Here is a 533,308-nt window from a genome sequence, read left to right as displayed (position 1 = left end):
CATATCTTCTCACGCACATGAACACCCTCTCACAGAAATTATTACAAGTATAACTACCTGATTTATGAGCACTATCAGGCACTAAAATGTGCTTTAAAATATGCTTATAGTTATTGGTCTGTAAGTCCAAAATTCAGAAAAAAAGAGCTTTCTACAAAATAATAATTAAAAAAAAATCCCTGAAAACTGTGCTGATACAAAGAAAGGGTTTGTACCACAGTTTGCAGCCTTAACATGCTATGTAAGTTTTATGTTAAAATCTTTTTAGAAAGAATCGTTCGGTTCTGTCTGATCCTCAAATCTATATGTTGACCTATATGTCAAAGACACAGTGACACTTTACAGCAGTTGTAAGCCTGCTCTGCTGTGCTCCATTCTGGAAGGGAAGAGACTTACAAGTGAGCTACATGCTTGCTGTAAATTCAGGACAGAAATAGCTGGATTTTCTCTGAGTACTCCCTTCTCAGTGTCAGCAATGCCAGGCACTTAGTGTTTATGAGCTTAGCTTTAGAATGATGCCATTCAAAAAAATAATAAATGTGGAGTTCTTAAGTCTATAGGGTTGAGCAGTTAGTATTCAGGTTTTTCTGCTTTACAGCTGTAAGAGCCGGTAACTTTTTTTCAAACAGAAGTTGATAATACTGGCAACCAGAGATGATAATACTAGAGCTTTATTAACGAGAAGTTCATGAAAGACTGTGTGAGCTGATAACATTTTAACTGCATTATTTAAAAAAAAAAAAAAAAAAAGATAAATTTTGCATGCAGTGATTTTGTTCTGTTGCTGGGGATGTTAATGAGAATTTCACTGTTGGCTTTACTGAAAGCAGGATCACTTCAGAAATCTGTATGAACTCCTGTGAGGTCCATATAAAAGTTAAACAGCTATAACCATGGCTTCTAAGAGCCTCTGGATGTTTCCAGACCTCCCTGAGTTATTTATCCATCCGTATTTCTGCAAAGAGGAGCGTGTATGTTCAGGTATTCATGCTTGGTGGCTGAATGCAGATAGTTTCTTCCCAAAAAGACACATCACCATGATACTGCAAAATCAGTTGATATACCTTATTTTTCAGCAGGTCTTGTGAGCTTGGTCTCAGTGCTGGGTCAGCGCAGCCCTAGGCTGGAGCGTGATTGTATCTCATGGACAGGAAGGATAGAAAAAGAAAACCTGTGACTGCAAAGCCATCATGGGCCAGACCCAGCACTTCATATAAATCTTCCCTGGAATAAAATGAGGGCTGGGGCAGAATCTTCTGGCATGAGGCAGTTTGGGAGAGTGAGATGTACACCTGTTTCCTCCATTAATTTGTAGAAACAACTTCAGCAGTAATTTAAAGCTCTTAAAAGTATATGAAAGGTTCTAAAAATAATATATGGTTTGTTTGTCACCAAATACATTTTCAGAAGAAGTCATGCAGTATTTTACTGATTGATAATAAAGATATGGTTGTACAACGTTGTTTTTCTACTTTTCACAAGGTTACTCCTATGTAGTGGTGAAATTTGGCTAAGCAGATGTATACATTTTCCTCTCATTTGCATACAGGTAAGTGTAGAGCAGTTTCATGAAAGTGGAACTGTGGACCTTCACTAAAAAAGGTAAGTAACATCCAAAACCAATTACTCTTGGCCAGCTTGTAGAGATTCCCATATTAAACCATGTGATGATTTTTAGCAGTCTTGAATTTACCATAAATATATTTTTCTCTCCCCAGTTAGTAACTGGAGTAACTGTTCGATGCTCGTCACAGAAGATAAAGATAGGAGGAACCATTGATTTCTTCTCATGAGTCATAATTTCAGTGTCCAAGATCAAAAAATGTAATAGAAGAAGAAACATAGCAAGGCAGATTTTGTGGTTTGGGCTTTTTTTTTGGTTTTGGGGGTGTTTTGGGGGTTTGGTTTTTGGTTTTTTGTTTTTTTTATAGGTCCATTTGGGTATCTTGATTCTCTGAAGGATCACCAGAGCCCAGGAAAGGATACAACCTTAATTGTTGCAGCCAGGAGCTTTGTTGGATATTTTCCTTTTGCCTTGTCCAGGAGGAAAGGGGAGGGTTAAGTTCATGAAAGGAGATTTCTCCAGCAAAACACTCACAACTGTAGCTCTGAGACACACCAAGGAAGTGTGAAAACACTTGTAAATTCTGCTATGTTGACAGAAGAAGGAACATACCTTGCCAAATTTAATAAAATATTGGTAATGCTTGTATATTTGAGATTCTATTAATTTGTTTTAAAAAAACAAGTTACCCTTTTTCAACCATAAATTTATCTTAAACCGAAATGCGCTACTTGTTTACGAGAATTTGGACTGTGTTGTAATATGCATGTGAATTCCCCTTTGTCTCATACTTGTCCTGGTTCCATTCTACAATTCAATTCAGGGATTTTATTTTAAAACTAGAAACTCTCTGTTTTTATTGAGTTGCTTCAGTATGGACTACTGCTAGGTGCATTTAATTGTCTCTAATTCATTCACCATTTACTCAAAAAGTACATTTTCAGTTACGATTTAAAAAAAAAAAACAAACAACACACTATGTAATAAATGCAATTTTATTCTTCATGACCCCTCACATCATTATGGCTGTCTCACACAAATGCAAATATTTGAAATAATTTAAATCTCTGTTTTCTTAATTTATTTTTATCAGTCTTCTTGTTCTTTCTGATTGGAAATTTGCTTTATCTTGTTTTCCTTGTAGTAGCATATCCAGGGCTACTCACAGATGATGTATTTTTCTATGAAAATAGTGTCTGGGTACAGAACAGCTCTAGACACTAAACTCCTCTATTAATTTATGAACTCCCAGCCACAGAGGAATTGCTATTCAGGGTGGGAATGGAAATCCACCTACTCTAGTATCGCTAGTGTCTACTATGGCCAAGACCAGTTGCTTGTGGGTAGGTGCAATAATCCCTTCAGTCAATGATGATAGGCGTGTGCCAGGAAGTTCACAGCCACTGCTGAGTTATCCTCACACACATGCCAGATGGTAATTTTTCCCTTTGAAAGATGCTGAAGGTGCAATTTCACAGACAAAAGCCAACTTCCTAAGGCAAGCATGTGTCTCCAGAAATAAGCAGTGACTTGTAAACTCTGCTACTTGCTAGATTAAAAAGCTTAAAGAGGCTATGAATAGTTTCTAGCTCATGACCATACTTCAGACAAGTGTTGATGTGTTTTTCCTGGCTGTGCAGACACTAAGACCTTTGTGGGCTTTGTCATGGTGCCTGTAACTGTGCTACAGCTGTTCCGTGGAGCTGAGCTCTTGCTGACCCTGCTGCAGTAAACAGCAAAATTTCTATTGACTGCACCTGAGAAACATGAGCACCTTCCATAGCAGAAGGGAATCAATTACAGATGTGGAGCATCAAACCCAATTTTCTACTGTATTATAACTTGAAACAGCCCTTTTCCTCCTTTCTTACAGAGCAGTACCTTGATAGTTTGGATGTGACTATGCTGCTTTTGCTGTACGTTTCTGGCTGGATGTAGAAGGTTATCAGGCTGAAATTCTTCCTCTTTAAATTATTAAGTATTATGTGCCTAGTGTAAGGAAGCTGACAAGACCTTATCTGAAGTTAGTAGAAGGATGAATTTTAATATTGGATAAATCATAGTCTACTAGTATCTGGTTTCTCCTGTTGACTAAGAGGGAACCGAAGGTAGGTGAAAGAAAATGCTGTCCTTTCTGTTCTTCAGATACACTTAACTAAGTAGAAAGCCTGAAACCTTTTCATGAGATGAAGTATTTATTTACATATTATATATATATGCTATTGATAATTATTTTTCTTTTAGTTGCATAGATCAGAATGATAGCTTTTCAAACCTATTGTTTATCTTCTTGCCATAGTGCCTATGGCAAAGGAAATAAGACCAGCAGTGATAAGAATTAAATAGCAAAGACTCTGAGGAAGCATGAAGTAAAGAAAAATCCTCACGTTAAAAACTTTATAGTGTAGAAACTTTCCAATGTTAAGCATAGCTCGGATTGGAGGAGGTTGCATGTGGCTTCTATAGCACAGAATGTATTTCAGAATGAATTTGGCCTTGGTACGGCTAGATGGGCTGCAGAGTTTCTTCTTACAGCTTCCATCTCTCTAAATAGCTCCAAGATTCCTAACCAGTAAGGCACAGTTACGCAGTTTACATGAATTGCTACTTCCAAAACACTATTTTATTTCATGTGATATTACTTTGTGAGGGGGTAAATTTTTCTAGGAGTGAGCTAGCAAAGTGGAAATGCAGAACAGAGAAATGCCGCAGGGGAGAGAAAGCAGGGAAGGAGAGCTGGAAGAAAACAGATCAGCCTAGAGGAGTGAATTTTAGGGATGAAACCACTACCAAGCAGTCTGGCACACCAGCAGAAACAAAGGCTTCTTGTAGTGCTTAGTGAGACTGCTGTGTCTTGCCAGTTCGAGCTCCTTTGATCAAGTAGGCTGATTCTTCTCAGAAGTTAGTATGGGTTTAAGATGCATGTAACACACAATAGCTAAACTTAACAAAAAAGACTAGCTGCCTGTTCTGGTGCAGTGGAGTAATTTTTTTTTAATTTTTTTTCCTGTGGTCAGACATTCCTCTCTCACCTTCTAGTTTTGAGTGTGTTTGTGGGTTTCAAACCTTTGTCTTAGGACTATAAGAGATGGTAGAAACAGCCAGAGATCACGTGTGAAAAGGATAAGAGTTATTATTTGCAAAAACTGCCCAAAAGCAAAAGGAGTTTTATTAGTTGTAAGCAGCATAACAAATTTTTTCTGTCAACTTAGGAGCCTCTAGTTACAATGTCACAGTGAGCTATGCTGTTTTAACCTGTGTTGCGCATCAAGATGTACAATAGATGGTTCGATGTCAAGCACTTGACAAGTGAGTATTTTTAGATTTCTCTGTGGTCTCTGACATTGGACAAGCACTTAAGAACACAAGATTTATAAAAAACATGCTTTAGACAATACTTCATTTAAATAATTGTAAACTTTACTGGAGAACTGATTGTTGTCTTGTAAATCATTATTATTATTGAGAGAACTATGCAAAATGTGATCACTTATGTCGTAGAGAGGAGTTATATGCATGCCTTGGCTTCATTTGTTCAAATCTCTAAACCTCACGCTGGGTGTTGCAATCAGATCAGCTGAAAAACTAAAACCAAACAGAACAAACCTGATAAAACTGATAGCAATATTTGCCACACACTGAGGTCAGAGAGGTGTAAAAACTGACAGACATTGATGGCTTCATTGCCTATGAAACTACTACACATTATTCATTTAAAGGAGAGATCAATATGAAAAGCATCAGCTCACGGGAATTACCTGTGATGCAGTCACCAACAAGTGCATGTCCATCCTGCTCATCCATAAGGCTTTGGTAAAACTGGTTTCTCAGATCAGAGGGCAGAGCTAAAAAATTCTGAATCTTAGAGAACAGCTGTGAGCATTCATGAGACAAATTGACTCTAATATCTTCTAGGAACTCTTGCATTTATTTGAAGAAATTGCCAAGAAGTTGTCATCTAGTTAACCTAGATACCAGACACAGAAGAATTTGGTTTACAGTAGAACTGCTTGGATTAAGGGTTGGTATGATTACATATGGTTTATATCTGATTAGCAAAAAATAAACTTTTTTGATACTGTGGCTGTTACCTGTGTGTATCTAGCTTCAGACTGGCATTACATGAGACATTTTCTGAGGAGGAGAGGTAAGGAGCTTGTGCAGGATGCTTACCTGCATATGAGATTGATTTGGCTGTCACAAAGTTCATGAAGAGCATTTCCAGGAAACGGGAGATAACTTCTCTTTCATCCTTGAAGGAAATTTCCCTGCTGGTGTTCAGACATTTTCTGCAATTAGATTTGCATTAATATCTACTCTATTTTTTGCTCTTCATTCTTTTAGGTATATGCTACTGAAACAAGAAATCTTGAACGTTCTTGTTCAACTTATGAGTGTAAAAATGTCTTTGCCTTGTTGATGTTCATGACACACAACCCTAGGATGTTAATGAGACTGTTATGCTTATACACTTAAAGTTGGTCATTGCAAGCCAGACAGGAATACACAGCACTGCCCGAGCATTATGACAGTGTAAAACAATCATTCATCTTTAGACCATAAACTCTGCGGCCTCCACAGCTCCACCGGCTGCCCCAGCAGTGTGAAAGTCTCGCTGGAAAATCAAGAAAGGTTATCAAGAGGGAGCACTGGCACTGGCAAGCACCTCTTTCTGCAGGCTGGTAAGGATCAGTGGTTGTAGCCCAGCTGAGTCCATTGGGGGTCCTTCCAGATGGCATTTGCAGGCATCAGACTGAAATGCAGCAGTAGGGAGCAACCAAAGAGCTTATTTCAGGTTTTTATCACTGTCCTGACAGTAATGGTCCATGGTCTGTTGTGCTAAGGAAACAGAAAATTAAATCTTGGTGAAATCTCAATTCAAAAACAAGCAAACATTTTTTGAGCTTTAAATTTTAATCTGAACTATTGGCTTGCTCAGAGGTATTATAGCAGACCCGCTGTGTTTTTGCTGCACACTAGGTGAAAGTGGCTGGAGTATTCAGGTGTTTGTTTCCAAACTAAAGCATATCTGTAGGTACTTCTTCAGCCTCATTATTTCTGCGGTCTATGATCCGTCCATAATCCCTCAGGTAGGTGATGAGTTTATGTTTTTTGAATGTTCATCCTGGGTCTGTGTGCTGCGGTCAGAGCCTGGTCATGGGTAGAGAAAACTGATCATACTGTAAGGAGCTGAACTTGGAATTTTCAGACTGCAAGTCTGTGGTACCCTATATAGCAAACTACATAGGATAGGCTGCATTTCTCCCATAAAGTGAAATTATTTTTAAGGCAGGATCAACTAGAGATAGTTGCATAGAAGAAAGAAAAGTTTCATTAAAAGTCAAAGGAAATAAATGCTATAATAATTTCACCAGTCATTTGTTTCTTGGTGTAAAAAAAAAATATCAATTTTCATATTTCCTTTGGTCAAATTTATTAATACCTTTAATATATAGAAAGATAGCCTGTATTTTTCAAAATTGGTGCAAAATTATATTGCAGTTATTATTCTGAATGAACCATTTTTATTTCCTATGTCTTCAACAACAAAAAAGAAAGAAAGAATAGCAGTAAAACATCATGATCTGTAATCTCAGCACTGAGTCCTTACCACATGCAAGTTTGAGACGCATACCCACAAGATATATCCTCCAACATCTACAAGCTCATTCAGCTGCAACATGAACAAGTAGCAACCTTGGAGCTGTTTTGAATTAAACTGGCAGTCCTCTGAGGCATCATGTTCCAAGAGCTGGAGACTTTGCAACGTGCCGGTGCGTGTTAACTGGGCAGGGGTAGCAAGGGGACAGCAGTACCTGATCTTTTTCACCGCAATTCAGTGATTTATGGAAGATGGACAGGACCAGAATGGCACATTTTGTTACCACCAGCAACCCTCCTCCTCGAGTTCTTCACATGTGGCCGACCCCTCTTGTTGGCCTTGGGGAGATCTGTAACAGCATGAGCTTGTGCCCAATTAGACAAGAGTTAAAACCAGCAATTAAAAATACTAACATTTAATTTTAGAAAGTGTAGGCAGACTGGAATAATCCAGAGCAGACAGCAGGGTCAACAGCAGGCATGGTCTGTAAATTGACTCTGTCTGGTGTGAGCAAACTAGGTAACTGCTGATTAGGCAGGTCTTGTGATGTGCGTTTTGTGAAAACAAATTCAAGCCGCAGCCTTCCATACACAGTATAGCTGATGATGGCTTGTTGCTTAAAGGTCTAGGAAAGCAGCTTTCAGATCCAAAGCTTGTCAGAAAAACCAGCAGGAGGGGGCACAAATAATGAAAACAAATGTGCACGGAGAACTGGACGGGTAACACCGGTGCAGAAGTCAACAGTGTGATGTGCCCCGAAATGTATTGCAGAAACTGTGTAAAGTCAAAGCTGACCCCGGACACTGAAATAGCTTCTGTGTATTTATTACTTGCTGTGCTTGGGTCCTGATGGGGCAAACAGTATCAGTTATGCTTTTCTTCCCCTATGCAGGGTGTCACAGTTTTAAGATACTTCCTACCCTTGGAGAAAGAGACTGCAAAATTGCACTGACAGGTACAGCTGGTTGTAGGGGGAACAAAAAGCAGCATTGAGTGATGGTCATGCTGGGCGGGGGGGCTGAAGTTAATTGACAAGTGTCATCACCAGCTGGAACAGTGCTGATGTGCAAAGTGCAGGTCAGCATCAGAGGTGGCGGTGGGTGTTCAAGATATTCCTGTAAGCCCCAGTGACTACAAAACATTTTCCTTTTATTCAGTATGAAGATGGTTTTCAGACAGCACTTAATGAATCACTTCCCTTACAAATGAGTAGCAGAAAACATCCTCTAATCAACAGAACCCTCTCATTGCTGTCGATAACAGTTTTTTTTCACAGGTGTTTTAAAAAAAAAAAAGGTCTCATTTCCAGCTGTCGCATACACACAGTTCTCAAAATAGCTGAGAATTTGGAAGACATTTTATGGATTTTAAAGGACTTTCTGACTGGGAGATGGTACTGAATAGGAGAATGTAATAAGAGGGGGACACTAGACTGATTTATTTTTCTTGTGAGTGTGAGACCACACTCGCTAGCATTAGGAATACTTCTTATAGTTGTTATTTAATTCCTGGTAGTAGATGCTAATTTTACAAAAAACAAGAACTGTAGGAAAATCTACTATAATTATTGCTTGACCTATTCTGTGAAAGTCAGCTGCTATAATTTTACATGCAGTTCCAGCAGCAGCTGTTTATCTAATGAGCTTTGGAAGACCAGCTCTCCCAGACTGACAGCTCTGAGAAATACAGAAGCATGGCAAAAAGTGGCATTGATGTTTCAATAAATGACATTCTTTCCTCTGAGTCAGCATAAACAAAATGCCACGGAAGAGTGTTGGAGGTGCTGGGAGGCACCACCTTTAACTAATGCTTAAAGCCAGCACCCATCTTCTCATTAAGAATGAGAGTCTCCCCAGTCAACAGATGATGAATCTATGTATGTGGCCATAGACTTCAAAGAATCTATGAAAGGCAGAGACATTCTGGGGAAAGAGAGAGACATTTTATTCTTTGCAATATGTGTGAGCTTAATAAACGCTATTGGCTATTTCTGCATTGCATAAACCAGCTCTAAACAAAGTAATTCAGGTCTCTTAAACAGGAACTCTGTCATAGCACTGGACCTTCATTCAGAAGTTCTCTGCAGGTCCAGATGATGCTTCTGCTCCACCGTGGTGCAGTGTAAGGCCCACATCTTGATAGCATTGTGTCAGAAAGTCATGTTGTTTTCCCCTTTGTGGTTAATCCTCTAGAGAAGCTGTTGCTTCTGGTGGTCTCAGTGTCTTGCTGCCAACAGCTGAACCCTAGAAAAATGTTCATATTCAGGTTTAGACCAGGTGAATCATATGTTGGAATTAAAGCTGCATTTTCCATTTGGCTTAGTTCTGATCCACAATTGTTCTCACAGTAGAGTTAAAAATAAAATGACCTCTTTCTTTTTCTAGCTGCTGTCATAATTGTCATTCCCCACCAGATGCCCTAACTTCCCACTGCGCCCCGCTGGTTCTGCTGCCCCTGTTGTCTCTCAGTCCAAAGAGTTTCTGAACAAGAGACATGCTTTTATGGAGCCTGGCAAAGCTTCAGAAGGGAAAAGGAAAAATCAATACCGCTTCAAAGCAAAGTCTTTGCTTCAGTGAATATGACATTTGCCCTTTCTTCACTAGTGGGAAAAACAATGAGGACACTTACACTGGCAATGGAAATGGAATGAACAACAACAGAGAGACCTTCCAGGTTTGACTTGTAAAGGGAAATCACTTTCTAGTCATTGTCCCTGTTTGGTGACATCAAAAGCAGGTGTGGAGTGTTAGGCCATGCAGTCTGGGAATGAAGTGGAAAGTAACACAAAGTCAAAGAGAAGAGTTAAAGGAATTTGAAACAAGTGATAATGGACTCTGCTGAGGAAATGGGGAATGAAAGATACGACAGAAAGGTCAGGTCCATAGCTGCGCAATCGAATCAACTATAAAATGTCACCTGCAAAGTTGGGCATAATATTAAGAGGATCTTCCCGTAAGTTTTACACCATTTTGACAGCTTTGCAGCAACTGAAAATGGCGACAGAACCTCACAGTTCACTAAGGAACGGCTTCTCGGTAGGATCGAAGCAGGTCAGAAATCTTACAACAGAAATTGAAAATGCCGGTTAAGGAAATTTATGTGTCTGCAAAATCAAAACAACTTTGAAAGACTGTCATTGATGGTTTTGGAGGATTTACAAAAATGTAAACTAAATGTAAACCTTACAAGTCTGCTTCAATTATTTATCATACTCAAGTTTTCATTAATTTAATTTTGACTGATTTTTTTTTTGTTCCTTTTGTTTCAAAACTAGATGCTTGTTCCAAGTTCTTAATTTCATTCTGACTATGCCACTTCTTAGCTAGTTTTCCAAGTTGTTTTGTTTTGATGGTTCTACTTCTGTGTCATTCTTCACATGCAAATTTGTGGGCCTCTTTCTTTGGGAATAGCATGCCTTGTTTCAATAGGGTGTGGGTAACTGGCTTGAAGATAGTCTTTTGTAAAAAAAAAAAAACAAATAAATATTTTCCTTATGTGAAGCTGTGCCTTCAGCTGCAGCTGCCACTAGTTTTGTTGTAGTTTCTGGCCTGTGCAGTGGATAATTTGCAGCACCGAACTTCCCCTGCTGAGAGGGGATCCTGGGTCAGCTGCTGTTGTTGCAGCCGTGTAACGGAGCAGACTTCATCCTTGGTGAATCAAACAGCACGATTTCTGAGGAGCACACTCGTGGTGTAGCAGGACAGCCATGTACTCATACTCTGACCCCTGTACTTGTTCTGGGTGAGAGTTCTGCAGCTACAAGAATCAATAACAATGTATTGATTTCTCCACACCATCATAAACCTTGTCTGCTCTTATCTCCAGTTTGCAAGCTGAAAAAGGAGACTGTAACACTACAGTTGTCCTAGACTTTCTCTCCTTTTTACCTCCCCCATTCTATGCTTCTCACACAGGACACCAAGATCTGTTTCTGACAGAGCCACCTGGCCAGGGAGCTATAGCCTCACTTGCTGTATCACAGCATCCTACTCTTTTAACACTTAGGTTGTGAAAATAGCTGCTTTTGAAGCTTTCTAAGTAAGGAGAAGTGCAGAGGGGATTGCCTCAAAGGCTAAAGTTGAGTGACTTCTCTGGGGCTTAACTCATCCCTCTACATGCTAGCAATGGTAGTCAAGGAAATGTGAGTGAAAAGCTCAGTGCATCTCTGGATATTCCAGATTCACATAAAATTGCTTTTGCAGAGTTATTTCTGCTCCCTTTGCAACTGTTCAATGTTTTCTGTTCTAGGAAGAAGGTAGGTAGCCATCACTCATCTGAAGAACATGGGAATGTCCTCCCCTATTAAAAACTCTGGTAAAAATGAAGCAAGTGAAAGGTCAAGCAGTATTTTCAACAATGTTTAATTTCACAGAAACTGTCACCTAAAGCCATACCAGTCAAAAGGCAAGTGGGCAGATGTCTGCATCTTGTACTCACACAGACTACTTTGGAAGCTCAACTTCAAAATTCAGGGTGTGTGTGTGTGTGTGTGTGAATGCAGCTCTTTGTCAGCTGTGAAGTCAGTTAAATCCCAAAGTCCTGCTAAAACACATGGGATGCAGTCATAGAGCGATCAGATTGGAAAAGATTTACCCAGAAGACAAAAACGCAAGCCCTCTGCAAACTGCAAAATACACTTTGATGATTTCCATGATTTCATCAACTAGATCAGCAGCATCACTAACCAATGACGCTAGACTTACAGATCAGAAAGTGTGACCAGAACTATAGCATTTGTAGGCATCAGTCTTGGATACCTTTGTTTCTGTGGATCACAAGGGCTTTGACACAGCTGTTCCCACTGAAAAGACCCCCAGCTGCACCAATTTTGATAAAAATATATGCAGTATGGCAGGTAAAACTGTTATGGCTGGCAGATATGTGTGAGCACTGGTCAAATGACCAACTACATACCTGCCGTTATCTATATTTAAAATGTGTGTTACTTAAGGCAAGGTATTTGTTGCCTAAAATCTGAGTAACCATTGTTTTCTGCTGTACCCGCTGAAGGGTGAGGCAGCCCTGCTGACAAACAACAAGATGCCATGTGGTTTATCTGCCATACTACCATTGGTGATTTTCCCTGCCTTTGTGATTTCAAGCACATAATTCATAGCTTCACACTGTTGGGCCTGTTGCATGCAGGATGTCGAGACAGGCTCTCATGAACAGAGTCTAATTATGACTCTCATGCACAGGGTCTGCAGCTGAAAACACACAGAAGAAAAGGGAAAACTCCTCTGTGGGCAGCTGGGAAGAGCAGTGGTAGGGTCCCCATATGTGTCCTCTGGGGCCGCTATGCTGTTCAGCAGTGGTAAGGATAAAGAGGAAGATGATGGGTTTTGGCATGATTTTTGACTATTTATTACACACTTTTTTTCACTGGGATCAACTCAAACTCCCTCTTGGGTGCTCCTCTTTGTGGCATGATTACAGCTGAGTATGTAATTAGATAAAGTGTTGCACATTTGTTGTTAACCTTTTGTACACATATATTATTGGATAATATTTTAGTATTTAAATACTAATAGTGTTTAGTATACAAATACTGCTTTGTTGTGGGCCATGTTTTAGTTGTCTTTAACATAAACTAACATCTACAAAATGAGGTACAAAAAGGTTGGGGGAAAGGGCTGATTTTTCACACCAGTGATGCCTTCCCATGATAACCTGCTGTATAACGTTATTGGGGTTTGCAGGTGCAAGGCCATGGAAACAATAAATGAAGACGTGAGAACAACAGCAGGAAAACACTGCCTCAACAGCTGATGTGAAAGACTACAGAGCTGCAAACAGCAGCCCCTTCCTTGGCTGAGGCACTACGGTACCTAAGGCATGGAGCACCAGGCCAAATTCAGCTTCAGTGTAAGCAAATGTGATGTCATTAGTGCTCAGTGTCTCATCTTGGCCTCAGACTTGAGCCATAGTCTTGCAATAAAGTATAAGAACATAGCCTTTACATCAAGACATATATGTGAACCAATACATACTTCAGGTTTCATTCTAGACCTTTTTAATACGATGTTTATTCAAAGGAAAACGAACGTAATCCTTCCTAAATAAACTGACATCTCTTCCCGCCATGCCACGTGGAAATCAGAATTCTGTAGTGGACAGATCACAAAGTGAGTCATGCTGAAGTACAGAAAATATAGCCCAATCAAGCTGGTAAAACAACCCAGATTTCAGAGATGAAGGTCTCTTAATTTAGAGTGTTCTGCTGCTGACCCCCAGGCTGTTAAAGCTCATGACTGTTTGCTCCAGCACCACAGTTGCTATAGCAATTCATATAGACAAAAGCAGTAACCTTTCAGGATCCAAACAGGTAAAAAACTGGGACTTAAATTATACTCAGAAACAAACAGGAAGCTGATACAGATGCCAAAGAATCGATATACTGTATTCTCTGTGTCTAATACCATTTCCCAGGCAGGCAGCTGCATTCTGTATAAGCTGCACACTCCCAATGCCTTTGAACACTTGCACCGTCATAGAGCAGATTGTGGCAACACTGACTTGGAAAAAAAAAAATCAAAAATCTCTTGCAAAGAAACTGGGAAAAGGCAACAAATGTCTAACCAGATCCAGACAATGACTACTTGGATACTACTCTAAAAAAATATAATCAGATGGTGTCTTATTAGAAGACAGATGAGATATTTCTCAGACTCTTTCAAGTGATGCTAAGACAGAACCCAAGCACCTGCAAATGACAAATCTCTTTACCAGCAGGGAGACAAGCATGTGGAGATGATGGGATCTGTTGTATTTTAAAGATAGCAGGCTGGACCTTGTTTCCATTTAATTAGTGAATCCATCTTTTTCATGCTCCTAGGACTATAGCACCTTAAATTGCATTAAAATACACTTCTCAGTGGAAACAGATTTGGAAAAGACAACAGAACTGTCAGCAGCTACTTTTATACAATTGCATAATCTTAGTTTTGTCATGGCCAGTAATGAAGTCAGTAATATAAAGAAGAGATTTATCAGATGAAGACCACAGACTTAGCACACTGAAACTTTCTTACGTCCCTCGCGAATGTGCAAAATATCAACCCAAACAACAGATAAAACAGATATCTGAATCTGAACTTCTAAGAAGGATTTTCATTCCCTGACTTCTTTTTCCTCACCTGGAGGTGCAAATGACTCCAAATGGGTGACAGACAGGTACTCCCATCCTTCCCCCACAAGGCAGTCAGCAGAGCTTCCAGATGGGCCAAACCAGAAATGCTGTGACTCTGACATGACTGTGGCATGAGAAATCTTCCTGATGGGGCACTACCAAGCTAGAAACAGTCACCCACAGCAAAGTTGCAAGCATGAAAGTCTGTCAGCTTTCATCACATGTCAGAACGGGATCGTACCGAGAATTTGACCGAGCCAGTATTACTGTTATCACTGACAAGCATCACTGCAGGGAAAAAGTGACTGTATCTCCTGTCAGGTGCAGCTCCTCCTTGCAAAGCAATGAGCTGGCACAAGTCGGTACTGTAACATTTCATTCCTTGCCCTGGATGCACATCTTACTCCTCGGACAGCTGCAGATACACCAAGTAAATCAAAGGTATAAGAATTTATGAAACCCAAAGCAGCACTGGATTTTTGGAATGACAACATGATTGTATATGGGTACTAATAAAAGGCAAAGGTTCCCTGAAGCTGCAGGCTATAAAGTGTAGTAGAGCAATATGATTAAGACAGAGTTAAGCCATATTAAACTTTGAAGAAGGCGGCATTCCATAGTGACATATTAATAGATCCCTGGAAAGATTTGTTAATGGACTAAAAATTGAGAAGCTCTTTGTAGGCAGCATTAAGGAAACAGAAAACCACTATTTTTCTATAAGTGGGATTCACTTAAAAAAAAAGAAGCTGGACAAGGCAAGCACGCTGAGAAGACCCAGGGCTGCCTGGCTGGTGCTTGGAGGCAGGAACACGGGGCTGGTCCCAGTGTGCTTCCAGACCTGGTGCTGCACCGTGGGTTTGCACAGCCACACCTGGTTTAGGTCTTTCTTCACAGAATCGTCTTGGTTGGAAAAGACCTTGAAGCTCATCCAGTCCAACCACTGACCTAGCACTGACAGTTCCCAACTACACCAGATCCCTCAGTGCTCTGTTGACCCTACTCTTGAACACCTCCAGGGATGGGGACTCCACCACCTCCCTGGGCAGCCCATTCCAACGCCCAACAACCCCTTCTGTAAAGAAATGCTTCCTAATATTTAGTCTAATATCTAGTCTATATGACTGAAAAAAATCCTTGTGATTTGGATCTACAAAGGTGGTTTGGGATGTGGTGATTACCTGAAGACCTTCGTCCAGGTGTGAACCACAGGGTGTGTCACAAGGCATATCTAAATATTGACTATTTTTCAATGAAAAGATGCTGCAGTTCGGTGATAGCTAAAAATGAAATGAGGGGTCATCGAAGTCTGAACCTTGTAAAGACACTGAGTCCAGTAAAAAATTTAATCTGGCTGGTATGAGATACCAAAATTTACATCTGAAAGAAACTGTAATAAGGGGAAAAAAATGGCAGCAAAATATTTGTCTTGGTCTGATCTCACTTCTGTGATCTCCTTTCCAAGTTGACACATTGGAAGCAACAAAAGTGACAATATTTCTGAGCACACTCACCTCTGACAGGCTGAAAGCACCAGAACAAGTAATACTGTCCCCTCTCAATCATGAAAGGCTGATTTGTTCTTGCTGCATTATAATAAAAGGTATCATATATTATTCTGTAACATGCTGAAAGCAGTGGGGGACCTTTACATGGACCAGCTTGAATCTTTGGCTCAACTTTATTTTTTTAATTGGTATTTTTAGGTTTCCACAATATTAAACAAAACCAGCGCAAAGGTGAATGAATCATGCACCTTTCTTCAAATTAGTTCATAATCCCCCCTGCCAGTGGTCAGTTTTGCATTAGCTATCAAGCATTTTTAAAACCAACTTTTATCCCATGGCACTGAATTCCATGAATAAAATTTCTGTGATGATATTCCTATCTAAGAAATTAAAACCTCTTGGTTGACTTTTAGCTTCCATGTCCGCAGTCTTAACTCTAGACAATTTATTTTCTCCACTGCTTTCTCCATATGCCTCTAAGCTTCTCAGATTTCTGAACATAAATTCTAACCTGCTGCGTTTCACAGACAATGAGAAAGTGGCATCAGGAACTTTGGATGTGGCTTCAGAGGGGACTGGATGTTACCAGGGGTAATTTCACAGCTGCTGTTGTACCATCAAACAGAGCCCTTTTCTGAAAAAAAGGCTGTCCTACACATTTGATGAAGGCGAGCGGTGTGTATCAGTGGTGACAAGAATTACTAAAACAGCCGCCTAAACCCTGGTGCTGCTGTGACCCAGCCTTGCTGTGCTTCTGCTGGGATTTCCACAAATGGTTACTTGAATTTTTTCATCAGACCCACGGCTGTGAGGCACCATGGCCTGGCAGAATTCTCAGGGGTACAGCGCCTGGCTGCTGTTTCAGTCACCCCTTAGGCACTCAAGCCCTGACCCAGTCCCACAGTGGAGCTCCTCTCCTGCTCTCGTAGCCATGTGTTTTCCATTGGGAGCCCAAAGCCAGGCTGAGCCCAGGTGATGCAGGCTCCTACCAGGTAATTGCAGCCCGGTGTTTTGCATTTGGGAGCTCAGCTAGGGGCCCATGAGTTACATATGGGTGCCAAAGTGGGAGCAACTTGTTTTAGTCCCAAGAGCATTAGTGGTTACAGCCTGGACATGCCAGCACCCCAAGAGTCTCTGCTAGAAAGAAACTTCTAGAAAGAGAAGGTGAAACCAGAGATATGGGGTGAGAAGGGAAGAGGTGGGCAGATGGTGAAGGAGCAGCTGTAGCTCTGAAGCCCTGATTCTCTACAGCTGCAAAGGTTGGAGGAAAGGCTTAAAAGAGTGAGACCTGGAATATCTTCACTTGGAAAAGCAAATCCTTCCCCAGAGTGGATGTGGGTGTTGGACTCTCTCAAGGGGAAGGTAGGAAGCATTTCTATGGTTATTTTACAGATACTCCTGAATAGATGTGTCTTGAAGCGGGGATAACCCAGGGGAGTTATTAGAAGTGCAGCCAAGGAGCTGTACCTGCTCACTGTGCTTTGCAGGCAGCAAAGCAATATAATGAGTCCAAAGAAGGAATTCAGTACTGAGCAGAAGGGTCCTTTTCTAAAAAAAAAAATAAATCATACATCTCTCTAACAAAGGCTTACACAGTGGGAAAATGCCTAAGTGTTGACTTTCTTAGGATACTTATGATCTTAATTACTTTATTGATTCAAGACTTGGACTATATATATATTTTTTGTTCTATCTTTTTTTCACCTCTCACGTTTTCGCTACAGTAAACACTATGTGTTATCACTATGTGAGATGGAACTGTCTTAGGGCTTTTTGTTTGTTATATGTCACAGGAGGTTTTTTTAGATAATTTCCATATTAATAACTACCTAGCTTTTTCTTCTGGCTTTTGTTTTCCCTGGGGAAATAATACCCCTCTTTCTTTATGGAAGAGGGAGAGGGATATGTTTTTGGTTTTAATTCTTTTATCAGTGTATATTTCTTAAGTGAGAACAGTTCTCCTTTCTCAAATATTTCTTCTGGTAAGCACAGTAAATCATAAAATTATGTATTTATCATTCCTTTTTATTTTTTTAAAGCCATAATAGAGAGGAAAGCCATTTAGCAAATCAGATACAAAACTAAGATCTATGTTTTAAGAGCTGCAGGGGAGTTGGAAGAAAATTGGCTCTTGTGATAAAGCGTTATTCAGTCCATCACACATGTGAAGTCCAATTTTGCCCCTGAGGTGAAGAAACTAGTATTTTTTTCCCTTTCTATATAGCCTTGGAATTTGGATTTTCCTTGTGTGCATTACTGTACCACTTGGCAGTGCCTCTGACACATGTAATGATGTGGGATATTCTGAGAGTGGCAGGGTCAAATACGTGTCTGTTTGCAGAGCTAGGTAGGTGAGGGCAGTAGGAATGGGACAGGACTGTTGGTTGGTCCTACTTTCCCCATGCAGATGCTCTTTGCCATGGCAGAATGGGGATATTATAGTTTGTTTTTGTTCTGGACCTCTTTCAAACTTCACTGCTCTTGATAAAGAAATAATACGAACCAGTGGCATTTGAATTCATTTGTCTGTGTGCACAGGACCAGCCCAGAGGCCCTGAGCACTGTGCACGACCTAAAGTATTAGGGAGTCATCAGCACTTGTATATCACCCCAGCATTGCCTGTGCTTTAGGGCTCTGTCTGTGGTTAGGACTGCCTCGTGTTCCTCTAGCAGTGATTCGAAGGTAGGGTAGATCAGCCATGAAATTAAAAGTTGAGAGACTAAGCTGGCTCTAGTTATTTGAATGAGTGCATAATTCATCAATAAGTATATCCCAAGAGGCAGGAATGGGTGCATGGTGGGTCCCCACCTGGGCAGAGTTTCAGCAAGCAGTATTTTTGGTATCCTGGAAGCAGTGTGAAGTTTTGGAGGGCATGGAGAGCAAGAAGAAAGGGGGATGTGCTGCAACAACACCTCTTCAGTATTTCCCTTCTTTCACATACAGCTTATTACCTTCAGTGTCACCGTGATGCATGAGAGTGACTGTGAGTGATGTTGATTGTGTGCTGTGGGGAGGACGAAGCTTGAATTCTCCTCTTTGACTTTCCAGCACTACTTTCTGGTACAGAGTAAGATTATTTTCTTGCCTTTTCCTGTTCCTCTTCAGAGCACTCTAAGAATACTAACAGCGTTCTTGTTCCACTGTGCTTTGCTGAGCACCAGGCTGCAAAATCCAGCTGGCACTTGCACAGAGATTCATATGGAAAACTGTCCTGGCTTCCTCCTCTTAACCCTCTATAAGGCCAGCCAGTCTATGTTTCAAGATATAAATTTAAAAAAAAGACAAAAATATAATATAGTAACAGCTGGTGTGTACAGATTCACTGTTGAGATCAATGTGTTAAGACTGTAACTTGAAGACAGAGGGCAAATCCTGTGAAAATGTTAGTACTTTGCCCAGTAAAAGGGGGGGGTGGGGGGAAGGTTTGGATAGAAGGAAAAATAATTTGAACAATATTCTGAGCAAAAGTGCCAGAAGGAAGTTGTACATATTTCAGGGAGACAGATTGGGCAAAGAAGCCTGGCAAAGAAAATCCTCATAGCAAAGCTGTTAAAATGGCATTGTCTTAGAGCAGTGAAACAACTCCGCTTTCTCGCATTTCTCCGCGTGAGTTAACCTGACCCTAAGCCATTGTTTCCTATGGGAGTGCAATAACTTGATAGGCAGCGTGAGGCAAAATTATTTCAAGTCTTTCAGCATTGTTTCCTGTAACCAAAAAAGTAAACACGGACATCAGCATGTAGACAGGATGCTCAGCTGTAAATTAGAGCAAGATGTAGCTTGTTCTACATTCAGCTCTTCCAAAAATAATTCGGCTTTAGTAAATAAGACATTCTGTATGTGTATCCTACTTTAACACATTCCAGATTGCTGTCAACAAACTGTAGAATTTTAGTAGAAGGTGTTTGCTAAATAACAAGTAAGGCAAACTGGATTTACTAAATCAGACCTTCTCTGTTTTTGTTGCTAAACTTTTGTATGGAATATGCCTTTTCTGTATTTGGATAAATGCTACTAGGGATTTACTGTTCTATTTGTGAATGTGGCTGTTCTTATAGAGCAGTCTTATGGTTGAGATACTGGGATAAACAGGAGGCGGGTGTTCTAGTTCTAGAACTGCATTAATGTTCTTCTCCTTCTTTAAAAAAAAGGACATTTTGGTATGTAGGGTTGTTGTGGGGTTTTTTAACCAGATTCCCTCTTTTTTTTTTTTAATCTCCGTTTTCCTGCTGGAAAAAATGTGAGTGCTTTGGTTTCTAGATAAAACTGCTGCAGCTTCTGTTGGAAATCATAATTTGGACATAGAGAGCTGCATCTCAAAATAAACCATAGTTCCCACGATACGCTGCATTGACAGGGAAACTGTGATACTTGGCTCTATGGGGGACCTGACAGCAGCCTTCCTGTGCCTTTGAGGAGGTTACTGAGAAGACAGAGCCAGGCTCTTTATAGCAGTGCACGGCAGGATGCTGAGAGGCAAGGGGTGTAAACTGATATTACAGAGGTTTAGGTGGGATTTAAGGGAAAAACTTTCTCATTGTTAGGCGAGTCGAGCAGATTTTGGCCTGAGAGGTTGTGTAGTCTCCATCTGTGGAGAATTTTCAAACCCTGACTGGATAAAGCTCTAACATCTATGGCAGACAGCAGTTTCGGATCATAATATAAGTTGCTTTTTTTTTTTTTCTGTCAAACACCGATGCACTTCTATAAACTTCCTTTCAAGGTATCTGTGTATATTAGCAGGCAAAGCAAATTATAGCCCAGGAGCCTGGCAGATTTTTTCTCTTAACTTTCCAGTGAAGATGATGTTCTTAACATTAGATATATAGCAGGAATGCGGTAGGTACAGCAACACGGTGACTTCCTGACTCCTTAAATATCAGATGCAGTTTGTATAAACTACACTTGAGAGAATTTCCAAAATACTGTTCTCATTAGACAGTCGGAAGGTAAGTCAGATAACATATTCTTGACAATAAAGGTGAAGAGTAGGACAAATAAACCAGCTTTTTCCCTGTTAAGGTATGGCATATTTTATAACACGCACACAACTGCTGTAGAGGTATGGTGTCTGGTATCAGCAGAGAGTGATATTGTTTGGAGGGTGAATTTGAAGTGTGTATGTAAGTTGTAAATATAAGGGCAAGTGTTAATGAAAAAAGGGCTTGAACTCTCTCTCCCTCCATGCAGACACACATTGTATTATGCCACAGTGATAAACAAGTAGGTGTTTGTGTCTTGACTACGCTTTACCTTCATGTACAGAAGTGTGAGGAGGCAAAATCAATGGGCTATGAAGACTCGTTTGTTTCTTTCAGATGTGTGTGCATATGATTACTAATGCAATGTACCTAAGAGCTTGCAAACGGTCAGTCTCAGCATAGCTAGTTACAGTGAGACCAGATGAACAGGCTCTTTGATATTGATTTACCTTGGTTGGTATCTTGGTGCAATTTGCACCTTGTCTGCACCAATAAGTGCGGATACATCTGAGAAGCAGGTGCTTCTCACTGAGAAGTGAGTGCTGCACTTGCCCCTGTGGCAGAGATTTTGTGAATTCAAATAGCCGGATGGTGATACTTGGTGGAAGTCATAACTTAAAAGGTTTAGTTCATGCTGCAGTTGTTGATTTTGATGCTGGAGATAACTTTAGGAAGTGTTTCAAAATGCAAATGTTTGTCCAAGGCTATTTCTCTTTCAAGCCTGTGAATAAAAAGAGGAGGGAGACCCAAAGGAGCAGCTGCTAGCTGTTAATGGTGGTCTACTGATGTCAGTATTTTAAGTGACAGACCACTGAGAGCAATGATGATGCTTTCAGCTCAGAAGGTACTGTTTTGAGCAGTCTGTAGAATGGCTTTGGCCACATGCTATCTTCATCTAAGAATCATACTCCAGGCTGCTAAAGAGTATTACTCTATCAGCTAAAAACTATGCATGTCAAATGTCTCACTCTGGTGCTGAATTCTGTCCTCTGCATGCTATGGAAAACACTTATTTTTCTGGGTTTATTCTTAATGCAGTTCTGATTTGGCAAGAAATGGCAAGCAAACCCCCAAAACAAGTGGTATGAGACTGTCCAGTAATGGGCGAGGACCAGAAAACCCTTGGTTACCTTTACCCAGTTTATAAACGTTATGCACTTCTTCCTTTAAGCTTTATATTGCAAGAGCATTGCTCCTTAGCTGGGTGGGGCTCTGAGCATCTGTTTGCTGTGTGCTCCAAGATTATATTATGGACCCTTCAGTATGAAAATTGGCATGTAGCTTGCAGCTTAAAATAAAGGCAGTTTTTTTACTTTCCAGTTCCTGGTTCAGGGGTGCTCTGACCACTCAGCTTTTAATTAGAGGGAGAGTCTCCAGATAGCAGTGTAATGTTCAAGAATAGTGCTCCATTCTTTTTATCAGTAGTTTTTCCTTGGATTATAGAAAAAAAAAAATCAATGTTGAACTACAGGGGAAGCCAGTGTCATAGATGTAGGTGGCTACATGGGGGAAAAGGCTAAAGGACAGTATATAAAAACTCGAGCTAATTAATATTACTACTGTTTGCAACACTTAGCACTAATGCTTTGTTAGAGGATATCCCCACAAGCAACTAAGCTGCAAGGAGGATTGTTATCTGTGTCTCAAACTTTGCTGGTTACAGAGTTGCAGGAGCTCTGCATGAAAGGCAGGGAAGGTCAAACTCTATGAATTTTATTGTGTCATCTGAACTCTAGGTACTATTTGAAAAGGAATGAAGATATCTGGAACTAAAGAGTGTATGGCTCTAAAACGTTTAAAGTACAAAAGAATATGGGCTGTACTCTGCCATTCTTAAAACATGAGGTAAAAAATATGACGTATTTTTGTATTTTTATGGGCAACACAGTGCAATTCTTAGTCTGCTGCACTTTTGGCATACCACAAAATCAGACTAATTGTTAAAATCGTAAACATCCATAGCTTCAAGACGGTTGCTGAAGTTATCTTGCTAAATCTTTATAAAAATTTAAAAAAAAAAGCTTCCTCTTCCCAAATTCTCCTCTAATGTCACTGTTGTTCTAATAAAGTGATTAGATCTCCTTATCCCAGCTAGGGATGCTGCTAAACGAAGTTGAAATACCCATCTTGCTGGGATTATCCTTCAGGCACAATTTAAATGACCCACCAGCAAATATATTTGCTTTAACTTGACATTTGTTGTCCTTGCTGCTTTCTCCTACTAGTTCTGTAAGAGACTAATTTTTCCCTTGGAGTCATGAATAGCATTTTAAAAAAAAAAATCCGTCTTTATTCTTAGAAATGACATTCTTGTTGATGAGACTTCCACTTTCTTTCACTTATGAACTTTAAATTGTATGCTGCTTTGACAGCATTTTTATCCTTGGAAGTACCCAGCTACACCATCACACTTCAAAAAACCTGACTGTTCAGAGCCAAATTGTTGTCTTGCTCCATGCACTGGTGCTTGGTATGGAAGTGAACCAGACCAATGAAAAGCTATTTATTATATGATGGCATCTTCAGGCCCATGTTAGTTTGGAAAGGTCTTTTATTCTACTTAAGTTGCTACCTTAGCAGTCTGCATGCTACATTTTGCTTAAAAGGTAATTTAATCACCCTTAGTTTTAAAAGCTTTGGCCACGGGGAGTAAAACTGTTAATATCCCAGGACAATACCAACTGAAATGAGAATCAATGAAAACAGTGAACCCACCCCTCCTGCCATCTGATAAGAGGTACTGAAGCAGTGCTACCTCTCACGTGGTCTATTCTGCTTCCCTGCTGCTTCCCTGTACTTCAGCTCTTTTTCCTCATTTTACTCAGGTCAGCTTCTCTACTTACTGCTCAGTACTTCTCCCTTTGCCCACCATTAACAAAAAGCAAGATTTTTCCTATAAAATTGGCATGTATTTCTCTTCACCGGTTTCAGTTATGGATTTGTTTATCCTGATTAGAATTAAAGCCCATGCACTGCCAGAACTAGTGCGAACAGATCAAGTGGGATTCAGTCTCATGTGTTTTCATTTAAATTGCAGTCACAGAAGTGCATTTGAAATGAAAAGGTTTAATAACATAGTCTTTACAGTGGCCTGCATTAGGACAAGTAAATCGGGTACAGGGTGTGCTTTGAAGAAAACTGAAGCTCTGGACAAACAACCCCCCCAGTTGATCCACTGTAATGTGGGTTGGGTTTTTTATCAGCATGACTTTACTTTTGCTATAGGCAACAAATGGGTAGCACTGATAGAAACAGATAAAATGTTGGTGAAATTCTGGTGCCCTGGTAAATCTGTAATTATCTCTTGGAGTTTGTACCATTTGACTCGCTTTATTATAATCTGCATGAGTATGCATCTGGAAAACAATGAACCATTACAGCTAACGAATTACAGAGCAAACTACTGCATGGATTTTGTACCAGCTTATGTGAATGTTTTTCTCTGTTAAGCCATATTGTGACAGGTATTAACAGACATCCTTTGGTCCATGCCAATCAGCTGAAGCTGCCTTTGAAATCAGTTAGGCAGTTCACTGCTGTCTTCTATTCTTGTACCTTATGTAGTCTTTCATGTCAACGCAAAGGACATAAAAAAACGTTCAAACGCTGGGTTTCATCTTTTTTTTTAAGCTAACAGAAGGTTAGGTATAATCATGAGACTAGGTACAGATTTAAATAGAGGCTTCATGAATGCTCTTACATAGAGGGCTTCTGTGTAACCTGCTCCGCTGTGGGTATAGCGCCTGTGATGGGGCAGAAAATACTATGGAAACAGCAAAGAGGGTACAGCACTTGGGTGTTCACCAGGCTTTTTAGATACTTAGGTTGGAATTATGGCATGCACAGGCTTCCTGACAGCAACAGAATGAGGAATGTACAAACTATTGCAACTGTAACTCGGAGCAGGTGCAAGGAAACAATCTTGGTGCAGTATGAGGGGCTATCCCTGCTGTGGATACTGCTCTCTCTGACTCTCTAAAAGCTATGAGGTCCTGGAATGGAAATAAGTCTTGACCCGTTAATCTTCACCTGGCTCTATAGCTAAAGCAAACTATAGCAAGGATTTGTAATGCAAGCAGTAAGCTGGATTCCTCTGCCTGTGTTCAGCAGTGCTTTGACAGGTCCTGTTGTGTCAATAGGATGCAACTAATGACTTGAGTTGCAGCTTCCCAACAGGTACAGAGACCTGAGTCTAACTCTGTCACTACTCCTAGAGTACAGTTTTGCTATAATTATGATTTTTTTAAATTTATTTTTTTTCCTGCATCAGTCCCCTGGTGAGATAAAATTGAAATGTCCTTGATTCTGTTGATTTATGTGAAAACTGTAACACCATTTTGTCAGGCTCTAATTATCCTGCTTCAGGCAGAGGATTAACATAGCATGTATAGCCCCTATTTAAGTGTACCCAGTATTGTATAATAGGGGAGTTTGTTCCAAACAAATGGCCAGGCCCTGCCCAGAAGACCTTATGTTCTGGTGGTGCAAACAAAAATACACAATAAATACAAACACAGAACAGCATGTGGCTATCACAGTTGGCATTAAATAGAAATTCAGTTCTTCTGTTTCTGCATTTTTTTCTGCAAAGTGCCTCAGAATTATGATAACTTGCTATTGTTTCTTTGTATAAACTATCTCCTAATGCCCTCCCCTTCTAAACATGGCTCCTGTTCCAATATTCTGAGTATTCAGCATTACCTTCTTATAACTTTCACCTTCTTTCTGTGTTTCAGAATCTCTTGTGACAATTCCGTTTCCAATTTACAGTATCTCTCCACCACTGATGTTTCATAGGGTCACTTCATTGATCTAGTTAGATTCCTCTATAGGGAAGCACTTCCCTAGGCATATGCTTTAGTGACTCTGCTGATGGATCACTGTGAAACTATTTATTTAAATAGTTATGAAAAATAATCACAAATCGTTTCTTCTTGAAAACCTTAAAAAAGCAACTGTGAAGATGTGTCTAGAAGCTAGGCTTACATTTGATATAAAAAAACCCCTAAAAACAAAAAAATAGATTCCTTCCTATTTATAAGCAACAGTAAAAACATTTGGACAACACTCTGACAGTAAACTTGTTGCGATGAATCCTTTCCACAACATGTATGTGGGGTTTTTTTGGTGTCTTGTCAGAGATAAGGTGATTGTGCGGAAAAACAATGATGATAGGGATCTATAATTACTTGTGACTGATGAGCACATCTGACATTGTTTCCTGGTATCCACTGATACTTCTAGGAGGGAAGAGCAAACAAGACAATTTCCTCTGCTGGCATGGTATATATTTCATGTTCAAGATCCTGCTTGTGGTGAGGTTTTGGGCAGAATTGCTATACCACAGTGTGAAAATATTAGTAAAAACAATGTATGTCTGGGGACCAGTCTGTTAAATGTTTCTATCTTTCAGGTTGGTGCAGTATGAGTGAAGAGAAAAAGAGCCCTGTGAGACGGAGAGCTTTCAGATGTTGGTCCTCCAATTAACTTTGAGGGCAAATCAGAGCATCTTTCAGTAAGGGCCATCTATCTTTTCCCCCTAATATGAGTGGTGGCAATATAATTCTTTTGAGCGGTGAAAGAGCAAGATTCTCTCTTTTAGGGAGAAGTTGGTTGTCTTGATTCAGAAGTAGTGGTATATGCAAGATAAGAACTGGGCACTGTAGCAGGTTTAGTTATTAAGCTGAGCATTTAAAATATATATATGAGATTTTAAAGTTTCTGAGAAGTTTTAGAAATGTGAACTAGCCTAAATAAGGCTGAGGTCTTGGAGCATAAATAACTACAAACAAGCTTTCAAATCTGCCACTAACCCTCAAAACTATCTCTATCTGAATGGCTTAAATGAAATACTGTTCTCTGGAAGGGTAAGAGGATAATATTTAGTTTAACTGCACTTTATTTGGTACTTCATAAAATGATCAGTTGCAGGACAATCATTATAATCATAGGCTATAAGTTACTGTTCAAATAAATTATACATTGCGAGATATGTGGGTCTTTGTCTTTTATCACACCAAATCGAATGTGTCTAAGCTGCTGGGTTTTTTTAGGTGGTTCTGTATTTTGCTAGGCCTGCTGCTTTTAAATAAGATGCTTTGATTTAATAAAGAATAAAGACTCTTATGTTTGTGTTGGTTTTAAAATTGCTGTTTTTTTTAAGTACCTTTTCTTGATAACTACTGACTATAATGCAGCACCTGATAAAATCATCCAATTAAGTAATTAGGGATTGTCTCCTTCCTCTTCTCCCCACATTCTCCTTCATCTGTTACCTCTTTTGTTCAGAAAAACAACTGGAGGTCAGGTTACATGAAGAAACCCCACGATGAATTAAATGATCAAGACCCAGAAAAGCCTGGAGCACTAAAGTCTTTAGTGTTCCTCCTCCGTTTGGAACAAATTACCTATCCCAGCTTCAAACCTCAATGGGAGTGAATATAAATTGTTTTTTATTTAGTCTTAATGTTGTGTTTGCCACCCTACCTGTGCTCTGAGTATTTGCTCTAAGTGTTAACCCTGCAGGCTGCCAAATGACCACTTGCAATGCTCTATCTCCTGTTTCTGTTCTAGTTTTATTGTGTTAAGCATCCTAGATGAGAAGCTGAATACTGTGTTGAACATGAGGTGGAGAAAGCTGGAGGGTGGGTAGGGAAATTTTTCTGGAGAATAGCAATGCATGTATCTCATGGTAAAAAAAAAAGGCATGAGAAGGATCTGAAACTGCCAGGCTTTGGTGAAAAATTGAGTAGTTGAAAAAGGTTAGATTCTATAAGCAAGATTAAAGGAAATTAAATTGGAGGATTAAGACTCAGGTTCTGCACTCTCATTTTCTGTTTCAATTCACAAACACCTTCTAAAACCCACCACTGCAGTGATTATTCTTTAAATAATAAAAAAAGTAGAAGGCAGAGTTTCTTCACCATAATCTCTGGTTATAAGCTTTATCATAGGTATTGTTTCTCTTGTGAATCGACTTTGAGTGTTGTGAATGTTGATTATATTCACCATTTACATCTCTTTAATTGGTCCATGAAATCTTGAAATGTACACCCTGAACTGTTTATTAAAAATTACCCGTTAGGAACCCCAAATACTGATCAAGTCAGTTACAAAACAGCTTGTTTCTGGTAATGCATGAAAATGCCTATAACAGCATCAAGGACTTTAGGACCATCGATGGTACTTCCTATGTTTCTCAGTAGTTCTGAAATGGCAACATTTTGATTAACAGTAACATTATGGAGATTGTTTATTAGAAAACAATTACTTTTAAAGACAGTGTCATGGAGGAACTCTGGGCATGGGAGTGATTCTTCAGTAAATAAGCTTGTTCTCTTTCATATTATAATCTGAAAGGAGAATGGAGCAGGATGCTATTGGGGGGCAGAAGGAAAAAAATAAACTTGAAAATAAACAATTTTTGGTTTCGCTTATTGATTTGTAACTTTTCTTAATTGGAGTAATTTTTTTCTTTAGTAAAACCTTTCTACTAGAGGTATTTCCTTGTACTCATAACTGCTATCTATTGTAGGCAGCTATGAGAAGTCAAACTTCCAGAGTGGGTCGTCTGTAAAAAAAGTACAAGCTTTGAATAATAAAAAAAATATTTGAAGCAAACTATGCACAGACTTTGGGGAATTATGTTTTGCAGCTTAGGATACAGTTTTTCTGAGTAGGACGGAAAAGGCTGAGAGTCTACTACAGAAATGCATTGATAAGAAATGGACTTCCATTTCATTTCAATATGATAGATTTCAAAGTTAAGAGAAAATGTGATACTTCTATTAAGTAGGGAGTCATCTCCTTCACAGGAGAATCCTGCTCTAGTTTAAGCTCGGACAAAAATCAGAATTGCCTGCTTTTCCTCATTATTCTACTTTATAAGGCATGGATCAAGAAATAAAAAGAGACTTCAGGCTAACCGCAGAACCACACAACTTCATTTGCATCATTATGCGCTACTTAAAACAGTAGTTCAACATGAATTGGACATTCTTCCAATTGTGTAAAGCATGCATGCTTAAATGCCCTTTTTAGATAGTGTTTCGCTGCTTATGGGATAATGAATAATTAATGGCGTTGTCTAAACATGTTGCATTACTTGTTTAGTTACCCTTTTCTAAGTACTGGGGAAGCCATGTTAGCCTCCCAGGTCTAAGTTTGTAATCTTCTCGCTTTCATAATGCCGTACAGGTCTACACCACTCCTGGCCTCAGTGGATCAGAGTATTTCCTTGTATAGTGCTTAGAAACATATCCTGAGGAAAAGCAGAGTTATGTTGAGGGTGCGTTGAGGCAGGTATGTCCAACGCTCAGGATGCTTTGATACATAAAGAGCAGCTCTAGCAAGTTTATACGATCCATTTAATGACTCCATTCTTTAGAAGCTATTGCTGTTAGCAGACTTTATAGGTAGATAGCATTCATTTCTGTTGGTTTGTAGTGTAGTTTTCCAAATTCATTATTTAAAAGGTCATTTTCCAAGGTTGCTAGGTCTAAAATGACCACTCTTGGCAGCAGTTCCAACTGCCTGTTCATTTCATTAATTTTCCTGCTGAATCATGGATTAGTTCTGTAAAATTCATATATCCAATTAATTCTTCAGTATAAAAAGCAGAGACTGCTCATAAAAAGGAATTTTAGACCTTCAAACTACATTTGGCAGATGCTTTTAATGGGATTTAATTTCTTGTTTCCCCTGGTGGGGTTTCTGTTACTTAAATGTGTGGTGTCTTTAGCCTATGTAAGGAAGCAAGACTTGACATTCCAGGCATGCCTACAAGTCATCTTGGTCTCAGTAGCTTTCTTGATTAAATACCGTGGTAGTGGACGATAAGGGGCAGAACTGTAGGTCCCTTTTAGACCTTTAAAATGACAGTTTGAATACCCTTCTCCTGCAGTGGAATAAATAGTCCCGCTAACTAGTGATCCCTGTCCTCCAGCAAGGCCTGGAGAACATCCTCCTTCATAGTGTCAGTCCATAAACGTGACAACTAGGTAGGATTTTTCTTATTGCTCATGGGCTGACCTCTTTTAAAAATGAGATTTTTATATTAGTACCTCTAAAATGATCCAAAAAGGCAGCGTCTTAACCAGTGAGTACTAACACAGCCACGAGATGGCACTTTTGCTTCACGTAACAACTAAAGCTCAATCACTTAGCAGGCTGGTAAAAAAAAAAAAAACAAAACACAAACAAAAAACCCAAACCAACCCAACTTTAAGCTACAGAAGAAAAGCAAGCTTATTCTTGTGAACAGCAATTTAAAGTCGGTAGTTAAAAACATCAAACGGATTCCTTTCAACTTAGCCTTTTTGTAAAGCTGAAACTTTTTCTGTCTTCTCCAGTATCTGAGGACTGACTTAAGCTTCAAGAGACTTTACTGCTATTAACATTCAACTTTTCCATGTTTCTGTGAACACTTCCAAAACACCTGAGATACTTTTGATAAGGCAAGATGCATGTAAATACTCAAGTGTTCTATGGATGCACTATTTCCCTTCAGACAATTTTTATGGATGATTTAGGTTTATACTTGATTGTCTTCCATGTTCTTTTCTAGTGATGTCACATTAAATTCGAGCAAAAAGTAATTGCTTGGAGGGGTTTTTTTTTAAGAGTTTATAGTACTGGTCTATTTCAGTTTTCCTGAATGTTGGGGTATCACTTGCTTTTTTTTGTGACTCGCTTCTGGAGTGTTTAATCCTGATTCAGTATTTAAAAAAAAAAAAAACCACCTCAATTCCTTGCCAGTTGACTCAAACTTCTCCCTCTGGCTACACCTTTGTACTGTGGAAAGTGAATGCTTGCTGCTTCTACTGCCTGTAATGAGGCCAATCCCTGGCAAAAATGTTGAGGAAAGAGAGGAACTATTAGAATGGCAGCAGAAACGGGTTTGGGCAGCAAAGCTAACCTGGTTTCAGCAAAAGGGTAATGAAATTTTAGATTTGAGTTTTTTCTATTGCTCAGCATAATTAAGAGGCCTGTCCAGGAATTTTTGACTAATATGCAGCAGAGGCATGAGACTCCAGTCAGTTTTCTGGTTACCTAACGCATTTGGACCCTTGTGTGAAAGCATGTGGAGTCATGGCTGGCGCGCTGATTTGCTGTTAGAGACAATTTCTCTGTTGCGGTGTTCTCTCTCACTTGTGCCAAACTCTGGACTATCTAGAAGTGGTTCATAGCTGAAGAGAGAATGTGGAACGGTGGTGGTGGTAAATCTGTTTTGAACTTCAGTCTCAGCTTTTCACATGGAATGGGCACAACGTGGCACAAAACCCCTCAAGTCTGTACTTATGGCATGACTAACAAAAGCAGTATATAGCCATGACTTTAAACTATAGGTGGTCTAGAAAAAGAGAAGAATGTAGGAAGGAGCAGAGTTGTAACATACCCTTGCAGAAGAGAAAAATGTGTATAAAACCTGATTAATTATGCTTTGAGTAAATGTGTTTGTACACCTAAATGCTTGATAGATTTCTGTTTCTTTGGGCAAGAAAAGTATGGCTCCAGTTGCAGTTGTTTTGCTTCTGCTTAATATTGGGAAAAACTGCTTTATTAGTGAGGATCGTAGATTAGTTCACCTGCTCTTTAGTGATTGCATTGCTCTGTGCTTTCTGAAATTGCTTTTGGAGCTATAGCAGTCCAACCAAACTTTCCCATTAATACTTTATTAGCGGAATTTACTTGTGTTACAAATGCCTGAAATTTGCTTTTCTGTCTGCTAGTATGTGTACCATACGCATGGAAGACTTCAGAAAGAATTTTTCTGCCTTCTCTGCAGTAGCTGTTTAAATGCCTTTTAATAGTAGTTCTTAACATCCACTAGGGAAAACATCTTAATTGTTCCCTTTTTTCTTTTTTTTTTTCTTCCCATTCCATGGTGGGGGATATCTCATCATATCTGGGAAATGTTTCCTGACACATTTTCCCTTTTTAAAATGAACATTTCTATTGCTAGTTCTCTTAGGGTAAACAATACTAACCCTGACTTCAGACAGTGAAATTTAACAGGCTGTTCTTGCCTTTGTTGAAGACAGCTGAGCTCTGTAGCTTGCGTGGTAGCATCCTGGATTACAGGAGAAATTGTAGATTTAGGACAGAATGAACAGCAAAATGCTTCCAAGCAGAACTAAGTCATTAATCTGTATTGAGGAAATTCCTTTTTATAAGGAGACAGTATTGTAATGGGACTGCATTCAAGATCAAAGTTTACCTACGGACATTAAGAGGCTTTGTGAAAGCGATACAATTACAGCAGTTCAGACACCTACAAGACCGTGCACTCGTGTCTTTCAATCCTGCTGCTATTACCGTCAGACGTGTGCCCCTGGCGCTCAGGTGTTCGCTCCCACAGAGCTGGGGGAGGAAACCCGGGGGTCCCCCCTGGCTCCGGGTGGCTGCCGGCTCCCATCTCCCCCCCGGGTGGTGGGTCTGTGGGCACTGTTACCATGTAGGTGGTCTATGCGCTGAGCCCTGCATATCCCGCATTATCACCGGTGAAGTCCTGGAGCAAGGCTTGAACGCCACCGGACCCGTCAGATGCGACGGATCTAGATCGTGAGGCGGGGAACGTCCTCGCGTCCCGCAGGACCTGTCACAGGCTCCGCAGCTGGAACGCCGGCAGCCCCCTCACCCCGACCCGCACAGCCTGTTGTCACACCGTGTCAAAAGCTTTCCACAATTCTCCTCTCTCCACGTTCCCCGGGAGCGGGGTCCCGCTCGCCTCTTCTGCTGCGGGAAGCGAGGGGGGTGTGTGTGGGATTTTGGGGGTTCCTCGGGCAGGCCGGGCCCGGCCGGAGCAGCTCCCCGCGCAGGCAGGGCACCCCCGAGGTGGGCGAGCCCCGGTGCTCCGAAGATGGAGCCGCGGGCGGGCTCGGCGCTCGCAGGCCGCGGCCTGCCCCGCGGCGGGGGACAGCCCGGTGCCGCCGCCCGCCCGCCCGCCCCCAGGGCCGCTTCCTGGGGTGGCCCCTGCTCGGCCGGCGGCGCCGCGCGGGGAGAGCGCGCTCCCCGCTTTACGGCTGCTGAAAACCTCCCTCGGCGGGCGCGGGGCAGCCGTACGGCGCCGGGGCGGCCGGGGCGCGCAGGTAACGGCGCGGCGGCGCGGGGAGGAGGAGGAGGAGGAAGGAGGCGGCGGGCGGGCAGCGCGACGGCCGGGTCCCGCCGTGGGGCTCGGAGCCGGACCCCCTCCCGGTACCGGCATCCCCCGCCCCGGGCGAGCTGCGGGCTGCCGTGGAGCCCGGCTGTCAGCCGCGGCTCGCCCTCACGCCCGCGCCGCCGGCCGCGGGGGGAAAACTTTTTGTCAAAGCCAGGCGGTGGTGTGGGTGTTTTTCTGAAAGCAACTCTGAACTCGGTTTAAAAAAGAAAAAAAAGGCAAGCAGCTGCGAGCCACCCTGGCGGGTTCCCCGCGGTGAGGGGCGCAGGGACCCGCCTCCCCGCGCGCCGGCGCTAATTGCGCCGGTGATGAGCGGGGCCGGGCAGCGGCCGGGCAGCCCCGCGGTTTCCCTCTCCTGGCTGGGCAGTAGGTGCCGGTTCGGGGTTGGAAGAGGGAAATCTGCAGCGCAAATGTCCCGCGGGAGCGTGGTCAGCGCGTCCTCCGGCTCCTCTTCCCTCCGGGGTTACCGCCCTGATACCGGGGGTTTCATTACTTGCTTTCTGCTCATTTAACTACGTTGAGAAATTAAACACAAGCCTTGTCTCCGCTAGAGAGAATCGTGTTCACTCAATAAGCTTTTAAACGTGAAAAAGGAAACCCCGAAACGGAGTGTTATGGACATCTCGAAAACTTTGTGGAAGGCATCAAAACAATGAACTGGATGAAAACATACTTTACCCTCTTTCATTTTGTGTACGCTCAGGTTCTCTGAAATACAAATGAGTAATTTCACAGGTCTCCGTGTAGGATAACGCTGTAGTCCTGTGTGATCTGCAGAGTCTTGGTTTCCCCATCCCTGTGGAGCTCCCTAACTTCAGAAGGTTTCTGTACCGTAAGGCTCCCTTAGCTGAGATGGCCTCGAAATTGTAATTAAAATGTACTCTGTAAAGGCTCTGGAGTTGACACTTGCAAACAGTGCTGAGGCATCATGCTGACTTCAGCTGAAATTTGCAGCCTTATTGCTGAGTCATGTGGACAGAAATATTCAGGGAAGAAATAAAGAATTTCGATTTTACCCTAATATGAATGGCCCGTTTCATGTTGGTTTATTACTTGATATATATTTCTTGCATTTACAGGCAAATTTATTTGTTCAGTGGTTAGCATATGGAAAGCATTAGATCTGACAAACTGTAACGATGCCAGAGTCCTGTATATCAAGCAATGCTATATATATTTTTAGAATTTTAATCTGAAGAGCTCTCGTGTAAGTCCTAGTGCATCCGTACTGCAGCATTTATTTCCAGTATCGTCAAAGACTAAGGAGTACCTTCTGAATTTTGTTCTTGGATCATATTCCTAGTAGATGTCTTAACTGTATGATAATCAAGCATAAAGTTAATCACCTGAAACGAGCCAAGGAATCATCTTTTGTAGCAGACCTTTTGCGTTTTTTTTTTTTAGCTGGATTTTTAAAATTAAAAACTGTAGAGCTATACACACATTTTCTTAAAGAAAAAAAAAATTGTGCAGAAACCTGCTCTTCTCCAACTTTCATCAGGTTTTTCTTGTTTTAAGTGTGAATTTAAACTTTGCAAATTTTTTTCACATCCTTAAAGTGAAAACAGTTTTACATTGTTGAAGATGTTAGCCGAGACAAAATTAACAGGCCAGATTTCTTGATAGTGAAGCAATACTGCTGTTTGTGCTAATGGGAGGCAGTTTTGTTTGCTGTGGAAAGTTTAGTCCAGGTTGTTTATCTGAGGCAGAAAAGAGGATTGAGTGGTAAAAATGTCAGAATTGTCTAAGTCGATACAAGGATGCTTGTGGTTCATATGAGTGTCACAAGCTGCAGTTTTTTTGGTAGCAGCTCCCAGTAGTCATGCTGAATCATATGACTTCCCACTCTGTTAATCTTCATAGCTGAAGTCTTAGCTTGTCACATACCTGCATTATTTTTTCCCGGTTTTAAATAACCTCTGGGTATGAATACAAGTTAGACAAAAATAGACTTTTAAAGTGCTTTTGCTCCCCCTTAATAAACAGATTTATTTCAGAAGAGTCTTTCTGAGTGATGCACATGTACCCCTCCAGGGAATGCGTGCTGTAGATCTTGATTATGGTTAATCTGTCAAATAGACAACTTCTAGATCCTCAGACTTTTTCACTAGCTCTGGAGCTCCTACTCTAAATGTACTTTTGTTGGCTAAGATAGCATTCCTGCTGTACGATGCATTTCTCTAGTAGACTGGTGCTTGGGCTCTTGTGGTTTTGTTTGTTTTTTACTCACTGTGACACTTGCTTTGGTGTTTAAGCACATGCACCCGAAAATATATGTATATTCATAAATGAGCTTATTAGGAGCATGTGGTGAAATGTGAGGAGATCATTGATAGATGGCTCTGATTTAGTGATACAGCTAGGATCTTGTAAGTTGTCTTCCTGTGCAGATAACTCTTTGGTTTGCTGATTTGTAAAACAGAGGCCATAATGCTTTCCTGAAGGTAGCTGTAATTAATCTAACTATGAAATACAGGTGTTATCTCCAGCTGTGAGATACAGAACAGAAACGGAATGTCTTTTTTTTGAAGGGCAAAGTTGTTTCTTTTTTTTTTCCATGTGGAGATACAGTGGTGCCATTCTTGTTTTCAGTGGGGTTTTACTTTTGTTGCGTGTCTGATCTGTTGGAAGAAGCAGCTTTCTGGGACTATTTCTTCTTGATTCCTTGCCTGATGTGTCTCGGCATAAACTGGTAACTGGTGTCAGGAATGTCAGTCATATTTTTCTAATACTGTACCTTTTATTAGGTATCTGTGTACAGAGGGGACCAATTCTGTGATTGTATCTTCTCTACAGGCTGTTGGCAATCCAGCAACCACTGGGTCTGTGTGTGGCTGCCAACAGCAGGAATTGCAAGACTTTCGTGTTGGTGTAAGGACATGGACTTTTACAGATATAAAATTTTCCCTAGCACTTCCATGGAATGTGTGCCACAGCTTACTTGACAAGGCTGCTATGTTGGCTGGCAGTTTCTGCAGCAAAACTGCTTTGTTGGTATTTGTATTTTTGTTTGGACCTCCTGTATTACACATTTCTGAAATGTACATGTGTGTTCTTTTGATTGCAAACCAGACTTTTTTGAATCAATCTTTTAGGTGTAATGTCTGTCCTCTCCCTCCATCCACTTAGTATTTCTTTTCCAAAATCTTGGTTAAGATTGTTAGAGCAGTAGAGAAAGCCCTTGTTTTTGTTCCTGACTTTTGTTGGCTTGTGTCTTTTGTGTGTGGGGGTGTTTTTTTGATTTTGTGGGTTTTTTAAAGTCGGTTTTAGATTCAGAAGTTTTAGCTTTCCAGAGCATGTCAGCATAAAAACTCACATCAACACAGATACACTATTTAACAGTGGAAAAAAACCTGATTACTCCCACTGTGTACTTAAATCATAAAGTGAAGTGTGGAGAAGAAACATTTTCCTCTCTCCCGTTTCCCCCTCTAATTTTCTTTAAGATTTTCACATTCCTTAACTGCATTGCTGGAGTGGTTGAAAGTTGAAATTTGACATGGAAATTGCCTCCGTTGAGACGCAACTCAGTGTTCTGACTGAGTTATGATCAATTGAAAACAATGCACTCTATTCTTGGAGTCTTAGCAATACGTGCATTAAAGCACTTTGTTTCTCCTCAAATATGCATCCAATCGTTCTGTCAGTTGTGTATGCTTGGTTAACACTGCTGTGCAGGGAAGTAGGAAGGGTTGTTCATTCTACAGTAATGATATAGTTCCTATAAAGCAAAAATGAAGTACAGTTCTTACTGTCCAGGCTGAGTGTGGAAGAGCAATTATTTTCTATGAGCTATCTACTAGCCATGGGAGCTGTTGGTCAGCTAGAATCTAGCAAGGGAAAAGATGTTAGGACTTGAACATCTGAAAGTGTAGTTAAGAAGTAATCAAATAAAGGTTCATGGACACTGTTGTGTTTTCTTGTACTGTGTTTGCAGTTCTGTGTGAATGCCTGAGCGGCTCAAAATACATACAGGAGCTGAATAAAAGTGAAGATATGCTCTTTATGACTGATCCATTACTTGTGTTAAAGCTCGATAACCTCTTTATTGACACTGGTTATTGACCCCAGTAAGCCTTGACTTTTAACTCAGATGGTTTAACTCTAATGTCTCTATATGAGTAAGTGTAGCATTCCTTCTTTATGCAGAGCCATCATACAGTTCTGTGGTTTCTGCTTGAAAATCAGAGGGAAATGCCACCCAAGCATATGCATGTAGGGAGAGGGAAGTATGTAAGAGTCATCTGCGAGGTTGAATGGGTGGGATTGTTGAGTCTCTTTCTTTGCTTTCTCTTCACTGTTGTTTTTTGGCTTCGCAGTTACCTCTTTTCCATGTAAATAACAGATTATTTTGAGAGATTTTGAAGAAAAAGTTCAATATGATCTAATATATATGACTGAGCAGAAAATATACAGCATCTTTGTATTTGACATTGATTTGACATTAAGAATCCTCTGTCAAGTTCAGGTGTTCATACTTCAAGGAGGATGTTAAAGTAAAAGAGAATTCAGAGAAGAACTGTAAGAATGAATGAGAGTTGGAAATAGCTCCTGAGGGAGAAATTCCAAGAGCTTGATACGTTAAATATTATCAAAGAGAAAGGCAAGGAGGGACTTGATCACAGTGATTCAGTGTGTGCCTTGTGAACAGAAATTCTATGATGAAGCAGAAAATGGTAAGATCCATTGACTAAAAGGAGCCAGGCACATTTGCAGTAGAAATAAGACATGCATCTTCAGTGGTGAAGGTCATTTATTGCAGGTTATAGTAGGATATTCATAAAAAGAAAACTTTAAATGTGATAATTTTACTTTAAGATGTACCGATATAAAAATTGAGGGTCTCTGTCCATGCTCTACAGAAGTTAGAGTAGATCATATTATTCTTTCTATATCTAAATACGTGAATCTATGTCGAAAGAAAATAATGAAGTGGGGTTCTTTAACCCAGGATACTGTTGAAATTATACCAGAACTGATAGTGAACTTGACATTTAGAATATCTAAAATGCTTGGAAACAATGACTTTTTTTTAGAAGTTCTGTAGTGAAGATTGAAGATCAGAGTTGTGTTGGCAACAAAATTCTTCAGCAATGGAAAGATGTCACTACACTCAATTTCTGCGTTAGTAGGTCTTGGCCATTGTCTGTAAATAGTAGGTTAACATGCCGGTTGCTAAGATTCCTTACAAGTTTTCATTAAAGTACTGTGCAAATAAAGATGGTTGAAGTCCAGAATTTTAAAGAAAGGTGAAATTAAAAAAACCCCACCAACCCAAATCTGCTATCATTGAGTAACTCTTCTAGAAGAGATCACTTAGGCTGCTTTAGGAAACTGCTGAGTACAACAGGCTGGTTAACAGAAGAGCCTATTGTGTGTTTGTGGGGAGAATTACTGGAGGGTTTGGAAGGAAGGATTTGTAGATCCTGCAGAGATTTGGAGTAAACTGTGTTATAATGCATTATCTCCTGCAGTGAGGAGCCAGCAGGAAAGTTCTGAGGTTTTTAGTGTGCTCAGTTTTACATGCCTTTAGCAGGCAATGCTTTCAGGTCTTGGGCTTAGTGGAATTGTAGGCAGCATAAGGAGAAATGAAAGAATTGTAAATCACAGTAGTGAAACCTCCATTTGACGCTTAAATTTGACAGGAAGAGCAGAAATCAAGCTGAAGTGGAAGTCAGATAAGATATGACTGTCTTGTGTAAACTCTTCAGCTTTTTGGAGAAGATACCTGGAATCAGTCTTCAGTATGGTGAGAGGATCATCAAAATAAACAGGACCCTAGCAAACTCACATTGTTCAGTGAAACAAGACTTTTTGCTTAAATCCCTGAAGATACCGAAGCAATGACCAGAGGATTGATTTAAGTGTGGTTTGAACTGAATCATGTATGCAATGAGGACCAGCTGGTTGTAACACTGCAGTAAATTAGAGCAGGAGAAGTCTGCAGCTGGAAGGATTTTTGTGTGAAGATGATTGTGCTTCTTGTCTCAAGTGATAATGTGCAAGTATCCAGAAAGTTTTGTGATGCACGATGAAGAGAAAGCCATATATTTGTTGTAAGATTGATTAGTGTAAGAGTTGGGAGGTGTCTGCAAAAGTATGTTGTTTTTTTTTTTTAGGGCTCAGTCAACAAATTCTAGACACTTACTAGTGAGAAACTGTGATGAAAAGTATTTAATGGCTTAGAAACCAGTGATGATAGATGTATGAAGTACTGTTGAAAAAAATGAAAGGGATTCCAAATTCTGTAATTACAGAAAATCTGGCATGAGTGGCTGTGCAAGGCAGAGATATTTGATCATGTGTTTTTCTCCTTACTAATAGCAGAAGGTAATTCACAGGTGTGTACATATTTTTCTTCAGAACTGTTTTTATTTAAATTATTATTTCTGGTCTTGAGTTTATACTTATGCATTTTGTTTAATTTTCTAAGTGGCTCCACTCAGGTTCTAGCTTTTCTATTTTCTATTTACATTCATATTAGGGGTTGCCTAAATTTGTTTCTTTGTAATGGTGATAAAAATTTAACTTCTGTGAAAGAGGAATTTTTTTATGCCCTGCTTTAGGCTTAAGACTACTGTCCGTATGTGTGATACAAGGTGATATAGGCAGAGTTTGTTTGAAAAGATTAACTTTGGCAAAGCTGTAAGAAGAAGTATGAGTGATGGGTGAGAAATTCTTAAAAAAAATAATTATTTGCAGAAAACCATGTGTATACTGGCAATTTCCAAGTAGACTTGGGTGTATTTATCTACCCATTATAGTTCTTATTTTACGGATGAATATGCTAAGTGCTATTCAGAATTATTTGGCCATATGTTCCTGTTTTTATGGAACTTCATTTTGCAGGCTCTTTATATAAATAAAATTATTCTCTTCATGATGGCATGTAGTAAGAGGAAGAGAAGAAAAGAATGTTATTTCAAGTGTTATACCTTTTCAAAAGAGCAGATGGTGTTTGTATGTGTGGCTTCAAATAAGTTTTACACTTTGAAGCTACTGCTTTATTCCAGATTGTCTAAGTGAAATTAGGGTTTCTAGCTCTTCTGGAGCACACCACGTTATACTTGATGTCAGTGAGTTTTAAAGCCAGCAAAAGTGTGGAGTTATGCTGACCCTCTGTAGCTTTATCTCTCTGTATTTGTGATTGACTATATTATTGTGATGACTATATTACGGATTAGTGTCCATGTGCCCGCACGGCATGGCTTAAAATTCCTTGCGTGCTGTACTTTGGCAAGACAGGACTGAGGTGAGGCTGATGTTCCTGCATCCTCATTCGTGCCTTTCGACAGATGAGCCTAACACTTGACTCTCCCAGTCTTTATGACTTCTTTCTGTTGCCTCAACTTTGCAGAGCTGACAGCAGTTTTTTGTGACATTAGCCACCCCCTTCAACACCTTTGGATGCATCCCATCTAGTGTAACAGTTGGTTCTCTACAGTCAATTTGACACACTTCACAGGTGCTAATTTTGATACAACCCCCCCCCCCAGGAAAAAAATAATTGGCAGACGATAAATTTTCCTGTTTGTCTTGAAATTTGAAATCCACTGGTCATGCCAGTTGCGGGGGAAAAAAATGAATTTGGCGGTAAAGTCTCAGGAATTCGTAGGTGGGAACTGCAGGCTGCATTGAAACATTAAATTAAACATGCCGTTTTATAAATGTGTTCTAAGATTTACATCTGTGAATCACAAGCATCATGCCAGATGAGACTAAGGGCAGGGATTTACATTGTATTGCTGTCGAAATTAGTTAATTGCATTTCACTATTCCCTTGCTTAGTTTGTTGTTGTTGTTTTTTTTTTTTTAATTACAGTCTTTAGGCATGTAAAATCACCATAAGGAAAGTATGTTTGCTTCAAATAACTTTTCTAGATGTATTTTAGTAGGAACAAATCCATATAAACTCTGGCACAGAAATTACTTCTTGCTTGAATATTTGAAAATGTAATTAGAGAGCAGCAAAGAATATTGAACTCCTGTAGATACGCACCTTTTATTTACAACAAATAAAGGATTATGCTGGGGACTTAGGCAATTTTGTAATCTTCCTGTTGATACTGGCTATTGCTGTGTGAACCACTGCAGAGCATCTACAGTATGAAGGAACTACCTCTGAGGAGGAAACTGGAACCTTGGGGGTCACCTGTCTATAAAAGTGAAATGTGCTGTGTCTGAGGCCGAATTATGGAAGCCTATTAAAATATTAGTGGATTTACTCACTTAGAGGTCTCTGTGGAAGAACATAATTGACAAATCAAGCTGCTGCTTCTCTTAACTATTAAAGGAGAGAGCTGTGGTGCAATGCCCTCTTCTGCATTCTGTAAACGGGACTGTAACAGTCATTTGGACCATGCATCAAGGGCTTGGGGGTAGGAAAAAGTTCTCATTAAAAAAGGAAGATAGTTACATGGTGTCAGAAATGTGCCTCTGAAATTTTAATTTTAGTAGCGAGGCGCTACATTGCTTAATATTTTTACTGTATCAATTGAGAATAAAGCCTATACAATACTGTTTATGTAAGGGATTGCACAAGAGAGGCATATGTTGAAATACTTGGAGAAGCCTGGTCTTGTTTTTAGGCCAAAGTGTCGGCCCAGAGCTAATATGTGAGTGTATGTTCAGCGTGCTGAACTGCTGGTTATTCAATAGTCGTCTTTCTCAGTCACAGATAAGCATGCAAAAGTATCCAGTTTTCTTCTGGGATGGAATGAGAACAAATGCAAAGATATTCTTGAATCAGATTGAATTATTGTTTTCCTACCAGCTAATCACATGTATTAGATCCTTGATGAGTGTCTGCTATTTGAAAAACAGATACAACATGGGCAAGTAAGTCTGGCACAAGCCAGATGGTTTGGTTTTTGTCTTCCTGAAAATAGTAAAAAAATAAAAAAATACATATAGGGAACAAAGAGGCTGTGGAGAACATGGTGTTTCTGGGGAGGAGGGGGGTGTGTGGTGAAAAAGCATCTCTAGTTCTGATCACTTACCAGACTTCACAGTTTTAATACAGAGCTTTACTTGATTACTGAATCGTGGCTTATTTTCACTTGCTTCATCCACCTACATGTAACACTTTGAAAATGAGTATTTTGGGACATGCTTTCTCGCTTTCATCCTTAGTCAAAAAAGGTTTTTTTTCATGTTTTTTAACAGATGTTTTTCATAAGTGTGTGTGGAAAAATACTCATTTCCCATGTGGTCTAGCTGGCTTTTCTGCACTGTTAATACTCCACCATAACAAAAAGTGATTCTGCACAGGCACTTCATTCTTGGTGTATTTTGTATGCCAGTGCTTAAGTCTAGATTTTGAAGTTGAGTGGATAATTAACTTTAGTGAATTTAAATTTCCATCATTTCAAAGTCACATGTGTATTTTGCACGGGTTTCAGTTTTTTAAACTGGTTTGAAAGAATACTTGTTTTCTAGAGCAAATAAGCCTGCTCTGCAGGAAAAAAATAGAATATATTTCAAATGCATTTTTTTATTAACATGAATGTTCAAAGGTCCAGCACTTCAAAACCAGAACTTCCCAGGAGCAAAAATTTTTCTGGGATGTGTGTTCAAGGGTAGGATACTTCTGTGGCACAGGTGTGGGGTTCTGTTTTGTTTGGGTTTTTCTGGTGAAGTTATTTTGTTATTGTTCCTTTTCATTTTTACAAACATATTGCTGTTTTATTTTGTAGAGTAATGTACAGGTGGTTCTTGCACATAATTATCAGTGTTCATCTGAGTTCAGAGAACTGAAATGAAATATGTATTTTCATATAGGTAGAGGTTATATACAAAAGTATTTAAGCATACAAAAATTTATTTATGTATTTATGGGTAGTCTTGATCAGATAGGCTTGTGGCTTCTGAATTTAAAAATAGGTCCGGAAGAGTTGTAGAGAATATTTATGGGAATTTTTCTGAGTTCCTGTCCTAAGAGGAATATGAGATGTATTAAAGGAAATGTGCATCTTTATATAGTTTGAACAGTAATTGAATTATTACTTCAAATTATGTGAAACAGTAACCTGAGATGGTCTCCCTTTTGAAATAGGTATTAGTGTTTTTCTTATACACTGTATATATAATGCTAAGATTGAAATGTTTGTTGTCTAGTTGCTAATTGATCAGTTGCCTTTGTGTATTAATATCTGAGAGCAGATGTATTGACTGTCTTTGGAAGGGCAGGGTGAGCTGTAAGGAAGCTGTTCTCCAGTCTTCCTTCCAGTACAAGACTTGTGTTCCAATACATGAAAGGACCGGAAAAAAATATTAGTGAATATTAAATTATATCATAAGCAAAATACTTGCTCTTGATGCTGCTTCTTAATGCAGAATTGTTTTTTATTTGCTATATTATTCAAGCATAAATGAGAGATTTGAAAAAACTCGCTCTTGTTCCATCTGTTTCAAGATGAAGTGTATTTTTGAAAAATAATACTGATGTATAAGGACTACTTTCTGCTCTGTTTGGCTTATTTGTTTTTTTCTTTATAAAATAAAATGTCTTTCCAGTTTTATAATATGTTCTAAGTGGCAAAGCCTTAAGTAATTTATTCCTTTTTCTAGCAGATATTTTTTGTAATTCAGTTTTGAAGTCCAATTCTTTCTACATTTAGCAGACACTTTTTCTTTTTTGGGTTAAAAGAAGCTAATTAATGATACTTCATAGAAAGATGAGATAGAAGTGTTACCAAAAAAAGGGGGAAAATTTTTCTTGACCTTTAGTGCCTAATTATTTCCAGTACCAGTTCAAAAGTCTGAAAATCACTGATGTCCTGAGAAAGCATAAAAGTGCCAGTGTAAAAGATATATCAAAGTGATTCAGTTTTGCAGAATTGAAATAAATGTGATTTAAAGGGAAACTGTCAAGATACTTAAATCATAAACCACATTAGTAGAAATTTGGTTTTTATTCTGTTAGAAGGCTTGCAACTACTGGTTGCAGAATAAATTAACTGAAAAATGTAGAGAAACATTGGAGATTATTATTATGGTGCTCCCTAGGGAATATTAATCCACTTATTGTTTATCTCTTGCTTTGGAGGAATTCCATCTAGAAACTTTTATTCAGTTACCTCATGCAATGTGAAGTATTCCAACCTGCTGTGTGAATGTACCTCTATTTAAAGTGCAGATTGACAGCAAGTTTATGAAGAAAAGTGAAAAAGAACAGAATTTTATTGGAAACTATATAGAGGACATTGTCTTACAGTGACATGAGATGTGCCTCACAAACTGGCTTAAAATCCAGACTGACCCTCGTCTTGATTTGCTTGGAGTGGAAACTTGGGTAGATATTTTACAAACAGAAAGAACCCAGACAGATAAAATTTGAGTAATTCTGGATGGAAATCTAGACATAAGGATCTTTTTGTCTTGGTTAGCTAAAACTCTTCACAGGAATATTCTGTATGCACCAATATGTTCTGTAATTTACAGAAGAAATGTAAATATTACCTCAGTCTTTCCTGGTAATCTTTTTAAATCAGGGGTTTTCTTAAGACTTTATTTCTGATAGCGCTATAGGCACTGACTATACTGCAACATGCAGTAGTGTGTGTGTAGTTTGTTTGTTTAAAAACATTTTTTTTAATCCTCACTGTCATGGTATCCTAATCAGGGTTTTCAGAGGTCTGCACTGTATTTTGTTAGTTATTGCAGCAGGTTAAAATTCAAAGGAAGTGCCAATGAAAATTAATTTAATCAGGAGTACTTTCTGCAGACTCAGTAGTGAGGCTGGTTTATCAGGGCTTCATAATAAGAACAGTAATACAACATAAAGAGGGATTCACCATTTGTCTAAGATACTGTTAAGATGAGAGGTTTCTGGAGCTTTTGCAGGGTGCATTTTTGTAGTACTTGTGCTTTTTTTTTACGTACTTCCATGGCTCTGTCACATGGACTGAACAGCAGGTCAGACTTGAACAAAATAAATATACACAACCTAAAATTTGTAGGATTTTACAAGCAGATATAATGAAGTTAAACTGTTGGAAAGTGTTTTGGTCGTCCTTTAATGGGTTATAGATTAATATTGCAATTTTTGTTTTCCTCGTTTTAAAATAGCCTGCTATTAAAATACATGCCTTAATTTCTAAACTTTTAAATTATTTTCATTAGCAGCCTCATGTCTTTCCATTCTGATGCTAAAATCTGAACAATTTTTATTTCTTCTCGCAGTCATTAACCTTTGTTTCTCTTTAGACGACTTCTCACATTGTCTTAAACCCAAGTTTCTAAGGGGGGGATGTGTAGGTGTACTAAGCAAAATAAAAGACTTTACCTGGAGTATGTACCAATCCAAAATGAACCTGAGGTATCTGAGGTACAAGGCTTTTGTAGTGACTGCTTTAGTCGAACCAATTTGAGGGTAATGAAATTTAGATCTCTGGATTTACACATTGACCACGTAGTGCTTAAGTTAGGGTTCTGCTCTGCAAAGCATTTGTATTTGATATTACATGCTTCCCTCTGCTAATTCAACAAATTAATGACGAATGTTTGCAGAAATCTCACTGACTTCAGTTCTTTGTGAGGAGATAATTACTTGTTTCATGAATAAGATCTGCAGTCACTGGCAAACTCAGATGACTATAAATGCTTCATAAATGGCTAAACTAAAATATAGGATAGTCAGGGTTGCCCATCTAGTGCTCTGAATGCTTTAACAGGCTGGACTGACTTATCTTAGTTGAAGGTCAAGAGCCCATGGGAACACCCGCAGTTCTCACAAGTGCAGGGTCCCTTCCACTTCGTCTTGTTACACGGCGTAGAATATCATATACAGAATAAACTGTTGTAAAGTTTGGGCTACAATAATGGGTACCAGAAAAAAGTCTGAATTGTTGAAATACATAGCCATGGTGTGAAGCTAGGGTGGGTATCGCTTAAAAAAAACGGAATTCCAGCAGAGGAAGTTGGAACGTGTTTTTATTTCATTCTTTGCTTCAAGAGCAGCTTTCTGAATTGGATTCCTAGTGAGAATTTGAAAATTTTATGCATAAGTAACAAAGATTCATGAATAGTTTATTTCAATTTGATTTTTTTCTGATTCATGCATGAGTTCATTATCTTTATGCAGGCCTGTAAGGATTCAAACAGTTTTGTGTTGTTTTATTTCTAAAATTCAACTTGTAGCACTATCAAATTTTGTTTCCTTTTAACAAGCAGAGACCTTACTTAGCAGAGATGCTGGAGAGCTGCAGCTCCACACATCTGTAATTCATGCCTGTTCTCATCCAAGCATGTCTGTTGCTAAACTTCAATGGACTTGAGGTCAGACCTCCTGCAAATTTGGTAGTTTGAAGAGAATTAATTGGGAAAGAACTGTGTGAAAAGACTGTTTTGTACTGCTGTTTTGACTAATGCAGACTTGACTAATACAAGTTAGTTGTGTTATGTTTTTTGTCCCATTCGCCCTCCTCCCCCTTACATGACATGATATGCTTTGACTGAAACAAGTGGTCACTAATAGAGGTAAATTAATATTAATCAGCTTATAGAATGAGTCTGGTTTGAGAGATGAATGAAAAAATGTAAAACCCCAAACCCCAAAAAATGCTGTTTATAATTATATATTTATATATTACTGAAATATGTTTCTCCAACGTAGTTTTAAGTTAATTGAAAAAAATATTTTACTAGAATCAGAATTAAAATACGAAGAGCAGAGCTAATATTTCATCTGAGTAGAAGGTATATACTTCTACAGACTTTGTATGGTCAAACAAGCATTAACGTGAAGTAAAGCAGGATGGATGCTGTGTGGCTGTATTCCTTAGCTGTTGGAGCTACCCAGAAGGCTGCTTGATGTTCTGAGGCTGCAGGAGGTGTGGAGTTCCATGTGTGCTGATTTTGTGGTGTTTCTGCATGTGTTAATGGGACTGGGAGATGCTAAAAGCAGCTTTCCATGGGTTGTAAGCCAGGAAACAGAAAACTAGTAGCTCTGTCAAAGCTGGGGATAGGCTCTTGGGGAGCTCCTCAGCAGCCGTAATCTGTTGTACTCTAGACCACGTGGCTATTGGAAATGTAGCCATAAATTTTAAGAAAATTGTCTCAATGTTTTGCTGATTAATGATACCAATTAAACTCAAGACAACAGAGTGACATAAATAGGCATATTTTACAAAATAACTAAATGTAACAAAATAATACAGAAAACAGACAGTAAGAAAAAACAGAACAGTGCACTTAAACAAATAGGAAAATACAGGGTCATGCATCAAATCATTACTACCTGATACACACAATAGTGATTAAGAAAAGATCCATCACCACTTGCATACGTTACCACCATCCAGACCTGCAGGCGCTGGGCAGCCCCGGTTGCAGCGAAGATTTGAAGACCCTGTCCCTGCAAGTGGGAAATCCTACGCAGTGCGTCCACCCGTAGTCTTCCAAAGTCGCTGCAAACGGGTCCAGCCTTATATACCAAAAATCAGCCAGTCAGAGTAACTGGCACCTTTGTTTTGAGTGGAACATCTGGTTTCACTCTCAGATTAGATTCCCCCAGAGCCTGGCCAGGGCTCAAGGGAGAAGCTAGGAGTTTACCTACTTACCTAATTTATCTTCTTTTTAGAACAAGGCCACATGTCTGGTCCCAGGGCTGGACAGCTGGCTTCATGGCCTTATAACTTCCCTCTACGTAAAGAAGATAGATACATTCAGGATAGATATATTTTCATTATATTAATCATCAGTAACAAGTATATGCTATCTAAGCTACATCTTTCATTAATGAGCATACATATGTTGTTAATGATTACATGCTAAGTTTGGCTCGGGGCCTGTTGTTCAGGCTTCACTGCTACAACACCTTAGCACTTTTTACATCAGAATAGGTGGTTTGTTATAACTTAGTATAATACCTATTAGCACAATGGTTATCAGTTATAAAATATACTGGATTCATCTGTAGGTCAGTTCTGGCTTGGGCCTATTGTCCAAACCTTAGCACTTCACTCAACCCCTTCTTTTTAAGAACTGAAAGTCTTTTTTTTAAATAGATATATATATATATATACAAACAAACAAAATATATATATATATATACAACAAACCCCAACCAAATCTCAAACACTTAAGAAATCAGAAGTACTGTTCCAGAATGGATCACTGGGAGGAGATGTTTATTACAGCTTTTATGCATTAAATAAAAAGCAGATGAATGATGAGAGTGGGAAGGTGGTGTGGAGCTAAACATACTCTGTCATGAGTGCAGAATACTCTCCTTTAGCAGAAGGCGATTGACAGCTTTTAAGAAAAAAAGTAGTCATTTCAAGGGAGGGGACTAATTCACTAAAATTGTACAACTTTTATTGTATATTAACTGTAAAATGGAAGTGCACTTAGGCTTTATCATGTCTGATTGGAATGCAGTAAACAGGTACTAGTTGTACAACTGTCCATTCAGACACTGGAGAGCTCATGAGTTCCAGATAAGACAAGAACTGTTCCTATTGTTGGAGTGCTGAAAGGAACCTTTTTAACAGGAATCCTATTACACCTAGAAGGTATTCCACCTAATAAAGGCGATTTTGTATTTGTATCCTGATATGATAGAGTGAAAGGGCAAAAATTCTCTTTGTAAAAATTCTCCACCACTATCTCCATAATCTCTACTTGAGTGAGCATCAGCCAAGTGAGAAAATGAAAAATTATAACCTGCCAAGCATCAGTGGCAGACTGAAATGAAAAAATTGTGAGTTAATAACAGTGATGCCTTGGAAAAATTTGCTGGCCAATTTAACATTGCTTTATCCAAGGTCACATCTTGCAGCTGATTATTTTTAGTAATTTGCAGATGAGGACTTTCTACCTTTCTATGGCAAGTGAAGATCAGGGAGATGCCAGGTACAGTTTAAAACTCAAGGTTATCAATCTCTTCTGATCTGAAGTAAATCATGTTCCTTGCTTATTTTCTTAAGACTGGGCAAAGAATTTATTTCCACTGTAGTGAGGTGGGATGTCTGTGCCATCCATTATGTCAGCAGTAAAGTCAATGTAACATTGAGACATGGATTTGACAGATGGACCACTCGGTGTATAAGGAATTGGCTGGATGGTCGCATTCAGAGTTGTGGTCAAAGGCTTGATATCCAAGTGGAGAGCAGTGATGAGTGGCGTTCCTCAGGGGTGGGTGTTGGGACCAGTGCTGTTTAACATCTTTGTTGGTGACATGGGCAGTGGGATCGAGTGCACCCTCAGCAAGTTTGCCAATGATACCAAACTGTATGGTGCACTCAATATGCTGGAGGGAAGGGATGGGCCATCCAGAGAGACCTAGACAGGCTTGGGAGGTGGGCCAGTGTGAACCTCATGAGATCCAATAAGTGCAAGGTCCGGCATGTGTGTTGAGGCAATCCTATGCCCAAATATAGGCTGGGTTAAGACTGGATTGAGAGAAGCCCTGAGGAGAAGGACCCGGGGGCTGACTTGTTCTCGTTGCTTGATGAGAAGTTCAGCATGACTTGGCAATGTGCGCTCTCAGCCCAGAAAGCCAACTCTGTCCTGGGCTGCACCCAGAGCAGTGTGGCCAGCAGGGTGAGGGAGGGGATTCTCTCCATCTACTCCAGTCTCGTGAGACCCCCCTGCAGTGCTGTGTCCAGCTCTGGGGCTCCAACATCAGAAGGACACGGACCTGCTCGAGCAGGTCCAGAGGAGGCCACGAAGATGATCAGGGGGCTGGAGCACCCCCTGTGAGCACAGGCTGAGAGAGTTGGGGGTGTTCAGCTGGAGAAGAGAAGGCTCCGGGGAGACCTTAGAGCAGCCTCCCAGTACTTAAAGGGGCTACAGGAAAGGTGGGAAGGGAACCTTGATCAGGGTAGGGATAGATTGAGGGGTAATGGCTTTACACTGAATGAGGGCAGGTTTAGGTGAGATCTAAGGCAGAAATTCCTCCCTGTGAGGGGATTGAGGCCCTGGCACAGGTTGCCCAGAGAAGCTGTGGCTGCCCCCTCCCTGGAAGGGTTCAAGGCCAGGTTGGACGGGGCTTTGGGCAACTGGGCTAGTGGAAGGTGCGTCTGCGTATGCCGGGGGGTTGGACCTAGGTCGTCTTTAAGGTCCCTTCCAATCGAAACCATTCTAGGATTCTGTGAACATGAAAACTTAGAGGATGAATGGGTTGAAAGTAGGAGAAACTAAAACCCTGGCAGAGTTTCTTCTGGAGCAGGCTCTTGCTAATGGTCATGTGTTGATTTTTACGTCATAGTGTTAGAAGAGATTTTTTCATGTTTTCAAGGTTTCTTAAGGAATCTGAACCTACTAAAAGGTAATACATGAGACATACTGTAAGTGGTATCCTGTGAAATAACAAAAGCACTTTACTGGAATCCGGCGTGTGAAAATATTTAGTGAACTCTAGCAGCACTTAATTTCTTCCAGCACGATCTACGCAATCATCTTGACATTAGAGTGAACCTTGCTGCAATATTTGCAGCACACTACCACTTATTTAAGATAGACCCTTCTTCAACAAATGGAACATATCATTAGTCTGTAGAAGCTCCCGCTTTAGGCCTACAGTATGAATGAAGGGCTGTGCAAGGGCAAACCCTCCATGATGTTGTTTTAATGTGGTTATGTGGGCCTTGTAATGAAGGATATGCAACGTCCTGATGTGCTGAGTGTACACGGTGGTTCTCAGGAGATTTTTGTGGTCTGGTGGTTTAAAAATCTTGTCTGTGGGTAATTGTTGTTCAGCCGCTGAGTTGTTGCAGCATAGAAGAGAATGCAGCGCTTCTGTCTGACATGGGAAGTGAAGGGCACTTCTTACTGGAAGACTGATGGAGTACCGTGTTTGTAACTGCCCCGTTTTATAGCCATATAGGTCATCTTTGTCATAAAAATAATAAAAATACTTGAGCATCTCCATTCAGGGACTCTCCAAAAGCATTCATTTTTATTCCAGTATGCATGAGCTTTGTAAGGTAGGGCTGTTGTGTGTTGAGATGACTGAAAGTGTCACTGGAGTGCTTTTCAAGAACAAGAAGATTAACTTGCAAAAAGTGTTACTGGCAATCCTTAATGATCACTGTGGTCAGAAGCCTGGGTTGAAGTCTCAGTCCTTAGAACAAAGTCTGTTGGGCGTATGCTCAGTAGGAACGGGAGCTGAATTCCCAGCTTTCCATGGAACCCCCTATCGGATCACTCATGTCCTGTCTGGCTTCTGAGATCTGACAAGATTGCAGCTTGACCGGTTTAATTTTTTCTTCCTGTCATGCCATGCATCATATCGAGTTAGTTCAATGGCCCTAATCTAATGCTTACTGCAATGAAACTGTGAATGTATCAATCAATACTTATTTCAGTAAATGTAAAGCAAAATGAAAATTCTTTTGACAACTTCCGTCCATTTCATTATCTCTAATTTTAATCACAAAACTCTCTTAAAGTTTCCACACTTCCTTAAACTTTGTAGCCTGTCTTCTTTCATATAGATCAGGCTGATGCCAGCAGTGCTCTCTTTTCCCAGACAAGGTTCCATCTAATGCGTTAGGTTAATCTGCTGCACTCCTGCAGCAGAAGGAAGATGAATCTTTCCTGACATCCAGGCAGCTGTGGCAGGCAGACCTCTGGACCTAGAAGCAAAAATTTCAGGGAATGTGAGACTTCAAACTTGATGTTTTTTTGCCTTGTTATTTTTCTTCCTCAGAAGTAGTCTTGTTTTAGGATGTTTCCAATGCAAGAAAAGTAAAGGAAGCCGTAGTATTGCTGTTCTCTAGCATCGCTCAGTCTTACTATCTAGTGTTATGTGATGTCTAATACCCAGGTTCTGACAGGATACAGAGCAGCAGGTCTTGGGTTATGTTCATGTGCAAAGTGGGATCTCTTCACACTGAATTATGTGGTATTTTTGGCATTTATACTAAGGCTGCTTTTTGATTATGCAGGAAAGTGTGTACCTGTGTGTAATATTTCTAAGTATACATGCTCTCACATACACATCCTTTCCAGCATATTTATGGCAGTATAAAAGTCTTAGTGGCGATTAAATTCCCCTCCTTTTTCTGTAAAGCATACCTTTAGCAGAATTTCTAGCGTAGTAGTTTTCTTTTGATGTTGCAGATGTTAGGAGAGAAACATACAGGTGAGAAGAAGAAACAAAACAGAGAAAATAAATATCTGTACACAGCTACGCATGAGTTTTTCTTCCTGCTTTGCAGGACAGAACTGGACTAGGTGTCCCTTTCTTTTATTTATGGCAGCAGTGTTGTTACAGATGCTTTGTTCTGCATCCTTTCCATGGGAATGAAATGACAGGGCTCAACTTTCTTGTGCTTCCTTATATATGACCAGCTATATGGGTGCATAGTACTCGGTGGACAGAGGAGATAGCATCTGTAGTTTATGACTTGCAGTTGTAAATTTGCAGTTCTGTGCCAGCTAAAAGGGGGTGCAGCAGGCCGATCTCAAAATCAGGTCCTTTTTGCTTGCTGTTGTGAAAAGATAGAGCTTAAGTCTCCTTTTACCTGTTCAGGAAGCTTAATATGCTTTTGTGCTGTCTTCAGCCAAATGCTCATAATAGGCTCTATGAGGGAACTTTTGTGCAATGATTCATTTAGCAATGAAATTGCATGTAGCAAAAGTGACTTGACCAAGAAAAAAGTAAGGTTAAAGCATGTGTTGAGTGCTTTTTTTTAAAGCTAGTCAGAGTAGATTAAGGCCACTGAACACACATTGACACTTGAAAGTAGAATCACAAAGCTGCACTTCTGTCCTGCCAAAGTTTTCTAGAATGTTGTGCATCTATCAATGAACACTTCTTTTAAAGTCTCTCTTGTGGCAGGTATTTCTGTGTGGGGGTTCTTGCCTTGTAATTGTGCAAGAGATCAAATGGTTCATTTTAATTGATCCTTCTGCCCTTAAAATGAATGTAAATACTTGCAGACTGTTTTTTGTTTTCTTTTGAAAACATTTTTTTAAGGTAACTCACCCCGTGATCATACTTTTATAAGTTTGTTTGTTTTTTTTTTTTTTTTCTGGTAGAACTGTTACTTTCAGAGGCTGATAGTGAAATGATGGGAGAGATTTAAAATAGGTTTCCTTTTTGAAGCTTGTGTGCTGATTATTAAAGTCTGTGAAAGGAGTTCCCTGACCCATTACAGAATAATTCTTTGCCAACAGAAAACATAATGCATTCTGATGACACTTATAATTGCAGTACTTCCAGAACAATTACCCTGGTAGTTCATTTTCGTATTGTTGGAAGTCGAATTTGCATGTTGTATTTAATTGAGAACGGCACGCTTTACTCTATGCACATCTGGAAATACTCATTGGGTTTAACTTGAGAGCAAATGTGTATTTACTTCACAGGTAAGCAAACATTTAGCTATCCTGACAGGAGAATGCATTTTTATCACTTGCATGTGATACTACAGCCCTATACAGCTGTGTTTTATCAAGTTACAGCCAGTCCAGGTAGTGGTGGATACTGAATGCTTAGGTATTTATTCAGCATATCAGATTCCAGTGTTTTTGAAGTTCTGAATTATGCCGGAAACAAATTTATGGTCAGGCATTGGCCTCTGTATCCCCAGATTCATTTGCTGATGTTGCCTCTCTTCAGTTAAATTATACACTTGTATCAGGTTCTGGCTCAATACTTCCACAGAAAAAGGAAATAGATCTCTCAACTTTGGACAATTGCACTTTATTTAGCTTTAGTCACACTCTTCACCCTGAGTTATGATAGAACACACCCTTTCCTTTGGCAAAGAGGGAATTGAACTATCCATGTGTAACTGAAGACACCTGGTTAATGAAGTGCCAAAACCTGAATTAAGAACATTTCTGGAGATGATGAATAAAGATAATGGGGTGGTGCATGAATACAGAGTGAGAAGGCAGATTCATGAGTAAAAATAAAAAAACCAACAAAGATGTTATAACAGTGATGTCTGAGTGGGTGTGACTTGCCTGTATTAGTCAGGCTTGTAAGTTAAAATTAAAATAAAACCAGCTTTTCCTGTGATGGACTTGGTCATTCTAGAAAGTCTTCTGAATAAGGCTCATCTTGTATTTTGAAGTTAAATTACCAGGGTGAAAATAATTTCTTTGTGTACTTTCTGGATATGTAGTTTAATCACACTGTCTTGGAAAGAAGACTGGGGCTAATAAGGACACTTTCTTGATGTGATGTCTACACATTTTGTTTCACAAGAGGGGCTAGAAGGTCTGTGTTCATTCTCTTATTGGATGGGAAAGAGCTACCTAAATGATGTTGTCAACACTAGATTTTTCTGCATTTTCTTTACACTGGTAATGTTATTGAGGTTAATGATATTTTTTTAACTTAAATTCACTGCTGAAAATATTGTCCACAGTGTGGAACAATTGCTAAATTAGCAGTTATGAATATGTAGTGATTGTAAATTGGAATCAGGCTGGGTGTGGCAGAGTTCTTAGTGCATGGAAATCGGTGTTATGATCTGACTTCAGTTTTTTCCCATTATATTACCTTTTAAAAGCCTTCTACTTAGCAGCTTTGTATAATGATCTATATTTCACATAGCTCCAGGTATCTGAATAAGTACAGAATAAGTATTCTGTACACTTCGGAATCCTTCTGCTGTGCTTGTCATCAGACAAAATGCTGCCCTCTCCTAGCACTTCATGAGGCTGCCCTGGCTTAACTTGTGATACGGCTTGAACTGGCAACAGGAGTGAAGGTTTTGTTGTACGAGCTGAACTGGGGACTGGAGTGACACTCCGTTTTGTACATCCAGTGGGTAGTCACTGGATAGGAACTCATTTTCGTTGTTACCAAGCTGGGTGGTGGTCATTTAGGATGTAGAAGATATAGAACTAGCCAGTCATCCTGAGCTGTTAAAGTCCATGTTTTTAGGGACTAAATTTAAGGACTAAAAAGCAGTGTTTCTTCCAGCAACGCATACTGTGGTTTTTTGTGTGTTCAGGATAAAAATGTGTGTGACCTTGGTTTAAAAAAAAGTACAAGATTGTATTCCATTGCATGAAAGTACATCTGAAAAGTTAAATAAAAATCCTTTCCTACTAAGACTGCTGCCTTTCTCCTCCCTTTTAAACATTTAAACTCACTCTTTACATGATGCTTAAGCTTTAAAGTCAAAGTTACGAGGTGCTTTAGCCAGGCTTGAGTCTGAGAATGAGACCCAAACCAGGACAATAACAAAATGACACAAAGATTGACTTCACTGTGCTTGCTGGATGAAGTGAAAACTGCTGAAATATAAATCCTATATCCTGGGATTTCGCTGCCTGCTGGAACTAATCTCATTAACTTAAAACCACCTGAGGCTTAAAAGAGAGATACACTGCCGCGAGAAATTATATTTATCTCATCCTAGGGGGAAATCCTTTCCCTCCCCCAGCTTACCTTACTTTTGACTTTGTCGTTCTTGAAATACCGGGTCATTTCTCCCCCATGGGAAAGTCGTCGTAGCTCACAGCAATGCAGTTACTGTATCTGAAGTTCACTGCTGTATGAATGCTGAGTTCACTGTTCAAAGTTTTGCTTCTTAAATAACTTCCTAAAGAAAACAAAAGATTGAAAAAATAATATGTTAGCAGTTTACTTAAAGTTCCTCAAGAGTTCCAGGAAAAGATTCTGGAATTAAAGACACAGCATAAGGAAAACGGCTTAGTGAAAATATTTAGGTGTTTATTGCCATTGTAAACCAAACACTGAACTTTCTTTAATCAGTACAGTTTTAAGAGATAGGTTGCCTCTAACTGGTAATTGGATGCAGGAATTTTAAATGCGAGGTTGCAGTTTTAAATCCATTGAGTGTTTCCAGTGAGAGTTGTCTTGCTGATTGCTGCACTCCCTTTTGGATTGAGAGTAGATCCCAAATCTACATTCAATATTAAAGTCTAGCCAGTAGAAATATTCTCTGACAGGAAGGGATTTTGGGTGGGGCCTTGTCTGTTAGTCTTGTTGGACTAGGGTGAAATGACCTCCTTCAAGTGTCTTTTAATGTTTGTCTAATTATGAAAATATAAATAAATCAATTTTGAGTTATCCATTAAACAGCTCCAATATAGAAGGATATTAAGAAGAAAAGTAATATAAAGGCTAAGTTAGCTCTCGGAACTAAAAATCGAAGGCCTGATCTCTGAGCTGATGTATGCAGAAAGCCTTTAGCAGTGAAAACTTCATGGTGAGCCTGGCCCTTGGTGTGCTGCTTCCAAGAAGGGAGCCTGGAGTTATGGCTGTATTGTGGAGGTGGGAGTTACTTGCAGCAAAATGAAGGTGCTGGTTTCTTTAAGTGAAATGACCAATGATCAGAACTACACATGATTTCTACAGTTCAACTCAAAAGGTGGTTTGTGGATTTGGATGACAATGTTCAACGTTAATAGAGCCTTGTTAGTCTTAAATCACTGTTTTAATGACCAGCCATTAAAGATATCCTGTATTGATATCTTATGTATAGGGACAACAAACACAATTGCAGACTACTTAAAGTAATAAAAATGAGAATATAAGGCCCTGTTTAATCATCATGTATGAGTGGAGAGCAGGATAGGAAGTTGCTTTGCAATACTCTTGGCCATCAGTATAGAAGACATGATACAGAAAAGGCTTGTATTTTCAGAATGCCCTTCTTCCTTTACTACAAGAAAAAGTGGTGCGTGCTGCAGGCCATTTGCTTGGTATATCTGGTACGGTGTATCAGTGTTGGATCCTGTTTCTCCCATGAAACTCGGGGAGTTTGGACCACAATAGTCTCATTGCAGGGCACATGAGGATGTGCAGAGGATGTTTCCCTGCTCTTGAAAATAAGATGGGTTTGAACATTTCCAGCACCCAGAGAGGCCTGTTCACCCCCAAAGCCACCCTGTTGTTGCAGGGAGGTTGACTGGGGTATAGATTAGACTAAACTTGGCTGAGCCATTATGATGGTAAAATTTGGTTCTTAAAACACTCTTCCCTGTAGTGTTAGGCATGAATAATGATATGAGAATTTATGATAGGTCGAAGGTTGGGTTTGAGGGGACAGTGGGATGGTTAACTAGGGGTGTTTGGTTTGGGAGGGTGTTACTTCTATTTGCATGTTGTACCTACCATTCTTGATTAAGCAGTTTCTAGTAACAGATGGGTATGAACTATTATATACTTAATGTGTATAGCAGGGTTAGTAATAGCTCAGGTTGGTTTGTGGTGGACGGTCAGGAATGTAGTGCTTGTGTGTTGTGATTTGTTCAGAAGCCTGAGTTTTTTGATAAAGGGTACAGCAGTTTACTGTGTGAACTTAATATGCAAGGCAATAAATTCTTTGATGTTGAAGTTGAAAAACCAAGAACAAAATGTAGTGAGCGCTCCAGTGTTTTAATGGACTTTGTGGTTCCCTGATATTTAACAGTCTTTAAACGTTCAGGTGAGCTAGTCTGTTGATGTGAATGCCCCATTAGAAATATTTAAGGATGAAATCCATACAGGCAAATAGTTATGTGCATTCATGTGCCTGGATAAGTTGTCCATGGAACTTACCTGGCCTATATAGTACTAATTATGTATTGTTGTGATCATGTCTAGGTGTAAGTGAATTTGGCCAGGTGCTTTTGTTTAATTTTAATGACTAATGAATAAATCAGTGAAGGTATAAATGATTATGAATACTGTCGTGCTAAGAAGAGAGACTGTAGTGGTATATGCTTGCTGAACTTTAGTGTACATTCCTCTTCAGTCCTGCATAAATAAGTACAGTGTATTCTAGTTTATTTAGTGATGGACAGGCTGTTAATTCTTAAAATAGCTAAGGAGTAGGAACCCGACACCTTGAATGATTTATGTGTTTTCTTGGTAAGCTTGTTTCTGTTTTGTAACCTTTAAAATGTGGATTTTATGAGTGGTATCATTAAAATTTATACTCCCTCTAGTATGTGATGTTAGTCATTATTGCTCTGCTGTGCCTCTGGATCACCTGTCTGAATTATAAAGCAGCCTTCCTTGGAGCTAAATAGTAATTTTTTTTTTTCCTTTCTAGAGTAAATGCATGTTGACTTCATTATTTTTCATTGGCGCTCCCATACTGGAGCAGAGGTCAGAATCTGGCCTTTTCTGCTTTCCATCTAAATGTGAAAGGTTGCTAGGAGTAACTATGTGTTTCTAAGAATGAAATATGAAGGGTCTTTTAAGAGATTTGATAACAATCAGAAGAAACTGCCGGAGAATTTGTTTTGAAGTGTACTCTTTTTTTGTTAACTCAGATTGATATGTTAAGTTGGTGATTTCATGTTGTGTTAGGCTTTGTTACGCTAATTTTAAAATGCTCCAGTGAAGAGTGGATCTTAAGTAAGAAAAAATATAAGCTAATATTGAAAGTAAATCACAGTCCTTGTTTCTATCAATTGAGACTTTAAGAAGATCTTATATGCCAGGAAGGATTTTTCAGAAGACTTGAAAGTTACACCTCTAGTCTGCATTCTCAAATTGAAGGTGCCAAAAATCTTTCAGAAAGCTCTAGCATTCTCTAAAAGGTTGTGGGCTTTCTTGAAACAAATGAATCAAATAGAAAATGGAAGTTTTGCTTGATCTGTGCATTACTGCACTGGTTCTCTGAAGGTTGCCAAGAAAACTGCTTGTAACTCATGAGGGTGACCCATCTCTCTTGCTTTTTTTTTTTTTTTTCAAGAAATGAAAGATCTTTACCCACAGTTTATATAGACACATCGTATAGCAGATTGTGTGGTATAGATGGATTAATTGTAAAGTGCACAAACATGCCTTAGTCAGATTTTCTACACAGGTGATGTGGTACTGTTTTCTGAAGTACAGATGGAGCAGTATTATTGCAGATGCTTTTTTTTTTCAACTCAAACTTGTTTACCTCATGCAGAAGAGCTAGGATTCAAGCTCTTCTTAGCAATACCAAGATGAGTTTTGTTTTGTGTTTTTGTTGTTTTTTTTTTTTTTTTTACAAAATACTAACTGTTATAATAAATGTTTTACTGATGTTAACAGAGGATAAAATACTAATTTCAGTGCAGCCTGAGGCTACCATGATGTATTCAGTACTGTCATCTAGTTCCATTGAAAGATACATGAAATAGTACTAGAAAACAAGTTTGAACAACAAAAAAACCTGTTATTGTTGGAAAACTTGAGAATGAAATAGCTCAGATCTGGATGTAGGTCAGAGTAAGCACACTCAAGCATTAGATCATCCAGCCAGTGGCCTCTTCCTGAAATATTTGATATGCTGCACATTGTTACAGTTATTAAAATCCCCTGTCTGCTTCTGTTCACAGAATGAATATTCTCTCAATATTTGCAAGGCAAATTTCCTGTCATGCTACAAATTTCCTTATTTATTTTCACAATAAAGAACATGTGAGCATCAGAGGTTCCTGCACCAAACACTTCCAGTAGCATAATTCCTAGAGCTGGAAGGGATGCTCTGTGGGTTTGTGCCCTCGCCTAATATCAACTAAGGTCTGTTTTGAGCGTCTTGTCCTCCCCTCACCACACACACTACAACTAGACTGTGATTAAAGTAATACTATCAAATTGAAGTTGAATTTGTTTTATACTACTTATTTAAAATTGTGAGCAGGCTCCATACATAAACGTCAGTGAGGTAGTGAAGAAGGTAGAAAGAAGAGCTGTGATGCTGATTAGAGGAGGCTGAGTAGAGGTTTTTTTATAGGGTTAATGCTTTCCAAATTGGAGGATATAAGATTGAAAGTGAAGGGCATACTCCTTGTTGAGGGAAAGTGGTAGAGTGGTCCTAATGCAGAATCTCATTAAAGCAACTGTCAGGATTCCTCTATTTTACCATCACCTCCCCTATTCTATGAGAGTCAACTGTCGTTTTGAGTGAGCATACTGCCAAAGAGGCATTTACAAATAAATGAAAAACGTCACAATTGATTTTGCTCCTTTCAGAGTACTCTGTGTCAGCTTTGTCACAAACCCTTTGTTATTCTCTTTTTCAAATCTCTTGTTTGGACATTGGAAGTAACTTTGGATGGTTCTGGGCTTCTTTCTGTTAACCCAGGGTAAGATCCCTGGATTATGACTTTTTATTAACATTTGTGCAATGATTAAATAATACTGACTTTTGAGTGTTTATAAAGGAAGAAATGTGAGAGATTCTTACCAATAGCCTGATGAACATATATCAAAGCTACATAATACAATCCACACCTGCAAATGCTACAAACATGATGGATTTATTGCTTAGTTTCTTCTATAGAAGTATTTGTGAATTATGGTAATTACTGTGCAAATGTTGCATGTAGCAGTACTAGCCACATAAAATATATATAGCTATGTGTTTTTATTTGTTTCTAAAGAATATGTAATTCTAAGTTGATAGTGTTCTTTTCTTCAATATTTATAATTTCTCATTCTCTTTCAGCATATGTTATATGGTTATTATAGTGCATATTGCTGCTTGTAAACATATCAAAGTAAGCTGTTTTTCTTACGTATTTGCTGGTTGGGTAAGTGAACCTAATGGGTAATATCAGTAAAACCCTTTTAATGCAGAAGTGTTAGCATAAGAATGGATATATGTTGGAATTTCATTATAAGAAATACTTGAGATGGTTTATATACAGTGAAGTAGCTAAACTATTATTACTTCTAATAAAAAATGTCTTAGTTATTTTCTCCTTGAACTTCAGTTTTGTGATAGCAATCAAAAACGTATGAAGTGTTTTACTAAAACTGCTGTGAAAGAAACTTCATTAACATGTATAGAAATGACAGAATCCCCGAATGGTTTGGGTTGGAAGGGACCTTAAAGCCCATCCAGTCCCAACCCCCTGCCACGGGCAGGGCCACCTTCCACTAGCCCAGGTTGCCCAAAGCCCCGTCCAACCTGGCCTTGAACCCTTCCAGGGAGGGGGCAGCCACAGCTTCTCTGGGCAGCCTGTGCCAGGGCCTCACCACCCTCACAGGGAGGAATTTCTTCCTTACATCTAATATAAATATCCCCTCTCTGTTTAAAGCTGTTATCCCTCATCCTATCCCTACACCCCCTGATCAAGAGTCCCTCCCCCCTTTCCTGTAGCCCCTTTCAGCCCTGGGAGGCCGCTCTAAGTTCTCCCCGGAGCCTTCTCTTCTCCAGCTGAACCCCCCAACTCTCCCAGCCTGTCCTCACAGGGGGTGCTCCAGTCCCCTGAGCATCCTTGTGGCCTCCTCTGGACTCACTCCAGCAGGTCCGTGTCCTTCTGCTGTTGGAGCCCCAGAGCTGGACACAGCACTGCAGGGGGCTCTAATGACAGCAGAGCAGAGGGGGAGAATCCCGTCCCTCGCCCTGCTGCCCACACTGCTCTGGATGCAGCCCAGGGCAGGGTTGGCTTTCTGGGCTGTGAGTGCACATTTGCTGGCTCACGGTCAGTTTTTCACCTGCTAATACCCCCAAGTCCTTCTCCATAAGGCTGCTCTCAATCCACTTGTCCTTTAAACAGGAGCTGAAGGTTTTTAATGACAGACCTAGTACTACACTTCAAAGTAATTTTTGTCCTTTTTGCTTTTTTTCATGTTGTCCAAGAAGTGTAACATGCTAATAGTAATAGGACGAGTTTACCACTTGCCCCTAACTTTAAAAAGTAAATTCATACTGTATAGGAAGAATTGTTTTGTCACGTTGTGTATTTCTGAAGGGTTTTTTCAACAGTGCTTCAGATTTTTGCAGTCTGTAAAACAGCATAAACTCTCTATCTCAGTGCACATTACTTTTCATCATAGCTTATTTTAAAAACTTGCTGCATTTTATTGCTGTTGCTAATAACGGATTGTTTTAAAACCAGAACAACTGAAGAAAATCACATTGCTGTCACTTTTGTGCTCTGGGAACTCCTAGGAAATCCAGGAAGGAATTGGACTCTAAGGGAAAATAAGAACAGTTTAAGGTGTCACTTGCCCTATATACAGATTTCTATTTCTCTTTCATCTGAGGTTGTAATGTAGCCTGATTTAGCTCTGCTTCTAACACAGTAGAAATTTCTTTTCATTAGTATATGCGTATTTGTCAGCTGTTTTGAGCATTTTTAATGTATTACACTCCTAGCTAGCTTTTACAGTTCTGATATAACCTTGGCTTAATTAAAATGAAATTTGTTGAATCTGGTTTAAGACAAAATTTAAAATTAATGTCTGAAATAACTCTTCCCTGAAAGCTTTTAGAATTTTTATTTTTCTTTTAACTAGAAATCAGAACTTGTTCACTAAAACTACCACAGAACACCCTGAATTTGTACTTTGGACACTTTTTTGTTTACATTTTAGTACGAACTTTGGGACAAAGCTCTCTAAGGCAATCCCTAATACTGTGTTATCAGCAGTGGGCTGCCCAACTCTGCAGTTCTTCTATTTCTGTTAGAGGAAAAGGAGAGATGTGAATCTAGTACAAGGACAGAAAATGAGTTCTGGCAGTGTAAAGACTGATGTCATAATTTTGGTGAATAAACCAGACAGTTCAAGGCTGTTATATTTGTGTAATTAATTATTATTATTGTTACTGTAAACAGAGAAGGAAGGAAGGAAAACTTAGATGAAAATGAAGTAGAACTCAACACTGTCAGCCCTTGTTATCCCCCAAACTCCCTCCCCCCATTTGACTTCAGCAATACCATAATTATTTTGAGGTAAATCTAAATGGAAGTTTGTAGCATTTCAAATCTAAATGGGGCAAGCACTTAGGAGTAAAGTAATGCTGCAGAGGGAAATCTGGAACACTTCCCTAATGCCTTGAAACAATAGCAAGCTATGGGCTAAATGTGACTTGACAGATTTGCAGAGTTTAGACTTTTGATCACCAAATCTGTGCATATAAACGTGATATTTAGTTTCATAATGTTACTGATGTTGATTTGTCCCAGCTTCTTCTATAGAGCTGAAGGTATTCTGTTCCACAGTTATGCATATGGAAATCTGTCTGCTAGCTGACTGCGTATGTGAGAATTACTTCCATATATTAGTCTGAATAATAAGATTTCTCTCAACTGCTGGATGTCCCTGGAAGTGATGGATGAAAGGTACTGATTAGCAAAATAACCGTGAGTTATATTCTAACTTTAGTGGAAGACTGTCTAAGATCTCCATCCATCAAATAGCAAACACACATTAATATAAAAAATAGATAAACATAAACATCGCCACTGCTTCTTTAGTTAACTAAGGAACTTGCAAGTAGGGAATGACCCTGGGAAGAGCCGAAGGGATACAGAGAGCATTTGCCCTTCCTGGTAGGGGGCCAGAGGCAGTACTGTACTGCTAATACAGGTTTCCGGTAAATTTATTTTTAGCTGGGAACAAGGGAATAGGGAAGTGAAATGAGAGTTCTATGTTTCTCAGTCAGTTCCTGTTCTTTAAAATGTAAATGAAAATGTTAAAACTCTTAAAATTTCAGTTTAAGTGATCTGACTCCCATCCCCCCAGCCCAATTAGACTTCACTATTCATGATGACATTATTTGTTTGGCTCCTGAACCTAGAATATTCCTTCAACCATTTTTTTTTATACACAAATGTAGCTTTCCCTATTTAAATTAATAAAGGTGCCGTATTTCTGGGTCATGGGGACATGCTGGTCTCCTGTTTCAGCAAGATGAATCACAGACCCTTCCCAGTCCCCAACTACATGACTCTTAATGGCGTAAGATAGCTTTTCTATATGTGAAGAAAAAGTAGTTGAAGGGAGGGGAATAAGGGAGGATAACGTGGTCAAGTAGGGAAAGATAAGATTTAGAGGAGTTATCATTCATGAGTTTGTCAAGTTGTTACAATTTCACTTTTAAAAGATGTATTTTAAAATCCTGAAGAGCCTTGCTCATTAAAATCAGACCAGTTTCTAGCACATCTTTCGATTGGCACCATGTTATTCCTGAGTGTCTGTTACTCTGCTCACTTCAGGGAGATCACTCATGGAATAAAAAAAATTGTTCCTCTCATCTTTGAGGTTCTGCTCTGTGCTGCTGCTGCCTTTTAGCTGTTACAAAACATTATTATCCAACTGGTTTCCTCTGAACTGTTTTGTGTAGTTGCTTTATAAATAGCATTGCTTCAAGTGGTGTAATAGAATTCATAGCAGAAAGGACATGTGAAGAAGACATGCCCTCAAGACAATGCTAACAAACAATTTGCAGTTCCTCATTGCTATGGCTGAATGAGTTAGTTTTAGGTAATTTGCTATTCAAACAGGAATAATGAGGTACAATGCATTTTACTCATTTTTGTTGTGGCACGGTGGTCAAGCCTGAACCACCTAATTTTAGGGGGTTGGACAGGGCAAAGGAAATTGCTAATCATTTGCTTAATTGGTCATTCTCTCATGGGTTGCCTTTAGCTGTAATGTGTTAATGATGGTCAGAGAGATTAACCATCAGAAAATCGCCCAAACTGTACAGGAAAATACCATGAAGTAGCTTAATGGTGAAATAGTTTAATTGCTGCTTAATCATCAGAGCAAACGCGGGGAGGAAGCCCACATGCTGACCCCTAGGTTCCAAAGGAGTCTTTAGCCAAAACAGTGACTTGAAATGCGTGTCGTATGATCATCTATGCATAGTTTATTTGAGTGGAGGGAAGTGTCTTTGACTACATTTCCTCGAGTCATTATTTTAGCAAGAACATCTTGGGAATATTTTCTACGCTCAAAAGCGTCAGTAGGGCCTAATACATTTTAATTTTTTTTCCCCGTGAAATTGTAGTATTTATTTAAGCAAGAAATAATGATAATTACAGCTGGGTGTTTTTTTGCATTTACTAGAACAAAATTGTTTTGAAATTCCGCTCAGAATTGGTTCCCAAGCACATATGTCTGCATATAGATTTGAATTACTGTAAGAAAATCAGTGAATTGCCATTGAGTTAACAGTATTGGCTCGATTTGATAAGCATGTCCTTGGGCTCCTTTGAGAATTATGGCTATAGTTAATGATGACTGGACACAACTCCTATGACTTGCATAACCTGTTCCTAGAGCTACAGGAAAACTTTCTGCTGATTGTAGTGGTTCTTCAGTAGAGCCAAGATTTCGGTGTCGTCATCTAGAGGAAGCAAATACTGCTTTCCATCCCCCACCATCTGTTATTAGGGGCATCCCCTTATTTTCCACTGTTTTGAGGAAGAATTTGGCTCTATATTCTTGAATTTAGAGACATAATTAAGATTTTTAACATTTGTAAAAACTTGACTTGCATGCAGGAGGTAGATTGTGACAGCCTGCTATGCCATACTAAAATGACACATAAGTAGAGCAATGTTTTCATTTCAACAGAAATGTGTTGCTGTTTAAAGTTGATTTTCTCTACAGGGTGCCATAAAGTAATTAGAAAACTGTATCATAATTCTTCAGTATTGCATATTAATTCCTTAAAGGGATTAATAAATCTTTTTTGACTGCCATAGTGTATGACTGACCATGGAAATACTACAGAACTATAAAATGATCTCTAAAACAAAGTGTAGTTTTTCTAGATGAAAATATTTATTTTCAAAACCTCCTAACAGGCTCATATTTCTAGTGATTTTTGCTTGTAGCAAACTGGAAGTGAAAGTATTTGTCTTAAAATTAAAAATCGACATGGAATGCTGTGTACTTTGCCGTAAAGAAACTGCATGTAAAATTTGTTCTCTGTGGGGACTGAACACTATTAGAAAGTCTGTGCTAACACAAGACGAATCTTTCGTTAACAGACGATGGTGAGATTTTTCAACTAGTGTAAACTAGTACAGCGATAGCTACAGACTGTAAATTTAAAGAATAAGAGTTTTGAGCAGTTTTTTTTCCCCAGGAGTGGATGGAGAGCTGGATTTGTCTAGCTGTGAGAGTGTTACAAATTAGTCCTGATAGGCGTTTTCTTGGATTTGTATTTTTTTTGATGACCAATGCTCTAGGCATGAGTTTGTAATAGAAGACTGACTGGAAGGGGAGGGAAGCTGCCCATGTGCTGCTCTGATAGAGGAAGACTAGAAATACCGTTCAGTGAGTTTGATCAGAAAAAATTCTGTTTTCAAGCCCTTCTGAGCTGACGTGTTCCCCTGCTTATAGCAGAGATTCTAAAACCCATGAACACATAATTTCACTGTCTTTTTATTGTGCCTTTGTGGGACATCTTTCTGATCGTGCTCTGAAGTGTATCACACTTGAAGGGTTTTTTCCAGCTCACCAGACTTGTGTGTTTCTGCTGTCTTACAGTTTGTACTTAGCATTGTAATTAATTTGGGCGTTAACCTTCCTTTACTAATGTTTTCAGCAGCAGTGGTGGAAGTAAATTCTTAGCAAGGCCCTTGCCCATCATATACCAAAATAAGGCCCTTTTATTGAAGAATGAACTAGACCTTGAGGTCTAGTTTGCTATGGAAAGGCTTTGGGAATGTGCAACAAGAATTGAGAAGTCAAAGGAAACATTGAATTTAAGCTGAGCCTTGACTACCTTGCTGAGGTCAATACTTCCATGATCTGGATCTCATGGGAGGTTACATGTCTTGGAACAAAGGTGGTCATAAGTGGCTCCATACATGTAGTTTAGAACTAATGACTGTGTGACACTACAATCAGCCTTTGGTTTCGAGCAAGGTAGCATAATCACTGTTTGTGAACTGGTAAATATCTAGAGCAGCATGCAAAACGAATTTTCAGAACAACCAAGATATATGATCATTATTTCTCACATGAATATTGGAAAAATTAAAGAAAATATGGAAGCTTAAATAGATGCTTCTGACTCTGCTGTAGTTCAAGGAAGAGGTGTAATATTTAGCATCCTCATGTCATTCTCAGTATACTTAATTTTTTAAGACTATGCTGTCCTAAATAGAACACCTCTGATTTCAGAGGGGAGTGTTCCATATACCTTAAGACCTATAAAGGAAGTAATCTTGGGAAAGTTTTGACATTTGTTTTAATGGAAGCGGATCAAGCACAAATACAAGGTTATAATGACATTTAATTGATCAGCAATACCGATCAGTGATCAATAAATTGAGCTGTTCAAGCTGTTTCATTAAGAGACTCCTTTATGCACTGTATTGTCAAATCTGTGGACTTGTGCTTGTGGTTTTTTGTTTGGTTTTGTGTGTTTGTTTTTTTTTTTAAATTTAGAATATGGCTATACCCGTTTGAATGAAACCATCCTCATTCTGGTGATGTGGATGGCAAAGGTGATGGATTTCAGCAACATTATGAATCTGTGTGCTGGAGATTCAGGTTATATCTATAGCTACAGTACTGCTCAAAGCAGAGTGTTTCACAATCCTAATATGAACGCTTTTAGTGCTCTAAGGCATCCCAGTGTGTTACGGAAAAGAACTTATCTCTAGCAAGATAAATATTTTGCAATGGTTTTTCACAAAAGCAAAAGCCATAACTAAGAAATGATGACCCAATTTTTGATTAAAAAAACCCAAATCACCCAGCTCCCCTTGCCCAACAAAACACCTGCAAAGGAAATAAATAATGTTGTAATTAAAGTAATGGAGGTTTCAGCTTCAACAAGGAGGATATCCAATATGTGAGAACTGCAGAAAATGGAACTTAAAAGCCTGAGGTTTCAGTGCATTGTTTAGAGACAGGGTTGAGGGACTTGGAGGTAGGTAGGTCCAGCTTTTGGGGAAGCTTTTGTTTGAGTGTGAAGTATTCCTGTTCTGCCTCTGCTCCTCCAAGTCCACCTGTGTCTTCCATCAAAATCAGCTATGCCTACTGGGACTCACTGATTTAATTAATGCAGACCTTATGGTTTTGCTGCGAGTTCACCGAGTAACATTTATTACAAGCTTTATATTAGCAGTTACTTTTACAAAATACGACTTTTTCAGGTAAATAGAATCCTTTATCCTAGATAGTACTATCACTGTTCTACTCAACAGCTGTATGATGAATACAGAAAATGATAGATTGGATTCCGGAAATATAATTTCTTGAGCTCAATTTACCTCATCTGAAAGAAAATCTTATTGGTGCATCATTTTAGAACTTTTCCTTTAAAACAGTAAGATGATACTTCTCCATATTCACCCGTTTACATAGTGCTGGCCAAAAAAAAAAAAAAGTAAATGCATGCTTTCTTTATTTTTCCCTCTTCAATGTAAGTAATAAAGACCTTTTGTTCCTTTTTGGACATCCTAAAACTTGCTCAGTCCATTTTCTTTGCTTTTCTCTGTCCATGCTTGTGTCTTCATTTATCCATTAGTTATCTTCCTCTTAACAGACACAGAAAAATCTGCCTAGTAGGTACATGTTGCGACATGAGTAGAAATAAAAAGTGTGGGGGCAGAACTGAAGCATCTGTCAGAGACAGAGCAGGAGACAAGGGATGTGGCCCTTGGCATTTTAGTTCTGAAGAGTTTGGTGGTTCCGCAGTGTTTGTGAGGACATATTTGCAATAAGAAGTGAGAGTGCCTTGGTTTATAGTGATACTGGTTCTTTCAATCAAATGTGAGAAGTTTGCTTTATTTTTACTGGTGTTTTTCATTCATGTTTCCTGTACCTTAGGATCAGCTGAAGCTTGACAAATGCAGGTGTCCTTATGACTTGTCTTTAAGCTATACTTAAGCTTTTTCTTGCGCCTCCCTTTGCAATAAGAAATACCCGTTCAAATGTTTTTATAGTTTCTTTATGATATGCATTTCAGATACCTACTGCTGAATAAACAAAACTGCCTTCCTAGCTTAAGAAGCCCAAAATGTTTTTATGTTTATGTCTCAAAATCTGTTGCAGTACAGAATGTGGTTGGTTGTCATAGTAAAGAAGGTGGCCTGGCATTGAAATGAGGACATAATTAAAATTATTTTTACTTTTCTCAGGACTTGGAACAAACTGTTAGTTAAACCTTTTCTTAGAGGTATTACACCTAACAAGCTCTCTTGAGAGAGGTGGCAGCAAAGCAGCTAAGCTATCAACAAAAATACCAAATGGCTGCATTCCCTGGGGTTTACTTAAATTTGAAAGTAGATAGGAACTGTGAAGAAATATAATGCAATCTGGTAAAGAAGCTGCAACATAACTCTAGTGGCCTCAGACACAGTAATGTACCGTTATTAAAATCTCATATTAACCTGGACTGTAGGTAACATCGTAAACCACTCTCAAGTTGCTTAGCTTACATTCGTCCTTGATGCATGATCTTCAATGTCTTCTGATGTTGAGATCAGTTATGCCGTAAACTCTACGGAATGAAAACCAGGTCTTTTTACCTGCTGTGGAAAAGGCCCTGTGAGCCTTTTCTGGGCTGTCTGTGTGAGATTATGATGTGCTAAATGCAAAATGACCACTGAGCTGAAACAGCAGTCAAACGGTGTTATGTTCTTGGTCTTAATTTTATGGCAGGTTAAGGTTCACTAAGCCACTTGTGGTCTGAGGCTTTCTTTCCCTGCCTGCATGAAGTGTGTGCATGATGGAGTCATAATACTGGTCTTTGGGGATTTGAAGCAAGTGGAGGGGGAAACAGTAATTCTTGGGTGTTTCAGATGTTTCTTACACTTTCTTTTTTGCTTGCTAATCCATGCAATATTTGTTTTACTGTAATACTTCTTCAGAATTGGTGGATGCTGTCCAATGCAGGATCAGTAGTAATGGTTTTGCAGAGTCAATGGCTCTTTTCCTTTCTGCTTCTGAAATTTAGATTGAGATATAGCAATTCTTTTGTTTGTTGCGAGGAAGAGCTTGGTACAAGCTTCATGGTGAAAATCATGCTTGGATTTGAGGAAATAGATGTTTTCCAAAAAGTAGTGTTTTGTCTGATTACTTTTGCTGCCTTTCAGTGGATTCTGGAAGATGATACCCGAAGCAGATCATCTTCAGCAAGAAAGGATGCAGCTCTTCATCGAGTTATCCAGAGACCTCAGTCTGTATTATTATATTACATTCTCCAAAAAGAGCACGGTGATGTGGTGATTCATAGGTTTGGACAACAGCTTTTGAAGCAGCAGGGGACAAATCTGTTGATTACTGCTATGTGCAGCTGTATGTCTCTCTGATTTAGCAGTATGCAGTGCTCAAGTGCTCTGATAGGATGGCAGACCATCAGGGAGAGCTCACTCGGCGAGGCTCTGATAAACCCAGCCTTGCTGTTTTTCTGTTTCAGGATGGTGGGGGACAGCAAATTTGCTTTGGAAGTCATGCTGGCGTGAGTTTGTGGTTCTCTGCCTGAATAGTATGAGAAGACAGTCAGTTGCATGGGAATGGCATGAGCTGATATGGCTTTGGTTTACAGCTGCCTGGCTGAGATCGCAGCCTGGAGAGCAGGGTGCTTGCACATACCTGGGTTGTCTTGCCAGTAGTGAGCTAGAACATGGGTTACCATTGACTTTCAGTAAGAGCAAAGCTTCCAGGGACCTGAGTTGCAATGCTACCTAGGTGCACCTAGTAGCATTTTTCAAAATTGCTAATATGCCTAAATGTTAGACTTCAAGGCCCTTGGACAACCTGGTCCTTGTAGACCTTTGGAGCTAGGTAGCAGACAATTCTAAATGTTTTGGGGTGATCCCATTGACTATCTGGCTCCATTATTATACATTCATACACATCGGAAAATCTGGGATCAGGTTGCCTGTTGGACAGTTACGAGAATTGTAACTTGCAAGAATAGATCTACACTTTATATAGTGACCCTGAAGTCATGAAGCTTTACCTTTAGATTGAACTGCAGAATTCCTTCAGAAAACTTTTTTATTATTATTTAGGATTTAGTACAGATATTTTCTTGTATCGTCTAGACTTCTTGATGTTTTCATCGGAGCAGGGATGGTCTGTTGTAGAAGGGGTTAAAAAACATCCCCCACTGATGTGCTGAATGTATTGTTTCAGGTCATACACAGGTGTATACATACATGCAGCAGGGATCCTACTACAAACAATCCTGGCTTGTCAGGAAAGGTTTATTCCAACTTCGCTTGAAATGCCTCTGTGATTCAGGGTCCCATGCTGGTTAGCTATCTTCTCTGCTAGTCTGTATATGTGTACATGCAAGAATGGGATGCTGCGAGATTGCTATGTTAAATATTAAATTATCACACTTTTAAAAATAGTGTTATTGGGGTTGGCTCAAGAAATTAAAGCAAAGAGTTACAAAGCTGTCTTCATGGGCTCCATTGCATCCTTGAAAATAGCTTCATAATTACCTAATGCATGTGTGTGTACCTGTGTCCAGTTATTATAATGTTTGTATAATGTTTGTTTAAAAAAACCCAACAAAAATAACCTTAATGAAACAGTTTTAACATCCGAGACAAAACCAGAGAATTATGAGTACCAATGTAAAAGACGGTGTTGCATACAGATGCCAGTCAGTTTAAATTGTCTGGCTTTTGTAACTAATCAAAGCTGAAGACATGCTGAAGGCATTAAGGTGCCTCATTTTTAGACAAACATGTGAAAGAGTGAGTGTAACAAGGTGGTCAGACAACTTAAATTTTGAAATGTTGCCTCTTCTGGCAGTTGAGATGTGTATATTTAGAAGAAAGTCAGGAGCGGGCAGTGAGCAGGCATGCCTGTGTTTGCTTTCAGCTGCCTTCCTATCCAGAGCAATAATAATTCCCAGTTTACAGGGATGATTTTTCTTAAGGCTGTTGGTTATTCTTGTGTGGTATCTCCTGTTCAAGAAGTAGTAGACCAGGCTCAGTAGTATCATTAGGCTTTAAATGGGGCCAGACTGCTGAAAGAGTGCTCTATTATTTGGCAAGCCAGGTAGGCATCATTAGCTAGTAACTCCCAAGCTGCAGCCTAAATCTGCAGTTTCTGTATTTCACCACCCAAAATGTAGAGTCAATCCTAATGTGAAAGACAGGAAATGTGGATCAGATTTTATATGATGCCTCTTCGTTCATTTTCTGATAGAAAATCAGTGAAATGAATTTATTGTCTTGCTCTTTATACGGGAAGAATGGTGCCTGACTGGAGAAGAAACTATTAGCAACTCCTAGAAATATGGATGACTTTTTTAAGGTGACTGTAAATGTATACACAGGTGTATTTTTCATGTACCTACAGGTAATAAAATATTTTTTGTTTTGGTGAAGGTCAGTTTGAAATGATTAATTTGGAAAAGGAATGATCTAATTCTACTATTACATACCGAAACAATGAAGCTTTATAGTCCATTGGTTTTGTATATAAGACTCCTATGACAATATAACTTTAATGATTGTATTAAAATGTCATTAATGTGTTTAGTAACTACTCTTCTATGATCCATTAATTATAGTAGATGAAATTAGATATGAATGGAACTTTTATCTGAATTCTAAAAGACTAACTTTATTTGCAATAACTCTTAAGTGTGTAATCCTCAAGGTTCTGGTCTTAAACTCTCTTATTTGATAATGTAACAAAATTGGTGATCCAATGTCTTAAAAAATTAGTACAGATAAAATGCAATGCATGCTTAATTTTAAAGATTTCATTTTGTAACTCCTTTTGTTGGTGCTATATTGCATTAGTGTGCTGTTTTGCAACAATCAATATGAATTTCAATGAAATAATCTGCTGCATCCTGCAAGAGCAGGGAGTTATTGTGATACTAGTTTAAGTCTTTTCTTATTTACAGCATAGTTGGTCACCTCTAATGGGTACTGACTTAGATCAGTGTAACCAAAAGTAAAATCATGTTTGTAAGAAATAAATATGCGTGTTAATTTTGGTATCATTTCTGGTCAATCACGGCAGTCAAATGGCAGGATCTTTCATCGTCCACCATTAAACTTGTGTATGGGTGGGAGACAAACTGAGATCAACTCTTGCCTCCGTTTCAGAGAAGACAGTAAAGCAAAAGTAAATCAAGGGATGTGTATAGCTGCATGTGCCCTGGGGTTGTGATAGTGGCTCTAGTATTTTGATACTTCTATCGAAAGCAGTCTTAAAACTTTAAATTGATAACCTTTCCTATCTACATGTGAGTTTCTGAATTTTTGTTTGTAAGAGAACCAACAACCCTCATATGCTTAGTTGCCTCCTTGTTGGTTCTCTACATAACAAAAATTTTTAGTCCTATCGGTACTGTGGCACAACAGAAGATGGGAAGGAGCTAATTTACTCTTCACTCAACATCCCTTTTGTAGGGAGCTCCACATGAGCAGGCCTGTCACTTTCTCTTGCATTTCATTAATTTTAGGGGGATTAAACTCATGTTACAATTTGTGGTAATCTGCATTAGAATCAGATTGATTTATGATTCATTTCTAAGTTTTGGTTTGATTATTTTTTTGTTTTGTGGTTTGAGTGAAGCTTGAAAGAAGGCATCAAAACAGAAGGTGCATGGAACTACTAGCAGAAACAAAATTTGTGTAAAAGCTGTTGTGGCTTTAAAGTTCAGTAGAAGTGAATGGTAGAGGAAAACTGTTACTTACTGCTATCAGTTGTGTCTTAAACATTTCAAATAAAATGTAGGTTTGCATCTTTCCTAAAAATCCAGATAGTAAAAACTACTTGGGGTGTTATTACTGCTGTGAATGTTAATTAACTTACATTTATTCTAGTTTAATGGGAGTTGCACAGTTTATCTGAATAAATTTACTTAATATCGCTTCCCATGACCACCCAGTCCAATGACAAAACTCTTACTGATTTCTCCAGGAGATGCAGTTGGCCTGCGGTAAATCCAGTGAGTCTTATAGGTCCTGTGTTGTAGAAAGGTGACTTCATGTTCAGCGCACTGCATGATTGCATAAAATCAGTTTTCTGTAGGCATTGTAGATGTGCACACTCTATTCTGCCAACTGCATGTTTCTGTTTTTACTGCCAGTGTTGTTCTGGATCCTTTGCTGTAAAAGGTTTCTCTTTTTCTCACAATCAGCACATTCATATTTTTTTCCCCACTGCACTCTCATATCCCTTGTGTTTCTAATTAACATTTCAAAATCACTGCCTGTCCTCTGTTCTGAACAATCTGTGCTTGTTTGCATTCCAGTAGCACACTTCTATTGTGAATGCAACACCAATTAATATTATTTTCAGTAGTAAAAATGAATAGTTTCCATGTATGTGTTTATTCTCAAAAAGTAATATATTCACTAGTTTGTCAGACAGGACTTGAGTCCTAAGAGCTGGATTAAGCAAAAGTTTTAAACTCTGTTTCGACTGAGTAAGCAGATATCTTTGTCTCATCAGTTAACCATGGTGCACTTATTTATAGCTTTCTATAGGAGTAAAGAATTAATAAAGGCAAACTGTATGTAAATATTTCAAAAAATATCTATCGTTTGTTAAAATGTGCTTCACCTAGAAAAAGATTTTAATCTGCAGATTTCCTGTTTGCTTTGAGGTTACCAAATCGTATGTGAATATGAATTTCAAAGGCAAAGCTTAATCACTGAAAATATTTTGCTGCTTTTTGCGTGTAGTTTTACTGTACTGTTTTTTTCTCTTAAACTTGATCATCTAAAGTAATACCAGTAATGAAGTAAGGGATAAGGTAAGGGCGGACTATATAGCTAAATGTTTTGAAAAATAAGAGCTTTATGACTTAAAATTTGCATTCAAAATTTTTAGAGCCATCTAATTTCCTCAAGAAAATGTCTTTAGCGTACTCTCACCCTTAGTTAAAAAAACCCAAACTATTTATCTTTTCTGAGTAGCAGTAAGATGTGACTTAACCAAGAATGCATAGAAATTATCAAGATGCAAAGCAGAGATATTATATGTAAACATGTTTATGCTTCTAACATAATGAAAAAGAGGAAACTTTTTTTTGGGCAGAAGACATCAGGCTAACAGCAGCAAAATAAAGGACATTTTCAGGTGAATACTATTGTCTGTTTGTCACAGGCTTCCTTTGAATGTTAGCTTCGGTATTTCTGATCCAGAAAAGACTTTTGGTCATGTAGTTTAAGTATGATCTTAGTTTCTTGCTCTCATGCTTGATTAGATAGCTCTCACTGTGAGCAAGACTAGAACATCTGGAGTTATGTGGCAGCCTGTTTGAGTTTATGGCTCAGTAAACATCCAAAATGAGAGATGGCAGGGTGGTCCTCTTCATGAGAGCTGTGAAACAGATAATTGTCCAAAGCTACTGTACTTGCAAGTTAATGAACAGAACCATGTAAGTAATTCTCACTATATGAGGTCAGTGTCACCTTGGTCCCTCTTGCCAAGCACTGATAGATCTTGAAGCATAATACCTTTTCTTTCACAGCTGTGCAATTGTGTGACATAAATATGGTGTCTGTAGTTTTATTTCAGAACATGCAACTGTTTTTGTAATTTAAAAGCAAATTCCTGCACTTGGAATTTTACAAATGTATCAGTGGTGTTTCCTTTCTTAAGAAAAAAATAATGTATTTAAAGGTATACTAGATCTGACCCATGAAAAAGTACTTCAAGCCCGCCCTTCATGAAAACTGAGTCTTTTAAAATTGTATCTTCTTTGATAACTCTAAAGTTTGATGCATGAGATGTAATGTTAAACTTGTCAAGTTTAAACACAGAATTATTGATCTCTGAGCTGCAATAATGCTTGTGAGGAGGGGTCTCCCAGTGTATCTTTGGTAGTTAGTGTTATTCAACACTTACTGCTTTTGCTATACGTTATATTTTTGTGGATGTATTAGCCAGCTTTACAGGACTTGTTTGATAGCTGTAAGCATCTCAATCTTTTCTTTTGCATAGAAGAAAAATTTGGGTTTAATATCAATTTGGCCTCAGAACTGATGGGAAGGAATAATTGTCCTTTGAAATGGAGAGGATTTATCAAATGCTTGAACCTTAGGAACCAAGTTGGGAATTTGTTGGGAACTAGTCCTCTAGTTTTGTAAATCTGAGGCTCACAGCTATAGATAGAGAAATCCAAACCTCTAAATTAACCAAATCACGGTATTGCTCTCAGTTTAAGTATTTAGATCAAGGTTGTATATGTCATGCTAAAAGATGTGATCCGGCTCAGCTAGATGCATATGGGCTCAATGCAGAAATTACTGAGTTAAATTCTTCGGCCTGTGCCTTGTGGAAGGTCAGTCTGGGTGATCCCACTTGCCCTCTGTAAATGCTGCTTGTCAGAAATAGACATTCAGCTGAATGCATTTGAAGAAGCACGAAACAACATTTATTAAAATGGGATGTCAATAGATGACATGAGTGGGAATGAGCAGAGAATTGTGAAACTATGCAATTAGACTGGATGGATAAAATGAATGGCTTTAGGAAACTGATGAAAAAATTGCTGGTTTCATGTAGACTTGAAAGTAACATTGATTGATCTTTTTAAATTAAAAAAAATCTAAAACTTTAATGTATATATAGTTTACTGTTGCAATTATGAGCTTTGCAAAACCAGTAGACTGTCTCTTTCCGTAAATATTTAGTATACGAAAGAGGACTCCTTGCATGCAGTTCTTGTTTGAGCTCCAGTGTGCTTAAAGAATCTGGTTGCTGGGGGAAGAGGAAGAGGGAAGGGGTAGGAAAGGGAAGGTTAAGGAATCTGAAAACAGGCTCCCGAGCACATACCACAAAGTCTGAATGTGCCCATTCCTGTGTACACACTTGTGCTTAGTTTGTTTTAGGCGCTGTTGCACCGGAGTGGAGTCAAGTGGCAATAAAAGAAACCTTTATATTGGCTATTTGTTTTCCGAAGAGTTTCAGATACCTGTGAATTCAGAATTTGTGTGGTAATCTGTGGGTGTAGTTGAGGGAGCTAAGAAAAACTTACACTGCTCATGAAGAGCATGAATAAATCCGTAGTGATACCAGTGTTACACAAAAAATGCTGCAGTTAAGCAAAATGACAATGTCTCTATTGTCTTGATCATGAAAAAAGTAACTTTGAGTAAGTATATATGCAAATGTTTTAAAATCAAATGGCATTCTTTAATATGCAGGATATTTGTCTTGTTTTCTGGGTACTTTTGCTATTTCCCTTGGTGATATTTACAGTTAAAATGTACTGCTAGTCTGATAGGACGTGACTTCCTATCTTCTCCCTCAAAATATCCATAAACAGAACAGCGAGTGGCTTAGGAAGATGTCATTTTTGTGCACTGGTTAGTGACTGAATAATACGTTTTACATTTTAACCTGGGATAAGCTGGGAGTTTAGAATTTAATTAATGGCATAATTCTACTGTTTGACTTATTCTTATGAACTGCTGGTCTCTGTCCCGTTGCTTTCTGTGTAGCTCCATGTGGGAAGCTGCTAGCTGCTCAAACAAAAACGGGCTTACAGGAGTAGTGCCTTGATTTGTGTAGGAAATATACTGGGTTGCCTGTCATGAACCCTAATTGCCTTAAAATATGTCAGAATTTAGTAGTGATTTTTCCCATACCTGGAAATACTTAAACAGATGCCCATGGGAAGATTGCACAGAATAAAGCAAATTGAATTGGGTTTAAGGATTTGTGACCTTTCTGTCTTACATATCAAATTCGTTTTTCTCAAATGCTGTTCATATTGTGCTGCATATTAATTGCATATTGCGTGTTCTTTATTCATAATATACCACTGATAATAACATAAAATTACATTTTTAATTCCCAATGATACCTTAATTTAATGTTTCATTTACTTCTCTTCTTTAACTAATCTTCTGTTCTCTGAACAAATTTGATTAAAATCGTTGCATTTATTAAAAAGAAATGGGCTAAAATAGATCAGCTTGATCCCACAAGGAGCCGGTATTAAAAATTTTTTTCTGGGGTATGCCTTTAGTTGCATAGCAGATTTTAGGGGAGGAGATAGCTGATTAAAGCTCAGAAATGGCTAGGATATTGAAAAGTGTAAGAAATTATCTGCTTTAGTTACTACTTTCTCATTTTCCAGGAAAGCCATTCTACTTTACCCTTTCCCTTGTCCCCTGAAGCTCTAGTAATTCTGAATTGGTGAGATTTGGGATGGGATGTGGGAGAGTGAGGAGTGAGTTCAGGTGATCTATTCCGCTTACCTCTTTTTTTTTTTGCAGTGCCGTTTGCCAGGACACCATCCTTCAGTCTTCACCAGCTGTCAGGCAAGTGAAGAGAACTCACTCTGGGCTCACATCCCTTTTGTGTGTGTCAGGCTGTGCAGAGTCTGGGATGGGATCTTTAGGGTGGGATAACGCAGCCATGTAAATGGCCCTGCTGCTCCAATTTGATGTTATCTCCTGGTCCAAAGAGGCTTTCTCAGTTGTGACTCCAAAGCGATCAGAAAAGCCTTGTATATGTCCCTTCATAGGAAGAAGGCTCTTCGGGGCAAATGTTCCCCTTTCACTGTTTAAATGGAACCATGAAGCTATTTCACCGGCATGCAGCAAGTTTTCAATGTTTAGACCTTGTTTCTTCAGACGCTGAAGTGAAGATATATTGCAGTGCTCTCTGGATGAATTGCTACAATTGTGAATGTCAGTCTCGCCGTTTTTATGATGCAGTCAGTATGTCGCACTTCACTTGTGCCAGCATACATAGTTCTTGAAATCTTGCAGTGCAAGCTTACTAAGTGCCTCTGCATACATGCCTCAGAATCCTCACTTTGAAGCTTTTGGGGAAAAGGGAATACCAGAAAGTTCAGAAACGTGCGTTGATTCTTGGCGGAGGTTATTTGCTGATTGAGCGTGTCTTCTTTTGTCTTTAGTGTTTGTACAAGACAGAAATCTTAAAGTTTGTCTTTACTTTTAGAAGTTGAATTAATGTTTTGCAATTTGTAACTTTACACTTACTTTGCTACTTTGGCTTTGATTTAAATTATAAGTGGTTTAACCTTCTTAATTTTCTATTGAATTATGTGATTATCTTTGCTTGTGATATTCATTTCTGTGTAACTAGGATGTTGTAATCTTGTTTCTTGGTCTGTGAGATTGAGTTAATGATATCTTCATAGGAAGTATGATATAACATTGTTAACTGATTGGCTAAATTGGTAGGGAGGAGCCCACTTATTGGTGAGTAAAATTTAACCATAGTTCTTTTCCAAAACTAGCATTATGAAGAAACACTTTCTAAACGCTTTCATTTGTTTTTATGGATGTCCCTCTCTGTTCTCATTGTATGGCTGATTAACTGCATTCAAAAGCATTTGCTGCTCATGTAATGATAGAACTTTTTTGGAAGTCTGAGAAAGAGGAATTTAATGCTGTCTGCACTGGCTTTTTTAGGTCCTTTGAGCACACATTAAGTAGGTTAGCTGCTCACTTGTTAAGCACTTTCAACAGTGTGAATTAGCAAGCATCTACTTTACTGTATGTACCTATTTCTTATATCCATTCTAATTTTCATTCATGATTAGTTCTATCTCCTTCTGCCCCCTGTTCCTTGATTCTGCAAATTTTCAATATTAATTTTGTGATGCCATAACTTAGTACCGTATCCCCATAGCGTTAGGCTCTACCTCATCATCAAAACTACAGCTGTTTCTTCTTGGTCAGGACTGTAACAGGTTGTCTTCTGAAGCCCAGTGCACCTGTCAGTCCTTCAGTTGGAAAGGAGCTGATCATGTCAGAGCTATGGCAATCGATGGCTTAGCCCGGAGGCAAAACTAACTCTCTGGAATGGCTCTCAGCTCCAGTGAGGAGGCACTTTTTTCTTTCTTTTTCTAGGAAGATTCTTAGCCTGGTTTTGTAGATGTATGTGTATTTATGTGTAGTGTATGTATATTTCTGTGTAGTAATACATAGTAATGGTTTTGTCAGGTCTCACATCTGTAACATGTAGATTCCTCACTGTAGACAAAGTGAAAACTTTGTCTCCTACTGCATAGTCATTTTTCTCCCTGTGTGCAGGAAATAATCTAGAATATCTGTTGGCTGTTCGGAAGGGGGGGGGGGGAGGTCTTTGAGATGAGGTGACATATTTTTTAATTTTAGTTGAAACAATCAAACTCCTGAATTTAATAAATGTCAGGTAGAAGATTAGATGATGATGCTTTTAGCTGAATTTTATTCATTTGGGTTTTTTCTTTCTTGCTAATGTTTCAATAATTGTACCTTCTAGTGCTTTTGTGAGGAAGAATGTTTCAGGAAATACATATGTTCTTCCCTGAGAACTAGTGTGAGAAAAAAGTGCCTTTTGGGATACTGGGACTGTTTCATTGTCTAGGAAATAGTGTGGCAAAGTACTTGTCTCTCATCCAGTGATAACCTCATAGCATTTCTCAGACTGAAGGACTACACCTAAGAAGTGGCACTGCTTCATGCCATCTGACAGTTTAGTAGTGGACCCTAGATTTAAAGCAAGAGGTGGCAGGAGCAAGCAAATAAAACTGGCATTTGTGCAACATGGGTAGCCTTGCCTCTATCTGCTTATTTTTTTGTCACTTACACAGTTCTCTTCTCATCCTTGTCTGACAACCCTTTGTAACTTGACTCAGTCTGTATTATTACTTTTATTTCTTGCTATTTCTTCATTCTTCTGTAAGATTCTTTTCTTAAAACTTGGAGTAAGAAATCTGTCTGAAGGGAAATACAGGTTGTGTATTGACTAGAAGAAGGAGATTTTGGCACTTCAATCTTATGCTTTTATATTTCTTTTGCAGAGCTCTTCTGATCCAGTCTGTCAAATGGTTCTTTTGCAATTTGCATAGATCTTCAGTTTGCATATGTGCATGTGATAACAGTTGCCAGTGTTAATAACTTAAGAATGGGTTAAGAGAGTTGCTTTATTGGTGCTTATTTTCAGACTAGGCATCAACCCATTTGTGAATGACAAATTGGTTACTTCTTAATGTCACATGCAAAAAATCATGCATATATCAGTTTGACAATATCTGTTTTGAAATAATTTTACAAAACGTTAATGAAGAATTTTTTTCTTTTCAACCACTGATAGTGCTACTGCCTTAAGTCACTTCATCCCAAAAGGAGAACGGTTTAAGTGGTACTTATTTCCCCCCCATACTTAGTCATGGGTGAATCATCACGGACAATCTGCATGAATTAAAAATAGAGGTACAATAAAGAGGTTTTTATCACTGAAGTAGTTGCCCTCTAGGTTCACCAACTTAACTGTTGGTCCTGGATGAACTTTTTTGCTGAATACGAAATATTGTCTTGCAGGCATTTTTCTTGTGTTTTTATTGATCGTGAAGACTAGAACTCATAACCTTTGTTATACCAGTTTTGACAGTATATTTACAGACGCTTGAAATTTGATTTTGAGATAACATTTTTTGAGATAACAAGTGATACCAAGTAAAACTCTATTCTCAAACTTAGTAAGGAACCTTCAGTAAAGTTCAGATGGGTATAGCTTCCTAATTTTCACTTATACATTTAGTGTGTTAAAACAATTAAAAAGAAACATTCTAAACTAGTAACATTTCTAGGTATTTCACTGTCCTCTAGATGAGATAGTTAATTGATCTATAGCTTACTTACGAAAAACACTCCTTGACAATATGTTCTTTCTTAATAAAGGCTTAAATATTCGTAGGTATTACAGGAAAATCTAGAGTACATGGCTTTAGTCCAGTTTAGGCCATTATTTTTACAAGGTGTTATATAAACAGTAGAGAAATTCCATCATCCATACAGCTTATTTTCTAAGTACACTAGGCTGGAGAAGGGTATGATGAGAAGCATAGAGAATACAGACCCACCTACGTTTGGCAGGCCATTGAAAACCCCAGATTTTTGGATATGAATTAGTTGGTCAGTGATGCTGCTATAGGCATTATATTAACATCAGGAGGCATTTATTAAGGACCTGATCTCTACTGTGCTTTATTGCCAAGAATCATTCCATAAAATGACATTTGTCCAAAATAACTCACATATTGGATTCGATGAGCTGCAGCAGACTGATAGAAAAGAAAATGATATTATGAAGGCTATGGCAGTGCAATATAGTAATAGAGTTATAAATTAAATAAATTTATTTTCGGTTGCATAATAGATACTGGGACTACATCAACACCTGGGTATCAGATATAACTGCATGGCTTCTGTCCAAAGTAGTTTGTTTCATAGTTCTTGATGGATGATTTTGAACAACTTGTATTTGAGTTTCAGGCAATTGAAGAGTTTATAGGAGAATGTGCACCTCTCTGGTTACGGTTCTTCAGTATTAATATCAATGTGATTTTGCAGAGTAAAGGCTGATAAATGGAAAAACATTCTCTATTGTGAGGAATAGTAGAGTTTTAAGGCCACGTTTTTGTGTGTAAGAGAGTGGTACATATCCTAAAGTAGTAGACTGCGTACATCCAGTCCTCTGGATAATGAGAGCTTTGGTGTGTAGTCAGCAGCAGGGAAAGAATTAGCTTTTTGGAAGTCTTTGTTAATGAATACACATGTGCTGAATGATTATAAGTGGCAGACTTTTTGATGGGGTCAGAAGAAATATCCAGATGAAAGCTTTTATATTATAGAACAGATGCATCAGGTTAGTTCTTTAGCTGGTTTAATTTGACGTATTGATGACATGGATTGCCCTAGCTAATGACCTGGAGATTATTTAGGGGTTTGCGTGCTGTCTTTTTCAGAAAATATGAAGGGTAAGTCAGAGACCACTTAATTAGAAGACGTGAAACACTGAGCAAAAAGGAGGATAATGTAGTTAAAATATGAAGATGGAAGAATAACATTTTGACCATACTGCCTTGTAGTAAGATTACATTATACTGCCAGGGTATTGGAGGAAACCATATGCCAGCTGTCTGAGACAGCAGTGTGGAGATGTATGGGAATCTCACCATACACCACTCTACTGGTCTCTTATCTATTCTAGTGTGACAAATAATTCTACTCAGCTTGTCAGTGGTGACAGCTGAGACTTTTTGCTTAGATGCCTTGACAGTGCTTGTATTAAGCAGCCAGGGCCATACACTCCATTAAGTTTTTGTAAAATGAACTGTCTGCTACTTGCTGTCTCAGTGATACTGGCAGCATTTGTGAGCTATAATCCTCTCCAGCTGCAGGCTGCCCGAGTGAGTGCCTTCAGCCACCTGACAGGTAGTGAGTTGGGACGTTTTTAGTGGAGTCTTTGGGGCACAATATTTCCTTAGATAGACAAGATGGGATTCCACTGACAGCGGATGGTTTAAATGATGGTCAAAATATATTGTGGAAGACAAGCAACTTCTCTGAAATGAAAACAGACAACAAAGCATTGGTTTTTGATGCACAAGGAATGGCCATATGTAAATAACTGAAAGGGACCACTGTAGGGGGACATAAGATGCTGTCTGCGTATCACTTAAATCCTGTGATGCTATTACTCTGTATACCACTTACATTGCATTAGATATGTTTAAAAATACAGTGACATTTAGAGTTGGGAATTTATTTTTATGGAAGAGAAATACCAATAGAGTTGAGTTATATCTGTAACTGTAAATGTAGCCATTTATAGCCTGCTGATAAATAGCACTGAAGGTCTAGTTATTGAATTCTTCATTAAATATGTGGAATGAATTTCATAATGTGGTTCCCTTCCTTGATATCCCTGCTGTGCCAAGGTACTGTGTGGTGGTGTGGTTGAACTTCTGCCTGTAGCAGATGGTGTAACATTACAGATTCTCCAGTGATGCAGTTGCAATGCCTTGGTCTCTGGATATATGGGTTAGGTCACTAATGTCTCTTAGTGACACTGTTGGAAAAGTCTAATTTTTGTTCACTTCCCAAAGGTGAAATGTGAATAACATCTACTTCAAATTTTCTTTTGGAAAGTGTTTTTAAAAAAATAAAATTTTCACAAGTCTGTATTTAAAGGCATTTTCTGGATGTAGATTTGCCCTTGCACACACTTCTGTAAGCACACCAGTTATACTAAATAGTTCACTGAATATTATACTAAAATCAATAGATACTTCAGAAACTTGCTTTTGGTTTTGAAACAATTTCCCCATAGAATGTAAATAATAAAAACAGAAACAGGGTTTTGGAAATTTTAAGAATTCTACTTGGTGTTTGAGTTGAACATAACTTAAATCAGTGTTTCTTATTCACTGTATGATGTCTGTTCTGCTTTATTTGGGCACTGCAAGAGTTTGAAATTAGAGCAAAGTACTTGTTAACAGAAGAGCAGCAATATAGAGGTGAAATGAAGATGAGAGTCCAATTGGAAATTCAGAGTTATTTCCATTTCCTTATAAATCTCAGTTTATCTTCTATTTTGCTACATTCGTTCTTACATAACTATGTAGTATATATTGACGTTATATACATTAATGTAGGATGTGATTGATGCTACAGTGCATGGGGCTATTGTGAGCTGTGGTCCGCACAAACCAGCTATGAGGATTTCAAGATGGTCAGTATATGCTATTGCATCGAAGACATTTCAGTATCTCCATCAGGAATAAAGTTATTTTCAGAGCTTGGTAACTTAACTGTAAAAGTTTGTGCATCCTATTTTAAGCCTTGGCATGAAACTTCTCCCTGTAGGAGAACATACAAATTTTTTTACATCTAACGCTATTTCCCCTTCTGATTGCAAAATGGAACTTGGCAGACTTATGCTTTAATATGTGGGTTATAACATGCATTTTAGGCCACATATATGTGCTTGTATTTTTAAAATGTTAGGAGTGATGGAACCAATTTATTTAATGCGCTTCGTGTGGAAAAAGCACATACTGAATATTAAGAGAGCAAGTCTTGGGAAAGTCTGAAAGAATGGGGAGCCACAGGCCAATAACTGGCTTAACACAAGGAAATGTGCACTGAAAAGGATGGATTGAGCAATTGAAGATGGGATTATAATATGATGAGTTGCAGCTGGTTCAGGAGAAAGACTAGCACTAAAGCTAAGCTGATTCTTCAGAGCCTGCCAGAGGTTAGAAAAACGGGAACAAAACTTCTTGGCTGAAGTTACAAATGAGTTCTGTGGCAGCCTAGATGTGCAATCTAGATGCCCTGTGTTTGGGGGCAGGTTGTATTTTGTTTCTCATTCCAGTGTATATTCCTGCAGCTCGCAGAACAGATTTGTTTGAGTATAACTTCTTACATGAACGATATTATATTGACATGAGAGTTATTGCAACTACATGCATGTGCTACCGCAAGGCTGTGCTGCTCTGGCAGTACTTGGTATAATAATAATGTGCTGTTACCGTCTGAGACGGCGAAGGCTTTGCTTTGGGTAATGGTAATGTCAAGTGTAAGTTATAGCTATAATTCAGAACAGATGTAGGTCCTAGTCTGCACTGAAATCTGAGCAGTAGGAAACTCACTCCACCTACAGCCATTTAGTTTGGGACATGAGTCATGAAGATGGAGAGGGAACAAAGAGGGCTGTATCTGGATCCCTGTCTCCTCTCTGTCCCTCTGAGTATTAATTTGTAGTCAATTATCCTCTATGTGCTTGGTGCTCTTTTTCTTCCATTGACTTTAAAGGTGTCTATTTGTACGAGTGTTAGTGTGCAAGTTAAGTTTTGATCTCCTTCACTTTATACAGAAGTAACTCTTGATGCCAGGTTTCGTAAAATCTGTTTTTGTTCATGCTGAGATACTTGTATGCAGTATCCTTCTTGAAAGAATATTTTCATAGCAAGCGCTGATAATGGAAATACTGACATACCTGTACAAGGTATGGGGCCACATCAGTTTAATTAGAATTGGGACTAGGGAAAAAAAAATGCAAAAGATGCTTCTAAATTTAGAATTCAAGCCATGAAATGAAAAGACTTGAATTTCTTACTTTTGGCAAGGCGTGAATTTCAACAGTAGTATAATATTCAGAGCTTGATGACAGAGATGTTTAAAAAGTGCTTCGTTATAAATTGGAACAAGTGCTTTCCTATTGAGTGTATAATTGGACTATTTCAAAATATTTTTTTTCTATATTCTTAAATTGCCCTGTTCAGGCTTGCTTTCTTAATCTTTATGGAGTGACGTTTATTTTTTATTTTTCAAAGCAAGAATTGTATCACCTTTATATATAGACTCATGAAGTGTGATTATATTTTTCATCTTAAAAAAAAAAAAATATGCTGGCTATTGGAAGTCTCTGAATAAATTAAAATTAGCTTGTGCTTCTAAACATGTTGCTGAATTGCCCAGTAGTTTGTGGTGATGTTTTAAAAATTATTTCCCCCAATAATTTTATTATTTCATGTACATGTGCTTTTCTCGCCCACTACATATTAGAGGTGAAACAGAAAACAAAGACTACAAATGAAAGACTACAGCCCTGGTAATGAAGGCTGGGTGTCACTATGTGATCAAGGTCTTGGTGATCAAAGCAAGGAATCCAGTGCAGGTGACTAAGTCCTGCCCGCCTCACATATGTACTCAGAAATTACGTACCATATCCCAAAGAAATCCTTACGTTGCCTTAAGTTTTGGTATTTAAGGAGGAGGTCAGGTATATATTCCATGAGATACAATTTTCTGTGCTTCTTATTTACTTTTTCTGAAACTCCTAAGTCCATATTTTAAACTTTGCAAGCATGAAATCTGAGATGCGAAAATACCGTACAAAATCACACAATTCTGTGAAATAGAGTCTGAAGAAAAATGACCCGTTATTGTGACAAAATTAATGGAATATTGAAGAGTTGATGGCTCTTTTCCATTGGCATAACTTGTGTTTAAGAAAAGAAAAAAGAGGACAATTTATTTAACTGGAACACTCAGCAGACAAGTCTTAAACTAGAAACAATTGAGTCTCTCTGTAACCTTGTAGTCTCATAAATTAACAGTTCTTAAGTACTAATGACCTGGGAAAGGCAGATGTTGTATCCAGCTGTTAAATGTTGTTTTTAATGCTTCCTTTTTTATAGAGACAGTTAATTCCACGGTAAAGCCTAAAACCGTTTCAGGAGAAAAAATTCCTAATGTAGTCCTCAGATGAGTAATGAGCTATGATAGTATGCAAGAGAAGCGTGAACTAATTTTATAGCTAACTCTTAATACATTTTGGGGTGGAGGGAGACAATTGTCATCATTCCTTATGCCTTGGCAATCTGCAGTCTGGCTACAGGAATTGTAACGCTCCATTCCCCGTTGAGCCAAGCTCCAGCACAGCAGTGGCAGGAATTGTATGTGTGTGGGTGGGGAAGGAGGAAGGGCAGGTTAGGACTGCAGGAACCCATAGCTTTGCTTTCTTACATCCCCTGGCAGAAGTGAACATTGTGTGGTCCGTGACAGATAATGCTTGTAAGGTGACAGAATATCCTTTCGCTGGCCCTTAGGTGTGTGTCTTGTCCTCAGTATGTTCACAAGGTCCATGCTTTTCCTGATGCTCCAGAGCTGCAGATGAGGGCCAGATCATTGGCAGCCCAGCATGCGTGCTGCTGCTGGGTGTGCAGCTCAGGGATGTCTGCCAGGGTCTGAGCCGAGGCTCCTGCCCTGGCCGACAGGTTTGCCAGAGCATGTCCCAGCACAGCGTGTCCCCTCGCAGCCTGCGCTGGGTCAGTCCCTGCACTGGTGAGTTGGGTCATTGTCTTAATCAGAATGTTGGGAGCTAAAGTACTGGTCTGCCTTCCAGATCTGTGGGATTTTTGACACCCAGTTATGCCGCTTTCTTCCTCCATGTCAGAAGATATTTTTTTCCTATAATAATAAATCGTCACTTTAGAAGTTAAGACTGAGATAGTAGAATAAATCCATCGACAACAGAGTGGTCAAATGGTAGCAAGTCTGAGTTTGTGATACACTTGGCAGTCCAAGTCTTGTTTCTAGATCAGTGGTTCAAAACCACAATATGCTTCTTGGAGGTCTCTGGAAGTTGTGTAGCCAGCTGAGGTCTAAGTTGTCTCCTTTATAAACAAAAAGGGAGTTTAGAGGAAGAAAGGATGTGATTTTTTTCTTTTTTTTTCTTAAACAGATTTTGCTGATCAGAAGGAACTCCATTGCTTGTCTGCTTTCAAATAAGGAAGAACAGAATCAGTACAAAAAAAGGTGAGATCCCTTGTCAAGAGTTTAGAGATAGCACATGTAGTACAGCCTTTTGTTCTTATGATACAGAGTTTAATCTTTAAAATGAGATATATGTTAGTATTGGAACCATATTCTCATGCAGATCAATGAGGGTGAAACAGACTGTGGCCAGTGATCAATCGTAAGAATATTTGTATTTATTTGTGACTATTGTGGTAAGATCAGTGAGGTAGCTAACGATAAAACAATTGCTAAGCGCTTGGAGGAATAGTGTTTTGTCAGCTGTTGTGTGTTGGTGAGACTTGGTGATTCAGAGGTGTCTGTATCATCTTGGGGGGAGGGTCTCCTAAAAGTTTGCATTGCACTAAACTGAGTCTGCTTATTTCCTTCTACAAATTGAAAGCATGGAAGTGCATTATACTGAACCACAATAGAATTGTTTGCTAAAAAAAAATACGCTTTTTTCACTTTGTTTTTTGTATTCTTTGTATGTTACTAATAGACTGACAAAGGGGAAAAAACAAAGCTACATACAAATCTTTGGTCTTAAGTTTAGCCTGGGACAGACTACAGTTACAGCAGATTTTAAGTCTTAATTTCAGTACCTCTTAGTTTTGTAACTATCTTTAAGTACACTGTACAGACTTTGCCACTAATAAACACAAAGATATGTTTTTACACTGTATTCATCTCTTAGGGTCTTCTTCACATCCTACTGTCACATCATACGTTTGACCTATTTTTTTAATTCTCATGGCTTTTTTAGTTTGTGTTTTCTTTTATAATCCTCCTAACTGTGTCAGAAAGCAGACATAATGGTTTATTTTTAGTCTGTATGGAACTTCTTGGTACTTGGAAAGATTATATGAGGGGTTTAGTGCTGCCTTCATTAGCTCTGATCCTGTTCTTATTCAAATACGAGCTGGCAGAACCAGTAAAAAAATGTCAGATGTTTTTTATATTGTGTGTGAATTTGTGTAATTTGTTTTGTAATTACAATAAATACAAAAGCAAGGTAAAAAACCTTTGTCATTAATGCACAGGAAGATAAAAAATTTTATATTATGAGGAATGTTCGGAATGATGACATGTCAAATATTTATCCATCTTTTCCAGGCAAAATGTTGTGTGAGTTAAGAAAACACTGCTAGAACAGCAGAAAACAGTCTTATCGCATTATACATCTTACCATTCTTAAAGGGAGGAAAAAAAATGTGCACTGCATTGCTTGAGGGTGTTGGGAGTAGGATGGAGACTAGTTCTGTTATGGGAACAATCATTTTGCCTTTCCTGTAACAGGTCAGTGTTTTTGCAGCTGCTTTTTCCCCCTGAATATACTGCACATATGTGGCTGTCCCTAGAAGCTTGATGGTTACCAGCAATGCAGTTCTGTATTTGTCTCTCCTGAGACAAGGTAGAGGAGGGCTGAGCAGAGAGGTTTCCTCTGCTGAGAAAGGACCTCTAAAGGATCCTCATGGATGACAACGCTCCACCGTGGCTTTGACTGGAGAAGTCTGTGTCTATCCTGCTGAACAGAACAAACTGGATTGTTCAGTGTTTGGAAATAGAAAATAACTGAGGTTGGATAATCAGCGCCTTGATCATTAGGCCATGAAATTAATCCTTGTCTGTGCATTTACTAGTAGCATGATTGAAATCACAAGGCAACAGTTTCCTGTCACCAAATTCAGCATTGCTGCTGACATTACATGTTCCTGGTAGTCTGAGGAGAGGAGTCTAGAAATGTTTTGCACCTAGTGATCAAGTTATCTGAGCTCTGCAAGAGATTTCTTCAGCTTACGTACAGGTACTTGCACAGCTGGCGTGAACAGCTATGGTCTTCAGGTCAGAGTCCCCTGGACCGGCTTCATGGTCCTCCCATCGGGGTCAGTTGAAGTGTCTTGGCCTCTTCCTGAGCTGGAATTTTAGTCGGCAACTTGCTTCAAGAAATAAATGAAACAATACAAATGCAGCTGTGTGGAAACAAGAATGCAGCATGGTTCTCACAATAAATACGTTGGGTTGATTAATTTGTTTGACAGTTTCCTTGCACTTATGCCACTGACCAAAATAACATCGCTGTTATCTGCGTTGATTGTTTCATCAAGCTTATCTCGTGTCAGGCAGTTCGACTAACTTGCCTAAATAAAAATATTCTTGACGCATATGTTGCATTCAGAATTACTTTTGCAAACCATTTAGGAACAATGACCTGTTGACCAAGGAATAAGGTGAAAAATTCCTGTATGGTTCTACACCAAAAAAAAAAGAAAAAGCCTGATAAAATGAAGTGTACATTAATGAGTGATATCAAAAGCTTCAGGCAGACTTCTGAGCTACGCCTGCGCCATTTGCCAACTACTGTAAAAGATTCATGGATCTGCTTAAATGGGTGTTTTATTCAACAAGTGATTTGTTTGTGCAGTGGTACACTTAAGTTAGAAAAACAGGCTTCTAAAGTGGTGTTATACTAAACATTACTGAATCATAGGTCTATGTGAAATATTTGCTTTGTGAATTTTTTCCTCAGTGACATTAATCTGGTTTTAAGCATGTGAAACTCCTGTGAAATTGCAACAATTTTATTTAATATTGTTGAATAAAGTCTCGTATCAGGAGGGAACCAGGAGGCTGTGGATGCTTATTGGTCATGATATTAACTTGCATTTAGCTTCAATAAGAAAAAACTCTTAAGCAGTTATTAATTTCGAGCAAAAGAATCCTTGTGGTTGTCAGTGAAACTATTCTCCTGCTTTTTATGTTCAGTACACCTTGAGTGATGTTTGCAAAGGGTTGTGTAATACCCAATTCCGTACAGTTTTATGTATTTCCTTGTCACGTCATCTATAATTGGATATTAAAAATAGAATTTCTGATAGCAGGCTGGTAAACTTAGGCGAAGAAGTAATTGTCTAAGGACTGAGCGAACTGCTGTGAAAGTTAATGTTACAAGCCTGGAAGATTGGAAAGTTTTTTTCCTTTGACTTCCCAAAATCCTCTGTGTTTTGCTAAATCATGGTTCTCTCTTGATCCCAATAGTTTGTGTTAATTTCGTGGACCTTTTTCTCTCTGCATCTGCAAAATGCAAGGGTAATTGTTTGAACTCTGGGAATTGAACAAAAGCAAAAGGAAAAAAAGCTGTAAATATGCATTGCCTGCCCAGGTTTGTTTAGAAATAGGGAAGTGAGACCAGTGATTTTTCTGCATGGTGTTGGGATGGTAAACATTAGTTAGGAGGTTCTGTCTCAAAACCAAACTTAACCTGGGCCATTCTTTCAATTCATTGAAACTAAATTTGCCCATGTATTAAAAAGACTGTTTTGCTTGTTGATTCATCATGGTTTGGAGATTGAGGCGAGATACTGAACCGATACACAACTGTAAGGTTAGAAGTTGAATCACTACCCGAACAAGAACTGCCCCAGGTTCTGTCGCCAGTATCTGTTCTTCCATATGCCGTGAACATCCATGCCAGAATCTGTTGCTCTGCTTTCCTTAACATATGGCAATCCAGTCCTTGTCTTGCATAAGTAAAGTCTTGTTTCACCTCGTTGGGGCTATGGCTATGCTGCTTGGGCTGTCTGGTCCTCTCTTAGAGGTACTGTTAATGTAGTGCTTCTCTTTAAGCTGAAGGACAGCTGTATTTCACAGAATCATCTAGGTTGGAAAGGACCCTGGAGATCATCTAGTCCACCCGTTCTCCTAGCACAGTTCCCACCTACAGCAGATTCTTAAGCTCCAAACTGACCCTACTCTTGAACACCTCCAGGGATGGGGACTCCACCACCTCCCTGGGCAGCCCATTCCAACGCCCAACAGCCCCTTCTGTAAAGAAATGCTTCCTAATATCTAGTCTGAACTTTCCCTGGCGCGACTTGAGGCCATTCCCTCTTGTGCTGTCACTTTCTACTAGGCTAAAGAGGCTCAAACCCAGCTCTCTGCAGCTTCATTTCAGGGAGCTGTAGAGGGTGATGAGGTCTCCCCTCAGCCTCCTCTTCTCCAGACTAAACAATCCCAGTTCCCTCAGCCGCTCCTCACAGGATAACGTGTTCCAGACCCTTGGCCAGCTTTGTAGCCCTTCTCTAGACACGTTCGAGTAACTCTATGTCCTTTTTGTAGTGAGGGGCCCAAAACTGAACACAGGAATCAAGGTGCGGCCTCACCAGCACCAAGTACAGGGGCAAGATCCCTTCCCTGTCCCTGCTGGCCACACTAATCCTGATACAAGCTAGGATGCCATTGGCCTGCTTGGCCACCTGGGCACACTGCTGGCTCATGTTCATCTGGCTGTCAATCAATACCCCCAGGTCCCTCTATGACTGGCAAAATTTGTGACACTTGTGCTGCTTTTTGGTATTCAAACTCTGACTGTCACCATGACCGCCCTTTCCACAAAAGTTGCTCTGCTGTTGGCTCAAGAGCTGACAGGAAGAGTTGTGTCATGTTCTAGCAACAGACTCATAAATACTGTTATGAAAAGTAGTTTGAGCTGAAATCAACTAGATTTCAGCTAAATGAATGCTAAAATAAAAAGTAAAAAATCTCTGGTAATGTCAAATTCACAGCAACTCTCAGAGCTTAGATATTACCTGGTTGAGTGCTGCAAATGTACTAGTACATACAAAATGTGCATATAGAATGAGGTAAACATTTTTAATTGCCTTGTGTCAAAGGGAATTCAGAGAACTGACCTGTATGAAAGTACTTTGTCGAAAAGCCATTAATATGATAGAAATCTCTCTAAATATCCTCAAGATATACAAGAGTTTTTTGCTATGACTGTTTTCCTTAAGAATACTACTGCGTATTCATTGTGAAACTCTAAGAAAAAGATTTACTTTACCTGTTCCTGAGATTCTAAATTTTAGGCTACTTCAGTAGTAATTGAAAAAGAATAAAAAAAAATCCCTAAAACAAACTCCCTAAAAACCTGTTAATCTTCGATTTGAATAGAATGTTTCAGACAAACAGGGTACTGCTCAGCCATTCCTGGATACTGTATTTATCTGTCACAGAGGTTTTTTGCCAACATTAATTTCATGAAGCTTACAAAAATAACTTTGGCTGCAAATGAAAATATTTTTAAGAGGAAAATATTTTTAAGAGAAAAATATGTAAACTCAGTTCTGAGAAGGCTCGAAGGGTAGAACTGAGTATTCCTCAAGCAATGCCCATAAGCTTTGGCAGTGTTCAGTGTAGCATTGCTTCCAGATACAGTTTACCTTGACGGTAGTGTCTGGTTAAGTCTGTTTGCACCATCAAGGGAGATTTACTTGTGTTGTCGTGACAGCATTAAAGCCACTGTGCATCACTGCTGCTGTGCAGTTCTTTGGAGGAGAGCTACTTAAATTAAAGGCATAATATTCATTTTACTGAGGAACTGCATAAAAGATTTGAGAATGAAAGAGCTATCATGCTGATGAAGGGCTGTGTTGAAAGGCATCAGGCTGAATTTATGTTGGAGTAACTGTCAGTGAAAACAGTGATTAATCAAGACCCTTACACACCCTTTTTTCTTTTGGTCTCTATTAGAATCCTATGAATATGACAAAAGGTATATCCTTCTGATTAATGACTAGCCTGACCCAAAACATTTGTACAATTGATCCATTAGATTCAGTTACTGTTTATGATTGGCTTTCTGTCTGATGTAATAAAATACTGCTATTCATTTTCTATTCAAGGACCTAATATTTTCAGAACTTCTGAGATTTGAAGGGCTGTGAAGTAAATGATTTTGCTTGTCTTAAGGACCAGAAAACTATTTTAAAAAAGGACAACACCTCATGACTTTGTCCAGAAAAAGTTTATCATATACCTATGTATATTTATATACATATAAATATACAGCACGTGCATATTGATAATTCTATTACATATTTACATTTCTATACACAAAAAGAAAAGGCAGCACAGTCTTTTCAGAGCATTTTGCCACTGTTACGTGCATCACGGTATATAAAGGTTACCCCTGGTTTTGTAATTAGTTTATTATTGATTTGAAGTTGATAATTAAGCATCATAAAACATTTATATACTTTTCAGAATGCAGGATGAAATTACCGAGTGTGCAGTTTGCCTCTACCTATTCCTGTCTTTTACTTCAGAGCCTGTAATACTAATTTTTGAAATTTTTCCTTAAAGTTTCTAACTTGTTCAGCATTGGTCAATAAATGATGTAAGTCGTGTGTCAGGAGAAAAGATTCTTACTAACACCCTGGAGTGTTTAAGCTGATTGGACTCTGACAGTGATCATAATTGCAGTGGCAATGATAGGCACTACACTATCCCTCACTGGCTTCTATAAAAGGTTGGACATACCGTATAAAATTTTGTGTCCCATAATTATGTTTTCTTAGCGTTTATAAAGACGTTGCAGTCTTCTCATTTTTGAACATTTGTGAATGTCAGTCTGCTGCTATATTGTCCTTCAAAAATAAAAATAACACATAAATTATTAAAATATATTAAAATTAGGGTGCGAACACACAGCCAGATGAATGGTGCGAGTGTACTTGGCTTCCTCCTGCTCTCTGGAGCTCCTTATCTACCAGTCTGGGTGTTGCACTGCAAGCCAGGCTGCAGCGTGCTCATGGAAATTGTGCTGCTGACTCTAGTGAGAATAAAATTAGTGTTTATAGCCCTATGTGGCAAAGCTTTTTCTTTTAGTGCAGCTCGTGTTTGAATGAGCTTCTAACATTCCTGATTCTCAGCAGAGCATGAGACCAAAAGGTTGATTACTACTACCATAAACCACTTAATGTATCTGCTCTTTTTTTTTATTTGAGGTCTCCCCATCTCCTTTCAGAGGAAACAAATGGAATATAATCCAATACTACTACAACTTTTTTTCTGCCAGTTTTCTCTTTAAATTAGTTTTCTGTATTAATTTTCACATTAGCTGTCTCTTTGATGTAATAATTGAGTCTGCTTCAGAGTGAAAGGAAAAAAAATGAGGAATGTGTTTCAGAGATTTTAAAAAGAGGCCATTTGAAAAATTGCATTATTTAACAAAACTTGGATTTCTGGTGCCGATTTTTAGTCTTTTACATACTATTATACATAAAGATGGCTGCCTATGAGGTGATAATATCTAGAAGATTTTATAGTGTGAAGGGACAAAAACGTGGCAGATGTCCTTTATATGATAGAAGGACAGAGCTGTTCTAGCTGTAATACTCATCTTGTTGGAGTTCAGTAACTTATCTCCTGTTAGCATGAATGCAATTCATGTTAGCTAATGGCCTGCAATCAATCTGTACATAATTCTTAAGTGCCTGATTAGTAGAACATTAAACATAAAAGAACATGGCATTAAGCATCTTCTGCAGTGGGGCATAGGTGTCCGTAGATTTTTGGATGAGCTAGACTGATGATTTCAAAGCAGGATAAGGAAGTGCTATTGGTGAGCGATGTCATCTGTGCTTGTGCAAAATGTAATCAATCTTTGGTGGGGGTGGAGAGGAAGCAGATCAAAACAGTTCATACCTCCGGTAATTACGAAATAATTTGTTAACTTACATTTTGCAACCATTACAAGCTATAGCTGGTGACATCAGGGTGCCAAAAACCACCAGTGACTGGTCATGCTGTTTTCTAATTCTAATTTTCTATTATAAAATAATTTCAGACTTTCTTTTGTTGTTATGCTTCTTGGTTTGTATGTGTGTAAGCAAATCTATATATAAATAAACCAAACAAGAAGGCAGATTTTTTTTTTAAATAAGTAAATTCCTTTTTTCTTTCTTTAGACGTGGCTGTCCATATAATAACCTGTTGGGTTAAATAAAGTGTCATTGAGCCACAGATCCATACGTAGTAGCAACCATTATAACTGTTAGCCTAAGGAAGATGTGTTTAGCCTTATCTCATGAGTGTGTTATAAGACAACATTATTTAAGGTTGTCTGGAAAACCAGTATTGAAATACAGTTGCCCTGGTCATTAATATCACCACCAGAAGTAGAGCTTTTTGGTGGGTAGGATAAGGAGATCCGTGACAAAGGAAAACACCTGACTTGTGAAGAGAGTACTGTAGAGTACAGCGTGCCTCTCCTGAAAGGCTGAGCAATGGGGAAATGAAAAAAAAGAAACCAACCCTTTGAATAATTGAATGTGGTATCTGAGGATATGGGAATAGGGAAAGGGGAAATGAAGAACACATTTTGCAGTGACACTGTGACATTGATTTTCATAAATCGCCAGTTGTAGATTAATGAAATGTTTTATTTTACACACCGGGAGTGCTGCTCCGTGTGCTCTGACATCTCATTAGATGCTTATTGTCGTAGGTGGTAGGAGTGCTGAAAGCTCGGGATTTAGCAAGGGCAGTGTTTGGTACTACGTTCATGATACAATGTTGATTCTGGTGCTTGCTTCAAAGTTTTAGAGTAGCATCAATTTACTGTCTTGCTGGAGTGAATTTTGTCTGGTGTTAGACACGCTAACTAATGCAAATTTTAACTGCATGATAGATAGCTGGAACCAGAAATATCTCCCAAGTCTCCATTCTGCCACTTGAAAGCTTAAGGTGTAAAAATTTATGGCTGACTTGCCCAACTTGTGCCATCATGGGGCATTCAATTATGGATCTATGAGGCTAGCTTGATATTTTTCATTTTCTAAACTTCCATGTGGTTATGCATTTCAGGACAGATTCAAAGTGTAGTCTTCTGGAAATTGTGTCTCCCTTCTCTATTAAACACTGTTGAACTGCTGCTGAGAAGCCTCAAGGGGAATAAAAAAGTAACTGAGCTGAATCAGATCACTGAGACTGTTACATGCTGCCACCTGGTCACAGGGATGATGAGGACTTTGGGTAATGCCTGTTTATTTAATGACTAGGATTTTCTGTGGGGTATTTAATGACTCGGATTTTCTGTGGGGTCATTGAAACAACTGTTAATTTTTGAATTTGCGTAGTTCCATGTTTTTTGCATTCATTGAAGTTATTTTGTGATAATTTGTTGAAAGCTTCAACATGACAGTGTTGTTAGGCTTCTGGCCTGTAAGCGCTTCAACGACTGCTTGACTTGACTTTACTTCTTGCCCTGGAAATCCAGATGTGCATGGTTGGGCAGTAAGACAGGACTGGCACTGAGAGGAGATTTAGCCCAGGGGACGGTCAGATGTAGCTGCTGAGGTCAGCAGGACTGCATGCCCGTGCGTAGCTTTTCAAGTCTAAATAGGTTAGAGCTGTTGGTAGGTTGAGCGTTATGGCCTGCTTGAACAATGCACGTTGTTATTTGTGAATGTCTGTCAAGATCCTCTCTTTACATCATAACTAATGTATGGTATAAACACTCTCCTTTTCTTCCTGCTTGTGCTGCTGAAACTTTAACCATTTTTTTCCTACTATAGATAGGCTGCAGTGCTGGGCTTGGCCTTGTGAGAGTCTTGGAGAGGCCATGGCAGACACGCATTTTTTTCCCACAGAATTACTTAATAGTAGTTTGTCCATCACTAGTTACAGATGCATGAAAAACCTCAAGGGGCTTGGTAGCGAGGGTTGTAGCCTATGTACTCTAATAGAAGCATATTCTTTTCTAGCTAAAACTTAAAGTTTTTTTTTTTTCTTCAATAGTTATGGTATTAAGTAATACTAGTGTAAGGTAATGTAGATAGATGTAGCTCATATCACTCTAAATCTGTCTCTACTCTATATGCTTGTCAGTTGAAGAGTCGTAAGTACAGGATGCAAATGTGAAACATCAGGGATGTTGACACAGAATGCTAAGGTATGATTCACACCGAAATAATTTTATGTTGTGAATACATAGGTAAGTAATAGCACAATTCATGTGACTACCAGAATGTGTGAAAGCTGTGACAAAAATACTTGTGATGCACTTTTCATTAACTCTCAGGAAAAAAATTTGAGAAGACTCATGTATGCCCCTAAGGAATAAAATGCATAGACATCTCGGTAAATGTGTTTTGAAAGTTTGACCATGAAAGTAAATGGATGGAAACTCTCTGGTCTTGTTTGGGGAAGCATGTAAACATCTGATGTATTTTAGGAGTTTGATTAAGCCCAATTCAGTCTGATAGCAGTTAGAAGTTTTTCTCTGGCAGAGCTTGTTCTCTTCAGACAATTCTGTGCTTGTCTGCTAAGATGTGGCTGCTCAGACATCCCCAGAGGTCATAGCACCCAGCTGAATTGTAGTGCCTCTTCATTTCATACTGTGCTTATTCATTAAGGTAGGATTTTTAGTTGTGTTACATATTAAGAAAAGGCTTTCTAGTATGCACATCTGTTTGTTTTCATGCATTTGAAAGAATCATGCATTAGAAAATTTTTGTTTTCATGGATTAGACAATACTGATTTCCTAATTGTTTAATGGAGGCATGTCCTTCCTAGAGAAAAGGAGACCTTACAAATAAAAAGTAGTCACTGCTATACAGAATGTGCAAAAGCGAAGAAATAAAACCCATTAGAAATAGTTGAAGAAAAGGTTTGTGGATGATTGTTTCACTGAATGCTTTTTGTTTAAAATGATCTACATCTATTACTTCATTCTAGAAGAAGAAAGCTGACGGGCAAAATGAAGTATAGAAAGTTTTTTTTCAAAGGCTTTTCTTTTTTCTTGAAAGCAAAGCACTTGCCATTCTTCCCCTTAAGTAGGTTTTTGTTTAGTTATAACTGCTGTAGGTAAATAGTTAATGGCAGGGAAAACAATTCAAACCAGTTACTGGGGAAACAATCTATGGCTGCTTATTCTCCATTCCTACAAAATTAACAGGCTTAACTTCAGTCATGGCTTAATTAATATGCAGACTGTTTCCACTACTGCTAAAGCTGATGGGCATTCTGGAGACAGTCAGCTGTTATTTAATTTTTCTCTTTTTTAATCAGATTCCATGTTCCTACTTAATCTGTACTGCCTTGCATTCTTTTAAGAATACACTACATATGTAATACATCTATGTATAAATAAATGTAAATACATATCAAGTAACAGTGGTCAAATTTGTCACCTTACCTTGCTTGGAGTGGCACTTTAAGGTGCTTTATAGTGAATGCACAAAGCAATCGTGGCGATGCTTCCGTCAGCTTGAGTGGAGCTGTAGTGGAGTTGTGGCTTGCATCCCTTCAAAGTGATGTGGGCTGATTATTTCAATGTGTTATTTCCCAAATGGTAAAATAATGTTAGTACTGTTCCCAAATGCCAACATACTGTTGATAATTTCCCCAAAAAAGGGGAAAGTGACAAATTAGAGAGAGGGGAAAAGTCAAGTAGGACAGTATATGGTATGTCAAACAGCTATATAATTATAGGAGTGGGAAGGCAAAAATAAAGCTGAGGAATAAAAATATATCCCAAATCCTAAAATGGGAAGCTGATGAGAAGCTTCTCTTACTTTGTAAAAGAAGGACTGACTTGCATCAGCTGTCTCTATCTCCTGTGTTATTTTTCCCAGTGTTATCATTGCTGCTAATATTTCTTGTCGATGCTTTCTCAGCTCTCTTAAATCTTATGTTTTTTCCAGGCTTGCTTGAAGCTGAGAGGTAGACTAATATCCTTTTCCCAGAGGTATACTTCTGACTGTTTGCTTCTGCTGGAGGGTAGAGGTTAGAGATGGAGCCTGCTTAATGTATTTACTTAAAGCTTTTCTTTGAGATGATTAGTGCTAGAGTTTATTGAAAGTATGAATACAAAACTTACTTCAAAAAAATACAAGCCAGCAACTGGGAATAAGTAGTGGTTAACTAAAGGCTGGTTTTGTTCTGTAGTTGGTGGAAACCTGAAAGACTTGATGTTTATGACATGAATTTCCACTTTTTCTTTTACAGGTAAGCTTTCTATATAAGCAGCAGATTATGAAAACATACATTTTAAAAACGTGGTGAAATGGTTTTAAATGAGTCTTAAAGCATTTCTTTTTCAGGGATGAACTATCCTTATGTGCTTATCAAGTCTTTTTCAAGTTGAGAGGGATGCTTGATTCTTTGGGCTCTGTCTCTGTAAAATAGCTAAGCAAGCTTTTATTCAAATGAAAAGATTGCTATTGAAATCTATTTAAAGATAAATTGCCAAAGTTACTCTGACATGCTAGCTAAATTTTCTAGGACTGTTTGTCTCTTAAGCGTGTGCTACACACACACGCAGAGGAATAGTAGAAGAGGCTGGTAAAGGAAATGGGAATATAAACCTCCATGCATTCTTATTAGCTAAAACAGAAAAGTAAGTCCCAAATTTCATCCTTTTCCCCCTCAAAACAGAATTTCATCAGAAGAATTCAATCTGAGCATTGCAGCTGACAGGGGCAGCAGGTTGGGAAGTTAGTAGTGAAGCAAATAAACCCTCACCTATATCACATTTCTTTGTGCTTGCTACCCTTCAGAAAAATAATTAAAAAATTCTCTTTGTCTGAACCTCCATGTGATAATCTGTAGGGTAATAAAGGCACAAGTTCAGCTGTTTCTTTTTTTTTTTTTTCTGAGAGTGCTCAATACTTAAAAGCTTAGGCATTCAGCACAAGTTTTTGAAAGCAGTGTAAGTAGAAACAGAATTTTCAGGGAGTTTACAAGTGCACACACTTTTTGCTTTACAGATGGACAAAGAAGAATTTGATATATTGGCGAATGAGCCTTGAATTCCTGAGTTAGTTGTAAAAATGTGTATGGTGTGCCTTGGCCTAAAGATGTTCTAACAAGTTGGACTTTCTGGTGGGAATGTTTTTTGTGATAGCTTCAACTAAGTTCAGCATCTTTGCATTATTTATAGCCATCTGCTTCATGTGGTGAAGGCTCTGGCTCAATTAGATTACCTTTTAGCAGTAACAGCTCTCAGGAACAGTACAAACAGGCGTGCATCTGGCTGCTGCAGAATACATAAGAAAGTAAATAAAAGTCAGTGATGTCTTCTCACAAGTTTCTTTAACTGCTTTATTTGTGGAATAAAATGGATGTGTAATGAAAATACCCCAGACCCAACATCTGTGATGACCTTTGCCCTACACTGTGAAATTAAGGAGCTTTAAGGTATGGAAGTATCTATGTATTTACAAAGGATTAAACAAAAAAAAAACCTGACCCACAACCCAATGAGTTACAAACGCCTCTGAGCTGAGTTTTCATGTCTACATTTCAGTTTTGCAGGATGGAGTTATAAACTTAATGGGGAGGGGTGGTGGTGGTGGTAAGATGTGACATTCTAAACAAGATGTTTAGAAAGAGCAGCCAAGAATCATGGAAACCACAAGATACTGTAATTCTGTAGCCACAGGCAAGTCCTTCAGTCCATTTTCGGTCTCTAATGGCATCGCTGGGACAATATCATTCCTCTTCTGCATGATCTGGTTTGGAGAAAAATTATGTTCACAAATGAGTCATTTCACTGTGGAAATACGGAACGCATGAGGTAGATTGCAGTGACTCCCTCTTGATTGTGGGTGGAGAAAGGAAAAGAATATCTCTAATATTTTTAGAGAACTATAATTATAAACAAGAGTGAGTGGCTCCAGAATTTTTGTGTGCTGAATAATCAGATTGAGAGGCAAATGATCTTTGACCTTTACTGCTTTTCATAACAAGGGTTGGGAAGTGAAAAGATGACCAAGATTTTGTACTCTTGAAGTCAGCAGTGGTATAACATCAAGGAGAGCTCAAGTATGCATTCATTTATTTGTACTAAATAAAGCCATATAAGTAGATGCAAAATGGTGGATGTTTATTAAGAGATGTGAATTCTTAGGTAAGTGGAAGCTGGTTGTGTTGGTTTGGAAGAATTAATGTTGAGGAGTAGACTTAAGCTACTTAACTGTGTTCCTGCCAAAAATCTGATCTGGGTGTCATCAGCCATTCCTGAGAGCCAGCAGCTCAAAGGGGAAGCAAAAACTGTATTCTTAGTGGAAATACACAGGTCATTATAGTCCTAATTTTTAAATTTTATTTTTGTTGTTTGACTTTTATAACTGCCAAGAAAATAAATTATAATCTAAGACTCAGCGTTATTAACTAACACAATGGAGTAATTTCTGTAGTTGGGAGCTTTTTTGCATGTTGACTATTGTTCACAGAGGAAAAAAATTACGATGTGATGTAATGCCTCCACAGAGATGAACAGAAGCTGTCCACTCTAAGGGCCATGGCTAACTGGAGCGCACACAGTATCAGTAACATTCTTACTTGTAATTATGTAATTTGGGTTTTAGTATCTGCCTCTTTTAATTAAGTAAATTACAACTGATACAAATTATTATGACAATGACAGTAATTGCAGATTGATAAATTAGAGGAACAAAGATGCTGAAGCTAATTTGATCACTCCCCTAAACCATCTTGGGCTGCAGTTATACAGAAATGCTGCCCTTTCTTCATTTTGTGGAAGTTGTTTTTCACTTTAAAGCTGCTTCTCAATATTCTGAAATCAGCCTGTTATTATCTTAGCATGACATTTGGCCTGCAGTTCCCAGCTAGGAATGAAAAAGGCTATCATTGGTCTTCTCTGCACAAAATAGCTGGGCAGAACATTTTTGTATACAGGAACTGTTATTCTCACCTTTTGAAGAGTAATTTCTTTGATGACTTGGAGAATATTTGACCTTCAAAGTAAAAGCTGCAGGCAATACAATTTGCCTTTATAAGCAGTTATGTAGAGATTTTTTTTTTTGTATGTGTGTCTTGTTAGTTTTGAGAATAATATCTCTCACTTTTCTGTAAATTGTAATGATCCTTGTTGAACTGGTTAGTCCCATTCAGACTCAGAACCAAGTTATCAGTAGTGAACAGGATATATTTAAGAAAACATCCTTCTTTGAAAACCTTATATACTTCTTAAAAGCCTCTTCAGATCTATATAACGTAGAATCAAGTTTCTTTTCTTTCCTCTTTAAGATATACGGTAACTTTTTTTTTTTCCCCTGCAAAAAGCCCTCTATTGTTGCCTCTCAACTTGAAGCTAAAGGAAATCGTGTGTGATGTGCAGATGGAAAGCCTGTCAACAAGGTGGATGTACCCCTAAGAACTGCAGGACTTGCTTTCACTTCTGTTTAAACACACTTGCCAACTAGCAAAAGTATGTACCCTTTCATTAATCTGAGAAGGACTTGCGTGGCTGCTCAGTAGAGAGGTCAGTGCGGCAAACGGAGAGGTCGAAGCACCTCCTGGGCTATTTTAGAGTTGTTAGGATGCTTATTTATCTCCTGTCAGACAATCTGCAAGAATGACTTCAGGGGAATTTGGATATATAGTTCTTGGCAAATTGAATCCGGAATTTATGCTTCTAAATTCATGAATACGTTTAAAAACTCTTTTCACTAATTTTTAAAAACTTGAGTGTACTCTGGAATACTGACAAAAAAAAAAAATTGTCGACAATTAAAGGTATCACAGTTAGAAAAGAAAGAATTGTTTTTCTATTGGAAAGGTTTTTGCACTAACATTCAGAGATTTTAGAGAGAGGCTCAATATTTAAACTTTGCTCTGTCCACTGTTCTGTCAACTGTTGAGATTAGTGATGCCTTCTCTAATTTTGACGCAGAAAATTCAATACGTTGGGCCGACAGAATTAGTGTCACAGATACACAGCAAGGAGGGGTCCAATTATTGTATCAAGGTATAACTGTGTTATTTTGTAATACATAGAATTTTCTAAAAAAAGAGCTATTTCTATTGAGGATGAGATTATTGATTAGAAAAAGCTAGGGGAAAAGTACTAAATAGTGATTGGTTATTGTAGAGTGCTTGCCTGCATATCTACTGTATTGCAGTCATATTAATGTATTCAATTTAATACTTAAGGTTTCAATTCCAAATTGAAACAGAACAATACAATTCAGTTTAGGATTGTCTTTTCTATCTGAATACTGTGCATTAACAAACAGCATGCTTGTGGTTAGTGATTTAGCCAAAATCAGTGGAGTTTTTCTACATTTATATCAGAATACATAAACAGTTTTGCCCTCTGTTCTATTAGATTGGCCGCTTTCATCACATTATTCTAGGATTTCTTTACCTTCCCCTGGATAGCTTAACAACATCTCTTCTGCTGTACGGGACTGGCTTTGGGCTCTAAAGCTCTGAGCAGGTGTTTGAGTATTTAAGAAGTTTGTTCTTGTCTACGGTTTTGTACTGATTTTGAAATCCGGTCCTGTGAAGTCCAGATCTAGTTGCTTTGCTATTAGGACATCCGTTCTGAAGAAGACTATTATGGTATGTTTGTGTAAAGATGTTTTTGCTACTGTTTATCCTAACTTGATGTGTCTGTAGGAGGCTTGGGCAAGAGGCTAACAGCTGCATTTTATGGAATGTTTGTTCAACTTCACCTGACGTTTGGATACATCTCTGGACAATGAGCTGAACTTGTTCTGTGTTTGGGTTTCTGGTACTCACTCTGTGGAAACTAAGTGAATAATCTGTCCTCTGTTAATGCGGTGTGGGTTTTGATACACTGTTCTCCTTGTTAATACAGAAAACCCTTCAACTCTGCTTTTCATTGTGGGAATAAATGGATCAAGCTAATCAACAGGCTAGAAGAGCTGACTTTTGTAGCAGCTGGACAACAAATTCCTGAAAAGCATTTCTGGTTCTACTCGGTCCATTCTGAATCATTCTCATGACTTATTCCCAGTGAATTACATGTAACCAGAGGACAGCAAGCAATTGTTAAGAGTGCTAGGATCATTACCCTTTGCTCACGTATAGTCTTGATGAGAGCCTGATGCTTCAAAGAAGTGGATGTACTTTCCTTGTGGGGAGGAGGATGCTTATTATCCTTCTGTAAGATTAGGGACTGTAAGATCAAGTAGCCATGCACAGTTGTTTACTGCTAAATGAAAACCACATGTAAGTGATTCTCCAGTACAGAAAAATGCATTTTTGCATAGCCTCATCTTTGAAAAGAGCACTTTACAGAAGATTTGGACGGGTCTGTGTAGAGGAAATACTCCATACAGTAAACTCCACTTAAAACTATGAGAAATAGCAAGTGTCTTTCACAGGCACTAAGTTAGCAGGTAAATTTAAGACTGCCAATGAAGAGGAGAAAGAAGACCTGCTTCTGAGAAGAGAGAACCATTTATATATTTAGGACTATTCAAGCAGTTTAGTTAGAAGTAAGACCATTTACAAATAAGGATGGTGAAATTTCTTGAAGATTAGTTGCTTACAATAATTTTTAAGGCTTTTGTTCTGCCTTGTCTTTTTCTTCTGCCAAGACTTCATTTAATTTGTAAGGCACTGGGATGGTATTTATAGACCAAAAAATCTCTTAACCTGAAGTCTGGTGATGTATGGGTATTTAAAGCAGTGATAATGCTGTTAGCAAGAAGCTTTAATTGCGTGATTATAGACCAACAAAATTAGGCTCACTGACATGCAGTCATGATAACCTAGAGATATGCTAAACTGAATTTAAAGATAAGACTTCCTCTCTTGGCAGCCACATATTGTCAATATAATAAAAATGTTTCCAAAAGCACGTACATCAGAGGTTTAGGTGCTTGCCCCCGCATACTCATTTGCCAGCTAGTTTTGTGATAGGCTGTATGAATTTCAGCATGTTGATAATAAGGTTCTGCATCTCACAGATGATTATTAAAGTGATGCCCTTTAAAAAAATTCCTCTCTATGTGCATGTCTCCTACCCTCAAAATCGTTATCTTCGAGGATACTGTGTAAGTCCTTCAGGAGCCCAAGGTACACCAGGGTTATTGTGAATCCCAGCGGTATTTGCAAACTAGCTCCGTTCCTGAGCTGCAGTGGGAACACTCCAGCCATGGGTTTTGGTACCCGTGCTGAAGAAACACTATAGTGAAGCACTCAAACTGCCTGTTAACAGAAGATTGAAGTCAAGTCGGCTTGGTGTTTATTGTTCTATGTTTATGCTAATCCATACCTACTTGCTAGAAACTGAGAGCTTTTATGAAATTGTCCACACAAATTGGATATTGTTCTAGGTTATTTTGGTAGGGGATTTTTGGGATGTAACTTTTAGGAAGTGTGAGTTACCAACAGGTATAAGTGACAGGAGTGGTGATGAACATGGTAACTGTCCTTTTTCTTTCATAAAGCATTACGTGAAGTCCATGGCACTGTCTGCTCTAGAGCAATGTACTAGTTTTTTTGCATGGATGAAGCAGATACATGCTTCTTATTACTGAGTGGGCTCGGCAGCACAGTTGGGAATGATTAAATGCAGCTCACAGCAACATGTTGGCTCATGATACAGTGATTCAGCACTTCTTCATGTTTCTGAGCAAGGAACAGGGCTGCAGCCACCCTCTAATTGCTTTCAGCCTCCTATAGGAGTGTTTTGTGCTTGGGTCATGTGCTTTGCCCATCCTCTGCACTTGCAGTCTTTTAGTTAAACTATAGCGAGTTAACTTACATAGGTGTTATACCCTGGAGATAGCAGTTGAATAGCATCATTCATTAAAACAAAACAAAAAACCCCACATAGTCTCTGTTGCTTTTCATTTTGAAATAAGAAAATGATCTTGGCACAGAGCATTTCCTGGGGATTAATGACTGGCTGGGGTTAATGGCCCTTGGTTGAGCTGTGGGCCATCAACTCCTCCCTGCTGGTCATTAATCTGCAGGAAATGCCCTGTGCCAAGATCGTTATTGTTGTATTTGGGTTCTTTGAGAACTGAATTCAGGAACCCACACAGCTCTAATGTGTGAGAGCCTGCTGGGTTTTCTTACATTTAGGCCCTACACATTATTTTTTTTTTTTTCTGACCTTATCTGAAGTTTTCAAATGTTTCACTTAATGGAAAGTGACTGTAATGCTTCAGGTCCTTTAAAAATATTTCACTGAGCAGCAGCCAAGGTAATGCTAAACTTTGTGGTGAAAATAAAAAGTTCTGGGTAGCAAACAGTTCAGAAAGTGTATATAATTGGGGGTAGTCTGCGCCTTTCAGCGTAGCCTAGAGCAACAAGCGGTGCATCGTGCTTGGCATGGGAACTTGAAGACGGTCCTGACAGGCAGTGCGTGTGCTTTCTGCTGTAAGGTAGGATTGCAGGACTCACGGTCTGTGTAAGCTCTAAACTAGTTCTTCAAAGATGGTTCCCATTTTAAAGAGATTTTTGCTTTCTTGGAAACTTAAGAGCAAGAAGAGATGCGCTAACTTCCACCCCTACAACCTGCCCATTGTGGGAGAAGTGGAGTTTACGTTCCTTCTCCCCCTATGATTTTAAGTTCAGAACGCAGAACTTCTTTTTATAGGTTCTGCATTGTATGAAGCTTTATTGTTGTCTGCCCTGAAATCACTTTAGGATTGAATATAAAATTCCAGAGAGGAGGGGAAAAAAAAAAAATTCCTCCAAGTAGGACAGTTCATTATTGTGGCCTGGAAGTAGCAATTCATGACTACCATCATATTTCCTTAACTTCCCCCCTAATTGAACACCCCCACCCTATCCCAGCTACCAGTTTTCTACTTATTAAGAAACTATTTGTTCATACTAGATAGCATTAGAGGCAAGGTTATAAGGAAGTGGAGCTCATATGGCAAGTAGTAAATGCGGTGTTGAGGAAGTAAAATGGTGTTAACACCGGTACTGTGTGTACATCTGATGTTCCTGGATGACCACTTTTATGTCGGTGAATTCATTAAATCACTAAAGAGAATAAAATTCAATGTCCTGCCCTTATTTTTTTTTTTTTTCTTAAATGCTTTTTCCTTGCTCGTTTCTTTCTCTCTATGATTCTACAGCTCTTTCCTTCAGAAGCTTTGCAAGTAGGCAGCCTGTGCTGTCCTCTTCCCAAGTTCTCAGATGTACCATGCTGTGAAGCTGCTTTGGGTCAACAGGAAACCTTCATAATGTGCATTTCAGATCTTGAAAATGCCACAGTGTGCAAGAGATGTGAAGACAGCAGTAAGCATAGTAGACACTGTCAGATCTGTATAGACCTTTTGATGGAATTTAGTAGGATTTCAGCAAAGGGAGGGAGAGACGTTTCATGAGTAGACAACGTCCTGGATCAGGTCTACGTACAAACTTTTACAGACATTCAGATACAGTGTGGGGTTTGGATTTTTTTGGGGGGGTGGGAGTATATTCACAACCTGGTCCTTGTGTACAAGTCAAGGCTTATTCCTGTTATCACAGAGGGAACACTCTGAAGTCATTCCCAGTAGTACCGATTACTCTCAGTCTGAATTTTTAACCTAGAAAATGTGATATGACAAGAAATAAACTTACTAATACTGTATAAGTAAACACTACTATTATAGCTACTTAAGTTTTGTTGTTTTTTATTCCAGAAGGAATGATAATTCATACTCTTTCAGTAAGCCTGTAACAAGGAAAAGACAGACTACCATGTTACTAGTTTGCCATGTGCTTTTTAAAAATAGGTGTTTATGTTCTGCCACTTACTGGTGAACATCACTGAATATCTGAGACAATGTAGGTAAGTCAGAAGGTTGATATTGTTGTTGATGCACTTGAGAGACTCCATTTACAAAAGCAAAGAAAAATGCAGTGAATAGCAGGGGAGAAATAACAGGGCTGCCTTTTGTCTAATCTGGGAAGATATATAAAAGAAAGGGGAAAACTTTCGCTGTCAGGAAACCTTGCTCAAATTGTACAATATCTTTATTTTGCTTCTAATCTGGTAAAATCATCTTTTATTGCTCTCAGTCTATAAACTTTATGCAGAAGAATACCAAGTCTATGCTGCAGCATTTTAGGTTGGTAGGCATCAATTTTATTTGAAAACCTTTTGTTTTCTTCGAAATACTGTTTTTCTTCCTTTGGGGAGAAGGACACTAAGCCATGAGAAATGGATTTCCTGGCCTGTTCTTTCTTTGCACCCAACCTTGATAATGGCTGGTTAGAAAGGGTCCCTGGTACCAAGAGGTGGGGAATCCCCCTTGGCTATATTGACCTCGGTAGGCGGGAGGGTAGTGCATCTTTGTACCTGAAGCCTGGTATATGACAGTGTTTCACCCCAGAGTGACTCGTTTTTACCAGACTGCATCCTGCCTGTATCTGTAGGCTCTATGAAATCCCAGCAAACCCTCACCCCCCCTTACTCCATCTCTCATAGTCTAGTGCTGTGTTCTTGGTTAGAGAAGCCTTGAGCAAAAACGTTCGGTGCAGTGGAGAGATGTGTAGCCTCCAACCTTCTGCTGTTGTTGGTGCAGCTGCTTTTAACATTGCAAAGTAGTTGTAATGCATCAGCATTCTCAATGCTAATGACTTGTATAAGTGTAACTCATTTTCTAAAGTACATACAATGATAAACCAGGCTCTGTATCCTTATTTGTTGGGAGGTGTATTCATAAAAAACCCTGACAAGTCTTTTATTTTTGTCAAATACAACTTTCAAATACTGTTTGTGTTGTCAAATATGCCTAAATATTTGACTTCGTTACTCTCTGGTTGTGAAGACAAAGGTATTTGTTTCTTGTTGCTTGCATGCTCTTATGATCAGTGGGTTTGCACTTCGTCAACAAGCTGAGTTGTTTTGTAGTCAGCAGCATAAGCAAAGCTGAAGAGTTCAGGATGATATTTATCTAGGGGAGGGTTTGGTGCTGTCTTTACTGTGTGGTTAGAAAACCTGCCAGAAAGTGAGTAAATATTAATTAAAAAATGTTATGGACTGCAGATAACATTTCCATTGAAGTTAATCTTAAACAAAATTCTAAAGCTGTTTTGTTGGAACTAGAGTCATCAGGATCATAATGAATTAATTTTAAGATTTAGTTAAAATTTTAGCTGAGATAGTTTAAGGTCATGAGATGCATCTGTGTGTCCTAAGGTAGCTGGCAGATGAAGTGGCTAAACCACAATCCATCATATTTGAGAAGCTGTGGCAGTCAGTGAAGTTCCTGCTGACTGAAAAATGGGAAACGAGGAAGATCTGAGGAACTACAAGCTGGTTAGTCTTATCTCTGTGCCCGGTAAGATCATGGAGCAGATCCTCCTGGAAAATATCCTAGGGTACATGGAAAATAAGGAGGTGATTGGTGACATACAGCATGGCTTCACTAAGAGCAAATCATGCCTGACAAATTTGGTGGCCTTCTACAACGGGGTTACAGCACTAGTGGGTAAGGGAAGAGCAACTGATGTCATCTACCTGGACTTGTGCAAGGCATCTGACACTGTCCTGCATGACAACATCCTTGTTTCTAAATTGTAGAGATGTGGATTTGATGGATGGACCACCCAGTGGATAAGGAATTGGCTGGATGGTCACACTCAAAGAGTTGAGATCGATGGCTTGATGTCCAAGTGGAGAGCAGTGACGAGTGGCGTTCCTCAGGGGTGGGTGTTGGGGCCAGTGCTGTTTAACATCTTGTCGGTGACAGGGACAGTGGGATCGAGTGCACCCTCAGCAAGTTTGCTGACAACACCAAGCTGTGTGGTGCAGTTGACACGCTGGAGTGAAGGGATCCATCCTGAGAGACCTGGACAGGCTGGAGAGGTGGGGCCATGCAAACCTCATGGAGTTCAACAAGGCCAAGTGCGAGGTGGGTCACAGGGGTCAGGGCAATCCCATGCACACAGGCTGGGTGATGAGTGGATTGAGAGCAGCCTGTAGAGACTTGGGGGGGACTTGGGTGTTGGTTGACAAGAAGCTCAACATGACCCAGCAATGTGCACTTGCAGCCCAGGAAGCCAACCATATCCTGGTTTGTGTCAAAAGAAGTGTGACCAACAGGTTGAGGGATTCCCCCTTCCACTCTTGTGAGACCCCCCCTGCAGTGCTGTGTCCAGCTCTGGGGCTCCAACATCAGAAGGACACGGACCTGCTGGAGTGAGTCCAGGGGAGGCCACAAAGATGCTCAGGGGGCTGGAGCACCCCGGTGTCAGGACAGGATGAGAGAGTTGGGGGGTTCGGCTGGAGAAGAGAAGGCTCCGGGGAGACCTTAGAGCGGCCTCCCAGTACTTAAAGGGGTACAGGAAAGGTGGGAAGGGAACCTTGATCAGGGTAGGGATAGATCGAGGGGTAATGGCTTTACACTGAATGAGGGCAGATTTAGGTGAGATCTAAGGCAGAAATTCCTCCCTGTGAGTGGGGTGAGGCCCTGGCACAGGCTGCCCAGAGAAGCTGTGGCTGCCCCCTCCCTGGAAGGGTTCAAGGCCAGGTTGGACGGGGCTTTGGGCAACCTGGGCTGGTGGAAGGTGGCCCTGCCCATGGCAGGGGGGTTTGAACCAGATCGTCTTTTAAGGTCTTTTCCAACCCAACCCATTCTGTTTTCTAATGTGTGCAGCAGAATGCCAATATTGGGTTGTTGTAGTCCATACTTGTTTGACCTACTGTCGCTTCATCTATGTTTTCAGAAATTGTACAGGTTTTATCTTATTGTAATGTTTTGCTAACTGCCTTAGTGTGTACAGAGCTGTGGATGCACTCCAACTTTAAAGTCAGAGCATGGCAAACTGTGGAAGCAGGATGATGCCCATGTTTTATCTACTGCATGCAGTATTAATTCCAAGGAAAGGTTATTTCATTAGTTGTTCGTTTTGATTGTAAAAATTGCTAAGTAGCTCTGTATGTTTCTTTGCTAAATTTTAGCTAATATTTTCCTTTGCTTCTCATTTTCTACTGGCCAAACATTTGAATGTGTTATACCAATGAAGAGATGGAGGCTGTGATACTGGCTTATTAACTGTAGAAAAGTAAGTAACTGTCAGTAACATTTAAAAAACTTGTTAGCCAGGTACTTGTCTACATACATGTGTTGCTGAGTTTTGTTGGCTTCAGCAGAAATTTATCATTCTCTTTGAAATGTGGAATGTCTTAGAGGAAAGAAAGAAGGACTCCTAGCATTTGCATACCCCGTGATAGCAGGAGAACTCAGTTTGCAATCATAAAGAGAAGCAGTCATGCCCAAGAGACATCACTACTGGACTAAGAAAAATGTTTGCCAATCAGCTATATATAATGAATAATGAACAGTATTTGTCATCTCCCTGAATGTGGGGCACTGCACTGCAAATGGTACAGCTGTTATTCTTTAATTGCAGCTGGATTAATAAAACGTAATTGTTACAGTCCATTTGCAATATACCACTGGGGAATACATTTTATTACCATTTTGGGTGTCTTAGCTAATAAATTTGTGCCTTTTGAGCATAAGTGTTTGGCTTCAAATCCCAGATACAAGTTTATTAAAAATTGTAATAGTTCTTGGAGACTATAAAGTGAAGTGAAGTGCACAAAATGTCCATTTCCAGTGCTTGAGTTTAAAACCATTTTTTTACTTGACTAATTTCAATGTTTCCAACACTAGAAATTATTGAATTGAAATAATTATTTAATATTTAACCAGCCAGACATACAGCATTGTTTTCAAGAGGTGATTTATATTTGTTAGTAATTAAAGATTCAGAATGGCACTGAGAGGATGTGGTCATAATACATAATTTTTAAAACTTGCATAATGTTTATACAAAGCAGTGGCACTGCAGGGAAGCAGAACTAATATTTAGAGTCAGATACAAGAGCGAGACAGTAGTTAAATGATCTGATTTACAGAATAAGGCTGACCTGGTCAAAAGTAGTTGACAAGCCTCTTAAGAGTAAACCGAGTCTTAACTGCTGGTTGAATAGAATGTCCCATTAAACCTGAGGCTAGATCAGTTCTTGGCTGTTAGCTCATTTCCCTTATTGCAGGCAAGCTCTCTGTGCTACTGTCAGCGATGCAAAGCTACCCCTGGACAAAAACGCTTCCCTACAAACTCCATCAGACAACCAGGGTAATTTCTCAGTTAAACATGAGAAGCAGCACTGCTCAAGATGCTGCTCTCTGCATTCATGTGCTCAAATCTCTCTGCCATCTGTATTAAGCAGTTATTCGTCTTCAATTAATATGAACCATAATGAAACAAATCGCTTTCTTACTTTTGGGATGCAAGACCTTTGCTTCCACTTCCATCATTTTCAAGTTTTAAGATGATAGCATACGGAAGTGGAAAAGGTACCACATTGCAGATGTTGCTCGTTGATGCTGTAAACCAGGCAGTACCTTGCGTTTTCCCCTGCTTCTTTCTGCTGTTCTCTAGGCAATCCATCCAGATTGATGTCAGTTAATGTTGATATTTTGGGCTGATAAAAGTTGAAGATGTTCTCCTAGAACTGGGGACAAGGTTTGTTGACTAGTTGTTAAATAAGCATGGTACCTGGTGATTCCAGTCTTGTTCCTTTTATAGCATGGTATTATAACTCGGTTAAATTGAGCAAATATTGCTAGAATGAAACAAAACCAATCAGTTCTACTGCCACCATTTTAAGAAAACTTAGTAAAACCATGCTCACTGTCCTCTGTGTTAAACAAAAAAAATACATATTTTGGCAAAGAAGTTTGCAATGCTTAATCCAAACCCTGTCAGCTTCAGGGGCAAGGCTGAAGAGGAGAAGGCCTAGAGAAGACGATACACTGCGATGTTCAGAGAAACTTAATTTCAGCATTAGATTTTTGCCAAAAAATTGATTCTGCTCCTTGTTAGAGTAGTGCTCATGAACACAGGTGAGTTAAGTGTTTGTGGCAATCAGCCCCACTTTGAAAGGTGCACTGGGATCTTGCAGCCAGGTTATAGCACTTTAACATAATTACAAGCAACTAGCTCCACCTTGTAATAAGTGACAGTGTTTAACGTGATTATCTTAGCAGTGACATGGAAAAGCAGTTTTTCTCTGGAGTTTAGCCTTAATTTTACTGTAGTGGCTAGCCATATTTTAGATTGAATACATTCTTGTTATTCCTTCATCCTTTTAAGACTTTATTCTGCAAATTGTCTGTGCGAAGGGAATCATCTCCCACCTTTAGTTTATATCCAAAATAATGTCATAAACAGGATTAATACAGCCCTTTTATGGATGAATGTACAATTTAGAACAAGACTAAGGTGAGAAAAGAGAAATTTGGAGAGTTTGCTCTGTGCAAACACGAAATGTCATATGTCTTTGTTACCGTCTGATAAATCCTCTTGTCTACGAACATTGTGTGGAAGGGAGGAATAAAAGATAAACCTAGCCCTGACTTAAACAGAGATTTGCGTAGAACAGAGTAAAAGCGACTATGTTAAACTTGAACTGTGGTTACTGCATCTGTATTAGGGTTTGAAGGATCCTATACTGCACAAAGCTTCTATAGAAGAGTAGTCTAGCTATGGTCCTGCTTTTTTTTGTTCTTATTTTTCTTTGCTGCATGATGAGTGAACTTGACTGGATTACTTTACACATGAGGATTATACTTGTGTGAAAAGACAATTTAAATTCTTTTTTTTTCATTTTTAAGTCTTCAAGGATTTGAGTTTGAAAACTCAAAATGAGAAATAGATACAATCTTGCTGTACCACTTGCCACGCAAAGAACTTCCTCAGGATTTAAATCTGAAAGGGTCAGAGTTAAGCAAAGAACGATCTAACCTTGGGATGTTACCATGTGTCATGTGGCTGTCAGTAAAACAAGATCCGTCTTGTATGGGCACTCATTATTACACCTTGACCATGGAAATCATGGCTGAAGACAGGTTTTCTGTTAGACAGCTTGACATATGACTTGCTAGGTACTCCACAAAATATCTATAATATTTGATTTTTAATCAGATGCAGCAGTACAGACAGATGCATGCTGTTTGTGTTCAGTAACATGCCAGTGGAAATGTTGCTGATGGATCTCCTGTGAATTAATGTTTCCTGGTAATTAATTTTCTGAAAACTCGAGTGGGTATGTTAGGAGAAGTTCTTCATGAGTATTGCATCCCTGGAGGAGAAGGTTAAAATGTAGAAAGTCCGTTAAGCTGCTACTTCATATTTGTGCCTTCTGAAAATTCTCTCTTTTCCTGTCTCTCTATTTTCACAAACACATTAAGATTGGGGATACTGATTTAAAGCACAACAGTAATTTGGATTTGCTTGTGGGGTTAGCAGTCAGATTTGTATTTATTTATTATTTTGAGGCACTAAGGAAATTGGCTGTGGACACTTATATTAAGTATTGTTCTGTCTCTGCATTTTTCAGTGTGTTCACTGCTATGGCATTATACACCCTTTGTGAATACAAAGATGCTTATGAAATGTTAAGGCTGACAGTATTTAATTTTACATCAAGAAGGACTCCCTGCTATAGTCTTCAGCTGCGCCATTGTGAATAACCCTCAGTCAGGAACACTGGCATAAAGTGCTTTTTTTCTGTTTGTAATGTGAGTGTTTTTGTGGATTCGAGCCTCTGTTTTGGTGTATTTTAAAATGTAAAAACAACTGGGCTTTTCAGCAATTTTGGAACTGGCAGAGCAGTTTTGCTTTGCTGCTGTTTGGGCCTGCTAAAGCGGCATGTGAAAATCTTGGTTGTGTAATTCAGTTTTGGGGGTGGATATCTGTGGACTTAGAGTTTCATGATTTTTTTTAAATTTATATATACAGAAAATAAGTGTGTGTGTTTATAACAAATGCGTATGCCTGACTTCAGTCACTGAGCTGTCTTATTAATTTCTTGCGTCACTGCCAACATTGGACTATGTGAATGAGATATCCATAATATCCTTTTAATGTTAATAGCGTTTTGTAATAGTAAAGCCAGCAGGATGATAAAATTAAGGAAACAATTTGGCCGCAATTAAATGGGAGGCAAAAGTACAATTCTGATTAAATTGGATTATTTTTTAAAACACATAGGATAGAAGGATATGGCAGTCTTCAGGAAGCATAAAATACAGTTAACCAGCACCAGCACTTAGTCACTTGCTAATACTGTATGTGATTTCTAATTACTTCTGTAGTTTGTCATTGTTTAACACAATCAAATCTAATTGGCCAGAAAATTCTTGGATCGTCATAGTCTATGACTATGTTTTTACTGTTATTGTTCCAGCTTCTTTTTCATCACCTCAACCTTTGCTGCTTCATTAAGTCTTAAATTAGACTTTTGACAATCAGCCTATTTTATTAGAATTATCAAAAGAAAGAAATACACACGGCAAAGTCGAAGGGGAAGCTCCAGCATCATATTTTATTTCATGCTTAGCAATTCCTTGAGAGTTATCAACGGCAGGGATCCTTTATTTGTAATTAAATACTCCTCACTTTAAAAATCATGACTAATAAATGTCAAGTGCAAGAAGAGGCACTATTATTTAGTGAAACTCCTTGGATATGTTTTAGGGTGAAAATGTGTAGGCATGAAGGTTGTTAGCTTTTGAAATGTTGTAGGGTTGCTTTCATTACAAAATCCTAAAGTTAACCACTTCAGATAAAGCTCAAAAATCATTGAAACATTTGGGGAGCTCTTCTTACCCTACAGGAAACTCTTGACATTTATGGTAATTAAAAGTGAAGGTATCTATTAAATACTTAAGTTGTTCAAATAAACAACAAACTGCTGTGCAACTGTAAGGGTTGTATATATCTTAATTAGAGCTGGTCAAAACTGTTCAGGGCAACTGTTTTCTGGTTGTGGTTGGGGTTTTATTTTAGTCAGACCCAAAACCTTGTATAGGAGTGACCTGAAGTGAGGTTTACTCTTCGAAAATATTCCTGCAGTTGGCAGATCCAGGTCGGTTGATGCAAAGCAAGGATTTGCAGTCCCTCCTCCCTCCCTTGCTCATGTATATGTGTTTTGTAGTCTCTTTTGGGGTAGTTGCTTTATGCCCTATATGGGTTTTTTGTTTTTAATGAAGAAAAGGAAAAGAGATATCACTTTCATTCACTTTTCAAAACCTTACGTTTGAGTAGAACCTCACTTCTCCAGTAGATCCTGGCCCCAGTGTCCCAGCTGCTTTTCCTGATCCCGATTTATCAGCCTTAACTCAAGTATTGGGATTTCAGAGTATCTAGAGAATTGTGTTTAGGGCCAAATTTTGAAATGTTACTTTCTTATTGGGCACTATTAGCAAAATGTTAGTTCTTAGTACAGTTTTAAAAGCTGCAGGAATTAGGTCCAATATGTGGAGAAAAACATTACTATTACCACTTATTTGACTTTAAGTCTGTTTGAATAAGAGTTAGTGCCCCCCAAAACATGTTTCCTATTCTGTTTATTCTTGCCTATTACTATAACATTTGGGTGCTTTCCTGCCATACAGTGAGACAGTCTCTAGGTTGGCGCTTTTTAATGGGATTTTCGCTTTCTTTTTTCTCCTCTTGGAGGAAAAATAGTGTGTGGATTTTGATTTATGTGACAATTAAGGATGCATCAGAAATATGTTTGGATGAACTAACATTGAGCAGATGCTTTAACTATTGTGTTATATAATAATAGCACTGTAATTGAACCTCAGCAATAAAAATAGCATTGTAATTGGAAATGCATTTTCTTTCCAGTGATAAGACTCCCCTACAAATTGCTGAAGTTTCTTCCCAGTTTGTAGGTTTTTTTCACACTGCACAGTCCATTTGGTGGTGATGGAAACAACTAGAGTAAAGTAGTGGTTAGCAGAGGAAGATATGGCACTTCTGAAAAATAATTTAAAAATCACTTTTTGGGTACCATTTTAATTCATCTTAGAAAGTTACTTTAAAGACTGTTATGGAAACTTTTTCAATGCATTGCGTAAGAGGTTTTTGAGCAAGAGATTTTCAGATTTGATAAATACGGCACTCTCCCTCCTCCGTTTGTAAATGCAAGTCTTTTCAGTGTACTTTTCCATGCATTAACTTTTTTATACTTACTTTTCCACACGTGCCCTGGAGAAAAGCGTGCAATCCACTATTACTCAGAGGTAAACTGGATTTCAGTGCAGTCTGTTTCAAATTAAATGAAAATGTTTATTAGTTTTGCAGTTCTGGAGAGCAGAGGCACCCTTGGGTTTTTATTGAGCTGATGAGGGATCTGTTAGCCTATACATCCAGAGAGGACTGATACTAATTGGGCTTTTCACTTTGATAAAGTCCTTGGTTTCAATGATGATACTCAGGTCAGCTGCATCTTTTAATTAAAAAAAAAAGTCCCATGTTGGAATTACCTAACCGTTGAGCAGTTTATATATGCAAGTATGCTCTCTTGTGGTAAGCCATTTTATTGAATCCTCTACCAGTTCTAAATTTTGACAAATTTTACTTACAACTATAATTTTTCTAATCTATGCTTCTTTCATCCTGCCATGCATTTTAGCAGGGTTTCCAGTGTGATACAGTGGCAGAGCTCTGGCTGTGCTAAGTGCGACTGTGTATGTTGTGAAGTTCTGTTTGATACAGTGAGTGATATTCAGCACTCGAGCAGCACATGACTTTTCTGGTAGCATCCAGCTTGGTGTGAAATAAGGTGCTATTTGATAACAATGATTATCTGATTTCAGGGCAAGATACTTGTATAATCTCTAGACATCAGGTAGTGAGGGAAGAGGGGTTCTCGTTCAGAAGCATCTTTATCAAATTTTAGTAACTGCATGATTTGTGCTTGTTACAACAACTAAGATGCTGATTAATTCAGACTGAGTCTTGGAGGTTCAGTTGCTCTAGCCTTGTCCAGTAATCAAAGGGGGGAAAAAAAAGCAAAACAGCCCAGATATTGCACTGATATGGGTACTCCTGGGAGGCCTGAGCTGCAGAGGTGTGTTCCTTTGCTCAACATTGCAATAGTACTATCACAAGTATACGTATAAATTCAAGAAACATGAAACCAAGTACATCTCAGTTGCCTCCTCCTGAAAAACTCAGCAAGACTGTTTTAATGTTCATGATACATCCAGGAAGTATAATTTCATAAATAGCTAAGATACCTGTAATCCTTTAAATATTTCTCACATTGCAGCTGGGGTTTCAATGCAGATTCTATACTTACTGAGTAATTTACATATAAATTTCCTTACACTTTTGCCTGGAGGTGAGGATAGCCAAACATCAGTAAAAACATGAGGTTAGTTTCAAGTGATCTCAGTCATGCAAGTCCTTGTATATACTTCCCTTCAAGGGAAATAAGGTCCTAACCAAGAATTTCAGAGAATGATTCTGGAAGACCATGAAATTCTGGAGCCAACTTAAAATGACAAACCCTCAGTATACTTCGTGTAAATACAACTGCCATTAACTTTTGTGAAAGCTTTGGCAGCCTGGCGACTCAAAGATCACATTCCTGTGGTCGCAGAGATTATTTGACGTGTGCTGCTGTGCATGAACATTTAATGTCCAAACAATCAATTATTCAGCAGGTGTGGGCTATAGTAGAGTGATCTCATTTGGCACAGGAGTTCGATAATGTGTAGGAGAGTAGGAGATGGATGGGATAAGAGCATGCTGGAGTAATACCTTCCATTTGCTGGAGTTTAATTTATGAAAAGTGAAAAGCATTTTTAAAAACTTTTTGATGCATACATGTTACTACTTCTTTTATTCTTTAATTGCAGTTGTTTTCATTAAAGAGAACTGAAAAGTGCAACCATGTCTTTGAGTTTCCTTCCATTTTTATGTACCTGAGAGAAACGGCGAGTGTAAAAGGCTGAGCATGTGACATGTTGACTCAGCTCTTCGTGAGAGCTTAATATAGGACCTTGAGCAGAAACCTGTGCTAGAAGCTTAATATAAATATTTTATGGAGAAATTGAGTAATATTTTAAGGGACAGAAGTTGGTTAAACAGCATCAGCAGTTTCAAACTATAGAAGGCAGACAATAAATTGTGGTGTTTACAGTGATAACTTTGAAAGTGTCACATATGAATCTAGAGTTTTAGGATGGTGCTGTATTACTGTACCTTCATACACCACCATATGCTAGTGATGCTATTTTACTGCATCTTATTACACATAACATTCCTGTGCGGAGTGGGTTTTACCTGGAGCATGTGAGTGGTTCTCGTTGAAGATTTTTTCCATGGGACTGGTTGCTGTACTTGACGGTCATTGTCTCTCCTGTAGTGGATTTCAAGTTTTGCTTCCTGCTGTCCTTCACACTTCTTTCTCCTCCATGTCCTCACCCACACTCCTCTCCCCCCTCCAATATTTAAAAATCCCAAGATTTTCAAAACAAGGAAATGTTTTCGTTTGATGTTTCAGTTATGAGCTACTCAAGTCAGAAACAATCCATCTTTGATATTGATTCACTTTTCTGTAATATGTGTGTTAAATATAAGATGGTATACTTTTTTCTTCTGGTTCAATATACGCTCTTCAAGCTTTCATTCAACTGCTTTCCTCTTAGATCAGATTTTCTGTTGCTTTCTCGCCAGAGAGTACTGACAAGATAAATGCAAAAAAAAGGCAAAAGCAGCTTCCACTTTACCCCCAATGATGTCAGTTTAGGGCACAGAATGATGCGTAGATAAAATAATAAATATATGTTTGAAATTTGTAGTTGTTCAGTGCTTGACTTTGCATTATTAATGCATTTCTGTTACTGTTCAATTTTCTAGGCAGATCAAATGATTCTAACCAGCCATGTGATGCGGAATCATAGCAGTGCCCACAGAGTTGACAGCATCTAGCAGTGTGCCTGGAAGCTACAGATCTGTAAACAGACCCTTCTTGTTATCTTTGAAAAGACCACTAGTAGTTTGTCATGTCAACATTAGGTAAGGATGAGGGATGCACAGGTTGTTAGTGGGGTTCACATATGCTTCCAGATAAGCAGAAGAAATTTATGGAGTATGTTAGTCTCTCCAGTAAGATTTTTTTGGAGAACGTTGTTGACTGTGAGTCTCGCTGCCCTCTGTGGCCATACCTGCTCTCTTTGGCTTCTCCATGTTTCCTCTGCCTCTTCTTCCCCTTCTGGTCCCAGTCTGCTTTTGCCTTGCTATGAATTCTGTTTCCATAAAAGCAGGCATGCTCTGGTAGAATTTTGTTTGTTATTGGTGAATCGATGAAATCATGCTTCAGAAACCTGTAGAAACATCTGCTCTTGGATTGAGAAATTCAGAATTTTAACCCCCAGAATAAAAATCTGGCAGTTATAGGCATGAGGAACCAGATGCGATGCAGTGATAAGCTGGGCAATCCAATATACAGCCAGTACTATCTAATATGACTGCTAGCCATGTAAGCTATGTGAAAACAACTGCTACTTTTTTTTACTGTTTTCCATTCTGTCTTGTTGCCAGTTCATTTAGTGTCCATTGCTCAGAACCTGCATTTCTTTGTAGTTTTTATTATTTTTCTGGTATGATTATGAGCTTAACTGTTTAGAATGCACATTCTTCTATGTTTAGAAGCCCTAAGAGGAGGGAGGAGAAACTCCTTTCTGTAGTAGGTTAATGTATGAATTAATAGTAAGGATCACTTAACTTTGAGCAGAAGGAGAATCATACAGGAGTTGTATTGGTGTTGCAGTTATATAATGTATTAAGGCCTGATGACCTGTTTTAAATGAGTGATGTTTTATCTTTTCTCTACATACTTATTTTTACCTTTCAAGAGGTAGAAAGAATCAGATATCCTCCTTTTCCACAATGAATAAAGTTATCTCTGTGTTGGAAATAAACAGCCAATCACCAAAGCTGGAGATATTTTTTCTTCTAAGTGAGTGACTTTCAAATAATTTGGTCATATGCAGAATAGTTTTGTTTTTAAAAGTGTTCTGATTTATGTATGTCTGCTGGTGAGGTTTTCTGTATATGAACCTTGAAACAAATTTCAAAGCTATCAATTTTCATAGCTACGTTTATCACTTTGGCAGCAGTTCATTCTGAGCTTGATGCTAAACATGATTATTTTAAGTTATTAACTACGTTTACTGTAAATAACACAAATCTGCCCAGCTCTGCTAGCAAAGTGGTGTGAGGCTCACAGAGTGGTGCTGGTATGTATATTTATATGGCATATGCTGCTATTTGGAAATTAACTTTGTTTTCATGTTTTCAAGAAAAATAATACTATGTGGTGGAGAGGGGAATTTTGAGCAGTATTCCTACCTTGTTAAGAAAATTGAGCATTTGAAGTTCCTAATATTTTACTTTTAATCTTTCAAAAATGTACTGTTTCTGTTCTCTGATCCTTAAAATCAATCCCTCAGCTGAAAAATATTTAGAACTAACTGGTTACTCTTGGTATTTAATGTATAGAGGCTCCATCTGGAATCTGGCACTTTTTGTTTGGTCGCTTCCCACAAACAACCCCATCTCCCAACCCAACCCTGCCCTAAAGAGCTTAAAATGAAATTTAGTGACAGTGGGTTTAGCTGGAGGAGCATAACTTGACATGAGATAGCTATGCCTGGCACAGCGAGCAGCAGTCGCAGCTGCCTATCTGCTGTCAAGTGTTCACTGGGCACTAGAGCCAAAACAGAGACTTTTTGGGGCAAACTTCCATGCACTTGCATAAGGCTCCGTTCCCATAGATTAGCTTCTGGGAAGCGATGGGGTAAGGCAGAGGAATGTGCTGGCTGAAAAGTAGTGCATTAAAATCAACAAATTCACAGTGTATCTCTCTGGGGTGGGAAAACTGTGCAAATGTGTCAGCAGCAGAGTCATTCCTGCTGGATAGAGTTGAGAATGTGAGTACCATCCTAGAAGTCCCCTGAAAACAGGGAGCTGAGTGAAAAAGAGTTTGTGATCCCATTAGAAAAAGCCAAGGCTTGAACTTTTAGTAGACACAAAAAAAAAAATGCAACAGGGAGGGAGGAAGAAGGTGAGTTGGAGGAGAGATGCCATGTAAGTCCTACCTGAGGGGAAAAATCTTCAATTATGGCTCAAGGTGTGCTGTGCAGCAGAGACCCAGACTATGGGGCTGCTGGAAACCAGCTTTCATTGCTTGCTCGACCTGCCTGCAGGAGGTTAAATCACACGTGCGGTTGCATGTCGGTGGCCTCTGGAGGCTTCTATATTGATCTGTTTCTTAAGAATGCATAATAGGCAATCAGAGCTTTCTTGATCTTTTCACAGACATATCAGTGGGACTCTTAAATCACAGTGCTGCTAGTGGTTGTGTCTGACCTGCCCTTCACCAACATTAGAGCAGCTCCTATTTCCACTGGGACTAACGATTTACCTGGTGGAGAACCAACAGAGAATCAAGCTCTGTGTTTGGAACAATGGGTTGTCTTTCAGTGGGGCAAGATGATACATCTACATTTTGTTAAAAAATTTATTTCAAAGTTGGTACAGCTCCTAGTTTTTCTTTTTTTCTTTTTTCTTCCAACATGAACAAGTATGTTGGTTTTGCATTATTAGCCGAGTTGTGTATTCTACCCTGTTTCATCTTTGCTCTCATTTATGGGCTTCTTTTGTGGAATAGTTTAAGATGGGAATTTTGTGTTGGATGGTGAACTAAGCGAGACTTTCCAATTCTGCTGTCACCTCTGTTCCACCTCTTGGAACATGGATTTTTAGCACTGTATGCTTTTAAATCAATATGATCTTTATTGGTACTTGCTGGTGACATAGTTAAGTCTGACAGCAGCTAACTACAAAAATACATTGCAGTAATAGAATGGGTTTAATTAGAAACCAAGCAAATAGGATTTTAGAATTAGTTATTGCTGTTTGACACCATGTGCAATACTTGTCTCCTGGACTACAGGAATTCATAATCACTGCTGTAAGATAGGTATTTTATCCTTTGCCTTTGAGAGTATTTAATTGATAGAGTAGGCTAATGGAAATTTGTGTAATCGTGTTACTATCAGTATTATGCGTAAGTACTTACTGTGCAGACTGGTTATTAGTTATCTGATTTTGAATTTGACAACATCAGAAGTTAATTGGACTACCAAAATAATGCAACAGCAACAATAGCACAAAATTTGGCTTATAGCAATAATATAAGTTTGGCTGTCTATTATTTCCTGACTATTCCTTTTTTCTTCATTTTCTAGTAAAGGTGTAGTTAGTCATGGTTTTTCCTTGTGTTGGTTCTTTAATAACAAAAAAACCAAAAATCCATTGGAGAGAAAATTAATTTACATTTGCTCAGAAAGTAGGAGAATACAGGCTATTTTGGATATTTTGAGTACAATGTTTAATGTTTTATTTATATCTAGCATAATAAATATGCTGACCAGTAATAAGTCAGCAAAGTTCAATGTGGCTGAACTGTTCAAAATGAATCAGCTCCTATTTTCCCTCTAGTCTTGGACAGATGGTAGGCTGCTAGTGCTGTAGTTCACCAGGCAGATATCCCTGTGCCAGGGTTGTCCAAGGGAGATGAAAACCAGAAGATGCCAATGGACTGAAGCTGAGCAGTACAGAGCGCCTGTCTGAGCAGAGGGAAAAGTCGATCAGAGATGTGGGTCCCACATCCATGGCACCGAAACTGCAGGGCAGAATCAGGTGGGATTCGTACATCAGCTCTCCTGTTGAATCAGGTGCACGGAGTGCTCCTGATCCTCAGCAGTGAGGAAGAGGATGGTGACCCCCTGATGGGGCTGTCTCTCTGGAGGGGTGTGCTTCATCAGTTGTGATGAAAGCAGGGAAGAAGAGGAGGCTCTTCTCTTTACCCATCCAATTTGTGAAAACATGGGATAGCTTAAATGTGGTGTCTCCTGAAAGGTTAGATAAGGTAGCGCAATTTAGGGCTGGGCAGAAATACCTGACATAATTCAGGATAAGCTAGCTTGAGTGCAGTCTGGTTTCATTAGTGCTCTGAGTTACTGGAGTATATGTAATACGCTTGAATGAGCTCATCGATTACTACTTCGTGCGTCTCTACACCACAAAACATTTTGCTATATAAAAACATATCAAAAACTGTCTCCAAGCTTTCTGTCAGCACAGAGGCTGAATCACCTTTTTCTGGGCTCACGAGCCCTCTGTGGTTCCTTGGACACAGGAGATTTTAAACTTGCCGACTGCCCAAAATTGTCTTTGCCCATAGAGCACCCACAGCTGCTGTCGGAGCCCCTGAGCTGATGTGGGGCAGAACTAGAGGATCAAGACCGAAGGTTTAGTAGTGGTGAGCACATGTAAAACGGGCAGCTCAGCCTCTGCTGAAGAGTCAATAATTATTTTCATTTTTAAAATTTGGCTGGCTGTGTGCGGTGGCAAACGGAGAGGTATAGTCTATTTTTTTTTCTCCATACTTAAAAACAACCTGGGCCCCCACTGTGGTATGTTTCTGTTAAAATTACATATTTTTTATTTTTCTTGCCAATTTATGAACTCTGATTTAAGGAATTTAATAAAAATGCTGTCAGACGATTATCTATCATTGTGCTATTATAATCCCTGTTTTGGTGAGCTTTATAACTTAGCAATTGCAAAATACAACAAATTATTAGGTGAAAATAGTTGTAAAGTCTGGAAATTGACTTTTTGCTATTTTTTAATGATTTAATCTATAGAGACAGACATACCTTTTCACAACTGGAATGAATCTTGATAAGAATATAAGTAAAAATATAATCTATGTTATCTAATTAATTTTTTTGTCAAGGGAGAAAATACAAACCATTTTGAAGTGAACCTGTTGTCTTTGTTGTGTCATCGAGAAATCTGCCTTTCCTCTCATTTGCTTTATTTCTTGTGTCTAAATATCTTTAAAGGAGAGAAGCTTAAAGATAAAATATGGTGTGTGTGCCCACTAAACTGATAAACTGATACTACTTTCCTGATACAATTTCAGAGGGCATAAAGGACATATTCCAAAACCTGTTAAAATTGACAGAAGTTCTGCAAACTTCAGTGCTTATTAGACTAGGGTGGAAGTATCATTGAGTGTATTGTTACAAATGATTTTGTTCTCCTTCAGAATATTACCCTACCTTGGTCATCTTGTGTTAGGCGCTTGCTGCTTTGAAATACTGCGGTGGGCCTTATTCTCAGTTTGTGGTGGTCTAAACCAGCAAATATTTCTTTTATCTAGATATCAAAGACTAGACTGTGGCTTTAACATTGACAAGAAGCACTTGGAGACAGCGACTGACCTTTTGAAACTGGTAAAAAAGAGCCCCCAGGGAATCCCATTAGGAGCAGGGAAGGTAGATAACAGCTACTTCTACCCAAAAAGGATAACGGTGTTCTGCTGCTTGTTATTAGGGGACTTTGTGACTAAACCCAGTTTCTTTGGCCTTTTCTTTAAATTCAAAGCAGCCGTCTTTGTCCTTTAATTTATGTCATAGATATTAATTTTTGCTGAATATAGGCAAACTGTTGGAGCTCTTATCTCAAAACCAAAGCATAATGCCAACAGTTTCCCTGTTTGTCTCCATGTAGTGACTTGTACTGGCTCTTCCTTCTTCCAGTCCTTTGTTGAGGACCAAAGGTGCGGAGTGGATCCATCAGGTGCTACAAGGGTTGATGCTAGCACTGAAATTGCTTGTCGATTCCCGGCTGCAAGCTGGCACTAGCTAGAGCAGTGTATCCATCAAATGGCATGTGCTGCTGACATTTGAATTGCATGTATTGATTTTTCTCATGCGTATAACACAAATATATTCTGCTCAACCTGTAATATTAGAAGATGTAAGTAGTACTGTGACTAGGCGTGGGTTTTTTTAATTCTTTAGATGGAAGAAACTGGAAGGGGGAGGCAGGTTGGGTTGTTTTAATAGTGTTATTCCTCCATAGAAACACTTAATTGTAGCTTCCTCAGTGTTTGATTATTTTTTAATTGGCCAAATTTTCCTTACTGTGAGGTGTAGCGATGCTTGAAGACGCATCTTTTTCAGGCTTAAGCTATCATATCTTTAGGTCTTTGAACTTAACTTTGAAATGGTAAAATACAAAAATATATATTATCACCTCTAGGTACAAATGGGTCATTTTCAGTAGCAAGGCAGGAGATCTGTTTTATTTATTTTGCCTGACAGAAAAGGATGAATTTTGGGAGCGTTTATGAATATTAAAGTGCAATAATTTCTCTGTCATGCTGTGGTCTGAGAACTTGGTAGCGATGATAACGTCCTGTTGCTCTATTTGCTCAGGGTTTCTGATTTCAGAGCTTACAGATGTGGCAATTGTGAATCCAAAGTTGAAGTTTCATAGGAAATACTTAATCTACCCCTAACTTTCAGACTTCTAGTAAATAAACTAATGACAGCACAAAGGAAGGAGAACTTTTCAACATTTACTCTTTGGTCTGACTGCAAGTCCGAGATCTTGCCACACATCTTTAATAGAGCAGCAAGAATTAGTATAGCATGAAATACTGTTATTTAGATAACATTTTAATTGTTTCAAACTTTTTAATAAAAACTGAGTTTTGTAAGGTTGGAGAGTAATAACTTCAGATGATTGAACTGTAGTAGTCCGTAAAGTTGATACTTTTCTTCCTTCACATCTTGGTGAAGAAAGAAAAGTATCCTTTGTACAGTCATTTTGATTTCAGGTTCTGTGTTCAAATTTTGGTTTGAGAACACCAAATCTTTTTCAGAAGTTGAACAACATTGTGGGGAAATTATGCTTTTCTGTAAATTCTTTTATTCATCATCCAGTGGTATGGGTACATATTATTGCCTACACAGGATTGTGTAGAAGTTGGAAAGGTCTTTTTGAATGGAAGGTTTTTCTGAAATACTTTTCTTCATTTGAAATAGTGGGAGAAATCTATGGTAGTTATCAAAATTTACTGTAATCATGCTTCTGTCTTCTACACCTTTCAAAATCATGAGAGTAAATGAAAGAAGTCAAGAAGAATGTTTCAAAACTATTGAAAATCCATGCCCGCAGTGATGCCTAGACTATTGTTCTAATCTGCTTTAGTTCTATAGTAGGTCATAACAGTGGATGAGTAATTTAGATATGCAACAAAGCCATCCCATTACTACTTAGAAATAACAGAATATTGTGAGCTTTTATACTTAAAGACAATTTAATTGCAGTAAGTCCTCCTGTGGAACAGTAAAAAAGAAGTCAAAGTAGAAAATGTTGCTTCTGGAGCCTTAAAGTTGAAGGTAGTTCTGTGTTTCTTACCTACAACCAAGTGTGTAAATTGTTCTTTCAATGTAGATACTTAGAATGCTAATTATAATAGGAGGAAATACAAGCAGCAGTGCATACCTGCCCGATCGTTTTGATTTGTGAAACTGCTTTTACAAAAACTGGGATGGCTGCACAGCTGGCTTGGGTTCGTATTTTAGGCCACTGAAGGTGTTTTGTTGGCAGAGATGAGACTGCCAGAAATCACGTCTGTTGTTTTACTCCCACGAGGGTTTTCACATCACACACCGCCTGCCTGACCACATGGACGTGACTGTTCAGGGCAGTCTGACTGGGCAAAGAGCATATCAGAGAAGAAAGCAAGAAAGAGATAACTGATGGTGATGTGTTTGAAAAATGGCTGTCAGTGGTTGGAGCCTTTCTGATACTGGGAATGTAGGTTCCTGGAGAGCAGCTGAAGATGATGCCAGCTGCTGCCAACAAGTAGCTCTGACATTAGCAGGTGCCTTTAGACTTTGCCCTAAGCCTTTTGCTCCCAAACACTCTTGTGTGTGTGTAACACTTAACTGGCAGGGTAGACCCACTAGCTGAAATATTAAACGGTTTGAAATGCCAATGCAGGAAGTTAAAAAGTACAAAAAAAAGGAGGAAAAAAGCTAATTTATTTGCTCTGGTAATCTCAAGTATTCACTACTGCATTACTGTGACCGACGGGTCTTGTGCTGAGCCATGGGTTGCTCTCCTCCCTTCAAGGGCAGAGAAAGGAGAGACGTGCACTGCGGAGATGTAGGAACCGTCCCATATTTTGGTGACGTGCTAGTAGCACGGGTTTACTAGAGGAGAAATCTTCAGTCTTTGGACTACAAATAACGACATAGGTTTCAATTAGTACTTTGTGTGTAACACTGCGCACTGTGTCTTGGACTAATGCAATTTCTCTGCAGGAGGTAGCAGGGACTTTGCACTTGGAAGGCTTAGAGCTTGAATGTGTGACCATTTTCTGGCAATTCAGGGAGCTGAGTTTGTGAGTTGACCTTTCTAAAGAACCAAGAATAAAAGCCTGTAGCTGTGTTGCTTAACCCTAGTCCCTTATCTCTGGTGTCCTTGCTTGCTGCCCAGCCCACCGATGTACTCCAGACCCTACTGGCTTTGCAGCAGATGGTCTTTTCATGCCGCAGCAAGTTCTGCATCTCCAAGATTATACATAGAGGTCTCTTCCACATGTGGGAATACCTTGCTATCTCCTCTACAGTGGTAGGATTGAAACCAATCTAAGCCCTCTTCCTTTTCATCAGCCTTTCAAGGGAAACTCTTGGTTAGTGCTATTGTGTCCCCACATAGCTTGTCAGATGCCTGAAGTTTCTATACTAATACTGCAGAATAAGACCGTGTGAGTAAGTAAGTATAAGGTGGTGAGAACACAAGTAGTTTCTGTAAGTAGTCTTTAAGAACCAGCAGACCTACTGATACCTCAGGTACCATTAAGTCTCGATTGGGGCGTGCCAAGCTTGTCAGAGGAGCCATGTACTACTTTGTGTGTATTTATTTATTAGTAAGGTGAATCCCAACATCTCACATGGAAGAACTGTAAGGGGAATGACATTTTTTATTCAGCCTTCTGCAGAGCCTCTTACCGAGAAGGATGGTTTAGCTTTTATTGTTGATTACTTCTCCTGATACTCTGCATCATGATGTGTTTCTTTTTATATTGTGCTTGCTGGCTGTTTTCTGACTAATATATCTTGATATTTGCTACTTGAAGTGACATACAAAGAAGCTGTCAACACCAGCTGTGTAGAAGACATCTGAGAAAAAAAAACATCAATAAGTATTAAGAAGCAGGAAGAAAATGTCTCTGCTGCCCTATTGAATTTGTCTTTTAGTACTGGTTTTTGCCACCTTTCTCCCTTGGCTCAACATGCTTAAACAGTCTGAGAGAGAAACTGCCTGATTGCCTCTTGCATGATCTCCAGGTGCATAGGCCTGTGCCCAATTTCCTGCAATGCAGATTACATTTCTGTTGCCTTTCTGAAACCTGTAATCTGCAGGCTCTACTAAGATTTCAGTCATATCAGGATAGGTTACTTCTGCGTGTCTAAACGTTTTAGATTGAAAATAACTGTTCAGCCCCTATCAAGAATAATTTACTGTTCTGTTATGAAGGAAGAATAGGAAGTAAGCTATTACCACAGAAAATTTCACTGCAATTTTCTTTTGCGTAAGCTTAAATTCTGAGTAGAGAGGTTGTCAATTAGTGTGCAGATTTTTTTAATTGGCTATAATAAAAAGCTAATTGGTGTTTTGCTTAAAGAGTGAATTAAGAAAGAGTTGCTATAGAAACTTTGCATGTGTATAGTGCTGCTCTACATAACAGTGAATATAATAGTCTAATGACCTTTGAGCCAGCTGTATAGTCAAGGAAAAAGTGTTAAATTCAGGCTTGCTGAAGTGATCATTAAGGAGTTTGTGACTTCACCCATTTCATTGCCTGAAAGTGTCTCTGGCATTGTCTTGTTGAATGTTTCTCTTGACTCGTGTCAAACCATATAATAAATGCTGGTCTCAAAAGACCTGAACTTTTGTAGAATCCAAGCGCTTCAATTTTGAATGTGTAAACCGATCTGTAATCTGTCAAGCATAAAATGTTCTACTGGGAAAAATTCATTTTCATAATCTGAGAAAGTTTGATGATGGATTGTAAGTGACAGCATCTAATCCATTCATGGTTGTATTCCTCCCTTCTCTCTCTGCCCTCTCTACCCACTGAATTCTGAGCCTCATGTGAAACACAGGGATTATAATTTTAAGTCAAATGTGATTTCTGTTCCAATTTGTAACATTCTCTCCCAGCAATAATACTCCTCAAATGTAAACTTTGCTGAGGAGAGAAGAATTTCTTCAGGATTTGTGAACAGGATTTTTTTCCTTTGGCTAATGCTTGCCTACTTAAATTACTTCGGAGTCATTATCTGTACTTTTGCTGGCTGCTTAAAAGGTAAAGGTACAGATGACATGGACAAAAATTGAGAAGTATATTATAAACATTGTCATTTCTGCACAGGAAGGTGATCAGTAATGAAATAAGTGTCTCTATATAGTTAAGCAGAAAACTGAAACATGACCTTTAAGTTCCCTGATCTTGAATCTCATGTTATATAGTAAATGGTGAAATCATATCGTCCCCTTTATAACTGCATTTCTAGGAGATGCAGAGGTGTGAGATCCTGAAGTTGTTAGTCATAGTGCGAGAAAACCCTTAATGTTCTGCATGTTTTAAATAGCTCTCTGTCTCAATGCAAAAGATGTGACAAAAAAATATATCCTGTTGACTTCTCATGGACAGAGTTCACTGTGTTCTTTTTTCCTTCTGTTTTTCAATTAAAAAAAAAAAATCATTCTGTGTCTGCTAAATTTGCCCCTGCACTTGTTCTTCAAACGGGTAAAGCAGAAAAATCTTTGATTAGTTTGATTTAAGCCCCCCCCCTTTTTTTTTCTTTTCAGTAGATGCTTAGAAGAAATCAAAGATTCTTTTAAGTGGGTGAATTAAGAAGTTCTCCGAATTCTGTGGAATTGTAGTCGGCTTATTTCTGTACCTCTGGATCATGACTGAGTAATATCATAACTTAGCGGCTATTTTTCCCTCGATACACATATGTAAGCCCTATTAGTGTTAATGCCTTTTTGAAATGCTTCCCTCATATATTTAATATCTACTACTGATGTCCAAACCCTAAAGTCTTATGAGTTGCATGGCATGTGGCTATCTCTAGAGCTTAATAGAAAGGTGGATTAATCTCATAGTTCATCTTTTGAGCCGTAAAACTGTAAAATAGATGAAATGTTTTAATGGGAAGCCTTTATCTGAGACCTGTGAGCAAATAAGTCTTTTTCAGGTACAGGGAAAGGAGTGATTTTTAAAAAGTTTTTTTTTCTCCCCCTTTTATCTTGCCCAGTAAGACCATAACTGTAACGTGTGCTTACATGGGCTTGTATAGCTTAAAGGGGTTGTGTTGCAGAATAGTAGTACAATATTGTATTTATGACTGTCAAGAAAATGTGCTTTCTGGAACTCAGTAAGTCCATCCTTACTTTGTTTTAAAATTTTGCTGCTTTGCTGCAGTTCATTGTCAACTATCTTTGTGAAAAGGGGACCAGGTCTTTGAAGGGCAAAACATAAATCTAGTTCAGGGCTAGTATTGTCCTCTTAGTTTTACTTGAGCATACGAGGCTCTGAGCATCCTGATCTACTGTTGATGTTATTCCTATTTTAAATGGGGGTGGGTGTGTGTGGACCAGGTGACTACTTAAGCTTCTCCCAACCCAAATTATGTGTCTGACAGGTTCAAATCTGCAATGATAAAGGGACTATCTTCCTGGTGTTCTTCCATTTTGATGAACTCTGACTCTGCGGGTTACCTCGAAGGCAATTAAAACATCAACTGAAGTACAGATAGTTAAAGTACCATCAGTTATGGGGTTTTTTTTGGAAGATAATTTATCTCCGGATGATAAATTCCAGCACGTTTAAAATTTTCTTTTACAGATTTTATTCTCTTTGTTATCAAGAAGATAACTTTGGTCAGACCTTTGAATACATACCTAGGAAAAGATGTAAAATGTAAAAGCCAGTTCATCCTCTACCCAAAGCCCGTCCATCCCCCAACCAGTCTTTCCCACTTTCTTATCTGCACAAGGGGTGGCCTGATTCAACACGGCTGCTACAGCCGTTATGTTGGATCAGTAAAATTTATACGAAAACCTAGTGTCTGGGAGATGGAAACTGCGATCCTGCAAGTTCAGTGCATTATTTGTTTTACTGGATTGGTACTGGCTATGGTCCTCCAAAATGAAGTATTGAAGGAGCTCGGTGGGTTCTGCATTGTGGATGTTGATGGGATGCCTCGGAAAAGAAGCTGCAGCGCATTGTGTGGGTTTGGGTTTTGTTGAGCTTTTCGTGTTTGGATTTTTTTTTTCCAAGATTACTTCTTTGTGGCCCCGATACGGTTGTGTTTACAGAAAATTACAACAGCACAACTTGGTTACTATTGATCCTTTCTTTTCCTTTGTTTTATAATTCATGTGGTGCGGCAACACAGGGTTATTAGTGGAGTTATCTGTAGAATCTTTATAATAAGCTTTGATTAGTACTGAGCTGCAGCGATATAGGCAGAGACTGTTTAAATATGTACTGAGCTACCTTGTTTTGCTTGGGGAAGGAACACATTGACGCCTTTTGCATTTCATTAAAAGAATGAGGGAGATTTATGTGAGTGATAATGAGTTTGCTAGTGGGAAATAGGTGAAAAATTGAAATGATCGGGATATCAGGGTTTTTTTGTAATAAGAGCACTTCTACTTACTGATGGATAAACAAGGCAATTGTTTATTGTCCAGTGTTTTGTAGCAGAGCAGAAGAACCACCACAAGTTCTCTGCTGCTGCTTCATGAACCAGACTTTGCTGGATGCAAGGGCATTGTTTTTGACATTTTAGACGGTCACTGTTGTTTCTTTAAGTGAGAAAAATACTTCATTAGTACCAGCATGTTTAAGAATACATTTTACTTTGCTGCTGCGTCAGGAAAATGCGTCTTCTATTTATATTTACATCATTGCAAATGCTTAATTTTTTGTTTCGATGAGTAGTGTTGTAAAATGTGATGTGTTCCTTTTTTGCAGAGAATTAATGTAGAGGCCAGATTGAAAATATGCCTTCATGAGAAAGTCTCTACAAAACTGATCCCAGCTTGGCTTTAAGGTAAATAAAAAAAAGTGTCAAACACCTATTCAAACTTTTCTTCTCATCATAGTTGTTCTGTTTGAAAAAGAAATGTGAGGATATTACGAGCTCAGAACAAAGACAGCATTTTAAGGAGTTAAGTTGCAAAACTTAGTGTTTAGTCAAAATAAAGTGTAAGCACGAGCCAATAATTTTGGGTAAGCTTCAGTAATTAAACAAAATGACAGTCAGTGGCATGAATGCTTATGTGTCTTACTGCCTTGGCAAGTGTCTGTTTTTGTCTAAAAATTGAATATGCATATGAAGCAGAGATCACTATAATTGAATGGAAAATATGAAATTACGAAGGCAGCAAAGTATAAATAATTGAAAATCAGGTTGCAACTCTAGCTTCTTTATTTCATGAGCTCAGTTGCAAAAAAAATTGCTAGAATGGGAATTCACATTTTTGTTCCTCTTAATTTTATTTTCATGGTACCATACTCCTGGTATAGAAAGTAAGGCAGTGAAAATGATGAAGGAATAATTAAATATCTGTAGGAAATTAAGAGCCAAACCAGAGACTAATTTGCAGCACTCTACAGTTTTCATTATATATCTATATGCTTTGGTTTCTCATGTATATGGAAAATGTATCCTCTAACACTGCATATTTTTAGTCTTTCTACTCCAGAATTGTTTAACTTACTGTGTTCCATGGTGATGTGGCAAGCTTGTGTTGTGAAATTGTTGCAGAAAATAATTTTAACTTTATTGCTTGCAAGTATAGCTAAGTATTCTTAATCTCCACTGACTAGTCCTTTTATCATGGCCATAACTCATTCAACTCTTTACTGTGTCTGGTTTGTTCATTTGAAATCACTCAAAACAGGTAACTTTCAATGTTTGAAACTTTTTGGATCTACCTGCTCAGCTATGTCTGTGGATGAAGGGATCAGTGAGATTGCTATACTCAAAAAGCATTACTTTGAAGTGAAACTGTCTCTAAGTTTAGATGCAATGGAAACCACATGCTACTTCATGTCCGTAGTATTGGGAGTTGTGATACTGCCACTTGCCATAAAAGCAAGTTTCAGGCAGCACAATACATTTGAAAAAATCACTGTGAAAATACGTTCAGTTGTGTATTTGATTTAAAGGCCCAGGTTTTGCCCTTAAGTGTCAGGTATTTCTAGAACCAGATCAGATTCAGTAGTTTTGCTTGTAAAAGGAGATCAAAATAAAGCTGTCGGCAATTCTTTCAAAAGAAGTGCTGGACCTTCAGTGAGCCTGCCCATGGAGTAGGACAGCAACCCGTAGCTGGATAAGAGTTTTGTTTTATAAATTTGTTCTGCCTAATGACACTATTGGGGACTTGGTTGTATCTCATTTAGGGTGGGAATTGTCATTCTTCTCTAAGGACTTAATGAGAATTAGTTTTCTTTAAGGACTGTGGAGTTATTTAAATACTTTGCTACTAATAATTTTCTGATTTGAATAGTATTTAAATGCAGATGCTCCTATAGTAAGACTCCAGGTAAGTGTGTATTAAAACTTGATATTGGACATACTTGGGAAATTCCCAAGGACTCACAGATGGTCAGAATGTCTTAGTATTAGCAAATATTGAACTCTAAATTGCTATCATGATACTGATACAGTGTTAATGAACTGAAGCTTTAATGAGCTATGGATCAAGACAGAAGAACTTGCAATGATGAAGTTATCTGGCTCTAGAAATTACAACAATATGCTTATAGAATTTAGGCAGTCACAATAAATAAAAAAGCCAAATTGCATTTCCCAGTAGTTCAGAGAAGTATCTCTGTGTGGCCAGGATGGCTGTTACCATGCTATATTTGAAACACTTCCCACAAGCACAGTAAGTGGTTACCTTGGCTAACAGCTGGAGAGATGGGCTTGTGGAGACGCTGCTGTCCCTGAAGATGGGAACTCTCCCGACACCTCTGGGCCATGTGGTCACAGCAAGAATCGTTTCAGATTCTTGTGCTTTCTCTCTTTGCCCTGTTCGGTGCTACCAAACCACTTTGACAGTTTAGTTGTATCACAGTGGTTTCATGGTTTAAATGGTTTTCAAGTTTCTATTAGGCTCTGACATCAGAGAGAAATATTTAAGAAATCTGGTAGCGATCGGTATTGCGTTTGTCTAATTAGCAAATAGGCATGACTGTGCTTGTTATACTAAAGTAATTCTAAAATGGACAACACAAAATCCTTTTTCTCACGCGATCTACTTTGGGTGAAAATTACAGAAGTTTCATCTGGAAATGAAAAAGAATCTTCAGTGACCTGTGTGGACACAACCAGAAGAAAATTTTTTGAACCATGAGACCACAGGAATGCTTTTGTGCTCTAAGGAACAAACAGTAGTAGTCACAATGTTTCCTTCTGTCCTGTAGAACTGTCTCCATCATGTAGTTTTTGACACGACAGTTATTTCTGTGATGCTTTGCTAAATTTCATTCATTTTGATGTCTTGGTTCACGAAGTGTATAACAAAATCCCCGGGAGCCTTATAAAGGACTTGTGGGAGAGTAGGCGTTCTGGGTGATGGCACTGTTCCTTCTCTTACCAGTTCTTCATGTCAAATGTAAAAGTATTGTGGTGTGTTTTTTCTCCTCTGGCAGTTGCTATATACAGACCATGGAGTAATTCAAAGCTGGAGCAACCATTGTAGTTGTCCTGACTGGAGGCAATAGGCGTTCCTTGGGATAATTATTTCTGTACTTAAAACAAAGCAAAAGCCTCCAATCCTGAAGATTTTGGTGATGGAAAAGCTCTAATGGTTCTTGGAAACATGCCCAACAGATTACCCTGTTGGAAAACATTTGCCCTGTTCTGTTGTTGAATTTGTGTGAATCAGCTTGAAGCACTGAAAATAGCACTTTTTTTTTTTTTTCTGCTTACCTGCACAACCTCATGCTATTATATTTCTGATCCTGGCTTAGTTATTTAGACCGCTGGTTAATCACACCCAAACTTCCACTAAAATATCAGATTAAGCTCTTTTAGCCTTTCCTTGTAAGGATATTTTCCAGTCTTATTGATGGTCCCTGTCCGAATAATCTCTAATCAGTCTCCTTTTTCGGTGATGGTTGACAGACCTGAAAACATGTGCCCGTGGAGGTGTCAAAAATAAAAAAGATAGAGACACGATGTTGATGCTAAGAACAGTGGATCAGTAGTTCTAGTTGTGGAAGTGTTACTTTGTTTCCATGGAATAAATTAAAGAGAACACATTTCTACTTCTGAGATCAATTGATTCTTATTTTTCTAGACAGGGTTTAGAATAGCATTTCCGCATGTTGAATGCCATTCTTCTGGAGTTAAAAAGCTGTCATCTGTTATTTTATTTTTTACAAATTCAAAGGGCACTTTAGTACTGTCAGCATGAGATCATCACTGTCTAATAATAGGCATTTTAGAAGATTTCTATTAATGTCGACTTTTAACAGAGCCCTGTTACTAAAAGAACTGTACCTTATAATCATGGTGTATCTTTTCACTACAAAGCAATTATATGAATTGTCTGAATTGGCTAAAATCTATTAGCTGTTAAAACTCAAAATGTTACTTCTGATCAGGAAGAAAGTCATCTTGTTTAACTTCCCCCTCCCCTTCACAGATCTCAGAGTGGGAGCCTGTGTGAGGGAGAAAAGAAAGGGAGCCTGATGGTGGTTAATGGCTAATGAATACAGCTAAGGATACAGGAATGGTTGCCTGGCAACACAGGGAGGATGGGCTGAGGCCCCTTCTCAGTACATAGGAGTTGACAATTGGCTCATCTCTTGAGCTCCTAAAGACCGACTTCTGCTTTTTTGCATGCTTTAGTCTTCAATATGTGTCAGAGTTGGGTTAGATTTATATATTACATGTTTGGTTTCTATGTATTAATTATTTTAAAAAGAAACACAAGAAGAATGGAAGCAAATTAAGTGTTTTTCGTTAAAGGAACAAATCATGTTGTGAATTCTGTCCCATGCAGTTAATTTGCTTTCAAGGTGGGAGCCATGTTTACTAAGAGATTTGCCTAAAATTGCAAGCTCTTAGATCTCATTCCAGCTCAAGTTCTGTTTTCTTAGACTGAGAGCCCTCTGAAAATGACCATTGATACGCTCAATGCTGAAAGATGATGAGCTGAGGCTCATGTTATAATTGCAATCGAGACGATTGCCTTTTTCTGTGGTTGGAACACAGTTATGAAGTGACACATCTACTTTGTTTCCCTTCTTACAGTGAAATAGCATCAGGCTGAGAAAAGTGTGTACACTGAGGAGTATGGCAGACTTGTCCTTGTACAAGTTGTTCTTACAACAGTTCAGGTGAATTTTGAACGCGGGTGTCAGTATGAGCTGTAGATCTTTCTGCTGCAGTATAATTGTATGTAGGCAGTGCTTCATCAGGGAGATGAAGGGTGGCCTTTGTTAATTTGGTGTTCTCTAGAAGGCCTTTATGGAAAAGTAGATGGACATTACCATATGAATGTGTTTATCATTATGTGAATACTGAATTAGTAACTTTTTTCTTTTCCGTGAACTAAATTATTAAGGAAAAAGTTGCAAATGGCTTGCAGACCCAGCTTGTGTCATCTGGTAGGCTGTGTAGTTTTGATATTGCCAGAGGAAGTAATTTTCTTAGCCCTTTTGGCTCTCAAGAACAACTTTGGTGCCTAATGATAATGTGAAAGCTGTAGGACACAGATTGGATTCTTGTTTTGCATTGCTGGACAGAAGATCTACCTAGCCATTTTGTGCCAGATTCTTCCACCAGGCAAAAAGTGAGGTCAGTGTATATACATCTGCAGTTGTATTACCTTAGGAATTCTTAAAAGAAAAAAAAAAAACCAAAACCTCTTAAGAGCAGTTGTCACTTGCAGAGTGCTTGCTTCCATTTTTTTCTTGTTGGGTTCATTGTTTTTGTTAATAGCTGTTAAAGCTGAAACTTTTTAGAGCATTTGGCATGCTGTGAAACCTGACCAGCTGTCAAAATATAGTGTGTTGTTTGTATGGAAATGTTTTGATGGAAGCTACAAAGAAATCCATTATGTTTACTGGACACTTTGTAATTATCAGACTTTGAATAATTAAACAAAAATCAGTGTTTTCATTTCACTTTTTTTCCTGCACAATCTATTCTCTCTCTCTCTGTCCCCATGCAAATGCACAGAGGCAAGATAGCAGCAGCCAACTGTGTAGAATTACTGCCTTGTAACTGGAGAGCCTCAGAAAACCAGGTGAAAGGTTTGAAAAGTTTCAGTTTGTACAGCCAAAGCCTTAAGGCAGTTGTCGTTAGCAAAATGGTCTTTCTCCTTAATTCTTCATGTTGTAAACTGTGGCTTCTGACTTACTATTTATCTTTTTAATGGTTTAATACTTACGTTTCAAGCCCTGAGTTTGCCATAGGGTGTTGAGAAATGTTTTATGCCTTATGATGATTCATGGGAAAGTTTGGATAAACTGCTCTGGACTGTTATTTCGCGGTAACTTGTATTCTTTAAGGGCAGTTGTGGTCTGGAGGTAAGATTGCTCATTCTCCTCATCTGCGTGTTTAAGTGTCTGCTGATATAGTTGTATTAACTTAAACATAAAGACTATTATTGAAGCAACTGCATACTACACTGGTATTACAGAAACTTTGGATCCAAGTGTTTAAAATTGTGCTTTATCAATGAAAGAAAAGATTACAAATTTAAGGTTTATGAATCTGTGTTCATGTCGAAGATGTCCAAACTTTTGGCTATTTATTCCCATGTAATAGATTCTAAGACAGCAAAATACCATAAAAATTATTATAACTGAACCAAGAAAATAAGCAAGTGTCAATGAGATTTAAAAAAAAATAATTATAGCAATTTGTACAATGCAGTGCTGCTGAAAAAAGCCTGCCCAACTTCTGTAAGGTTAGCAGAAATGCTTTTTTATTTACAACCAAATTAAGTATTTTTAAACTTTAAATAATTGTTGCCTAACTTGTAAGGAATCCAAGTGGGATACATTAAATGCTTTCAGCATGCTGTCGGAATACCTCCTGGTGTTTTACAAAATTTCAGTGCTGCTAATTTGTTAACACGTTGGTTATACTGGAACATTGGTTAAGAAAACTTATATAGTTGAAGTTGTGTTTTAAAATGAAGCTTTAAATCAGCCAGTTTTGACACTTTCAATCTATTTTTGCAAGGGTTATCTTTAATTTTCTTCTACTGTCTCATGCTGTAGTGACTTCTATGGGGCTTTTGCTTTTCTTATGGGAGTCAAACATAGAAAGCCACAGAAAGATCAACCCAGAGACAGCACGAGTTAAAAGATATTTTTAAAAATTTTTTTGTGTACCATGAGCATAGAGTTTCTGATTCCTTTTCTTAATTATGGACACAGAATTAACTGATCTTCCTTTATTTGGCTTCTGTCCTGTTTTATTTGCCTTACGTAATACCCTGTTGAGATACAGAGACAATTTATTGATTAAAGCATATGAAACAAGTGCATGGTGTGTAAGCAGGGAGAAAGGGGCACAGGTAATGTATTTTAGATCTCATTTCCTATGTTGTTTCTGTATTAAAAAAAAAATAATCTATGTGAAAATATATTAAGCAATTCGATTCGATGACTGTATACTAGTAAATACGAAGCCAGCAGCTGTGTTTTCCAAGAATACACCACTGCAACTGGAATTGGGAAAAATAAAATTTTATTGCAGATTTGGGGAGAAATGGAAAACAATGCTAATCTATAAATGACTTTTTTTTCTCTCAATTAGGGAGAATAAGATTTTGCTGCCTTTACTCTCTGGAAAAATATAGCTCATTCTGGTTTTTAGGAGTATTGCATAGATAATTCAGAGATGCAAACAACAATGAAGATTTTTATTCCATCCTAGCAATGCTTTATATATGGAGTTACTTATAGTAAATAATTGAACTAACTAGTTTGGAAAAAAGGAAGAATTTATTCAGTCTGAAGCATATTTCAAATGTGATGCATGTGTCCTGCTGTCAAAGGAGGGTGTTCCGGGCCAGAATCTGAGCCTTGGTTTGTATAGTTCAAGTGCCGTGTCACGTACACATCTGGTTTTGCAGACTAGTTGTTAAAAACTAATGACATGTGCTTTACTACAGGCTAATGAGATGTGCTTTATCTGCAGAGGGTTGTAAGCAGATGTGATGTGAAAGTATCTCACTGGAGAGGAGGAGATGGTAAATTACGGCTGTGCTGAACTTAGTCTGCAGGTATACGTGTATACCTCGTGGTTGCAGCTGGATCAGAGAGGTTGAGCTCACCTAACAGCTTGTCAGCACCAAAAAAAGCTGTCTTGTTCCTATATGCCATACTCCTTCGTGGACTAACATTTTTGAAGTAGCAGAAAACTGAGAAGTGATCGGGGGAAAGTAGGTAGCTTTCTGCTGGCGAAACTGTGGGATCGGTGAACTGAATTAGTTTATAGCTTCAGAAGATGATCATACCTGGCACGAGGAGGCAGCACGTCTGCTGGCTATAAAAGCAATAAATGGCTGTAGGAATATCATTTTAGTGGCAACTTTTTGTCAGTATGCTCCCTCATTTGTCGGTAGGTGTGTATGTATCAAAATCATTTGTCAGACTTCCTATGCAGAGACTCACTGTTTAGCCTGGTTGATGATAGGACAAAGCTGAGTTTTGTTGCTTTGGTTGATTCAAGAGGGAACTGCTTTGCCAGCTTGTAGCACTCACTGGGATGTTCATATTGCAACTCATGGCGTTTCATGAAATGGCTGTCTTGCTGTATGTGGCAGTTCCACTAAGTGAGGTAATTTGTTAGCATAGTATTGCTTCTTCATAAGATATACATACAGATATACGTGTATCTTTATATATACACACACATATATATATATATATTTTACAGCTCTTCTGTTGGAACAGTCTTTAGTGACTGAAGATTCACACATAAAATTCTTCCTAACTCTTCTGTATTTGCTGGGGTAGAAGATACTTTGGTGTCCAAGTCTTCACTGTCTTGAAGATCCATCTCCATATTAAATCCCTGTATTTTATACAGTGTGTTTGTTTCAAAAGCTTACATAAGTGGCTGGAATGCAAGCTGACCTACTTAAACCACTACTCTTCCCAGCTGTGCTAGATGTATCTGGAGATGAGTGTTCATCTTGCCAAAATCTAAACACAAGATCGTTCTTTTTTGCGTTTTGAAGAAGTGCTTTCTCTAAAAGGGTAGAGTAAGGATAAAACGGTGATTTTTTTATTTTTTTTTTAACAGATTAGCTTTTCCATGTATCAGGTTGTTAGGCTTTGTGCTTCCTAATGTGATCTTAGAACAGTAAGATTTACTTCTTAGTTGTGCAAGATGAAGTTGAGTATTGGTTAGCATTTATAGCATTGGCTCTCAGTTGCCAACAAATACTAGAAAAACATTTTTCATTCCATCACTCTTTTGCTCTCTGTTTTTTAAGCTATTTACTTTTGTCATTCAATTTATCCTTTGCTTTCAATTATAACTATAAGATTTATCAGAAGTAAGGGTGGTAGAAATAAATCGTGCAGCGACTTTTAAATAAAACAGCCAGCATCTTTAAAAAGCACTCTTAATTCCACTGCTTTTGTAAATAATCAAGTGGAGTGAAGGGCAGTGATTGTTACCCTTTTTGCTAGATCTTATATACTCTGCACTACTAGCATTTGCAGGCCCAGATTATAAAGTGTCATCTTCCATGCATCAGATCTTTAGACTTATTTGCATAATTTGATTTTGTTTAATACCAAACAGACCAAATTAGAAGGAAAAAAGCTAATTCTTCTCTTTCCTATCTCCTACAAACCGAGTTTATACTAATGTCTTTGAAGCTTCAGCTTCTGTGCCCTCATCTTCTAGCTGCTGAAGTCAGCTTGAGTTGTTACTTATTTTCTACAGACTCATCTATATTTTCATTAAGTAGGAAGTCTAAAAACACTAGAAGTGGATCAGGAGGCCATTGCTGATTATGATTGCTAACACTTTTTTTTAGGTTTGGTTTCTAAAGCTGTGTGAATGAAAACTGAGCAGCAGGAACTGATTAGAAAAAGATATTTAAAGAAACTTAGAAACAACATTTCAACAAAGCACCTGTTTTCTGTGGAGGGAAAAATACCTTTGTTGAGGAAAACTGTCAAAGTGCTCTTGTTTCAGGTTTCCAAATCAGGACTTTCAAAGTAGAGAGACAGATGGTTTTTTTTTATGGTCATAAAGCTATCAAATGGGGTCACAAATTGAACTGTAGTCTTAGATCCCCCTCTGCTGTGTTCCATTTGTCAATCATGTCAGGACTGATAGATCTCAGCGAGACAGAACAATTATCCATAATTCAGGTATTGCAAAAAGTAATGTATGCTTTATTAACAAAACAACAAAAATTAATGAAAACTCTGTGGACGTTTTGGACCCTGTTTGCTTCTGCATACTAATAAATTCCCTTGGCATGTGATTTTTCTCACTCAGCAAGGGATCACGGGGAGCTGGATGTGCTTTTGAAAAAGGAGATTGCTCCTTTCTGCAACCGTCCTCCAACAAAGTGGCCAGTAGGGAAAAACACCTTCTGTTGGGTCTGGAAGCTCTCAATCTTCGTTCTCCTCAGTTCACATCAGTATGTTGCAGGTTAGAGTGGTGTTTTGGAGACTTTTGTGGTCTCTTGAAACAAAGAAAAAAGCCAACAAAAAAACAAAAGCATTATTTGAACCCAAGAAACTTTGTTAATAGAAGACTCATCATTAAAACTAGATATTTTCACCATAAAAATAGTTTCAACAAAGTGATATTTTTCTGATGGTAAGTAGTTTTCTGTCAAAAAGTCTGTGAGCTGTAATTAGTCCTTAGAAATAAATAAGAACAAATATACTTTATTTCCAGCTAAGCTCCAAAGTGGTGATGTTTGCATCTGTATGAAGTTTTATACCACAGCCTCCTCGGAACTGGCGAAAAATTGTTTACCACAACTAGACCGGGCAATAAAACTCAAGACAAGCTAGAGGAATGTGGGTTGAAAATCTCAGCCATGATGGAGTAAGTCTGTCTTGGGTTTTACTCGCTGCTCAGCTCTGTGCGCTGTCTGCCTGCTGGCACGCAGTTGCTCTTTTTTTTAGCGCATCATTTGCATGAACATTGAAAATGTATGTCACTGTGGTTTTTGAGACTGGTTATCCTTACTTTTCTATTAAATCCATTTTAATTGAGTAAGAAAATATTTTTCTCCCTCCCATCTCCTATTTTAATTGAGCTTGTGGGCTAAACAACTGCTTGTAATTTGGAGGCTAACCAGATAATACTGTTCCTTTTACTGTACCATTTTTCCACAGAACAAACAAATTGGCCATGTTGCTCTTAAAAACCAAACAATTAACCACCAACAAAAAAAACCCCTGCAAAGACCAACCATATAAAAACCTGAATGTCAGTACCTGTGCTCCTCTGGTTTTGTGAGGGAGACAGGATTGGCACCCTTTTCTCCTAGCACTCCTGCCATTGTTCAAAGTGAAATATTTGTAATTTTTTCCTGTGAAAAATGTCAGTCTGTGGTGCCAGACAGGTAGTCACTACAAGAAACTTTGTTGACTGCTCCTCTCCTGTGATACGCTTTAAAACATTTAAAAGCTTTCACAGAATCTGGATCACAGAGTTATCATAGTGATTTATGTAAAAGAACTCTGCATGTTCCTGGTGCTTACATTTCAGTTCCAGATATGACTTGTATTATCTGTGCAATTTCACATGTAATAAGTGTGCCTCATTATTCACATTTTTAAAACGTTGAAACTATATTCTTTCGGACAACACCCCACTCCCTTCCCCCTGCCCCAGTTTTTCTATTACGTTTATAGAGTATGTAGTGTAATACCTCTGGGAGTTTGAAACGCATTACTGATAAAGAATGGCACTGTGTTAGCTGTTGACGATATTATTTTGCTTGCATTAAAATACCTGGATAAAATATCTGTAAAATGTCTAGATTCTTGAGTAGAAATGAGAGTCCTGACAGCGATTTGGTCAGCGCTGACAGGACCCTTTGCTTTTCGAAGGCTTTCAGTTGTGAGGGCCTCTCTCTCTAGGTTTGCGACACTACTCTAGAAAACTTGTGACTCTATTCATATCCTCTGGCAAACCTCATCACTGTTGGTGGATAGTACTCTGTTTCTAATGACACGGAACTTAGGCTTGGAGTCACTGATGACGTTTGCAGTATGATGCAGTGATCTGTTTGGCATGGTGCTATGCACCGCATAAGGTCTAGCTTTTTTCTTTCGTAGCCCTGATTGTTATCATCTTCATTCTCCTTCAAATGCACTCCTTAGAATTAAGAAACATTGCAGTTGTTGTATGGCAAATATACGAAATAACTTTCTCTCTTCTTCAGGGAGCAGAACAAAACCACTGCATTTTCACATTTGGGTCTTTCTAAGGAGAGTGAATGAATTAAGAGCTCTTCCTTTAGAAAGCACTCCATTTAAATCATTGCACGCAAGTGGGCCCAACAGTTTTAGGAGAACATAAAACCAAGCTGGCCATTTCTCACCATCAGTCATTGTTGGAAGAGGGAGTGTGAAAAATCTTCAGCTTCAGTCCTTTTTGCGCTATTCTCACTTGTAGGTTCGTTTCAGAGGAAGACGTATTTTCAGTACTACCACTCTCATCTCTTGAATTCTTAAAACTATTTAAGAGTTAACAGAAAGTGATGTGATAAAATGCTGGAACTTAAACCATATAATACTTTTGTAGGTGCTAAAAGCCTAAAATCAGAATCCTAGGCTTTAAAGGAAGCATTGGTACTCAGCAGCTGAAAAGCATAGTTATTTTTGTTGCCTTACATTTCTGTTTTCTTTGGAATTAGTAGCCCTTTTTATATGAGGGATGACCTCACAGAATGCAGTATTGAAATTAAAAACTAATCATTATTTCTCCCATGTTTAGAAGCTACAATAACGTAGGGTATTTAAGGATTTCTGTCTTTCAAGAGATGGGTGGTTTGTGTTTGGAGAGGGCAGAAATGCCATAGATGTTTTTTCTTGTCAGTTAATTACCAAATATATTTTGCTTTGCACTGGAGAACTTAATTGATAAATAAACTTGCTGTTCTTGATTAAGTCTTTTAAATATAGAGCAGCTCAAGCTTTTTTGAACATTGAAACTCAACATTAAATCTTTGACTTCCCAAGTTTGATGGTTAAGGAGGAGTTTCTCTGTACAAGCTCCTCCCCTCTCCCCAGGAGGGGATATGTGCATCCTAGATCGTGGTTCCCCAGTCAAACTAATAGTAAATGGTGCACTTGCCATAGTGGCCTTGCTTGAGAGCTGAAATAAAGATCAGTGTGCAAATACTTTTCCTTCTTGTCTGAGGTGCCTTTTGTCAGCTTTGAGCTTCAGGAAGATGGTGCAGATACCTTTTCGTATTAGGGACATGTTTGAAAAGCAGGAATAGACATAGACCCTTTAATAAAGTCTCAATATTCTCTCTTGCATGCTCATTTCATTAACTGTACTACTGGATACTTTCAGGAGAGGCCACGTAGGTTTGTCACTCCGGAAGTAATCACAAAGCCAGTGAAATTCTTATTTATGCATTACTCTGAACACAAAAATAACAATTTAGTCTGTCCTGAATTAGAGGAAACCGCATTAGAACTGAGCTGAAAAAGACCTCCATCTACAAAACGTATGTCTCAGTTGAATGTTTCATGCGTACTTTCAAGTGGAAACTTAGTAAATTAATTCAAAATGATGTTCAGCATTGGAACTGGAAGTCGCTGGTGTCTGTTGTGCAGTGGGGAAGATTTTTCCCAGGTGTCTGCTGGAGTCTCACCTCCTGCACTGAGTCTAAACTGGCCGAGGGCAGGTTCAGCTCATTGACAGTAATTGGTATTCTAGGAGGGATGAGCCTGGTGAAATATGGGAACCACTGGCTGCAAATTTTGGGCCTTGAGCTGAGATTGAGGATTATGGGGGGAAAAAAGCCTAGCAAAAACTCAGCTAAACTAAAAGAAAATAATGAAGGGCTCATTTTTCAAGCATAAGTTCATTTTGCATTTCTCTTTGCTTTCTTGATAAAGAGCATTTTCTGACTGTGGAATGGTCGATTTAACCCTGCTAATTTCATAATCAGGCAAGAATAAAGCCTGAGCTTTTGCTTGTAAACTCTTCATTTTGTGAACCAAGTGAGAAGTTCTTTTGGAATTTAGTGCTCAGATGCTTCAGGTTTGGGGTGTTTGATTTACCTTTTCCAGCAAAACTTGGCTGTTTAAGCATGGTAAAAGCTAGTTGCATGTGTGGATGAGGAAGGTGCACAGAAAAACTTGACAGTGATTCATTAAAGGACATAAAGATTTTTTTTTTTTTTTTACTTCTGCCTATGTGATAAACTTGAGGAGTATTACACTCTGTGGGGATATTCTTACTCCTAAATAAGATTTTTGCTTGAATTAGCGTCGTTTATTTCAGAAATTCTACTTTAAAGGTAGATTTAGCTAGCCTGAAATATCTTGAGAAAGTATCTCCAGTTCCCTCCCCCCCCCCCCCCGGTGTTTGTTACAGTAAATAATTATTTCTGTACTTTAAAAAAGGGGAAGAAAAAGACAATACACTTCAATTTTAAAAATAGTCTTATTTTCTACTGGATTAAAAAAAAAATTCTAGCGGTATTGATTACACCACTTTGACTGTAATCCAGACACAGGTTAACATTGTGAGAGCTACTTGGCTCTTTTAATTTGCCAGTGTTTGTTCTTTTAAAATAGTGCTGTGGCTTCTCTTTGATTTTTGTCATTGGCAGTTGCAAATGTAAATGTTAAAATAAAACTAACTTCGTAGTCAGAGAGACGGGTGTACTTGTTCAACAAATTGATCACAAATGTATCACACACCTGTTATTTGATTTCCACAGTAGAAAAGAGCAAATATTTTCTTGGAACTTAACTTGAAATCTGGCTGGATAAGATTATCTTTAAAGTTTGTGTCCTTGTGCTGGAGAAGGAGGGGAAGAGAAGCAAAATAACCTTTTGTTTTGTTTAGAAGCCCTTAGTGTTACACAGGCAAAACAATCTCAAAATTACAGTGTACAAGGCAAGCATTTCCTTGGAGCCTAATCTTGAAAGACAGGGGAAGGGTAGTTTTGGTTTAGGTTTTGGGTTCTTTGCAAAGATTTTACCCAGGGGCAATTGCATCTGCGGGGATCGTTGTTCTCCGTGATGGAGAGCTGTGGCTGCAAAGTTCCCACCCCACCGAGGTTGGCTTGATAGTTATAATTTAGTTTTCATATGAGATGCAAATTTAGAGGATCTTTAAAATCAGAGTTTCTGGCATTTTGACTAAAACACCTGCCACGAAAGAGGAATATTCTTCAGATCACTGCTTGGGTGAAAGTGAAAGGAAAGGGTGGGGGAACAAATGAGCAGGAGAGTCCAAGAAGAGACAAAGCCGCCTTGCCTGAAGCACATGTTAATCAAAGGAGATCAAAGGATATGATGTCAGTTTATAGAGAAACAGGTCAGGCAAGCCCAGGTAGCTCAGGAAGCAGGATACTAATTATTCACAGAAGAAAGTCAGGTATACGGTTACCGTGCTACAGTTCAAAGTCAGGAGGTCAAAACTTGCACAGCAACCAAGTCAACTTGATAAAACGGCTTGGCTCCTTGCAGGGGAGTTTATCGTTTTCTAGAAATGGGAGAGAATGAATCTAGTGTAGCAAGTCTGTCCCAGCAAGGTAAGCACATGCAACCTGCGAAACGCTGGGCTGTTTGGAGGTTTGGGGCATTGCTTGTGTCTGCATACGGGAGTTTGTTTTGCTGTCGGCTGTTGCAGCATGTGCTGCATGTCCACACATGTGACATGGGATGTGTTTTTGCATGTGCATGTGTTTTGGGGAAGGGAGGAAATCCACATCCCTCATCTCTGCTATACCTTGTTTTTTAAAAAAAAACACTGCATGAGTTTAGGAGGGTAAGAGAAGGTCTGATAAGATTGTGTAAGCATTTGGCACTGTATTGTCAACAAAGGTTGCTTTAAACTTAAGGTGATCTGTGGAAGTTGAGGTTACTGTTCTGTAACGTGGTTCAGCCTGCTGCAAATACCTTTAGGATGGGTAATGCTTTGCACAACTGTTTTGCACAAATTGAGTACCTGTTGCATGTAAGCAGGGCATGACAGATGCATAAAGACAAAGGATATTCTTTCCAGTTTGCATTCTTGGCTTATTCCAGGTGGTTGTCATTTTTTTGTTTTTTCCTTCTGTGGGCTGTGCTAAGGTAATGCCAACACATGCATGCAAAATAGCTCTTGGAAGCGCTCTGTGACTAACTGTAAGAACAGAGCCTTCTGTCCTAGGTGGTTTAAATTTTCAGTAGAAGCCTGAACACAACAGTTCATAGATCTTGCTTAGTCCTTCTTTTGCAACATTAATGTCAAGTTCTTGCTTTGAGAAAGAATGTTTTCCCAGTAGCCCTTTTTTCTTCCAACAGGCAGTTTTAACGTCCCAGGAAATATTATCTTCCTGAGGAATTATTCCATCATTTTATTTTCTTAGCATTCAGTGGTGTGTTTGGTTTTTTTTTTTTTTTTTTCTCCTGACATTCAACCCGTGCTTTTCTTTTGCTTGACTTTACCAGTTTCAGTTTCTTCCTGGTCTCCTTCTCATGCATGACAGCGAGGGATAAAGCTTCTATCTATTTTGGGTTTTGCAAGAATCCTCAAGCTATTGTAAAATTTACAAATGGTTTTCTGAGAACTGAAATGGTAACCCTTCTAGTCAATGAGAAGCTATGTTACTATTTTTCACTTGAAGTTATTCTTTGTATGCACACAAGCATGTTGTGCTGAGATTCAGATGTCTCAGACCTGTTAATGCCAGAGCAGATTTTGTTCACAAAGAATTTATATTCCGCTGCTTTTTTTGTGTGTGTGTTAACAAGTATGTACATACTACACAGAAAACATACAGTAGCAAATTCAGTTTTGATCCAGATTGCAATTTTGAAAAAAGCAGCAGTAACATTCAGTAGATTACAGGTCTAAATTTCTGGCATGATAAGGAGAGAATTGTTTCTTTCTTTTCTTTCTTCATTCAGTATGACTTGAGGTTACAGGGCTGTGCTGTTCAGAAACAGATCCGGCCTAATTCTGACCTTAGTTTTCATGCTGTAAGTGAGGAACTATTTCACTGCTTCTAATAAAATCATATTGATAGAACTGATGTAAAATGTTTTCAGGCCTGTGGTATTTTATACAGGTCTTTTGGGAACCATGATTATGATTCTGAGTTAATTTGTGCCTTTTCTCCATTAGTGTAAGTGAGCTTAGTCAGATGGAATTCTGTTTGATTTGCATTAGTGGAAATGGGACAAGAATTAGGGCTGCACAGTTAATACCCTTTTTTAAATAGAAATGTTCTGTGTGTACACGCATGCAAACACACACATACACCACCAGTGTAAGGTTTTTTTTTTCAGTTGCCATCAATCCGATGTACTGGGGTTATTTCCATATGTGCTTGTTTTTAGAAACTGTCCAAAATAATTGGTAATTCAACTGGTATTTTTTAAGGAAAAAAAGATGGAAAAATTAACATTACTCAAGATACCTGTCAAAACCACTGCTAGTGAGAGAACTTGCATTTCTTTTCATGTTATTTATTTTTAGAGAACTTTGTGCTTGTATGAATTACTAAAGGTGCCAGATTGACAGCCCTGGAGGCTGGCTTCACTTATTCATTAGCAAAAGAGATACGGCCTGGGCAGCAGGTGCACAAACCTACTTGCTGTGCTATACCCATGTGTCTCAGTTCTGCAGCAAAAAAACCCTCTTCTTGAGGATCCAAGGGTTTCAGTCCTGTTCACTCCTTGCCTTTCCCTGCAGCGTTTTCTTCTAAGGGCACAACATAATGGTCTTGTGATGATTAGGTTTGTGAGCTAAAGACTACGCGGAGACCTTTATTTGATTTCACCCAACAGCCGTCAGATGGTGAAGGAAGGCTTGGGGCTTACATAAGTCAGTAATTCTCGCCATCTGGTCAATCAGTAAATATAAGGTCACTCTGCCGTCACAGCATTTTTGTTTTGCACCAAGTACAGTAAGCTCGGAGAATAAATTAGCTCTTGGCTCCATTCGGTTGTTATTCTGCTACTTCTAAATGCTTCAGACCTCCATTTCTGCGGAGGCTTGCAGTCTGGGTGTGACAACTGAAAAGAGCAAAGCCCAGAACAATAGGGCTTTGACTGCCAGCCATAAATTGATTCCTCGTTCAAGCGAGCACACCGAGAGCCCTTCAAAAATGCACTGCAGCTAACTGAGAATATCTTGTATTTTTGCGGTGGTTTGGATTTTTTTTTGCTTTTTTGTTGTTGGGTGTTTTGCTTTAGAATCAAGATCCATTCCTTCACAGGAGTTGTTTTCAGTCTTCCTGTGAATTAAGTACTGTTCACTGGAGAGTATGACAGTATTAGCCCCACAAGACGCAATTACTGTAAATTTTAATTTTATGATATTGTACATGAGTTGTAATTGATTTTACACTGTATTGTGTTGCTAGATGATCGTAGTAGTTCTGCTCGCTTGCTAAATATGTGTAATACATGCTTGCCTCTATGGCCCACAAAGGACAGAGTTAAATTGACAAGTTCAAGTTAAAGCAGTTTATTCTTTTAGTTCTCGGGAGGCACAGTAAGTGAGCAAGAATGAGAGGAGTCATATGAGCATTATTAACTACCATCCTAAAAAACTTGGGCTTCTTCAGGGCTCCCTTATGTGCTGTTTATTAACATATCTAAAGCATTTTTATAAATGGTTTCATTATATATATCCTTAATATAAACATATGATTAAATAAGTATAATATTTCTTAAAATAATTTCCAGCAAGTTCAGATTCCTTCCATAATTAATCTGGGCTTTGGTTTAGCTCCAAAGTCTGTGTTCCTTAGGGTTTGTTCTTGGGATTTGATGTTTTTTAGATCAGTATTATATGTAGTCTCCTGAAATGTTTACAGACCTAAAAGACACTTACAGGTCTAAAAGAAGCAACTACTACTTTTTGCTGAGAAAGGTGATAGGAAAAGATTAAGACTCTACATAAAGAATATGGCATGCTTGTATGGGGCAGTGGGAATTAAAAAGGGAATGTCCCAGAAAGTGAATTTTGGAAGAGCAGCTTTTCAGTCTCAAACTTGCCTTTCTAATGAGGGCTTCTTGGCCAGCAGGTCTACCCTGATTGCTAGGCAATAGGAATTTGTGCTTCAGGTTTGCTTTTTTGAGCAGGACTTGGAATAATGCTAATGAATGCTGTAATCTGCTGCAGTTATTAACTGTGGGATTCTCTAACAAAAGGTGGTAACTCTGAAGGTCCATTGTAAAAAATGCTTCCTCCTTCCTTTGCATTTGATGACCTCGGTCCTCAGAATTGAGTGCCTGTTTGTTCTCTGGACAGTTATTAGCAGAACATCAATGGGTCCCTTCTTGACTTTTTTTGAATAACAATAGTGAGGGTTTCCTGTGACAGCATTTCTTACACAGATTGGCTCTATTCCCCAACCAGGTACAGTAACAATGGGAAATTTAAAATAATTCATTTTATTTCTGCCTCCTGTAGATTTTTTGACTTTGTCATTTCAAAGTGGTGAATCTAGAGAGCTGGAGAAGTGTGTTCTGATCACTATCCTGGTGCTGTGAAAAATGAGATTCAAATAGTCCCGCAGAGCCATCAGCAGCTGGATCAGCACAGAGCACTCTTCTGACTTCAGCTGAAGTCATTCTAACATTTTCTGGGTGCTTTTAACTCTTTTATCACAGATACACGCTTTTTTTAGCTTTAATTTCCCAGTTTATATGTGCTCATGAATCAGGCTTAGGGATTTCAGTTCTACAGAAATATCTTCGCTAACATAAGCATATTAAAACTGAGAAAACTGCATAAATTGAAGCATGATAACAGTGAATCTCTCTCCAATGGTGAGAATCCACCGCAGAAATGGATATCAAACGTGAGAATTCAAGCTCCCAAACTGCTTCATATTATTTTTGTTTTGCTGTTATAATAATCCTTTCCAGTTCTTAGAGCTGTGTTGCAGATGATTGCATCCCAATATATATGCCTGAAAATGAAACAAGATAGCAACATCTTGCTGCAATAAATGGAACTGAAATTGAAAATGTAGTAGATGTATAGTAAAAGGATGATGCTTGCAAAGTGTCCGAAAACTTTTCCTCATAATCTTGATCATAAAACTACTTTGAAATTCTACCAAATGTAGAAGTAAGCTCTTGTTGGCAGTGGGGTCTATCGGATTCAGTGTTTGCCACTCAGGGAAGTGATTCAAGGGAAGTTGTTGGTTTTTTCCCCACAGCATCATTTTTCAGCGTGTGTGGTAAGCGTTACATTTATTGTGGCTACTCCCGTACCTCTTTTCTCTGAAAGTGTGTCACTGGAGAAAAGTAAAGAACTGAGGTTGATGCAGAGGGAATATCAATGTGATTTTTAGCAGTTCAGGGGGAAAAAAAAAAATCAAGGTTTATGTAAACTCCTTATGCAGCTATGACACTAATTAATAATTTGAAGAGTGCTCTGCATTCATAGCAGGTCCTGACAAGGTCTCTTTTTCCTCCTCCTTTTTTAATTACTGAAAGTTTTCTGGAAGAGGCTGGAAATTTCTCCACCTTTATACAGGAGTTTCATTCCATAGTCCTGGTGGAAAAGAGGTTGTTGGTGGTGAAGGGGGATATTTTATTTGTCTCTTTCCTTTGCTTGAAAAACAGCATCTCCACTGATCACCACCAGAAATGAGGTGATATAATTCTAGGATGGTATCCTAAACAGCATTCTGTCCTGCAGTAAGTTGTTGAGATGTGCTTTGTCAAGACAAGCAAGATTTTCTTCATTGTAATATCATTGTGATCAAGGTATTTAGAATTTTTTTCTGAAGGCATTGTTTTGATTTTTTTTTTTTTTTTTTTTTTTTGGTTTGGTCTCCCCTCAAGGTCTGGTCTCTTAATTAGTCCCTTCACGCTTATGATAGTCTTAATCTTCCATGAGATTTATGGACATTGCCTGACTGTAATATAGTATTGTTACATTGTAAGATAGTATGCTTTAAATAATAATGGAAAAGTAGGGTAAAATAGACTTTACTGGAAGAATTTCTACTTTCAGTGATCATATAGGTGTTTTTTGCCCTGGGGTTGTTTTTTCTGTAGCATTGTCACTGTTATTTAAGTTAGATTCAAGCCAATAGGAGAAACATCAGTTAATTAGGACATCTAGGCCACTTAAAAACTGGTACCGTACCAGTGCAATAATGCTATCCCATGTAGTATGTAGTGAATTTTTAAAATTTTGAAACCGGTCATTATAGATTTTGTCCAAATCTGAAGACTTGCTTTTCATAGTTCTGCTGCTATTCCTGGATGTTCAGGGTGACTCTATGCATTTCCAGATTGTCATAATATGTTACTATGTATTGTATATCCCGAGGTGTGTGTAGCAACTCTGTGTTAGCCGAAGGAAATTTTAATGAGAATTTGAGTAGTTTTCTGACGTGTGTCTAATTGTGAGACCAAGCAGGCTGTTCGGGGGAGAAGGCAGACTGCTTGAATTTACCCTTCTGAAACTATTTATGAACTGTTCAAAGAGCACACTGTGAGGACTGTCAAACACAACATGATAGACCCAGAAAGTGGTTTATGTCGTGTCATTTGCACATGAATTGAAAAGAGGTGAAGTGCACTGCATAAAGACTTCTGCTCTCTCTTAGTGATGCTGCTCCTGTCATAGGAATTTCAATAGTTATTGCAAGCATCTGTATTCACAACAAGTAGCTAAAATTTTGCGTGGGTAAAAAATTTGGGGTATTTTTGCTGGTTTAGCCTCATTTACTAAAGAAATGGGGCTTAATGTTAGTTCATTTGTCAGATGAACTTAATGTTCAAGCAAATTTGGGATATTTTGGATGTTCTTACAGAAGTGTATTTTTCCAAAAGATTTTATTGGAGATCAGTTGACTTATGCAGCAGTAAAGGTAGCTGAAGGTATGCCTTAGGTATAACGGGGGTTGGGGGAAGCAAACAAGTTTAATTACTATTCAGTGATTTCACATCTTCATATCTGAAGATTAATTTTTAATTATGCAGAAAGCTGTGCAAATCTGAGGAAGTGTGGACATGTCCATACTTACAGAGCAAAATCCTGCCTGCTTTGCTAAAGAAGGGTGCGTGTTTGTCAGAAATGCTGTGATTTCATTACCTGTTATGGTATTTTCTAGATCCCCCTTTTTTTTTTTTTGTGAAAAAAGAAAAACTATAAAGGTGCAGTTCAGCTGTATTTAATGTCTGTATCATAGTTGTTACAATTTTTAGAAATCTCATGGTTGTGGAATATGTAGAACTGGGAACAAAAACTGCAAAACTTCTGCATTTAGTCAGTAGTCAAAAAAGCAAGAAACATTTACTTGATCTACATTAGGAAAGAAGCTAGAAGCCACTGGAAACCAACAGTTAGCTTCAAGGAGACTTGTCATGTTCTTCTCCCTCAAGAAAGATGTGTGTGTTTCAAGTAGTAGTGCTGGAGCTTTTTGCTTTTAATTTCTGATTTTTTAAGAGTCCAATCTCCACTGTGATGTTCAGGACATTGTGGAGTCCAATCTCCACTATGATCCTCAGGACAGGATTTCAGCTGGGGCAGAGCCACGGGTTGCCTTTGGACCTGATACTAGGCTCTACTCTTGCAGAGTGATGCAGCAGCTGCTTCTGCCTTTTTCCAGTTTCATGTTTCTGGTTATATTTTGATCATATGCTGAAGCCCTTCTTAGCATTCAGGAGAATAAAAAGCATAACCTAAAGTTAGCTAAACCCATCCACCTAGAAAGCAGAGCTGAGATTTTTTAACCTGAATGTTACTGTGAGTCTATAGTGCTCAGCATAGTTTGATAGTAGCTGGCTTTGTCAATTTGTGTGTATGTGTATATATATATATATATTTTTTCAGCTTTTTCTTCAAATAGTGCTTGTATGCAACTGGCATTTCTGCTGCCTGTGTAAGCTCAGATTTTATGTGTCTTCGTAACACTATTAAGGTTATATTCCTGCTAGTGCTGCAAAGAGGGTCTGAGTCAGACTATATTTGTTCTTATGCTTCATCAGCAGAAATGTTTACCAACTTCCCATTTATATTTTATTTGTGAAAAGGCGATGAAAATAATGGGGTTGCACTGGTATCAGAGGGTTTAATTTGGCCTGTGTTGCTATTAGCATTGATTGAGACATAAGAGCAAGAAACAATCCAGTTAGACTTCCATTACCCAAGGCTGAGTTTTTAGGGCTGACAGGAAACAAATATACATCTTTCCACTTCGAAACTGAGTATTTTTGACCTGAAAATCTGAGAGTTACAGTAAGCCCAAATCATGGTAATGTTGGTTGTGCAGCAGAATCGTTTTTTCTCTCTCCTCATAGAGGTGATGTGTAGTTGTCCTCGATCAACTGCACTGTCTTCTTGTTTGCTCTCCTTTCTCTTTTTAAGTCTTTTCTCAGTTCGCCTTGAGTGGCAGAAAGCATGGGTGGATGGTTCAGGTTATAAAGCTTTTCCAATATGCCAGTAAATTAAATTAGAGATACCATATTACTCCAGCTCCTGGCAGAGTCGATGGCTCTGGTTCGTTGCATGCCATCCCTGGGATGCTGCCTCCCTCTAACAACAGGCTCTGTGAGCTCTTGGGGTCTGTAAATTCAATTCTCTGTTAATTCATGGGCATTCTGTCCATCCACCTGTCAGCTGTCGTGTAGCTGATGGTTATCTAGCAGATACTTATATACACCCATGTACTCTACACACCTAAACAACAAAATGTTTATAACTCTTGCTTTACTGATAGGGATTTTTTTCCTATTTACTGTTTCTATACTTACCAGATTACATGTAAAAAAACCATAAAATCCTTTATATTATCCATAAACACAATAAATGCTACACTACATAACTTAGACTTAGTCAATAATTCTAGGCTTAGCCTGAGGGGTTGAAAAGAAAATTATTCCTGTTACAAATTTTAATTATGCCATAAACTTTGGGAAATAGCTATTGATCTTCAGCATCTGGCATCAGAAATGTTGCCTGCTTTTTTTTTGGTTATTTAGTTTGTGAGTAGCATTGTCATATAGGATAAAAATAAAAAATGTCACAGGAGATGAAGATGTACCATATGCAAATGAGAATATTTTGGTTTGTTTATGTACTAAAAATATTTTATTGCTGAAGAGTTTTTTGTTTCTTAACATATTTTTTTAGCTATCTCCAGAGAAATTTGCATTTGAGATGCAAGAAAGCAAATTCTAATTCTATCAAAGACCCTTTCTCACCATGGGACTCTTTAATGTATACAGTATGTTTCTCGTCTTAGAGGTACATTTAAAATTGCAATTGGAATTCAATTGATTTTTGTCTGTTGAAAAACTACAATTCCATGGGCCAGATGAGACAAAAGCTAGAATCTCATTTCTGTACTTTTTATCTTAAAGCTGGATTGTTAGATGATGGGTGTTTAGTGTAAAAGTCTGTCTTAAAATACTAAAATTGCAATTCAGATCTGGTACGAAATCAGTGGCAGAGCTATCACTGCTCTTCAGCACGGTGTGCTCTTACTCAACTGTTGCAGAGCAGGAGGAAGAGCTCTTTAACGTGTTTGAATTTCAGAGCAGCAGGTAATGAGTGCAGCATTAGAAATGCAGACTACCTTTGTAATCATAGTAAGGCCAAGAGCTAAAGGTGGTGTTTCATGGCGTGTCTGCTTAGGGTTCATGAGGTTTGGCTGTAGGTAAAAGGAGAGGGAGAACTGAGGTGATCCCCAAAAATAGCTATTTTGGGTGGGTGGAAATACAGGCTATACTCTTATTAGTTCAAGGACCCTTGTAGGCAGAGTAGGATAAAGCTCCCTTTCTTTTCCCTTATCCGAAATGGTCTTAGAGGAGACACTGCTTGGTGCCCTCCTTTTGAGGTAAATGGAGGAAGATGGTCTTTCCTATCCAGGAGAACTGGAACTACATAGAGAAAAACGAGTTAGAGTGATTCAAAGAACTGGCCCTTGGAAGGACAACTGAGGACAACTCAGCACGATGGCAAAGAGTGATGGAGACCCTGACTCCTGCATAGGTGCCTGTGAGACCAAAATGTGCTTGCTTGCTCTCCGAATATCTACACTGTGTAAAGCAAGGAGGTAGTTTGTTTATGTGGTCCCTGAGAATTGTGCTAAATCAGGGCTATTTTAGTTGGCTCAATACAAAGATATAATAAGTCTAATCTTAATGCCAATACTACATTGATACATCTATATTAAAAGGAAGGATGTTAGTAAAGCTATAGCATGTGGGTAGGCTGCTCTGTAAAGGAAACTCCCAGAACACCCTTGAGAAATGTACTTTTCGCCCGTTTCAGCAAGGTGTGAACCACTATCCCGTTCTGCTTACATTCTCCTCTTTTTATCTTCATGCGCTCTGCGATGAGCACTGATACCAAACAACATCTGAAGTTTCTCAAACTTTGTGCACATTACAGTGATGCTGTGACCTCTTATTCAATAAGTAACCTAAGCAAAGTAGGACAAAGATGACTTCAGAGCAGCAGCTTGTAGTAGCTGTTGCCAACTCTTTGGCAGGAAATTGCTCCCCTCTAAGAGTATTTGCCAGTGGCGTATTGATGCTTGAACCCTTCTGGCTGACTTTACTCTTCCTAGCCTTGAAGAAAAGGGGTAGAAAGAATATCATTGAGGCTTGCAGGCATTTGAGGTGGCCAAACTGACAGGTTGCACTCCAGCAGGTAAACGGAAGCCTATTAAGAACACACAGAGACAAAATGTGTCTTATGAGCATCGAATATTTTGTTGAGGTGAACCTCAGTGAGGAAGACAGCTGTGGCTGTTTCAAGGACATGGAACAACAATGTGGTTTCTGAAGACTTTTTATAGCAAGTTCTAACTTAAATGTTTTCATATAAGACTAAATTCTAAATTGAAACATGCATCTGCATTCTCTGTGTGGAACACAACTAAGGTGATATCTCTGACTGCAGACCCCTCTCTGAAATTAAAAACACTGCACCACCCCCAATTTTGTCTTCTCTGAAGAACCCTAGTACTACTTGTATAATATTGTTTTGTCTGCTTTTGTTTTCTGAAAAAAACAAAAAAGTGAAATGTATGCATTTTTTCACAGGGGAAAAATCCATTGAAACACCCTGTTCTCTCTCTCAAAGCTTCCCACAGTTTGAGAACCCAGACCTGCCTTGATTTTTTTTTTTGTTTTTTTTTTTTTGCACATCTTCAGTTACACTTCAGCCATTCAATTTAGGCCTTGTACTCCAGAAAAGTTCTGCCATTCATGTGTCGAGCCACTTATTTTAGTGTCGAAGGGAAGCTCGATACCTTGAAGAATGTAAGCTCTGTTTTTTAATATACTCCCAATTTTTAATGTATTGTTTCTGGCTGGCAGGTCAGATTTGTACTGCTGCCATATGCAGCAACTTAAAATTCATGTTGCTGTGTTACTGCAGTTACTACACTCAAGCTTCCACAACAGAAAACTATTAACTTTCAGTTAACGATAACAGAAAATGTTGTATAATAAACTGTGAAATAACCTAATCATCTGCAAAAAGTGGAAAGATTTTATATTAAAATGCAATTAACTTTTGCTTTTTTGTTTGTTTCTTTTTAACAAATTAGTTATGTAAGACATGCAATTAATTGGCTTCCGCTTTGGAGGGAATTTGCTCTAACGTGGTGTCTACTCTAACAATAGATGACTGCCACTAAATTCTCTGATGTTTACGTTTAGGGAGATGGGCTCCTTTTTGGTAGGAAGAGAAAGAAGAAAGCGGTAGCTTGCACCAAGCTAGGTGCCAAGTTGTACTCTGAAGACTCAAAGCCATCGATGGTTTTAAGACAGAAGAGGACTTGTTTCAGTTTTTGGTTGAATAACAGAATTTCTGTATGGGCTTGTGTTACCCCCTTGTCTTCTGTGCAAATGACTTGCTTCACTTTTTACCTTAGACTGTCATTTGAGATAGACAGATAGGAACTGCCTGAGCTCTGCAGACATTGCGGGGTTAAAATGTGTCAATAATTCTCAAGTGCCTTTATCTTTGTGAAGGTAAATACCATAGCGGCAAGGACTACTTACAAGTACTTTTGTGGTTTTAATTGGCTCATTTCTAACAGTAGAAGAGAGTGTTCAAATGAAATGGAAAAAACCAAAGTCTCTTATACAAAGGAAGCTTTCCTAAGATGTGAGGTTACAACGTGCTGAGCTATTAAAAATCAAGAAGAAGAGTAAAGCTCTTACCACGAAGGATGGGAGCTGAAATGTTGGGAGAGAAAGAGGAACAAAATGTTGAACGCGATAACTTGTTCAGAAAACACTTCTGCTGCGGTCATGGTCAGTTATGAAGGCGGGTGGTACCACCCAACTGCCTTTGCACTGATAGAACCTAAAATCAGGGAGTAAGTTTGTACCTTCCTGAGGATGTTTCTTGTTTCAAGACAGACTTTTCAAACACCCATTTGGCTGTCCATCTGAAATGCTGTAGGCACTGTACTAATAACAGTGTTACATGACTGGTTTAAGTGCAAGTCTTGAGGTAATTATTTGAGTTTCCTCCTTCCTATGTCATGTAGAAGATTCAGGACAGGTTTCTGGGTGAAAGAGGAATTAGTTACTTCAATACCCTGTGTACTGGAGTTGAGAACACTATTCCTTTTATCTTGTGCTTTCAAGCTATATGTTAGACTAAGTACCTCTAAGCACTCTCCTCAGGTGATCTGGAAACAAAGGCTTCCCTGTATGTTTATTCAGTCTTGTTTTTTAATTTGCCTTATGACATTTTCAGCCCATTTTATAATGGCAGTTTCTATTTGCTACATAAAAGAATTCCCAAGACTTTTTTACTTTTTTAAAATAATTGTAAACAGAAATTTATCTAGCACAATAATTTGATTTTTTTTTTTGGTTGATTAATGAAAATGCTAAGTATTTTAAGATGTCAGACATCTGAGGGGGAAAAAATCTAGTCCTAAAATTACATTAGTCAAGTATTATCCCAAATACAGTCTTTTTAAATGTGAAAGCTCAGATTTGGTTTATAAATGCAGTGAATTGTTTTGTTTATTCTGACATCACTGCATTTTGTATTTTTAAGGGTAAACTGTATCCTCTGGTGTTGGCATGAATGACTTAAGAGTCACGAAACAGCAGGTACTGACATTCTGGCTCTGCTGAAGGTGGCTCTTCGCATCCTTGAGGGATATGTCAAGGGTCTATAAACAAGTCTTCCTCCTAGCATTGCGCACTCGTCAGCTGAAGATGAGAGATTACAGGTTTCATATCTGTAACTCATGTCCCAGCACTGCGTGCTTTTACAAGCACAGGAGTTAACTGATCAGTGACTTGAAAACTTATCATACTTGGAAGCTTTGTGGTGGGTGGGTATGTGTGTATACTCGTAACACAGCGATCTTGTTTTGCCTACAGCTTTTTTCATAAATCGCATGCAAAGCACATTGTCTGCCCACCTAGGATATGTAATTTTATTTTGTTAAATTCTGCCCTTCCCACAGAGCATGATGAAGACAAATGGGTACGGCAGTGAGAGAAGGTTGTATAACACCTTGTTGTACATGTTCTGTGGTTACACACAGAAGGGCAGTGGTTAAAGTTCACAATTGTTTACACACTTAGCTTATTACTGAATTCAGTTTTTAAAATTTCAAGATTAGGCTTCTTGCCTTTTCAATATGTCGTTTTACTCCTAACCTCAGAAGTCAGTGATACATTCACAGGTAATAACCATATTATTTCTTCAGTCATCTATCTTAGTCAAGAAACCTTTCTTGAACCGACTCCGTGAAGGTGGAAGAGGTACATCGTCTTCTTTACATCTACCCGAAAGCAAAAGAAAAATCAAGTTGATTCTAAAACAAAAAGGAGTCTTAGTGTGAAAATGTACGCAGCCTTAGGGTATTGTGTTCTCTGGTTTCTTTTATTTAAGTAATGAGGAGAGTCCATTGTAGCTTTATTTCTGTCTATTGCTTTGTCTTTAATGCAGACCAAAAGAAAACATTTTACTGAATTTAATATCAGTGTCCTAGTTCTGCAGCATATACGGTTACTGCTGTGCTCCCATTAAATGAGGATAAGGTCCAATAAAACCTGGTTTCTGTCTGTGAAGTCAATTGTTGTCTTTAAGAAACTTGTATTGTTCCTTTTTTTTTTTCCTTAGTTTGGTGTCAGCTGCAGCTATTTGAACTGGATTGAATCTTTTATTGCAATTACAGCAAAACCGAAAGATGCAGCAAGGAAAAATCACCTTCATATTTCTAAAGCGATTTTTTAAAAAAATAAAATAAAATGGCTTTTTTGTTGTCTCAGAAACAGATGTTTGTTTAAACCCAATCATGAACTCGTACTCAGATTTAATTTATTGTTTAATTTTGTACCAGTCTTTTGTAAATGAACTGCCTCAGGAGCAAGTGAATAGGAGTTTTCTATATACTGAAGACTTGGAATGGCGCTTCTTTCAGCGGAGTTAAGCATCCCAGGAGAAGAAAAAAAATTGCTGATGAAGCAGGCTCATGTATATAGATAGTTGTCAGGGTTTAAAAGATGCAGTAACTTCAATTTGCAGCACATCTCCAGTTAAATCTGAGTAATTGAGTTTGCTCCAAATCAAATCTCAGTCTTCAAAACTCAGACTTCTAAAAGTGATTTTTTGTGTTGGGTTTTTTTGGCTGTGGGAATCTGTGGCCTTGGCTGTGTTCAGTTGTTTCATATGCACTGTGTCTGAGTGGAGACAGGTCTTAAGTGGAGGCGATGAGATACAGCTGGTATCTTTAAATTATTTTTGACCAGATGTGAAATAGGCCCACTGACATTTCATGATGGTTGTCTTGTTTTCCTGTGTGGAAATTCTTACCTGATAAGCAAACACAAATGTTCGGGAATGAGGCTTGGAACCAAACCCGAGCTTTAAAACTTTTTCTGAATGGCATTCGTATACTTTCACAGATTATAGGCATTATAAACACAAGCATTTTTGCTAAATCTATTTATCCAGTTTGTCCTACCTATCATAGTTGGTTTGAATTCTTCCTCTTAAAGACTGCAGAAAAAGTATCTGCATTTCCTTTAATTCACTTTATCTTCTGTATAATTTTTATTCAGAATTGGAAGAGGGAGCACTCAGTCCGTCCAGTCCATGTCTGGCTTTTCAGGGAAACAAAAAAAGAAATAAGTAACATACTGACTATTTAAATTCCAAAATTAAATTAATAAAGACTAAATTGAGGTCTGGAAGATTAATTTGAAATAGGCACATTACAGCTGATTGTATATGAAAAAAAAAATTTATCCTGTTAGCATTTTCTGTTTGACAGACTAATTTTAGTAAACGTGGGGTGTTTTTGTTTTCGTTTTTTTATGGTATTTATGGGCTAAAAAATTATAATTGGCTACGTTTCTCATTTTCTGTTGGTTTTATTTTGGTATTTGTTTTGGGAAGTTAGCGTTTAGGTCTTTGAATATGCACATCTGTTGTAAAGATGGAAAACTGATAGACGCATGATTGCTTACTGTAATAGGAGAAAATTAAAATCCTATATTCCATGGAATAGAATAGGAGCAGAATGCTGAGATAGGACATTTGAAAAAAGCATTTTAAATGTTACTGGGTGGTTCAGTTATTTGTAAACCCCGTAACCATGAGGCATTTCAGCCATTTTAAATTACTAGTGTATAAATGTTTAAATTATGCCAAGTATAAAGATAAACATTTCTATTATGCTTCAAAATTTGAAGATCATCAGTAACTTCCTATTCTTCATAAAGTTCAATTTCATGCAAGAGTAACTGATGTTTTCAGATGCAGTCAGTAACGCTGTGGCTTCTGCAGAGCTTTTAGTTGGTAAGGGAGAAGAAATCAAAGAGAAATAATTTTGAATAGAGCATGGTTGATTTACTAAGGCCATTGTGATGGTGTATCCCATATCGTGTTATTAAACCCAGGCGTTATCATATCAGTTATTTTATGTATCGTCATAATTGTATAAATATTGTATTTTATATACCCATGTTTGTTCCCATTAGCTTTTAGTCTTAAATCATTAAAAGCGGGTTTTAAATTAGAATACATTTTTTTTCTTCATCAGGTCAGTCTTTGCAAAAATGTCCTGCAGATTTTTGACTTCACCCATTATTAAAGTTCTCCTTTCTCAAATCAAAACTCAGTATTTCTAAATAGTGGGTTTTTTATAATTAACTGAAATAAGGACATAGTGAAAATGTGTTTTTAACTATTTTAATAGCCCTATCCGAAATTATTTTTCTTCTTTCCTGTAATGAATCAAATATGCAATGATTCTTCCTGCTTACTAATTTGCATTGTTGTGTGACTGCCTTGCATTTAATCAGCAGGAGTAAACTTTTAATATATCACCAGGAATCTGTCAGGAGTATCTGAGTAGCACTGAGACTGCTGACAGGTTATGGAAATTCACTGGAAATGATGGGCTCAGTCCACTGGGGATTTCATCTCTTGTCAGAAACACAATGACTGGCATCTCAAAATCTTCAAGTAGAAGATTCAGTAACCCAGCTCTGGTATGGGGCATTGTGCTTATCTAGCAAACCACCTGCTTTCTGTCTGGATTACTATGCTGTTTTTATTTTGTTGCCTACCAGTAAGGGGCAGGAATATGTTTATTTTGGTAGTAAGCGTTTACAGAAATGTCTGGGTTTATGTTGTTGGTTTACATTTACTGTATTAACAGAAAGGGTATGTATGGGTTGAGTTGAATTACTTTACATGGTTAAGTGCAAAATGGAAGTTTTCAGCTAGTTCTGAAAAAAAAAACAAAACCAGAATGGCAATTGGACACTTCCTTTGGTAAGAACTTGCTACTTACAGAAATTGTACAGTTGCTTGGTGTTACATCGCAGGCAAAATATATCAATGGTGAAATTGTATACTCCTACCTTTCTTGCTTTGCTTATATTGTCAAAGATGCTTTAACATTAATAGTGGTTCATGCACTAAAAAAAAAATAAATATGAAGATAAAGAGCTGGGTTAAGATTTTTTTTTTTAAATAGAATCCCAGAGACTGTGCTGGAGTTAGAGGGATGTTCAGTCTTCATCTGATCACAGTAATTAAATCCAATTTTAAAACAACAATTAATCCTTAATCTTGGAAAAAAATAATTTAAAAGTTCTAAAAGAAACTAAAATAAAATTATTTTTCCAAGTGTAAGGATTCCCACCCTCTATGCATTTCTGATACAGGATAGAAAGCTTAATGAATGTGGAAAAGAGAATACATAAATCTTACTCATAATTCCTTGTTTGCTGCTTAAAATGATGGTAACCATGATCTCTGTGTGATTGCATGTAATGTGCTGTCCAGTTGGGCTCTTGCACCTGTGAATTATGTTAGATTATAAATATTTAGACTAGTCTGAAATTTCCAACTTGTGCAGTACTACAACAAGGAAGAATTTTTGAGAGTTACTAATCCTTGTTTGTTTGGGGCTTGTTTTGCTTTTAACTACTCCTAATCCCAAACTAAATCCTTACTTTTCAATTGGAAAATGGAGTACTTGGGCAAACAGGATTGCAGTGTATGAATGGTGTGATGAGCTCTGTCCCTTTTTGCCTGCACCCAGGTCTCTTTAGCTATCACAGCACCAGTGAAGAAAGAAATTTGAGTGGTTTCACCCATCTGGTTATACCCTTGTAACTAATACTTAAACAATGGTAGCATAGGAGGAAGAATAACTCCTTTGGTATTTCTGGTGTTGCACATATTCTGCAAATAGTAAAGCCGTAGCTTGTCATTATTTCTTACAGTTTAATTTTGCTGTTGGCAATATCAGGGCATAAAAGGTATGAAACTATATTGTAGTCTTTTTTTTTCTTCAATTGTTAGTTGCAGATCCTCAACACCATTTGAAGTTTGAAATATATTTATTTAATTTATGCAATAGGGGTGTTGCTGTCCCCTTTTTTCCTAACTTTTGAGCCAGGTTGACTGTGTGGTGTGTTGGAGGGAGGGAAGAGAGAGGGGGCTTTGTCAAGGAGGAGCCAGAAGCTTCATAACCTGATTATAAAAATGATTATTGCTCATTTCCTGCATTAGGAAAACATTAAACACTCATTAGGGCTCTGAAGTGTTAACCATTATGAACCCGGCTGCAGCTGACATACGTTTTTTTTACCTTGCGTCTTTTGGTTTGATGCAGTAATGTAAGTGTAAATTAGAAATGGAAAGATCCTAAGAGCAAAAATAACAAAGCGCCCGGTATTTTATAGTCTTTTGCCAGGGCAAAATTTTTTTTTTCTCTCTTCCTATTAAGAGACAAAGTTAATCCTACCCAAGACGCTTCAAGTGTTCATGGAAAAAAATTATGCAACCTGCAGATAGAGCTGAGAGTTAATGTGATACCATAGATTAAAGTGCTGAAGCTACACTGACTTGCAGCTGAGTGGTGTGTGTATGTAGGAAGGACAGGTACATGATCTAAAGGATTTTTTTTTTTTTCTAAACCTGGAACCTGAAGCGACATACCTAGATACCAGCTGGGATGTCAGTGATCTGTTGTCACATTAGTAATTACTCAGGGCATTAAGTCCCTGACACTGTGCTTGGGCAGGTCCATGCAGAATCCAGCATTTGTCTGCCTTCCAGGTTGTTGCACATTTGAAACTGTATTGAAAGCAGGCAAGTCTGTGAAAGTGAAAACCCTTTGAAACCCTTTGTTTTCACCTTTCTCCACTTTTTTTTTTTTTTTCTCCCTGACTTGTATTTTCACTCAGATTCAAGAATGTTACAGCTTCTGTAAGTATACTGGTAAACAGCGAACCATTCCTCATGACTTCAACAATGCAGTAATCTATTAAGATTCCTAAAGCAGTCGGTGCTGATGTACATGGTGCAGATGTAAAGTTACCTTGAACTCCAGCATCTCTAGTCTGTTCCTATTTGAATGTCTGCTCGGCTGTTCAAAGGTCATTATGGGTTGTTCCTCTTTTGGGAAATGCATTGTGTGCTGGGTACACAACATTACACAGAGTTTTATTCAGGAGGTGCTGGTAACAGACTTGATTTGCCAGTTTGTTTGATGCTAGATCATGTTTCCTGCTTTGCAGGCTGCTCAGTGTAGAAATTGTTCTAATTTACTTCAATTTAAATGTTAATGGTCCTCTTTTTCTTGAAGCAAAGGGAAACATGCACAATCACTCTGAAAATAAAGATTTATTCTTCTGACAAGCCTAATAATAACTTCATGTCTAAGAATCCCCTTTATATACTTGTTTTGCTATTTGGCATTATACTATTTCTTACATAGACAAATTTTTAAAAGCATTGATCAGAGAATAAAATTTCAGACTCAATCTGACAATGTATGCACTTATTTGAAACCAATAAAATGAATAAAAACTTTTTGCTTTTGCTGTTGTCAGTTTTTTTCCTGGTTCTGTAATAGTTTTGCTCTACAAATTCTGTACTTTAGTGCTTTGCAAATTCTGGGGGTGGAAATGTCAATATTTTATCAAATCATAGAATACTTTGGGTTGGAAGGGACCCTAAAGATCATACAGTTCCAACTCATCTGTCATGGGAAAGGGCCACCTTCCACTAGCCCAGGTTGCCCAAAGCCCCGTCCAACCTGGCCTTGAACCCTTCCAGGGAGGGGGCAGCCACAGCTTCTCTGGGCAACCTGTGCCAGGGCCTCACCACCCTCACAGAGAGGAATTTCTTCTTTATATCTGACCTAAATCTCTCCTCTTTCATTTTAAAACTGTTAACCCTCACCCTACCACTACATGCCCTGATAGAGTCCCTCCCCAGCTTTCCTGTAGCCCCCTTTAAGTACTGGAAGGCCACTATAAATGGGCACTGAAGTTTTATCATATGCTTTATTTTGAAAACTTTGGCCACCTATATTTATATAATAGCACACTTTAGAACCCTTACTTAAATTATGTGCCTAGTCTGCTTAAAAACGATGTGCTACAATAATAGGAAGCAATCCTTACCTTGGTGTGCTTCCTTTCTAAGTATTTATTTAGAATAGAGCAGAGTCAGCTATACATGCCTTATAATGAATATTTATTTAGAATAACGCAGAATCAGGTATATGTGATGTATAATAAATATTTATTTCGGATAAAGCACAATCAGGTATACATGGTACAAATGAACAGGTGGAGGTGAAGAAACCAGTAGGCGTGGTTGGAGGAGCAGGGGGGCTCTGGGTCCTGGGGCTCGTTCCTCAGCCGAGGGGGGTACAGGCTCGTGCATGGGGCTTTTGCAGCGAGGCTGTTTGGGAGCCTGGTGGGATTGACACGAATGTGAGTGTGCTGCCAGTGTGAAGCCATGTCAGGGGCCTGCGGATTACTATGTTTTGCCACCCTGTGAGCGAGGAAGATAGATTTTGGCTGTTTTTTTGAATTGTTGTGATTATCAGACTCTGTCTAGTCCATTATAACAAATTTCAGTGGAAAAGCTGGTGCTGGAGGAGAATGCTAATGAGCACCAGGGATGTTTTAAAATTTTGACAGAAGGCTAGATTTGCTCTCTCCATTAAAGGAGTTGATGAGAAATTAACGGTTCCATTTTTTTAAAACATTCACAAATTACTAATTTTATATTTCAAGTGGATGTTGGTGCCTCCTCCCTCCCTTCTTTTCCACCCAGCTCCCTGGATCAAAGGGTTCGGGTCAGCTTGCTGTCTTCAAGGCTGCATTCCCAGCATCTATCTCTGTTTTTCACATTCACATAATGGAGAACAGGAAAGACATACCCTACACATCCAGGTATCATGCTGGATAAATTTAGATGAATGTTAATGTGAATGGAAGTAACTCACCCTGTCAGGGTGTTCCTGTGCCTTTCCTTGTGCAATGAAGATGGAGAATCTGTTCACAATTTTTATGTTGCAATGTCATGGTTATTTTGCAAGGCAGAGGGGAGTTTTTCCCTCTATATTTATCAATCTGTTAAAGGGGTTTGTGAAGTTGCTATATCTAATTCTTCATTGAATGGGCACATGTTTACCATCTCACATACAGTAGTGTAAAGAAAGTTGCTTGCTCCAAATACAGTGTATGTGAATATTACAGAAGATGCTACGTGCATTCTGAACCTAAGGAAATACATCTGCTTTCTTTTAAAAAGATAATACCGTTTCTGTTTATAACAACATCTGGGGCTGCCATAAATTTTTATTTGGTTGTTCAAATATTCTTTATAGGCAAAGGTGTTAAAACGTTTATAATTACATCACGACATTTGCTGTTTGGAATATCATTTATTGGGTTTGGATTAGGTGTCTTAATTACTTGATTGCTGTGTTTTGGATTTGGTTAAATGTCTGTTCATTTTTGTCGTATTCCAAGTATGATTAATATCAGCAAAAACTACTGAAGTCATTAACCTTTTAGTGTTTGAAACTTTTCTATTTTTGTCAAGATGGAAGACTGTGTCAATAAGAAAACAATTTTCATTTCAAATGGGTGCTTATACATATGTAAAAATTAAAAAGCAATGAATTGTTTTTATGAATTTTAATGGATGGTATGGTGCAGCATTATGCAAAGGAAATGAGTGGCATAAATTACGCTAGTATATTAATTCATATAATTTTCCTGTAGCTCATTTCATATGTTAGTTGCATCTGTGTGCAACCTAGACGAGTCATTGTCACACACATTGTGAATCTTTTCCTACAACATGGAAACTCATCCGTTAATAAACTGGAATGTGATAGCATTTTTAATAGCGCTAATGAAAGCTGTAGTCCTGTTTTGGAGAGGTTGCGGAGGGGCGTTTTGCTTGGTGTGCTAGACAGTGCAAGAGAAAGGATGTAATATGTACTACTAATGCATTTAATGCTGTATTGACATTACTGTGGTTTCCTGCTACATTTTAATTACATTTTTTTAGTAAGTTAAAGAAATGTTAATGTGGAAAGTAACAAGTAACTGTATGTTTCATTCTTCATCTCCCTTATTGAAAGGGACCTAAGCAAAGAATTATTTGACAAAGTGGTATTATTGCTTTATATAGCTATTTATTTCACATCAGTGGTAGAGATAGAGCACTGTATGTGGTCACAGGGTGTATTAATGGATAATGATAGAAAGTGTATTACACAGTTTGGAATAGATACCAGCGGACAGGGATTTTGTTTCTTCCTCTAAAATCTATGATCAGAGCGAATTGTGGTGTTCAAGGACAGAATAGGACAGTAGGTATAGGCAGGCATGTATTTAAGATGGAAAGGTCACAGTCGTATCTGTTAAGAAAAAATTTATAAACCACCATTCAAGTGTAGCTGTGGTTTCAGAAATAGTCAGAAGGCTACAGAAAGACTTATGTGCTAAACTGTGCAGGTAATTATTACTGGTCAGCTTCAGTGACTTTCTTTAGCAGTATAGAAAAAACAGGTTCAAAGCAGAGTCATGCTGGGCTTCAGATAGGTAGCTGCTCACAGGGGGGATAGTAGAAATGAGGCAGTGACTTAAAGTGAGCAGAGGTGTTTTCAACCTGACGGCCTCAGACTCAAAGAGGCAGTGGACTCTTCTAAGGATCCATGAGGGTAAAGAAGGAAACCAAAACTTGTCATCTGGCCTAAATTTGCTGTAGAGGAATCTGAACTGGCCGGAGAAAACTTCACAGGTCAAGAAACTGGAAGAGCCCTGAGTTAGTACTTAAGTGGCCAGACCCATCCTCAGTTAAATTTGCTGGAAGATTAATTACTAATAACTGATTGGATACTAGATTACTTCCCTATCAACACTCTAACGAACTGCAATTAAAATTTTAAGTTGGGATTGTGCTTTGTACGGATGGCTTCTGACAAAGTTTTACTGCTTTTAAAAGATGTTATTTTTTGATTAAAAATTTAACTTTCTGTTAAAAAGAAAGACCAGAAGAATTGTCTGTCCAGCTGCTTTTTATTTTAGCCATCTTTAATGGGAAAATTAGCCTTTGAAAGGTATCTAACTTTCGTAAAAAGCTGAACCTAGATTCTCTAGTGTATTCAAATATGCACAAATGGGCACTGTAGAGCAGGTAGCTGAAAATCAAACATCATGTCACAGCTGTGAAGGGATATCACGCATATGTTGTACAAGACCTTTTCAGAAGTTATTTCTTTAAAGTATTAACCCAAGACAGTATTTAAGATCATTCCTTCTTTCAAAGGTAGTTAAAATAATTTATTGGAAATTGAGCCTAAGCACTGATATATGTATTTAAATCAGTAACTTGCTGAAATTAGAAGACTCAACAAGTTCACTAACTTTAGTCATACCTGAAAATAAACCTTTATAGTTATCACAGCTTTGAGAAAATACCAGTTTGTGATTTTTCTGTTGATCTAAGTAAAACAAAAATATGTCCCCAGATGTATTCTTTTTGATGCAAAAAACTATTAATTTCCCTCCCATCCACTCTGTGCAATGTGGTATTAGGTAGCAGCAACACATGAACGTTTCAAGAAGTGGAAGTCATGTCTAGATGTGAGGCCAGTTCATCTTGCAGCAGGCAGTGGGAAGATAACGAGGTTACTCAATGTTTGTTTACATGTCTCCACATCGTTTCACATTACGTGATGTCAACATGCCTTTCAAAACAGATTTATTTCAATGGAATACAAATTTACATAATGCAGAAAGCAGTGGTGCCTAGGAGCAGTGCTGGTACATAACCAACTGCAAGTGTTTTCCAAGTATAATTATTCTTTTTTCTAGATATGTTCATAGAGGAAGATAGCTTTCACTTCAGAAAAACTTCCAGTATTCTGTGGATTTGCCATTTATAAACAGATACGTTTTCATTCTAGATGTCTGTTGAGCAAGGACACTTTGAAGTCAGTGGCCTAAAGGTATTTGTTTCTTCTGCTGCAATTTCAGATCCTTGATTCCTGACTTTTTTTTTTTTTTTTGATGCACATTCTCTAATATATCTTCTACCCAGATTCCAGCTAGCTCTGTATATCAAAACTGGTCGTCTTCCTTCTCCTTCTAATTTCCTTCATGCATGCTGTAACCCATTGAAGAATAAGAACATAGAGAAGAGTCAAATAAAACAAATCTACAAAGAATATCTGTTCATAAATGGAGAACTTAAACAGACTTTAGAAAGGAGACTTATTTTCATTACACTTGTGCCTATTTTTACATTTCCTGAAATGGCTAGAACTAATATCAAAGGTTATATGCAGTATCAGTAGGCTTGTGGGGTTTGTTTTTAGAAAAGAGAAAGCTCTGCAACTTAGAGATAAAATGTAATGTAGTAGTTGCTAAGGTAACTGCATGTTTTTGTGAATAGTGGAACAAATTAGGTGAGCAAAACATCTGTAAATTGTCAATAGGTAGGTTAGAGCTGCTCTTAAGCTGCAGAAATTAACCTCTTCAGACCTGTCAGCCAAGCCAAGGAATGTGGAAGGGCATGTTGTGCCGAGCTCTCTGTACTTGTACTCCAGTGAATGCTGTCACCCCTCCCTGGGAAGCAGAGGTTGGCTGTGGTGGTGGTGGGTCTTCAAAGGGCCGGCAAGCAGGAATGAGGCCGGCTTGTGTGTGAGTATGGAAACCGGCTGCTTTTGTTCCCTCTGGAGCGATGGAATGGGTTGGTTTGCCTGCTGCATTCAGCGTGCTAGTCTTATCTTCTGCCTCTAGCGATGACTGGTCTGTGACTCCGTGGAGAGTTCTGGAGAAAGGTGACCTGAGGGGTCCTGCTCCAAAGGATGGGACCCCATGTCCTTGTCATACCTGGCCGCCTGAGGACTGGGGTGTGCCCGGAGCCCTGCCTCAGGGGTGGCCAGTTCTCATTTTCAGCTTATACTGGAGGTCGTTCTTGGTTGAGTGTGCTCCTAAAAAAGAAATAGAGACTTAGTCCCCTGGAGAGATAGCTGCAGAGGCTGAGTGTCTCCCACCCCATACATACTCCTCTGAGAACACACAGTAGCTGTGTATACAACTACCTTTGTTTAACCTTACACTTGGACAGCTTTAAGTAGGTGAAGCCTAGGTGTTACCGTCAGCTGTTTTTTGGACATGACCAGCTAGCTCTTTGCCAACTACTGGTGGCCAGTAGGACATGTTTGAAAAAAGTCTGAGATGTAAATTTTACAGGATGTAAGCCAGATGCTATTATGTGACTACTTTAAAGAGTGATGGCTTGGGACATCACCCAAAATCTGCACCAAACGCAGCTCCATGGCTTGTCAGGTGAAGCAACTTTTATGTGTGTGTTGCACTCAACTTCTTGGGAGCTTTCGCTGTTCCTGGCAGTGGGGCCTGTAGGTACCGGTAGAGCTGCACCTGTTTGGAGTTAGATTCAGCCCAGCTGGAACACACAATGTCTCTATTCAGTAGATCATCATTACGTGATGCAGCAAATGTTTTAGAGCTAATGGGTGAGATTCATAGTTAAAAAATAAATAAATATGGAGTAACTTAGTCCATGACAATACTTTCCAATAAGCCATGAGTAACCAGTTGTAGAATTTGGTTTGGTTTGTTATAGTTTTGAGTTGCAGCTGCGAGGAGAAATGCAGCTTTTAATTTTCTAGGGGTTTTTAGTTTTGGTTTTTGGGTTTTTTTGTGTGTGTTTTTTTCTTTCTTTTCTTTTTTTTCCCCCCCTAGGAAACTCCTGCAGTAGTTGTTACTGAATAATTTGAATGAGTAATGTGAAAATTTTGAATATTAGATTTTGTGTTTAATAGTGTAAATTGATCTTCAGTAATAAGACGGTGCTGTAAGATATTATTTGTTGAATCTACCTAATTAGGAATAGGAATAAATAAAAGTTAACTTTAAATTGAGAAATGAGTCATAGATGGAACTACGTGGGTTTGGGTTTGCTGGTCTGTACACAGGATCTAAAATATTCTGCAGATTGCATCTCCATAGACAGGAAGAAATAGATTTTAAAATTAGGCAGGTAGCATTTTATACTAATTATTTGGTCTTTAAGTATAGACTGTCCAGATGAAAGAAATCTATTTATCCCAGCTCAGAAATTTCCTCCATTTCATTCCTTCTAACTCAGAATCTCATTTGGAGACGCTTTAAATCCAACCACCTGTACTCGGAATTGGACCACAGATTTCTTAAAGATTTTTATAAAAGCGACAACTACATTGTTCTGATATTGCTTGCATCCATTCCATGGTATTTTCTACTTCATCTAACTAACTTTTTGTGTCTCTTCAAGCTAGTTGCAATCAGAATTGCTTTTTACGGTGAGATTTGAGACGATATAAGAAGGAATAAGTGATTAGTGTGGGGCCTTATGTAGCCCCATCATTTTTCATCCTTGCTTTCCCAAAAGTGAGGAGATGCTGAGAGCTGTCCCACAGAGGGCAGGGCTTTGGGCATTATATTAAAAATACAGGCAGATAAAGAAACAAAGCCCAGTTTCCTGCGGCTCTCATGGTTTGGTATTGTAGGTGGTAAATGCTTATTATGTACACTTCAAAACTGTACATCCCATATCTCTGTGCTTTGTAGTGTACACTTCCAAATAGCATTACCAGACCGGGGAGATAAACATATTCATAAAATATGGATATTTATAAATATATTATTGTTTGTTTTTCTCTTTTAAAACACATTTATCTGGAGAATTGACTTTCATGACATTCCTCTTCTTCCAGTGAGAACATTGAATTCCCCTCTGTAGACTGCCTTTAACAGAATGGTTTTCTTTCTCTGCAGTCCATACTTTGCTTACTCCAGTTGTGTTGCTTTTAAGAATTCCTCAGTTTCCTTCTAGAGATCTCTTAATTAAAAGCCATGAGCCTTTAATTATTCTACAATTCCAGCAAGGTCTCTTGAGAGGATAAATGCTGTCAGTTCATTGCAAATCTTGACACCTGCATAATTTCTACCACCTTTTGGATAAATGGTGATTATTTCTCAGAAGAACAATCTCAAAGATTTATTGGAAAACTGTTCTTGTTATTGCCCTCTAACAGGAAGATCCAGACTGTTAATAACTGTCAATCTGAAACATGTTTGGAGCCTATCCAGAAAAGATGCTTTTGGCCTGTTAAACAGAATGTATGATTTTACATATTAAAAAAACCCCTCTTTGTAGACAGCAAATTTTATTCAGAAGAGTTGGAACTAAAAGGTAAAACTAAACCGAGAATTTCCTTTTCAGCCGTGTAGTAAAGTCTGTTTATGATCTGTCAGGGGGAGAAGTGGAGGAGTTGACCATGAATTGGAGTTTAGACACGATAGCTAAAACCAATATTCTATTTTTCATCTTGTATCAGTATTTCAGTAGTTTACTGGATCAAAGAAAAGACAGGTGGAGCAAACCCACTGCCACTGAAAGTGTGGCAGAATGATCTTATACTGTGGTGATAAATATAAAATATGTGGGTGTGGGATGGATAGAAAGGGAAGGTGTTTCCTTGCCTGATGACAAGGGGCTGCGATAGCACAGAAAAGGAGGAGTGACAGAGATTTGTTTTTCCTTTGTAGAAGGTCAGAACTCCTGAACTACCTTGAGGTCCTTTGGATTGGGCAGATTTTTTTGCTTGTAGAGATTAGAAAAGAAAAGGAAAAACCCAATATCAGCCCAATAACCAGAGACATGATAATCATGGTGGCAAATGGAAAAGATATCAATAAGAGAATTTAGACAAGTAGTTATGGGTTTAAACCACAATGAGAATTGCGGCTGGTTTTGACAAATGGGAAAAATAAATTCAAGAGACAGTTTGTGTTGACAACAAATGGAACAAATTCTGGTGAAAAAAAAACCACATTACCTTTGTTTCTGAAACTCATAACTGATCATATTTATAAGGGTTTTTTTCTGCGGCAATAAATGTACAGTGGTTCTTTGTCCAGGGCATTCATCTGGTTGAATATTGCAAATGTCACTTAAATGTGCTTCTAAAGTGTCTTAGTTTGTTACAATGAGAGAGTAAGGTTTTCATCCTGTACAAATGTATAGAAAAGCAACATGGTATGTCGCGTGGTTTTTATAATTAAGAATGTAATACTCGAGGAACTGCTTTTTAATAGGGGAGGTGGACAGGATTTCAGAGGATTTAACACTAACTGTGTCATTTTATACTTAACTATAAAAGTAATATTTTTCTAGCAAAATTGCTATTTTAGGTGAAGGCATAGTGTTTTTGAAGCATTGAAGCATGGGGAAAATTGAATTTGTTTGACTGTAATGTACTGCAAAAGGGATGCTCTTGATGTTTGAACGGGCTGCTAGTTAGTTTTAGATTAAAGTGCATAAAGTCCTTTTTTCTCTTCATAAGGAGGTTCACAGGCATTAAAAACAAGGGCATGTTCTGTTTCTAGAGTGATATTAAAAAGTTCAATGCATTCCCTGGACTAATCAGAAAATGGGAATAATTTGTAGTACTGATTTATTTACAGGCTGGTATTCTCAGTCAGATAGATTGCTGAGATATGTTTAAAAATAACCAAATAACTTGTGCTGATAATAAGTGACATGACTGAAATCACTGTCCAGAAGATGTAGATGTTTGAACAGGGTTAGCTTTCTTGCTTAACATACCTTACAAATTTGAAACCAGGAATCTGAAGCTGGATTTGGATTAATGTGTGCTGTGAATGCAAGAGTCGAGTGTTTGAGAATAAGCTCTTGTAGACTGATTGTTATTGTGGGCATGTGCTGAATATTTGTGATGCAAATATGTGGAGTGCCATGCTGAGATTAGAATCAAACTGATTACTAAAAGGCCAAAAGCTGAGATAACGTAGATCCAAGGGTCACGAACCTACTGTCTTATGGAGCTTTTATTTGCATATAGTTCTGGGTTTTAAAAATTTTTCTCATACCTTTTGAGTTTCTAGCTGAAAACATAGAGCTAAATGTAGAGCAGAATAGGACTACAAGGCCTTTGGGGGGTTTGGATGACAGCTTCAAGATGTAACTGTGGTGCTGCTTGTTAATGTTGGTATATTGTTAATATTGAGGGGTATGTACCAAGATCGGAGAGGTTTTGGTTGATAAGAGGCCCAAGAAATGTGATGGACAGCGAGTACTAACTGTTAGGACATCTAGCGCATACACTTAATAAGCTATCAGCTATCGGTATGGTTGTACAAAGGGAATAGGTTTTTTTTAAAAAGAAAAATTACTATGGTTGATAATTTAAAGGAGAAAAAATTTATTATAAAAGGATATATCATCATTTAAAATGCCAAACTGCTTTATTAAATTCAGGATCTCCTCATCTAACTGCTGAAAATTCAGAGAAACCCTTTTGACCTTCCGCTGTTTAACAACCGTCAGTGGCTGAGCCATTATATTCATAAGCAGTTTTACAGTACATCTTACAGTACCTCACGTATTTATATTAATACCTTCATACCACAACCTGAAGCACAGCCCCTTTCTAATCAAACATTCAGTTACGGGTGGCCTACTGAAAAGATTAATGAAATACAGACTTGATTAGCCACAGTGGAACATGTAATTTGACTATTGAAGTTACAACATTTGCTCACCCAAACCCACACCTTTGACCATAGGAATTGAACGTGTTTGATATCTGAGAGTGCTTAAAGAGGCTGACTGGCTGATGCAGAGGGTGGGAGCATCATGAGTTAGGTGGCAGGTGAGAAGAGTACTTGCCTGGTGACCCACGTTTTTCCCTTTTTCTGCTGCATCCTTGGAGCAGGTTGCAGGTGAAAACTCTCGTCAAACAGCATCCATGTGTGCTCAGCAAACGTCCGCCTCGCAGCACACCACTACGTGCTAGTCAGGTGAACCCATGTGCTGCAAAAGAGAATGCAGAGGTCTTAGGGGAAAATCCAAGTCAGACTGGTTTATCTTTTCCCCTACAAATGTATATGAATAACCTGAATATGGCCTTCTGTCAGGAGCAGCTATTAATTGTTTAAATGCCTATTCAGGTAAGAAATAGCTGCATTGTAGCATGTGTTTAAATTATTTTTTTATTATTCTCGGGACAGTGGAGATCTCCTTCAAAGATGCACGTAAGCCTGTGTGGCAATCCTTGCTCATTTGTCATTTATACGTCTAGATTCTAGTGAAAACAGACTTAGGTAAATCAGCGTTTTGCTCCTGACTTGCTTTCAGATTTGTGCATTTGTGGTCCACTTAATAAAATGAATTTCTGTGGTGAGGCTGTCTGTAGGTGCATGTTTTTGTGTTCAGCATTAGTGATAGTGAACATGCAGTTTGTAAAGGAGAAGGAGCCCAACAGCAGGTGGAGCAGTGAACTGTTTACACTGCTGTATTCTGATAATGTATGTGCTTTTTTATTTTGTACTTGCTCCATCTCCTTTTCTTCAGGCTGTTGAGATCAGTTGTCAAACATCTGCCTGTCAAAAAAAAAAGGTTGCCTTTCTATTTGGAAGATTAATTGGGTTATTTCAGTCACAGGAAAGTTGCCAGCTCTTGTAAAAAGGGGAGGAGAAGGGACCCAAATTCTAACAGCTATTGATTAATGACAGATGTATATTCGGTGGGATGGAAGATAAACTGCTCTTCCCAGGGATTTGATAGATAGGGTGCTTGCTTCCCAGGTTCCTGGGGAGCACTGCAGGCACCTCTGTTAGGCTGCAGAGGGTGTTACCTAACGTATTTCCATTGATTACATGATAGCGAGCATTGATCAGGTCTCTGTTGCCAGTCAAGTCCTTGCTGCTGCTTCTGCCAACCTTCGTTCATTAGAAAATAAGTCTCCAAAGGCTGTTTTCCCCTGTTTCTTTTCTTTTCTGTTACTTCTTTGTGCTGTTAAGGACTGGCTTGAAAGGATGTACATTCCTAGAAAAAAATCAAATCCTAGAAAAATCAGCTCAAAGAGCACTCTCTCTTTATCAGTTACTTTGTTTAATGCATAAAGCATCCAGCAGAGTGTATAATCCAGTGTTTTGGTCAATTAGTAAATCAATATAATCCAAAGCAGATTTATAAACTGCACACAGACAACCTGGGGAACAGGATCTTTAAAGCCGATAGCATCAGCCAGCGTGTCTGAAGTTATAATGACAAAAGGACTGGTAAGAGAGTAACTAAAGGCTAGATTGCTTTGTAATGCCATTGTGAGTAAAAGGGACACTGCTTTTATACACAACATGAGGAAAAAGCATTGTTGGCCTACCGTAGTGCTTTTGTGATTTTGTGTGTGTTAGATATATGTAGATAGAGTAGAGGAAAAATATAAAGAAGCAAAGGAAGAGATTGATAGTAGAACTGTTAGGGAACTTCACAAAATGGTAATTCCTAATCCACTTGCAGTGGAATCCTGAAGTGTTTCAGATGCTCTCTGCACATCATACACCATAGAAGGTGTTTAGGTTTTTGTTCTCTTCTGTCATTGGTATTGGGCTTGTGTGTCTTGTACAATTAATTATTGAAATTTTTTTGTGCACATTTGAGCTGTGTTGTTCTTTGGATGAAATCTGGATTTATTTTTAAAGATTCCCTGTCACCTTTTATTCCTGCAAGTGTCCTGGTACTTCTCTTGGATCTCACACTAGGGCTCATATATGGCTAAATTTTAGTACTCCTGCAGACACTCGTTATGCAGCCACATCACTTGCACATCATTGAACTATCAAGAACTGTATAGGATTGACTAGTTGGATATTAACTTTTTGGTGGGTTGACAGGCATTTTTCTGGTTGTTAGCAATAGAGGCCAAACTAACATGCAAGTCTCCTCCTGTCCACAGAAGGTATTGTGCTTTTCTTGGTTTGGTCTTCTATTGTACTGAGCATCACCAGCAAGATCCAGTGGCCCACCATTTTAATTTGAAAAAATTTATAAAGGACGAATGTAATCCAGATGACAAGTAGTTATTTGAAATCCAGGTCTTGACTGTTTGGTGCGGGTTGTGTGTGGCATTTTTTGTTCATCCCTTTGGGCTTTTTTTGCCGTTACGTGCATGGAAACTAGGAAGGTTGACTCTGTTGCTGGGTCACTGCTTCCCAGAAGGCAGACATTAAAAAGAGCATCTGTTCAACCTCTGATTCAGTTTTTGACCACAATCCCATCAGCATCACTTCTGACAACTGTGCTTCGCCAGTTATTACTGCAGCAGCTCTGAGTAGGGAGGCTGAGTTGCAACACTCCTTAACTGAAGGGTGCTTGGATGAAGGGAAGGGAAAAGACCGCATGACTATGTGAAAGTAAATCTGTCGTATGATAGATTATACTTTTTTCTTTCATCGCATCAGTCAAATTAAAATTGCATAAGCATTGCTATGTTTCTAAATTTCAGTGACTGTACAGCTGAAAGAAATGCCTGCAAGCAGAGAGAAGTTAATTTAATGAAATATTTAAAAATTCTACTTAACATCTAGGTGTTGCCCCTTAGATGTGTGCACTGCACACTTGTTGCTGGGGACGGACTGCGCTTCTGCCAGTGAAAAGTTGGCTGGGGTATCCAGAACCATCAAATTCCTGAGAATTTCCTCTTAGTGAAAGACAAGAATTTGTCCTTAAATGTGAAAATGATATATGGAAGTACATGCAATAATTTGTTTTAATTTATGACACATCACAACGTGTATGGGATTTTCTTTCTGAGCATGACACTACTTGAAAGAATTTCCTTTGTAACTAGAAGCTGAGGAAATAACAATGGTTGTCAGAGTTCTGTCACAAAGATAAATATTAATGAAATACTTCATATAAGCTATGGTAAAGCCTCCTTGGAAATTCAGTCAGATCATTTCCCTCATTAGTGGAGCGCTTGTTTGTCATTCATGTGGTACCTCATGCTTCTGGAGGAATGTAGCTATGTTGAACAACGAAAATTTCAAAAAGTCTCTGGGTCGTGTGTCATGTGGTCTTCTCTAACTCATTTTATAATAACTCTTTCAGTCAAATCCCAAAATCTAAAATTACTCTAAAATATACGTATTGGTCACAAGCGTTCATAATGTTTTAGAAAACACTTCAGACAGCATAAAACTTACAGGTATTTTCCAGGCATGTACAGAGAAGCAGCATTATTCATGTGAGAAAATGATTTGTTTAATCACCTTGTGTTTTGGAGCTTAACTGTCTTTGAACGCCTCCTGAGAGCTTTTCTGTAATAGCATCCTCCCAGCCGGCGACTCCAGCCTCTTCCATATCTGCTCTCAGTTGTGGAGGGTTCTCTGCAGTGTTTTTCCTCCTCAGCACAGGCATACCTGTACTTTGAAGTTACATCATGTTAACTCAAGACATTGTCTTGTGACCTCTTACAAAGAAATAATAATGAAGATACAAAGGTCTTCCTGATTCCAGCTCCTTGGGCAAAACCACCTGCTAGCTGCGATTACCTGAGGCTTTCCGTCACTGGTATTTTCCCATACTACCAAACTTCAAAGGAAATATGTTAAACGTTACTCTGTATTAATGATTAATTGTAATGTTGTATAATGCAGTTTCTGGCTTTTCTCGTCTTGCTTAGCGATTCAAGTAACTTTGCTTGTTAATTCATTTGTAAGTTTTGATTTGATTTGGGCTTTTCAGAAAACGCCTAGGTAACAAAGGCCAAATAAGTGTTTTCATCTGGCTTGATCAAAAATTTGAGGGTTTTCTAAAGCGAGTAATTTTTTACTTTTTTATCCTGTGACATTTCTTGTGTACGTAATAAATAATGTGTAATATTTCTTCTGGTTTTTGGACTGTTTAAGCAGAATTGATTTGCTCACAGTTGAAATCCTCCTTCAGTGTGCTCAACCAAAATCCCCTTTCTTTGTGGGCTGATTCTGGCTGCATCCTTGACTCCTTCCTTTTCTCTTTTTTTGATTTGACTTTTTTTTTTTCCTCATTCCCTTCTCTTCCCCTCTTCCTTGAGCACACATCCCTCAAATACAGCCTTTGACACAGTTAATGTTACTGACAATGTGTGTTTGGGATAGAGATGTCTCCCCTGTACTTGGGGAGTGCTGTCATTTCAGTATCTCTGTCCAACAAAGGACTAAATGCTGCCTTACACGCAATAAAGTATGGTGGTTAAAACTCTCACCCGTTTAGCTCCAGTTGAATTTCATGCAAAATAGAACAGTGTTCTTGGTTGTTTTATTCACATATGGTAAGAGACAAGCACTAGGCTTAGATAAGTCAGGGGGTTTATTTTTCACTTTGGATCATCTGTACTAACATTAATGGAAGGAATAAAACTATAGGATTTGATCAGTACAGGTAAACATGAAATAAAATAGGGAAAAAAAAAAAAGGCGACTTAACAATATAGAGGGGAAGCAGCAGAAAGATTACAGATTCATAAAAACCTATCAGTGTTATCAAGTAAAATCCCACCTCAGAAACTTTGCGTTATTTTTACATATATCTCATTCTAAGACACCTAAGTAGACATAAGATCAGGTGTACTATAACTGGACGCAGGCCTGAATCCGATTTACAGCACTGGCATCTTTCTTTCACTCATCACCAAGAAATTGGTCCAACTTCCACATAGCTGCAGCAAATTCAGGTTGTAGAGATTATTTTTCTGCCATTCGAGAGACAAGAATGACTAGTGAAATGCAACAGGAACTTTAGGCTTAGATTCTAGCTTGCCTTGCCACTAAATGTCATAAATATTTGGACAAATGATAAATATCCAGTTTTTATAAATTTGCCATGGAGCTTTATCTCAAAAAATAAACCTAGAAGCTGAATAGCAGAGAACTGAAAAGTATTTTTCTGGTATTCATATTTTCATTTTAATTCTTCTTTTAAAAGAATTCCTCAACTAAATTTTTCAATTCTTACGATGGAAGCTTTTTTCATTTAATAGATACTTTTGTTATTCAACATTTCTAAGTAATTTGTAAACATCTTAGTCATATTTTGGAAAGTTTGACTTTTTAAAAAAAGTGATTCAGGATGTCTTTTGTAGCTCTGAAGTAGTGGGGTTTTTTTTGGTTTAGTTTTTTTTGTTTGGTTGGTTTGGGGGTTTTTTGTCGGAATTTTTTGTTTAAGTTAAAATAAGTTAAATTTAAAAAACCTAACATAAGAAACCTGAAGGCAGAACTTTTTTCTAACAGTGATATATACATGTTTTTCATTTCCCTTTATATTTTAGCACTGACTTTTGAGAGCAGGAAACTAAACCCAAATATTTCTCCTAATGTATTGAATTCATTTAAACCAAAAGGCTGCCTGTCAGAATTTTTCAGCATTATGACATTTAGTTCTACCACTGACCAATATATGAGCATTTTACAGCACACAAGGCTTTTACTATAAATAATACTCATGTGAAGTATAGCATTTTGGGATGCTGTGTAGAGCTCTGTGCTTTCCAATATTGATGTTCTGCTTTAGTTTCCCATCTTTAGCCATTATGATAGTGGTTATCATCTTTATGCAGATGACGGTAAGGCTTATGTTACATATTTTTCTGTAGCAGTCGCAACTTTTAAGAGGATAGCTTACTTCTAGAAGGTTGGTTTTGTTGTATTTATGAGAAATTCTTGTGTGTATATATTTAAATAATCTTCTCCAGGGTTGGACCTGATGCTTTAAAATCCACGTCATTTCTCTTAGAAATAGTTTACAGTGTTACAGCTTGGCACGGTTGTTTTGGATTTATCCAGTGTTCTAGAGGAGCCGCTTATAAGCAATACACCACAAACCAGATAGTAATTATGTCAGATTAGCAATTTCTTTCCAACCTGGTGATATGTAGGAGCTTTAAAATATTGCAAGAGTGAATCTGAGCTGATCATTCACTGAGCATTTTCTCATTGTTGGGATTTTTGTATGAACTTTTTGTACGTAGTCTGTGACTTGACAAGCTTTTGCTTTTCCTTCTGTTTTTGTCAGTGTAGGGCCTTTCATATTTGAGTATGTTCATTATTTTCTTTGTGACAAATTAAATAAATAATTTTTGCTAAGGCCAGGCTTCTAATGGTGTCTAAAAATAATTTCAAGACCAAAAGCATAATGTCTTTTAGTAATTGTTAAATAAGCAACAGGCCATTTAAAGCTCTCTTTGAGGATAGTGGTGCTTGTAATTAGAGATGCTCAGGAAATGTTTTTCTCTCACTGCATGCCACTCCCCACCTTTTTTCTCCCGTAGGATGATGGAAAGTGAAGAGAACGAGCACCCACCCGAAGAGCTAGATGTTTGAGTGTTATAGTGCTCACATGGGAAACTTCAGCAGTTTCCCTGGAGTATGAAACCTCATAGTGAGGCTTTTTAAAATGTGGCGTTTCTGTGAAACTTCTTGATTTTTATTTTTTTTTTTCAAAAAAGAGTGCTTTTGGAGGCAAAACGGGCTTTCTTGGAAAAGATCAATAATCCACTATTTGTGGTGGTGGATGTTAGGTGCCCTATTCAGCGTTTTGAAAGCCTGTTATTAGAAGGTGTGGCCATAGCGGTGCAGCAGGACTTGTACTCTATCAGCAGTCTGTGGAAGCCTTACTTGAAAAATAAGTGATTTACTTCTTCCAATCAAATTTTATTCCTCATTTACTAGATGAGAAATTACATGATGAACCACATTTTTGGTTGTACCATAATCTTGCCCTGCAGCTCAAGGGGAAACACACAATCTAATCTCAAATCACGAGACTACTTTTGTAAACAGAGAACCTGCAGCTCAAGGGGGAACACACAATCTAATCTCAAATCACAAGACTACTTCTGTAAACAGAGAACCTGGAGAGAGCTGTGTGTGGGGATGGGGAGATGCTCGCAAGGAGGGAAATCTTGTGTCTATGTAAACCTCAGTTTGTCAGTGTTTTCTAATAGGTAAAAACCTCTTAGATGTCATAAGATAGTTTTAAAAAAAATATTTCTTATTCTATTAAAATATATTACGTTATAATCTCAGGAGAGCAGTCTTATTTGAGGGAGGCTTAAAATAAATGTGTCTACAAAATGGCTCCCTTCATACAAGGAATGGCATACAAAACTGTTATGAGCACCAACCTGAAGATGGTATTTCTATTTCTTTACTAGGCCTTTTAATGCTGCGCTCCTTGCATCCTTCATCCAACTGATTTCTATCTTAAGGATTGTAATTTTTGTAGTAGCATCTCTGCATGGAGAATTGGAAACCTTGTCCATTTGTGAAAGACCTTTGGGTTTGGTTTTGTTGTTACTTCCTTTTGTCCTGATTTAGGGATACCTACATTTCAGTAAAGTGGATGTTCTAAAACTGTAAGACTCAGTATGTTGTTGAAGGTAAGACATAGTATGAGAAGACTGACTTTTCAAAAATAAATTCATGTTTGTGAAGTGATGAAGCTTGCAGAAGCACTGAACGTTTGTCAGTTGTCATTGTTCAGCAGTGGGCACAAGGTACAGATGTACAATGTAAATTTAGCAGTATAGTTTTTTTAAAAAGAAATTTTACACTGACTTTTCTCAGTATGAACAGGTTCCAAAGTCTTCAAGGTTTTGTTGCTCCTAGATTTTATATGTCACAGCAGTTTCTAGTGTCTTGAATGTGGCTTAATTGGCTCCCAGATGTGAGAACAAAATGGACCCTTTTTTCAGTGATCTATAGCAAATAAGGACATATGCAATTACATTGTTTGAGTGTATTGGCTGGGAACCCTATAGACTATCTCTCTTTTTTTTATGTCAGGGCTTCCTTTTACAGTCAATGAGAATTTGATATGGAAGGTTTTGGGAATCCAGTGCGGGTGTGTTTTTCCTATTCACACAGAGGTCTGAAACCCAGCAGGACTTTGTCTTTGCAGTAAGTCGTATTTTCCCTGAACTCTTTGCATTGCAGACTGAGGAGTCAGATCAAAAACTAGTGCTAACAGCATCAATGCCTGTATGATCTATCGTTGTCTGTTGATAATATATTTTTAACATGGAACCTACATAAGGACAACCTCTTACAAAAGATTGCAGAATAAAAAGAGGGGGGTGCTGGTGTTACTAAATAATAATTCCAAAGTGTATTCATCTAAATGAGTTACTCAGATCTTGTATTTTTTTTAAAAAAAAACCCTCCTATTCCAAATCCCCTTAATTTATTAATGTGGAATTTAGCTCTTGGGACATTTTTTAGCAGCCACCACTATCAAGAATGTAGTTCCAAAAGTGGTATGTGATATTACTATGTTTTCACCGTGTTGTTAGTAGAGTAGTCTTAATGGGGTAAACGTACTTCTAACTCAAGGCCACCTTTATCCAGTCAGCCACTACTAAAACTCTCTTTACGTGTTTAAACCTTCTTCCTTTAATGAAAATTCATGGTAACAGAAGAGAGGTGAGTGGTGGTGATATAAAATATATACCATCAGGCACAAATATGTTTTATGAACTTGTGTCACATGAAGCCTTGGGAAATCTTGTACACATGAATGCTTTCACAAATTATGTTTATCTTGTACGTGCACAGGAGCAAATTACTTTTTTTTTTTTAGTCTTCAGAGTATCTGTGGGTGGGTCTATTCTTGCCGATTCAGTCTGAGGTAAGAAATATATCAGTAAGGCTGTAGACTGTGCAAGGTCACTTCAGACAGAGTTGTATGAAATTTCTTGTTGAGGCTTGAAAGCAGATGAAATTCAGGTGGTTTTACTCTTCGGTATGATGTGAATTTCTTACTAGTTCAGGAACAGTAAGTAAAAGGACTAGTTAAAGTGTCACAGAAGCGAGTAAAGTGTTCGTCCAGGTTCCGCTGTTACAGAAAAGGAAGGAAACCATAGTTTTGGAAAGAGGAAAGTAAGCCCAATTACCTTGAGTAGAAGTGGCAGTTTCCTTTTTACCTCTTTCCCCACAGAAAGTTAGACTCATGTTCTATAGAATGAATTGGTTAAAAATTACCTCAATTATATGAGGCTTAATTACAGCATTATATATTGGATGCTTTCCAGCATTAGCAGAAATATCCCCCGTGCCCCCCTCCCACTGCCGTAGCTTAGGAACCTGTAAAACACAGTATCATGTCCTTTTTCACTGTAGTTATATCTTCTAGTTATGGAGACAGTGCAATTCTTTCACTTAAACGAGGATTTTTTCACTTTTTCACATTTCATCACACAGAGGGATGGTCACAGTGCAGTAGTGTCTGGCATGCATTTGGTTTTTCAATTATCAGAAGTATTTCTGAGATTTTTCAGGTTAGTTGCAAGCTCTGGCATTTCAAGCAACGACAACAGAAGCAAAACCACACAGCTATGAGTAATTTGCCATTTCCCAATAACATTCCAAATAAGAGTTGAGTGGGTTTTGCATAGCTTTCACAATTGCTTTGAAGAGCATTCAAATGTACCTCTCATGTTGAAACAATCTTGTACTTAGGTTTCCCACACGCCAGCCGGTAGTGTGTCCTAGTAGTCCTCTGCAGGGCATTCCCAGACTGATGTGTGAGAATTCAGTGGTTGAACCACTCCTGTTTCTTCCATACAGCTGCCAAACCAGTTGTTTTAGCTATTGACTTTTCCTTTTAATCTTTACTGTCTTGGTTATTCACATGTACTAAAGAATGAATGTTATTAACTCGGATGATGACAGAAGTACTGAACACAAACTTGTTTAAACTGGGTATGTAATCTGAAATTTATAAAGGGAAGTTTCAAGTGGAAGCAAGTTCACCACCAATAGTGGTGTAGGTTCTGTTACCTTTTCAATACATATTTGAAAATAAGACTTTTATGTTTTCTTTTCAACCTGTGTCAGAGAGAGGCATCTTTGAATTAATACAAAGACCGTTGCATTTGACTTACTACAAATAGGGAAACAGGACCTGCAGGGACCATGAAATACATGCCATCTACCGTGGGACGATGATACGGAGTAACGCAGTAGGTGACTTGTCCAGGAGGATCTGCTGAGTACTGCATATGACCCCATGTATCATAGCCCACAAAAAGCTCCCAATAGAAATATGAAATCTATAGTAGAAGACCAAATGTCACAACTTTATTGTACATTATAATGCTGTAAGAAAAGAGCAAGAGAAATAAAAGCCACAGCCATCATGCTTGTTATTTGCAATAGAAGCATGTTGTTAAATAACAGTCAAGCAGCCCTAGGAATGGGCCATGATGGGGAAGGACAAAACAGAAATGTCCCTGGTCTTTGCCACTCTCGAGACAGATACTTCTCTGTAGCATTGACCATATCAGTACAGTTTGAAATCTCATTCTTAATGAGAAATCCCTTAGGCTCCCTGCAGCTGTGGGAAAGTTTGTCATTATGTTCTGCAGGGCTTAATTGTCCATGCAGGGCTGTTGATGTTCTTAGTTCAAGGGGAAAAAAATAAAAGCATTACTGATGGGAGATGCTGGAGGAAAAAAAAGACTGCTGGTGAAGATACACTGAGCAAGAGCTATCAGTCCTTGTTTAGAAGAGTAGACAATAAAGTTTCAGTGTCTTAGATGGCAAAGAAAACTGCCATTCATTTGAATGTCTTTGAAGGGCTTACTTTCCTTTTAACCCACGTCACTGTGTCTTGATGCTTGGGGACCATATTGTCTTCCTCTTTGGAAATCAGTCTAGGAGCTGTGAACCTTACTATATGTCTTGCATTCAAGGGGTGGGAGAAGGTTTTTTTTAGAGCTTGAGGATGGTAAGGATGATTGAAGATCTTATTTTCAACTTCTTTGCTCTAATCATGTTTGTAAGTTGGCTTTGGCTCAGACCTTGTAACTCTTCAGTGGTTGTTGGGTAAAACTGCCAATCTAGAAACCCAAATCTAGATGTATTAGAACTGAAAATATTTGATACTTTGTGGTTTTGATAAGAATCTTCTAGTCTCTCACTCGTAAACTATAGAATTAACTTGGGTTGCGTGATCAGCTTGCTTAAATAGTCTTTAAAAATCACCGTAAAATAGCAGACATTGGAGTAGTAATCACAGAAGTAATGTAGAACTGTAATTCCTGTAAGTATTTTAGCTGTTATATTTTTTAATTTGTCAATAAATTTTTGAAGTGTTAGGACTTTGTTTTACAAACTTCAGGTATTAAATGGAGAACTTGTTCATTAAAATGAGTATTGGTGACTAGTAGGAGTAGTAATAAAAAAAGATATAGTACACACTCTAGAATCAATGAGAAAAACAATAAGGCGAAGGTAGTCAGCTCTTGAAGATCCATTTCTTCAGTATTAAAATAAGTATGAGACTAAGTTGTAGTGCAATTTAAAAATAATTAATCTCAAATAAATACATAGTGGCAGCATAATCGATGCAAATCTATGTAAATAGGTAGTTATGGTGAATTAGAATGTAGTATTACTGAATGGACTGCTCAAGATTTCATTAACTAAAAACAGTGAAGACCCTGTTTACCAGGAAAAATATTCTTTATTCTATACCAGTTGCTTTAGATTGTTAATTTGAGAAGTTGATCGTTTTGGACCATTAATCATAATAATTAGAGACAGATTTAGTGAGCTTTAGTGCAGTTCTCAACTAGACTAATGGTTGTGTAATCCAGTGTTTATTAATATAAATGAAGTAAATTAGAAACATGACATTATAAAGAGGAGGAAGAAACTTCAGGAACTTTCCTGGATCCTCCCAAAACTCCATTAATTTTACAATGACATGTTCTTCTTCAGTAGTTTGTTTTGTTTTGTTTCAGTCTTTTTTTTTTTTTTTTTTTTTTTCCTTCTGCACTAATAGTGCTGCAATTCAGCCTGGATAAGCAGCCTAGGAGAAGAATGTGTGCAATGATCTCTAGCCATCTTTACATCTATACTTCATATCTATAGACTTGGGTGGAGAAGGGAGTAGGGAATTTACCAGGCATGGGACATCGTACATTTTTATTTTATACATGATTTTATCAGTAAAATCATGTTCTTCATTCATCTGGAGGCTCTGAGCCAGGATTGCCAGCACTTGTAAGATTTTTTGTATATGGACACTCCCACCCTAGTGTGGTGCAGCAGTTTATCTATGAACCCTGTTGGGCAGAAATCTAAATAATACATATCGTGTACAGTGATGTCTTCTTGCTGCTTCTCACAGGTAGGGAGGAGTGAATTTTCAGTCTGCTAAAGATGTGACAACTGTATCTATCTGTAGCTTTGCTTCAGAGAGGAGATGGCACATGATGGAGGGTAGTGTAAAGAGGAGAGGTTTTCCCCAGCTCTGAAGTTGTTGTATCTTTCCTTTCCTGAGGCCAGTTGCCTTTGGGAGTCTGGATTTTCCTACTCTGGGGGGGGTTTGCATGGCAGATTAACACTTGCTTTTGTAGCAAAGTGCCCCAGTGTCTTTACTTGTGCTGCCCTTTCTTTCCCTGGGGTTCTGACATGAGGTCTGTGTGGGCCCTTGAGCATGGGAAATGGAGATTTCCAGGGGCTGTTACTGAATTTGAGGGATGAAGCACCTTCTTTTTGAGCAGTGAGTGTAGTAAAGGGGAAGACCTCTGGTTTGATTAGGATTAGCATCATAAATCTAATGTTTCAGCACTTCCAGAAATGTAAGGTTCACCTGATGGCCTGTATGAGCCGTGTGGATTCCAATTCTAGCTTTTTCTCTTTCTTAAAAATTAGGAAGAAAATAGTGCAAGTTTCACAAGTTTAAAAGACTCTTGATCCCTGATGAGTCAAAATGTCTATCAATTAAAAAAATCTTCATGTACGTTGAGCAGCTGGAGGAGATCTGCATGCGTGTGCATGTCTCTTCCTACTTCCTCCACCAAAACCCACTAACCAAACTGGTCCACAGATCCCTAAGAGCCTTCAGCAATTTCTTCCTTGGAGAAGAATTTTTTTTCCTTTTAAAAGTAACCCCCTCTTCCCCTTTGAAATGAAAGGCTTGGTTTTTAACAGGGTGGTTCTTGACCTCCTTTCACCTTTCTGTTTTGAATACACAGGCTTAGCTCTGTACTGAAAGTCACATTGCAAATCTAAATACTAACAGAGAACTTCAGAGCTCGCTTCAGAAAAAGGTGCAAGGAAGGCAGCAATTGCCATATTCATGTCTCTTGAACAGTAATTTCTTCTGATGCAAAATAGTGGATGGCAGTTGTAAAGAAGATAATTTCATATCCAATCCAGGCTTTTGCTTACAAATCACCTGACAAAAATATCATTAAGAAGTAGTTGTGTGACATGTGCTTGTCCGTCACGCCGGTTATTCCACAGCAGCTTTCCAGCGAGCAGGTTGGGAAATAAGACCGGCTTTCCAGTGGAAGCTCCTTAGGGTAGGTGGTTTCAATTTTGCCTCCCTTGATTTGAGTAAGACGGGCCTGTTTGCAGTTGTGAATTCTTTCGGAGCGTGCCTTCACATGCAACTTTTCATACTTTTTTGGATCGCCTTAAAAGAAATCCATACCTGTAGCTGACCTACTTAATCTATGCAATTATTCCACTTTGCTAGGGTGTATGCACATCTTGTTCCCATCTCTCTACTTTTTTTTTTTTTTTTTTTTCCAATTTGGTAGTTATTTCATTCCTTGTTAAAAATACCATATGGTTGGTAATGGGAACTTGGGTTTAGTGTTTCTATTGTTACAATTACTGGCCAGAAGAATGGAGGCAGAAATCAGACTACGGCTTTGCAAAATCACAGCTCATTCATTGCCTTCTCAGAAATCCTGCTGGATTAATTTAGATGTTTTTAATAGTGATGAGTAAGGCAAACGGAGTCCTGCTGAAAGCAAGTGAAATGTCAGGAATTGTTGGTTCTAATTAAAAATGCACCCGTTTCTCACCAGAGCTTGATGCTGCAGCATCTCTATATCTAGGAATCTACTAAGAGACTTCCAAGAGCTGATGGGTATCTTGTGCCTAATTGTTATCTTTTGTGTAAAGCCAAATTTACTCATATGTTTCTTCCTTCCTGGCTGTAAAACTACAATATTCTTTAAAGCTCCAGAGTCTGCAATCTGCATAAATTGAGTGTTTCTGGATCAAATTGCATCTGAGTGGGGTGTATGTGGAGAAGATTCAGCCCTGTGAAACGCTTGATGCTTTGTCATCCAGCAGAACTTAATAACCTGAACTGAAGGATATTTTCTTGAAGACACTGGGTCATTTGATGTTTGTTACTGGCTTAATACTGCTACTCTTAACATACTGTATTATCTGTCCCTGAATTAATGTAATAAGAAATCTCTTCAACTGCTGAATATATGACTTATTTTGGTTAAAATTTACTCTTTTCAGTTGTGGTTAAATGCTTACTAGTATTGGAAACAATGACACTGGTTTTGTCTCTTGTTACCAAGTATATATAAGTTACTGTGTATCTTTATAGAACACGGGGAACAGATTATAGATAAAATTAAATATAAAAGATTTTCACCTAGATATAGTAAATTCTTGGCAGTATTAACATATGCAGAGGGAGGACCAATAACTCCTAACTTAGTTATGCAGATTACTATATGGCATCTAATACTTTCTAGTGATTTGGTTATAGCACTTTTGACCCTAATGTTTTGCTTCACATTTTTCTTGTAAATGTTGCTTTTGTAAAGTTGCCCTAATAAATTCTTTCCTCTGTTTTCCAAAGTGTCGCTTTGCCCCTTGGCTATCATAGGGAAACAGCTGTGATTTAAGACATCAGCTTTGCTATTAACATCAAGTGACTGCATAACAACTATGAATCATCTTTATGAATTTGTTCTGACTAAATCACTGGACTCATTAGGTGTGGATGGATGGATATTTGAGAAAGTGATATAGGTAATAGGCTGTCTTCTAAGATAATAAAAAAGTTTTCACCTTCACTTTTCTTTATATGCTTGCCTTGGAAGTAGTGGCTTTCTAATACAAATACTTGCAAACGTGCCCCTGAAAATGAGTCTATCACTGTAAATCCAGTTACATGCAGAAGACTGATTCGTGTGATTGAATGGTAATTATTCACAACTGGGACTCCTGTAGCAGAGTATTTTATCAGACAAGAGCAAATTAAGTTGCTTTTTATTTCAAGTTGGAAGTTCTCTGGCCTCTGATGGTCAAGCAAGCATTGTACCTGCTGTTCTCTGAGGAAGGCAGGGAAATTTTTGTAATGAATCACATAGGAATGTGCAGAAAACAAATTTCCTGAATTTCTGTTTTGCCAAAACAGCCACTTAATGTATCGTGTATTCCTTCTACTCACGGTCTGTGTGGGAGAGTATTTAATATTTTCTCTATAATATATTTATTTCAAGGAAAATATTTTATTCTTCTTTGGAAGAATCCAAATATATAAGTAAATTGCCTCTTGGCCAAGGCATATCTCTTAACTCAGCAAATACAATTCACCCCCAAATGAGCCAGGTTAATCTGCTCTTCTTGATAATTTTTTCCCATAATCAGATTTTTCGTAGTTGCTCTCTAAACACTAATTTTAGTTTGATAAAGCTTTCAATTTATTTGCTGCAAAGAATGGTTATTTAACAACAAAAAAACACAAAAAAATCAGTCTGAACATTAACTGCCTCAAGACACAAACTCATTAGAAGCACATACTCAGATTGATTGGGCTGATACTGGTGGTGATGGTATTAATAATTGCATTACAGTAGTGCCTTAGGATCATAGCTGTAAATGAGGTTCTCATTCTTATAGGTACAGAACTAAGATCTGCTCCATCCTGAAAAGCTTCAAAACCAGAAATGAAATGAGAAACAATGAGAGCTTGAATACAAATTGTCTGTTCCTTTTTTTTTTTTTTTTTTTTGTAAAGAAAAAGAGGGGACTTATTTGGAGCCTGACCAGATATGCCAAATTCTTTTCTTCACCTTCAAACAAAGCAAAATATATGTCAAGATGATAAAACATTTAAAATAATTTAAGCAGAGCACTCATATGAAACACTGTCATGCAAGAATATGGCAAATTCTGCTCTTCGATTTGTGGTAAGCAGTTAATAAAGAAACAAAATAATGAGTGATGCAGGTTTCAACTGTAGTAATGCACATAGTGCTAGTAATAAGCAGGGAGTACATATGCCTGTTTGAAGGATGAATTGAGGTTTATACCGAGCTATTGCTTTTACAGCCAAGCAGATGTCAGTGGGCTTGCTTTACAGGATATTATGATATATGAAACTGAAGGCTTTTGAGTAGTAAAAATTACTCCTGTCAGTTCGTCTTTGTGTATGGTACTTCAATATATCATTCACAGCTTAATTATATTGTTGTAGTTGGGAGATTAAAACAAAAGTCAGGTTGACTCTTGCTTAAACCTCTCTCTGAAATAGTGCTGGTAGATGAAGGGGGAAGAAATCCATAAGGTCTGTATAAAATTCCATTATAATGTATTGTGCCATTAATAACAGGTTCCTTCCATGAATGCTGTTTCACATAGTGCAGTTAAGGGGATATTCATCAGCCATCGCTCACTATGCAGAAGCACAAACAACTAATACCAGATGTATCGGGGGGGGGGGGGAAGTGAGAGTGGGAATTGTCCTTTGTACAAGCCTTGGAGGGTGTGGGGTGTGCCAAAACCCACTGGAATTAGGGCAGCTGAACAAAGACACGAATCTGTCGTTGAAGGTTTATGGGCCTGACTGTAAAAAGTGTTTGATAACCCTGTTGGGGAAGTCTTTGTTGACCTTTGCTGACATGGAGATGGCTACCTGTCTCCAGGTGACCGTTGGGTGGTGGGAGCTGGAGCCCCTTCAGCACTGTCCCTGGGCAGAGGGGACAGGAGGGACTCTCTGTCCCACCCAGAGCTTTATGGATATTGAGCTGGGCTCAATTTGTTACCAAGGAGATGTGTGATTTTGTGTTTGCCTATTAAATGGTGAGCTACAAATGAAAAAAAAACAACTCTGTAATCAAAGTAAATTGCAGTATGTCATTTAGGCATGGAGGTTTTGAAGCTTAATTATTATCAACTACATTGATTAAAGCAAAACCAATCAAAACCCAAAGGAGAATTTTCTGTTTTCTCAGACTTTCTATTACTCTTCGCGCTTGGGTGTTTTATCTGAATAAAATAAGTTGCTCTTCTGTGAAGCTGTTTATTGAAGTGAATTGCATACGGTACCTAAGAAAGGTTCATGTGGCATCCAGAGTATCTGTGCAGTTAAATTAATGTTGAAATGTTTTCAAGATGTCGTATTTGCCATATTACTCCTGCACCTTGTGTTTTTGGATGATACTGTAATGTATATAAAAATTAAATATAATATTAATGATTACTGCCAGGTGCTGCAAAAAATATAAGTTAAACGCCAGACAAATGAACGTAACTCAGGGTAAAGCTGTTAATATGGGTCACTGTATTATTTATTGCATATGTTTTATATAAATTGATTCCAATGATGGGTTCAGGCATGCATATCATTTATTTAATAACTTCCTGCTGTAGCTGTGATTTGGCTCATGAGTGGCTTTCAGAGTGACAGCTCTGACGGCAGAGAAGTGTTGTTTATCTTTGAAATTCAGGATGAGAAGGTAAAGGTGTGGACAGGCAGAGGTGCTGGCAATGATGCCAAGAGGTGTATGCCTGGTAACAAGGGCTACTGAGGAATTTCTTTCGTGGAAAAAGATCACATTCAAACACTGCATCCACAGAAACAGTTCCACAAAGGTGGAGTTGCTCCATATGCGCCTGCCTGGGGGTGTGGCACACGCTGACAGTACACTTTACATATATGCATGCAAGTAGATTAATGAAACACAGGTAAAAAGTTCAGACATACAGTCTACTTGCTTTACCTCTAGAAGGTTACATTGGCTGTCATAAATGATTAAGCTGAGCCTTCTAACTGTACCAAGCCTCTGCCTTTCTTTTCTGTCGCTTAGTTTAATGAAATTGTTATTGCTTCCATCCCATATTAAAGAATTTATGTAATAAAATAAAGAAACAAAACCTTACATGAGTCCATAGCTACCTGAATGTCATGAAGTGGGTTTGAATTGAACGTTTTCAGATAATTGCTTTGCTAAAACAAATTCTTACCATGTATGCAAAGTACCTGTACAATTCAGGTAAATACCTTTTTACACTGTTTGCATGTTTGGGAAAAAAAATTAATCATTTCATATACTGTAGTTTTGGAAGAATGCTGTAATGAACTGATAGATTGCCACAAAGTGCTTGTAGAGTGCATGGCATATGTACAGGTGAGAAAATTTCAGGGAAGCCTCTGATTGAAGTCAGAAAACAAATCTCGGCATTCAAAAAAAAAAATAAAATTCAGCATTCTAGGAAAATGAAGATTTTATTTTTTTCTCATGCTGAGACCCCAGTTTGAATGAAGGTAGACCCATGATTTGATACTTAATATATAATTTTAGGACCTTGTCCTGGGCAGAAATCTCATTGTCTTCCTTTAGAAGTAGCCTGCTGCCCGTGAAGGCACAGTGTAAATTCATGTAAAATGTATTTAGTAATGAGATTTGGGTGCATTAAATTAAGAGTTTGAATTTTTTTCCATTACATTTAAAGACTTGTTGAGAATAGCTGTCTTTCTGGAGAGCTTTTCACATCTGTTCTTGTCTCTACTATTTTGTCTAGTGCTCTGTCTGTGTGCAGAGATTCCTTTTTTTTTTTTTTCCTGTTATAAATTGATGTAAGATACTGCTGAATACTGTTGATAATGTGGAACGGCCTGTCTTGACTTGGTGATACTAATGCCTTTTGGGTAAGCTTTGTCCATCTGATTGAGACATAAAATCAGTAAATGTTTCTTTTTCAGTGGATGGGTAATTTGCTTTTTAGCAAAGGAAGAGGTGGAGTCCAATGTTTTGTAGTGATGGTTGGCATAGTAATATTTTTCTTCCTTTAGAAGAACATTCGCTGGGCAGGAGACCAGAAGCAACAGTTTGCCTACTATTAATCTCTCAGTGGAATATTTAATCTTACGGTTTTGGAGAGATTTGCTAATAGAGTGGTTTGCCTGAGTAATCAATGTCTTCTGAAGGAAAAATAAACAGATTTGTTTATCTATAGCAGGTGGTTGAGATTTTTCACTTTCTCTCGCTGTATGTATTCATTATATTTTGTATGCAATATATTATTATTGATGTCTTAGAGAATATTTTTGACAGATAAATGTTTCTAATGTACTTCAAGTCTTCTGTGTCCATTTTTTGGCCAGATATTTTTGTTTAGCAGTTATCCTCATGTTTTCCTTCTGAATCCTAAGCATATGTTGTAGACACATGCAGTTAAATAATTTTTGCAAGAGGGTACAGATATATATTCCAACATATTGTATTCTTAAAGCAACACAGGCAACCTGGAACTTTCAAAGATGATCAGAACGCAAGTGTAGCTCTTGCAGGTACCACTGAGTTAATGCTCCAGAGATTTACTGTGTCAAAGTCCAACAGACAGCTAATCTGCAAGAAGGGGGGTTTCTTCAAGGTATTGATTTTGGTACTTGGTCCTTTGTTTTTTTAATTTGTGTAAGCCGGCAAATGCTAATACTGCCTGCCACCTTGAAGCATAGTTCCTATCACTCCGTTGGCCAGCTTTGCAGGTCCCCCTCGTGTGCCTGTTTGGGAGGTGAGGAGGTTGTGCACGGATGGATCTGCTGGGCCCTTGTCTCAGCTGTTTCCAGGGTTGAATGGTAGAAGATTGGAAGGGTTTGGGGTTGGCGGGGCACTTTAAATTCAGGTGTTGCATTAGGCACAGATGAAGGAAGTTTGGGACTGATATGTCAGGGAATAGATGATCTAATCTGTGTGTTTCTCTTGTGCCACATTGACTTCTGTGGGTTTGGCTAGTTGTGTGAAAATAATATGAAATATCTTTACGTCTGTAAGTTGCTAATAAAATAATTACTTGAAGTGTTTCCATTCTGATACTATGTCCGCGTGGATTTGAAGATTTTTACTTGTCTTTTAATTTTGCTGTTTACTTGTACTATTTAAATGATAGCATTTAGTTACCTATTGAAAATCTTATGTGATTTTCTTAAAGTTCATATTAGTTCTAACTCTTTGTGTTATAATCTTTTTTGGTGGTAGGAGTTCCTTGCTCTGTAGCCCCTGAGTTTTCTTTTTTAGGTAAGCTGGGTAACTTCTTCAGTAATGACTTCATGTGTTAAAGGTAATGTATTGGGTTTATTTTGATGATAAATATTTTTTTATTGTACATTACTTCAGCAGAAAATTTTAGAACTGAACTAAAGTATAAACCAGTACCATAAAACATTTATATGGAGATATTGCCAGTTCTTGATTTGCTGGTTTATTTGATAGGGAATCTGGGCTAATTCCTGGGTTTGCCCCAAAAGTTTTCTGTGATCCAATAGTCTCTCCTAACTTACCTGTTGTAGGGGAAATAGAAGTAATAATCTTCTTTTGGATCAAACCTGATCTTTAGCAATATTTTCAGATATTGAGAAGAAAAATAGATTTTTGTTGCCTGCATACACTTGTAAATTACTGTGCTTGTAAATTACTGCAGAATTGCAATAGTAAATTACTGCACTGTAAAGTACTGCTTCTCAGTTGTTTGTGAAGATTTTTTTATGTACATGCCTCACTTAAAAGATACTGTAACATTAATCAGATTTATTTGAAAGGTATTATTAGATTTTGTGTACTCTGTACTGAATAGTAGCGTATCCTTAGCAATGATTACTCATAAATCCTGCAATTATTCAAAGAATAGCCTCATGATTAGTAGCATTGACTGTGTTATCCTGTGTTATTACAACAGTATGGAAGCATTTTCATAATAACAAGGGATTTAATTGGTACGAAGACTTATTTGCAGCATACTAAATACATTGGTAAGCAAGGCATTTGAATTGTGCATTACAGGCACCCAGACTATTATCAGCTAATTAGGTACTGGAAGGGCATATGTAGTGTTAGCGAAGGCTGTTCAACTTCTGAACACAGTTGTTTTTCAGTATTAAAATGGCTGGAACAATGATTATAAGTAGTTTTATGTGACTTTAAGTATGTTTTCTTACCTTCTGTGAACAATTTCTAAAACATACTTTTAAGCAGTTTAAGCAGGGAGCAGTGCATGATTAAGTTTTGCAATGAAAGTACTGATCTATATGTAGAAAATTGTGTAGGAGAAGTGTTTACATCAGTAATAGAATGGCATAAATATTTAATCTGTTTCTAGGAAAAGCTGATTTTTTTACTAGCAGATGTATTTTGTCAGGTGGTGGGAAAGTAGGAATGTAGGTTGATAGGCCCAGGTAAAGGAGGAGATGTATTAATGGGAGTCTGATACCCCGGGGAGTTCTTGATTATTAACCTGCCAGTTTTAAATTCCATCTGTAACATACTAATCAAATGCTTGTGACAGTTTAAGCTTTATTGTCACCCTTAAACATCTACAGAAGGAGGATTTCCTCTGAAATCTGGTCTGTTTCTTGCTAGGCATAATTAACATCTGTGCGATACGTCTTGGTGGTTTTTCCTTCCTTCCTTCCAGGCCAGTGTCATCTGCAGACTTCTTTTGCTTTAAGTCTGTGATATTTTATCCTCTTTCCATGCTGTTTCTCACTTTTCATTGTACTTCTTGGCAGAAACAGTAGCCCACACAAGTATTTTATCTTTTGTTCAAACCCTTGATTGTTTATGACCAGTCAGCTGTCAAAACCCTACATCTGCTGGTATGCTACAGAAGTTATCCTCGCTAGAGGCAGTTTATTTTTCTAAGGCATTAAACATTTTATCATATAGGCGTGGTGTTGAAAGTAGATAAAAATAGATTATTAATGCTTTGCAGAGGAGGAAAACTGTTGCTAAGCAGGACAAGGTGGATTGTAATTTTGTGGATAAATGCCTCTTCCTTTGCAAGTGTTTCTGCAAGGTGCAGAGGTGACTCCTTGCCCTGGGCAGCACAGGGCACCACGGAGTCCCTGTGCTCATCCTTTCAGGGGTGCACTGGCTGGAGAGACGTGTTCCTCTCTCCTTCCTGCTCGGGACTTGACTGGATGGAGCCAGCTACCAAAAATCAGGGCAAGCTGAGGAACCGGCTGCACAAAAGCTGTGCTGTGTCCTAAGGGGGAGGTTGTTAAGGAGGTGGCAGCAGAGGAGTCACGGTAAGAGAGGGGAGAGCTCATCCCTTTTGCTTCCTTCGCAAACCAAATTTAGCTGGGCCTGATGTGGGGCGGTGCTGGGAGGAGGGAGGATCCCCAAAAGCTGTCAATGCCTGAAAGGCTGCGGAACTGCATCAGGGCTGATAGCTGGGGTCCAAATCCTGTAATGGCTTGTGTTTGCCAGAAAGAGCTGCTTCTGACAGAACTTGTGCAATAGTAGTGCCTCAGTACCTATGGTGGTGATTGAGCCTTGTCATCTCATTAAAATGCTGATGCTTACACTGTGCTCTTACTCTAAATTAAGTAGATATATTAATGTAACAGACCACTTTTGTCATCCAGTATGTCTGTTATACCTGTACAACAAAATGGATCGTCTCAAAATGGCAGAGTTCACTCTTTGCTGTGCTGCTGGCGAGTTATTTACTCGTTTGCTTGAAAGCGGTGTCAGGAACCCCTTAATTCCCCCTGACCCACCCGGAAAAGTCTTTTAGACCGAGTTGTAATGCATAAAGTGCTTATGGGGGGATATATTTCACGAGTACAGCTGAAGGTAAATGACTGACAAAGTGTTATGTTGTGAAATCATGCTGCTGGCAGAGAAAGGATCTCACGGATTTAATGGTTTTATGGTCTTTCAGCAGTTGGTGTGCCAGCCTTTCAGGGCATCATGATACAATTTACTTATCTAATATCTGTAATTAATGTGTGAGTGCAGTATCATTTTAAAGATAGAAGATGATGAATGGCAATAAGGAATTTTATTTCTGTTATATATAGTACTCTTCAGTCAGATTATTGTTAAACCCAGATGTTTTATGACTTTTTGATAATAGAGCAGGGTGTTTTATTCTTGGTATTAATTGGAGTTACATTTTATAAAGTAGAAATTCATTCCGTCTTTCATTAAATAAGTTAAAAATGCATTATTTGTCAGTTTATGGTTCTAACTGCTCTTTCTTTTTAAAGAGTTGTATAGAGGAAAATTCAAATTTATGTCCTATATCTCCCTAGTATGATACCGGCAGAATTAGAGGGGAGAAACACTGCACACTCACAGCTCAGCACAGAACTAGAAAATAAGTCCAAGACCAGTGTATTTCTAGTGTTTTGGTTGAAGCTATTAACTGGTAGTACATGAGAGAGTTTTAAAATAAATTGATTTGCTTACTAACAATGTTTTCTTGCCTGAATAAGAGTTAAATCATATTGGTGGGAAACAAAATTGATGAACCTTTAGCATCAGATGGTACAGAAATAGTGATTAGAAACCATTTGCCTACAGTTTAAAAGACAGAAATTTAGATTAAGCACAACTGAAACATTAATTTAATCTAATTCTGTTGAAGTCATGGGGAAAATCTGCTGCTCTAAAATTAATCTTACTCTTCCTTTGCAGTTACGAGAAGGGTAAAATAATGTCAGAATAATTCTAGTGTCAGTCATCAATACACTTTTCTCTCTGTATCTGATGCAAGCATGCTTCTCACTTACGAAATGTCCTCCTCCTCCTGTCACATTGCTTGCTTTCTGCCATTCCCTATCAACAAAACAGTCTAGATTTAGCTTTCCAAAGCCAAGGAAGTGAGATCCCAGCAGTCAAAAAACTGCTTGGAACAGAAGCAGGTTTGTTTTTTTTTTTTTTCACAAAAAACCCCCCCAAGTCCCTCTCCCAGCTGGTCTATAGGCTTGAGAAGGAAAGACAGAGCAGTCATGGTCTTGGAGCTGTTTCCTGAAAGAAATGCAAAAAACAAAAGCAAGTCGTGTATGGTCATTTTCCTCTCCTACCAGGATGCTGCTCTGGGCATTCAAATTGTTCAGACTTGAACTCAGATTGTCTTTTCCCCTTGTTGCTCTCCCAGTGATTTCCCTAAACCATGGCTAAAGGAATCACTTGGGGAGTCTGTCTCTTCTGTTGATGCTCTTGTGTGTTGTCCAACTACTTCAGTATTCTTTGCACTGTTAAAAGTAGTAGTTTTGGGGTTTTGTTTTGTTGTTTGAGAGACTTTCTTGCCCATTGAGTCAAGCAGTTACTTGATAGGAGGGGCACTCTAGTAAGGAATTAATTTCTGATTCATAAAAAAATGTTTCTTGCTGCCAAAACCAGCAACAAATGAATTAGCTCAGTTTCTGAACTAGAAATCTTACTGCCTCCTTCACTGTGAAAAACCAAAATGGGAACTGTTAGCTCACAGATTTCAACACCATCCTTCCCAAACCTCTGCCAGTGGGTCTGTCAGAGAAACCCTAACAGTCCAGCCAGAATTTATAGTGACCTTTTCTAGCAGAAGTCCCAGGAGACATGTGGTGTTTGCTAAAGCTCATAAAACTGAATTTGTATTTCCTATTACCAACAAGATCAAATGTTGCCTCATGTAATCTTTGTACTTCATGTACTTTTTCTCTTCTCCTTTTGTCAGGACTGGGGCATCAGGCTAGTTGGTTGCTCCCTTTTTTTGGATTATAATTAGCGAGCAATAAACTCTTTCCATTTAGGCCAGATTCACTGAGGTAGGCAGGTTTTTCACTTCTGTTTAAACTCCCTGCTCCCAGTCCCAATTCAGCAGCTATGTGCTTGTGTGCATCTGGGCTGAGCTTCCTGCCGTTGTAACGAGAATTGCTGATTTGCTGAGAAAAACAGCATTTACTGGGGTGTGAGAAGCTTTGTCATCTAAATACAGTGGTATGTCATCCTTCCGACACCTGATTTATATTCAGTTACGAGCCTGTTCTGGGGTGTTTTGTGTAGGCTGAAGGATTGCCATGAAGGCTTAAAATTGAAGAGGTCCAGTATTGTGATATTTTTACAAGAGAGATGGTGAGAGGTGGAGTGTCACTGCTAAGTTATCTACTAGGCAGATAAGTCTTGATGTAGTCTCTTAAAGGACTGGCCAAGGTCTATCCAAGATGCTTCTGGTACCGTAGGAAGAAGGTACTGACTGTGCGATTCACCCCTTATTTACTTTAGGGTATGTGTGGAGCAGTTCCTGGGATGGCAGCAGTGTATCTAACAGGTTATAACATGATCAGCATACCAGGACCTATTTGGTTCCTGTGGGCTAGCAGGGATGCAGTAACTGGCCATGTTTGCACAAATGCAAACTTCTTTGACTTGGCTTAACCTGAAGTGAAAGAGGGCTTTGCAAACGTGTGCTACCTTGCATTTTATGAGCTAAGACGAGGTGACTGGCTCAGTTGATGTGGGCAATATTTTAGTCTGTGACAACTTTATCATGTGTCTGAGGTCTAACTTCACTGTCTGTCTTCATTAATGGTCACAGTAGACTGTACATACTTGCATACTAATGTGTGATTTCTGAAGGTCACAGTGAAAGAATATTATTTCTATGTACAGAGATACTAGTACAAGTAAAAGCTAAGGAGCATGAGCAGTTTTAACATTGCTGGTTTTTTTACAAACTAAATACTTCTGTGTTCATGTGGAAGTTGCATTACAGTAGAAATTGTGCACAGGCAATAATCCTGAACTGGGATGTTCTAGTTTACTAATGCCAAGGCTTTCTGTTGATGACATCTGTCATGCTGTTAAATAGGGGATCTTTATTATGTATCTGGTTGGGTTATTTAAAATCCATGAAGGACTTGCTGTCTAAAAAAACTGCCTTACATAATGCTTTCAGATAACTTGCCCAAATGGATGGGTTTGTTTTGCATTTAAAAACGTATCTCTGTGGTATATTGCTATGATAATGCAGTACAGTTATTCATCTGTGGATTGCATTTATTACAGAATTCCTTTAAAGGGAAACAAATAATTTCATTGTTCTCATCTACCAAAACCCATCAATTAGCGTGTCATATTAACTAATCTTATAAAATCTAACAATCAAATACAGCACACTTCCTCCCATAGGAGCACACAGTACTTCTAAAGGTCACCATTTAGCTGTGTACCTCCTTTTATTACACTTTCTCAAAAAACAAAAAAAAGATGAAGAAAAAGGAGTGGTTGAGTGATGAGAACTCAGAGCTCTCTAATGCTTAATAAACTTAACCTTTTCCGTGGTATTGAACTTGATGATCCTGCATGAAAGAGGAGTACATGCTGCTTTAGAGGTGTTTGTGCTGGCTGTTAATCATTTTTATTTGCTTTATGGATACCACATGGAATATTTATTAAAATTCTTCAGAGCATAGTAAATATGAAGAGAAATTAAGGCAGCGGAGTAGGAAGTATAGCTCCTCTGCAAGGAGGATGTGTGTGGATACAAGCAACCATAGAGGATGCATGTTGAATCCAAAAAGATTTCTTCATGAGCAGTCACGCTGATGTCTGATTCTGGACATACTTAAATTCTTAAGGTTTAGGTGATTGATACAATATTTTTATCCAGGGTTTTTCACTGTAAATAAATGGTGAAAATTTGACATAACTGAAAAGAATACTGAACTTTCTCTGCTTGTATGGTCATATTAGAAACTCTGTGGAAAAACAATCATTTTTAAAAGAAAAAAAAAGTATAAAATATAATATTTTACATAGGGGTATTCTCAAAGCCCATCAAACTCAAAGCTTTCAGATTTCATCTCTGATCAGGCATTTTTTATTGCTGCATTGTAAGGAGTTAAGTATCTTTCCTCAAGTAGACTATAACTCTTCATCATATATGGTATGCTAAGTTGCTTTAGCAGGTAACTAGAGAATGAATTTTTTTTATTACTGATCCCGGAGTAGTGCCCAGAAACTCATAGGTTCCATAAGCATTTCTAACGATCCATTAAAATCATGCTAACCATGATAGATTGTAGGATGCTATGTTTTACGTCATGATCCTTATCTGTACTAAAATTAAGTTCTTGTTTCCTAAATTGAGTATTAAATTTATTCTGTTGGTGACTAGATCCTTAGCAAATATAAATCTGACTTTTATTTGCAGCAGGTGCTAATCTTGCCCAAAATATGCATCCTTACTATGGCTCTTTTCCCAAGAAATTCAAGTTTGCTACACTGTGCTGACTGTACAAAATGGGCTCTACCTCTAGATTGAACTGAAAAGTCATGTGGAAAACCTGAATTCCTACTAGCAGGTTAGCTGTGGAACCATGCTATCTGTGCCACATTAGGGATTAGGGTTCTACAGATGACTTCCTAAACAATGTTGGACCATCCCTCAGAGTTGAGACGAATGTGAAAGGTATCAAATAATTTTTCCTCATTTCTTGTTTTTTTTTGTTTTCCCCTGAGAAGACAAAGCCAAGCGTTGCTGAGAAAATTGAGAAAAGGCACTGAAAATGACAAGTATGCATTTACCAGGCAGTAATGGAAATAGGGCACAAAAAAGATAACGAGTCCCCTACAACTTGTTGCTTTCTCTGTTCTGCCTCTGGTTTCTTATCAATTTTTAATTTTTCCAAACTTGTTTTTCTTTTCCATAATACTGGTATATGTAGCAAGCAATGTCTCAGATCAAGAAAGTCTGTTCACTACCTCAGGGATCCCAGCATAACTATTTTTGGTGTCTTTGGGCTGAGAAGCAAGAGCAGGGCAGGGCTGGTGACAGCAGTGAAGAAGACTGGGCAAAGAAAGAGCTGTCCTTTCAACCTCATGCAGAAAAACCAGTCACTGCAGCTACTGTTAAAAAAAAAAAAAAAAAAAAATAAATCCTACCAGCAGTGCCATATGAGAAAAGGCTGAGAGAACTGGGTTTCAGTTGGGAAGAAAAGGCTTAGGGAACACCTCATTGCCATGTTCCAGTGGCTACAAAAGAGATGTGACTCCCTTTTTACAAGGAGTCACATGATAAAAATAAGGGCTAATGGGTACCAGTTACACCTGGGCAGATATCAATTGGACACAAGAAGAAAATTTTTCAAAATTAAAACAATCAGCCACTGGAATAATCTCCCAGGGAAGTGATGGATTCCCCAGAATTGAATACTTTTAAGATTCAGCTGGACTCAATGCTGCGCCATCTTGTCTAGACCGCGCTTCTGCTGAAAACAGTTGGACCAGATGATCCTTGAGGTCCCTTCCAACCTGGTATTCTATGATTCAGTGGCAGCGGTTGCTCTTTGACACTCCAGCTCTGTATTTGTTTTAGGAATGCCAGTCATTTGTTGTATTTGACTTGCTTGTCAGTCAGTACCAGGGTTCCCAGGTGTGTGAATAGGGACTGGAAAGGCTCCTTCACGTTAAAGCCTCTTTTGTCACTGTCAGGTTTGGTACAGAAAACATCCATCAGCATCACTAGTGGATGTTGTGCTGTCTCTGTCAAAATCTAGTGCTCCCGGTTAGTGGGTATTTGTTGTTGTATTCTTAAAATCCTCCAGGAAACTCGCAGGATCACTTGTCTGACACTCTGTTGGCTTCCAGGGACATAATGTGTAGCTTCCTCCAAAAGCTGTAAAGCCTGATGTTTCCTCTTTGTGAACAGTAAGTGTCTTCAGAAGTCAGAAAGCTGCTTTCTGGCTAAGTTTATTTCCCTGAGAAATATGTGTACAAAACTTTTTGCTACCTTGTATGCCTTTATAGATGAAGTAAAATGTGCTGGCAATTGCTGCTTTAATTTTTGTGTGGGCAGCTGTTTCATTTATGTAAGTATTGCTCCTTCTGAGAAATTGCTAGGAGATATAAAAGTTCAAGTTCTCTGCTGGAACATAATTCTGGTGTTCATAAAAGACTCGTATCTCTGAGCCCCTGTCAGCGTGCTATGCCTGTCACATGCTTGAACATGTCTTGCTGCTCTTCTTACAGATCTAATTCTTCTGCAGGCACCAGTTGACAGCAAGGAATCAATTATAACAAAATAAATTAAAAAATAAAAAATAAAAAATGCAAAGCTTCCACCAGTCAAGCCTTTTCCTAGAAACCAGGGAGAATAAATTTTAATGGCTGTGTCCTCAGTGAGGTCATCTGTCAAATCCAAACAACTAGTTAGACTTACTGGCAAGAGGAATAAAAGGAAACATGGTAATATCTCAGTTTGGGGTGTTTGAATGCGCTGGAGTCCCCATCCCTGGAGGTGTTTAAGAGTAGGGCCGACAGAGTGCTGGGGGATCTGGTGTGGTTGGGAACTGTCAGTGTTAACGGTTCGACTGGATATCTTCAAGGTCCTTTCCAACCTAGCTGATTCTGAGCAAGACCGCCAGCCCCGAAGAGTGCACTGTGGCTTTGAAGCACTGCTTCAGCTAGCTACCAACTCTCCTTCTCTATAGAAAACTTCATTTTTTGTAGTTTGGAGACTCTAAATGGCTAAAACATGCCTGTTGGTGTGGCCCATCCCACCCCGTGCAGGCACTGGGAGGGGGCTTCTCCACAAACACGGCTCAGGGCTGCTGCCCTGCACAGCAGGTCGTGGCTCCCGTAGGCAGTTCTGCTGGGAGCTGCTCCAGTTCACACCAAGCTGCTGGTTGTGCCCCCAGTTGGTGTTCTGCTGTCTGTTCCTCGGTGTTCCTGCCCTCTGTTCCATCAGCTGTGCCTGCTGCAGCTCCCGCCCTGCGCCTCGGTCTGCCGCTGCCTTGCTCTGGGGCCCGAGGCCTGACTTCTGGAGGACCTGAAACGTGCTCCTCGGGCCTCAGCGCTGTTGTCACAAAGGAATAATTTAGTGAATATTTCTGTTGCCTTTCTTTTTTTTTTAAAAAACCCCAACCAACCAATCCCCAAACAAACAAACAATCAAAAACGAGGAAACCCACCATATTACAACCAAACCCACCATATTACAACCAAGCCAACGGAAGTCATCTACAGAATCCCATTTTCCACCATTTCTTTATATGCTGAAGAGACAGATTTTAAGGACATGTCCATCTCCTTTTCTCACTCCTGTTTCCTGCACAACACTACAATAGCATGGGCCGCCTTCCTTGGCTGTTTTGGGCATTTTCCAGATAATTTACTAAGTGTAAATGCAAATAAACCCATTTGGGCCTGATCTAACTGTATAAATTTCTGTCCTCTGGCATTCTCAAGGAAGGATTACTGTCTTCTGCACAGGTCAGACCACAGGATTTATGCAAACTATGTTTCCTTGTTAGTGACAAAAAGCAACTTCGTTCAAACTTTCTGAACATCAGAAGTATGTGACTTCTTGCGGGCATGTTAAGTGTGAAACGCTCTGTACTAAAAGCAGATTTAGAGGCATATTATTTTTGAGGTTGCCTTCATTGACTAAAAAGGGGATGTTATTGCATTTGTAAATGAGTTAAACTGATAATTGTGATGCTTGAAATGCTTTTTACCTATTAGATATTTGGATATTCAGTTGAGTGGTTGTATAGTAAATATTTAAGGGATGTTGTTCAGTTAACCAGTGTCCAGGCTTTCTGTAGAAGAACTCATTTTTTTGGCTGAATAAGGGACACATTTATCAGAGAGAAAACTGTAAAATATGGAAGATTTGTGACTTCGTAATAAGGAAAGGTGAAGCTGTTTGCATGCAGGGTATCTTTTTTTCATCTGCTGCAAGTATTTTATACAACTCTGGCTGTAAGGTACCAACAATACTTTTCCATGGCTTACTACTTAGGTGAATAATCAGCTCTTTTGCAGTGGGTTTGATTTCATAAAATTTGGTACTGGAATAGTATTACAGCTTGCAAATATTTCAGAGTCAGCTTTAATATCAATTTTTATACTATGCTAGAATGAAGCCACAGTCTGAAATAATTTTACATTATAAGTGGTTCTAAATGAAAGTACTTGCAGATTATTTCCATCACATTTGTGGAGGAAAGAATCTCTTTCCACCTAAATAATATTAAAGTCCATTACCTTATGAGAAAACAGTCATTTCAAGTTTTAGCACCTGAGTGGTGCTGAACTTTAGTGATAGTAGTAGGCAGGTAAAAGTGCTGAAGAATAAAAATCTCAGACTTCTTAGGAGAAACCTCTCTCAAAACAAACTTTCAGAGTCCCACTAATAGGTCTTGGATAGGTAGAGTCCAGTTCACTGAAGCCTGATGATATATCATCTTGGCTTAACTAACTTTTGGAATAGTATATAAAAGTCTTTGTGGTAGTGTTGTGGGTTGTTTTTTTTTTTGTTTGTTTGTTTTTTTTTTTTTTTTTTTAATATATGTGTGTGTATATATATATATACACTTGTGTATATTTCTGATATATATTTATAAAACTTATACACATGTAAAGTCCATTCTTACAGAGGTGACCACACTGTCTTTGTGCTTCTGAAATCAAAACCCAAATCACTGCCTTGGAGGAATCAGAAATCTGGGAGCTGCCTTTCTCCACCCATTGCTCTTGCAGAGGGAGATGGCTTGGTTTGGAATAGCTTTCCTATGCATCGTCTTGCAGATGTGATGCGCTTTGTTTTCAGAGCTCAGACAATTCATGGAGGAAAGTAGGGCTGGGCAGATATCAATCTGTTAAATATCATGGGACATTGACTGTGCACCTGCCAATCCTTAGAATTGTGATTGTAGTCATGGGAAAAATGACCAAACAATGCAGCCCCAGTTATAAATTTTATTATGTAAGTTCACGTGGACATGTCTGAGTTGAGGTGAGAGAACATATTTGTGTGTGCACTTAACTGCTCATTGCTGTAGCATTAAATGAGGTTATTGGCCTCAGGATCTCAGATTCACATTGAACCACGTTTGAGACTGGGTTTTTGCTTGAGTAGTTCCAGGAAAATAAAAATCTGTTTACATTTATAAATTTTAAAATGTCATTTGATTTATGTAACAATTAGGAGGAGAAAAACAATACTTGTTTCTTAGGGTTGTTTGTTTTATTTTATGTAAACTGAATAAATACATCAACTGATACTGAAAAGTATGTCTGTAGCTATCTGTAATGCAAATAATGAGGGTAGAGAGGGAACTAACAAATTTCTGCAGTGAGCAAGGCCTTCTCTTGCTGATCTTCAGGCATGGTGGGGACTGAGCCTTTGTTGTTTCCTTTGAGGCACGTGTTCTTTATCCTTCTTGTGAGATCTCACCTTTAGATTTTATAAATGATATAAATATGTATGTGCTCTCCTGTATTTTCTATTGAGGGCCAGGCTGTTCTGAATGGTGTCTGTGTCTTGTTAGGATGTTTCTGAAGCATCATAGTGTTCAAGATTCTTTTTGTTCCTTTACAGTGTAGATGTAACTGCAGTGTATGTTGGAACAGGGCTTTGTGTTAATACCACCCACCCCCACCCCCCAAGTATTAAAGAGTTAGATTTACAGTTAAGCAGAGTTTTAAGCCATCTCATTAATTTTTATTTTCATTCAACCAGAATACAAAAGCAATAGTGAGTAATAAGAACATTTTAATTCAGGTAAGGAAAGTCATCATTCTGCATATGAAAAGAGAAACAAAAAACCAAAAGCCATCTCAGATACTCCTCTGAACTTTAAAATCTTGACTGTCTCAAGAAATGAAAGTATGCATGGAAAATAGGTGATTTCTTTCTTGCTTTCTGCAGTTTTGTTTTGTAATATCTGCCAACAGATTGTCTAGGCTGACAAAATTATATATATGACAGTACAAAGTACAGGCTTTTGGTTGTCGGAGCAACCTATATATTTTAGAGCAGTGAGTAGTTGGGTGGATCCAGAGAGATTTCTAAGTGATATACAACAATGAGAGATGAGAATCAGGCCTATATTGCCACCCACACTAGACATACAAATGGATTTTATGGAGTGGTTTTTTAATGTATTTACTAAGGTATGAGAAAAGAGAGGAAAGTGAGGTTGTCTAACGACATGCGTTATCTTTTAAAATGATAGAGCTGTAAGAGTTTTTAAAAGCAGCGTTTCAAAAATTGCTACAGGACTTTTTTTTTTTTAGCTTGCTTTCTCCTTTAGCCAGTAATGGTGATTGTGTATAATTCCCTGTATTTGAAAACCTTCTTCTTTTAAAAGGAAAAAAAAAAAAAAAAAAGCATAAAGCATTAAGAATATTCCAGTGGCCAGGCTCTCTCAACATCTTTCAACATCTACTCTTGGCTTCTGCAGAAACATTTCATGCATGTTATAGAAAGTTGCCTTTAAACTTGCTGTACCAATAATAGCCCTGAAAGGATTTAGTGTCGTGCAGACCTGCTGGGCAGGTTGGGCTGCTGACCCTCAACTGCAGCATGAGAGAAATGCATCAGTCTGTCCAAGGCTTCTCTTCAGCAGGGTTGTTATTAGTACACGAACTGAACAAGTCTTAAATCGCATCACGTGTGGGGAAACATTAGGGAATACAGTTTTGATTTGAGAGTTGGTTCTGGAAATGAAGCTTTTTATTAGTTTCAAGAAAGTTTCTGTTTTCTTAAATCTTTAGGCCAGGTCTCCAGACGGTAATCTAGGTTTTGTCTCTGTCAAATGTTTCTGAAGTGGTAAATCATCTGCGTGGGGAACGCTAAGAAATGCTGAGTCAGTAATGGCAGATTTAGCAAATCTTTGGTGGTGCATATACTGTTCAGGTTGTGTGAGCACGACTGTCTCCACCTTTCTATATCCAGCCTCTTATAATCCTTATTTTACAGACTAAAATCTTGCTAATTGCTCTGGGTCTGTCTGTGTTGTGTAAAACAGCATTATCTACCTCGGTGTTCTGGCTCAGCTACGTAGTAGCACCGTCGATGGCCATTTACAGTATGATTTAGCATTGTGCTACGGGCTTCTAAAGCCGTAACCTTGATGCTGTAGCTCCTCACTGAGCCCTAGGTACCGCTCTTCAGAAAACACTGAGCTGCTTTTCAGAGTTTGCCATGAAGTTCGGTGCTTTCATTTCACCAGAGCTGTTATATATATCTGAACTATTTGTATTTTAAAAATCAAGGCTGAAGATGAACCTACATCTTTTATGTTGTTAAGTTTCCTTACGGTACCTAAAACAAACCATGGTTTCTGTGGGAGGCATTGTGCAGTACTGCAGTGGGAACAAAGTGAAACACCTTTTTTTTTTCCCCATACTGATTCTTGGACTCTGGCTGCCTTAAATTCAGTCTATTAAACGTCATTCTCCTGAAAACACATTAGAAAAATAGTATGATTAATAGGGTCAGGATTAGAAATTTTAGTGTACGCTGAAAAAAATAGTTTTCACTCATAAACTGAAACACCTACATTTGCATACAGGAAAAGAAAAAAAAAAACCAAAACAACCCATGCAAGGGTCTGCCACCATGTAAAATTACCTGTTGTAGTAACACATGCATTTTGTTGAGATATAGTAGTAGGCGCACATGAAATTTGTCAATAAACTTGTGCTATTTAGGATGGTCAACTTTACAGTCCCTCTCTAGAGGTGGATATGTAGTAGTTTCAGATGCGTAATATAATATGTATTTGGTAATATAAAAGTATGAAAGTCATTAAACTATCAAAAATGTGTTTTTAAAACATGTGATACTTTTGTTCTTCACCAAAGTTCATGGGAATTTTTGGACTCCCATTAATGACTTCAGTACTTTGCTGTGTTTTTTAAATTAGATTTTAAGTGAGAAGAGATGCTTATTTGAATTCCCCTAAGCCAAAATAACCTTTAATTTCTCAGAACTTGTTAGAGTGGTATTACCTACTCAGCTTCCATATTAAAATAATAAACGCAAGGAAAACAACAACAACAAAAAAGCAGCTACTGACTTAAACATGGCCTGGCTTATTCAAAAGCTAGAAGATAGAGGGAAAATATTCTTTCTCATGTTTCATGTTTCTCTTCACAGCATAGCTATCTTTTTAAGATAAAATGCGAGATGTAAACAACTCTGTAGTGCTACTGTACATCTAAATTTATTTGAGGAGACGTCTTCTCGATTCATGCCAGATCAACATAAAAGAGTTAACAAAATGGCAGATGGAAAAGATATATTGATTTTTTATTTTTTTTTTTTGTCTGAGATCATTTTGTCTAACTCATTTTTGTGAGTTACTTGGAACGTTTTTCAGAAAAAGGTAAGGTTGGGAGGAAACTGTTGATGTGTTGGTATGTTTAGGTAGAGGCATAAACAGTTCTGTTCCTCAATGTCAGTGGTAAAGGCAGAGCAGATTATTAATACCTGTTTGTACATTTTGACTTCAGAAGCCAGTGTTGTTCATAGAAAACATTTTCAGAATTTTTATGTGCTGAATAAAAGTGTTGAAACAAGGATTGAGTAGTCAGACATTAAATAATCTCAGAACTCTCAGGAGTCTGTGGGAATACGGAATGTTACTAGTTTGAGCGTGTTGTTTCATTCCTCGTGAAATCTCAGACCCTTGAATTTCTTCTTGGACTAGTGACAGATGACAGTGGGCTTTGAGGGGGAGGATGTTTTTATTTTGTGGGGTTGTTTGTTTGGGTTTTGATTTTTTTTAATTTTTTTTTTTTAACAAGGGCATAGTGCTTTATGAAATCTATCTGCTGGATCAGCAAAAATTTCAGTCTCTGGATCTGTAGACATGTTACCAAAAATTGCTACCCTTGTTGCTGAAATATTCCCTTTCATAAAAGTGGGTGGATGTTTATTACTCCAACAACTCTTTTGAAGAGAATCAGTCAGATCGATTGGAAAATGTCCTTATCTGTATAGAGTGGGATAGGCATTTGCAGGTGTGGAAATCTCATGTTTTGGTGTGCTTTCTTTAACCCTTCCACTCTCAATTAATAAAGTGGGGGACTGATGAGCTTTTTTGTGATTTTTAGTACAACAGCATATTCTGATTGCTAGTTCAGTGTTAACATGGGCGATAATAGGCATCGTTCTAAAGGAATGCTTGGATCATGAGATGCAGGAAAGTAATAGCTTTCCTCCCAAAGCTGTGCAGAAATCACTGTGTGAACATCCTAGCTATGAACATTCTGCTGTAGACGGTAGGACTAGCTTGTAGGGCTTACATAGTATAGTCACAATTCTTATTTACATCACTTACAAATGGGCTTGCTGTACTCCTACTACACACCTATTAAAAGTTTTTCTTCAGTGTAAGAAGGGAAGCTAGGGGAGATCTATTACTCTGTTAATCTGACCATTTGAAAAAGTAATTGCTAAAATGTCAAATGCTACCTAGGCATGTTCTGTAGGAATCCAGCATTTTGGGATGTTTGTGTTACTGCACTGTAAATGTTAACAAAAATAATAATAAAACATTGAAACTGCTTGTACACGATTAAAAAAAATTAAGAATAATACAAATAACTGAAAGACCTCTAAAATTTTTTAAATGTTATGTTTAAATTTAGCAGTTTTTTTATATTTCAAACAAGTGTCCTTTTACAATGCATAATGCCCCTTTAAATTCAGAGCCTCTGCTAGTGTAATGCTCCTTCTCCTTCCAAGCATGGTGTCTGCCTACATCGTGCTTAATCTCAGCGTGCCACCTCTGACCATTAATGCAAATTGGAGGCCAGATAAGAGTTGCTCTGGATTTAAATTGGTGCAACTCACAGCAGAATCTGTCTCCAGTTCATATTAATGACTGCGAGTGGGAGAAGCTGCCTGAACAGATAGAAAGCTCTAATGAGACCATGTTCCTTCACCCAGAGCCATATCTGTGCCACCTAATCTCTCTTCTATACTGATGAATCAAGTTCTTTTAATTGTATTTTCAGTTAAATTCAGCAAAGAGCGAATATGATAATAAACTAAAAAATCATGCTTTCATGTTCAAATGTGTTTCCTTTAAATTCAGTGCTTATTTTTTTCTTGGTAATTGCACGTAAATTGCTCCATGGCATGCATGACTGCTCTTGGGGGACTGGTGGAAGGCACTCTTGTCTTCTTAGTCTTGCTTCTTGCAGCACCTGAAGCATTGCCATAGTCCGTGCCTGCTCAGGCCTTTTTCTTTAGAGGAAGTTCAAATAAACACCAAGAGAATATTTGCTCAGCCATATTGCAGTTAATAGCAGAGTGAGATTTCTGTGCAAAGGCACTGTCTGTCAGCAAAGCAAATATAGTATATTGTGATTTTTGTATGCCTGACTAAGGGCAATATTTATTTCATCATTCGAGAGCTTGCGTGAAGGATGTTATTCCCACCGTGAATGTCAAAAAGGATCTTCAGCGTTTTGCAGCAGATACCCTAAACTCCCTTCTTTGATAAAGTACCTTTTGTCAGCAAGTGTGTATGTTGAAAATTAGCAGTTCCTTCAGCACGAAAACCTTGACATTGAATATAATTGAGGAGGTTAGTGTCGGCATGTTCGTAAGTATTACCTGTCATTTGAAATATGACAGTGCTATAACTGCAGGACCTTGGGGACTTCAGTGCGTTGGCACTGCCATCTGACTGCCTTGGAGTCTGCGAGACAGCCTTCCAAGTGGCTTCGACCCTGAGATAATTAACATGGCCCTGGAGGCTTCTGCCTTTTGCTTTTCTGCACTTGTTGTTTAATAAGATGTTTGTTGCTCTGCTTGTCTCTGATGCAGTGGTGAGCCTTTAGGGATGCAGGGTCCTTCCTATTCAGTCACAGTTAGTAGGTTTAGGTAATGCTATCTATATATCCATGTCTTTCATTTCCAGCAAATTAAAATATTATCGTCAATTAGCCAGCTCTACTTGGTGGATTGCTTCATTTCTGAGAGCATGCGCATACTTATGTGGTATGAAAACAAGGCGAGAGAGGGGAGAATGTTTGAAACCTGACTTTTCTTCTGGCAATTGAATCAGATAATAATGTTGAATGGTGAAATGACATCATAGGATGCAGTAATGAAAGGCAGCATATGATGGTTGGGGGGGATGATGAGGGCTGTGGTTGTTTCTGTCTGTGAGGTGCAGCCTTGGGGTAGAAGGTTATCAGCTGGCCATGGTCAGAGAGACGGTTTCTTTAGTCGCTCGCATTGGTTGGGATCACCGTGGTTTAGTCCGTAAAGTCTTTTTGGTGAGTTACTGACAGCAAAATGTGCTTTTAATGAGAGGGAAAAAAAGAGATGAGAAGTTTGAAGCATCTATGTGAAGACAAGCTGAACACGCTGGTTTTACTTTTCCACTCTGTGAAATGGTGTTTTAAAGGGTTTTGAAAAATTCATCCATGTTCCTCCAAAGAGACTTATGCTATTATGCTGACTCACATGGCTGAACTTCTTTTTGAATATTGTAAGAACTCAAAGCAACACTAAATCTAAATATTAAACTACAGTTGATGGCATTGTTGAGCAGGGGTGCTTTTACAAAGGTACAATTTTAGCCACAACAAAAGCTTCACAAAGTCATCTTGTCCCTAGGGAGTTGTCTGTTTCAAGGAAGCAAACCTTAAAATACTTTCTTTCAGGTTTTTTAGCAGTTGACTTTTTTTTAAAAAATGTGTTTATTTTTGAAGGAGAAGGCAAATACAACGAGCGTAACCTGGCATGTGCAACCTCAGAGACCTGTGGTTACGGCTTTTAACTTTCATTTCATTATATAAGAACAAATAAAACTAGAAAGATGTCTCATTACACCCATTTAGTTTGAAATACTTTTAATCTGTCTTGCTTGTGGGGAGTATCATTCATAATTAGAACTGGGAATCAATGCAAGATTATATTGAACAGTGAGTTTAGCTGTTTTAGAGAAATGCTTTTACTGGAGAAGCTTGGAAAATGCTATCAAATAGAGTTGCAAATATTGAAAAGATTAACATATAAACCACAATCCACCCGTAAGGACTCACAGTGTAGTAACATATTTCAAGTTCCTTAGTGTATTATTTTCTCTGTCATGCTAATGCAGAATGAAAGAGGGAAATACAGCTGTTTCCTTCTAATAATCCAGTGCTAGCTCAGGAGTTAAAGCCAAGATGACTGAAAGCTACAATATACTAAAGACTCATTCTCCAGTTCTTTTACATTATGAATACAAATATATTTTCAGTTATAGACATTAGGCTTTCATTGTATAGCCCAGCATTAGGAATAAAACATATGAGAAAGCTGGCTCCATTAGGCTATTGAACTTGTACTGATTTACAGCTCTTCTGTACCCTCACTTTGCAAATACTAAGGGAAAAGTAAAGGGAAAGGATATTGAGGATTTTACATAAATACATTCATCTTTGACTTTCATTTAGGAGTGCTATGTATTTGGCTGACATGGACTTTTTTTTGTTTGTTCTAAAGTGTGACTCCAACATTTGTTGTTTAGTTGTAACCTGACTGTCTAAAAAAGTAGTAGTGTGATACATCATTCTTCTCTAATATAATGCCTTTACGAATAGAGTTGTAGATTTTAATATACATCTTAGAGCATTTGGCTCGCTTGGGAGGGGAAAGCACTAAACGTAAACCCAAACGCAGCAGAATTCACACTTACTAGGCTTACATTTAAAATAACTAGTTGACTGCAAAAATCACATGAGTATTCAAATAATTCTAAGTTGATCTTTTTCTCACTTAAAAACTTCTATTGGAGGAGAAGAATCATTTTCTCAGTGAAGATAATTAAGTGCTGCAAGATGTGGATCAACTGTGGCTAACATTTAGTTAATTATCGCTTGGATTTCAATCAGCAGAGACAGAAGACTTAAGTAAGAGCATATACAACCTCAAGATCTACCAGATGTGATCCAAAAACTCATTGGAGTGGGTGGGAGTGTCCTTGGGGCACAGACATTTAGGAGTCTCGGATTGTCTTGCTGCTGCTTTCATTCTGCCTTGGCCTCTGCTCTGAGGCTGCAGGATTTTTAATGGGAATTACTGGAACAGATAAAGAATATCGTATGATGTCAGAGGGCTTCCAGTGGTAGACAGAAACTTACTGTATGGATAGATGTCCTTTATCATAAAGCTATGTAACTTTTATTTATCAGAAAATGATGAAGTTCTGTCTGTTTTCCCACTAAGTGGTAGAAAATAGCCAGAATTAAGTGAGTAAAATTAACAGTAATAAAGTTAGGGAAGCATGAAATTAAAGAAGCGATTGCAGTAATAAGGTGTAAAAGTTTTTTCAGAAAGAAATAATACCCTTTTGATTTGGTGAAAAACAATGTTAGTCCTACTTATTAAAGAGCAATACATTTATATTATCAGTATCTCATCTGTTGAGGTCTACATACTTTCTGGATTTACCTACTCCATTCTATTTGATTATCTCATATTAATGTACTTTACAACTGCTAATCAATTTGTGCTCTTCATTTTAATGATAGCTAAGTATTACTAGCTTAGTTTAGGAAAAGAAAAAAAATAATCCTGAAGCTGAGGGTTATAAATAGTCAGAATCCATTAAAAAAGGCTTTAGTTTTAGGTGCTCAAAGTTGTCTAGCTCAACAAAAGGTGTGTAGAGCTACGTGTTTGTGATACCTCAAGTAGCATTTAGGTATTTCACTATACAGTTTTATACAGTGAGAACTCAATGCAAAGTATGTATGCAGCCCTTGAAACAGCAGCTCATCCCTCCAAGGGAGAGCATACTTCTAAGGATGCAGCAAAATACTTATTTTTGCTTTTTTCCCCTTTTGCACCCCAAATACTTGTGTGCTCTGCACAAAGCTGAATGACTGTAACAAGGAGGTAGAAGAGGAGTGAGTGTAAAGGAATATGCGTGAGCAGCAAGTTTGAGGTTACAAGTTGCTTTATAGTAGTTCATTGTTATTCTGAGAGATGAGTTTGGATTTGAATCAGCTCAGGAACTGTGGCTCCATAGAAATCACTGAACTTTATGGGCTTGGGCTTAGGTCAAAAGAGAAGTGGAAGGAGTGAGGAAGATCAGTTTCTCAACCACTTCTAGTGTTCTTCCATACAACATCTGGCACAGCCCAGTCTTCTCTTCAGATCTTGAATGTGAATCCTGCCCCGTCAGATTTATTTATTTTCTCCCCCTCCACCAATTTTCATACTTGACAAGTGAAAGTATCAGTGTTGCCCAGTAAAATTTTGTTCTAAGACTGAACAGCAGAACATCAAGAAGATGGTGGTTTGTGTTATACAAACACCGTGTTGTGGCAGTGTTAGTTTTAGTGAACAGATGTGTAATACCATTTCACCAAAATAATATTTCCGAATAACTGTTGAGATTCTTTTTCCCAAAGATCTTTATTAAAATGCATATAGAAATATCCCAATAAACTTAGAGAAGAGATATTCAAGTGAGTGTTTATTTTAATAAACCATTTTCATGAAAGTAAGATTTCCTAGCAAATTAGTAATCTAGTTCCCTTGAGATGCTCTGCTTTCACAGTTCTTCAGTCAGCTGGTTTGTTTGGTGTTAAACAGCTCTAACGGATCCGGAGAAGCTGAAAAGCTTGATAAGGTCAGAATAGTGAATGATTGCTGAAGATGCATCTTATTCACAAAAAAAAGCATCTAGTTCTTTGAATGCATTTCTATTCATCGTTTTTATCTGCATGTTAGTGTCACATCTTACATAGAAATGCCAGCACTTTTTTTTTTTGAACAGTGAGCTTAGCAGGCCTGATCTTTATTATTTTCTTGATTCTTGCCCTTTTAATAACCTTTAAATTTAAATCCACTTCTTACTAGGAGACCAACCACTTTGTCGTGAGGGTTTGAAAAGGGTCTCCTGTAGAAAGAATAGCGTGTTCCAGACAGTGTTAAATTTTCCTGTGTGGTGATATCTGAGTCGCATCAGCTCAGTGGCACATTAAGTAATAGACTGTTGCGGTCTGTTGTTTCGGAACAGTTCCCATGAACTAGCACTGGATGTATCTTATGTAACAAGCATATCTTTAGGCCAACGTAGAGGATTTCATAGTCCGAGACAAGCAGGGACATAGTGCTGTTTATTTCTACCGTTATATCCCCTTTTTTTAATGCACACAACATAAGCAGCACTTGGAAAGTGAATGCCATTGCTTTTGGTGCCTGCTAAAAGGAGATAGCATGTCTTCAAATAGACGTGTTCTGGAAAAAAAATAACAGATGCCAGATCTGTAACTGAAATGCCATAGTCTGCTGCCCTGCAAGAGATCAAGAATTTGTCCTGTAGCAGAAAAAAGTGCAGTCTGGGGAGAGGTTGTTTCAGTTTTGGTGGCATTTTTAAGACTCGCTTCAGGGCCCAGATGAGATGTTTCTTAGATACCTATTGCCATTGGCGAATGCCTCATTTTAAATAACACACTTGCTGGGTGACCTTTGAAGAAAATCACTAATTTCTTTGTTTAGAGTGCAGAGGGCATGGATCTCATAGAACAGTTTCTGGTAAATGCAGTATATTACTCTTATATCAGTGTCACACTGTCAGAAAGTGGCACTTTGTTAAGATAATGTGACCTTTAGAATAATCATCTTTCAGTCCTTTATTCTGTCTGTGGTACTGTGAATCTCTACTTTAATTCTTAATGCTTTTTGATGAAGTAGAAATAACATAAAATTGAAGTATTCCTTTCAGCTATCTAAGGTGTTTTTTTTCATAAATGGCACAGGTGTCATTTTGTCCATGAAAAACTTCTGTTTTCTGACTGTAAAACGTATATCTGTTCTAAAATGTAGATTTGGTATGCGTTTACTCATATTCATTTATTTCCTTTATAAAATGTGTATCAACTGCTTTCCAATGGCTTTTATGGAGAAAAAAGTGGATAAAAATTGCCCTGTGAGCTTTGTGCAAGGTTGTCCATCACAGAAAATAAAGCCACTGTGCTAGAGCAACAGTTATTAAAGAGGAGAATATAAGACCAGGTCTGGGTTAGATATATGGATTAGATTTGAATACTAGCAATACTATCTGCTGGTACTTTTTTTGTATAAAATTCCCAACATATTTTCTGAAGAGATGCCTTAGCTTGAAAATTTTTGTTCATTCAGCTAGTCCTTCTTAAGCACCCACTGAATCAGAGGTCACTGGTCTCTTTCCCATCTTCTCTCTTGGAGCTGCTCCATTTAACGAGTCAAAACAATATGCTTTGAGTCAAACAGACTTCTTTGCTTCCATAAATATGTTTCAGTTTTAGAAATGAAGTTTGGTGTTGGTTTTTGTTTTAACTACCAAAAGATTTAGCTGAAAGCTTTCTATCTGTTGGGTTATTAACCTGATAGGAGTGTTGCTTTTCAGCAATTGCTCTTTTTGCTTTCATGCCATTAGGCCTATACTCATAGAAAAAGGTCCTACTACTTGGAAGGTGAACCAGAGGTATGCTTGATTACTTTTCAACCTCACTGTTGTAAGTCCAAATGGAGTAGAAATATAATAGCGAAATACATCTCAGTAGCTTCATTGTATATTTTTTTTTTAAAGAAAATTTAAGAAGTGTTGACATTTCACTGGAAGCAAAAGCATTTTCAGTGTTCGAAAAACATTTTTATGGAGCAATGTTACAGTGAAATTTTGTTGCAATTTTACAAAAGTCATAAACTTTAAATACTTGTAAATATTTCTAAGTATATGTTTAGATACCATTCTGAGTTATCCCTGAATCCCCATGTAAAATCTTATCATTGTTACCATACTTGGGTAACTGAATAAAAAATTGTGCTGAAACTTTAAAAATATATATTAGCATTTCTGAGACAAGGAAGGAAATTTTTTTTTTTGGTTATGCTTAAAAATTTGCAAGTTGGATCCTGTGTTTAATAGCAGCTGTTTCAGTCTTGTGTTACTCGGAAGTGAAAAGAAAATGTTAGTGGCAATATTTGGTAGGAATTCTGAGAGAAAGGAATTTACTTTTTAAGCCCTCTCTAAAATCTGAAACTGAAAATTTACAAAGATGTCAGTCTTATGGTGATTACTTTTGATACAGTTTTTGGTACTGATTACTTTCAATTTCTGAAATCAGAAACCTTGATTAGTTTTGTGGGTTTTTTTTAAAAGAAGTTTCATCATATAATCCAATTGGAATAAAAACCTTAATTTGTTTCTAATAATTTTATATGACTATTTCTAATGGCAAACTTTCAGGCTTCCAAAATTCTACAATAAAAATCTGTTAGCTGCAAATGTTTCCTACCATGGGTGTATTCCAGGATCTTAAAAAGTGCTGGAGAAGAAATAAGCACAAATAATGAGATCTTATTCACATAAACCTTTTAATAATATTTTAAACAGATACTAGACACGTTGTAGGTATGTCAAGTTTGTTAAAGCTAATACTTAAGCTCAGGGAACCCATTTGACACTTCAAGTGAATCTCCCAGATGGAATAATATCATTAAAAATTAATTGTATAACTACTGGACCTGCCTTTAAAGACTTTTGAACTGCTGAGGCTTTCTGATCGTATATTGTTGCTCTAGTTCACCAGTGAAGCGAATCCAATGACTTTTTCGGCGTATGGCCTACTTCTGTTAATGAAAGTACAATTTATTCACTTCAACATATAGATTGTAAAACTAATCTCCTAGTTGACACATTATGCTCTTCTGCATGTTTAACTTCTCTTCACTGAGCCAAAAAAGTATATAGTAAATGAGAAGAGACGCATCGATCAACCTGGCATCATTTAAAATCCAATTAGAGTTTGGGATTGTAGTTGCTGCAGGTGTCAAATGCTGAGCCAGGCTCTTCTCTGGCAGGGCTTAGCTGAGCAAAGGGAAGTTGTGTCAGGCCTGGGTCTGGCCCCTTATGCTTTTAACATTCAAGGGAGCTTTAAAAAAAAATAAAAAAATAAAAAAAATATTTTTTCAAGAAGCTTGGTTAGTGTTTTAATCTTTCACAAGTTTTTTTTCCTTAAATGATGGTATTTTATTTTAAGACAAAGCAGATATTACCTGCCCCAAACAGTAAAAACGTTCTAGTCCTCTCTGACATGGCTTTCCATTGTAATCTTGGCATCTCTCATTATTTTACCGTGAGAAAGAGTCATGGCCCCTAAGTGCTTTATCAAAATAGTTTTTGAAGCCTTGGCAATGCTATTTCATTGGGTATGTGGAATCTGAGGGCCACAGTAGAATCTGCCACCTCAGTTACTCCAGTTAAACACAGCTGGTTTTTGCTTGCAATGTTCACTCAGCATTGGTAACCCCAGAGTGGGAATGAGGTGATTACCGTGCTGTTACACTATCTGCTCCTTCGACTTTCTGGTCACTGCCATCTCCCTGTCCCATGGAATGATGGACGCTGCGGTGATGGGCTCAGTCAGGACATGTCAGATATCTCGTTTGTCAGGATATTGGCCCATCAGATTATTGCAGCTAGGGAGAGGAGACCAGGAAGCTGAAGGAAAGTGTTTGTCATATAACAGCGGTGTATGGGTGCATTATAGAGAAGAACTTTAGACACTGGGGTAATGGGATTACCTTTTTTTTTTTAAAAAAAAAAAAAAAATTGTCTAGGGGTAACATTACCGCTTCATTACCATCTTAATCATGGGTGGAGTTGTACTTCTGGGTTTTCTTGTTCCTGCTTACCACTGGTCACTGTCACGAGGTAACTTTTTGATGGTAAAATTAGTCAGAAAACATCAGTGGCTGAAACTAGCGCTTTCATTTGTATTAGATCTGTTGCTATTGAAGGTGGACAAAATAGACGAGCTGGCTCTTGGTTTACTTTCTGCTCCCTTTCTGAGGCAAGGTAACTCATTTTGGCCTCCAGCCTGGGGCGGGGGCCTTGAGTCTGTGGTGACAGCCAAGTTCACAAGGATGCTGGGAGCTCCTGCTGCCGCTCGTGCTCAGACCGCCGAGATGGCTGTGTCCTACTAGGTATCTGCACCTAACACAACTGTCTTTACATTCATATAAATACAGACATCTCCTTTTACGTAGCTTTCCTGTACTTGAGGTTTTTTCTGGAGGGCAGAAGCAGGTGGTTTCTCAGGTGGCTCTGTTGGTTTTACGCTAGCAAGTGCTTCCCTTCCCTGGCTCCTCAGCTGCCCAGCCACAGCAGCTTTAAGGCTGCTTAGGGTCATTTTATTGGGCATAAGCCTAGTACTCTGGCACTAAATATTTAAAACTGACAGTTATTACTGTCACTTTTATGGTCGAATAAGGTATTTGTTGCCACAAAAATAGTTCAGCAGTAGTGTAGTTCTGTAAGTAAACACCATATAATAATGTGCATTTATTCTGTATATAGCTATAGGAAATGCATGCACGCATGTAGTTGTGTGTATATATATTCGTGTATACTTATGTGAATAATTTATGTACAAAATACCAGCCATTCCTAAAAAAAAACCCAAAACCAAATCACCCAAAGAACAACAGCATAGATGCAGTAGGACATGCAGAGGATTCTAATTAGACTCTGACTTCAGAGTCTGTCTTTTCACAACACTCATAGGCAGAATGAAAGGTAAGTTAAAGGTTCATTAAACAGCATTCAATTAAAAAAACCTACTAATTGTCTTATGTGGTAAATGCACCATTACACTCTGAACTAGTATGTCATATTTATTAAAATTTGATTTGCACTTCCTTTTCAAGTGACAAGCACAGCACAGCGCATGGTATTTATATATTGTTTTCATTATGAGGTTTATTTTAACGTATTTTTCTTGGTTTATCTAGCATTTCAAGCTACAAATCGTAAACTTGCTTGGAATAATGCTGGGGATTTTGATGTTTCTATATCAAAGTGACCTTTCATGATGTTTCTGTTCCATTTTGTTAACTTATAGGGAAATAAATTGTGAGAATCAAAAAATAAAATTAAAGGAAGTGGTTGTAAATACTTCACCTCACTTCTTTTATGCCACTGATTTACCCAATAAAAAGTAGGAAAAAATAAGTATATTACAAAGACAAGGTGACACTCCAATCAGCTGTGCTGCTGTTTTTCTTCTGTGCATTCAGAGAAGCTGATCTCAAGTTGGAATTGATTTGGTGTACAATTTGGAGAGAGGTTATCTTCTTTGTGAAATTTAACATTAAATAATAAATGTTTCATATGTTATTTTATAGTATCATAAAATCCAGAACTTGGGTTCCATAATCCATTGCTGTATTTGAGTTTGCTGAGAAATGGAACTAATCAAAAAAGAATGCAGTGAAAGTTTGCGTTATGAGCTGCTTAAATCGTAAGACTAGGTTTTTTTTACTTCAAATTAAGCAACCAATTATAGCATTTGTAGTCAGAAGTAAAATAACCCAATAGATTCAAGTACTGATTTTTATGTTTTTTTTTTTTTTTTTTTTTTTATATAGGTCTATGTGCATATATATAAAAATTGCTTCTTAAACTTTGTGACTCAGATATAGTGACCCTTGAAGCTATTTGACCTTTACATAAGGACAAAATATACTGTTCTATGACAAAATTGAAATATTATGTGTACACTTGTTTTATTGTGGGATAAACATTTCATGACCTTTAATTCTACCCTACACCCACCCACCCCTTTTTTTGTCTGCATCTTAATGTCTCTCTAGAAGACATACCATAAAGCCAGCAGTGAGTGGAACATACTGAGTCTCACAGTGACAGTTTGCCAATTATTTCAATTCATTTGCATTTACTGCTTTACACATTTATGATACAATTTCTGCACCTAATGCAAAGGGTGATGCATCTCTGATGTAATTCCAGATTCTTTAGATGGCTCCCACTGACTTAGCAGACTGCCAATCAAACCTTACATACTTTAGTATTTATCTCAGCATCTTCGGCTTCTTTGGAGGTAGCAGTTCCTTTTCTAAAACAGTCAGGTTGCTATAATAGCAGTCAGGAGAAATGCTTTTCTCTCCTTCAGCCTCCATTGGCATATGTGGCACGTTAAGTAGACCGTAGACCAACACAGTCTTTTATTTCTTTTTTTTTTTAATTCTCTAATTTTCATTAAAATGGCAGGTTTCGGTTTACCTCTGGTATCACGTCTGTATCATGCTTTCCACTTCCATGCGATTCTGCATAAAATGAAGTATTACTGAGACTAATGTTTCTTTACTGCTTTCACACTTCAGCGGTATCAGTGTTATGTGCTGATGCAAGAGCAGATGTTGTGTGTGCATCTTTCTGACCACTTTGTACCTGCAAAACTAATGAGAAATTGGCTTGTTCAGTGTTACATAATTATAGTTATTTTCTTATCTTTGCCAACTTGTAGTTTATGTTGCTGGTTTGTTTTTTGGGGATTTTTTTTGGGTTTTGTGTTTTGGGGTGTTTTTTTTTTTTTTATATCTTAAATGTTGCAGGAGGAATAAAACACAGTATAGAACTTCTTATTACTGTTTCTAACTGCCGAATAGATGGGTGGAAAATAATTGCCAATTCAACAAAAGCTATTAGACTGCAATTAAAAGATCAGACTGGACATGGTTTATTTCCTTCCTCTTTCTTTTTTTTTTAGAAACATATTCTAGGAGTTATGTAATTAAATTATTACCTGCTGTATCACCATCTGCTCACATGGTTTTGAAACGTTTCTAACCTCTATGTGTGTGCGTACATATCATGACTTCAAGGAAGCACCAAAAAAGCCATGAATGTATTCAGCAGATGGACTGAGCAACTCGCAACCTCTAAGCAGTCAGTCTTGATTGTTCTGGGTATAATTAAACATATTTTCTCTAAATCTAATTACTTCATTTCAAAATGTGGCAGGGATATGTTTATAGTTGTAATAATAAAATATTCCTTCTGGGTTGAAGACCTACTCAAGATCATGTCTATGGATAAACATTGTGTATTTTCTTAGTAAGGTCATACACTGTTATATTTAGCTAAATAGTTGTATCGTTATCTTTTAAGTAAAAATTATTTCAGCTCAGTCCTTGCACTACAGTGTGCCATAGGTAAGTCTGAAAAATGAATAAATAGATCTGAATGCTCATAGTCAGCCTGCCAAAACGTGGAATTTAGGTTTCAGTTCTTAAAGCTTCAGGTATGTGTTTGTTTTCAAACATTATGGTATCTTATTCCAAATGATAGACTATTCAGAGGCTTAGAGTTTGAGCATGTTGTCCAACAAAAAGCAGTGTATAACTTCCATCTAGAGGAGAAACTACAGATATGATATCTGCGTGGAAGAGGGACAGTAAAATCTGGCTCCAGTAAAATAAGAGGAGAGTATCCTCCTCAGCCTCAGTAAAGGCAGGGGCTGTTTGAGTGTGTGTCTTTGTAGATAACAGGTCATGAAGATCTTTGAAAGCATCCATTGGTTCCAGATCTGATACTGAGGGAATTATGGTTTATTGGGATAATGCTCTAATACCAGCTTACGCTGTAAGGAAACTGGATCCCTGTTAATTGAATGAGTTGTACTGCTCACTGCTTACAAAGAGCTTGTTGCCAACAAACTAGCTTTGATCTTAAGTTACATCTCATCCCAGTCCAGTGTTGGTTTTTGTCTTTTATTAAAACAGTGAAAGTAAATAGTGAGAAGTGTTGGTGATCGTTGGCTTATTAGTTTAAACAAAGAAACAAACCCAAAACCAACCATAATTATTAGATAATAATATAAGTTGTGATGTGTGATGGAAAACTATTGCTGGCTCAATTCTGCTGGATTTTGTGTATAGTTAGGAGAAGCTGAGCAAACTGATTTCCTTTAATACTGGCAAGACTTAAGGAGCCTCAGCAGTCTGCAGGAGTTCATTATGTGTTGGAAAGAAGTGATCCTCTCAGACACATGTAGGCTAGGATTTTCATAGGCTGTTGTGCAGTCATGAATAATCTTAGATCTTAGTCACAAACCAGAAGTCTTAACAGGTTAATTAAATGAGAGTTCATTCTGGTTTTATTCAGCTGTGTGAAGTCTAAGCTGTATAGGGCTGTAATAAGTTATTGCTCACTACCAACGTTATGTAACTTTTCTTATTTCTTACACATTTTGCTGTCATTTTGATCTTGGTAAAATAGATTCAAACTATCTTCAAAGATATTTAAGTACCTTTTTTCAGGACTGTCTTAAAAAACTCTGAAGTTAATGCCCTCTCTATATTTCATACCCTATATATTTATTTTTGTGATTCTCATTAATTTAATTAGATTTCAGTCCTTTGAGCTTTACTGAGAGATCGCTCTGCAGGACAAATACATTTGAACTTTGATGCCTAATGCTAGATCTGCATACTCATAGGGATCTCCTAAAATAAAAGTGCCCAAAGTAAAGTATTTTCCTTTCCCTGCATACAAAGTTCCCAAAACAGTCAGTAAAATTGCTAGGAGTTTTGGATAATCTACATCTCTAATGAGAAAGTCATCTCTTTACTTCAATGATACCTACTTCAATGATACATAAAAGTGCTTTAGAACAGAGGTCAACATCTTTTATCCCAATTTTATTTTTGAGATCACCCAGCAGCTTAACAACCAGCTTGGATATAAAATTCAGATCTCCAGCTCTTTGTAGTAGTCTGCACTAGGTAGCAAAGTTTATGGGTATTTAGCCAACTGTCCCTTGAAGTGTTGCATCCACCTGTTTTGACATTAATCCATAAAAATAAATTCCATATGTAGCCCAAATACTGGTCTTTGTGGTTCCCAAATTACAATAGCAATAATTAAAATGTTTACTTTCATGTCCCAGATGGTAACTGTGGTAGGTAATTGTCTTCACTGCAATTATTTTGGGCTAAATTTAGCAGTGAAACATAAAAATCCAGTATGGTTTTGTAACGGCAAATGATATTTAATTGTTTTAACTGTAGATTTATTTCCAGGATCTAAAAGTAAAGGAAAAATAGAAACAGATTACAGGTCCACACAGATTTATGGGGAGTTTACCTGTTACAGAGATGTGACAAAATGGTGACTTTGGGGGTTTTGCCTTTAGATTCAACGTGGTAGGTTTTACGCATGGCTTTGTCATGGTTATATTGGGGATTTTTTGGCAAAGTACTGAAAATGGTTAATGGAACTGATTACTTCTGATCACACGTATTCAAACCGTACCCTTTGTAATACACAGGAGTGCAGCTAAAGCCTTGGTATCCGTATGAAGCAGAGTCATAGCTTTAAACTTTTTAAAAAAGAATGAAAAATTGAGTATTTAAGTAATATGATGATTGCACATGAAATGTAATGCAGTTGTAATGATTTTATTTGTGTTGTTATAACAGCCTACTTGTTTTGGGCTGTAATTTGGTAGTATAAATATTTTGTGATAAAGCAGTGTTTTATGACTTACTGAATATTACATTTTTATGCCATTTACCTGACATTTGGTCTCAAAACAGCATTACTTTTAGGTGCCATTGAAGATAATTTATTTTTAATAATGTCTCTCTTCATAAATAAATTATAAAAGCTATGAGATGTACTTAAGAGAGTTCACTGTGTTTCTAAGGACCTTTAATCCATACAGGTATTATAGGTTTGCATGTGTGTCTGTAATACAGGGAATTCTGTGTGTTCACTGTTGGGGGAAAAAAAAAGCGCACATTCAAATTTCAGTCTTGAATTTCTGTTAATGTGCAAACTGTTTTCTAATGTCATTTCTTGATTCATCATAATTATGAATTTAGTCACTCTAAATTTTTCATGAGCTTGGGTAACTTTTCACTAGAGACTGATTTGCCCGTCTTTCCTATCTGTAAATCATGAAAAACTTTGCATTGTGAAGCTCAATGGAAGACATTCACTGTAAAAAGCAGCAGAGATGAAGAAAGCACTTGTCAAATCTCATGGCCTGATCCTCTTCCTGCGGAAGCTCGTGGGCATCTTTTGACTTTTTTTTTTTTTTTTTTCTGAGCTTGAAATTAGGTCATGTATAAATAAAGCTGATTAAGTTGTTTTGTGAGGGAAATATTCCCACTAAAAAACTAAATTCAATCAAAATGCACATTTTTAGTGAGGAAATGTTTATTTCAAAGAGGAATAATTAACATGTACAATAAAGCAGAGGATGTTCATTTTTGAATGACGTTTCTGGGGAAAGTTTCTGGAGAAACTGTGAAAAATTAGTTTTCCGTTTTTGAAGTTGAAGAAAATATGCATAAAGCTGGGAATCTGTATCCCTATTTCTATACTTTTTGTTCATTTTGTATATCAAAAGGGAAAGAAACACAGGAGAGATCAGGGACATACTGATAGTCACTACTGCAATCTACACCATTTCCCAGAGGCCTGCAGAGAGACAGAAGCAGCACGTGAATGATGATCAGTTAGACATTTGTTTATTTTATTGTCTTTTCTTCTTTGTTCAAGGAGACACCTAAGTATTGTGGTAAAAAAGAAGGCAGGCAATGGGACATAATTCATATTCTGATCAAAAGTACAATGTTGAAAATACTCATATAGGAATTTTCAGAATTTAATAGTTGAGTGTGTTATTCAGAGTCACTGAAAGTGTGTTTCTTGGAGTCCTTTTCAGAGTCAGTTAAGGATATTTTCATGAATACTGTGAATTTGTGTCATTGGAAATTAGCTTATTGATTCTCTTCATTTTATAGGTTACTTTTTGAGAACATTTGTTACTTAATGATTCCTAGCTCTGCACAAACAGTGAGAACTGTTGACTGAGATTAGAATTAGTTTGAGAATAAAGTCAATAAAAAGCTTTACGTTTTAAGAACTCTGAAATTTCCATGGAACTCCCAAATATTTTTAAAACAAAGTTGTCTTGAGTAGCGAGAGTTTCCATCTGTTTCTGTCACGGTGAAAATGCAGCTGATAAAGCATGAGCTAAAAAGCAAATGGATTGGTGTTAGATAAATGAAGGAAAGCCTAAATCCTGATTATTTTCCTCATCCAGACTGAAGGGTTCGTTTAATAGGACCTCTTAGGAAACGTTTGCTCTATCAAGTCTAGATCCTGTTGTCTTGTTAGGTTTTACAAGAAAACAGCATGTTCTTCATATCCGAACCTGCAGAGCTTCTGCAGTGAGTCCTGGTGAGAACGCTTGTGTTTTCATCTCGCGCCAACTCCACTGAAGGTACTGTTTTTTTTCGAGATGTCAGATAGCAATAGCAAGACATTGTACAAGAAGTATGTGTGACCAAGTCTGAACTGATACAGCCCTTGTTTGTTTGTTTGCTCTGGACTTCCTTATATAAAGATGCCAGTGAGAAGGATATTTTGTACACATTTTGGTAATGTGCAAATTGCATCAAAGGCTGCACCAAATATGAGCCATGTAAATGAGATGCTTCATTTATCAGTGATTCAGGAAATCTGCATCTGCATCATTCTTGTGCTTCAAGGGTTACAAGTCAAGCAGTTTTTAGCAAGCTACTAATCTGCTATGCTTGCTATATAGTTATAGTTGCTTCCTATCCCAGGAGTTTCTGGCAAATGCTCATACAATCTGATTAACATGGTTCACACACAAAGGGCGCTGGCCTGGGGACTACCACGTCTCATTAATGGAAATGAATTTTTCATGCCATGGTTGCTATGTCTGTGTGTTAAGACTTTAATTTCTTTTTCCATTTATGTCTTTTTTTCTATGTGTGTTTTTGGGGGTTTTTTAAGCAGAAATGTCTGCATGTGAATTTTAACAACTTACCGGTTTGAGTTTTTTTTTATTTTTTGCGTACTGATGTTATTTTTACTAAAGAGACAGATGTATCAGCAGCAGGAAAAAAAAAAAAAAAAAGAGAGATGGCATACATTTGTGTTCATATTGAACCCTTTAGCTCTGATTGAATGCTTGATGAGTTCAGCTTAAGGACGAGGAGACTTGATCTGTTCTTGGCAGCGGTCCCGCTTTAAGTGGGAGGTTGGAGCAGGTGACCCCTGGAGGTCCCTGCCAGCCAACATTTCTGTGGTTCTGTGAATTGTCAACTTTTCAGTATAACTTTCCAGAATTGAGAATTACTCTAATTGATGTATCATCCCATCTTTTTAAGAAGCTGTAACAACATCTACTGTGACATGAATACTATTCTGTTTTATAGCTTGAAAGCAGGGAAGGGAGGGCTTTGTCTTCTCTCAAAGCTGTTGCTTGGAGTATTTTGGGATTAATGTTGCTTTTTAAAGAAAACTGGAGAGAGGAAGTAACAGTACATGTTATAGCTGGTATGCAAAGTATGATCAGTGACTGGTCAGCCACAGCTGCTGTTCTGAGGCATTTGCTATTTAAGGGTTTTGGTGTCAGCAGATTGTCATTTTCAGATTAATATTACTTTATTGAAAAGGTTCTCAAATATCACTAGATGTCTTTTACAAGAATGTGTTACCTGGACACGGATATCCAGCATCTTACAAGATTATCAACACGCATTTAGCTGATGGTATAAAGCTTGAATTAGCAGAAACCATCAGTCCTTCTGTTCACGCACAATTCCTGCTTTAGACGGGAAGTGGTGAAATACCTCTAAGCATCAGTAACATAGTTTATAGCCTACTTTAACTCAGTATACTAAGCTATATGTTTCTTGAATATGTCCTCTTTGTTCTCATCATAACGCATGTTTTGCTTATCTTCAATTGCTAATGACTCTAAATCAAAAAGTACTACAACGTAAACAATTTAAGATCTAACAGCTAGGCACAAACCCTGGCCTAGTCTAAAAGAACAAGAAGGTTTATTAAAAGTCTTTCCTCTAAAGCAGCTGATCGTTTTATTTTAGATTGCAGAGTATGTATCATGCTCCTAATGCTGCTCTATTCATGCTCAAGAAGGATTATGTTTACTTTTTAAGAAATTATAGCTTAAGAAATTACTACAGGCTTAACAGTATGAATAAGAATTGCTCAGATTTCAGCCTAATAGCAGTCTGTGATAAATTCTGCATATATGAAAGTTTAACCGTCAGCCTGTAGGTGTCAAAAGCAACTCTAGCAGGCTGAGATGGACAATTGAGGTAGTCCATCGGATAATGGACTTCTCTAGTTTATTTAATGTAATACCCCCATTTTTATACATCTCAGCAAGGCTGAGAGATTCCGTAACTAATGATTGGGTGTCCCTGAAAGAGATGCTGAAGGTGAAACCATAGGCTAAGCAGCTGTGTCTCTTCTCCCAAGGCTGTGGTCACAGTTGAGTAGGAGTTGGCTGAAACCAGCATCAGGTCTAGTTGCTTTCTGTGACGCTAATTGTGGAAGGGCTGATATCAAAGTGTAAACTTAACCTGGAAAGCTGCTGAAATCATATATATTGCTGATATACAGAGCTTTACATATAGATTTATTTCATCACAGATCTTAAATATGTTTGCGGGGTGAGTGATACTCAACTAAAGGAACAAGTCGTTAATTTAAGATGCTTCCACAGTGAACTCAGTGCTGGCTGGTGTGGAAAGTCTGTGTCAAGAGTGACAGGACTGCCTAATAGGTAGGTATGCAGATGAAGCAGCAAAAAGAAGGCTTTTCTCCTTCGATTTTTATCCCTAGAAATCCACTGAGGATTTCTCTGTTGACCTGAGCTAACACACCTTGGATTTTCTTTTGAAGAGAAATCATAAACTTATTCCAGCATGTAGATATTGGCGAATGCAGGATGCTGAATGTCACACCATGTTGACTGTGTGTGAAATAACATGTTGTGATAAATTCACAGGAATTGTACACCATGCAAAGTAACACCTCCGGGCAGACTCAAATGACCAAACTCTTGACATTTCTCAAACTTGACAGCTTATTTTGGTAGAGATTTAGAAAAAAAAGGTCAAAGAACACCAAACGTATTACTACTGCACTCTTCGCCTATAGCTATAGCAACACTAAATCTTCTAATATTACATCTTATGGCAATTTAAGGTTTCCTCGTTTAGATCCTAGAAACGGGAGTAATGGCTTGAAGGCTTCGTGACCACAATACGCAGAAACAACCTTGCATTGTGTATATCATACGGGGGGTTGCTGCAGCTTAACGGCTTCAGCACGTGTCCCCTTGCCTTGCCAGGAGCTGAATCAGGACTCATGATGTGTCGGTAGCTCGATTGCCTTCTGACAAGAGTCTGGAGCATCGGTGTGCCTCGGCATGTGTATATGGGTATATAAATGTGCTTTCATAAACATGTTCCTACCTTGGGTTGCAGTAGCAGTTGCCATGGCAACATCACTCTGTGTACTTGAGCTTTAACATTTGAGAGTTCACCCAGAAAATAAATTTGGTGTGATTATGAAGTAAAGTTGCTTGTTTTCTGAATTCTTTGGATGCAGATGGTTGAAAAAAGCAGGAAATTATGTTACTGCCTTATTCTTTTTTCTGCTGTAAACCATGCACAGAATCATTAAAGCTGTCATCTATCAAAATATAGTAAAATTCCAATAAAGCTAAATTGTAAATGTTACCATCTTAAGCTCCATAATATATTATTTTTAAGGGTTCCATGTCATTGTTGAAATTGATAAAACTCAATAAAACTCCACTGAGCCAGAAATGAAAAAAAATTTCTCTAAAACATACTCTGAAATAAAGAATTTTTTTTATAAGTACTGACCTATTTTTCTACAGTGAGTTAGAAGACCACTGGAGGGTGACAACAGAAACACTTTATTTGTGTATCAGTATTTTAAATATTACATTTAAAATAATTTTATCAAAAAAAATGACTCTTAACATAAGGCATTAAGGCTTTGCGTGTCATGTGTATCTCTGATTTCCATGTGGGATCTTAATAATAGAAAGATTTGTCTTCTGTACCCAGATAAGTTTGCGAAATTCATCCTAAACTCTGAAAACCAGTTTAGGTCATCTGATTTTGCAAATGACTGGGAGGAGCAGGGAGTTTGCAGATTAAGTCCATTCTGCTCTTCTGCTGCTGCTGTCAGCAGAAGCTGTAGAAACAGGGGTTTGAGAGTACTTGCCATCTCCAGCTGGAGCCCTAGGCCTTCTGTGGGAAAAGAAATTGTGCACAGGTCAGTTATTCATGCAGGTTTTATAGGGGAAGCCTTTAGTTTGTAAGTATATTGTTTTTAAAAGGAGATTTGAAATATTGTAATTTTTTTTCCCCTATGTATAGTCATTTTTATATCTGAGATCATTCTGCTTGGAGATGACATGGTCTAAGTCCCTTCAGAGCTGGTTTTCTTTTAGAGGAGACATGAGTGCAACTTACTGCCTACAATCTACGCTTTTACTGAAGCTCTCTCTGAGGTCTTGAGCATGTCTTACACTTGTAGGTCTGCTGCATGCTGTGTCCTTTTGTCAGGGGGCTGATGCCTTCAGGGATAGACTGAAATTGCAGGGCTGACTCATGTCTGTCTCTTCTCTTTGGACTAGATTTAAGGCTAGGTAATTTTGTAGCTCAACTGCTACGGAGCCATCAGTATGTTTTTGGTTTGGTTTTTTTTGTGCCACATTTGCTCCCCACCCCCTGACAGAATGTGTTAATATTTTCATAGCTAGATTTTGGCAATGACTGTTAAAAACCAGGGATGGAGTCTGTGTTCATGATGAGGCCAGATTCCTGTTGTAGCTCAACAGTAAAAGTGACCTTTTTGCGTGGGCTTTTTTGTTATCCTTTTTTTTTTTTTTTTTAAAGACACAGGTTGAAATAACATAATATTCTGAAATATTCATTTGCACATTTTGAAGTATAGTAGACTCCCATTAGCACAGTTTCTTAGAGTGTAGTAGCTTGCAAGTGTACAGTTTCCAAATTTTTAAAGTTAAAATTGCTTAATTTTTTTTACAAACATTTAGATTTGATTGACTGTAATTAATGAGAAAAAAAGAGATTGAAAAAAAAAAAATCTAAGTGAAATGTGCCCAAACCAAAGACTGGCAACGTAAAAATTTCTAAAGCAGAAATGAGTCATATAAAATTAACTTTCTGAAGAACTGCTAGGGCCTGTTATTGCAGCTATCGCTGTCAGCATTTTCAAGTTAAACACCATTTACAATAACTTTATTTCACATCAAATTCAACTATAATCTTAAACTCAAATGCCCAAATAATAGTTTTTGTCTTGGTAAAGCTTTATGTTTTATTTCTTTCAGGTACAATTATAATGTCTGGGGAAATGTAAAGCAAAATATATTATTGATGAAACCTTGAATGTGGAAGAAATATATGTGGGCAAACTTAATATTAGGTTAGTATATAGGTAGTTGGTGTGAGGAGAAATGGGAAAAGGGAAAGATTAAGTTGTTCAAAGAACCGTTTTGAGTGGGTTGATTGCTCTGCGAGAAGCGGTGGTTGCTGCTAAGCATCCCAGGTCCCACTGGGCGTGAGGAGGCAGAGGAGTTCAACACCTGCATTCACCCAGCGTCTGGCGATGTTGCTGTTTAAACCAAACTATGTCAAGGAATGGCTGAAACACATGGCTAAAATTTCTTCTTATGCGGGAGACACGTTCTTGCCTTTTACAACTGTATCCCTTCTGACTGTGTTCTGTTTGTTGTAATTGTATAATGTCTCCAGGTCACTGAAACCTGAAACAGGGATAAGAACTCCAGCACCTGTTTTTATGAGGAACCTCAGTGTCAGATGGGCTTTCCCACCCCCTCGGCTGGTGCGATTCCCCAGGAAGCCAAGGAAGGACGGGATGGAGCCAAGGAAGGAGGGGATGGAGCCGAGCAGGGTGGCAGCTCCAGTGGCAGGAAGGGGGGAGCGTGGGGCTTTGGGACAGAGGTGGGGAGGGAAAGGGTTGCTCTGAAGGAGCAGGGTCCAGCGTGCTGGGGACGGGGAAGGACAGGAGCTTAGGCAGAGGTGTGGGAAGGTCAGTGGTGGGGAGGTGGTTGGGTCAGGAGAGGTTGGGTGTCTAATGCAAATGAACAAAGATATGGGACATCATTTCTTCCCTTTGTTTCTAGAACATCGTGTAAGCACACATGCAGAACACGTCCTTCCTAGTGCTGGGAGTCCTGTTTCCATCCACTTTTTTGCTTTTTAGAAGCACTGCAATCCTCTCCAGTGCCCTTCCCAGTGGGCACTGTTGAGCCCCAAGGAAGACAGTGGGATCTGTTGAACCCAAAGGAAAGAGGAGTGAATAATTCATGGACTAAGGAACCAGTGTGCGTGTGGGAGGGGGCTTCTGCTTTCTTGTTTGAGACCAGTGTTCTGATGTTTGGAAATGAGTGTGGCGAACAGTGAGCTGCTAGAAGACTGAGCTGTTACCTGACTGGACTAGAAGGAAAAGCTGTTCTGAAAATGGAAGCAAAGCAAAGGCAGCAGCACAGCGTGTACCACAAGAAAAGAACAGTCCTCATAAGACAGGCATTTAAACTGATCTGATTATGCTGCAGTTTTAATAAACCTCCTAAGTTGGCTATGCATATATCATGGATGCTGTTAGCTTCTGTAACTTCAGTAAATATTTCTGAGTTTTGTTTCAGGGAAATAGGTATTTGCAAACTAAAGCACGTCTGAGGATGGAAAAGATCTATGTTAGTAATACATGCCCAGCGTATTAGAGACCAGCTGAGTCTGCCTCATCTTTATATATTTATCTGCTGGGAGAGAGTTGCTACCTTGCAGTTTTCCTGCTCTGAACCCCAGGACTTCAAAGGTTCTGAAAAGGCAACAGGAAAATACACACGTGTGTACCTATGCACACCTGGATGGCCCAGGATATTATAGCTTAGGTGGCTGACACATTTGATCACTGCTTTGACAGGCAAGTTTAACTCTTGCTTCCAGCTAGACATGGTTGTGCTCTGCTTTTATCAGTCAATGTGCATTACAGACCCTGTTCTTGTCATGTAGTCATCCTTTGTGTATTAATAGTATCCTGGTCCACACAGGTGTTCATGATATAATAACATTGGTGAGAGATTTTGAAGAAGTTAAATATTCTGCATCACTCACATATGCCAAAAAGTACTTATGTGAGGGGAGAACTTGGACTCAGCTGTGTTCTACAGTCCTTCTTTCTCAAGTCTGATCTCTCTGTCTTCTACCGCAACACTGCATGTTCTGTCATATTGTATTTGCCTTCAGTCAGCTAGTGAAATGTGAACGACTGGTAAGTTTTGTCATTTGTTTTTATATGGTAGTTGTGCAGAGTGACAAGGAACTTAATTGTCCTACCGTAACTGAACTGGTTGCCAAGCCCGTATCCCAAATGTGAGGGAAGGGAGAAATCATTACTGCAGAAAATTAAGGAAGCGATGATGGAAATATCACATTATTTTTTGAATTACAGTGTAGCGTAATGTTGCTGTTAACAAGGGCATCATAATCTCCTCTGCAAACAACTTTTGTCAGGGATTTATAGCTCTGAAGAAATTTGTCTAGGCCTGAAACTTGGCATCATCTCATTTAACAAAGAACTAAATTGTTGTTATATACACTTTAAAGACTTGTATGTGCTGTGGGTGTCGATTTTCATGATAAGTACAGCTCTTTGCCCTTCAAACAGGTGACATTATATCTGCTTTGGGGTTTGCCTAGGCACAAAGAGATTACAAGGACTTAAAGCAAAAGCACTCTGTATAGTAAATATCAAGAAGAAAATAAAAATGAAAGAACCTTTACAAATTCTATCGGCCAGCAGCCCTGGATTTCCAGTTTTATGACTATACTAAGAGGCCACAATGCCTTCAGTGCAATTTGTGGGCAAAACTTGCCTTTTCAGTAACGAATGCTAAATGGCCCAAGAAGGCGTTTGTTGTGGGCAGCCTGTTGACACTTGCCACTCTGCTTGCTGTGAATGAGCCTGCTAACTGTCTCAGTTATTTATGAACTGGATTTAACAACTGAAGCACCAGTCACAAATAATTTCCGTAATATATTCATATTGGCCATTCCTTGTTGGTTTCATAAAATGTATAAACGGACCTTTCTGTTGCGGAGGTATTAGAGCGTGGCAGTGAGACAGATGCAACAGCTTTCATTTAGTCCTTATATAGTTTTCAAAGACTTTGTTGATAAGGGATTCAAGCAGTAAAGCTATCACAAAAAAAAAAAGTTTTTGGTTGTATCATAGCAAGATGTACCTATCAGACAGGATGGAAACGCAGGGGCTTGTTAAGGCAGTAATCTGATAAAGCTGACTCCTGATTTCTTGTGGATAGTTAATTGAAAGGATATTTAGCACTGATTTGTTACCTCTTCATAAACATTCTCCTCACAAATAAGTGAAAATGTAGAAATGTACATCAACTTTATTGGTCATCAGTTTGGCTCTGTCCAGTATCCCAGAGTTTATGATTGCCTTTGCTGTCCCTATGGAATGGCTTTAAAGCTCACTCCGTGCACATTCAGACTTCTGGCATTTTGCAGTTGCTCTTTTATCTTTATAATAAAACATGTATTTAACAACAATTAAATGTTGAAACAGCTTGCTGGCAGATGGGATGGATTTTCTATCTCCTGAAGTTTTCAAAAGTGTCTTTTAAAAATATGTTCATTTTATGGTCTGTGTGATGGTAAAGACTGAACTAGAGTATTGTAGTGTTTTTTCTTGACTTTGTAGTTTATCCATCTTTGTGTTGTCTATTTTTTTTGTTATTCCCTGTCTAGTGTTTTCCATATCCTTCTAATTCCTACCTAAAATTAAATTTAAAATATAATCTTTGTCCCATCTACTTCTTTATCCAACCAGATACTAAATAGAACTGGTAATATAGATTACATGGTCCAAATGAGTTGTACCTTGAGAACCAGGAGACCCCTTTCTAAAAACACTGTTGGTGTGGTTAAACACATTGTGGGCACTAATCTCAGATACTTCTTGCTAAATTGTGCTGTGTCCTTACACTCAAATAATTGACTTAGCAATGTTAGTAGAAAAAGGAAAGATGTTAATTTGGGCTACTCTTGCATTCTTTGCACTCTTTAACTGAAGGAAATGCATTGCTAAGAAGATACCATACTTAAATATAAAACTGAATTGAATATCGATTTTTATTTTAGTTCATTTAGAGGCTTGGGTTTGGGTTTTTTTCTGGACTGAGGTAGCTGATTTTGGTGCTTTGTATGAAAATTGTTAAGATACTAAGCTTAAGGAATGTATAAATCTGCATAAATGACCATTTAAAGAAATTTCATCGGAATTTTTATTATGTGCTTACGTGTAGATTTAAATAACCTTTATTAATACACTCCACTGAACAATAACATACATTTAAAAATATCATAAATACAGAAAAAACCTAACTACCTTGGATATACAATGGTCAACACTTATAAGCGCAGCAAGATTAATATTTGCCATGCAGTTGCCTCTGAAAACCTGTCTTCATTGAGTTCTATGAGTAATACTTTAGTAACCTCTTAAGGGCTTCTTTATTTGGCTAAAGCAGTTTGTTAAATGTCTAGTAATTGAGTCAAAATCATGTGTTTATGGGATACAGTAATGATCTGGTTTGCTTTTAAAGGACAAAACTCTTGCCTTTAATTTCTACTAAAGAGCAGTATGAAATGAAATTGGAAAGATGAGGTTGTTGGGCAGTTGTTATTATCTAGTAGTGACCTCCGTCATTGATGGCTTGCAAATTAATCCTTCCACCAACAAAACAGGAGGAGACAGAGTGAAAAGACAGATAAACAGTTTGAAAATTGGTGAGCACAGTTTTCCAGAGAATATTAAAAAAAGATCACTTGATGTCCAGTTGGTGCTTGGTAAGAAGCTTAGTGCACCAGGGATCAATTCTGGGTCTGACGTTATTAAATATCTTCCTTAACAACCTGGATGAGGAGAAAACGTGCTCCCTTTAGAAATCTCGAGGTGATGCACAACTGTGGGGGAAGAGGTTGACCTGCTGGATTGCAGCATTACAGTTCAGAGGGACCTTCAGAAACCTGAGGGCTGGGCTAACAGAAAGTTCGTAAAGTTCAGCCAGAACAGCTGTTAATCGTTAGTTAAATAAATAATGCCGATTTTCACATTAATTTAAGATGCTTTAGTTCAGGTCACTCTAAACTCTGTTGCTTCCACTGCATATAGAAGAATTCAGGTTGCAGGTAGAGAATTGATTTGCAAAGTGTATACAGTAGCTACACTTGAAATGTATACCTCAAGTATAGGCTCTCTTGACTGTTCCTAGACTCCCTGACAGTTATAGGCAAGGGATATTTATATGGCTGTACGAGGAAATAGGATCTGTAAATTGGAATTATATAGAGCAAGATAGTCTTTCAGTGGACAATGGGCTGTTTCATTTTATCAGTGCTTTCTAATGGTTTGCTTTCTTCAGAGAGCTTCAAAAAGCTAAATTCTATTTTGCCATTAGAGTAGGTTCATCTATTATGAGGCCTCAATAATGTTATCTTGAGGTAAGTCTTAGAGAAAGAAAATGCTTTAAAATATAAAAATGGAGGGATAATATAGTGCTGTAGGTGTCAGTCCAATATCCATCACTGAGAGGTTTAATATCTTCATCTTCATTTTATTCTAATTGATGAGTGAATCTGATGTTTGAAAAGCCTTAAATTACAGATGCTTATGTGATGGAATAGCTATTGTCAAAGTATGCAGGAGAACGGAGCCCTATTGTTGCAGTCTGTTAAAAATGATTTGTTGAAAATTGACTTTGAATGTTTGTACTGGAGGTCAGAGTTCTCTTTAGAGGGCTCGTACCTCCCTAGATGTAGAAGTGCCACAGATCTGCCTTGCTATTCAGGGAATGATTTTGATATAAATACTTACCTGGCAGTGCTTTTGATTCACTAAAATGGGAAAAATAAGTGGAGCAAAACAGCTGGGACAATTTCTAAGTAAATTCATCAGTCATTCAGGATCTATGCATTTAAAATACCTATAAATAATAGAATGCTCCATCTAAATGGAAGCCTTTTATTGATGTGTAAGTACAGTGTCACCCTGAAATTTCTTTTTTAACTTATTGTTTCCTTGTGTTTAGAATCAGATCAGGCAAGTTATATTATTTCTACTTTTTCAACTTTATTTTAAACAGCATTATTTTGTATGGTGTGTGAAATGATATTGATACACATAGTTTTTATGCTTTGAAATTACTTTCAGGTAATAAATAATTGTTTTGAAAACTCTATGCCTTCACTCAACTTTTTCATGTTATCTTGGGGACTGACAAAATAATAGGATAACTTCTGTGTTTTGCAATTGACACTTGTAAATTCCCTTTATTCGTATTCCTACAATATATATTATATTCCCTTAAATATATTCTTTCCCCTCTGACAATGTTCATGGGACTGCTAATCCTAGAAAAGAGCAGGAAGAAGGAAACAGGGAAAAAGAAATACTGGGAACCCAGTTTTTGCTTTTTGTGTATGTTGAGTTCTTCCAGGTTTACAAACAATACATAAATTGTTTATGCATACACAAGGAAACAAACATTTAGGGATTTTATAAATTTTGTTTTAATAGATAAAAATATGGCCTATCACAAGGTGAATGCAGACCAGAGAGCACAGGGGCACTCTCCGTACCTTGACAACGATGAGCTTCAAGCCACAGCGCTGGAACTGGAATGGGACATGGAAAAAGAGCTGGAGGAGCCTGGCTTTGACCATTTCCGACTAGATGGTGCAGTCCAGCATCACCTGGGAAACTCGCAGAGCCCTGACCTTGATCTCGAGCCCATCCAGCCTTCATCTTCTCCAAAGGGAAGATTCCAGCGGCTTCAGGAAGACCCTGACTACGTCTCACACTATACGAGACAGGCACCAAAGAGCAGCCGCTGCAGTTTTTTTCAGATACTGAAAGTATTTTGCACTGCTTTGATTTTATTTATTTTTGGAATTGTGATAGGATATTATGCACGCAAGAAATGCCCTTCTCGCCCAACATCTCAAGAACCAAATAACCCTCATATCTACCATGAAATTCTCAAGGAAATCAAAGCTGAAAATATTAAACAGATTTACAGGTATGTACCTTGACATGTTTTTGTCTAAATGCAATCACATGCCAATGATAAGACGTTTTGTGATTTGTTTTACATAGAATCTTATTTACAAACCTTGACTTCTCTTCATGTTCAGTTTTCTCATGATGCTTGGGAAGCTTTCACAAACATATATGAAACTAGAATAATTTTTAAGAATGTGGATTTGTGTTAGTTGTTAGAGTTTTTGCTTTAATAATATTCTGTTGCTAAATATATTAATATTGGCTTTACTGTTCATGAATTTAAAAACATAGATAATTCAAAGTGAACAGAAATATAGACAATAGATCAGCTGTCCTAGATCCAGTCGACTGTCAAATAACATTATCAAAAAGCAAGATTTTAGGTGATGTTTTGTAATACTTGGTGCTTTAGGAAATCCTTATCTAATCTCTGGTAAATAAGTGAATACTGGCTTCTGTTTTTAAATCTATATGGTGACATAAAACTTTAGTCTGCATGGGTTTAGGGTGGAAAAATTGACCTCTGAACTCTGAAAGACTGTGATTTTTTGTTTTTCTTTAGTACCTGTTTTATAACTATAAGATGTTGTAAAATATCTACTGCTAGGGTTTTTTTTTTTTTTTCCCCCATGTGGAATCTTTTCACTGTTTTAAAAGTTTATATAACACATTTGTATCGGAGTATAATTACTTTTCTGTAGCAGTGAATGTGGAAGAAACTAGGTTTTCCTGCCAACTTTTGGAAGTTATTTCTATATGAGGGGGGAGATGAGCTTATTTGTGGCTTCTGGAACTGCAAGTTCCTTTTTCATGATAAAAGAAATGCGTTGCAGACTCCTTGCTCAGTACCAGTTGAGAAGCAGCAGTAGTTACATACCTGCGGTTAGGAAGGGTTGTTGTCATGGACATGCAAACAGTTGTTCTTGAGTAGATCAGAAATACACTGAAAGTAAACATAAAAGTCTTCTAACATAATTTGTCTTTTATTATATTTGCTAAACCAAGCCTAAAATCCTGAAGCAGTTATTACCATGTTTTGAGCCAATACTGTTACTGAATTCAAGGGGAAAATAGATGTGAAGTATTCAATTTCAGTTTTCATTGCCTGAACTGACTACTTTTATACAAATCTAATTATTTTCATAATGGGAAAATATTCAGATAATGAAAAATGTTGATTCCGAATGGTAAAAAATTAACCTCCTTGTTTTCTCAGAGAGTTAATTGAGCTGAATTCTGTCATTAGGCTCAGTCATGAACAAAGTATTGGAATAAGCTAAGCCCTAGTGATTGGGTATTACACATATTACAACAAATTGCAGAGAAGCCTGTCAGTCTCAGGTTAATACACCGATGCTTCTTATTTGTAGACTGGGAATCGCTTGCGTTTCACTATTCCAAAGGGTGGTTTAAAAACATCCCTTTTCAAAATATTTCAGCTAGCTATTAGGATATTAGTGAGAATCTGGTCTTTAGGTAACATGAATTATATGGATCCTTTGGAACTTAAAAAACTTGTTTCTATCCTTTAATTAATATCATTCTCAGAATTTGTTATTTTTATTCTGCATAATAGTGTGATTTCAACAAATTTAGTCCAGTATTAATTCAGCTACCTATCAGTTCTGTATGGAAATATATAATCAATGCTTTTAGTATACCACATTACCCACAGGATACTTCTTAACCCACCATTTTGATCTGAGATATGTTGTGCTTTTCTCATGTTGTGTTAAGTTGCTTTCCCTCAACATCTGGCAAGAGTCAGAGCTGCTGCAATAAAACCTGCGTATATGTCGCCCTACAAATATAGAACACACAACATATGTTGCTTGGGGGAAAAAAAAAAATCGCAAACCTGACAAAATCAATATATGTTATTGTAGGACTTTCAATATAATGTACTTTGAGTTACTAGGAATAAGTGGCAGCTGCTTAGCTTGCAATTTCTAAATGTTACTGAGAATGACGTTAATTTAATTTTCTTAGCTTACTAGTTAGATCTGACTCAATAATGGTAAGAGATTTTGCTAACAGTCCTGATAAAAGACTTAGGAGAAAAAAAATGTAGAAAAGGTATAGCAGTGCCAATCATACCACTCAAGCAGACATCACCTTAATGTTCTTGGAGGTCTGGACTGGGAACTTCCTGTCAGGATGAAGTCAGCTGCAGTCAGATGAATCTTTGAGGATTGGGACCCTCTGGGCTTCGAAACAGGTTGCAGATGCACACCAGGGGACTTGTGTTGATTTTTTGGGGATTAGGACTGAATTCTGTGTGAGTTGAATGAAGCCTCTCTACCAGTTGGTGTTAGGAATGGAGGATCACAGCATCACAGAATGGTTTGGGTTGGAAGGGAGCTTAAAGATCATCTAGTTCCAAGCCCCTTGCCATGGGCAGGGACACTTCCAGCACTGGTCCCAACATCGACCCCAAAGGAATGCCACTCGTCACTGCTCTCCACTGGGACATGGAACCATTGACCATAATTCTTTGAGTGTGACCATCCAGACAGTTCCTTATCCACCGAGGGGCCCATCCATCAAATGCATGTCTTTCCAATTTAGAGATTAGGATGTTGTAGGATCATGTAGGGTAACAGCAGTTTGTCTGCATGGGTGAAATGCTGGGGTTTCAACCCCAAACCCCAAATTAAGGTTGACATATGGGTGATTCCCACAGCCCTTCAGAAAGGGGGTGTCAGTTTGCCTTTAGGCTTCCCTCCAGGGTGTTCCGGCCTTGCAGACCAAGCCATTGGGTAAAGGAGCCCCAGGTGTCTGCATTAAGTAACCCAAGGTCAGGTGTCCCACTGAGGGACAAAAGCTGGGACCATTGCAGGAAGGGCAGTGTCTGTGTGTGAGGGGGATGCCCTGTGCAGAGTTCCCTGTTGGGGAAGGACCTCCCGCCTCCCTGGGACTGGGCTCCAGTCAGGTCTGGATCTTGTAAACGTGGGCTCCGTAGGGATTCAGTATGTGGCTTCTTTGGTCTTATGTATTTGGCTTGTTGACCCTGTTGTCTCCCGTCCCTTCTATGGGAGACTGCATTTCAGCATTTATTCCCCCCACTGTTGGTCGTGTGGTGTCATTGTTGGGGTCAGTGGGATTGATGTTGATATGTATAATCTGACTTGTTTGTACCCCCAGCGCTCACCCCTGTACTGACCCTTTTGTGTCAAATACAATTTGGTTATTGGTTCATCTTTATGCTGGCTGTGTCCTTTATGCTAGGCCTGATAATTGGCAAAACAGTGGGTCACTGAAATGGGAGATGTGGGTGTTGCTGTCCAGCTTCTCCATCAGAGGCGAGAGCTCGTGTGCTGCTCTTCTGTCATTCCCATACTGGCCATCTATATCAGCCACATCCGTGTTAAGCATTTTTTGCAGCAGACATACTAGAAATTGTTAGGAAAGAAAAGTCACTGTGTTGGCTTTTGTTTCTTTAACTTTGCATGTTGCTTCTTGTGAACTGTCTACAGAAATCAGTGCAATTTAGCATGTTCGTAATTACTGGCCCTGGCCACGTTGCCTAATTAATGATACAGCCTAAGTAAAGATTATCTCTGTAAGCCTTTTTGAAGGCCTTCTCCCACCCCCAGTAGGAAAGTGCTTACAGTGTTGAAGATAAAAAGTAGAAATCAGTTTACACCTGAGGACTTAAGTTGTCAGAGGTTCTCAAAGAGGGAAAGGAATGACCACTAAAAGTTGAATAATTGTTCTTAGCCTGCCCATTGCGTTTTACATGCTGACAAAAATTAGGACAAATATTGTTAATAGTATTGAGTCAGTAAATCTAGCGTTTTAGGAGTGTGAATGATAAATTTCCTCAGATAAATATTTATAAGAGAAACAACCTGCTCCATAGTATGGGCAGAGTCAGAACTGGTAAAAACAGACATAATTCTGCAGACATCACTGAGCTGATAGGAATCCAGTAGTACTATATCTGTTTGTGCCATGAATATGACTTGTCTTCAGTTTTCTTTTGGAAGATGTATGAAAAGGTTTTAGTTCAAGTTGGGTGTAACTTAGTTCCCACAAGCCTTCAGGGTAAATATAAAAGAGCATAAATCCCACATCCAAAGGAGACCAGGTAGAATTCGAGATACAGAATACCTCAGGCGCTGTTTGAAATTATATCCGTAACCGGCAGAACGTACCAGGGCAAAGCTGGTAAAATTTATAGGCTGAAAGTAGGCTATCTCCTGGGACAGCTAGGTTGAGACTCCACAGCAAGATTGAGTTATCGGAGCCCTTTTAGAGAGAGTATGTCAAGAGGGCATAGCTGGAGAGTAGTCATCTGTGCTCTGAGTCCGCAGTCTTGCTCCCTGAGGAATGTGTCTGCATCTCTGAAATGAATCGTTAGAACAGGAAAAGTCCTGTTTTCAAAAAGTGATGAATGCCTTTAGATATGGAAGTCTCTAAAGTTTGTAATAAATGCTTAAGGTTGTACGAGACAGACTTTCAAAAATACTGACACACCCAACAATTTTGCTAAGCACAGTGAATGCTTAAAAGGAAATGAGCCCAGTTTTCAATGAAAACTGATATTTTTAAGCTGCTACTGAAAATAGGATTTGGTTCTCTAATATCACTTAAGTGCTGCTAAAAATTAAGGTGTTTTTTCCTTCTCGCTGTGTATAAAAAGGGGTATGCTAAAGAAGTGTAGCTTTAGCCTGTTTCTGTGCATCTGCCACGTGCAGGTTAGCTGTCCAATGGTCATTACCACATAACTGAATTACTCAGCTGATTAATGTTCATAATGAGTGGATTGATTGTTTTCTTTTTTTTTTTTATTTTCTGCCATTCCCAAATTCAATATGAGTGTGCCGTTTGTGCTGCGTAGTGTCCCCTCTGCCTCGTAGGTGATTTTTTTTCTTCAGGAAGAAGACAAGGGATAAAATACGAGACACCCTTGTCTGGAGTTAGAGGGAGCGTTGTTGCTGACTTCGAGGTTATTGTTACCAGCTGCAGGGTTTTGGTCATCACATATGTTGCTGAGTTTTTATATTTCAGAATGGGAAACATTTGAGTTTTGTGCAAACTGAACTTCGGTGAGTGTTTTCAGTTAAGGTTTGAGTTGACTGTCATTAACAAAATCTAAAGGGACAAGCCAATGAAAGAACAAAAAGTAGCAGAAATATAGTCTCACCAAAGATGTCTAAGATTTATGATGACTACTGCTATTTAATCTTTTTATTAAAGAAAATACATTGTGTTGCATGTTTAACAGTGCTGAGCATTTCAACAGGGGAAATCTGAAAGGTGGTATTTTTTTTTTACATTAAATTATTGTAATTTCGTTGCTCCAAAACCAGATAAAAATGAAACAATCCACAATTTGTTTGGAGAATGTGGGGCTATCATAATTTTTGTAGGAAGTTGTAATTTCGGGGTTGACTTCTCTAAATTAAACCAATAAACAAAGATCCATGTTGAATAGTAAAAGTAAAGAAAAATGGAGAGTTGTGTTGATGTTGATGATAACTCTAGCTGTACCTTGTCAAATCACTTAATGCTTTCAATTGTTATTTAAAAAATTCTTATAGCCTTATTCTGCTTTAATTCCTTTCAGCAATCATATGTCTCAGTTACTACCACATTCACAGTCCTCTTGAATACATTTTTCCATGTTTAAGACTGGGGAGGCCACAAATGGAGAAGTCTTTGCTTTTCAACCAGTCAATAGAGCAGCTCCTACATTTCAACTCTGCTGTTCATCCTGTATATTCTCACTGAAATGCTTTCTTTACTATCAGTTTTTCCCCCCCTTGAGCAATAGGCAGGTTTAAATCCCTTCATAATATATCTCATTGTAACTAACTGTCCTTTGGAGACATATCTGTTCCTTCTTCCATCTGGTAATATCACCTGCAGAATCTCCCAAATCCATCTCTGGCAGAAATTGATTTGTCGCTTCTGCCTGGTGCCATCCATAACTTAAGCTTAATTCTTCAAAGGATTTTGGGAGAGTTGGCAGCAGCAGCTCTCCTGTGTGGTCATGGCCAAAGAAACAAAAGTGCCTGTGCAGTGAGAAAAAGAGTTTACTTTTTTTTTTTTTTTTTTCTGAAGTGAGAAACTTCCATAGCCAAGTGTTTCTTGTCCCTGATCAGTACTGTTAAAACCTTGGACCTTCAAACCTTTCTATCAGGTAAAGCCTGTGAAACACAGACCTGAGAAGCAAAGACAGCCTAGAATTTATCAAAAGCTTTCAGTTCTGGAGATCTGGACTGAATTAAATTTACAGGCTGCTTCTTGGTAAAATTGTCTTTGCTGTCCCAGGAATGAGAAATCTTGGCAGGAGCAGAGTCTCTCCTTCTAAAGGAAGGGTGTGAGGAGAGGAAGGAGGGCTCTGGTGACTGCTTCCCTTAGGAAAGACCCGTTTGTCTCTACTCCTGTTAACAGCCACTGTTAATTAATAGCTACGTACTGACATCTGCGCGGTGGATGGTAGCAGTTTGCTGGCCTAGACCACTGCGCACCTGTGATCTGAGCGGTTGTCTTGGTGGTCCCTGTACACAAGCAAATTCTGTTTTTTGTCATGCCAACAGTTGAAAAACGCATTGCAAAAAGCATTCCTCAGGAGGAACTCATCCTATTCCCCCTGTAGATCGGTCTCCGATATTTGTTGTATTGCCATACAAAAATGCAAGTATTTCGTTTAGTTAGACTGAATCTGAAGTCCCGCCTGCTGTATCTTTAGGAATGGATGTTGACATGTTCCTGCATAACCAGGAGCTCAGCAAACACTCTAGAATTATTTCATTCGCACACTCTGTGTAATCACTTGGGATTCTCTTTATTCACATGACAATTTTGGATGTATATTTTGAAGTACAAAGGCCCTTTTAAAAAGAGATAAGAGTAATGTCAAACAAGTGAAAGTTCCCTGTTATCCTCCTGCTACCTCCCTGGCAAAGAATAGTTCTGAGAACATGGGGAGGTGTCTTTTGTGGAAGAAAGATGCCCCATGTGACCCAAGAGATATCTGTGGAACAGCGACTTGATAAATTCAGGCTCCAGAATACCCGCTTATGTCAAATACGATTTTTTTAAAAACCAAAAAATAGGTTATATCTGTACTTCAGAATTGTTAAGAGAAAGGCTTGTCTATTTTATAGTTTTCTTTGGTTTCATTCAATTTGCTTCTTTTTTTTTTTTTTTTTTTTTAATTTGCCAAACATAGCACTCTTCATTTGTTTTTATGTAGATGAAAGAAGGAAGCATTATAATGATATAATGCTTGACAAGGAGGTGTAAGTTTGTTCCTGTTAGGGTCAGTTACAGCATATGCTTATAAAATTCCTCTTTCTTTTGAAGAAATGATTTAGCTTACGGTTTACTTCACATTGAAAGGACGTGTTTCATCTTTCAAGTCCACCATGTCGTTCACTAAGAACAATTCTTCCTCTTGGTTGATTTATGCTTTTAATGGTAACCATAAAAATATATTGATTTTTTAGATGTTTGATTTGGGAAATCATTTACAGTTAAGTCTGATTTTTGTATTATAACTCTGTCCTTTATAAATGAAGTACACTGTGTTGCCTTAAAATATTTTTTCTAAGCAATACACCAGTGTGATATAGTAATGAATTAGATCTAATAAGCTTTATTATTCCACATTGGTATAATAAGTAATGAGTCCCTTGATAAAGTTCCTTATCTGTCACAGCCCACCTGAATGGCCTCTGTCTCACTGCTCCTTTCTCACGAACAACATACAGTTCTGTGTTAGGGAAAATAGAAAGAAAATCATAATTGTGCCAACTTACCAGTTAAGAAACTCTTTGCAGACAAAACCAGTATTTTAGCTTGTCTTTGAAATGTAAGAAAATAAGAGATTGCCAGACCTCTGAGACCTTTTCTCAAAAGAAGTAGGAGGATTTGTGTCTGCTATGTGATGTCCTAGATGAACATCCCATGTCATCAGTGTGAAAAGTGAGAATGAGGCTTTTGAGTATTTACTTATATCATTCCAGGAAATATATTTTGTGGAATAGCCAAATGTATAGATAAGCCAATGGGGAATTTTTGAAGATTTTTTGTTTGTTTGTTTTTAATTTGCCTTTTTTTTTTTTGTGGTAGAGTGTCTGTTTCAATGCAGCATTCACAGGCTCAGGGTGGAAATTTTAGAGGGGAAGATGGGGGACAGCTCAGTACTGCTGTGAGAGGGGATGTGGGGGACTGAGGGTCACAGTCCTGTTCTGCATTAGGTGGGACAGGACCTGACAGCTGAACTACTCCCGTTGGAGTGCTTCCCTACATAACATCTTTGTGTTGGTACAGAGCCTCACATTTTCTAAGAAAAAGTAATGCTAGGCTATAGAGTATAAGTGAATTTTGCTCTGATCACTTATTTTTGGGTTGCATAATCTTACTTATTTTAAAATTAAAGATTACCTTGCTGAAATTGCCTAAAACTCATCACAGCACAAGTATGGTTAGAGTTTAGAGAGAACCAATTTCCATGGCCATTAGCTATCTACCTCTTTACCCGGACTGCTGAAAAGTGTGGGGCAATTTAGTCCCAATTAGAACAGCAATTCTGAACGGTGACAAGTACTACTTTTCCTAATAGATGATGAAATGAGCTCTGCCAGCATGGGTGAGGGAGTAATTTGCTTTTTAAAGGCCTAGAATACCTCGCTCCTGCCTGCTTGGGCTGATGGAGGGATCAGGGAGGGACTGATGATACACTGAATCTTCCTGTTGCTGGGCTGCCCCCAGGGCATCTCGCTCTCCCCTTTGCCTGTAGATATCTGCTGTCATTTGGAAAGCTCAGATTTTTAGGGGATTGTTTCGGTTTCAGCATGACAAAGTGGAACAGATGGCGAAACATCTAATCTATACCTTTTAAAAAACTTTTAGTGAGTGGTAGGCTCTGTACTTGACTTTACCTGAAAAAGATAAATACTTGACTGGACATTTCTGAGCGATCTTGACACTAATGCTGGCTAAAATGAAGTATTTAGAGGCAAAAGACTTATTTACGTTGCCATCCATCAGTTTTATAGATGTAACCCAACCGTATTTCTTCTCACAGAAAGAATCTGAAGGAAAAAAAGCACGCGACCTACTGAGATGACGACGAGTTTTTATTTTAGGGTAATTGCTTTCAGTGGGCAAATACCAGAGAATACAGAAATTGGACAAAGTTGTCCTTCACTGTCCAATCCTTGCAACTCAGTACAAGGAGAATCAGCAATTTTTGTCTGGTGGTCCCAGGGACATACTTATAATGAAACCGAGAAACAAAGCTTCCAGAACAAAACCCCTTAACAATTTAATTAGTGACACCAGGTACACAGACTATCTACTAATTGCTTGAACAACTGCAAGAGTTTGCTCCTGCTGAGTTAACTGTATTTGCTCTCAACTTCTCGGGGATACAATGTGCTCAGAGAATGGCTTTTTCCTCCGAGGAGATGGTGGCACAGGGCATTGCAGAGCTCTCTTGTAAAATTTCTTAAGCACCAAACACTCTCAGATTCCTGTTTAGGATGCATCTCTCATCAGCAGAGTGTAAAACCGAAGTCTATTGGTACTCTTGAGATACGGCGTTTGAGTGGAGTGCTGCGATTCCGTGGTACGTACTGCAACAAATAGCAATTAGTTTCCTGCCTGTATACATAAATCAAATTAACAAAGCCTCGAGGGGAAGGAGGTTTTTTCAACCCTCTTTGGTGGTGCTTTGACATCCAGTTCCCTCCAGTCAGCACCTATGACAGCTATTTACTCAAAGCCTGCTAATAAGTCAGACCGTTACCAAATTTATTGGGAGCAGCAGGACTGCAATTTGTTGTGCAGTATTAAGTTACTGTTCATGCTGCAATTGTAACTGAAGGCTACTAAGGAGCATTGCTAGGAATCGATCAGGGATAATGAAATTGATATTGTCTGAATAATAATCAATATTAATAATAGTCTTCTACAGTAGTCTTGCATTAAGGGGCTTCTATTCTCAGTTCAATTCTCTTTGAAAGCTGATGAGTTTCTAAAGTAGTAGCTGACACACTGAAACAAATATGAAATGTATTGGACAGTTGGGGCTTTTCCCAGTAATACTGGAACTTGCAGTGTTAGACTTTTCCAAATTAAACGAGTTGGTTGGCTTTTTTTGATTTCTAGAGTGCTGTTTATGGTCAAGAAGTTAAATAATTCAGGAAGTGTTGTATGTATGTATGATTTTTCTCAGTCTTAATAAATGGGTGATCTTTAAACATGTGAAAAGTCTCATTCTTCATAGAAGCTCATGTTTTCCTTGGAGATGTATAATTGACACAAATTCACATACATGTGATTTCCTGATGAACTAGCTCCTGTCCAAGTTAAAATACTTCGCTTACTTTATGAGTATTTTTTCAAGTGGGAAAAGGTTGAAATATTCCAGTTAGATGGAATTTTCTCTCTCTTTTTTTTTTTTTGCTTTTAATAAGATATAAAAATTGAAAACCAAATTGAAATGTCACTGTAAAAACAAAGTGTTCAAATGGATCAGAAGTAAAATTGTTTGGAAATCTTGTTTCTTGGAAACATCAGGACTTTTATTCCTAGTTGGGGAATTTTGTGTGTGTTGATCTTTCCTGCCAAAGCAATGTCTGGTCTTCAACCAACTTAATGTCTTTGTTTATCTTTTGTGAAAGTTGGTTATTTAACAGAATGGAGAACATAACATTAACAGAAGTGAGCAGATGACGTTTGAGGGTTTTGTTCATTTTACCTTTTTTAATGGGTGCTCAAACTTCCATTAGCCCGCAGGCTAATTAAGTGGGTTGTGTGAGGCTTAAGGGAAAATGTTGTTGCTGCTGTGGGGGTTAGGACCCATCAAAGATTAACTTCTCTCCAGCAAATTTCAGGAAGCTCTTCAGAGAGGAGTACGTATGCACTGTAGTATTTTTTCTGAGATTTTGTCTAGAGAAAGGAAGTAATTTTAAATGTCTGTCTTCTGGAAGTTAGGCTGAAGAGTGATGTAGTAATCCTCCTATGTAATATAGAATTGACCAAATGACCAAAGTTTTAAAGTATGCTACCTGGACTCAACCTGTCCAATACTTGTGTTATGTTCTAGACAATCATGCATTTTGCTTCTGCTCAAGTAGCAAACTGGAGCCTACAAACTGGAGAAGCCCAGGAATTCTCCCAAACATGAAGAGAAGAGACAGTGGGAAGAAGGATTGATAGTTAAAAACAGATAAGGAGTCCATGAAAATGTCAGTACGCCTTTGATGGAAATTGTTTTCTTTGTTCCAGACAGACAGCTGAGATTTAACAGAGAGCTCGCATATTTACGGTTATGATTGTGGCCGAGGCAGGAACATGTTCCCAGCGGTTCTGGAATCTGTTTCCTGTCGAAGGCTACGGGAGCCAAGGCTGATGCAGTGCAGATTGAGAGCATTTAATTATTTAGATAGCTGGCTGAGTGCTCTTTGCATGCAAAAGGTGGGAGCTCTAGGAAGTTGCTTGTTTCATGGCCATTTGTTAGTAAGTTATTGAATGCTTTTATTTTTAATAAATACCAGCATAGGTGATTGGCCCTGTGATGTGCATCATTAAAGAAATAGACAAGCTTAGAAAAAGGCCATACGGGCATGAATAAAGTTTCTGTTCCCTGTCAACTATTTAGGGAACAAAGCAAGAAACTGAATTATTCATGATATGCTTAGTGCAAGGCAAATGGAACCTGACGCTGTGTTGCTAGCAGTGCAAAAAGAGACTTAAAAAATACAAATTGTTTTCTTCCATATTATCATGCTTGTTTTTCTTCAGTAATATTTCTAGAAATTATTTAAAAAAATTAAACCCTATGACAAAAAAGAGTTAAGTCTGCATAGTTCCTCAAAACACTAGCACAGACTCTGTGGGGAATTTAGGCTAAATAATTTAAAAACAATGTGCTAAAAAGATAGATAAGACATTGTGTTTTGGAAGTTAATACAGGTATTCCTTCTGTTCTCATGGAAAACTTTTTTTTAAAATTGAAATGAATTTTGTAAAGACTGTGTCCTATAGACAGAAATATATATATTTATATAGTTGTCTTTTCACTTATATATGGGCTTTTGTGCATATGTGAATACATAGATCTAATTGTGCATAAGAGCTGAACTTTCATCATTTACACAATATCTCTCAAAAGTATCTTACATTCTAGTGCTCAGTACCACATCTCCCTGTGGTCGTGACTGAAACCTCACTGACGTTCTAATCCCAGAGCCAAAAGTATTTCTTGTATTTGTAGCTCCTTTGAGACTTGAAGAATTCAAAATACTATGATGACTGTATTGTAAATGCTCAGAGAGTTATTAAGGACAAAGTTCTGCACTGGAAGATGGGCCTCAACTCCTCATAAAGTTAATTGTTTAATATTTGATGAGAAATAAATATAGGTTGGGGGGCTTATATTGAAATAAGTATTATACAAAATACAAGATTTACTTAACTACAGTGCAGAAATATTCCCACATGAAAATAGATAACTAGGATTCTTAGTCTGGTGTGGGAAAAAAATGAAACAAGAACCAATGGCTGAAAGATCAAGCATTAAATGAAAAACAAAAGTATACAGGACAGATAAGGTGATGAATGGAATAAATTTCATTATGACTTTGTTTTGTTGCTGGATATTTTTTAGGCAAAGTGTCATTATAGTGTTCAACACAAGGCAATATATATGTCTGTGGCATAGAAAAGGTGAGGTGAGATGATTTAGTGGTTTCCTTCTAATGTTTTTCCAATCTCTGTTTCATCAGTCTTTTCAATGATTTTATTGAAGCATACTGAGATCAATCAAATTTGTTATGGGTACAGAAAAGATCTTGAAGTGCAAGTTTAAAAAACAATAATACTTTGGATGGGGAATGAGTTCCTCAAAAGGTAGTGCTATTTTTTTCTTTTTTCTAACCATAGTGCAAGGACAATATGAAAAATTTTCCTGCTTTCAGATACAAACACAGAATATGGATCCTCTCTTTTGAATTCCTCAAAGGAATAGAAATTTTTTTGAAATAGGAGAGGTTTTTTAAAAACCAAGGAAGTTAATTATGAGGTTTTGAGCACATTTTAAAATGACAGTTGGTATCTATGAAGCGAGAGTTGGTGTATAGCCCACGTGTTTTGGTGTCTGTACCTCCTGAGTACCCAGAGCAGGAGACAACAGCCGGAGGAACACCAGAGGTCATTCCTACGTCTGCTCTGCAACACTTTTAAAAACTCTTTAAAATGAATGATGGCACTAGTGCAGCATATGCCCAGTCTTGTTACATTATGGGTCAAGTAAGCTAACAAGTAAAGTAAGAAAATTCCTCAAAGCGGATTGAGCAGATTGCACTCTAATCAATTTTCCTGGTGACAGTGTGGCCCTATTCTGCTAACCATGGCACTGCCTTCACGTGAGTTTCTGGCAGAGAAGGAAGCAGTTCTTAAAATACCCTTCAGAGGCTCAGACCTGCACCGATGGCCTCTGCCTCCTGTCAGCTATGGTCAGATGAGATCAGATTCTGCAGTTCTTCATTGATTAGCTTCTAAAACAAGGTGATGATAATTTCATCTCCTAGAGGATGCTAGCATTAAACTCCCAGATTTTTGCAGTTACCGCGCTTCTTTTCTTTTATTATTGAGCTGTTTTAGCTAGGATGCCCGAGAGGGTTTGATACTGATATTCCGTTTTGATTAATAAACCAAACCAGAACAGATGATTTGGGCTGTGGTGGTCGCAGGACTCAAGGCAGAGCTGGGTGCTGTCACGGGGCCGTTGGAAGGCACGTGAAGCTGTTTATAGCACTGTGAGGCGGTCAGGCTTTATCTGGGATTTGCAGCTCTCCAGCAGCATAACTTTTTTTTTTAAACAGACTCTGTTAAAACAAGAATAATTTGGTATTATTTTAGAAATGCAAAGCTAAATAAATTAAATCCTGCTTTAGTCTTATGGATTTGGAAATTGGTTTTACATGTTTTTGTCACATCCTGGTTGGATTAATCTAACTCTCTTTTTGCAGTTTTGCCAGCGTTGCTGCTGCAGGAATTGTGTACAGATTGCAGCGGCAGCAATGATCAGTGGTCCCCAAGGAAGAGCAAGGCTCGCAGAGGTTTAGGACTCTTTTCCGTGTCTCTCATTTTCTCCTGACTTAGTATGTCTTGAAGTTAAAAAGGTCTCACTGTTTGGGAAGCAGTTAATTGGATCAGGATGAGTCATGCCCAGATTAAATGCTGGCGGTACAATTGGATGCTTTCCCCTTAGTTAAAGTAATTAAGACTGACATTAAAGATCAAATTACCCCTTACCAAATTAGGGCCTCAGGTAAGTGAGAAACTACAGGGACATTCCTGCCTAGTGCTGTCCCTTCCTCGCTAAGGAGGCTGCGGGAGTGCCCCAGAGAAGCCCTGTGGTGCCGTGAGGGGCAGGGCTGTCCTCTTCTGAGGTCCAGACTTCAAACTCCTGCTGCCCCGGTGCTCTCCTCTGGGATGGAGGCGTGCTGCCTGCAAGCATCCCCTCTGCACACCAGGCTCAGGTCCCAGGCACTGGGATACAGATGGCAGGAGGATTACGGGGTTGTCTTGTGAATGCCTGAAAAGCTGTCCTGGTGGCCTGGTGAGATATGGATAAAGGTATTGGCTAAATACGAAGCGTAACAGGCCTAGTTGGTATGTATGTGCTGCTGCTTTGGCTGCAGTTCAGAGCTCTGGAGCAGAGCTCCCACGTTTGGTTTGTGTCGGGCTGCTCCCTGCCCCAGCTGGGCAGGATGCCTCCCTGGCGTCTTCGAAACCGGTCATTTTCCAGATTATTTTGGTGGGGTGTCAAAACTTTTCTCACAGGACTGCAGAATTGTATGTACTGAATCCAAACGTCTTGCTGCTTGGCTGCCTCTCCTCGGTTGCTGTGCCCAAACCACCTCAGGGAAATCCCTGAGTCCTTCCAGGGTCTCCCAGCTGAGGCGGGTGTGTTCCTCCCGGCAAAGGGCGTGATGCCATCAGTGGCTTCTGATTTCTGAGGGGGTTGACAGGCTGGAGAAGTGGGCCATGCAAACCTCATGAAGTTCAACAAGGCCAAGTGCAAGGTCCTGCACAGGGGTCAGGGCAATCCCATGAACAAATACAGGATGGGGGTAGATTGAGAGCAGCCCTGAGGAGAAGGAGTTGAGGGTGTTAGTGGATGGAAAACTGACTATGAGCCAGCAATGTGCACTCACAGCCCAGAAAGCCAACCCTGCCCTGGGCTGCATCCAGAGCAGTGTGGGCAGCAGGGCGAGGGAGGGGATTCTCCCCTTCTACTCCTCCCTCATGAGACCTTACTTGGAGTGTTGTGTCCAGCTCTGGGACCCCCAACATCAGAAACACAGAGATGAGAGCCACAAGGATGCTCAGGGAGCTGGAGCACCCCCTGTGAGGACAGGCTGAGAGAGTTGGGGGGTTCAGCTGGAGAAGAGAAGGCTCCAGGGAGACTTTAAAGCAGCCTCCCAGGACTGAAAGGGGGTACAGGAAAGCTGGGGAGGGACTCTGGATCAGGGGGTGTAGGGATAGGACAAGGGGTAACAGTTTTAAAGAGGGGATATATAGATTAGATCTAAGGAAGAAATTCTTCCCTGTGAGGGGGGTGAGGCCCTGGCACAGGTTGCCCAGAGAAGCTGTGGCTGCCCCCTCCCTGGAAGGGTTCCAGGCCAGGTTGGACGGGGCTTTGGGCAACCTGGGCTAGTGGAAGGTGGGTTGGGATTAGATGATCTTTTAAGAGGTCTTCCAACCCAAACCACTCCAACTTCATCTGAGCCTTCTTTGCTCCCATGTGTTTGGTTCCTCTGAAACAGCTGACTCTCTGAGATCTGGTGGTGTTTGCTTCATCTCAGATAAAAGCAGCTGGTATTTCTGTAGAACCTTTTATCATAGGATGATAAATTTCTTCAAACACTTAGTCAGAAATTATTTTATCCCCCGAAGATTTCAGAATGTTTTCATTGGAAACACAATACTGAATAATCCAGTCCACCCAAAAAGAATTAACTTTAAGATTAGATCATATACTGGATCTCTTGGTGCATAAAGACATTTTAACACTTTTTATTTATTGTATGTTAAGCACTGGTTGCTGGCCGCATTATATTATGTGTCTCTTAGTTCAGCAGAGATAGAAAACAGATGTATCTAAGGATGAGTCTTAAGTATTTGTTATGTGCTCTCGTGCCACTCATGAAGAGTGACTTTGGGATGAGAATGGTGATATTCCACTAGGAATTCAAGATATAGTACCCCAAAGGAAAAGTTGTTACTTCTTCTAGAATGAGGGGAAAGTAATTTTACAGAGGATGGTAATTGTCAGAAGGCTTTCTATAGTTGTACACAAATGGTTTCCTAGTTTCTTATGCCAGACTATGATAGAATATGTAAATAATGCCTCATAAAAACAGTAAAAAGATAACTTCAAAGCGAAAGTGTGACCTTAGTGAGAATGACAGGGCAGCTATTCCAGAAGCTACAAAAGCATGTCATAGTACTGTCTGTTTGTATAATCCTTTAAATACATGACTTGATAGTAATGGAAAATTAGTGTTCTTTTCTAAATTCACCTCTAGCTAGAAGATGCATCTGTATGCTTTTTTGTATTTCAAACAACGTTATTAGCTTCTCTTTCAATTGTGGATGCTATTAAAGTTTGCCAGAAAAGCTCTTCTTTTTCTTTGCCCCCACTGATGTTTCAAATCATGGAAATATTAGAATATGTTCAAGGTTTGTTTATTAATATTATAGCTGAGAGGAAGATGATCAATCTCTGTTAGCATATTTTTGAGACAGTATTTAAACTGCCCTGGGAATATTTGAGAATAAATGATTTTTACTTACAGTATTATCTGAGCACTAACTTTGAGAGAGACCATATTTGACTAGATATGGAAAATTTGCTTACATCTAATTATATGGCTCTGATTGTATGTAAGGGAGGAAAGCTCCGTGGAGAAGTTCTTATTTGATCTTGAAGGCAATGTAATAGTTTTCAGTTGCTTTTCCCTGTTTAGCAGAAGAATTTCACACCTACTGGAAATACTATATCTTATCTGCCTTGAATACATGGAAATGTTAAAGTACAGCTTCACAAAATAGTTATCTCTGTAGCTGAAAGTTTGAATTTTCAGAGGAGCCTTAATTGTTTAGGGAAAATGAAGACTGGATGAAGACAAGAAAGGCTCCTTGATGGTATTCTACTTGCATTCCTTTCAGAATGTTTATTCCATGGTAATGTTTTGATTTCATCAGATTAATTACCTTTATTTTATTTGTCCTTAAAAAAAAATCAACCAAACCTGAACAAAAGACAGGCATGAATTGGCACGTGAGCATTACTATGCACTGTGAATGAGGGAAGTGTGAGTTCATGCCATTTGCACCCTTCTTTAAAGAAATAATCAAATATTTTAAATTCCTTTTCCCCTGAATATTATGCAGAATTTTTCTCATCTTGTATCATCAGATTTGAGCAGAAGGGAGTAGTTGACTAAATATGGATTCAACTGTGGCTAGGTTTTAAATTACTATGGTTCCAGCTACAGATAGAAAGACTTTAAAAAACATAATAAAGATTAGTTATGAATTGCAATGAATTATAGCTAGCATTTAAAGCAATATACTGAAGAACATTAAAATGGAGCTGTGGTTCTGAGAGAAGTAGAAAGCCATGTGATGAACCTAAGGCAAATGATACTGCTTTTAAATGTTCCTGAACTGTTTTCTGTTGGTTTTCTCACTGAACGGTATCCTCTCTAGTTTGCAGGTACCTTTGAGATGGTTAAAATAAGTAAGTAGAATGAATTTGACTTAGTACTCTTTCAAAGTAGATTTAAACATTTGTTCTCATTTCCAGTTTCACGTTTCCTTGTATGCATTTCTTTTCCTGAATTTCCCAGAGTTTGTTCTGAGTTTACTGTTGTGTGACTGAGTTCAGAGCCTTTTATTTAAATTTTAATTATTTATGGTTAACAGCGTGACAGTCTTTTCTTGCTGTTAGGTGAGATGTCTAGTGTGTCTTGGCACACCTGAGCATTATGGAGTAACACATTGGGATTTTTTTTTTTTTTTTTTTACTTAAAAATCAGCCATGGCTATACATAATTTTGAGGTGGGTCTCAGGAAGATTAATTAGGTTGCTTATAACATTGATATGCACTTGTTGTCTGAAATATTTTAAAAGAAATAACTAAGACAATGAAAGTATGGATTTTTAAAATCTGGTTTGTCATGTATGTAGGCTGGAAGATCTTTGGGGTGGTGAATACTTTTATTAGCTGTATACACAGTGGCCAGTGTTTTGGAGTCTCGAACTCAAATTCCTCTGTTTTGAGTCACTAAAATGCCAATAACAAGCAGTAAAACTCCCTTTGTTTTTCTGAAATGAATGCCTGCATATGTAGCTTATGCTACTTAAATTTTGGATGCACGCTTAGCCATAATTGCATAAAATGAGAAAATTGTAAGCACAGAATTGGAGGGAGGGTGAAACTACTGCTGCTAATGAAACCTTAATTGTTGAAGTTCAAGTTAAAGGCTGAGTGTTCAGAATTGTGTCAGAGACTGCTAACCCCCTAACACTTACTACTTATGCCATTTAAAAATGATTGGGCACTTCAGTTTAATTTGCTTGAAGATGAAGAGCTTATAAGACATATTTGAACCTAGAAATAATTCTTCACAGCTAATTTCTACATGCATGGAAAAGAAGGTTTATAGTAGAAACCTTGACTTTTAATGTTGTATAGCTAGAGCCCTGCTGTCATAAAGGCCCTAATGATTTCTGTTTTAATTACGTATCTGAACATTTAGGCTGATACACATTCAGTACCCTTCAGAGATTCATGTCTAAGTACCAAATACTGGATGCACTCTTTGGCTACAAGACCTACTCTAATTTACCTCTCCGGCTGCACAGCTTTGCTAAGATCTAGGAGTTGGATTCTCTTCTTGGTAGTATTTCACACTGAAGTTAAGCCTCCCACACACCCCTCCTTGATTTATAAATAAATGGTATAAGCACATCAGACCTCGTTTGCTGATTGTGTAAAATTCTTTGGGATAACTCTTAGGAAAAGCCCTTCTGTATGCGTAGCAATATCCTTCGATGCGCTCATCTGTGTCTTAGCCGAGTGGTTCCCAAAATGCTTTTGCACCCCTGGGGTTCCACAGTGTGTTACTGAGGAGGAAGAGAGGAGCTGGATCTTTCAACCAGGAGGTATCACCCTCTTACATGGCAGGAGAGCAGTGCTGGGACCAGAGAGACGCTGCAGCAGCCAGGGTTCACTCCCAAATGTTACGTGTCTCTTCTGGGAAAGGGATGTCCCAAGCTGACTGGGAAAGAAAGGAAAGTGTTGCCAAATAGGACAGGGCAGGCTCATCTCTGGCTGGTTGGGGAATCAAAATGGTCAAGTAGTCGTTAGTGAAGACACATTTCTTCTGTTTGGTTCTGTCTTAAACCTGTTGGCTTAATAGTTAAGGGGTGTGACACCAAAATGCTTCTGCATCAGAAGTGCTTCAGGCCCATTTTTAAGATTGTTACCCTTTGGCTACAGTTAATTCCATTTTAAATATGTTTATTTTCACTTAGAAAGTTCGGCTAGAATTTGGATTGCTTCCCTGTTGAAGATAATTTGATTTCAGATTGCAGCAGTTTAGAAGTATATAGATAGAAGAAAAATTCTTCCATAAACCTGCACTGTATTTAAATCATTCTCTTCAGGAAAGGAGTTTGGTGCTAAGTTACAGGTTATGTCTTAAGAGCGAATGATTTGTGATTTTGATAAAATATTTTAAAATTCTGTTGCACATACCAGTTTTTTAATAGCTCGTGTGTCATCCAGCTGGCACATATTATGTCTATGTACGAAAGTGAATGTTGAAGTTAAAACAACTTAATGGAAATGGATTTTCAGAAACATGTTGTGACATTACTATTTTTTGTGTCAGACTTGCTAAAACTGATCTGAGCTCTCAGTAGGTTGGCAGAAATGTCAGTCTCGGACTACGTTGAACCTGTTTGGGTATGATGCATTATTTGCTGATGCTGTTTTCTTGTTTACATAAGTGGATTTGCATGGCTTGGTGCTCCAAATATTGGACTCCTGAAAACCACCTCCATCTGCTGAGGTATTGAGACAAAAACGTTGGAGCCTGGCCAGGTTTCTGCAGTGCTTTTGCTTACGTGGTTGACAGTAACATCTGGTAAGACAGATGCTGAATTCTAGAGAGCCATAATTATTTTGAGAGTAGGGAGAAGTTGTCACACGTAGTTATTATCATGCTACTATCACAGGTATTAGAATCAAAGAGATCATTTTGTTCTTTGCTGACAGCATATGTTTTCTCAGCTTTGGAGATATTCTACTTTGATGCCACGCAATATGCAGATTAAAAATTATCTTTCTTTTTTTTTTTTTTTTTTTTTTTTAGCAGCTTGAAGGTTAAAGTAAAATAAAGAGACTAAATGCAAAATGTTTGGTTATTTTTTTTTTTCCTTGGAGTATCAGTTCCATCGCAATTGTGATTGATGTCAAAATATGCTTCACACTGTGCCCGGGAAAGTTTTGATTGTGTTGGATTTCGTACTAGTGGAAGGGAAGTGCCTTGGCTCTGTTCATCTTGGGTGTTAGGGTTTTGGTTTTGCTTTGCTTTGTTTTTTCTTTGTTGTTTTTTTTTCTTGGGTGGGCTCTTTGTGTTTTAAAGTTTCTGAATCATTTTCAGGCACAGTATTATTGGAAGAAATGATAGCTGGGATGTTAGGAATGTATGTATTTACAGAGGTATTATAGAACAAATGTTTCAGTCTCTACTAGTAGAGATTTAAACTCTATAAATAGAATAATTTTTGAAATTTTAATTCAATTGGACGACCTGATATGAGGAATTAACATCCTCTTTTAAAAAAACCACCTGTCACGGAAACAGGAAATAAAAATGTTATTTTTTGATTTGTTTACAGTAAATACCCACTTTTCATCTTAAAGCTTTCTATTTGGACATCTGCACAAGTGGAAATGAGCATCTTGTGAAATTTCTCAAGTCTAGTCTGATGTTTTAATATTTTTTTTGAAGCTTATGTTTGTAGTAATAACATTAAAAAATTTCTTAGACAACACAAATTCTTAATGTGATTAGGAACAAAATGCAGGCACCAGTGAAATCTCCCTTCTCCCTAGGTCTGTAGATGACCAATCAAATGTACTTAAAAATATTTGCACTAAGACAAGCTTTTTTTTTTTTTTAATCTTACACCTGCATGTGATAGATGTGAAGAGAATTTGAGTAAGTGGGACCAAGTATGGATCAGAGTCCCATGCTAAGAATATCAGTATCATAAAGTTCTCCTTATGTCTTATTCTCCACAGTCTAAATCTAAAATTACTAGTAAGAATAATTTTACAATAATCTGTATTTATTTAGTATTAGAAATTGCTTTTTTTTTTTCTTTAAAACACAGAATTAATTATATCTTACTAAAAATGAGTGTTCTTCATTGATAAGTGTGAATCCTTTGTCTGAAGTTACTTAAAAGTACTTCTGGGGTGATAATTTTATTTAGTTAAGAGTGCTTCTTACCTGTGTTACTACCTAACCAGTGCTCCAAGCCCCCTGTGGTTTCTTGCTTCTCCACTGTAGTCCCTACACGTTGTTTTACTTTCTAGTGGCTTTGCATTCTTCCTGTAATCGTTTTCTCCTCTGCACACCACCGGTGCCCAAGTTTCCCAGGGTGAGTCATTATGTGGGTTCAACTTTGATGCAAGCGCTTTATTATTTTGCGATGTGTTGCATAGGAATGGTTACCATGAGACACATATTTTGTAACTTTCTGATATGGTTTGTTGATGAAACAGGCTTAAGTGATTTAACATCGTTTTCTGCCCTCTAGTTTTACTGCTGCTGCTGCATGAAAAGGTCTGTTTGGTTTTATTCTCCTTTTTTATTTGCTGAGCACCTTGTCTTTGAACTGTATTTATGCAGTGGACTATTACACGGGTCGAGTTTTAGTTTCAGATGCTTCTCAATTGCCCTTGTATGACTGTATCGGTTAACCCTGGACAAAATCTTGGGTCATTTTTACATCTTCCATGGAACATTTTTCCTTGATTGTATAACTATGTGTAACCAGGTGAATTCCCATGCCATCTTGCTAGCTGACATGTCAACACCTTCCTGTGACAATTTTCCAGCCCCAGTCCACTCCTAGTATCCTCCACTAGCTTTTTCTCCTCGTAAGTGTGGTGGCCCATTCTTACTCCCTTCCATAATAAAATCAACATTTATTAAGCTTCTACATTGACGCTCTACAGATAATTCCTATTCTAACTTATTTGAAAGTATTGCACTATTTCAGATGTACCTGAAATGACTTGCATGTTTATACATAATGACACATCCATATTGTAATAAGAGTAGATAAATTACGCTTTAAACATGGATGATCTCAAAATGTTCATAATGTGGTCCTGTGAATTGCAGTCCATCTGATGACACTGGAAACTTGCTTGTGGCAGAACGATTCAGATAGGTATCTCACCATTTCCTCTTTGCTTTTGTCTTAAATTTGGCTTTCATTTCTGACTTTGTTTGGATTGTTTTTTTCTGTGGTGAAGAAGGCATCAGAACAGAGCAATTTGCACAGCTCTGGGCTGTAATTCCTATTTTCCTGGACAGACAACTGAGTATATGGATCTGAAGCAGTTGGTCCGTGAGGCCATTCCTTCAGTTTACTTGTTTGGTTGTTTTGATCTTTTCTTCTTCACTGTAGCCAAGATAATAAAGTCTTGGAGTATCATCAGATAGACTTTATGAACTTGAGACTTCATGTGAATATATTTTATCATTACTTGTGATCCTGACTTTCCTGCTGGGCATCTACATATCCGTAATAACGAGCTGGGCAACTGGGAAAATCTGATTTAGAAAAGAACCAGAACTGGGCAGGATGGCACTTACCGTTTTACTAACATTTTTCAAAATGAAGTAGGAGTTGCTTCTTTACAAACTTTTTCATGTATGCCAGAGACTATTTGAGAGCTGTTTTTAAAGACTAGATTTTGCTGGCCTTGCTGCACTGGGTCTGTGAATTTATCAGTTAGCTTCCCTCAGGGGTATAATTGCCAGATGCTCTCTGATGCTTATTAAACTAGAATCAACACCCTTATAAAATCTATAAAGATGGACTGTAATACTGCTACTTCAAATAAGGAAAAAACACCTATTGTCAGCAGTAAGAACTGCAGTGGCTATAACATGTCACAGCAGACATCTTGATTGCAGTGGTCTTCTATGAAAAAAATAAGGACTGGTGAAGAGAAATGAAGTATTCCAAATGCTAACAATATTTTTGCCTACTTAAAACACTTCATACTTACATCACACTGATGATGCAAAATATTTCGTTTCAGAAAATGTGAACTTACATTTGCAACAGCAGCAATATATTGGGTAACATGGTAAATTCTACCCAATGAATATTAATCTTGGTATTATATCAAAGAGAAATATAAGAGTATTACTTATTATACCTGCAATTTCTATCTCAATTATGGAATTATGGGTTCTGAGAGTGAGATAGCAGAGAAAGCTCTCCTGAAGCTAATTTTTAAATTGTTTCTCACTTAAGGAATATTCTGATTTCAGACAAAGATTTGGTAAGAAACTTAGCCTTGTACTGTATTTTAAGCTTTAAATGATGTCAATATCAAACACTTTTAAAATATTGTACTTTTTTACATGAGAAATGAATACAGAATCAGTGATAGGATTTGAAACATGTATTTCACAATTTAACTGTGCCTAATAATACAAAAAGGTGTGGGCTCCAGTTTAGCAACCCATAACACTGTTAATTAAAAAAGAACACCAACAAAAAGGGAAGAAGATAAACAGTAGACATTTTCAGCATCATCTTGACTTTCACAGCTAAGACTGTGCAAGTTAGTGCCTCACTTCTGAAGATCAATAAACTTCACAGAGCAAGCATGTAATTGAATTAGTTTACTCCTTCCTGTTCCATGCCAACGCCAAATGCATCAGAGCATACTGTAAGAATTCACAGTCAGTAATTATGGCTCAGTTAATGGTTATATTATGCCTTGAGGGTAAAGCATTTCTGACTCTTTTGCAAAAAAATCTTATTTTTTGGAAGGCAAATGCATATTTTCATTAACCATCTAAAGGCATCATTCCTTCCTAAATGCCTCCTAGCTGCTCTTCACAATATTTTTATTCAAGAAAAAAAAATAAAGAAGATTTCATCTAACATTTTTTGTGATAATTCTGCATAAAAAATTGGGTGGAGATGGGAGAAAGCATGCAGCTGCTTCTGGTGGCACATGTAACGTCTCTTGGGCGAGCAGCAACTTGGAGTGGCCTTTGCTCCATTTGTAGTAGCACGTAACCACGTTACAGGAAGCCTTGGAGATGCTTCCTTCAGAGAAAACTTTAGGCCTCCTGTCATAAGGAAGTTTTGCCACTCGTATAATCCAATTCATATTTTTTTTTTCAATCACCAAGCCTTTTTATTTTTGTCAAACTTTTTGGAGACAAAGTCAAACTTACCTGCAGTCTGGATGTTGTTGGAAGCAGTAAGAGTTGAGCTGCGTCTACAATGACGGTGAGAAATTATTTTAACATCACTCTAAAACCAAAGCGTATTTAATGTGCACAGTTAAACCTTTGAAGAAGGTGAAATACGTGGCCAATAAGACTATTGATCGCTCAGAGGAAATATAAGCGGTTGCTTTCCCGTGCAGGGCTGTTGGTGTTGGGGCTCCCTGCAGAGACTCCCGCTTCAGCCATTGCTGCAGGTGAAGCAGCAAGTTCTTCCTGGAGCACCCTAATGCTAGTGATGGGGTTCTTTAAAGATCTCATCCAAATAGCTCTCGGAAGTATTTCCTTCCAGAGCTGAGTTATTTCAGGATTTTTTAATGATATTAGTGTAGCCATTTCTCTCTACTTCTCCAAATGAAGCTTGAATTGCAGATCATGTAGAATCATAATTTAATAAAGAACATTATTTAATAAAACGAACTTTTCTATTGATGACCTGTACTGTGCTATTCCTTTAATAAGTAGCTGTTCCCTTTTAAATTTGTAGTGATTCGTTTATTACTGCTGATTCTAAAAAACCCCCAACAAATATGTCTTCATATTCTTTTTAAATATGGCTACAGCTTAAATTCAAACAGATTACTTAAAAAGAAGATGAGAGGTTATTTATTGCATATTCTGCTCATGCAGTAGAGCACTGGGGAGCTTTGCCTGCTTTTGAGTTAGTGCTTGCTAGGGAGATCAGCGGTAGAAGTCCTATTCATTCTGTCTGAAACTGAAAACGTTATCAAAATGTGTGTGATGGCAAGCGGTGCATAAAAGCACAAAATTTTTATTGAAAAACAGAGAATGTTTGGTGTATAACAGCACCTGTATTTAGGGCAAAAGTGATTTTTTTCAAGTGTTTTCTTGCACACACAAAGTTCAAGAGACTGCTTGTTTTGTCAGAAACAACCTGAATACATTATTCTGAAATTTAAACTATTTAAGCATATTTACTTTTATCAATATACATTGGATTTTTATGGATTTCAGAGGGATTTGATTTTATTTTGTAGCTGATAATGTAATTGCTAAACTGCATTTGGTGATCAATAAATCTGAAAAACAGAAATCTTTTCTCTCCTTTTCCTGCCTTTAGTAATATTGACTTTATTAATTAAAAAAAACCCAACAATAACCAAACAAAAACAACCAATCAAAAACCATACTTGGTTTAATGAATCAACTGTGTTCAGGTGAATAACCTGGAAAATTATCAGCAAAACATATAAATAATTATCAGTTTATATGCTGTGATTTTAATATGGAAATTTTAAGTTAACATGGTAATGATAAACCTGGGTATGTTGTTGTATGCCCTCTTCCAATTTTGATCATAACCTCTTTGTGTATATAAGATTATTATTTTCTTCTGGTAATAGTTTTAAAAAATTATTTGTTTGTAGTACACTTATTTAAAGCTTTATTTTCATTTTGTTTTTCAATATCTAATCAGTGATATTGAACGTATCAGATTGGCAGCCCTAGAAAATTACAGCCTCTCTGAAAATTCTCTGAAATTGTTTATTTCCAGTAATGTGTCTTGCTTTTCTCTGCAATGAATTTTAGTCCCCAGGATGGTCTTGGTAGTTTGTTTTCTTTCTCCTACTTCTTGATTGACTTGTGTCTGGCTGATGGCTTTGTGAATTTCATGGGCAATGAAAGTAATTTTTCACGGAATTAAGACAGCCATGCTTTTTATAACTTTTTGGTTACATACTGATACCCTAAATTCTTAGATCACTCTTTGGTTACTCTGGAATAATTATTAACATTACTGACTGAACTATTCAGTTATTGACTGAAGACTTTTGCCCATCTCTCAGATCTGTACTGACTCACTAGCATCTTCTGACTATAAGATTTGCTAGATCAATAACTAATATCCAGAGGAAAGGTCACAATGGAAATCTTTGTGTGAAAGTAAAAAACTGTTTCTGGTTATAGAGTCTTAAGCGTGTTCAGATGCAGTTGTATGTATCTGTGGTTGAGACGTGTTGTCAGCACAGGTGTCAAAAAAACTGATGCCAAACCTGTCAGACACACGCATCGAGGATATATCTGCTTTTGAAACTGTCAGTCTGGAGGAGACTGATAAGACAACCAAAAGTAATCTTGAGTTGAGAAAAGAGAGAGAATAGCAGGATTTAAGATGATAAGGGAGAGGTGAAGTAAACAAGAAAGACAGGCTTGAGGATGACAGGTTTGTACTTTTAGTGTTAATAAATAACATCCCACCTAACGCAGCAGAGTGTATGGCTGGTAATCCTGTAGTGACATCCTGGGAGCCCGGCCTGTGCCTGTGTGGCTTTGTTACTGTTGGTGGATTTCTGTTCTCCTGCTACCTCACTCCCCAGGGAAGGGCGACCAGGGTTTTCTCAAGGGGTGGGCCTTTTGGTCATCCCTATTGCCCGTCACGCTGTTTCTGCCAGACATCCCTGCTGCTCTGCTGCTTACCCTTGAGTGTAGAGTCTTATTGTGGCTCTGTTTCCTTTTCAAAAGCTAGAGACACCCAAGCAGAAGACATGCTGATCGTATCCTTAGCAGGCACTATCGTATCATGGTGGTTAGGAACAAAACCATCATCATCCACTCCTGTGATCCTGACTTGCTTCAGACTGTGACACCAGCCCTGGAGCAAGTCTGATGGTGTGAGCTCTGAGGCAGAGCTGTGTGGGACAGTGATATATGTGACACCTGTACTCCAGGTATTGATGTGAATTTATGGTGCAGATGAGGGGACCTCGCGGGTCCCAGGTGGCTGTTCATCTCCCGCTCTGTTATCAGGAGCAGATCCTAAACTTATTGAGTGGTTCTGATGTGTGATGCTCACCTAAGGACTGTTTGGGATTTGGGGGGAGGTCAGGTGGTTTTGTTTTACTAATTGATTTCTGTTTTTCTCCATACCCTTTACTAGTACTTAAAGTATTTATCTTATGTTTACATTTATTAAGTGACTAGTGGTGAGCCACTGCCTTGTGCTGTCCTATCAAACCTGTTAAAAAATTACACCTGTTTCTTGTAGATAAGGCAAGAAACAAATTACTCTGGGGTGCCTTTCTCTGACGTTTCATTTGTCTTCCAGATTGTGCGAGGGTAGTTACCTTCGTGCCAAAATTAATTATGGACAACTCTGGAATTGCTTAATCTGTCAGAAGCAACAGGAGAAGAAAACATCTGTATTTGATGCTGAAGGGCTGGGTGAATAAGGAAAAGACAGGAGGTTTTCAGAACTAAATAGAAGTTTTCTCACTCCTATGTTCAGCTGATTTTCAGAATTCCTGCTGAAATTGATGTAATTTCTTCTTTCATCAAAATTGTTTGACTGTGTCTTAAATTAGCAGGGTCACGCTACAGCAGATGGTTGAGGAGTTAAACTGTTTTCCCTTTTTTCTATAGTAAATTTATTCAGTGTATACAATGCCTACAACAAAACTATACCCTCCTTGGGTTACTCTCTGTTTCAAGAAGGAAATGCTGTTTAAAAGAATAAATCCTGTATCAGCTGGATATCATTTTATAATCTAAAGAATGTGATGGGTAACTTCATAAATTACTATTATATTCTCAGCACAGTTTCAAATGAATGATTTTATTCCTCTTAAAACCATTACTGTATGTCTTTTTCACCAGTAACAGGGTGTGAGGGACCGCTCACTGTTTCCTTACGCTTTTATACCAAATACTGCTTCAGTTTAAGCGCAGATAGTAACTTTAAGCTATATTTGTTTGGAATGCGTCGAAATCTATACATGGGGTTGTGGCTTTCTGTGTTCTTTCCCCTGCGAGTGCCACACGATGTGCCCTCCATCTGGTGGCAGGATTACAGCGGAAAAGGAAAGGATTAGGAACATATTTACAGGAAAAAGTAAAAACCTTTCACTGACTGTTGACTTAACAATGTAATATCTCTGCAGTCAGAAATTAAATTGTTAGCCTGGGGTTTTCCAGAATAGGCTTCTTGTTTAGAATAGTTTTCTTTATATTATAGCGAGCGAGTGGGGTTTACACGTATCTTATGTCCTTCTAATCAGTATAAATAGAAGTGGGGTTTGGCTTAGCGTTTGCAGTACTCCAGACCCTGTTCTCCATCTCTTTACAGAAACATAGGTCTTATAACGTGGCATGCAACAGCTATCCAGTGAGCACGAGGTGGAGGGTGTTTCTATTCCGTACACTTCTTTTATTTATTTCAACTGTGACCAGATGCCTGGACTAGAGGAGTATCGCCATTCCTAGCAGTGTCCAAAACCCTGCCGTGTATTGAGTATATTCTAGTGGGTCTGTGCTTGCTGAACCCTCTGAGCTGCCACCAGGCTCCCCAAGGAGAAGGAACCCCAAAGGCAGCAGAGCTGGCCACCAGCAAGTGATATTTCTGTCCTGGCCCTGCAGTGGTGACCCCAAACCTGCCCTTCACTGGCAGCGCAGGGAGGGTTGGGTCAGGTCATGCCGCTGCAGCTTGCCAAGTGCGAGACCATTGTCCCTCTCTGTGACTGTCTATCTTAATTTTTTTTTAATACCACATAAAGCAGAATTGCCAACACCATCGGCAAAATGATTCATCTTCTCTCTATTGTTACTTGATCAAGCAATGAAAGTAATTATATTAAATAAGAATACTTTCTTAATTTGTTATCTGGCTGCTGAGTGTTCTTGGGTCACTGCTGTCACATTCTCTTTTGTAATTCTAAGAGCTAAAGTATCTTTTAATAAAAGCTGAAAATCTGACATCATCGGGGCATTCCAGAAGCTAAGACTTGAGAGAAACGCAAAATTGATTTACATTGCTAGAAACATTTTGTTTGTTGCTGTAGGCATTTCTATAGGAATTTGAGAATAAAGCTGGGAGAAAGAGCTCCACTGTGAACCATGCATGACATTTCAAGTACTATTTGCTTGTCTCAGTAATAGCAATTTTATTCTGTAAAAATCTTGCCGATAGTTTGTCACATGACACTGATGTGCCTAAAATGAGAGTTGTTAATAGACAATGGTATCTTGGCAGCTTGTTGTGTCTTGCGCTTTTGCTCCTCCGCTCCAGCTTGTGTTTATAAAATTGCTTTAAGCCATATTTTATATGTCTGAAGCACTGACTCTGACTGGACCTTTTTGGGGATGTGCCAAACTTATTCTGGGTATTGTGAGTAATAATAGCATTGATACAGTCAAAAATGCCAAAACCCCTCTGAATTTTTCAGTTACCGCTTCTTCCCAAGTATGCCTGTTTTAGGAGATTGACAAAATTGCAATATTAAAATTCATGTGTTATTGGTAGTTTTTCACTCTCAAAAAACCCTCATTACATACTGTCTCCTTATGACCATATGTATGATGCTGTATTTATTATGCGTTCATCAGCTGACAACTAAAACCATTGATTTTAATAATGTTTCTAATGCTATGCTTAGCGGGAATTATTTGATAATCTGAGCTGTAATAACTGGAAATACTTGCTTGGAGGTGGGTAATCAGATTAAGTTTGTCTGTTTCAGGCTTTTTAAAGCTTTTTATGTAAGTGACTCCTGTGATTTTGGGTGTATCATTTTTTATGTTTTCACTAGATAGGGAAGATGTGTAAAAAATCAGAAGAAACTATTTTGTACATCATTGGTCCACCTGTTTTTGGAGGGTGGGCAAAATACTGCTTTGATTACTCAGAAGAATTTCATACAATAATGGTTCACAAATGTATTTTCTGGTAGAAACGGGTGTCTCTGAATTAAGCATTTCCTGGGAGTAGTGCAGGAGAGAATTACAGTTGGGTTTGGTATTGGAAGATTTTTGCAGCATACTGCAAATAATGCTTTCTGTAAGTGCCAACATTCGATAGAATTTTGTAATGTGAGCATCTTTGTCACATTGTGGAACTGATGAATACGAAGGTAGTATGCAGAAAAGCTTTGACTAAATTAAACTTTACCCTTTCGTGTGGTACCGTAGCTTTCTGGGCTGGAATATAGGGGTATGGTTTTGCTCTGTAACTAACCCAAACAGACAGAGTTCAGTGTATGTGAGGTGATCCTGTAATTTTATTTTCGAAGCTTACATTAAATTTTTGACCTTGTTGGATAGTGTGGGTTTGTCTGTGGTTCTGAGAATGCTCCTGTAATCGTTTTATTTCCAAAACATACTAAGGAGCCATAAACTACCATCAGTAGGCTTGGTAGTTTCTCTGTGTCTTGGAAAATACAGGTCTTCAGTGTGTTAAAATCCAAATACTCAGGGAAGGCTAATCTTTGCAAGTGTGAAAAACAGATGTTGCTTTTGTTTACTTAAACGTAACAAAATGTCTATTTTTTCTCCCTTTCAATCTTCTTGTGTTTTTAGCAGTGGTGACCCTGCAGAGTTAAAGGGGCATTTTACAAAGAAAGCCGGAGAAACAGGTGAATATGTTTACCCAGCAGGACAGCCCTAATGTGTGTTTTTTTCCTATTTTCCCTCTTTAAAATGGGAACTAACAGCAGCTGAAAGCTGTTGTGTGGCTTTCTCCCAGGCTTTAGTGACTGACACTGCCTGGTGGAAGGAGCAAGCCTGTTGTAGCTGTTGTCTCCAGGGGTTCATGCGTCATCTGGCAGGAGACAAGTTGAACTGTAGCTAGAAGTGTCCAAGGGTAGAGAAAGCAGGTTGTGTTCCAAACATCTTGTTTGCTTGCTGTCATCAGGAGCTGCACTGAAATTGTCTGGTGTTTCTGCAATCAGCCTTAAATTGGAAAATAACAGCTGCAGATTAAGCAGTTGTCAGGCTTCTTCCAGTCACAGCAGCTTATGCTGCCTGTGCATGCATGCAGACACACACACACATGCACGACTTACCCATTATTTTTACGTATATTCTATATATCTCTCTCACTTTTGAACAAAGAGAATGCAATTATTAAAAATTTGCTTTAAAATTACATGTTTATGTAAGAGAATTGCACTCTTATAGAAGGAAGAGCAGGTATTTTTCTCTTATAGTTATTCTCTGGTTTGGGGTTTATCCTTAATTTGGCAGCATGTGGAAACCTGTATATTAACAATCATTATTTCATGCATCATTGTTCTGGAAATATGAACAGATAGAAACAATGTGCCTTTGAATGCCTTTAACAATGCTTTTTTCTATTCATTCACCAGTGCAGATGTCTCTTGGTATTGTAAAAGCTTATGTCAGCTAGTGAAAGCTGCTTTAGTTGTAGGAGATAGACCAAGTGATCTCTACTTTATTAAGTAGACTCATTTCATGTCATGTCCTGGCTACTTACTGAAGTTTTTAACCTGGTTGCTGGAGTCCTGCAGTTTATTTTATCTTATTAATAGCACACCTTTGAAAAGGTCAGGCCCATTCATCTAGAAGATTTTGATGGTGATTTCATTTCAGGAAACAGAATAGCCACTGCCTGTGGGTGCTAGAGAAATGCTGCAAGTGGACTTGTGTTGGATGGTGGCTTGTTAAAAGATTATAGTCTTAGAGAGAGGACTCGCTGCAGAAAATTATTTTGGTAGCTAGTGATTTAACAAATCTATCCTGTTTAAAATGTGTAAATAAACTCAGTCTGTTGTAATTGAGGTGAGTTCATCGTTCTATCAACAGAGCTGAATAAATGTTAATTTTCAGATGGAGGGCAAAGGGGTAGGGGAGGCCTGGGACAATAATCCCTGGAGCAGAAACAGCTGCAGCTGGAGATGCATGAGTTATAGGGTGAATTTCCAGTATGGATAAGCTAGCAGAATATTTGAAGCTTTTGGTGTATCTCTTGAGACTTAGGGCTGAGGCCTGAGCAGGTAGGTGAGGATAAACCGTTTGGGTACTGAGTGGGACGACACGTGTCACCCTTAGAAATGCACAAAGCTGCGGACTTGACAGTATTCCATGGGAAAAATTTATAATTGTGGAGGAAATAGTCTTCTAAACCATCTACTTAACTCCTTAAGAAAACTACATATGTGGCCTAATTTTCAGTGCTCATAATTTTTAATTCAAGATTTTTATTTACTTATATGTCTAAGTATGGATCTGGGATTCAAATGTTAACCATTCTTTAAAAAAAAAAAAACCAACAACAAACAACCTTGCCTGTGGGTAATTCGATTAATTCAGTTTTTCCAGTTGCTTATAGTTATACTAAATATGTAGCTAGAGTAATTTTGTTGATGATTTAAGAAATGCATCCTAGCAACGTACTATACAGTAAGCTATAAAGCTAATGTTGTCTTCATATAAATGTATCATTAAACTGCATATCTTAATATAGTGGCCAAGGTGAACAGAAGATAAGATAATGCTGAGCAAGATTATTCTCGTCTCCCATTTCTCAACTCTGTAAATGTTCACATCTGCCTCTGGATAACGGAGTTATACAAAAATCTTCTCATAATGATTTTTCCCCCCCCCTCAAAACAAGTCTTAAATAGGCTTCTCTTTTGTTCCTCCAAAAGAGAGGTGGCATATTAGTCATGAAGTGTATGAGTAATACTGTCAAATAAAATTTAGAACTTAATTATCAATGTGGAAAAACATTTCACCCATTTTTATAAGAATTTGTCCTTTTGTTAGCCCAGAGAGCATACTTGTGGACACAGACTGCCAAGTTATCCTAGCTGACATCACTTTTAACTAAAATTTTAAAACCTGAGTAGAAGGTGGCAAAACACTTCCAGCAGCTCGGCCATTTATCTCCCCACTCACCATCTGGATGTTGTAAGTAAATTATTTTTATAAGCCCACGGTTCTGGAGTATTTCCTCTAAGTGCTTTCTTTCATGATGTGCAGGACGAAGGGCTGGGGGAGGCCCAGCTCCCCTATCAGGTTGATTTCTTCCTTTCTTTCTCAAATACTCAAGATGTATTTGCTACATCAGTCATTTATTCAGTCCCAAGGCTCAGATACATTATATTATTTGTTTGCTGATCCCTATCAGTTTAGTATGTAGCGTAACACGATGTAGAGGACTGGGTTGACGAGGAATGTTTCAGGGGTGAAATGTGCTAAAGGAAGAGAACAGATGTGAGGCCATCAAAGACTGAGGTTACCAAAGGACAGTTTGTAGTGGGAAGAGGAGGGTGGTGAGGAGAGGTGGTAGAAAAACTCCAAGAAAAAATGGTAAAAAGAGTATGTGACATGAGGTGACCTACCCACCCCGACACAACCCAAAACCAAAGCAAAGAGTCACGATTTGACAGTTTGAGAGTATAGAGTTCACCGAGAAAGTTAAAGCACAAGAGTTTTCTCTTTAAAATAAAAATTTTTAAGGACTTTATCTTAAATTCACAGTGACTGGCACATAATTAGGGGACTGTAGCCTTTTTTCTTTCTATATATGTATTCCAAGACTCTGCATTTATATGGGGTTACTGCTATTAGCTAAGGGAATTTGCTATTTGAAACAGTATGTAGAAAAGATGCTCCCACATGCAATTCAAAATAGAAGCTTAAGTCTTTTTGCTTTCCTAAGTCCTGTAGGCACTTTGGAAGATATTGCTTACATAAATATCACAGCTAATACTGTATTTTGTTGACAAAACTATTAACTTGACTGAAAATACGCTCAGCATCTTCCCTTGTGTTCTGTGTTACAATGATTTCAGATAAAGTGAATTTCTAAGCTTAACCACATGTGATATTTATTTTAATTGGCAATCAGTTTGAATAAAATCCACAATTTGTCTTACTCCAATATTGTATGCATTTCTGGATCATTATTTTCTTCAGTAGCAAGGCTCACAGTAATGTAGTTTTCCTACACCTTTTTGCCTTCTAACATGCCCTGAATTGCTCAGGTCTCTTAGTAATTGTTCCTTGTACTTAAAGTGAAGTTTTTATTAAAAGTAACTTCATTAAGCATCTAACCAAAAATCAGAAGTCAATAAATGCAATCCTAATTGTCTTTGTGTCTGCCCTGGAAGAAACTGAAGGAATTGATCTAAATTTAGGTGAATATATTTTGCTTTAAAAGGAGCTTACTTAGGCACAGTTTTAATTGGGGTTGGTGGGGAGCTTGGAGTTTGCACAGGCGTGATGTGTTACTGCTTTGTGGCAGTGGAGTTAGAAACCGCTTCTGGGTTCAGCCAGCAGAAAATGCAGAGAAGTAAAAGCCCCTGATGGATTTCACATTAAGCGGAGCAACTACGTTAATATCTACATGTGGATTTGCACTTGTATAATTTAAATCAGTTTATTAAAATAGATGCGTGCAAAATCCGTAACTTGCTATTATGATGCGTTGCTCCGAGGAATAAATGCACGTGAATTGTTGAGTCTTTCGCTGTCGTGTGTTTTCTCTTTTTTGGCAGAATTCTGTTTGCAGCGACAGCGTCAGTGAGTACGCAGCAATATGGGCCGTTAATCTGAACCATTTGTGGGTGGGTGGAGGAAGAAGTTGAAGAATGGGCACAATACACATTAGACTGCAGTGAAACTCTTGCTGTGTTCCCATATTTACCCAGTAAGGTAGATTTGTTTTCTGAAGATTTTCAGTAAAACTCAATTCAGTTTATCTTTAATTTCTCAAAAGCACAGACTTTACAGATCCCTGTATTTTAGTGACTATTGCTTCAGGTATAGTTACAATTGTCAATTTTCACTTTTTTGTCTGTTTATACGTTTTTGACTATAGCTACACTGCTAAAGCTGGGGTTTTACTTTTTTCTTTCCCCCCTGATTAAAATACGTGAAGCTGCTCTCTATGGTTCATCTTGATTAGATATATTTAGACTTCCAACCCTGTATTAGTTTCTCCATTTCGGTGTTTATCCTTTTTAGGTGTCAGTGAATGTGCCGTATGTGTCAATGTCACAGATTTTTAAGAAACTTGAGATGAAATGTTGTGTCTGCATAATCCATACAGGTCGTTTGTTACCAAGAGTGTACGAGTATTCACGTCGTGCTTATAACAAATAGATCATCTGCCTCCCAGAATTCCTCCAGCTAGTAGATAGTTTAATAGATGACTTTGTAGTAGATGTAAGAAGCAGTGTAGGATGACCGTGCCAATATTTTTATTTTCTGCAGTGTAGATAACATGACCATGTGCTGTACGTGCATACACAGTGAAAACCTGCTCTGCTACTGAATTTCTGAATCCTGTTTTGTGTCCCCATGTCTGTCTAGCTTCTTTAACACTACATTAAAACCAAACTCAGAGTTGTATCTTTACAGGAAGAGAGATAAGAAAGTGTACCAAAATTTACCATTGATATGTAATGATTCTGCCTTCCCCCCCCCCCCCCAAGATTTAATTGATACTGCAGCTTCAGAATAGAGCACTTTCCTCTTTATTGCCTAGCAACAGCTACCCCCCTCTGGCCTTCAGGTTGAAACATCACTGTACTACAATAGCCCATTTGTACTTGCAGTAAGCAATTCAGGTGATTGCACATTAAAGTATGTTGAATACTAGGGGGCATTTTTCAGCCTTGATTCCATTTCCTGAACATCTGCATATTGCTGTTGGTTTTGTCTTTTATTTGTGCTTTATTCGCTTAAAAATGGGCTTTGAAATTTTAGTGAGATCGTAAGAGACGCTGAAAATGAATTAGAATGTTTAAGTATTACTCCATGAAACCACCACCTACTGTTCCTGGGACACTTTGTGTAGTTTGTTTTATCTTAAGATAAAGAAGGGCCAGAAGTCCAAGGGAACTCTAGAACAGGCAAGAAAATATGGGTAAACAGATTGCTTTTGGGGGAGCAAGTTGTGCTTTTGCGCTTGCAAGGTTAAAGGAGGGAATGTTGTATGCCAAAAAGTGTAAAAGGAGAAGGTGGAGGAGGAGTGGGAAGGTCTCTTTTGTGTGACTTTTCCAGAAGACTGTGGGCTGCGACACCATCGTGTTGCCCTGTACCCACTAGGTGTTGTAATGTGCCCCTTGAGGATGCACTTCACTGGAGATGTGTGGACTTTATAGAGCAACTGGTTTGGATTTTGTGTCACAGAGACTGCTGAGAGCAGAATGAAGTGGGTAGATTGGCCTTAGAAGTCACAGTAATAGGGACTTTCTCGTATGGACCTAAACTGTGCAGGTGGTTGCAACAGAAAGTGAGTGAGTGACTGCAAATCTGCTGGACTAAAACTGCCAGGATTCCCACTGCAAACACAGCGATGACTTTGAAAGCCAAATCTCAAAGCAGCTCCAGACTGGAGATCGGTAGAGGCTCAGAACTGTGTAAGCAAATACTTTGAACTTTGCCTACTTCAAAAAGTTTATCATTCTAGTTTAAATCCTTGTAAAATTTAGGTTTTGAGTCAGAGCCCACCTGATGTTTTGGCAGGACTCACTTCAGTGAAAATACACAGCTCTGGCCGGGCCAGGTTTCTGTCTGCTAACGCTGGTGTGTGATGAAGTCTGCTGTGAGGCAGATTGCACAGCAACTCTGGAAGTCTTGCACTTAAGCTTACTTATGTAGGAGCTGTTTGGTTTGTTTATGTGGGGTTTTTTTGTTGTTGTTTTTTTTTTTTTTTTTTGGGGGGTGGGGACACCCCATTCTTAACAGTGGATTCTCAGCACTTGGAAAATCTGACCTGTTTTTTTCAGTACATAAAGGTGTGTTCAAGACAATTCCTTCTTGCAGCAACTGAGTGATGAAATGAGGAGGCTTCTTTGAGGTCAATAGAGCTAAAGGGCTCGGTGAACTTACTGGAGAGGTACAGAGGTGAAATCAGAGTAAAGGACAGCAGTGGAATAATAATTGACTTTTTATGGAGGCAAATGATAGTTGTATACTAATCATTCATTTTCAGTGCAAGTGGCATATTCACAGTGTTCATTTGTTGGGACTCAGTTTCAGGAGGAGTGGGGACGTGCTGACAGAGGGCCAGAAAAGATCAGGGAGGGCAATCGGAGATTGCAGGAGCTCTGAGGAAACGGATGGCAAGACTGCGGACATTTGGCTTAAGACAAGAGCAGATGAGGGAGAGCCATAAGAGCAATCCTTAAATATGGGAAAAAAAACTGTTGCGAAGAGAAAAGGGTTAGTCTGTTCTCAACATCAGTGGTGGAAAGAAGAAAATAAAGTATGCTCAAATGCAGCAGTATGTAGGGTGATTATTTAACATGGACAAGGAGCTTCTATATTTGGAACAGGGCAGGCAAACATTTGCCTGGAGTGCAGTCGGGTGAGCTGAGCCTGCCTTGAACCAATGATCTCCTGTGGTCTCTTTCCAAGTCTTGCTTTATAAGATTTTATGCTTGGTCCTTTGGAGAGGGCTTTTTGTATATCCACAAGCAATGTGATTTGCAGTACAGCATAAATAACTTCAGGACAATGTTTTGGTTATCAGCGTTGATTTCCTCAGTCGTATATTAGAACTGAAGGGTCAGTTCAAAGATGTCAGTATTTTCAGATAACAACAAATTCAATTGAAATGCAGTTCAGCTGGTGAGATGGAGATTGTCTGAACTAAGCCATATGATATGACATTCATGAAAACATTTTCCTTGCATAAATATGTAGAAATGGTATTGTATCCTTTCTCTCTTTTTTTCCTGCATTTTTCATTTTATCTAATAAACCTGACAGAACTTCTAAATATTTTCATAAAACATCTAAGCTGATATATCAACTAGAAAAATCTCCAGTTCCATTAGAATTGCACTGTTAAATGAACATATACCGATAAAAAAATGAGGCTAGTAACAGAAAGGGTACATGGCATCATCTTGTGGCTATCTTAGGCTTCCCTGTATATGGGGTTAACTACTTCAGATTCATGAGATAAAATGGTTTTACCTTCTTTTTATTTTTACAAATTAAACATTTATTTGGGGATTTATCTAATTCCGAATAATCCTGAATCTTCAAATAATATGTAGCTTTACTAAGCATTGCTCAGTTTTTTCTAGGATTTTGGGTTAGCGTGGCCTCTTAATTCCTCATTGTCCTTTGGGAACTGGGATATTATTCAAAAGTTAAATCATACAGTTCAAATAAAGATGTCCAGTGCTGTCAGGATAGCACCCAGCTTTCAATCTCATTGCTTTTCAGTTCGCAGTGTAACCTAATGATTGGCAATTGAAAGGAATAAAATACTGCTGGTTGGGCAGTATTGAGATTTTTTTTTTTTTTTTGATCAGCATATTTTCTCTATAAAAAGCAAGGTTTCAAGTTATTTTTGATCAATAGGCTTTCGGTATAGAAAAGTGTTAGTGAAACATCCACTGCTATTCACATACATACAGGAATGGTCTCTTGCTGTAAGTAAATGTAATTGTCTCCGACAGTAAAAGGTACCACTTGGACCTGATTATGCAGCTGGTCACATTTTATTGAGACACTGACATATTCCCTGTGGTCTGCGAAGAAAAGAAGATTCTATCATTGTGAAGTTTTGCTGGGTCAGTGTTCTGCCTGTGAATGCAGGGTTATATGCAAACACTTTCAAGGTGGGGAATTGTCTTTTTACTGTCCTCCTTCAGCTGCAGCATGCATTGCCCTTGGCATCGTGACCTGTTGGAAAATGCAGGGCACAGCTGTTTGGAGCTTGCGACTTTTTTTTTTTTTCTTTTTTTTTTTTTTTCTTTTTTTACATTAAGAGAAAAGAGTAGTGAAAAAATAGTTGTTCAATAAATAGACATATAAACTTTGAAGAAAATTACATTCCCTTTGCTGTATTTTAAAACAGAGGCTAAGATAACCTTGTATGTCCAAAATAAAGGTTTAGGTTAGTTTATAGAGTGCTATTATGTCTTTGGATATAGTACAAGTTTGCTTAAAATACTTCAGATGGAATTGTGCAAAGGTAAAGATGTTGATGTTATACACACACACAATCCTGTATACCACAGAGGAAAACCTGTCTCTTGTGACTGATGCTTATCAGCTATAGAAGTTATGAAGTAAAAAAATAGTGGTGGTGGTCTTACTGATTTTGAAAGAAAATGGCATTAGTTTGAGAGATCCTCTTGCTAGCAAGGTACTCTTTAATGGAAAAAAAAAAAACCAAAAAACCAGAGAGGTTTCTTGCATAGAAATCTACATTCTGCATGTATTTTTAAAGAAAACTTTACAGGTGGTTCATCTCTTGAAAACAGTTTACTGTATTAAAACCAATAAATGCATGAGGGAGAGTAGATCTGTCCTATTTGCGGTAAGTAGTTGAAGACTGAGAGCTCAGTGCTAGGAAGAAACAAGATTTGCTTCCTTTCCTAAAAGGAGAGCCTTTCACCTCAACCCTCTTGTAACCAAAAGGAACAATGAATCATGGCAATGACTTCTTTTGCACTGAATTAAACAGTGTAAAAGGTATCTCCTCTCTCCTCACCTGGAATTAGCAGTCTTAGGGATTTTGAAAAATAGCCCACTTCAGAGTCTGGAGCTGTCCTTCTCCATATTAAGGTTTCTCTGGTTCATTAACTATTCTGAAAACGGTTAGTGATTACCATCCTTTTTTTAATGTGTGTCCAGAATGATGGGGGAGAAGTGCTAAATGACATTCTCATCTGTCTCTACACTGGATAATGAAGCAAGGTGTATGTCATGGAAAAGTGAGTGCTTAAAAAAAAAAAAAAAAAAAAAAAAGGATTAATGATGATTTTAAATAAAGTGTTAGATGCTTTGATAACTGAAACGCACGAGTGTTAATCATGCAATCTGGTTTCTGTTCCTATCTCTGTCATTGCCTACCTGTCTGCCCTTGAGTGATTTGCTTATACTAAACATTTTCAAAAACTTCCACAGTTTTGTGGTTTTCATTTCTTGGGTGTCTGGTTTAATACCAAAGTCAACTGCTTTTCAGGTTTTGCCCACATGATTGTAAGTGATTATAAAGCAGTAATGTAACAAGTTATTGCATGACAGCAGAACATCAGCTGATTACACATGCTCATAGTCCATTGCAAATTAACATGTTTAAACAATCTTCACTTTGGCCAATGCATTTTACTGTACTTTTGTGCTCTGTTGATAAACTAATTCATTTGTAAAGTACTGTGGCAACACTGATCTTTTGCCATCCATTTTTCATACTGCAAATAAAAATTGTATTAAGGTCTTTATTTTGGAAAATCGGATGTATTCAAAGCAGTTTCTATCAAATTTACAACACAGATAACATATTTTGCATATGTTCAAAGTCTTTTTGGCTGACTTACATAGGATCTGAATTAACTAAACTCTTCCATTGTTTGCCCAGCAATTTCTGGACTCAAATGCTGGTGCACATATGCCACATTTTTTGGACCTTAGATGGGGATTTTTATGACTGGCACTTGCAGATGCTGCTGATTCATGAAATACTGAGAGTATTCACTGTTTTGCTTTAGAAGAGCATACACAGAAGAAAGGAAGAACCACCTTCCTTGTGCTGGGATGCAGCAATTTATATCTACAGTTGCTTCTGAAATTGTGATTTATAATACCAGGAATTACTGAAAATCAGAATAAAAGGATTCCGAACAGATACAAACTTGCATAATTTCTACGTGGTGAACATAAACTGAACTTCTTTTTGAATGTAATATATATGCAGACAGCTTGCTTGTTGACAGATATTTACCTTTCAAAACATGGATGCTTTGGATTCATTGAGACAATCTCTACAGATGCCAGCTGATGATTTGGTGGTGGATTTGGCCAAATACTCTGTGTTGTGACAGTTTAATTGGTTAGATTTAACTCATCAGTCATATGACTGCTTCAGTTGCTGCACTTACATCATGCAATAAGTTTTCAACAACTTTCCTTCTCCATCAATAATAAGGTGTAATCAATAGTTTTCCATTAATAGATGTTAAAATGTGATGGGCTCTTGAACTTTGAGTGAACATATAGAGCATACTGTTTCATTAACACTATTTAAAAATATTATGATGTTGTTTCTGTATCTGATGCTAGAGTAGGCAAGGCATCAGGTTTTAGCATGGGTGTTTGTTTCCACAGTAAAAGGTTGGGTAGCTGGAAGAATTGTTGTTTATTACACAAATAGATCTGAAAGAGCCTTTTTCAATTTAGAATGACATGTTATTTCTGAAAAGTAATACTCTGTAAGAAGTCACAGATATTCAGTGCTATAGATTTTTAAAAAAAAATTTTCTAAGCTTAAAATGGACTAGAAGAGTAGTTGAGGGATTTTGCGTGTGCTTGCCTTATTTTTACCCTCTTCTGGGCAATCATTTGATAGACCCTTGTTGGAACTCATTGGCATTCTGATGTTCTAAATCATTTGGAAGATGTGGATGCTGGCTAGATGTCAGTATAACTGACATCCAAATCTTTTAGAAAGCTTTGCAAAGCTCACCTATGGCCAGTTTATGACTTTGCAATGTTTAGTGTAGAGGAACAATGATTGGCTTGTTTTCCAGTAAATTGTGGAATCATAGAGCGAGAGAATCAGTCATTTTTCAATGCCTTCCACCATCTGCCTTGAATACAAGTTTGGCTTGTATCCTGATGTTGTCAAGTGAGATTTGAACTATCCCCATTAGTTTTATTTTAAAAATATAAAAGGCTTTTTAATGTCTGATGCAGTGGGTAGTAGCAATATGCTTGGTGTAGTCCTGCAGTGGAGAAAAAAAATTACAAAAAAGCTAAGCTTGGAAGCCAGCATGGGCTGAGATCTGAAGATGTTCTTCAATCCTATGACAAAGAACTTCTCAAAAGAATGAGATGTTTGGCCTGAAGCTGTTGTGCATGTAATTATACTATGACAGGATGGGGTACATATGGTCAAGCACCCTTATGAAAATGTAATACCTGGGTGGACCTAAACATAGTACAAAAATGCTACAAAGTTTTGATTAAAAGTGCTTTTGTGCCTGCTCATGGTCTAATTTTCTAAATAGATAACTTAAGCCCCTTTTTATCAAAAATACCCCAAAGCCATAGTGCACATAATGTTAAAAAAAAAAAAAAAAAAAAAAAAGTTCAAAAGCATTTTTCTGCTAAACTGTGCAACCAAATCTTCTTTTATCTGACATTAAGTATTTTTTATGGTTTCATGAATTACATTTATTTTGTGTCTGTGAAAAGTAAAAGCTGTCATAAATCATACTCCTTAATGTTAATACCATGATGTCTATATTTTAGGCACTATGAAGCATTCGTAGAGATACATGGGTGCAGACCTGTAAATGCTCCCTTTGCTGGCAAAGCGGTATGTTACGCAAGATTGAATGGGGTTTTAGCTTTCCTGTCATTAGGACAGACCATGCATTCGTCACTGTGCTCTGATGAGCCACGTATAAATTTTTCTCTCGGGCAGAACTGGATGACAGTGTAGCACTGGCAGAAATCCCTGCGTCCCATGAGAGGTCCATCTGCCATGGAGAGGCTGCTGTGGGTGATGAGGCTGACTGGTCAAAAACCAGGCAAAACGAAGAAGCATCATCGTGTCACATAGCAGTTGACCCATAGCTAGCGTCTAAATGTCATGCTTAACCAGAGCTTTCCATTGCTTTCATGCTGTAGGCCAGTACTATTTTGTTTGTTTATGTTTTAGGAAGTATATCTGAATAGACTTACCTGTTAGTTTTGGTTATTACTATGGTCATCGTGTAACAAGAATTAACACAGTACTAGATTTCTTGTGACCCAGGACTGCCACAAAATGAATATTAATATTGGTGCTCGAAATATGCCTAGAATATCCAGAATGTATAGAGAGTGATGGCAGATGTGACAAAAGACATGTCACGGACCTTAAGTGTTTCTGGATCCTATCCTGCACTAAGCTGCGTGTAGTCAACTGTTTACAGCATAAGAATGTTTCTCTTACATATTCTAGTGACCTGATAAATATTTATTCTCTCTCGGACTTGGCTGTTGTGTTTGGGGGGGTTTTGGGTTGTTTTTTTTTCCTTTTTTTTTTTTTTGAATCAACAGATTTGTGGCAGTCAGTTCAGACCACAGGAAATCCGATGGGCAGGTTGGAGACCAGCCAGTCGAGCACCCTAATTAACAGGAACATGTAATTAAAATTTAAGCAGATGTGGCTTGGGCAGGTGGTATTTCCTGAACGCATTTAGTTTGCTTTGTGTACACGCTCTCTGTGATGGATACAGATAAATACGCTATCTGCAACTGTGAAAAATACTCGTGCATATGCTGAGCAGTTGGTGTGTGCAAGTGCTGTGCACTCGCCCAGCACTGCTGAAACTGCCACATCTCAGCTCTTAATGGACTGAAACGAGTTCTGAAATCCTGAACATATGTAAACGTTTTTAAAACTCTGCCTGGACAAAGTTTGCGGGTAGGAAAAAAGACATATGCATGGAAGTCTATAAATATAATAATCCCATATGATGCGTTTTTCGCATTCTTTTTTGATTATCTGTTACCAGCCACTGTTGGAAAGAGCGTATTAGGCGAGATGACATTTTGATCTGATGTAGCTTTACAAAAAATGTTTTTTGGTGAATTCATGGTGGCTCCCAAAATGTGAAAACGACGACTCAGCTGAAAAATCAGCCCATAAAAATTCGAAAATTGTATTTGTTCCTAGTTTTTACCTAGAATTCCAGTAATTGCTTTATCAACAGTTTAAGTGAACTGGGGGAACATAAGGAGTGAAAATTTACAATCAGAATTTGGGAGTAAGAAAATGAGATAAACATCTAACTCTGCCAAACTGGAATTCAGATCATTTTTTTTTAATATGCCATAAAATATGGGCCGTTTTCCACCCTCACTGCAATATAGACATTAAATCTTTAAAGAAAAAAAAAATCCAAACAAACCACACTTTAACTACTTCATATTTGAAGGAAAATTCTGTCCCTGTAGGTTTTTGAGAAGTAGTCTGTAGAATCCTACTGCAGTTTTAGAATTGCTTTGTTGGGGGTGGGGTTGGGGGGGGATGTAGCAGTTACATAGGATTGTCTGATAATTTTGTCATACAGTTAAATTATTCCATCTTTTGATTGTTAGAGTGACTTCTTGTAATTTTTTGGTATAATTTGAGTGGTGTTTTGCGGTGTCTCAGTGTATCACCAGCAATGAGCAGCTGGCTTGTTTGCAATACCTTGTTCTTTCCTTTAGCAAGCTAAGTCAAAAAAAGTGCTGTTGCAGCAGATGACTTTCCATTAAGCTGCTGCAGCTCCATGTTCCCCATGGTTACCAATTTGAAAATTTAATTTCTGTATTTTGTGTGTGTGTGCATGTTCATTTATCTTTTATAATCCTTTGTTAAAGATTGGTCTTATGAAGCTGCGGAGGCTGCAGAAAGCCTTGCTTTATTACGGATGTATCTTTGTCTTATTTCAAATTATTTTCTTAGCTTTAGAACTTTGAACCTTCAGCAGTCATGGTCTGCTGTTCTTTGCTGGCCAGGGGATCCAGCTGATCAAGCAGAAGCATACATCTTAAGACTTCTTGTATACACAGGAAATCTAAGAATGTGTCTTCATAAACGTTTTCTTAATTTTGTTATCTCAAAGTGGGAAAACTACCTTGTTCAAGTGAAGCAGGGTATGTTTTCTGAGTTTGAAGTGCAGTTTTGTCTGTTTTTTTTCCAGTTTAGCAACCAAACGTCTTTGAGATGCCGCAGAATACTCATGAAACAAGTTTATGTCCTGTTCTGCGTACGTTAGTTCAATATCTGATCTATATTAGAAAGTAAAGGCAAGCAACTTGTGGAAATCACTTTGAGAGCATCCGATAAAGGCACAGTATTATTCAGACTGTTATTGTTATATTTATTAACATTGGTTCTAACCTGAGACCAAATCTTAAGCCTTTGGTGGCTCCACTTCAATAAATTGTGCAGATTTACAGCAACTGAGATGTGCCCGTTAACTTTGTGGTTATTCCCATTGACTGAGCCTGAACAAGTAGCTGAATAAAGTATCTTTTTAATGTAAGGGAATCAAAATTTGGCTGACATTATTCAAGGCACTATTGTAAACGGGAAATGGCAATCGCGTTGCTATTGATTCCCACTGAGTATGCAGCCGCTTGTGAAAGTGAGAAACATAATCATCCCCAGAGCCTGTTTCTTTCCACTGCTTAAATCTTACTACTGTGAATCTCAGTGCCCTGGAAGTTTTAGGAAGCAAGTTAATTGACAATTTGTAGAAAAGGATCATGAAGTGCACATGAAGTGTTGGGGTTTTTCCAGGCTGAACTGCCAAACTTTAAATTTTTCTGAATTTGGTCAGGTTTAAGAAATACTATATTTGTATGTTATACTTGTTATCCAACTAGTATGTTATAGAACTGATGGATTAAATTACCTCGGACTTTAAGTCCGTGCAGTCAGCAGAATTATATCAGAAAGAAGTGTAATTCAGTGATTATAAGAAATCAGGGGAAAAAAAAATAATCTTGCTGGTGATGTTCATAAGATTTAGCCAAGTATTCTAATGTGTGACAATTTATTATTATATAATGTGTGCCCATAATTTGTAATTTAATTTTAACATGCTGTAAAGACATTATGGAGTAAATAGTGAGTCTTCTCATTTCTGTAACTTAATCAGATATGTTGTCACAAAAGTTTCAAAGACATGCTTATTTAATTATGAAGTGGAAAGTAACGTTACTTCTATTACTAAGGGAGCAATTTGCTTATTGTATCTTCTTTTAATGCTTAACTCCTTTTATTGAAACTGAATTACTCCTTGTTGCAATGTGCCATAACCTTATGGGCCTGAGATAAGTTTCTTCAATTATTTATTCTATTAATGTTTCTACCACCTGAGGGAAATGCAGATATTCTGTTAATGATTGTGTTAATCAAACAACTTTCTGTATTTCTTCACTGCCCAAGTTTATGTCATTACATTAGCAGGCACAGGAGATGAAATTGGAAACTTGTAATATACTACAGATTGGATTAACTAGTCTGTTTTGTATAGACTGCTTGAAGACTTATTTTGGATAATTTGAAAAGATTAAATCTGCAAGAGAGTTATTCCTCCTGACGGGATCTCTGAGATCTTCAAAATAAGTCCAGTGTTCTTGTGGAGATTTTAAACTTTGTATGTGAATAACCTTGCTGTTGCCAATGAAGTCTGAGATACAACATATTTCTTTAAACAGACAATTTTGATATGTTTTTAAAAATACTTTAGATGCTGAAATAATTATTTCACCCATCTAAAGTGATGATTGGCATTAAACATTTGAATGTACTATACCATTCTTGAGCTATTTCTAACATATAATAGGTGTTGTAACTTCACTTTTTGCCTTTTTATGGATTTCACGTTATCTAGGCAGTAAACATCCTTTTTTTAAAGGTTTGTTGAACCACAAGATAGTTTTGCTGGGGTGGAGAAGGGAGTCTTTGTGCTTGTTTTCTGTCGTGAGCTTTCCTTGGTGAAATCCCCCCTGGGGTTAGTGCAGACCCTGATGGAAGCAGCGCGGGTTCCCTCAGCTGGGAGCAGCCAGCCCGCAGCCTCGCAGCTGGGCGCCAGATAGCGTGGAGGTGCCTACTCAGCACTTCTCAAACATCTATCAGTTGTGATAATGGTTTTTAAAAGGCTATGCATTATTCAGCCATTGCTTTTGATTTGTGCGAGACAGCCAGGGTATTTTTTGAGGTTCTGTTAAAGACCCTAAAGCATCTAAATATACTTGGCCTTTTTTTTGTGAAGAGAAGGTGTGAACAAGAGTTTCAGGCAGTGTCAGTATCTCTGTGCTTGGAAATCAATACCTCTGTGATCCTTAGTCTTGTTTCTCGCTCCCGAGAGCTTCAGAGATGAAAAAAAAATACCCACAACCCCACCAAATTAAAAAAAAAAAAAATCCTCACAGTATTCAGCAAAAATTCCATAAGGTTTTTGTACTCTATTTGGATAGTGCTATTTATTTGAATAACGGTGCTTTTTATTTCTGCCCTGTTTTGCCTTCATAAGTGCTTGCTTAGGTAGGTTGGGGAAGCCTTTAGTTGTCCTTTCAGGATGTCTGTCCTCTGATGTTATCTTTAAAATACTCTGTAAGTCTAGTATCTTTTGGCATTGGCTGGGGAGGCGGGTTGTCCTTCAGTGCCATCACCATTTTTGTCCTATGGCCCATCCGGAAGCAGGTGTTGAGTGGTGATACAAACCCAGTGATACCAGCCCAGACTAACCCGTCTGAACTCTCAGCTGGCCCATCTGGTGCATCCTGACAAATACTTTCCAGGCTCGTGTCACATGTTGGCCAAGCTGTTGGCTCAGGTAATACTTCAGTGCAGGTAGAAAATCTTAGGAAAACTTTCTAACACAGTATTTGGGGAACAGTTCCATTCTGTTTAGCAAATTTGCTTTACTTGGTGAATTTAAGCCAAATGTATAATTACAACTAATTTTCAGCATCATGCACCCCCTGAAGTCCCTGAAATGTACTTCAGATTATGTTCTTCATATTCATGGTTGGTTAAATTGATGCCTATATCAGAAACTTGATCAGCACCAGAGAGATGAATTTTGAAACAATTAGTGTGATAATTTCTGTAGGATTCTTTGTTTCAGTGGGATATGTTTCCTATAAGTACTGGTTTTTCTTATTTTTATTTCCCAAAAAGCAGTTGCTTTTGTATTGTAATTGATAAGAAAGTATTTGTAAAAAAGTGAAGGGTGATTGTTATTCTTTTTTGCATGTTTGATGATACATTATGAATAAAACCATGGACTGATGCATACTAAGGTACAAGTGTCTCACTGGAAAATAAACTAAAACTGTGTTTACTTGTGTGTTTTTTCCAGAGATTTGTTGCAGTTCCCTAGAGAAAATGATGTAGACATTGCAATGAAAATCCTGGTTCAGTGGAGTTCCCAAGGCCTTGAAGATGTCCGGCTAGTAAATTATTCTGTTTTGCTTGACCTACCGGGCTCTTCTTCGAACACAGTAACTCTGAAAAACAGCGGTGAATGCTTTTATCCTAGTGGACAACAGTGCGACAGAGAGACCAAAACGCTTCATAGCCAAGACCTCCTGTACTCGTATGCAGCTTACTCTGCCAAAGGGACTCTTGAGGTAATATGACCATTTGTCTCTGTCATTTATGGTGAAATAGAGTTAGAAAACATCAGCTTTTGTTGAAGTTGGCTGGCAAAGTACACGTGGTGACATGCCCAGCCTTAGAATAAACATATTTAGGCAAAATATGATGTGTGCCATCTCAATTCCAACTTAAAAATTAGTCAGACCTGAACGCTTTGTATGGTTTTTTTTTTACAAAAAAAGTATCTGAGTTTATGAATTGACATCTTTTGGGTGTAAAAATCTGAAAGCTGTGTCTAGAGCTATATTTTATCCTGTTGATGTATAAGTGCTACTGGTTTGAGGGATGCCTGTAGGAAGGGTAAGATGCTGTCTTCTGTGGTGAGACTGGTGAGAGCGTTGGGCTAATACCTGGAGCTCCTGAATTATGGTTGTGGATCTCACATACGTTCTTCTATGGCAACTCAGTTGACACATCTCCTGTTTTCTCTTCAAATCCCCGATTTGTAGTTTTATCTTACTGTAGCTTTTGGGAAGAAGTTTTGTCAGTGAAAAGATCCTGCCTATTGGGATTTGTTACTTGCCAAGTGAAATAAGATCTTGGATTATCTTGTTTTATCCTCTTTTACTGTCTTTACTGGCTGCCTTCCTATATTTGCTTTCCAGATATATTGGGGGTGTACAAAGGGGTCATCATTTCTGTTTACTTCCCTAGCTGAGATAGTATAAATTTCAATGAATATTTCTGAAATACAAAAATAGCCGTTTCACTGCTAACTGCACTACTGTTGTCTTTCTCCTTTTTCAAATATTGTATGTTATTTCAATGATGCAGGGGTTTTTCCATCTTGGTTTCTTTACTGCTTAAAATATATGTTTGTTTTCATGACAGAACAGTAATAGACTACATTGGAACAGATTGTGAATTGCTTTGGGTTTGGAGGATACCTCTTCCAACTACCTTTATACTTTCTGATTATCGTAATATTTATAGCGTATCAGTTACTGAATATTTAACAGTAAAATTTGGCTGTTGTGTATTTTCCCTTTGTTTATGACAGTGTTTGCCCAGAATGTGTATCAATAACATGTAATGCAATGCAGAAATCTTGCAAGTCAAAAAGGGGAAAGTTCCATGATGCTAACTAACCCATTTTATGCAGTGTTAATATAATTTTGAGTTTTGGACTGTAGGAAATATGAGGGCTGGTAGAAGGTCAGTTCCTTAAGTTTCTCATCCTGAAGTTCACAAGTTACAGCTTCTCTTTCTTAAAAGCACTGAAGCTTTTTAGCCCAAGGAATTTATTCCAGAGAGGAGAAGGAATAGAGTTCTTGTTCTCTTTTGGGAGAGAGACTCCTGTTTTTGTGTACTTTACATGCCTGCTTTCCATATTGAGTCTCATGGTCGTTATCTGCATACAGCCTCTGTTCTGGGGCTCTATCAACCCAACAACTTTAACTTGAAGTTTGTTGTTAAGAAATAAAATGAAGTAGGCAAGGGTAGGTCCTAACCTGCATGATGCGTGCTTTAACTTTTCCATGGGCAAGTAAAAAGTACTAATGAATGGGTTTGGCTTCTCTCATTTATCACTTAGAAACTCAATATGTAATATTATTTTCTCATTGTAACTTAATAAGAGTAACTGTAATGAGATAAAAGTACAGTTGTGGCCTTTGAGATTTTATTTAATGAAAATCAATGTGTTGCTAACACATTCATCAGAATAAGGGAAATCCAATGTTCCAGGAAAAATCATTGATTTTATAAGCAATAACACATGTACCACTTTCAGTTTTATTTCAGGGCAGTTTTCTCTGAGTTCTGTAGAAATGAGGACCACACATAATGCGTTGTACTCATCACTGGTGTTGGACCTTGTCTTTGGCAAAACTTGAAGCTTGTACTTGAGCCAAAGAATGACTCTCTGTGCACAATTTTAGAGTCAGTTCTTTGAGATGCCTACCACCCTCACAGAACTTCAGACGTTTTCTTTTATTCTTCAAAAAGTCTACCTGAAGTAACGTTAGATCTAGAGTTTTGCCTCAAAGGGAAATTCCCCTATTTGCTTAGGATACAGGTAAGTTAGTAGCAATCTAACCTTCCTGACTTTCAATCCTACACAGTAATCTCTACTATTTAAACTAATGGCAGTAGAAAAACTTTAAATGAGGAGTAGCAGGTGGTGGCTGTTGCTGGGTTCAGCCATCAGAGGGTGACTTGATTGCTTGCAGTGGAACAACAAGTTGCATATTTTGAATATCTTGTTGTGATTGCAAAATCATGAGGGTTTTCCTGTGAAAAGGTATTCTTGTAACAGCTACTCATAATCTGAATAATCTTCTTTCAAATGTGACACATCCTTAGTAGAAAACTTATATTGTGTGTCACATAATCAGGTTGAATTGCTAATACTGCTTTGATGCTGCTGCATCGTTGTATCTCATTTGTCTATTTGGTTTGCTAGAGGTTTGAGCAAATAAAACCATTAAGTTATTGCAGTCTGGCTACCAGCAGAGCTACAGCTCTACTTTCATGTTGACAAGGTTATTTGTAGAATAGCAAGACTCATTTTCTTTGACCACCTGTCATGTTCATTCATCATATGGCCGCTGTTTATGAGCCATCCAATTTGTGCTTTCTGGTAACAGTCTAAACAGCGTTTGTGAGTAAAACTGTGAGCATTTGTGATCGGAAATCTACTTCAAAAACCTACTTAGTGCCATTGTGATGGATGGTGCACTTTAGTACTTCTCTATATTTCATCGGGCCCTGAAAAGGTGTCACTGTTTACCCATCACGGTGACAGGCAGGACAGCCTACAGTCCTGGAGAGGGCTGTCTAGTTGGTTTTGAAATAGATATTACGACAGTTATGTAAATAATCTATTGTAGACTAGGTCAGTTCAAGGAAAGAATGACATCTGAAATATATTTTTATTAAAACTTAAATATCAGCCACCTTTTATAGAGTTTAAACCTTTTGTCTGCTTGATGAAAACAGGAAAGCCACTCTCACCAACAGAGCACATATATAAAGGGAAATTACATTGCATCAGATTTATGCATTAAAAGAAGATGCGTTGTCAGGCAGTCTCTGAGTGAGTGTAGTGTGGTGAATCTGAATGTGCTGCTCCCTGCCTTGATGGTGCTCGGCGACCGGAGAGCTGCAGCTGTGTGTGCTGTCACCCGAGGAGAGGTGGAAGAGTGACCTGGACGAGAGGTGGAGGGGGGGGACCTGAGGAACCATCGGCAAGAGCTGAGGCGTGTGTTAACCCCCAGAGATCCAGCGTCCTCCTTCCAGTACCACGTTGGTAGGTAGTATCAGTGTAGGTGCATATTGGAGCCCATCTGCTCAGACACACGGAGGTGATCCCTCGAGTGCAGTGAGGTGTAAGTAAGGAAACGTCTTGTCTGGCAGCGCAGCAGAAGGCCGGGTGGCACTCGGCTCATCTGGGTGGTTGGGTTTAAACAAGCCCGCAGAGCACAGCGAACTTCAGGAAGAAACAGGTGTTCAGTTCTAGTGGCAGTGTTCCTCTGCTCTGTTCACTGTTTCTTTAGCAGCTGTAAAGAGAAAATCTTAGCAGATGTAACGCTTGGCATGTTGGGACACACTCAAGGACAGACTAATTGAGGCAAAATGATGATTGTATTTGCTTTATGTTCCCTGATTTTTTGAAAATATATTTGTGTGACCTGAAGTTTTCCTCACCTTTCTTTCACCTTAAATTTATTCACTCTTTGCTTTATGGAAGTGTTAAGAACTTCTGGCAATCCTAACTCTCCTTTAAACAGAGATACTTAGTGTCCTCTGTTCCATGGCGTTGTCTCATGCTACACTATGCTTCTCTGCCTCTTCAGGAATATCTGACTGAACCAAATCCCTGTCGGTTCCTTTGCTGGTCCTCTGTCCTTTCTTTTTTTCATCACAGACGCTCTCAGCAAGCCCAGCAAAACATCACTGTTCTTTTCTGGACCTTGTACACTGAAAGAACTGTGTTGGTTCAGGAACTGTCAGAGGATGCAAGAAAACTAGAAGTAACTGGCATGTTTTTGAAATGGGAATGCATATGCAGGCAGGGGCTTGCTGGTTTGATGGACAGAAGTGAATCACGCCTGTCTCCAAGGCAGTTTTCCCAACCCCTGACTATGTCTCCTTTGTACTGAGTGCTTGGACTCCTCCGCTATGTCACCTCACTTCCCTGCCATCGTCCACGTTCCCTGACTGATTCTACCCATTTCTCCTTTTGAAGTGTCTGCTGATTTTAGGCATGTATACTCCCAGCTTAGCCAGTGATATGTTTGATTGGTTTTGGAGAAACTTCAGGGAACAGACAAGTGAGAATGCTGACTGCCTCTATCTACAATATGCAGAAGAGATTCTCTACATCTGCTGGTAGCGTATCAGCCTGCTCTGGTTCATTTGTTTTGGTGACATTTTCTCAGCTAAATGAGAACCCACCGTAGAGATTAATGCAACCTGAAGCAATACAAGAAGTACAAACCCATCTGTTAAGCTCACTCAGTGTTCTTCCCACCATTCTTTAATCTTGGCAAGATGGGAATAAGGGAAGCAGGACTGATTGCTGTGAGATCTTCTTTCACAAGGTGGGGGGGGCTTGATCACTTCTTATCAGACATCCCATTTTCTCATGGGTGTGCTCAACTTTCCTCTCCCCATCCATCCCCTCCTTTCCCAGGTCCTTCACTCTGCAGGAAGATGGGAGTTGTCTTCTCCTCTACTGCCTGTGCCTCTAATCTTTCCCACTCGTTGCATGCTCCCCACTTGTGTGCCCTGCAGCCCCCCTCCCCTCTCTGCTCGGTCTGTACAGTACTGCAGCACTGTTACCTTGCAGTACTCGCAGCTCTCTCTGTTTCTAGCGCTGCACCAAGAGGTTACAAGTTCCTCTGGAGGGACAATGCATCAGGAAGTCCTTGACCCAACAGATTGCTTTCATCTGGTTCAGTTTCATTGTGCTGAAAATGTGATTAGTGCACCCTTATTGTAATTTATCTTCCCTCTAGCTAATCAGTGGTAATTTCCTTAACAATATTTCTGAATTAAGATTGGTGTCAGCGGGTTGGTTTTAGAAAATTTTAAAATCTTCCCAGGTTATTTTTACCCCCAGGCAAAATTTCCAAATGAGCCTTCTGCAGTGTGCCCACTTGCACATCTTGAATTCCAAAGGCAGAGAGCGCGTCTAATTTAGATTAAATAATCACAGCATCTCGCCCTAAGTCTTTCAGTCATTTTTGATGGCACATTGGTGCAAAATATCAAGCTAGAGGGAATCTTGATACATGTGTGCATTTAATTCTTTTAGGCATGCCGATTCAGTTCATTATTATCTTTATTAACGTTTTCTAAAATTTCTTCTCTGAAGAGACATGTACTAGCTAAAATGAATCCCTAGCAACTGAAATCAGTTTGCAGATGGTTAGGGCTATAGGTTGAATAACACATACACACAAATGAGAAGAATCATGCGATTTTTGTAACATTTAGATGTTTTAGAGGAGCTTTATTTATCTTCTATTTATAGAAGAGTTTCTCAGAAACCTCTTCCACAAATAATCATAATTTAGACCACTGCTCTGCATACCAAGTAGGCACAGCAAATTTTCAAGACGATCTCACTAAGAATATGGATTTTAGAATAGACTTGACCTTTAAACAGAAAACAACATTCAACAATAACTACAGCATAGCTGCCACTCCATTATAATTACATATAGAAAGCTGTGAAATGCAGTGTGAAGGTTATATAATTTAAAATTGCAGTCAAGGACTACAAAAACAGTCATTGAAGAGATGTCCTGCAGAACATACTGTCAGTTTTCTGGCATATATCACATAACCATTCATAAAGTTGTACAGTTCCCTAAAAATAATAGGAGTACATCATGCCCAAAAGCCTGCTTAATATTGCTGCAAGATTTTTGTGTCACTGAAGGGCTGGGTTTTGAAGATGCAAATGGCTACTGGTGCAAAACCTTTTGCTGTTTTATAATTGCGAGTCAATACCGTACTAATGTATTATTAATAAAATAATAGTTATGGCATTTTAGTAATAAAGTCATTAATAATAAATGTGGCAGAAGGTGAGGTATCTTGATATCTGCAGATCACTGAGCACTTCCATGCCACTGCACATAATCAGCTAAAGGCATTTTTCAGTAAGGCCTCCATACAGTATTTGACAGGGAGTGATGTTCTACCATAAACATTATATATATATATATTCCAATTGCACTGTAGAAACTAGAGAGTACAAACAATGATGACTTGGGAAATGGATTTGGTACTTTATTCAGACTTTAGTGCAAGTAAAATTCCTATTGAAATCTATGAGAATTTACATCATTTTTAACCAGACTTGGGTTTGGTCTGTTAGTAGTCACTGTGAGAGAATACAAGTGGAAGTAACTTCTGTAAATGCTTGGATCTCCAGGAAATACTTTTCTCTTTAAATATTTTATTGTGTATTTTAGATCCAGCAAGTCGCAACCACCTGTGCAGTTCAGTAGATGCCGGGGTTGATACCTACCCAGTTACCCTTCTTTTAAGCCCACTTTTTGTTAACGGTGTTTGATGCAAACCTGAATACAAAGGTACTCCACATCAAGTGGAAATCTTTCTGCCAAATCACAAGGCACATTTTGTTTAGGTAGTGCTATCTTACGGGCTCCCTGTAATTTCTTCTACATCTTCTTAGTAAATATGAACCTACCAACAACATATCTGTGTTCTGTTTAAGTTTGGAAAGACAATATCCTCCTTAGAGGAGGAATTCCAAGTAAAAAGCTGCTTCTGCTGTGAGCTGTTTCGTTTGGGGTTTAGGGATTTTTTTCTTTCAATTTCTCCAGTATTTTAAATGTTTAAAAATACCTCGAGGGGATCTTGCTTACAATGAAAACAAAAGCAAAAATTTCCTCCAACAGAGACAATAAAGCAAGTATTATCAACTTTAAAAAAAATTGCCAGGATGAGAAAAATGACATAAGAAACAACTACAACTGATATGAGAACAATAACAAAGCATTTTTGTATTTATATAATGCTCAATTCTTGTCCCTAAAACTACTTATATAACTTAATTGTTTTTTTTTTTTAAAAAAAAGTAGTTTCATGCATAAAGAATAAAGAACTGATTAAAATGCTGCTCAGCTTTGTGGTAGTTGAGTGACTGTAAAATACAATATTGATGAAACTATTGCTTGTTCTCATTTTTTTATTTTATTTTTGAGGAGGAGAAGCAAGTCCTAAAACCTTTGGAGGACCATTAGCAATACTAAAGCACATGTAGTTGGAGGCATATTATATTTTACCATGCCTCTACATCCTGTACCTGGGAGCATAGACATAAGATTCTGACCTTGACAGTCTCAGTCATCAGGTAGTCATACATAAGAATATGGGTTAGAATTACTGTAATGATTTTTTTTTTTTTAAAAAAAAGAACAAATAATTTTTCTGACATACTGCACTTCATTATTTTTTAAAAATAGAGAAAAAAAATCTAAATAATTGTGGTGTTAGGAAGTGGTAATACGAAGTCCAAATATAGTCGTCCAAGGTGACCACTTTAAAAGAGTGGAAAAAAGTTCTAAAAAACCCCAAATATACATGACAAGTTTTTGATGTAATCTAATCTAGTTGAGGATAAAGCTGCCATTAATTGCATAATTTGTTGAGGACAGATTTTAGTGGCTTGTCTGACTTCTTTGTTGAAGAATTTTGGTATAAAAGAGCAAAGGATGTTCCTCTCTAGAGACTGCTTTGAGGAATGCTATAAGCCTGGACACAGAGCCTTAATAGTGAAAAAGACCAAAAAGCAACGAAGACCTATCTCTGAGAAAACCCTTTGAAGCAAATGTCTTTTGAAACCCTTCAGAGCAGGATGAAAAAATGTGCAGCTGTGATACAGCTGGTTGAAAAAATATAGAACAACCGAGTTCTTGAAAAAAGAATTAAAAAAACCCCTAAACCACGAACCCCAAACTGTTACTAACCATGGGCAAGTCTAAGTGTGGTATCCAGGTGCAGTTGGCAGAAGTGCATGGGGTGTGTATGTGAACGGTCACAATGCCAGAGCCTGTTCACCGCCTGGACTAAAATGTCCTGACAAAATGTTTTTGTTCAGAATTTAACTTTTAAACTGGTTGGAAATACAGTATTTCTGACTGTGCCCACCAGTTGCAATCTCAGGAGAGAAGTCCCTGCTTATAAGTAATAAAAAAAAAATCTCTTCAAGCTAGACAAAGCTCATAATACATTGGTCTTCCCTTTTTCGAGAATTAGGCATTCCTAGTTTTTTCTGTCTGATGTGCCATCTCTTCCACTAAATACAAATAAATCTCATGTAATGAATATTAGTTACTGTGTTTATCTCATTCATTAAGAGGCCCTTAACATGAATTAATTGTGAGATAGATCAGTTTGATTCTCATAATTATTTCTGATGTTCCTGCGCTCTGCAGTTCAAAGAGAAGGTGACTAATCAATCACCACCTTGTGACTGACCCAAGAGTAGGTGTATGGGAGAAGGAAGATGCTTCAAGGAATTTATCTTCCTTCCACTGAATTATGTTATCATATAGAGTTAGTCTTGTCTCCTGTAAGAATTCACTGCTTCACAGTGATGTCTTTGAGAGGCTGACAGGAGGGGTGAATAAGGATAGTAGAGGTCTGGCAATGGCTTCAACTACTAGAGAGCAAAGCTGCTTAAATATGCAAGAAACCTCGTGCTGCATTGTCATCCAGGAGAGATGTTCCTCCTACTGCAGGTCAGTGTTTTCTAGGCAGGATTCGTACTCGGGGAGTATTTTAGAGGACGAAATAGTATGAGAAGCAGTAAATTGTATTACTGCATCGTTCTTCTAAGCAAAATCTTTATTCCAAAAAATTTTCTCATGTCTTTGTTCCACGTTGTCCTATTACATATAAAACTTTTGTATCTTAAAGCTAAAAGAAAACATTATGAACGTGCAATGATGCGAACTAAAAATCTAGAATGAAAAATGTTATTAGTATGGACAGTGTTAGGTTCAGGATGTGATGGGTAAGACTAACTTTCAGTTCACATCTTTCCCTGATGATCTTGCTGTTGCCGTAATGCCTATAGAGTTGCTCTGCCTGAAATAAACTTCCACAATTTTTTAGTTTTCTCTGCAGACAATGAAGAATAACTCCTTCACGATGTATAGTGTTTGTAAAGTGGGTATCAAAAATGAAAAGACACCAAAAAATTGCAGAGGGAACCTCTTCAGTAGATGGTACAACTAGTGAATATTTTTAATGATGACCATTGTGCATTCTTTGTCTACTGAATTTAGTCTCTTGTATTTGTTAAAATTCAGGAAAGGGACCACGTGAAGTTGGAAGATGGACCGTTAGGGAAATTTGCGGTTGAGTCAGAATTTATGAGAGCATATACTGAGCTCCCTGTTTCTAGTTTCTTTTTGTTGATAGTTCAACATCCTGGGCAGAAGGGATCATAACAGGTGAAGAGGAAGAATTGAGTACAGATTTCTATAGTAACCGATAGTTCTGTAATAATGTCCCTAACTGCTTTTATTGAAAACACTGCCATAAAGTACTACTGCTACAATAACACTGAGTACTTCTCTAGTGCTATAAAAGAGGCTCACCCAGATCCCAGGCTGTGAGGAACATGAGGGAAGCTCTGTTCATATCCAGCTCCAGAGCTCCAGGCGGGCTGCAGTGATGGCAAAGCTTTTGCTTTAACCAGTGAAATTGGTTATAGGATGTCAGGTCAGCTTAGTCCTTCCTCCAGATTCCAGAATCTCTTCAGACTTTTTGATATGTTTTGGATAACGTGAAAGTTTTTCCAGCTTTTCTTTTGAGATGCAGTTTAATGGCATGCCACTGTACAAGGTGAAGTTTTACTGGGCCCTTTTCTAAACGAGCCGTTTCTGTCCTTTGCATGAATTTTCCTCTTTTTCTCCAGGATTTTCCATCCCTGCTGAGAGCATGGGAACCAAGCTCACAAATTCTCCATGGTGTTTCTGCCAATACTTAGCAGAGATGAATGCTCAAAATGTCTGTGTAAAAATTGGGTACAGTTTGGTAAAACCTTCATCGTAACTTGTGGAAAGACTTAGGATAAAGGTGAGCTGTTAATTATGCTATAGCAAGGATACCTGGCAGGGACCTATCCTGAACTCCCATTTAATCCTTACTGTCATTAATAAAGACAAAAATTTTAAAAATTAGCTATTTCTGAACAAAAAGATAAATGTTGCTGCCATATAAAAACCTTTGGATGACTAAGCAATGCAGAATACAGTATCCCATTTAAGGACCAAACGTCAATTCCAACATATCGAGTGCATTTTTAAAACAAAATTGGAAAGCCTGAGACAACAAAGAACTGGGTTTTCTTCCTGGTACAATTTTGTTATGTGTGATACCTGAATCACAGGCTACATAACTCTTGCAAGATAAGTCTGCTTTCCAAAATATTAGGTGATTGAAAAATGGAAATATATACTTGTTTAATCACACAGAGCTACACTGTTCTCACATACAACCGTCTTTATATTTGTCTTGGTCAGTCATTAGGGCAACTTGAATTTTTCACTCAAATATATTCCCTGTCATCTGAATGTGTTTGTAATTTTAGAATGTATTTTTCCCCAGTCTTTTTTCTATGGATGTAATTTAGAGACTATACATCTGTGTAATGACTCAAAACAACAGAATTCGTATGAGATAGGAAAGATGTCATTTTCCTTTTCCTAACTGCATGTTTGCTTCTCTGGGTTTGATAAAATGATGCTTTAATGCTCAGATTTGTGTTTACAGCACTATGTGGCTGGGCATCTCCCTGATTATGTTCAAGTGCATGATGTTTGGCCAAGCGAGGGCTATAAGTACTCTTTGAAAGAGCATTTATTATACTCTGAAAAACAGAGTTCTCACTGACACTTCTGAAAGTTCGAGTGTTCTCTTGATGCAGTGGATGACCTCCTCTTGTACATATGCGTGATTATCTGCATCCTTGAGGTGGTAGCTGTCTATTTTATTTTTATGTGTCTATGTATTTGTAGTAGCAACATATGTCTTATGTGTTTGTATAGCAAATGTGCATAGAAATACAGATTGCCTATGTATTTCAGTACGCTATGCATGAACTAGTATGAGAGTTGTTTGAGAAACAGACTTTTCATCCTATGAATATAGTGCCATTTCAAAATGTGTTCTGAATCATGGCGAAAATTGGAAACCTGAAAATTGTAAGGCTGTTTGCTAGATACTTTTGCTTTGACACAGCCAGAGTAACTCTAAAAAATGAAACAATTGAACAAAGTTGAAACAATACTCTAGGAAATTAAAATATCAAATCTATTATAAAATATTTAAATTTTACTTAAATTCAAAAGCAATTCCGTGTAACATTTCATTGCAGTTGACAAACGTTTTGTCTTTGATAGAAAGTGTTTGCATTCACAGGACATGTTTCTTATGACCTGTCATTTCTGACAGGAGATTACTTTCCTTCTCTGGATGTGTAGGTGCAAACTCACGTTTCACTGTTTTTGACGTTAAGCCTACAAGCAGACGAAGGGGAGGGTGCCCAGTGCCATTTGGTAGCCTATCCTGCCCAGTTGAGTTGGATCCTTCCCTACAATAGCTCCCTAGCTTGCAGTTTCTGCTTCAGCCTGCAGAATCTATTTATATATAAAGTGCTTCTAGGCACCATCTGTAAGGTGCAAGCATCTTCTCTAAAGACTCAATGGTTGTAGCTACTATAGGAGGAAATGCCTGGGTTTTATTTGATATATGATAAAAAGGCCACTGGAGGAGGACAGTCTGCAGCCTCTGGATGGTTTGCTTTCATTCTTCATGTTTGAGAGTAGCCAATAAAAACTCCACCTCATTGCAATCTGTCCTTGAGAATTTGTTGACTTCTGACATAATGGGACTGGATTCAGACATAAAGCCATTTCACCAAAAATTTTAAAGCCACATTTAAATCACATCATTACAATTTACTCTGTAGATATGTAGCTCATGATTTATTTTTTAAGATGTCACATCACAGCTGAACAATTCTGTTTAGTTTATCCTTAGTTTGTGTAATTTGTAAATGTATATTTGCATGAATAATTACTCCTGCATAAACTAAACCAAGTAGGCTGGCAAATACAGATTACTGTTTCTTCTTAGGAAAGTATGATCAATGTGACTCTGTGCTTTATGGACTAATGATACTAAGTATCTTTGCAGTTAATTCTTATAAAGAGGGGGATATAAATAAGAAAGAATCATTAGAATTTAAAATTTTGTCACTAGTAAGGTGAAAAATAATCAGCGCTGCATAATGAAAGTTTGAAATTATAAAATCTCTGAGAGGGCTTTAGGTGTCAAATGATATTGTGTCCTCCAGTGTTTTATAACCAAAGCAGTGTTCTTGGAGATTTTAAAATAACAAAGTATCAATTTAATATGACTAAAAATAAGAATGTTTCATTTCAGAATACTTGAAAAACTAGATTTGCATTTAAATCTAATGAGAAAAGATTAAAAAAAAATGTTTGGATAATTTGCTGGATATCACGGATTAAAAAGTTATATTCAAGTATTAGTTTTGGCTTCTGCTAAAGGGAAACTTGAAGAGTGTGATTTGGGACAGAGGGCGGAGGGAAGGAATGAGTGAATTAAAAGAAGGAAAAATAAAGTTGAAAATATATATAGAGGGAGGAGTCTACAGGATGAGCATTATCAACAGGGAACTGAGCTATGTCAGCTCAGATTTATCTGGGGCTCTGTAACTATAAAACAGGGAAGAGGTTCTTTCTGTAGGCTATAAAAAGGCTTCGATCTTAATTCAGTCGTCCTGGGAGTTGGTAGGAAAAAAAAAAAGAAAAAAAAAAAAAAAACCTGCTGTAAAAAGCAAACAAGTTAAACCTTAGTGTCTTTCTAAAAATGATACCAGAGCAGCAAAAGCAACCTGTAGGAGAAGCTTCAGTAGATCTCTGCCTGGAATGGAGCTGTGTTAGCTGGACAGATAGGATGAGGAGGGAGAGAGAGCGTGTAAAATATGTCTGTGACTGAATTCAGTCTGCAAGGCCAAACTTTATCGAACTGAGGTTAAGGGATGTCTTTTTTCTTCCTGTTTTGATACAAATTACAGTTTCAGCTGTCACTGTAAGGTAGTGTGCAATTTTATGTAATAAAAACTAGACACAAAGAATCTTCTTTGACTGTAAGCTGACACTGTGAGTCATATTGAATTACTCTGGAATTTTATTATTTGAGTAGGAATATTGAAGTAAAAAAATAAAACTTCTAGGGTAAGGTCCTAACAACCATGAAGAAAAGATGTCATGAGTCTGTTCGAAGAGGACTGACTGTAGGTAAAACCCACTAGTTACTTAATGGCCACCGAGTTAGTTAATGACCACACACACAGGTATCTTGCTATGTGGAACAATACTGGAGTTCTGTGATTTAAATCTGCCCAGACACTGTTGGTTAGGTGCATCTCTTAGTATTGTAATGGAGCAAAATGACCTTCAGTTAATCCAGATACGTAATGATTTGGGTTTTGAGCTCAGCGTGTTCAAATTCAGATGGCACAGATCATCTCTTTTTGACTTGCCTCACACAGTTGTTTATAAATACATTATGTTATTATTTTTCATGGCATAAGATTATTTTCCTCATTCCATTTTTTTAAGACATAAAAAGAAGCTCAAGGATAGGAAATCCTGTGCTGCTGGAAAGAGAGTCGGGATATAAGTAGTGTCCAAATTTGGGCGATAAGGTAGGAGAATTTACTATTGAATATACAGTTTAGTCATTCACATATCACAGAGGCATATCTGTGTAATTACCCCAAATTTATCACAAGGTTTCCCAGGCAGTTTGGGAATGGCCAAGTGTCATAGGACACAGAAACCATTGTAAGTTATATTTGCTACCAGAAGACAGCATGCTTGGATTTTGAGGCCCTATACCAAATTTTTCATAAAGAAAATAGAGTGAAACTCACCAGGGGATTTCAAAGATAGTGTCATTTTGAAATTACTGTAAACAATGGAGTATAGAAAACTCAGAAAACTGAGTTCTAAATAAAGGAAGTTTTGTTTTATAGCAAAAGCAACTCTATAACAAATTATTATTTCTTATGAAAAAACCAACTAAGAACACATAAAAATCTCTCTCAAATTCTGCATCGAATTGTTTCCTGATTTGTTTTTGTCTTGTGTCTGACTTGTCTTTATTTCACTGAATGCTGACTTACACCTTTGGTCATGCTTTCTCAGATCTTTTCCTTCTCTGGTAATGCTGAACCTAGTAACATAAGAGAAGATAAAGCTTACTGCCCTTGCACTGGCCTTCAGTGAGTCCTAACCACAAAGGAACAGACTGACTGTATCTACTCACACCAAGTGCCAGCACTGTAAAAGAAATCAATAGTTAGGCACATAACTTTCTTAGTTCGACCTTCAGCCCTTCAGTTGACCTAGAGACAGTCATCAGATGCATGCCACAAATCCTACAAACACAGAAGGTCTCTCACTCTCCCTCTTTTTCCTAGAACCAAGTGAAGGACAAATTTTGAAGTATATCTTTGAATATTAACATGTCTAGAAATACAATAAGGATACAAAAGATGGGTACGGCTGTTTGTTTCAGGCTTACTATTTTGGACAATGAAGAAGGCTTGGGTGGTAGCAATCACAGGGAGACAGCTGTGGTTCCCTGATTATCAGAGGGATGCTTTTGGCTGAAATGGGAGCAGCAGCTTCTGTCAGAAAACATAACAGAGTTTAGAGCAACAAATTATTTAGCATACTTGGGCACAGCGCTGTTATCTCCCCTTTCCTTTCTTCCTTCTCTCTAATTTTAGAGAAGAGGTAGTTTTATGTTTTCAGCTTTCTTTGCGTTTCTTGATGTCCAGCTTTGATCTACAGCCAGCTTGAGTTTACTTTTATGCTCTGCTGAATGCTGCCTTCAGCCCCAATTTCAGAGCTGTGCAAATAACATCATGAAGTGTTTAATTAAAGCTAGCCTCGTGTCCTGATTGCAGACTCAGGTCTTCTCAGATACTATTTGCAAATATATTTCGGTGTTTTTACTTTAGACAGGATGACTAGTTGAAGGTTATTTACTTGTGATTGATCATGCATTGGAGGTTTCTGTTACCTTTATGTTGAGAATGACCTGAAAATAGTAGTTGAATGTTGATGGACAAATAAAGGGCATTGACTTGAATGAAAAAGGGGGATGTAGTGGGCCCGTACAGTCCCAGAGCTGAGGTGTTTATACTCCTAGAATTACATATGTGCCTTTTGAAGAAATTGTGTTAATTCTGAGGAAAAACAGTCCTAAATATATTTTATACATAGCATTTAAGATTATGTTTTCTAAAGTACTTGGAAGTTTCTTTAGGTCATCCATTTGTAACACTCTCTTGGTGGGTAGGTCAGAACTTGCAGGAATAGGAACTTGACTGTGATACTGAATATCAGTCATTCTCACAGCTGCAGCTTCTATGGTCCTGTCCTCCCAAATATGTGTGTAGAAGCTGTTTATTAATATGAGTTAACATATTCGTGTTTGATAAAACATTTATAATTTGAGGTTACTGAACTGTGTCACTATGTAACGTTAAGAAGAGATTTTTTTTCACCACAGCCATTCTATATGCTACTTCTGGTTTTGTTTTCTGCAGAAGTTTACACCTTTCAGATAAGATTTCTCTGAGATTGCTTGGTACTGACCTTAATGTATTCTCTTAAGAAACAATAGTAAAACTATTTGCTTAGGTGTGGGGCTTTTCTACCTTGAGATTCACAGCCTTGATAGCTAGACCAGATTCGTTTGAGACCTACCTTCCTATCTGCATGGACTCCATCTGCATTTTGGTGGTTCTCTTCCTGGGTATACTGGCTTTGATTTTTTTTTTTTTTTTCCTGTGGGTTTTTCCCTTAATCTTTTTCCTGTCTTGCGTGTCCCTGGCAAATTAGCCACAATCTTCCTCTTAGGCAGTGTTTTGGATACAGATGTATAATGCTGTTATTCACTTCCTTTCCTCATTCAAGTGGACGGAATGATAACGATGTGATATGACAAACACATTTCCATTATTATTTTTGACCTATTTAACTTATCCTTTTTTAATTGCCTCAGCATTTGCAAAGAAAGCAAAGTTTTAAAATAGTTTCCAGCATCTTCAAGACCCCAGCTGCCACATGCTTCATAGAGTTAATCATACTTTTCCTTTCCAAGACCTGTCTTACTCTTTTGCATCCATTACTGGATGAAGTATGCTGTTTTATTCTCTTTCATTTTGGAGATAAGTAGAAGAAATTGGGAAAGGATCCTTGACTGTCTTGATTGTGGCATTTTCAGAGTACTTGTCTTTTCTGTTTTGGAGGGATTTTATCATAGTTTTTAAGACAGAAAGCTTACAACTCGTTGAGCATCATCTTGGGACTTAGAAACTAATAATAAGTCTAACATAAAATAATTACTTTTTCTAAAAATGTTTGGTTTATTACCTACCCCTACTTCATTTCATGCATGGGGGAATACTACTGAACTCCATACTGCACACTGCAATTTGTTCCTAAATAGTCATGTCTTTCAAACAGCATAGCATGAAACAATTCCAAGAGTAAGTACCTAATTCAAATGGATAAAACAATTCATTCTTCAACAGTTTCCCAGTTTTTAGGGTAAGAGGATTTACCCTTGCATATCTAAACCAAGTACACAAGTGCTGTGTTTCAGCACCCAATAAAAGGATGAGCTCCCTTTTGTTTTTGAACAGACTTATCCTACCAAAGGAAAGCACTTTAACAAATATGGGTAATTGAGGGTGGGGCATTTTGCATTTTTAAAATCTGGAAGGTACAAAATGAGGATTATGTCATGCTGTGAGCATTTCTTAAAAAAACTCAAACCACAGAATAGAAAATTTAATCGTTATTCATTTTTTGGGGTGTCAGGAATGTTGTGAATAAAATGAGACTTCATGTAACACAAATGGACTGTTAATTTCTCAGTGGATTATTGAGAGGGTAGCACTCTTTGGATTCAATTGGATTTTTTAACATTATTTTAAAGGTGTATTTTTCAATATTTTATTTTATACTAGGAATAAAGGATCCAATTAGTTAAGCCCCAATGTATTAAATAAAAACAGAACACTCTGAGCTAGTATTACTCTACTGTATTTGATGAGATGTTTTTATTAAGTAGTGCAAAATATTTTGCATTTTATTACAAATTTCACTGAAGCATTGAAGTGCAGAAGAAAGGAAGGGGTAGGAATAATTTTTAAAATTATCGTTATAGTTTAATGTTTACCTATTCGTTTCTGGACTGTACTACCAAAACGTTATGACCTTTTTCTAAACGGCTGTTAACGTCATTTGGGAGGGAAGGAGCCAGGTGTAGTTATACTAAGAGATTTTATTCCTTTTTTTTTTTTTTTTGTCAATTTAACTGAAGTTGGATCTGAGATTAGCTGTGCAAACCTCCAGCTGCTAGGCTATATGTGATGTTACCAGGATGTGATAACTTACTTTGGTAGACCTGTGCAATATTTTTACCCATGGTTCCCAAAAAGGTAAAATTAAGGGTCAAAGATTTGTGATGAGAAGAGAACCACTTTGAAATTTACAATGAAATATAAGTGTGCAAGTACCCCTAAAGTTGGACAGTAAAAGAGGCTTAGGTCATACTTATTTTCAGGCAAGTGCAAAAGAAAGAGTTCTAATATATTGAGCTTTGACATCTCCTTCATGTGTAAGATGTGTAATGAAAGCACATGTAACTCTTTGTTATATTATACCCAGCTGCTTTTTCATTATGTAATGACTTCTTACATGTACTCTCAATGTATAAATGTATTTAATAGCTTTGGCATTGGGGCTTACTTTTCACTTTTGGAGCAAAGAACATGGTTTGCATAGTGTTTGGGGCAGCAGGGAGTCAAGTTCTGGTTCTCACATAATTAAAAAATGAGCTGTGCTTTTGTAGGGCCTTTTATTCAGCCTGTTCTTGTTGAGCTCATATGTTGCCTGGGAAAGACCGGTGAGCAGCTCTTGAAGATGCAGTTTGCATCCATAAATTAACTAAGAACATCCAAGGGTAGTTGCTAAATGCATTAATAATTGTGCAAACATGTAGTTTTGTTGTTTACAGAGCAATGGATAGCACCCTGGAGGAGCAGCTAACAAAAATAATGTGAAGAGAAGCAGCACATGAATGTAGATGGGCAGGGACCTCATTTTCACAGGCATACTGTACAAGCAAATGGTTTGATACTTCATTATGTGACATCTTTGTGTATTGATTTTGCCTCAGGAAAATTCAGTGTACTTTCTCTCATAGAAATGATGAAAGTTCTGATTTTCAATTTGCTTGAGGATAAGTGGGAAAGGCAACGGGTCCAAAGGAACTGGATTAGAGGTCTCCCCAGAAATCAACCTAGATATAACCTCTCAAGCCATAAGACTTTTGAGACTCTAATAATTACTGCACTAAAGTATCTATTTGACACATCTGTAGGTACAAATTAAAATAAAGCCGAGATCTACAGATGAGGTAAAACTTGTTTGAACTTCAATGAAGTACACTCATTAATATCCTTCCTGAATTTGAGAACTTTTTATAACCAGAGGCATCAGTCTAGGTAAAATATAAAACAGCTTCCACTAGTATAAGAAGTTCTTCACTTCATTTTATCGTACTTTTCAAATGTGATGATCAAACAGGAAAAAATTTATACTGGATTTCAGCCTGTAGTCACCATTTGGATTTTCTTAGGAAATAGATTTCAAGTTCTTTAAGAAGTGTAAGATTTTCTGTTCCTACATTTCAGTAGTTGGTGTTAAATCTGATGTTTGCCTGTTACGGAAGTGTTTTATAACTTCAGCTGACCTTTCTAAATACTTGGTTTATATAGCACTGATGACATGTTATAGACTTAGGATCTTGTTGACTTGACAATTTAAGAAGACAGGAACCTTGGCAATATTTTTTGTATGAATTAAATGCTGACATGCAAACTGAGGCAGAATATTCAGATACAGTTGTAGAAGGGTAAATACTTTCCTAAAATACCATTTTCAGGAACCTAGTAAAATTTCACACATCCTACATATCCAGAACAGCTGTTGTTAGAATTTAAACAGTTTTTGTAGAGATGCCCAAAATCAGAACTGTTGCCTTTCGCAGTGAATCCATACTTAAGTTACCAAAACTGAACTGAAAGAGAAACTTTTCCATCTTGTACCGCTCCTTTTATTTTAATTTTTAACCACTCATGTAATATACTTGTGTCATCTTGTATTTGTGTTTTATATGAACACTGTCTAGGTGTTTAGAGGTTCCAGAATGTCCTCAGTGGTGTCCTAAGAGCTTCATAATATTCTATAATAATAATACACAACAATGATTTTCCTCATACTTGGTCTTCACCAGAATTTATTGCTGTAAATGTGTGAGAAAAATGTCCTTGGTCATTCTTAAATTATGTATATTTTTTAAAAAAAAATATATCCTTAAAAATATGCATCAAAGTATTTTTCTATCACTGCCAATGCTTTTAATTTAATAATAACAACGTAGACCTTTATTACATGTTCTTGCAGTGTCTTAACTGAAACGCTGAAGATCTTCATGTCTAAATACTTCTAATTTAGTTGGAAGTGACTCTAAACAATTTAATAGTATGTATTAATAGAAATGTTTATGCATCAGAGTGATGTAGTCTGTTATCACTATAGTTATCTGAGTATAATGCTGGATTATAAGAAAATATTTGAATAGTTGAGGTAAGGCTGCTGAGTATAATAATGGATTATAATAAAATACTTGAATAGTTAAGGTAAAGCTGCTCAGGAATCATGTGAGACCGCATAATAAAACTGTGTATCAGTAGAATATGTATTATCTGTATATTTTCATAAGTGACTGGTATAATCATTCACTCAATTTCTGAAAGGCTTCACAAATCCTGATTCCTTTTAAGAGAATTAACAGAGGTAATTTAGTGTCCCTTACACATTTTTAAATACATTCCTGTATCTAACAAATGGAAATTCTCATCAGAATCCATACCACTTAGTATAAACATTGGTAAAAAACCACTGGATTTTTATCACAGCTGATGAACTGTGAATGTAAACTGCAAAGATGTGCATTTATCTCTCAGATTGAATTCTCAAGCTCTTTGTTATGACAGGTATTCCTGATTAGGAAGTGTGGGTAAGGTCATTGCACGACTCTGCTCAGGTGCTGGATGCAAACAGGTTTGTTTCTGTGGAAGGAGCACCCTCAGTGATGCGTGGTTATAGGTACAGTGTGACTTGTGTCTTCTCTTTGCAGGCAGAACTTGTTGATATACAGTATGGGACTGTGGAAGACTTGATCCGGATTCAAGCCATTACAAACGTGACCAAAAAAATTGCACTTTTGAAGCTAGGACAATCACCTTTGCTTTATAAGGTTAGTCAAATGCTTGTGGCACTTCAGTTGAATTGTTTTTTTTCAGTTTCAAAATACCAAGACGAGGACTTTTCTATCCCAGTAAGTTAGGATTTACTGGCATTCAGATTCTTCCTTAATACTATCCACTTTGATCTGTAGTGTCTTTTATGTGTTACAGTTATTTATTTTGCTGCATATCTTGCAGTGCCCCAGTAGTATACCATATTTTCTTTGGGTGTACTGTAAGCCTTTTGACAAATAAAGAAATCCCTAAAAGAAATAGTAAAGCATGAAGGGGAGGGGGAAACGGCAGCTGAGATCAGGAATAGTTGGATCTGTGTCTGCTAAAAATGTATGTATGACACTGCACTGAAATCTTTTGTTTCTGTGTGGTGGTTGGCCTGCCGGCTGTAGTTTGAGCCTGCTGTAAGAGGAGGCAGAGCACGGTATGTGCACTGAGATTGCGAGGTTGTAACCAGTAGCGGACACTGTAGGAGAACTAACATCATTGTTTATGGTTTTTGTAAGAAATGACATCGTAACCTGTTTTCATCATGATGTAACATAGCCTTGCACTGCGGAGAGGGTGCATTTGCCACCTCGGTTCTTTCTGCTGTCCTTACCACCCTAGCGGGAAGAAAGGGACTGTGAGTTGGAAAACAGCATTTACTTCATGGTAGAATGTGTAGAATGTGGTAGAATGGTAGAAGCAGACTACCCTGAGGTACACAGATAGGCATTTATTCCCTCTGCCATTAACAGTCAGTAACACCTGTAAAATCACCAGGATTTGCTGGTCTATGGATGGATTACCACCAGTTCAGAATAAGAACCATGGTTTTGTTCCACTCCCTCCTTCCTCCTTTGGTTGCAGCGATGTGTGGGAAGGAGTACACATGGGTATGTGTGTGTTTGATCTTCCTCCTCCAACTCCAGTTCTGGCAGAAAGCGCAGAGACAGGGCTCACTCATCCACTTGTATATTAGACATAATAGACTCAATATATAAACCACATCTAAATTTTAAATGTCAAGTAACTGCCTTCTATTGCAAATATTTTATAAACAAAAATGTTGGTTTGCCTTTCAGAAAATACACTAGCCCAATAAATATTTAAGCATTTCATTCCCAATTCACAAAAGCAATTATAAAAGAACAGTAACTCCAGATATTATAATTAAGAGAATCAGGGTCTGCTCTGTCAGCCACAGAAAGCACAATCGAGACCACAACACAGGTTCAGAAAATAACCACTTAATATTTTTTTCTATAGGAATAATATTTGTCTCAATAAAAATGCCATTTTCAACTGAGTAGCTTTAGCTGCTTATTTGAATTATTTAGATGCAATCTAATTAGGCCTGTGAAAGGTCAGTTATCATTGTTGGAACTTGGCTGTTGTGCATCATTTCTACCAATAGATCTTACACTGCATTTCACCGCTCACTGACAAAACCAATGAAGTACCAGCTGGGGCTCATAAAGTAGGAATTTGATAAAGATGCCAAGTTTGCTTTAATAGCACTGTCTAAAGTTTCTATTGGATGCACTTTTTACCAGTTTAATTTGTGTTCCCGTAAGCACTTAGCAAGTAGTGGCAGCCTGAAGGAGTGGGGCAGAACGATTGGTGTTGAGGACAGGGAACAACTCAGGAACTTTTAGTTTGGGTTGGCTGTAGTCTGGTCCCAAGAAGTAAGTGTGAACTGGTGGCTGAGGTGTATTAGCCACACTTGTGGAACAATTCATTTTGCGCGTTCAGAGTCTGTTACGAAACATGAGCCAAAGTGTGGTATGATCACGAGATGAATTTCAAATGCATGCTCGGGATCTGAGCTAAAAATACAGCCACCCAAACCTACTTTTTGTGTTCTGCTCATGCAGTTGGGAAGTTTGGCCTTTATTTGTTATTTCTTCTTTTTGAGGTGGTAAACTACCTTTATCTTTAGAACATTTAGAACGCATTAGTGCGTCTCTGGCTGGGAAATAATTGTAAGCTATTAAAAGTATCAGAAAATATAGAGGAAGATACCAGATGTAGATTCCTCTTTCATAAGGAATATTTGAAGTGAAAGAGAAAGATTGCCTTCAACAGCAAATCCTGCTGGTTTAAATGGGCCCAGTATCTCACTACTGAATCCACTTTTTGTATCTTCTTTTTTCCCGCTAATGTTTATGTTTCTGTACTTAACTGAGTCTCACATTTCTGTTTCCACAGATACTTCCTTCTGCCTATTTTTCCCTTATCTCTGTCTTCCACGTGCTTGGTTTTACATCACATTAAAACAGAACATTAGTTCATAACAGAGCTGTCGCTATATATATATATATATATATATATATATATATACTTACTGCTTTTCTTCATAACTTCTGTGTTTAACTCGTGTTTTTAACATTTTAATGTTCTTTAATTGCCCATTATTATTACTTTATATTATACAAATATCTCACTCTGGATTTGGGTCTTATTTTTATAGAGCCTGCACCAAGGTTTCATCTTCATAATAGAGTTTCTAATCATGCATCTGTTTTTCAGCTCTGTGTTCTCCCTTGCATGGGTGTGCTTTTTGCCTCTCTCTCTTTTACTGCCATCATCAACTGCTGTTTTTCATGTGTTTTTCCTTTTTTCCCCCTTTTGTGTTTCTAATTTGCCTTTTTTTTTTTTTAAAAACTCGACTGTTCTTTCTCTCCATATTGAGTCCATTGGAAAAAGCCTGAAAGTAATAATAAACTGATGCTGGCAGAAAACTCACCATGAAAACTGAACATTTCTTTAGTCAGAAGAAAAGTAGTAAGAAATAAGCCCAAGTGATGGGAATTTGAATATTTGGAAAAATAATTGTGTTACTGACAGTATTTTTGCTGTAGAGGTTTAGTTTGTTGTTTCCTGGAGATTGGATAGGGCACAAAATTTGGGGGAGGATGAAGGTTGAAAATAATTTGAAGCTTCTACTTTTAGTCTTTCCAATTAGGCCCATTTCTCCTATCTTCAGACACACTTGAAATAAGACAAGGTTTAAAGCTTGGAGTAACTTGGAATTGGAATGTACCGGCAATCTGTAGTACGCAAAAAAGCCTGAAGTTAATATGCTGTTAGAGTATGTAGTTGGATCCTTAACATGAGTAATTCTGATTAAATTTGGTAAGGTTCATAAATTGAAGCTGCTTTGTGAGAGTGAGGTTTGTAGAAATCTGATCTTACGTTATTTTTGTAATTGAATATGATTTTCAGATTTTTATCATGAGTGTGTTCCACTGAAACAGAACATAATATCTGATCAGGGCAAGAAGGGCAGCAGCTGTGGCAGTAGGCACATTTCCTAGAGTACTGCCAGAGCCACACAGAAACATCTCGATCCCTTAATCTGGACCTTTTCAGATAAAGAATATGTTGCTACAGCTGTGTGGTAAGTTATACATATAAAAATCAAGGACACGGACCCTACCTTTATAGCAGGACGAGGTATCAGAGTGTTCACTCTGGGGGCAGAAAAAAAAAACAGGTGTGATAAAACTGATAGATAAAAAAAGGGATACATATTAACGTATATATAAATCAGAGTGGAGTGGAGATTTAGAAAGGGGTTTTACTATTGATACGACAGTATTAAGATCAGTAAGGGAGCAAGACTCTAGTCTATTAATGTTAAAAGTGGGAGAAAATAGTGGTAGACATGCTTCAAGGGCTCCAGCAAGTTGTAGTATGGCAAAGGCAGAGTCATTTCCAAATGCAGCTGAAAGGTTGAGGAATTTACTGCTCCTAGCACCTGGAGAGACAATATCCTTCAGCAACACTAAGGCAGTGGACTGAGTAGTGGAGCATACAGGGAGTACTCACATGATGCATTAACCTGGCATAGCCATGATGCCAGTAATTTCTGTCTCTAGCCAGAATAATTTACAGTGCTGAATAACTGACAGAAGAATTTTAAACTACTGTGTCTGCTCCTAAAGGGATTTTGTGACTAGTTTGAGAAACTTGTAAAAGCTGGATTGTTTCTAAATAAAGAGGGGACTGGATTAAGGAAGAAAAAAAAAAACAAAAACAAAACCTTAAGGAAAAAATGGGAAAGAAGTGAGACTAATATAAGACAGAAGCACAACTACTGGAATTAACTACCAGAAAAAAAGTAGAATATTTGCTTCCTCATGCCTTCATATTGAAAGTGTCTGCCTCCTGGTGTTCTGGCTCGAAGGAAGATTTGTGTTTTGGTGGAACTCAGGTTATTGGGATCACTCCTGAGCTTCAGTAGCCACTTCCATACAGGAGGTCAGAGCAGACTCCCTGGTGTCCTTGTATCAGGAGGATCTATAAATGCAAGGAAAGATTATCAAGTTTGTAATTAGCGATTAAGCAAATCACTTTTGTGATGTAGAACACCTTCTTGAGAAGGAGCAGCTTGAGTTGCCTGCTGTGTTTGTAGACAGAAAACATCTTCTAGTAGTATAAAACGTGTGGTGACAGAAAGATTGATGAAACCACCTCACTAGCACCCAGATCCTCTGCCCTAAAAGCTTGCCTGAGTATATGTCACCACTGTGAGCACATAAAAGAAGACGGAGGAAGCTTATTTTCAGGGAGGACTGCACCATAGTTTCAGTATCCAGTGTCTGGAAATACCATCTCCAGATACGTTTTTTGAAAAATGTTGTAAATTTTGAGCATGATTTAATCTTTTGGGGCTGGGATTCAAGAAAAAGCCATAATTTCTGTCCTAAATTAACTTTTAATAGAGTAACAAAAGCCCTGAAGGCCAAAGCACTTCATCTTTAAAATGTTCACATATTAACATTTTTTCCTCATCCATTAAATGAAGATGTTGTTCTACTGTGTAAATATCTATATTTATTTTAATAATTTACTGCCTTCATAAATATTCATAAAATTGCTTTTTAACTATCATAAAGTTTAGAAATGTGGATGCTTGCATGTTGATGCGGAGGTTATTGACAGGCACTTACAGATAAGGATTTACTAAATGGAAAATATTAAAGATTCCCAGAATAAAGGCAATTTGCCAAAAGGCTTCTATTTAATAACTGCATTAGTTCTAAGTAAGTTTACTTTGGAAAAAAGTTATTTTTCTTTTCTACTGTCTACATTGTTTATTTCTTTCCCTCTGGTATTTTTTATGGCTAGCACTGTGAAGATTACATTTTAAATCTCCATTTAACTAGGGCTCTCTCTCCTTCCCTCCCTCCCTCCCTATATATACACATGTATATCTGTGTGTATATAAGTATGAATATATATATATACACAGTGTGCACATACAAATATATATATAAACTATATTAAACAAAATGGTTTTTAGGGAATTTTAACACCTTATATACGTTTCATTACTAAGGACACTGAGGGTTGATTTGTTTGGGTTTTTTTTTGTAGGATGGAATTTTTTCCAAGGCACTTAAAATCTTTATATACCCATTTCCCATGTGAGTGCTATGGGATTTTTAATATTATATCCCCTCCCAAAGCCCTCCTTGAAAATTTGAGCCATAGGTATAAGTAGTATGGATTGAAGTTGTAGAAGCATATACAACTAGACCTGGAGATGAGGATCAGAAAGGTCCATCCAGTAACATGCACTCGAATAGCATCCTGTTTCTCAGGTTTTCTCTAATTTATCATACTTTTAAAATCTCATCTCTGTTCCCAGAATCCTGAGAGTTTCTCTTGAATAATCCAAGCTGAGTTCAGGTTGATTCATAATGATCGGATCTGTTGATGCAGAGTTTACTATTTGGCCAAATTATATTCCTTACAACGTATGCTTGTTCTTCTTTTCAAGGAACTACTAGTTGCTTTGTGGTCCTTTTTCCTTAGCCTTTGTCTCCCCTGAGTTTATAAGGAGATTCCCTCCTTAAAGTCATTTGCTATTCTTTATCCTTCCCCCCCCCCCCCCCCCCCCCAAGTTATGATTTAGCATACTCATGTTCTTAACCTTGCCCCTCCTCAGATTCTTTAATCTATTAGATATAATCCAGTGTAAAGCAGGCTCCCTTTTAATTTCTTTCTCTACTTCCTATGTAAAAAAAAATTCTGTATCCAGGCCTTCAAAGCTTACGGGACAGTAGTCTATACCGAAAAGCTGTTCATGTAACTGAGGTTTCACAATGTTATCAATCCTGTGTTTTGAATGATTCTTTTATTCACTATTTAACTCTTCCTGATTTCATGATTCATGGAGTGATGCACAAGCTGTTTTGCTCTTAGTGATTACTGGGAAAATTTGTGTGTGTTTTGAAGAAAGATGATGGCTCTTCCTTCATCTGAATGTGTGTCAAATTTGAGAGTGGTAGACATAGTTCTCCATTATATTCCTCCTGCTTACTTGCCCCTTTGAACAGAAGGATCAAGCCATAATAGCTAATTAGAGAAGCCTGATGACATCCTGCCTTAACATCATAAATCTGTTCTGTGTTGGGGTGGCTAAGAAATCAACCCCCAGCCCATTGAATATACATACCTGAGTTAAAAAACCAAGTCTGTCTGCACAGATTTATTACTTAATACTTCATCTCAAAGTCATATTTTAAGCTTTTATTGGTAAACTAAGTTTAAAACAGCTTAGGGAAAAAAAAAAAAAAAGTACCAACTGTGAAACATTTTTTCCCTCAGTGTGAGGTATTATGGGAAAGAAAATTGAGAATTGATGCTAATTTGGGAAATCCATAGTTGATGACTGGAAAAAAAAAAAAAGCCAAAAGAGCAGTTTTGTATTGCTGATTGGAACCAAATCATGCTGAGCTCTATTGTTCAGTTCCTAGAAGGCTGTTACAACCCAGAATAATTTAAACTGAGTATGTCAGTTTATCTCATACTTAATCCAGCATTTGAAGGATGGTGTGCTGTGACCTGTACCACCTAAAAGTGAAGCAATGCCAGTGCACTTATAAATCCAATCTGTACCTGTCCAGATGAATATGAAATAGTTGACAAAACTTTGCTCTCATATCCCTTTAGTTAAGTGCACTGCGGTAAATATCAGTAAAGAATTCCTTCTTTATACAGTATAAATGGAAGAAAGTAATTTGCTCTTGTAAGCAATAAGAGTATGTAAGGGGTGGTGTAGGAGGAAAGCAATTGATGCCTAGAAGGAAGCATAATTGTAGCACAACTTGTCAATATTGTCAAGTAATTAACATTTTGGTTGCATCAGTAAAAGGACTTTTACTTATTACTCATTTCCTTTTCGATTACAACCCTCCAGATTTGTTTGAATGTAAGGAGAAATGTGCTATTAGCAGGGTAAATGAGGGGACATATAAGTTAATGAGCAAAAGTAGATATTGATTATTCTGCATTTCTGATGCCATAGAATTTTCCCTGAATGTTTTGAGAAGTCGCTGCCATTTCGCAGACATATTCCCAGCTGTAGTTCCTATTCTGTTTTCCTCTTCTGGATAAATACAGCGGTTCCTGGAGTTCTCCTGCTGAATCAAACTCTGAATTCTTAGTTATTCAACTGGGTATATAGTCCATATCTTCATGTCTACATATCTTCAATAACACTGAACGCTAATTTTCTCTTGGGAAAATAATTCTAAATAGTCATATACTCAATTGGGTGTTTAATTGCACATTCACTACATATATTAAAGGCATCCTTTGAAAAATTAGTCCAGCTTCCATTCTGAATTGCTGTTTCCTGAGGGAAAGGGCTGACCATTTCATAGCAGGTCTCCTTTTAGTACAATAGGCTTAAATTGAGTGAGACATTAAGTGGCTCCCATTCTAAAATGGAGGATGGCTGACTCATAAAAATTTCATTCCAGGGTCTTCTGAAGCTCTTGTCAGGTTTTAGAGGTGTGAAACCCAAGCATAATTTTCTATTTTATCAAGCCTTTTAAAAGTGAGTAGTAAATGCAATCATCCAATTTACTGTCTGAGTGCTATGTCCTGATAAATGGTGCAAAGTCAAGTGAAATGGCTTTGCTGTGAGGCAATTGTTCTGAAGCGGAGCTGAGCAAAGAAATCCATTGCCTCAATTTGTACCTCGGAGCCCTAAATTCACACAGCTGATCAGCTACTCATGTGCAGGGCAATAGGAAAGACTTAAGCACTTTGTCTTTCCATCATAAAACCTAAACCTTTTAAATTTTCTCTTTCTGCAGATACACTAGTCATACTTCTTGCAAGGGATCTTGGCGCTTTTTCTGCGGCTTCTATAGGGAATTATAGGCATTTTTTTCCTGCCGAAGCTTCTAATTGAGCTGGACCTTCAGATTAGTTGAGCTTGGATTTCACAAAAGAGCCATTGACAGACAAATTATTTGGGCCTTTTTTCATCTCATGTGTTTCCAGCACATGCTGTTTGATTTTAACAACAGCTGAGAAAGAGAAAAGAAAATGGAAGATACAGGAGCTTTGAGTAGAGATGTGGAGTGAATATATAAAATCTCATCCTGCCAGAACAGGTCTATCAGCCTTTTAGTTTTCTGAAAGCACCAGCCACTGGACTAGGTGGAGCAATGTAACCTGTGCTGTTAGTCTGCAGAACTGCCCACTTGAACAACTCTGCAAAGGATAATTACAGACCAGGACTGTACATGCTGGTTATTTTATATTTTCTGGACTAGTGACCAGAGGAAAAAGTCTTCCTTCTTCAGGCAACAAATGTTTTATAAGTACTCCCCTCATTCTGTAGTGGGTTTGAATTTCATGACATGTTCTGTAGTAGTAACCGTTTTATTATTTTATTAAAAAAACCTTATGATTAGTCTGTGGCGTTTTTATGCTCTTGTAGGTCTCTTTTTCTTGTTTCACAGTAATTACTTCTTAATAAACAGTTTATTTACATGTCTGAACTGAGTAGAAAGATATCAAAAATCATTATTGTGGAACAAAATTTTTATGTAAAACTTTATTTAAAAGATTACAGAAGTAAATAGTTCTGCTTCATGAATCATTTTATTTGATAAACCAAGATGTCACAAATTAAGGATGTTTTGAATGTTTTTTTGTGCCTTGTGGCTCTTTTTTTTTCTTTTTTTTTCTTTTTTTTAATCTGTCCTTTAAAATGCAGCTAAATTAACACAATTAAGAAAATAAACAATTCAGTAACGCAGTGGGTTCTCTGAATAGAAATAGCTGCAAATCTGGTCCTACAGTTTAGGCAGTATAACCAGATTCAGACCTTGATTTGATTTACATTTGTTCTGCATGGCTTTAGAGACTCATCTGTAACAACTGGTTCAGAAAATCAGCACTTGTGATTTATGTATGAAAATCTGAATTCTGCCCTTTCATATACACCTGTAGTTCGCATTGTGATCAGGACGTTGAGTAGAAACGTGGTCTTCCTGAATATCCAACATTTTCACTGGTGTCAGTGGAACTAGGTTTTTATACTTTGCATTCTGTAGCCTATGAAGTTTTTTACTATTTTCTCTAGGTTTATTTGGTGCACTCTTTTCAGGTCTTCTATAGCAGGATTTTGTGGAACATAGCTGGATAAAATTTATTACTGCTCGTCCTCAGGATTTTGCAGGGTTTTTTTGGGGGGTGGGGGGGAATGGTGGCTTTTAGCATTATATTTTTTCATTTTCTCTTTCTTTACATAATGCTAAAGAAGCCGTAGAAAGCTAAAGTCAAAATTCCACTCTTAGCTTTTTTGGGCCTCTCGATGCCCGTGCATGAATTTGAAAAGAAAAACACCCAGTCCATCACGGCAAATATAATTGGCACCCACTTTGCAAATACAGCAATACCACTTGGAATATTTTGTTTTGATTGGGAAGACATTAAACTAACCTTCTGTGCAGAAGGCAAGTCTTCCACAGCAAACATATTTCCACTTAACAGGAAAAGATTGTGCATTTCAATATGTAAACTCAGGTATTTTAATCGTGTTTTTAGGTCTGGGTGAATAATTCACAGACAACAACATGCACAACGGAGTTAGATTTACGTTGTTTCCTCTAGACCCAGCTCTAAGTAAATGACAACTTGCTTTAAGTTATGTCTTATCCTACTATATTCTCATGATTTTAAGTGGATTTGGGTTTTCTGTGTGGGATTTGTTTTTTGGTTTTTTTAGTGTTAAATTCGTTTTAAGCAATTTTCTGAGAGCAATTAATTTTCCATATTTGAAGTTGGAGTTGTGATCATTCATGGTGATTGATTTTTTTTCCTTTTTTAAAACCATTGCTTTTGATGCTTTTTTGATACAAATGGCCAATCAAGGATGTTGCATATGAAAAGATTCCTGAGCTTCATGATGGGAGAGAAAATAAAAGTTGTCTGATCACAGTCACCAGAACCTTAAGTTAAAATTGGTGAAGCTACTTTCTTAAATTGGCTTAGGATGCCATATAATAACTAGTAACATTAGTAAATAGTAACATTTTTCATTAATAGTTCAAAATTTCACATCACTTGTACACTTCAAATTGCTCTAAAAATCAGATTATAAAAACTCCAACCAACCAAACCGAAAACCTCACATTGTTGCTGCTGATAGCCTTGTGATTGTAAATAATCATAGCATGTGCCTTGGCTGTGATTTGTCAGCACAGTGCACAGTTATGTCTAGATACAGGTAATAATTTAGACAGAGGACAGAGTTATTTGCATTTTGTGAAGGCTGGAGGAGTGCCTGCACTGACAGTCGAACATGTTATTTATGTTTTTCCACTGTAAGTTATTATGCAGGCATCATAGGAACTCTTACCACAGAGCCTCAGCACTGACCTTGAGGTGACCTAGAGATACCACCCTTTCAATAAGGAGGAAGTATATTTTTCACTTCTAAGTCAGTCTTGGTTTTCCCTAGAGTGAGAATTGACTGTATTGCCTTTTATATCAGTGTTCGGTTATATGTGATGGTTTTATGATATAAAATGTCCATTGGGGAACTGACCTGGCAACTCATTTCAGTCAGGCCTCCTACCATGATCTCAGAGGAAATTAGATAACATTTAATCCACTTAACCACCTGACCGTGTCCCATTCCTGTTTATCATATTACAGAGTATAAGAAAAAAAGACAAATCCAAATCTGCTAGTTCAGGCCATTCTTAGATTCCAGGTTTAAAAAAATATTTATGGCAGATTAGAAATTAATTAGTCCTGTGCATCTGACTGCTGTAGAAATTCCTTTTTCTCAATAACCATGTATGGCATCTCAGTTTTGAATTCCCTCATAGCAATGCAGTTGATCACACAAATGCGTGACACGTTGGATTTGCCATTTCCAATATCAGATAAATGTGGAGGCTTACACAGGCTTTATGGGCTCTTGCAGTGCCGGGCAATGTAAGTTGTCTCTATGGTGAGGTGCTGTACATGTACCTCCAAAAATGAGATACAAGGAAGATATTTGGAATGCATTAGGGGAATTGTGACTTGGCCTCCTTTTTCTGCCTAAGAACTGTATGTAGCAACAACCCCATTCAAACCGTGTGTGTATGTCTGTCTTGTTTCGAAAGATTTAAGCATGAGTATCCTGTTTGCACAGTGCTTCACGCTTGTCACTAAGGGGAGCAACTTTGAAAGATGGCTTTTGCCCTAGCCAACAAAACGGGGTTGGAAGGGTGATACAGAATGGGATAAAAGTACAGAAATTTTCACAGCAGAGTATTTAATTTACATTTTGTTCCTTTTCACTGTAATGCAATTCATCAAAAAATGGCTAATTACAAAAGGTGCATTTTAAAACAGTGCACGTGAGGCTGTCATACCCAGAAATGTTTTTTGTTGTAAGGTTGTATAATACATAGAATATAATCTGTTTGCAAATGCCTGTAGTGTTTTATTTTCATCTGTGCATTTTTGCATGTACTTTTCTTCTGGAAAACTTGTGCTCTTTACACAGTGTAAAATGGGTTGCACAAATATTTTTAAATGAGATTTTTATTTAAAGATAATTTATTAATTTACTTTGTTTGTAAGGTTACCTGGCTGGAATGAATTTTGATGTGAGTGCCGTACATGTTCACTGAACGTTGCAGTGCAAAATCTGATGTTGCCACTCAATGTTCTTTATTTTCTTGGAAGATGAAGCCATTTCAGGGCATACAGAAAATAAGGTTTGCTTCTGACCTACCCAAAGTGCAGAATTGTTCAATGCTTTGGTGATAGCAGTGGTAATATGGGAACAATAGCTCTAAATGCCCTATTCCTCTCTTTTTCAGTTCAGTAAGCACACAGAATAAAACCTGAATAACATTATTTAATTTTGAAAATACCTATATTTTAATGTCGAATTAGCTTGATTATTAGTATGACAAATTTTATTTCTTAGTAAAGAGATAAACTCGGTACAGTGAAGTTTCTATTATTCTGCTCTTGATCTAAAAGAATGTAGAAAAGCAGCCTTATCTTTAAGCACATTAGAACTCACTTTACTATGAAGAACATATTTAAGTCCCTTAGTATGTTTTACAGGAACAGATCCCCTTTAGCGAAAGAAGTCATGTCTGGTGTTTATTCAGGTAAAACTCTCATATGATGATAAGGTCATGGCCATCACATAGTACTGTTATTGTTGAAATATTGTTACCATAAACTGTCATGGTAAAATGCACAGACAATTGCTCATCCAGAAGGATCGGCTGTTTAGTGTTCTGTCAGGAAGTTCTTTTTGACCAGAAAAAAACCTCCATCTTTTACTATGAGAACATAATATAAGTAAAGTACTCTGTCAGCCTGATATTCTTACCTGACATGGCTCATGCTTGGGGGAAGAGTGTGAGTTACAAAGCAAGTACAAAGTAATGTGGTTTGTGGTGTTTGGTTGGGGTTTTTTTTGGTATACCTTTCTCAAAAATGACAATCATTGGTGTTGTGACCTCCTGAAGTGAAAAAGTGTCTGGGCTGACTTAATTATTGACATGAATATTCCATGAATTGATATATTCCAGTTCTGAGCCAGTTCATACTTACTTCTATCACCACTACAGTTATCTTGTGGTGGATAAATTCCACTATGTAGATACTTAGGATTTCTTGATATAGAATTGCACATTTGGAAAAGCATGTATTTAAAACTCCAGTAATGTTTTCTGACTTAATGCAAAACAAAAATGGATATAGCAACCTCCCCACAAAATATTCCAGCTTCAGTCTGTGTATGGATGGGCCAGTGTAAACGATACAATTCTGAGGGTACCAGCTGCATGCTAAACACTAGTCTTTGCCCTTTAAGGATCTTAGGAAGAGATAAGCTTTGATAAACTTTTTCGCTTGGCCTCAAGATTAATAAGCAGTGTAAAAAGAGCTAGTGCTTCAGAAGTCTGTGCACCTTAAAGAACACCAAAGCAGATTTTAAGCAATTTTTTCTGAAATTAAGCTAGTTGGTATCTCGTGGTCAAGGTGTGTTACATGATGATTTGGTTTGCCTCTGAAGATGTTTAGAAATACTAGGAAAAGAGACATCTTTAATATATATAAATAAAAAACATATAAAAATAAATTTTTAAAAAGCAAATAAAAACATCTCTCAAAAAAATCCCTCAAAAAACAAACCAAACATATTTAAAGGCAGATGTGTGTCTTGTCCTTAAAAAGGAAGCATCACTTCCTTTTGTACCTTCTGGTGTTGACTTAAGTCTTTGGAGTGGTACCATGTTAATGTTTCAGTCAGTTTGATTAGAAATGGTAATTCCTTCATTTTGGAAATCAGTTTACTAATAATTATTTTTGGACAAACCTATATATCTTGTATCTTTAAATCAATGTACATCAGTTTCCTAGCTTAAACCATCTGGGACTTTTATGCTGATGGACAGTACATAATGTTTATTGCTTTCTGAAATCTAGAGGAAGAAGGATGATGTGAAGTGATAATGTCAGTAATACAAGTGTGATATGGCTTCAAATTCTACTAGTGTCTGAATAAAACTCTTGTACTTATTAGTAAATTTATGTATTATAAATGAAGTTGAACGACACAAGTTACATGTAGACTTAGAAAGCATATGGCTATGGGAATTAATCACTGAATAAATAAGCAATATGCCATAATTTCAACAAGATTAAACAATAGAAATGCATGGAGGAAATGTCATATGCAAAACATTTTTTTAAGTAAAAAACCAGGTATGTTCTTTGAATTCTTCTCTATTAATATGTACTTCATCTGGTATTTCTAGAGGCAAATAAAGCAGCAGTTATCCTAATATTAAAGACAGATTTGTATGTTGTTCCAAGTATCTGCTTATTAGTATCATATCAGCATCAGTACAGTCCAGATCCGCCTTCTACACAGTTACCTGTGTGACCCTAGAGAGGTTCACATCTTCTTTTTTCATCTATCTCAAACGTGGGGCTGAGTGAGAGCATTTGGACAGAACTACATCCATCACAGATTTGTAAATTCAGAATTGTGAGTGTAATTGAGCAAATGGCTTGAGAGGATTTCTCAGACTTTGTTTTGTCACCTGATCTCTGATCTCAAGTGTGTACCTCTGCTGCCTTCCTGTTGCTAGGAGATCAGCAGTTCAAAAATACCTTTCTCAAAACATTGTGTTTCAGGATCAAAACATTTCAAAGAAGCATACAAAATTTAAATGCCTTTTTGTCTCTAAAAAAAATATCATCCCCCCACCAATTGATGTTGTGTATAACTGAGAAATAAAAATCATTTGATTGACTATTTTGTTATCGAAGGTTAATCCAAGAAGATTGATCATTAGTTAACAGTGCCATCTGGAAAATTACAGCTGTTTTGTTCCCTATCAAAATTGCTCAGGTCCTCAGAATAAAACACAATGGTAAGTGTTTTAAAAGATGCTGAGACTAAAGAATAGAAAATTTCTGGTTTATTGTTGGAAAACAGACCTTTTCACTGCTGCTTCTCAAGGCTTTGTGCCCTCATTTTGAAGTCAGCCATAAAACTTTTTTCTCCAGCCAGGGAAACATAAACAGTTCATTCTAATAGGTTGTGCTTCTCCCCTTTTCTAGAAACCAGTAAGAACCTCTTGGCTTATCACCCTGTTTTACAGTGTCCATCGCCGACTTGTTGCTATGGTGTCTGAATGAAGGGTTATATAGGGTGGGGATACTTCCAAGTAGTTACACAAATGCTTGTACTTCAAATCCAGAGATCTTAGATGGTAAATCTGGAACTTATCACTGGTGACTGTGAGCTGAAATTAATATAAGTGTTTCTAAAGCAGAGTTCAAAGTCTTCAGTTATTTTATAATAATCAAGGATTATTTTATGTGGTGCAAAGATCTGTGTTAGAGAAGGTTTTTACTGTCAGCTGCCTTCTAAACTCAGTATCTTCATGGAATGTTTCTTCACAAATCTTACTGAAAAGATAGCTTAGTAGATGCTGGCAAAAGCTCCAAAAGCTAAATTAGACTTTAAAATGCCTGTCATCCCGGTTTAAGTATCTTCACAGAACTACTAAGCTATTCAGTGTCTCCTTGTGGGCATATAGGCTCTTGTGGAAAGATGGGCATTAGTTAATTTGTTTCTCTAAGTTGTCTCTACTTCTGCAATTACCTATTCTTTATATACTTTGTCTGTTTTAGGATTAATCTTTAGCATTTACTATGAAAAGAATCATAATGTTTATTAAACATTTTTCCATCTCCTGAGAGAATTAGGTTCACTATACATAGAATCATAGAATCATTTACGTTGGAAAAGACCTTCGAGATCATCAGGTCCAACCATAAACCTGACACTGATAAGTCCACCACTAAACCATGTCCCTACGCGCCACATCTACACGTCTTCTAAATACCTCAAGAGATGGTGACTCAGCCACTTCCCTGGGCAGCCTCTTCACCAGCACTTTTGGTGAAGAAATATTTCCTCATTTCCAATCTAAACCTCCCCTGGCACAACTTGAGGCCATTTCCTCTCATCCTATCCCTTGTTACTTGGGAGAAGACACCAACACATAAAAGGTTACAAATCCTGACTTCTAGTTTCTTACCACTTTAAGTTTATTGAGACTGAGTGTGTTATGTTGGTTGGTGTAAAGCTGGTGCATTTAAATGCAGACTTAGACATAATTTCAGTAACTATTAATATTCTAAATATAATGGATGTAATTGCATTTTATATGCGATATTTACATTTCTATGTGATATATATAATAAGAGATGCAAAAGTAAGCTTGCCATGTAACCCTGAACTTCATTTCACCTTTTTGACCGGTTGCAAGCAATAAGTACAAAGATTAGTCATCACTGGCAATCTGTCACCAGAGAAGAGGAATTAACAGGCAAGAACAGGAATTTCTATTTATTCTGTTTTCACTCCTTGTCTCATTTGCAAAGATGATGCATGAGAAGATGCTTGTTTGAACTTGGAACCGTTCCCTGGTTTTCTATAGATTTCTATACTGTGTTGAACAGCAGAGATATGAATGTCTTAATTTATGTGTCAGATCATAACACAATGTTATGTGGCAGCGTAACACTGTGTTGTGCTTGAGCTTTTATTTGGGGTTGCGGCCGGGGGTGGTGTTGTGGGATTTTGGTTTGGTTTGGTTTTTTCCCCAGAGTAAAGTTGTGTATGCTTTAAAAACTTCTACTGGAATTTCCATCTCAAAACAGTAGTGTAACAGAAATTGATTGATCATGAGTTGCATTGTGTGTTCCTTTTCATTCATATTCTAACTAGAATATTCTGTGTTTCTGTCATTTAGAATTAAGTTTAGTGGAATTCTAGGAGCTGCAAGTGGTGCTAAATCCTTTCAGTGTGCCAATTAGAGGGAACTATATTTGGTTTTAACATAGAAGGTTTCAAATGATCTTTTCTTTTAGTCTTTTCTTGCCTTCCCCAAGAAATTTTCAGAGAAAGACAAAAATGACTTTACTGTGGCTGCTGTCCATGACCTAGTTGCGAAGAATGACAGGGAGCAAAACTGTTTCTAGCTCATCTTTCTTAACCATCCTTTGTGTGACCTTCTTTTGGTATTGGGGTCTTCCGATTCTAATCACTGCATAAAAAATCTTTATGACAGCAAACCAGACATATTTTTCAAATTTCATCTTTTTCACTCCACTTTTTATGAGAAGGCAAGGGCATATTTTTGGATTGATGTTCTGGGACTAATTGTATACTTCTTACTGAAGAAGAGCTGCGGGTTTTTGGTTTTGGTTTTGTTTTTTTTTTAACTGATGGTGAATGAATGACTTTGTAGTGCTTTGTGACTGCCAAGCTAATACAACTGCCATTCCTGTTTTCATCAACTACTACAACCTTGGACCTCCTTCATGTAGCTCTTTCTACTATTTCATTTTGGTGAAATGGGCTATCTAGTAGGTCACAGGAGGAGCCAAAGCTCTTTTTTACTGGTATTTTGAGTGGAAAGCAGTGAAAAAGAAAGCGTCTAGGAAAAAAAAAAAGCTGCAAATATTGACTTTTTCAGCTGTTATGTCTTTTGTGCAGATTTCCTGTAGCTTTCCTGTACCCAAGTTATACATAAAGTGGTACTTTGCTTTATTACATATTCTGCTGTAGACCCTGATGTTCAGTATGAAAGATATGCTCATGATATGTTCTGGTAGCACAGTTCATGAATCAAGTCTTGTGAAAAAAATTCTACTTGCTAAAATGTCAGTCATGACAAAAAATGGAAACGAGCCAGATTTTTAATTTTTGGATTTCTAGGGGAGCCTTTGAGTGGAAATTAGTACTGATAATTTATAAAGAACTTTTATTGCAAAGGTTTTTAATAACTTCTTTAATATTTATAGTTTTTGAAATAACTTTATACACTGGGGCACATTCTTTATGATCATTTCTTTTACCATTCCTGGTTTGTGACTGTTTTTTTAATAAGGAAGATAAATAAGTTCATTCTGAGTATTGATTTACTTAAAGGCATGCTAACCAAGTAGTTAAACACTGCTCTTTTCCATAAATGAAAGTAAAATATTCATCAACCAATTAATAATACGCATTTTTCCTAGTTGATATATAGATATGCCTGAGGCTTACATATAGCATACCCTATATCATTATATGTTCCACTTGGAAACATAAAATTAAACCAAATGTAAATTTAAAAATGCATAATAATACACAACAAAAACCCAGTATCTAAAGAGACTGCTATATTACGTTCAAGGTGTTATTTTAAAAGCATGAAACTGGATACAGTGTAATACCCCAGAAAACAGTTGAGCAGAGAACATGTTTTGTCCTTTAAAAGAAATGGAAGATTCTGTGAAATGCTACTCTCTAATTGCGAGAATAATAAAATAAGTGAAAAGGATTTTTTTTTCTCACAGGTCTAATGAAGGCAGTTGTATTTTAACAGACGTCCTAAAATGCAATTATACTTGAGGCAGCAAATGTGCCTTAATTAAAAATCTATGACTGATTGTTATGGGGGTTGTGAGAACATCTGCTAATATCCTGATAGATACCCTATAACATCTACACTCATGGAGCTAGTAGAGTCATAATCCTAGTTTGATCTCGGAGGTGGTAGGATCACTTGGGCTGTTGGTGTTTCAATGGTACTAACTTTCAGTGTCAGTACTGGAAAATATATACTCAGGGTACCCCGAGATCATACCAAATGCAGGCTACATGTAAGTTGAGAAAAGATTGTTGAGAGAATCAAAGATTACAAGTTTATATTGTAAATGAGGCACAATGTGGGGGGTTTATGCTAGTAGGTATTTCCCTTTCTCTCTGATTATTTACTTCCTTAAGTCTTGCTGGTTATTTAACTGGTAATTTTAGAAACAACATAAGGTTGTTTTCCACATTGTTGTCTCCATTTTTTGTCCAACCTCTCCCTCTTTAGCAGCATTGAGTTAGTGCCGTTATTGCTACGGTTAGCAGAAAACAAGGAGAGAAAAAACCACCACAGGCTAGATCTGTTTCCTGCACCAAGAGTAATGGCGACCCTTGCCTGAGGGGGACGCCGCAGCCCCTGGCCCAGGCCGGCGGGAGCCCTGAGGGGGTTTGTGTGCACCAATCAGACAACGTTCCACCCCCAGAACGAGCGGGATTGGCCGAGCCTTGCCCCACGCGCTGCCCCGGGTAATCTGCCTGGCAACGCAGAGGCTCCCAGAAGCGAGGCGGGGGGGGTATGGTGGGGAGCGTTTGGCGGGAACCGCTGCCGGCAGCGGGTCGCCTCATGGCAAATCCCGCAGGGTGAGTGCTGCTCCTTCGGGGCGAAGGAAGCCGTGTTTGCCACAGCGAGGTGCCACGGCACTCTCTGGAGGTGGCAGTGGGAAGGGTCTGGTTTCTGAACACGTTTGCCTTCATTATGGAAGCCCCGTGCGTCAAAGCACAAAGGAAGCAATGGTTTTCCGCACGTCCTACCCCGGGTGCGGGCCGTTAGATGGCTCAGCAGTACCTGCAAGAGACCCAGAGTGAGGGCAGGTACTGGTGTATGCAACCAAGCAAGTAGAAAGTGGGTCTGCCCTAAAGTGTTTCACATTGGGGTGCCTGTTGGCTGGGAACTTGCTGCTGGCTTCAGGGGTGGTGAGGAGAAACAGACTGAGACCTCCATGAAGTTGGGACTAGGTGCCCTGGAGGAGTGCAGCGAACAGTAAGGCTCCTGGGACAGTAAAACTGCATCCCCCTCGCCAGAGAAAACCTGTGGGTTTGTGTGCTGCGTGAGGTGCAGAAGGGTGGTGTAGACCTGACGCCATGGCTTTCTGTGTGAGAAGTGCAGTGTGCTGGGAACAGTGTGTGTAGATGGCATCTGCTGGCTTTACCTCTTCTTTCTAGTGGTAGTACAACAAGTGAATAATTAAAAAAATAAATAAATAAGATGAAGTTGGCAGATTTGACTCAGGCCTGTGAATATACTGACCGGTGGATTTTGGATTAAAAGTTTGGTACAATGCATAAAATACAACTAAGGGTCTAATCAGTTTATTCATGATGATTTACCAAGATTATAATTATACCTTTGTGTAATTGTTTTTTGTGTGATGAATCTTCAGCTCTATTCTCTCTATAATAGAGTCTAAACATTGGCTGAAATAACAATAAACATAATAAAAAACAACAGTTTCAGCATGAACAAGGAAACGCTATTGGCTTTTTGGAGGTTGCTCATCTGGACATTCATCCAGTCTGTTTGTTTCTTTATAATGTTTACTGAATATTTAATGATACTTATTATACACACAGTCCTCCTCCACATGCTTATTTAAAAGTGAGTAGTATTTCCTGAAGATGTAAGAATGCAATAGCAGTATGAAAGGCTTTATATTACATACTCATCAAATAATGAAGCATTTTTTCTGGACTATAAGCAATTCAATTATTTTGTTTCTGAAATAAATTAAGTAAAGCTTATTGAGTCCAATCAGCCCTTGTTTCTAGGGAATTGTAGTTCAATTTCATTTTTAATTAGATTGAACGTTGTGAATTTCTTAGCAGTGGTAAGCAAGATCTGGCAATAAAATATGCACTCAATTTGTATTAAAAGTTCCTAAATCTAGTGCAGGGAACTGGCAGTATATCTGGCTTATGTTTAATTGTCCTATTGTGAAAAATTCCATTTTTAAAAACTGCTGATGTGTAACAAATTACTTTTCTTTGATAAAACTGTATAGAAGATGAGCAGACAGCAAACAGGGAAAAGTATGGGACAAAACATTGAGTTCATTATAAGCTTAATACCACATTCAGGACCATGACATTAAAAATTTTGCTGTGCAAGGATTACAGGATTAAACCAAAGAGCTTTTTGGTTTAGAGATGGTGGGGGGGAAAAAGTCTCAAGAGGTTTTTTTCTCAAATACTGTGGCTGACAGAGGCTAGTGCCTAGATTTCCAGTCAGACTAGTAGACAACAAGCTGAATTGTGATTCAGCGTTACACGTGAACGCTTGGGAAATCTTGATCCTGTTTGAGTGGTGCCAATTTATGGCAGCTGTAATTTATTCAGCACTTTACTCATTTTGCTGTTGTGAGGTTCTCTCGGCTTTGCACCATAGAAGCTGCTGCTCTGTGCATGTGTACTGTGATTCGCGGTGCTGATTGCCTGGCTTGCATTTTCTTTGCTTTCCTTTTTGTTTTGTTTGATGGCTCTATACTGTGTTATCCATGTTCAGACAACGCTGCTGGGCCTCTTTACAAAATGCAGGTGCGCTAGACAAGGTGGCCATTCTGCAGCTTTTGAATACAGCATAACTTATAGGAAATTTAAATGTGGCTTTGTCACAGACAACATCCCTGTCTATGGGGAATAATTTCCATCGGGGATCAGGCCAACATCAGTAGAACATGTGGGACATGTTAGAACATGTTCTTGTGTTTGGGGGTTTTTGGTTGTTTTGTTGTGGTTTTTTTGCCTCAGAGAATGAAAGGGTCAACTCTGCATATGGTAATGCTTAACTGGTATATGAGAGATGTCTGTGGGAAGGCTGGGTATGTACATTTTGTTACATGACAGTTTAGTTGCTCCTCCTTCTACAAGAGCACTTCTGTGTGACTGAAGGCTTCCAAGGACTTCTCATGGCTACATCTAGCACAAAAAGGGATTGAACTAGTATGGAGACTTAATATTGCTCCACATCGATGGGCTAGGAGCATTGAAGCCTAACTTCCCTCCAGTAGTTTCTTTTTAAGATAGATGCACTAAGGAAAAACCTTATTCTTTTACTTCTAAAAGCTGATATTCATGAACCTTCACAAATCAGTTTTCTTGTGGTTAATCCCAATTTAAAAGTTTGCTGCCCTTGAATAGCATTTCTCTGACAGAAGAATGTAGTTAAAAATACAACTGATGGTAAATTTATGTGCAAAGTAGCTCTTACTGCCATACAGCTCCATATGCATATTTTTATGATTAACGGACTAAGGTTTCTTACCGTTCCCCCCTGCTTTTTATTCCCATTCTGTAGAACATACAGGAAATACAAAAGGGAAATCTCCTCTCCTTAGAAGTAATTTTTAAATATGAAAAGGACAACATTCTGAAAACTGAAAATTGTGAATATTGTGAATAACAATTTCAGTTTGGAAAGTGATTAATAAAAATATCTTGATACAATCTTAGGTATGCACGTTACACTCTTTCCACAAATAAATGCACTTTGTATTATCATTTCTGTGATAAGTCCATCAAAGTTTTAAGGTCTTGCCATGATGCAGAACAAGTATTTGCTTTTGTATTGTTCATATATATATGGCACTGTATGTCAGGAATAGTTTGTTTAATTCCAGTGCAGTATGTTTTCCACCTTGTAAGACCTTTATGGGAATAGCCTGTCATTTATGAGATCACTGTTGTCTGCATTTCTAGCTTTTTGAAGTTTTATGCAGCTTAATCCTTTTCCCAGTCCTGTTTGTTTGATATAGCAATTGTGTCATTCCTTAGACAAGGACAGTATTTGAGCTGAATAGGAAAGATATATTTCTTTTCATCATACCCATGTTGTCAGCCATTAAACTGGCTATGTCCTCCATCTCTTTTTACTGTCTTAATGCATCACCTTGAGGATTGACCAGCACAAGCCAAAACCTCTTCAGATAGAGTTTTGCCATGGAATTCTTTTGAACGCTGTCCCTAGGTCTCTGTGATGGGAATTATAGAAGCATGATTAAACATTAAGTGCAGTATTAAAAAATTAAGCTGAAGCCAAAATGAACCTTTTCCACCTTACTTGTCAAAAATATGCAACTTGGAAGAGTGGTATAAAAATGAAGATACACATATCTAGGTGGTTCTTTTCTGCCTCGAGTCCTGTTTGTGTTACCACTGCACCTTCCAGATACTCTGTATTATGGTAAGTAATTGAGAGCACAGTGGCATCTCATTAGATCTGCAGTATGCAAAGTCTTATTTTTCTACTCAAGCAATCTGTTTCAGAAATAAAAAGATGTTATGTCACTGAGGTCTTCCAACAGTTTAAATGGCACTTTCCCCTTGCTTGTTAGTTTTACGTGCTGCCAATTAGTAAAATGAGATGGGAGTTCCTTTCAGAGCATCATGATTTTAATTGGAACTTCAGTAGAAAAGAGTAATTAATACCTTGTAGCCTGTCCAGCTAGTAAAGCTGTGTCTCAGTTTAACGAACCATGTCTTTTGCACATTGCAATACGAATTGAAAAATGCAGTGGTTAAAAACTGGTTGCTGTTACTTGTCTAATTAATGCTGATCATTGCAGTGCAGTGTAATGACAATAGGAGATACAGCTTCTAAAGTTTTTTATGAATGTTTGGTGTTAAACCGTAATATTTAATAGATGTATGTATTTTTTAATATATCTGTAATATTGTATATTGGGTTTTTTACTAAAATGTGTTTTTTTTACTTTAAAATGGTTTTTTGTTGCAATACTCTGTATGTATTTTGACTTTGAATATAAAATTCTGCGTGCATTTTTGTGTGGATTACCTAGAAGAGGCAGAGAAAAGGGGATGATAATTATATACAGGCAATCAGCACATAAGCAGGTATATTCATTAAGTTTTTATTTTATGAATGCATTATGTCCAGATTTTACTGTGTTAGCACCTGAATGCACTCATAATAAACAGTACAATTGTGAATCTGGCTTTAGGAAGATGAAGACTTTTGCCCTGAAGTTATATGGGAGAGGTCGTATGCTAGAATAATAGCATGGTCCAGTATGAATTTTGCTCTACTGTCAGTAACTGACACTTAAAGACCTTTATTATCTAATGAGCAGTGATTTGATTTACATGAACACACATATTGGGTAAAATATAATTTTTGTGATTTTTTGAGGAGATTTAAGAAGATTTAAGGAATTAAACTGCCCTATTAAGCTTAAAATCCCACACTTAAGCATTCTCTAAGTGTCTGTAGCAAAAGTATGTTTAATCTCTTTTATTTAGAGTTATGTTACTTTGCCAGACATATTTTGGTATACTTTTTTTTTTTTTTTACAATAAAACTGGTGATAAGAGTTAAGCAAAAAGATAAATGCTTGCTTAATGCACCACTTAAAGCTTTGGTGCCTTGGTATACTAAAGGCACCCCTCTATAGAGTGTCTTAGTTCCTTTTCAATTCTTGTGACTGAAATTTCCAGGTTTTCATATAAATAAATTCAAAAAGGTTGGTTATATGGTCTTCATGGTACTGACAGCAGTATGTCAGTATGGCATAATTGCTTAGATTGTGATTTACACAAGAGCCTCTTTCTGCCTTGTTGTGGTGATACAGTAGAAAGGCTTTCAAAACCACATGAGTAGGTTCAATGAACAGCCTAACTATCTATTACTGTAAGTTATCTGTGTACAGGAGTGAGGATCCAGCTGAGATACACACTTCCAATAACGTGAAATACATGCACGTGAATGCCTTCTGAAGAGAACTTCATTTTGAGGCACTTTTGTCTGAAGACAACATCATCTGCTAAAGGTCTTTTTGAAATATAGGCTTTTAAATAGTATTAGCATAGTATTGAAAATACATGATAATGAGCTAAAGGAGAAATGTTAAATATCATTGTGCAGCTAGTTTATATTGTTTTATTTATTGATACATTTTAACCATTACATAATAATTGAAAGTCTGAAGGCTTATGTGCTGTAGTTGAAAGCAGAATTGGATCTAATAAAAAAATGTCGCTGGATTTTTATTGAACCTTGTATTGAGAAGTAAAATGTAGCAGAAGGGAACCTATAGTAAAATGATCTGGTTCGGTTTTTTCCCAGCACTAGAGTTTGATTTATCACATGCTGAAAAACTCTCATCAGCGTATATACAAATAGTGAAATGCATTTCAAAGTTGCTGTATTTTAAATTAACTTTTCCAGACACAGTGTTACTGCTACTTGTTTTGAGTAAGGATAGAATCTTCCATGATGACAATCTCTTATTATATATAGAATTGTAAGCCAGCATGTCCTGTGCTGAACTGCGTTATCTTACATAATGTATCGTTCCATAAAAGAACAGGTTTGTTCCATTGGTTAGTGAACAGGTTTTTCACAGCTTTGTTTCTTGAGGTTGGATTTTGTGGTGTCTCATTTGTGATCCAAGTTTCTGTATTCTTTTCCATCTGTCACACTCTCTTGTGATTTCTTATATGGTTTTCCCCCCTTCCATTAAGGAGTAAGCCCTCCAGTTTTTATTAATGTCTTCTCAGTGTGGTACATTAGCAGGATCTGCCTCTCGTCTACTCAGTATCCCATTTTCATTAAAGTTGCAGGAATACACTGAGATATTCTGTCCTGTGAAATAAGTCTTCTGTGCCAGCTAATCAGTGGTTCAGTCATTACTGTGGATCAAGGCACATAAACAGACAAACATATAAAGCAGACTAAAAAAGTCTTACAGAGGCAGTATTTGTCAGCAATGGGGCTGGTGTCATACCTTATAAAGCATAACATTTAGGGGAGAATTAAAGGGGAGAGAGAAGAAATAACCTTCACCAGAAGAAAGACAAACCGCAAACCTGCAGCTGTCTGTGCCTTTAATACCATGACTGATGGCAAAGGAGTTTCACAAAGATGCAGAAATGTCTAGACAGTGACACAGCAAAAAATTTGCAGAAAGTTTGGCTGTGTGTTGGGACCACTTCCAAATATAGCAGGAAGAACTGCTAATAATGAGAAACAATTTTAATATGTAATTAGTAGGTGGTTCTAATCCACAGTTACCTGTGTCATCTTTTTTTTTCTGATGCATTCATAATCATTAACATTATTGCGTTTAGGAATATACCATGTGATGTATCTCATCAGTTGATCACGCATTACTACTTTATAAATAATCTGTAAACAGAACTATCACTAGGAATCAACTAAAGGGAGAGCAAAGATGGCATGATCATTTCCTTGTCTTTAAGCCATTAGGGTGTTTCTGGATCAGAAAAAATAAGGTGTTCGGAGCACTGAGCGAACAGTTTAAGAAGCTCTTTCTTAGCTATATCTGCACTCTAACTTGGTGTAATACAGATGACACCAAAGTGTGATATACTTTTCTGCTCCCTGCCCAAGAAATGACAGTTGAAACTCAACTCCAAGATGTGGCTCCCATGAACAGAACACCAGAGTAGTGCTGATGCAATCAGGCGTTATTTTCGGCTGGAAAGTGAGAGCCCTTCTCAAACAGCTACATGGTTCAATGTGCATGATTTTAATCTTTCTGAGGCTCCGTGGTTAAGCAGGTAACCAGTCCAATGTACTCTCTGGACAAGAATGAAGCCTGGTTACCTGATTGTTCATGTGTGGTTTGATGCTTGGGAGGTGCAAGGAGAGACTGAGCTGAGGAGACCAGGGGAAAAGATTTTCAGCGAGGCAGGCTTTGCTCTCAGCTGAAAGATAACAAATACAGCTTGAGGCCACTACCTGCTGCATTGCTTAGCTGGTTATAACTAGTCATTTAAGAACAGCTCTTACTACATTACACTGGAGTTGCATATAGAGAGGTGATGGTCACTCTCTTTGTTCCTGCATTCAGATGACTAAGGTAACCCCCCGATGAAGCATTCATTCAGGCGCACACTAGCCCCAGGTGAGATAAAACACGAGTCAGCTGTGACAGGTAGTGGCCCCTGCTTCTTGTTGCTTCTTTATTCCAGTGAAAAGTTGTGCTCAACTTACTTTTGACCTACTGCCTATCTGCCAGGAGGTTTGCGGCCAAAGCCCAACCGTAAAGCTTGGCTCAAATGTGGAGTACAGACCTAGTCTCTGTTACCTATGTGCCAATACAAAAGAATAATGTTTTCTCTGCAACATTCAGAGATGGTGCAGTTAAAATGGAGAAGTAGCTTTGAGTTTTCCTGTTAGAGCAAAACCCAAGTTCTTCAGACTATTGTAATTTGCCTGTATAAAGAATTGGGTTTGTTTACTCTTGCAGATCAGTTATCTTGCTCTCCTGACCAGAAACTTGAATGTGTTATCAGGGTGCCCATTTAGTATATCTAAAGCTAGTGATGTTATAGTCATTGCACTTTACATTCAAGCAATACCTTATTATATAAGAAGCTCTCTGAGTAAAATAAAGGCGTGTCTTTTCACTGCTTCAGCCACATCATCTTCAAAAGGCAATTTAATGGTGCCTTATGGTGCATAGAGTTTACAAGGCTAATCTGTCCCCAGTTACACAACAGGGCCTTTGATAGAGCAGCAAGTGTCTTACATTAGATTAAACTGAGCCCAGAATGTTTTATGGGGTGATTTAATATACTGGATTGAAAGAGTTACTTTTTTTTTTTTTAAGTGACTCTAAAACCTGAGGATTTAAGCAGCCATAATTAATGAAAGGGTTAACAGCAGGCAACAGTGTCTGTTTTCTTGTCAAGTGTTCTGCTGTTTCTGTTTTTTTTCTGAGATGTTTGTGACTTTGGGAGGTGGAGGAGGCATACACCCAAAACCACAAGGAGCAAATTCTGCTGTTAGTTGGTTCTACAATCTAAAATAATCCATTGATTTGAATAGATCTGTCCCAGTTTACTTGAAGGGCTTAATCTACAATCTTTAGCCATGTAAAAAAGCATTCAGTACCTTCCTCAGATTGTTTGTGCTAGGGCGCTTTAAGTCTGTAAAGGTATTGACTTATTTATGATTAAAATGGAAGCAACAATACTCGTTTATTGTTGTCATAGTTGTGATGTTACTCTAGGAAAGTTAAAGAGCAGCAATTATAGCTGAAATCTGAAAGCTGTTTTATAATTTCACATGTACAGCACAACTCCTTACTAGAGATTGTAGCCATGGCAGCAGTGGTTGCTGTGCTTTGTGAATAACAACTGTGTATTTACCTTCTTTTGGTGAAACAGAGGAATTTAGTAGTGATTTTTGCTACTTTAAAAGTTTTTAAAACTCTCTTCAAGGTGGAGATTGCATCTCTGTTTCCTATCTTCTATTCTGTTCGGTGAGACTAGAGTAGAATAAAAACATACTGGTTATGGATGCAGGAAAAGAAAAGAGAATTGTCATTTTAAATCCTGGTTGTTACATTATTTAACTGTCATGTGTCCTGCTTCTCATATAGTAGCCCCACCCCTTTTATTGTGCAATCAAATCCTGGCTGAACATGAATTGAAAAGAGAACCATACAATAATGAACAAACCTAACATTTTGAAAATTTTTATTCCTGCATTACATTTAGGGTCTGTAATACATTTTAACCTTTTACATTTTTAAACATCTGTGCTAGTCACATTCTTTATTCTGCACACTCATACTCATCTGAATAGAGTTCTCTCAGACAGACTTTCCCTTTTCATCTAGGGATTGCTTGTTTGAATAAAATACATAAGATTACACAAGTGATTCAACAGGTTCACTTGCATCTGTTTATCTGAATTTGGACTTTTGTGTCAAAATCTTGGCAAATCACAATATTAGGTATGTTTACTTATAAAATGGCAAATTGTAGGCTGCTATTTTTATACTTTTTTTTCTGTCTTTCAAGAAAAGCAGAACTAAACATCAAATGCTTTTGAGGCTTAAACTGGATGTTGTATATTCATGTAATTTACATACTTGTAAAGTCACAAAGCACTATGCATAAACATTCCTTAAAATCAACAGCTAGGAGATAAATTGGAAACATTATATACACAGAAAAAAATGAGGTGTCTAAAAACAGAAAGAGAAGAACAATTGAACTCACAGACAGAGATACAGTAACAAGTTCTCGTCTTCCTACAGAATCAGAGTTGTGTAGGCCACAAACATCATATACATGCAGACATTCCTCAGATCATTTGGAGCCATTTGGAAAGTCATCAGTAGAGCATAGTGAATAGTAAAATAATTGTTAAATACCAGAATTACTTATGTCTGAAAAATTAATATAGTTTAGTGTCACTGTAGTCTTCAGTCAATTCCAAATATGCAGAGCGTTACACAGAAGGGTCATCGTATTTCATTGGAGTATTTCCTACGTTACAATTTCATTTCATCTTTTTCAGAATGAAATCCCCTTATTTTTCAGTTCTCTATAAAAGGGAAAACCTGAGATTTTTCAGTCAAAATTGATCTATGCAATGGTGCTTGGATGCTTTTGTCCTTGACTTTGGGGAAGTTTGCCTGATTTTGCTGCACCAAATCTATAGATTTTTGTAAAGCTAATTACCATTACCAACTCAAGCTGTGATGTTCTGATGAGAGAGAGTAAAAGCTATCTGTCTGACGGAAGACAGACTCCAAGGTTTGAGTAAGCTAGACTGCCTTTTTTTTTTTTTTTTCCCCAAATCCTGTAAACACCTTTTGCTTTCTCTCTTAACTGAAGAATAATGGTGTCCAGAAGTTCTGTGGAAGACTGGTGATAGTGTATGCAAACATCTAGTATGTGCTGTAAACACTTATGCATGTCCTTGAAGAGGTAAACTAAGCAGGAATGTCATATTGTTAATAGTATGGAAAATATGGAAGATGTGCTCAAGATGCTTTAATAAGATTAGTTTCAAAACTAAGGCATTTTCAAGATGGTATTTATATCGCATGAAGACATGTTGGGGTTGTAATTCTAGCAAGTGTCCAATGAGTAGGGAGACAGGTGGCTCCGCTTGTATCTCTTTGTGTATGTTTCTGAATAATGGCCAGTACCTCACCTGAATATAATCTCCGACACACCAGCTTTGACTATCACAACAAAAGAGCTAAACATTGAACAGTTTCAAATCTCAAATGCAGTTGTAGCGAGTGTTTCCTCAGCATGCTACATATCATTTAAAAGTCAGAAATCTTCTTCTTGTTAGGCTTTGAAAGTAGCTTTTTACATGATTTGGGTAACATGAGTTTTAATTAGTATTTTTGGGGGGTTGATTTTGTCTTTCCAAAGAATAGCTGCTGGTTTTATATTACAAATAGTTTAGAACTGCAGGTGTCTTTGTACAGAGCATAGTATGGTGAGAGCCTGATGCATGATAATGCCTCTATCTCAATAGTAATTAAAATAAATAATGTTTTCTGATATCGTGTTTGCTAATAGTCACCTATGTTGTTTGTTCCTTTAGCTTTCTCTGTTAGAAGATGCAGGGTTTGGTGGTGTTCTTCTTTACGTTGATCCTTGTGACTTACCAAAGACTACAGATCTGGCCGATAAAGCTTTTATGGTTTCCTTGAACAGCGGAGGAGATCCATCGACACCTGGTTATGCCAGTATTGGTAAGTACTGTTCAAGGCATATTCAGTTAATGCACATTTTAATTCTCCGTTAGATTGTACGTGTGGGAGTTAAAACACTAAACCAAATCCTGTCTGAAATAGAAACTCTGAGTAAGGGAATGCTGTGTAATGCAGCATGGCTCAAAGGGTGGAATTCAGTCTCAGAAGTGCTTTACTCTAAACTCTTGGCACTCTAAATAATTTATTTGGGGTTTTTTTGTATTTGTGTATTCACACACTGAACCTTTATTTCTTCCTCTTATCCCCTGGGAAAAGAAAGCTGTGAAGTACTAGTCCAGTGGTTTCTGAACAGGTTCCACAGGATCTGTCCCTACTGAAAGAAATATTCCTTCCTTTCATTCTTTTTTCCGCTTTCATGGTACTGGTGATGGAAACTTATGGTCAATAGGTGTAAGTGAAATGTAATCAGAAATTTAAATGTGAAAGGATGTAAGAAAAAATAATTTTTATAGTGTCTTATCCTATTAAAGTGATAATTGTGCTATGTTCATTTAGCCTTGCCTCAGTTCTGCCAGGATAGACTTGGTTATCAGTTATGCTTTTCTAAATATATGTATCTTCAAAATGTGGGAGGTAAAGAATTTATTTTAAGGAACTACATAGTCTTTTATAAGTTTAAGGTGTTTTGGTTTTTTTTTAAAGCAATGTTAACAATAAATAGAAGCAGCAGCATATTTGAATTGTACGTACCGCTTAAATCTCCATTCTTGGCAGTTCAGTGAATGTGTGTTCTGCTTCTCTGCTGCCTTTTCAGCTTTACAACCTTTTTTACTATCTAACTATTTGGAAATGTATTAAGCAGCAGTCTGTGAGTTTGTGGCAAGGCTTCATCAAGAATATTTGGTCCAGTTACTAGCTCAGACATCTAAAGTATGACTTGAATTGGCACTAAATCAACTGAGGCAACGCTGAGATACTTCATGACTAGAATGGCAGAAAATAGAAATATTTGCCTTGTTGTCAAAGAAGGGTGTTAGCTATTCACAGCATGGATGCCTTGACAGCTCAGTGGGAAAGAAATTGCACATTTTCTCAGTGTACCTGACCCAGTGTTCTTAAAAGTGCCCTGGGAGCTACAGAGGTAAATATAACACTCTTTAAGCTTTATTCTTGCTCATTTCATGGAGCTATTCGAAAAAAACAGTTTGTCGCTTATCTGTCTGGCTGACTCCTTAATGTTTTATTTACCCTACATGAAAAGTGGAGCTAATTAAAACAGATACACCAACATGAAGATGCCATTTCAGTGTCTAAACTTTATGTGTTGGTTTTCTGTCAGTAAATGATCTCATCGGCAGTGTGCATTCCAGTCTTCAGTTTGAGAAAAAGAAGCTTAATTGTATGGAAAATTGAGATATAAATATATTGATGGTTTCTACTAGAACCCTTAGTGTGGCTTGTCTGTGGTTTTAAATCTCTGAGCAGCGTTCATAAGCAGGGAGAGGCTATCATGTTCCTATAATCATTTATATTTTGATCATTGAATGCAATGATGATCTGGAGAGTGCTCAAAGGAACACTTGAGGAAACTCTTTTTCATGGTTCTGTCACTGGAAGGTAGATCAGAATGAAGCAATTTCTGTGTTTCTGGTGATGATGTTTTTCTCCAGAGGCTATGAATCAATTTGGTTAGGGGTAACTTATACCTGAGATAAATACAAATATGTCTGGAGTGTGGACTTTTGCCTGAGGGATGTGCTTGCATATAAGGTAGTTAAACTGACTACATGTAGAATAAAAGTGCCAGATACCCAGGGTTGCCCCTATCACTTTGATTCACAGAGTATAACGTGCACTACAAGAGATTTTATTGGAAGCTCTTGCTTAAGTTATTGGCGTATCTTTGACACCATCTGCACTCCACACGTTGCCAAAAGAACTGTTACTATTACAGTCTCAGGGACTGCTCCTACTACCGTTCCCCCTTTTACTGGGAAATTCCTAGTAAAATGAGTGATCCAAACTTAGTCTCGTACTAGGTGAGTAAAAGGTAGGAATCTTGTATCTTCATGCTGCTGCCTATGTTTTTCACGCTCTTTTAGTCTGAAATCAAATTTTTCTGTGGAGTTAGAGTATTGGACTGGTTCGTGGTTTTGCCTAGGAAAAAAACTTAGGGAAATTATACCATTTACAGATCTCTTCTCAAAGTTGACAACATTTTCAAATGGGGTTTATGTAATGGTTCAGAGAGAACTTTGGAGTTCTCCTGAGGTTTTAGCTCAAATTTTCTGTTTCATGAAGATTAAATGCTGCACTTCTGCATATGAATTATTTTAGAATGTACAGAAATAGCTTGAGGATGGGTTTGAGATCCCTACTACCTATGAGTGGAATGATTTTTGTTTGATCTTTCTTTATTAAAGGGAAAAAAGTAATGATGTGGAAAGGGAAGTGAACAGCACTTATGTAAAAGTTTCTGCAGCTTTGGTTTGATAATATAATTCTTCTGTTCTTAAGACTCCCCATCCTATGTCACATCAGCGCTGAAACAATCATATGAGCCTTTGTGGGCATCAGTTCTGTCTTCCTGATTCTGATTGCCAAAGACTGGTATCCTCCATTTTTAGAAATCTTCCTTCGATCCTCCTGCTTTTGAAATTAAACAGATCCAGTGCGTGGGAATCAAGGAATTAAACATATGGGATTAAGAAGCTTGAGAGGGAGATGAGACACTTATGTAGCAAAAACTATCCTGAAAATAAAGTTTAGAAGAATAGCATAAAACTTGAGTGACTTCCCCAATCTACTTTTTTTTTCTATTCTGACTTTTTGAATGATGTACTTACTTCCTTTCACCTACCTTTGTATGGCAGACTTACATATTATTCCTCCATTGCTAGACTTCAGAGCCATTTTAAATCAAATTTGTTTCCACACAGGAAATGGATCAGTAAAGAAAAATATGGATAGAACCTATTTGCCAATCCTAGTATGTAAATAGAAAAGTGACATTGCGATAAGCATTAAGAACTCTGCCTCTGAGATAAGGTACCTCATAATAGAATCTCTATCTCTGCAGTGGTGGAATAGAAATTATTTCATGAAAGAATTCAGGCAGCATCACAGAAAATTCGGTGAGCTTAAAAATGCTGAAATGTAACAGCTTCAAAATACTATCTTATGCTATCAGCTGGAGTTTCAAGTGTAATGTTGTTTTAGAGCATTGTTATATAGTTACAACAGTAAGGCAAAGCGGTATTATTTGTAAGTAGTCCATGCTTCAGGTCATTGTTAGCAGCTAGACATGTGAGCCGTATTACAGGGATTTGGGTGAAAAGTCAGTAACACGGGGGAAATTCAGTGTCCCTAGAACTGTGAATAGTGAACATTATTCAGGCAGAGGAATTGACATGAGCATTCCTCTGATATTGCTAATAGGATCTGATTTCAGAGGAAGGGACAGGGAAGACGAGGAATTGGCGAGATGTTGATGCACTGCAGGCCTCAGCTCAGCCCATCAGTGAAGGTACCTCCGAAAACATATTTAAGAAAGGACAAGAATGCTGGACAGGCAGGGGAGTGAAACTGAGCCTGGAAAAAGGCATGGTGAAGGTCCTGTTTTAATTTTTTTTTGTTTTTTTTCTCACTATCCAAATCTGTTTTAATGGACAATAGCTGACATTGTTTTGCCCGTGATAGTAGTTGGTAAGTGATCTCCCTGTCTTTTTCTTGAGCAATGAGCTTTTCCATCTTATTTTCCTCCCCTATCCTGTTGAGTAGGGGGAGAGGGAGCATGACTTGGTAGGTGTCTGGAAGCTGGCCGAAGTTAATCCACCACACTGTTCTCCATGTTTTGATAAATTACAGTAAAAGTTAAAGAACACCAAATATGCATCATAAAAAGCCCATGGCATTTACCTCTTTAGTCATGTGTTAGTCTTCAATTGAGCATAGCTAGTTCTTCTGCAGTGAACACAGGAAACTACTGCTACTACTTGGAATATGCGTAAATAAGAACATACTGTGATGAAAATGTATGCCTACTTTTTTTTTTTTGTCAGCCCTGCGATTCTGTATGTTTATGGGCTTCCTGCCTCATACCTGAGTTTGTCCTTACTGTCCTTTACTTCATGATATTTTACTCCTCTGAACCAGCTGAGAATAAGTCAACAAGAAAATAGAATATTGTGTAACAGTTTTAACCATGCATATGCAACATATGTTCTAAAATGTTTTGTTATAAATCATCATGACTCTTTACAAGATGTCCTCAGCCTTGGTTTGTCTGTTCTTTTAAAGAACAAAACACAGTTACAAGGATAGTTTTCTATGCTTGTCTTTACAGGTGTGGAAATGATCTTGGGATTTATTTATTTTTCTTTGAAATTTTTGTTTACTTTCCACTAATAACATCAGATAAATGAAATACGAAGATAACTTGGTGTAAAATGACTGTCTACATTCAGACTTCTGGGTTGTTTTATTTTGTTTCATTTTCCTTAACGGCAGACTGAAGCTGGGGAGAAAGAAAAGCTTACAGTGTCACATTTTAATTTAGAAGGGGGTGTGTGTGTATATTTACATATACTCTTGATCACTTTATTTTTTACACTCATGACATAATTTTAGTGGTTGCCATAAAAAAAAAAAAAAACACACTTTATCATTGCCAACTACACTGTTCTATCTGATATACTGTGTTATTTTCTGTAAGGAAAAAAAATAAATCTCTGCTAATACAATAGAGAGGTAAATCTTTGGAAAATACTGGCTTTTGAATAGGGAGCACAGTAAGTAATAATTTCAGCAGATTTTCAATAATACCTCTAGCACTAAGAGTTGAAAAGGTATGTGAATCCATAATCTGCCTCTTCAGATTTCACAGTATACAATAAAGCACCTAAATTTGTATTTAAGTACCAAATTACAGGCTCTGAGTTTTTTGGGTTTTGTTTTATTTTTTCCTCCTGTCTGTCTTTCAACTGGTGTTGCATGTATTTAAAACTGAGAAAATCAGTTAGATATTTTAGGCTCACAGGTTTGGATGTGTGGACCTTTGTATTGTATATCAGGTAACATCTATTAAGCTGTTTATAATTTCACCTTGGGAGGAAGAAATAAATTTGAATAAAAATGCAATGATTTTATCAATTAGTGTTAGAAGAGCAAGTGAGAAATTACTGCCAGTGGTACTGCAATAGCTTGCTAGCAACATTTATATCATTTGACACTTAACAACTGCCGTATTCAAACATATGGTCAAAACTTTTCTTCATTTCAAAAAGAAAATTATAAAGCAATCTGAATTTAAAACGGTGGACTGTACAAGTGATAAATTATTTGAAAAACAACAGGTTGACACTTCTTATGCTGCAGAATTAGTTCAGTGGAAAACATAGTGCCTAAATACTTCCTGACACCTTAGAAGCTGAAGAGGACTCCTCAGTATTTTTGACATTTCAGACAGTTTTGAACTACTAAACAGCCTTGACTCCCTACAAAATGTTTTCCAGTGAAGCTGCTTTGTTTCATCCAGCAAAAATTAGCATTTTAAATGGTGTCCACATGAAATTTTTGAAGCTACTCAACTGGTAAGTGAGTTTAGCATATTTAAATATGCTAAACCCCCAGCAGCGCTACAGGCTTGGGGAGGGGTGGCTGGAGAGCTGCCAGTCAGAGAGGGACCTGGGGGGGATTGATAGTGAGCCAGCCGTGTGCCCAGGTGGCCAAGCAGGCCAATGGCATCCTGGCTTGTGTCAGGATTAGTGTGGCCAGCAGGGACAGGGAAGGGATCTTGCCCCTGTACTTGGTGCTGGTGAGGCCGCACCTTGATTCCTGTGTTCAGTTTTGGGCTGAAACTACAAAAAGGACATAGAGTTACTTGAACATGTCCAGAGAAGGGCTACAAAGCTGGCCAAGGGTCTGGAACACATTATCCTGTGAGGAGCGGCTGAGGGAGCTGGGATTGTTTAGTCTGGAGAAGAGGAGGCTGAGGGGAGACCCCATCACCCTCTACAGCTCCCTGAAATGAAGCTGCAGAGAGCTGGGTTTGAGCCTCTTTAGCCTAGTAGAAAGCGACAGGACAAGAGGGAATGGCCTCAAGTTGCGCCAGGGAAAGTTCAGACTAGGTATTAGGAAGCATTTCTTTACAGAAGGGGCTGTTGGGCGTTGGAATGGGCTGCCCAGGGAGGTGGTGGAGTCCCCATCCCTGGAGGTGTTCAAGAGTAGGGTCGATTTGGAGCTTAAGGATCTGCTGTAGGTGGGAACTGTGCTAGGAGAACGGGTGGACTAGATGATCTCCAGGGTCCTTTCCAACCTAGATGATTCTGTAATCTTTTGCATGATCATGATTGAAAATAATCTTGCCATAGCTTTACTGACATGATATTTCAGCTGAATGTAATATGTGCAAGTGAGCTAATTTATTATGTGCTCATGAAACAGCAGTCACTGTATGGCTGTAAGTCAGGCTGGTGTGTTGGAATCTGCTACTCTAAAAGCCGGGGTGCCTGCAGAGTCTCGTTGAAATCAATTGTCTTTGTATGGGCTGAGAATCCGGGATGGGGGGCTGCTTTTATAGCATCAGGAAGTTCTCCGAGGACTCCCTTGCACTCCGTAATGTGGTGTTAAGAAGCAGATGAGACCCAAGACAGGCTGTTGAGGAAATATTTTACTAGATTTATGTGTATGGATGAGGAGAGGAATTACTTTTGTTTGCAAAGGTAGAGGGATGAATAGTTGTGCCTTTGCTCACGTAGCAATATATAATGACCCATTTTAAGAAGCTGCAAAGCTCTGAACTGACTGTCAGCTAGAGGACAATTTTATGGACCACTTGTCCTGTTGCCAGTCATTTGCTACTTAACGCCCTTCTCTGCACATTACTGTGCTTTCTTCTAATGCTGTATCTTTGATAGCCTTTTCCAGTGGATTCATTGTGTTTCAGGTGGGGGTTTTCATTGAGAACCCAATTAAGCTAATGTTACTTGAGATTTTTTCAACCAGCAGTGTCTAGGAGATAGGCAGGAAAGTTTAGCAGTATCTGTGCTTGAAATCTGAGTTTATAGCAAAAACATGCATAGAAATAGCAAACCAATACAGTCACTTCCAGGTTTTTTCTAACTGCAGCCTCTACACACATTTCTTTGCTGCAACTGAAACACCTGCATAGACTGATGCCAGATTAGTGATGACAGCTCCCCACTGCCGGCAAGCAACAGTGGTATGGCTGGTGTTGGGAGATCCAGAAAGGGCTTAGAACCGTAGGTAGTTACCTTTTGAGTGGACTTCTTTTTGAAGGCTCCAAAACTCTAGTTGTAGTATATTACTTGTCAAAATTAAAAAGATTCTCTCTTAATAGGACTGTTCAGGCATCTTAGATTTAAAACTGGCTGTTGATTTTTCAATGAAGAGCTAAATTAATTTAAAAGAATTGCTGGGAGGCAGAATATGTTTGTGAATTTAGGCTGAATTTAGTGTTTAGTTTTGTATTCAGAAAAGGGATTTTAAGAAGCCAACAATTTTCTCTTTAAATTTAAAGAAATTGAACTTTTCCCTTCTATTAAAACTTGATGAAATATAGAGAAGAGATGAAAGGGTTAAGTGATTGAACATTTTGAACGTAATAGGCCCAATTCACTATTAGTTGTGCCTTTTTCCTAATTTATTTTGTATGTACAAAGCAAATACCTGTTTTGGAGCTGACAGTGTTTTACTCAAGCATACTGCTAAAATTGACACCTCAGAGTAAAAGGGGGGCATTTCTGGTAGGCGGTACTAGTTATTAATGCTGCTGTAATTGCCAGAAATACAGCTGTCTCAAGGTAGAAATTCTGGTCAGGTTCAGTCAATAATTTTGGCCATATAGAAGCTAAAGGGAAAAATGTCAGAACCAGGATGACTCTAAAGCGGTTTTGGTACCCCTCACAGTGAGATAAAGCAGATAGTAGCTGTACACCTATTAATAAAGGAATTATATTTGCTAATAAAAAGTTAGGTTAACTTTCCCATATGTTTGTGCATGTCTGTAATACAATGGAGTTTTATCCTCCTGGAACTCCTGTGCACAAGTTGGGATATGACAGTGTAACTCTTACATATTGCAGACTTAACACCTTCAAGTGCACCTGCACAGTATCAAGAGCACCATAAAGTCAGCTGGCTGATTGTTTAAGCAATTAAAGATGTAATTAGTTTCATAATTGAATTTTTTCTAGTGCAGTTCGACTACTGCAAGCCAGAATAAACCAAAGCATCTTTAATTCGACTTGATCTCTGTTCCATCCCACTGCTTTACCATATTGAACAGCTGCATAAAAAAGATAATAGTACCTCTTCCTACATTCAGACAGGTAGAAACTCCCCCAGAAGAAAACCTAATCATCCTAAAATGGAGATGTGGAAAATACTTTTTTGTTACATAAATGTGTACTATCATATTATATAATACTGTTCTGTGGAACACTAAAACACATAAGTAATTCATCACAGTTAGGGTTTGGCCAATTTTTAGAAGCATTTTGCTTGTACTTTCCAGAGGGTTTTTTTAGACATGTACTACTTTCCTTCAGAGACAGAAGAATGCTCTACCCAGGGGGACTGAGAAGTGGGGATAGAAGGAAAAAGAAAGGGGAAACTGTTGTGATGGTTTAGTTGATTGGCTAAGGACAATACGTGTCATGAAGGAAGCTTATGAGACCACAGGGTAACATCAAATATCGTCGAAACTGTCTGCACATATTGGGGGTGTGATTTCGGTGAGAGCACGCTCCAGAGCATGGCGTATCATGGAGTGATTGGGATGTCTCTGGTACTGACATCAGTAAAGGGATCACAGCTCTTAGCACAGGGGAAAGGAATCACAGTCTAGTTGAGTTGGGAAGGAGCCTGTGGAGATAGTGGAAGGACAAGCCACCTGCTCGAAGCAGAGTCAACTAGAGCAGATTGTCCAGGACATTGTCCAGTTTGGTTTTGAGCATATACCACAGTCTCTTTGGGCAACCTCTTCCAGTGCTTGACCACCCTCACCTAAAAATAGCTTTCCTTATGCTTAAGAGGAATTTTTTTAATTTCAATTTTCTCCTCCATTCCCTGAATACCACCGGAGAAGAAGCTGGCTCCACCTACTTCCACTTCCCATAAAGTATTTACACATGTTGATAAGATCTCCACAAGTCTTCTCTGCTCGAGAGTCAACAACCCCACATCTCTCAGCCTCTTCTCCCATGTCAGATGCTCCAATCCCTTAGTCATGTTCATGGCCCTTCACTTCACTTGCTCTACTATGTCCTCTTCTCTTCTGTGTGAAGGAGCTCAGAACTGGACCTAGCACTCAGGGTGTCCTTTCACCAGTGCTGAGTGGAGGGGAAGAATCACCTCCCTTTACTTGCTGACAGCGCTTTTCCTAATGCAGCCCAGGATGCTGTTGGCCACCTTTACTGCCAGGGCACATTGCTGGCTCATGCTTGATTTGCTGTTCACAAGGACCTCCAAGTCCTTTTCTCCCTGGCTGCATTCCAGCCAGTCATCACCCAGTGGGTACTGGTGCATGGGCTTATTCCTTCTTCATGCAGGATGTTGCCTTTCCTTTTGTTGAACTTCATGAGATTCTGGCAGCCTGTTCCTCCAGGTTATTGAGGACCCTCTGAATGACAGCACATTCATGTGTTCTATCAGCCACTCCTCACAGTTTTGTATCTATTTCAAACTTGCCAGTCATTTCTGCTTTCTATACCCATTCATGCCACTCCCACTGACCTTCTTGTCCTTCATACTTTTCAAAATTATTTCCAAGATTATTTTCTTCATTACTTTCCCAAGGACAAATGCATGGCTGATCCCAGATCCTCCTTCTTGAAGGTGATAGGAGTGATACTTGCTTCTGTCATATCCTCATGAACCTTTTCCCATCACCACGAACTTTCTGAGATTTTTACGGCCTCGCAGTAACATCCGTGAGGTCCCTCATCACTCAGGGTTCCCAGCCCATCAGGGCTTGCCCTGATGGGTGATATTACATCTTGCTCTGACTAGTGCTCTCTTAAGCTATTTGTTTCCTTGTCACGATTCTCAGTAGCACAAGCTATACTTGTTATGCAGTTTGGATGCGGAAGGATTGTGGTAGATGATGTTTCTTAGGTATGGCAGAATTTAGCTTTACAGAATGCTTTTGGAGCAGGGAAGACAGGAGGCATCATGTCCAGTGGTGTTCCATGGATAAGAGGAGCTTCCTCTGCTTGGTTAACCTCCACTGGATGATCTTCAGGTGGGATGTTATGAACCACTGTAGACATCTTGCTTAAGTGCACTTTATGTGACTTTAGACATCATGACTCCTTTCTATTAAAGGACATTAGATTGATGTACTGTTGCTGGTACAGAGTTGCAAGATGCCTTTCTGTAAGAGACTGCATCAGTTTTTTTCCAAAGCTGTTCTCTGCTTTCCTCTACTAAAACAATTTAAGATGCACTGATGTTTGGTCTATGAAAGCATGGAACTTCATTCTGGGAATGAGATAGTACTGGAAAACATACCTGGGGGTAGAGATGGCCAGGGGCCAGCTGTGCAGTACAAAAGAATTTCATAAATGTGGGAGAATTTCTGTAACAAGGAGGCAGTCACATCTTACAAAGCTTCTTTCTTCAGTGCTTTTGGAGTAGCCCTGTACACAGTGATGCCAGTCAATATTTGCTGTGTGATGGGCACAATGCCAGAATGAGAAACAGTCAGTTTGTTGCCAGATGCTTTTGTTATCTGACATGTTTTTCTTGTGCAAAACTAGGGTATGAGAATGATTTGAATAAAGCTTTGAAACTTTGATAACAGTTACAGTTTCAATTAGGACAAGAATATGCACAAAATGTGTGTAACATCCACCACCTCTTATATGCTAATTTTGCATAGTTGACAGGTGGGACTATTGAGTTAGTGGAAAAAAAAAAAAAAAAAGAGTGAAGCCTCTTGGGTTATTTAAAACCTTGTCAAAGTCATAGATCTTTTAGAATAGTGATATAATGATTTGCATATTTATTTAAAATACTGTGCTATAGGGACCACCTTTTACAAAATACGTAATGAACAACTGCTTGTGCTCCCTACTTGGGAGGTAAATTTTTTTCTTGTAGCAGATGTCAGCTAAAGCTGACACGTGGTGACAATCTATTCCTTTCTGGTATAATGCTCATAACAAGGAGACTAATTTTAGAACAGCTGGCCTACTCATGTTTTAAAATGCCTTTTAAAAAATTTTTTTTCTGAATTTCCAAGCATCAGCAGTCTTTCAACTAGTCCACTGTGTGATTTCTGCCAAGGCTAGTTTAATCCAGGACTGCAGGGGATTTTCAGAAATATTTTGTGTGCTCTGAGAGAACTGAACCACACATTGCCAAGCCTTCAGCAGTTAAAACTTGGGCAGCAGTAAATTTTGTATAGTATAAAATCCATTTTGCTTTTTGCAGTAGTAAATGAAGGTGAGGTAAAATTAAGAATTAATTTCCTTGTTAGTTATCTCTGCCCCCTCCTAGAATCACTGTATTAGATATGACTTTGATTTTTGCTGGTAAGAGGCAAAATATTTCTCTGGGCAATAGTATTATGTGCTGTTAATCCACTGAAAAAATGGATGCATCACCTGGCACGGACTACTTTGAGGAATGTTTTAAAAGTTCCCTATAAAGAGAGAATCTAGGCTTTGTGAGAAGATAGTATGAGTGGAATATTTCTTAAGTTAAAATTAGGTGACTCAGGTGTTTAGGAGACTTGTATATAAAAGTTGTATATAAAAGTTTGGTGTGGGGTTGTTTGGTTTTTTTAGAGAACAAGGCAAGGGGGGATCAAGACATTCAGTAATACCAAAATGGTTAATTTTACTTTGTAGTCATGTTAGGTTTGTCAGCTTTAGGTCCCTTGATGGTCTTACGACTTTTTTTAATATTAGCATTCTATTTTTAAAGTGAAAGCATTACCTTGTGAGCTTCAGGATACTGGAGGAAACCCAGAAGTGCAGCTTGACTGCTGTCTAATAAAAAAAGTAATCCTAAAACAGAATGCAAATGAGGAAGACATCCTTGGATTTTAAGTAGGTTTCATAACTGTTAGGAATTACTCATGCTTTTTAAATAATTTTTGTTTGTTAGTACAACATACCAAAGCATAGAAAAGAAGCATGCTTGAAACACTTAGACGGGAGTAGTAGTCCTAATCTAGTCAACAATGTTTTCTAGGAGTTACAGCTTCAGTTTTTATTTTTTGAATTTCTGGCAATTTCGTCTTGTTATACAAAACACATCTGTGTTTCTAGAATCTGGTTTTATCCTCTGATTTTTTACAATGGACCCGTAATTCTGAACTTTGAAGCCCTGATTTTAGGTGTCAGTGCTTTAAGATAGGATTTAGTTACATCTCTCATTTGTTTTGTAAGATGAAAAGTTGAATTGCAAATCCTATAATAGATTTACAAATCGTAAAGCATATGTAGATATACTGCAAGAGATTTACAAGCTGTAACATAAATCTTAATAATTTTTAGCTATACAAATCTATACTAATTTCTAAGTTAAAATCTCTGTGATCCTAGCAGAGATGATTCTTGAATTTTAATGACTGTTTTGTTTTGGGTCAGGTTCTTTATGATTTTTGACTTATGTTTATTAAAATACTTTTCTTTGTCTTAGTTTCTTCTTCAACTTCCTAGAATAAAAAAAATCAAAAACCATTATCCTCTGAACAGCCAGAGGTGTTCCCATTCACAGAAGCTGTTACAAAACCTGTTCCCTGATGGTTATATTATATCACAAATGGGCAACTGAAACTTGAATAAAACCCCTGTGATTTGGTAAGATGTCTCCTAGTAGGCACACCTTGCTATGGAGCAGTTTTTGAAAAGACATTTTAATATCTTGTCTTGCCTTAAGATGAGAAAAATCCTATCTTTAATTTTTTATTGTCTTTTTTTGGATTTATTGTGTTTTGAGTATATGAGTACTGTAAATACTATACTGTTTGGGGGGCCAGACACTGAAACAGATTGCCCAGAGGGATTGTTGCCCAGAGAAGATATCCAAAATGCAGCTGCTCGTGGTCCCAAGCAACTTGATCAAACTGATGCTGCTTTGAGCAGGGAGATTGGACTGGATGATCTCCAGAGGTCCTTTCCAACTTGAACTATTCTATGATTCTGTGAGCAGGTAACAAATTTTAGAATAAATTCAGCCTGATAGCTAGTTTTTTATTATCACTGATATGAATAAAAAAATATAATATAAATGAACTGGAACAGCATATCCTAAAAGAACCTGGGACCTGTGACATGAAGACAGAAAGCCACAGAGTACAGCTTGTAATGTTCTCCCTTATAGTCCAGGTAATAAGAACAGTCTCTCTTGTAACGCTTAGGGAAAGCATGTCTGTATGATAGGAAGGGAAACAAAACACTGGTCTAAATATAAGTCATCAGGCCTGAACAGTTTCTGCATAGTCTTTTCCATTCCCATGTTTATATTATGACCCAAAACATGAATCAAAAAAATAAGATGTGAGAATAGAATGTGATTTTGGCAGAAATATAATTTGGTTTTCCATTTTAACTAGAACTCGGCTTTTTTTTGAATCAACTGTTACAGAATTATTATTTGAATCAACTATCATTATCAACAATGTCATGCATTTCATTTCTTGGTCTTCACTCTTGATCAGTAGTTTAAAGGATTCAGTCTTTCTGATGTTAAAGAACAAGGTCCCGTGTGTGTGCGGCCTTTTAAATTGATCTTGATCTGGTATTAAAAACTTCTGTGACACCTGTTGTAATTGGCAGACAAAGGAAGAAGTTACTGATTCAACTGACTCAACGTGACCATCTAATGCAGTTTCAACACAATGGCAGGTATTCATTCATGACCGAATCTAAAGAATAAAAATAGCAGTATTTGTCTGAATTGGAAGAATCAGTGAATGTTTTCTGAGAGCTATAAGTTTAAAGAGAGAATTCGATGGATGAATGTGGGTACTTACATTATTATAGCCTGTAGATTGCAGACATTAAAGAAGATTTTTCACAGTACTGGGTGCTGTACAGTGAGGTATATGACAGCATGAAATATATTTTAAAATTTTTATTAAGGAATTTTTGACACGTGGTGAGAAATGCATTAGTTATATGACATACCCTGTAAGACTTCATCACATTATTTTTTTCTCTGACTGTAAGGAATGGTCTTGGTAGTTCATAGACAGTTTTTGAGGGTGCTAAAGGAATTATACCTTCTGAATAGCAGATATATCCAGTGGTTCTGAGAAGCAATGCTAAAGAGAAAACGATAAAAGAAACCTGAAGGCCCAACAGTGTTTATATTAGCTGCTGCAACATCACAATAGTCTTCATGATTCTTTTGTGGAGGAGGATTCATGAAAAACTACATGGAGTTTTTCTGGAAGGTCAATTACAGTGACCATCATACTATTCTGGTAGGTGCTACAGTTACTGCATGGTTTTCAAAGCTAATTTTTCAGCATGAAATTGAGTTGTCCCTCCTGGAACGAATGCTTGCATTGTTAATTTCGTTGCCCAAGATTTTGGGCACAGGAAATCTATTCAAAGCCTCAGAAATTTCTGCTTTCCCCTATATTGCTTTGGCTAAGACAAAATCATGTGGATAAAGTAATTCTCTGACAGTCAGATTCATCAGTTTGGTTTTCTGAAATATGGGATTTCTTCTGTAGCATTATGTATCAGTTGTACTATCTCTGTTTCAAAATCTGTAGATACACATATGTTTACAGCTGCTTTTCTTAAGCTATGTCTGATAGCCCAGTAAAGCTGAACTGAATTATAGTAGCTGTGCTAATGCACTGGTATCCCTACAATAATTGGTTATGATAAGAAGGTAGGTATCCTCACCTGAACTGGATTTTACTTTGTAGACGTGACTTTGCAATACCCAGATTCCATATCTTCTGGTACGGCTACAGACACCTACTGCTTAATGGAGAGAAAACAAATTAATTGGAAAAATGTCAAAAGACTTTGACATTGTTTAAATAAAGACCTTATCTGCTTCTCCCTCCTGGTCATTCCTTCTAAAATTGGTTGCAGTTTTGGGGACTTGGAATATCGAGCAACATAGAGATCAGGTCCTATTGGGGTGGCAACAAAAGAATTGCTAAGGGCTCTAATTTTTAAGAAAAGCAATTCCTGCATGCAGCCTATTAGTAGTATTGTGTGGAACTAGTCTCCCTTCAAAAGGATGTTACTATATCTTTTCTTCAACTTTTAAATACACATAATTGTAATGTTTTATACTTTTTACATTAAATTTGAATCACTGAGGTGATTGTTGAAAGGATATAGGAGACAATACAGTAATTAAAGTTAGGCTGGTAATTATAATTTCAGAATATACCAACATTAAAAAAATAATTTAGTGATGGAAAATACTTCTCAAAATGCTTACAGGAAATCAAAAGAGACTTTCATCTAGACAGTAATCCATAGTCTTGTAGCCCAGGAAATTGCACAGAAAATGTTTTTTGGAAAATGAGTTATTTAACCCATGAACAATTTGCTCTTCTGGAGAGTTATTTGTTTACCTTTCTTGTGTTTCAATTACTCTGTGATTTTTTTACTAAGACACATTTTGACAAAAGTTTCCAAGGAGCTTTAATAGTGATATTTACAATTATACGAAGATTTACGCCTTTTTGAGGTATTTCAGGCTGGTGTTAGGTTCAGTATTTCTTTTCTTTTTTTTTTTCTTCCTGACTTCAAGTGATGGAAACCTTTTTATATATTCTAATAATTCTTTATTCCACATGCTTTATTTTTAATATCTGTAATTTATCTGTATGTAATCTGTTTACTTTTCTGAAGAGAGACTATGTGGTCTCAAAACAGTGGTCACAACAATCAGCTGAAAGAAAACAAGTGTTCCTTTTTTTATAATATGATGGCTACTCAGGTGGTCTGATTCTTTCATTCATTACATATGAGAACAATACACTGTTTTGCCAGACTCATACTGCAGGACAATATTCTGCAAAATTACTTCTCCACTTTTTCTGTAGATCATAACCAGAATACAGGACAAAAATAAATCCCAATAAACCTTTTTATTTTGGCTACTACTTCATAAGGCAGGAACACAAATGCATTAATACCAGAGAATCCTATCTGCAGAGGAAGGAGGTTAAATCCAGCTAGAAATATCTTAAAAGCACATCTGGAAACATTCAGAATAGCTCTCTTTGCTTGAGAGAAGATCTCCAGAAGGGTTCCAGCATCCTCTCAACTTCTTTGCTATCTTAGTCATTAATACTTTGAAAGTTTTACCTTTGGCATTTGCATTTCTTTACTGAGTAATACTGTAAACGTAGGTTTTTTATTCTTGTTTATACAGCGATAATTTCATTATTCTCTGAGGTTTTGCATGATGTGTTTCAGTGTGTTGTTAATCAACAATGACTAAAAGGAAGCATTGTGATATTAAGTAGTTACAGAGATGAATAAATATTGATTGTGGAAGACTGCTGATTATTGCAATATTCTGATTTACATGTTAGGAATCAGAACAATTAACATATTGAAAGTCAAATATATTAAAGAATTATCACTGAATAATTAGATTGCTATTTTTTATTAGTTTCTTTTAAAAAAATTAAATGGCTGACAGACAATCAATAGAAAATTGATGTGTATTACATACACGGTTTATCTAGGAAGTCTTGCTAATAAAAAATCCCCCCAAAAAAACCCAAAACCACCACTATTTTGGACAATTTTTGGACAATTGTTGACTTTTTAATATCATTGTTCTGACAAGTTAATATCATTGTTCTGACAAGTTAGAACAATACCTAGTTATTTCCTGTCATGTTTAAAGAACAAATACTGAGATTTGGTATTCCTGGACAGAAGAAGGGGATTTTACTGTTTATGTTTTATGAGTTGTGCAGAGAAATGCACAGATAAAGTGATTGGTAAAGAAAATTGATACACCAGTTTAATCTAGATTTTTCCTTTTTTATTTTTGTAAAGTAAACCCTATACTAGAACATAATAATAACAGACGTTTTGTGCTCAAATGTAATTTAGAAATTTTAATTCCAGTAAAGCTACTGTCTCCAATATCTTAAAATCGTCAAACATTTGAAGTCTAGAAAGAAAAATAATTTAAATGACAATGGAGTTTAGTTAAACTTTATCATGTTACGCTCCAGGGGTACAGAGTGACATTAATATTAGGGTAACACAGGAGTGATAGGAGATATTCAGGATACAACATGAAGTCAACTAACAGGTGAATTTCTCAAAACCTTTTCTTGCTGTGAATGTCTTGTTCTGAGAAGATGTGAGTGAGGTATCACTTGGATACCACCATCTATCAAGGAAAGAGGTGATCTTTAATCCATTTGCCACTTATCCATTGTTTGACCTGATTATTCGGGTTTGATGATCGGTCATGCCCTAGTACGTTAATTTTCCACTATTTTCTCACATTGTCTGCTGTGTCATGTCCTGAATTTGATGCTGGATATCAAGTACTCTCCAAATAAATTTTTAATTTAGTATACAGGTAACATAGAAGGAAGGACAGTTCAGAGGACTGAAAACCTGCTCTGGTTTTCACTCTGCAGGACGAAAACGTGTTGTTTTGTTAAGTCCTTTGAGGGAATACATGTTAAAAATAATTGAATCCCCAGGAAACCCTTTAGAAATGCTTTATGAAATCCTCTGGGACTAAACTAATTCATTCCTCCTGCAGCCTGAGTTATTTGAAGAATAAAATTATGGTAGGTGGTCTAGGGCTAAAGAACCCCCAATACGTTGTCTCAAGGTACCTGATGTTGTTCAGATGGAATTCTTTGTAGACTGGGAACATTCCTGTGGATGATAGAAATGCCCCATCTCCTATTTAGGTTGGCTTCAGTAGATTTACGGGGAGACATCTTTTGTATTCATTGGTCCTTAGACTGTGCAAATTCAGTTACTAGGAGACTTTTAAAAAAATGTACAATTAAAGGCCAGTTTTTTCATTGCTCTGTCCTTTGACAGGATGAACCAAGCATTTCCCTGAAGGTGAAATCAGTAAGATGAGGGGGAGAAAGACACACTGAAGCTGGGTATAGCATGTACCCATCAAAAATGGAATTCATGTTGGTGTTTGATGACTGGTTGACAAGACAGAGCTTAGGAGCACATTCAGAATGTTCAAAATGGTACTTGATCTGGGATTCAGAGGCTCTTCAAGCTTTCTAGAAACTCTTCAAAAGACTTTCCAAGATGAAGGCAAACTGCTTTTCTGAAATGTTGTCTTCTGGCCTGGCTCCTTCCCTTAAAGGCAGAATCATTCCTACAAAAATGTTTATTCCTTTTGCAATCTTTTTCATATCTTTTCCTCTGCCAAGCTTTTCATAAATGATACCAAAACTTCCCCTTTCTTGTGAGTGACATCAGTTGTTCATCATTTATGAATTTTTGAACCTTGTTTTACGTTGCTGAAAATATGTGCTTATACCAACAGTACACCAATATTATAGTATGTAATTTGTTTTAGGACTTGAAATGCCCATGTGTTATGGCCAGATAACCTTTTGTTGCCATCTGATGAAAATAAAGTTTATGCAAAAAAAGCCTTTATTAATTTGTGAACGATGCAGTGTCCAAAACACAGATAAACTCTTGATGAGTATTGTTCAGAACATGTTGGTTTAAAAAGCAATTTGTCCATTTATAAGTTATTTTAAAAAGCTAGTGGAAGAAATTTATATATTTGCATCTATATTTATAAATATATATATATGTATTTTCATGTACTATCCCGTTGAATTTTTGATGCATTAAAATTATTTATGGCATAATTAAATTCTAATGCCATACTCATTTTTTTGGTCCTGGTAAGAATATCATACTTGCTTCCTGGAGAAAAATCTAAACATTACCATGCCGTAGATGTTTTTGTACTTAATAATGTAGGTTTGATTATATGGATAATCTGGATGCATATTTTATTAGCCTGTTTCTTACCTGTCATGGAAAATGGGATTAGCAGAATTCATAATAATGATATTTATGTTTTTAATATTGTCAAGATGTGCTGCTCAACACCATAGTCTGGTACTGCTGTACCAGATTGTTACTGAATCAGATGATCTGTGATTGTCCCAAAACAAAGTTACTGTATTCTTTCTTCAGTCATGCTTAATCTTCTCTTCATTCTGTTTCCTTACGTTAAAGGGGATTTGGGGTTTTTTTTGTAATTTTTTTACTTAGTTCAAGAATGGGTCTATTTTTTATTTATCTATTTCTTACACCAATTACATTTCATGGAAGTTCCAGTATGATAAGGAATGATGAGATATATAGTAGTATAGCTGTCTCTTAGTGATGCTTATGCACCAAGCAATCACAAATACAGGATTTCTACATGGTCTTTGATGTTTGGGATGTTTTACTTTCAATATAAATTTCCCTTTTAGTACAGATTATAATAATGGTTTATCTGGTTAATTAGAATAAGTTAAAGAATTACATCGTTTATCTTACAATATGGATTTGAGCACCTAATAGCCAAGGTAAACAGTGGCTGAAAAATGTCCTCATGACACAGATACCATTACAAGGTTGCTGGTTTTAGCTTACTGAAAATATTTATAGTTTCAAAACTGGAGTGGTTTAATATTTTAGTAATTATTATAATAGAAATTGTCTCAAACTCAGGCATGTGTTGTACCTGTCATTAGTGGGGCTTCATTTAATCCCACGTTGAATTCTTAGCCTGGAAAGAAAAGGAATAGAATAAAGCAGAGGAAAAAAAAAAAAAAAGAAAATGAAAGTTTAAGTAAATATCTGTAGAGCATCTGCATACAAACCTAAGGCACTAATTTGTACTGGACTAGATTTTGGTGTGAGCTTGTTTCTGATCCAAATATGACAAACAGGGATTTCTCTTTAGCTAGAACCTTATGGATTTTTTTAATATCTCCAGTCTTAAAGAAGATAGAAGAAAGAGTCTATGGTGTTAAATTTCAGTGAAGGATTGGGTATGTCGAGCTTCTACTGAAGTGCATTAGTAGGATTTACCAAGCAATATCCAGTATGGTTTAAGGCTTGAAGGAGCTCTTTGCAGCTAAATTACCTTTCTTCTTGTAACTGTAATTGTGCCCATACATTGTATCGGTGACTGGATGTGGGTGCTAATTTGAGTAGTTGTGCCTCTGGTGATTTGACTGTGAGACCAATTAGATGGTTTGAAGCACAAATGGGTAATTAGAGCTCAGATCTATATAGTGTATAGCAAACTCCTACTTCTGTTTTAGGTTCTACTTTCTTTGTTACTGTGCTCTGTATCAGAATCTGTAGGAGAAGTCACTTCTAAAAGGACTGTGTTGAAGGCGATATATATATTGCAGCTTCTAATAATACCTTTCAACATTATATTCCAAATCATCATAATGATGCTCTAATTGTTATGGAGTACTTCCTGAAAAATGCTGATGACTCTTCAGTCCATTGATCTGATTGAGGTTGGTGGCTGTTCAACATCTTGCATGTGTAATTTGCAAAAACTAAGCTTTATTCAGTAAATTGTTCTCAACTAGAGACTGTAACATTCTAATTGCAGACAGAGACTGACTGCACTCATCCGGAAAAGGAGTTCAATTCACAGGGCTTACTTGGACTAAAGTGAGGAAGGAAATGCCTGACACCTGTGGAAGGAAAGCTTCACTTGTTTCAGGCAAAATGTCAGGGCTGAGAATATCAGGCCAGTGATTTCTATGTTCCACTGATGGTATGGTTTTCTTATGATTCCATCAGTATTATTCTTTAAAGTATCATCTGGTTTCTTTTATCTTCGTGTTGGTAAAGAAAACTTTAATGTTCCCACAGTTAAATGCTTGCTATAGATTACATCCTCCTCACCTTTTTCAATTCCTTTGTTATGTTTTATGCAACTACTGGATTTTTTTAGTGTGAGAGCTAACAATTAGAACAATGCTCCAGCTGAGACTTTGTGTGCTTGAATAACTGAGCTGTGAATGTACCTCACGGAGGTGATTCATACTGCATAGTTACTTTCAGGATAAAAACTTATTTGTGTATAAGGGTTTTTTTTGTACAGCTGCAAATTCTGTTTAGAAAACAGAGGGTTTATGTATACTTGGATACTTCTTTTACATTCATTAGTGCTATTTAAGAGATGCCCTTCAAAACCATGTCTACAATTTTTTGTTTCTGCTTAGATTTAATATAAGAGTAGAGCTAGGAGATGTACTAGTTCTTCAGGATATTACCTTCAGGTTGTTAGTACCTGATAGTACTGGAAGTCTTGGCTTAGTTTACTGTACTAGAAAACTTAATAATTAATATGTGCTTTTAATGTATTTACAATTCAGTCATGACAATGATGAAAGATAGTTAGGGTTAAGATGATTTTGATTAAATTTATGATTTTAAGTCTGGAGAACTCATTTCAGAATCAGCTGTAAAATTTTAATGGCAGCAAGTACCTGAGTTTCAGTTCATAATTAGAATAATTAAAACTATTTAAAATTAGAAGAAACTCCATCAATTCTGACAAATTTATTTTAAAGTTTGGATTTTTAGGTATTATTTTTCAATTCCAGATTTCTGCTTAGCCAGTTTCAATAGTTAAATTACCCCATGACCAACTTTGCATGTTTCTTATCACATCAATGTGGAGATGGCCTGTGGTATTTAATTTCCGTCTGGTTTATCCCCTTGGCTGTTCTTTGCTTTATCTGCGTCATCATCCTGGGCAACAATTCCTTCTTCTGTACTGGCTTACAGATCCTTTAAAGACTTACTTCCTTCATTCTACACAGAAGAAATAAAATAAAGCATTAAAAGCAGTTCTCTTGTGGCTTTCCTCTACTATTTTATCCAGAGTTAATCTTCCAAGACAAAAACAAACATCAAAAGCTATTTTTACTACCATGGCACAACATACTTTTTTTTTTTTTTCAAGTATGTGTTTTAACAGTCCTAAAATGACAAAACCATAAATCCTATCTGTTACTTAAAATATTTTTACTGTACTTCATTATATATTTTGAAATTTGTTCCTTAAAACTCTTTGTATGTACAATTCAAAATAAATGTTGCTTGAAGTTTCTATTTAACAGCAATTTTCAGCAGGTTTCTTAGTGTGTCCAAGATGGTTCTCACAAAGGCAGTGTTCCTCGCACTTCGGTATTTCAAGTTGAAATAATAAAAGAAAAAAATTCTAATGGGAAAATTGCAATTTGACAAAGCTTCTTAAAGCAAGCCCTGAAGTATTTGTGGATACACACTGAAACTCTCAGTATACAATAGTACTGATAAAGCTGTTCATGTTCCATCTTGTAGGCTTTCACCCGTATTGTAACACCTACTGTACTCTAAAGAGGTTGTTTTTCTTTCCAGGGAAAGCAGCTGAATTATGAATTATGTTTTGGTGAAGTTGAAATCTGAAGTCATGTACCTGGCTCATTAAATGAAATCCCTCTCTAAGCTTTTGGCTTTGCCCTTACATGGTTTAAAAATAATTTTAAAATAAATAATTACAGTTATGATTGCATAATGTCAACAGCTTTTTGTTGATGGTGGATATTGCTGTGCTGTTAACTCCCATCTATTAGCCCATGTTCCTATAATCTTAGAAAGGTATTATAAGTGTCTAAAATAATCTGTAAAAGTATTATCAGTGCCTGAGATATGCATCTCTCTAATTCTGCTGTGGTCAATTTTGGATTATACAATAGGACTGTCCTTCCCTCATGTAGAAAAGGTGCTTTTAATAAGTTGAAAGTGCATTGAAATATCTGTAACTGCAGAAAATACATATAACCATTTTATGGGAATACCTAATAATTCTAGGTACTCAAAATGAAATATATACACGTAAATGGCAAGTGGAGAAAAACAATTGAAAAGTTTCAGTTATACAAATTTCAAGTTAAAAATGTAGACTCCATGATCATGTACTTTTTTGCAGTATTCAATTCTGTAATCTTTATAGCAGATAGTTAATGAGTAATATTATTTTCAGTTAATTTATGGATATAATATTGTTTCTCAAAATGAACTGAAAGCAAAGATGTACTGCCAGAGTTCTGCATGTATTTGAAATATTCCTTTTCCAATTACAGTGGACTTAAAAAAGAAATCAGTGTATTATTTCCCTTTCAACTGTATGGTGATAAACTTTAAGTGGAAATTGTGGGTATTTCTTTGATTAAGGCTTTAGTGGCACAAGGAGTAAATATAGATCTTCATAAATAGATGTTCAAGTGTCTTTGAAAGAAAGGTGCTACTTTGACTCAGATTTTCTTCTGAGAGGTGTGTTTTCTTTTTCTCATGGTCTCGAAGTGTGCCCTGGGAATCTCTTAATTGCCTGTGACATAACAGAACAACAGGTATAGAAATCCTGCCTCCTATACCCTTCAGCGGTGTAGCATCAGGCCCATTCTTCACAGCTGCAAGGATTAAGTGCTTGCTTTGTTTTGCACTGATTGGTAAATGTATTCTTACTCTAAGAGCAGGGCAGCACTTCCTTTTAATAACCTACCTACCTCCCTCTCTCTTTAGTTCTCAGTAGCTTATTATGTATTCTTAGAAGCTTAAAAATACTTTATTTTATGTTTTGACCTTTCCCATCTGCCAGTTGTTGTTTATGAAGAAAATTTTGCTTTGAAAATTAAAAAAGGCCTTTTTTTTTTTTTTTGAGGACAAAATAATATCTCTTAGTTGTATACTATGAAGATTACTCAACAGAGTTCTTTACCGTATCAACGTCAACACCTTTATATGTGCTGTTTGAACTGAATGGATAATTAGACAGACTTTGAATTAGACACATTAGGAAGCATCTAGGCAACAATAAAATTTATCTCTTCATTGTCAAAGTATTTATCTTTTAATTACCTAAAATAGATTCAGTGCTATCTGGTTGCCTGTATTGATTGAGATAAATGTTATAGCATGTCAGTAGCATGTGGCTTTCCATATATTTGTACCACCGTAGTATTGACAACTTAGAGTTCTTTTGTTCCACACTGTAATCATTGATGTTCATTTCTACTTTGCTCAAAACATAACAGAACTGACTCCTCCAAATCTCTACAAATTCTATCCTAGAAGCTACATCAAAAGTATTAATTTTATACACTTATTTTTCTTACCTTCTGTTAAACATTGTTTAAGCAAAGATTTCTACTTTAGAGGGGGTGAGGTGTTTACCAGAAGTCCTTTTAATTTGCCGGATACACTGATTTCCTTAGGTTCTCACTGGAAGACTTTCTTGTGTTTTATAATAGCCAAAATACATACTGAAGAGTGAAGTTGTCTATACTAAATAGATATAAGACTATATGATCCTCCTTCCAAATTATGGCTGGAAAAATGTGTGTTACATAAAAATAGTATTTGCAAAGATTATGTCATTGTATTTAATGAAAAATGAAAATACTTTGATTTCTTCATCAGCAGAGTTTAATCTGTGAAATAAACATTTCAGTAAACACCTGTCAGTCCTTTATATAGGATAAAAATAATGGAGAGGTGCTTAGGACTGGAGACGCAGTGTAAAGTTTGGGCCATTTTAAAGTTTTTAGGAGTTTTCAGTCGACTTTGGGGTCAGAATTCAGTCAGAATTTTCCGCCTCAGAGTTACTGCAAGGTCAAGTTAATGGAGATAAAAAATGTCACATCTGTATCGCTAGTGCAAACAGCATTTCAGAAAATGTTTTGAAGTTGGGTGTTTGGGAATTAATTCAATTTACCAATGCATGTCCACACATCCTTCACTGCTGTCATTACCTCTACTTAATTTTTTTCTCTATTATCATGCAGAGCCTGTCTTCCCTTTGGATTAGATACTATTTCCTATTTTCATACTAACTGTTAAGATTTAGTAAAATCCCACTGAAATACAGAGGGAACTCAGTCTTTCCCCTTTGAAAAGATTTTTGATAAATACAACTGTTGCAATATTTATGGTATTATTTTTTACTCTAATACTCAAAGACTGTTTTGTCTGTAGTTGACTTATGTTTGATGCACGCATAATTCGCTGCTAGTAGTGTAAATATTTCACACTATATTTATCCATCCATGCACTCCTTGGTGGGCTCTACAGTCTTATTTCAGGAAGGAATAGGAATCTGTAACACCTGGCTAAATTCCTTTGGTCTTGTTAATAGCAAAACTGCTGTCTAAATTAGTCTCTGCTCAAGTAGGCAAAATTTCAACTGAATTGTGCCCTTCCTTATACTGCCTGCTTGTTTGTGTTTAAAACTTTTCCAGTAGGCATTTGGAAGACATTAGCAAAGAAAGGCTCATTAAAGTTTGTCATTATGAATGACATTTTGCTATTTATTGTCCAGTACTTGTTATTTGTTGCAGACTAAGCCCCACAGTTATTTGAAAGAGGATCTTCTGTTGTCAATAGTATTCTCTGTAGAACTAGCAAGTGTTCCCTGCTACGCCTGCTACTTTAATTGACTTTTCTACTTTCATAGACTTTAATTGATTTTTATACTCAATGAGTATTATTCCTGTTTTGAAGAGTTAATAACATTCTAGAAGTGTTTTCCAAATGCATATATTTATTTTGCATTTAAAAAAAAATATTTAATGTTTTTCTAACGCAAGAGCAGTAAGTTTTTGTTAATCTTCATGTAACTTGTGTTTTATACTTCTGATTTCTTTATTAAATGCAGAAAATGTCTGTCAATTGGATTTTAATATATTGCATGCTTTAATTCTGAAATTATGAAGTTAATGTAGCAAAGGGAATCACCTCTGGCTTTTGAGGTAAATGTAACCAGGAATACCATTGCCAAGGCAGGGTTATATTACAGCTGGTAGTGGTGCTATGCTGGTGGAACTGTAAATAAATAAATAATAAACTGTATCCCTTGCTTTAGGAAGGAGCAGCTGTGGAGATTAACATTGTTGGGTCATTTTGGGATATATTTGAACGCATGACATTTCTGTGTTCCCATTTAGCCATTCCAACTGTTTGTTATCTGTAAACTATTCATTAGGTAACCTCCCCTTTTTATGAAAAATGTATCATACCTCTTGACCACAAAAGGATCAGTGAGGATATTAGTAGGTAATAATTTTGGTATCTGAGAAACATTAGTTCATTTCTCTTAGAAACAAAAAAAAATAGTTTCAATATCAGCAGCATTTGGTATTTTCTATTAATAAATAAGTCCATAATGGATGCTTCAGCTTCTTCTGAGTGTTTAAACTTCAGAACACATTGTTCTGTGAAGATCTTTAAGAAACACTGAACACAAAATGATGTAACTAAGATGTAACTAACACTGACAACCACATGTAGATATTTAACTCAAGGTTTTGAAATGCTATTAACGATTCAAAATAATTTTCGAACTTTCATTTTCAATTACAAGATCGGATTTCATGGCTTTTGAAAATGAGCATTCCTCAAAAAGTTTTAGGCTAAGCACATACTTCCAGCTTCATTTTCAGAATCTTGACCTGAGAATGTTAACATGAATATTTGTTCAATAGGTCATAAGCAGGTATAAATTGACTGCAGTATAAATGTGGTCGTTTATACTAGTAAATTATTTGATCCTGTGACTGTGAACATATATTGAGATTATATAGCTCTTGTACACAACATTGTACAATATTACCTGGAAAAGAAAGATTACCTCTGTTAATGGATAACAGTATGTTTATGTTTGGGGCCAGATGGTCAGTAATAGGTATCTTTTAAATGTACATACTATTGAGCCCTTCTGAAGAAAACAAGAGGCTATGGTTTATTGGGAGACTTTGGGTTGAAACTCTGAGGACTTGACAGCCTCCTGCTATGAAAGGGAGGAATAGGGAAAGAAATCTTACTATGAGGTAATTCAGGAATGCATTTCTTAAGTGACATGTAGGAAACCTTAGAAAATCCAGGGAAGCTACATAATATAAGTGATCTTTGGTTTTTACTTATTTACTTCAAGAAAAGTTCCTTCTGAATTGAAAACATTGCAAAGAGGAAGATAACTATTACACAATTTAAAGTAGGTCTGGGTGATTTGTCTTTGAAGTGAAATGAATTGAAAGCCGGCACTGCTTCTGAAATCTTGAATTCTGTTCCTACAGAATGTTTACCATTGTAAAAGCTTTGACAACAATTTCCACCCTCTTTACTTGAGTAAAATGCTTTTAAGAGAGCTTTTAGATTAGACTTTGAACTGGAAAAGGCATAAATACATAGAAAAGTCTCCATTGTCAGTATGGTTTTTATTAGCCAGTCTGTCAACTAAGCTTGACTCAACTCTGGATCTTACTTATGAACTCATGAATGTAGAGTGTGACAATCCATTTATGTTAATACAGATTCTAGCTAAAGATGCATGGAGGTACTGAACTCCCTCTTCCCACAGTGCCTTTCTAATCCTTATTCACTAAATGTGACAGCTTACCTGACGTATCCGATTTCTTTATCTAAGTGTCCTAAGTACAGCTACAGACAACTTCTAGAATTTATTTTACAAATATAGATGACCTCTATACTAATCCTTAGTATTAGATTCTAAATGCAGAGTTCAATTGAAGTCTGAGCTCCCTAGTTGCTGTAATATTCTTGATTAAAACAGTGACAGAATACATTTGGGATTCTCTTTCCACTTACGTAGCTCTGTGATATTGCCATGGCAGGAACAGAGCACACATGAATTGGGTTAAGTGCCAAGTTCCATCTTCGCCTTCTGATGATATTGATCCATGGATACATTCTTAACATTCTTTTTGAAGTTCAGGCCTTGTTATGGGTCAATCTGCAAATAAGGATTTGGGGCTTTTGTGGTTTGGTTGTGTTTTTTTTGTTTTGTTTTGTTTTTTTCTGGTGGTATGGCTTTTTTTGGCTTTTGGATTTTTTTTTTCACCATTTCATTTTCAAGAACAAGGTTAATATTGCTATAGAATATGTGAGAACTCACTTTTTTTTCCCCTGGGGACATTCCAATTGTCAGGTACTACAAAAGCCCACACTGTGATCTGAGATCAAGATTTGATGTTAATATGCACATATTTGACCATTAGTGAGGCAACATTTTTTGTCTACATAAATCTCCTTTCTGACCACATTACAGAGAAATAATTCTTGGCCAATCTGATTTCCCCTGCACTTTAAATTATATTGGCATCAGCCTTTCTATTCTCTTTTGATGACACTTGGTGTGTTCTTTAATGCATATGGTGTAATTCATTGACGAACCAAGTGAATTTACTGTGTGTCCTTTGTTGGTTTGGTTACTTCAGAAGTTAGAATGTGCTGTTTCACTTTACAAGATAGAAGTGTTGGATTGATGGCTACCAGAATTCCTGTCTTGTTCTGGATATGTCTGTTCATATGCAAAAGATTTTCAGAACGCTTTTGATGAAAAAATCTTACTGTGTGTAAACACTTAAATGTACAGGATTTTTTAAGAGTTTGTGAACATTATGTTGTGTTTTCCTTTGGAAGCTCTCAAAGTTCTTGATAGTAATGAAAGTGTATAATTAGCAATAGTAAGTAATGAACAATGAAAGAAATATTAAACTCCTTTGACATAGGATCTAAAGAAAATCAGAGGTTGAAGTCTGATTCTGCATGAAAGCACTTGCTGAGGGTAGCCATTAATTTCACAACTGCTGAATTAATCCCAAACAGAAAAATATTCAGATTGAGCATTTTTCTGGATTTTAGTCTGAATCCTGCACATTTCTTACAGTTTTTAATAATATCCCTTGCATGTAAGGAACATGAGCAGAGCAGTAAATATATATATATTGCTATATTGCTTTTTGTTGAATTGGGGATTTGCAAGGTTGCTTTACTGAATTCTCTTGTGTATTTTCAGGAAAATTAAAAACTTTGCAGTTTTGTTTTTTTCTTTTATCAATTCAAGGTCAAGTCTAATTCAAGTTGGCATAGCTTTACTCTAAGCACACATAGATCATTGTTGGTAGTTGTCAGAAACGTTATTGTCATCATATTGCTTTAATCATATTGCTTTGAAACTTATGATTTGTATACTGAGTTGTTAATAATTATTAAATTGAGGTAATTAGAGTAATTTTATCAACCTGTGATTTGACAAGAAACTTCAGAACTTGTTTAATGCCAATTACTTATCCCAGAAAAAACATCTGTACTTTTCACAAAGCCAAAATGTGACTTCACTCTTTAATGTTGTGTAGTATCCTATTTAAAAAAAAAAAAAAACAACCTGCGTTTTTAAAGAATTGCCAGAGCCGTTTGAAGTCTAATGTCACAGTAACTGATCCATACTTTAGTTGTAGTTTAAGTTCCTCTTGCCATTGTACAAGATACATGTACACTGTTTATCAGAAATATTTCTGTGAAATTTTAGGGCAGAAGAATCCAACTGTAATTGCAAGACTGACTTTGTACACAATCCAAACCAAATAATTGTGCCATCAAGCTCAATTAATTTTAGTGTATGTATTGGAAGTGCCATTAGGACTTGATTATTGTTATAATAGTACTTCTGCAGTGCTTCTGAATGAGGAGTTCTACTATTTTGCATTTTAAACAAATACCTTCAGGTTATTAATTGCAGGTGTGTTCCATATAGAATGGCTGCGTCTACCAACCTGAAGCAAACTTCTGATATAGTTTTCACTCTTCTTCTTAAATTGTTTAGAGACAGGAAGCACCACAGATGAAAGTATCCTTGGTGTAGAAATTCACGTAACACTAAAGCTAATGAGGGCTTTATATTTATAGAAGTTTCTCTGAAGAGGCACTCACACTTTTGGAAATGAGTCTGAATTATTTCAGTCTCTTGATTAGTCAGTGGACTATTTACTTTTCTGATCTGAGGAAATTTTCAACTGTAGGCTGCTAGCTCTAATTCAGGTAGTTGGCCGTTTTTGAAAGTGCAAAGTTATCTGACCATAATAAAATTTGAGTTTCTCCCGTAGGGAAAATTCAGATTTGCAGCAGCATGTGCAAAAGCTACATATGTGTATGTCATTGTTTTTATGGTTAAGAAATGGGTTAAGGAAGATTCAGTATAGACTTTGTCCTTTCCATGCAGTATTTCTTTCACATCAGTCATGTCCTTAAGGAGGTGCTCTGAGTATAGAGTTGAATAAGAGTGTGCAACAGATGCAATTTCATTGCCTTCTTTGGCCTGATGAAGTCTCATTGAAAATACCTTGGAAAACACAGACTTCTGGGTACTCAGGTACCTAATGCAAATTCCACACACACAGAATGTGTCCCAAACTTCTCTAAAAAACCCTTTTTTTCCAAACCTTTGAGAGACAGTGCAATGATGATTTTAAGAAGCTTTTGATCTATATGGAATGACTTTAAAATATCAACCCTGGACATGAGACATCTATTCTTAAGAAAACCCATTTTTAGTTACACCTTGAAAAATACAATTACATGCAGAGTCCAAAGAGCACATCAGTATGAAGGACTTAGTTAGGTGAAGGATGGAAAAAAAATACAGTAGTAATTGAATTCATATTTGTGGTTGGTTGTAGAGGTTTGTATTATGTTAACTAAGACTTTCTAGGAACAGAAGAAAATGGTTTCATTTTAAAATTCAGCATCCAGAGTATAGGGAACAACACTAACACGCACAATTCCATCTGGTAGTAGAAAAATACAACATTTTTCATTAGATTTTAAATAGATTTGCTTCTGGCTTGCTTTCTTGGGGACTTAAGCTAGAGGTTAACAAACAGAATTTGAAATATTTACTTACTTACAGTAGGAGACAGAAAATTATTAAACAGATTTTAAAGGAAGTATAATTAGCCCAGTTAATCTAAGGCAATACTTTATTCTGCTCAATGAGCTCTGATGGGAAAATTATTATTTAAACAAGTTTGCATACTTAACTCAAAATCTAATTTTGTGATTAAGTTATACAGGTTTGTAGATACTTGAAGTTTCATCAATACAGGTCCTGTACTATCTAATTATATGTACAAGAGAATTCTGTAAGGAAGATAGATAATAGCCTGTAGCAAATTCATATTAATATATTAAATACGTTGGGTGATAGATATTTTTTTTTTTCAGGTTTCCTTTTCCTGTGTTTCCTCTTAGCCCTTTAACGTTTCTCAAGAGTCAGTGCCACTAACTGCCACTTATAAGTAAGATTGGATTTTTGTGGGAACTGAATCAAGGGACCAGATTTTTTAAGGACACTTATTTCCTTCATTCTGTGTATTCTATCAAATCAGTGCAAGCAGAATGCACAGTCTGGCATATATATATCTCTACTTAATTAAAATGCATTTAACATCTTATCAGCAGCTAGCTTTGTGACTCAGCACTGATGTCTGAGATGATTGTGACTGTCAAGAAAGTAATGGAACATCTTTCAAATGCCCATTCCTTGCTTAGTCCTGGGCTATATTTTAACTTAATTTTTAGAGGTTAGCAGGAATTAAAATTCTTAACCAGATTAAACCAAAACTGAATAAAATTTAAGTTTAGTTAAAATAGAGTTATAACAAAGGCAATAGTTTGTGCTTTTTCATATAGTAAATTTTTGCTTGTTCCACAGCATTTAATATCTTTTCCATATAATTATTTTATTGATGTTTGTGCAAATGCCACACATGAACTAAAAGCACAATGAAAAAACTCAGCTCTATCTACAGACTAAAGTAATATTTTTGCTGTCTGATCTGTTATTACTTAAATATTAGACTTGTTTACTGCAATTGAACTGCAGGCAGTAAAATGGAATTATGAATTGGTAACCTGAAATCATGTTAAGGAATACTTGAATTTTGGCCTTATAATGAACAGTGATGGACAGCTATACTCTTCAGTCAGTTCTGTCTCACTGACTTAAGTGCTCTCCTATAGCATACCATGTTCGAGAATAAAATGTTGTCTGCAGTGAGTGCATGGGAAAATAATATTTGATCTTTGAGTGGCTATAAATATTTTTTTCTGAGTAGCAAACAGATACTTGAGGACAAATTGCAACTTCCTTACAACACTATTGGCAGGAAATAGGTTATTATAAAACTGCAAATGCTTGTTTCCACACTTGCATGAAATACAGTACCTGTGACAATAAAGACTGATGTTACATATTGTAGAGGCAATCACGTAATACATCAAGTGTCACTTTAATGGAACAGTGCCAATGGAATTTACAAATGTGGCATCTATTTATTTCTAGCAGTACTGAGAAGGAGATGAAATAACATGGAAGTGATGATTACTTGTGACACGTTCCTTTTATGAAAATAACTGCTTTAACCCATGTTGTTATAGCAGTCCTTGTGTTCTTTTTATTTGTATTTCTTAGTTTCTTTCAATGAACTATATTTCTGTATATTTGTTTGTGCTTTTGCCTATCAATATGATGGAGTCAAGAGCATCTATTATCTACTGTAAAGTTGTGTTGATAGCTTACCAGCCTTGTGCAACTTCAGGCAAAAAATCCATGGAACTGAATTGTGACAGTAAAGTAGTAGAATCAGAATAGAGGTAACATTGAGGGCTAGGTTATCAAACTTACTTTGAAAGGAGTGCTGAGTTAATTTTACAGTAATGATTAAGTGATGTAGGAGAGTAACACTATGTCCTTCCCATTGGAAGAATCCTGGCTGAGGCTTATGTTAGTACAACAGCACGTTAGAGCTTGTTAACTCTACTAATGGGTAAGATTTATTTGCCGAGACTGTGCTCTCCAGAAACATGACTGTGCTGCTTCTAGTTCTGGAGCAGTCAGTGGCAGCTGGAGGGTTCTCTGTTTCATGTGACATGAGGTGTGGGTGGGTGAGTTTGCACACACATGAATGTATTTGTAGGCCATAGTAACGTCTTACTTAGGTAGCTGTGCCATCACACTGTCTTAGATATTGAACCAGAAGCCTGTATGAGGGGATTTTACTGTAGGATCTGGGTGCAGGTACATGAGGTCTGAGTCCTAAGTACTTTTAGGTTTCATGTGTGTTTCTCTATATCTGGCTTCAGACACTTCAAGAGTCTTCTTGATAGATGTGGATGCTGTGGATCTTTGAAACCTTGAGGTCTCATCTTCGGAGCCAAGGATAGTCCTTGGAGATAGCACAGGAGAGTAAATTTCAACAGTAAGCCATTGAAAGGCAGAATGTTTATTAGCACTGCCCACATTTATGTAGTTTTCAAGATACCACCATTGCAAATATCCGTAACGGTGAAGAAAAAAAATGAAATAAGGGTTGTTGTGATTGCTACTGACCTGTAGCATAAACAACTGCTCTTCTTGGTACAGTTTTCACAGATAGTTTGATTAATGTTTCTTCCATGGACCTGTGTGTTTTTAAAGAGAAAGACGGTCTGGTCCATTGAAATTTCAGCTTGTGAAAACAGTTTACTTGCTGCAAGCTGTTTGCAAGTACTTACGGGAAGGTAGTGGTGAATCTGGAGCATCTTCCCTAGTATATTATTATATTTTCTTCCAGTACCACTCTTTTTATAAAAACAAAAAAATAGGAGAGTTGCCTTGTGTTCAATGGTTTAGTTGAGGTGCCACTGCTCTGAAGAGTAAGATTTGCATGGGCATTTCTGTCAGTCTGTATATATTCTACATGCTTCTAGGTATCATTTAAAATTCATTAAACTTCAGGGTAACAGTCAAAATGGAACTAGATATGTATTGATTTCTTCTCCTCCATTGCTCTTTTGGGATTCTTCTAACCTATGTTCTTTGCTGTAAAAATAGAAGAAAAAGAAGAATGGATTTCCTGATTTGCCTATGACCTGAGCAAGCTCTCCAAATTTAACGCTATAGAAAGGAACAAAGGACAGTTCAGTGCTGCAGTGTCCTTCTAATCTTGCAGTAAGAAATGAGCTAGGAAGTGTATGTTCTTTGAGGAAACTGTAGAGTCTTGCGTTTTTATTTCTCTTAAAAGGAGAAAGGACTAAAAATGAATAAGGATAACGTCTATATGTTAGTTATAAAAAATGCCTAAGAGAATAGGAAAATGTATAGAACATCGCTGCTTCTATTTTACTTCTAAAATGTAGTGTTTCAACAAAATAGCATGTGTATGCGCAGAAAATTTAGTACACAGTGAAAGCTAAATTCAAACAAGTTTTTAAATCCTTTGAAGGAAAGATAATGGGGGTTTCATTGTTATATTTAATCAAGTGAACAAAAGTATGTGGTACCAGTATTAGCTTTTGGGGGCAGAGTCATTGATGTGCCTAGTCCACTATATAACTCCAATGGTGTGCCACACTGATTGCTTAGAAGGGAGGAATAAAGGGATAATATAGTTACACATTGAGATTCTGAGGGGAAAATGGACCACTAAAAGCTACTTTAGGATAATGCAGTTACACTGATGCCTTTCAAAGATCAAAGCAACTGAGATTGATACCTTTTGCGTTCACCATTTTAGTAGTTTCATTTTGCATCAAAGTAGGTGAAATATTTAATTTTAAAATAATCCCTAAAGAATTTAAAATATTTTAACTGTAAGGAAATTTTAGAAATTGTTTTTGAAGTTCACCAATTTTAATATTTAAACATATCACTAAAAAATAATGCCACCTAATTTTAGAAAGGTAACTCTGGGAGCAGGGTAGAATGTGTAATGATAGTTGTATGTGGATTATTGACTTAATTCTCATGGAGGTTTGAAGGGCCATTAGAAGAACTTTTCTTAGTTAATGAGACAGATACCTCTTTTTAAATATTTTAGTTTTGTTCTGTGAAGTTTCTATTGTTTATCACATTCATTTTTTGTTGTTCTAGCACTGTATTTTCTTTTTGTCTTTCCAAGTTGTTTTATTGTCTTACAATGTTTGGTCTTTTTCAGATCATTCTTAAGAACCTGAGGTCACAAACCTCCACTAACAGGTTACTGCCAGTCAATACATTAGTTTATATGTTAATGTAAACTAGCCAAAAAAAATTTAAAACAAACAGACAAAACAAAAAATCCCACTAGAAAGTAGTGACTGCATGATAACTTTTGGAGCAAAAAAGTTTATTTCAAAACAAACTAAAATCCTTTTTTCTGCAGAGCAAAGGTACAATGCAGTAATATACAGCTGTGGAAACATAAGCTGTAACTGGAAGTAAAATGGTATGGGAGATTTGGGTACACGTTATTTTCTATCTGTGAAGGCGTCTTTGAATTGAGTAGGAAATTTATTCTACAGAGAAATGTAATATTCATCAATAGGGATTTACTGTCATTCAGAAAAGTCAAATATCAAAGTATTTCTGGCATTTGAGATAAATTTCAAGACATTATATGATTGAAAAGGACACTTTCCATTTAAATTAGTTTTAAGTAATAATTCAGATTATAATATTCTTATTTTCTACAGAATTTTAATAGCTATATTTGGAAATAATCTCCATTATATTTGTGGAACTGTTGTTCCTAAGTGTTTACTTTGAAAAATAATCAGAAGTGGCATTTTTTCAGAAATATATGTATGAATTTTTTTATCGCTGACTTAAAATTTAAAACATGACCCTAAATATAATATTCTGAAACAATGCTGCTACTCTACCCTTCTTTAAAAAGAAGTTATTTTCTAAGTATTGCCTCATTGGTTTTTTGTTTTAAATTTTCTTTACTTCAGATCTTCCTAACTCAAATTGTCTATGAATTCCAGGGGGTTTATCCTAAACCTTAACGAGCTCCTCAACTCTGTTATTTCACCCAAATGCTTTATTTTTCATGCTCATCTCAGGTAACACAATCTCAGTTGTGTAGGTTACCTCAATGAGGTGAGGTTGCAAAGTTTCTTACACCAGGTGGTTCAGGAATCAGTTAGGGCCAAGGACCCCGTTCACTTTTGAAGGAATGTTCACATACAGTGTATTCTTGCGCACAAAATGAAATCCTGTTCTCACGGGTGTTTGTAATAACCTTCTGAAGCTGAATATAGTAGTTACAGCAGTCAGCACAAACATAATAAAATATTGCAAATATATAAGCAAGTTATTAAGTAAATTAAATACCAGTGTTTACATCTCTGAGGAGTGCTGCAAATGGATTATAGTTTATTTGTATCTTTTCTGACATCCAGAAAAGAACCAATATGTGTCACAAGAATTTCCATAGCTTCAGAATTTTAGGATTTTCAGAGCATAGCTTTTTCTCCACTCTGTACTATAAACAGGATTAAAGATCTTGAGAATACCTATAGCTTCATTCTATCATATGTCATTTGAGCTTGACTTGACAGGATTTTTTTTTTTCTTCAGTAATTGTAATCAAATTATTACTACTGGTACATGACCAACCATATCTACTGTATCTAATTTTTCAGGTGAAAGATTAATACACTAAACTCAGAACTTGGAATACTTTCTTTGCAATCTGACTTCTTAAAAGACACTGATTCTTTTTCTCTGTATTTAAGCATACTTTTGAATTGAATGCAAGTCCTTTGGAACAATATGCAATCAAATAGAGATTTAAAGAAAAAAAAAAAAAAAGAAAGAAAAAGGCTTTGATACATATAGTCAGAATTTAACTTGAAAATGAATATCAAATTTCCAATGTCATGCTCCACTAAAACAAAGTTAAATGGTATTAATATATTTTGAGCTAATAGACATGCATTATTAGCAGACTTTTCTTCTTTTAGAAAATTCTTGACGTTAAGATCATAGTAGTAAAATTAATACTGCGACTTCCTTATTATTTTGATGTTACAATTAACCCTGCTAAACAGAAGATACATATTAATTTTGTATCATTTTCAGACAGAATGTTAGAGGCTTTCTTATTTTTAAACTGTTTTCTTGAATTATTCTGTAATGCCTAAAAAACCCTGAAATAGTGTTTTTATTCTCCAGTGGTATTCAGGGAATCGAGGAGAAAACTGAAACACAGGGAATTCCCCATAAGCATAAGGAAAGCTATTCTTTGGTGGTCAAGCACTGGAAGAGGTTGCCCAGAGAGGTTGCCGTGTGTGTGCTTGGAGATGCTCAAAACCAAACTGGACAGTGTCCTGGACAGCCTGCTCTAGTTGACTCTGAGCAGGCACATTGTCCTTCAACAATCTCCAGAGGTCCATTCCAAGCTCAAGTAGTCTGTAGTTCTGACATTGTCCAGAGTGCTCTGTTTGTTTAGGGGCAGTAAGCAGCCTTCATATACTATCCAGACAGTGCCCTCTGTTTATGTTTCTGTCTTCCCTGGTAATTTCATGTAAGACTATCTTTTCCAATGGGGATTATTTTCATAAGTTTTGCAGATGATGGAATATTTGCAGTTCAGAGATCCAATATGGATACTTGTTAATTTCTCTGAGGAGAAGCTTAACAGATGGCAGTCAAAAGAGAAAGTAAGGGATCCTTTTTTTTTTTTTTTTTAATGAGTGAAATGCTAATATCTACAGTTATAAACGAAGAACTTCAGAAGTGTTTTGCTGGTAAGAAAACAAATGTGACAAGGGGGAGCTACAGAGCTATGCAGAATGAGAATAGAAAGCAATCTACGCCCTCCTGATTTGACATTTATTAGCACAGTATAGAGACAAAAAAGGAGAGAAAAAAAAAAATAACCCAATTGTGTACCTTAATACCAGAATGCAATGTGTAGAATTGTTAGTTTAAATCAGAGAATTTGTACAGAATAAAGGCAAGTACCTCATACACTACTCCAGAAATGTTACGAAATATCAATGGAACAGCAATCATTATTGAGGTCTGAGTCAACAGAGCAGGTCTAAACCAGCATTTTTTACATATGGACAGACAATGAAGCTATACCATTGGCTTACTACAACTCTTGCAGGAAGGAACCAAACATGTATTGAGAAAGCTGATTCAATGTATATGCTGTAATTCAGTATTTAAAATAGCCCTTGGTCTGGCTGACAAGCTTGTTGCTTTTGATTCCAGTTTACACAGTTGTGCGTATGCAGGCATCTGTCCATTAGGATGTAACCTGGGATTAAAGTTTCGGTTCTGATCTGTCATTACTCAACTACTGCATGATTATGATAGATTTACCAGTTAGTTCTATAAACCAGAGCCTGAAACATTCACTTTTTTTTTTTTTTTCTATGTGAGGATTATATCATCAGGGTCTGATTTTTAAAATTTAAGGTGAGGTGATTACAATTAAAAAAACCAAGTTGTTTTTTTTTTTAAATAAAAACCCTAGAGAAGATGAAAACAATTATTATTTCTTTTTATTATTTTTAAAGTTGTAAGTAGCTTTTGAATTGATGTGCATATTTAAATGTCATTCTGTGCCAAGAAGGAGTCACTTTCTGTCCTAGAGGACAAGAGTATTCTCTGTAATTGTGGTTTGACAATACAGATCTTTGGGAGGAATTGAAGGAATTCCTGCCAACCCATCTACCTCCTTGTCCTAGCTTACATCCTACTCTGCTGATTTAGCTGTTAAGAGCACTGCTGTTGGGGAACTGATGGAGCTTTGAAGAACCTCGATGAAGTTTGCTGATCTGGTTCATAGTATGGCTGCTGAAACAATCAAGCTGTTTCAGTTAATGGCACCGCAGTGTGGGGAGAGGAATAAGTAACAAGCTGTGGGAAAAGGGGGAGTCTTCAAACCCTTGGATCACCCCATATGTCATCTAACTGAAGCCAAAATGGAAATTTCCATGATTTCAAGCAAATATGGAATAATAAATCATATATATATAGTTGTAAGAAAAGCATAGTCTACCACAGATAACGTATGCAATTTTATTTCATTTTGTCTACCAAATATATACAGACAACACGTGATTCTGAGTCATTGCAGTGTTCGCTACATACTATAAACAAAATAATTGGTATCCTAAACCTGTCACTTTCAGTGTTTTCTTAGAGATTTTCTATTTCTATTCCATTCCTTGTAGACTGTTATAGGGCTTTTATTATTTTTAATAACAATAAATCTCATTATTGTGGGTAAACAGGACTCCATGCTTGTTCATAACCAGAACAGTGATGGGATATGTAACCTGATGTATAATCTGGCTGCTGCAAACATATTTCACCTAAAGCAAGACAGTTATTTTGCTCTTTGTAGTCTTAATCATGACTGAAGGGAAGGAAATCTGTATCAGTGTCTCATTTCAGTGTTTGTTGTTTGTTTTGTCTATAGTGGCCATCACCAGTGTAGAAAACTGAGGTATTTTTCATGAGGGAACAAACCATAAGGCCAGCTCTTTAATGCTTGAAATGTGCCAAAAGTTGCTTATTTCTTGAAGTGGTTAATAGGAAACATAACTGATACAGGATGTGCCTTCTGCCTTATCTGCTACTGTGACTTAATGATCTGTTGTTATTATCTATTATTATTATCACACTATTGAGTAGGATGCCCATGCTTGGTGACTACCTGGATCCTTTTTGCAGGAGGGACAGAAATTTTTGGTTCTGCTGGGCAAACATAAAGTAAACTGACTGATGCCAGTTATTGCCTGTTCTCATCCTTTCATCTTTTTCAAAAAACTTGAGCGAGATAATAGCTAGCTGATTACTGTAACTAGCCATAACAAAAGGAAAGCTGCTTGCCCACTCAGAATACAAGAGCTGTTGCAATTATCATCATTGCTCTTTTTCTCCCTGTGGGCTGCTACCAGGCAGGAAAAGGAAACTGGTCTCAGAATACGTAAGGTCTCACTGGAATATGGCACTGCAGAATGGAAAAGGCAGTTATAAAATCTGAGTATTTCAACCTTCTTTTTAAAAAGAAATGTCATTTACTTACCCTGAAGGTAAAAAGCATTATGGAAGCAAATGTAAATTGCTTATGTACAAGACTAAATGTGTGTCTGTGAACTATATTATAAAATATGAAGTATGGAATAGGTTTCGTGTCACCTTATATCTTGATCATATAATTTGCTGTTTTCAAAGTTCTTACTTTCAAAAAATATTTAAGGGAGTGATTCAGCCTTGCAGTAGCAGAATCTGGGATCTGAGGATGTTCTCTGCGTCCATTTCAACAGAGCAGGCCAAATTCATTCGTAGCACAACCACAGTCAAGGATTTGAGCTAAGGCTGTACTTGACCCAGGATACATAGGCATATAGGGCAGACCCAGATAGCTCTCAGACCGAAGTATATTTTTTCCATGAAATTGGTAATGAATTCCATAATGTGTTTGGCACTTGAATTCAAAATGTTCTATAATATTTCAGTTTTAAAAGCCACCTCTGTGCAGTTTAGTATGATATGTGTTCCCTCATGCACACACATGTACATACACACTTCCCTCCAGATTGCAGTTCAAGAAAATCGTATAGTTAATAGTCTGCAAAATATATTTTGTGGGAGCAACAAATAAATCCATTTTAAACATAGACTTGCAGATACAGGATTCATGAAGTAGTTTAAGAGAAAAGGTACAAAAAAAAGGTCCAAGTGTATGTCTGATACTTAATATCTTGGATCATGCAGTAATTCTGAACATTAGACCAATCACTTCAAGCAGTCTTACTGAATTCTGATTTTTGTTTGATTAATACTTCTGCATATTTTAGGAAAATACAAAATACCACTTAACAGTAATTTTTTGTAGAATTATTTTTTATTATGTTTGAATCACTAATTTGGTGCAAAGTTTTAAATTTTAAGTAAGAATTGCAATATTTATTTTTGTAGTCCTTAAAGATACTTCTTATACAATTTAAGACTTTGATGACATGGTTGCAGCAGTTTGTGGCTAGTTTTTTGTGTGGCTGATGTTTTTGAGTGTTTCCAATATTTTTAGCACTGATTGTTTCCCCCCACACACCCTTACAGTGTGAAGTACCCTATGTTCTTAAATTTAATTAAGGTAGAATATACTAAGCAGACGTTTTGATATCAAGAATACCTCAGATAGTATCCAAAATGAAATACTGAAGTTTTGAAGATGCTCCTTTGAATTCAGCATGCATGCAAAGAACAAATTGTGCAGAAAGTTAAATTTATGATTATTGAATTTTAAAAATAAGCTTATTTTTAAAATACTGAGGGCTCTTTATTTTTGTTATGTAACCCATACAACTTCTGTCAATCCTTGTGAGTACTTATCATCACTGTCAAAAGGATGTATAGTAGTTTGTATCTCACATGGCCCAACCTGCTGTCTGTCAGTGGAGAGTTGCTTTCAGTTCAGTAGTGAGACAAGCATTTGCTAACACAGGAGGAACTGAAAATTACCTTGTTCTTTCTCCCCTGTTACATTCCATTGTTACTAGGACGTAAGAATATGCTTTAACTGTTTGTATTATGTGGAAGAATTGCCCTTTCCTTTTTATGACTTAAGTGGTTACATAATTGTAGGGTATGTAAAAATGAAAAATCTTACTTCCGTGTCAATTGGTGTGGAAGTGTTATATAATTTTGCTCTATTTTGGCCACTTCTGTGTCACTTTAATGATTAGTCACTATAACAAGCTAAGTGGAAATGGGGATTCAAAATAGTGAGAGTATTGTAAAAAGTTGGATTTGTTGGGTTTTTTTTTTCTTTAATTCTTGCCATTTTATTAAATATTTTTTTATAAGGGAACACGGGAATTAATGAGGTGTTTTAGCATCAGTGTGTCAAATCAGTTTTGCTTTTACAAAATAAATGTGTTACTTTTTATTCCATTTATATTTAAAAGAAACGAGACTGACAGCATTTTTAAAGTACCTTAAGTAGGCATTAAGACAAGAGTAATTTACACCTAGAATCAGGGGAGTGACATTTTTTTCTGTTTCGTATTGGTCAAGCACATTTCCTTGAGAGGGAGGGAAAAAGGTGACAGTGGGTTGTAGAGGTACATTTTCTTTCCATATCAGCTATAGAATTTCTAGTTTTATTTTTAAGGGCAGTAGAAATCTGTTTAAAGAGACAGTCTTGAATAATACATAACTAGATTTGCATCCACTCCATTGATAAAATGTGATTTAAACAGAATACAGTGAATATACTTGTAAAGCAAAACAATATCACTTTACTGTTATGTGGTTTTGTATGCATCGATGAATGTGTGGTCTTGTTAACTCTTGGGAGTTTATCACAGGTGGTGTGATACCTTTATTTTTCTTCTAAACTCTTTTCATTAACTCTTGATGCCATGAGAATGTGGAATATTTTAAAAGTGTTTTTAAGGAATTCTCTTCATCACCAATGTGAAGAAAAATTTGAAGGTGTTTTTCAGGTACTTTGAGTACTATCAGTCTCTTTCTACATGATCCTCACTGCCTTTAAGTTCTCTCTTTTCTGTAAATGTACCTACACCTTTTATAGGCACAGCTATGTTTCTCACCCATATCTCAAATCAGTACATGGTTCTAAGCATCCCATGTCCATTGGAGTCATGCATCCCAAAATGCAAGCTGCCACGGTGCTGTTGTAATTGGGAGAACAGTTTATCATCTCATGGTTTGTTGCTGTAAAGCTGCTTTTAAACATCCTTAGTTGGGGCTGCTGTTAAAATACCTGGTTGCAGAATTTTAAAGTTCTTCTACAAAAGAGAAGCAAATGCTTTTCTCTTCCTCCATGTTGCTACCAATGGCCAGTGAAGCAAAGTACTTTATAACTGATTGTATGTTCCACACTGGAATTCTAGTGGATAATTCATAGAGAACTGAATAAAGACATAGCAGGAAACTGCTTGTTACTACTTCCATTCCGTGGGCATCTGCTTCAGGATCGGCTTTACTTGACTAATGTTTTTCTATACCGGTTATTTTTCTTACCCTTGATGATATTTTTAGCTTATACCTCTCAAGATACTTTTTGGTGTGAAGCTGTGGTCTTCTTCCCATTAATAAAATCCATTCTGACTTCCATTTTAAGCACCATAGGGCAATTAGCATCACTTTCTTTGCTTTAAAGAGATGAAGAAAGAGCTCTCCATTTGACTTCATGTGCAGAAAAACATGTATCTGACTTTCAAAGTCCAAATACTGAGCAGATGTGGGGCTTTCCCAGAATTTACTGTTCATAAGTGCTTGGAAAATGACATGAGTTTTTCCAGATCATCATTCTCACTGTATCCCTTTACAGCAAGAAGTGACAGCCAGAATCAGTTTATTTTTTCTTCCTGTATTCAAAGAGAGAATTTAGGAGGGAAAATAAATGTGTCATTGACTTTGTGAGATGTGGCAGATGGGTATATTTTATATCAGAGTTTACATGGGATCTGTATAGGTTAGGATCTATATAGATTAGGTTAATGGTTGGACTAGATGATCTTCAAGGTCTTTTCCAACCTAGATGATTCTGTGATTCTGTGTATTCTAAGAATCTGCTCAAACCAAATCCTTCAATTTCATGAATACAATTTTATACTAATAGTGCCATTGGAAAGTATGCAGGAAGTCACTAAGATTTGTCTTAGGAAATGATGGTACTTTATGGAACTGTTCATTGGAAGAGCAGTGTGAATAAAGAGCAGCAACAACAACAAAAAATCAAATCTTGGTGTATAATGCATGAATGTGACGATGCAAGCCTTGTCTAGCAGTATTAATTGATAGTGAAGGCTTATTTGAAGGCTGCTTTTTGAGTAGGAAGATTCATGTCTGTCTTAATAATGTCCATGAGCAGCATTTTTGTAAGCAGCTGTAGCTGAATATGTGAATATGAACATAGTTGCTTCACAGCAGAAGTATTATGATTAATGGTAGTGATGTGGTTTTAGTACCTAGAGCCACCAATAAGGTGGTGGAGTCTCCCTGTAGTTAGGCACCACACAGTCCCTTTCAGTCTAGGCGTGTGGTTAGATGTAAGCCAAGAAAACCACAGATAAACTGATTTTGCAGGGAAGTATAAAGAAAACATTGTGGCTAGCTTCATGAGTACCAGTGGAAGCCTAACAGCTGTTGAACGTATCAGCAAAGCTGGGGGGTAAGCTGTACACAAGTTCAAAGTGCAAATAATGTAAATGTCTGTGATGTGCCAGTTTATACATCTTTGTTTTTGTCATGGTTAATACGAGATCAAGTGTTGACTAAGGGCAGTGCAGAAGGTAGGCTGGGAATGTGTAAATGGAAGAGTATCTCTTCTACAGAAATGCACTGAACTAACTGTTCACTTCAGGCAGTTGAATGACAGCACCATCTTATTTGACCAAATGCACTTAATTCTTCTCTTATGCTCTAATTTATTCTCATCATGTGCTGTGAAGTCCTACTTGGAGGGTCTATTCTCAGCATAAAACTGTTTGTCAAATTTCTATTAAGCTTAAGGTGAAAAATTAATGAGCCATTCACTTCAGATATTTCAAAACTAATACTGCTCTATTATTAATGCAGCAGAAAGTCACAGATACGAGTATGTACAGTTACGGTTCACTGTTCAGGCTACTTTTTTTCTGTATTTCGGGGGAGACATCATTAAAACAGTGTTTCGGGTCATAGAAGGAATTATTTTAATGAATTTTATCAGTAAACTTTTTATACATTTATTAACGTTTTGTTTTATCACATCCTAGCAGAGGGTGACTTTAATAAACAGATCATGACAAAATACAATATTCTGTCTAATCTTTCTCCAAATTTCAGATTTAAATAAAAATGAACAGAAAGTTGATTCCTATAGCAAACTTTCTAGAGAAAAATAAATAAAAGCCTAATTGCATTATACTGAATAAGCTGTGGGTAGAGCAGTATTCTTCTGACTAGGAAGTATGACATTGAAACTAACTCTTCTGTTTCATGTGCTCTGATTTTTCAGCCTTGACAAAAGCTATGGAAACAATGGTAAAACTGAACTTTAACCTAGAATTGAGTTGCATATGGTACATAAATACCGTTGTTAAATTCTCCCAGCAAAACCCTTTCAGAAATCTCAGAATATGTTACCAATACCAGTAAGTTAAGCACACTATGAAACACTAGGTTACGAGTGTCCATCCCAGACTGAACAGTATGGAAACTGATGCTCAAGGTTTGTGTTTGCATTGAAAAAGAAAACACAAAACACAATGACTACAAAAGTAGAAATGTAGTTCTTACTTTCTATGCAGAAACTTTTGCCTCTTGGTGTGCTTCTAAAATGAATAATTGATATTTTTCTTCTTGCATTCTGGTATGTCCTCTAGAGTGTCTTAAATGAATAGCAGTTTTAGGCCTGACGAAGGAATTCTATTTCTTGGAAGATTTTCATCCTGTCAAACTAAATTTCATTACAAGCAAAATCTTAAATTTAACTTATTCTCAAAGCATTTTCTGTCCTCACAGATCCTGAAAAAGCAGTATGTGCTCCAAGGTGTTTGGCACCCAGCAGGAAAAGAGCAAGCAAGAATCTCACAAAGTTCCTTCAGTACATTGGTTTCTTTATGAAGTTGCACTGCACTGGTTTGCAGCTGATACAGCACCAAGCCCATGAGTATTTAAAAACTTAACAATTGTGCTTTAACTAGTAGCCCTGGAAATCTCCAGAATTCTCAATGTGCATTGTGTTTTACTGGGGAGATTGGTCTTGAATCTTTCACTTTTGACTCCTGGTCATGATGCAGATAGCTTCCCTCAGTCTCCTAAACAAAGTGCTCTCATGGCAACTAAAAAATTGCTGGCAGAGGGAAAGGAACTTTTACTTTTTTCTTAAATCATTTTTTAATATTAATTCCTATACTGATTTTTTGTAAGTGTTTCAGGAAGTTGAGTTGCTAGAGCATCATATAGAAATCGGGCCTGGAAAAGATATTAAGAAGTCAACTAATCTATCACCTTCCCTCAGGGAGGGGATCAACTATTATCTGTGTCATTGCTGACAGATGTTTGTTCAATCTTTTCATTAAAAATATTTCAGTTGTAGAGATTTTACCACCTGCCTAGGCAAGTCTTTATGAATTCCTCCTATTAGAAAGTTTTTCTTCCAGGATAACTTAAATCTCCCCTTCTGTATTTTCAATGTTTTATTTTACTTTTTTTTTCTTTTGTCCCATACTTCAAACTCTGTCTTTTATTGTGAAAGGATTCATTTATAAACATGGGAGGTTTTCTCCTTGTAAGTTGTTCTCAAAAGTGTATCTTTCACAGTTTATTCAGGTGTGAATCTAAAGTTGTAGGTAAATGGAGAAAGGGGAGATGCTTTTCATCTGCAGTATTTTGAGCTTCATTGCTCCTGTAATATAGTCCTCAGATTGACCAACAATAGACAGAAAATAATGTCTCAGTTACACCTCTCTGATGGACACTTTGGGAATCTTTTTGATTCCAGAAACAGACTCTCAAAGCTTGAGCAAACTGATCTTACCATCAATTTACTGAAGTAATAACTTTGAGCAATTTTCAACCCTGCCCAACTTTGATAAGACAAAACTTTCTCTAAATTATCATGTTTTGAGCCAGTTTCACCTTTTCACTTAAAAATTTCTCTGATTCTTTCAAAGTGAATACTGTTAACATTTCCACTGTGTATTAAAGCTGAACAGCACTTTTTTTTCCTCCCCATAGTTAAATGTTATAGCCTTGGTTGATTTTTGCATTCTGATTAAGGGCATACTGTAAGAATTCTCAGGAGCTTCTAACACAAAAATAAAGGGGAGGATATGCATGAATTTTTCTATATTATGGTTCAGTAATAACATTCCTGATCGTAATTTTATATAAATATATTAGAATGTGTACTGCTGATTTCTAATAGCTTCTTCCCTTGTGATCGTAGTCACACAGAATGTGAAGGATGACTTTTGGTTGTAAAGAACTCCATGTCAACAGAAAATGTGCTGTTTGTTTCAAGGAGGTCTCAGGGAGAGAGGCCTTGTGTTCTGAATCTGTAGTTGGAAGTCTGGAAATGATTCAGTGTGGGCAGATACACTGGAAGGCTTTTAGAGTTTTGCAGGTTGTTCTAGATCTGTTTTCCATCCTACGCTATGAACGTCCTCTCCTTTCCTGTGGTGTACTTTTCATCTGCAGGAGTATTCTTGCTTTCCATGGGAAGAGATGATGCCTTTATTAGGCCAGCTGAAATAATTGACAAAAACAGATGAGTGTTTTGTCCTGAAGTGCTTCAGAGCATTTCCATGTGCTGAGTTTGCCTTTTATTCCAGTTCCGTCAGTTGGTCTCCCAAAATATCTCATTATCTCATCAGAAACCTTCCCATGCTTAAATGTTGGACAGTCATGTGTGTGGAAACTCACATTTTTTTCAGTTAAAGGGAGTTTTCAAAATATTCATCATTCTGCTGATATTGTGAGGTTTGTGTGGTGGCTTTTTAAGATCTTAAAGCTTTATGATGAAGTATTCTGATGCTTTCTGATCTGCACCTTCCTGCACTTGACATGTCTGTTTAGTATGCTTGTATTTCAGGCCTCCTTCACCTGAGCCTTCAACCTTCCATCACAGAAACACCCCTGCATTTATAAAATAGTCACCTTAGCTGCATTGAACCCACTCTGAATCAATGAGATGATCAGATTCTATTCTTTAGAAGAGGAAGGTGTATATTAACATTTTCAGGCTTTATGGTATATGAAGGTTGCCATTATATTATCAACGTGCATCCTCTGTGGTGTTTCTTATCGAAGCTCTCACAGAAGCTTGTTTGTGTGATAACTCCCCCTTAAACAGTTTTTAGTGCTAAGTAGCATCGTTCAGTGCAAACAGATACTTATGTATGATTTCAGGCTGTTTAAATGTCTGCTCTTCCCTGTAGGGCTGTGTTCAGTTCTTAATTGAATTTGAAAGTTATCGCTGATCAGTAATTCTGTTTTTCACCAATTCCTTTAGCTACACAACAATTTAATTGGTTGTGTTTAAATCACATGCAATCTAGTATCTGCTTGGACTCTTTGACAGTTTGGGGAACAATTCCACAAGAAAGAAACTGTCAATATGCAAGTGTATTTTTGTGACATATGTTCTTGAAGGAATTTTTTTTTTTTTGGGGGGGGGGGGGGGGGGAGGGAGGGGTCAAGGTAAGTACAAAGTAACGCCTGCTTATCTAAATCAGTTGTTTTAAGCTGTATTGTAGATATTTGCGCTTTTTTGTTCAGTTTATGAAGAGGAGAAATCTTCTACTTTTCATTTACTAAGTTGCTGGTCTCTTTGTTTTTTAAGATGGAAGCTACAGACAATATCGACCAAACCTCACCACACTGTTAGTACAACCTATTTCTGCAGAGCTTGCCAAAAAACTCATCTCTTTACCTGAGGACACTGTCCAAAAAGATAGGTGCATACATCTCCAACTGCCAGCTACAGGTAATGCTTTTTAAGTAATGCTTTCTTCTAACTGTGAAATGTTCCTCAAGGCTTGATGTGGAGGAAAAAATTGCGAACACATTTTTCCAGCAAAGATATTGCAGTGTTTCAATGAAGGAAGGAACAGGTTCCAGATAATGTCCTAGACAATATACATTTTTAAACAGTAATTCTGTATCGATTTTTATTTTTTATTAGTCTGTCATTCACCAGACAAAAAAAAAAATGCAGAAAAATAGTATACTTTATTTTAATGCCTGTTTAAATTAATTGTTTTGAAGCAGTTGTTTTGAAAGGGGAAGACAAATCAAATTAGCCACTGTATCCTGTTCTAAATGCAGTGATGATAACAGTAAAAGCAAATTTTGAGGGCAACCGTTGTACTGTCGCATATGTGCCGTATTACTTATTTATTTCGTTTGGAAAGTTATCGTGGAAAAGGAATACAATACAGCAAGTCATAAAAAAGGTTGATTAATTTTATGACTTGTGTTAATATTTGTAGTTACACATACTAAAAAGAAAGGCAGAAAGACCGCATGCTTCAGTGGCTTAAGCTGTTGTGGTTAGGCAGGACTATTGCTCTCCATGCATGCCTGACTAGATATTTTAAAGATGAACTGATCTTCCCCACAAGCAGGCAAATACTACATAAAGAGGAAAGAAGGGGTCATTTTGGAAGGAACAAGTGCTTAACCATTCCAGGTAGGATGTGTGAAGCTTGATAGTATTGTAGGAAATTTCAACAGCTGAAGTGCCTGAAGGAAAGCATGAATTTGGACTAGCAAATGACATTCATTTTAGAAAAACAAAAGACTGCACTGTTTCTGTTTCTCAGAAGGCTTTGTGTGGAGTCTGTGGGGCAGAATCACCTAAAGGGAAGCTTATTCTACTTTTTTTTTTTTTGTGACAGGTGTGGCATGTCTATTTTATTTCCCTGAGAAGGCAGGGATTCTGTGTGGTGGAAAATTTCTGGAAAGAAAGAATATTCCAAGCTAGCAGACTAGTAAGAGCCAATCCATGTTCAGCTTACTCTGGGTGAACACAACAGCTTATGTCTGATTTCATGTAAAGCTTCTGAACCACAGTAATCTATGCGGGGTTCTTTTCTAAATTCTTATTTTATTGAGCAAGTAGGGCCTATAATAAGAAGCCTTGCATAATTCTGTAATGCATTATGATATCTTTTGCCTTGAAATAATGGTGAAACTATAGATGTGCCAGAGCATATAGTGTGCTGAAGTGTTCAGTAGCAGCCTTAATGGAAGAGATAAAAGACTGGTCTCATCATAAGAAACCTTGTACAACTATTTAAAAATAATAATAGCTAAAGAGAAAATGCTGAACAGAGCAATGCATATGAGAATAGTGAAGGCTGAATTTGCAGTCTTCCTGTTGATTTCAAGAAGCTTAAGGGAGAGATTTCGCTTGACGTAGAACTCATCACTTATCTGTCAAAAGAGGTGAATGAGCAATTCAGATGATTGGTTGGCTTAAAATTTGTTAGAATAAAATGATCATCATTCTCTCATCAGTATGTTTCAAAAAGCTGAACAGCAGATTCATCAGTAATGATTAAACATTTATATATAGTTTTCTCACATTGCCTTTTTTTTTCCTTAGCCTTGCAGTTTTCAAGAGACATAATGTGACAGAGGGAGTGGGAGGATATGAAGAGAAACATCTGAGATATATTGGATGCTTAGAACCTACAAAGCGAATAGTGGGAATTGAAGCTAGTTATTAGTTTTGTGTTAGTTGAAGTTAGTAATTAGATTTGCTTTTTGTTTAGTATGGTGCATCGTTGTTAATCCTCATTAATCTGAAATTCTGTGCTCATGAACTTATTCCCAGAAATGGGCAATTAGAAGGAATTTAATAGTGAAGTATTATAGAGAAGGGGTACACTTCTGAAGCTTTCTCTTTTTACAGAACATTACTAGGATATTTGCTAGAACATTGTGAAGTTTACCATAAAACTGTAAGCATAAATTAAGAAAGTCCTGCTGTGCTGCAGTAAACTTCCTTTGTTGTTTGTTATGTTACCTGCCAGTTGGTAGATTTTAGTCAGGTGCAAATCATCCCTTTTCAATAAATCTCCTGAGTATTTAAAGTAAATCTGTCTTGTGGAATTTAAATTACAAAGTGTTTTTCATCACTAATAACCGTATACTTTGGTGTTAAATGATAGCCTGGAAGTCTGGTAGTTAAAAAACACTAGAGATATATGTGTAATCTTTCTCTTTGGCTTTAAGTGTCAGTTTTCATACTTACATGATTTGCATCTGAGAAGACAGATGATGAGAAAGATCTGGGATTTCACTAGTGATCAGTCTCCAGCTGTCTGTGGCAGAAGGGCAGACCTGAGGATTTCACAGATCAACCTGCATGATTAAATAGCTTTCATTGTCATATGGTATATAAGGAAAAAGGTGCCATATTTTTCAGAGGATGAATAGAACCCTGAGGAATTTGAGTTGCCAGACTTCTAAATAGGAAGATCAAGGGAATGTTGTCTGAAAGGTTCTCAACTGAGATCCTCTCTAGAACTTAGGAAAAGTAAGATAACAATGTATATGAGGAAAAGTGTTCACACAACTAAGTAGCTGCTTAAAATTACAGGAAACAATAAATAAAATCAAAATAATTTTTAACAATGAAGAGATGGAGATAGCCCCCAACAGAGATAAGGATTTGTGATGGGAGGTGTTCAAGTTACTCATAAATGGCTATTTATAGAGATCCCTTTCCCTTCTTCCTCTTCAGCCACAGGATATTGTGTATGCTAAAAATTTACGTGAGTGAAAAAAGGCTACTTAAACATTCACTGAGGAAAAAAAAAAAAAATTAAAATAGTTTAAACACACATCCCCCACACCTCACTTGGCTAAATAACTTTCAAGTCACAGGAGGGCACAATAATGACTTAGGAAAGAATCACTGTACGTTCACCATGTTCTTATGTTCTTGGAGATAAGGGCTAGATGGCCAATTGGTCTGACCTAGTATGCCTGAGCAGTCTAACTCAAATTACATGAAGTGCAAGAATTCATGCACTAATCTCACTTAAAGGCTTCTAAGTTCCTTCAACTAACTGATGTTTAAACCCTGCCCTATTTCTCTCTTCATCTTCATGGATTCATGGATTGACCAAAATCATTGAGGGTGTATTATTTCAGAAAATATCATATCAGTAGAGTTAACATACACAGAATAAGATCCCATTTCTTATGAGCTCTTAATGCCTTTTGCTGTGAAATAGGTGTATTATTTTTATATTTTAACTTATAGTAAAATCAAAGCATGAATAGTTTAAGTAACTTGAATGATATCAAACACTGTGTGAATAATAGAGCCAAGTATACAAAGACTCACAGCATTCTATAGCTAGTAAAATGTTTCAGATCAAAATGCTTTTTAGGTAGCATCATTTGATCTTTTGTAACTTTTTTTAGCCTACAAAATACAGTCATTGATCAATACTGAAGCACCTTAATGACTGCAATGCAAAACTTCATTGTAGGCTGTAAACAAATCCATATCCTCTACCAAAAAGGTGAGAGTGGAACAGATAACCAGAAGTGACTGTTACAGAACAGGTTTGTAGCATAACGTAAAGAATAACTTTTTGTAAGACTTTGAACATCAATTTCATACAGTTCCACATGTCAGTTGGTCATTATACTGAGTTTTATAGTCAACTCTCATCGTGTGAAATTTGAATCATTAATTATACGAAAGGAATAATTGGAAGAGTCCTTTAGTTTCCATAATATACTATCATTGTCCAAGACAAACTTCTCTGCCAAGTGCTGGACTAGTGCAAATATAGCCTGTCTTCTTTTCAGTTAGAGGAAGGGCATGAGAAGATGAAGGGTATATATTCTCCTAGTAGGCTACAGCCTTGTGATGTTGTTATATGTGTTTCTCCTTCGTAGCTTGCTACCTGTCAGAGAAAAGAAAGAGTACCATATTTAATAAACTCTGGCTGTGCCATCGTACACTATACTATCAATATGCAAACAGTCCCATAATTTCTAGGTATTTGCACCATGCTAAATGTAAATCTAAGAAAACAGATGGAGAAAGATACCGACATACTGTGTGGCAGTGCATGTTACTGTATCTACCAAATTTGAATTCATTGTACGTAACAGTAAAAATATAATGATGTTCTGCAGGTATTGCTTACTGCCATTTGAAAGAAGTACATGTTAGATGGGGAAGTCAGATGTAATACAGACATACTATATATGAAATCTTACAAACATTTATACTAATACTGTCGGATTTTCTTTCTGCGATTGATTAAATTCTGTTCTCTTTTTAAATAGAAGTGCATGAAAAGGATTAAGCATAAACAATGTGAAGCATTTTTTAATATATTTTCTCTCTCCTCCTACCTGAAGCCTCAAGACTTTTTGTACCAGAATTGTAGCTGATCAAGATCTATTTTTAGAATTCTGTTCTGTGCCATTATTTTTGTGTCTGATGCTTTGGTTTTGATTGCTGTAAAGCTGGTAAAGAATCAAAATAGTGTGAGATTATGAAATTCAACTATACAGTATGAAGCATTCTCAAAATTCATAGCTAACTATCTTTGATACTGTGACACATTTATTCTGTATCTCATTAGGCCATCTCAGTATAGAGCCTCCTTAACGGACTTTGTTCTCGACATCACTTATTTTCAAAAGCTTTTTGTCTGAATAGATTTATTGTTAAATTCCTTATTGTAGGTCAGAAAGTATGATCAAATAGCAAAAAGTTTATTCATTAAGCTCTTCGGACCAAGATTGGGCTTGAGGACTTGGGGCCTATGAATATCCATTTTTAAAGGAGAATATAGTTAGTAGGCGAGACAGTTGGTTAATCAAATAAAAATCTAGTAGGGAAAAAAAAATTAGGGGTACTAGATTTTGAAGAGATTGAATCTAGATGGTATATTGCTTATATTAAAAAAACAGTAAAGGCTTTTTGTTATAGGGACATCTGTCTAGGAGTTTAGACATGTTCCTGCACAAATAATTTTATAATTCAACAATGCTGTATGTTGTCATAGATTCAGTATTGATTTTTGCATGTGCAGTTTGATAGTGTCGTACAATATTTTCTCAGAGATAATATATAAATTAAGTATATACTATTTTAAAAGTATTTGCTTTTGCAAGTATGTAGTTAAGTTGCATATATTATCTTATATTGTTATAGAAATGCTTATGATCATTACAGTTCTTTGTTTAACAAAGTCCTATGTGTGAACTGATTGAAAACTGATGTGAAATAAGGTATAAATAAGGTGTTACACTCAAATTGACATGATGAAATACTGCAAACTAACTAAAATATATTTTTCACAGTCCAGGAGGATTTTAAAAGGCCATTAAGTAGGCAGTCTAATATGGTAGTAGTAGTAGTTTGGAATTTTACTCAGTTATTCTAGAAAATTTCTAATGAAAAGAAAACATTTGTTTCATATGACAGCAAAATCTGCTGTTATTTATGTTTTAATGTATATTTATCATATCGGCGTATTTAATGGTATCCTAGTTACTACATATCAGTCCATATTATTCCATACAGTATCACCAATAGAAGAAATTTGATTATTCGTTATATGTAAATAGCTTGTGGTGTTTTGACATTGAGAGCAGACAGTTCTTAGTGTATCATCATGGCTGTGGCATTTGATATTATTTTAAAGCCTTTAAAATTGGGCTCAAGTTTATATTCCTCTATGTTGGCAGGAACTTGGGATATATTTAAAATCAAAAAAAGGAATAAAACATACCACATTTACAGGCTACAAGTAAGAGTTTTGCTCATCTGAATTTCTAAAATTGTCAGTCAAATGACTGCGAAATAACTATGCATTTCTCAAAAAACCTGTGTCATTGTGAGAGAAGGTAGTCATTTGGTATGAGAATTTACAGATTTCAATAACTAAATAAGAAATATTTACGATAAATATTGTCTTGCTCTTCTATTTAAGAAGTAGCTTTTGACTTACATAAACTTAAAGTGTATCCCAAATAATATTAAGCTAAAGTCTCCTCATAGTTTTCCAGAGACTAGACAAAAAAAGATTGTTGTCAAGATCTTTAAAATATAGCATTAGTAAGAGAGGTTTGTTGTCAGAACTGTTTAAGAGGGATTAAATTTCGTTTCTGCTGTATATTCCAAAGAGCACTTTCAGCCTTTTCATCTGCTGTACTAAGCCTTTAAGCCCAAATCACTTTAAGCTGACTACTGTGTTACATGACTATTAACTCGAATATCTGATTCCAGAATATGTGTATTACCAGAAGTTAATATTCTATTTCTTTATTGTCAGTTGAAGGCTGGATAGCTGATGTCGATTAAAGAAAAACAGTTAAGTCAGTTGTCTTCAGAAGAATTTATCTTCTTTAGTCTGAAAGGGGGCCTAAAGAAACATATATCTAAAGTGTTGTAGGGTTAGAAAAGGAAAGGAAATCAGTTTAGCCTTAAAATTTTAAGCAGAGTAAACTGATCCTAGAATGCTTGTAGGTGAGAAACAGCAGAAAGAAGTAACTTTTATAGTCGCGTTTAAACTGATTAATCAACATGGATGCCATGATCTGTTTTCACATTGTTTTAAAAGACCAAAATAAGAATGTAGGTTACAGTACAGTGGAACCCTTTGGATTAATATATATTTTTAAAATTATTTTTTAATATTTTTTTTTACATTTTAGAATAATATCTATAGATTTATAGAACAAACACAATTCATCATCACATGGTGTTAATAAACTTTATAGGAGCTTACAGCAGGGCAAAGTTAATTACGACTTGAACCCCAACACATGCATGACAGATCAAAATATTAACTTACAGTGACTGATTATAGCAAAATAGTGTGGTGTGGGTTATTTTTAATTAACTGTGGTTGACTTGCATTGCCTTTACGATTGCTTTCCAGCAACAGCAGAGCTGTCACGTAGAGGACATACATCTGTTGATAATGCAGCTTTTGACTAACTAAGAAGTAGAATAAATATTACTAGTACGTTTTTTTAAAAAAAACAACGAAGCATCCTAGCAGTTGGTTTGCTTTTTTCAAGTATCAATGAAGACTAGTGAATGAAAATATATTGGATTTTATTTTAAGAGCATTTTAAAGTAAATTTACCAGATGAAGTACCAGCAAATGAACCTTGAAGAACAGTGTCATAGAGATCTATTGTTTTTATTTTACATGTTGCAGTAAACTCCCCACTTGCAAATTCCGGACATCTCGGAAAACAAAGCCAGGAAACAAACTGTTAGAAATACATCTGTGGGAGGATAATAGCCTGGGAGATAGAGAGCAAAATGATCCGTGGAATATTTTAATTTTGGTCTGTGACAGTTGGGATATGGACACTGAAGAATTCTGGCTCAAAGACGCCTTTAAAGGCAGGTCTGTCATGGGAGTGATGCAGCACTCGGGATGTCAGAGAGCCTCCCTGAAGCTCCAGGATGACACAGTGGTGGTTGTCAGACAATTGCTAGCATTTAATTTAGAGCGGTTTAAAACATTTTCACTTTTCTCAGATAGAAGTTATGACCTTTCAGATGAGATGAATGTTAATACAGTCTATTATAATCCTAACAAAACATTTTTAAAGGTATCAGCAGCTCCCTGTAGTTGGTTGTTTTGTTTCCATTGCCGCAAACCGCAGGAGTTTGTATGGTTAGTGTGTCCCACCTGGGGGACAGAGGGAATGACAGTAATTCTCAGCAAAGGACAGTTAATTTTTTTGAAGCTAATTTAACTCAGACGTTTACTTTTCTCTGGCTTTATTCTGTGCTAAAATCTCAACTGGCATAGCAATACTGGCAAATCCCTTACATTTTAGCAGGTTTTGGAATTTTTCTGCCTTTGTATTTACACCATTTCCTCGGCTGATACCAGCTAAGCCAACAAAAGCTGTCTTCTGTTGGCATGAGTTCACAAGTATATCACCAAAGGCTATGCTGGCAAAGTGATTAGTAATGCGGAGGTCTAAATTTTCCCATCTGATGTAGTGTAGGGGCTTTTCTCCACAAGAATAGTGTAATATAAACCAGGTATAAATTTGTGAATGTTACTGAACAATTGACTTGGGCGAAGAATTAGGTGAGAAAAACCTATAAAGATTAAGACAAATTTCCTTATCACAGAATTATGTAGATCTTAGTCTTTTAATTTTATTTTTTTTTTCTGTTGTATTCTGGCCGCATTTATTGGGTGAATTGAATGATATTTTAACTCAAGGAGTAGAGATCTCTCTTGAGATTCTAGCTTTGAACCCCATTGCTAAAATGGGACTAAGAAAATAATGTAATATTTCATGTTTAAATCTCTGGCTCCTCTTCAGTATCTATTTTTTTCTTCATTTTAACTTTTTTTTCTTTTTAATGTGTAAGGAATTTATATCTGTGGCCTGTAGATTTCTTGGCTGCATAAACAATTTTAACATTTTCTTTTTTTATTTTTCTTATCTTTTAACAGTCAAAAAAGTAATCAGTCTGAATATTCAGTCAGTCACAACTTACAAGACAATTTCTAATGTTATTGGATATTTAAAAGGAACTGTATTTCCTGGTAAGTAGTCCTTCATCATTTGTATCGATTATTTGTTTCATGATGGCTGGGAGTCATAGCTGGGATCAGTATTCTATTTTACCAGATAATGCACTAATACAGAGGAAGGAGAGAGCCTTTGTTGTTGTCATTTTGTGATAAGATTTACGACAAAACAGAACATAAGGGTTAAAAAGTGAATGAGCTCCAGAGGATATTATCGTTAAAATAACCGTATTTTTACACAACAAGCAGGAATTTACATGTAGACCATAGAGAATATTAGTATTTTATACCAAGTAACTATGTTGGTCATTCTAATTTTAGGGAGTACTGTATTGCATGATTTGAATTAATAAGCAAGCTGTCTATACAACTTTAGAAAAGGTTTTTATTTTTTTCACGTTGACAGAATTTTGAGAGAAATAAAACTCTGTGCTTCAAGTCCAGAACATCCCTACATAATTCAAGTGTCTCACTGAAACCAAGATGTAGGGCAGCATGATCTCTGGCTTAGTGAAGAATCTAATATCAAACGTGATTATAGTGTACAAAAATCTGTGACTGAGTTATTAATCACACTTGCTGCAGCCTTACTTTGTGTTACAATCATGCCTTAAGCTAGTTTTCTACAAGTCTATGAATAGTAATTACTGTTCTGTATGTCTAAGACCTAAACAATAAGGTTCTGTGTGTAACTGTGACGTAAATCACAAAGCCCATCCCTTCTTCAACGCTGTACATAGATAATACGATAATCGGGACATCATACGAATGATCATTTTGAGTTTATTCTGTCTGCAGGTGAATTTGCTTGAAAGTTGGAGGGTTTCTGCAGCTTGAATGAACGCTATTGCTGGTTACTTACATAGTGCAAAATGTTGTAGAGCCAGTCCAATTTCTAATGTATAGATGGCATCTTCATCAAAACATTATCACATTTGCCTTGATTAATAATCTTTTATTAGGTTCAAAAGAAAGGCTGCAGATTTATCTACAGTCCCTTAGGAACTGGGCTAGTCATGTCATATTTTAAGTGATGGACTGAAGAAGGTAGAGAAGATTTAAGTTTACAACTGTTGGTGAAAAGACAACTCAGTTTTGTGTGTACAGAATGCTGTACTTTTCACCAGAACAATTTATTTATTTATTTATTTAACACAACATATTAGCACAGTGAATTTAATTTCAGTAAAGGATTAAATTTCCTTCAAGAATTTGAAGTTACTGGTCTGTTGTTGCTAGTGTTTTGCAAATAGCTGTCAAGGAATTTGAAAGGTAGAAATTGCCATGTTTAGACATACTGTCTACTGAATTGTGAAACAGAAACAAGACAAATTATAAAAAGCATTCATCAGTTTCTGTTTAATAAACTCTTTACCTTCTCTATACCTGAATCTTTCATCTTATTATTGTATTCTTGCTTAGAAGCTACATTTTATAGATATGTCAGTATATGCTTATCTTCAAGAATTTAAGGATATATAATCAAGTGAAGTCAACAGCACTACCAAGGTGCCAAGAGTTTGTCCTGTAAATGTCTTGCTGAACAAGGCCATAACAACTGGCTTCTAATGTAGGCAAGTGCAACATGGATAGCATTTTGTACAGAGACAATGTTAAATCTTTATTTGTTTTCTCTGCTCTTCCTGGTTGATAGTATAGCCATGCTCTCTCAACTGATTTAAATACTTGATGTTTTCATGGAATTGATTCTCTGTCATTTTGATGGGGTTTTGATAGTTTCATACACTTGAAACATTCACTTTTATGTTCCCAGAAATGCAGAAAGAGAGCAAAATTGATCTTTAGCTCTTAATGAAAGACTGCAGAGCATCACCAAGGGTGCTTTTTTTTTTTTTTCTTTTGGTTTTTTTTTTTTTTTTGGCTTAAAGGCCTGCTAACACACACACAACAACACATCTATGTCATGGTGATTTTATTTGACATGTGATATGTGGAGTAACAATGAGCATCTGAAATCCAACCAAGATATTAAAGGATTTAGGAGCAGAGGAAGTGTGATAGTTGGTAGCTTTTTAAAACCTGAAAAATATAACACTGATTTTGTAGCTCTATTGGACATGGTTGAAAATGGGATATATAACAAGAGAAGACAGTATGAAGACACCTTTTTTAATGATAAATCCCTGTCACTATCTGAACTACCCTGAACATTATCCCATCTGATCACTTTCAAAAGTATCGAATGGATATTTTTTTCTCTATCTCTGGTCCTTTCTTTCTCTTTTTTCTTATCATGTGATCTCTTTCTCTACATGCTTCAGCAAATGGTTATGAGAAAGGACAGCTGCTGCCTCTGTAAGCATGACCATCCGTTCTCCTATGCTTTTCCTATAGTCATTTGCTTCAGGGTATTGCCTCTGTTCAAGAGGGAGAGATGTGCAAAGATGAAGAATTTCAAAGGAGGCACCAGCTGTTATGTTTTACCCCTGTTCATTCAGCTGGCATCTCCTACAGTAAGTTGCTGCTTGCAGCTTTCTTCTCTATCAAAGTGTCCTATACCATTTTACATAAGGTCTTTTTACACTCCCCTTCACATATGCTGTTCACAGACTGAACAGAGGTTATAGTATGAGGCAAGCATTGATCCTGTCTGATCACCCTGTGTTAGTGGCACTTCCTCTAATGACCTAGAAGTCTATAAGCCATTTATTTCTGTTCCCAGTTCCTAACATTAAGTGACTTCAAGATGCTATGATTTTTCACTGTCAGTGCAACCTATAATTAAATGTCTCATGATGCAACACATAAGTTGCAAAATTATGTGATTTAAATTCTATTTTGTTACATTAAATTGTTATGTACACTTAGATTTACATTTTTCATATCTCCATTTAGAAGGAAATTTTCATTTACATACCTATACAAACCCCAAGCAGTTGATTGAAAATGTTGTTTTGTAGGTACATAACAGATCCCCCGTTTGAAAAGCATTTTTGATTCCTTATGAAGCAACATTGCCATGTATTTTGTTGAATAAAACTGATAAAAGTCCAGTTTGGTAGAGAATGGTTTTATAATGAAAGCACCTTGGTGTTCAGTTAAAGTTGTTTTTAGGCAGCAGTGACTGCAAAAAATGCTGAGGAGCAGATATTTAATTTTATAAGCTACTATGAAATGTGGACATTTTACCACTTATGTGTTGCTACATTCCAGTGTACTGACAACAGTGAAGAATGATTCCCCCTGGATAAAGAAAGAAAACCAAAACTTGTTGAACTTTTTGGAACCCAAATGACAGCCCGAGACTTTTACGGATCTGTCATCACTATCAATTCTTTTGTTATCAATTCTTCTGTCTACTACCAGTAACCTGAAATATGGAAAGAACACCTCTAAAAAACTAGATATGGACCAGAAAAAGACTTTACTAAATATCAGAACACAACCAGTAAGCAGTCCTTCAAACAGGCTTTGGTTGTGAATTCATCTCACGCAGAAGGTCTAATAGTTTAATGAGTCATTCAGCATAACTCTGTTTAGACTTCTTGACACGAGTCAGTCACACTAGGCACTCATGTTGTCTCATACCACATCAGCCTTTTGGAACAAAATAAGGTCTTTTACACTTGTGAGTTAGCAGTTGGATTATATATTATGCCTTGAGAGATGAAGATTTCATTTAATTTCTCTGAAAAAAAATGTGTTTTTTTTTTTTCCAGATAACCATAGGCATGTTCTTTATTTCAGGTTGAAACTTCTTGCTTTTCATTTTATAAGATACTTTCTTTCATTATCATCAAAGTTGCTAGGTCTGACTTACCGTTTCTGTATCATTCATTATCTCTATTCCTCTGTCATGTCTCCTCTCTAAACCTGCAGTCCAGGTCTTTTCAGTGTCTCCTTACATGGAAGTCTAAGTCCTGATATATAACCGTTCTGGTTACCAGCTTCTCAACTGCTGTTTCTGCAATGTCTTATTTGAGATAGGGTGGTGAGCACTGAACACAGTCTTCCAGGTGAGGGAGTACTAATACTTTGTGTATTTTTTCTATGTTTCTCATTGTACTACCACACCTTTTGTTTTCTTTTTTGGACACTAGTATTTATTGAAGGTAGAGTTTCCTGCTTATTTATTTGTGTTTTTTCATAACACTCTAATGTGAGCACAGTTTTATTAGATTATCTATATGATGAAATCCTGGCTGTAAAAATGGTATATATCAGATTTGTAGGAATGGAGATTAATAAGCAAACAATGAAGACAAGGGCACAGGGATTAAATTAGGAAAGTACGTACATACCATTATTTACTAGTTTATTTTTAAGTAGTATTCACAGTTTTATGTATTTATATTGTGTAACTGTTTTGCACATGATTGTATGAATTTTTGTTGACAGCATTGTGTTGTATAAATGACATTGCAGACTACTAATTCAGTTCATCTTTTAGGTTTTTTAAGTTCTTTTAAAGCTAGTATCCAGAAGAAATAAGATTCTCTTGTCTGTCTTTTTTTTTTTTTTTTTTTTCACATTTCAGACAGATACGTCATCGTTGGTAGTCATCACAATGGATTGAACACTTATGGTGGACAAGAATGGGCCAGTAGCACAGCTATCATCACGGCATTTATACAAGCCTTGATGTTGAAGGTTGGGAGAGGCTGGAGACCTGACCGGACCATTGTTTTCTGCTCATGGGGAGGAACATCTTTTGGGAACATTGGTTCCTATGAATGGGCGGAGGTAAAATAATGTTAGAAGGACTCATTGCAATAGTGATTGCTTTTGCTGAAAGCACGAAAATGTTATGCAATCACCACATAGAAATAATGGTTCATTAACTGGTCTGTGTTGTCTGTCTGTGTACATTCATGTACTCCATAGGAAATGCAATGAGAACATCTATACGGGCTGTTCCTGTGAAACACAGAGCATGTGTGATAATGAGGTGGCAAGTTGTTTCCATAGTTGTAAAGGTCGTGTGTACACCACCTTTGTGAGCGGATTCCCCTCCCTAATTCAGCAGAGGACTGTAAAAGAGGGCTTTGCCAGAATTTGGTGGAGGGGGAAGAACCTCAAGAAAGACCTAGGCCCAAGAATAGCTTTTACTCCTTCTTGAGGGTTCAACAATTACTGATTTAGAATTGATAGGCTTTACTGTGGGGAGAATGGAATGAAGCGCACACTGAATGAACGGTACTTTGGTTTACATAAACATTTCAGAGTCTCCGTAGCTAGTGCTGATTCACTTTACACGTACTTGTGGTAAGGAGTTAGATACAATCTGACACAGACAATTTCTGGGCCTCTTACTTTCAAGAGAATAGGACTCAGCTTATTGAAGGAAGATACCCCATCAGATTACTGTTGGTCATATATGATTACAGTGGACTTCAGTTGCTAAATTAAAGGAATAACTAGCAGAAAGGTTCATGGCTACTGAATCAAAACAGTACACAAAATGAAGAGATTATGAAGAATTAATTGATTTTTATCCTACGTGAGAAGCAACTAGCTCTTGTTGAAGTTTCATACTGCCAACATAATTATTCTTCAGAAACAAGAGGGGGTGAAAAAATCAAATTGAATAGATCCAAGCTGGAAGCAAAATTTGTTTAGTTCCACTTCAAGTCAGCTTTACATCAGATGTAATTGCGTTACACCCCTTCTGTTCAATATAAAGAGCCACTTCACGCAAAGAATAACTCACTACTTAGAAGGCAAAAGGAATCTTTTTTAAAAAGAGATAATAATTGGAACAGTTTGTACATACTGGTTTTGTAATCTAAAAAATAATAAAATGAAAATGCTGGAAAACTTAATGCGATTCAAATCTGAATTTGATCTTTAAAAATCTGAGTACCTTTAACTGTTGATAACGATTGCTTTTGAGTTTTGTTTTCTGTTAAGCATAAGTTTAAAAGGCCGTCACATTTTTTCACAGTATGTTTTCATTGTTTCATTTTTGGCCTTGTAAGTGTCACTTCTTATTCCTTCCAGGCCTGTTTGCATTTTGTTGAGATGATGTGTAAAATGAAATTATGACTTCTGCTATATAAAAAAATAATACTAAGATACCTTTCAAAGTTCTTTACAGCATATTGTAAAAAGTAGCAGTTAAGTAATACTTAGGGAATCACAGTGGACAAAAACATAGGGTGCAGTTTTTCCCTAGAAGGAACCACAAGAACAAAACAAGTCTTAATTATAATCATGCGTAGTAATAATCATTGCTTTGCTTGTGTTGTAGGATCTCGAGAGAGTTCTTCAAAGAAATGTTGTGGCTTACATTAGCCTCCATAATCCGGTCAAAGGCAACTCAACTTTACACCCTGTTGCATCCCCTTCTCTTCAGCAACTGGCAGCAGAGGTTAGAAATAAAATAATTTCTTTCACAAGTGGTTTATGAGGTTACATGATTAACTCTCTTGATGGCGGTTGGTTTTAGGTAACTCTAGGCGGAGGTTGTTTTGTTTAAGTATTTTAACCTCAGAAATACACATGAACTGTTTTTGCTGAGTAAGCAGGTTAAATTTTATTTTAAAAAATTACAAGGTGTATTAAAAGTCTGGAAAGAATAACTTGTTTCAAAAGTTCATTATACCAAGCATCACCGTACTTGCATACCCTGCAGCTTTTTCATCCTTTGGCGGCTTTAAAGTAACATATTTTTTATTCTTTAACGCAAAGCACATTTTCTCTTCCTAATATGATCTTTCCAGACTGTTTCTCAATTTGCATTTAGACCTGTATATTTACCAGATGTAACGTGACACACAGGGAGAGTATTACTCTCACTATAATAAATACTGTCTAAAGTAAGTATGTCAGGTTCAGTGCTAGCTACACCTTTGTAACTAGTGTACAATCGGAGTATTCTGTAGTTATGCTGGTGTAAGTGCACACTGGCTTTAAACTAATGACCTTACTGCCATTTCTGAGGTTGCTGAATTTGTTAATATTTACAATGAATTGAAAATAATATAAGCTGCATACTAAATGATAAAAACACTTTAAAGTGGTGTGCATAAAATGGAGATCAATTTGACTTCCATAAAGTATGCTTTTTAGATGTTTTTTCCATAAATTTGCCAAGCTAATACCCATCAGGTTATTCTGATGTTTCTTTGACTTGCCTCTGAAACATTTGGTACTAAAGACTGCTCAGAGTAGCATCTTGATTTAAGTGGAGTTTAAGACTGATCTTACTTGGCAACTGTTGTCCAATTAAGTTAGTAAAGTTGTATCAGTCAAACTGCTTCTTAGCATGTTTCAACCACTTCTGTCCAGTGATCAGGTGGTAATTTCCTCATGGAAAGGGTCTGGTTTATTCTGTGTAGTTATTGTGAGAAATGCAAAGCAAAATAATTTATTTTCAGGGAAAAAGGCTTTTATTTCTGGAAAACTATTTATAATGTTATATATATGAGTCTACATGTGTTATGGATTTGTCAGTTAAAATTTTACTATGTTTTAGCTACTATATTTCCTAAAAATACTATTGTGATAGGTTGCTAGCCTTTGCTAACCTATTGGTGTTTGCAGTCCTATCTCCATGAAAACAGGTATTTGCCATTTAAAGGACTAAATTTATTACATTCTGTCCTTGAGCTATTTGTTTTTTCTCATTTTGTTTCTCTGACTTTACACTGTGATCTATGGCAGCGACCTGAACACTGTAAACTGTCGGGAGCTGTGTAGCAGACACTTTCTTTATTATTTATCTCTTTCTTAAGATTTAATTAATTTATTCTAATGAATGCCATATTAGTAAGAGTGTTAAAATCATGCCCTCTATTTTGGAGTGAAAACAAAGGAAATCTCTTTCTCACTTCCACTTTATTTCCATGATGTATTTGGATGTGATGTTTTAATATTTGGTAATTCTTGTTGTAATAGCAATTGTATCCTATCCAGTAGTATGGACACAGCCTCCCTTAGCAGTCCTGCCATGATCCAGTTAATTAGTTAGCAGTCAGTAAAACATGACTAGAACTTCATTTTTTTTCATTCAGTAGACACCCTCTGTCTTACCTCTAATTCTTCAGTGGCTAAGGCTTCATTACTGAGCTTGTATCCATTTTGCATGTTTACCCTGAAACCCCTTTTAAAAAGGACAGGACAGAATGCATGTGAGGTAATCTCTATAGTTGGTTTTTTTTCTGAGAATATTATTGGTAATTAATGCAACTGTCATACAGCTTGTGACATTAAAAAGATTTGTAGGAATTATTGCTTCCAAGTGCTGGCTCGATTTCTGAATTCACGTCAAATATATTGACAGTGATGGAAGAGCCCAGCACAGATCTTCATTTGTTCCCATGGGTACTCACAATTTGTCATGTGTCTAGGAGATTTTCTCTGGAAGACTGGTGGTCTTATAAGGAATATTGATATTACTTCCAGCACTCTCCAAGCAGACAATCTAATTACAGATTACCTCAAAATTATGATAGTGCAAATGGCCTAAGATGTGACTTTTTAGACCTCATCTCATCTTGAAGAAATTGTGAGTCCATTCATATGAGATTCTTGTTAGCAAGTGGAGGTTACAAAGTAGTGCTTAAAAAGTCCAGTGAGAGACAAGGATCATTTTAATTTGTAAGAGTAATTATCTGAAAGTAGGTTTGTTATAACAGAAAAGAAGGTGAAACAGGAATTTAAACCTAATAATATCAATCATTTAAAATGAAATGAGAAAATAGCCCGTCTGATTTAGTAAGATAGAAACTTTCCATACTTTATGGATACATGGAAGATACCGCACTGTCCCTTTGGATTCAATGGTAGAACTCATACTTCCATTTTTAGACCACAGCAAAAGAGACCAGCTTGCATTATTTTTTCCTTTTCCTAAACGGTGTTGCAACAGTGTTTTGAGCAGGGGTAGATGAAGGTCTGCTCACCATTTGCAATAAGGACAGAGTTGGGTTTTGTTCTGCGATCACTATTGTGCTAAAATTGTGGGCATTCCGTCTCAGTAAAACAGAGGAAGAATGTTTTCTAGGGTCAATTAATGCTTGTTACAAATGCCTATAAGGGTTGTGTTAGGATTCTAGGGAAAACAATGAAAAACTGTAGTTTGTCCTGTGAAAGAAAACTCGAGTGAAAATTGCACTAAATGAAGAGCACTTCTTGAGTGCTACAAGGCAAGGACCATAGCTTACAGAGAACTGTGGGGAAATGACAAAGTGAAACAGGCAAATGCATACAACAGTGTTTACATCCTGTGCTGTAAATATGTGGCTTTTCTAAAATAAAATTTTGGATACTTGCTGATCACTGAAGCTTCCAAAACACACTTGTTTTTCCTTAATTTCTGGAAACTGGGGGAAAAGCAGGGAAGAAATTTTAGCTGAGATGTGGTTTGTACGAATATTCTAGACGTACCAATAAAAAGAACAATCACAAACCTGTTGAGTTGTCTACTGTGTGAGATCTGGTGGTCAGGTAGAGAATAGGATAAGTACTTGGCTAGTTGACAGAGACCATGACTTCTCTAAAGATGTTTTATGTAAGGGATTACATCTTTATTTTAGTTGCAGGTTTCAAAAGGGAGCTACATAAGCAGTCTGCAAATAATAATTTTATGTACTTATCAGTGGATTCAGTGGGATTCCAGTTGAAACACCAAATTACACGAAGAAGTTAATTCAAATATTTGGATTAATTAAGTTAAAGAGGAAGTCAAACAATTCAGAGACCTTTGCATATTTAATTCAAATATTTTTTTATATAACTACGCTAATTAGTGTCCACAAAAACAAGAGGGAAATACTGCCAAGTTATGTTTTTGCCTACTATTATATTGTAAGGAAAATGATTGTTAATTCACTTGCTCAGTTAGTGAATCACAATTTGTTGGCAGAGAGTCATTGGTAAATTGGTTTTGTTTGATACTGGCATTCATTCTCTGTAAATAAGGCCATTAATGATTTTTTTCTATAATTAACATTTCACAAGTAAAAAAGTTGATGTAAACCAAAAATTAATTACTGTTTTCTTTTAACTGATTGTATGACCACTGCTGATCAGACTCCAGGTCTGCTGTTATTGCTGAACCCAAGAAAACTTATTGCTCTTTTCTCCCAAGGAAAAGAGCCATTTAAAGCTACCAGAGAATGAGCTGAACATTAAAAATGACTGTACCAAGTACTGTTCTAGGCTATTTATCAGTATTTGTTTCTATTAGTGGAATAAAAGACATAAACCATCTTTACATTTAAAGGTGGTGTTATTGACAAAAAACTATTTTTCTTTTTCAAGTAGAACCAAAGATAAACTTCTGTATAGATGCTTGCTACTATTATTTCTTGATTTTTATTTTTTTTTTTAGGAAAAGTCTTAAATTAATGTCAGCATTGATTATTTTCTTCCAACTTCTATGGGTTCATCATTTATTTTGTTTTACCTTCAGCATTTAATCATGGATCCCCAAGCCTCATATATCAGTAGGTTGTAAAGAAAAAAAAAAAAAAACAACACATTAAAATATTTGAATTGCTTGTTGTACGATGTATTACAGAAGATTCTAGCTTCCCCATGAATTTTCAATCTTTACTTGTTTATAGTGTTATAACTGATTGCTAGTGTTACTTTTTATGTTTGTGTTGAAAACAAAAAAAATATTTTGAGAATCAGAAGTTTATGCTGGCAGCTCCTGTCTCAGGAATTCATAAGTATATTCAAAGGATGCTGTTAATACAGACTTCATTGCCAGCTCTATTAAACTCATTAGATGCTACTTCTCCAGTGTGAAAAGCAAAGTTTCATTTAATGATGTGTTTGATCTTGGAGTTGAAGCAGGTACTTTGCATCTGTGAATAATGCTTTTATTTTCATAAAATGTTGCTTTGTCCACTCTTGAATATTTTTTCGCTCTTTCTCCAAATTAAACAATTTTAATAGATAAATTCTTATTCAAACAGTGGATAATCATTTAAACCTACTTATACATATTGGTGTTCTGAAAAGACTATTGCTGTTAACCATGGGGAAAAAAAGTTTATTATCATGGAAGAATACAAATGAACTAGTTCTTACACTGTGATCTTATTGAGGATCTGCCAATAGTCCTTTTTTCCTAACAAATCAATCTTTCTGCTTTCATGTCCTTTCCTATCTTTAGGACATTAAGTTCTGCTAGAAGCATAAAAGATGTGTATTTTCATCATGGTTTTTTTTGTTTTGAAATATACGTGTCAACTTTGATAGCCATTGTAGATAAAATTGAAGAAATCTGGCCATTTTATTATCTTTAAATGTAGTGCTGGAGCATGGGACATTTCAGCAATTCTTTATCTGCTGTAAAATGGATTTTGGTTCTAGGCTTCTAATGTCCAATCTAATTAAAACTGTCTAATGTAATAAGCTGTACTACATACTGGCATTGTATTTTTCCTTCTGGAGACTTTTTCCAGACTACAATATTAGAAAAGTTGACCTCAGTTCTGTCTAGATATTCCTTTACTTAATTTAATCTTATTGTTCCTGGTTATTTACCTTCAGAACTGACTTTTTCATGATATTGAAGACATTTTCTTAGTGATCAAAAACCTTTCATGTAGAGAGTTTTAAATATTTTAAATTTTCTACATAAACACAAATCACTGAAAAGTTTCTCTCACTGTTTTTTCTAACCATTATTAACTGTGGTGTTAAATAAAATTACAAGTTATACACCACCAATAGCACACAGGAAAACGAGGCATGTGCAAAAATGAAGTGCATAGTAAAATAACCATCAAAAAATATATCTTTAAATCAAAATAAAATTAAATGAGAATTAAGACTACATTATGTCATTTGACTCATAACAGTTACAGCCACATGTTCCTTACTTTTGCATGTGACAGAAAAAGTATCAAAATTTTGTGCAGCACAGCACACTTTCTAGTTTGCAGATCAATGTGGGAAAAAAATGCATCTGAATAATGAAAAGCAGATAATTTATTTGTCACATAATAAAAAGAATGAAATATTTTAAGTAATGTGATAGATATTTAACCTGGCTGAATATTAAATACCTATTTTTTTTGGTAGTAAGATACAGCCTAAATGTGCTAACCTCATATTCTGAGAATGGGAAGCTCTAAAGTGCTCTGAAACACCATTACTTCCTCATCTCAATATATCTTCTAGCTGTGGTTATTCTTTAGACAAGCATGAAGATGTTTATGTTATGAAGCGCTATATCTTTAACTGCTTTCCCAGTATTTTCTATCATAAAATTGTATTCTATTTCATATGGTCCTAACCAGGTCACATATTGAGAAGTCAGAGGAATAGGAAGAACAATAGATTTGTAGAAACCTGGGAAGGTTGGTGAGGTGTTTTTGTTATGCTGTTTCTCCCTGGAAGAGTAAAATTGTATCTGTAGAATACTAAACCATGAACTGACATGAAAGCATTGACCTGAGCCCCGCTGGGAAATGAGCATATTAAACAGTACGGAATTCCTGCTCATGCTGAGAGATTTTGAGCTTGGAAGTTCTCTTCCAACTTGGGCCCTTCTCATGCATGCACAGAGGACTCTTCTGTGGTTTTTAGTGTTCAGATTCACCAGCAGATCCGGCAGGGTCTGTTAGGCACGCTCAGTGAATATAGTTGCACTCTGTGTGTCAGTTTAGTGGCCATGACTTTCTGAACTGATAATAAGCTGGCTTTGTGTAGTGCTTGATCATTCACAAATTTATTAGGTGGAATTATATTTGAAATAGACTTAAGTAACAAGTTTATAGCTTGAATGGTTAAAATGATGGTGATTGTTATGTTTTGGTTATATGCTCATCTTCTAGTACCCAGGGGTCTTAACCTCATAAATTTGTCACCCAAAGTGTCCCTATAATTTCAGTGTTGGTGCAGTTACATTTCTTATATGTCAAAACAAAACCCTGATTCTTCTAAGGCTGTTAACTGAATTTCTGTGTCTATTCTATAGACATAAATATATAATAAATACCCACATTTGGGAAGAAAAAAAAGAAAAAAACAAATAAAAACAAAAAACCACACACACAAAAAAAACCAAACAAACAAAACAAAACCAAAAAAAAAAAAAAAAAAAAAAAACCAAAACCAAACAAAACCAAAACACCTGACTGGTTCAGTGTTAGCCATCCAAAAGAAGGAAAAAAAAAAAAAAAAGAAAAAAAGAAAAATAATCTTTAAATTTAAGTTTAGGCATCTGTGTTGACAAGAACTTAGTAAAAGCTTGCCATGAATTCTTCAGATCCAGAAGTTCGTGGTGGCTAAACTATGCATGCCAAATAAAAAGGACATGATATATAGTGTTTCAAAATTATTCAAGAAGTGAGGTAAAACATTCCATATCTATTTAAAGCTGTCATAGCTTGAATAATGACAAGCATCAACTTGAGCTATTCTAGGGGTTCCCTGTTCATTCATATTTCATGCCCTATTCATCTGTTCACCAGAATATTCTGGTGGTGGTGTCTTGTTCAGTGTGAAAAACTACTAAAAAGGGCTAGAATGGAGGTTATCGGGACACTTCATAAACTGGAAATTTGGATTACCAGGAAATTTCAAAAGTAATTTCAAGCCAATGAAATATATGTAAAAAATCGCTGTATTTTCTGAATTATTCATGAGGTTTTAATCAGTAATGTAACCGAGTTGCATTTTTGTTTAATGAGTCAAAGCATAATTCCCATAGTATTACTACTCCTGTCTGTAAGTGCACACAGAATGTGACTTCACTGAATATAATTTTACAGCTGATAATCTATGATGTCAGGAAAAGAAAAAAATGCAGGAAATAGTTTTCTTGAAGTTTCTGCAAGAGCTTTCTTTTGGTAGGTAAAAGGTCATACAGTGATAACCTTTGTCTCTTGAGGGAGCCTTGAAAGTGATTTCAAAACCTGTTTAGTAGCAATCTATTTTAAGACCAGTGCTTAGGCTCTCTCTCATGAAGAGCCTTCTAACATTTAGGAGAGATGCTAAATTCTCAACTTTGTATCATGTCTCACTCTTCTTGATTAGATACGTTCTTGTGTAATTACTTGAAGAAGGCTGAATGTTCTACCTTCAGCAGGAAATGTGGCATTAGAAGAGGGGAGTTCTCTAAAAACAAACACAAAAAAAAAATCAAGTTGGAAACTAGCTTCCTCTCAGCTTTAATGTTCATTTTTTTTCTCTAACATGAGAATGATCAAATGTAATTTTAGGCGTAAAGATTTTAAAAAAGCTGCAGATCAAGTTGTAATTTACCGCTATAGATTTTTTTTTCCATAGATTTTTCAGCACTCATAGAAAATTGTTCTGTTCTGTGTCTGAATGGAAAATAGAAATAGTATTTATTAGTAAGATTAATAAAAAACTCATGAGTTTGTGTGAACGGAGATTTAGATCGTCTTCCTGCTGTTTCATACATTACCAGTGTCTGTGATGGTCAAGGAATGGATTTACTACATTCTGGCTCACTAGAATTTTCAAGATCAGCTACTAATTTTGGTTAATGCAATCTGGATTTCAAAAATATGTCTAAACATTTGTGGAAAGTTATCCACATTTTCTACCACTGCTAGTTATTTAATAAGTATCTGTTGTCAAATCTCAGTAATGCTCAAATAGCTTTTAAAGTTTTTGTCATGAAATGGACAAGTGTCATGTATATTTTTTAAAATCCTGTAAGTTTAGCACATTTTTATTTCATATGTTTGTCAGAAAATTAAAGAGATTGCAATTCAGTAGAAAAGTAGTAATTTAGGCTACTAGGCAACGTACAAAATTAATATAAAAATACTTAAAGTTATTTTTTCTAGTTGACACTTCAATGAGAGGAAAATTGGTTTAAGGTCATTTTAACTCTGAAATGATAAAGCTGTAGTTTACCAAGTAATAACTTTTTAACAAAAGGGAAAATAATGTTACATAGAATAGGTTGACGTGGTAGCTAGTGTGCATGAACTCCATAGTAGTGTCATGTTTTTAAATTCCTACCTTTCATGCTAATTACAAAACATCTTATTTGATCTTCGATTCATTATCTTTAAAAAACTTGTCTTGTATGGTGTATTTTATTGTTTGCATTTTGTTTGCTGCCTCTAGTCTGCTTATCAAGTTTTGTGTAATGATTAGATTTTTATTTAAAACATGTAGCAGTAGTTATTTGCAGTTGTCACTCAAAATATTTAATTAACTCCAAACATCACAAAAGTATCATAAATCTTATTTACAAAATATTATCAGCTAAGCCTGTAAAACAGTTGCCTGCACAGCTAAAATGGAAGTGGATGTTCAGATTCGAGGGTGCTTTGGAACCAATTATAATGCAGTAGATACTACTTTGGGGCTCTGGGGAATTGGCGGGGGGGGGGGGCAGAATCACATAAAATGTTTTTCTCCCTGTAAATTAATGGATCATTGTAAATGCAACACAAAGATGTAGTTTTCTTGGTTTGTTGTTTTTTGTTTGTTTTTTTTTTCTGTAAAGGAGAAGAGACAGATTCCAAACATAAGGTGTGATTACATAAAATGTACATACAAATGAATATGTAAAGCACCTTTGATGATTCAATGGACTTCAAGCAGTCACTTGATCCAGCTCCTCATCCTCCTACAAAAGTAAATTTCTCTGATGTGTTTCAGCTTCCAGTCTACAAGATTCTACCACTTTCTCAGATGATCTGTGCTTGTCTTCTATCACAGTACTATTTAGAAATTGTTTTTCCTCTATTGAAGTCATTAGAATTGAAGATTAAATCATCTTTTCCCTTTCTTCCACTCCTGACCTTTATTATTTTTTGCAAAAGCCCTTTTACATATTTAACAAAAGTTACCATTATACACAAAATAAAATTATATACTTAATACACTGAATATCACTTTCAGATAATTGATACATCTTACTTAAAGTTAGTATGAAATTTGGTGTCTGAAGTAAATTGATATGTCCCAGACAAGCAAGTAATCTCTGTTAAATCCTGGTTTTGCCAAAGATTACCACTTGAGGCACACTGCACTTCAACTGATATTTTACAATGAGCTGAAATGGCAGAATATATGTAAAGTCAATGTGACTCTCTGAAGAGTCTAATCAGAAAAAAACAATAATAATCTATATTACACTTTTGTTTGTTGTATGCTTATACTGCTGCTAAAAACGGTATCCTGATTGGTTTTCCAGCGGTTTAATGCCTCTTCAGAGCAAAGGGTACTTGGAATATATCTTTGTAAACCAAGGCAGCTGACTAGTGAGTGAACCTGGAACAAAAGGCATTTTAATAAACTAAGCCTAATTAATCTGAGAACAGCGTATCTCAGCCAAATGCCTTCTCTCCTCATCTGAACTTCTTTTGTAAAACATTTTTTTAATTCTCACCTGTGTGTAAATCTCAGTTTTCCTTTTGAGTCTTCTTATATCTGTTTTAACAATATTAGTCCCTAGATGTTAGTTTCAGAATTCTGGGACACATCCCCCTTTACAGAATGGCTTTCTGTTTGCATTTGTGAGTTTTTTCAGTCTCATTGTTCTGATAATGGAGGAAAGGTTGAGTGTGGAATTCTAGTTTTGCTTGTATTACTGCAAAATGCTATAACCCTAGTGATTTAAGTATATTTTTCCTGATTACTGTTACAAGACAGAAGAGATTTGGGTCTTGACTTCTGATTTATTTCCGTGTAAGAATTATGGAGTTTTCTGCTTCAGCACTGAAAAGTATGGCTTGTATTCTCCATGAAAAGAGCATTACATTTGTGTTGACAGAGCTACGGAAGGCATCTGATCCTGCTCATCAAAAAGTTGTCTTTGGTATCAGCTAATCAGAGATAGACAGGTGACACTAGTTATCTTGTGCGTGATAAAAGAAATCCATTTGTTTCAAGAGAAGAAAACTAAAATTAGTATATACACTTTATTAGAATTAATTGCAGTGCTAATCATCTTCCTTTTTACCCTGCTTATAGGGTACTTAAATGCTTGTTTTTAACTTCATGTTTCTCTCCTGAATTAGTCTTTCCTCCTACACATGAACAGTTGAGACAAAAGTCAGATAAGGTAGGTGATGTGTGTGGGTATATGTGTTAATTTTAAAACCATCATGGTGGAAACAAGTGTAATAGCATCTCTCTCAGAAGAGAGAAAGGTGATGTAGAGATCCTGAGTGACAGGTAATCAAAACAAGCAATTTTAAAAATCATAGCAGGGCAGCCCAATTAGGTTTCTCTATCAGGCATTTTAAATGATTGTGTGCAGAATTGATCAGTTCAGCAGTTCTGGCAGTTGCATATGGCAGCTGGTATTTTTAGGTAATCAACTGAAATCCATACCACATTTTTTGCTACAAAGGAAATAATAGTATATTACCCTACGTGTTGTTCATTCTTAACCTTTGTATTGATGCCATATGTGTGTGTTTTGCTGTCTGGCACCACATACTCACGCTTCCTTTTTTTTTTTTTTTTTTTTTTTAACTGTTTCTGCAAGTGTCAGATAGAAGTATCCGTATGAACACTGGATTTCTTTTTCTATTTTATTTAGGTTTGGGTTTTTTTCTACAAGTGTCAAAATCTGATTCTTACAAAATGAAACACAATAATAGAATTATTATCTGAAAGGCTCAGGCCGATGTAAGTTATTTTGCTTACACAGTGTTTGGGAATGAGGGACAGAGTGTTTCACTACTTCACTGCTGTTGCGGTGAAATGGAATATCTTTCTCCTGAAGATAAAGAAAGATATAAGGCTGTCTTAAGGCACAGAGGAAGAAGACAAATGGTTAAGGAGAAAATGTTAGGGTGGCACTTTGCCAGTGCTTCCCTTGATGTGTGGGGGGGGATTGTTGTTCTCCCCTAATACAAGGATACTTGCTTTTATCAGAGGTGTGGCCTGAAGAGCTCATCCTCAGTTTGTATTTTAAATTTCTTATTTACTCCATGAATTGAATTTTGCAGCCCTGAGGATGACGAGAGACTCATTAAGGTAGCAAAATTCACCTTTTCCTACTGTTCTGAGAAGTCTTGCTTCTGTTCTGGCAGTATCTCCTTATTCTAAGGTTCCTGAAGTAGGTTGAAGGCCTGTTGACATTTGAGCTTGATGCTCTAGTATTTAATCCCTCTTTTAAAAGAAAGTGGTAAATAAATAATCATAACTTCTGTGATCATTTCGTCTTTCTGTCATCCTGTACTGCCCCATCAAAGCAGGCACAAGTACTATGCAGCATTTTTCCATGCAGTTTTAATGTTAAGACACTTGTGCAGCACTGCCTATAGGAAGTAATGCTGTAGCTTAAGGCAAAATATACTTATAACTTAATTTACAGCCTACCTATGACCTTTTTAAAAGAGAGCTGTAATACTCTCTGGAAGGAGGAGAGCTCATACATGACCATTAACTGGGATAATGTGTTTATGATTCACAAAAACACTCTGCCTTGCACTTTAGCATGAATATTTGGTACTTATTCTGATTTCCTGAAAACTAATGTACACTGAGAAGAGTTATATGAGGACTGATGTAAAAGTGGGACAAAATGTGACAGAGATTTGTGGATTCTTTCACTGAAGAAGTCTAGATTTCCAGGAGAGTTGGCTTTTTCCCACAAATACTATCTGACATAGAGCCTTTTTTTAAAGTATTTTTTACTTCAGTGAGTCCTTGGTAATTAACTGCTGAGGTAAGTTAACCGAATGCCATTGTTATTGAGTGAAATACCCTCCCAATTATTCTAATTTTGCTGAAGGACTACCAAACAAAATACAGAATTGTTTAAATAGTGTCTGAATCTTAGACAGCATGAACACAGATCCTAGGATTCTTCTAGAAATCCTGAAAACCTTCTGTGGTAGAGTATTTCATCACATCCATGTTGTTCTAACATTATTCTGGAAGAACTGCAGTGTGTCTGTCTTGGTGGCAACCATTAGTGAGTGCTTTCCTGCAGCAACAGAGTCGTGCGTTCCTTGCTGAAGAGAGTAGTGATATGCCGCTCACTTCTCTGTGAGGTACGCTGCCTCAGGTATCCCTCTTGCGCAGTGAGGAGTTACCTATGTCAGCTGTACCAGCATGGTCACGTGCATTGACCCTTAAAATATTTGCCTGTATCATCATTTCTAAGCGTATGAATTCAAATCTTTATGATTTTTTCTCTAGATATATTTTGTGCCCCCTCTGTTTCCTACATAGCACAAGCCCAACAAGGATCTTTTAGAATTTCATGAAATCCTAGTCAGTGTTTTCATCAGTATTGTCATTTTAGGTCTGAGACTAGAGCTTGTTAATTAGTCGGAGCATCCTCTGGATCGTTGCTTTTGCATCATGCATTAACATTTTAAGGCTATCTTGGGTCTCCTCCATCAGAGTATTCAATTTTAAAACAGATGGATAGCTTGCATAATTTAGTATTGATGAAGCTATAATAGTTTCAAATTAGTATGAATTCCGAGTCTGATTATTACAGCACTTCAGACATGAAGGAGATTTTCAAAGATACAGGTAAAGAAAGGTGTTAACTTAATCGGCTTTCAGTTGAAGATACTTTCCTGATTGGCCTTTGTGCCTTTGAAAATTATATCCCAAGAGACAAGATAGACTAACAGTAAGGGAAAACAAAAATGATCTCTTTTATACTAAAGGTAAAATGAAGTATGGGGAGATGAATAGGACTTGACAAAGTTGCAAAGGAGGAAAAGGAAGGAATTTAATCCAGATCTCATGACAAATGACTGAATTCTCAGTATTATGTTCTACATTTGGGCACTCTTAAAACATTTGGCATTAAGTTCACTCGTTAATCTTAAAAGGGCTTAAGGAGTAACAGTTGGAATCGGTTTAAATTGCACACTGTAAGTGGTTAACACAGAATTCAGGTATAAAGTTGAAAATTTTGTAATACGTTTCATACTGTAAATGACTAATTAATGTTGAATGAAATTTCCTGGATGTAATCTTTGCTGCTCATGGATTACTTCTGACCCTTATTTTCTGAAGTTCATTTGTTGTTTGAAATGGTTTGCAAAATTTTTTCCGTATCAGATCTGTTATTGATCTGTAGGCTATCTGAAAGCAGTATTCAGGTATCCAACAGTCTTGATTTAAGCTGGTTAATGTGGAATTAAACTTCTTTTTGATCCCTGTTAGGGTGAGCTTTCTAATGCTTTTGGATCATGTTTGCTTCATTTTTATAAATTATTTCCTCTTTAGTCAGGTAGCTCTCTCCAAATTTTTTGCAGCAGTTACTACAGTACCTTTCTGACAGGCAAGTTCAAAAGCTTGAAATCAGATTACTGTTTTACTTTTTAAAAAAACAAAAAAATCATTGGTAATTGATAGTAAGCACTTAAATAAGAATTCACCATAGTGTCAGTGAATGCTGAGCTCTCTGAGTCTGAAATTGAGCTTCAGTGCTCTTTTTTTAAAGTTGAGTTCAAATGAAAACTTGGTCCAGAGGCTTTACTAGACTTCTTTCTTGCTTGTATTTTTTTTAGTCTACAGACTTTCATGATCTCTGAGGAACACACATTAGATTCTGAAGCTGACTGCCCTGGTTCCATAAGGATCAGTAGGTAAAGCGCTACCAAAGTACCCAGATGATAAAGATGAGGGCCAAAAGCAGCAGTAGGATTCAGGACTGGCAGAAGGGGAGGAAGAGGGTGAAATAGCAGTGGGGAGACTTGGCTAAGAAATGCTGAGGTGCTGTTGCTTTCAGTTTTGCTATGCAGAAAGGGGGGTGTTGGGGGTGTTTACCCAGTTTTAGTATGTACTATTGTGCAACTAAGTTGGTATTTCCCAACATAAAAGTTTCTTTAATGCTTTTAGATGGAAATCCTTAGCCCCCTTAATGTATACTAATCCTGTTTATCTCAGGTCTCTATATTGAACTCTACATTAGAAAGGTTGGTTTTTTTCTCATAGCTCCTTTTAGTTCAGCATGATTGTCTCAAATTATAACCTATTTTTCAGTGTTTTGATAAGTCAATCAGACAGCACTCAAATGTGTTAAAATGAAGCACTTGCAGTGAAATTTACAGCTCTAGAACTCATCTGCTTTTCTATTTTTGATCACAGTCTTTAAAAAGCCATATAAATAATATTCTCAGAGAAATTTCAAACTAGATGCATCCAATGCCATTCAAGAAAGCAGAAAATTTTAGTACCACAGGTGATAATTATTAGTATTTACATATTGCGTCAATATGCAGATACTTAGAGAAACAGAATACTTCATTACAAATGAGTGTCCTGATGAATGTTCCATTGTTACTTATGTCTTAGTAGTATGGAGATGAAGAGAAAAATAAAGTTTAAGGAAAGATATACGAATAATTTGTTGCATTTCCTTCTTTTTAAGGAAAGGTTCATATTCAATTCTAGCTTTAGGTCAGCATTTCCTTTTTTTTTTTAATTCAAAGGTCCAGGATTGGCGTTGTAGCTGCAAAATGCACTTTGTAGACAGAACCTGCTTATTTGTTCTGTTTTAGTGAACTATGATTAGTACCAGATTGAAATTTGGTAGTAAGGCAACTTTTCTTGCATAGAAATGGGAAACACTGGAAATTAGCAGGTGATTTTATTTTTTTTTTATTGTAGCTCTTATAAAGACATGCAGGAGGAAAGAGAAACTAGAAGGTTTTGATCTTGCTCAGTGTTAACTCTGTTAAAAATTTGATGATTTGCTTCTTAAAATGAGATTAAAAAAACTAAAAAAATCAGTCTAAAGAAGTAGATGAGTTTTGGATTAGTTTTTACTCCATGACTAGTGGTTTTCAGATTAATTAATAGGAAATCATAAAAGTTAGAGAAGACAAATAGGTAATTTCCTTGGTCTTGCTACATAAACATTAAGTGTTTAAGTTTGCACAGAGTCTGTATCTGGAAGCTATTAAAGAGCTATGACATCCTGTGAGGGAACTGCAGAATAGGAAAGCTGAAGTAATTGTTTTGGAGCATCTCTAGATCCCATAAGGCAATGGAGCCCAGAGTACCAAAACCAAACTGTAGGCTAAATGACCTACGTGGACTGAAATATGGAGATTTAAGGGTGCTCCACAAGCTAAGAGAGGGCTAAAGTTGAATCTGCATTACAGAGGAGAATTGCAATGACCTGTGTCCCTGTAGATTGATTAATTTTGATAATAACCCAAGATAAATTAAAGTGCTAATTGGTTTAAACAGGAATTAAAAGAAGGAGGGTAATTAATGCCAGTCAGAATTTTTTCACAGAACGCATCTCTCTGTCATGAAACTTTTTAAAATCTTTTGAATAAATTAATGTGGTTTTTTTATAAAGGTAGCAGCACAGACTTTTATGGAACATCTTGTATGGTACTCTATGGAATTCACAAGAAAAGTGCTTTAGGATAGCAGTTAATCACATGGATTTCAAATTTACACAAGCCAACTGATAGATCTTCAAAGGCATTTGCTTTGGAGTGTCACCATGAAGTGCTAAGGCTTGGACAATAGGCACAAGCCAGAGTTGACCTATAGATGAATCCAGTATATTTTATAACTAATAACCATTGTGCTAATAGGTATTATACTAAGTTATAACAAACCACCTATCCTGATGTAAAAGGTGGAAGTATTGAAGTCTGAGCAACAGGCCTCGAGCTGAAGCTGCTAACTTAGTATGTAGTCACTGACAAAATATGTATGCTCATTAATGAAAGATGTAGCTTAGGTGTCATATACTTATTACTGGTGATGGATGTAATGAAAACATGTCTATTCTGAATGTATCTTTCTTCTTCTCTGTGTAGGGGTAAGTTAACAAGGCCGTGAAGCTAGCTGAAACAGATATATGGCCTTGTTTTAAAAAGAACATAAATAAATTAGATAAGGAGAGACACTCCCTTACCTTCTCCCTTGAGCCCTGGCCAGGCTCTGGGGGTAATCTAATGAGAGAGTGAAACCAGATGTTCCGCTCAAAACAAAGGTGCCAGTTGTTCTGCCTTGCTGATTTTTTGGATCTATAAGGCTGGACCCGCTCACAGTGACTTTGGAAGCCTCACCTACGGGTGGACGCACCGCGTAGGATTTCCCCCTTGCCGGGACAGGCTCTGCAAACCCTCGCTGTAACTGGGGCTGCCCAGTGACTGCGGGTCTGGGTGATGGTAATGTATGCAAGTGGTGATGGATCTTTCTTAATCACTATTCTCTTTCTCAGGTAGTAATGATTTGATGCATTACACGGTATTTTCCTATTTGTTTAAGTGCACTGTTCTGTCTTTTTTTACTGTATGTTTTCTGTATTATTCTCTTACATTATTTAGTTACTTTAAGTAAAATACGCCTGCTCTTTTCACTCTGGTGTCTGAGTTTAATTGCTATTCCTAATCGGCAAAACATACCATTGAATGGCGATTTTCCTACCAACATTTTACAGGCAGCACCACTATATACAGCACTAGTCAACTCCTTCATTATTTGTTGGATAGAAAATTGCTGCTCTTAAGTATGTGAATGGAGTTAAATCCAGCTGGCAGCTGGTCATGAGTGTTGTCCCCCAGGGCTCGGTTTTGGGACCACTCCTGTTTAACATCTTTATTGATGATCTGGACGAGGGGATCGAGTGCACCCTCAGTCAGTTTGCAGATGACACCAAGTTGGGTGGGAGTGTTGATCTGCTTGAGGGTAGGGAGGCTCCGCAGAGAGACCTGGACAGGCTGGAGCCATGGGCTGAGGCCAACTGCATGAGCTTCAATAAGGCCAAATGCCGGGGGCTGCCCTTGGGCCACAACAACCCCCAGCAGCGCTACAGGCTTGGCGAGGAGTGGCTGGAGAGCTGCCAGTCAGAGAGGGACCTGGGCGTGTTGATTGACAGCCAGATGAACATGAGCCAGCAGTGTGCCCAGGTGCCCAATGACATCCTGGCTTGTGTCAGGATTAGTGTGGCCAGCAGGGACAGGGAAAGGATCTTGCCCCTGTACTTGGCGCTGGTGGGGCCGCACCTTGATTCCTGTGTTCGCTTTTGGGCCCCTCACTACAAAAAAGGACATTGAATGACTCGAACATGTCCAGAGAAGGGCTACAAAGCTGGCCAAGGGTCTGGAACACATTAGCCTGTGAGGAGCGGCTGAGGGAACTGGGATTGTTTAGTCTGGAGAAGAGGAGGCTGAGGGGAGACCTCATCACCCTCTACAGCTCCCTGAAATGAAGCTGCAGAGAGCTGGGTTTGAGCCTCTTTAGCCTAGTAGAAAGCGACAGGACAAGAGGGAATGGCCTCAAGTTGCGCCAGGGAAAGTTCAGACTAGGTATTAGGAAGCATTTCTTTACAGAAGGGGCTGTTGGGCGTTGGAATGGGCTGCCCAGGGAGGTGGTGGAGTCCCCATCCCTGGAGGTGTTCAAGAGTAGGGTCGATTTGGAGCTTAAGGATCTGCTGTAGGTGGGAACTGTGCTAGGAGAACGGGTGGACTAGATGATCTCCAGGGTCCTTTCCAACCTAGATGATTCTGTGAATGGTAAAACATAAAGGATAGCATAAGAACCAAAAACCGGAAAATAAAACCATACAAATTCACACATGAACTAAAAAGCAGTATTTTAAGAGTGAGGACAATGAAACGTTAGAACAAATTACTTTGGAAAAGATGGATTATTTCACCTCTTAATATCTGTAGATTAGCTTTTCTTGTATATGGTATTCTTTACTCACATGAAAGCAACCCATCTCAGTAAAAGAATATTCCTTTTTTTAAAAGAAATGGAAAAGGTAGACAATATAATTATTGTGTTTGGCTTCAGACCCACAACTTTCAGTTGTTACAGAAAGGATATTCTTAAATATAGCTATGTTCTTACGTGTGATTTCTATGAAGTACCAACTGTACCAACCACCAGTACAATAAAAATTGAGTTCAAATGAAAACTTGGTCCAGAGGCTTCCAGGACTGGAACTTCCAGTCTGTTTATATTTTCAAAATGCGTACATGTATATGTGTATAAGCATGCTTGATTTTGTATCTATGAATAATACTTCTGAGCTTAGAGAAACTGTTCATATCCATAAAAATATTTGCATATACAATTATAGCAGTGGGGCCAGAGATGCGGATGTGGAAGATGGAGTGCACAGAGAAAGATTTAATATTGAGGAAAAAATGAGCGAATGCTTGTGTGATTAAATAGCTTTAGTCCATTAAAAAATATTGCGCTGTGAATTTTTTCCACACTGCTGACCAGAATTTGCCCCTTTGAAATTTCATGCAGATACTGTTTTATTTAGTATTCTCAAAAATACATTTATGTAGCTTTCATTAGTCTTCCTTACCTGGTAAGAGTAAACAATTGTAGATTACACTTTACTGGATTTGTCAGTTTGTTTTGTCAATGTGTGCAGCGTAAACATTTCTTTCTTACATACTGTGCATGCGTTGTTTTAGAAAGTTTGGTTTCATTGCAGCATAATTAACTTTTGAAGATCATAATTTGGTGGATTAAACATAAAATACGATACATATTTTTCTTAGATTATATTGTGCAGTAGTTAGAAGCCTATCAGTTTTCAGTCTTAGATCCATACTAAAAAATTCTGAAACAAAATACATTACCAGCCTTTCTGGGATTTGCTTGCTTGTTAGGAAAAAGTAGTGACATATACCTGGAGCTTTGTAAACGATAAACCCCTACATTTTCTTAACAAAATTTAAACTTCTTTTTAATCCTCCATTATTTGACATTACATGGGAATTACAATATCCCTGTTCAATACTATGCGTGGGTTTTAGAAATATCTCAGATAATAATCTTAATTTTTCAGGGTGCAAAGGAACACATCGTTTGGGTGTATGATGAGTTTTGAGTAATAGTTGACTCCTGTGTGTTTTGGTGAAAATCTTTTCAAAGTTATGTGAACTAGATCAGTTTCAGGAATCTGACAAAAATCACATTTTATTCAATCAGTTGAAGTTGTTTCCCCAACCCTTAACATTTTGTAGCTCTTGAAACCAAGGTCAAGTGAACTTCTGTGGAAACCAGAAAGAAAATGTCAGTTGACTGCTAGTAGCACTACTGCTTCCCCTGATTTAGCTTATTTTTTTCTGCTTTCCTGATTGTTATTGTTTTCCTGTCCAGTACAGAGGCAATACCAAGGATACTGCGTAAGTAGATTAAAGTTGGAAGAATCCAGTCAGTGAAAGCGTCAGGGCATTACACCATACAGGTGAGGGTTTACAGTGCTCCGCGTGTCCCAAATTTGTTTTGCACCACTGCTGTAGAAAATAAAATCATCTAACATCTTTTGGATCATTTAATTTATCTCCCAGTGGAGCCTGGAGACCAGTGTTTGTGGTGCTGTCTGACACATTTTAATAAAGCTGCATCATGATGATCTTTCTGAAAAATGCAGTTGATACAGATCTTTGATATCCTAAGTGCAATTACTGTAATTATTCCATTTGCTCAATTCCCACTGAAGTCCAGGAGAGGTTTTTTTATGAAAAATATGATGGTAGCTTATTGATCTTCATGCTCTGTATGAACTAATAGGAGTGACTTTCCATTTCAAAGAATGAAAACTGTTTTTCTGTGTGACTGAGAAGGGAGTGATTTGTTCATGCATAGTTGCTATCAAGAAGCTTAAATGTCAGATCAGAGGTTTCAGAGCAAGGTAAAGCTTTGCCAGCAGTAAATTACTTTGGCCTTACTCCAGGGTGGTGCCATGAGGGTAATTTGCCAATTTACCAATGTGGCAAGAGAGTTCCTGCAAAGTATTACATGTGACTTTCTATGTTCTGTTCCAAAAAAGTTTATTCCATTTGTGTATATTATAATTGAACTTACTCTGGTCTTTGATTACAGTAACAAAACAAAAATTTTGACCACAAATTTCTCCTCCACTTTAAAAACCTGACTGTTCCACTTGTTATTCTATGTTTATTTGTATATGTGTCCCTTCTTACTTGGATAATGTGTTGTTAGGAATCGGTCCTACCTCTGTGTGCATTGTTAGAGATGTGCAGTAATGATTCAGTAGCATTCTTACGTTCCGGGAAAGAGCTGCTATGATATTGGCAGTGTGTGGGGAAGGGTAGAGAATATGTGGTGCTTAATATGTTCACGTGTGACGGGGATAAATTAAATAGTTTTTATTTTCTAGTGATACACTTTAGATTGTTGTGTTCATAAGGAGTAGATTCTAGATTTCAGCACCATGAAACAATCCACTGTGTGGAGAAAGGGTAGAAGGTTGACTTTCACTGCAGATGTGATGAATCTGTCTTTCTGGGTCAGCTTTATGGTAAGGCATAGAAGGATATCTTTGGTCAGCTGATTTGCACTTTGACAAGTGTTTTTGGGGGGAGTACTGCTAGAAGACATTTCTGGTAGAAATACTACAGATCATGAGTACTCTGGTTCAGAAAAAGGAAGTGTGACATGAATGCTGATAATTTGGGGAAATATAAATTAGAGTAGATACAAACTGTAGTATCCATATTACAAATGACTGCGGGCCTAACTTCTAACATTAAGTGCTGCAATACAAATACAAATTTTGTGTAAACACATACAGATTTTGTGTATTGTTTTGGTTTTGTAGGTTGGGTGTTTTTAAAGTAGGATAGAGTAAGGGGGTAGTTTGGGCTAACTGAGAATCACAACTTCTGCAGGTGCATACTGATGGGGCTAGTGTCAATCATTAAAATAATCCATAAATTTACTCTCATAGTTTACTTTTCTAGGTAAGTTTTAATTCACTTTTAGTGCAAAGTATATAGCAGAAGATTTGTCTTCTGATTTTTTTGACTTTTTGTGCACCCATGTTGAAGGCCAGTGAACAGCATGTTACTGTATATTCATTTGACATCCAGCCTCACGATGACTGTCCTGTTTGGGACACTTATGAGATCTTGAAATAGGATATAACTCTTCAAATAATAGATGTAGTGTACATATCTGTCCCCTTTAGAGGGACAAGTAACTTACCTCTTCTTTTTCTTCCTATGCGGTATGGAGAAGCAAGACAGTAATCACACCAACATAAATGATTTAATATCCATTGGGAGGGTTTGAATGATTCATCCCAAAATGAGTAGCATGGCAGAACCTGATCATCACAGAGTTAGACTACACTGAACTGGGTTCACAGTCGTTCTGTCTCTGTGTATTATAGGATGAGAATGCTGTTAGGCATTTAAAATTATTTACAAGCCGCAGCTATTTCCGTGGAGTATAAAATATCAGCCCATTTGAAAATGAGTTCTTCTTGTCAAATCCTAATCCTTTTACCTACTTAAGCAATGTTTTTATATTAGCAACAAATGTTACTACAGCACAAAACATAAGGGAAGTTATGCAGTTCTTACCAAGTTCCAATCTATCAGTGTTTTATACTAAAAATGATTAATTTGCATTTTGTTGAACCTAGTTTTCGCAGTATCTCAGCCTGTGTGTGGCAACTGACACTGACCACTGTTCCTGCTACTGAATACCTTGAAGAAAAAGCATGACCATTAAGTCCACAAAACTACTATTTTTTTACAGAATCAAAAAATGGTTTGACTGCATGCTTTAATTACAAATGCAACCATCCTATGCTCAAAACCAGTTTAGATTAAAAGCTAGATTTAAAAATACAAGCTCTAAAGGAAAAAAGCACCCAGTGTTTTCAGGTGGTCAGACCTGGGTTTGGAGACAGATTCCCTCTGTTAATATAGTTTTTTCTTTGCTGGGTGCTCATTGCAATGTAATACAATCTTAATCTATTTTCTGAATTTTACCATAAATAATAGGTACACTGAATATTGCGGTCACAGAAATTAAGTCTTTAAAGTTACTTTACCTAAGTGTCACGGAAGGAGTAATGCACTTTACTCATAAGACAAAAGTAACAATACATTTGTTGATATAAACCAGCGATTTCACAAAGTTTGATAGTAAATGCAACAGTGGTTTAACAATACTCAGTGGCAAGGTTTACTTGATATTTACTGCAGAGAGGACAGACTCTGCCAAAACTGTCAGGGGGATTCTCCTGTTGGGTCACGAGGTTCAGAATGGATGCCATTGCTTTCTAAACTCCTCAGAGAGTCTAGGTGCAGCTGGATCCATTCCTAGTCTGACTCGGTCAACAGTTTATGTCTAAAGGTTTACATATATGTGCATAATGTTATATCACTTAGCTAAGATTCCAAAGTTTCCGCATGCTGTTCCCAATTCACTTACCGAGTATCTGACGGGATAAGGATTCTCTTAACCTCGAGGAGTAACACTGAGAGGTGTCCCTGCTCAAGGGGACATCCCAGCATGCAGCCCGCTGCCGTGCAGGAGAGCTCAAGGGGCCTTGGGGCTGTCCACTATTTATGGAGTAAGATGATCAACTTACAGACAGATTTGCAAACCAGCTGTATTGTGGTTGGTGCATGCTCACGTAGCCCTCAGCTATTGAGCAGGATTTAGGGCCCTTATGTATTGTGGTGTTACCTGTCTCCCCAGAGTCCAGCTTAAAGCAGATGTGGCCATCACAGCCACCACTGGTGGCTACTGCTTTAAGCTGGAAGGGGGGCAAGCACACCACCACACTGAGGTGCTCACCTTTATCTCTGCTGATGAGAAAATATGGGAGAAGTTTTAATGCAGTACTTTTCTGGTTGATGAGTATAGGAGTCTGGGGTAAGTGGATACTTTGGAGAAACACAGCTATTGTATCTATGGTCTGTAATTTCTTAATTAGTGTTGTTAAACCTTATAACTCTCTACATTTTTAAGGTACTGAGATGTTTGGATCTGCTGATGACATTCCAATTGCAGTCTTGCCACTTACACAATTTATGCTCTGTAATTTTAGCTCTAAATATTTGATTGCTCTGAAATTCTCTTATCAAATGGGAGCATACCTGCTTGATTTTTACCTCCCTTAAAAAAGCCATTAAAATTCCTAGCAGTTTGTACTGGGTGTTGGCAACAAGTATATTTGAGTTAATGAGGCATATGACTTCAATTTAGGTATAGGAAGGATAAATGTAATTCAGCATCATGTAAAAAGCATCAGGAATCGGAGAGAGACTGTCAGTAGATAAAGTTAAATGTAGAAAAAGTCCAGTAAAGAAAATTAAATTTACACTATATAATTTTTTACTACCTTGCTTTTGTGTTTATTACCGCTTTGATATAAACTTTGCATCTAAAATATGGTTCAGTCCTGTGAGGTCCCATTTATTATAAAGACCTTACACTGATGGTCATAATTTTTAGAAAATAAGACAATGATTTCAAAACATGCAAATGCTGCTCTAACAAAAAACAAAGCCCTGAACAAGCAATACAGGTTTATGCTTGTCTCATGTTTTATAGCTGTAAAATAAATAAAAAAAATAATTAAAATTTGTAAATTAGTACATAAAACATAAAGATATTTAAATATTTCACACCAGGCATACATATTTCTCCATGTTTTGTTTTTATAACTGCTGCTACTGTAATGTCCCAGTTTTGTTACAAAGTCACCATTAAAAGGCCAAAATTATTTTACAGTTTCTTGAAAGGTAAAACTGGAGTTTTAAGTATGATACCTTGTGTTGCATAGTTAAACTAAATTTTCCTTTGTTCAGTAGCAGTCAGAATACAGTATCAGAACTGGGTGTTGGGTCATCTCAGTTTGAGCTGACCTTTTATAAGCCTTGTAGTTGTCACAGTTTTCAGTTTCCTTTGCCTACTTGGGTGAAAAAGGTCTTCTGTGTCATGCAGGATACCTGCATGCATTTTCAAAAAACAGTTCTTTTAAAGCCGTGGTTTATCTTGAGAGGAAGTTTTTGCTTGTAAAAATACAATATTTTTTGCCCACATGGGCTAAAAACCAGTTCATTCTTGGAATTCCCAGATGCACTGCTTTTGTGTAACATGGAGTGCACTGGGGGGACTAATGGTGGTCCCTGATAGCTGTAGTGTTCTGTTTGTGAATCACTGCGCTGTGATGGATATCAGGATATAAATTCTTTATCCTTAATGTCTTTAAATAAACACTAGTTCTTGTGGGAGTTATTTTTCCCTAGTGACAAGATAGTCCTCTCAATGATGTGTGTGTACAAGGAACATCTCTCATTTTACTATGATAATACTGCAGAACCAAAACTAGTGAAAAATTCTGAGTTAATTGCATTTTTTCTGTGACTGATTTTGCAGAACAATTTCACTAGGAGTCTTCACATTGCCCTTAAAGGTCAATTAATAATGTTCAGATTTTAGATATTTTCAGTAAAGCTTCATACATGTTTAGATGAAAACATACACAAGCTGGAAGGAAATAGTTGCTGAGAAACTAAGGATCCAACATTTTATTTCTTTTCAATTATTTTATTCTAAATACAAAACTAATTAAAAGCAGCAGGTTTTAGTCACTGCCTCAGAAGATTTCTTGGTGTAGTTTTAATCATATTTATCTTACTATGAGCACTTACAGGCTTGGTCTACAGAAAGATCTTTTTTTTTTCAGTGTTTGTACTTTGTTATAAATGTTGACTAAAATGTGCTAACAGGTAGAATTCGTGTTGTCAGATGAAGCTGTTCAGTGGTGTTTCAATGTCTCGTAGAGCATCAAGAAGTCCAAGATCATGGTGAAACTGAGTTGTACATGGTTTTTTTAACTACGCCATCATGGCCAAAATAACTGTAAAAGACATGCACAAGCATTGAAATAACAGCTTTTTACAATATTACTGTCTACAATAGTACATTATAGTCTGCCCATCCCTTTTGAAATATTTTTATTAAGTCCCTAAAATACTGGAGTTAATCAGATGATTGCATTGTGTAAATAGGCAAATACATCACATTAGTGGTGTGTAACATTTGCACTATTTAAACCACAACTAATATCTGTATATAGTATATTAATTATCAGCAGCACATTTAGCTTTTCTTTTCTTTTTCTCATGCAGAGAGAGAATGAGTGGATATAATTTATAATTATTTTTCTGTACATACTTGAATCATGACAGTTTGATAAGGCTCAGAATTTGGGAAATGTTGTGCATTTAATTTCTATTTAGTTGTTTTTTTGAGGCAAGACTGAAATTTCAGATACCTTCCTTGCCTTTAGTTGATTTGAAAATTTTTTTGAGGTCTAGAGGGGAAAGTGCTGTATTAAATCTCCCTAATAATTTTATAAACAGCTGATTTGCGTTAATAGTTATATGTGATCACTCAGCAAAGACAGAGGGCCAAGCAAGATGTTTATAGCCAAACTAGATAATCAGATGGGAGAAAACAGAGGAGTATGCTTGCCATAGAATTAATACGATTCCTAGAAACTCTGTGATTTTTTTTCAGTAGATTTTGGTAGTGAGGGCAAGCAAACAGCTAATAATTTTTTAAGAGCTGTCAAACCTTCTTGCTCTAATGATTTGTTTATCAGAGTGTAGCAGGTTTTTGTGGATGAGAGACATGAGTGAATCCTTTGCTACACAGATTCTCTGGCCTCTCCTACCTGTTGATGATGATTTAGCATAACACATTTGCAGTAATAAGATGCTAGTCTGTTGCTTTCTGCATTTTTACATGGTCTGCGATTAATTTAATAAATTCTGTAGCTCTTTGTTTAGACAATTTTACTTCTAGATGGTCTTATCATGCTTCAGATTCCTAAAAGTGTTTGCCTTGCACCCGTTCTTAACACAGGTGGCAGTTCAGCTCGAGAAATAGGGATTGATTATTCATGAAGAGTGAGCTGCTTTGCTGTGGTTCGGAAGCTGGGAACACTGACGCATTGTAAGAATAATTGGTCATTCTTTATTTGTCCTGTGCTGAAAACTACTTGGACATTTTAATCCATTTTCAAAAGCTCCTAAGGTTTTAACTTCAGCTGGAGTCACATAAAGGAAGGAAGGTAACCAGAGCTAACTGACAAGTACATGTTTCTAGGTGGTAGGTGAACTGTAGAAATGGCCAATAAATTATTAATTTTGTTAATATAGGCTTTTATTTATACCAGGATGTTAACATGGCAGCAAAAGGCACCTATGAATGCTTAGCTCTAATTAGAGGTAGAATAAGGTCTGCATTGAAGTACCACTTGATTATACTTTAGATGCGTCAAATCTATTTTATAACATTAACACAGATTAAATTTATTTAATGGGCCATATGGTACTCTTCATTTTCTCAGATTTGTAATATAAACCTGTAACGTGATGCTGAAAACCAAAATGAACTCCAGAGAAATGAAATTATTCAATTACAAATAGCATGTGCATCCTTGCACTGACATGAACCACTCCTTGATTACTTTCTAACCACATGGCTTGATTTCCTTCCAGTCTAAAGGGAGGGCTTGATTGACACAGTGGAGACCAGTCTGAGTGAGTGAGTGATCTAAATAGTGCTATTATGTGTGTTTTACTCTAAGACTAACCAGCTGAAGAAATGTAGTTTGCCTGTTCTACATGAGGGAGTTAGTTCTTACAGAGCATTTTGCTGATAATTTATTCTAGATGCATTTTTAAAGATTTTTTTTTTGCCTACATAAAAGCCAACATTTAAAGGATCATTAAGTAGGACCTGACTGCAACTTGTGAAGTAATCCACAGCGATTAAACCTTTTTTCCAAACTCACAAATTGTGTTTTGCATATATGAAAGAAAAGATTCTGTGGATTATCAGAGTCAAAATTAATCAAATTGTTAAGTTATAAAGGTTTTTCTGTAAGTGACACCATTTTAGATTTAAACATGCAAAAATAGCAGATTGGTTGAGGGGTGAGGGGAGGGAAAGCAGAATGCCAAAGTGATAGACAGTTGCTATTACATGATTATTGACGAATTATTCTGCAGTGTAGAACTTTAAAATGCTTTTAAGTCCTGTGTTTCTGAACATTGGCATAGGTGTAATCTTCTCCCCCAACCCTGTCAGTTCTGTGGCCCGCATCCCCTAGTGGTTTTTAATGGGAGTAACCTTCATTTCCTAGCAGCAGTAATCTTTTTCAGTCAGTCTTTCCTCTCTGTTCTGCATTGATGCCTGCTTGGCTTGCAGTAAGTATCAGGCATTCTGCCGCCAAGCTTGGAAGCTGCCCTCCTTGTCATAAATTGCAGTTACAGTTTTGGGAGATGATCTTTTCCTGAAAGAAACTTGAGACAGTGACTGTACATTTTGGTAGGTTTCACGTGATACATAAACAGTATTTCCCATTGATTAACTAAGTGGACTCTGAAGTTAATTTCTGTGTCAGAAACAGTAGTGTCTTCAGTACAGAAAGATCAAGCAAAAATTTAGGGTGGTTCTTCTAGGCAAGGATGATTAGGGAAGGAAATAAAGCAGCAACTACTGTCATAGCCAGTATTGGTGGGTAATAGTCCTATAATGAGGTAGGTATGACTTCAGTTATGTGTCTAGCTGCTGGGTTTAATGCTATAAATGCAGATGATGTTACTTTTACCTGCAAAACTATAATAATAAATACAAGGCTGAGCTGCCTGGACAATGACAAGCAAATCCATATAAATAAAGGAACTGGAACTCCATTTATTCATATAAACAAAAAAGTTTAATCCCATTTGAGATTTGATATACTTATTTCCTACAGATGCTGATCCAGTTAGATACAACTTTCCCCCTTGTCTTGCTTTAAGTGTGTGCGAATGCCTCGCAACATCCCAAATGGCATTGCATCATCCTTCTGCATGTGAAGTCTCTCCTTTTTGCATCTTACTCCAGGAAATTGTTCTTCCATTTCTTACAACTGTAAAACAGGGGTGGAGGAAGAGGCTTGCTTTGCTGATTCCTTCAACTTACTTGCTTTGAGTTGTTACTGTATGTGAAATATGTGGTGTACTGTATGATGGGCTGTTCTTGCATTAACTAAGTTAAAAGCTTCCCTATCAGTTTAACAATTAATTGATGGGAAAGTTTTATTAATTGTAGGACATAGTTATTCTTTATCTTGAAGTCCATCAATTTTGGGAAACATTTCATTTGTTTAATGAATACAAAACACACTACATGAATTTTGCCGTCATTACCACAGACTCGAAGAATGCTGATGTAGAGTCTGTGTAACAATAAGGCTAATTTGAAAGAGAAGAGTATCTTGCACGTAAAGCATTCTCCCATATTAGTGCAGTGTTAAATATTTATTGTTGAACTAGATCAGGGGTTTGTGTGTCATAACAGTGAAAGTCAAACAAAGCAGTTAAACTCTTAAGAGGCTAGCACTATTGAATGGAACATTGCTGTCATAAAAATACAAATCCTATACCATGAAGGATGGTGATGTAAAAACCAAAAGTACCATATCTCATTGTACTCTTAACCAAATCTGTAAACATTTCATATGTACATTTCCATACATAAAAATACTTTGTTGTTACTATAGTGACAAAAAAGGTAACATATTATTTTTGAATTGTTAAAATGGAATGTAGTAAAGTGTTTTCTGAGGGGCAGAATACTGGCTAAAAGTCAGACAGAATAGTATTTACTAGAGGTGCCCTCCACACACTAGAAGTAACTTCTATTTCTATTTTGTAACTCTCAGTCTTTTTGGACAGACTTTGTACAACTGTGAATATATATAAGAATGGTGGGAGCAGAAACATTTAACAAGAAAAAAAGTGATAAACCACCTTTCAAAAATATTTATGAAATGAAAGCTATTTATTGAAAGTATCTTAAAATAGTTTTCTGTGAGAATCTGCAGCTCTTATTTATATTGGGTAATATGCAATTGCATTCTTCACAGCACTGAAGTGAAACTGAAGCAATAATTATGCTAATTTTAAAATGGAAAAAATACCAAGATTTGTCTCTTTCTAACTCTTAAAATATTTTCCTCCTAACCTCGGAACTTTAATATACAGAATCTCATGTATTTTAGTATTAAAGGAGAATTAATCTCACACTGTTCTTGTAGCAAACTAGTAATTTAGTAGGTAGGTCGGAGGAAGTTATGTTACACTATATAAACTGTTAAATAAATTTAAATTATCTCTAGTACTTCAACTTCCTAACATTCTTAAAAATAAATCTAAGGAGCTGATTTGCTATAATAGCTGAAAGCCTTTGTGCCTACTGTTTAATTACCTGATACTAGTGTACCTTAAAGCTACACTAGTATATAGCACCCAGTCTTGATCTTGTTTCCCAGGTTTCATCTTGATATTTATTAGAGTTCTGTTGCTAAGATTTCACCATTAAATACTTATATGAAAGAAATACAAACATGCCACTGATTAAAGTTGTTTTAAGCAATTTACACATGTGTATTTCTGTATCTTTAGCCTTTTCATTTTGTTTTTCTCTTAACCCCTACTCTGTAATAGCAACAAATTCTTCAGACTGCCAGCATTTCATAGACCGTAGGTATCTTGAATACAGTAATCTGATTCAGTTTTTTGCTGTTCGAGAGCATGCTATTAGCTGAATAAAGAATGGATTCCTTAGTAGCCATTAATTAAAGATCTCAGAATGTGCTTCCAAAAGGCACCATCATGACAACTGCTCACCTCCTGCCCAGTATGGGACGTTTCATATGCTACCAAAGGCTTCTTCTCTTGCCCCTCCTACCATTTCAATTAGACATGGCTTTTATTGTCCTTCTAAAGTCTCAGCCATGTTACAGCACGCTCTGCATTCTTTGCTGTGTCCGATCCCAAACACTGCAGTATGTATCAAGAGCGTGAAAGCTTTGTAGACTCACTCACTACTAAGTATGAATCAGATAATACCTGTTTACACCAGTGTAAATTCCAGCCTGTTCTTAAAATGCTTCAACAGAGAATGCTGTGTGAATGAGGTATCGATACAAGAATTGGGTTGCAGATAAGTAAAATTTTGATTTGTGTTTGTTTTTCAGAGCCAGAGCTTCAACTGCGTGGAAGAGACTAGATGTCCGGGATCTAATGTGAGTTCTGTGCAGACACAGGGAGATTCAGATTATTTCATCAACCATCTTGGAGTACCTGCCATGCAGTTTTCTTATGAGGACTTCAAAACATCAGAGGTAGTTATGAATGAAAATGGATAAACTGAAAACAGCAGAAAGATACAATTAGTTTTTCTCAGGTTATATCCTTACATGACAAGTGTGTTGTAGTAGGAAGTTATTTCCTCTAAGTGCATTTTTTTAGATCTTCAGAGGATTGCCACAGACCTTCAAAGTGACTAATTTTATAGGGGTATGGCATTCAAACAAACAGATAGATATTTATAAAAAAATGAAAAGAAAAAAAATGAAGGACATTATGTTAAAAACGTTAATATTGCTGATAGTACTACAGGTTACACATTATCTAACCCAAATTTCAGACTGCTTTCAACATAGTGGAAACGAGTTTTAATGTGTATTTTTTCATGCACAGTAGGATGAGACAGCTTTCAAAATGAATTGTATATCCATTTTCATGCTGTGGGCAAAATATGACTAGTATACATGTTGGTTGTAAAGATCTGTATGCTTGATTGGAGTCTTCAAAACACCGTGTTCTTTTTCAGTCCATCGTCCTCTGCAAGGTAAGTGGAAGGAAGAGGCATGTTACACTATTTGGAGACCAGGCTGGAACTGGATACAGATAAGCTGCCAGGAATGTTTGTCCTTCTTCAGCCTTCACTACTGTCAGTTGTACTTGTGCCTGAACAGCTCAAATTTACCCTCAGCGAGTCAGCTGAGGATCAGGAAGCCTGGCATTAGTTATTTCAAGATACAGTGGTCATGAGAAAAGGTGCATGTTTTCCTGTAAATGTAGCCATGCGTTGACTTCATAGTCCCCTCATTTGTCATCTTGTACTGTGCTTACCTACACGTATGCACATCTTTCCAAGTTCAAGAACAAAGCTGAAGCAGAGTTGAACTGGAATGCTTCCTGGCACTGCTTGCTAATACATTTCTATTTCACAAATGCAAAACAAAGCAGAACTGGGTCAAATATTGGAGCATTGTTGTGTAAATTAAAATATATTAAGTCAAGAATTTAGATAAATAAGAAGACTTCTGTTTCTAAACATCACTGCACCTATTAGTCAAAGTATTCTGTTTCAGATTAAACACAAGGCAGAGGCTATAAGAAAAATGTGAAGTCAGAAGACATATGAGTGCAATGTTTGACAGGCTTGTGGTTCACCGTAAATTTTTGTTGTCACTTAGCAGCTATTCCACATAATATTCATTCCTGATCTGTGCATATTGGGTCTATAGAGCCTGAGAAAGAATCTGCAAACTTCAGTATATCAAAATAAGTATTTCCCAGTTACTTTACAATATGAACAGTGAAGTTTCATTTGGCTATTGACTACTTCAGTCCTACCAAAGTTACTCTTCGTGTTAACTTTGCAGATGTGCTCTTTTGTCTATCAAAATGACTCAGCAATGTAATTAAAATCATAAATTTTTTTTTTCATATTTGCTTAATATATGACACAGCAAATTTTATTCTCCATTGAAAACTCAGCTTTTGTCCTTGCAAAATAATTTCCTAGAAATAAACTTATGGCAAGTGCAATCTGCAGTCTTGAAGTTGATGTACTGTACCTCTCAGACCATAGGAGATCTTGACCCCATGAGATCTATTTCTTGTGAGAGATAAGTTTGCTTAGAAATATGTGTAAACTTCTGTTGGCAAGAGAATGGATTTTTTTTTTCCTAGAAGTGAAGTCACATGGAATGATTAAATTTGGATTCTTTGCTATATTTTTGTTATTTATTGTAGTGATTATTAACAGTCCTTCAAAACATAGGCTCATTGTCTCTCCTATATTTTATCAGACAAGCAATCTCTTTATTGTTTACTGTTTATTTCAGTTGTTTATTGTATTGAACAGAGATAGTACTATTATAAAGCAGACAAGAAAGCATGGGTTTACAGCCATATTAATAAACATTGTAGGAATTTCTGTTGTGCAGGTTAGTGACAGGAAATAATCTATGGAGTTGCAGGGAGGGATTTTTGCTTGTTTGTTTCCAAGCCATTCAGCTTTTTAAACTATGCCTCAGCTTTATCAACTTCATTGCAGAACAAGATTTGGATTTGGGAAAACAGATTTCAGAAATGGGATGTTTTGACGTGCTTTTGTAGACTGTCATTTTACCAGGTTGGTTTCTGCTGTCTCTCTCACTACTGTGACCTACTCAGGAAATTCTCTTCTTCTGGAATATACATTAGTTGTTTATTTTATCCACCTGTCAGACAGCATGCAGTGTCACATAAACCTGATGTTATTCCACACTCAAAACCTCCCTGTTTTAGAGTAAAAAAAGCCCAAGACCTGTGCCTTGTAGTCTGCCTGCAGAGCAACAGTTATAGGTCAGCTTTAGAAATCCATTCCTTACACAGTCAGTGTAATGTCAATCCCCAGAGAGAAGGTTGTAAAAACTTTTCATTGGCAGAAAACTGAGGAGTAAATAAGAGGAAATAAAAGTTGTAAGAGGAAACCCTCAGACCAGAAGAGTAAGTAAAACTGTCTTGCTTGAAATTACCTAATACAGTGAACCACAGCCTCAGGGATGTTAAATCTGCATGGCAAATGCCTGTGGTCAGATCTGTGAGCTAGTAAAGGGCATTCTAAGTATTCAACCACTAGTATAAAAATGCACTAAGTGAAATGCAGCTCATTTATTTACTAGCAGAAAATGCGCAGCGTTTTAGTCTGTAAGTAAGAAGTAAACTTGGAAGAATTTCTCTAGTGGAAAAAAACAGTATCATTAACCCAATTTCCAAGGATTCTCTTGGAGTTGCTGAAGAAAGCCTTCCTGTCCTCCTAACTTCTGCTGCACTGGTTTTACCTCTGTGTGAGGGTCACATTCTGATATGTAATGTATTAGGAGAAAGGTTGATCAGCTTTTCCTAATACTGCAGTTTCTCTTACTTTGAGGAGGAGTCATGCTGTTCAAGTTAATGATTAATTTAAATCCAAGTGACCATGTAGAGCCTCCAGAGAAGTCATCTTGATTTCAGATGTGAGTTTCTCTGCTACTGAAAGCCCATAAGTCTGTTAGTCCTCACCTCAGTGGAGAATAGTATTAGAAACATCCTCACTTAGCTTTACATCAACAAGAAGGAGCAGCATAAAGTAAAAGAGCTCTTTAGATCACAGACTTGTCTTTGTTACTGCCTGTACTAAGAGCTAGATATCAATGAAATTACTTGGTTGTATGATCGTTGGTACCTCAGGAATAACAAATTGGAGCAAGTGGGTAAATTCTGATTTTTTTTGTCATGTGTGGACCATTTCTGTACCCTTGAAAATTATTAGTCGTGTTTGTATGACAGTGTATTTTCAAATCCAAAATGGTATAACAGGTATAATACATAAATATCCTCCATAATGGTAGAAAATGCATGCATGTAGCAGACAAAACTATTCATCATGATTCTGCTTGGTGACTTAGATGAAAGTTCTTCACCTGTGGTGGTTTTTTTTTGTAAACGACATAACTGAAGTTCAGCTCTTGTTTATTTGATTGTAAATTAGGTATATCTCTGAAAACACTGGATATGGTGGTGTGTGATCTGAAGAGCATGTATTCGGTGTCTACTTGAATTCATCATTGTTCTTGGATATACATTGATTGTGTGCCTGTGTAATAGAAAATACTGCTTTATCAATTAATAGCTTACCTCATTTCTCTTCCCCCACATGTCTTTTTTTTATCCTGCTTTGTGGCTTTTTGGCATCTTTTTTAATTTACACATTAATGGAAATTCTAATATTAAATGGTTTATTTCAGTTGTGTGATTGATAACTGTGTTCTTCCATATGAAGTAACATTCATTGCAGACTCAACTCTGCTCTTGTGGAAGACCTCTACAAAATACAAAGTATTAAGAATTATTGAAACTTACCCATTACAGAAATAAAAGGGTCACTGTTCAAATCTGTAGCTGTATTAACAGAAAGTGGTTTTAGTCACAGTGAACGCTTACTTGTTAACTAATGAGAAATTTCCTATAACTGGAGACATGAATGGAAAAGATACATGAATCAGAGTACTCAGAGTTATCCTGTTTAACACAATCTGAGAAGTTGTTTTATGAAGATAGAATTATTTGTTTCAGAAAGTTGATCCAATTGATGTGGTTTTCAGGCAGTGGGTGGAAAGCCTGCATGGAGCCAGAGAACTTGTTGCTCAGATTCCTAGGTTCATTTCTTTATAATCAAAGTAATTTGAAACTAAAATATTTCAAAATTTTGTTTGACACATGTTCTAGCTGACCATGCAGAGGTGTTTCAGTCATTAAATATGCTGACTTCCCACAATTCTTAGTCAATTGAATTTGTGAGTGTTTAATACTTCTGAAACTTGATTGAAAATTAATTCATGTTCAGAGAACCAAAACAAAATCACTTTTTACTTACTAAAAAAAGCCACCTTGATTTCTCTGTTGCTGTAGAACAGGGTTTAACTGGTACAATGAGGCATATTTAATCCAAAGCACCTTTCATAATCAAAGTGATGTTTCTGAGAAACAGTTTGTGATTCTGGTCAAACCACTGCATTTGAAAAGTTTAGATTCTTTTTCCAGTTTAGCTTTTTCCTTCCTTCCTATTTTCTTCACACATTTGTATAATGGAACAGTGCTACCTCTTGATGAAAGGCCTGAGGCATAGACATGAGAAGGGTTCTAGAAGAGCAGGGTATTCAAGTGGTAATTATTTTATTAAAATGTGTGCAAGTTTCAACTTCTGGTACAGTTTTGTAATTTTATCTATGAACTTTTCAAAAAGTTCTTTGGAATATAATATCACAGTGAGCTAATACTGGAGTTGCAGCTTTATTCAGCAGTATAGATTACAAGGCAGAGTAAAATAAGTCTCTAGGGGATCTGAAGGTTTTTTTGCCCCATTACTTTTTAGCTGCAATAGAAGCATCACCTGTTATGGAAAAGATGTAATTTAAAATGTAAGCTGTTTACACAGCTGTTGGTTATAGAGATAGTGATTTCAGGCGTTATATACTGAGAAGGACTAAATGTGCTTGGATATATTTTGAGAAGGGCTGCTTCTGCGTGATTATGGTGCCGGTTGTTTATGGTTGGTGTACTCAAATAGAGGCATTATTTGTGGAGGAGGACAGGCAGATTCCACAGGATCACTGAAACTCTGAGGAAAGATTAAGGGCTGTTCGCTAATCCTGCTTCTTTAGTGGCCCCATCTAACATGGAAAGGAAAAGACATTCTTCTATGCCAAGAATATGTCTTTCAGCACTTGAGGTATATGGAGAGAGGATACGAGTCTTCCATAGTGTTGTAACTGCTGAGTTTCAAAGAACTTTCTGCTGATTTACTTAAAACAGATTGATGTTAATTTTATGTCTTAAAATGTATTACATGTATGTCTTAAAATACAGCTTTTGCAGTAGGGTGTCAAGTGTGTCTCCAGCCTTCTCCAGAAAGTTGCTTGCATTTATTACATAAAAATACAACACCTGGACCAACAGCGTGGTCTGAAAAATTTTTTGTTTCCTGTCTCTAGACATAGTTTTACCTGTCAGAGAGACTCAGAACTTCAGAAGTTTATCCATACCTCCTCTTCTAACCTTCTTCTGTTTCTGTTACTCCCCTCCCTATTTCTTTAAGCTTTGCCTCCTTTTTCTTTTTATATGAGCATCATCCAGTATCGTTTTCCCTCTGCTTGGTGGAGCATCTTAAAAATGTAATTTGTTCTGCTGATTTTAATCTGATGGCCACAGTTGCCTTTTTTCCTTCATGAAAAGGGACAGAGGAAAGTAGTGTTTGAAAGATCTCTATTTGGAAGTGTAGTAGTGGGCTGCTTCACTGAAGAGAAAAGAACCAACCCCGGAGTTGCAAGTTAATTAATTTTGATTATGTCTCTCTTAGCACAGTTTATGGCATAGTTGCTGAAGTACTAGAAGATAACTAAATCACAGAGACTAAGAAAAATAGCTTTGCTGTGGATGCCTAATGTTTGGGTACAAGAGAAAATAAAATCTGGATTTGCCATGGCTTCGGTTAGAGATTTGATTGTTTCTTCAGCATTGTAAATCAAACAACATTAAACTGTTCCGCATTTTGAAGCCGTTCCGATCACTTGCAAGCTTAAGCTGGTACGGGAGTATTCTGAGATTTTTTCAAGATGGAAATAGACTGTTACTATCCATTTCCATGTCACTGCAGTTGACAGTTTCATGAGGAAGCCAATTTTTACAATTACAGCTAGATGATTTCCTATGTTATCTGCATATTATTCCTCATTCTCGATTCATCATATTACATGATGATTCCTATCTGATAACAGTCTTAAATCCCTTCTGTGATAATATGGTAGGTTACGTCAATGTTAGCATTAGCATTTTGTTCTGAGAAAAAACAAGTTTCTGCACATTATTTAAAAAAAAAATACCCTCTTTTTTGTTATTTATTGATGGACACACATTTAGCGTGAAATATTTTATGGAAGCTGTCCAAGTTTGGGTATGCAGGGCTTACAGAACATTTACTTTTACACCTAGACTATAAAAGTTGTTTTCCGTATCTTCACTCAAACTTAAGTACAGGGAAGAAGTATAAAAATTACCTGTCACATTATTCACAGGCTAGACCAAGATAGTGTAATACCATGGACCACTAAGCTAATTTAGAAGAAAAATGAAAAGAGGTTTCTTTATAGAAGGCATTTGTATGTAATATATGTAGAAGGGTTTAGAATTTTGACAGTTTGAGATTGTATCCTCTTTAGAGAGAATGCATAATGATTTTTATTTCTGTTGAAATATGCATAACTTTTTGAAGGTAACTTTCAACTTTCATTAGAGCCCTTAAAAGTGATTTTCGCCCACACTGGTGTAAAAGAGAGGCCACTAAATCTTAACTCTTCAATGAATGTGGCTTCTCAGTTGTTTTTACTGTCTGCCTCTGCTTCCTCCGATCTCCCCCGTCCTGCCCGCTTTTCTTCCTTTTTTATCACTCTTTGGGGAAACTTACTGAGATTTCAATATTTACATGCTTAGACTGACCCATCATGCACATCTTTCAAAAGAAATTAAAAGCTCTCCAAGTTTTCTTTGTTATGAGAAAAGAAGCAGGAGCTGTCCTTGATGGAGAGAACTTAGGGTCTAGTTTACAAAAAAGTAACTCCTGTGTTGCATGCTGCTTTTATCTCTTTTCTATGCTTGTGTTAGTGTAGACAGAGGGCTTAGGCAGTATGAAGTGCTCTTCAGTGCATCTAGCTTGTGTCTTTATAAAGTGAATGGGAAACTGATTTATACCAGTCTTTGTCTTGTGTGGGAACAGTACTGGATGTAAATTGTGGGGTTCTGGTGTCAGTCATTAGGAGCACCATTTTAATCCTGTTATGGGGACCTTCAGCTGCTGTTTCCTTTCTTGGAATTTTTTGTGTCAAGGTAAAGTTTTGAACTGAACGTACAAATTCACAGAAATCAGGGTGGCATGGGGAAGCTCTGAGTGCTGGCTGTGTGTGAAGGGTAAGGACTGTATCCACTCATCTGGACTGGCCACATTGGGACCTTACCATCAAGGTCTTTGTCCACTGATGGCTGGGAGAGTCTGTTTCCTATCATTATTGATCCACTGATGTACTGAGTTAGTTCCAGTTATGACCTTGACGTGATGTTTATATTAATTTTAGCTCAGTGAAAGTTTCTGCATAGTTAGCCTCTATCGGAAGTTTAATTTCGTAAGTAGAACTTGCAGGAAGCATTTGGAGGGTTTTTTTAATTTTCAGATTTGCAACTGCCTTATCAATAGGTAATTTGATACTGTAGTTGATGGCTACTGGCTTTATTACCACATGAATAACTACATCCATTACCATTATAACCTCCAGCACACTGTTTCTTAGATTTCACAAAACAAGCACAGAAAATAAAGTTAATTTCTGACTACAAGTGAGCTATTGCCATTTCTCTGGCTGCCAGAATTTATTAAAAGCTACTGTTTCTTTGAAAGAACACTTCTCTGTATCTCTGATACAGAATAGACTGTATATGTCAACAGAGCTGAAAACAAGTAAATAATTTGCAGACTCAAGGGATAAATAATCCTCAGTGACGGACACAACCTCTGATTCTAGCTACAATGTCTGAGCTGCAACTTAACTAGAATGTAACATGTTATTGTAATGTGAAGCAGCTGGATGTATTGTGAACAAACTCTTGATAACTGTCACTGTAAATTCCTAACCAATGTTCTCTTACATTCTCTCTCAGCAAAGCTCTTGTCAAGGATTGTTTATATAGATAATATACATATAAACACACTTTAGTTTTATATGCATATGTTTATATATATATAATCAAGGTGCCATTATGGAAGGCAGCAAAGTCTGCAGGGTAGTTTTGTCAGCAAATTCAGGGTAAAGAAAGAAATGTAACTCCACAAACACAACCTTGTACCTGTGTGTGTATATCTAAAGCAAATATGAGCGCTCTGACCTATGATATCCTCTACTGAGAGCCATTGATGTATCACTAATTTAGTTCACTGGTCAGAGAGTTACAGTGCTTAAAGTCAATCAGTTTGTCTGTTCTCAAGTTTCAGATCTCTATATTCCTAATTCAGTTATCTCAGTATTTTGCATGACATCATTAATCTCACTGTTATTCCATATCCAGATCATTTTCTCCTTTACTTACGATATGTCCTTCAGTCACTTTCCATTCAGGGAAGAGTTAGCTACTGTCTTGAGATTTCTGACTGACTACTTGGATGGTCCGTGACTGACCAGGCTCTTCTGGTAAATTTTATATTGTTTTTCTTCGGTTATTATTTACGTCCTCCTGGATTAAATGTCACCCAGTACCAATTAATTTATCAAATCCATGTATATTTATCAAGGACTTCAACTAGAAACATCATGGCATCATTTTCTCTGAAGGATCAGGGTAGACCATATACAAAGACATGGTGTACTTACTTCAGCCTTAGCTGCTCAAAAAAGAACATCCAGGCCTGTGGCATATGTGTGAATGATCTTAGAAGAGAATTAGCGCCAGTTGTTTGACCCTGATATTTCAGGGAGATTCCTGCCCTCAAGAGAAGCTGCATTTCTGTATCTAGACTAGTAGGGAGTTTGCATAGCAGCAGCATGTTACTGTGATGATCTGCAATTTGGTAACTTTTCCATCTAAAAATACAGATCTGTATGGCTCCCCTCCTTCCCTGTTTTAGTCCTCATTTCTCCCTGGTATATATCACCTTTTTTAAGGAAATACACAGCTGGTAGCTGCCCATGGGGAGTTATGGACATGTTTCATGCATGTATGAAAGAAACAAAGTACTAGTGTGCTTTAGAATACCAGAGAATACCAGAAATCCTTTGTGAAGGGGTAAATGTGTATCAGCCTCAGAATGGCAGATTGTTGGGAATCCAGGATTCAATTTTTCTAAACTGTCTCTGGAGAGTTTGGTGCTGTTGCATTTGCTGCTGGGAGATTCTATGAACTTTGTAGTAGAACTTTATGGTCAACAAGGTGTAGCAATGGGAGTCAGATGAGTCAAGGTGAAGAGAGAGGTTTCATTTTGTTCCTAGACAAGTGATGAACTGCCAGTGCATAACAAAATGTAGTTTGAACAGTCCCCAGTAGATTGTCTTGAGGCTACTTGTGAAGGTAGGTCCAAACCACGGCTGCTTGTGTGTCTCACCTTCCTCACTCATGGGCTATACTGTCTTTATAATAGCTATGCTTTTGTTTATTCATACTATATTTCTTCTGACCAACATGTTTTCTCTTTTCTGTCCGTCTTTAGCATAAATTAGTGCTTTTTAATTTCTCAGTACATTCAGGGGTTATGTAGTGTAGTACTCACCAGTAATACATTAATACATTAGTCCATCTGTTTGCTTGGACGCTAATTTAGTTGAATTTGGTAGTGGGAGCATGCTGAAATTGTTAAGGTTAATGATTCGGTGTTTTACAAGACAAAATACATTTGACGTTCAATTAAATGATGTTTTATTGAATAATATGAATATTTAGCTAGTTAATTTAATGGAAGAACATCTTTGTTATTCCAGTACTGTTAGTGAAACTGATGATGTCCTCATCAGTTGGATACATTACTTTGCTCTGAAATAATCTGTTTAGTCTCACGAATCTCAGTGCTTTGATGTCCCAAACATTCCACGGTGCATTCAAAAGAGGAAAATTCTTTACATAAACCTGCTGTGAAGTAACAAAAACGTACATCATCTTTAGTATATACACTGCATGAGTACATGTCGTTGCTGCAAATTCTGTCCTTGCAGAATTTCTCATAGGCTCTTCATTTTCTTGGAACTGACTGAGGGCTGTTGAAAGTCAATGGAAGAAAGACAGCCTGGAGGTTAAGAGGGTCAGTGGGATATGGAAAAACATGCAACACATTTGCTTAGACACCAATTATTGCTTCTGTTTGATAGCCTGCTGAAAACATGTATTATCTAAGGATAGAAGACACTGAATTATCTGTCCTCCCTGGAGAAATAAATGGCATATTGCGTTCAAGATAGCATTTTACCATTGTTGTTCTGAGTGGCTAAATTCAACAGACCGAGTAAAATTCTTCTGGCAGAGTATCTGGAGTAAGTATCAGAACTTGTTTTGTGTCGACAGATTAGTAGTGTGTCACTCAGGTTTATCTTTTCATAATTTGGGAGAAAAAAAAAATCAAGATCACTGGACTATCAAACAGCTGTGATCTGAGTCAATGATACATTCTCTCAAAATTTTCAATGTTTAATGTATCTTATGGCTATTAAAGAACTGTTTAATAAGGCTTCCAATAAATAAATATTGTCTTTGAAGACATTATTGTTGTTCTTAGCAAAAGCCAATACTGATTCTTAGTAAAAATGGTGAGCCTCTCGCCTACACAATGTCTGTCCAGTGGGTAAAATCAGATTTCTTCATTCAGCTTAATAACTTTAGTAGTTTTTGTAAAGCACTAAAAATAAAAACTGCAAATAGGAAGCATCAAATCGGGAAATAAAAGCATTGTGGCTTTATAATTTTTGTGATCATGAAAGACTTTGTCACTGGGACTCATGGCTTATAGCAGGACATTGTTAGGATGATCTTACTGGCACTGCATGTTTTCCACATAATTTTAATGCTCAGAGTTGATCATAACGTGTTACAAAATGTTCTTTTTCACATGATACATCCAAGAAAAGGTGTTCTCTCTTACATGTAGTGAATCTGAACTGAGCTTCCTATTTCCAACCTTCTGAAACTTTGGGAAGATCTCTGTGAGGTTCCAGATTTCTGGCTTTGGCTGTTTCCTCCTATTTATACTGCTGATTCTGCTTTCAGTTTAAAAAGTGTCAACGGAAAACTAGAGAGGAATAAAGCTATGCAAGCACCCTGATATTTTAAAAGTTGCTTTCTTTGTGCTGCGGTCTGTGAATTTATAGCTTTACAGTGATTATTTCAATTCAGTTACTAATGCAAGGAAGAAAACATTAAATTAGATGAGGGAATAGTGCTTATATTCTTTTCCTGTCTGATGACTGTTGGCTTGAGTTTTTTCTGGCTACAACTGAGTTGAATAATAAAATAAATTGTGCAGCAGTGATTCCAATTCTGCCTCTTCTGTTTTCTGTGTAGTCTGATTTGGCAGGCCTTGCTTATTTGGTCAAGCATCTAGTGACATCACAAGGTCAGTGTGCATCCTTACCAGAAGATTAAAACAGAAAGTAGTTTTGGTTTTGTTTCTTTTCTAAAAGTTCTTCAGTAAGCTGAAATGGCAAAAATAGCAAAGAAAAGCCTCTTATCAGAAACTCCTTCTGACATGCCAATTTTCACAAAGTTAGGGTCATTCTCACTTTGAATGAGATTTTTGACACGTTAGTCTGTGGCAGCTGCAAAGCTTTGCTTTCTAAAAATAATTTAAAAGCCTAAACATTTTATGTCTTTAATTTTATTTAAGTAATAACCACTTAAACCCAATTTTTATATCACTTTATGATCCTTTGTGGATTTGGGGTGGGGAAATATTTAAGTAGATGTCAAGAGCATTTGCTAGAAAGGGAAAAGTCAGCCTACTAGTGAGAGGGAGAGGCACACACTCTTCTGTGATATGTTTGCAGCTTTAAGGGCCTTTATTAGTGAGAAATGCTATGTGCTATACATTAATGCCTGGTGTTATTACATTAACGCAGTTTAAACCACACATTAGAGAACCATACTTTGCCTTCGGTATGTTCTATGTTAGATAATCCACTTTTTCAATAAATCGTTTTTTTCTAAATCTGCTTTAGTCTGCAGCACCCTCCCAAACTAAAAGCATTCCAGATGTTAGTCTATGAGATACCCTCTTCCATGAAACTTTTTTTTGATCCTTCTTCCAGCCAAACCTTTGGTTCAATCTCTTACACTCGTCCAGGGAAAAAAAAAAAAAAATGGAGAAGAGATGGTCTTTTAGCCTAGCTGAGGTGAAATACCTGTTTCCCAAAGAAATACAATTGTATATTTGCTGCCAAGACACTGCCAATTGCTTGACTTAGGGTAAAATGGAAGAAGGAATTAGTGAAAGCCTGCAGTACAGATTTCAGAGGTATTTTTGTTCTGCTCACTGCTCTCTCTTTATCTTTTCTTCTGACAGGGCTTTCTCCTTCATGCTATGACAAATTTTTGGCAATGGTTTTGAATACAGATGCAGACAAGTCCTCTTGCAGTTGTAAGCCTCTGGATTTGTGGGTAATAGTTTTGGGCACTAGCATAACTTTATAGTGTGTGCTCTGCAGGTGAATTCAACCTCCCAACTAAACTTGTTTCCCAGGTTGATCCTGAAGGTAAGCACTGACTACTTGCTTTGTGTTTTACTGACCAGACACTGCATGTTTGTGTGTGTCCTTCAGGTTGCTGCAATTCTACTCCTCCTGCTCTTGTATTGCAAAAAGGCAGAACAGAGTGAAACAGGTTAATAGCTTATAGAACAGACATGGCATATATATATATATATATGTGTGTGTGTGTGTGTATATGTGGACAGGCAACAGATTATATTCGCAATCCTGATGCAGCAGAAGCTTTATATCCCTAAATTCTCCTCTGCTAGAAATTATTCTCTGGTCTGTGTGAAGAAAATAAGCAGCTTTCTCTTGGCTTTCATCCTTCTCTTTGTGTATTTGCTTTGCAGACTTTAGCAGTGATAGATTAGCATGTTTATACTGTTCGGCCTACCTGTACAAATTTCAGAAGGATTTTTGTTCTCGCTGCTTGCTCTCTGTTGTACCTTCCTATGAGTCTTTTACTTTTGTGCAATACAAAATTGGTGGCCCAAATATTGTGAGGATGCTGAAGGGCAAAGCTGGCACAAATATGGACAATACAGACAAATATTAACAAGGGTAAAGTCAGACTGATTAAAGAACTTCAGTCTGAAGACTGTTTTTCCAGTTTGAGTGTTATTTCTGAGTGGAGAAACCTCAATTGCACGGTACTATAAAAACAAAACAAAACAACCAACATTCTAGAGGTATTTGTGTAGTATTCGCCAGGTTAGGGACAGAGGGCTATTTTCTTATAAATGCTGGGGAATATTCAGCAGGCAAGAAAAAACTATTCATGTATGGAATGTGAGCATGTTAAGCAATTACTAGTTACATAATTTGAGTTTTCTAACTAGTAATTTAACTGTGTCTAAAGTACTAGTCAAGAAAACAAGACTCTCTGTGGATGGAGCATTGTCCTGGCCTAGTAAAGAAAATTGTTTGTTGTATTTCCAGTTCTAAAACAGTGTGTGGTAAAATTTGGGGTTTTTTTAAATGACAGAAAAATAGATCTCTAAAGTATGTCTTGGTATTTACTCTGTTTTACGTTAAATCACCAGAAGTGTTGTGGGATTTCTTCATGATTTAAAATGCATTGGTTGAAAGTTGGCGTATAAATTGAAGGTATGCTATAAGACAGTACACAAGGGATGGCAAATTTAGTACCTTTGGAAGGTGAAGCATTCTGTTCCCTTAATTAGTTGAGGAAGGTTAAGTTAGAAAAATGAGTCTAGTAAATCAGAAGTGAATTTTAGTGCAAGTGTCCATCATAAATAAGCAAGACTAAGCCAAGTTTGGGGTTTTAAGGTGTTTTTTTTTTCCCTCCATGTTCGATCCCCATTTAATCGATTCATAAATCAATTAATTACTGTCACAAGACTCAAGGGCAGCAAGAAATTGGGTTCAAATTAAAGAGAAAAGGAGGCAATTTGTTTTAAGATTGAAAGTTGAATGTTCAATCGAAGTTTAATCAGAAGTGACCCATTATTTGAAAAGTGGAACATCAATGTCTTTCTAATTTCACAGAATGCTTCATTAAATAGGTATTGAAATGATCAGGTTAACTGATCATTCCAAAAGCAAGGTGAGACAAAGGGGGGTTTTGGAAGCCCACTTCCAAATACATGTTATGCTTGTTCTTTTCTTGTCTGAAGAGCTCGTAAGAGAAGGAAGATCATTACACTGGGAATTCAAGGATTGTTGGTGTGGTCCGTCCTAGATTGTGCAGATCGTATGATAAAAATACAACTTCATATCAGAAGAGCAAATGTTCATAATCCATTTGGATAGCTGTGTACCTAAAGAACAAAAGGCAATAAACAGCAAGGAGAAAATTTTCACAGGCATGACTGAAAGTTGAGTCTTCTAAATTTTAGTGTGTCTCACAGTGGTCTGACCTTGAAAAAGTTTTTCCATAAATTGATATCATCTTGAGAGCATTCAGCTGCACAACACGTAGAACACTCTGCACTTTGTACAAAGTGGGGGTGATACTAGTGCCTGACTAGAAGTGAAGGCAGATGAATTTCATTTAGGGATGTGAATGTAGGAGAGTACAAGGACAGCAACTGTAGCTGTGACTCCTACTGTGGGTGAAAAACATAAAGGAAAAGGTTTTAGTGCTCTTTGGATTTGCATGTTTTAGTGTGTATTTACTAGAAATGTGCTTAGCAAATTGCTGTTAAAAAAACCCAACACTCACTTATTATTGTAAGCTTGCTGAAAAAATTGAGGAGTCTGGTTCAGTTTCTCAATGTTGGAAAGCGTTGCTCTTGCTGTTAAATGCTGAGAGACGCTCTTGAAACATCTAGACTCCTCTCTCTGCCATGTGCTCCCGGGGATAAAGAGTGGGCTTCTGTTACTTGGGAAGTTCATGCAGCATTCTCGGATAAGCAGAGCGCTTGAAAGACAATAAAAGGCAGGAGTAACAGAATATGTTTGCCCTCTAGTAGTTTTTTATGGAGGTGTCTCTTATTTAAAAAAAACAACAACAAAAAAAACAACACCTGTTTTAAACATTTCCCCTTATAAGTACCGAGCAAGATATTTTAGATGTCAGCAGGTTATTTTGGATAGTAATTGGATTAACTATTTGTAAGTGTTATCTGTCTGTACACATAAAAAATAAATATTATCTATAAATATGTACAAATATATAAAATTGTAGTAATTTGTTTCATGTGTACTGCATGGGAAAGCTTTGTTTGCTGGGCAGAAAGCTTAATCATGAAAAAGTACTCAAGCCTGCTTAAAGCAGTGTTTCTGTATGACTCCTTTTCAAGATCTTAGCCAGCAGAGTCTCGATTCCATCATGAGCAAAATGGCTTGTGACTTGTGGTGACAAAACGGGGTTTGATTTGCTGATCGTTGATTACTTGTGTGATGTTCATTCAAAAGGCAGCAGCTGAGGCAGGAGGGAAGGCTGCCCAGCTGCCGCGGGCTCCACTAGCTTGGAAGGAGGGTTGATTGCTCAGTGGCTTTCAGAGAAGGAAACATGTGGTTTTTATTTCGTTGTACCTTTACTTTTTAATAAAGGTTGTTCTGCATTCAGTTATCATAAAACCATGTTTTAAAGAAAAATAAAGTTTGTCTTTTCAGGTGTTTACTCCAGGAAGATACCAGGACTGATCCACATCAGGGCTCTAGCTGATTTGGGGTTCAGTCACACCATTCACTTGTGTAATTTAAACACAACCTAGTATTTCTTTCCATTTAAGTTGTGTAAGAGAAGCAAAGAACTTCTACTCCATGAAGGCACTTAAATTAAGAGAATGGGTGTGAATGCGTACTGTCATTGCTTGGAATATCTCTCACCACTGAATGTGAGATGAGTGTAGGACTAGACCTGCTCCACAGGCGTGTGTCTAGAGTAGGGTGGGATAAAAGCCAGTTAAGTGGTGTTTCCCTGTTTTACAGGCATCTGATCCATCAAGTTTTAGATTCCAGAGAAAGAATATTTGTCTAGATGGAGCGATAATCTGATCTTGTGTAGCAAATCTAATTCAGTAATCATTCCCTTCACTGACTCCCAGTAAGGTACTCAAGAATGAATATAAATAATGTAATTCTTTTAAGTTATTGATTACAATTATGTGAATGATGATGAACAGCTAGCACCACTGTAGCAGAATGACAGCGTTCCTCAACCTTCCCCAAGTCAAATGACATGGCTCTGTAAATTAGTGCACAAACTTAAAACAAGGATGAATATGTGTTATGGTTTAATCTTGAAGTATGTATTTTATCTTTATAATAAGTGACTTTGTGCATCTTCTCCCTGAGACATAAAAAAACCCCAATAGTTTTCTGAAGGGAAGAATGACTTCATTTATTATTCTGATACTTCTATGACAAATTATACAACACACAGATGCATCACTGAACACAAAAATTTGTATGAGTCAGTGCTAATTACTTCTTTTTTTTTAAGAAAGCGATGGGAGCTTACTACCAGAAATAATCTAAAAATGTATGGAAATACTGATAGACTATTGATCATGGAGGCATTAATTTGTGGAAAATTAACTAGCACATTTATCAGCAATTTTACATACCTTTTTGAGACATACGTTTCACTGAGTTTTCTTGAATATGTCTATGCCACACTGTTGAAGGAAACTGAATTTAGCTGTGAGTGTACTAGCTCAGGAGGTAGATTGAGCATCTGTAGGGAACTACACCTAAGTAGAGTAGTTTTGAGCGGAGCATATTGACATATCCCATCGCTGATAGAACGTATTTGTGCCCCACACTGCTTGGGGAAGAGAGCTAACAGTGCTGTGCCCAGTTAAGACCTAGGGATGTACTGCATGGCTCAGTACAAACATAATTTCGATTCAGCAGGCATATATCAGTTACCACCATTTTATCCCCCAGGGTACATGTGTTAAGATCCTTTATATTGTTTGTTTCAAGGAAAAGGGTAGGGTTTTTAGTCTGCTTCTTTTTAACTTCTTTTTCTTGACTTGAAGTTAACAGCTGCTTTAGCTAAAGTACGATTTTTCTTCGGTCTTTGTATGGCTTAGAACCCAGCATGCAAAAGAGGAAAGCTCAGACACATAAGAAGAGGTTGTACAAACTATAGAACAAAGCATCTAAATTGTTTGCCTCTCTCATTTGCTCGTTTCCTGATATTTAAAACAATAAACCCTACAAAGTGTTTTTAGAAAGTGAAAAGGTAGTGGGGTGCCAACCTTACAAATCAATCCTGTTAAAGCTCAGATCAGTTTTAATATTCTTTTAACCAAAGCTTCATTTGATCACTGCTCAGCATGCAACCTCTGAATGCAAGTAACTTTATTATGGCTGTCGAAGAATGTGTTGGGCATTATTACCAGGTTTAATGCCCCTAAAAAGGGGCTTCACTTTTGTGAGTAAAAAGTATGAGTCTTTTCTGGAGTACTAGGACAGAAGCTATTGAAGATCAGTATATATCAAGAGGAGAAAACTGAAGAAATATTAGTCTATTAGATATGGGAAGCTGGTATTTGAAAAGGGCATCTTTCCAGAACATTGTCAATATTGACTTACAGTCTGAGAAATAATCTAAACCAGAAAAATTATTCATCTTAAAGACAGCATCCCAGGCTTCTGAGCATTTTATTTGGAATTCAATCTGAAAATACTCTAGACATCTTTCAAAATTATTTTCATGCAGATGTAAATAGTATAATCTCATGATGATTTAGGCATTTCTGAGCCAGGGATATTGTCAGCTTCTTATTGCTCTAGTACTATTTTATACATAAATTCATAGAACAGAAAAGTTACACTCAAAATTGGGGTATTCCCTCATTGGGCCCTATGTAAAGCTCCAGAACTAGCATATATAAAATGTTATGATTATGAATCTGGCAAAGTGTATTTATTTCATGAGTCACACTCCTCTGCTTGACCTTTCTTAATGGATACGTTTTCTTATATATTCTTATTATTGGCCCTCTCCAGAAAAAAAAAAAAAGCAGTAGCATTAAAAGACGAATGCAAAATGTAATTTCTAGGACTAGCCTAACTTAATCTGAAACTGGATACTTCCCTAGAGATTCTGCCAGGGCTGAAGGACAAGACTCGTTTCCCAGCACTCAGATAGAGACACGCTGCAAGGAAGTTTGTTAATGAGAGGCTTGTAGTCCCTCTGCAGTCCCTGATGGATCCCTCTGGTAAGCCTGTGTGATTCTGTGTGGCACACAGTGCCTTGTACACTAAATACAAAATACTATAAAGGACCTTAGGATATTCTAGCTAAACACAGTAATACATTTAGGTGCTGGCATCCAAAATTAAAATCAAAGCCCAGAATGACATTCATGGACAAAGAAAGATTTAGACCTTCTGAAAGGAGATACAGATTATGATGGTGAACTTAGTTGACTAGAGCTCAGTCAGGGTTTGACAGAGGGCTTGAGGTGAAGTTTACATAGGTAAATGCAGCGGATGCATCTCTGGTTATTTGTGCATCAGAATTCACTTTGAAGAGTACGTTTAAAAGAACTGCTTGTAGCTAGTACATTTTAGAATGGCGTGATAATCATGCACTGTCACATCCTCCTGCTGATCTCTGAAATAACTTTGGCCATAGTTTGTGTGCTTTTGTACTGCACTCATTGCTGTTGGTGAACAGTGAGTGTGTTCACACTCTACTTACCAAACTGAGCATCTCTGTCCACCAAGGTGCACCTCTACACCTATTTTTATACCAGGTGAGAATTAGATGGGCACTAGGTTCCTAGCTTTTCCAAGAAGGACAGTTTAGGACATGACTTAAGAGGAAAACTAGAGGAGCTCCACAAAAAAAAAAAGAAAATTTTAGGATGTACTTCTCAGGAGTTACAGGGATGTAGAGAAAGATTTTTTTTTTCTTTTCTGGGTTATTATACCAGGTTCAGGAACATAGATTTAAAATAATTTCCATTATAATCATCTGTACACCTTTGAGGCTTGGGGTTTTGTTTTGTATTGTTTTGCTTTTTTTTTTTTAGTGCATACCTGGGTATCAGTTTGTTGTTTATTTGTGACAGCAAACACACAACCTAACTTCTTGCTTTCTTGCAGTACAAGAAAAGGCAAACATCTTGTACAAATAATATATTAAGTTTGCCTAGGTGTTAAAAAGAGTGGTCAACCTTAAGGATATACTTCTAGGCAATTAACCAAAATCCCATATTATGTAGATGCTATAACTGTATACAGAAGTAGGATGTTTGCAGAAGATAAAAGTATATTCTTGGATTATTGTGTTTATATTTCTTCTGAAGACTAAATCATAGCGTATTTAATAAAATGTCTGATTGCTGCCTAGCTCAGAATAAAATCTGTGTGAATATTTTTTTCTCACTCTAGGCAAAATTTTTAGCTGCTTTGGGAAGCATAATTACAAAGACAACTGCCATTCCAGAAATAAAGTTATAAGACATAGGGTTTTTTGCTTCTTTCAGGGACTTGGAATCAGTTAATTAGATCAGTGAAATAAGTTTAATAATCGACAAAACTTAAGAACAATTTGAAGTGGTTTTCAATCTCTGAATGAAATCCAATAAGCATTTGAAGGAGGAAATCAATGTGGAATCCTAAAAGGCTTCTTATTTCCTTCTTACAGAATTCTAGCTTTCTCTTCGAAGCTCTTTTTCCTGTACATACAACAAAAACTGAAGAGCTGGATCCTTCCTTCAGCCTGCACGAGACCATTGCAAAGGTAACAGAAATGAAGATCTCATTTATACTTGCTTTCCTTCACATGGCCAATTTACTTTTGTTAATAATTTTGAAAGAGAATATGTTTTTTTCCTGTGAATGCTTTGAATGTAGTTAAATGTCGTGGAGGTTTTTTCACTGAGAGTCACCTTGGGAATATTCTTTACTGTTACATTGGTCAACTTGTGTGATGAAAACATTTTTATGTGCAAATGCTTAATTTTATGTGATTCAATTTATTTTGCATGGTTCACGTTAAACATACTGGCATGAGCGCAGGGCATTGAGCCCCACTAGATGGCAGGAAGTAGCAATTTTGTTGCTGTCAATTTTGTCAGATAAGAGGGTTCTCTGAGGGCACCTTCACATGCACAGAGACTTGGGTTTACAAGCTGTCACAGTGATGCTCACATGGGAGGAAGGGGTGGCCATCCCATGATTCCGGAGAGTGCTCTACAGAGGGGACGCTCCCAAACTTAATGTGTTCTGACTCCCTTCTTGTCGCTCCAATATAATACTCCCTCCATGTTATTTATTAACACTATCCAAATTACTCCTTGCTCTAAAGTGCTCTCTTCACTTTGTCCGCTCAGCATGCCCTATTTCTACAGAGAATTGACTACAAATGAGTCAGACTTAATGGATTCGTACACTTTTTTATAATTGAATTTCTTATAAACCAGAGCTGTGTAGACCTCACAAACAAGATTTCTTTGTTGATTCAGAGCTACTTCTTTTGGAAAAGCAGCTGCTGTTGAAACGTTTCTTTTGGCAACAACAAAAATAAATTCACAAAGATCAGCAATGTGCAGATTTAGCATGTAGGCGGATCAGCATCTTTGGCAAAATAGACAGTGACTGATCTTGGGGTTTTTTGGGGGGGTTGTTTGTTTGTTTGCTTGGGTTTCTTTTTAAAAACAAGAAGCACATATTCCTAGACATGGTTTTGAAGCTTGGCAGACTCTGACAGTTAAGGAACAATCACAACAGAGGAGTCTTCTCTGAAGCCCTTTTAATGGAATTGATGGGTTTTAAGCCATCCTTGATGCCAAAGTGATTGAAAAGATTCACCAAATTTCCTCCCAAAGACTGAGGGAAGTAGGTACGTGATTATTTACTGCATACCTAATTTGTGATTTACCAATTAGTGTGTGATGGGCCATGTGTAATTTGAATGATCTGTAGTTTAGAATTTGATCTATAATGTTGACTAATTGAGAAAAATATTTATTAGATAGATGACTTGAAGTATTTTGATACTCTTTAAATTGTTACAAATTATTTTAAGTAGGTTCATTGAGCATTACAATTTTCTTTGATAAAACTTGATGAGCATTGAACTAGGATATGACTATATTTCCATTTTGCTTTTCAGACTGTAGCACAGGATGCTTTTATAAAGATGAATAGCATACGCAGCAGTGGAGGGAGGTCCTCAGCTGGTAATTTTGTCATCTTTAGCTTAACTTAATTGATCTTAAACTAGTTTCTGAATAGCTTGAAAGAGCAAAAGGTTTCTAAATGTCATCTGTTGTTTACTCTTTTTTAGAGTTAGATAACAGAGTTGTTACATCTTGGTTCCCTTCACTCCTCCACTCAAACTTTTTCTCAGAGCAGCTAAGCCAGTCATTGTCTTTCTCTTCTTCTAAAAGGTGGGCTTTTCTTTGCCCTTCCTTTATCCTAGTGTTTGTCATCTGTTCCAATTTGAAAGCATTTTCTTTGGCTGCATGTCCAGGAATGTATGCAGTATTTTATACAAGTCCTTAATATGGCTTTGTGTGGTCACATTTATCCAGCTTCATACCTGAGGTGACATCATATCACCTTTTCCTTGGAAAGATTTTCTTTCAGCCCTACATTTGATTCTAGTGGCTCTATGTTAGTGCAAACAAGCTGCTGCATATATAGTCTGAATTCTAAACAGTCGTCTTATTTTAGAATTTTTTTTTGCTTCTAAACTGTCACTGGTTTCCATGCTTTGGGCAATCTAGAAAGTTGCCGGGGCTTTGTTGGTGGTGTTGGTGGTTTTTCCTGTCTCCATTATCAAAACTCTAAATATGTTCTCTCTACTGCACACATACTGATTCTCAGTGTGAGCCCTTTAAGGGAAAAAAGCTTAATGGAGTTTTATTTCTTGGAAAAGAAAAAACGCATACCAGTTTAGCTTTTACAAAAACATCTATAACTACTAAAAGAAAGGAAATTCAAGTCACATGGAGATACAGATCCTTTAAACAGTACCTGTTCTACACCATCCCATTGCTGATCAGTTGTCCATGGTCAGTGTACGAGTGCTAGCAGAATTCTAGGAATTATACTGTGCACATGAACGATACATGATGTTTGTTGCTTCGACAGTTTTTGCTTCTAGTGAAGAGAGGATTATTAAAAAAATTTTTTTTTTGCATTTATCAGTTACTCTGTATGCCTGATGGTTGTCTTTGAGCTAGTCTAGTTAAAGATAGATACATTTTTATTTAAGTGAGAGATGTGGATACCAATACAGAAATATTGTGCATCCTGAAATAACATTTCATCTTGAATCTTTGAAAACAGAGTTTTGTTGACTTTTATAAGCAAGCTAAAAGGAAAAAATACTTTTTATTTGGACTTCTAAGTTGCTAAAGCAAATTGTATTCATGAGACTACAGAAGTTCTGGTGCAATTCTCTGAACACCTTGGAAACCTTACAGTTTGAGTGATCAAGATTTAGCTTCTTAATGAAGTCTTTAAAAATATTACTTGGATATTGGATTTAAAGGAAGTGCTATCATTTATTTAGTTAACTAAGCACTTTTAATGCTATTCCTTAATCTGAAATCTTTATATTTTTATTGTGGTACTCTGAACAGATGAGGCCAAGTTACCACTACACAAGATTAGAAATCTCTGTGTTAAATTACTCATATTTGCAAAACAAAAAAAATTCCACAGTGGAAAGTTAGCTTGTAGATAGAATTTGCACTCCTCAGTTGGAAGTTAATGTTTCTCAACAGGGACATGACAACTGACTGTGTATCCTCCATTGCAATTGCAAGTAAAACAAGTATCATAACTGCTTCAGAAATTTTACTTTCAATTTCAAAACACTTTTCATGCAAAACTGTTTTTTATGTTAAATGAAATTAAATATTCAAATATAATAAATTGAACAATTAATAATTTTCTTTGGCTTTTTTTTTCTCAAAACTTATTTGTGAAAATACTTGAAACTGTAAATTTTATTCTTATTTGAGACCAAGCGTATTTTTATTAATCTTAACATTTTTCACACAATGAAAATGCTATATTCCTACCTGCTTTATTCAGATACATATCTGGCTATTTTACCACTATTTATCCAAATATTCAAATCCGTGTTTACATAACTAGAGTAGTACAGAACACTGTTAACCACCTATAATGAATTTGAAGACTATGAAAATTTTTGTCATTTATCAAATTTTCCATGATATTAGATTATAGAGGTTCAAATTGTAGGAAGTTCAAGTTGAGGAAAGACCTGTGAGGTTTTGGAGAATACAAATCATGGAAAAACCCAAAATATTGTATGTCTGTAGTTGATATTATTGTCTGAAGTTGAGCAACATTCTGCCATATCTGAACTAAAGATTTTGTGATCTTTGGAGCCCTGGTACAAGCTAAGGCCTAGACCCAGGAAATAATATTGTGGGTTCATATATTGATGTAATTCCTTCTATTTCAGTGATTGCTAATTTGTCTATAGTATCCATGTTCAACAAATCATTCATTTTTAACAGGAATTTTTGCTTCCATTAATAATCCTTATATGTTTCTTCCTTTGGCAAATCTTAATGGCCAAATAAAAATCTACTTAAAGAGGCAAAAAAATTTTAATTTTCATAGCACTGAAGAAAAAGATCCATTTTCCATATGTAGAAGCATGTATTTTACAGCTGCTTATGTGAGAGACTTTGTGTTTAAAATTGCAGTCTCAGTTCCTTTAGCAACCAGCTGAGACTGGGTCTGAATGACTCTACTGGAACATGCACTGTAATTGGGTTTTTTGAGACAAAGTTGGTATATATTTCTTGAAGCTACACTTACTTTATCATATCAAATTGAGGTTTGGGAACAGAAAATGTTGAGTTCAACGGAAGAAGACATACTGGTGCAGGATGGTGATTATGATAAAAGGAATATTTACTAAATTAAGACTTATTCATTCACACCTGGAAGTGAAGATGTTACTGAATATCTGAAATATCTGGAGAAAAAACTTGAAATACCTGAAAAAAAGCAAATATTAAGAAGGTAATATGTATTACCAAATTTCTTGTGTATTGATGGTTTTATACTGAAGGAGGGTTTGACTTGGTTTGGGTCTTTTTTATATGTTCAAGAGTATTGGATACAGTCAAATCAATTATCCAAGATGACTCATTTCAGAAAAAGTTTGTTACTTCTTGGTTGATGTATAGCCTCCAAAGTAGGAATAGTCTTGCTAGTTAAGACCAAAACTCCATTTGGTACAAAGGTCTACTACTGGTAGTAACAAGTAGTAGATTCTCGGGGAATAAATATGTAAAATCAGGGAATCGTAGGATGATGCTTCCTCTACTATACTTTTCTACTGTCTGTCAATTGGCAATGCAATATTTCTTAGGCTCATAATCACACCTCTACACCAATTTCCAGCTCTGTTACATGTGTAGTTATCTATGCCTTTTTAAAATTATTTGCATTCTAACTTCCCTAACATCCCATAGCAACATTTCCCACAATTTAATTCCCTCTCCCCACCTGACTTTACACTTGTTACTTGTTTATCTCAGTAGGGTTTTTATGCCTTTGGTATGAGAAATAATAAACAAACATGGTCTATTTACTTGTCAATACCAGTTGGTTTCCTTTCTAAACTGTGTTGTAACTGTGTAGTAACCTATTTGAGCTATCCTCATAGGTAAGTCGTTCCTGCCTAATAGGAGGTTACCTCTTTACTTATGTAGTTCCATGGCATCTCTTTCGCTTTAAGGTAATTGGAACTACGTACCATATTCACATGTTGAATCACTGAACGTACAAACTCTCTAGGATATTTTCTTCTCTATTCCTTCCTCAATAATCTTCAACTGTCTATTGGTCTTTTAGACTGCTGTTATCTGTTAATTATTCATGATCACATTAATATTTCTTTCTTCAGTGATATGAGCAAATGCATACATCCTAATTGTCTGTGTATACTTATAGGTTGTTTTTTCCCATGTGCATCACTTCATATTTCAACAATGAGCCTGCCATTTTTCAGCCCAGTGCTCACATATTGTGGGCTGCAAGGTCAAGAAGGACACAGGATGAGTATCTTCCAGTCTTGGTAGCAGAGGTGTGCTTAGTGTTCAAATTGATGAAACTCATTTGCCACTGCATATCACTTGCAGCGTGCTTTGCTTGTATGGCCATTGAAACTGGTGGAAAACCTTACACTGGTTTGGGCAGGAAATTATTCGAGGCCCTTCAACTCTCTGAGGGAAATAAGGCTTTAATGATTTTTTTTTTTTCTATTTAAGTGGTTTGATACTAAGTAACAATGGAAAAATTTAAACATAAATTTTTTCATTGTAAGGATAAATAATCAGCTAATTCTGTCCCATGCTTTCTGAAGACAATATTTACCTCAATTTCATTAATACTTTGAAAAGGTGGAGATTGCTGAATGAGGCAAGTAAAAGGAATGAGAAATGTGCAGCTATTAAAGAGATAGATTTGTAATCTGAGTGCTTAGAAGATATAATTTGTCAGAACACTTGTCAGATCAATTTCTCTTAGATCTTGGCACTTTAAAGGTGGATTTAGAGTAGACTGCTGCAAGGCCTAGGCTGGTCAGAAAGATTCAAAGAGAGAGAAATATGTAGCCTTCCTAGTGGTGAAGAACCAAGACATTCATTACAACAGCATGTTGCAGTACAAAATTTAGTGGTGTCGTAAGTGAGATTTGCAGACCTTGTAATTTCAAGTGTGTTTTATAATGCATATATCAAGTATTAAAATGGAGAAATGTGTGTCTGTGTGACTGGAAATGGATTTTCCCATCAGACCCAAAGTAGTCAGGTGAAACTCCATTGTTATCAAATGTATACTCAGAAAAAGTATGTGCTATTTTTCAGTAAGTTTCCTCGGTGTTATTCAGCACTGTGTTCCATGGTAACTAGTTAATTGGAGTTATTAACAAGTTTGAAAATACTTTTTTGTTATGAGCTATGCTCACTAGAGTAGCCTAATAAGACTCGGATTATGCAGTTCTAAAAGCTTTAATGGCAATCCCCCAACAAGGAATGCCACTGGAGGCACTTACCTAGTATCAGCCATGGAATAATAATAATCGTTTATTGATTTGTTCTTTGGCAGGCACCAAAGTGTTGAAAGGTATGCCAGAAGTGACATAAATGGTTTTACGATGAGTTATGCATGCTGACAGGTAACTCTTGAGAAAATTATTAGGGATCCTGATTATTCTACCCATCAATCATGGAGCTGCATAAAGTAAAACTAACTACTGTCATGAAATTAACTTCTCAACATCAAATAAAGCAGCAAAAGGGAGGAGTGTTTCAATTTCTAGGAGAAGTAAGTTTTTTTCTGTAACATACTGTAGTATTTACCTTTTAAAAAAAATATATATATATATAAACACTTCCAAGAAGATGACAGGCAGATTCTTTTCTTTAAAAAAATTGAATGGAAAGTACTGGACTGCAGGACTGTTGGTAAATGAAAATCACATTTTGATCAGAGATAAAGTACAGCACAGGAATGTTGATTTGAGCAATTCTCTAACAGGATCATACTGTTCTGTTCCTTTGAAGCATGGGAGGGATATATATTCCCATTTACCTGTTGTCTAGTCCCATTAATTCTCTAATACAAGCATAGGGAATACCCATTCATCTGGCAATGCAATCATATCTATAACTTTGATAGTTCCTTTTTCTGTAATTTCCCTAAAAATCAAAATCTGTGGTTTCGTGCATGCTACTTCTGCTAAATGTTTTCATCTTCCTGCATGGTATCTGTGAATGAGCTCTTTTTTTATATGCTTCGGTACTGCAGAAGCTGGACGTAACTATGGAGGGAGACAGAGAGAGATAAAACTGATATATAAGATTGCCATAAACTATTGAAATATTATATTTATGAAACATAAGATAATAAAACATATCTAAATTAACATTAAGGTGGCAAATGCTTACAGTCCCAGAGACTGAGAGTGAAGATTTTGAGTCAGTAGAATAATGCTGTGAGGAACAGTATTAATGCTGTTTCCTGCCAGAGTTCAAAATCAAAACAAAATTTCATTGTAGTCAACCAGCTTGAAATTTCTTTGCATTTCATTGAAGCATCTGTTGTAGTTTTGGCAGGGGTGCAATCCCCATAATATCAAATGGAAACACTTTCACAAACCATGTACAGCACGTCCATGTTGCAAACTTTTACCAGGAACATTTCTGCCAGCACGTTATTACTGCCACAGCTATTTCAGCAGAGTACATTCACATTCAAGTGTTGTTCCCACTACAACATGCCCTTTTTGGTATCAGATTGTTCTTAAAAAAGCTGTTTGTCATTGTGCATAGGCATCCCAGTGGCCTCTGCATCAAGGCAGCTGTATATCTGGATGTCCACTGATGTATGTCCTGTTTTCATTTTAAAATTTTCGCTGTGTAGAACTAGAAGATTTGGCAGAATTGTTTCCAAACAGCGGAGATACAATATTGCTCCAGTCAGAGTTACAGCACTTGAAGTGTTAAAGTGCTTGTATGGCACATGCAGACCAAGTCTGAAATACTCAGAAAACAAAAGCCTGTTGCAGCCAAGTATATTGCATATCCAAGCCAAGCCCAGGAAACCCTTTATCCTTGCAAGGCCCAGGGGATGATACATGGCAGTCTTCCCCTGCATCACTGTGTGGTGTGCTGACTGGAAATTTTTGTGGTATTCCATGATTTCCATCATGAAAATGTGACACTTTGGAGTGTCAGTTTTCACAGGTGATTTCTCCAGTTAACTTGCTTCAGTGATGTATTCCTTTTCATGTAATTTTTTTAATTCCTGTCTTCAATCGCATATGCCAGACTTTCACATCATTTCTCAGTCTCTTCATCATCGTGCCTCCAAAGACATGAGTTCTGCACAGACCAACAGAACTCTCATCTTTTTTTGAGACAAATTAGGTCATGATTTTGTACTTTCAGAACAAATTATCCAAGCTTCCAACAACAAACAGGAATATGGACCAGGGGGAGGTGACAGAGGTGCTGAATAAAGTTAATATAAAAGAATCACAGTTCTCAGTGTATGAACTTAGAACCAAGCTTGGGGACTGGATCCATATTTGAGACAATCTACTGTTGACACTGAATTTTTAGATGTGGAGTTTGACCTTTTTTTTAAGATATCATAATCCTCTGCAGTATCATTTGGGTGCTGTGTCACACCTAAAAGCACCTGGATGTTTGTTTTGGGTTTTTTTCTGAGAAATTGCAAGATGGCTTGGGGCATCTCTTAATTTTTGCAGCAGTATTCCAGCAGGTTTCATCTGCCCTAAGGTGATGTAGCAGCATAGGTGCAGTGAAATGCACTAATTGCCCAAGACAGTCTCTCCATAACTTAAATGACTTGTTTTGCTTTACTGATCAGCCTCTCATATACTGGTTCTGAGCATCTTACTGGTATTTACGGTTTAATGCTATTTGAGATGTGCAAAGAAGAACTATATTGTCTTTGGTGGCAGTTTAACTGAGTTCCCACAAAAAACAAACTTGTCCAAATTCTTTTGCACAAGCATATTTTACATAAATGGTTTGATTTAGCACATATTTTCTTAACAACACAAGTGAGAGGTTTTGTTTTACCTTTAGCCTTCTTGCATGAACTGCAGGACTGTTGGTAAATGAAAATCGCATTTTGATCAGAGATAAGGTACAGCACAGGAATGTTGATTTGAGCAATTCTCTAACAGGATCATACTGTTCTGTTCCTTTGAAGCATGGGAGGGATATATATTCCCATTTACCTGTTGTCTAGTCCCATTAATTCTCTAATACAAGCATAGGGAATACCCATTCATCTGGCAATGCAATCATATCTATAACTTTGATAGTTCCTTTTTCTGTAATTTCCCTAAAAATAAAAATCTGTGGTTTTGTGCATGCTACTTATAATATAATCCAGTTCAAGCAGAGGGTAAATACAAACCTGCTGCAAACTCCCTTCTAACAACGTTTATTTTATTCTGTAGCTATTGTCAGCAGCAATAAAAACAAGAACAAATCTGGTGATGAAAAACTGGCACAGTAACTTTAGTGATGCTCTATTAGTTGTGGTGAACAGGAAAGTAACAGCATTCAAAGAAGAAAATAAAAAAAAAAAGCCTTGTGGGGATTTTCTCAGCATTAGATATGAAAGAGGTGACTTTGCTGCTAAAGACATGGAGGTGTTCTGACAGACAGTCATACTGTGTTTGGCCAGACAGCATATTCTCTATCTGCTCTTGCCGAGTTAGGGTAGATATGCTTGGAATTTTTCAGTAGTTCTTTGTTCCTAAAAGCAAGTAGCCTCAAGGATTCTTGCACTTTATATTTGAACTCTGATGGTTCAATAATATTCAAAAATAAGCTGAAATTGCAGAACCCCTGGTTAAAATTTGATGAACCAGCTGCACTGTTGAACACAACTTCACTTGGTTCAGTCAGGTATAAAAAAACAATCCCATTCCCTACCCCCCTGAAGTCTTCCATGTCTTTCCTGCTATTAACTCCTTCAAAATGGAAGAAGCGTTACAGGACAGAACGAATTCCATTTCCTCCCGCGCCATTTATTTGTGAAGTTGTGGAAAGATGTCAGAGACTTGAGGATTCCAAGATTGTTTCTGGGCTTCTTTTTGACTGGCTGGAGTTTAATGTTTTCAGCTTAGGGAACTCTGACAACTGTGAAAATAACCAGAAAAACGTGGCTCTAATAAACAAGAGAAGCTGAACGAACAAGAAAACATAACCATCATTGGTAGCATGGTTAGTGTAGAAACCATTCCCATGGATTGTCCGTGTACAGTTCTAACCGTTCAGCTCTCTGACCGTCAGGCAAGAATTAATTCTACATTCCTTAAATCTTTTTGGTATTGCAGCAAGACTACATGTTCTTTAAAAAAAGTTAGCATTGGCTTCTGCCGGAATGTTTCTTAACCAGATTGCTGTTTAGAACCACACAGTTCCTGAATTCCTCTTTTAGACCTAAATTTTGCTCAGTTGCTCTCAAGATTTGTCTGCCAACTGTCAGTGGAAAATGAAAAAGAAAAAAAAAAAAATTGCATCATTTTTACAAGCTAGAGTTGCAATTTAAGTGAAGTAAATACATGTCGACTCCATCTGATCCAATAAAAACACAGGATAAACATATAGGTTCATACATAATGTATCATTGTAGATCTTGTGATAGAAACCCAAGATTGGTGTTGTTTGTACATCTTATAGAAGACATTTTTTACTCCAAATTACAGCAATCTGCCTAAGCACAGAAGTTAAGGTAGGAATGAGAGGAAGCATTGTTTAATCCCCATTTTATGTACGAGAAAATGAAATACCATGGGTCAAAAATGTTATTTGCAATAGCTGAGCAACTACTCCATCTCCTTACCTGAATCCAGCATTGACTTGCAGAATCTGGTGATTTGTCTGGCACTGTAGACAAAGACTGAGACATGTTTCAAAGATGAAGCTAGATTTCTGAAGCTGAAATTCAGCACGGATTTGGTATGTCCTGAAATTTCAACTGCTGGTTGTGACCAACGGGGCATTTTTCTCCTCTGTACTGAAGCCATGTGAGGGCCTCTGTTAGTGGGACTTACCTGGCTTGAAAGAAGTTACATTGCCTACAGCAATGCCTTCATTTACCTTATTTCAATGCCTTATTTTGGTTATGTTGAGATTTGTAATCTGACTGCATCTCTAGCTGGTTACCAAGTGCTGCGTTAGTGACAGACTCTCAGCAAAGAACTTCATCAGAGATGTCTTTTTGTTTGTTTGTTTGTGGTTTGTTGGGTGTTTTTTCTGGTGGTTGATGATCGTGACTATATCAAGAAGCCGCTGCATATTATTGCACAAGTCAAATGATTGTTTCCAATTTGTCGATAGTAGCTTTGTACTGTGATCAGAAAATTTATTTTGTATGTATTGCTTTTATTTCAAAAATATAAGTTTCTTATGAGCGATATTGAATAATTGAACATGTGCATGCATTTTTTAAGGACTGTCAGCACGTACGTTTATAGAATCATAGAATCATTTGATTTGTATTCAACCACTAAAATCCAACAACTGAAAAAGCAAATCTGAAGCCTGCTACTCTAATAGGTAGGAATATGCCTGGGGTTATTTGATTTTTCCCCTGTGTTTCCCACTGTCCTATTCTTCAGACAGTTACTGAATTTATCGGAGTAAAATTTTATTAATCCATTCTTCAGCATCAGTACTAGCATAGGCATCTGTTATTGGTTAACAAATACCTCATCTGCCAAAGATTCAGTCTTTACTCTTGGCATACGTGTGCTGCATTTGGTGGCTGTGCAAGGAAGATGAGCTCTTCTTTAAACAAGACACTAACATTCTAGAGGGATGTTTCCTTTGGGTACTCTAAAAGTATCTTGACTGTTGTATTAGCTCTTTTCTGTCTTCAGATCTCTTGACAAAGATATCAGATCAGACAATCCTTTCCCCAGAGCATGCCTCTTAAAACGCTAAGTTTCTACTATCAATAATGTAGTTATATTTTTTTAATTTTACATAATCCAATTTGCGTATGAGTGAATATGAGGTAAAGTCAGTGGGACTTAAGTATCCGCTTAAGTGCTTTTTAACAAGAGATGGAAATAGCTGCTTAAGTACTATGGATTAATTAATTGGTTTTGCAACCTACTTGTAGAAATACTGGGGAAATACAGCTGCTAAGATGTATGTTTGTTGGGTTTGGTTTTTTTTAGACCATACTTATAACTTCCTTTGGTGTACAGTTGTACACTGTATTATTGACATTTTTTTTTTTTTTTTTTTATTCCATGACATAACTGCAAACACACTCTAACTTAACAGACACTGAAGTTTCCTTTATGAGCTCAGTCCTGAATTCAAAACCAGATTTTCAAGAGTTTGGTTTCCCTTAAGGAATTTTAAAATGTCAGACCTTCCCAGGATGTTTAGCCCAATTCATAGGGTTTTAAATCTGTGTTTTAATGTTGACACCTATTTTAGCATGAAACTGATAGCTGAACTCTGCTGGAACTATCCTCTTGGTGCTGAGCTTTTCACGGGATTGTGACCGTCCAGAGAGGGGAGTATAAGACCAATAATAAGTGTCTACATTGTGGATAAGAAGAAATGTGTGTCCTGAAAAAAGGCTCCTAAGAACCAACCCATTATGCTCTTGAGTTGGGGGATGCCTGCAGGAACCTAAAAGGAAAAATTAAGGTAAAACTTAAGTCTGACTAAAAATTGCACTCTTCTTCTTGAGCATTGTAGGCTCAACAAGGGCTATTTACTAGAATAGTCTTTTTGGAATGTGGAGCTCTAACTCTGCTGCAAACCACAGACCCTCTAAGAATTACCTTTGTTCTACATCAGCACTGTTTAATGTAAAAGCCTTCCACATTGTGGAGGCTAGGAGTGCCACTTCTCACACTAATTAGTAGGATACAAATACACACTCCTCTTTTTCCTTATTCTGTTTCCAGAATCAGTGAAACTCAGATTCTTTGCTGCATCTTCACTGTTGGGGTGTTTGATACATGCATCTAGAATGGTCTGTAGCCTTGATTTGGTTACTTTGGGGTAATGGAAGCTGCAGATTTGAGTTCTCCAAGCCATAGAAGGAAAGAAACTGTTCCAAATGTTATAAAAGCTTGAATATACAAACATGATTCTATCAATCCTTTTAAATACTGGTCAGGTTAGGTGTAGAGTTTCTATTAAAAGGGCTTAGACCTTAATTCATGGTCAAGAGCCAAAATAAACATCTGGAACTTCAATATGCTTCACCTTGAAACTCTCTACTTGAATTTTACAGTCAATGTGGCACTAATAGGACTGACTGGACCTGTTTCAAAAGCCCTACTCTTTGATGCCTTCATTGCAGATGTGCTGTGAAAATCTTATTCCAGTGGCAGATAAACTTTATTTGAAATTCTTGCTCTGAATTGTTTTATAATTCTGGTTGTAGATGAGAAGCCTGATGTACTCTCAGTGATAAAAATCTTAAAGATGTTTCTGTAACGTACTTGAATGTATGAAACAGCAGTTTGCTGTTGTCCTTCGTTTTCTTTTATTCAGTCTCCTAATATGTTGATATGCAGGTGTTTAAATCGGGTGTTCGAACTGAAAAAAGTACAATTATATATTTTCTAATAGGTCTCCTAAAATGAAAGATAGCAAGACTGTCCTCCCAAATTCAATTGGGCAATGCGAAGAAATTTTGTAAAGTGTAAGAATTGTGAGACAATACTAGTAAATACCTTTAAAAAAAATTTATGATGAGTCAAAAAAAGAATGTAAACTAAAGGCATTATAGAGTCCCAGGAAGAACATCCTGTCTATTGATCTATTTTTATCACAAGCTTGGTGGATAACAATTAAAAAATACTGCTAGTTTGCTGACACACCCTAGCATTAAAGCAGCTAAGGTAAACCAATTAATGTTACACTAGGTGTAGGTGATTAACCTTAAACTAGAATTATGAAATTAGTAGACATGTCTCAGAGAATTGTGGACTAAGATCCTAAATCAGAAACAGTGGGGATGGTTAAACTGTTTTTTCTTATTTCAGTAGGTACAAGGGAAGAGATCACCTTGGAATAACATCAGAGAGTTTGGGTTTCTGATTTGTTCAGCACCTTTGAGAAGAGAAAGGTTCTGCTGAGTAGTGATTATGTGTAGGGAATACTGTCTGTCTCCCTGTTTCACCTCTGTGAAGCTGTTAACCAGATCTTGGTTCAGTTGTGTTGTAGAAGGAGTTAATTCTCTACCCCAGACAACAAGTGATAACCACACTGAAAGAGTTTATTCTAAGCATGTAGTGTAGGAAAGCAAAGCCCACCTTCCTGAGTGCATTCCTCCTGAAGAAAGGTCATTGTTTAGTCACCAAATAAGGCTTTTGGGCTGCTCACGTCATATGGTGGGTAAGAGTATTCCTGCTCGGGTAGCAAGAAGGGGCAGAGGCAAATAATCTTGGACTTCTACTGGTCAGTTTTGTCTTCGGGACCTACAAGTTCAAGTATGATCCCTTCTGTTTCCATCTGAGTCCAACAGAATAGATACAATAAATAATAGCCTGTTATTATATAATAATAAATAAAAATTTTTAAAAAATAATAAATAGCCTGTGTTTTAACATAATTTAGTCAAACAACAGGAGTGCTCACCGGCAGTTCCTTGGGCCAGGGGCTGGGTATTATCTGTAGCAAACTAACGATAAAACCAAAGCAGTATGAAAGATGTACCTTTCCTACAGTGGAAATAATATTTCTATTTCATAAGCAGAGATCATATACTGGGTATGAAGCTATTTTTTATTTTAATAACCTTCTTATGAAACTAATGGCCAGGAGATTCATAAATTGCAGTCTAATTCCAACCACGCATATATAATATTGATTTTCAAAGATACAGTATCTGTATTATCTTTTAACGTAATTTTAGTTCAAAATTTAAATGAATGTTACAAAGTACAGCATTTGGACCTAAAAATGTTTTAAGAAAAGAGTCTAGTAACCAATAACTGAAAAGGAACATTTCAGAAAGATAGAAATTGTTCTGGAATGATGGAGTAGTATATTCTAGTATGCTGCAGCCTTTCTTCATCTAAAATTAATATGATTATGTAGAAAAAGAGATACAGTTTTATGTTCACCTTATTTTGAAGAGATTTCTCCTGAACAATACCTCCTTTGACGAATCATTCATGAAAAAGTAGTGGTTTTTTATAGTTGTGATATATCACTTCTAAAGTGATAATTCTTAAATCTCAGAGAATTCTTGTCTGAAGGGATAGCCCATTTATTTTGTTGTTTAGATGTATCAGTAGTAGGTGTACATGGATAATGCATCTGTATATTCTGAGATAATTGTAAATTTCTACATGAATCTGTTCTAAATTATTGCAGATAAGCAATAATATAATCTCTGTTTTGCTGCCTTCATATGTGATCCATCAACGTTTATGTGCTTACATCTTTAGAAGAATGGAACTATGAAGGAAGAACATTTACTTTCTTGTGACAGAAGAGTTCTATTTCTTACGTGGCCAAATAAATAGCAATACTTTTGCATATGACTGATGTGGATGATGTTAAAACTACTTTCAATTTCATGACTAAATTTGTTTCTGATCTAATTTAAAGTGAACTTTGTGATTACCTTTTGTTAATAATTTATGATGCCCTCCATTCTGATGGGGCCAGGAATATGTGGGTTTTATTATTTGGGTAATGAAACTGACAAATATGTAAATACATACTGACAGAACTCAGCAATATATATTGCAGTCAAGGAGAGTAATTTGCCCCCCAAAAAAGATGTTATTAAAGATTGTCCATTCAGTGATGTTTTGTATATTTTAAAAAGATATTTTAAATGTAACACAATTGGGTTTTTTTTATAATTCTCAAATCAACAAAATCTCAGCTTTCTAGCTCAACATACTTACAGTTGTACAGCACACAAACTGGCAGACTTTTTATCACGACTTTCCAAAATATCCAAGGCAACAAAAAAAAAACAAACAGAAATTCACTGACTTCTGCTCAAATTAGCTTATTGTTGCACTAATTCATGATTCTAGGGTGTTTATTGCTTATTTATTTTTAAAAATATCTTTAGAACAGAGGTGAAGATTGTGTAATTTTTAATTTTTTTTAGTTTATCTGTGAGTTGTTTTCTTGATCTATCATTTGATGAATCTCATTTTAAATAACATTGTTGCATCTGTCAAGGTGCCAGCCTGTGTTAAGCATTCAGATTCTCTTTTTAAAACTCATGATTAGTGCCCTCTGTCAGATAAATGAACCTGACGTAAACCGATGAGCCTAGATCTAATTTCCATTATAGTACTAGTTCAGTGTACTTCGGTGGAGTTCACTCTGGCTTCAACCAGTGTACGATCCAATGGTCTACATGAAGCCTACGTGTAAAGAAAAATATTAGTCAGATTTTTAGCTGCTCACAAAGTGTTTGAGCCCATAAGTGCGGATGCACTCTCAGATTTTTCAGGTGCAAAATGAGAGGCAGCAGCTGCAAATATAATTCATTATATTCCAAAATAAAATGTGTAGTTTTGTTCTGCTTTGTGAATATAAGACCTATTTGGGAATGAAATTATAAGCCATATTCTGCATCCCATCAGTAACCCAGTACTATGCCATGTTGACATTGCTGAGCTTGAGAGGGGGAGTCAGCCCCAAAAGGAAGTAGAGGAGCACTCTGAAGACAAAAGACTAACTACTTCTATTTAGGCAACTGAAATCTTGATTAGACTCAGTGGAATAAATGCTCTGCTACAAAAGTTTTAGGTATCATAAAAAAGCAAAATTGATTGAATCAACATTATTTTCACTTGATATGTAGAGGACATTCCTTTGTATGAGCAGAGCTTGTGGCTCAGCACACTATGACCTTTGATTTTTGGATTTGTCAGATCTTTTTAATAGAAAGTCCATATGTAATATAAGGGATTATATAAATACAGTTAAAGTAACAATTTATATAAATACTTAAAGGTGTGGTAATCTTAAAAGTTTTACTGTTACACATCTTGGGTTTAATATAATTTCTTCACCTTACTGTGTAAGAACACTATTGGAATTTAAGTTTTCAGTTAAACATTTTTCCTATATTTAGAAGTATCTCAGGAAAAGTAAAAAATTCTTAAAATAACAAGAAATGCTTTCTTCCCTGTCTTTGATACATCACTTCTAATTCACTACCTCTTCCCTTCCTGTCACCTATATTCTATCAGATTCTGAGCCTGAATGTCAAGTGTTCAGCACCTGCTATTGGAACTGGATTTTCAAAAGACTTTCAAACTAATGTGATAATTAAGATCATCAAAAGTATCCATCAGTTGAATGTTGCTGACTTTATAGTTTCACAGTTCCCCTAAGCCAATCTGAATGCTACCACGGAGTGAGCGGGATTGAGTTCGATCTGACTGAAAAGTAATCATTTGATTTTGTGGTTGCTCTTGCTTTAGGGGTTTGTTTTGTTTTCAGCTCTCAGATCTGATTTGCCATACAAGCTTTAGTGCCTGAATGAGAATGACAGTGAGAAGTGCGTGAAGAGAGTAGCATAGAAGCAGTTATTTCAGCAACAGCATAATTTTTTATAAGTTTTGAAATTTGAACTGAAAGAGTGTTGAAATTAGTCCACGGAAGATTAGATCTTTACATACCCTATTGTAAGGTGATACTTAGATCCGCGTAAAATACATGCCTTAAATTTAAAAAGTCCTGTCCGTGTTTGTTGTTGTTATTTCAGTAGAATTGTAGAAGCATCACAGCTAAACCTGACAAATAATAACAAATTTCTACTTTTCAAAAAGACTAGGGTGCTTTGTTGCTGGAATGTGTTTTTTCTGAACTTTGAAGAAGGACATGAGGAACAAATTACAGAGCCTTTTAGGAAACTCATGATTACATCTGGACTTCAGGAACTTACTGTGGAAGTTCTGATTGGAATTTCTAAAACCTAATTAGAGTTAATGTGTAAGGGCTGTATTTGTAATTTTGATGCTAACAGCTGAGCCCCAAAATCGTGATTTAGAAATAAATCTATTGCTTGTACCTGTAAAGTGCACAGGACAATGTCTAAATCAAAACTTTATTTAGGATTTATTAGGAAGATTTGCATATCTGTTTTTATAAATCTGTTGCAGGTTTTGTAAATATGCTTTAGGATTAGTAAATCCATTTGGGAAATATCTGCTGAAAATCTAGAGATTATCCATTACTTGACTCTTAAGGAAGTACACGTTTCTGTGAAATTCCTAAAAATGCTTTCCCATCTTAGTGGGGGCACTATTTATGGTGAGTTAATGAAAAGTGAACTCTGAGAAGGCAGATTTGCATCTCCCAGTTTTATTAGGTAACCACTTTTTTTATTTACCATTAAAAAACTTGTTTCATAAGGCAGCTTTATGTGTTGCTCAGTACCTAAAGAAAAATTAGTTCCTCTGCTCCGTGTTTAAGGAAGCTCTCTTCCAGAGTTAAATCAAACCACAAATCTGGTCAGACTTGAATTGTAGAGTGGTTTGATATTTAGTTACTCAGACTCTGGTGGTTTTGTTGTGCTATTCATTTTTTGCAAACTATGTTGCTTACCACAAGCTGTAGTTAAATAATTGCAGTTTATTTAATTGGGGAAATTACGTAAATAAATGAAAGACAAATTAATACCAGTTTTTAAACAAAAAGCTATATGCTCAACAGTCTGTTGTTTTGGCTGGAATGGCACTACCAGCTAATAATTTTCTACAGCCAGTTTAGCAGATGCAAAGAAGATATTAGCCTCTAGAGCCATTTAAAGTTTCTGCCTTTCTCGTTCTGGGTAGCCAAGAGGACTGTAACCAGAAGGACAAAGCTGATGAAAAGGCTGGAAGGAATCTCCTATGAAGAGTGGCTAAGGACTTTGGGTTTGTCTAGTTTGGAGAAAAGGAGGCTGAGGCGTGACCTCCTTGCTCTCTACAGCTTTCTGAGGAGGGGAAGTGCTGAGCTCTTCTCCCTGATTTCCAGTGATAGGATGTGTGGGAATGGTTCAAAGCTGTGCCAGGGGAGGTTTAGATGGACATTAGGAAGCATTTCTTTACCAAGAGGGTGGTCAAACTCTGCATCAGGCTTCCTAGAGAGGTGGTTGGTACCCTGTCTGTCAATGTTTGAGGCATTTGGACACTGCCCTTAACAACATGGTTTAACTTGGTCAGCCCTGAAGTGGTCAGGCAGTTGGACTAGGTGATCGTTGTACGTCCCTTCCAACTGAAATAGTCTATTCTGTTCTATTCTATTTTATTCTATTCTATGCGGATGCCTTCTGCTATGCTTTAAGACTATTCACAACTCTGGAAAGGGAGTGACTATGAGTTTTAAGACAGCTGTATGCAGTCTCATGATTTATACTCTGGGTACCCCAGCAGTGCACAGAGCATGTTATATAATTGGGTCTAGAAATCTGCTTGATCCAAAGGTCAACATTAACTGCTTTTACAAGATGAAAATTAAACTCGTCCTGAGAAACATACTTTGTATTTCTACTCTATCACTGGCTTTTATTTAAAATGGCAGCAAAATGAAATATAGTTTTCCACCGGATAAGCCACACTGCATGAGGTGGCACCACGTTCATTGAAACCACAGTAAACAGTGTTTTAAAGTTCCTTGCAACGGCTGTGTTGCTACTCAGCTCATTCATGTGAGCTGCCTTCTTGAAGAAGGAGCCGTGAACCTAGAGTAGCATTTTGATCTCGAACGATCAATACTTTTATTTTGACATTAAAAAAAAAGAAAAACCAAAAACGTAGTCTCAAATATTAACAGTTGCTATTCCTAAGTACGTAAAAAGGGACAACGTGATAATGAATAAGAGATTGTAAAGTTATATGAGCACATTAAACCAGGTATGTCTCTTAGAATGAAAGACCTGATACAATGTGCTGTTTAGTGTAGCACCTATTGCAAATGCAATAAAAACATAGCTACATGAAAGAAAGTATATAAGAAGAGGATATGTTTACTATGTGACTGGAAAGCAAGCTGTGTATTTGGATATAAATGAATGTAGCCTGCAGAAGAACCTGAGATAAATCACCAGAATTTTGGAATTTTAATAATTTTCAAACAGCCAAGTAAGGAGATGCTGTAAGATTGGATGTCAGGCCTGCTGTCCCTGGCCAATTCAAATTTGAATACTGTTTATCTTTTGTGAGACTGTGATCCTAAAGAAAGTACTTTTCAACGAGAAAAAAATAGCACATGATACATGTTGGAATCATTGACACCTTTGTACAGAGCAGTTTGATTTTGGGGTAATTGCAGAGTGAGGTTGGGCCTTTACATAAATATTGTCATGTCTAAAAGTGATGAGGAAAAAGGGGCTACAGAAAGATTCTATCTTAACCGACATGAATGATATTCTCTGAACTTGATGTTCCAGCCAGTGCAATCCTTTTGATTGACATATCTAAGAAAAATTTTAAGCTTTTTTCTTCCTTTTTTCTTGAGATAAACTGAACAAACTTGCAGCTGACAGGAGCCTCACATGAGATCCTAATGAGGCAAAGAGAGTGAAACATTTCTTTTTATGCTGAAGTACCAAAACTATAATGACATTGTATCATGGTTTAAAAAAAAAAAAAAAAACAAACCACAAAACTTGCTTGTACCTCAATAGATATTTTGCATAATGTGGAGGACTGAATGCTGAACGTTGAGGATATGAGTTAATCAAAACTCTTCTGTCTCTCCTCTTTTCCTTTTGCTACATCAAGTTGCGAATCTTTCATTTGCATTCCCTTTCTCTTTTAGGAAGAAATCTCTATCCACAGTAAAATCTCACAGGACAGGGAAAAATAAGGATCTGTCATATAGAACTTTTTCTGATTGTTTTCTAAGTAACAATTTTTTCCAGATGAGTGTGTTACAGATACTCAAATGCATTTCTAAACCAGTTTATCTTAAAAACTGCATGTTCTAAATGCTTCATTTACATCACTGCTTTTGAAATATAACATAATCCTAAATTAGTAAGTTATTTGCTGTTCCAAACAGCACTGCTATATCAATCAAACCCACATAAAATTATTTAAATGTGAAAAAATTAAGTATAGTATTGTGTAGGTTTTGTTAAAGAAACCAATTTTTTTTAAAATCAAAATTAAGAATGTAATTTACTTCAAAACTTTAAAACATCCTTCACTGGAGGATCTTTATGTTTCAATGCTTTTTAAAAAAAAAAAAAAAAAAAAAAACAAAAACAAAAAACAAAACCAAACAACAGAAATTATAGACAATTTCTTTTCAAAATTTCCCATTATGCCTTATTGTATTTAACTAGCAATGCAATATTGACATGATTGCTAGTTATCCCATTAAGAATATCGCTATATGTCTTTGAAAAGCTCTTGTTCCACTGATTTTCCATTGAAAATTTGATCACTCCCACTTATGTCTGGAGATTTGAAAGGATGTAACTTCATACAGAAATATTACTGCATTCTTCTCTACTGTATTGGAAGTAAACTCACAAAACACAGTCACGGGAGGAAAGAAGAGAACAAGAGTGTGATAGTATTCATGTCTTGATTATGAACTTTCCATCTGCTTCTAAACATTAATACCAAACCCCATAAAAACTCATACATCTGTGCAGTGTGTATTCAAAACAAGATTGTTCATGACCTGCACTGCACAATTTACCTGTTAGAGCACCTTCTTATCATACCTCTGAAAAGATACAGAATGGGAAACAGTGTGATAATATCATAACAGCCTTTTTTGTAGCACGGACCATGGTTTTGTGGAAGCTGCCACATCAAATATGACAGTATCACTCTAACATATTTGATTACAGTCTACCTCAGAGAGCTTGCTTTTTCCAAATAACAATATGTGGTTAACAGAGAAGATGAGTTTTTAATGAAAGAATTCTACTTAAAATCTTGTTTATGTTTATCTGGCACATTTTTTAATTAATCTGTATTTGCTGGGAAAAGACAAGGATACTCGAAAGCCATTTGCTTTTCTTAGTGAAACAAAAGTAAACAAAAATAAATCTGAAGGTATTTGGGTACAGTCAGTGTCTGAATCTACAGCAAGTGCTTTTATCTCATCATACTGTTAGAGTTATATCATCATATCATCAGTCTCTCATTGACTAGCTGTCAGAGAAGAGATTCAGCATCTTTTTTTAAAAAACAAAATTCTACCCATACTTGGAACATATAATTTTTCTCCATGCCTCCTGCTGGGCTCTACTGTCACTGGTTTTCCAGACCACATTGCGGGAGAGTGAGGGACTTCTCAAATGGTACTTGGCTGGTGCACTTCAGCCCATGTCAGTACGCCACTGGGAGAGCAGTGTCCTGTGACTCGGGACTGTCCTTGACTTGACTACTCAGCAGCTGTATACTGACAGGAGAAATATTGCTTTCTTGCTAGAGAAAACAGGTTCTAACATCAGCAGAAGCACCTCAATTCTGACAAACATTGGACAGTTGCATTCTGATTATCTAACAGAAGACAGTAGCTGCATGGGCACATTTTTAAGAACTGAGCTCTAGATCCAAAAATAAAGGGCTGTAAATCTGTGAACCGTTTAATATCTCATGCATTCAGCCTGTCCAGAAACAGATGATATGTTAGTGTTAGCAATCTATTTTTCATCTTCCATTTATATGCACAATAAATTGCTGGTAAGTTTTCCAGGTGGAATTTTAAAAGCAGAAGAGATCAATACTTACAAATATGTACGAAGTTTTTAAAATGGCAAACACTTAGAAAAATATTAGAGTGCATAAAGTTGTTTTCTAGTATATTTACTAGTAGTGAAGTGGTGCTATTTATGGGCATTTCTCTCTAACTGCCTGTCCCAGGTCTCCAGAGGAAAGTAAAGCTGAAGACTAGGAGTGCATTCTCCTCAGTACTTCAACATGGTCAGTGGTTTATGGTGAAGGAGCTGTGCTGACTGCCAGACTCTAGTCTTGAGCACAGGCCTAAACTAATATCTCCAAATGGCCAGCGCTAATACACTGAACTTAAGTGAGCTTGTATATGATGCATAAGCTATTTTAATAAATTTCTAAAGCTGAAAGGCATATGATGCTTTCTGTATAGGGACGGATAGTATATGCGCTTTTTTTTTACCACAACCAGCTACTGATTTTGGTTAGCATACTGTTAGTCAGACTGTGGTTGCTGGCTGTTTGAAGATAATCGGCCATCCCAGATGCACTATTTACACAAAAACATTGTGAAAACCCGTATTATTTTCAGTGATAACAAATCTGGAAGTTTGATTATTTTTTATTATTACTGCATTTTCATCAAGATTGTTGTACATTTTGTCCACGAATAAGTTCTGACTTGGCTCTTAATGATTCTTAGTACTGAGGTTCTTCGAATTTGGGTTAGAAACCAAAGAAGTGAGGAACACAAAAATGGAGATGTGTGGTTTTGTTCAGTGCATTCAATTCGAAAACTCTTTTTTCCTGCTTATAGTTCAGGCTATGTACTTTTAGTCTGTTCTAGCATTTGGAGAGGACAAAAAAGAAACAGAAATAGTAACAAGAAATTCACCATGTTCTTTCACTAAATTGAGAATTCAGTTGTCCTGCTTCCATAGAGATATTTCATCCAGTAACCTAGTTCTTGTTTAGGGATAATTTTGCTAAACATTAAGGTACTATTTGATAAATCTAGTAGGCATGCAGTTGGGTAGGTTTTGGGTTTTTGCTATTTTTCAGAAGCGGACAAGAAACATTTTTTTAAAAGCCCATAGTGTCTTTCTTCATATTCTGTAATTTTCACTACGCCACCATATTGAAAGCGGTATGATTCTATTTGCTGCTTGTGCCTTCTTTGTCTCAGTTATGATTAAGACTTATGTGTGAGTCTGAAATAATTATGAGTATATATGAAATGAAAAACTTGCTTCCTTTCGGTGGAGAATGTATATCACTTAGAAAAGCTGTGACATATGCTGCTGAAATATGTTTCATTTCATTAAAAACCTTCAAGTTTTGTAGATTCCAGCTTGAATTCACTGATGTAGATCATAGAAATAGAGCTGGTCTTCTGAGAATATTGTAGGAACAGCAAAAAATGCCTCTTTACCTTAAAATACACCCTCTACTTGTCATGACAGTCCAGTATCTCATTTAAAGCTATTTATATCATCATACCTTTTATGGTACTTAAGAAAAAGGGATTTTAGTGAAACGTCTTAAGGCTTTAGTACTTTTGGCAGGCAAGGACATAACTGACCAAAGTAATGCTATCATGGTCCTCACTGCTATAAAGCATTGGTCTGTAATCCTTTACAGTGATCTTTTGCTGGATACACAGCCTACACAATCTAGAAAAGGCAATTCCCTGTTACACGTGAATTAGACTGAAATCAGTGCACTTATTACATGAGACTAAGATGAATCTCCAGATTCAATTCATGTTTGAGGAATCCAGCAACATGTCACTTTATATATTACAACCTGTTGTAATATAGCACCTGTCGTGCGGTCTGTCTTCTCAATTTGCATAACTGCAGCATTTCATACTGACTGTAAATCTTCTAGGACACTGCAAAATGTCTTCACTGACAGTGCTTAAGTAGGGCTCCTTGGCTGTGCTTTAAGGATGCTTTATAAGCAGAACAGTTTGTAATCAAGAAGCTGCTAACAAGCAGTTTCCATATCCTCATTTCCATTTATTTTTACCTACTTTCATTTTGTCTAATGTGAACTGCTAAAGTTGTTTAAATGACTTTCAAACAGAGTATTGAAATATATAGTAGCTTGCATAATCATGTGCTTCTCTTCATTACTTTACTTGCATGTTATGTTCTAGGCACATACATAACAGCAATTCAGTTAGTAGTCTCACGTTAATTTTTAAAGAGCAATTTAAAAGGGACATACACATAGGGAATCCTCCTTCAGAATCTCTCTATTATGAGAGATTATTTTAATTTCACTTTTATGGTAACAGCTTTAGGTGTAAGTTTACTTTTGCATTTATTTTTTATTTGGGGCATGTCTGCCCATAGTCCTCTTCATGTACTTCATACAGCATTTCTGTTAGAGGCTGTTGGCAGGCTGTTAACCTGAGGCACTATACTTCAGAACTCCTCCATCAGAATATAGGTCTCATGTTATTCATATAAGGCATAAGAGAAACATGGAAGCAGTCATAGAAAATTGGAAATTTAACAGAAAGAAATATAGTAATTTGATTTACAGGTTAACACTTGTCATTTTCATGAGAAACCAAACAGTAAAATTTGGAAGGTCATAAGGGTTGGAGACACTTTTTTAAAAGTTTCTAGTCTCAGCTTGGACTAAATTTTCGTAGAAACTATAGAAAGCACATCCATGATCTAAAGCTAAGTCTTTCTATCAACTTTGGAGTTTTATTCAAACACAGGAAACATCTCAAATTGTTTGGAGGGAAGGTAACCACAGTTTAATACTGACAGAAGAAAATATTTTTTCTAGTCTGACTTTGAGTCCTCTTTAAGTCATTGGAATCTTTATTTATTAGAAAATAGCAACCATTTACTCTCCTCAGTCTTTGCCTGAGCTCTTCCAAACTACTTGAACTTAAGCTAGGCAACTCGTTAATAAGTCCTACATGCCCAAACTTTTCATTTTTGTATGATTTGCCTGTATTTTCTGAAAAACAAAACAAAGCAATGCCACTGGGAATTATATACTATGGTAAAATTCTTGAGTCTCCTGAGATCTGCTTCCTGGACTATTTTTACACCATTTTCCGTAGCTGTAGTGGACTTTTAAGCTTCCATTCTTATATGACTAGCTGAATCTTAAAAATTATTAAACTGTGACTTTGAGAATGAAGAACTAATAACTTTTAAGTTAGTCTGTTCAAATAATCTTGGATTTCATAGTGTCTCAAAAGGCAGCAGATCTAGAAATTTTGCTTTTAGAGGTCGTGTAGGAAACACCATGATCTTGAGTCACATGGTTTTGATGGAAACAGTGTTTAATGTTAAGAAGCTCTTGCTGGCTTTCAGTTTGGCTGCTGTAGTCCACTGAGACTGAGTTGTATTGCTTTTTTATGCAAGGCTTAGTGGTTTTAATTCAAAGGAAGTAATGAAGAGAAAAATGCAAACCACATCCTTTGCGCTGCTAAACAGCAACAGTAATATGTTTATATTGTTTATAAAATGTTTTGAACTGCCTAATCCAAAGCTCAATGAAACTGAATGCGGGTTGATAACCACAGTATATAATTAGGCTTTGTTGAATTTTTTTTAACCTCTGTGAGGTACATAAGATCACTTTAGCAGAGAAGCAGATTGTGAGTGAAGGGATGACAATATCAGAGCTGAGGTAAGAGCTAACGTTGCCTGGTGTCCGGTCATATCTTTGAGCCAGAGGTTGCTTTTGAAAGCTTTTTCCAAAGCTCAAGTTTCATTTTCAGAAGTGACTGGTGGTATTGGCAGATAAGTGGTATGAGATCTTACTGGCTTGCTGACTCTATCCCTTTTAGTTACCAGCTTTTTTTAATACCTGTCATCTAACCTGAGTGGGAAAACAGATACTCCAGTTAACATCTCCAGTGACCCAAGCAGATTCTTCTTGGCAGACTAAAAGCAAAAATTAATTCTGGAATACTTTTCCTTTGGTTTTTGAAGTCAAGTTTCAGTCACTGTCTTTAACCAGTAAGACACAAAAGAGGAGACTGTATGTTAAGAGTTCTGCTGATGTTGAGTGTTTAAGATAATGCTTGTACATAATGTAGATGACTACACATAGTTGGTTTTATTTGCACTAGTGTAGATGAAACATCATGACATGCTGCTGACTATCTTCTCCCTCAAATATGAAATCAGAATGAAAATAAAATATCATGGATGAGATACTACAAATCGTTATGATAAGTCATGCTCATTGAAGTTAGATTTCAGGATATATGAATTACTTCTACTCGTTAGTTTACGATAAAGAACTTTGAGATAATTTAGCTAACATTCCTGCTGGTATGTTATACACTTCTCCTTAGATTGTATTTAACTATTAAAGAGAAGGGTCTTTTGCCACGTAAGGAACTATTCCACAATCCAGAATAACTAATCATGAAGTTTTTCCTTCTTCAACAAAAAATAATTTTTCCTTAATTACATTACATTACTTTTGGTTGTTTCTTTTACTTTTTACTTGGAAACTTGAATTTCCTGTAACTACTGTGTTCTTAAATTCTTTGTGAAAAGAATCCTTTATTTTGAGATCAGAGGATTCTAATATACATTAGCACTTTAATTATGAACTACTGAATGAATAGGGCCAAGAGTCTTTTAGACTAGCAGGCCTGACAATTAAAAAGGCTTTTTTCATGACTTGCAGCATAGCCTATTCATTTTTTTGTTAAATATGGCTATTATTGTAATTGAAGATTAATAATCGCTAATAGCTACTGGGCTCTTTCAGTGTAATATTCTACACAAATAAAGCCTTATGCTTAGATGGTACTAGTCTCTCCCTTCATCCCTCTTTTGCAAATGTCAGTTGTTCCTTGTGCAGAATAAGCAGGAAAGGCGATAAACTCTACTGAAGACATATAGTCAAACCTCTGTCTCAGGGGCATGGGGTTTTTTTTGCAGGGGAATTCTGGAGGACTGGAGGTAAAATATTACCAAAATCAGCGTAATGTAGCGGTCTAATCTGTGTCTGGTGCCTGCTATTTTCAGTATGGAGGGTTTTAACATTTGGGAATGGACAGACGTGGAGATGCCTACGTGCTGTCTCTTGGGACAACCCTCCTGATGGTGGACTGTGGCCACTGAACAGTACGCAGTTAGCAGGTCCTAGAAACCACAAGATTTAGAGTGTCAGTTCCATTTTTCTTGTTTCAAATATTTGAGGTCAGTATTCATAAAATTAAATGGACTTTAAAAGGTGTTAAAAATACTTTGTTACTTGTTATGCTTGCTTTGTCTTTTTCTGAAGGTCCATAAAAGAAAACTATATTTATTTATTAAATCCAGTATCAAGTGTGCGTTCTGATCAGATTGTTACCCCACAAATGCCCCATATCCTTATAACTGGATGAGGCTTGGATGAGAATATTGTTAATTAGGGTTCAGAAGCTATTACAGCATTATGGTATATCCAAGAGATCAGAACAGTTTCTGTAGGGCTTTTTAGTTTCTCTGAATATGCAAACAAAAAACTTTAAAATGTGTTTGATATTTTTGATGTCCAGTGTAGACATAGTGCAAAATTTTCTAGAAATTTCTTTTGAAGTTTATTTACATTTAGTTGAAAGATGTTCAGAGTACATCACATCCCTCTATACATTGCCTTTCTACCGCAGAGGGGAAGAAAAGGAAATTTTTATTGTCTACAAAGTCTTTATTTTTAGTTCCGAAAATCTAATTTTATCTGTAACTGTATCTGTCTTCAATTGTAACATACAGGAGAAGTTTGAGATGAAGTTTTCATCGGTGTGTGCAAGTACACTTAGACACACACATGCACGTATATATCACTTTGAATACTGTCAGCCCTCCCACTAGTCTGTTCACTATATATCAATGCCATCGTCTGCAGTACTTCTTCAGTTTTGTGAACAATTTATATGGAATTTTACATAGAATGGGAAAATTATGCTGCCTACACATTAATGCTGAAAAACTTTGTTGAGTGTTTTCCTCTGATGCATTTTCATTCTATATTATTTCTAAAAATCCATCCTTGTCTCTCTGGCCTTGTGATCAAACCACTTGACAGCATTGTAATCTTCTCTTGTCTTGACACATTTGCTTGTGCAAGTCTTTTTTCCTCCATAATCCATCTGTGGTGGTGTTGCCAAAATCATCTTCCTCAGCTGTCCTTTTAATCATGCCATCTTCTCTTTCAGAAATTCCCCAGGCTCCTGTTTATGTTCTGTAGCAAATTCCAACTTGCTTTTCTTTCTAAATCTTTTGCCTTTTTCAAATCTTTTCTTTTTGCCTCACCACTCTCTTCAACAATGTCCCTTTCATCATCTTCTTTCAGTACAGTCATTAGATCTCCATCCTTGTTGTTACCTGTCAGAGAAAACTTGCCTCCTTCTCTATCTGCCCATATTTAGATCTCTTACAAACTCATTTGTTCCAGAAAGTTAATCTAAAACTGACAGGAAACAGGCATTCGGCTAAGCCAAAACAAAAGTTACGGAATCAATAGCAAGACCAGAAGCTAACAAAAATACAATGCTTACCAACAAGGTGAGTCCTGAACTTTGAGTTGGTTCTTACAGCAAAACTTGTTAGATAGTCTCAAGTAGCCTGTGTATTTCATATGCCATAGCCCCCTTTCTTTGTTTGGTTCTATCAGATAAGCTTAAGATAGGCACTAAGCCTTCCAGAATAGATGTCTTTTGAATTGTTTTGTGAGACATGTAATGTCTTTTTGGTGCTTAGACACTAATGATAATTATAAATAATAAGATACTTAAAACAAATATTACCTGGAGCAACCATGGTGCCATACTGTAGGTAAACATTGATTTTTTAAATTTTTCTTAAAAGCAACTGCTGTTACTTGAGCAAGTACTAACATTTCCTGCAGTGTTGTAAGATAATGCACTTTTAAAATGTTCTCTATTTAATCTTTGTTGTTCCCACCATATCATGCTGCCTTTATCCCTTTAATACAGAGGCCCACATGAATGTAGGGTGCAGTGGAATGACATGGCCATCATAATTTGACTATCTTAGTAACAGGTGCATTATTACAGGCCCAGATGTGGTAATAAACCTCAGTTCTACCTTCATATAATTTGAGTTTTATTGCTAGAGTCCTTATGAATTTCGAGGACCATTCTGTAGCGCCGGACATTCTTCTGAGTTTTCTTTCTCTGTTTATATAAGTATTCTGTGATGAGAAATGTTATTTGTTAGGTCTTTATTCATTGTTGTTCAGGGACAACTTTGAAAGGTGAGGGAGTTTCTTTTTCAGGTAAATTGGTAGCCTCAAGAGCATGCCAGCTAATTATAAAATATTTCAGTAGGTTCATCAAACTGACCCAGGATTCCCTAAGGCTCAAAGAGTTTGTCAGACTTGGCATTTTCCCCAAGCCTGAGGGGAGCTTGCTCAGTTCCAAACATATTCATCTTTAATTAATGTTTTCTTTTTAAAATGAAACAACCAATCTTCCCCCACCTTTATTTGTTAAGTTATACTGTTTAATTACAGGAGGAGATAGGAGAATTCCTTTTGAGATTTAAATTTCAAATTATTAATGTAAGTTAACTGATTACTTCTTATTCTGTGTGTCTTGTACAATATATGTTGAAGATAGAATTTTATGATTTGAAAAGTACTGTAAAAAATTCGCAGAAATTGCATCTCTGAATTATGATATCAGTAAGAAGCTTAAATAACTTTCTGGCTTGGTAACTACCATGCGAGTACATCCAAGAGCAGAATGTAATCCTAACTGAAGTAATTGCTTAACAAGTGAATTGAGCCTCTTTGTGGGTACTGCAGTGTATCTTGGTGTCTGGGGATAGTCTCAGTACATTATCTGTCCAATTCTCCCCAGAAGTGGAACATGTCTGTTAATGTTTATGGGTCTTTTCTTTGAGCTATATACTACAGAATTACGTATTTTCAGCTTCCTTTGAATCCTCAGCACTATGGTTCACTAGTGTCTCTCCCTCAGCTAGTCTGTAATGTTTAATGAACTGTCACTGCTCCAATCCTTACTGATAAAGGTGATCTGAGTGGAAAAATTTGAGATACCTTTAGATCAAGAGGTAACTAGAGAAAATAACAATATTTTCTCTTCATAACTTTTAAATATCTTAGCTATCCTGAATTTGAGAGGATAGGGAGACTTTAATACGTAATGTTCTTGTGAATCTTTTCATAATGCCTATTCTGTTGAATTGATGCTGAATTGACTGTCCAAGTTTTCCAAGTTCCTCAAGGAACCATTCTTTCAACCTCTCACTGATGCTTTTCTTCAGGTTCTTCAACTTCTGGATTCAATTTCTTCCATCCATTGTCCCTGGTTCTCCCCAAATCCTGTCACTCTAAGGACTGACTGCTGCCTAGCATACATTCTTTCAGTGTGTCCACCTAGAAGACTTCATAATTGCAAATAAAATTCAGGCAAAACAGAGTGTAGTTTGAGGCTCCTGTTACAGCATTTCCTCATTCTCTTTCCACAAATCTCAGTGGTCAGGTCTGACACATTTTGAAGGTCATGCTACGCAATGAGTTTTTAAGGATGGTGGCATATTAATTCATCTCAGATGATGGTGTATTAATGTATCTCAGTGTCCTGATGATATGATCATTAATGTTGAAAATGTGTATAAATGAAATGGGGATAGATGAGAAAAAATAGAAAAAAAAATGTATTGTCACAATAATGGAAGAAAAAGAATAATGAACATCAAGGAAAAGGACTATTAGGTACTGAAGCAGATTATATGCATTATTTTAATTAAGAGTGCCTAATAGTACATATGGTTTCCTTTGAATAATAATTGCATGCTGATGAAGTGTGATTAGAGAGGGTTTTTTAGGAGTTCAATTAAATCAAATCCATTTCTGTAAAAGGGGAGTGATTAAAAAGATGATATCAAAGTCTAAACTGAAAGCTGTGGTTGAAGCTTCCTATTGCCGATTTCTTTGTTATTGCACTGCTGTGATGACTATTATCTAGTTTTTAACAATGCCACAAGTTTCAGACTGAGTCCTGCAGATTCAGCAGAACAACTGGCTTTACAGATTAAATAGAAACTTAGCAAGTACTTGGATGTCCTTGAATCCTGGGATTGATCCTAATTCAGGAAGATTCTTGGTTCATGCATGTATCTTGAAGCATGTGAGAAGACACTTTGATTAATTAGGACTGTAAGACAAGATCCTATTTGCTGGGCTGATCTCTGTTTCTGCAGAGTGCCTGTGAACCCGAGTGATTAAATGCGCACTGCTGTTTATTTTATCTGCTAGTCATTACTGTCTGACTTGTAAGGCTCATAGACCGGCAAGACCCAGCCAACTGTCTGGCAACTGTTAACAGAATTATCAGTTGTCTTGCTGAGTCCTATCATCTTGCGCTTTGATTATCCTGTATTGTGAGTAAGGAGGGCTGGTTGTACTAACATCCTGATTGGAGTCTTAAACACACACATAAGTCAGGGAAAGGCACTGGTATTCACGAACTGGTAGCAACCACAGTGAAGGCCTTTACTGGAAGAGTGTGATGATTTCTGGAGCTGTGTACTAAATCTCCAAGATGTTAATCACAGCATCCTGTGTTTTCACACCAGTACACAGAAATCGACACTGATGTATCTTGACTGTTATTCTGAGGTGACATTCACTTTCTTTAACATTAAACTTTCCTTTATGGCTTAAACTAGAAAAAATACTTAACTTTTTTTGTCATGAGTGTGCGCTGTTGGCTAGCCATATGTTTTATCTTTTGAATGTCCGTATTACACATGCAAGTAAAAAATTAAGCTATGTAGTTTTGGTTTAAGCTAGTAAAGATCTATCCAAGATGCAATTTCTATACATGGCTGTCATTAGAAATCTTTGCCTCTGATGTGTGGAAATAAATTTCACTTCATATATTACTATATACTTCTCTTTCTACCAGAACAATAGCTAAATCTATTTCCTCAGTACGGCCTGTAACCAGCTTCAGGCAGTTAACATCACTTCTTTAAAAAGGATCTAGCACTATTTTCCTCCTCCTCCTGCTCTACCTGAAGAGGGTGAGAGAATGAAAGCATTTTAAAGGTCACTTTCTGTGCAGTAATGGCATCTTGGTTTATGGCAATGCTATTTGCAAATTATTCAGCTTTAAAGCAAAATTTTCTGGATTTGTCACTCTCAAAGTCTGCAGCTGGTAACCAGAGCAACCTGGCTTTAAAGTTGAAGATAAAAAAGAATTAATGCTAGAACAAACTTTAAAATTCTCTTTAAGAAATCTGGCATGAGGGTTTGTAATAATGTAAAGATTTGTATTGTTGTGGTGTGGCCTCTTCACCCAGAGCTCATGAAGCTCCTAGGGCAGCAGAGCATTCTGTTATATCCTCTTACATGCTCATAACTACCCACAGTAGGGTAACTTTTTTGTAAGTGGCTAACTGGTTTTTTTAACAAGAGGTTTGAATCTAATGGTCCTTCTAGAAGTTAATTTGACACTTTCTTTGTACCTAGATACCACTAGAATTTGACATGCATAAATACGAAATAGATGATTATAAACTCTTTTCATGATTATCGCTACTTAACTGCATGCTTCAAAGACATGCAATTTCTGTTTATGTGCAGAAAAAATAAAATAAATTCTCCCTTTCTAGCTACACTTCTACACTGCCCACATGAGGAACTGTGCTTTACAGTTAACTTCATGGCTCCCTAAGTAAGCATTAACCCTCTGTATTCTTCACAGAAATAAAGTTGTTCTGCCTCAGTTTCAAACAAAACAAGTTGAGGACAAGTTCATTTATGCAGTGCCAGGCTTAACTCAATGAGGCCATTATCTTGGAGGTTGAGTTAATAATCCTTGTTCTTTGCTGCTGTGGTAACAAGAGCATGAGTGGGCCAGACTTCAGCCCAGTCCCCAGGCTGACGGTAGCTAGTGACAAACGCCTCGGTGTATCTCCCCGTAACCACAGCTGGAGTTTGAATCTGCAGCATCATTTCTAGTAGTCAGCAGTGCAGTGCCCTGCATGAGTCTGTCTATAGTCCTGTGTATTGGGTTTGTGTGGCAAGGTTTTGGTAGCAGAGGCTACAGGGGTGGCTTCTGTGAGAAGGTGCCAGAAGCTTCCCCATGTCCGATGGAGCCAACACACCAGCTGGCTCCAAGATGGACCCAGCCCTGGCCAAGGCCAAGCCCATCAGCAGCGCTGGTAATACCTCTGGGTTTACATATCTAAGAACAGGGGAAAAAAACTCTGCAAGGGCAACTGCAGCTGGAGAGAGGAGTGAGAATATGCGAGAGAAACAGCTTCGCAGACACCAGGGTCAGTGAAGAAGGAGGGCAGGAGGTGCTCCAGGCCCAGAGCAAAGGTTCCCCTGCAGCCCAGGGCAGCCCATGGGGAGGCAGCTGTGCCTGCACCCAGGGAGGCCACGGGGGAGCAGAGACCCACCTGCAGCCCGGGGGGACCCCACGCCGGAGCAGGGGGATGTGCCCCAAGGAGGCCGTGACCCCGTGGGAAGCCCACGCTGGGGCAGGCTCCTGACAGGGCCTGTGGCCCCGTGGAGAGAGGAGCCCACGCTGGAGCAGAACGTGAAGAGCTGCAGCCGTGGGAAGGACTCACACTGGAGAAGTTCATGGAGGACTGTCTCCCGTGGGAGGGAGCCCACACTGGAGCAGGGGAAGAGTGTGAGGAGTCCTCCCCTGAGGAGGAAGGAGCAGCAGAGACAACGGGTGATGAACTGACCACAACCCCCATTCCCCATCCCCCTGCACCACTGGTGAGGAGGAGGTAGAGAAACTGGGAGTGAAGTTAAGCCTGGGAAGAAGGGAAAGTGGGGGGGAAGGTGTTTTTAAGATTTAATGTTATTTCTCATTATCCTACTCTGGTTTGACTGGTAATAAATTAAACTAATTTCCCCAAGTTGAGTCTAGTTTGCCTGTGACAGTAAGTGCTGAGTGATCTCTCCCTGTCCTTATCTCAACTCATGAGCCTTTCGTTATATATTCAGTTGAGGAGGGAGGTGATAAGGCAGCTTTGGTGGGACCTTGGGGTCCAACCGGGGTCAACCCACCACATCCCATCTGAAACCTCTTTGTGCTCTTGTTGTCTGGCACATTCCATGGCCTTGAGCTCCAGAGCACGGGGATGTCTCACAGGACACCTCTGCCCTCTGTGCTGGATGAAGAGAGGAGGATTGCTTTCCACCACTGTGTGAGGAGCGGTGTGACAACCCCTTCATGTCCTCACTCACATCCCTTTCACTGGTGATCTGGATAGAAGGTAAAAGTGAGTGGAAGGAAACTCTGTATAACATTATGGAGTTATAACCCAGAGCATGGGGTATAATTGCTCACTAGTATACAATTTAAAATATATCTTTTAATATGCATGTAGAAGATTCACATAAATGCACTTAATATACACAATATATTTTCATATACTTTATATAATTTAAAACGTAAGAAATTCTATACACGTGCACAGAAAACAAAGCAGAAACAAGTATGAGTTTCTTTTTTGTGCAAGTGGTTGAAAGAAGTGGGATATATAATCCCTTACAGCTGTGAATGAAATCTATAGGAAATGTACTCTCACTGCTCTCAGTACTGTATATTGCTAAGTTGGCCAACAAATTAGATTTTAAGCAAATTAATCACTTAAGAGAATACTTCTGACCTTAATTTCTCAGTATCTTGGAATCTCATCATGAGCCACGTAGAAAATGTAGCCTATGATGATGTAAATAAAGATCTTCTGTACTCCAGAATAAGCAGCCTAGGCTATGACAATACTGGCATATCTTAATACGTGACTTCCACGATGCCTAATGATGTGTGCCACTGTAATACAGTTAAGTGTTGTTTGCTCTGCGTAGGATACATGCAAAAAAGGAGAATCCATGGGTTTTTTCACTATCGCTTTTGCTTCCTATACAGCATTTCCTATACTGAGAGTAAATAAAACAATATTAAATGATGAAGGGGGGTGTTGAAATTATGTTTTTAATACGTAGATACAATTCATACTTTCCTTGGTCAGAAACAGCTATCTGTTACGAATTGCTTCACCTACCATAGCCATAGACTCGCCGTACTCTTTTCTCAGGGAGCCCTCTACTGCCCTAAAATACTGTTTGTTGAACTGAGTGTCAGATACCCCAAAATATCATTTGGTGCCAAGGTAGATTTCAGTAAGAACAAAAGCATATATGGTACTACTGAATTTTTGAGAAGTTCTGAATTTTCAAAAGTTGACAGCTTCAGTGCAAAGCAAACATGTTTGTGACCAGATTTCCATTTCTTTGTCTAATCAAGTGAATGTTGTCCTTCAGAAAAATAGAGGGTCAAAGAACCGGTTGTTTTCTCATGCTTGTGCCTCTGACTTTTCTTGAGTCAGTTAACTTTTTTGGGGGGTGATGAATATAAGAAAAACAACAGTGTAGACTGATTATGCAGGAATTTTTTCTACAGTAAATTGAGATCCCCATATTAAAAATGCTCATTAATTTATCATGAGTCTCACGATTACTGCCAGTCATCCAGTATACTAGGTGCTGAAATTATGTTATTGCCATGGAATCACATACTTCATTTAAACAGACTCAATTTCTCATGCTTAATTAAAAAAAATCTGATAACATGGAAGAAGTTGGGGGGGGGGGGGGGGGTGTGTGTACCAGCAGAAAGCAATTCAGGAAATTTGCCTGTATTATCAAAAATATTTCTTTAATTTTGCAGTGTGGAGAGGTCAGGAAAGGCTGATTATTTTAATATTTGAGATTACTAATGTTATGGTTCTGAGAGGGGATCTTAAATATATGCAGAATTGCTTACATGGGGATGGACACTGAAACAGTTGTTTGTGTTGGGGTTAATGTCAGATGATCTCAGCAGGTCACTGCTAGTCAGTCCCTGTGGAAGGAGAGAGCCCTTGGTGCAAAGAAACAAACACCTGAGAGCAGACAGTGCAACAACCAGCCACAAAAGTTAAACCTTTTCATTCACCTTTACAAGAAAAAAGACAAAAAAAGTGTGTTATTTTCAACACACTGTTAATTGATCACCCTAAAGATCACAGTATCTTTCCATGCTCTTCCTTCATCCATGAACCCCATGGATAATGTGTGAAGGGACAAGTGCAAGGTGTGAGACCAAACATGACTTGAAAAAAATAATGCCTGATGTCAAAGGAAGTTGAGGCTCACAGTTTGAATGAGTTGCTCAGTGTCACACACTGATTAAATGCAAGGATTATTTGAGTCTGTAGTAGGGATTCTTACATAGAGAGTCTGTAGTTGGGAATTCACGGGTCTACTACACTACCTTGTTATGTTATCTGCTTTCTGATATGAGTTGTCATGGGTTTGGTAGATTAGCTGCTGTGGTATGCTAGTTTTCCCTAAAAGTGCACAGATATCAGTAGGGTGGAGTGTTGTTAATATTCATAGAATAAAATTATATTGTAAAAACCTAAAAATTGTAGAATACAGGAAAGAAGGAAGCCCGTTGCAGAGGTATATGGCTTGAAGTGTAAAGGACTTGCCACTGCACAATTCAGGTTTCAAGTAGCTGTGTCTAATTCATTCCAGCAGGTAAAATTGGGGTACAGCACTACTGAAGAGCAGTGCTCACAAAAGGATAAACATGGCAGTTCACCTGATTTTTTTAACTTCCTTTGTAACTTGGCATATGAAGAGATCTGAGATGTCTGTTTAATTTTAGCACTCTTAATGTGACTAAAAATGTCCTAGAGGCTCAACACTTACACCTACTGAGGTTTACAGAGTACGCAGGCTAGATGTAGCACACGGTTCTGAATTTCACTAGACCAAAATAAAAAGAAAAAAAACCCAACAAACCAAAACTGGCATGCGAACTTCTATGTTAAAGAAACTGCCTGCACACTACGTGCTGATGTTTATTCTAGCAGATTGATCTCTATCATGCATAATATTTTCATATCTACATATCCACTTAAATATGTTTTCACTTTATTCATCTTACAAGTTTCTTATGATATGACAGAATGGGAGATGGGTTGCCATGCCTGCGCTGCCTGTAAAACCAGATAACATTTAAGATGTGTCCCCTAACATTTAAGATGTGTCCCCGCAAGACATGATCAATAACAGCATGCCCCAAAAGCAAAACTGAATCTCTGTAAAAAAGGCTGAGTGGAGCCTTTCACATTTTTGTATCCTGGGTTTTAAGTATTCAGTATTTTTAAAATTTGCATGCCAATAGATGTGCTTTAAGTTGTTACTAGGCAGCTTGGATATTTGAGTTGCCCTGAAAACTGAGTTTAACTCTTAAAAAAAAAAGTCTGTGATGAACCCCCCCAACTCCATTTTAGTTAGTTTTTTTATTTACATTGTAAAACAGGTAAAAAGTTAAAGGATATAATTTACATAGATGAACAAATTGTGTGTCTTTAATTTAAATATTATTTTATTGTCACAATCTTTTGGAGACTGGTGCAGATCCACCTGATGTCCCTGAGAGCTGACTTTTATAGTGAAATTACGTTCAGAAATTGAGTAGAATTGCAAGAAAACATAGTTCCTAAATGAGATGGTGATAACACTTTGGAAGAGAGAAGAACCTACGAATTCATTTAGGAATTGTCATGTGATACTGAATCATTTTTAACACCAGCATTTTTGGAAGTTGGTTTTGGGTTTTTTTCAGCTTTTGGAATCTGCATGTTGTCAGAGAGATAAAGGCAGGCACAGTAGTTATTTCTTTCTGCAAAGTTGTTTTACACTGTGAGGTAAAAGACCTTGAAAAAAATGTTCCCTTGGTATAAACTTATTTTGAATATTCCTATTTATTTAGCAATATATGGTATAACTCTACAATTATTTTTTACATTAATATTTATCTCTAAAGTAATTGGAAGTTCATTAAATACGTGTTTACTGAAGAATACTTTTCCCAAAGCCAAGTGCAGTGGAAACATTATTCAATATTTTTTAATTTTAAATTGTATAAGAAAAACACTTCAGAATCAATTAGCATTTGAACTATATTTTTTTCCTTAGACTTGATAATTGTGCAAATGTTACATCAACTATTGTGTGTATTGTGTATGTATTATTATGTATAAATGTTATTTGAGAAGTTGTCATTAGTGTTATAACCAGTTCAGTATGGGAATAGAATTAATTATGCTGCTTTAGCATTTCACTTTATGAGAAAATTGTTGTCTTTACTCTTTGCTAAGTTATTCTTGCATTTAATAATTCAATAGTCAGTCTGAACCATTTTTCAACAGGAAAAAGGGGGCAGAAGCTTGTCTTTATTTTCCATGTATATTCAGTGTTGTGCTCAGGGGAATGGTATATCCAAAAATAAGACTATAAATAAGAAATCAGTAGCCTTTTCTGTCTTGCTGCATTATGTGGGTTTGATATATGCTTCTGCAGCATTATTACTTACTCTGTTCAAATCAATGCTCTGAGCTTTCCTTTATGTGATTGATTTCTTCCAGATTAGCCTGTGAAGTATGTGATTTAATAAACACCGCTGTTACCTGTTTACTAACACACAAATATCTGCAGTATTACATGCAGAGATACTGTAAAGTTTCTAAAATGCTTCAGTCAGTCATAAGATTTTGATGGTCTAACTGTTTGAACAGGAAAGAGAAAACAACTTTGGACTCAGGTAGTCAAAAGCAAAATAAAATTGCTTGGAAGAAATAGAAATAAAACAAGAACTTATAAAAATTAAGCCAGATTCTGTAGGCGATAATGATGAAAAGGAAAGATGCTTACTAGGGTATTCTCCTCTTTAATGCCACTTCCATGCCTCAGAAAAGAAGCATTTTTTCCATACTTTTGTGTTCATCAACATTGCAGTAACAGATTGAAAAGTATCACTAGCACTGTAGAACTGTTCATGTCCCTCCCTAAAATATACCTATGAATATGTATTTTGCATTACCATTTAGTGAAGGTTTTTTCAGAAATGGGGTGTCAGGGAATAATTCAAATGGGTTTTGTGATGTAGTACTGTTATTTAGGATTAAATGGGTTTGGGCTCCTTATAGAATGGCTCCTCTTTAATAGGATATTTCATGGCCGCAGTTGCTTTTCCATAGCAATTTACAGGTTGTTAATGTTCGGGGCAGCCATATCTCGAAAGAGTTCTGTGCAGGACAAGGAAGGATTTTTTTTTGCGGCATCTGGACATTTAGAACCAGATTTTTTACAGTTGCTTATGGCTGGATTACATGAACCTGCTTTGGATACAGTTTTGTACAGATTTCTGTTTGCCCAAACAATTTTATTTTTTGTATTTCTGCAATGACTCTCTGATATTCCTAAAACCAATGTTTCTAATGCTTCTCAACACAGAGATTTTGTGTATAACCACAGATAGAAATGGCCTTAAAAGCATTAATGGCCCGTGCAGTTGGGAAGTTTGGAGAAAAGTTTCATGTGTTGCTACTGTATAATATTTTAACACAGATGTCCAAACACAGTATTTTTCATCTTCCTTCAAGTCCACTCTTAGTTCTTTAGTTTTCTTGATAAAAGCCTGAAAAATCATTATTCCTCCATATTTTTTTCTCACTGTATGTATGGTAGGGTTTTTTTCTTCGTGCCTTTTGCAATATATTATTCTCTAGAGGTAAATCTCAATACCTTCACAGTATAGCTCTGCTCAGGTCTGGGTTGCAGCCTGATCTGCAGCATGTTCCCTCAGTCTCTCTACCCAAATTAGTCTGTGGCTGGGTCATTTCTTTAATGCTTTCCGGGAAATGTTATTGGGGCTCTATTAATGTTTCTCCAGGAAACTTGTATTTATGATATTACCCTGTCTTCATCCACTTTCCTGGGAGATGGTTTTCTTTTTCAGTTGCTATACTGTTGTTTTTAATATTACTTACGATTGTTGTCCTTTCCTACTACTTTGTATTGTAGAATTAAAATGGTACTTTCAGCACAGAAAATACCATATTGCTTTTGAAGGATAGATATTATTCTAACCCCTCCAACACCTTGGGAAGTATTCTACAATATGATTCTATTCAGTCCACGTTTTCATCAAAACGATCACCATCACCTGCAGCCATCATTCCATTTTAGAGCATAGCCCTACAGGTATTTTTTCCGTTTTTGCAATATCAAGATATGAAGAAGATGAATGAAAGTTTCTTGCATGTTTTTGTCAGTGTGGTTTTATAGCTTCCACGAACAGTGATGGACTTGGCAGCCTAGAGACTGAAATCCTCTGTTTAATCACAGGCTAGGTATAGTTCGGCAGAAAGACATATTTCTATACACAGCCCCTGTAGCATGTCTAAGCCTTGAGCTGGAGAGCCTACCTTCTGTAAATGAAAAAAAAAAAAAAACACTCAGGCCAGTCAGTCCCTGGCCTCATCTCTGGAACTGTTGAGAAGAAACATTCGTGCCATTGAGTTCCATGACAGGTGCTAACGCCTAATCTGGAGTGGACTGAGAGTTCCCTTTCACGCATTTGGGAATTTCTTTCTGTAAGTTACCAAGAGGGTGTAGCGCTCCATCCAGTTTGGAAGTTGTACGTTTGTGTGTATCAAGTTGTCACCTCTTCAAAAGCAATAGGTTTTCAGGTCTGCTTGCATTTAGCCATGAGCTTGATCTGAAACTCATTAGTGTCTGTGGTTTGGGGTTTTTTTCTTTTTCGATGGGTAAACTCTCGTAAAATCCGATAGCTAAAACTAGAGGCCTAAGTAAAACAATAAAACTTACTCCTATTATTAGAATGTTGAGATGTTTATTTGAAAACAAAGTAAAACTAAGGCCCTTCAGAGACTCCCGCAGAATCCTGGGTCCACAGAAAAAGTATTGGACAGAATCCTTCTGTGTGGTCATAAATTGTCATCTCTTAACGTTTTTTGATGTTTTATTAGAAAGGCAATGGTCTAGGTCATATTCTTTTTCATAAAGGTGTGTTTATGGGGTTTTATTTGTTTTTCCATGAAAATCCAATGTTATGAAAGTATGTGCTATTCCAAAAGAAGTACTGGCTATTAAATCTGCTAGAAATTATGTGACTGTTTTTTGGGTTTTTTTGTATTTTTCAGCTAACAGGACAAGTGACTTTGCAAATTGCCAGTGAACCAGTTTTGCCGTTTAATGCCCTTGACATCGCATTAGAAGTTCAGAACAGTCTTAAAGGTAATTTTTGTTAGAGGAATATTGTTCTCCATTAATACAGAGAAAAATAAAAGTATCATCTACTCCATGACACAGATTTTCAATTTCCAGTTAAATGATAGTCAGTGATTTTACTAGTTAAACAGTGTCATTATGTAATGCTAACTAAAACGCAGTTTTTCTTGCTAAATAAAGCCATAAAATGTTTATATTTCTTCTGATGTTACTATGTCAGTTAAGCAATAATTAGTTTTAAAATTTCATCATTACAGTCAAAGATAACAACCTCTATGACTGAACTTGATTTTAATTCACTTCAAGGCTTTGTTCAGTACAAGCAAGAGAGGGCTTCTAATCTTGTTGCCATTCAGCTCCTTACTTTTCACAGTCATCTTCCTTGTTTGGTTATTCCACTAACTCACCTTGTTGGCAGAGCATGTTACCTTTCCTCCTTTTTCAGGCATGACAAAGCATGATAATTTACCAATATGTATTGTTTGAGTTAATTAAGCACAGAGACCCTGAAAACTCTGTATTTGATCTTGGTGTGTTTGGAACAATGGGTTGTGATTAGGGAGAGGGACAAAAAGTTCCTAGTCAGAAAGTAAATAAGTGACTGGTAAGTTGGAAATGATGCAGATGTAACTCTCACAGACCCTGGATTTGGCCCTGTTTGCTAGGTGAAGGGTGAATGCCTTCATAGGAGACCACTCCATCAAGATTGTGGAGCCGCTACTAACATTCCTGTGTTGCTTTCTCATTTCTGGCTCTTTCTGTTGTCTTGTGGCCTTTTAGAGCTTGATAAAAGAACTAGCGTGATGCAGTCTTTTTGTCCTGTGTAGGCAAGAGAACTCAATTAAGCCAACAGCCCTTGGCTGGAGGTGCTTAAGATAACACAGTTAAAGGGTGCAGTTGTGCATTCCTTTTGCTTCTGAGGACTGTTTTGGTTGTGGTATTTATTTTTTTCTCTACAGTTGGTAAAAAATGTTGATAGGAACTAACCCTATTGTATGTTATTGAGATGTTCTCTGATACTATCTAGACTACAAAATAACAGTCAACCATTTTATCAATTATGAAAAGAATATCTGTCTTGGCTCAAATCCTGAGGACTAAGGAGGGAGAGGACATCTAGGTTCTAACACTATCCAGTGTCACTCTTCCATATAAGCTTTCTCCTTCAGTATCATCTGTCTTCATCCTCCCATTCTGTCTCTTTTCCCATAGAGTTTTCTTGTATTTTAGTATATTCAAATGAGATCTGACTCTCCTTCATTTTCAAAGTGACTAGTTGAAAGTAGTCTGAATGTGAAGAGCACATAGGAGTTTTAGTCCATGGAGATTAAATCTTTTGATAATTTAGCTGCCAAATTCTAACATAATTGTGTACAAACTGAGAGATTTTATAAGATGGTATTCTGGTCAGAATTCAGTGAACTTAAAAGGAATATTAAAAGGTACATCCCTGACAAGAACCCCCATGAAATTTGGAAGACTACTCCAAAACATGCCCTTGTTAGGACCTCACAGTGAAAAGAATTTGCGATAGGTAAAACCATTTTGTTATTTCCTCTTCTCCAATTATGTCTCTGGTACAGGTTACCTGTCGTGTGCTAAGGCCTTTCAAAAATAATTTTTGTAGACATTTATGGAACTCTCAGATTGATCTGTTAAATAAACATGGAAATTCTATAAAATCACACCAAAACTTTACATATAGTTTACTAGAATGTGACATCTCAAATATTTTTTGCAATCTTCAGGTGTTGCCCCTACATTTCATTCACTCCCTGCAGTATAAAGTATCACTTTTCTGTAATATACATTCATAGAAGTATGATACCTTAACTTTAATCTTTGCCATCCATCATTGTCAAGACCTAGGAGTAAGCAGGCGAGCATTGGTCTGGAATCAGTGAGTATCCAAAAAGACAAGTAATTTTAGCTCTGTTGTGCCATATAAACATTGGTTTAGTTCAGCCTAACACAGCACGGAATAATCATCAAATAAAACCTGTGGCTCAGCTGGTATTGCTTCAACTGAACATGAGATGTCTGCTGTTGTTCTTCCTTTTTTTTTTTTTTATTTTGAGTAACAGGAAATTTTGATTTAAACTGACTTTTTTACTCTAACTTCAGTTAGATCATTTATCTCCACCACTTCAGGGGAGGAAAAATTATTTTCTAGGCTGTAGGGCCAGCAGGATAAATTTTCTCCTAGCTGTTCAATTTAGAGTTTTGTTTAAAGACTTTTTTCATTACTTTCATGTCTCATCAATCTCTGACTTGTGTCAGATAGCAGTTTATTTTTATTTTGGAAACCAATAAGACAATGGTCTTTTTCTGGTTACTTAAATGAGAAGTTGTACTTTTTAACCTGTCTAACAAATTTCTTCATTCTTCAAAAAGATTTTATGTTGTCTTAGATTTCCTGTTCAAAGATGCATTCCCTTAGTAAACTATTTCCTTCTCCAACTCAATGCAAACTGTAAATGTAGAAAAGGTGAAGAGAAATCCTCACGACATGCGAGAAGATTTGTTCATTAGGCTTAATTTCATGCCTCTAGTCTCTGGTTCAGCCAGTCGTTTAAACATGCATTTTATTGCCTATTGGACCTTCTCACATTCTTGAAATTAAATCATATGTCTAAATTCTTGAGTCACAATTTTTCAGTCTCTGGATGTCCTCACAAAAGGATGCCTGCGTCTTAATATTTGTTAATACTGCATTTATTTATGTTTCCAAAGGATTAATTCTGTACTATTAGCTCTATTAAATTCAATAGCATGTTACTCAGCACTTTATAACAGGATAGGCTGGATGGCAGATTATAGGGAAATGTCATCCACAACATGTTTATGTCTGGCTTGAGGCCTGTTCCTCAGAAAAATGGGGAAATGATTGTTAAGTAACATGTGTTCTCTCTGCTTGCACACACCGGAACTCTTGGAAACAAGCTACTGCTTTTGGGTTTACCTCAAAGGAAAGGTTGTGACTGGAGAGACATTTCTTTTTGTGCATCTGCTGAGGGTCTGATGTTTAGCAGGGAACCTCGTGGTCATAAATGAGGTGAGATGGGTTCCAAGACTGAAACCCAGGTCCCTGGGGCTATTCAGGATGTTATCTGTTTGATCATAGATACGATATTTTACAGAAATTCATAAATAGGTGACAGTTTAAAATATTCTCATTAGCTACACATTGCAGTTGTTTGGGCCTGTCATATATTTAAAATCAAGACCCCCTGTAACTTGAACCAAATACAAGAATATCTTGCCAGGCCTTGCATGCTATGAAAATCCAATTTATCTTTTGAGGTAGGGGGCAGACAAGATGTCAAATCTGATGTGTGAATGATACAAATGGTTCTTTTAAGCACTTCTATAGAAGTATTTTGTAGGTATATGCAAGTACCAATGTAAAAGCATTTGCATATAAGTATTTTTTATGTATATAAGCATTTTTATTCTAAATATATTCATATTATCTGCTGATTGCTTTTAGCACTGTGCAATCTGGACTTGCTTCTTGGAGCCTATCTTGCATTGGGTTTGAGCCTCTTTAAAATTAGTAGATATTGCAGTAAGCTTCAGGGATTGATGATGGAGGTGTTAAGGTGTCTTATTAGGATTAAAAGCCTTTCTGTACCGTTGCACCTGACTGACTGAGAAATAACAAGTTCAATCACACAGTCCATGAAAATAAAGGCAACTAGGTTTGATGGTAGCCATGTCCCTCACTTAAGTGCTGTTGGCTGTAGAAGCTGATATCATTTCATTATTGCAAGCCACTGGGACTGCCTAGACCCATGCAGACCTTTTAAAGATTGCTATCTGTTGCCCCAGCCTTAGGTTGTGGCTGAGTAGCACTAGATGTGCGTGCTAAGATTCCCTAGTTCTGTCATCACGGGCTGCTGAAGCTGGCAAGCACATCAGATAAGCTGTAAGCCATCTCTAATAGATACTGACTTCGAGAGGCCTATGAAGACAAATTAAGTGTGGGTAAGATCTTCTGGTTTTGCCTGTATAGGGAGGGGAAGGGCTGTGATTTAAACCTCTTTGGTTGATCTGGTATCAGTTGTGTGTTGCTTCCTATCAGTTCGGCCCTTTCTTCTCCCTGGAAAAGATGTTTTACAGATGTTACAGAAGCTGAAGTACTCAGGGTGATAACAGAATAGGCAGTGCTAGCAGACGTTTAAAAATTATCTGGTTTATGATAAGCCATTTCTAGGAAAGTCTGCATGACTTTCCACAGCCCTGGCTCAACCCATACATTTTCAAAACATCAGTCTAAACTCTCAGTCCTTAAAAAAATCAATACATAAACATATCTCTGTCATTTACTTGATGGCTGCATACTCATTGCCTACAGCTATCTGCTAGTCTTCAGCTTGGCATCATTTTACCTGCTTGACCGTATTTGCCTGATCATTTAGGGTGTTTTTCAGAGTTACTTTCTCCATCTGTCTGTAATGTTCAGAAAGATTTCCTCTTTACTGTTCCCACCTGTTATTCTTGACTGCTTCAGAAGTGAAAAATGCAACAGTTAGTTATCTGTATATATGACAGAAATACCTTCTTTCCATGAGATATTATATATTAGTACTGGAAAACCTTTTATCAGCCTTTAAAAAAAAAAAATCATGGAAAAATGCATTTGCCGTGGACAAAGCATTTGGTACTGAAAGGAAAGGATGAGCATCTGTTCTGTATCAGTAGCCCCTACAGCATTCATCTGTATCAGTAGCCCATATATGTTTCAGCAGCTCTGTACGAAGTCGTTGATACATTCATAGAATCATAGAAACATTTGGGTTGGAAGGGACCTTTACAGGTTATCTAGTCCAACCTACCTGTGCAGTGAGCAGGGACATCTTCAACTAGATCAGGTTGCTCAGAGCCCCCTCCAACCTGGCCTTGAACACTTCCAGGGATGGGGCATCTACCACCTCTCTGGGCAACCTGTGCCAGTGTTTAACTACCCTTATCATAACAAATTTCTTCCTTATATCTAGTCTAAGTCTATCCTCTTTTATTTTCAAACTGTTACCCCGTCTCCTATTGCAACAGACCCTACTTAAAAGTTTGTCCCCATCTTTCTTGTAAGTCCCCTTTAAGCGTTGAAAGTCCACAACAGAGCCTCCCCAGAGCCTTCTCGTCTCCAGGCTCTTCTCCAGGCTTCCTCTGTATTGACATGCATAATAGTATGTCACAGTATGCTGTTTTAATGATAGCCTTTTTGAAAAGAGACATCTTGTAGCAACACCAGATTAATTTGCTTGGGCAGTAGCAGTCATGGTAGCAAAATTGAAGCTGATGGCAACATCTTTGCACTAAGGATGTCCTGGATTTGTGTTTCTGCCCCCTTTAGGCCTCTTTCTACAAAGCTTTCCCACTCAGATTTTCTACTGCCAGGTCTGATCATCGGATTTTGCACAGCATGAAAAATCTTCCTAGTGAATACATCAACACACCATAGCTGATACTGAATTTGCAAGCTAATCAAAACCTGGAGCAATTTTCGCTCTCTCTTACATGCAGACACATGTTCACATGCATGGTGAGCAAGCATCATGCCTTGAACTGCTGATTTGTCTGTGCTCATTCTCCTGTAGGTACTTGTAGGCAAGTGCATTCATACCAGGGAACACAAACACAATTTGAAAACAGTAAATCTCTAGCAGTACTTTTCATAAGAGCAATCAGTTACACAGGGAAAGGCTATTGTATTCAATGTCTGTAAAAATAAATATCTATTTGGTGTGACCTGCTTCTGAATAAAATCCAGTTACATTTAGCAAGTGTAATGAAATTCAACAGTGTAATTCTCTGATCAAGAGTATACATACTCCTGAGTCACTTTCTTGTACTTGCAATTTTATTTATTTAACAACTAAACAACTAGCTTAGATGATTGAACATGATTCATACTAGAGACAAAAGGACAAAGAATACAAAATATAGTAATGTGGCATTGTTTTCTCTTGAGTGAAGTAACAGTTGGAGTTTTTACTTTCTCTGTAGAAGCATCACAAGATGTTTAAAACATTATTAGTTAATACATCCTTTTCTTTAAGAATCATTTGCCCTTCCACTCCCAGCTTCTCAACTTGAGAAAAGCATAAATCACAGTTTCCCTTGGCAGTGAAGTTCAGTGTGTTGTGGTAGAAACTACTGATGCCCTTAAAGCCTCGTCCTTAGTTCTCTGTGGTAACATTGGCCATAGACAATTGCACATTTTGTACTGAAGTATGAAAAAAGAGCCTGGGTGTTTATTTTATAATGAGTGCTGGTTTAGAGTGTGATGTAAATAGTGCTTTTTACTCATGACTGTAAGGTAAAATGTGGTTGGTTTAGGGACAAAATGTGTGCTGTGGAGAAGGAGTGAGAGCATTTACAGGATTTTTATGTTTAAAAGGGTGGTCTGGTTGTCTTAGTTTCCAAATATAGAATGATGTATTTTCCCTTTATCTCACCTTCCTTATTGAAAAGGCATAGCTGGCATTTACAATTATTTATGTAATGTTCAGAATGAAGTTATAAATGTTGTATGTTAAGTAACATACTTTTGTTACTTAACGCTTGAATATGAAGTGCTTTGCAGAAACCAAAGGATTCTTACTAACAGGGTGAATTTAAACCTTTCCATACTGACACAAGTCCCAGCATAAGGTATGCAGAGTGCCTGGATTATATGCATGGAAACTGCAAGTTCTTCAGCTGCACAGAGTTTGCCTGAGATTTGAAAACTGAGGGTACTAATATTTTGCAAAATATCCCAAATGTACCAAGTTTATATGCTTGGAGAATCTTTTTCTGAGTCATCAACCGAACTTAATCAGACTTTAAATGACTCCAGACTCAATCATAAAGATACCGATCCTGTACATCAAGGTACTACAATGCCTGTTAATCCATTCAAATTAGGGAAAGGTGTATTGGTCCAGAGCCACTGACAAAACAATCTTGTCCCAAACGCAGACAGACATTAGCCATCTTCTCTCACTCCTGTTCCCACAGGGCCTCCTGTTGAACTTCATCTTTATAGGTCAGGAAATCTGAATCTCAGGAAAGCTAAAATCTCATGTTTGGCTGGATTGGAATGCATTAGTCAGATGAATGACAGGAGTGCATGGGGATCTATGAACTCCTTTCCCTTTGCTGAAATGCATCCAATAGCAAATCTCTTTTTCAATACAAGAGGGAGAATGTAATTTTCAGGCGTTTGCTTGAATTTCTTAGTTGTACCTATTTGCTTTTCCATCCCTATTATATGCTTACCTTTCAGACTCTATAAATAGTTTGAGAAATGGGTTGTTGTTCTCCATTTACTATTTCTGACTTCTCCATATATCTATTAGACAAGGAACTTTAGTATTCATTTAGCTTGTGTCTTGAACCACTCTGTTGGATTAATCATCTCAGTCACCAAGATACTGAACTCACTGAGGTTTGTACATTCCACTAAAGGTGAGACACCTTCTAAAGTTTAATGTTTTTTTTTGATTAAATCATCATTTGAAAGATCTAAAGATAGTTATTTTCTTGTCCTTAATAGGTAAAGTGAATCTTGGCCTTAAAGAAAATTTCTGCATCCTGGAAATGTTTTTGTTGACTGGTGTTACTTTTGACTTTAAATCGGGTTCAGACTCTGTTTTCTCTCTCCTTGTAAAAATTAACACAGTCTGTGCCTGCACTGGGTAAGGAGGGCATGCTCTTCACCCACGCTGCAGGTGGGAATAGACTGCACAGTCACAGTGCTCCAATTCACATATCACATTCTTCTTTCTGGACTATGAACAGGGAAATAGTAAAATTGTGGTGTGCTCCAAAGTGCTGTGGGTTTTAATTCTTTTGGCATCTGTATACAATCACAAAGAAAAAGTAACAGTTAACACTCCAAGTTTTTAAAGTTTTGAAAATATTGACTGGATTAGAATATACATTTGGAAATCAATTAGTTAGTTGGCTCATTACATATGATTTCAGTGAATAAGAGGAACAATTTCACACCCACTCTACAAGTGTTTTTAACCTCTAGGATTCTAAAATGTTGAACAAATTTCAGTTAAACTCTGCATATTATGATTTTCTATACAGCAATCGTTATGGAATCCAAGCACAAGTTTCAAACTTGAGAGCAGTAGCATCAAAATAAGTTCTGTCTCAGAGGAAATGTTATAGTTGGTGATTTATAACCATAGCTTCCTACATGCCTGTTTTTCCAATGGTAGGTTTCAAGCTGTATTCCAGAATCATTCCTCATAGTTTATTGGATGTTAAAATATTACAGCCCAAACTGATTGTCTTTGAAAAGTAGATCAGAGGTTATGTACAATGATCTATGGCTTTCCTTGATCCACTACATAATTCTCACGTGGGAAAAGAGGCTCAGGTTTTAATTGGACTATTAATTGTGACTTGTAACCAAGAGTAATAAGCGATTCTCACTGAATCACTGGCAACTGCTTTTCACTTACTGTTCCTAGATGACGAAGGAGACATTCCTCAGTTGCTTGCAGTGGCATCACGTCTGAGGGACACTGCAGAATTGTTCCAGTCAGATGAGATGCGCCCAGCTAATGACCCCAAGGAGCGAGCTCCTATCAGAGTCAGGATGCTCAATGATGTGCTACAAAGCTTGGAGAAAAGCTTCCTGGTTCATCGAGTTCCTCCAGGGCTTTACAGGTATGGTGTTCAAATGTTCTTCATTTGAGCTAAAATGGTAATCTTGCACTTCTTGGTTTTTAAAACTGTCGTACTCTTTTAAAAAAAGTCTTGTGAGTATCCAAGATTAAAGCTATTTTTTCCTATCTCATCCTTTTTGCAGAAATCCTTAATTCATTACAATACAACAGGTCATTAGAATGCAGCACTGTAGCATTTCTGTCATGACATCACTGCTAACAAGATGTACAGTGTGATGGCAACTCAGGCAGCATAACGGATACTTGTGTTAGATGGTGCAGTAAGCTTCCAGAATAAAATATTTTGGAGTCTAATACTGCCTGACAAGCTTGACAAGCTCCCCCTATATTTTATTTAAAACTTTTTACAGTTCATTGAAGATTCAAAATTATACAAAATACTGTGTAGCATTATTTAACATATTTAATTATATAGCGGTGTTCTTGGGTGCATTTCAACCAAAGGCAGTACAGTGGATTGAATGAGAGGGCCTTAGTCACCATTCATAACATCTTGTCTCTGGTTAGAATTATTCTCCAATATGTACTCAGCTGCACGACCCAGCTTGATTTTAAGATGTCATAATCATTTCATTGTTCACTTTCTAAGAAAGAAGTCTACAGGTCTGTATCTCTCACCATAGATTCCTCTACAAAAAAAAAAAAAAAAAAAAAAAAAAAAGGCAATCAGTACCTTAAAAAAAAGTTTGAAAAGCACGAATTGGCCAAACCTGCCCTGAATACTGCCTGGCCCTCTGGCTTTTTCGGGAGAAGTAACAAAGTGTATGTGTGTGCTGCAGTACAGACTGTCTGAAGCACTGTATTGCATCCCTTCCATGGAGTGTTTCATAGCTTGACCCCAAGAATATGTTTTGAATGCCCTGGGCTACACAGTGAGGGCATATGTTGACTGACTTCACCAGGCCTACGGGGATTATTTTCAAGGACTCTGCAGCTGAACATAGCCAATGGCTCATCCATACTAACCATTAGGAGTCTTCCCCAAGTAAAACTGTCCCTAAAGCCTTACCCAGGTTTTTACTTTAGGGGAAACTGGTTGGTTGGCATACTCAAAAATGAGAGCTTGCAAGTGAACTGACTTGCATACGCAGGAGACAGGCAGGGCCAGGACACAGAAGTGAATGAGGCATCTGTGTTATTTAGGAATGTAAATGTACTTGCAACCAGAACTAACTAAAGTAATAAAACAGTACTTTGTTGCAGCTGATGGAAAAAATTGTCAAATGGCTTGTGCAAATGGTTGTTTCAAGTGGGCAGAAAATAGACAGATGGTAGAGGTAGACTTTGGAAGAAAAGCAGACAGCTACAGCACCAGGAGGAAGAGATTCTTCCAAGCATTAGGAATGGCATAAAACAAATGCAGTCATCTTTTAACAAAAGCAAAAGAAAAAAAAAAAAATAGTTGTGGTGAACTCAGCTGTGTCAGTGAATAAAATCCTTACAGCTATAATAAAGAAAATATAATAGTGATATTTGGGGAGGGAATAATTTGCTTCATTCCTGCTGTGACTGAATTTATAATATAAAGAAATAAACCAAAATGTGATTAAATAAAATCTAATATTGCAGGTTTAGAACTGCTGTCTTTCTTGTCTGAACTGGCATGGTGTTGCAAAGGAGCCATAAAACTGCTTAATATAATGTAATGTGTCTGTGTTGCATTGCAGTGGCACATTGTTGAGTCTGGCCCAGTTCTTTATTTGTAAAAATAAATTATGCCAAATCTTAGGATTCCAGTAAGAGGGTTTTTTGAGTTCTTCTAATATTTAAATTCTTGCGGTACATCCAGTCTTAAGTCTGTTATTCATCAAGATGTAATTGCTAGATATGCAGGTATAATGTGAATTAAATTTTTTACCTTCCTGCTCTCAGCAGTACTTTGATGCAGAGCACAGTATTCACACAGCAAAGTAGATAGTGTGGAAGTGAAAACCTTGTCATTTTCCCCCCCTGATTTCATTACATTTGATACAAGATTTAACAGGAGACAAGAACGTTACTTCAGAGTTTGTGGAAATTACATGACAGTAAAGTAGACCTTGTGTATTGTCATTTAGATACTTATTTGAAAACAGAACATTCTTTGTACTGTGCCAAGGTGTGTAATTGTACTGTAGATTTACCTTTAATGCAGACAGAATTGAGGAAATTTACAGATTTCTGATTTCATTTCCTGCCATTAAAAATCTGCCATACATTTTCTTGTCAAAACTAGTATCTAACATCTTTTATTATAAATGTCTTTATTTGGGTTATTTTTCGCTTTTTAGAGACTGAAAGTCCTTCTGTTAATTGATGCAGTTATATGAATCTATTTTTTTCTCTGAAGCTATAATTGTATCACAGGAACACTAGGAGTACTTGAAAAACCTGATATACTTTTTTTTTTTTTTCTTCTTTAACTTGACGCTTTTCTTTTTGTAATTTGGTAAAGAAAACAAATGAAAAAAACCAGTCTCACAGCCAGGACCTTGTATGCCATGTTTCATCCCAGTTGGAAGATTGATGGGCAAGTTATATACCCCTGAAATAGTGGTTTATAATGGAAATGCTGGCAGCCCTTTAACTATAGCAGCACAAGCAGTGCAGCAATAAATACTGTGCTTCATCTGTAAACAGAAATTTAGGATGCAGTTTGCAGCCTTGACCTTCAGGCTCCAACTGTGTTTAGATCATTAAGATTCCATAAATACTGTAATTTACAGCCTTCTGAAGGAAGAATTTGTGTGCACAGTAAAGCACGTATTCTTCATGAAAAAATGATTGCTTCCTGTATACCCATTTGGACTCATATTCTCAACCTCAATCAAAGTACTTGACAAATTTGCGGAAGTTTAGGCATCATTTTTAGTCTTGTGTTTGTCCTAATTCACAGCTCTCTGGATCTATACTATGTTTTCTTTTCTAGAACTTGAATTAAAAAGAAAAGTGGATTTTTTGCTTTATTGCAGGAGGTGGCTTGCAACCTGCTTGTGTTTGTCCACTACAGGGGAACTAATACATCTTTTCTATCTTTTTTTTGTATGGTTTGTACACTCATTGCCATAGCTGTAGTCTATTTCTGTATATATGTACTTAAAAAATAGATGCCTCACTCAAGTCAATGTCATAGGGCAATATTTGGCCATAATTGATACATTATTCATCTATAGTAAGCAATAAAATTACTAAGAATTCAAATTACTTTTTGATATTTATATTAGGATATCCTGACTAAATTAAAGTAAGGATTATTGACGCTGGCAGGTTGTTCAATACAGTGTAAGTAAACACTGTGGTTTAGATGATTATCCTTTTTACCTGAACTTCATGACATTGAACTGAAAATTTGACAATGGCAGACTTTCCCCATGGTATTCTATTTCCAACTGAGCTGGAAGTATAGAAGTACAACTTTCATCAGGGCATTTCAGTCTTATCCAGACATTTAGACAGAATGAAAAATAATAAGTTGGGAAATGTTATCCTGTTTCACAAAGGTTACCCTGGGGCTTGATTTGGGGTTAGGACAAAATCTCTGGGTTTTATTGTACCTGAAGAATTTCTGTGATTCCCAGTGGTAACCCTGGGTAGACTTCTTTCTATGTTTAGGAGCAAAATAGGATAGATATTGATATTTTTCATTTATCTTCCTTTGCTTGTCATAACTTAATCATAATATTGATAATTTTGTGATTTAGATTTTGTCATTTTTTTAATGGAATAATCAGTAGAAATTTATATGTTTCTTTCCTCCAGCCATTTCTTGCTTTCCACTCTTGCAAAGTATACTTGTGCTGAATATTTCTGTATATTTACTGATGCTCATATTTTGATCCTAGTACTAATAACCATAGATTACACTGCAGTGGCACGTACAAAGCTAAGGTAAGAACAGAGGTTCCGTTACTTTTAGGCACTGTGCGTAGATAGGAAAAAATCAAAACAAACAATGATCTCAAGCATATTGTCCTCTCAGTGAGACAGTCAAACTCAGCAGAGATATAAGATGATTCTATAAATGCTGATATATAGTAAGAAAACCTCAAATTCTTACCCTCATCAGCATTCAGTAAAGCAAGTGTAGTTGCCTGCTAGGAATAGAAGTTGCTTTATCTCCCTATTCTAAACAAAGGGTGCTTCAGCCATAAATAAACATAGATCAAAGCATAGACCTGGGGCTGTTTCCCCACAGTGAAAGCAGCTTGTCTGATAAGGTCAAGGAAGTACTCGCTGACACCTGTTCTGATAGTGATTAACCGAATCTCTACATGGCTTCTGACAGAGAACAAAATTAATTTTTGTAAATGAATGTTTGTAAGTAAGGTAATCGGGCAAATGCATCCATGCTGTGTGGTGTGTCTCCTCTTTGTCTCCTTGCTGAACATCTTTGCCTCTTGTGCATCAGCTAATCCTTAAAACTCTTAGACTCTAGAAGTCTATTGTCATGCTTTTCCCTCTGTGAAAATACCTACCAAAACACTGACACCGGCAATACCATGGATAAAAAGACAGCATTGTAGCTTCCTGGTGTTTATAAATATTGAGCTCAAACCTTATGTTCCCCTCGACGGAGTAAACCTTTCTCCCTGTTCCTTGTATATTTTATTATGTTTCTTATATTTGCTGATCACCACAGCCCCTGACAACCTGTCAGCCTAATGTATCTGTCAAGTGTCTGCGTGCATTCCTTAGGTATTCACACAGAGAGCTTGGCTCTTTTTGCTGAAAGGCACAGCACTTCAGTGGCATTGGAACAGTGGATAATAATATTGTAAAGAAATGCAATAATCAAGAAGACTTCATGGAGTGACAGGCACGGGACACTCAGGGCAGTAAGATGTCCTCTCTTACTGAAAGTGATTTCTTCAGGTCCATGTCTAATCTTCATATCTGATGGATACTGTTGATACTAGACAGATTCGGTAGTAAGTGTGTCGGGTTTCCTAGAATACCCTGTGATGCTCCCACCAATAGTTCCAAATCTAAAAGAGTCACTAAAAACAAGAGGTTTTGTCTCCAGTCTTTAAAAAGAAAGTCCAAAAAAGGCACACAGGGGCTCAGGCTGTCATTTCTGCTCCACTTAGGTGGTTTTTATTCTTAATAGAGCATTGCTTAAGGATCAGTTATGTCCTGACTGACAATTCTTTTAGCAATTTTATAAAAGAATCAAAGTCAACTTGTCTAAAATCTTTCATTTAAGAGTTTCCTCTTAGCTTGCCAAGTTTAACCTGTCCATTAAGACTGTATGCATCTGTCACCACTATTGGAATTGTTGCACATGCCATTGTGCTATGTCTAGTAGATGTAATTGAGTGAATTGAATAATAGGTAGATAAAAATTAAGGATTTCGAAAACAATCTGTTTTCAAGCAAGACCTTCAGTAGTTTTTATTGCTCGTTTGTGCAAATTAAGCTTCTTCCTTTTGCTTCTTTTTTATCATGGATACCAAGGTGTGTGACATTAACACTTCCGTGGGCTAAAAAATTGCAACAAATCAGTAAGTTATCATGCACTGGTAGATTGTGCACCCTGAATTTGCCATAATGAAACGAAAGAACAATCAAAAAATGCTTTTAGCACCACACAGAAAAGTTATTTGCATCATTGCTAATCTTGTGCCACTCAGGTGTTTGTTGTTCACCAGAACAAATGTTTTCCTTTCAGATTGAGATTTGTTATATACATTCTTGACATATGTACAGAGTCTACTGGCATTATTTCTGTTTTCCTGATAAACTGCAGCCGATTCTCAGGTGTCAGAATTCACATGCCCTAAGACTCTAGTATCTAGAGATACGTTTAGTAGGAAAATTAAAGTCCTTATTAAATCTCCATGTGTAAACAAGTTGCTCATTGGATTTACAAAGGACAAGCATAACAGATGCAAGTATCCAGCTAATCTTGAACAGTAACATGGGTAAACACATAGTGCAATGGTATCTGAAAAAAAAAAAATAGCCAAGGATTTCTACAGAAGACAGTAATTCTGTCTCTTTATGGATTTGGTTTTTTTGGTCATTTGTGGCTTCAAGTCAAAAACATTTCTGTATACTTTCTTGTAATGTTTGAGACAGTTTTGACTGGCCTGAACCAAAAACATGGATGATTTTTTTTTTCTGCATTTTATTAGGAGGAGCAGAGAGTGATTTGATATAGTGCTGATGATCCTTAGTGTGGGAAATACAGCAACAATTCATGTTGCACTGGCAGCAGAAGATAATGTTCTGTCTCTGTATTACCTGCCATGTGCAATTTGTAAATACAATACTGGAATGATACTGGGGAGGAGGAAAGGAATTGTGTACTGGTTTTAGAATTGCATACCTTGGATTTTGCCATTCAGTCAGAACAAATGAATTTTCACCTTACTGCACAGCAGTGATTTTCCATCTGACTTTTCACCCTAATATCTTGTATCTTTCAAAATTTGCATCTTTTTCTTCTATAATTGTTCTACATCTTATAAATGGAGTTATGATGAGTGGTATTACTTGTTTCACTTTCTAATCCTTCACTGGTGTTTCTTGGCTCTGCAGTTCTTGTTCAGCTCCCTTCTCTCTGATACGGTTTTGTTCGACTGTAATTTTTATACCTAAAATATTTTCCCATTTCTTTGACCTTCTTCCTTCAAACTCTGCAGTGTTTGTGCAGTCTGATTGTAGTCTGTGCAAGTGTAAGTTAGAGGTGATGAACTCAAATATTCAGGACAGAAGAAGGAACACACCGTTCAGTAAGACTTGCTTCACTGTAGCTCACTTCATGAACTACTAATGCAAAAAAAAACCAGAGGAAATATTCCAAGGATGGTTTTATGTTCTTCCCAAGAATGTGGGAAGGCAAATTGAAGTTTCATGAGATAGGTGAACAGTGATAACTGTGCACTGTTAAAAGATCTCAGATGTTGTACAGTGCTTTGTAAATAGTTAGTTAGTGGTTACTTGGAAGATGATTCTTCTCCCAGTCTTTGGTAGCAGACACTGAATGAAAGGATTAGGTTCTTGGTTTACATGCTTCTCTAAGTAGATGTCATGTGTCAGGCAACTAGGTTTTATAAAAGTGAGGGCAATCATGAGTCGGTATCCAGAGTTTTTACAGCATACTCAAAGGTGGGTTTTATCATAAAACTGAATAGACTGAGTGATCTCTGCAGGTCTCCCCTGATTAGAAAATAATTTGTAAGAATATAACTGCAATTCTTAACAACTAGATTATTTTTTCTAATTATAAAGCGAGAGACAAGCCAGTTTGATAATGGCATGACAAACAATATGTGAATTTAACTAGGTTGGTGAAAACTAAGAAATATTTCTAATCAAACCCCAAAACACTAGATTCTAATAGCTATCTACATAGCTATCACTATTTTAAAAAAAATGCAATAGTATGTTTGGCACACTAATTTCAGTTTAAAATCATAATTTGAGTCAAATTCACACATCCATGTCACTAGCAGAATCTGGAGTAGCAACCTTGGTATAAGGTGGACTGAAAGTATTTTATTCACTATATTCCTTTTAAACATTTTACCCAACTGTTACGTGGGGGTATGGCACTGGTGGGAGGAAAAAAGGAACTTACTTCTCTCTTGGGCAGCTACCAGAAGCCAGACATAATTAGGATCACTTCCTATTCACTCAGATGGTGCAGATACTCAAAATGGAATTTGAGGGACTGGGAAGAAGGTAGTCATGAATCTTTTCATTCACTGGATCAATATAACATACTATTGAAATTAAGCTGCAACTCTGAATAACACAGGAAGCTTTTCCCAGCCACCAGTGCAGCTCCCCAGCACAGGCATAGTTAGGAAAGTGTAGGAACTGTTTAATTCATGAGGGACCTGTAGGAACACTCTTCTAGCAGCAGGATCGTTCTCTGTGCACTGGGCAGCTTTGAGAAGGGTTCTGACCTAGTCCTCCCAGCCCCTCTGGGGGTGATTGAATGGCACTGTGGTTACTCATTCTGTAGGCCAGGTAGATAGAATTTCATCTGCTGGGATATTGACTCTTCAGCGTTCATCCATGTGTGGAGCAGCACATTTAGCCTAGCATACATCAGGAGCAATTACTAGTTTGATAATGTTCTTACAAATTTCTGCTATGGTTATTATTTTTCTCATGACTGATAATCATCCTGAATTATGCCCTTACTTAATACTGAGAAGATGCAATAAAGTGAGTGCAACTCATGCTCAAAACACCTGATCCATCTGAGTGGCAATTCAAATGGTTTCTCCTTTGGAATCACCAGTACATGTAATGACCATGAAGTAATGACTGTATTTGTTGTCCTGTAAATTTTTACTATTTAAAGAGCATTTGCTGCATAAATACTACGGAATTAGCCATCTGCAGGGATGTAATTACGGTTGACTTTAAAGCTTATTTAAACAGGGAACATGAAAATCTTTTCATTACACCTGCAAAAGCAGAAAACCACTGTAATTAGGGATTATGTCATGGCTGGAAACCAGCTTTCTCACTTCCCTGATGTGAATGGTAAACCTGGGTGTACATACCTTAATTTATTTTTCCTGTATGTACTTCTCATTAATTTCCTTCCATCCTTTTAAACTAGATTGATTTGTATGCTTACAGAGTTCTGTCTGTAGTATGCATCAGACCCGTTACGGTTTTGATACTGTAAATATTACGTATATTGTAATTTAACACAGCACTGGTGGTCCTGAAGACAAGACTTCATCCAGGGAATACAATTCCTCATGGTTTCCATGAATGCACATGGTCTTGACCTTGCAAAGAACCTGGTGGGGTTTTTTAATAAATAACATTTATTTGTATATGTGACCTTATGAGATGGTTTAGCCCATTTCACAGCAGTTGTCTGCTAACTGTAAAAATCCTTCCCCAGAGGCTGTTCAGGGAGCTCCGTGCAGAGCTATCATGCCAACACCTAGCAAGTCTTCTGACTGGGATACAGTTTCCATTCAGTTTCCCTTGCTGGCAGATCTTGCTCACATCTGTGCTTATGGGACTAAACAGGCCAAGAATATTTAGTTACAGAGGAAAAATAGCCTACGATCTCAGAAAATTATACAAAGTATTTGATTTTGAATTTATTGAATATGACAGAAAATTAATATTTTATACGTTATTTCATTTTTCTTATAAACAATAGGATCGATAACATCTTTTAGGTCCAAGAAATATATGGTTCCACATTTTTGGTCATGACAGATAAGAACCATTCGTGTGTTTGAAATATTATCCAAGAACATTTCTCAAACCTAGCACAAAAATAAGTGGAATTAATTGGAAAAATAGTTAGTATGTAATACTCTCCCCACTAACGTATTACCTAGGCAATAGGGCTTAGAAATTTGGTGGTGAGATCATTAACAGGAAAATTACCTTAACTGAGGATTTTTAAAAGTGTTAATTTTGTGTGTGTGCTCGCCATTGAAGGTAATAAAATTATAACTTTAGGCATTTCTATAAAGAACATATTATGACATCATTAATTTTTTATCCATAGTTACCTCTTGTGATAATGACCTTTCTAATTTTGGCTGTGATGATAATGGTCTCATATCTCATGGTATGGAGTTACTTAAGATGAGAGAGCTCATCAGGATCAGAACTGGAGATCAAGGTCAAGGCAGTTTACTGCATCAAACACTGGACACTGCTGGCTGCTTTGTTTAGAAATGGTATTCCTCCTTAGCAATCGGATGTTTTACATGATTTCTAAATAAAAATTCCTCTGAAGCCTTCAGAACATCAGCTGTGAGCCATTTGGAAATAATTTTATTAATTTACTTCCCTCAAGTCCTTCAAACTAGTAGCACATCTGCTTTGAAATTGAGTATTTCAGACTGAGACATCCTTAAGAGAAAAATAGTTTCCTCCAAATTATTCTGCATAAGCATATGTTTCTTTCATTTGAAAAATAAGTGCAGCATGAATCAATCAAAGAATGACACCCCTACATTTGTTACCAACAGCCATATTATTTGAAATTTAACAGTGTACTTCATTCCAGTTGCGGCCAGAAAATAACATTTTAAAATACAGTTATATTTATTTTGTTTAATGCATCATCACTCTAAAGTGTAGATGTAAGTCCTTGTTATAAGAAATTTTAAAAAAAGTATTGAAGGATTTTCAAGGAAATTTTACATTTCTGTGGAGTGTGTATCAGTCTCACCAGCTGCATATAGGGCTTGAAAGCTCTATGGCAAAGAGTCTGATAGTGTGTTTTGTGGCTTCTTCAGGAATTTCTAGATAAAGTCGCTTCATTAATTTCTATAAAACCCTAGAGAAAATCATGCCTAATTACTTAGAGGACTGCTCTTTAGCAGTGATAAATAATCGCTTGCAACTTCTGAAGAACAAATGCATCTAATTTTTATTTTCCTTTCTACTTCTGTTCTGTGAAGTTATTCTGTACTGTTGAAGATGTAGAACTGATTCCTCCTACTTACTGATCTTATTTACTCCAAAGTAAGAAAGAAATAACTTTCCTAAACTCACCAGTTTTTCAACAGGGGAAAAACTCTGAATGCAAGGTAATGCTGATGTTCAGCCTTTGCAAACGGGTATTTTATTGAAGCCTGATTTTACTCAAACTCAGTCTTTAAAGTAGTCAGACTTCTTAGCTCCATTATTCTTATTTGAGGCTGTTCCAGAACATCAGTCCTTTTACGATTAGCAACTTGCATCAAGCTTCCAGCTTCCATTTGTTTGTGATCATTTTATATTATACTGGAAGCTGTTTTCTATCATAAACAACAAAAAAATATAAAAAATTACAGGAAGAAATGAAGTAATTACTGTTTATTAAGTGGAAGTGGAGAAGTTTAGCTACAGATTGTTGTAGATACAGTATTCCCTTTGAAATCTTTTCCAAGCTGTCACAGAGCACTGTCCTATTATCAGAAAATCAAGATTAACATTCAGTTAGCTTTATTTTATGTCAGTCTTTTCTGTTGACAGTAATTATTCAACTATCAAAACAATCATTTCCATTTTTCAGAACAGAAGTGGAAGTGAATGTTTTCTGTGCATGTTGAGTTTTGGGCAGCTTGATTTCTTTAATAGATTGTTCACTTTCTCTTTAGGATTCTGAATGCTCCTACATGCAAATTGGAATCTAGTAGATGAATCTGTAATGATGACCACAATAGGTTTAAAGGTGGGAAGGTCTGTAGGTGAGGTTAGGATGGGTGTTTATGGAGTCAAGTCTGATAGGGCCCCCTGTTTAGGTGAAGATGGTTGGGGGTGATGGGGGCTAGCTGCTCCCTTACGATGGGGAGCCAAGCATATGCCATATGGCCAGCTGGGCAGTGGCCACTCCAACCAGGCCTGTGGTGCCCAAGCGATGAAAGTGGGAGAGGCCTGGGAGCGGTGGGTAAGGCTGGTGAGGGTCAGTGAGACGTATTTGTGCACTCAAGGCCTTGACAAAGATCTAAGGGTGGCAAGGTGTACCAACCTGAAATTTATTCTAGAGTTAGGATCAGACTTTAGTGATAATTCAGTAAGAGATTAGTGTTTTACGACAATGCGTTCATTAGCTTTTAAAAGTACTGTAATCAAAGCTAACTGTAGGGAAATAAAAGATAATGTATCTTGTAACCAGCTATCATTCCAGTTTGGCATCTCCTTTTTCCTTTGTTTATTTGGCAGGCAATCAAGCCAAACCAAGCCTCAAGACACTTCACAGAGCTGCCAAAAGCAGGATTTACTTTTTTAACAAGCCCTATTCTAAATTGGCCTCTCGGAAATGAATTCAAACCTGGAATAATTATCTCCTTGTAGTCCCATGTCCCAACAGGATTTTGTTAAATGCAGACTTACCATAACCTCCGTTTGCCATAATTGACTCAATTAGAGGTGTCCTAACTCCTGCCTCTTATGCAAGATAAATTTCTATCTGGCAGGGACAGAATGTATGTGGTTTACCACTGTCACATGACAATGCCTTTGAAATGCCTTTCAGTTAGTTACACTTTATTTAGATCTGATATCTAGATTACCTGTAGCTTATCAACTACTGATAACATGAAAATACATATCTTTCCAGCAGACACTCACCTTTGAGTGACTTAAATATATCAGTTTCTGTAATATATACCAATAGAACAATGTGCGGTTCTGTAAATGAGAGCACTAAGTGAAGGCAGTTGGTGGCTCTTAAAAAAGGATAGGTTGTGTGGCAAACAAAAGTTAGGAAAACATATTACCAAAAAAGGATCCTTAAATGTGACACGTTGAGTTTTTGGGGACTAAGGACAGTGAGGGAATAGCTGACCTTGACAGCTAAGTTGCCCTGAGGTTGTCTGCCAGGGCCAGCTACTTCCACCATTTGATCCAGCAAGAAATGAGCAGTGTAGAAGAACATTTTTCTCAGGACCAGCTATGTAATGACAGTTCAGCAGTGCATAAATTTTGTCCTGACAAAAGTTAGCATTACATGGCTAGCAGCTATAATATTATAATTATAAACCTTCTGCCACAATAGTTACGTGAAATAAAGTAGGTAAGATAAAATAACTGTATCTGGGTGTCAAAAAAGCTTAAAAAATAAAAAAAAGAGGAAAGGAGAAGCATTCTTGGAGATCAAGATAATAAGGGACCCAGAGGAAGAAGACAAGCTTTCTGTACCTTCACCATAAAATTTTCTGAGGTACAAACTAGTATAAATTAGCTCATGCAGTTTCCAGGGAAGAAGAATTTGTAACGTTTTTATGTCCTACAATAAATAAACACCCTATGGAACTGGCAGTCCTAACATATAAATATTATTAGAATGCATTTGTTTATTTATTTGCCAAGTTAATAATATTTTATAAACATGAATGAAAATAAACTCCTAGATGTAAGAAAAGTGCATTCAAAACTTAGTATTATCAAGAGAAAGGGAAATGCAGAAACCCCCTGTTCTGGTCTGGTTGGTTTTTTTTCTTGGAGAGTACAAGAAAAAATAATTCAGTGGTTTATAAAATTGAGTTTGTGAGGATGCTGAAGCATCTCTAGTCACAGCACAGTGTGTTATAACTGGAACAGACAGAGGCTGCCCATAGCATTTATCTGTAAGCCATTCTAATGGGATTCCACAGAGAGAACCTGCACTCGTTTCATGTGGGACTGTATACTTGCCATCATGTCCTAATGACTTAATAATTACTTTTCAAAATCTCAGATGTAAGCTCTTAGATAGGAGGCTATTTGTAAGTACCTGAATAATTCAGCTTGTGTTGTACATTACCTACACACAAACTTTTCTTGCAAGCTAAAAAATCCTTTTTCATGACAAGAAATAAGGTAGTAATCTAGTTTAATCTTGTACTGTCCAGTTGTTCTATTACAAACACCAAAATAGTCTGAAGCTGTGTTAAAGTCAATATATATTTTAGTGTGATCTGTCATTCAGGAGTTTGTCAAATTCATTTTGGTCTGGTGGGGGTGATACTACATCCATATCTGTGATAATGTAAAACAGCATTTAATGGCATTATTTCAGCCAGTAATGCTTATGTTCATAGGCCTGCAAAGGGCTCATAAAAGTGATAGAAGAGGTTCTTTTAGAACTCATTTTTATACTTTCTTTGCTTTAGTTTGCTAAGGCTGACCCTTTTGTTTGAAGCCATTTTCTCTCTCAGTGGTACTGCCTGAAGTTATTAATTAGGTTTCCCACTTCGGTGTTACACTTTTCAGGTCACTGTGATGTGTCATTGAAACAAACCCATTAAGATGAATGATGTGTGTGGCAATTTCATTAGTGTCATCAATAATGTATCACACTTTTCTGTTTAGGAGTCTCTTTTTTTGTTTTGTGTGGGTCAGACTGACTGTGTGAATTATATTTATATGATCAAAATAGTTAAAGATGAAGGTATATACTTAAGCAATTAGGCCAGAGGCTGGAATTGTTGTTTTAGAGGCGTAGGCTACAAGACCAATTTCTATTAAGGAATGTTTAAGTAATTGAATTTCACAGTGTAAATTAAAGTCTCTTGGTATCATTATGCATGTTGTGGTCAAATAGTGATATCTTGGGCCAATGAAATGGCTGAGTTTTAATTTTCAGTCCATGCGTAATCTTTAATGAAAACACTTTTCTGATTTGTAAAGGCTTGGAAGTAATAAACTGGACTGACCATTTTTTTTCATTTGATGAAGCTTGGACAGAGATAAGTAAAATTGTATAAATTGACTCTCATGAACATGCATAAAGAGAGAAATCATTTTATGCAACAAAGGGGTGGCATGGCTTGCCAAGCAAAGATAAGTAATTGGAAAATATAAGATCCTGGTGAGAATTTCTAGCAGAAAAACTGAAAAAACAGGTGCTGTATAATGTTATTTACTATTATTTGCATACATAAAACTAAAAAATCGATTCTGCCATACTATGCAATCAGCTATGCTGAAGTCATAATACTATTGGAAAAGTTAAGATATTCTTTTAAATTATAACAACAGACTGTTTGTCTCTCATTCATCAAACAATAAGCACTTCTCAGTAGATGCTCGTTTCTACAGTGGAAATTAACAGTCTTTTGCAGTGGATCACCTGCCTGTGGATTTACTGTGGAATCACCTGTGACTCCAAAATCACAGCAGTAGAGTTAAACTCTATTAGCATCAAGGTAAACCATCTTTTTAGACTGTGTGCCTTGTTTAGAGCATGTTTGAAGATAGGATAGGAGATCTGTTCCTATTCACCACATTTTCTGAGAAGTCCCCAAAAAGTCTTCAGGTCATCCTCTCTTTAGAGTATGATTTCTAGCAGTCTGTTAGCATTGCTGTGCTGATTGTTATTGTCTTACAACATTTTTATTAGTTGACATTAGCCCAAATAAAGGAATAGCAATATCCTAATAGAGATCAAGACGCCAGTGTTGGAGGCATTTGGAGCAGAATTCTAGCTGTCAAACTCCCAGCCACCAGCAACCAGACAGGACATGCCTCCTGAGAGTAGAAAGTAATGTGATTATCTCTAGCATTGCCCCTGCTGTTCCAAGGGCTTTGAGGGGTTGTGAACAGGATTCTGTCTGCCTGTGAACTATGGGAACCGTAGAGGAGAGTTCTTCAGAAGCCCGGTTCTACTCGCACTGATCTCAGCAGGAGTCCCTGAATTGATTTCAGTGGGAGCAAAATCAATCCCTGCTTTGAAAACTACAGTATTTCCCATAGCACAGCCTATCGTTAAAAACCAACCAACCAAGAATTTATCTGGTTCTCAACATACACAATTTTCATTTACTATATCAGAGAGACACTTTAGGGACAGTCCATAATATAATTTTAGTCACCTTTGAGTGTAAGCTGCATCACGGTCTCAGGGAATGGTAGCGTCAGCTCAGAACTGAGGAAGCGGGCAGTTGTCCTCTGGCTGCCACAGTGCAGGCTGAAGAAGTTACTGCCACAGCTGCTTGTTACTGTCCTCTTGATGGAGGTTTCTGTCCTCACTGAGCTGTTCCTGCAAGTGCTTCTAACCTGTTTCAGTCTAAATGATCTAGGTCAGTGATGACCTACTATTTAAACTATGTAAGCTACCCTTCTACTGCAGTGTTGGATTCAAACCATTTCCCTCCTCTGTTTAAAACTACTATGTTTTGCATTGCAGAACACTTGCAATGGCTGGATGTATTGCTGTCGGGATGAAAAGCTTACCATTCCTATTGCACGTTGCTGGGTTTGGGTGTATACCCAATACAGGAAAATAAAAATGTAAAGACTGAAAAACTGTGTTAGGGGGATAGCAGTTATTTCGCATCTCTGAAAAAACACTGCCCCTCATTCAAAGCATTTCTTCAAACTGGAAGACGTGGCAGAAGATTGTGGATGTTCAGTGGTGTCATTTATTGGGCTATTTCGTTCCCGTTCCCCTTGTAGACTGGCAATCAGATGATTCATATAATAACAAGATACACATTTGTGGTCATCTGTCATGTAGGTACTGGGCAGCTTTATTACTAATTTCGATTTGCCATTGGGCCTGTTCTGTCATGCAGTTAGGTTACTAATGGAGTATCTAAGGTGTCCTGCTTTCTTGCTGGTTTCATTCTGTGAAACAACTTCTCCCTTGCCCTGAACACCTTCCTTGTATTTAAGGATAAGGTACTATACCAAATCACGTACAGCTTTCCTGTTTCAAATTTCACTCACTTTTGTATACAATCAAAGGAGCTCCTGGGTGGAGATTTCTGGTATTAACATGCTCTTCTAATTAGGATAATGATTACACCTGGTTTTAGATAACATTTATAGCCTGCTTCAAAGAGTCTCATTGAAATCACTGACTAGATTTGAATTCTGAGCCTTCAACACCTCATACAGATAACATTTCCAAGAGATTAGACATTACCTTTGCATGTGGTTTTAAACAAGCCATTAAAAAGTCTTGCACATACTACAGGAAAACACAGATTTTGTTTCATAAGGGTTTAAGTTCCATTTATTTCCTTCCTCAAGTATGTGACATTAAAGATGGGTTGTTCTTGTTCTGATGCCACAAAGGATTATTGATGAAATAAAGGCTTTGCTGAAAGCAATGAGAGTTTTACCATTGACTTCAATGCAGCTGGAATTTCACCTCTGAAGTGTGAAATAAATAACATGAGCAGATAAGAGGAAAAAAAAAAAATCTGTGCCTACAGTCCTCATTAATAACCAAATTCTTTTTTAGAGGGAAATAAATGGAATCCATCTGAGACACAAAATATTTTGTGAGGGGTGTAATTGGTCTAGGCTCATGATTTTGAATAAAATCTTGAATGGTCAAAGAGGAATGTGAGATTTCTTTGGAGGACTTGGTGAATGTTTCGATGTATGTACACCTAGATCAATGAACAGATGCAGTTTGCAAAGGCATAATAAATATGCAGTTGTCTTTCAGTTTGCCATGGGTCAGCTTTACTGTGCATAATATGTATGAATCATCTGTAAAGTGTGGCTGATACTTGCAGGGTTTCTTGATGATTTCTGATGAATTGTTTTGAGTAAAAAGTTTACCATTCTTCGTTGTTCTCTTTTAGAAATATTCTTTACAGACTAGATGAAAGGACAAGACAGTTTTCAGTACTGCTAGAGGCACTGGAGCACTGCAAACTACATCAGTCAAATGAGACCATTCAAGCAGCCTTGTCAGAGGTGCTGAACAGCATCAATTCAGCTCAGGTTTACTTCAAAGCAGGACTAGATGTGTTTGAGACTACCTTAGCTGGAAAGAAATGAGAGGATTCTCTGCATTCTAAGACGTTTGTTTACATCTTGCTACACAAAAGTTCGACTTGGACCAGAATTTCTCTGAGGATGAAACCTTTCTCAAGTTTTCTTTCAGTTGGCGCTTAAAGGTACCGCAATGCGTGGTTTTATGAATATAAAACAGTCTTTTGCACTGTTCACAGTATATCTCAAATGTCTGTTTCTGAATGTATAAAATGTAATGAGAGGGAATAACACTTAAGATAGGATTTTTGGAAGGACATCTGCTGTATTTTTATATGTAAAATATATTTTTATGACTAAGAGCTCAATCTTGCAAAGTACTGAGCATGTCCTGCAATATGCTGAAGATCTGGTTCTGAGACACCCCAGATGTATACCCAGGTGAGCTTTCCATGCCTGTTCTGTTCAGAAAAATGTGACTTCAGTATACTCTTGTGTTTCTTCTTCAACAAACTCATCTTCTTCCTTACTCTTTTTAGAGTAAGTAGTTGAAGGATGTGGCATTTCCTTGGGTATCCAGCACTGGAGTTTATCAAGAAATGCACAAAACACCCTTACCAGTGCAATCCAACATCTTTTCTTCTGTGGAACAATAAATACCTCAATTCTGAGAATACAGATAAACTTTAATTACCCCATTTCTATATGAAAAAGAATTATTTTCTCTAGTAATTCTTGGAGATAAAATTTTTGTGATGATTTCAAATGATTTGAAAAGTTTTAATCAGTAGTTACACTTGAAATCTTTATGTTAAATAAAATAACTTCCTAGTCTTATAAGGCTACGGGACTTTTATACATTACCAAAACAGCCCACTTCAAGGACTCCCCAAATGTCCAGAGAGCAGTAAATGAAAACAAGACCTCAAAGTTCTGGGAATATTTTTGGAATTCCACCACTTGGCCACACCACCCACTATTCCAGGCCAGATTGTTCTTTCAGTAGTGCCTGGCATGTAGGACCTGGATTGTTGTCAAAAAAGCACAGGGAAAAATAGAAATTCATTCCCTAGAACCAGGAATTCACCTCTGAAGGCAGAAGCTGATGAAGCATATTGCAGGCATAAAACTTGAGTTTTGCGTTGGTGGAAGCCCTGTACACCTTTACCTTGCTGGCCTGAAGTAATCTGTGAATGAAAGGATGAGGAGGTTCAGTGTCCTAACCTCTAAGGGGATAACATACACTCTTGAGAATTGCAGGTCTTAATAATATAAACAGTTGAGATTGTTAAGCCCTATTGGGTTTAGGTTTACAATCTCAGATGATTCTGAGGTTAGAGCTTCAAAATTTAATTTTATATAGATACTTAGAATTGAAATATAATGTATTTGATGAAACGTTAAATGTATTGTTACCCTGTTTGCCATGGAAACATTACAGAAACATTTCAGGTTGCAATAAAAATGGAGAAAGTATCTGTATTGTATTAATGTAAAAAAATGCCTTTGGATAATTTCAATGTGCCCAATTTGGTGAAAGACTTTTCAAAGTGTGTGTTCACATAGCAAGAAATAAGAATTGTTTGCAGATATGGGTTTCTGTTTCCAAAAGTCCTTGGCAAACGGGCCTCTATTAGCAATGACCCAAGAGTAGGTACATACAGCTATGCTGCTGCTACATTTCTTTGCAAGTTATTATCATAACATGGGCAAAAGCATCCTGGGTCTGACCAGAGGCAGGGCTATGCAGTTGTACAACAACAGCTGAAGTGGGAATATGTTCAACATCAGTCAGCGTGGACTGCATGAACTTAGACATTAATATCTTCTATCTTTACTTGGCAGCTGATAAGCAAGAGTATGTGGTTATTCTTTTGATAATGCTGGTACCAATTCTGTTTACTGCAGAAAGAATTTGCCTTCTGAAGAGGAACATTTTTTCTCATACTATAATATTTATTCATCCCCTTCTTTCCGTATTTTATTATTGTAATGCTTAAATGGTTGGAATAGCCACTTTTGAATTGTATGTTTCTTTTGTGATAGCATCTGGGGATGTACTATGCACACTACATTTGAATTGTATTTTCTCATGGGGACCACTCTTCTAACAGTTTGTTTAGTAACATGTTTTCTTTAGAATGCAGACTCACTGTGGAGCCAATGTCTATGGTCTTAAATGATATAGGGTCAGGTGCCATTAAGAGACTGAAAAAAGAGATCAACACTTCCTTTAACTCTGCCAGGTGAATTTAATAACTCCTTCCTCAGTCTTAGTATGTATTTACCACCAAAACCACCTCCAATGTGACAAAAATGTGCGTGTGCAAAATCAGTGAAATCTGTAGAGTATGCCTCGTATGATTTCTCAACCATGTAATTCCTCACTAAAACATTTATTTCTCACTAATGTCCTTCTGTAACCACTTCTAAGATAGCAGACTTCAAAGTACTCCACCACAAAAAGCGCTGCTACTATAAATGCCTGTCTATTCTAGAGACAATCATATATTCTTGTTGGTGAGATGAATCAGATGAGCTATTTAAGGACTTAAATGCATTGATTTCAGTATCATCTCACACTTCTAGATCTCTAGGCTTTTATTTCAAATGTTCAGATCTTACGTATAAGTGAGTGCTCAGTGATAATACTTGTACTATTATAGCTTTGGAAAAGGCACTTTTGAACCATATCCTTCCATTGATTTTTAAATCCTACCTATTGACTTCAAAGAATTTATAGCAAGTTAAGGTCCTAAATACCTGGTGTCTTTCTAACATAGAGTTTTGCCCAACCAGCTATGGAACATCAGCTAAAGGAAGGGGTTAGTAAATCATAGTAGCTTACCCAGATTGAATTCATTCCTACATTGTGTTGAAATAAACGGAGCGCCCTTCAAGGCAGAAGTGTGTTTGCAAATTGCCTGAATGATACTAAAAATTTGTTACCTTTTCAGAAACTTCAGCTGCCAGAGACAGTATAACAAATGCATTGGTTGCTAAGTAATCTGGAGTCATGCTCACAGTTACCAGAAAATCCCTGCAGCTCGCAATATTTGTATGTTGAGACAGTTGATAATAAAAAGCTAATAAGATTTTATTAGTGCGTATTTTAAAGAGTCCATAAAGAAGCTAAAGTGCAATCAACTCAGATGAATAGTAAGTACAAGGGAGCTGGATTTTGAGTGCTAACCTTAAAAAAGGCAGTGAATTGCTTTTCTCATCCGAGAAAAACAGTATCTGTGTGAATACGCAAACACACAAATACCTTGTATCTTCAAAACACTGTACAAACACTAATTTACTTGCAGTGATACAATACATCCACATAAGCATGGATGTAAATAATAACTGCATGAGAAAATTAGCAAAGACTTTGCACTGCTTCACTTCCCTTTAAGGAAAGTATTTCAGTCTAGAGGAGTAAGAGAAGTCCCTTCAGCTGACCTCAGTTCTTGCAGCAGTAGGTGAGGAAAGGTTAAATCTCTCAGGTATCACAGAATGGACCGCTGGAGGTCATTGAGTCCAACCTCCCTGCCTACGCAAGTCACCTAGGGCCAGTGGCCCAGGAGGGACTGTGTTCAGATTACCTTTCTCTGTCTTCCAAGGGTGGAGATTCCACAACCTCTCTGGGAGACCTATGCCAGTGTTTGGTCACTTTCACAGAGAAATGTTTCTTTCTTCCAATGATATAGTTTCTCCAAATCTCTCCCTGTATTTCTTAGTTGTTAAATTATTTTAATTGATTTAATTGCAAACATGAAAACTCTTGGCCAAGGTCTCTAGGATTTCACAGTTAATATGTTGGAAAGTTTGTATAAGGAGATTTGTTCTTCACGTCATGGGGTTTATTTTTAAGTTGTAGAAACTAATGTCTTTGATGGTGTTTTGTATAGTCCCTGATTCCCAGTCACAGGATTTCTATATACCTTAAGAGAGTGATTAAGAGCAAAAGATGCATTAGAAAATGAAGGGAGGAAAAATACCTATCAGCATATGCATAGCTATGTGCTATGAATGTATCTTTTTTAACCAAACTCTGGGAGCTTAGTGCAATTCTATCGCTTGTGTTCTGCAGAAAGTCAGGCAAGATAATTGTATGGGTCATTCTGGCTTTAAAAGCTATTGAATACTGTAAACATAGTTATGTCTGGGCCTGTATTCTCAAGGGAGCAGTTAAGTTTCCTCAAAAGACTTGTGTTGCAAGCTGTTACCTGTGCTACTCAGAAATTGGTACCTCTGACATTCATTATGGATGCTGTCTCAGGAAACAAGCAGAGTGTGGAAGATATTCTTTCCCTTTAGTGCTCTATAGCATTTTAGCAGTATTCTGCCAGTCTCAGAAAGGTGAGTGGTGGAAAATAAGTCTCATTTTAAGATGCCTGGGACCTGAATTTTAAAAATAGTTAGCCTCATACAGCATTATAAAGGTTTGAAATATAGTAAGGTGTCTTCTGTTGGAGCTCTTAGTCTACAAAACTTTGTATAGAGACTCCAGTACGGCAAGTCTCAGAAATATAGAATACTTAATTAGGTACTGTCTATTAAAGGTTATATTAATGTTAAAAATTACTTGCCTACCAATGCAGGGATAGAATTTCATCACCCCAGATAGTTTTTGGTGACTTTAACCACCAGACTGTCTTTTCACCCTCTACCACCATCTTCTCCAACCCCCTGCCTTCCCTGCATTCAACTTCTCTCCCATCCTCATGTCATGTGATGGCTTTCCCCATTCCTCTCCACCTTTTTCTCAGTCATTCCCACTAGTTTTCTGTCTCCCTTCTAGTTCCTTATCACTTCTTAGTCATCCCATTAACCTACTAACTACCACTTCTTTGTCTTCCCTTTAATTTGCCAACCACCAAATTAATCCTGCCCTTTTCTCCCTCTGATTTCAGTCACACCTTTTGTTCCCCACCTGGTTTTCAACTCACCTCCTTTAAATTTAGATTCTTACTTCTGGTACAGGTGACCATAATAAAGAGCTGAAAGTGATGTGGAAGAGTCCTGCTCAGATCCAGATGGATAAAACATAAGGAGGCATCATCTGTTAAATTCAAAGTAGTTTCTTCTGAGTATGTGAAAAGAGATTTTAGATTTTAATTTGATTGAATGGAAGCAGATTTTCTTTGGGCCTGCAAAGTATTTTTTCCTGTCTTCTTTCTCTCTGATGTCTGGACAGGAAATTTGCTCAAAAATATCAGTGTAGACAGGTGACAATCTTGAAAGTTTTGAAATAAACTTTTTGAATTTGGATGAGTAAGATACGGTAGACAAACTTAGCATTCATACTACCTACTACCTGCCTACAAAATAAAATAAGCAGTATGTAAGCATGTAATTTTTTCTGACCTTGTGCATGCCACCCAGTACCTTTCATTACATGATGGCTATATAGGAGTTATATATATGAGTGTGTAAATATACTGTATTGCAGTGTTTTAAATGATTAAGGATTATGAGGACTCAAGCCATATTCACAAACCTGTACTTGAACATGCACACTTGAACCTAGGAAGTGCCTAAGACTAATGAATGCTCATATAGGCAGCAAAGGATTTAAGAATATCTAAATTGGACTGTATGTTTACTAAATCTATGGTGCTATCAAGCCTACCATATTTTTTCCTAATTTTAATTCCTTTGCCACTGGTTATTTCTACTATTGCTCATACACACTTGTCGTAACTGGGGAATATGTACAGCTGCAGATTTAGATTTGCTGAAAGATTATGTCCCCCCTCAGGCTTACTGACTTGCTCTGTTTTTTTGAGCAGGGTTGACTTTATCATCACTGCTTTTCAAGGTACTATTCCACATGAGTGAGGTCATCAGAATTTGTCCACTATTTATGGAATGTCCCAAAAGATTTGGTATCGGAATATTGTTTATTTGTGTCTAATCTATTCTCTTTAATCTCTCAACATAGATTATTACAAGCAAAAGTATATTTTTCAAAAAATGGACAGGAGTCTCTTGGTCAATGTTAAGTAAACCCACAGGTCAGAATATAAATATATATGTGTAACTGATGTATTATAATCCAGTATTAACTTAATAGTTATTAGAAATGTTGGCACAGATTAATGCACACATTCTCTTATGAGCTACACAGATTGGAATTAATACAAGGTCTTAATTTAAGAAATGTAATCAGAATATAGGCATGGAACAACTTTTTTTTTGCTGTGTAAATGTAGTATATGCTTACTTGTCTGCCTAATCCGTTTGGTTAAAAAGATTAGAGTTTTGTTTAAGCCACTTTTCTCTGATTTATTTTCCAACAAGCCTTTGAAAATGAAGTCTTGCTCTATTTTTCTTTTAAATGTGTGCTGTCTTTAGTGTTTATGGAAAGCTTTTCATGTGTTAAGACAGTGTAATGTCTTCTTGTCTGATCATTCCTGGATTATTTGTTAGAATTAAAAGTGGTATTTCAAAGCATGGTCTGTGGAAGAAGGTCCTTTACTGACCAGTTAATGTATATAATATTATCTGCTCGAGTGACTGCTTTTACTGTGCAGTGGTATAGGCATGCAATGTGATGCTTTGAGGCAGTAATTTAAAAGAACAAAAATATTTTTAATAGCATCATAGAGATCTGCTTATTTTTCCTCGTTTAAAACTGTTCTCTCCTGAGCATACTGGTGATATAGCAATGGAAAACCAAGTTCTCTTAGCACCTGCTTACAAGTGCTTTGTAGTAAGATGGTGTGTTAGGGGGTTGTCTGAGCTGTCAGTGTATTTCCACAGTCCTTAATTAATGTCTCTTGTAACCCCACTCAGCTTTTATGTAGCACAGTCCTGATACTGGTCTGAATGACACCATGGTGAGATGGAGAGGTCTCACCGATGTGTACGCTTTCTACAGAAACTGCTGTTGCCCCCTATCTCTAATACGTTAAATATAATGCTTGGTAAGTGCTTCCCAAGTGTATTCCCTTTGGTGTATTGTCTGTATACTGCGGATTCTGAAAAAGTACTGGACATTGTTTTTTTTCATGCAGTCTCATTTCCTGTCCTCAACAGCAGAAACATCTTGTAGTCTGTGAGTCCACTAGAGGAGAAATAAGGAGATGCTTAATATTTCGTGCTTAAAGTAGATAAGAGGAATACAAATTCTCTGTGTTTTTCATTTGCAGTTTATGAAAGTTCGTAGCATCACAGAATGGTTTGGGTTGGAAAGGACCTCAAAGCCCATCCAGTCCCAAGCCCCTGCCATGGGCAGACACCTTCCACCAGCCCAGGTTGCCCAAAGCCCCGTCCAACCTGGCCTTGAACCCTTCCAGGGAGGGGGCAGCCACAGCTTCTCTGGGCAACCTGTGCCAGGGCCTCACCCCCCTCACAGGGAAGAATTTCTTCCTTAGATCTGATCTAAATCTCCCCTCTTTCAGTTTAAAACCATTACCCCTCATCCTATCCCTACACCCCCTGATCAAGAGTCCCTCCCCAGCTTTCCTGTAGCCCCTTTCAGCCCTGGGAGGCCGCTCTAAGGTCTCTCTTGAGCCTGTTCTTCTCCAGGCTGAACAACCCCAGCTCTTTCAACCTGTTCTCATTATGGAGGTTAATGTGTAACGTACTCTTAGAACATATATTATGTTTTGGTATTTTGAGACAAATGGAAAACGAGTGTGATTCCATATCCAGGGGAAGTATAATGGATTCAGGGAACACTTCACATTCAAGTATCTTAACTGTCTGCATACAGTAAGAAAAAGCACAAGTTAAGATACTTGAAACAGATACTTTGGGGGGTTTTAGTACAGGTCTGGAAAATAATATTCTTCTGTATAAGGCCAGATTTTAGCATTGCTTTCATACCTACCTGCATGGTAATGTATTGTGTGTCCTCATTGCTGTACCTTTGAGAATTAATGCTGAAATGCTATTATCAGCGATCATGTTAGTCTCAATACAAACTATTTTTTTTATGCCATGTAACACCTTACAGTTCACCTAATTGGATGAAGTATGCAAGTATTTCTCCTTTTGTATGCAAAAGAGCAGCTGTCAAGTTGTGTTATCTTTGTCAAGCTTTGACATAGAATGTGAGATGCCTGAATGATGACTCCTTCATTCCATCTACTCCTAAACTTTCATGTAGTTGTATCAAATTGCTGCAACTGATAGCTAGTCAATTCAGAACATTAAGTAACTAGGTTTTTTGACCATACAGTAATATAAACATGATGCAGTGATTCTTGGAAACCAATAAATATCATGTTATGTGGAAATGTGCAATGAAAGGTTGATTTTTATAACACATTATAGAATGTTGAGTCTGAATAAAATAGCTTATTTGCAAAATTAAGTTTACTTTGTATCAATTTGTACTTTTATAACATAGTGTAATAAAAAAGCAACATTGGCCATTAATGTAAGTAGATTCTACATACTTTGATTAAGAAGCACATTTTACTTGTTTGTACTACGAGTATGATTTTTGCAGTCCATGACAGTGTTTGTACAGAAGGCACCGTGGACTGGAATTCAGTAATAGACGTTTTGTGAATGTGGTTGTGAATTAGACAACATTTTTTCCATAGTTACATTTTTGCTAGAAATTAAACTGGAATATGAAGATGTGTGTAATGTACATTGCACTGAATGATTTGGAGTTATATTCATTTGCTTTTTTGTTGGTTTTGTTTTCTTTTATAATTGGTTCTGCCAGTGGACTGTAACATATGCCTCTCAAGCTGCTGATTCAGTAACATGGATCCCAGAGCGTTAAAACATAATGGGAAGAAGGAAAAAAGCAAGGAATAGAAAAAATAGCTAGGCAGAGCCTCAGAAACTGGGACGTGATAATTTACTGACAGGTAGATGTTGAATTATCCACTTCTTTAGGTGCTGGTGTATAGAAAGCCCAGATGTTCAGGTAATTGGTCTTTCAGGTAGGAAGAAATTGCCCCTGTATATTTCTGAGAATCAAGAGTTTGAAAAGTAGATAGAGACTTTGGATCAAACTCTTAAGTATTCAGGATGAGACTCTAAAAAAAACCCCTACTGAACAACCTTAATGCTATCTGAAGAAAGAGACCAGTCACTTCGGAAAATCTTGATGATGTGTAATATTCAGATTATATGGAATTCAGATGATCAGGCTTTTTTCTGTAGTTCAGAGGTCCTGAAATTATAAGGTAGTTGCTATTGCATGAAAATAGGAATTCCATGTTTTACTTATACTATATGAGAACTTGGAGGCTTTTCTGTACTATGAAGCGCTTGAGAGGTGTAATGAAATAGTTTCATTCTAAATGAATTTGTATTTTCAAATTTTATTTCCATTTTGTGTAGGTTGGTTTTTTTTAAACTGCTTTCCTGTTCACCGTATTAAAAGGAAAAATAAAAGTGATACCTTGTTAATATTTTTAGTCATGGCTAGATCGTTAACCTAGTTTGATACGTTAGCTCCATACAAAGTGCAGCTCTGACTAGGATATCTCGTGTAATGTTAAAGACTAACTAGCGAAACATACTCCTTCAGAATATGTTTCCTTTAAGCCATGTAAACTTGTGCCATGAAAATAAAAGCCAACTGTATGTCAACAATTTTATACACGTATTTGATTTGCAATTCCTGCTGATAGATCTGTGGAAGTCAGTGTTACTGAAAAAATGTCATTGAAGCTAAAGGTTATTTGCCTGGGTATCAAAAATCTTCTGTGTCTCTGTTTAGGAGATTGGACCATTATCCTCTTTCACTGAGTATCTGAGCACAAAAAAATTAAAAAAAAAAAAAAAGTATATTTAACATATAAGCATTCCAAGTAGTCAGGCTTAGTATAGACCAGATTTGTACAAGAGAATGGGAATGTAACAAATCCTCTCCACTGTTTTCTTTAACCTTGAGATTGCTGAGGCATCCCTTGCCCCTGTATTTCTCATCAAGTCATGGAATTGAGATTCACGTGGGAGTGGAGTCTATAGAATCATGTAATTATTGAAGGCATTTGCTTTTTGTATGAAGTGCAGGTATGGTAACCATGCAACTTGAAGTAATGCATAATTTGACACTGTCACAGTGAAGTGTTTATATACACTAGGCAGATAAATAGGAAGGGAGTAGAAATGGATTCTGTCCAGTGGTAGCTGCCTGATGGGGCCAACAGTGTTTTGAAAGAGTGCCAGAAGTGGGCACAGGGAAAGGCGGGTGCTGGTAAGACAGTTCTGTTGTGCTGGGTACCAGGAGGCCTGCAGTGGAGAGCTGGCTTTTGGACAGAGAACTCTGATGCTCGTTTAAGCAGCTCTGAATCTGTTCTGAATGCACTGCGGGCCAGTAAAAGCAGTTCAGACCCACACTGATCTTTTGGTTTTGGAAAAGGCAAGGTATAAAATATGTAAGACACTTAAAATTAGAACCAGTAGCAAATCCTGTTTTTGAAAGAGAAACTCAGGGCTTTGTGAGTTAGATTCTACGTTCCATCAGAAGAGAATATAAAAGTGACTGAGCAGCATCAATTTTGAGATACTTAATATGATTTTGAGATATTTAGTAACAACAAGTCGATCACCATTTTCTCTCTAACAGGCAAGAAGTAGAATGGGTGATCCTAGGACTGGGTAAGCTGGGTCTAAATATCTGACTTTGAAAAGCCTTAAAACCTTTGTTGAGGCAAATACACAAAGGCACTAAAGCAAAGATTTCTTTCAGTACAGTGACCTTATTTCTAACAAACTTCGATCTCTTTCTGTTTATGGTCCTCCTCTCAGCTGCGGAGGCTCTGGGCTGTGTCTCAAGTGTTGTAAACCAAGATCACTCCTTTGAGGCTGTCATCTTACAACAAATGAAGATCTGATCTGCTGTTTGTAGCTCAGCCTCAAACAAATTGAAGTATTTTCTGGACATTGCCTAACTATCTAATTCCAAGAGAAATCTACTAAGTTTTCTAGCCGATGCCTCCAATTCATCTTTGGTATATTTGAGCTGAGGTCAGTGCTGTGCCAGAGATTAATTATCCCATTGTATTAAGGGTTACTTTTCCTAAACAAAAGAGAGCGCATATACCATGCCAATATTTACTACTTTTTAGCATGGGTTGTTGGTTTTATAGCAAGAATTGTACTTAAAATTGGACCTCTCCCTTAAACAAAGTTACCCGCCATCCCTTAAAAATAAGCTGTTTTAATACAAGCCAGTTTCATACAGTATCCTTCTGTATCCCTTATCTGGGATTAGAGGGGAAGATGATCAGCACTGTGCCCTGTCAGAACTGTGTCACTATCTTTTACAGGAAGAAGGGCAAATAATGGGGCAGAGATGTACTATACGATCTGAAAATAGAGAAATATAAAATATAAAACTTAAAACAGTAGAAACGTTTACGTGGTGTTGGTCATGCAATTTAGAATGAAAGTTGAAAAGAACTAGTATCTAAAATGGAACAGAATGGGTAAATATTGTGTCAATATTGAAGAGGCAAAATGGCTGAGAAGTGCCTTTGCTTTGATTGTATAAACCTGTGGAAGTTCTTACAGAACACACAGGGAAAAGCTTAAGGTTAAAAACTGGTTTAAGTCCAAGTTACATGGATATGTGTAAGTTGTAATGTGAGAGAAGGTGTATTGCCATATGACTAGTCAGACATTGAAATGTCTAATACCTCTCAAAAAGGAACTGTTACATTCCAAACTGGAATATAGCATCCAGAGAAACAGGGAAAAAAGATTGCCGTCTGCATCTACCACAAACAGGTTGACATGTCTAACTGTATTTCTGTTTTTCCTCTGAATAATAATAGAGCTCAGTGTAAGAATTCATAAAGATGGATTTGTCTCTAGCCTGGGTGACAGGCAGGTGTTTGTCAGCGCAGAACTGTATATGAAAGATGGCCAAATTAGCTGAGTAAGTTTCCACATATGTCATGTGTCACTGCATTTCCTAAAGTGAAAGATCAGTGTGTTAGCTAAAATGAAGATGCAGAACTACTGTGGGAGACTGTCATGGTTTAACCCCAGCCAGCAACTAAGCACCACACAGCTCTTTGCTCACTCTCCCCTGGTGGGATGGGGGAGAGAATCGGAAGGGTCAAAGTGAGAAAACTCGTGGGTTGAGGTAAAGACAATTTAATAGGTAAGGAAAAAACTGCACACACAAGCAAAGCAACACAAGGAATTCATTCACTGCTTCCCATCAGCAGGCAGGTGCTCAGCCAGCTCCAGGAAAGCCAGGCTCCATCATGCGTACCTGACTTGAGAAGACAAATGCCATCACCCTGAACATCCCCCCCTTCCTCCTTCTTCCCCCAGCTTTGTACGCTGAGCGTGACGCCACATGGTCTGGGACGTCCCTTTGGTGCGTTGGGCTCAGCTGTCCCGGCTGTGCCCCCTCCCAGCTGCTTGTGCACCCCCAGCCCCTCGCTGGTGGCGTGGGGTGAGGGGCAGAAAAGGCCCTGACTGTGTAAGCGCTGCTCAGCAATAAC

The 533,308-nt window shown here is 37.3% G+C and overlaps 1 protein-coding gene across 1 annotated transcript; it reads left to right on the top strand.

Moving 5' to 3' along the window:
* The first annotated feature begins 87,541 nt into the window (after window positions 1-87,541).
* NAALADL2 (N-acetylated alpha-linked acidic dipeptidase like 2) lies at window positions 87,542-521,824 on the top strand. The gene is made up of 15 exons (XM_074912228.1): window positions 87,542-87,618; window positions 132,921-132,999; window positions 240,703-241,204; window positions 289,368-289,638; window positions 309,977-310,096; window positions 339,914-340,064; window positions 388,003-388,146; window positions 396,644-396,736; window positions 401,220-401,425; window positions 402,933-403,052; window positions 433,422-433,568; window positions 453,388-453,483; window positions 494,985-495,078; window positions 503,547-503,745; window positions 520,751-521,824. The coding sequence occupies exons 3-15, from the start codon at window positions 240,711-240,713 to the stop codon at window positions 520,947-520,949; spliced, it is 2,334 nt and encodes a 777-aa protein (XP_074768329.1). The 5' UTR covers window positions 87,542-87,618; window positions 132,921-132,999; window positions 240,703-240,710; the 3' UTR covers window positions 520,950-521,824.
* Window positions 521,825-533,308: the final 11,484 nt, after the last annotated feature.

The sequence above is a fragment of the Athene noctua genome, chromosome 8 (genome assembly GCF_965140245.1).
Source record: "Athene noctua chromosome 8, bAthNoc1.hap1.1, whole genome shotgun sequence".
Classification (NCBI taxonomy): domain Eukaryota; kingdom Metazoa; phylum Chordata; class Aves; order Strigiformes; family Strigidae; genus Athene; species Athene noctua.
Note: the sequence above shows the minus strand (reverse complement) of the source record. Positions and strands in the feature narration are given on the sequence as shown.

What these genes read in the sequence shown, in the direction of transcription:
- NAALADL2 (XM_074912228.1), top strand. Translation starts at nt 240,711, where the DNA reads ATGGCCTATCACAAGGTGAATGCAGACCAGAGAGCACAGGGGCACTCT. An exon ending in AAAAGGAACTGTATTTCCTG is followed by an intron (nt 396,737 to 401,219) that starts GTAAGTAGTCCT and finishes TTCACATTTCAG; the next exon opens with ACAGATACGTCATCGTTGGT. An exon ending in GTTCCTCCAGGGCTTTACAG is followed by an intron (nt 503,746 to 520,750) that starts GTATGGTGTTCA and finishes GTTCTCTTTTAG; the next exon opens with AAATATTCTTTACAGACTAG.